General features: G+C 40.8%; 2 protein-coding genes and 4 long non-coding RNA genes across 33 annotated transcripts; 4 read left to right on the top strand and 2 right to left on the bottom strand.

Annotated features, from left to right (window-relative positions):
* Positions 1-58,002: 58,002 nt before the first annotated feature.
* Positions 58,003-79,069, top strand: LOC122462214. The gene is made up of 3 exons (XR_006284632.1): positions 58,003-58,170; positions 70,356-70,359; positions 79,059-79,069. It is a non-coding gene; the product is annotated as an uncharacterized LOC122462214 (long non-coding RNA).
* On the bottom strand, positions 70,967-155,463 carry ZNF280D (zinc finger protein 280D). 13 transcript variants are annotated; one of them, XR_006284630.1, is made up of 22 exons: positions 155,229-155,463; positions 154,660-154,890; positions 146,448-146,596; positions 122,014-122,079; positions 121,540-121,910; positions 115,672-115,789; positions 110,451-110,618; positions 108,661-108,770; positions 106,843-107,072; positions 102,824-102,981; positions 102,161-102,261; positions 101,906-102,052; positions 101,079-101,213; positions 98,798-99,045; positions 97,348-97,488; positions 95,305-95,367; positions 94,533-94,651; positions 91,785-91,821; positions 86,970-87,015; positions 83,908-83,963; positions 75,491-75,630; positions 75,292-75,367 (listed from the first exon to the last, which is right to left on the bottom strand). XR_006284630.1 is itself a non-coding variant. In XM_043524658.1 (21 exons), the coding sequence occupies exons 3-21, from the start codon at positions 146,587-146,589 to the stop codon at positions 71,888-71,890; spliced, it is 2,472 nt and encodes an 823-aa protein (XP_043380593.1). In that variant the 5' UTR covers positions 146,590-146,596; positions 154,660-154,890; positions 155,229-155,463; the 3' UTR covers positions 70,967-71,887. The 13 variants fall into 13 exon arrangements, 12 of the variants coding, with proteins under 12 accessions (XP_043380593.1, XP_037767762.1, XP_037767763.1 ...); XM_043524658.1 differs by lacking the exons at positions 75,292-75,367; positions 75,491-75,630 and adding an exon at positions 70,967-71,903; XM_037911834.2 differs by lacking the exon at positions 75,491-75,630 and having other exon boundaries at positions 73,528-75,367; positions 155,229-155,455.
* LOC122462215 lies at positions 106,958-115,411 on the top strand. The gene is made up of 3 exons (XR_006284633.1): positions 106,958-107,095; positions 110,233-110,240; positions 115,401-115,411. It is a non-coding gene; the product is annotated as an uncharacterized LOC122462215 (long non-coding RNA).
* Positions 155,464-170,987: 15,524 nt separating the features above from the next.
* Positions 170,988-211,653, bottom strand: LOC122462212. The gene is made up of 4 exons (XR_006284627.1): positions 211,413-211,653; positions 209,715-209,758; positions 190,887-190,922; positions 170,988-173,426 (listed from the first exon to the last, which is right to left on the bottom strand). It is a non-coding gene; the product is annotated as an uncharacterized LOC122462212 (long non-coding RNA).
* Positions 211,654-242,758: 31,105 nt separating this feature from the next.
* On the top strand, positions 242,759-526,076 carry TCF12 (transcription factor 12). 16 transcript variants are annotated; one of them, XM_043524143.1, is made up of 24 exons: positions 242,800-243,178; positions 244,644-244,779; positions 245,547-245,619; positions 338,937-339,010; positions 345,012-345,080; positions 361,628-361,730; positions 378,596-378,679; positions 426,903-426,967; positions 432,285-432,311; positions 460,001-460,136; positions 463,663-463,715; positions 486,452-486,557; positions 487,679-487,818; positions 488,123-488,267; positions 490,743-490,807; positions 496,609-496,687; positions 502,326-502,399; positions 503,376-503,447; positions 504,247-504,453; positions 513,879-513,993; positions 515,952-516,123; positions 517,226-517,455; positions 520,939-521,092; positions 523,768-526,076. In XM_043524143.1, exons 2-23 carry the CDS (start codon positions 244,666-244,668, stop codon positions 521,079-521,081), a joined length of 2,346 nt encoding a protein of 781 aa, XP_043380078.1. In that variant the 5' UTR covers positions 242,800-243,178; positions 244,644-244,665; the 3' UTR covers positions 521,082-521,092; positions 523,768-526,076. The 16 variants fall into 16 exon arrangements, with proteins under 16 accessions (XP_043380086.1, XP_043380078.1, XP_043380080.1 ...); XM_043524142.1 differs by having other exon boundaries at positions 242,806-243,178; positions 517,223-517,455; XM_043524145.1 differs by lacking the exon at positions 503,376-503,447 and having other exon boundaries at positions 242,803-243,178.
* LOC119567178 lies at positions 355,907-357,705 on the top strand. Its single transcript, XR_005227044.2, has 2 exons — positions 355,907-356,348; positions 357,034-357,705. It is a non-coding gene; the product is annotated as an uncharacterized LOC119567178 (long non-coding RNA).
* Positions 526,077-529,845: the final 3,769 nt, after the last annotated feature.

Raw genomic sequence — 529,845 nt, 5'->3', positions numbered from 1 at the left:
GGAATCCATTTACCACTCAGTTTGTTTTAATATACTAATATTACCAGGCTTTATCAGGAGAGTGAAATCTCCATTTTAAACTGGGATTGGATATCCTGCATTGATGCTGGCTAACTTGGTTACACCATCTTAATGTACACAATACAGATCTACAAGGGATCAGGCATCCTCCCATCTCGTATCAAGCCCCCTTTCTAACAACATAATCATTCCTTCCCCTTACAGATCACCTTTCATCCACAGATCTCCAAGCACATAGATGTACTATAATTCAATGTGGCAAGCCCATTGCTGGTTGAAAGTGCCCAACACAGAAAGAAAAGTGAATGCTCACTGAATAGCTTACCTTAAAAGTATCAAGAACGTTAAGTCTGATCTTCTCTCGTTTTGTTGGATGACTTCCTGGATGGCTCAGGATTTCTATAGCGTGAGGTCTCACCTTCATGAAAAGGACAGGGATGTTGCAGTAAATCTCAAAAATGTCTTTTCTCCACAATGTTTGTCTGTCCTTGAAGCCAAATAGACATTAGCAAAAAGTTTTAAACAATCTGAGTAAAAACCTTTTCCCCTCTCAATAGTTCATCTTTCACTCTCTTTACTTTTGTACTGTCATTTCACCAGTTGTCCACTCATCACAGTCTTCCAAAGCAGACAGGACCTACATTTCTATTATAACAAGGATGACAGTATCACATGGTTACATGGGTTTGCAATGTGCACAGCTTGAGGTTTTGAATCATTAAAATGTTTCACTTTAATAATTAATTTAAAAAATTCCCTATCACACCATATTCCCTGGACTCCCTTAGCATTCGCCCAATTCCCGGGAAAAAGTGACCATGAGTTTTCAGCCCATTACTTTTTAGTTATTTTATTTAATTTGTTTCTCCCTTCCATAAAGACTCCCCAAGCAGCCCACAACTTACCTTTATTCATTCCTTTAAAAATGTATATCAGTGTAAACTACCCCCCATGTTCCCCTCAGGTGATGGACCCCTCTTTACATAAGGCACCTCCCTCCCAGGGTTTCTGTCCCACATGGGGTTAAGAGGCCAGCAGCCAGAACCATATGGCTTCTTCCAATCCCTCTTCTGCTACCCAAGACATCAGGTGAGGTCGCTGTGGGTGTTAGGTTTGAAAGGACATTAATCAGCCAACAAAGTAGAAGGTGCCACCAGGTGCCTGCCCCTCACCCAACTCCCTACTTCGTTATCCAACCGAAATCTCCCACGCTCACAAGTTACATTTTCATCCCCACAAAAAAGCTCACAGACGGGAACTGCTGCCAATGTCAGGGTTCCTCAGACCATGAAGGCCATGGGGCTGCTGGAAGAGAAGGCTGCTCAGGCCACGTGACCCACAGTTCTAGCTCCAGTGGGATTGAGGGGGTGCTCAGCTAGTGCCCAGCACTTCCAAGTAATAAAGAGAAAGGCAATACCAAAGAGGCTGACAGAAAAAATAAATCAGCATAAACATGCATTATGTTTTTCTTTTAACATTTCTCAAAGACAAGCTTTGGGAAGAGGCCCTCAAGGGAAAGGAGATAATAGCATAAAAGCACTTCTGAGCTGTCCATACTTTACATATAGCTGCGGTGGGACCTAGCTTGGCAAATTAGTTAGTGGCTAGGTCAGTTTGCTGTAAAGCACAAGGCTTAGCTGCAGTGAAGAACACTTCTCTCCCCGAAACCCAGGGCTAATCAAGACTGCTAAAGGAAAGATTTGTTCTCCTCAACAAAAACCAAAACAACATTTACAACACTAGAGGGAGCCAAGATTTTTTATTTTCTGGAAATGTACAGCGAACACTACAGCCAGTCTTTTGTTTACAAATTTTTAAATGCGTTGATCATGGAGTTTGGAAAGTATACAGTATTCTGGATTCTAGAGTGTGAATGAATCTCTATTTAAATAACAACAGGTTTCAGAGTAGCAGCTGTGTTAGTCTGTATCCACAAAAAGAAAAGGAGTACTTGTGGCACCTTAGAGACTAACAAATTTATTTGAGCATAAGCTTTCATGAGCTAGAGCTCACTTCATCGGATGCATGCATTGCATGCTTATGCTCAAATAAATTTGTTAGTCTCTAAGGTGCCATAAGTACTCCTTTTCTTTTTATTTAAATAATAGGATTTCTCTAACGCCTTGACATTTAGGACTTGATCCTGAATCTGTAATGCAGGGCACAGTACTAACTGTCCTGAGCAATCCCCTGGAGTTCAACGTGATTGTTCACAGCAGAAAACACTATGCCCACTATATGCCCAGTCACAGGACTGGGCCAAAGTGCTCTAGTTCTGGTAAATAATGCCTACTATAGAGCTTCAGAAGTGCTGAATTTAGATCTCTAGTGTCCAGCCTTTCAGCATGAGAACTGAACTTATTTCATAAAAGGCGAGAAGAGTCACAAGGGTGAAATGCTCGCAAGCTGAATGGAAACTTTTTAAAAGCACCATAACAGAGACTCAAAGTAAATGTATATCCCCCAAGTATACTGCTGAAGAAATTGTGTTAAGAAAATTAAAATTCTGTGCATAATATTTTAAAATTCTTCAAAATTCTGCAAATTTTATTTGTCAATGAATAAATGTGGAGGCTCCAGCATGGCAGCGGGGAGTGCAGGCCACTGGCTGGATGGAGGTGAGAGACCGTCCTGCAGTCTCTCACCCCTGGACACAGACGTCACAGTGAGGCTGCTCCTGACCCTGACACAGCACAAGGGATGGGCCTGCCCCAGAAACATCCTAGGGCCTTGCCTCTCCGTGTCAGCCATCAAGTGTAGGCAGGCAGGCTCAGCCCAGCAGGATCCAAATGTGGAGGAGTTTAGTGTGGGGGGATCCAGGTGTGGGGTGAGAGGGTTCTGTGTGGGGTCCATGTGAAGTTGGTTGGGGCTCAGTGGGTAGGCCTCTGGGTGCTGGGGGAGTGGGGCTTGGTAGGGTTGGGGTTTGGGTGCAGCTAGTTGGGGCTCAGTGGCGTGGAAGTCTGGGGGCTCATCAGGGTGGTCCAGGTGAAGAGGGATGGAGCTTATTGGCGTGGGGGTTCGAGTAGGGGATGGTCTGGGTGCAGGGGGTTGGGGCTCAGCGAGGGGGGCGTGTCTGGGTGCAGGAGGTGGGACTCAGTGGGGGAAGTCTGAGCGTAGGGAGGATCCAGGTGCAGGGTGTGAAGCTTCGTGGGGTTGGGTTTTTCTTGGGGGAAGCTGGGAGGGCCAAGATGTATGGAGGTTGGGCTGACAGGGGAGCAGCTCCTTATACAATGACCCTTTCCCCCACAGCTGAGGAGTGACGGGCGCAGGGACCGCGGGGGGGGGGGGGGTGGAGCTTCCGGCAGCTGGGGGAGGTTTCTGGGGGTGGGTCTGACCTGGCCCTGGATGCTCCTTGCAGGAAAAGAGGAAGAGCAGTCCTCCATACCCCCAGACCAGCTGGGACTAGCAGCTGAGCCTGGCACAGAGTAAGAGCCAATGGCTGGGGTGTCCCTAACGCCTCCCTCCATTGTGATTTACCTGTCTGCGAGCTGCTCTGGGCATGTGAAAGGACTCGCCCGAGCTGCTGGGAAGGAACACATGAGTCAGCAGTGTGCCCTTGTTGCCAAGAAGGCCAATGGCATTTTGGGATGTATAAGTAGGGGCATAGCGAGCAGATCGAGGGACGTGATCATTCCCCTCTATTCGACATTGGTGAGGCCTCATCTGGAGTACTGTGTCCAGTTTTGGGCCCCACGCTACAAGAAGGACGTGGATAAATTGGAGAGAGTCCAGCGAAGGGCAACAAAAATGATTAGGGGTCTGGAACACATGACTTATGAGGAGAGGCTGAGGGAACTGGGATTGTTTAGTCTGCAGAAGAGAAGAATGAGGCGGGATTTGATAGCTGCTTTCAACTACCTGAGAGGTGGTTCCAGAGAGGATGGTTCTAGACTATTCTCAGTGGTAGAAGAGGACAGGACAAGGAGTAATGGTCTCAAGTTGCAGTGGGGGAGGTTTAGGTTGGATATTAGGAAAAACTTTTTCACTAGGAGGGTGGTGAAACACTGGAATGCGTTACCTAGGGAGGTGGTAGAATCTCCTTCCTTGGAAGTTTTTAAGGTCAGGCTTGACAAAGCCCTGGCTGGGATGATTTGATTGGGGATTGGTCCTGCTTTGAGCAGGGGGTTGGACTAGATGACCTCCTGAGGTCCCTTCCAACCCTGATATTCTATGATTCTATGACTGCTCTTACAGCTTCCCTTTACTTCCCAGTCAGAAGTCATTTTTCTGCAGGGGAAGCAAAGAAATCTGTGGGGGACATGAATTCTGTGCACGCACAGTGGCACAGAATTCCCCCTGAAGTAAAACTAATGCACAACGGAAAAAATAATCCCAACTATACATACGAAATGATGGGTTCTAAATTAGCTGTTATCACTCAAGAAAGGGTCATTGCGGATAGTTCTCTGACACCTGCTCAATGTGCAGTAACAGTTAAAAAAGCTAACAATGTTAGGAAAGGGATAGATAATAAGACAAAACATATCATAATGTCACTATATAAATCCAATGTATGCCCATACTTTGAATACTGTGTGCAGTTTTGGACAACCCATTTCATAAAAGATATACAGAGTTGGAAAAGGTACAGAGAAGGGCAAGAAAAATGATTAGGGGTATGGAACAGCTTCCATATGATGAGAAATTATAAAGACCGGCACTGTTCATCTTAGAAAAGAGACAGCTAAAAGGAGATATGATAGAGATCTATAAAATCATGAACGATGTGGAAAAAGTAAATAAAGTCTTATTTACCTCTTCACATAACACAAGAACTAGGGGTCACCAAATTAAATTAATAACAACAGGTTTAAAACAACCATCAGGAAGTACTTCTTCACATAACGCACAGTCAACCTTTGGAACTCATTGCCAGTGGATGTTGTGAAAGCTAGAGGATGTTGTATAAGAGGGTTTTAAAAAGAATTATCTAAGTTCATGGAGGATAGGTTCACCAATGGCTATTAGCCAAGATCGTTGAGGATGCAACCCCATGCTCTGGTGTCCCTAAACTTCTAACTGCCAAAAACTAGGACTGGAAAACAGGAGATGGATCTCTTGCTAACTACCTTGTTCTGTTCTTTCCCTCTGAAGCATCTGGCACTGGCCATTGTTGGAAGACAGGATACTGGGCTAGATGGACCATTGGTCTAACCCAGAATGGCCATTCTTATGCTGCCTCTCTCTCTGTTCTTGCACCACTAAGGCAGCACCCTAGGTGGCTCTAATCAGCTATGGGGCTGGAGTAGAGAATCAGGGAGCTGTACCTGGTTGTTGGTTCCCAGATTCTCCTCTTTTTCTTCATCTCTTGGCATAGCTTGGGCGGTTGTTTAGCTTGGGAGGAGACCTATTCCTTGCTAGATGCTCCCCTAAAGTCAGGCAGAGCCAGTTCAGTGCCTATCCTGCACTCCTGGGGGGCTCCCACATCCTGGCAGGGAAGAAGGAAATAGAGCAGCCAGAGCTGCTGCTCTCATCCCTCCTCTGTAATGCAGCAGGCAGGTAGCATGGTAACTACAGAGCAGCTGCAGCAGGGAAGGGACAGCAGCTGCTTAGAGCAGTCTTCGCTGACACCAGAGCTGCTCTGGGTAAAATGGTAGGAGGCAGTACCCCAGCTCTCCTCCCTAGAGGAACAGGGCTGCCTGAAACACTTCGTTTAGTTCCCACAGAGCATGGCTCAGGGAGCACATTTTCAATTAATAAATACAAATTTTCTTTTTAACTTAATGGCCCTTAAGTGCCACAGATGACCTGTGGACCACAGGCTGTACACCACTAGAGTGCCAGCTAAATCAGGATGTTCCCAAATTGTGAGCCACAGAGCGTTTGCAGGTGGTCTGCAATGAGTTTGTTGTTCACATCCCACTGGCTCCACCACCTTATTTGCAGAGGCAAAAATACATTAAAAATAAATTCTGTATTTTTCAACTACCACTTTTCCATGCCTATAATTGATGTAGTTGCTCAAGGATATTAAGGTGTCCTGAATGGGAGGGGATATGTGCACAAGACAATTTCTGTGTTCATGTGTGGTACACATTGTGAAAAAAGTTGAGGGTCCCTGACCTGAACTATCTTGTAGCATCCATTGCATTATTAAGTGCCATTATAGTAATTAACTCCATGTATTTTCTTCATGCAGTTATTAAAACTAATCTGTATTACTCTTACGTGGCACATTATAAATGAACAGTATGTTTTAATCCTGTCATTAGGAAAAAGCCTCCTCTAGTTCTAAAGCCCACTTTAATGATCATGCTTATTACCTTCTATTGAGACAGTTTGGAACAAACAGGCCTGTAATCTATTTAGTTTCAGGAGCATGTCTCTCTCAGTCATGTGGCTCGGCTAATAGACCATTTATCAGGATGAAGGGAGCTCTCTGGAGAGAGCAGACAGCAGGACAACCCACGCCTGAGTGACAGTTTGTCCAGCAGAGATTGACTTTAATGAAGCATAGAATAAAAAGGAAGATTAAGAGGGGGCAAAAATCAGTGACAAGTTTTAGGTTCACCTCACTGTAAGAAACGGGTGACTCACTATGTAGTTTAGATCTATTTTGGGATTATAATGCTGTATGTCTGTTTTGTTGTTAATGATCACCTACAATACAAATAAACATTACAAGAGAAAACTTACTCCATGATTCGCACACTTGAATGGCCACATGATCATCACTTTGTACATTGCTTTAATCCCAGGAATACAAATATTTTTCATCCAAGTAATTCATTTCAAGAACATGATCTTTGTGGATTTTTCAGGAAAAGAGAAGTCTTTAAATTCACTACGGAGCTGCTTCCCTCTTAAACAATGAAACATCATGGTAACTATCTAGACATACAAAGTTCATGACACTTAGCTCTGAAGCTTGGCCTAGGTCTTCCCTGCTGCTGGTAAACTTTACCTCTCAAACTTACACCATCGCTCATTTACCTACAGAATGTCTCTACAGTATGTTCTGTGTCTGTTTCACATGCAAGATTTCTGCCCATATCAATAAGAGTCCTATGTACAAAAAGAGTGGTCGGGAAGGCAATATTCTCTCCATATCAAGTCACTTTATTTATGTATTTATTTAGGTTTCAGATATCATCCAGATGAGTACTGGAACCTAGGAATTATTATACTGGATCAGATCAGTTGTCCATCTAGTACAATATCCCATCTCTAACCAACCAGTACCAGTTGATTTAGAGGAAGAATCCCTTCAGTAAGATAAGAGTGTTTGGAGAGAAGTTTGCCCTACATATGAAATGAGCCAAATTAGCAGAAAGAAGTTCTATTACCAAACCACCTCCCGTGACCTGGCAGAATCTGGTACAATTTGCCAGACAGTGATAGAGTTCTCAGTGGGGTTAAGTGGCTGGCCTCCCTAGTGCCACTGCCCTGTGGGCAGGTCTTGCAGTCCAGACTCTCTTTTAATCAGATGTGCAGTGAGGTAGGCAGTGACAGGGGAAGCCTGGGCCCTGACCAACAATCCTAACAGAGTCAACAGTGTCTACCCCATTCTCCCCCAGCTTTCAGGCCAAATATAAGGTGAAAAGAAAAGGCAATTAAACCATCAGCCCCAACTGGGCTCAGCGTATAGCCTTAGTCCCTCAGGGAGGTTTCTCTGGTGCCCTTATCCAGAGCTGTTGGGTTAGATCTGTTCTTCTCCCCAGCCTCCCCATTTCTGAGCAGGGTTGCTCCCTTTTCAATCTTTCCTCCAGTTGGCACATGCTCTACAGGGCTGGAGGGGCAGGGCTCCCTGGGCCCAGTACTGTCCTTTAATCCCTTCCAGCCCAGTCTGAGGCTAGTTCACCCCATCACACGACACAAGGACTGTGGAAGTATAGAACTAAGATTAATATTAGATTCTTCTTCCTTGCCTCTTTCCTTCGCTTGTTAAAATATACTTTGCTGGCAAGGCATTAAAGAAACTCATGCAGTATTTCCTATTGTAGATACAGATACTTGAGCAAAACTTAGAGAGTATACAGGATAGGATTCCAAAAGTGGTCAGTATCAGACTCTGTCTGCTCCTGTTTAAGTCACTTGGCGTTTTACCATCGATTTCCATGACAGCAGAATTAGGTCAGTGCTTTTGAAAACCTGTATACATGCGTGTCAAGCTATGTCTTCACTGCCAAAATACAGGGGGGAGGCGAGCGAAGGAGAGATTTACATCAAGATAACTAACACGACAGCTCTCTTGCTGTAAAATCCTAGCAGAGACAAGACAACTGTAGTTAGGCGAGGCCAGCATTATACCTCTTGCCTGTGGTTGATATTGTAAAACTACAGTGCCTTGTCTCCACAAGAATTTTGTAGCAGAATAGCTAATGTATGTTAACCCATAGTAAAAAAAACCCACCTTTTTATTTATAGCAGTGAAGATTTAGAGAGAGATTGGTTAAGGTGAGGCACTTCAATCCAATACATCCACCCACCCCCTTTGGCCATCTACCACCATGATTCTAACCACACACACACACCCCTCTTCTGTATTTTAGCATCTGTCCTCCTCCTTCCTCACTCCACTGACTCCCATTTGCTCCTTTTCCCCATCCCTATTATTCTTACCCATCTACAGCTCCTCTCCCCCGCCTCCATCCCAAAATCTCTCACCAATGCAAATCTAGATCCCACAACCAAACCATCCTGTTTCTTCCTCTCCTCTCCTCCTCAGCTTTGTTGACTTTTGATACAACCCTGTCCCTCTCTCCATCCTCATCCTCCACAACCATTCACACTGCCACCTTCACCCTTCTTCATTCCTAACCTCACATCCATCCCTTTCCTTCCCTTTTCCCCTTCTCCTGCTGTCTCTGAAACACCCACTCCATCTCTAAATATCTCAGTCATCCATGACCTCTTCATATCACTCCCTTCAGTTCCTGTCCCTCATAGAGACCTGGATCCTTCTTCTACAGCTGCTCTCTCTTAGAGAGGCCTTTCTTTCTCTTATACTCCCTGCTGTGGATCAGACCACGGTGGGGGAGTTAGGCATCTCCCCTCCCATTCCTGCCACTTCCAAGCCCTCCTGTCTCCTCCTTCCCACTCTCTCTCCTATTTGAACAGCACTGCTTCCAACTCTTCTCTCCTCTCCCCTCCTCCTCAATGTTGATGTCATTTACCATCCACAGAATTTCTCCCCATCAGCCTTCCTCTCTCCTTTCAACTCCTGGCTCGCTCTCTTCGTCTCCTCACAATTACCCATAGTTACCCTCAGTGATGACTTCTTCCATGTTGACGACATATCTGACCCCTTAGCTCCATGTTTCTTGCCCTCACCTCTTCATTTGACCTGCAGCTCTTGTTCCACTTTCCCACTCTTCGCAAGGGTTGTTCACTTGACTTGATCTTCAACAACTGATCTCTCACCTCCAAGAGAGTTCCCACTTCTCTGACTACGATTTGGTCTCCCTCAGCATCACCCATCAGCCCCCCATCTCATGCCCAGTCACTTGACCTTTCCATGTCTTCCAATCCATCCGTGTTTATGATCTTTCATCTTCTCTGTCCTGTCCTCTCTGGTGCCTATCATCCCTTTCTTCCATTGACATGGTTGTTGATGCTCGACATGTTTCATTCTCCTCCACCCTTGACTCTTTTGCTCCTCTTCCCCATCACAAGGTCTGTCCTGCCAACTCCTAGTCCTTGCTCATCCCCAATATTTGCTTCCTTTGACCCTGCTCTCATGCTAGAGTGTCTCTTTGGCAGAAATCCCAAGACCAGTCTGACTTTCTCCACTACAAATTGTTCTTTCCTTCTCCACTTCTGCCATCTGCTAAACAACTGTATTTGTTTGTATTTCTTCAAACTTAATTTAAATCTCACACCTGCAATTCCAGTTGTCTTTCCTACATCTTTGACTCACTCCTCAAAACCTCCTCTCCTCCTGCCTCCATTTCTCTCTCAGCACAGGATCTTGTGAATTTCTTCCCAGAGAGAATAGACAAAATACCTTGACACCTTGTCTCACACCTCTGCTCACCTCCCTTTCCCTCCAATCACACAAGCAGTTTTTCATCTGTTCTCCTCTTCTATTCCTTCCCCTTACCTAATGACCTCATCCCATTCCATCTCCTGATCTCCCTGGCGCCCACTATCATCCCCTCCTTTACTGTTTTCCTTAAACCTCTCACTCTTCTCTGACTTTCCCCTCACAAAACAAGCATGCTTTAGTCTCTCCCATCTTAAAAAAAGCAAAAAACACTCTTGACCCCCACTTGCCTCTCCAACTATTGACCTCCAGCTCTAAACTCAGTTAATTCACTGCCTACAATTGCTGTCTGGAATTGCTCTCCTCCAATTCCATCCTAAAACCTCTCCACACTAGCTTCTGCCCCTTACATGCAATTGAAACCACTCACACTGAAGTCTCTAATGACCTCTTCTTTGCCAAATCTCTGAACCAGTATTCCATCCTCATCCTCCTTGATCTGTCAGCTTCCTTTGACAGAGTTCTTCTTGAAATCTTATCCACTCTTGGCTTCTGTGACTCTATCCTCTTCTGGTTCTTCTCCTACCTCTCTAATCATTCCTTCAGAGTGTCCTTTAGAGGATCCTCCTCATCCTTCTTCCAGCTTTCTGGGAGGGTTCCTCAGGGCTCTATCCTTGGTATTCTTCTCTTCTCTCTCTCTAGATCTTATCTTTGGGTAATATCATCCAGAAATACAAAGTCAACTATTATATCTATGCCGATGATTCAGAAATCTACTTCTCTACTCTGGACCTCTCTCCTTCTGCCAAATTAAAAACTCAGCCTGGCTCTTTGACATCTCCTCATCTAGTCATTGGCTCAAGCCCACTATGGATAGAACAGAGCTCCTAATCTTTGCTCCACAAGCCCTCCCTTGCTTTCTCCTTTTCCAAACATTGTGAACACCACCATCATCTTGCCTATGTCTGAGGCCAGTAACCTGAGGGCCATCTTCAACTCGGACCTTTCTTTAGGTCCTCACAGCTAGGCTATATCTAAGTTTTGCAGATTCTTCTGAATAACATCTCTAAGATATGGCCTTTATCCATCCACACAGCTAAAATTCTCATCCACGCTCTCATTATCTCATGCCTTGATTTAATAATTTTATTAAGATGATGTTGAAGTAAAAAGAAAACGTTACACAGTTTAAGCATAGAAGTTTCTCGTTATCAGGGAATAAGGTACAGGTTATCAAGGGGTGCAAAATTCAGTTTAGGAATGGGTGGTGTAAGGAATACATAATCTACAATCTCCCCGATTGGGGGTAAAAGTTTAACGGGTCAAAGTACAGACATTGAGATATGGGGGTATGTTGTTCATATAATGGCTATGTTCAGGTGTGGAGTATAATGAATGGATACGATGATGAGGATGGATTTACCCTCATTTGGTGGGATTTAATGTTCAGTGAGTTTATGATTTCAGTTCATATGGTCCAATGGAAAAAGTCTCTCAGTCCCTTTCCCATAGTTGATGCATGTCGTCGTACCGGCTCACACCTCCTGGTACTGTCGGTGTCCGGTGATGTGTTCGATGTAGATGTCCCTGGACCATCAGATGGTGTCTGAGACCATGAGGCGCCGCATGAGCTGTGTGTAGCGTCGACCGATCCCACAGGTCCGCAGCACACACTCGTTGCAGGGGTCCCAAGCGCCCAGGGCTCCGACGATCAGGGCATCCATCTGCACCTCGTAGCCCTTCGCTCTCAGGGTGTCGGCCAGGGGGGCGTATTTTTCCAGCTTATGAGCTCGGACTTCGCGGAAGGCCGGGGTCCTGTTCTCAGAGGAGACCATGATGTCGCTCTCATTATCTCATGCCTTGATTACTACAACAGCTTCTTCTCTAGCCTTGACAAATGCAATCTTGCCCCACCCATACCCATTCAGAATGCTGCGGCAAAGGTATTTTCCTAGCCTGTCATTTTGACCACGTCACTCCTTTCTTTGCATCCCTCCACTGGCTCCCCCTTCTCTAGTATATCAAACATAAGCTACTTTTCTTCACAACCTATCCCCATGTTATCTCTCATTTGCTATCCAGATGTCAACTCCTGCCTATGATTAGGCCACAATGCCAGCCTTCATTACCCACTTATGATATTTTCAAACAAACACCTTGTGTTTTCTCCCAGGCTGCCCATTGCACTTGGGGGTATTCCTGTAAATATCCACAAACTAACTCATTATTCTCCTTCAAATATCTCCTTACAACTCTCCTATGCCTTGAAGCCTACCTACCTACCAAACAAACAAAAACCCCAAACAACAAAAAAATGTAACAGGCTACTGGTATGCTGAAACTACCAGTCTGTCATGCTGACCAATACTGTCTCATTGTTGCCTTGTGTTTTTCCACTGGCCTTTCTTTATCTATATATGTTGTCTCTTGTCCTATATTTATATTGAAAGTTCTTTGAGGCAGGAGCTGCCTTTTTGTTCTGTATTTGTACAGTGCCTAGGCACAATGTGGCCTTGGTGTATGACTGGAGCTCACAGAAACTATGGTAATACAAATTAATAATAATAAGGGGAGGGGGAAGTTATATATTAAGCAGGCAGGAATCATCATAAAGAGTGGAATCTTTTTCATGTTAAGATCTGGAAACCAGGGGCTTGTGTTGCAATTCTGCATTCTCAACAGTGGATGGCACCAGAATTCAATCTGAGAGTGAATACTTTCAATTTACTATGCATACCTTGCAATAACAGAGACAGTGCTTGAGTAAGCACATATAAGCAGATGTCCTGAGATTTATTCTATTTAATTCTGTACAAAATACACAATACATTAGGTAAAGGTCAGGACGTTCTCTGTTAAATAACCTATCACCTCATTTTTCCATGCCTTGGGCCCAAATTCTTAATTATGTTAAAACAATTACTTTTTAATTCATAGAGCGTGCGCAGCAAAATGACAGATCCTTGATCTAGAACTTACTGTGATAGCTGCTGTAGATACAGATTTACATTTTACACCACTGAGTCATCAAGCTACCAATTGTTGCCACTAAGGCTCGAGTCCTGTAACGAGCTGTGTGCAGAGCAAGGGTCCTCTCACATGTAACTCATTGCAGGGTCAAGGCTGCAGACAGATTGAATATGGCTATATTGAGACCCTATCAACTACTAATTAGTTGTATTCTTGAACAAATACAATGCCAGCTATTAACACTTTTAAAAATAATTTCCCCCCCAAAAAGCCCTAGTAGGTGATTTAATGAGCTTTTTGCTTTATCTTTGTTCATCTCCTTGGATTAAACACAGACAATTGGCTAGCACAGGAATAGTTACCTGGTATGTAAATATTCATTAATTAATTTTAACAGCAGAAATGTATTGGTATCCTATGGCTTCTCAAGTATAATGCTGTTGCTGTTTCTTTAATTTATATTTAGTACATTTCATTTAAGATATGACACTCTCACCAGGAATAGTATTTTTATTGCAAATTTATAGCTTAAAACAGAAAGGAGCAGAGTATTTTAAATAATTCAGCCGAAACTGTATCAAACAAACATTTAGACAGTTGAATCTCTATAAGGCCTGAAGTATTATAAATTGTTAATGGAAACTATATTGCTTAATCTACAAAAAGTGTTTTTCATTCACCATATGTTACTAGAACTATCATTAAAATGGTAATTTATTATGGGGATGAGCCTGGGAAAATATTATGCTGAGGCCCCAGCATCGTGTCTTGGAACCAGTGGTTGGGTCAGCATTTTGTTTCTGGTTTTAAACTGTGATATGCCTGCGGCAGGAAAAAAGAAGTCCATTAATTTTTGAAGTTCCTAGAAAACATATACTGCATTTGAAAAAGCATAGATAAAGCTGAATTCTACAGGCCAGGATAATACTATTGGCTAACAGTTCTCAGTAGGTATAATTGTGGACAGTATGTACCCAAACATTTGCCAAGGTAATTAAAACTCAAAAACATTAACGACAGAATATAAAAAGGTAAAAGATTTTGCAGTGCCAATATTAATGTTGCCATTGCCAAGAAGTTCAAGTTGGAATTTGAAGGCTTAAGTTGCACCTTACCTCTTTGGAAATCACTGTAAAAGTAATTTGTATAAGCTGTCCACTCATTCACTTGGTCTCTTTCACTTTCTTATATGACTGTCATTTTTTGACAGATAGTAATGAAGATATTAACTGCTGTTTTACTCTGCTTTGTACATTTTACATACTTTTTTTATTAAAAAAAAGCTTTGAAGCCTCAGAACAAGACAACATATTCTTTATGTTTGATCCCAAGCAACTTCTTTAAACTAGTGTGTATCTGCTGAAAGACAGCAAAGGTTTTGACTGTTAGATACAGTACATTCACTCTTGTTTGCTTTTAAGGTATAGCAGGAAAAGGCTTTGAAAAGGTCACATGCAATTTTTCTCATAACAAAATGCACACTTGGTGAGCCTTCAGAATTTCAGATCTGTGCAAAATATTCAGTGCAAAATTAAAACACACAAAATTTACCTCCAATTTTGCAGGGTTTCGCACACAGTAAGTTGTATGATCTTATCACATCAGTGAAATTGGTATTGAAGTTCATCATGTGTTTTGCTCTATCTGGATGTCTATGGAAATGCTGAGACAGCTTTTTTCTGTGTCTTTTGAATTTTAAACTGAGATTGGTTAGATGGTTGGAGCGGAAGGCACTAGAGTAGGGCTTGGGAAAGACTCAGTTCCCAGTTCTGCTACAGACCTTTGTGCCTTTTCTATTATTTGTATTGCAGTACTGCTTAGGAGCCCATATCATGGACCAGGTCACTTTTGTGCTAGGTGCTGTATAAACATAGAAGAAAAAGATATTAGATCCCTATCTGTAATAATACTTCCTTTCTAACCTTCCACTGTTTTTCTATCTCATTTATTTAGAACTGTCTCCTATGTACATAAGATACATAGCACAGATCTGGGTTGGGATCTCTAGGTGATGCTGTAATGCAAACAACTAACAATAATGGTAGGAGGCAAAGGGTTGAAGTCTCATGCTATTTCTTCTGGTCCTCTAATTGGCTGAGAGTATCCAGTATGACCAGAAGGGTCAGCGCAAACCACCTGAACACATTTGCTCAGGTGGAATCGATGCATTTTGCATCTTCTTTTGCACTATTTTTTTTTTTTTTTTTTTTTTTTACCTGAGTGGTTCTTATTCTGGCTGTTCCCAAAATCTTCCGTGGTATTCTCTAGCCTCTGTCCCCTAGGGACAGCAGCAGCCAGCACAGCTCTACGATAGTGGTAAAGGGCTACTAATTGCCCTGACCCACAGTTCATCCTAGATGAGGAAGCCATGACCCTGCTTGCTGGCCTGCCTCTCGGTACTGAAGTGAGGAGTGAGCCTGCATAAACCAAAGATATTGGATGGGAACATTAGCCACCTAGTCCTTCCTTTCAGCCAAGTATACAGCACTAGGTGATAAGTGATGCCACCAGGGTAGTTTTTTTTATGGAGTGGTGGCTTGAATAGCTTTTTCTAGATTAGTATTAAAATACTTCCCCCCACCCTTAAGTACTATGAGGGGAAATAAATAAAAATAAGGCAATACCTTGCTCCGCACTAGACTTTAACTTGACCAGCACAGTATATTTTCAAAGCACATGCATAAGGCTGTCACCTGTCTGGGTTTTACCCATACAATACAGTTTTTGGCTTCTGTGTCCGGGTGCCATTTAGGGTTGCCAGGTACCCAGTTTTTGACTGGAAAGGCTGGTCAAAAAGGAGACATGGCAAACCTGAATGGCACTCGAATCAAAAGTCCGATTACCGTGGAGTGGGGGGAGGCATTGTGTCATTGTGTCCTCTGCTTAGCTGGGGCCACCTTCTACCTGCATCACTGAAACTATCCAGTGAGTGATGGGGGTGAGGGACGCAGTGGAGCAAGTGATGGGGCGGAGCCTCAAGGGAAGAGGCCGAGAAGGGGGTGAGCCCTTGAGGGGAAGGGATGGAGGAGGGGCCAGAGCCTGGGGGAAAGAGGTGGGGTAGGGCTTCAGGACATCGGGTTATCAGCAGTTAGAAAGATGGCAACCCTACACATGTACCTTGCCTAGATTAGACTTTTAGTTAGCATGTGTTAGCTAACCTCACATGTTAAATCCTAGTCTGCACAAGGCCTATGATGGCAGGATTATTTTGCCTGGTTAGGACCTACAGGTAAGCATAAAAAAATTAATAGTTTCCCCCAGTCCCCAGATTTACATGTTATTTTGCGGGGGACAGGGCGATGGTTTATCGGGAGCTCTTCAATGTAGTCTTGTTATAGAGTGGCTGGTTTGCTTTATTCTCTCACGTGTGTTTTGGCTACGTTAATCCATTGGTCTGCCTGATTTTTATTTAATTCCCTTCAAAGTACTAAAAGGCAGGGACAGAATTACTCAAAGGAACAAGATATATTATTATTTTTTGCTCATAACCTACAATTTGGTTTGACAATGGGGCCCTCGTCCAGCCCCTGGTGTGTCCCCAAGGTCAGTTTACTGTAATGGGACTCTTCTTCAAATCTCCAGATTTGTTAGTTATCAGGCAGACAAGTTCACGGAGCTCATGGACAGCAGTGATCGCAGGAGATGCCACTACCCAAGTCCTTTGAAGAAATGGTAACCAAAAAGAGAAGTCATGGCTTGATTCTTCGAATGTAAAAAAACAAGTAAGGGAAAAGAAACCTTAAAATGGCTAAGGCCTTCTTCTTTTCCATAAAGGAACATCATACATGGCAGAAGAGACAATATGTTATAAGTTTGCAGTTATAACGAACATAACGTTTTCTTAACCTTTTTAGGAAACTGTTCACAGGATTCACTAGACAATGCCAAGGAATGAGTCCAACTTATCTTTTGATGCAATGTTTTAAATTTTCCACTCATGCTCAAATTCCTGTGGAATAACAGATTGCCACTTTGATTAGAGGTAGGGGTTGGGTGAGCTTCCTCACTATTCAGACATATTTTTCATTCATCTAGAGGCAGGAAATCTGAAGGACAAAGGAGAGGCCTTAAGGGTCTGCACACAAACATAGGCAGTCATGTTTTTTAAAGGAACAGTATTATTATAATGTAACTGTGTTAGATCACTATAAAACCAATGGTTTCATATTGCAGTGCTACATATGCCATTTTTCTAGCCACATATTTAAGGGTGGAATCTAGTGCTCTGCTCTTTTGGGGGTGTGTGTGTGTAGGAGAGGATATAAAGTTAAACTAGTGGTGTGGTGAGAAACGTACATTACATTTAAGTGAGCACAGGGAATAACAGAGAAAACAGACGAATCACATTACAGGTGTCTGTGAGGAAAGGAATATGGATGCAAAGCTCCAGTCTGAGAATTTCAACATCTGTCAACATTAAAATACCCAAGTGGGAATTAGAAGACTAAAGCCTTTAACAAATCTTGCAGGTTACTGATGTTCGGCCTGTGATTCCACAGAGAGTTGAAATTAATGGAGCGAGGCTTAAATTCATCTAACATGTTTAGGCTAATTTTGTCTTCTGGCAATTGTCTTCCTAATCTGACAGTTTTTGTTTCTTACTTTTAACAATACCTGTACAAATCTCTCTCTCTTTTCTTAGAGGCAGGGTGAGACATGCTGTTTTAAACTCTCAGAGCTGTTTTTCAAGAATATTCCAAACAGCGTATGTGAATACAAGGATAAAAGTACAGCTTCACACTGTTCAATGTAGCATAAATGGGATTAACATTCAAAGCTTTTTGAATAATTTATATAAATTGGCGTTTTCTTTACTTGTCATTAGATAGAGTATCTGAATAGGAGCCAGGTGCATTAATAAAGTACTCAACACTGTGGGGTTTATTTACTTTACAAACATGCCCTCCCACCCAAATGTGAAGAAAAAAACCCTCCCCAAAAGAGTAAATCAGACCACTGACTTATCCACAGAAACCCTCTTTGCTGTTGTGAAGATGGCAGACTTTCCTCTGGACAATGGCAGTTACAGCACAGTCAGCTCAAAGAGTGGCCTTTTTCTGCTTTAAAACACCGCAAACCACAAGCCACCCTGGCAGCCAGAAAAGTAGAAAGACTGCTCTGGAAGCGATGGGTGGTAGCCATAACTGAGTCTCATGCATGCTGCACAGCAAGCAGGAATTTAGAAGTGTGGAGTAAGATACAAAGTTAACTACTATAATGACCCTCCTTCAGGATTTTGCCTCCAAACCCCCTGCTTTCGAGTTCCTCTCCAATGGTGACTCTCATAGCTGCAGCAAGTCAGTAAAGTTGAACAACTAAAAATAAATACTAATAATATGGGGATGCTATAAAAACAAGTCACCTGACCTTAATGTGTGTAAGCATCCGCTCTCCTCAGCCTATCCCACTGTATGTTATTATCTTTCCCTAAGTCTGTCGAAGGACCTGATCGCATACGTTTTTACTCATTTAAGTGGTCTTCACTCATGCAAGTTGTCCCAGGGTCTGGGAGTCTTTAAAGGCCCCAGGTGAGCAGGGACCTCTGTTTTACTTCCCCCCAGAAGAGTCTGACAATAGGAAGCCTAAACCCTACAAAGATCACAGCCTAGCATCACTGCTTGGCTAAAGACCCATGAGCAGTAAAAAAAAAAAAAAAAAAAAAAAAATTCAAATCAATGCCCTCAGCAGTCTGCCTTTAAATTGTTCCAAGCTCATTTGCATCAGCTCCTCTATTCCCTACTACTACTCAGTCCATACGGCCAAGAAGTTCTGCTGCTCCCTCTGTATTCATTGCATCCCCCACAACCTCCACCCTCACCGCAGGACACCATCACACCTCCTTCACAAACCAGTTTGCAGTGGAAAGAGCAAGCCCTGGAAACAGTAACGAACAAATAAACCAAGCAAAACCAGATATTTACTACTAATCCGGTGTACTCCTTCGATTCCCACCTGCACAAACCATGATGGGAACACAGCTGCAGACCCAGTCCTCAAAATGATGCTGATCACCGATACATCAGAGGTCAAGAAGCCATTCATTCACTATTAACAACCTCATAAGTGATGAGACATTCCTCCTTTACCTGCATCACACGGACGTAGTTAGATGACACTCTGGGCACTGTGCTGACCCACATGGTCTCCCTCAAGTCAATCAGGGCTGGAAACATCCCTTGGCCTTTCCCTGTCTTCAGCCCATTCACAGCACAAAAGCCACTTAAAGCACTACAAGGAATCCAAGCTACCAGATGCCCTTCAAGGTTGGTAAGAGCTGCCTACGATCATCTGCATCTTCTTCTGATGGTGATTATTAATGACATTTTTGAAGAGGGGACCCTTAAAGCATGCATTGAAATAGTTCAGCCATTCCTCACAATGACAAAACAACATCTTTTAGCTCCCCTTCTTGAGAAAGTTACCTTAGAAGAATCAGGCACACTGTATGTAGTAATAAGTAAAGAACAAGGTGCTGATTTATACAAAATAATTCAAATAGCTTTGAATGTAAACTCCATTTGACATATATTGATGTAATTGGAACTACTCATATGACTAAAGCCACTTGCTGAAGAAATGATCTACAGATCCAGGCCCTTTGATTTTATACTTCTTGAGCTAGGGACTGTGGTGTTTGTCCATATAGTTCAATGTACTTACTGTATAAGTAATAAATAAAAATGTTGTCCCAAGATATCTGTAGAGTTGCCTGGCTTTATATTGCTTAGTTACCAATTTTAGCAACAATCTTTTTTAGCTAAGTAACTGCAGAGGTACCACGTATCTCTCAAAGGAGACCAATGCCTTGATTATTGGATGTAAGACCTGAAGAAAACCAATGTAGCCTGTTTAATTTAGTAAACTGGGCCCACAGAACATTAGTTCTTGATCTGCATAAGTGATTACTCTGAAGGGAAAAATACTTAACACCTTTCATACCAGGATTCTTTTCAAGTACAGAGCTATGGCTCATTTTCATTTAAGAGCTGCAAAAGAAACAGTGGGGCACACAAGTGTCATCTATGTGCCTCTCTGTAGGGTGCACTGTGTTGCATTGTACAATTTTGGGGAATAAAAGGATTGCAGGACCTGAACTGCTACATTGAGATCTGAATGTTCAAACTTCTAAAGTTCAGGGGTATTTAGATTAGAAGTCTTGTTCAGTCTGTGGTAGATGAGCCACCTGCAACATTAGAATCCAGATCTGGATTTGAATTTCAATTTCCCACAAAGGTTGCGGATGTTCAGACCTGGGAGTTTGATTCAGGCTCATCTCTAATTATAGGGGTTAAGACAGCATTAAAGACAACCTTGTCCTGTACAATCACACAAGAGCGCTTTACTTTCAGACTTTGCCCTCCCCACACACAGAGATCTATGCAGGGACGTTCTAGTCTATAAAAGAGAATGGATATAGGTCCTCACTGGGAAGAAGTATCTCTTATTTACAATTTTACTGACCTTTGGAGTATTAGCTTTGAAATCTAAAGGAGAGTATTTCATATTAATTTGCCCTTAAATGAAAATGGATAGAAATAAAAAAAATTTGAATGAATACTTTGTTAAGTTCTCTCTTAGAAAGATCGATTAAAACAAGTTCTAATTATTCACCTAAGATACAAGGCTCATTTGTCAAATAGTCACACCATAATGGGATGTTCAAATCCCATATTTGGAAACTACTTAGGTTAATAAAACAGGCACCTAAATACTAACTTGAACACCCAGTTTGGGCATGATCAGAAATCACTTCATAGTGAAATCTCACTTGGTCTCTGGCAGTGAAGAAGCACCACCAAACTCTGAATAGTTGTTGCTTAGCTCTCATTGCATTTTCCAACTCCTCACAAACCAGACCTCCACCAACAGTACACATGCCCAGCATCTAATCAAGGATCCTACTGAAGCCATGAAATACACGCCGACCATCGAGAATCATACACATAACCTCGGTACCCTCTCGGATGTAGCACAGATCACCTGGAGTGGTATACATTAATACTATAACACATGCTACTGCTGGAACAATTGGCTTCAGATGGTTGGGCAAGAAACCTTGGCTTTCTGAAGAGACCTTTGATACATTAGTGAAAAAAGTAGAAGCACATAAGCATGGAAATGTCCAAGAAATGGCTGAAAAGCATTTTGGCTGAACATAAATGGCTGAAAGGCATTTTCCATGCCATAGCAAAATGTGACCATAAGTTCTATGTCAACTCCCTGGCTGACAAAGCAGAAGATGGCCTAAAGGACAGTAATCTGCATCCTGCCTACAGAGCTATCATGTGTCTGGCTGGTAACTACAAACAGACTTCTAACATCCTCATTATGAAACCAAAAGGTTCTCCCTGCTCATTGACGTATGAAGTCTTGGACAGATGGAAAACACATTGTGAAAGTGTACTGAACCATAGACCTGCAGATGATTGTCTAGAGCCACATGACCTAGCAAACCACACAGCTGCAGATCCAGAGATGAACACTGATCCTCCATCACGCGAGGAAGCACGAAAAGCCATCCCGAAGTTATGGAATGGATGTGCTGATGGTATTGCACCTGTGCTACTCAAAGTGCCTTAGAACCAGTGACTGTTTTTAAAAATGTGGACATCAGGCAAAGTATCAGCAAAAGGGAAAGATGGCATCATAGTGTCACTGTTCAAGGGCAAAGGCTCTCACACCAAATGTGACAACTACAGGCCAATCTCATTATTACCAGTCCCCAAAAAGGTCTTTGCTCACATTCTGCTTGGTAGTATGCAGCTTCTTCTTTACAGACATCATCATCCACAGACCAAGACTACGCCAACAGCGCTGCCTTGTTTGTAGAGAAGTCATAATATTTCAGCCCTGCTCTTCTAAGTCTCCAAGATGCTGCCTGCACTATGGGGTTTGTGATATGGCATCTGCCCCACACTGGCAGAGAAGGGGTTAATAGAGCACCAGGGAGGCTGCGTGGGGAGCAGCCAATAGGAGAGGGGCTGCAAGTAGCAGCCAGTCAGGGCACAGCAGCTCCACATAAAAGGGAGCTGCAGGGCAGTGTAGGTCAGTTGCTGATGGGAGCCCAAGGAGTAAAGACTGCATTCCAGGAGGGCTGAAAGAACTGTAAGCACCTTGGAAGAACAGTGGCTGGCTCCTGGGACTGAGCAGCTGAGACCCTGAGATAAGGGTGAAGAAAGTGCTGGGGCTATGGGGAAGTGGCCCAGGGAAATAGAGCAGCATTGACTGAGGTTACAGAGAAGCAGCAGGAGGTTGCTATTTATAGGGTCCCTGGGTTGGGGCCTGGAGTAGTGGGCGGGCCTGGGTCCCACCCCTCACCCTGGGGAAGTGGCAGGACTGTTGGACAGAGATTTCCCAGCTCTGCCCTGGAAGGGGAAAACACAGATAAAGACCTAGCCAGAGGGCTGAGTTGAGAAAAGAATTCTGCGGTTCTGGGAGCTGAGAGAGGAGCCATAAGTGGGAGCAGAGACAGAGTGCCAGTGTGCAGACCATGAACGTGGCCTTGAACTAATCCCCAGGATGACCAGAAGGAGGCAGCAGCCTGGCAATGAGAGCCACACCCCATTACAAGGTTGACCATCTCATGGCAGAATACCAAAGCCTAGGACTCAGACACACCAACAATGCTGCCTTGTTGATGGAGAAATCATAGAACCCTCCATAAGCCTCCAAGATGCTGCCTACACTAAGGGGTTGAACATCTCATGGCAGAACAACTCATTCTAGAACTCAGAAATGAGCCACCAGAACTCCCAGTGCAGATGGGATAGAGTACCGTGGCAAGCATTGAGGAGTTCATCTGTGTAGGCTGCCAGCAGAATTCAAACAGTTGAAGAATTCAAACATTCTTCGATGAATAGGTCTTGTCACCTCCTGCATGAGGTCCATGTCTTGCTTATGTCTTAGTGCAAAAATATTTTTGCATCCAAAGTTCAGGATCTATCAAATCTGTGTACTATCTGTACAGCTACATGGGTCAGAAACCTGAACCCTCTTACAGATAGACTTGGAGAGGCTAGACACTTTCCATATGTACTGTCAGCACCAAATCCTGAACATGAAGTGTTTGGCCTTGCTTCGGTTGCTCATTTTATTCAAAACCAGCGTTGCACGCTCTTCGGCCATGTTGCCAGGATGGACAAAAACACCTCAGCATGCCATGTTCTCAAACTCTCCGACAACCCATGAAGGGGTGTATGCCCTGACCCTACCTGGCACTGCTTGCAGGGCTGGCCAAGAGATTTGTGGATTTGCAGGATTCAGCCAGATCTGGGCACTTCACTGCACAACATTTGGTGTGACCTGTGGTCACCCTGTGTGGTGTAACGATCATTAGTAGACTAGGCATGTTGATGATATAGTATTTCAGTATCCCTATGAAGATATCATGTTTGAAAACTGGTATCCTGGAATCTCATAACCACAAAATTGTATTAAAATATAAATATTTAAAATAAATGCAACTTTCATAAACTAGTGAGTGTTGCAAGTTAACAGTCAACCTGGATGAGGAAAAGAGAAGCTTATCAGCCAAGACAAAAAGAAGGAGGCTGATCAGATTATGAAGATCTAATGTGAATGGAATCTTGTTTTGTATCTTAAGCAGATAGACTGTTTTGTGGGTAGAGCTTGGAAGTGTGTCCATACTCCTCCCGTCACAACTCTGGTCTACAAAGGTTTTCTAAAGTCTGGCTAAATCCTGCAGCCTTAACTAAGGGAAGACTCCCACTAAAGGCTGCAGGAGATTTGCCTATGTCTGCAGACTCTGGTTCATAGTATACATTTTAGAAGGCTGCTGTTGGAATGAGGATACTTGTAATCATACTTAAAAGGGAAAGGACGTGGCTCTAATTAGGAAACGAGTGTGCAGTGGAAGTAATTTAGATACCAAAGTACAAAGCAGATAAACCAAGCAAACATCTAAATGCTTTCCTTAAAACAGCTCTCCTGCTGACCAAGACACCGACTAAACCTCTGTAGAACATGACGCAGTATTCAATCCTTATACTGCAGCATCCCCCAGAGAACCCAACCAGGAATAGGACACCCATTGTGCTTGGTATTGTACCAACATGCACAATGATCCATTCCTTGCCCCAAAGTGTTTACAATATATAAATTATTATCTGTAATTATAGTTAAGAGTGGAATTTTTTTTAACTCTATTACGAGTGGCAAAATTCTGAAAATCAAGATAATTACAGCACTAGCTCATCCTGATTTGTGGGGCTATTTTTAGAAGAGAAGCGCCTGATGTGCTCTGAATTTTTTTATATTTGCATTAAGTCCTCTGTGATTCCTCCACTGAAATGTGTGCATATGCTGAGTCCATGCGCTTGTCATAAGAATTAAATCCCTCTCAAGCTTGTTTACAGCTCAGTGCTTGTCATACTGCTCCCTTGAGCTTCATGGCTGGTTGTGTTCCCCCCCACACCTCTGGCTCTGTGAAAGATTTAATTTCTTTTTTGTTTATGTGTGTACTTACACTTGCAGGTGCAGGAAAGAAAAAAATTGCTGTGCCCAGATGTTTTGAAGCTGCAGTAGCATCCATACAGCTCAGATTAAGGAGAAAAATTGCATCAGATAAAACCGACACTTCTAGTACAGTATTCTACAGAGTATTTAATAAACCTATCATGTTTCACTGACAATAAGACTCTTGAATTTAATTTTAGAGAGAGACCTGAATATTTTAAACAGTCACTGGTTTAACTCATTTATTGCTGATTTTGCAGAGAGCTTTATGAAGTCTGAAGATGGCCCAGTTACATCTATCCCATTTTCAATGTTGCAAAATATTTTGCTGGAATAGTTACAGTCTCAGACATCAGTATAGCTACTGCGTACCAAGCTGTCTTAGCTTATTACTGAATTAGTTGGACCTTAGGAAGCCTGATCCAGATTTCATCTAACACTTTGAAAATTACACCGTTTTCATAAAAAACTCTCTTGCTGGTCATATACCTCTATACTAATAATTTGGAATCATTGCCAATACTGCAACTAATTGCACTACTGGTGTCTTGAATCCCATTTTGTTAAAAGTATCTCTTCATTTGATAACTGCAGCAGTACATGCTGCAATACATTCACCCCACCACACACTCAAGCAGACCATAAAACGTGCCAGGATTAGCCATCAAGCTTTCATAGGTGTCTTCTGTAAGACATTCATCTTGCTATATAGTAATGGTTTGTCTGTTTCAACTCCACAGCATGCTGTAGAGAAAGGAGTTTATTGCAATCACTAGCAGGGCAGCTCAATACTTTGCTCAAGTTTAGTGTGCGGATTTGGAATCCTGATTTAAAGAATATTAATAAATATATATATATATATTTCTATTTACTAGCCAGGTAAATCTATCAGCACAATTGTGTTCAGAACAATGTTTATTTTAATCTTTTTTGACTATCTTCACCCTTTGCCTTCTTTCAATGACCTATAAACTAGAAGGTCTCACAACTTTGTTGCTTAGGTGGACTGGGCTGGCAGGAGGGTCAGGAACACACCCTCTATCCCTGAACCTATAGATATTTTACAGGATATTGCCATTAAACCTTTATTTGATTGGTAAGTTGTCTAAGCCACTTCTCTTTTTCTCTTAGTTGTTTTATCAGTTTCATATAAACAAAAATGATGCTGGAGGCAAAGGGGTCTGAGCAGCAGCATTGTAACATCAGAGGTAACTCACTAACCTTAAACCCTAACTCTGCTGCTTGCCTTGATCATCTCTCCCCTTGGCAGTGCCCATTTGGTGCTGCAGGTACAAGAAGATCTCTCCCTACAGCCCCAGTTGGGCTCTGTTTAGAGAACTAACACTGTTTCGACTAGGCGAAGATTAATGAAGAGCTGCTCAGAGCTAATCTGCAGCAATGGGTAAAGGTCATTCTTAAAATATAGTTGGCAAATCCTACTCTGCCCAAATTCAGGACACTCTGCTGTCCCTCATGCCAAATTTATTTTTTATTACTGCCACCCCCAGGTCTGGGAGGGTGAAATGTCTGAATGGGGAGTACACTATATGCCTCATCCATATTGTCCACTAGTTCTCTGCCTTCCAACTGATCTGTGTGCACAAAGTGAGGATCTGCATCCTTCCCATAGAGTGTGCAGGCTTTTCAGGGTGGGAACTGTGCCTTCTTTTGTTTGTACAGCACTTACAGAGTGTTGTAGGTGCTGTAAAGTGTGTGTCTTATATTCTCTCCACCAGCCTGCCGAAAGGAGGTCTTGATTTCTCTCATCTTCTGAACAGAAGCTTTTACATTACTGGCATGCCCTCAGTGTGCCCATAGTAGGTTCTAATTTTGCATGGTAAAGTGAGTGAAGCTGGAAGAGAAAAGTCAGCAGGTTTAAGAAAACACTTCTGTATTTACTTACGTATAAGTAGCCAGAATAGAACTTGATGTAACTGGCTCAGCAAAATGAGGCCTAAAACTCAGCTCTACAGCATTTCTCTGTCTGCAAAAAAAGGTCCTGTCTTTGCCCTGAAAAACCTACACATGCTATGGTAAGGATGCAAGTTCTTGCTGCAGGCACACCCTCTGCTAACAGATTAATTGAAAGGAAGACACACCAGTGGAGCATAGGGGAGAGGCATACAGTGCACTCCACACCCAGGCATCTCATCCTCCCTGGCCTGCGGGTGGCAGTAATGCATGAGGGACTGCAGAGTCTCCTCCATCTAGGCAGAATAGGCTTTGCGAACTAGATTTTAAGAGTGATCTTTTCCCGCTGCTATAGATTAGCTCTGAGCAGGTCTTGGCTACACTCTCTCAGGTCAAATATCACCTGCAGCTTTCACTGCTGAAAACAGTCAGGATGCGTAGATATTGTGTAGGACCTAATGCTTTTAGTAGGAGAGTTCCAGTCCCAGACAGCAAAAATATACTAAAAAGCAGCAGTATTTTCACTGTACTGGTTCTGTATTCCACTCACGGTAAAACCTGTTTGCTGTTGCTGGGTATTGATCTTTTATTGCAATGAGGCAGCTTGACAATCCAATGGCACTTTTACAGTTTTCTTTGTCTCTGTACTTTCCCCTGAGGCAGAAGTCCAACCAATCCCAGCACCATCTTAGAGAAATAGTGTCAGATTGTTAGTGTGTGTGATTAGAATGTTTAGTGAATATGCGGTGTCTCTATTTTTTTAGTAGTGATAAGCATGAGTTACAATTTTGTTGAAGAGGTTTGTCATAGCTGTTCCATTTTTTAAATTAATTTTTGGAGGGTCATTCAAATGTACAAAAATAAAAAATGAAAGGAAATGTGTGATCAAGAAAATCTCATAAAGGTGTGATTGGACTGCAAGCTCTTTGGATCAGGGGTCATGCCTTTTATTTGTCTGTAAAGTGTAATGCATGTATGTGATGCTGAATAAATAAAAGTAAAAAATATACTAAAATATACAATTCTATTATGCTGAAGACAATGTTTATATTCGTATTGAGCTACTATATCATTTTTAATACAAATAGCAATAAAAAAGCCATACCTTACTGAATGCTTCCAGGGTAACATTATTGAATAGTGATTTTCTGCAGCTAAATAACTCATCAGCTTTGGTCACCTGCAGTCAGAAACAAGAGGAGACTTCCATTTTCATATAGCCTATTTTGTTTTCATTATAGCAAAGAATAACCTTTCCCATACAAGGAATTGAGTCTATATACTGTATGGGATCAGCTGTACCATAAAGGCCCAGCTCAGCATCGGGGGAACTGCACTGCCCCAACTGGAGGTTTGTGATGCATTGTGTTTCAGGCAGGTAAAGTGTCTCCCGGGGAGCACAGATTCTTTGCCACAAACACAGGTTGCAGCACATGCTCTCTGAGCCTGCAGGCTATAGAGATGGGGTCCTGCCACCTCCTTGTTCCTCCCTACCCTCTTTGGGGAGGATAGTGCTGCTAGCCAGCAGTGGCCTTTGATTAGCAAAATGCTTGGATATCATGGTGTCACACCCCTCCCTCAAGGGGTCCCCTGGAGAAGGCAGATCAGAATTGTATATTGCTAACACTGTTGCAAGCATTGCAAGGTATTTTGGGAAAGGTCAAAGGTGTGAGTGAGTGTGAAATGGAGGATTCCTTTGCAGATTGCGAGAGGCCAGAGGGGGAAGACAGAAGAGCGCAGAGAACGGGTTAAGTAACGCCACGCTCCTGCTAGGCCCGAAGATAAGACTCTGACTCCAGCCAGCTCAAGGCCACAGCACACATCTGACTCTGGGCTGCCTGCCAAGTAAGAGTGGGGCCCGGAATCCACCGACCAGCCGTGAGAAAGGAAGTTTCAGCTGAACAACAGACCTGCAGATCCAGCCTATAACCAGCGAGGCAAGTGAAGGCCAGCACGGAGGAAAACAAAGAGGACAACAGAGTCTAGCCGGTGTGTTTTGGGAAAGTCGAGGAGACCACAGAGAGCCGGTTTTGACTGGTACAAAGAGGTCCCCTGAATGGAACACACCCAGTGGAGCCCAGGACTCAAAACCCTCCTGAGAGCTGGAGCAATCCGGAGATCACAGCGGACCCTGGACAACCTGTACGCACAGGACAGAACTCCCATCCACCCCTCTCCCTCTTCTTCTTACGTTACACCCAGGCCTGGCCAGCCTCGGCTACTGAGTATGTGAGTATGAAAGTGGGTTAGGGCTTGGGGCACTAACGCTTTCTTCCTTCCTCTGAGTGACATGGGAAGCACTCATCACTCTCCGCTGTTATTTTATTATTTTATCAATAGAGCTTTCAAACTTAGACACTTGGTGTGTTCAGTCATCTCCTCCCTTAGCGATCCTGTGGCCTCAGCCTGATCACCTGATGCCTCAGGCAGACTTGTAACAAATGTGTCACAATGGTGATTTCTTGGCAACCTTATAAAAATCTAGATATAGAACCTCTACTCTCAGGGGAGCACAAGGATTGCTGCTGAACCTTCCTCTTTTTCCACAGGAGGAAAAGTAGGCAACAGCCTCCTTGTTCTCTACTTTTTTTTTTTTCCAAGCGGCGAGGCAAAGTACCATCTATCATGTTTTACATTTTTATTATATTAACTCACACTATATACAATTAATTATATTAACACACACTATACGACTATACTATAAACAAATGCAAAATAGTGGTCACCCAAAAGCAGCCATTGTGGTTAAGTTTACACTTGGATTCTCAGCTCAATTTTCTAGGATTTTTTTCCTTTTCACGTTGAAGTTTTCTTGCTTGCTCACGGTCTTGTGGTGATTCATTCTTACATTCTGTGGCAGATTATTTGTCTGGAAGATTCCGAGCACTGAAAGAATTGGTGAAAAACTTCCTCCTGGCACCAGGCTTTTTATCTTTTTGCATTTGCCCAAATCCTATGCAATAATGTTTGATTTTGCAGAATTAATGTATGAAATGCCTCCTTTGTAACAGCAAATCATTCAGTCCCTACTGTGAACAGTGGCACTTGCATGCTTGCATCACAGGTGCAGTTGCACTGTGGTCTTCTCTGTATAATATATATTTATTTTAAACGTGTCTCTTTTTAAATTGAAGAATGTACAGATTCTGTTCAAAGGAGTTTTTTTTGTTTTGTTTTATTCTTTTAACTTTAAGAGAAGCAGTTGATTAAAGTTTGTGTGTGAGATACTATAATATCAGATTCAACCACAGTTGGTGGAAGGGCTCACAAGGAATTAACCCAATATAATTTCATTCTTTGCTGCCCTTGGAAACTGAAAATTCACTGAGCACGCTCCCTTTATACAACCACTTTCCCCACATAAAGGGTGGAACTTCTACAGATCATTCTGGGAGTTGTAGTTTCTAAACCTTGATGACCAGAAATGTTTGCAAGAAAATTAATGTTCAACACACTTGTAAAATTAAATTATCCTCACCTGCAAAGTAAGGCTGTGGTACTGAGTGGCTGAGTATGAATTACTACTATCACAGGCAACAAAGGAACAACACTGGGGCTGGTATTTTCACAGTACTCTCTACTTGCGAACATTTGAACGCTACGAAGTGGAACACTTGGAGAGGAAAAAAAGGGATTCGTCATTTAAATCCACTGAAATACATTGGACTGGGAGAGCTTTTTGGACAAAGAATACTGTACATTCCTACTTTTAAGAAAATGCATTTTTCTTGTTTAAGAGGAACACTTACTTCAGTAACTTTGCTGTATTTCAAATTCAGATTACACCTACATTATATTTTACACTACTTTTATTGTTCATACTTGTTTATACTGTAAATGTATATACCAAGGCAACACATCAGTTTACTGGAAAGGCACTGATGATCACTATGGGTCACATCGACCAACCTCATGTTGATTTCAGCGAGGCTATTTGAAGAGTAAGGTACTACTCAGCACAAGTAAAGGTACTAAGTCATTATACCTAAGTGAATATTATTTCTATATCATCCTTGACGAGCACCACACTCTAAAAAACCCCCCAACATATAAAAAGGCAGCGACCCTGGGCTGAGGAGCCTATGAACCCAGCTAAATATTGTATGAGAGAAATATAATTATATGGGGATGCACGGAAAAAGATGGGGAAGTGTAATGAAAGCTGCTTTCTAGGGGCTGGATTTTTTCTTTCTGCAGAAGGAAAATGACACCTAATTAAAGGCCATGAGATTGTCAATAATATTCATTTCCCAATATCCTTTCAAAGATGCAAAACCTGCAAACTTCTAGGGACTTTTGCATATGGGGACTCCTGAGAAACACACTCACCTCCCCCCTGGATCACTGCCTAGAGACATGGAACAGATGTCCTTCCATGTGCCCTGTGGCCATCCCCATCCTCATCCTCCTGCCTGCACAATGTCAGGTGAGTTGTCATTGGCTCCTCCTCCTCAGCTGCATGTTCCAATTTTCTCTGCAGGAAGTTAGTGACTTTGAGGGGGAGTCAACAATGGACAGACAGTTTGCGTTGGTATTTTAATTTGTCCACTGGGAACATGCTGCCTAAGTTGGCTCCACCCAGGTTCAGTCTCCTGCCCACCCTAACACCTCACCACAATCTCCAGAGTCCCAACTTTTCATCAGTCCCAAGGAGCAGATTCCAAGGGTAGGGGGGGCATGGAAGAACTGCTGCTCACCCTTCCACGTGCACTGCCCAATTCTGGGCTAATTTTTTCCCTTCAGCCTGTGTCGGTGGAGACCATCTAAGTCAAGCAGACTAAAGGATATTTTGTGTTTAGGCACAGAAGTTACAAATTCAACCATACTACTGCAGTTTAATGGTGCAGGCAGAAATGGAGAATTTGCTGGCAAATTTGCTGGCTGATGACTTCCTTTCTGGGACTGACCTCCCACCCAAACAAACCCACCCTGGATAGATATTTCTAGGATTTCAGTGCTTTAGCTAGTGCAAGGAGCCTGGACAACATCAGGAACCTTGAGATTCACTGAGAGTTTCTAGTAGAATTATAGTATCTCTACAGCTTTGGAAGTGCTCATCTGAGCAGCAGTAGAAAGGATTAATAAAGTCCTGAAGCCTGAGTCATGGGTCTAGACTGCCTCTGATAACTGCTGGAAGGTTCTGGCCACAGCAGGGGAAAGAAGCCAGGATCCAGAAAAGTTTCAACTTTTGTCATCTTCTAAAAATATAGCCATAGTTGACAAAAATTGAGACAAAGTAGAGAGAAGCTCACTGGAGGAGACAAAAAATAAAAGCAACATAACAGGACTGCGTTTCTTCTGAACAAGTTTCCCTGTCAGAAGGTAAATACCTTCACCCCTGCCAAACCAAAGTACAAGGAATAAGGCGAACATAAGTTTTGGTCAGTATTCTATGGCTAACACACAGGAGTGGCAGATGTCAGTGTTCTATACCGGCCTTTGACCCAGACTTCCTGTGTACTCTTGACCTAAAATCCTCAGTCTGTGTGTGTCTCAGTTCCCCCTTCTGCAAACTACTAATCTACTTCAGGGACGTTGTGAGCCTGAGCTCATTAATGGTTATCAAATGCCTTTGGATCAAAGGTGCTGTAGACATACAAATAGTGGTATTATTAATAAGCTCATGTGCACAGCATGCCTGAGTCTAAAAAGTGACCTGTGTACAATTTATCTACTTGTACACTGTTTATAATTCACGTCGATTCTTAAGCATGGTTCTATATTCTTTGTTCTATAAAGCTGACAGAATGGATCAAATTCATTCTTGGTTGAACTCCATTTCAAGTCAATGGAGTTACACCAGACATGCATTTGGTCCACTGTATTCAGCCACAGAGAGGGGCTGTGAATCTGCATCTTTATCTGTTTGAACTAGTGTCACATTAAATATATTAATCCTGAGCAAGAAGGAAGGGACTGAGAGTAACAATTACTGAAGTTGCAAAGCTTTAATCATCCTTTTATTTTTGCTGAATTTATTTGTATTGGGAAATTGAGGCTGTGTGCTATTCTGGTCTTTTTTTAGTCTCAGTGCGAGCCACAATAGTGGTGATATTTCAGGCTATTTTATTCAGTGCTGTTATAGCCTTATTGATCTCAGGATATTAGAGAGACAAAGTGGGTGAGATAATATTTCTTATGGACCAACGTCTGTTGGTGAGAGCCACAAGCTTTTGAGAGCCCAGAGTTGAAGAAGAGCTCTGTGTAAGCTTGAAAGCTTGTCTCTCTCACCAACAGAAGTTGGTCCAACAAAAGATATTACCTCACCCATCTTGTCTCTCAGGCTATTTTATGACATTAGTGGAATTAAAGCACATTAGACGAATACCAAATAATGTAGGTATTACAGGTTGTACCAATATAAAGCATATAGAATTCCAAATCCTGTTTTATAATATCTGGGTACATACACAACAGAGTTGAAAACATGGTGAAAGAGAAAAACTTTTAAGGCCAAAGGGATTGTTTCTTTTTTTCTCTTCACAACAGTAAAAATCAACATGAAGGTTACTACCTATGTGGGGGTTGTTTTGTGATTAAGTATATCCTGGCTAGCACCAACTGATCTTGCACCTGTTCTTGGGGGTTTGCATTTTGTTGTTGTTTTTTTACAACAGTGCAGAAGAATAAAAACAAGTCTGCCAGTCCTTCAGAAGTCAGCAGAAGGCTAGAATTTTGCTGCTCTGTGCTATGGGATTCCTTGCAGGTTTCTCCTAACATAACCTATGAGATTCACTGCTGTCTTTACAAATGTTACCGCAGTCACAGTCAATGAAGTGCAATTGAAGCGGGTTGGTAAGTGGCTCCCCAGACGACTGTTTAGAGGAGTCAAATGAATAAGGCCTTGTCTACACAAAGACTTTGCATCAGTATCACTATGTCAACTAGAGGTGTGATTTTTTACCAAAATAGTTATACACACACAACCCCTAGCATGAGTATAGTTATACCAGTATAAAAATGCTCATACTGGTATAGCTTATACCCATATGGGAAGGGAAATAGACGATGCCACTGTGAACACTTTTATACCCTTGTAACTGCACCCACTAGGAGGACTGTACACGTAAGACAAGGGTTTAGTATCAGGAGTTCAGGATTCAATCATACAATGATTGATCTTAATAGCTGGCTTATCCTGCTGTATCACTGGACAAGCTAGCTTTTGCTGTACAAACCACCCTTGAATAGTTTCCTGTAATGTCATAGAAAGGGAGAACCCACGCTGTATACATGGACTGCAAATGAGAGAGAAACTCCCAACAGATTCTTGATTATATCAATATCCAAGCAAATTCAATTTTCTGATCGGCTAGTGAAAAGCAGATTTAAAATGTTACTATACTGAGTGCTCTTCTCAGCTTTACACTGTATGACTATCCCCCTCAATCTGGATTTAGGGTGTGACAGACCAACTCCTCCACTTGTGCATTGGTCTCAGCATAATGGTACATCAGAAACTTTCCTACAGCTTTGGCAGCATATCAGATGTACCATGACCTCAGGGGCAAATGATGTGCACACTTCAAATGCTATGCTGTCTAGTGTCAGGACTGAGCACCTTCAGCTGAGCCTGAGGACTAGCCAAGCCAGCCTCCAGGCTGATTAATGAACACAGATGGGTTGTGCCGATAGGACTGTTTGATTACCTGACCTGCCCGATTGCCTGAAGAGAGCCAGTAGGCCTGCCTTTGAGCTCAGCAGCAACAGCCAGATGCCGACTGCTCAACAATTCTGCCTGCAGTTGTGACTGCTCTTGCCCCTGCCTTGTGACTGTCCTGCTCCAGCCCCATGTTCCCTTCTTTATTCCTGGCTCCTGGTTTTAACCCCCGTCTCCAGCTCCTGGCATCGAACCTTGGCTCTGGTTTCTGGCTCCTGACTTTGACTCTGACCTTTGGCCCCCGTTTCTGGAAAGCCCTCTCAGACCAATTCTAACCATTGAGCTGGACTGCAGATGCCCACCCCTGACATCTAGGCCCTGGGAAAAAGGAGTACTAACATGTACATCAAATAGGTCGTCTTATATTTGAGAGAATGAGAAATTTCTGACCTAATAATTTTCTATCACTACTAATGGGTTATACCCTCCCACCTGTGGACTTCAGCGGCAGTCCAAGATTGTTGCTGGAGGCTCCAGGACTAAGACCAGCTTTTCTGCTCAGGGTGCTAGAAGAGTTCTTCCAAATCTAAAAAATACTCCAGCAACCAATTATTAGCATTAAGACAACAACTTGATAGACTATATAAGTACCCTTTAAGCAATTGTGCATCCAAGTCTTCCCTGAGAGGAACATTTCAATTTGTTAACAAGTTGCATTCCAGTCATTTACCAGTCTAGGTTAAATGATGAAAGAACCTGCTAACAGAAAAAAAATGATCAGGTAAGAAATTTCTTATTCTGCTGCACAGCTTCTTTCCTCATTCATCACTAATGGGAAACAGCAAGCAGGGAATCATAGACGTAGAGAGGAAAAGCATAAGCAGAGTTTTAAGTATTATTAAAGCAGAATGATAGGCAAAATAGAAGTTCCCCTATATAGCACAAGAGCTTTGTAATTTAAGGAATTATTTGGGAACCAACCCAGCAGCACCATCCTACCAATAGCTGCCTCTCCAGAGGAATGGAAACTTCCTTTGCAAATCTTCCTCAGATGAGTCTCATACACTTTCCCCCACAATGCAATTAGGAAGACTGCAGAGGGACCTTTGACTCCTTTTTCATAAATAGTTTTCCAGATGCCTACCATGCCAATCGGTGCAGGATTTTGAAATCTTGCCTGCAGCAACTTTGAGGCCCTTAAGTCTCTGGCCTTTTGGATGGATTGAGAGGAATGGGGTACAATTGGTGTTTGTATTCCATATGCTTGAGACATATCTTTAGAACTCTAGGAATGGCCATTTATGCTGCAACCTTCCAACGGGTTGCTAAAGTGTAATACAAAACAATGAGAGAACCATTTCCTACAAATTGTGGAAAGAAGAACTTAACCTGAGCAGAAAGGTTTCTGGAGCTATAAGAATAACCTTTTCCTCTCTACCTCTATGATTCCCTGCTTGCTGCTTCCCATTTCTCTCTTTACAACATTTCAAACATTCATTTTTTCTTCTCTATCCTTACTTCCAACATATTAGTTCATTCACTTATTTTCCCCATCTCAACTTCTGCAACCTCAACATGAAACTTTAATAGCTTTCTCCATCGTTCCCCTCTTCAGTCCATTCAGAAATGCAGCTACTACGCTCATCTTCCTTCCCTGCTGCTCTGACCACATCTCCCTTATTCGGTCTCCACACTGGCATCCCCTCTTTTTTCCACACACTAAATGCAAGCTCTCCTTCTTCATCTTCTTGTCTTTGTCTACAATACATCTCTGTATCGAATCAATGGCAATGCCAAGTCTCCTACCTGTACTGCATCACTGGCAGATTTGGAAATAGAGCAATCAATGTGCACATTAAGAAGTCCACAACCTCATGTCATATAACATTTCCAAGTTGCTCAGAAAATTAAAATTTTGCTTTAACATGGAAGATATTATGAAAAAGTTATTCAGTGTTCTCAGTTGTTCCTTCCATTAACTGGCCAGATGCTGCTGCCATCCTTGTGCAGCCCAAAGAGAAGGCAAAAGATGCAGAATCTTTCCTCTGTATATTTCATTCCCATACGGGAAAACTGTTACCCAGGCTTTTCAGAACCCAACACAGTGGTAACTTAGCTGTTTCACTCCGGGCGGTTATTGGAATAAATCAATGGAAATACAGCACGTCCATCTATAAATGATTGATACAAGCAAGTGTCCTCTTTACTAAAACTACTGTTTATTAGATATTAAACACACACACATGAGCAATAGGTTTAGGACATCCCAGATATAGTTACCCGCAGTCTGAGATAGTTTAAAGTGATCACCAGCCAGGCTTCCAGGGGCCCCCCTTCCCTTCCAGCTAACGTGGAGTTTAGAGGTCAGCTCCTTGCTCAAAAAAAAGCTCCCTCGGACTGCTCCGAGGTATTTACTTTGACCTAATTTTTTATAGCTAACTCTAACAAAGCACATAACCTATAACCACTCCTAGTGGGGCAGCATAATAACCTCTACTGAATCACCAATTTTTCTAATTTCAACAAACTACTCATTATTTTAAAACATTACTAGTATTTTTAGCCATAACAACAGTACGTCGGGGCACCTAAAACTAAGGTCACTATTCACTCACTTTCTTCCATAATGTTCTGTCCCCGTCCTCCCATTCTGATTAACAAACTGCAAGTATGCAGTTGTCTGACCTTGTCTGACAAAGGCCTAAGATTATTCCTAGCTATGTGATGTTTGGTTTTTAGCTGGCAGTGGCTGAACATACAAAATAGCTGACTGCAGTACTGTCAAGTTCTGGGGTACACACAGGAATGTCTAATTCCGGGGTAACAATCCCCTCCTTGTAGACTGTCCCTACCCAGCTAGGTAAATACTCATTGCAAAGCATTTGGGTGCAAATGAACTTTAAGTTACTTGCAACCAATGTTCCCTCTAATTTTTTTATCCATGTGTGGAATTAATTTTGTCATGTGCACCAATATCCAGGTAATGGGTGAATGTGCACCACCAGTAGAAACAAAACCTAGATATAATATATATTTTTAAAAAGTTAACATGGGGATAATTAATTACTCCAGAGAGGACAGGTTAGGCATTTCAGAACTCACTATTCAAAGAATTAAATTTAAGCATAAGAGAGAAATAAAAATTATGAAATGCATAGATCACACAAAAAACTAAAGTAATAGCACTTTGAAAGAATAATATTACAGAGAATATATGTGCATTGCAGGAAGTATCAAGAAGTAACAACAACACAAGTATGTGTAGGGAGTTGCGTGTGAAAGACAGTGTATGTGAGAGAGACACAGACATACACAGTGTGTGTGAGGGGCAGAGAAGCGCTATTATGTACCTGTTAAGGGGTTTGCGTTTCTTTTTTCTCACTCCCTCCAACTTTCTTGTGGTCCAGGCAGCAACATCCATGCTCTGCTCCATCCAATAAGGAAGGCAAAAGATTGTCCCTTTTGGGACACAAGGTCTTCTCTTCTGCGGGACTTCAGTTGAGGATCTTGACCTACCAGGCACTGCTTGCTAAGTACGATTTCCTGAATTACTCTAAATTTGCTGAGAAACTACCACAGTAAAAAAGGACCTGTTTTCAGGCAATCATAGACAAAGGTAAACTAGTGGCGAGGACAATGCTTTGATCAGCTGTGGCTGCAGCAGATACTTCCTCACAATCCATGGCTATGGGCATAGTCATGTGGAAGGAATCGTGGCTCCACTCCTCTGGTTTCCCCAGGGAGGTACAAAATACCAACGAAGACCTCCCTTTCAATAAATCCCATGTCTTTAACCAGAAAACAGACAATACCCAAGGAATGCAGAGTGGTTCTGGAATCCTTGAGTATGTGGAGGAAATTTACACACCTGCACTGAAGTGTAGATTCCACCACCCAGTACACAACGTTACAGGACCACCCAGTTCTTCCATCAGAGGCCCTACAAACTGCTGTGGAAGAGACAGAGGACTCACAGATCACACACTCCGGGACTGCCTTCCCAGCTTTCCTCCTTCCAGATGCAACCCCCACAGAAAAGATATTTCTGAAGAACTCTAGGGAGCTGTCGACCACATTGCCTTCTGCCATACGACCACCTCCTTTTGGGGGTCATCTAGCACTCAGAGTACAATAACAATGGACTAATGGGTTCTAAATGTCATCTACTATAGCTGTATGACTGAATTCAGTACACTACCTCAGCCACAGACTCGCCTGCGATTCCTCTTCAGGGACCACTCTCATGACAGCATCCTCTCCGAAAAGGTGAGCTCCTTGCTGCAAAGAGGAGCTATACAGCATTTTCCTTCAGAATATCAAGGGACGGGATTCTATTTAATCTATTTCCTGATAGCCAAGGAGAAGGGCGGGGGAGACCGATTCTGGACCTCCATCTTCTCAAATCAGTTCATACACAATGCCAAGTTTTATACAGTCACACTAGCATCGATAATCCCCTCATTAGAAAAAGGATTGTAGTTTATGTCTCTTCATTTGCAGGATGCCTATTTTCATCCAGCCCACAAATTTCTGAGGTTTATGGTTGGCTCACACCATTTCGAATACAGAGTTCTTTCCTTTGGACTCACCACTGCTCCCTGAGTTTTTACCATGGTTTTTGCCATTGTGGCAGCCTACATCATGCATTATCGGCTCCTCATTGTCCCATATCTCGATGGCTGTTTCCTGGCAGCATGATCCAGATGCAAGGCCCAAGTTTCAACCTCCATGTTCCTTGTCCTCCTTTCTTCCCTTGGAGTCAGTATCAATATCAAAAAATCAACCCTAAACCCCACACAATGCCTGAGATTTTATAAGGGCCACCATCAACTCAGTCACAGCATGAGCCTACCTACTACGGGACAGGTTCCAGACTCTGCAAGAACTCATAACTCGCATAGTCAACAATCCATTGGTCCTGGCCAGGACTTGCCTATCCCTCCTGGGCCACATGGCTTCATGGCTTCGCTGCCTCCAGATGTGGTTATAGATGGTTTACTCACCCACTCATCACATCACGGACCTCATGCTGACAGTCCCCACCAAGATAATCTCATCTCTCGTCCCCACGTAAGGTCTGCTCCCCAGAAAAGACTATTATCACCAACACCTCCCTCCTGGGTTGGGCAACACATATGGGCAAACATGGCACAAGAAACATGGATTCTTCAAGAGTCCAGAATGCACATAAACATGCTGGAGCTCTGAGCTGTAAGGAAGGCATGTCAGGCCTTTCTCCCACTCATCCACACCCATCATATTCTCATTATTTCAGACAACACCACGACTGTTTGCTACATCAACAAACAGGGGGGCACAAAGTCAACAGCTCTGTGCTCAGAAGCAGTCACTCTTTAGAACTGGTGCATTGCCCACCAAATCATCTTATCTGCAGCCTATCTCCCAGGGACATTGAACATGATTGCAGACTCACTCAGAACGCAGTTTGTGATTGACCACGAGTGGGAACTCCACAGCACTGTAGTACAGGACATCTTTGACAAATGGGGAATTCTGACCAGAGACCTCTTTGTATCTCCAGTGAACAGAAAATGCATCACATATTGGTCCAGAGGAGGTCTAGGGCACCGGTGTCAGGGGAATGCTCTCCTCCTTCCCTGGTCGGAATAACTCAACTATGCCTTTCCTCCTCTACCGCTACTACCACGAGTACTTCACAAGATCAGATGAAACAAAGCGACAGTCATTCTGATCACCCCCTACTGGCCCAGACAGTTTTGATTTCCCTACCTGCTTTGTATTTCTGCCCATTTCCACTCTCCCTGACCTCCTGACGCAGCACAATGGCCATCCAAAACCATAGGTGCATCACCTCAGACTGTGGTATTTGGATGGGCATCTTCTCTAGAACGGGCATGTTCATCATGTTTTGCACATCTTCTCCATCAGCAGGAAGGAATCCACTATGCATTGTTACCAAGCCAAGTAGAAACGCTTCACCTCCTGGGAAGAGCGCAAGGGACCTTCCCCAGAAGCAGCGGGGGATTCCCCTCCTTCTGGATTACTTCCTGTTCTTGAAGTCATCAGGTCTCGCCCTCAGCTCTCTCAAGGTCCACCTATGGTAATTAGCACCTTTCACTTGGTCTTTACCCATCCACTGAAGGGCCTCATCAGAACCTTCCCACCTGTACAACCCATCGCTCCTCAGTGGGACCTCAATGTGGTTCTATCTGTACTTACAAAGCCACCATTCAAACCACTGGCATCATGTTTTATGTCCCTCCTTTCCATGAAGTTTGCCTTCCTTGCTGCTATCACTTCAATGAGATAGTGAACTTGGGGCCATGATGGCTGACCCTCCTTTCATGACTTTCCATAAAGTCTCCCTATGCTTGCATCCCAAATTTTTGCCAAAGGCCATCTCCCATTTTAACATTAATCCATTCACTTACCTGCTTTCTTCCCAAAAGCCACCCGCCTCTGAAGAGGAATGGCGACTCCACTCTCTTGATGTCCATCAGGTGTTGGCCTTCTACCTGCAGAGGACACGACTGATCAGGAGATCTCCTAGACGGTTTGCTGCAATAGCTGAAAGAGTTAAGGGACAGATCATTTCTACATAACGGATCTCCAAGTGGATTTTGGGGTGCATTACACTCTGCTATCAATTATCTGGCCTCTTGCCACCCTCTGGGGTACAGGCCCATTCCACAAGAGCCCAAGCTTCAACCATGGCCTCCCTCCATGGATTTACTGCTTTGAGATATCTGTAAAGCGGCCATGTGGAGTTCAGTATACACCTTTGCTATGTATTACGCCTTGGTGCAAGACTTGGTGGTGGATGCCTCCTTTGGTGTGTCTGTCCTTCCATTTCCATCCTCGCTCAACCCTTCTATTTTCATCCTCACACCCTCCCACAACTTAGGTCCTGCTTGTTACTCACCCTCAGTGGAATACAAAAGGGACCCATCACTCAAAGAAGAAGAGGTTACTTACCTATAACTGGAGGTTCTTTGAGATGTGTGGTCCTTATTTGTATTCCATCTCCCAACTTCCTTCACTGTAAATCCAACAGATCTGTAGCAAAGGGGGAGAAGGAACTGGAGAGGTGGTCATTCCACCCTGCCCTTTTTCACCTTGGACAAAACCATGAGGCAAGTCAGGGTGTATGTGTGGACCAACGGACACTACTTTTGAATTCTCCAGGTCTGGACGCTAAGAAAAAATAGCTCACCTTTAAACTCTGCTGTTGTGCCAAATATTAGCCCACTGACCTTAGTGGATTAAAGACCATTGAAAAGGTTTGAACTTTTGAACACCAGTTTAAATAGTATTTAAATGTAGCAGTGTTATTCAAGGAAAATGAATAACAGTAATTCATTATCTCTGAGGTGGGTTGGTAGAGTGCCAAATAACCCAGTAGTTGGCAGGTAAAGTTCATCTCACTTTATTATCATAAAAGAGCAAAGACGCAGATATCAAAGAGCTTCTCTTTGATTCCACCACCCAAGCCTGCCCAGAAAGACTGGCCTTTATCATCTTGAGAGAGTGCACAGTATGTCTCATCTCAGAAAGGAAACAGAGTGAAAGTCACCTGAATGGAAAAGGAATACTTTCCCTCCAGCATAAGCACCTAGGGATTTTCAGAGGATCCTAGGGCAGTTGGAGCCCTTTAGGCACCAACCTCCCTTCAGCTTCTGATATTCCCAAGCCAGATCTATAAAAATGCAAAAATTGCTCTATTCCAGAGGCTACATTAAGTGCATGAACTAGAAGTACAGGATCACTTTACCGCATACGTACACCAAATGTTACCAAAACCTTCTCCATTCGCATGATTCCATTGCTTCTGTTACAAAATGGGTTAGAAAGCATGAATTTGCTGTTTGTTTCTCTGTTCGCTTTACCACTAGCTCTCAAGCCAACAACTTAAATTGATTATACACCCACAGCCAAGGTATGATGTATGCATTTAAATACATTCTGAGAGTATAGGCATATGCAGAGGAGAAAAGCCAGCAGAAGAAAGAACATCTAACAAATATATTTACAAACATATTAAAGGCCCAGGGTGAGATTATGTGCTATGCCTCTCAGAGCTGCAGCATATAACTTGCAGCCCAGGGAAGAGAGGTAAGTTAGACAGCCTTCCTTTGCAGCCTTCCAATCTTGGGCTGCTCCAGGGGGTTGACATGCACCCCTGCCTCAATGGAGTGTCTAAATTACAGCAGCCTCCCAGAGTTGCCCATAGTGGAGAATCTCTTCAGTGCTGTATGCAGCAGTTCTATCCCCAATACACCCTTCCTGCCCCCAGCCTCACCTCCTATGCCAGGGTTCCCTGACGGCAGCCTTATGGCTGTCTTCATCAGTTTCTATGCCAGAGGAAAATCCTCCTCCAGCTAGAACTAGGGCTGTTAAAGCCCATTTTACCGCATTTAAAGAGGCCGGAGTATACACAAACTGGGCAAAACTTTATTTTCATACTATACAAGAAGCCTAATTTATATAAATTTCAACTCACATTTGTAGTCACAAAATATTACCTGAGTGTTAGCTGTTTTAGATCCAAATATTAACAAGACTCCGACAGATAAGTTCTGCTGTCAGTTACACCAATGCAAATCTAAAGTAACTCTGATGCTTTAATTTTTGAAGTAACAAGCATTGCAGAACAAGTAGATGATAACAAAAGAAACCTAGATCATAGCAATAATTCAAAAAATATCCTGGAGTAATAGAAAAAGTCCCAATTAAATAGTGATCAATGGATACAATCAATACTTTTATGTGCTGATTTTCCAAAAATAATGTGATTAGAACATTCCTGGATGGATTCTGTCATAATTTCTACTGGTGTAAATCCAAAATAATTATTGCAATTATTGTTAAACACCATACAAAATAAAATAGAACCAAGATCATTTCTACCTGACCTCCACAATGAATATATACATGTATTCACTAGAAGCTGTAGACTATTGTTCAAATACAGTCGTGATTCATTCTTAAAAATGTCCAAGAGACCAATTAACTGAACAAAGCCAAATATATTGTCTAAAGCCAAAGCAATACAGTATGAAAAAGGAGACAAACATACCCTTCTTCCGTGAAGCAATTTTTATCTCACAGCATGTTCATCTTACAGAGAAGAAGGTGTGCTTCAAAGATACACATTTCAGTTAGTAATATTTATAGTATGATTTTACAAGTTGCAAAATTCTTTACACATCACTTGAAGTGTAAGTTTAACCCACTTGTATGCGCCAGGTTGTTTGTGGCACCTCCTTCTCCTTTTCCATATCTCATTTTGAATACTACATTCCAAGTGTTGATGAGATATGAAAGTATTCCCTAACTATACTTGGTACAAAATATTCATGCATCTTTGCTTTGAAAAGTTTCCTATTTTCTAATTCCAAAGCTGACTTCAGCTTTTCAGTGTTGTGGGATACTTGACATGGGTGAACAGAATTGTGGGGAGAGCATAAATTCCCAACACACAACATTTATATATATCAAAGTAAAATGTATATTATATTAATACCGGGCACCTATACTACGTCTAACAAATATGTATTGGCTAACACATGGACAGTTTAAAGGAATAGGAACAAGAATCACCTGATCTGCTTTAAGTGATCAGCACCATTCAGAGTCCAGTAGTTCAAAATTGAACATTTTGAAAGAAATATACATTGCTGTAGATAAGAAGTGAATGATGGAAAATAACCCAGAAGTCTGCATCCATTTTTTGAGACACGGAATTGTACTCCTCTTCATTTCCTGAAGACATTTGTACACCTAATCATAATGAAAAAAGTTACATTGTTACTTAATATCTAAAACACACGAGTTACTGAAAATTTAGACAGATCTCAGGAACAGCAGCCAAATTATTATTTTTTGAGAAAATAATATTTCTAATCCACAGGTTTTTGAAAACTTTTAAAATCTTTGAAGTATGCATGAGAGATTAAATAATATCCACAGATTACACCTTTGCATACCCATTCATTCTAAGTCAAGTATTTCTTCCCCAATTTTAAAGCAAGGATTGCATGAAATTTTTTTGAAGGAATTCAGAATTTTGTAAATTCACTAGTGAAGTCAGCATTCTTTTGCTTCTAGGAGACTTAAGTTTAGGACTTATTAGAGCTGGAGAAAAAAAAAAAGTGAATTTTGTCTTGTAAAGCTTCCTGTTTTCCCGTACATAAACACAAAATGCTTGGCAGTGGTGGTAGCACATTTAAGGAGAAAGGACATTCATGTCTACCCATATCTAGACAATTGGCTGTTCAGAGGCAGTTCCCAGCAGGAGACTGCAACAGCCCTAGAGTACACCCTCTCCATGTTCTCCCAACTAGGTCTTCTTGTGAACTATGAGAAATCAGCTCTGCCAGGAAGCCACCAGGCTATAGACATATCAACACAGGAGCAGCAGCAATCACTACGAATATCTGCAAGGGACAAAACTGAAGTTTATACTAAAGGAACCGATGACATCAAAACCAGTTCAGACCTGAAACTTAGATACCCCTTTTGTACACCTACACTATCTATAGCAGCCTGCATTAGATGAATTTTGTGAATACTCATAGTGCCGTAGAGTGTCCAAATGGAGCATCTTGCACTGGTAATGCTTGGGCCCACCTTGAAGAATCTTCTGTTTAACTCATCCACAATAACGAATGTCAGGGAGCAAGAAATAAACCCCCTTCTAACTCTCCTTCAGTTTTCTCCACTGAACTGCAGGTCAGTATGCTTCCTTGAAGTTCCTACTGAAAACCTAAGACAAACATTTATGTAAATTATAGCCACTCTATCTTACATCTTCAGTTCTGCTAGGGGAAAGCCAGGGTAACTTGAAAAATAAAATTATCATTTAAGTTCTCTATTTTTAAAACTCTTTTTTCTGCTTATTTTGTAACCATAGTAAAACAAGGCAGTAATCTAAGTTGCTGCTTTCCTCCTTCCTGCAACTGAAGGAGGAGAAGAGAATATTAATTCTCCATAACTCTATCTGAGTGGAACTTGTTTGCCAAACTGAAAATAACCATTTTCTAAACCATAATACACAATCAGTGTGAGGTTTCAATGTCACATAGCACTTTCTGATTGCTAGGTGCACTCTGTTTTGATTTGCAGCCTCAGAATGTGCCTATAATGTGTACCACACCTATGTAATTTTGCATCAATAATATAGAAACAACCTTGAAGAAGAGTGTTTCTGTAATACCTTTTAAATTAAATGCCCAACCCTATGAAAATTAAGTGAATTAAAAAAAATTAAATTCACTCTCATGAGAAATTAACAACTTTCCATATGTAACTATCAATACTACTAAAAAGTGCTTAAAAGAATGAAGGGTTGGTTCTTATTTGACAAATCCATGTTGACAAGTTTTGCTCATGGAACTGGTCTGATATTAAGTTGTGTGACATAGCTAGCATCTTTGTAAACTACCCAGTAGTTCTCTAAGTGGATATGGAATTAAACTTGACTAAACTGAAAAGCAAACATACTACTTTGCAAGTATCAGGGGGTTATCCATGTGGCGGTCATTTAAAGCTTCGACCTCTAAAATAACCATTAGAATAGTAAATGCACCTCATCAAAACAGTGCACTATTTTATGTAAGTAGATGCATTTAGCTTTATGGTAGCTTGCAGGCACAAACAATTAGATACAACTCCAGAGGATGAAATGTTTCACAATTAATGGTTTTCCACCGTTGCTTTCATCTGGCATATATAGTAAACATCAATTTAATGTGGCTAGTTTTAGCCAATAAAAACTATGAATAATTTTTTTAAAATTTAGAGTTTCAGAATTGGTGTTGGAATCCAACAGGCAAGAACAATACAACATACAACCTCCTGCAATGCACCCATCAACTTAATTTCCTCCAGAGATGAATAAAAGGGAAAAATTTCAGTCACAGTTTTATCTGAAACTCAAATCAGAACAACATATTGGAACTTACCATAAATTTATAATTTTCATCCACTCTGCCTCTACTCTAAGGCCTGGTCTACACTACAAGGTTAGGTCGAATTTAGCCGCATTAGATCGGTTTTATAAGCAATGAGGCTACACAACCAACCCCGTTCCGCCGACCTAAAGGGCTCTTAAAATCGACTGCTGTATTCCTCCCCGAGGGGAGTAGTGCTAAAATCAACCTTCCTGGGTTGAATTTGGGGTAGTGCAGATGCAGTGCAATTCAATGGTATTAGCTTCTGGGAGCTATCCCAGAGTGCTCCAATGTGACTGCTCTGGACAGTGCTTTGAACTCCGATGCACTAGTCAGGTACACAGGAAAAGCCCCAGGAACTTTTGGATTTCCATGAAGCTCTCCTGGAGGTACTCAAAGCCTTTGCAGAAGGTTTCTGGGAGGGTTGCCTTATTTCATCCTCCACAGTAGGACACTTTACCACGCCAAGCCAGTAGCAAGTAGTCTGGAATCACTGCAACACAAAGCATGGCAGCAAATGGTCCTGGGTTTTGGTCACATTCATGCAAAATTCGGTCTTTATCTTTCTGTGTTAGCCTCAGGAGAAAGTGATATCATTCATGGTCACCTGGTTGAAATAGGGGAATTTTTGTCAGGGAATAGCAATCCCTTCTGTCAGGGTTCCCTCCCCACTCTAAACTCTGGGGTACAGATGTGGGGACCCACATGAAAGACCCCCTAAGCTTATTTTTACCAGCTTAGGTTAAAACTTCCCCAAGGCACAAATGCCTTGTCCTTGGACAGATAGTATGCTGCCACCACCAACTGATTGAGACAAAGATACAGGCAAAGGATATATCCCCCAAAATATCCCCCCAAGCCCTTACACCCCCTTTCCTGGGGAGGCTTGAGAATAATATCCTCACCAATTGGTACAGGTGAGCACAGACTAAATCCCTGGGTTTTTAGGACACTAAACCCAATATGATTCTTAAAAAACCCAGAACTTTATTATAAAGAAAAAAAAGTAAAAGAAGCACCTCTGTAAAATCAGGATGGAGGGTAATTTTACAGGGTAATCAGATTCAGAACACAGAGGATTCCCCTCTAGGCAAAACTTTAAAGTTACAAAAAACAGGGATAAACCTCCCTCTAAGCATAGGGAAAATTCACAAGCTAAAACAAAAGTAGCATTTAACAATCTAACGCATTTCCTTGCTATTGCTTACTATTCCTGTAATTTAGATGCATCATTCAGTAGGAGCTGGATTACTTGCTTGGTCTCACTCTTTGTCTTGGAGAGAACACACACAGAGCACAAAAACAAAGCCTTTCCCCCAGCCACCCCCAATTTGAAAGTATCTTCTTTCCCCATTGGTCCTTCTGGTCAGGTGCCAACTAGGTTAATTGAACTGATTAATCCCTTACAGGTAAGGAGACTCTGTACCTCTGGCCAAGAGGAATTTTATATTACTGCATACATAAAGGTTGTTACCCTTCCCTTTATATTTATGATACCCTCTGTTTGGTCATCCCCAGCACATTAGACCCCAGTCATGCTGGGCTGTTTGTGCTTGGGGATCATCCTGCAGAATACCCCAAGGGGAGGGGTGTGCTGCACATCCACCCCAAAACCCACAGCCCCTCCTTTTAATCGGCAACTGCAGGCTCTCCTTTTCAATGGCAAAACCAACCAGCATTGGTTGCTATGGGAAAGGAGGGCACTGCAGTTTGAAACCATTCCCACATGTTATGAAAGCGGAAGAAGCCAACCCCGCATACCTTTTGGCTTACCATGGCTACCTGGAAACCAAATTCTGTTGCCCAGTCGTGTGTGGTGTGTCACCATACTGGCAGGCGCTCAATATAAAAGGCAAAATGCAACCTTGTACCTAAAGCACATATGCTGTCTGCTGTAAATTGCTTGATTCACGGTGAAAGAGTCTCCCATTTGTTCTCAGAAATTTACCTTCTTAAATTCTACTTTCCCTTCCCCCCCTGCAGCTGCAAATATTTCTGTGCTCCCCGTATCAACTCCGTCCCTGAGATTATTGCAGATTAGAAGGCGAAAAAAACACACTTGTGATGACAAGTTTTCAGAGCTCATGCAGTCCTCCCACACTGATAGGACACAGCTGAATGCATGGAGGCATTCGGTGGCAGAGGCCAGGAAAGCATACAGTGAGTGTGATCAGAACACGCAGAAGGAGATGCTGAGGCTAATGGGGGAGCAAACGGACATGGTGAGGCGTCTGGTGGAGCTGCAGGAAAGGCAACTAGAGTGCAGACACCCGCTGCATCCACTGTGTAACCACCTGCCCTCCTCGCCAAGTTCCATATCCTCCTCACCAAGATGCCCATGAACGCGGGGTGGTGGTGGTGGAGAAGTTCTGGGCACCCTGCCACTCAACTCCAGAGGATGGCCCAAGCAACAGAAGGCTGTCATTCAAACAGTTTTGATTTGTAGTGTGGCTACAATAAGCAAAGTGGCCTTGTCCTTCCCTCCTCCCCCACCCCACCCGGGCAACCTTTTACTAGTCTGCATTGTCAGTGATCTCAATTTTTTTTTTTAATAAATGAAGAATGAATGGATTCAGAACTATACAGACTTTATTTCCTGTGCCACCTGTGGTTGAAGGGGGGAAGGAATTGGCTTACAGGGAAGTACATTCACCAAAGTGGGCAGCTTTGCATCCACGACAAACACACACAACTGTCACACCATAGCCTGGTCAGTCATGAAACTGTTTTTCAAAGTGTCTCTGATGCGCAGCACTCCTCGCTGTGCTCTTCTAATTGCTCTGGTGTCTGGCTGTTCAAAATTGGCCACCAGGTGATTTGTCTCAATCTCCCATCCCACCATAAACGTCTCCCCCTTACTCTCACAGATATTATGGAGCACACAGCAAGCAGCAACAACAATGGGAATATTGGTTTCGCTGAGGTCTAACCTACTCAGCAAACAGCGCCAGCGCCCTTTTAGATGTCCAAAGGCACATTCTACCACCATTCTGCATTTGCTCAACTTATAGTTGAACTGCTCCATACTGCTGTCCAGGCTGCCTGTGTACGGCTTCATGAGCCATGGGAGCAAGGGGTAGGCTGGGTCCCCAAGGATAACTGTTGGCATTTCAACATCCCCAATGGTAATTTTCTGGTCTGGGAAGAAAGTCCCTTCTTGCAGCTTTTCGAACAGCCCAGAGTTCCAAAAGATGTGAGTGTCATGCATCTGTCCCAACCATCTCACTTTGATGTCAGTGAAATGGCCCTTGTGATCCACCAGTGCTTGCAACACCATTGAGAATGACCCCTTGCGGTTTATGTATTGTTTGGCAAGGTGGTGCGGTGCCAAGATAGGGATATGTGTTCCGTCTATCGCCCCACCACACTTTGGGAACCCCATTGCAGCAAAGCCATCCACTATGACCTGAACATTTCCCAGAGTCACTATCCTTGTTAGCAGAAAGTTATTGATTGCCTTGGCTACTTGGATCACAGCAGCGCCCACGGTACATTTGCCCGCTCCAAATTGATTCCCGACTGACCATTGCAAGCTTCCACAGGGCTATCACCAATAGCTTCTCAACTGTCAGGGCAGGTCTCATCTTGGTATTCCTGCGCTTCAGGACGGGGGAAAGCAAGTCACAAAGTTCCATGAAAGTGGTCTTATACATGTGAAAGTTTCGCAGCCACTGGGAATCATCCCATACCTGCAACACTATGCGGTCCCACCAGTCTGTGCTTGCTTGCCGGGCTCAGAATCAGTGTTCCACTGTATCAACCTGCCCAAATGCCGCCATGATATCCCAATCACCACATCCTGTGCTTTCAGGAATGTCTGTGTCCATGACCTCCTCACAATCTTCCTTGTGCTGGCAGCTCCTAGCTAGGCTCTGCACATACTGCAGGATAATGTGTGAGGTGTTTACAATGCTCACAAAAGCAGTGCACAGCTGAGCAGGCTCCATGCTTGCCGTGCTATGGTGCCTGCATGGATAACCCAGGAAAAAAGGCGCAAAATGATTGTTTGCATTTGCTTTCAAGGAGGGAGGGAGGGGAGACACACGACATGTACCCAAAACCACCCCGCGACAATGTTTTTGCCCCATCAGGCATTGGGAGCTTAACCCAGAATTCCAATGGGCAGCGGGGACCATGGGATAGCAACCACAGTGCACCACTCCGTGAGTCGATGCTAGCCACGGTATTGAGGACACACTCCACCGACCGAATGCACTTAGTGGGGCACACACAATCGACTGTATAAAATCGCTTACTAAAGATCGACTTCTATAAAATTGACTTAATTTTGTAGTGTAGACATGCCCTAACACTTACAACACACTCTTGGGTTACCCAGTGATCATAAAGTACTGACCTATTTTCTCTGGCAGACTATTGAATATCAAGTGTACATCCTGAAGTTAAATAGCGTGGGATGGATACATGTAGAGAAAATCAGCTCAAAAAACCCAACAGTTAAAGACTGTAGGACAAACCCAACCACAAATGTAACCAGGCTTAAGACTGCCAAAGTAAAATTACTATATCCTTTATACTCAGCAACAGAACTCCACTGTGGCAAATAGCTATCTTACAGTCTGACATCACAAGCTTTGCCTTTGAGAGAAAACTAATAAATTCTGTGGCCTGACAGTGGTACTTGAGAGACAGTTAATTTTTACCAGCCAGCAAATAATCAAACAAAAATACTACTTCTTCATCCTGTAGCACTTACCATCCAAGGATCTTAGAGCTTTTTTATAAGCATGAATGCTATTCAGGTTCTTATACCATACCTTTCACTGGCATCTGAAGATATGTCTATCCTGCAAAAAACAAAAAGAAAATAAAAATATCCCACAACAGTGAGTCTCAGAGCCTAGGTCTACAGACTTGGGCTCATGCAACAGTGCTAAAAATGGCAGTGTGGACATTCCTGTTTGGGCTGGAGCTCAGGCTCTGAAACCCAGCAAGGAGGGTGACTCTCAAAGTGGGAACATCTCAAAGGGTGACTTCCCTGAGTGGAAACATCTTCACTATTATTTTTAGCACCACAGAGTGAGTCTGAGTCTGTAGGCCTGAGCTCTGAGAGTCACTGCTGTGGGGTGTTTTTATTTATTTATTTTTTTGCAGTGTAGACATATTGAGCCTGCAGCTTTGGTTTGGGAAGACGTATACATGGCCAAAGGAAAGCTCAGCTCTGGACTGGAAATTGATAGGACCTTCATACTTTGGGGGTGGGGAACAGGGTATCTGCATTTCCTTTGTTGACTACATCCATGAGGTCATGATAGTTGAATAGTATCTTGACAGCAGCAGATAGGACTGTGGTAGGCACCTTTAACTGCTATGGGCTCCTTCCCTTTGGGTGGAGACTACCCAGGTTGTGGCATGAGCTGCAGAGAGCACCTGTTCTCTTACTGGCTTCTGGACATGATTGCCAGCAATACTGGGAGCAGAAACATATTGTCTCCTTCTGCCAACAGATGCAGCAGTCATGTGCAGCAAGCCATCGCACACCAAAGACAACCAGAGTAGTGGGCCTGAATTAACCTGAACCGGAGAACTTCCTGATGACCTTAGAGAGAAGAGACTGCATGGGGCAAGGTCCTGGTGGGTTACCGGGCCAGAGGACAGAAGAGAACAATCAATGGTTTCCACTAGATTCGGAGAGTTCTTGCACAGAGTAGGAATCCCTCGGGTCTTAGCAAAGTCCCAGTCCATAAAATTGCTCAATGTCCCCAAGTCAACTAGAGTTTCCAGGTGGATTTTGGGGCACATAGAAAAATCTGCAGTGGCAGTTGGGAGGGGCATCAGATGCTAGCTCGCAGTTGCAATTGTTCGAACAAAGACACGGGGGGTCAGATAATTTCAAAAGGAGGAAGGAGTCCTGTCCAACACAGCTTCCTGTTTTGATGTTGAGGTCTGGCATCTTTCCAACACAATGGCCAGTCCAGTCTTTGCCAGGCATAATACTGCAAAGCATCTGGGTCTCCCACAATATAAGCAAAGCCCCAACACTTGTTGTCTGTGCTTCTCTGCATCAGGTAGACGTGGGTGGACCTGGCCCAGTGGCCTGGGTTCCAGGTCCTGGAGTAAACTGCACCATTGAGGAATCACAGCCTGAGATTCGGCAGGTTTTAGGGGGCTGAGCCGAGCCACAGTTATGGTGCTATTTGGCCACACTGTTGTCAAGTCAAATGCATAAATCCATTAGGTCACCCAGACTGGATGGAGGTTCAACCTGTACCAGCTCATCTTTAGTGTCTTTGTTCAATCCTAGTCAGAAATGGTGACACTGTACTGCCTTGTTCTAGTCAGTGTCCACAGATAGGAGGTGGAATTCATCTGTGTATTTGGCCATGGTTTGACACCCCTGCCATAGTGCTTGAAGCATGGGCCCTGGCGGTTCAGGCATGGTGAAGGCCATCAAAGATCCTGGATACTGCTTGAATAAACTTCTCCAACTGACCTAGGAGGGCACTGGACTGTTCCAAGAGTGGAGATGCACAAGCCAAGTCTTCCCCAGTCAATAAATAATAAGCCCAACCCAGGCATAGTCAGTAGGGAATGAGTTGGGGCCATAATAAGAACAGGAGCTGGCACCAGTTCAGGAATCCCATTGAAGTGGCCATGATCACCAAATTTTTTTTTGGCAAAGGGGTCTTTGGTTCCCAGGGGACTGGAACCAGGGCAGCCAGCAATGCCACCGACATCAGTAGGGTGGACACCTGCACCTGCAAATTGTGTGTGGCCTCTTCCATCCATGCCACAGAGAAATTGGCCTGGGTGAGATCCCATGCTGGAAAAGTGGACCCCAAGCCTGGTTGTTTTTTATGGGTTGCTCAAACTGTTAGAGACCGGACCATGGGTGGTCAGGCCTAGTGGGCAAAGGCAAGAATCAGGCCTAGTGGGTCAAGCAAAAGCTGGAAAGCAGATTCAAACCCAGGGCCAGGGCTGGAGTTGGGTACCACTCATAGGCACTGACTCCGTGGGTGCTCCGGGTGTAGAGCACCCATGGAAAAAAATTAGTGGGTGCTTAGCACCCATGGGCAGCCAGGTCCCCCTCCCCCGGCACCTCCCGTCCGCTAGTGGGCCCGCCAATCAACTCCTCCCCCTCACCGTGATCAGCTGTTCCGCAGCACGCAGAAGGTACTGGGAGGGAGGGAGGGAGAGGAGCAGGGACAGGGGGTGGAACTCGGCAGGAAGAGGTGGGGCGGGGGCAGAAAGAGGCAGGGCGGGGTTGTGGGCTTGGGAGAAGGGTGGGGTGGGGGCGGGGCCTGGTGCGCAGGAGGGGGCTGAGCACCCTCAGGGCCTGGAGGAAGCCAGTGCCTGTGGTACCAGTAGCCATGCCAGGAGTCAAAGCCAGAACCAGGAACTAATCTCCAAGCTAATGATCAGAGCCAGTAGCTACACCACGGGTCAGAGACAGGATCAGAAAATGGAGATTACTTACCTGTAACTGGAGGTTCTATGAGATGTACGGTCTCTATCTGTATTCCACATGTAGTCGACACATGCACACCATGTGCCTGAGTCTGGAATTTTCTTGCAAGCAGCATCTATTGGTCCACACATGTGCTGTAACTCTTGTGCTCTGAACCAAAGGCATAAAGGGAAGTGCAGACTGAGATGCCTCTCTAGCTCCTATTCTTACTGCAAACCCCAATAATCTGCAGCAGAGGAAATGGAGGGCAGGTAGTGGAATACAGATAGGGACCATGCATCTCTAAGAATCTCCAGTTTAGGTAAGTAACCTCCATTTCTTTTTTGAGGGATGGTCCCTATGTTTATTCCACACATGGGGGATTAACAAGCAGTGGTCAAACAGGAGGTGGGTGTGAGGATGCAGAAGTAATAGCTGACTGTAATACTGCTGTGCCCACAGCTGTATCTGCAACAGAAGATTGGAACAAAGCATAACGTCTTGTGAAAGCGTGCAAGAAGCTCCAGGGTAGCTGCCCTACATCTCTCTACTACAGTTGCATCTTTCAGAGATGCAGCAGAGGTTGCTTGTGCTCTAGTGGAATGAGCTCTCACTCCTTCCATTCATGATTTGTGGAAAAATGACAGCTGAGATTGTCCACTAGGGAGTTCTGCACACCTGCTAAGTATGCTGCTGAAAAAGTTATATGATGGCTGAAGCACCAATTCCAGAGGTTGACTGACTCTACACAAAGAGGACTGGATCTTGTTCCCCCCTGCTTGCTTACACAGAAGATACTATCATATTGCTTGACATTATTTGGACAGGTCAGGATCAGATGAGTGGGAAGAAGGCACTGCAGCCTCGATGGACCGTCCTGAGTTCTAGTAAATTGATACAGATTCTGGTCTTCCAAGGGGTTCATATACCTTGTGCTGTACGATTGCCCATATAACCTCCACAATTTAACAGAGAGGCATCGGTAATGATGGTTGCCTCAGGAGTCAGTGTGAGGAAAGGGATCCCCACCCAAACCTTTTGACTTTGTCCACCAGAGGAGAGTCCAAAACTTTGGATGGAATTATCATCACTTTGTTATTGTTGCCGGCCCTCTCTGGTGAGTAAAACAGACAAAAGCCAATCTTCCAGACAACGATGATGGAGCCTGGCAAGTTGCATTACATGTGCCTGAGGTCAAGTGGCCAAGGAGGAAAAGGCAAATTCTGACTGAAGTCTGGTGACCTGGGGTATGAGAACACCCATGTTCTGGAACCTCTTGAGAGGTAAATAAGCTCTTGCTGTGGATGAGTCCAACACTGCCCCATGAAATTTATGGAACTTATGGGGATCAACATGGATTACCTGTGGTTGAAATAAATATCTAGAGAAGGCAATAGACTGAGCAGGAATCACATTGCCCTCTGTACTTCTTCGTAGGATCTGTCATCAGATGCCGATTGTCAAGGTATGGGAAAACAGTGAATCCCTTTCTTCTCATCTAAGCTGCCACCACTGAAAAAAACCTTTCTAAAGACCCTGGGTGCTGTGGCTAGTCCAAAGGGGACGACTCTGAATTGGTAATAGTCTTGTCTGAAAATGAATCTGAGGAACCTCCTATGGGATGGATGAATGTCTATGAAAAATATGCATCTTTCATGTTGAGAACTGCAAACCATGTCCCTCCTCTCGAGAGAATTATTGATGCCAAAAAGAGATCACATGGAATTTTACCTTTGAAATGAATATATGCAGTTGATGTAGGTCGAGAATCAAGCATCATCCCCCTTCTTTTGGGGGTTGAAGTAGTGCAGGGAGTAGAACCCCTTCCCTTGTTGTTAAGATGGAAACATTTCTATGGCTCCGCATAGGAGACAAGAGTCCACTTCCCAGCAAAGAATCTCTTCATGAGAGTGGTCCCTGCAAAAGGAACCAGAAAGAGGGTTTGTGGGTAAGAGTTGCCAGAAATTCTATCAGTTAGCCACTATGAATAACTTCCAATACCCATTTTTCAGTGGTTAGGTCCCTTCAGCTGAAGGCAAATTGGGTATGGCGGTTTCCAAAAACCTGAGGAAGGGAATGATGTGGCATCAATAAAGGGATGCGAGCCTCAACAGTCCCAGGAAAAGAAACTGTTGGAGTGAGGGTTAGTTAGATGTGGTGGTGAATTTTGCAGGGGTTGAGTTCCTGGGGCCTATAAAATCGAATGCTGGGAAGACAGCTGAGCACAAAGCACACCTCTGAAATCCCAGCTTTTTCTTTGGTTCCACCATTACATAGTTTAGTATAGATGATGAGATTTGTTTCTATCTATACTACTTATACTAAAAACTAACCTATTCTTAACTTCCTAACATGTAGGTACAAATGGCACAGGAAAGGACAGGAGGTAGGTTCTGGAGGCAAAATTTAGGCTGCTAGGTAAGAGATTGAAATCCAGGACCTCCATGGTAGCATTCTCTGAAATGCTTCCAGTTCCACACGCAGAGCCAGTTAGATAGGGAGAAATACAGGGTCTCAATGCATGGATGAGATGATGGTGTAGGGAGGAGGAGTTTAGATTTACTATGAACTGGGGAACCTTTTGGGAAAGCTGGAGTCTATACAGGAAGGATGGGCTCCACCTAAATCAAAAACAATGAGGAGTCCTTGTGGCACCTTAGAGACTAAGAAATTTATTTGAGCATAAGCTTTCATGGGCTAAAACCTACTTCATCAGATGCATGGAGTGAAAAATACAGTAAGCAGTAGATATATGAAAATATGGGAGTTGCCTTACCAAGTGGGGGGTCAGTGCTAACGAGGCCAATTCAATTAATTGATAAGGCCATTGCAGAGAAACTCATTCAATGAATTAAACTAAGGGCTGGGGGAAAGTCGGTCAGCTTTCCCACTCTCGGCAATAGTGACCGCAACATAATAAAATTTAACATCCCTGGATGGGGCTGGGATGGGACACACACTACAGCAGCCCACCAGGGTAGCACTTAATTTCAGAAAGGGGAACTACACAAAAAAGAAGATGTTAGTTAAACAGAAATTAAAAGATACGGTGCCAAAAGTGAAATCCCTGCAAGCTGCATGGAAATGTTTTAGACACAATAGAGGCTCAAATTAAATGTATACCCCAAATTAAAAAAACACAGTTTTTTTAAGAGGACCAAAAAAATGCCATCGTTGCTAAACAACAAAGTTAAAGAAGCAGTTAGAGGCAAAAAGGCATCCCTTAAAAAGTGAAAGTGAAATCCTATTGAAGAAAACAGAAAGGAGCATAAACTCTGGCAAGTGAAGTGTAAAAAACAATAAGGAAGACCAAAAAAGAATTTGAAGAAGGAGCTAGCCAAAGACTAAAAGTAACAGCAAAAATTTTTTGTAAGTACATCAGATGCAGGGAGCCTGCTAAACAACCAGTGGGGCCACTGGACAATCAAGATGCTAAAGGAGCACTCAAGGATGATAAGGCCATTGCGGAGAAACTAAATCAATTCTTTGCATTGGTTTTCATGGCTGAGGATGTGAAGGAGATTTCCAAACCTAAGCCATTCTTTTTAGGTGACAAATCTGAGGAACTTTCCAAGACTGAGGTGTCATTAGAAGAGGTTTTGGAACAAACTGATAAATTAAACAGTAGTAAGTCACCAGGACCAGATGGTATTCACCCAAAAGTTCTGAAGGAACTCAATTGTGAAACTGCAGAATTACTAACTGTGGTATGTAACCTATTATTTAAATCAGCTTTTATACCAGATGACTGAGGAATAGCTAATGTGACACTGATTTTTTTAAAAGGCTCCAGAGGTGATCCCAGCAATTACATGCTGGTAAGCCTAACTTCAGTACTTGGCAAATTGGTTGAAACTATAGTAAAGAACAGAATGATCAGACACATAGATGCATACAGTTTGTTGGGAAAGAGTCAATATGGTTTTTGTAAAGGGAAATCATGCCTCACCAATCTACTAGAATTCTTTGAGGGGGGTCAAAAAGCATCTGGACAAGGGTGATCCAGTGAATTTAGTGTACTTAGATTTTCAGAAATCCTTTGACGACGTCCCTCACCAAAGCCTCTTAAGCAAAGTAAGTTGTCATGGGATAAGAGGGAAGGTCCTCTCATAGATCAGTAACTGGTTAAAAGATAGGAAACAAAAGGTCAGTTTTCTGAATAGAGAGAGGTAAATAGTGGTGTCCCCCAGGGGTTTGTACTGGGACCAATACTGTTCAACATATTCATAAATGATCTGTAAAATGGGGTAAACAGTGAGGGGGCAAAATTTTCAGAGGATACAAAACTACTCATGATAGCTGAATCCAAAGCAGACTGTGAAGAGTTAAAAGAAATTTCACAAAACTGGGTGACTGGGGAACAAAATCGCAGATGAATCAATGTTCACATATGCAAAGTAATGCACACTGAAAAACATGATAACAACTATATATATAAAATGATGGGGTCTAAATTAGCTGTTACTACACAAGAAAGATCTTGGAGTCATTGTGGATAGTTCTCTGAAAACATCCACTCAATGGGCAGCAGCAGTCATAAAAGCTAACAATGTTGGAAATCATTAGGAAAGGGATAGATAATACAGAAAATATCATATTGCCTCTTATAAATACATGGTATACCCACATCTTGAATATTGCATGCAGATGTAGTCACCCCATCTCAAAAAAGTTATATCGGAATTGGAAAAGGTTCAGAAAAGGGCAACAAAAATGATTAGGGGTATGGAATGGCTGCCGTATGAGAAGAGATTAAGAAACTGGGATTTTTCATCTTGGAAAAGAAGGGGAGACATGATAGAGGCCTATAAAATCATGATTGGTGTGGAGAAAGTAAATAAGGAAGTGTTATTACTCCTCCTAACTCAAGAACTAGGAATCATCAAATGAAATTAATGGGCAGCAGGTTTAAAACAAACACAAGGAAGTGTATCTTCACACAGTGCAGTCAACCTGTGAAACTCTTTGCCAGAGAATGCTGTGAAGGCCAAGACTATAACAGGGTTCAAAAAAGAACTAGATAAGTTCATGGTCCATCAATGGCTATTAGCCAGGATGCGCAAAGATGGTGTCTCCAGTCTCTGTTTGCCAGAAGCTGGGAATGGACGATTGGGGATGGATCACCTGATGATTACCTGTTCTGTTCATTCCCTCTGAGGTACCAGGCATTGGCCACTGTCGGAAAACAGGATACTGGACTAGATGGACCTTTGGTCTGCCCCAACATGGCTGTTCCTATGTTCTTAACTCAATAAAGGACAAATAAAGCTAAAATCTATCTGACTCTAAAATGGATAAAACCCCAGATTCAGGATGGACCGGAGTGGTTCACTTCTGTCTGCCCAGTGGTTGGGAAGGAACTGAGGTGGCAGGAGGCACTATGCCTTTTGTAGCCTCATCCTCATAACAGTCGTAAACAGTGAGGGGAGGGATAGCCGGGGACATGCATGCTAACTGCCTGGAGAAGGTTCTACAGTTAGGCACCACCAGGTGGCACAATACCCATAAATGGGTATATACAGAGTTGCTTGTGACGCTGTCTAAATGGGAATGGTGACCATATACACTAATAGAGTCACCACTTTTACAAGATTGTGATAATCTTCTACAAAGTGTTGTAATCTGCAGAATATTATTATCTGGTAATAATGTGTATATCAACACTGTGGTTTGCTATATGTTTGTAACTCGAACATGTTGTGAGTCTGAGAAATGCCCACAGGTTAGCTCTTCAGGAATAACAGGGAACTGTAAACAAGAGCCTCTGCACGTCATTTCTGAAGACACCTCAAACGGGACGTATGCAGGTGCAAGCAAAAATTTGCAATGCATATGAAGGACTGCTTGACCCCAAGACATAGCAAGGATTTTTCCAGTGAAATGGGTCAAGAAAGAAAGGGAGAACCAAGGCCCTGATGACGTCTTTCCTACCACATCTCTGGACTGGTGAATTCTGACAGGGGAAATTTTGAACAAAAGGATTGAGGTCCCAACAAATTATTTACGTAACCCAGAGAGACTTATAGAAAGCTAGCAGACTTAACATCCCTGCTATCATTTGGACTATAAACTCACTTCCAACTGCAATGTATTTTATCTGCTTTAACCTTTTATTAACTCCTTTATTTTTCTTAGTTAATAAAAATCTTTAGTTAGCTTTTCTAAAGGATTGGCTACAGCATTGCCCTTAGTGTAACGTCCTGAGTATCCACTGATCTGGGCAAGTGACTGGCCTCCTGGGGCTGGAAGAATCTAATGTGTGGTGATTTTTGCTATTAATAAACTGTCATCACAGAAGTCCAGTTTGTCTGGGTGATAATAAAGGCTGAAGTGTCTCAGGGGACTGTCTGTGGCTCCATGTTAAGCTAGTATAGCAACCTAGGCTTTCACATTTGTTGCTGGTTTGGTTAAATCTAATTAGAGAATATACCACCAGTGTGGGCCTGTCTGCCCAGTTTTTTTGATAGTCTGACCCGAGACTGGCCCTCTCAGCTGTGATCCATACCAGCCTCAGTGACACTGCTGAAAGAAGAACCCATACACGGACACCTGAAAAGACCTACCACAGAAGTAAAAAGTTCTTCCAGATGCATGGTCCCTAGCTGTATTCCACACTGTAAGCATGAGTAAGCATGTGCACCGTGCACCCAAGTCCAGAATATCTTCAAAGCAGTGTCCGTTGACCACACTTGTGTTCCTGAGCAAGGGTATAAGAGGCAGTGTAGGTTGACACCTCTCTAGTTCCTCCTCTTACTGCAAATCCAAGAATATTCAAAACAAAGGGGACTGAGGGCTGGTAGTGGAATACAGATAGGGACCACACATCTCGAAGAACCTTCAGTTACAGCAAGTCACGTCCACTTCTTTTCTGAGAGATGGACCCTATGTAAATTCCACCTGTGATGACTGGCAAGCAGTGTTCAAACTGGAGGAAGGTGCGAGGAAGCTGCCAGCAGAGATGCTTGTAGTACCACCGTTCCTATCGATGCATCTACAGTCGATGCTTGAACTAGAGAGTAGTGTGTCATGAACAGGTGGACAGAACTCCAAGTTGCTACCTTGCAAATGTTCAGTAGCTGGACATCAGTAAGGTATGATGCGGAGGCAGCATGTGCTCGCATGGAGTGAGATGTAATATCCCCCGGGGAGGAATTCTCGCTATTTTGTAGCGATCCAAGAGGCATCCTGAAACCCACTCAGAAATCCTCTGGAAGGAAATGGCATGTCCTTGCAATTTTTCTGCTACAGCAATAAAAAGTCTTAGAGATTTTCTAATGGATTTCATTCTTTGCAGGTAGAATGCCAGGGTGCACCTGACATCGAGGGAATGAAGTCTCTTATTTTCAGAAGAAATGTAGGCTTTTGGGAAAAAATACAAGTAAGCATATTGCTTGATTGATGTGGAACTCAGGAACAATCTTGGGGAGAAATCTGGGATGTAACCAATCGGAAATCTTCTCTGAGCCCAGATTGGGGTGCTTGATTTTCCCTTGGTCCTGGGTTAGGAAATCCAGAAATAGCAAGATCCTGATAAGTGGACGGACAGACACTGTTAGAAGTTCTATGAACCAGAATTGTCTGGGCCAGTAGGGTGCTAAGAGAATGATGCTGGTTCAGTTGCGACGTACATTCCCTATCACTTGCAAGAATAGGGGGATGGGAAGAAAGACGTTTCTGACGCCGTCTGTCCAGGAAAGCAGGACAACATCACCTTGGTGTCATGACCCATGGCTCCCCAGGAAGAATACAGGGTATGCTTCCTATTCGTCTGGGATGCAAAGAGGTCCTATAGTGGAGTACCCTACTGCATAAATATCTTGGTTAGGACTGTGAAATGAATCTCACATTTGTGATCTGCAGAGAAACTTCTGGTTAGTTTGTCTGCCAGGAAGTTGTGTAAACCTGGGAGGTACACAGCCTGTATCGTGATGTGGTTCCTGGTATACCAATTCCAAAGTATGACAGTTTCCAGGCAGAAGAAATGAGATCTCGCTCCTCTTTGTTTGTTTATATACACCACTGCGGTGATATAGTCTGAGGTTGTCTGTACACAGAGCCAGCGTATGAGAGGAAGGAAAGCCTTGCACACCAGGTAGACCCCCCCTCAGTTCCAGTAAGTTTATGTGGAGCGTGGCCTATCCTGGGGTCCATGTACCCTAAGTATTGTAGTAGTCCAGGTGAGCTCCCCACCCCATGAGGCACCTGTCACAATGATGGTCCTGCATGTGGGAGGGCTGACAGAAATCCCCATCATGACTTTGTTTGGGTTTGACCACCAAGCAAGGGAGGTGAGAGCTCTGATGGGAAGAGTCACCTTGGAGTTGATACAGTCCCTGTTTGGTTGGTAAATGAAATGGAGACAACCTTGCAGACACTGCCAGTGGAGTTTGGCAAACGACATCATGTAGATCCATACAGCCATGTGGCCTAACAGAGAGAGATACCTGTGCACCATACTTTGTAGTCTGCATGTGATACGGGAAATCAGGTTGCTCATTGAATAAAATCTGTCAGTGGGGAAGAATGCTCTTGCAAAGACTGAGTTCAACTGGGCTCCTACAATGTTTATTGTCCTTCTGGGTGATAAAATTGACTTTTCTTCATATATGAAAACACCTAAGGTAACAAGAAGTTGCAGAAGAGATCCTGTTGCTGGCATGGACTTCCTGACAAGATCGGCTTACCAAGAGCCAGTTGTCCAAATACTCAAACACCAGTTGTCCTGGCATCTTATCTGGACTGCTATCACAGAGAAAACTTTCATGAATACCCTGAGCGCTGTAGCAAGCCCAAAGGGGAGGACCCAAACCTGGTAATGTTCCTGGCCAACCATAAAATGCAGTTACTTCCTGTGTGATAGGTGAATGTACACGTAGAAATATGCGTAATTCATGTGATGGCCAAGAACCATATCCCCCCTGCTGAAGGGAGGGGATTATAGATGCTAATGTAACCATCCTGAATTTCAGTTTTCAAATAAAGATGTTGAGTTACTGAAGATTCAGGATGGGTCTCCACCCTCCAACTTTTTGGGGAATTAGGAAATATGGGGGCTAAAACCCTACCCCTTGATATTGAGGCAGGACACGCTCTATCCCTCTTTGGTGTCAAAAGCATTCTGCCTCCTGTTGAAGAATCAGCTGGTGAGAATGGTCCCCGAAAGGGGTTTGTGAGGAGGGAAGGAGAGAAACTCTATGGAGTATCCCTGATGGATAATCTCCAGAACCCAAGTGTTCATGGTGATCTTGTTCCAGTTGTGGGCATGCATGGAGGCTGTGGCAGTAGAAAGAGATGAGAAATGGGACCTCTGAATCTTCTGGCATTTGTGCAGAGGCTCAGCTGGACTCTGGTAATAGGAAACGTGCAGAGATGGCGGCCTTGGTCCACATGGCTGTCTCTTGTGTTTCCTCCTGGAGGCTGGAACGTAAAGGTCCAGGGCCCACAGAGTAGATCTCAAGTCCTTTAGTGAATACATGGACTCGTCTGTCTTCTAATTAAAAAGGTTGGACTCAAAGGGGAGGTCCTGGATGGTTTTGAACCTCTCTAGGAAACCTTGAAGACTGTAGCCACAAGTTCCTCCGCAGGACAAGTCCTGTGGCCATAGTTCTGGATGCTGTATCTGCAGCATGTACCACAGCCTGGAGAGCCACCTTTGCCACTAATTTCCCTTCATCTAAAAAGAGAGTGGAACTGGATTCTGACTTCCATGGGAAACATTTCTTTAAAGTCCGCAAGACTGGAGTGGCTGTTAAAATCATATTTCACTAACAAAGTTTGGTAGTTAGCTATTGAAAATTGCACACCCGCAGAGGAGACAACCTTCTTTCCTAAGAGGTTCAGCCTCTTTAATCCCTTATCTGCTGGGGTGGATTACTAGTAGTGTGACCAAGCTCTTTCCATAGCCGCCTGTACCATCACCAACTTGGGGCCAGGACGGGAAAACAAAACAAAACAAAGTCAGCTCCTTTGACAGGAATAAAATAACATCTCTCAGCCCTTTTAGGCACAGAGGAACATGGTGCTGGTGTGCACCATACTGCTTTGGCTGGCTCTAGTATAGCCTTGTTAATTGGAAGGGCCAATTTACTCAGTTCCTGCAGTTGCAACATGTCCCAGAGCTGGTGTTGAGGATCTTGGACCTCCTTTACTGGGATCTGTAGATCGTTTGTGACCCTCTGTAACAGCTCCTGGTACTGATGGTGGTCACCCGGTGGCAAGGACAACAAAGAAGTGGCAGCATCGTCTGGGGACGAAGAAGAAGCGGAACAGGTTCTGGCTCTTTTTCCTCATACACCAATAGAACCAACCGGTGAGAAGAAGAGGAGAGGTACAACTCCTGAAAAGGGCCTGCCAAAGGGATCCCATGGTCCCCAATAAGGTCAGAAAGAGGGATCCACCGGTTGTGGGGGACCTCAAAGGGAATCAGTACCAGCAGACATGAGGTGGGGGGGGGGGCATACCTGGAGGGATGCACAGCCCTCTCAGTTGGAGCTCCTGTGCCTCCATGGAGATTCTGGTGCAGCTATCTCCTCTGATTCCTAGGACTTTTCCATCAGTAGTGGCAGTACTATTGGTACCAGCATGCTCCTGCCTGATGGCTGGAGATGGAACAGCTCCTGGGACATCAGAATAGATTCTTCCTCCAGAGTAAGGACATCCCTCGGGAGGGCAGGGCCAGAAAGGAGTGGAGACTGTGGATAGGGGAAGAATATATCCTCTGGTGTTATGCAAATTTCTGTATGGCCCTGGGTCTGGGAGTTCCAGCAAATATTCCTGAAGGACCCAGTTACCTGGTGTAGCAGAACAGTTTTTAAATGAACAAGGGGGTAACTCCAATCTGGGGATCTTGGCAAATCAGATTCCATAGGTTGCATGCGCAACATCTCACCCAGCCAAAGACAGAAAAGACAGTTACCTTTTCCATAACTGGTGTTCTTCGAGATGTGTTGCTCATGTCTATTCCACAATAGGTGTGCATGATCGCCACATGCACCGGTGCCGGAAGTTTTTCCCCCTAGCAGTATGCATGGGGGGGAGCGCCCCCCGCAACTCCTGGCACGGTATAACGGGAGCTGCGTGCTCCCCCTACCCTCAGTTTCTTCTTGCCAGACAACTCCGACAGAGGGGAAGGAGGATGAGATGTGAAATAGACATGAGCAACACATCTTGAAGAACACCAGTTATGGAAAAGGAAACTGTCTTTTCTTCTTTGAGTGATTGCTCATGTGTATTCCATAGCAGATGATTCCAAGCTATATCTGTTGGAGGTGAGTAAGAGTTCACAAGTTCCCAGGACGGAGAACAGCCCTGCCGAATCTGGCGTCATCCCTGGTTTGGGGGACAATCGCATAGTGCAAGGTGAACGTGTGAACCAAAGACCACGTGGCGGCCCTACAAATGTCCTGGATAGGGATGCGGGCCACGAAGGCAGTCGAGTGTGCCCTCACAATGGGTGGCAGGGGGACACCCTCCAGCTCATAACAGGAACAGATGCACAAAGTGAGCCAACTGGAAAGCCACCAAGTGGAAATCGGCTGGCCCCTCATGTGCTCAGCCAAGGCGACGAACAGTTGCAAGGACTTTCTGAACAGCTTGGTCAACTCGAGGTAGAAAGTCAGAGCCCGCTGCACATCGAGTGTGTGGAGACGGTGCTCCTCACTGGACGGATAAGGCTTAGGGCAGAGGACCGGTAGAAAAATATCCTGACCCATGTGGTAGGCGGAATCCACCTTCGGGACGAACGTGGGGTGTGGAAGGAGCCGGATCTTGTCCTTATGAAAAACCATGTACGGCAGCTTGGAGGTCAAGGCCCTGAGCTCCAAGACTTGCCTGGCCGACGTGATTGCAACCAGGAAGGCCACCTTCCACGAGGGGTGAGACCAAGAGCACGTGGCCAGTGGCTCAAACAGGGGCCTCGGGAGACAAGCCAACACCAGGTTTAGGTCCCACTGCGGGACTGGGGGGTCTAGAATACAGACAAAGACAATCCAAACCCTTAAAGAACTGGCCAATCATAGCATGTGTGCCCTTGCACCGGCGGATGGAAGGCCGATATGGCTGCCATGTGCATCTTGACTGACGAGGGCGCCAGGCCCAGGGCCCTCAGGTGAAGGAGGTAATCAAGGATAATCTGAATCGGGGTGGTCACTGGAGAGACACCCTGGTCCCCTGCCCACCTAGAAAACCAGGACCACTTCGCCAAATAAGCACGGCGAGAGGCGGGCTGTCTACTTTCGAAGACGATGCGCTGGACCTGCTCTGAGCACGTCCTTTCCTCTCCACGTAACCACTGAGTATCCATGCCGTGAGGTGAAGAGCCGCCAGGTTGGGGTGGAGGAGGTGGCCTTGGTCCTGAGAGAGCAGGGCCAGGCGCAGCAGCAATGGCCACAGCGGAGCTACCGCCAGACCTGTGAGGGTCCCGTACCAATGCTGCCTGGGCCACTCCGGGGCAATCAGGAGGACCCAGGCCTTGTCCGTCTTTATCTTCTCCAGGACCCTGATGATTAGCGGAAACAGGGGAAAGGCGTAGAGAAGCCGGTCTGACTAGGACAGGAGAAAGGCATCAGAGATAGCGCCCCTCTCCAGGCCCCCCCGAGCAGAACTGGGATCATTGCTGGTTCTGCTGAGTTGCGAATAGGTCCACCTGGGGAGTTCCCCACCTTCGGAAGAGCCAGAGGGCCACTTCCAGGTGCAGGGACTACTCGTGTTTCGAGCAAAAGTCCCTGCTCAAGCGATCCGCCCTCTCGTTCTGGGTGCCCGATAGGTGGAAGGCCTTCAGGTAGATGTCAGGGGCCATACAAACGGCCCATAGCCTGAGGGCTTCATGGCAGAGGGCAGAGGATCGGGCCCCGCCTTGCCTGTTGATATAGAACATAGAGGCTGTGTTGTCCATGAGGACCCTGACTACCTTGCCCTCCAGGTGCGAGCGGAAGGCCATACACGCCAGCCACACCGCCCTGAGCTCCCTGACGTTTATAGGTAAGGTCAGGTCTTGAGCCGACCATAGGCCCTGGGTCTGAAAGTTCCCCACATGGGCCCCCCAACCCAGGTCCGATGCATCCGACACCAGCTCCAATGACGGGGCCCTGTCGCTCAACGGGACCCCTTGGAGCAGCTTGTTTGGGGCAGGCCACCACCGTAGGAAGGTGATCAGAGTCCAGCACGGCGAGGACCTTGTCCATCCTGTCTGTGGCCTGGGAGAACTTCAAGCCCAACCAGAACTGGAGGGGCCTCATCCTGAGTCTGGCATGACCGACCACATAGGTGCACTCTGACATGTGACCCAAAAGTTGCAGGCAAACCCTGATGGTTGTCACTGGGAACCTTGTTACTGAGTCGATGAGACCTTTCAGAGTCTTGAATTTGTCTGGCGTGAGAGAGGCCCTGGCTGACACTGCATCCGGACGCGCCCTGATAAACTCTATGCATTGGACCGGGACTAACGTGGACTTGGTATTGTTTACCAACAGGCCCAAGGCGATGCACATGGACAGGAGGAGCACCATGTGATCCCTCACCTGCGACTGGGAGGTGCCCTTGACCAGCCAATCGTCCATATAGGGAAATATCTGGACGCCCCCGCCGTCTGAGGTAGGCTGCTACCACCAACATGCATTTTGTAAATACCCTGGGGGCAGTGGACAGACCAAACGGGAGGACCATGAATTGGTAACAATTCTGTCCCACCATGAAATGAAGGAAGTGCCTGTTCCCCTTAAATATGTGGATGTGGAAGTACGCATCCTGTAGATCGAGGGCAGCGTACCAGTCCCTGGGATCCAGGGAGGGGAAGATGGAGGCCAGGGAGACCATGCGGAACTTGTGCTTCACCATGTACTGGTTCAGCCCTTGGAGGTCCAGGATAGGCCTGAGGCTCCCTTTGGCCTTCAGGATAAGGAAATAATGGGAGTAATACCCCTTGCCCATGAACTTCTCGGGTACCACCTCTATCACTCCTAGTCCTAGGAGCCACCCCACCTCCTACTCAAACAGAGCTTCGAGCGAGAGGACCCCCAAGAGGGATGGGGGCGGGGAGCGGTTGGGCAAAGAGGAAGTAAACTGGAGGGTGCAACCCCGGGAGATAGTGTTGAGGCCCCATCGGTCCGAGGTTAACCATGACGATTACAGGAGGAAAGCACACAACCGGTTGGAGAAGGGAAGCTTTATTGGGGGTGGATCCCTGATGAGGGCTGGTGGGGTGCCCCGAGTGTCCCGTCAAAAATGCCTTTTCCCCGCCTGCTTGCCCTTGGAGGACCCAGGCTGGTGGGCAGCCCGAGACAGCCTCTGAGGGCATCTCCTATAGTCCTGCTGCTTCTTATGGGTGGCCTCATACTTCGGGAGGGCGGTCTGGGTGGGACTCTGCTGCGTCTTGAACTTAGGTTTTGCTGGAGCCGGGACATAGAGGCCCAGAATCTGGAGGGTCTTGAGGGAGTCTTTCATACCATGCAGCCTCGTATCTGTTTCCTCCAGAAACAGAGCTTTCTTGTCAAACGGGAGATCCTGCATGGAAGACTGCGCCTCACTGGACAGCCCAGAGAGCAGGAGCCATGACACCCATCTCATGGACACCACGGAGGCCACTGATCATGCAGTCATGTGCGCAGCATCCAAGGCTACCTACAGGGACGCCCTAGCGGCCGCTGCCCCTTCCTCCACTAGTGCCTTGAACTCCTTCCTATCGCGCTTCTGGAGGGAGTCCTCAAACTAGGGCAGGGAGCCCCACAGACTGAATTCGTACCGGCCCAGGAGAGCCTGATGGTTTGCCACTCGTAACTGGAAGCTTTGAAGATGAATAAATCCTTCTTCCAAAAGAGTCCAGTCTCCAAGAGTCTTTGTTTTCTGGGGTCGGGGCTGGCTGACCCTGCCTTTCCCTGTGGTTGACTGACTCAACCATTAGGGAGTTGTATGCCGGGTGGGTATACAAGTACTCATGTCCTTTAGTGGGTACAAAAGTACTTGCGTTCCACCTCTTTAGAGATGGGGGCCAACGAGGCCGGTGTTTGCTACAGGGCATTTGAAATCTTAGCCACCCCTTCATGGAGAGGCAAGGCCAACCTACCTGGTGCTGATGGGGACATGTTAAACAGGGAGTCTGAGGGTGCCTCCATCTCCTCTGCCTGGAGGTGGAGGCTTGCTGCCTTTTAAGAGTTCTTGGTGGGCCCTGAAGTCCTCCTGCGGGACAGAGAGGGGGCGGGGCCGCAATTGCCTCCTCCGGGCGGGGTTAAGAGGCCGGTGCAGTGCTCTGGGTGTCGGCCAGCACCAGAGGGTCCACGACCTGATCGGACTACGGGCACAGTGCCAAGGACATATGTCCCACCGACTCCTTTCTCAGGGGTCTGGAGAGGCAGGCCGGATGGTGCTTCTGAAGCTCCGGCCACGACACTCGGTACTACTGCACTTGCTGTGGCGCCAGCGGGGCTGGCTGTTTGGGTTGGCTGGCCTGGCCCATTGAAGGACAGCTATAAATAGAAACCAGGCTGGCATAAGATCTGCTACTGTCTATGGACCGGGAGGAGTGGTGATGCCGGGATCTACGATGACCACAGCACTGCAATCTCAACGTGGAGGACCGGTACCGACGGTAACAGCTGCTCCGCGAACGGCCTCAATGGGTGGACCCGAGACGGCGAGATGCCAGCGATAAATGCTCGGGGCTGCGATGTCTTGGAAGAAACTTGGAGCAGGAGTCTGCGCGGGAACGACTTTGATGACTGTGCTGTGACCGACTGCGGTACTCTCTCCGAGATGAGGACTGATGGCGTCGTCCGCTGCGGTCCCGCCAATATTCGCTCCTTGAGGACCGGCGGTGCCACGAGTCCCGGCCGGACAGAACCCAGCCAGACAGTCTGGTTGGCATCGAGGACGATCCACCTGGACTCTTCCCCGAGCGATCGCTGGGCAGCGATCGGCGTTGGGAACGTTCCCTCGACCGAGACTGAGCCGGAGGCGACTGCAGAGATCCCAGCAGCGGCTTGCTTCTGGAGCACAGAGCCAACATCGGTGGCGCTCCAGGTACCGGCATGGACATAATGTCCCAGGCCGCCTGGAGGGCTTCAGGCATGAATGGCATCTGGACATCCAGAGAGGCCTGTTCTGAAGGGGCCAGGCTACTCCACTCAATGTGAGTCGGAGGCCTGGGGCCCGCTGGGGATCGAGGACTGCCCCACAGGGGCCTAGCCTCTGTCCCAGACTTCCCTCGATGCCGCTGCGAAGAGGGAGTCTTCCTGGCCCTCTTGGCATGCCCTGTGGACCAGAAGCAGTGCTGACTGGTCGATGGCACCGGAGGGTCGCTGCATACTGACGCCGCGGTGCTGGGTACCAGTTCAGAGTGGAGTGCCGGGGTCGGTACCGACTCCATCAGGATGGCCCGGAGCCTAATGTCCCTTTCTCTTTTGGTCCGAGGCTTAAACGACTTGCAAATCTTGCACCTTTCACTGATATGGGTTTCTCCCAAGCAGCACAAACAGTCTGCGTGTGGGTCACTTCTTGGCATAGAACGCCTACAAAAGCCTCACGACTTAAACCCCAGGGTGCAGGACATACCCCAGCCCTGGCTCACTGACTAACTAAACAGCTAACTAACTACATGTACTAATGCTGAATGAATGAACAGTTCGGAGGACGAGCTACAGCAAAGCTGGAGCAGAGCAGTTCCAACACACCTTCACTGGCGGCAAGAAGGAACTGAGGGTGGGCGGAGCATGCAGCTCCCCTTATACCGCGCCAGCCAGGGTTCGTGGGGAGCGCTCCCCCCCTACGGGTACTGCTAGGGGAAAAACTTTCTGCACCGGTGCAAGTGGTGAGCACGCACACCTATTGAAGAATACACATGAGCAATCACTTGAAGAACTCCTGTTATAGACACTCCTCGGAGGGGATCTGTCCTTACACCCATGAGAATGCTCTGCACTCTCATGGGAAACCCTAGAGTCCTTGGGTTTCGGGGTTAAAGGCTCCGCTTCAAGGCATGTGCTTGGAGGGGTATTACTTGTCGGTTGAGGCTGAGGTACAGGGAGTCTCCCAGTCCCAGATCCTAGCAGGGCCTCCTCTAACAGGAACTTTCTCAGTCGAATTCTGGGTGTAAAGGATCAACAAATACTGCACTTTGCAGAGATATGTACCTCACCCAAACAGCATAGGCACTACTGATGCTCATCACTGATGGAGAAAGAGTGAGGGCAGGAGACACAATCCTTGAATCCCAGACCTCTGGGCATAGTCCAGGAACCAGGGAGGATTTCCCCTGCTCAGGGAGAGAAAACTACTCTATACTAACCACAAACTACTTAAGCGAAGATATTGCTGGCTGCAATAGTGCCATGCGAACATCTGTTCTCACTTTCAGGTGACGTGAACAAATAGCAAGCAGCATTATCTCCTGCAAATGTAAACAAACTTATTTGTCTGAGAGATTGGCTGAACAAGAAATAAGACTGAATGGACTTGTAGGCTCTAAAGTTTTACATTGTTTTATTTTTGAATGCAGTTATTTTTTGTACGTAATTCTACATTTGTAAGTTCAACTTTCATGATAGAGACAGTACTTGTATTAGGTGAACTGAAAAATACTATTCATTTTGTTTTTTTACAGTGTAAATACTTGTAATCATACTAAATATAAACATAAAGTGAGTACTGTATACTTTGTATTCTATGTTGTAACTGAAATCAATATATTTGAAAACGTAGAAAACATCCAAAATATTTAAATAAATGGTATTCTATTATTAACAGTGCAAATAATCATGATTAATTTTTTTAATCGTTTGACAGCCCTACTACTTACAAACATTTTTAACTTTAGAGTGAAGGAGGATGTGATTCTGACTCAGGCCATGTGGCAGTAAGAAGGCACTGGAGAGGCATTGACCCACAGTGCTTCTTATACACTTGGTCAGGAGCATGAGGAGAGCTGCTGTGCGCATGCTGGTTAATGGACACTGCTTTGAAGAAATTCTGGACTTGGGCGTGTGGTGCGCATGCGTATCCATGTGTGGAATACACATAGGGACCATCACTTGAAGAACTATTTGTGACTAAATGCCAAACTTTGATTTTTATAAATTTAGCGAAGTAAAGTTTACATTTTTCTTCCTAGGAAATAAGCATCAATCAAATATTGTATTTTTTTCATTTTCTGAAGTGCCCTTCATCATATAACAAATTAACTGCCCCACAGAAAAATTCCAAATACATTATGGAATTTTATCTCCCCAGTCAGTATTTTTAAGTTATTGAAAACACATGCTACTACTGCTGGAGAAAGTTAAACTCTATGTCACTCTTTTCTCCTGATAGAAGTACTATAGTACAGTACTTGCCATTCACATGAAGCTCTCAGGGTATCCCTCAGTTGCCCATTGACAAAAAGTGCTTTGATTGTTTTGCAAGGACATAGAAATTTCTCTCTCCTCTCTCCCACCCCTCTTGGTTACTGTTCCAATGTTAAATATTTGTTTTTCCTCAGATGAGTATTACCTTCTATACACAAATGGATTCTCCACAGGGATGGAAATACTGTGTAAGCCATATATACAATATTTTCATGTTAATATCTTTGAGTACATATATATTTTTCTCCAAATAACTCAGGTCTTTTCAATATGACAATTTTGTTTCCTCTTCTTTTCATAGACGTCAGTAATTTATTTTTCCAAATTCCTGTAATTTAAATCAAACTTTTGTAGACAAATTTATCTTATCTTAAGTAAGTGCAATAATAAAAAACAAGCATGATAGCTAGCTAATTAAAGATAGTGGTATCACAATATACCAACTAAATCAACTTTTCCAACAGCAAAGTTTATCAGGGTTTCAACTTAAAGTCATACCATTTGCATGAAGCAGACAAAAACAAAAACAATTAAATTCTCTAATTGGATTGTCTGCTCATGGTTTTCTATACTGTGAATAAGCTCAGGCTCCCCTTCAGTAACAAACATATCAAGCCTTTTGGTTGATTGACTTCCCCACTGCTCTGTTTACTTTAGGCTGTTAGTGGAAAAACTACTATCACCATCAAACACTCACCATGGGTCTGTTTTGCACAGTTCCACTGTTTCTTCATAGTCTTTAACAGCGGCAGTTATAACAAGATATAACAAGTCCACAGTGTAGAGAATTGCCTTTCCAGATATTTTATTATTAAAAATATCACACACACACACACACACACAGAATTACCAAACTCTCACAAAGTTTATTGTAAGAACATAAGAACGGCCCTAATGGGTCCAGCTAGCCCAGCATTCTATCTTCTGACAGTAGCCAGTGCCAGATGCCCCAGAGGGAATGAACAGAACAGATAATCATCAAGTGATCCATACCCTGTAGCCCATTCCCAGCTTCTGGCAAACAAAGGTAGGGACACAATCCCTGACCATCCTGGCTAATAGCCATTGATGGTCCCATCCTCCATGAATATATCTAGTTCTTATTTGAACCCTGTTATGTTCTTGACCATCACAACATTCTCTGGGAAAGAGTTCCACAGATTGACTGTGTGCTGTGTGAAGAAATACTTCTGTATCGCGAGTCTTGTAATATTTGGTGTTTTTCTTGAAGCTCCAGATATTGGAATCATCCAATTAAGTGAGGCCCTCAGCTTTCATTAAAAACAGTTTCTAGTACTTATGGTTGAGGAAAAAAACTTGAAAAGACCCCAAACACTCCAAGAACAGAAAGGCAAGCAAAAATAACGCAACATTTATTATTTGTCAAAATCATGATTAAGTTTCATGTTTTTTGGAGTCTGGTGCACGATTTTGGAATGCTGGAGATTGACAGTACTGTTTATATTTAAGTAGCACCAAGAGAACTCGATAATCTAAGCTAGCATCCTTACTTGTGAGTTGGCTGGTCTTGAGCTTCTTCAGTCACAGCAAGACTATTGTTCCTAACTGAGAGATTAACAAGGCCCAGGCTGCTAAACCAATGTATTATTTAAACCCTTGCCAGTCCCGGCTAATACTACATTGTCAGGCAATGTAATTTCCTCACAGGGACCAGTTTGGGTAGTATTGACCCAGCAGAGTTCCTCTTCAAACTTCCAAGTAGCAGCATATCCTGTTCCAGGATATTGAAACAGGAATAATGTGTATGTATAGGCACTTGGTCATTAAATTTCAAAACAATTAAAATATTTCTCAACTCACTAATTTTGAGATGAAATCAAACAAGAACAGATGATAGCTTTTGGAATCTGCAACTAAATGTTTAAAGAAACTGAAAGGCTTTGTACAAACAAATTAATTACCTGGAAAGTAAAATTATTCACAAAGACAAATATTGTTGCAAATATTTACTCAAAAAAGTAATATTTACAGCAGTGTTTTAATAACTATTCAAAACATTTAACAGTCATTAAAAACAAAACTGAAAGAGTCAAATGCACATTGTAAAGGATTCAAATGGAGCATTTTAATGAAGTTTTGTTAATATTTCAAAGCAAGCTACTGTTAATCATATTATGCATTCCTATACCTAGCTGCTAACTACATAGCAAAAAACCCCCCACAAAAAAAACAAAAAACCCACCCCAAAATCATTTCAGCAGCCATCTTCTTGTATATAAGTTAGACTACAAAAAGTCCTAAAATCATATTATACATCTCTGCTTTATATGCCCTTGAGTCTTTTTTGTAACAGTTAGCAAGCAGCAGCTACAAAATGGCAGAATACATGCCTGTCTGTTTCCAGTTCATTTTTTAAAAACAGTTTCTGCATTAAACCGTACTTTGGTTTCATTTGAAGACCATTCATATGGGTCTATCACTAATAAAAAATTAAAACAACTGTAATGGTCTAACAGCTACAGTACTTTGAGCAGTATTGCCCTACTTTATACAACTAGTACGTCAGGTAAATCTGCACAGCTTGCACACTGAGAAATCTCACACATATGTATTTATATTGTAATTTCCACTTTCACTGAAAGTTTAAGGTAAGCTTACAACCTGGCAAGATTACACCTGTACAGAGGTGCATAGATTTATTTAGTTCTGTTTACATGCTTTGACAGACAGGAATGTGACATCAAATCCAAAGTAGGTTTCTATTTATCCAAACTGTCAGTAGGCAAATGCACCATTGTTGTGAGCATGCTCTATTTCAGCAGTCGATTTACTTAATCCTTGTGATTCTAAGATTTCCACATGGAGACTATCTTCACACACAATAATCTCAATCTTTTCCTCTTGAGTAACAAACCACTTTATTGTAGGCAACATCGTGAAAATGAATTTTTTTCCATTTTCAAGTGCCAGACTAGTAAGACATATCCTCTTCCTATCTCTTGCCAATGTGCTATTCTTTGTAATATTTTGTTACTAAACTGCTTTCTTCATATACAACATCTACTCTTTTATTTTTCTATCTTAATACTCTGAATCAGCATCAATAAGCATACCCATCACGAATGGTCCATGGTGTTCTTACCATAATTTATACAGCATACTACTTTATACTGAATAAAGTTAGTTTAATTTCAGCTTGCTTCATTCTCATCTGTCTGGTTTACAGTTGTCTCCATTCTGCTAGGACCGCTTCCTTTAGGAATGTCATCTGTTTGTTCAGAAACTAGTTCAGCTTTCTTTGATGAAGGTGCAACATTACCTTTTTGAAGGATCTCAGTAGCTTCATGCTCAAGTACCTCTGATGGAGTCAAAGGCTCCAAATGAATACTGCCTTGCTCGCTAATGTCAGAACTAACAGATTCAGGTTCATCTCTTTTTCTCAAAAACTGCTCAAAACTAACATCTTCACCCAATGTCAGTTTTAAGTCCTTAGTGTTCAAAGCTGCAAGCCTAGTTTCATCCAAGCTACCTTCTTTAGTCTGCTCATTCAAGATAGCATTTTCTGAACTTTGGCAAATTTTCAATTCAGTTTCATTACAAATGTGTTTTTTTTGTTTCTCCTCTATGACTTGATCATTATTATCTGAAACACAGCATACTGCTGTTTCACATGACGAGTTTCTTGAATAGTTGTCCTGGAGTACTAGATTGGAGTCATTTTCCATATTTGATGATGTACTTTCCTCACTCTTTTCAACTGATGAACCATTGTTAGTTGGATTTCCATTGCATTCTTTTTTTGTTTCCTCTGAAGAGTCATTTGCTTGTTTGCTGGAAAAAAAATATCCACTTATTTCTCAGCCATCATAAAAAAATGTTTTAACATATGGGTCTACTCTGCAAAGTGACTAAAAATGTCACTGTAGAATTCCATACTTGTCATCTCTTACTGACCTTCATATCAAGTAGAAAGTGCCCCCACAACTGCTAGTCCTGCAAACCCAGGCTCGCATCTAACAGCTGAGTTCTTTCCTTCCTTCAAATCATCGCCAGTAATAAAGATCTTTCAGGCCAAATTAGGCCCTTAGCTATACCTGTGCAACACAATGTTTTTTTCAAATTATACCCTCAGTGACACCTATCATCACATCATCTAAACTGGACTGATGCAGGTATAACTGATTGGAATTTAGTAAATGATTCTGTAGATGATGCAAAAGAAATAGAATCCAGTTCACTCCATTTTAGTCTGATTGGCTCTGCAGTGTTAATAGGAATACAAAGCAATAAAAACTTGTTTTTGTCATTAAAGTGAGGTGCTTTGAATTCACACAGGGAGCAGACCTACTGAGCAGAAAAGGTGGCATTTTTACATCACTTTTCACAGTAAAACTTCTTTTAATTCAAAATATAAGGTACTGAATTATCTAAGCCAAGTCAAGGAAAACCTTTCCATAGAAGTCTGTTTAGCTATTTATGCTAAAGGGACAATACTGGAACAAGAACAAATGGATATAAACTGGTCACGAACTAATTCAGGATGGAAATTAAGACGGTTTTTAACCATCAGACATTCTGGAACAGCCTCCAATAGGAAAGTGGGGGCAAGCAACTAAATTAGTTTTAAGAGAACAGGACAAATTTATGAATGCTATTGTATAATAGGGTTGCTTGTGATCGGGGGGTGGGGGGAGCAGGGCTGAACAGCTGCAGGGTTCACTTCTGGTTTACACGTTATGTTCCTAAAAGTTCATGCTTCAGGGTTTCAGCCAGCCACTAGCAGGAGCCATGAAGGTATTCCCTCTCAAAGTATTCTGGGAGGTTTGGGGTTTTTTTTCTTATCTCCTTCCTCTGAAGTATCAGGAATGGCTGCTGATGGAAATGGAACATTGGGTGAGGTGGGCCTGGGCTTTTAGGTGGCACCAAGCATTATCTTTGTCTGGTGCTCGGATGGCTGATTCTTGCTCACATGCTCAGGGTCTAACTGATCGCCATACATAGGGTTGGGGTGGAATTTCCTGCCCAAGACAGATCAGCAATGATCTTGGGTTTTTTTCACTTTCCTCTGCAGAGTGAGAGTGTGGGTAACTTGCCAGACCTCTTGCCAGGATTATCTGGGTATATCTCATTTAATCATTTCCCTGCCATTGCAGGGGCCTCAACCATTGGTGCACCTTGACTGCCCCTATTCTCTGCTTGGAGCACATAATATTTTAGTCTCTGATGGGTCTCATTTAGTTTGGGCTCATTTCCATTGTTGGGTTTAATGTGTGAGTGCTAGTTGGTGTTGGTGGCGTGTGGTATACAGGAGGATAGAATAGATGACCTAGTGGTCCCTTCTGTCATTAAAACTCTAGGACTCCATAATAAAATCCAAGCCATAACATAGGAAAGTGTTATTTACAAAGTAGATATTGGCTGCTGCACCTTGTATTATTGTATCTTTTTTTAAAATCACATGCACTGCTCTAAAATAGCCAGGGAAATCAATACTCCCCAAATAAAAACTGAATTGCATACTTAGAATTCAACACATACATACAAACCCCTCAAATACTCAGAGAAGATAAGATTTTTTTTTTTTTTTTTTTTTTTTAAGTCTAATCCCTAAATTTATCTGCTCATATTTTTGGTTCTGATAGTTGATGATTCAAGTAGGACACAGTTCTGAACATTGCTTCCCATTTGCTATAGGAACACCAACATCCATCATATACTTGCACAGAGGGAATTCTGGTCTCCATTCAGAGGTTTAGTTTGCTGAAAAAGTTTTATTTAATTCCTAGCACCCCAAAAGAAAACTAAAATCTGAAAAAAGCCCAGACTGCCAGAAACTTTGAATGTGATGGACAGATTAAAAAGGAAGATGAAGGAACTACCGTTAGACTATTTTCAAGCTTAATTTGTATTTAAAAGGCTACCATTACTCCCAATTTAGCTTTTAAAAATCTAAAACTTAAATTGAAAACAATTCCTGAACTCTGATATACAGCCATGAGATGTGCGAGGGAGAATAAGAGGGATTTTTGCGGGGTGGGGGGTGAGGAGGGGATTCTGATTAAAAGCTGCAGAATTATTCTAGCCCAGATATTACTTACTACAAAACTGAAAAGTTGCTCTGCTTTCAAGTTTTACTTTCACTTAAGAAGCTAAACCAAGAATATTTATTAAAAAAACAAAAGCAAAGTGAACTTTCTTGTGCAGGATATAAAACTGATAAGAATTCAGCAACCAAAAGATATTTATCCAGACACTAGAAGCAGCAGAGCCAATTGTAACATAAGCAAGCCGACATTGCCATACCAATGTGTTTCACTCATACTCTGGAGGGATTCATTCAAGGGCTAAGAAGCCACCCATTAAAACCCTTCCTCTACTGAAATTGCCAACTAAGGTTAAATTTATATTTCATTTTATTAAAATGCACCGTAACATGTTTAAATCTCTACATAAAACATGTAACATACAATTTTTGCTTCTTGTTTAAGAGTCTTCAAGGAAAGGACCTTCTCCCAAAACAAATTCCTACCCCACCCCAACTCTTCCAGGAAAGATTTGAGAAAAGAGGTTTGCATGAGCTAGTGGATGCAACATGTTCCAGAGTTAAGGACTCTGCATTCAGAATACCATATCATCTGTATCTTGATGCTTAAAATCTAGGGTTTCTTAGCATGATTGCTCCAGTTGACCTTGACCACGCTGCTGGAACAAGGAAAGAAAGATCGTCTCAGATAATCAAGACTTAAGTCATGTACAGGTTTACAGGTTGAAGTTGTCATAACTATAAAGGGAAGGGTAAACCCCTTTAAAATCCCTCCTGGCCAGAGGAAAAATCCTCTCACCTGTAAAGGATTAAGAAGCTAAAAGGTAACCTCGCTGGCACCGGGCCAAAATGACCAATGAGGAGACAAGATACTTTCAAAAGCTGGGAGGAGGGAGAGAAACAAAGGGTCTGTGTCTGTCTATATGCTGCTTTTGCCGGGGATAGAACAGGAATGGAGTCTTAGAACTTTTAGTAAGTAATCTAGCTAGGTATGTGTTAGATTATGATTTCTTTAAATGGCTGAGAAAAGAACTGTGCTGAATAGAATGACTATTTCTGTCTGTCTTTTTTGTAACTTAAGGTTTTGCCTAGAGGGATTCTCTATGTTGTGAATCTAATTACCCTGTAAGGTATCTACCATCCTGATTTTACAGAGGTGATTCCTTTATTTCTATTTACTTCTACTTCTATTAAAAGTCTTCTTGTAAGAAAACTGAATGCTTTTTCATTGTTCTCAGATCCAAGGGTTTGGGTCTGTGGTCACCTATGCAAACTGGTGAGGATTTTTACCAAACCTTTCCCAGGAAGTGGGGTGCAAGGGTTGGGAGGATTTTGGGGGGAAAGACGTGTCCAAACTACGTTTCCCAGTAAACCCAGTTAGAGTTTGGTGGTGGCAGTGGATATTCCAAGGACAAAGGATAAAATTAATTTGTACCTTGGGGAAGTTTTAACCTAAGCTGGTAAAAGTAAGCTTAGGAGGTTTTCATGCAGGTCCCCACATCTGTACCCTAGAGTTCAGAGTGGGGGGGGAACCTTGACAGAAGTCAATCCTATACTTGTATTCACAAGTTAAATGAAAGCTATGACAGTTCCTGGGGAAATGGTGTAATATATTTGCTATAGCTAATACTGCCTAACAAGCTAGCACCCTCATTCTGGACCAGCTATAGCTACAAAGTGATGAAAAAAGATGCTCCATACTGATCCACCTGGGATTCCAAGAGCACACAGGAGTATAAGAACGTGTCCAAAGTGAGAACCTCTTAAAATGTGAATATACCCTCAACAAATGGGCAAGAACCATCACCCCAAGCACTTAAAAACCCCATATCCCTCAAGCATCAAATTCTCCACCTTTTCCAAACTGAACCCCTATGAATTTGCTTTCATCCAAGCTCAATTTTGGCCAGGCACTGGAAGGCAGACTATGCATCACTTAATACTGATGAAGAAATAGATACAGCTGTGTGCCATCAGCACACTGACAAATTTATATATCTTACCGCTACTTTATTTATACATGTTGAATTGCAAGGTGTAAGATTAAAAATAATTTTGCAAATTCACTCAAAAAGATGTCTTGCAGCAAAGGAATTTGGTTACCCAAAACAAATGGTGACCTCTCAGATAAAAAGGCATACAATGCCTCTAAACCAATACCATTTACCCCGATCAAGGACTGCAGATGAGTCAAGAAAACCCAGTGATTTGTGACAAATTAAGACATCGAGTCAAAAAAGCTAATGTAGTGGAAAAAGCTAATGTACTCAATGCTTTTTTTGCCTCTGTCTTCACGAACAAGGTCAGCTCCCAGACTGCTGCGCTGGGCATCACAGCATGGGGAGTAGATGGCAAGCCCTCAGTGGAGAAAGAGGTGGTTAGGGACTATTTAGAAAAGCTGGACGTGCACAAGTCCATGGGGCCGGATGAGTTGTATCCGAGAGTGCTAAAAGAATTGGCGGCTGTGATTGCAGAGCCATTGGCCATTATCTTTGAAAACTCGTGGCGAACGGGGGAAGTCCCGGATGATTGGAAAAAAGCTAATGTAGTGCCAATCTTTAAAAAAGGGAAGAAGGAGGATCCTGGGAACTACAGGCCAGTCAGCCTCACCTCAGTCCCCGGAAAAATCATGGAGCAGGTCCTCAAAGAATCAATTCTGAAGCACTTACATGAGAGGAAAGTGATCAGGAACAGTGAGCATGGATTCACCAAGAGAAGGTCATGCCTGACTAATCTAATCGCCTTCTATGATGAGATTACTGGTTCTGTGGATGAAGGGAAAGCAGTGGATGTATTGTTTCTTGACTTTAGCAAAGCTTTTGACACGGTCTCCCACAGTATTCTTGTCAGCAAGTTAAAGAAGTATGGGCTGGATGAATGCACTATAAGGTGGGTAGAAAGTTGGCTAGATTATCGGGCTCAACGGGTAGTGATCAATGGCTCCATGTCTAGTTGGCAGCCGGTGTCAAGTGGAGTGCCCCAGGGGTCGGTCCTGGGGCCGGTTTTGTTCAATATCTTCATAAATGATCTGGAGGATGGTGTGGATTGCACCCTCAGCAAATTTGCGGATGATACTAAACTAGGAGGAGCGGTAGATACGCTGGAGGGCAGGGATAGGATACAGAGGGACCTAGACAAATTGGAGGATTGGGTCAAAAGAAACCTGATGAGGTTCAATAAGGATAAGTGCAGGGTCCTGCACTTAGGACGGAAGAACCCAATGCACCGCTACAGACTAGGGACCGAATGGCTAGGCAGCAGTTCTGCGGAAAAGGACCTAGGGGTGACAGTGGACGAGAAGCTGGATATGAGTCAACAGTGTGCCCTTGTTGCCAAGAAGGCCAATGGCATTTTGGGATGTATAAGTAGGGGCATTGCCAGCAGATCGAGGGACGTGATCGTTCCCCTCTATTTGACATTGGTGAGGCCTCATCTGGAGTACTGTGTCCAGTTTTGGGCCCCACACTACAAGAAGGATGTGGATAAATTGGAGAGAGTCCAGCGAAGGGCAACAAAAATGATTAGGGGTCTGGAACACATGACTTATGTGGAGAGGCTGAGGGAACTGGGATTGTTTAGTCTGCGGAAGAGAAGAATGAGGGGGGATTTGATAGCTGCTTTCAACTACCTGAGAGGTGGTTCCAGAGAGGATGGTTCTAGACTATTCTCAGTGGTAGAAGAGGACAGGACAAGGAGTAATGGTCTCAAGTTGCAGTGGGGGAGGTTTAGGTTGGATATTAGGAAAAACTTTTTCACTAGGAGGGTGGTGAAACACTGGAATGCGTTACCTAGGGAGGTGGTAGAATCTCCTTCCTTGGAAGTTTTTAAGGTCAGGCTTGACAAAGCCCTGGCTGGGATGATTTGATTGGGGATTGGTCCTGCTTTGAGCAGGGGGTTGGACTAGATGACCTCCTGAGGTCCCTTCGAACCCTGATATTCTATGATTCTATGAAAATACTGTTTGGTATTGAGAAATAAATATGAAATTTGTTGGTAAGGCTGTGACTGAAAAAGAGTAGCTTTCTGATATTTCAGGGAATGAAACACCAACACACTCCTGTGAAATATTCCTGTAAACTAACTATTTTGACAAATGGGCATGTAAAGAAACAGCTAACTGTAGATGTGAGGAAAAAAGAGGAAAAACTGCAATTTTCCAGAGAGAAGGAAGGTTTTGAGTAAATACAGTTAGCCAGCTGGCTACCTTACAATGAAAATAAGTATTCACTTCCTGGAGTTGTATGCTTGCATAACCATTCATGTCAAGATGAGAATACCAAGAACGCACTATGGTAATGAGCAAGTTGACATGTGGCCCTAAAGTAGCCAGTCTTGACAGTAAAGGAATCCAAAATCAGAGGCTGACGTAAGTTAAAGAGACACTGAGAGTATAAGACTAACAGCTTAGAGAAATTGAGTTACAGAACTCTAGAAATGTGAAGTGTTGTTGCTGTTATTGTTTTTAAATCTCTTGTAATTTTAAGGATTTGGCTCTAGCTAGAGGAGACTAGGGAATCAACTCTACATATACTTGCTTTTTGAAACATTTATGAGTTCATTTGATCTTCTCTTTGTTTTATTTAGGACATTTGGGGATTTTTCATTTTCTGGGAAGATTCCTATAGTCTGTCCCAAGGAAAGGTAAACAACCCTCTTGTTTGAGAGAAGAGATATAACAAGGGAATGGGTTTTATGGTCATGCTTGAGTTCTCACTCAAAAGCCCGACAATGGAGCCAGGAGGGATTGGCTGGATTGTGAAACATGGGAAAAGACTAGACCATTGATGAGTCTGAGAGAGCAAGGTGACTTGAGCAATGGTATCAAGGGCTGCTGATGAAACTAAAAAGGATCAATATGGAGTCCTGACCACTGCCAATTGCCAGGAGGATACTGTCAACAAACAAAACTAGTCAATGCTATGTTATATATTGGCCTAAAATCAAACAGATCAACAAAATTTGGAGGATTAAAAAAGGATAGACACCAGAGGTGCCTTGTCCCAGTTTTCAATATTTTAAAAATCTACTACCATAGTGGTGGTTTTCATCATGTTGAGATCTGTGCACTAGGAACTAGACTGAAACAATCAACTCATTTCCTCTAGGCCACTGAACTATTTTCAGACTTGAATAGCTGTGTCATTACAAAGCAGAAATTTGCAACAAATACAAATGGGGAGGCAGGGAGAAGCTAGTAAATATGATACACAGTTGTCTACTGTACCAAGATTAGAATGATTTACTACTGTCCTGGGCTGGATTTGAACCAGTGATCTAGCAAAGGAGAGACTTTGTAGTCATTGCTAAACCTGAGCCATTCAGTCCCCATTATTAAGCAAGCATTTTAAGTGAAAGTAAAATGTCAGAGTATCAGACATACCTCAGAAGTGGTCTTTGGTATGACCAGAGGAGGGAAAAGCAAGAGAGAACATTTTATGGATAGAAATGTAACTGTCAGGCTTTTGTATTAAGCTTACAGTACATACAGTCTTTAAAAAACAAGACATTACATATGTGTATGAATGTAGAATAATATAATTAAGGTAGAAATTTGTGGCATACAACTTTTAAGGACTACTTCAGGATCATGGTTTTGTAAATTAATAACTGTAATAGGCCACTTTAGGATGATAATTTTGGTGTAATAATTCACATTTTATAGAAATTGAACTTTTCCAACAACCTTTTGCCCAAAACAAAATGTACATTATTTCACAACTCATGCCAAATTTTACTGATTCACGGATTTCTATGTAACCGGTCTGAATTAAAGTTAGCAATATGTGTGTATTGCTGTATGTTACAATTAATTACCCAACAAGTTCACATATATTGCTTTACAAAAAACCTCCAAATTTTGAAGAGTATCTTTTCACAAGTGTGAAAATATGTTTTTCAGAAGCCATACCGATGTTTTTAAAAACATTTACTTAATTACAGTGCATGTTCCCCAATTTTACCCCTCTATTTTTCTCCTGAAAATACCTTTACTATTCAGATTCATTAACATAGTAAATAATCCTTCTTTTCAGTATTTCGTACGTCTTTTGGTGCAATTATTTTTTGAATGTTGACTGTATGTTTACAAATATTAAGACTTTAAAACTTGTAACAAATAACACAAATTTTGGAGCCCAATAGCCCAAGTTCCATGTCTTGTTGAGTAAATACACACCTGCTATTTAAAAATTATTTTCTACCATGAAAAAATTAACAGTATACAAATACTAGTCAAAATATTTTCTCCCAATTACCTGAGAAATAACACAGCACATGTGTTATTTTACCTACTTGAATTTCAAGAGATGCAGCTGTTCCTTATATTTACCTTTCAAAAGTTGATGTTTCTGTTTTTCCTTCAGGCAAACTAGGTCTTGAATTTTTCTGTAATAATTAATGATATTTTTTTATTTTACATCCATGACCAACTGATTATACTGCAATGCAGCAGAAAGAATTTTACACTGCTATTTCCCCAGATCCGCAAGTTAGTAGGGATCCAGTAGATAGCTTAGTACAGACACTTGCAACCAGTCTTCCAAGTTAAGAAAAAGTAGATCACATTTTAGCACGCATTTCTGTGACCCTTATTCATATAAGTAGACCCACTCACATCTCACTTGAGTAGGGTCTGCAGAACTGAGTCCCCACAGTTGTTCATTTGGAGGAAGAATATCAGGACTGAACTACAGATTTGTTGACCATCAGTGGAAACAAAAGTGAAGTTAATGCAATTTAAAGTATTACACAGCACTTCCTGGACAGTATCTATTGGAGATGTATTAGATAAGGAAGACTGACATACAAATTTGTCTCAGAAAAAACTGTAAGGCTCTGGTTGTAAGTGCTTAGTGTGGTAGCTTTATAGGAGAACAAATTGTCCACGATCATATCTTAATAGGATAAGGGATTTTTCAGCACTGGAAGGCACAATAAAAACGAGCTAATTCTTTCATGTATAAAATAACTAATTGTAAAAAAGTAAAAAAAGAGTGCTCCAATGATGGTATTTCGAAATGGCCAAAGTAGTTTAATAAAAGCATCTGCCATAATGCAGAACCGTAAGCCCATGCAAAGCCCCATTGAAGTCAATGAAGGGTCAGGGCCTAAAATGATAAAATTAGGCAATTTAATTCATAATGGTCACTGTTCAAAATTATAAATGGATTTTGAATTTAAAATGAAAAATTGTTAGTGTAATGTTCAGAAAAGTATCCTAAATTTCTATTATTTGTGTTGAGGTTTTTTTTAGTCAAATCGTTTTTTCTTTTTTGTTTTTGTATTGTATACTACTTGTATCTATATTTTGTAGTGTAACATACAGTACATATGACATATGGGGATCTGTTTACTCTGCTACAGTGAGACCAAATTCTACAGCAAACATCTTCAAATTCCATGGCAATGTTAATCTGTTCTAAATAGCCTTCATTCTGATCCCTTCACTCATATAAAAAAACAAAACAAAACCACACAATGATGGCTCATACTCACTGACCTAAAATTATTTCCAACAAAGATTATCTTCAACTATGGATTTTTCACTATGTCCTGTAGGTGACTTGGCTCCACTCTCCATGCCTCGGATCCCATGATGATGTACAGCTGGCCTGCTACAGAACCTCCTTCCCCACCCATGCCTACCTAGGAAGGGGTGAGCTTATAGATAACTTCCGCAACTCATCTCCCTATGATGTTCTCAAGGCAACCTAACTGGCCAGCCTATGCTTTTGGTTCCCCGAGATCCAGGCTGTAAATTAGACTCCAGCTCTGGTCTCTGACCCAGTTATCTAATATTATCAAACAGAGCAGAAAGCATGCACTATAACCCAGTTAACGCCTCCTGACAGGGAAAAACTAGAGAGCAAAATACAGCTGCAGTCAGATCCAGGCAGAGCAGGTATATGGAACAAAATGTCGAGCACCTGGCTGCAGCAAAATTTAAAACATTTCATGCCACTGGGGAAAAATAACCAATTCCACAGCTATAGAATCAGAATCCAAGAAGCCCTGACGAAGCTGAAGGGGCAGGTCATATTTCTGAGGGTTGCTTCAGGCTCCCTGCAAACCTCAAAGAAATGGTCTGCACTTTGTTCATTTTTTCAGTGTAATGCATCTTCTGCAATCTTCACCTGGAAGTTGAAGCTAGACAATCAGACTGGAAATAAGGTGCAAATTTTTAACAGTGAAGGTAACCACTGGAACAATTAACCAAGGGTCATGGTGGATTCTCCATCACTGGCACTTTTAAAATCTAGAATGGATGTTTTTCTAAAATATATGCTCTATGAATTAATTTGGGGAAGTTCTATGGCCTGTACTATACAGGAGGTCAGACTAGATGATCACAGAGGTCCATTCTGGCCTTGGAATCTATGAAAAAAATCATAAGGGCTAGAAATTTAATTTTTTTTTTTTAATGAAAGCAGAGGTTCTAGAGCACATTTCTGCAGGGCAATTGGGTGAATTCCACAGCAAATTCCACGCTGCTGAATCCTGGAATACATGAGGCCCCATTATACACATGTAAAATACATTCTTAATATTCTGTATCAACAATATTTAATGAAAACATACAAAGAAAAAACTGGAGAACCTTAAGAGAGGCACATTTCTGTCCCCAAACCCAGTAGATCTACTACGGTTCTGCAGGAAACAAGTGCTAATTACAAACCGGGTCTGTGCCAGATCCTAGGCCTTTCCTCCCTCCACCCACTGGCAAAGTGGGGTTTCCGTAACTGCAGATTCTCTTTTCTGAAGAGTCTCAACAAGATAGACAGGAGAACAATGTCCATTATTCCACCAAGTATGCCCATTACTCTGCAAATCCCAACCCACAGGAGAAAGTTGTGCAGGGCGTTAAGGGAATGAGAGTGGGTGGTATGAGAATCTATATGCGATAGACTCCAACTACCCTCTTCCACACAGAGCAGGGGAGATATGTGAGCAGATCTGAGAAAAGCAGTCTAGACTAGCAAAGGAATGACTGAAGTTTATTTGTTGTTGTTGTTTTTAAACAACATTTTTAGTTTTAACTATGACAAAGAGTGCAATTTTTTTTTTTAAAAGTCACTTTCTCACTTCCATTAAGTCTTTGCAGTATATATAGGGCAACTAACAATGGCTTCATTAGATTGGCATTTCAGTCCAATCAGTATTTGAATGCCAACTGGAAGTTTCTAGATATAGCAAATTTAAAGGACATTGAGTAGAGGGACATTTTAGTTATGTCATTTGAAAACAGATGACAATGCAGGACAAGGCTTGATTCTTCAAAACAAATGCATCTCCTGGACATACTAGTCTTATTATACAGCAGTATGTACATATGTATTTAAGTAGTATCTTCCCATTCGGTTAACCATTATAGACATTATAATAAAATATTACCTCAGACTTTGAAATCTCCACCAGAGAGAGAGAAGTTGCCTTTAACCTAGTGAATAATGAATTAAGATTCAGAGTTTTCATACTGTACTATTAATATTAAAAATAAAGATGAAAATAGGACAAATATTATACTTACAGTAAGAAAATACCACAGGAACTTGAAATTTATTTTTATTGTTCAAATGGATCTGAGCTGGCTTAAAATCTATTTCATATTTTAACGTCTCAAAACATTTATTGTATACACGTAGTAAGTTGTACACAAACTTGTTTCGTGTGACCCTTTCCCATTTATTTCATTGATGGAAAAAAGCAAAGTAATAATCTCACAAAACTTCAAGAAATACTGTTCTGCTAATAGTTCCTGTAAGTCTATTTGATGATAGATGATGCATCTTTCCCACAAATCAGACAACCTCTCAAACTATGACGGAATCACTGTTTTAACCAAATAAATTCCTAAGATTTATACATAAAAGTAGCTATATTTTACAAAGTTAAAACATGTTTCTCTCATACAGCTACACAATGAAATTAAACAGAAACATTCCTACAACAAAACTGTTGCATATGTCTTTCTTAAATTGTATAATTTATTGCATCCAATAGCTAAGAATAAAGGGTTTTTTTGGAATGTTGTAAAATGTTGAAATTGACCTTCAACTATCACTTAGAGGATAGTCTTCCCCAAAAATATCTTCACAAGTACAATCCATACATTAGACAGCTATAAATTATTTAAATTTATTGACTTCTAAAACCACATTAATTAAACAGCTTATCACAACATCACCCTGATTGATTTTCTGTGTTTATATGAGAAAATGCTACTGCAGAGATAGCAAGTAGTACATATGTCCGACAAAACCTTGTTAAGTCATCAGTTTTAATATAAAATCTAACCTTTCAAAGACTTTTTGTTTTAGAAATTGCTTGTGGCTATATCTTCCTTGTTGATGCTGCATTAAAGTCAATTTTAATCAGCTGACATATGGTGCTGTTTCTATCAGACCCGAGTAGTAATGTTATTAATCATGAATTAAATTATTCATGACCTCAGTGAGGCTTAATGACTGCTTCTACAATGTGCAATATAACTTGCATAAGAAACAGTAATTTAAATTTTATGAAAAACAGATAACACCAGAACTAAGCCTAACGTCATCCAGCCTAATTGCTGTTCTACTATTGACTAATCCAAGAAAAAACAAATGTTAATAAACACCATTTCAATAATCTTTAAACATTCTCTATGGACATATCATAAAACTTACGTTGATTAATAACACCACCTTGGTAGGTATTAATAATGACTTTGCTAGTGTTATGTAGACCCATTTATGATTATTTATTACATCCTGATTTATGATATAGAATGATATATATATTCAAGGGGACCAAAGATCATACTGTTTTTTGTAGCACTTAGCATTATATTAATGTAAAACTAATTAACAATGAGAAAAACAGAGTAAATCAAGTGTTAAGATTGTGTACAATAAATGACGCACTAAAACCACTCTTTTCGGTTAGGGATTTAGAATACTCTGAAGTATTTAATCGTGAGTAGGAACACCAATAAAAAATGAAGTGGCATCCACTTAGGAAGGAACAATCAGTTGCACACATAAAAAATGGGAAGTGACTGCCTAGAAAGGAGTACTACAGAAAGGGATCTGGAGGTTAAAGTGGATCACAAGCTAAATACCAGTCAACAGTGTAAAGAAAAAGAAACTTGCAAAAAAGAAACATCATTCTAGGATGTATTAGCAGGAGTGTTGTAAGCAAGACACGAGAAGTAATTCTTCCGCTCTACTTCACACTGATTAGGTCTCAACTGGAAGATTGTGTCCAGTTCTGCATACCACATTTCAGGAAAGATGTGGACAAATTGGAGAAAGTCCAGAGAAGAGCAACAAAAATGATTAAAGGTCTAGAAAACTTAACCTATGAGGGAAGATTGAAAAAGCTGGGTTTGTTTAATCTGGAGAAGAGAAGATAAGAGGGGACATGATAACAGTTTTCAAGTACATAAAAGGCTGTCACAAGGACGAGGGAGATCAATTGTTCTTGTTAATCTCTGAAGATAGGACAAGAAGCAATGGGCTTAAATTGCAGCAAAAACGCTTTGGGATGGATATTAGGAAAAACTTCCTGTCAGGGTAGTTAAACACTGGAATAAATTGCCTAAGGAGATTATAGAATCTCCATCACTGGAGATTTTTAAGAGCAGGTTAGACAAACACCTGTCAAGGATGGTCTAGATTAGTGGTTCTCAAAGCCGGTCTGCCGCTTGTTTAGGGAAAGCCGCCGGCAGGCCGGACCGGTTTATTTACCTGCCGCGTCCGCAGGTTCGGCCGATCGCGGCTCCCACTGGCCGCGGTTTGCCGCACCAGGCTAATGGGGGCTGCAGAAAGGGCGGCCAGCACGCCACTTGGCCCACGCCACTTCCCGCAGCCCTCATTGGCCTGGAGTGGCAAACCGCGGCCACTGGGAGCCACGATCGGCCAAACCTGCGGACGCGGCCAGTAAACAAACCGGTCCAGCCTGCCGGGGGCTTTCCCTGTACAAGCGGCGGACCGGATTTGAGAACCACTTGTCTAGCTAATACTTAGTCCTGCCATGAGTGGAGGGGACTGGACAAGATGAACTCTTGAGGTCCCTTCCAGTCTGATGATTCTATAATATTAAAGATTTCATCCATGAACACTAAACAAGAAACCTAAAGAAAATACTACTATGTGATGTTTCCAATAATTTGAAGAAATGTAGTATCAATCTTAAATCTTTTAGGGCCAAATTCACAAGTATGTTCTGACAGCTTTAAGCCATTCTCCTGAAAAACTCATGAAGAAGTGTTCTCTTCAAAATGGTGACTACCTCACTGTTCCCAACTGAAGAGAAGCCCAGCTCCCCCACTAGGAATATGGCAGTTTCCTGTGCTGTCAAGAGGTAAATAGGAGCACTGCGAGGAGCAACTCAGTGCAGATACAGGCCTATAGCCCGAGTCACACTGAGAACAACAGGAGATGATGGCTAGTTTGAGAGATAACTGTTCTTTGTGGCCTTCTCTTAAGATTAACAGTGGTTGAAGAATAAAAAAGAAACTTTCAGTTATACCCAGCAGCAAAAATGGCCACTAATTCTAAAAAGAAAAAATTCTTCAAATGAAGCCTAGTCATAAGATTCTACTGAGTTTTAACTATATGGGAAATTTGAAGAGTCTGTGTTATTTGTTATTAAGATCATCAGGCATTACAAAAACAGTTTTGCCACAGGATGCAAAATTTCTTAAAAGGTCCCATTTTAAAATTAATTTAACTCAAACTAATCAACAGATTTATTTATAAATCCTCAGAACTTTCTTTACTCAAGAAGTAGTAATAATTTGGGTGAGGGTGTGCTGTAATTTTCATACATAACAAAAAGAGTAATCCCTTCTTTCAGTGCAAAACTTAACTTAATCTTAACTGTAGTATCTCTACACATACTACAGATATTGAAATACACTTCTCTCATTGCAAAAAGTACACACACACACACACAGGAAATATATGCTATAACTGAATTTTAGTTTTATTTTGTATTTGAAAACCTATAAAAAAATCTATTTATTGTGATTATTTCTAGAAACAGGGAATGAGTATCATACCCTAGCAGAGCATGGGAATTTAAAAAAAAAAAAAAAAAATACAAATGTAGACAGCCTCTTGTATACCAAATTACACTCAAACAAAGCCAGCCACTTTGATCACAAAAGTGTCACGTCTCACACACACTGGTTCTGCAGACTAGTGTCTACACTACTCAGGGTGTCCAGCTATTGGCCAGCTTCCAGAAGGTTGGCGTGCATATTAGTAGTATTATAGGAGCTTTAGTGATGGCGCTGTTAAACAATAATAGAACAACAGAACAATAAAAGAATACCATGTAAGTTCATGTAAGTTCAACTTTCATGATAAAGAGATTGCACTACAGTACTTGTATGAGGTGAATTGAAAAATACTATTTCTTTTTGTTTACAGTGCAAATATTTGTAATAAAAAATAATATAAAGTGAGCACTGTACACTTTCTATTCTGGGTTGTAATAGAAATCAATATATTTGAAAATGTAGAAAAACATCCAAAAATATTTAATACATTTCAATTGGTATTCTATTGTTTAACAGTGCGATTAATCATGATTAATTTTTTTAATCGAGATTAGTTTTTTGAGTTAATCACGTGCGTTAACTGCGATTAATCGACAGCCCTAAAAAAGGTAAATTTTTTTCTTTGCACATCATCTAAGAAAACTAGTGACAAAAGCACACACCTTTATCATATAAATTACCTCGGATTCATTCTAAATGTCATAACTAAATCCTCATTTGTTTAGTTCAGATAAAACCAAATCTTCACTGTAACCCAACAAAGAACATTAAAGATTCATTAAACAGTGTTAATATTAGAAATGGGTTGAAGCAGTGTTCAGATTCAGATTAGTTTAGGCTTCAGTTCAGGATGGATCAGTGCCAAAATCTCTCAGATAATCTAACAATTTTTGCAAAATTGGACAAAAATCTTGAAAGTAGTATTCATTAGAGATTTTGTCTAAGGCCAAACCATACCTGGATAATAGGTCCTCTCCAGTTAGGATACAATCCAGAACTAAAACTATGAAGACAAGCAGAGAGCTAAGAATATTTATCCACGCGCCTCAAATACGATGAAATTCGAAGGAGCTCATATTCATAGTGCAACTTTTGACCATATCTAATTAATACAAATTAAGTTAACTACATTTTAGATGTTAACAAATATAAAAACTTACTCAGAAATGTGTTCAGCAGCTGGGCAACCTAGGGAAACTGGAATTAAAAATAAAGGATTAATTCTGTATTAAAAAATACACCTTGAAATATCATCATTAAAGATCATCCATTTCATCCTTACCCATAACAATTTTACTTTCAACAACACCACTTTGCCAAGCCATGGGTACTAGGGTAGCTCCCCAATATTACAACCTCTTCATGAGCCATCTTGAAGAAGAATTTCTGGACAAATGTACCACAAAACCAGTGATATACAGGACTTGAAATATATCAATGATATTTCATCCTCTGGACAGATGACCTAAACTCCCTCACTGATTTCCACCACCCATCCATTAAACTCTAAAACACTTCCACACTAGCATCAACATCCTGGACACCATGATCAGCTTCAACATTGGAACCCTACAGACAATTTATAAAAAAAACCAAACCTGGATCACCCACACCTACTTTCATAGATCTAGTAACCACCTCAAACACACCAAGATATCGGTTATTGACAGCCAGGCACTCAAATACCACAGAATAGGATAGAAAAAAGTCTGGGACATACACCTTAACACACTTAAAAACAGCTTCACCAAACAAGGACACTCCACCAGAGAATGGGCCATCCAAATACCCAAAGAGAACCTGCTTCAATACAGAAATAACCCATCCCCCCCTGCTCGACTGCACACCCCTAGTTGTCACCTACCACCCTCACTGGAGCTCATTATGGGGTATCATCAAACAATTTCAACCCGTACTAGATGGGGACGACATTCTGGAAGAAATCTTCCCAAATTCCCTCATCTGACCTTTAAACAATGCCCCCAACCTCTCCAAGCTCATTGTCAGAAGCAAGCTCCCCAGAGACCAGGACATACTAATTCCAAGCAGCACCAGACCCTGCCAGAACACCACCACAAAATCTGTAAACATATCCCCATTGCTAAGATGATCAACACCTCCCACAACACACCTTTCCAGATCAATGGGTCCTACACATGTCGTACCTCATCCAGGGCACAAAATGCCCAACAATAGCTACCTGGGTGAAAGCAGACAATCACTACATTCTCGAGTGAACTCACACAGAAAAACGTAAGACAAAAACACCGTTTCACTTGTGAGTAAACACTTTTCACAAAATAATCTCTCTATAGCTGACCTCAGCCCTCATCCACAAAGTACTCCTCGGGGAATTCTGCACCACTGCACATGCTCAGAATTTATGTCCCCTGCAGATTTCTTTGCTTCCCCACAGAAAAATGACTTTCTGACAGGGAAGCAAAGGGAAGCTACAAGAGCAGTCATGCGACTCTCCCCAGCAGTATGTTTTGGGGGCTCAGGGCAGCCAGCAGAGAGGTAAATCACAGCGGGGCAAGAGGCGGGACTGGGGAAGACCTGGCTAGTGGCTCCTACCATGCACCAGGCTCTGCTGCTAGTCCCGGCTGGGCTGGGGAGGACAGGACTTCCTCTTCCCTTGCACAGCATCCATGGCCGGGTCAGACCCATCCCCAGATTTCTCTCCCAGCTGAAGGAAGCTCTGCAAACTCTCCTCTCCATCCCCCATCACTCCTCAGCTGCAGGGGGAGAGATCCCTGAAGAGGGAGCTGCTCCCCCATCCGCCCAACCCCTGTGCATCCAGATCCCCTCATACTCAGACCCTCCCGCCGAGCCTCAACTCCCCCCGCCTGATGAGTCCCACTCCCCCTGCACCTGGACCACCCCACCTAGCCCCAACTGGACCCCTCACACCCAGACCCCGCCCCCTCCACTGAGCCCAACCACCTTCACCTGGACACCCTGCAAAGTCCCATTATCGTTGCATCCAGAACCCCCCAACAAGCCCCTGTGCATCCAGATCCCCCCTGCACCTAGATCCTCCACTGACCCGCCCGCACCCAGATTGCCCCACACAGAACCCTTTCGTTCCACACCTGGATCCTCCCCACACTTGGATCCTGCTTTGCTGAGTCTGCCCGCCCACACCTGGTGCACCTAGCACAGAGGGCAGGGCCACAGGGTGTTTGTGGGGCACGTCTGGTCCTTGCACTGTGTCAGGGTTGGGTGCAGCCTCACTGCTGAGTCTGTGTCCCTTGGGGAGCTGCACTGTGATCTCCCACCTCTGTGCAGCCAGTGGCCTGTGCTCCCCAATACCATGCTTGACCCTCCACATTTATTTGAAAAATAAAATGTGCAGAATTTTTAAATATTGTGTGCAGAATTTTTATTTTTTTGGCACAGAATGCACTCAGGAGTAACAAAGGAAACCTGCACAACAGGCTTCAAAAGATGAGCCTTGGAGCTTAAATTCATAACTTTGCTAAACATTAAAAATCATGGACTGAAGAAAGGCATTGGCTTTATTGCTTATTACAACAATCTATAACCCATTAACCACACCCCCATTTCCCTCCATTACTGGAAAGGTGTTAATGGACCACTTCACCTTGAACAATACATATTTCAAGGGAGTAACTACTTACGCTAAACAATCTGTTCCACCTTGTATTTAGCTGTGACACTCTGAATACATTTCAAAGACCTGAAGAAGAGTTATGTGTAAGCTTGAATGCTTGTCATTGTCACCAACAGAAGCTGGTCCAATACAAGATATAATTTCACCCAATTTATGAAAGATTAGCACTCATTTTGGGATGTAACTGCACAAGAACCACCAATAATGTGGTAGATTAAAATATTATATTATTCATATTCAATATATAAAGATAAAATATACTACATGTACTTACCATTCTCTATAATAACTTGACAAGTATGAGTATGTCTTTCACTCAAATGTGTGGCCATCTTATCTAAGCCAGAAACATCAGTTAGGAAATCACAATTAAGACACACGACAGTAACACCCCTAAAAAGGAGAAGAAAAAAAAAAGGGGGGGGGGGTAAAAAGAGTGAGTAGTACAAGGCTATGAAAGATTTTCTTCTACTTTTGGCATATAAAGTTTGAGACTACGTGCAGATCCCATGAAAATACAATGTACATGTATGTAACGTTTATGTAAATCAACATCATCTTTCTGTGCACTTAAGTATTTATTATTTGCATTAAGGTAGTATGTAGGACCCCTAGTCATATACCAGGACCCCACTGTGCTAAGCACTGTACAAACATAATAAAAAGAAAGTGCCATTATTAGCACTTTTATTTGAGTATTCCAAACATTATAGATAGCAGGTGCGTGAGAGGACGTTCTTCTCTTGAAAATTTGGCAGGGATGGGGAATAAGGGTGGAAGAGACATGTAGACAGTTGCTTTATTTATCTGCAGCTACATTAAACATTATTAGTTCTCCCACAAGAAGCTTCACTTCCCCTGCATAAACATTTTCACTTCCATGCTACTTCCAACTTGTGGCAACCCACAAGATCAAGAGTTCCAAAGTTTGAACCTCAAATACAGGTCTTATATCTAATATTAACTAAGCGACTAGACAGGTATAAGAGTGTATATTAAAGAGAGAATGAAACAAAGAATAATTTGCAACTGAAAATAAGAGTTACCTTAGTTCTTCTGAATGCTTCTTATAGATCCAAAATCTTTTACTTGGACGAGCACTATGAAAGCTACAGAGAAGAAAATATAATTTTAGCTATTTTTCTATATAGAGGGCAGGTCTTTTTGAGTATAGTATTCCACATAACTACACCGTAAATGGTACTGCAAGTTGCCTGTTGTCAGACATGAAAATAAAGGACTTTTATTGTCTGTCCATGTACTGTTCTAAAGTAGTAAATATGGTACATAAAGAGTTCACAGGTTCATGCATCTCACTTGCTGTTCAAAATACTGAAATACTACACCAACATCTTTAAAACATCACTAGTTGTTATATATTTTCAGGATTAGACTACCAGTTAAATAAGTATGTCTTTATCCTTTACAAGGTATCCGTTTAGAAAACTTTTAAGTACTTTCTGAGGAATGTGGTTTTTGGACAAAAACATTTCAGTCATGATTAGCTGAAGTACTCTGAAGTTTAATTTTCAAGATACAATCACTATCATAATATGGCAATAGCATAGCGTTGTCTTTGAATAAGTAGTTTGAATTTTTGTGTTTGCACATAAACAAGTAGTAAGTCATTTGTAAAAATAGATAAAACAGACTAAGAATATATTCTGAACTTCTAAAGGTTTAACTATTATCTTCATGTTTTACAGTAATTAAAATAAGCTATATATTTGTTATCAGTATCAGTATTCCAGTTTGCTCTGGCTCCGCTATGGTTTGGAAACAAGGCATCATTTATGGACTATACTCAATAGGCTTAAACAACAGCTTAATAAATGTGCATATGAGATCTCTCTTAATATATAAGAGAGACTAAAGCCACAAGATAGCTATACAGCTGCTGGCCACTAGCACAGAAGGTTCTCCTATTAACTAACTAGAAACCAGCGAGTTTGTAATATGATATATCACTTCATCCAGAAACTCAAATGGACACTGACACCACTACATGTCTGTGTGTGTAAATGGGCATGTCTACATATATACACGCAAAATGCTGAAACATTAAGATTGCAAAGTCAAGCACTCAGTTAGAAAATGCCAGAATTTAAGGTTGCCTAGTCAACCATAACTCATTCCCATTGTGTGTATGCATTATATAGTCCTTAATTATATGATCACATTTTTTCCACAGTACCCCTGCCTCATTCAGTGCACAGAATGAGCAGTGCTCATTTAATGAGCAGCTATTCAACATTTTGATTTACCCTCATTGTGTGTGAGGCCCCATACCTTATTTACTGCATCACTATTCAAACACTGCACTAAATACAGAACTATTAATTTTCTCATGGGCTTTTCTATCACGATCATCACTGTAGTATCTGACTATTTCACAAACATCAATGAATTTAGCTTCACATTACCCCTGTGAGATAAGGCAGTATTATTTTACAGATGCAGAACTGAGGCACAGAGAGAATAGGGTCAAAAAAGTAGCCACTAATTTTGGGTGGCCAATTTTAGACACCAAGGGCCTGATTTTTCAGAGAACATCTCATTATATAGCACTGCATACGTTTAAAGCACAGATCCCATAGACTTCAGTTGTAGCTGTCACTGAACTGCACTTCTTCATTCAAACACTAGGGTCTCAAGGTGGGTGGCTAGAAAATGAGGAACAAATGATTACTGACCACCTGTGAAAAATTTGGTTTAAGTTACTTGCCCAACCCCACATAAGAATTCTGTGGCAGAGGCAGGGATAGAACCCAGTTCTGCAGGGTGTCATTTCACTGCCTCAGCCACAAGACCATTTTTTCTCTTCCTGCAATACCATGCCTCACTCTATACACAGGATCCTTATAGTCTGAGTTTTTTTTTTTTTTAATAGCAAGTACCAGTGCAGTGGATTTAGCCACACATCTGTCATTAACATTGCTTTGAAAATCTAAGTCTATAGTTTTCCTCAGTCCTATGAAACAAATACAAGATACAGCTCACAGGAAGAGTTAACATAATTTTATATAGGTTTAAGAAAAATATTTTAAAATAACCATGACTATAATTATAAAAATTTGAAGAGTTCTCACCTCATCATGTGATTCACATAGGCTTTGCTACAGCTAGTATTGTATCTGCATAAGCTGCAATGGACATATGCTGGAAAGTGACTTGCAAAATCTTTTATTTCTGAGTAACATTCAATGCATTTATGAACTCCCAAACGATACCTAATAGTAATACAAATGAACCAAATACTGTTAGTGTTAATATATTAAGGGGACATACTTAATATACTTAAAAGGTCTTATTTTAAAGCCCCAACACCATTGCTTTGACAAGTAAAAAGAGAGTCTTTTTAACAATGTATTGACTAACATGATTTTAAACATCACTTAGTACCTACTGTAGACAGTTTAACACCTTTTAAAAATGTTAGCTGATCATGGTAGAGCCTATATACTAAGTACTGTTTAAATTCGTATTAGCGCATACTTCTTAAAAAAACACTCAAGAACATTTCCCCCCCTCTAATTACAGTGCGTCATTAATGATCTTAAAACTTACTCAATGGTTATCTGCAAAGGACTTTTAAATAAGTTATTTGCCTGCTTTTTGCTTCTCTACGCTGTGTGGAAAAGGACTGGGGATCTCTTCTCAGATACCTTCCCATCCCATCCACCCTCAAAATACCCCACAAACTTTACAGAAAAATTAAATGAAGAAAGTTAAGTCTGATCCTCCATAATTTTGTTGGAGGCCCAGTTGGATGTCCTGAAGCATATTTATTGTGAGGTTTAGTACCTCAATTGAAGAAGCAGGATTGTTAATCTTTAGCAAAGGCATTCTGTATCCAAAATGTTATTCACTGAAGTTAAATAGCTATTAAAAAAAAGTTTTATACAATCAAACTAAAGATTCTTTCTCTTCTCAATAGCTTAGCTTTCAATCTCTTGACTCTTCTGGAACAATTTCATTACATCTCCAGTCACCAGAGTGCCTTCTAGGACAGACAAGACCTGAATTCCTAATTTTAAAAATAAACAGGAAAAACAAACAAACAAAACCTTAAAAACCCTACAAACAAAATGATTTCTTTTTAACCTCATAAAGAAGCTAAAAGGAACACAAGCACAGCTGTATTTCCCTTTGCAGGTCATCTTTAGCAGACTCTGCCTGGAGACTCAATATTTCAACAAAATATGATTTTGTACAGTGACCCAGTGAAAAGTCTCAATTTTGTAGGAAATTAGTACTTTCCACATCATCTGTCCTGCTCTTCCATTGCCAGGAAGTCTGTTGTTAACAAAACAACAAATCACATGGGGAAGAATAAAGATAAAAATAATATCAAGATATTGGTATGCAAATATCAAGATACTAGCGTCTTTCTTATGAACCTGCTCTCCCTGCCAAACTCAACCACGTCACAAATCCCCTGTGTTCCAAAAAGCTTTATCTTCATGAACTGATCTTTGCCTACTTTTTGTAAATATGTTCAAAATATACTTTAGAACAGTATTAACTGAAAGATTTTACCTTAGATTATGCAATGCTGTATTGGCAACTTTTTTTTTTTTTTTGCTGCTGCTGCTGCTAGTAAATGTGTTTTGCTTCTTCTGTATAGTTGATGATTTTAATTTTGATTTATTTGTATTAGATTTGTTGTGATTTTTAGTGTTGGTATTTTTAGTTTTGGGAGATAACTGAAATGTGGAGGTGCTTGTGCTAAAAGATGTGGCAGACGTTCCAGATTGAAGAGGTCCAACAGAAGCTCGAATAGTAACCTAGGAACATGAAATAATATGGGCACTTTATTTTTATAACACTGTAAAAATTAATGATACTAATTAGAGTTATATTTAAAAATTTTTGAAACTCCTGTTTCTATAACTCAGGCAAGTCTTTCATTTGCCTTGTATATTTTGGTCATATCCCTGTAGTATAAAACCAATAGAGCAGTTTACTGTCAGGAAAATTTTGCTTCACATGGAACACAAATATAAAGAATCCTATTCAATAAGACACGTTGAAAAATATGACTTACAACTGACACAGAACAGAAGCTATACCCCAAATAGTTTACCGATTTTCAGCAAAAAAAGGGGGCATCCAATAAGTAACAGAGCAGAAAATTCTAAAGTACGCAAGCAGAACATCTACTACTTAGTCTTAAACCCATGAAATCTTTGGATAATTGAGTGTGTTATCACAGAAGACTGAAGTCTGACCTGAGAGTTTACTGGAAAAAAAAAAGTACTTCATAATTTGCAAAGCAGTTGCCACAATTACGAGTTCTCCTACAGGGATTGAAATGACAGTGTGGTCCAGCTGGTCAGCTTCCAACAGACCAGCTACTTCACAGACCTGCCAAGTCCATAGGTTTTCCTCATAGGACTATGGATCTCAAACCCTCTTAGAAGTCTGTAGGAAAAAACACTAGTTTACAGGGAAATCTTGTGCTGATTGGCTACTTGTCACTCATTCTATTTTTTCCTGTGAGGAAGGGCAACCAGGTGACGTGATGATCCACATGCTGATGAACAGCAAGGTTCCCTCAGCACAGACAGCAAGAAGAGCTCTCCTCATCTCCCTTCAAACATGGGTCTGGAAAACTCTTAGGGCATGGCTACACTTGCAGACGTAGAGTGCATTGAGTAAAATCAGCCTTTGTAGAGCACAGTAGGGAAAGCACTGCAGTCTGTCCACACTGCCCGCTTCCAGCGCATTGGCAGGACCTCATTTGCGGCACTTGCAGCAGCATTCGGCATGGTGCATTATGGGCAGCTATCCCAGCATGCAAATGACTGCAACAAGCTTTTCAAATGGGGGGAGGGGTGGTGTGTGACAGGGAACGTGTTGTGTGTATGTGGGGAGAGAGTGAGTGGTTTTGGGGGGGCTGAGAGCATGTCAGCAGCAGACTCTCCTCCCCTCCCCGCCCCTCTCTCACACACACACAGCATTCCACACTAATGGTTGCTTTGTCTCAGAGCAGATAAGCATGTTGGCTGTCAGAAACGGAGTTTCAAAGTGCATATCCGCATTCCTACAGTGATTCAAAAACAATGACAAGAGTGGCCACTTGACTTAAGGAGATTATGGGATGTTTCCGGAGGCTGATCAGAGCACAGTAATGCAACACCTCGTCCACACTGGCGCCGCGGTGCTCCAGCGGGGGCACAGCAAACATTATTCTACTAGCCGAGGTGGAGTATCAGCAGCGCTGTAGCAGCGGAGTCAGAGCGCTCTATGTACCTTGCCAGTGTGGACAGGTAGTGAGCTCGTGTGCCTGGGCCTCCTTAATTGCGCTGTAACTCGCAAGTGTAGCCAAGCCCTTCTCGATCTCAGTGCTCAGGTGAAAGTGCTAACTAAGGAGCAGCAACTTTTGCCCCCTTGCTGGCTGCTGCTCTTCCCCAGCATGGCCCCGTACGTTGAGAAAGTGTCAGATATTCTCAACCACTGATCACACCCTCTCTTTAGCCAATATGCTAAAGCCGTCGCTTTTCTCCAAGAAACTGAGGGGGGAAGAGAAGGGAAAAAACAGGGAGTGCAGCTATTATCAACTGTGTGTATTGGGGTGCACACACATGTACGGGGGAAGTACAGTCTTGTATAAATTATGAAGACGGGAGGCAGAATGAAATAATCTGCTTTGAGGGATGGTATAAAACTGAATGCTTTGAGCAGGGAAGATTCCCTCCTTTCCCAACTCCTCAGTATCTCCCACCTAAAACCCAGTCCTCCTCTCTAAGAAGGCTCTCTCCATTTCTCTGGCCAGGTAACTTTCTTTTTTTCTCTTTTATATGAAGAAAGAACTTACTTTAGTTCCAGGAGGCAATCCCTCTAATTGCTTAGGTTTCCTGAACGTCCGGTGATGCTGAGTCTTGTGATCCATTTTTTCTTTGCATGTCAAAAATTGCAATCTGCACTTAGTACAACGGTATATTCCTTTTTTCTTTTAAAAATGGAAGACAATTTACAATAAGCAGGAATCTTCTGATGAACTGAAACTGCCATTCTAGCATGTCTCAAGCAATAATGACCTAAATCTTATTTTAACAAGTCACTCTTAATAATCCTAAAACCAATAATACTGTATAACAAACAATAAAATGAACATGTGTACAGTGCTTTAAAATGCAAAACAATACATAAGCACAATGTATCAGTACCATCTAGGTTACCAATTAATGAAATTACAAAGAAAAGATAACTATAATCCTCCATCTGGTTTCACAAGATCAAGTGTTTTGTCACTGATTTCAAGAGGATGTCAGTATGACATATCTAAGCAACAAAATGACACGTGTATTCTTTCATAGAATGTGCAGAGGTTTTTTAATATTATTGCTAACGCAAGTTACACAAAACTCCTAATACATCAATATACTGGGGAGATCTACCAATGGAATCCAATAGTTCACTTAAAAGAATTCAAAAGAAATGGTCCAAAGCTTTATACAATAAATATTTTTCTTTATTAGTATATTTATGTTCAGTATTTTAAAACATAACTCTTCTCAATGGTCACACAACCAATAAGCTATTTTTATGGGGGAAGATGTACATTAGCATATTACTAAGTTCAGTTTTGCTTTTTGGTCACATTTCTATATCATGAAGAGGCAAAAATTAACAGCTACTTACCTGATGCCTCATATAATGATGCATGTATGGTGCTCCAATTTTAATAACTTTGAGGCAAAATGGACAAAGCAAATGTTTTGTGTTTTCATGTACAGTTCTAAAATGGGTTTCTACATCTGAAAAAGCTGATGATCTGTAATTGCACACCTAGAAATAAAAGTGTAATTTAACCTCATGAGATCTTATGTTGACTTCTTTGCTGAAATTTTCTTAAGAAAAAAAATAGGTGTTTTAATACTGAATATTCTGATGTACCTGGCACACATATGGCATTTCACCTGGTTTATGATTGTCCTTCATATGTTGCAAAAGAACTTGCTCTGTTTCAAAGGATAATTCACAGATTTTACAAATAGCTGAAAAAGAATAGAAAATAGTCAAAAATGTATTAATTGGAGTTTAGGGGGAAAAAATACCGTATTGTGCATGTGTAAACTTCTATGTGTATGTATATACGTACATACATATAGATAGATATAGATATAGATATATATACACACACACACACACTGAAATTTATACATATAGAAGTATTAAATATAAAGACGAGACAAACTGCAGATTTATTTTGCTTCTGAAACTTGCTTCAAGAGTCTGCAGTCTGGATTTCCTGGTGTGATGCAAGAAATACAAGAAATCTGGCAATGGAGAGCCCAATCCTATTAATTTTTGTTGTTTTTAAACCCAGACTGAAACACTAATCTTTCAAACAACTAATCTGAACAAAAGCTGGTAACTAAACATGGTAACTAAAAGCGGATAAACTGGCTGATCAACTACTCTCTAACCTCAGTACTTATTCTCCCCTTTAAAAACAAAAAAACAATGGTTTCCTGCATCTTTATTTGCAAGTTACAAATCAGCAAATAGCTAAAATTTTAAGAACACAATGATTAAACACAAAGAGAACAAACTTACTAGATGACTCATAAGGGGTGTGTGTACTTTCAATGTGGCACTGCAGCTGGAAAGGTGTGGGAAACTGACGATAACAGTGCTGGCAGGTGGTGTGGCTTTCCCAACTTTCACTGCTCTGCTTCTCGAGCTCTAAGTGGTGTTTCATGTGGTTCATAAACCTATTAAAGATAGTGAACAGGTGCACAAGCTAAGTTTAAACAAAAGACATACTTGACAAATTTGACATGAAGTATGTAAAGTGGAAAACACTGTTGAATAGGAGCACTTTTCAAGTGAATTGTAATGAGACTTATGGTTCTTATGATTTCTAAATTGTCAAAAATTTCATAAATGGAAGATACAAATAAAAAACAACCACCACCTTTCAACAGATTAACCGAAAGACATCCTGAACGTTGAATGAAAAACACACTATTATCTCAAATATACTCTGCAGTATAGGGAATCTATAGTATTGTGTCATATTTGATTATGGTCATGCCAGACTATGTCAGAGGGACAACGTGGGTGAGGTGATATTTTTATTGGACCAACTTCTGTTGGCGAGAGAAACATACTTTCAAGCTTACACAGAACTCTTCTTCAGGTCACCTTCAGGTATGGGGACCTGACAGTGACCTGAAAAAGAGCTCTTTGTCAGCTTGAAAGCATGTGTCTCTCATCAACAGAAGTTGGTGCAATAAAAAAAATATTACCTCACCTACCTTGTCTCTCTAATATCTTGGTACCAATACAACAACAACACTGCATATAACGATATGTAGGATGCTTTCCAAATTTCAAGAAAGGACAGTCCCTGATACAAAGATCTTATAATCTAATGAAAGGGAAACAAATAAAACAAAATAAACAATCTTTACACAAGTCAACTCAATTCATTCCAAGCAGCATAGCAGAAGTGGGTTTTAAAGACTGACTGAAACACGGACAGAGCAGGGGCCCTGCACAGGAGCACAGGGAGATTATACCTTATATAAGGGACACCCTCCCCACAAGCATATTGTAGGAGTCATGTCCCTGAGTATGCTGCCATGAAACCTTCTGGAGTAATGGAGGGGCCATGTGCATGCCCCTAAAAGCCCACATTCCACAAACCAAAAAGTAAAAGTCATTCAACAGAACCATCCCATCCCCCTGAATTCGTCTCTACTTTCAGGAGCTTTATTTAGAGATCAGCTTTAAAGTACAGGGAGGAGGGTTGGTATGTTACTGTTTGTACATACAGTAGAATCTCAGAGTTATGAACACCAGAATGACCAGTCAATCACACACCTCATTTGGAACCAGAAGTACACAATCAGGCAACAGCAGAGACACCCCTACCTCCCCTCCCGAAAAAAAGCAAATACAATACAATACTGTGTTAAACGTAAACTACTAAAAAAAGGAGGGGAGCAGTATTTTTCTTTTGCATAGTAAAGCTTGAAAGCTGAATTAAGTCAATGTTCAGTTGTAAACTTTTGAAAGAACAATAAAGTTTGTTCAGAGTTAGGAACAGTCCGGTCAGTTCTACAGAGTGATCTAGATCACTTCGTAAAGTGGTCTCACTTGAACAATCTGTCTTTTAATACAGCCAAATGCAAGGTCACATCTATAAACAAAAAAATGTAGTTCACACTTGCAGATAGGGGGACTGTATTTTGGAAAGCCTGTTTCTGAAAAATCATCATGATACATAACCAATTGAACATGAACTCCCAGTGTGATGCAGTTAAGACCACTAACAAGATCCTTGGATGTATATGCAGGGGAATATTGAGTAGAAATAGGTAGGTGATATTACTACTGGATAACACTTGCATGAGCCCATTACTGAAATATTGCATCTAGCTCTGGTCCACACTTGAAAATGGATGTTGACAAGATGGAAAGGACTCAGAAAAGAGCTACAAGAACGATTCAAGGTGTGGAAAACCTGTATTACAGTAAGAGATGAAAGAAGCTCAATCTATGTAGTTTATCCAAGAAAAGGTTAAGACATGACTTGATTATAGTCTATACAAGGGGAGAAGATTTCTGACACTACAATGCTCTTTAATCTAGCAGATAAAGGCATAACAAGATCCCATGGCTGGAAACGTAAAACAGATAAATTCTGATTAGATAGTAAAATGCAAATTTTTACAGTGAGAATTGTTAACCTTTGGAAAAGCTTGCTATGGATGTGGCAGACCCACATGTTTAATGATGGCACCAGCATGCTCTGAAACAGAGATTCCCTTCATACCAATGGCTCATCCACAAAGTGGTAAGAGGAAAACAGTTCTCGAGAAAATTTCTCAGGCACCAATCCAACAGATCCTACAGGAGAGTAGCTGGGGCACAACATTAATGTCATCGGATATCATGTCCACCAGAGTCTGCAGAAGGTGAAGGTTTCTGGTGCTTTAGCTACGCAACTTCAGGAAATTAGCTGCATTTTTGACCAACTAGAGAGTCAATGTCAAGGCAGCACTCTTTAGACCTGTACAATAGTAATACAAATAACAAGGCGGCTTGATGGTGGTTCAGGCACTAGGTCATATAAATCAATTATTAAAACAGAAAATTTAATAAGGCATAATGAAGGGTTACAGGACAGAGTCAACAAGAGAATACTGGCAACTTCTGACTAACATGAATCAAGAGATAATAAGGAGAGTAGCAGTCAGCAACAGAGGTGAGTTGACAGTGACAGGATACTTGCTTGACTGATCGGAATGACAACTAGGAAGAGTCTAGAAAGGCCTGAATACTGGTGATTGGAGGGCACAGCTACCAGTACCTCTGAGGACCAAGTAACTTTGAGAGCTAAGGGAATGTTAGACTGTTTCATGCTAAAAGCACAAGCCCCAAGAAGAGGAATCCATAAGCTAGTATATCTTTGTAAGAGACCCAATATGTTCACTTAAAAGAAAATAAGCTACTAAAATATTTTGTCACCCATTAGTATGTCAAATACTATAAATCAACTAAACAAAGTATTAAATATTGTACACTAACAATATCTTTTTAAAATGAAAATATTCTTATATGTAATACTACTACTTATAGACTATTTCCAAGATGAGCTAAAAGAGAAGCTCTTATTTTTATAGCAAAACTATTATGCACAGAAAAAGACAAACAACTTTCTTCAACCCACATCAAATACTGTTTACAGTTTTTAAAGATAAATGAAAGGAAGGAAATGCCATAGCCAACAGCAACTACCAAATCATGAGAGCAAACCCTTTGAAGGTCTGACAGCATACAATATTTTCCAGGGGCTTAAAAGATAAATTACTTGTAGTTGTATTTGTGACTTAGTTTTTAAGTGTGTGTAATAGCAATTTTAATGCCTGCAATTATAAGAACCTTTTGTTTTATTTAACGATATGGGTTTAATGTTATCACAAGCCTGTTCATTTTAAACTTGCAGACTGTGCCCTTTGAAGGCCCAGTCCATTTTTCAGTTTTACATTCTGCTACATCAGCTTCCCTTACAGGCGTCTTATGAAAAAGAACTACGACCTTAACTGCCAAAGCAATTGTGATACAGATTGGCCTACCTACTGAAACAGCTTATGAAAGCTTTTTGTTGCATTTGAAAGTAAAGTTATTCCATCAAAAGAACAGTTTTAAAACTGGTTACACCACTACCAATTACTCATCATGGACCCCTAAAGGGAATTATACTGAAATCTACTGTTAATGTCATCAATCTGGAGGGCAAATTGTAAAAAGGTAATATATGTTGCTCTTTCAACTTCCATACTACCACAACCAGACTCATTAAAGCATACAATACTCTTTATCTTGGAGGTATTAAAATTAGCCATTCTAATTTGTACAAAATTTAAGTTCCAAACATACGCATGGAGTGAAAAATGAATTCAGTTTTACTTTACACTGAAGTAACTGTATAGCATTCATTTTCAAGTCATATACATAAAATGCATCATTACATTCCAGATACAATTGTGACTGCATGACTTTTAATTTTGTTTTTGTTACTAATGTGTAGTATCTAGCAGTTACAGAAGTGAATGTTTAGATACCTTATGTTATTTTTAAGAACTTTCAAACAGCTGAAGCACTTAAAAGTTGTATGAGTCTTCTGTTCCTGTTGTACCCGCTGGACATCACCTTCATGCTTTCCATAATAAAAGTCATTAACTAACATGATCAGTTTTCCTTTCTCAGATTCAGCAGTCTTTCTTGGTGTATTTGAACATTCTGTTTTGGACGTTCCCACAAAGAAGTTATTTACCATATCTGGACAACAATACTGAAAAAGAGACACACGTCTAAGTTACCAAATTGCACTAAAAATGCTAGCCTTGCTATACCTGCATTTCTATTTCCATTACTTTGGGAGATGGTCTCACTTTGCTCTTACCTATGTCTATTCTGGATGGTATCTGCTCTTGTGTTATTGCAAATACAAAAATATATAAGGATAGGATTTAGACAATTAAACACCGAGTATTTTAACATTCTGACAAAGGGTTTTTTCTTTTATGTTAATATGACTACCATAAATCACAAGGCAGAATTATTACCTCGTTTTATATGTTGATTAAAAAAATATTCTGAAATGTACAGCACAATTCAGATTTATCCAATCTTCATTTTATTAACTAGGAAACTATTCTCCCTCCTAACATTAAATTTAAGCTGAGTAAAACAGATGCTTTGTTAAACAAAATATTAGTTAGCATGAGTTTGTTGACAACTATGAAGAAAGCTGTATTTACTGTTTTTAAACTTGATTGTCTCCTAAAAATATCTGTATATATAAAACACTAATGTGATGAATTGATTAGAGCAGATAATTGATAATAAAGACATCAGTATTCTTTCCATAGTCTAAATTCATTCATGGAGCTGGGAAAGTCATCTACCATCCATGGCCTCTGCTTCCCTATCTAAAACAGATATAATGTTTACACATCTAACAGTAGTATTGCAAAACAATGTTTAGAAAGAACTTTTGAGTTCCTCAGATAGAAGGCGCTATATTGCTGTCCACCAGTAAACAAAACTGGAATGCTTCAGAGGCCAACTTTTGCTAAACAATATGCCTTGCTGCATAGTACTAACTTCTCTGACCCCAGTTTGTGATAAGCTCATTTACTGCTGTAGGTGAAATGACAGTCCTTGACATATTTATCCCACTAGGTTAACTAAAGATGTATTTTATTCATAAAAATGTGTAAGTCAATAAAACCAAACAAACCCACTTTCCTCAACAGTACCTTTCAGCACTAAATTCTCCAAATGAACTTTACTTTTCTCTAACAAAATGATCACGAATGGATCAAAATTGAAAAGGTGCAATTGAGTATGTATACATTTCTGAGAGGAGGAGCGGAAAAGAGTAATTTTCTCTCCTTTGTAAACAGCATTTTTTTTTTTTTTGGCACTGTTTCTGGCCCATGAAGGAGGTCATATTTTGCCTGTACAAACAGTAATTTGTAGGCATTTAGGGTTAAATTCTTCAAGAGCCTCAACTCCTACTGCATGGGAGTTGAGGATCTCAACACTATACATGAGGTGCTAAGACCCTCACGGAACTGGGCTACACATTATGAGGTTTTTATTTTCACATGACTAAGCAAGTGTGCACCTTTCAAAAGGTACGGGAACAATGAAAAAACAGGTGAAAATTAATCTCATTTTGTTAATTTCTTTTTCATTCTTCTTTGCTCATGGGTGTGAAAAACATGCAGCACCTCACAGAACTGGGTCCATGGTGAAAATATCCAGAGTGCAGAATATCTGTAACTTGTCATAAAAATGTGGTCCTTGTTTTACAACTTTGCTTAATCCCAAAATGTTTATAATTACTTTTCACAAATACAAAAAACTTTTACCTTCATGTGATTTTTTAAAGGATCCATAAGATTGAAGTGAATATTGCATTTTGGACAAGCTCGTGGAAAAGGTGCTCCATTTTTAACATTGTTTGATGTAATATTAGTACCTGTAAAATGTGAAGTGTACATTAGGACTCCAAATCCACAGTCCATCACAACAGTAAATTATGACAAAACCTCTTAGAACCTCTTAGAAGTCCATGGCAATGGTGGCTGTAATTAAAGATTAATTCCAACCACCATTAAAATTACCCTCTCTTTTTGGTGACAACTTGCACACAGTATTACTGTATGTCCAGAAATACTCTAAGAGTGGAAGAGATAACAAGAGATAGATGATCTACCTATCTAAGGTCTTTATGCAGAGCTACTGCAGTGATTTTAAGAGCACAATAGCCCTGAAGTTAATATTTATTTTCTCTCTCCATTAATCTGGGCACAGTGTAGCACTTCGAAATTTTTGTTTTCATTTTGCGAGCATCAATTCTTGGAGGAATGTATGTATTTTACACCATGATCTCAGCATCAACAGGACAGGATTTACCACTTCTGGAAAGGAGTTTCATCACTTGGCTATAGTGATGAGAGTACTGTTCCCTCTGCCTGGTAGTTGGAACCTAAGCCTATTCAGCTGCATCATTTGTGCTGACCTAAGATGTCTTTGAGGTTCATGGAGAATAAATGGGTATCTCAGGCACCTAGCCCCCCATTCATGAGAGAATAGTGTTTTCTCTTATTAACATAAAAATTGTTTGCCACCTGCTAATCAGTTTGTATTTAAATGTTGGAATAGCTCATCTTTAGTGACAATTGCTTATATCTGGGCTTAAGCTCTCTTGGAGCTACCAAAATCAGAGCCAGCTGCCTCTGTAGATGAAGTTCTCTCTTTGGCATACAGTCCTATCTAGGTAAGCAGTTTAGATAAAAGGAGGAATAAACACAGGAGAGGGTTTTTTTTTTTTAAAAGAATACATATGAACTATTTGAGGTCAACTATAATCTGCCAGACTATGACCAAAAGTCACAACGGTCAACACACCACCTTATAAGAAGAACTGGGTAACATTATTCATTTTGGGAGGTGGAGGGGAGGCAAAAAATGAAGAATGGGGTCAACAAACATTTCATAAACTCACGTAGGTTTTGCCGAATTGTTTCAATGAACATGCTAATTTAAACACAACTAGAATTCATCTCCTTTTGTAGGGAGGGAGAGGCCTATCAGAGCGCAAAAAAAGAAGCTATTTCAAACTAAATCAACAAAATTGCTATAAAGGATTTTTTCTTGGGGGAGGGGATTTCTGCAGCTGCAGCTCCAAACAGGAAATTCTGCACTCAGAGAATCTTTGCAATCTTGGTTAATCTTTGAAAAAGGTACTAATTTGCTACTCAGTTCTTTATATATAGATTCTAAGGTAAGGTGATTTAACTCTGGGCCACTGAACTCTAAATATTCATATCTTCACAACTACTGAACCAGTTAACTTTATTCTTGGCTTGCTTTATAGACATCAATGAGACTCAAAACAAGCCAAGTCTGAAGACTAAATATACTGTAACATTTGTAAGACTCCAGTGTGTATTATATAGAGTATTAGAAAAATACCTTCTTATATAAAATGAGAACATCTTTTACGGCATATGCACAAGGGGCAGGCAGAGCTGTTGAGTTAACTCTGCCTTAACTTCTGAGTGTTGATCGTTCAACTTTAACATTGCATTAGTGCTAGCTTTTTCCATGGAACAGATACATGGATTTAACAGCTAGACCATTTAATCTACCCTACCTTTTGAAGAAACATTTTGTGATGGTGTTACTGTTGGAGATTTAACTGAAGGTGATACAGTTGAATTGCTTCCAGCACCAACCTCATTAGGCTTGGCCTTTTTTGGAGTAACACTGTTGGCTTCAGAAGTAGCTGGACGCTTAGACACAAAACCACTCTCATTCAGACCTATAGCGGTTTAAATTAAAGAACCTCAGTTTTTTCATAGTATATTACCAATCTCTTACTGATAACTACTTTATAATGGACAAACAAGTCTAAACAAATAATAGTTATTAAAATCTCTCTACCCAATAAGCTGTTTATAAGTTAGAAAAATTATGTTTGGTTGAGTCAGCCATCAATACTTTGAAGTCAATGTGGTGTGAATGAGTAAGAAAATAGACTGAAGCCCCCTCATTTAAGACACCTCATATATTTGTTGCAGCCTACCTAAAGAACCTGCCTGGTCTTTCTGATCCCTCTTCATCTAGCACAGGCCTAATTTGCATGCCTAACCACAGATGGGTATAGCATTAGTCACTGCAATGCATACCATTTGGAAGTGCCTTTTCATTCTTCTCTTCAACAGAATCTCTCTCTCATCCCATGTTTTCCTCCCTTGCCTATAAAAATACTAAATATCAAAAGCAACTTTCAAATACATGTAGATCAATGGCCTGATTAAGTCCATTAGAAAAGCCGTGTGTCTTTTTTCCAGTGCCAAGTTGCCCTAAAGCCAGCATATCTGGCACTGGAAGATTTCCCCTTCATAGGAGAATCATCCACTATCATCCACTCAACGCAGTGGTGAAACTAGGAAATAGAAGGCATGGTGGGGGAATCCCTACCTGCCAGTAGTGTGTTCCTGGCTGCCAGGACAGTTCCTGAGGACCACTGGGAACTACAATAAATTAGACACCAGCTTTCAGACTGCTACAGTCTATACTGGGGACTGGACCAACAATAGAAACACTCCTGAAGTGGGCATGCAGGGTGAGAACAGAAAATAGGTCCTGTGCACTCCCTTCTCCACTCTCCAGCTGCATTAGCACTTCTTGGGTAGAACTGAGAATCTGTCCTCTAATCTTTCCTTACAAACAACGAAAGGACAGCCGATCTCATGTAGAATTGTTAAAGCGCTCACTTTTTCACAAAAAATGAAACTAGGACTTCACATGGCGACACCCACCTAAACTGCAATTTTGACTCACATTCATCACCACTTATACAAGAAGAGACCCGCTGCTGTAATAACTAGTTTTGTTAAAGCTATTGTGACTGTTGTGTGGATGCCAGTACAAAAATTGTATGTAGTATTGTTGTAGCCATGTCAGCCCCAGGATATTACAGAGACACGGTGGATCCAATATCTTCTATTGGACCGGCTTCTGTTGGTGAGGGAAAGAAACTATTGAGCTTACTTCAGCTCTTCAGGCCTGAAAAACGGTCTTCTTCACCACCAGAAGTTGGACCAATGAAAGATATTACCTCACCACCTTGTCTCTCCAATACAAAGAGCCTAATGCCTATTGAAACTGCCTTCATTATGCCCCATGTAAATGAGAATGTACTTAACTTTCAACTCAGACTTTTATACTTCACCAGCTTAAAAAGCTGTTTTGCAGTCATACTTTCTAATGATTCAAACCCAGTCAATTACTGAAGTGAACATGTTAAACATTCATTTTCCATTCAGTTTATGCAACTTTTGCCCAAGGTAATTAAAAACTGCTAAATCAGATCTGGGCTACTCATTGGGTATTATCTTTCTTTTAGTGCTTTTGTTTACTTATATATGCACTGCTAAGTGCGTGAGCTGCTTGCTGGGGCTTCCGTGCGTTGACTAGCAATGGCTGTTGTAGAGCTGGTACCAAATTTGTCGTCTTCTGTACCACTGAATTTACTTGTGCAATGGGCCTGTTAACAACAATGGATGCTGTTCTTGTAGATGTGACCATTAGATGTATTTGTATAATTGGCTATGCAGGTTGAACTGACTGAGTGGAACCTCCTATAAAATACCAATTTTTTCAAAGTCATGTGTGTCAGAGGAAAATCAAGTTTTAATGTAATTTGTAATATTTCCTACCAATAAGGAATTATAAAAAAACCTTCTGATTTGTTCCAAGAAAAATAGACACCATTAAGAATTCTATATTCTCACATGGTTGCATGCAACTCCAATTATGTTCCTAGGAGTCACACAAACAGTAGGAGAGTACATATGCTCAAATTAGCATGGGATTGTTTTCTGTGGTGCTACATTGTAAGAGTCAAGTTAATTCTATTAAGTTGTCTCTTTTAGAATAGCCACTCTAAGAGTAGGAGAACTTGTTTACAATAATAGATAAGAACAGCATTCAAATGCACATTGAAGAACAGCTGCAGTTATACTGTGAAAAATACTATTTTAAACAAAGAAATTCCAAACACTGTGTAATAATCAGTAAAACTGGTTGCCAATCTGAAAACTAGGAAATTTGATAGGACAATCACCAATTTACATGGTCTCAACCTTGCAAACACTGACAAACATGCTTAACTTTTATTTCTATGAGACAACTCATAGTAGTAAAGTTAAGCACATTCATAAGAGATTGCAGGATGGGGACATAGGTCTGGCTTTAGGAGACCACTTAAGCACATAAGTCCCACTGAAGTCTGTGCTCAAAGTTAAGCATGTGCTCAAGTGCTTTTCTGAATTGGAGAACAAAGCAGTTAGAGGTAATTACTAAGAGGCTTGTGAAATCTGAATCATCAATAGTCACCTGAGCAGGATAGCTACTCACTGTTTGATAATAAATACATATATTGGTGCAACACTTCTCACCCATAGCCCAATCCTCCTCTCAGACCAATTTACATTGGTAAAATTCAAATGACTACAATGAGTTGCAATTTACACCAGTGTGAAAGAAGACTCAGGCCTACAGTTTTTATTTTGGGCTACAGATTTTTAACTTTAAAAAATAACACTTCAGAAAGAATCACACCACCTGCTTTTAACAGGTATGTATAAGTATTTACTTTTGGCTATACCAAGATTTTCTATTTTAGCCAAAATATTAATTTTCAGCACTTGTTACCATGAACGATTCTAACTTGAGTTTCCCAGTATTCAATTCTGTAAATAATACAAGCAATACTAAATTTAAAAAAAAAAAAAAATTCAAAGTGCCCTTATTATTAACAAGTGGAAAGTATTTACTCCCTTTCCCCCACACACATAATAGATTAAAACAATCTGTACACAAAATTATTTTAAGCTTGTTCTGGGTCTTGAACAATTTACAATCAGTAAATTGTCTCCCTGTAACTGATTTTTGTTTAATTATCTAAGATTATTTCCGATAAAGGTGAATGTTAATAATTCTTATGAATTAACATGAAAACTCCTGATATTTCCTGATAAGTCCTCGGTGTACTTGATTTTAACTATGTTTTCTAAAAACGTGAGTCAGGATTTTTCCAGAATTCTTGGCAAACAGGCAGGCTTGAATGCTAAAAACTTCCTGCTGCCTTTCCCTCACTTGCATTAAAGGTTTTGGTGTTGTGGAGCTCACATGTGATATGAAACTGAACACCTATTTGTGTTGGCTCTCAGGTCCTTACTACCGCACACACGGTTCTCAATTTAGTCAACCCAGCTCAGTCCTACTTTTGCTTACTAGCTCAATAAGTATTCCTCTCAGCCTATCAATTTCCTTTGCCTGTTCCTTAATTTTCTCCAGCAGGCTTTCCTTGCTACATTTTATTTCACTCTATTACACTCTCCTTCTGTTTCTAAAAGGGGCAAAAAGCAGTTTTGTTCTCAATAATTTAAATAAGCAATGTTAAGTTCTTCTTTTAATTTTTAAATCCAACACAGACCACACACCTACTTACATACCTAGTATGAACTGCATGACACCTCAATTCACAGTCATTTAAGGGCTCAGTCCTTGAAGGTGCAGAGCACTCTGGCTCCAATCCAGCAAAGCACATAGGCATGCGCGTAACTTTTCAGTTTCCCACTGACGTCAATGAAACTGCTCAAGTGCTTAAAGTTAAGCACCTGCTTAAGAGCTTTGCTGGATAAGACTACAATGCTGAACACTTGATAAAGTAGGTAAGTGCCTGATCTTGCCAAGAGCTACTTCAGCCACCTTCACCCCAGCTAGAATAAGTCACAGAAAAAGGGAGGGGTAGAAGTGGAGAAGACTATACCAATAAGCGTGTGTGGATAACTACTGGAAAAACCACACCCTTCACTCATTTGGGAACAGATGGAGGATGAGCGAGAGAGTGCCCCATTTAAAGTTTTATGAAACTACCACCTCCCCGACAAGAATTGGTTAGATTTTCATCTGACTCCTTCTGCTTCACACAGCACTTCTGTTTTAGTCCTCCATCTTGTAGAAGGATCAAAAAAACTGTTAATTATATTTCATTATAGATTGAATTATAGGCTGACCAACAATTAAGTTTGTCATTCAATTACCACAAAAATGCAATTCTTCATAACTGACACCTGAAGTTTAAATTTACAGCACACACTTATTTATTCTAAAATGTAATTTAACTTTAGATGTTCTAATCAGTATTTCAAATAAATACAATTTTCTTCAGCCAAAATAACAGTTTCTGCAGCTAAAAATAATAATATTTTTTTAAAAAATAAAAAATACGTTAGAGGCTCATGACAAGCATTCTTTCCCCTTCCCAGTTTCTCAGAACAGATCCCTTTGATCTGTCTACTCCAATTGCTATATATAGCAATCAGGAAATGAAGAATGACATCTAGGGAATCCACTGAGCAGACTCAGGAAGTTGTTCCATGGGCTCTCACTGGCTGATTGACAGACACTTTTATTGATGTCATCCAGAGAGAACTGCATATACTGCAAATGAGCCTTTGCCTGCCAAAAAAGTCATTTCAGTGGGTCTGGCAGTAATTTTTTTTTTATATAGACAGACAAAAATCACAAGCACATATTGATTGAGGTCATCGTGTAACATGTGTGAGCTCACAAGAGCAAGACTTTATTGGAAAGTATATTTTAAGTGCAATGGTCCAAATCTTGCTTCGTCACATGGACACTAATACTATTCTTTTACAAACACTAAAACTATCCTGTGTTCTGAAACCTCTATTAAAATTATAACCCAAATATAAAACACTCTATACTTGTATTTCTTTCTTTTTTTTTTTTTTTTTTTTTTTTTTAAAAAGCTTTTACTAACATACACTCACACTCACCTGTCATAGTCACTGCTGCTCCACTCTGGTAGTGAGGAACTCCTGACTTCTGTCTCAAGCCGAACAGTATGCCCGAAGTATTATTTGGTACAGCTTGTGGAGAACTCGCAATATAACCCTGATAAGCCATTTTGAAAAGGAGGGAGGAGGGGAAAATTGGGACTTAATCTTTATAAAGCATTTTGAAATTTGCATACAAAAAAAATCAATATACAAATGCAAGTTACAGTATCATATGCTTGTTTTTTGTAACTACAATTGGATTCAGGTAATTTAAATGCTCACTATGTAAATACTGAAGTTATAATTACCATCTGACAAAATAATAATATAAATTCTTTTAAAACAATTAAAACCTGGTTTGGTTCATCTGTGGTTGATTTATCGTGTGTGTGTGTGTGTGTGTATGTGTGCGCGCCAGAATGGCAAGTTCTGTACGTTTTAGAGCAAGTATGCATACTACTGATTTATTTATCGGAATAAAAACAGAGTTTATTTTACTAGCTGATTTATCCTAAATCTGCTAGTGTTTCTAATTAAGAGGATTTTTTTCTCTAAGCATTTGCCCACTTTCAATTTAAATTCAGAGACTTTACTCATTATTTACGAAGCTAGCTAACTGCATTTTAAAGGATAGAAATCAGAACCCAATGTCAACTCACAGTAAATAGGAACTTCTTAATACAAACAGAGCAAGATCAGTTATTCTGTTTTTTCTAAGTGCCACCTGCTCAAGCATCAATTCAAGCCAAGATTCAGAAGCCATAATCAGTACTTAGGTAAGGCAATTATTTCGTGATAATAAAAGAAGGATCAATATATCATTAATATTTTTATAGTGAGCTACGCAGTAGTGAAGTCAGTTTAGAGAATTCCAGAAAAGAGCTAATTGTCAATGATTAATGAAAACCATGAAAATTTCCAGGTGAAGACAACTCATGACACACATAATTTTAGGGTCTTCTTGCAGCTTTTTCCAGAGCTGAAGTTCTCATTTAAAGTATATGCTTTCCTAGTACCAAATATAACCTTCAAAATAGAAACTGTGTTTGTGGCTGCATATTCAACAACATAAAAACCTACACACCTTAATTCTTCCCAGTGCATTATTTCTGAAGCCAACAATAACCACTGAAATTCTAAATGTCTTCTCAGTTATATACCAGAAGCATTCACAAAGTAAACTGGTCTTAAAATGTTCACAGGGTACCTGCCATGTCACAAGTGCCAATTCATTCAAATGGCCATTCCACACAAAAACTTTATGTAGCATATATGCAATTTCCAGAAGCAGCATAACAAATTAAGAACAACCAGATGATAGAGCTGGGTTCATTTTTAGTTTTAACTTAACGGCAATGTTAAAAAAAAAAAAAAGGCCAAAACCCAAATCCAAGCTTGTCCTCAACTCTTCCCTATCAAGAACTGACTGATTTTATTTCCCTTTCTCAGCATACCAGTTTCATGTAGATACCTAGATGTATTTTTTCCCCTAGCACACAGAGTATTTTTTAAAAAAACAGTTCCTTTAAAAAGAAAAGAAGCCAAAGGCTCAAAGAGCAGAGTCCTAGTTAGCACTGGATTAAAACTGTGGGAGAATACAAGGCAAAATGAGAGCCTGGGTAAGAAGGTTTGCCACAACAAGAAGATCATCTGGAAAAGGCACATGACTTTGGTCCCATCTCTTTCCTCTAGTGACTTGTGCCAGCAGATTTGAACTATGTTGAAGGTATCCACAAATGGATTCTTAGCAAACTGATTTCTCTCCTCTGATGATTTTTCCTCTACTGTGAAAAAATGTGTCCTTGTCACCCATTCCTCCAGCTTACATGATGAAACTGAAAACTTGACAATGATAACTCTGTTTTCCAAGTGACTTCACTATTCATCAAAATATTTCATAGGGTAGACCAGATTTTGATGTAAAGACCTCATGAAACACGTCCCATTCACAGTTGTACCTTTCCATTCACAAGACAACCCTGTAGCAACTATAGGAATTGTTATATTTTTACTACCTATTTATACCACTACATTGATTAAGCCTGCTGAAAAGCAAGTCTACTCTGAAACCTGTAATTAACAGTGCTAGAAACAAATATGACTTGTCTAGTTGAGGCCCCCTCCAGTTTCAAGACAGATTTCAACAGAATGAAAGCACATATCTGTGGGAATCTTTTTTTGTAAATTCCTTCAATGCAGACCCTGAATGACTCAAAGGAAAAACCCCTCAAGTCTTCCTTTCCTCAAACCAACTCCTCATCCAACCTTACCAAATTGAGACTGATCTTTAACAGCAGCTCTGAAAAAAATGAAAGTTATTCTTTTGGTTATGTTAAAAATATTACTAATGATTTGGGATTAGTTTTCAGAGTTCTTTGACCTGTTCATTATCAGCCTAAGCTTCAAGGAGGTGTGGAGGACTGTGCATACTGTCTACACTTGAAAGATGATGGGCCAGATCATGAGCTGATACAATAGCTCCATTGAAGTCTTTTATGTCCTAATACAAATCAACCATCTTAGTATGGTTCTATAGCCAACAAGGCTCTATAGCCACACTTCCAAAATGTTACTGCAGTTAGCACCATTATTTTGGAGAGAATTCAAGATGCTTTTGTGGGGATGAATGGTAGCACATGTACATTTCCCAGCACACAATGAAGTTATCTGGCCAGGGAGAATGTAAAAAGAGGTGAGATGGATATTCCTAGACGCCATGATATCCTCTGAACTGCATGGTAGAATGACAACCTATGAAAACTCCATTTTCAAATGTTCTTTTTGCACAAACTGGTTCAGTCATTTCATATGCAGAATGAATCAATATCTTCCAATGCCTAGGAAGTTACAATCTCTATTGGGTAGATACCTCAAAGCATGCTTTAAACACCAGTTTTATGACCTCAGCGAAAGGTCAGATGCAAGGTTGATATGAGTTCCTGCATCTGCAAATGCAAAGAACAACCACCAGAGTTTAATACATGTTGATGTTTACACTTATAATCCGTGTTTGTCATCTTGAGAACCTGATTTCAGCTAGGATCCCTGGCCACAACTTCTTAAAGTAAGACAATCTCTAGTCAGTGAAGAAACGGGACACACTGATACAAGTTAGTCAGAATATGCCTCTGCCTCATCACTGAGCCTGTTCTCTGACTTGCCCAAGAACTGAAAGGTCTTACTGGAACCAAACCTCCATCTCAAAACTTGACCATGGAGACAGGAAGACTCCCAAAACTAGTGTGCTATGGTTGGCATGTCTTTGAAGGAGATTATTACCCTCCCAACAATCCTTAGGAGTTTGGTCCAGTATACCCATAAATCCCTTATCTCTCAAAGAGTTGGGACTACTGTTGTTAAGTAATTAGCTTTAGCCAATCCATTTTTTCAGCTGTGCCCAAAAGGGGGTCTCACACCAAAAGCAATCTAATTGACAAATTGCTGAGAACTGAAAATTTTGAATCTGGATTCTTCCATAATGAATCTGCAAGGAATTCAACTACCCAACACAAACAGAACACTTTAATTGGTATCCTTGTCTAAAAGAAGACTTTATCCTAGACGGCTAAAGGGGGGGGGGGGGGGAGAGAACAGTAGATTTAGCAAATAATCTTAAGAAGGATACCAAATTTTCACATTTTAAAACGTTGATGCTAGCTACCTGCACTCAGATACTTTAATGGCGTAAACAGATTTCCCATTCAACAGGGGAATCAGTCATTTGTTTTTTACACTGAAAGCGTAGTCCTCTCTCTCGGATTTCTAGTCATATAAGTCTAAGAAAGCTGTGACAACCACAGGTATCTGAATTTGTCTGGAATTTGGTTGCAGTGCCCATTACAATTTTCAGAAGTTGGATGAATGTGCTTCGCTACCTTGCATTTTCTCAGTAAAGTCCAAATTTTTAAAAAGTACTACTTTAAGTATCACCCTGCTCAGACGTCCTAAATTCAGTATATTTGAAGGAATGGTGCTCTTAGACCTGGGTACTAACTACAAATTCTTCGCAAACTGATTTCTCTCCTCTGATGATTTTTCCTCTGCTGTGAAAAAATGTGACCTCTTTATCTCACTCATTGAGAATTTAACCTTCACCACTCAATCTCAGAAAGGTCTGTAGCAGTTTCATCCCTGTAGTTCTATCAATTTGGGGTCCTCTGACTCCTCATGGGGAAGATGGTCTTAGTATCACTCAGGCACACTTCCTCCTTTTCAAAGAAGCAGCCACATTACAAGATATATATACTCACACTGCAACACATAGCTGCAGTGCATTACCGTTCCATCTATATTTTCCTTCTAGGTTTGTTTATTATTAGAGAAAGAAAAATATTGTGGGAAGGGGTGAAAGGCATAAGCAACTATTGCTATGACAGTCCTTTGCAAAGCAACACACAAAAGAGAATTTGCAACAAAAAACTAGAGAAAAAAATGCAGAAAGACTTAAGTGATGCTCTACCAGTAGCAAAACAAACAAAAAGTAAGCTATCAGTAGGGACAACCATTCTGTGGATACACAGAAATCCACAAATTCAGGGATTTAGGATCGCCAACAATTTTCTCACAAAAAAACAACTTTTGTTATTTTGTTTCTCTGAAAATGTGTATGGAACCTTCCCAAGTTTACAATTTCCACTCAATTTTGAGTTTAGTAAATTTATACTAAATTCTCCCTCCCTGCATCTTGAAATAGTATCTAGCAACACATTTTAAGATTAATTCCAACAAGAGACGAAAAAAACAAGTTTACCAAACACTACCACATATCTAGGGCCTGGTCTATACTACAGAGTTAGGTCGACGTAAGACAGCTTACATTAACCTAACCTTCTAAAATGTCACTCCCACTGATGTAACTCACCCACTACATTGACTTAATAACTCCACCCCCATGAGAGGCATAGAATCAATATCGATGTAGTTAGGTTGACGCAGTGTCAGTATAGATGCTGCGTTGCTTACATCGACAGCTGCTGCCTTTCAGAAGCCATCCCACAATGCCCCACACTGACAGTTAAATTGGTGCGAGTCCTCCTGGTGAGGACACACACCACCAAAACAAGGAGCGCAGCGTGAACACAGAAAAGCAATTTAATTACCGCCATGGCTGTACATTGACATAACTTAGGTCATTTGTAGTGTAGACATACCCTAGGTATCACCTTGTTTGCAACTTTTTAAACTGGATGTAAAATAATGGCGCTGCAAACTCTCGCATACATACTGAAGTCTGTTACATACACCCAGGCTACTGGACTACTAATTTGGTCACTCAGGCTATTTTCTCATTTTTCTACTTTTTTGTTCGAAAGCAGTAGTATTAAACATCCACTTCATTAAATTGCAGAATAATATTAAAATGAAAATTTCAAATTAGCATTCCTGTAAGAATAAATTAAACAATGGAAAACATTGCAAAAGTTTTTAAAAAAATATGAGTAATTAATTATTTTTACAATTACAATATATAGAGAATCAAAATTTTACTAAAGCCCAGATCCTGCAAACACTTATGCACATGCAGAACTTTGTACACAAATATACACTGTCCTGAAGACAATGTAATTACTCCTGCGTAAAGTTAACCAGCTGCCAGAGTCTCTGAAAAAGTGAGGCCTTAAGCTTCAAACAAATTGAACAACATCAAACACAGTGTAGTAAAAAGTCTATTTAATACTAAAGTTCCTGAAAGGGAACCTATGTGTCATAACATGTTTAGTAAACTTCTACAAAAACCACAAGGTTCTTTGAAACCAAAATTTAGTGAAGTGATGTGACTATACAATAAGCAATATCCACTTCTTGTACTTCATTAATTTAACTGCAATTAAACCTTAAGCTTTATAAGTTACTATAAGAATTTACCTGATTTAATATTATAGGTTGTGCTGTTACTGTAGCCACTGGCCTCGGTACGGGTTGACCCATTACAGGAATTGTAATATTTTTTGATACTGGCTGTGTTGTTACTGGAACGGTTACAGGTCTGCTAACAGGCTGTGATATTCCAGAATTTGACCGGGGTATCTGCTGAGCTGATAAACATCCAGCAACAGGTCTCTGTAGCGTCTGTGAAGTTCCTGAAACAGTCACTGGTCTAGACAACGGCTGAACGGCTACAGAGCTAGTTGCAGGTCTGGATACAGACTGAAAGACTGGTGAAGCAGTGACAGCACCCGGATTGGATGCAGGAGTTGTATAGTGTTGACTGGCAGGCTTGAACGTAGTAACTGTACCTGTTACACAGAATTCCAGAATAATCATTACATAGTATTACAGTTGGATGGTTCATTAAGTTTTTTTTTTTTTTTAAATTACCATATTAGGACAATGTAGTACCTCTACTAGGTGCACCATTCTGTATCCCCGTTCGTGATGAGCTGAGGTTGACTCTGTTCAATATATCTGTTAAAAGTTACATTTGTGTCTTAATTCCAGTGACAAGTTACAAAAACTGAAGTGAAGTTAAAATAAAAACAAAAATTAAAAGCAGCATTATATGTGAAGGTAGCAAAAGCCAACAGATTTTTTTCAGTTAAAAACTTGAATGCCATTTCTAAAATAAACACCCAATAAAGCAATCTGCATTATCATCCTATTTGTACAAATAAAGATCTTGAGACTCCTGATTTTTCTTCTTGAGAAAGTTAATTCACCAAATCATGTCAAATTTTAGTTCTCTAGAAATGTAGATAGGAAAGCAAAACTCTGCTACATAGAATCCATAAGTGTTTAGCTGTGTAGGTTACGTAGACCATTACACAAAAATTTAATGAAGACAATGGAAACAAATAAGAAAAGTGAATACATTCATAAATTATTTCTTAGAAAAAGTTTCTTGAATTCTGAAAAAACATTCCAAAAAGAGGAAGGAAACTCCCCGCTCCACAACTAATTACTTTGCATTTGGCACTTCAAGACAGATCGGGAGGAATAATTTGAACTACTTATTCTAAATTAACTATCAATTTACGAGAATGATCTGATCATCATTGCGGAGAGCTCAATCTCCAACAGAAGTGAAAAATCCAAAGTAGTATATTAGGCCGTACAAGGAACAAGATGGAGAGTACTACCAAAATATATACCATTATACAAATAAACGGCATACTCTCACCCTGTATACAGTTCAGTTATAGTCACTGCAACTCAAAGTTTGGAGCGGAAATAGAGGGGGTACAAAAACAAGCACTAAAAATTATGAATATGGAAAAAATATTATGAAGAGATTGGAATGATTGGAATCTTTTACCTTAGAGAGTAGATGAATAAAAGGGGGAAATGATAGGAGTATAAAAATAATAAATGGTGTAGAGAAGCTAGATCAGGAACTTCTATTCAATCTCACTTGTAACATAAAGCGACACTGAAAGGTGGCAAATTCAAAACAAAAAAAGAACACTTACACAAAATGCACAAGTAGTGTAAGTTAGTTTCACCATCAAGATATTGAGGCAAAGAATTTAGCAGGATTTATAAAAGATTAGATGTTTATATAACTAACAAGAATATACAGAAGTTAAAACAAAAAAATATTAACTATTAACTTCAGGGCATAAGCCAACCTCTAACTATTGGTAGTTAAAAGAAGCTTTTCCTGGGTGAAAATTATACCTCAGCTGCCTACTGCAGAGTTTCTTCCTCTGAAACAACTGGTACTGCTTACTATTCGAGATAGGTTACTAGACTAGATGGAGCTCTGGTCTGTTTCAGTATAGTAATTCATAAATTTATCATACCAGTACTCCTCTGGATGACATTACCTAAGACAGACAGGCAGGCAGGCAGACAGACAGAAAGAAACCACTTGCTAAAAGAGGATATATAGGCTTCCCCTGCCCACAAAACTAGCACAGCTCACTATATAAGCACCATTTGGGAAAAGGTTAAGGAGGGGGAAAAAATGGTAATTTACTTACAATGTAACTGTTCTTTGAGACATGGTTCATAGGCGTATTCCATTCAGGAAACTATGAGTTTCTCCTCATTTTACCGGGCAATCCCCCGTAAGAAGCATCTGCCACATCGAGTGCCAACTGCACTGAGGTCTTGGCCACCAAGCGGCTTCTGCCAAGAAAGCCCATAACTCCTCCCTTACATCTCCAGGCAGCTTGTCAGTGAACTTAGACATTGCATCCCAGTTTACAAAATCATGTTCTGCTAACAATTCCTGCTGGTTTCCTATGCATATTTGGAGAAAGGAAGCAGCAGATTCATTTGGCTATGATGTAGCCATGGTGGCATGTAAAACAGACTTCGATCTTGAATGGTCCCTTGCATGTCTTCTTTCTTCAGCAAGTGTCCATATGGAAAGGTTTAGCCTTCTTAAATCCCTCAAAATTGCATCTTCCAACCACATTCTTGGTTCTCTACTTTCTTCAACCACAGCTCTATAAAAATTCTGTAAAAGCATACCTGCTTCTGTACTTTGGACATTACCTCATCCCACTGCAGCCATCTTGTTCTCAAAAGGTGCAAAACTACAACTTGCCAGGATCATCTAAATACTTCCTCATTTGTGACAAAAGTCAAACCAACAGATCTTGATACATCGTAACTTTTGACACTGAAAACTGTTATTTCCCCTCCTCCAGTATTTTTAACAGCCATGTTTCTGCTCCACATAACAGAGTTGTCATTACTGGTGTGCTGAACACTTGTATCTTGGGTTGTTACACAGACATCCTGCCGGCCAAAGAGGTTTTTGAAGATGTTGAAATGACGCAGACACAAGACTGATCCTATGTGTAACTCCTTCAGCTATAGAACCTCCTGCTATCAGCCAACTACCAAGATACATAAAACGGTTTACCAATTCAGCATCATTACATGCAGCGTCAGTAGGCCATTCATGTCTGTTTTATCAGAGGTACACACAGCTTTGGTTTTATCATCATTGATCTTAAGTCCCATAGATTCTGCAGTTTTTTGCAGCTCTTCTAGCATTAGCGGCAGTTTGTCAATGGTCTCTCAGGGGGCATGGATCAGCATTCATCTCACACTCCTTGTCAGTACCCGGCCCAAGCCAGGGACACTAATGATCCAACCAGCATACCAAATTCAGTGATGAATCCTGGTCACGTGCCACCTGAGGCAAGTTCCACATACACTAAGAAGAATGGTCTCTGCAAGTAAGATGGTATCATCCACATACTTAAGATCCTCTAAAGATTAATCTTTAAATTTCACTTCACCTACTTTGGGCTCAATCAGCTTTGTCATCAGATAGTCTATTAGAACTATAAACAGATGGTACATGTACCCTGTGGGGTACACAGTGGACTTCCAGGGGATACATCAACACATCTAGATATTTGCCTTGTTTTATAACAGGCTATTAAAAAGCACTAGCAAAATCAGAACTAATATTTCATACAGCCAAAATGAAAAAGTAAGTAATTTTTCCAAAACAGTGTCCGGTAACACTTTTGTATTTTTATGTCTGATTTTGTAAGCAAGTAGTTTTTAAGTGAGGTGAAACTTCGGGTGCACAAGACAAATCAGATCCCTGAAAAGGATACAGTAGTCTGGAAAGAGACTTGAGAACTGCTGCTATAAACTACATAGGTGAGAGAATGCGTACCGGGCATATTCTAGAGTCTAATGAAAACTAGTTTATAATACAAATATTGACCCTCACAGAGGTAAATGTATTGCAATACAGTTCTTCCACCAGGCGTACTAAGTCCTCAGGCACTCCAGACTCATAGCAGTACCCACACTGCTGATTCGTGCACCGAATCAAAAGTAAATGCAAAGTCTATAAATGTGGTATTAAACTTCCTTTCGTTTCTGTAATCATGTTTTCATTAACATTCTGCACAGTGTATATATAAGACAGATTTTAGATCAGCCTGTACAGAATCCACACTGGCTGTCTCTCATTTTTGGGCTGAGACAGTATTTCAGTTGGTTCAGTAGTATAATCATAAACATTTTCTCTGGGACTAAGACCAGTGTTATTCCCTTATAGTTTGAGCAAACTGATCCCTCTCCTTTTTTGCGGGATGATGCAGCCCCTCTTCTAATCTTCTGGAATATGACTGGTTTCCCAAACTTTTAAGACAGTTTTATGAAACTAGTAACCTAAACCCAGGCCACCACTTTTTAGGAGTTCTGATGAAATATTGTCAAGACCAGTTGGTTCACCATTTGGTAAATGTTTGACCATATGCATCACTTCCGCAAGTGTCAATTTCCTGTTTTCTGATGGGTTCTCTTTTGGATTAAGCTGAGTTTACATCTTTGTGGGGATCTGTTCATTAAAATCACAAAAGTGCTAACACCAATGCTTAAGTTGTGCATCAATATCTTGGAAGTATTCTCTGGAGAGAGGAGGAATAATTTTTTCTCCTAAGTCAAGTTTCTTGGATTTTCTCTTTGGGAATTGATTTGAATCTCCCTTGATGCAACCTCTCATTGACAGCACTGACCATGAAGGAGTTTGAGGCAGGGTGGGAACAAAAGTACCCGAAGCCTTGCATCGGAACATGATATAATGTGTCTGTATGCTTGGCTGTTGGTGCCAAGGAGGCTGGTATGTGCCATAAGGTATTTTCTGGTTCCAAAAGAGCCCCATTCAGAAGGAGGGCTACCCTCCCAGGGGCTGCCACCTGAAAAACGGCCAAAACCTATCCTGAAGGACGACCCATCACTCTCACAGATCTTGGGAGACAGGCCAGTCCTTGCTTACAAACAGCCCCCCCAACCTGAAGCAAATACTCACCAGCAACCACACACCACACAACAGAACCACTAACCCAGGAACCTATCCTTGCAACAAAGCCCGTTGCCAACTGTTTCCACATATCTATTCAGGGGACACCATCATAGGGCCTAATCACATCAGCCACACTATCAGAGGCTCCTTCATCTGCGCATCTACCAATGTGATATATGTCATCATGTTCCAGCAATGCCCCTCTGCCATGTACATTGGTTAAACTGGACAGTCTCTACGTAAAAGAATCAATGGATACAAATCAGATGTCAAGAATTATAACATTCAAAAACCTGTTGGAGAACACTTCAATCTCTTTGTTCACTAGCTTATAGACCTAAAAGTGGCAATTCTTCAACAAAAAAACTTCAAAAACAGACTCCAATGAGAGACTGCTGAATTGGAATTAATTTGCAAACTGGATACAATTAACTTACGCTTGAATAAAGACTGGGAGTGCATGGGTCATTACACAAAGTAAAACTATTTCCCCATGTTTATTTCTCACCCCCCCCTCCACTGTTCCTCAGACGTTCTTGTCAACTGCTGGAAATGGCCCACCTTGATCATCACTACAAAAGGTTCCCCCCCTGCCCCACTCTCCTGCTGGTAATAGCTTAGTTTACCTGATCACTCTTGTTACAGTGTGTATGGTAACACCCATTTTTTCATGTTCTCTGTGTATATAAAATCTCCCCACTGTATTTTACACTGCATGCATCCGATGAAGTGAGCTGTGGCTCACGAAAGCTTATGCTCAGATAAATTTGTTAGTCTCTAAGGTGCCACAAATACTCCTTTTCTTTTTGCGGATACAGACTAACACGGCTGCTACTCTGAAACTTCTCTTGGACAAGCTCAGCTTGTATGCTCAACATTGCAGCCATCCTCTTCGATAGGTCCTGATAAGATTGAAAATCCTCTGGAACAGGGGAGGAGGAATCTGAAGTCACTGAGTCCTCTGGAAAGGACAACAAGTTAACCAAGGCCAGTGGGTCCTCTTGCGGTACAACTGGTTCCTCAGTATATGCACATGCTGCCAAAGTAAGTGGCTCCCCATGGTGTTTAGCAAAACAATCTGGTGAACTTCCTCTCCAGCATGCAGATAATTGAAACCTGGAAAACCGTTATAGTGGCTCTTTAGGAATCCTTAGGGTGAGAAGAAGGGTGTAAGTCACAGGTGTGGTTGTATTAACTTCAATGGAACAAAAGGGGCCCAAAGAGTCAAAGGTGTTAACATGACTCGAACTGTGCAAAATTAAACACTGTTCAATAAGTTTCAGGGTTTGGTATAGAGACCTAAGCAGTGCTTAGTACCATTGCAAACACACCATTAAAAACACTTTTAACATTTTATTAAAGGCACAGAAAAGGACAATATTTAAAGCATTTGAAATGTACAGTAATAAATACGGCTTTCATTTTAACAACAGTCGTTGTTTCCCTTAAGTGGAGAGTCTTTTAGAAGGGAAAAAAAACAAAAAAAAAAACCTTGTTCTACAATCTCTTGGATGGTATTAAAGATGGTAATAACTGTCCTTTTTGAGGAAAAGTGAAGAAATTAGCCAAGATGGGCTGGAGCTGTTGTTGTTAAAGTCAAATACCTTTTCCTAGAAGACAAAACAAGACAAAATACAAAAAGGGGAGAGAAAGTACAGCAAAGATAGAAAAAACAGCTTCCGTCTCTGATGTTGGCTTTTAATTTGCAACCTCACTGCTGGAAAAAAACAGTGAGAGTACATGGTCTTATTAGCCACTCTGAGACCTGGCAAACTTGTGACAGCATCGGGCAGTTTAGGGCACTGCATTTCTAGTCACAGACTTACAGCAATGTTGCAAAATATACAACCTTGGCTGGCTAAGCCAGACTCTTATTAGACAGAAGGAAAGAGGAGACAGAGAAGTGAAGAAATAAGGTGAGGAAGGAAAAGGACACATCAGGCGAAGAGAGGAGAGAAAGTGTCACATTCCAGATGGTGGTTGGGATTCAGTCGGAGCTGGTAGCAGAGGAGATGTCATCTGCATCCCTTTTCTCTAGCCTGGTCAGGACATCTCCCAGAATCAGGATGAAGAAGGTCCTTGGGTCCCAGGAGATGGTGAGGGTAGCAGCCATGATCGTGAAGCTCGGTCCTGTAGCCAAATTTTCTCCCAAAGTCTCTTAAGGACCCCAAGGAGTAGTAGAAAGTGGAATAGCCCATCCCCTCCTTATTTTGTCCACCAGTTAGGCCTAATATCTGACATACCAATTTTGGTTCATTGATTTCTGGTTCCAAACTTCGTTTAATAAGCATGATCTTAACACAATTCTTGAGTTATGTCAAAAGACCTTTTGTTTGGACTAATTCAGTCTCTCTCACACACACACACCCCTTTTTTTACCAAATATTTGTGGTTACAGCTTATTGTGACATTTTATTAACTTACAATCACTTTTTACAGATGAACCCACAATTAAGGCAAATTTGTAGGCCCAGTTACAACCAGGCCCAATTATTTACAGCAGCCAATAGGAAGTAGGCCAAGATGAGCTATCTTTGCTCTATGAACAGTCCCATTCTTGGTACAATGCTCTCCTTCGGTAGGTGGTCTAGAAGGCTTGCTAGACTGACCAAACCTCAGAGGGAACAGTGACATGGAAGAAGACTCCAAACCCAACTGCAAGGAGCTATCTGAATAGTCAGCAGAAACTGGGGGTTCCAATCCTAAAGAGGCCACTAGGCACCTTTATTTATCTGTGGCCCATTGGAAAGAAGTCAATATCAGTGCTGATGCCAGCATAGTAGTCAATACGGCAAACATGCCCCAAGATGTGAAGAGAATCACATGGAGTCTTCGTATGAGGAAAGACCTTGCTGCTGCTGCTGAAGTGCAAGTTGTGGTTGATGCCCAGTCTGAGGGCTACCCCAGTACTAAACCCAGGTGAGAAGATACACACTTGTGCAGAGGCTGAAAAACATACCAGTACTGACATGGATTGCGTCAATGCCTATCACATCTTCGCGGTTTCTCTTAGTATCAACACTGGCACCACTAACAGCCGGTGTTCTGAAGCCATGGACCCAGACAGACCACCACGAGCAGGAGGCACATCCACTCCCAAGGACTCCTGGCACCACAGGAGAGTTTGGGATGGAGAGCCAAAGCAAATCCTTTACTACCTCATAAGCTTGCAGGTCCGTTGGTACCAAAGGGGCCAGAACAGTATCCGTTGGTACCAGATTCAACAGCTGTCCCACAGGACAGTACCAGAATCAATGGTACAGTACCTATACGTTCCCGTCATGGTACCAGGGAGACAAGGGTCGACAACTTGGCTCTATCCTGAGTTCCTGAGAAGCAGGGGTGATTTTCCAAGTCCTCCGAAGAAGAAGAAGAGTAATCCTTCAATCTGGAGTGGCTCTGGTCTGTTTTATGGATCCTCTTTCAGAGTGGCCCCGGAGAGGAAGACTAATCCCTCTCTCTCTCTGACAAGAAGAGTCTGAGTACAGCAGTTTGTCAACGACCACTGCAGCCTCTGTAGCACCCCGAGAGGCAGGGTGATCCATCGACGGCCAGAAGGCTGAGGCAGATCCTGTGCCATGAGGTGTTGCTTGAGGCGTAGAGCTCTAGAAATCTGCATTCTTTACCTGAAAGAAAGGCAGATTCTGCACATCTTTTTAATGTGTCCCGCACCAAGGCCAAAAAGTAGCACATGTGGGGGTCACTATTCAGAACAGACACCTCACATGACAGGCAGTACTTGCATCAAAAACTAACCACTGACTAAAAACAATCAAAACAGTAAAGAAAACTAGCTATTGGCAGGAACTAACACCTAATATTTAACAGGATTACCTAGACCAAAAAAAAAAAAAGTGAGGTAAACTGCATGGGGAACTCATACTCAGGTACAGGTGGTGAGAAGGCACTGGAGAGATCAGGGTGGTGTCAATCTTATATAATTTCAGAAGGAGCCAGGGTGCAGAGCACAAGCTCCTCCCCGACAGATACTGCTACAGAAAATTCTCTGACTCCAGCACACCAGGTACACAAACATCTTAGTAGAATACACACATACAACTGCTTGAAGAAGAACAGTTTCTATGTTTAGATTCTTCTTTACTTATTTGTTAACCCATGCTGAGATTAAGTAGCAGTATGATAGGGCATGTTATCATACAGTGCCTTAGGAGTAAAGGAAAGCCAAGAATTACATGGCTCAGCCACAAAATCATTCAATACAAACCCAGCCAGAAAAAATAATTTGCATAAAAAGGTATTTATATCTCTAGGTTACTGATATGAAAGTTAATATTTCTAAGTGTTCAAATACTGTAAGTTGGAAACTGACATACAACATGTTTCCGAATGTATTTGCTCCCAACTTTCAAAGAAAGAAATCACTGAACTGGTAGAAATCACTGGTTAAGCACCTGCAACCAGACTCTGTTGAAGTGCTAAACCAGCTTTTGATACGATTAGCCTCTTTACCAGGTGCAAAGGAATATTTTCTTCATTTCCGTTTATTCTACTAGTTCAGATCAATGTTCAAAATTCATTCAAAGTTAAGAAACCAATTAAAAGCTCAACACACAGGAAAGCTTGTTTTTCTCTTCAATCTATGAATAAAAACTAGATGTGGAAGCCTGAGACCTACTAGTTCTAAAATGTTGAAGGACACAGCGACTAGAAATAATCAGTTCAATTCACTAACTACAGGTACTTCCTTTGTTTAGTAAATCAGTTAGTTTTAAAGGCAAAACAAGTTTTGATAAACCTTTTCTCTTATGTTTCCAGCACATTTAAAGTAGTTTTATTTAATTTAAAAAATGTTTTTGTGTATTTTAATTGAATCAGAATTTCCATCGAGAGAGCCTGACACATATCACAAGTAAAAAAATTAAATCATAAATAAGAAATGCATCACCATTTTCTAAAATAAATGTAAAAATTAAGAAATAATGAATAAATATTGAGCTATATAATTATTTAAATAAACGTGTACAGACATAGCGTATCCTCCTGGTTATCAAAAAGAAGCACCAAATTTAGTGTAAATGTTATATCTAGTTGCAAGTCAAAATGTGTTAATGGTTACCAACCAATGAGAACAAACCTTTCTTTAGCAAAGTAACTAAAAAGTATAAATACAAACACAATTAAAATTGATTTAAATCAAGCTTTCCTGTTTGCTTACTTAAATCATTATTTTTTTTTAAAAAAAAATCAGTGATCTAAATTGCTTTGATTTAAATCGGTTTACTCTGGTGGTGAAACTGTAAACTATCTAATAAGAAATCACGTAGGATAATTAATGTATTATAATATACAAGCATACAAAACTGAGTTAAGATTGCATATGCCAGGTTAACTTTAGCATTTCTTACACATTTCCTAAACAGTACTAATATGTTATATTTAAATAGTTAATTTTCATATGCTGATGAAAGCACCTGCCAAACATGAACAAATGTTAGCCGCAACCCATCTTACAAAAAAAATATCTGAAGTACAGAGAAGTTAAGTGATATGGCCTATGTTCCAAAGCAAAATCTCAGATCCAGAAACTGAAACCAGATTTTTTGGTTCACAGTCTCACAGGCCAAGGTCTAACCAGCAGCTACCTAAGTACCTAGCAGGTTATTCATGCAAACTCTTTCAATTTGCCTCTGCTGTAAGAGGGACCAGAGGAGACGCCATACCTGATCAGAGCAGTAGATCATATATTCCAGTATCTTGTCTCAGATTATGGCCAGTACCAGATGGTTCAGAAGACGGTACAAGAAACCCCATAGTGAATAAGTATGACTCAACATACTCCTAGATGTTTTTTTCTTAACTTTAGCCAATTAAAGCCTGGTTTATTCCCTAAATTATAAGAGTTTATAGCACTTACAAAAAGAACACACTTATTTAACTACAGTAACTGTGTAATATTCTCATTTTCAATATAAGTGCATTATACTTTAGAAAGAAAAATAACCCCTACTATCATAGCACTTCACTTTGGTGTCCTGGCCAACAAGTTCCACAGGTTAATTGTACATTACTACATAATTCAGTGTTTACTTTCATCAGTTTCTCATTTGTCATGTTTCAATTTCACTGAAAGCGTCCATGTACTTATGAGTAATCAGGAGGGCCCAATTTCCCTTCTATATATTGTTCACTTTTTATTCCTCTTTTTTGTCCCCTTTTAGCTTGCCATGCTCTAAACCAGCGTGAGGAAGCTTTTTTCTATCAGGGGCCGCTGATAAAAATCAGTCGTGGGCCAGTCGTGGGGGGAGGGGTGTGTGTGTAGAGGCTCATGGCTCCCCCCCCCCCCCCACAGTGGGGCGAGACAGCACTCATGGTTCCAGCCCCGGGGGGGGGGGGGGGGCGGGGGGGAGAGGCACAGGGATGGAGGCTCGGGGCTTCCCGTAGGCTCCAGGGTGGGGCCAGAAATGAGGGGTTCAGGATGTGACAAGGGGCTCCAGGCTGGGGTGCGGGAGGGGTTGAGGATTCCAGCTGGGGGTGAGGCCTCGGAGTGGGGCTGGGTATGAGGGGTTTGGGGTGCAGGAGGGGACTCTGGGCTAGAGCTAAGGGAATTGGAGCGTGGGATGGGCTTCCGATCTGAGGCAGGGGGTTCAGGGTGCGGGCTCCGGCCAAGCGGCGCTTACCTCAGGCAGCTCCCTGTCAGCAGTGCAGCAGGGCTAAGGCAGGCTCGCTGCCTGCCCTGGCTCCGCACTGCTCCCAGAAGCAGTCGCCATGTCCGGCCCCTAGGGGGAAGGGCCAGATGGCTCTGTGTGGCGCTGTCCCTGCAGGTTCCATTGTCCGGGAATCACGGCCAATGGGAGCTGCAGAGCCGGCACCGGCGCACAGAGCTTCCCTGATCACCCCTCCGCCTAGACGCCACAGGCTCATGCCTGTCGCTTCCAGGAGCTGCGCGGAGCCAACTGGACTTTTAACGGCCTAACAACCCCTGCTTTCCCCCGCAGTGAGGTGAGCCAGCACTCGCGGCTCCAGCCCCACAGGGGGTGCCGAGACTTAGGGCTTCCAACCCATGGCACGGAGACTAGCCACAGGCTGGATTAAATGGGCTGGATCTGGCCCGCAGGCTGTAGGTTCCCCACCCCTGGTCCTTCTTCAGAAGGAAGCATTTCAGTGTATTTAGTTGCTTTTTTCCCTGGACCTCTTCTATTTCTGCTAGATTTTTTTAAATAGAGTTAACAGAACTCAATACAGTACTCCAAGTGAGCATATACAAATGATTCATGCAATGGCTTTATAAAATATTTTCAGTATTACAGTCTACCCCATTCCTTATGCCTCCTAACATTTTGTTTGCTTTTATGGCCCCTTGTGCACAATTAGCAGAGGTTTTCATTTACCAGTCCTCAATGATTCCAAGTCGTCATTTGTTTTTCCAAAGCATATTTAGAATTAACCAAGTAAAAGTAATTCAAATCATCTCCTCCAATGTGCAGTACTTTGGGTTTGTCAACAATTAATGTAATCAGCCCTACTAGGCCTATTCACGTAGCTTAGTCAGGTCTTTCTGAAGTTCCTGAGCCTTCTCTAGAATTGACAAAACATAATAATTTAGTTTAAAGGAAAAAAATCCTCATTTGCATGCTCTTTACCTGCTTGGTGCTGTACTCGGAAGCTATTGGACTGGAGCACTAGATACCCACACACAATCCAGGGATTTGAGTCCTTCCGAAAGTTTAGCCACCACAAGGGCAAGTTGTCTGTGACCAGGGTAAGGGACTATTCAGCAGATAATACCTGAGGAAATCTACTGCCCACTTGATAGCCAGAGCTTCCTTTTGATATATAATTGAATATGTTCTTTCCCTGGGAAACAACTTCCTGCTTAAAATATAGGATTGGGTGCTATTCTCCCTCAAAGTCCTGGACAGCACCACTGAAAGACTGATGTCAGATGCATCTGTATAGAGAATAAACTGCCGGGTGAAGTTGGTGAGTACAGGCATCAAGCCCAGCCATGCCATCAGGGTATTATAAAAGCATCATCACACTGGTCATCTCAAAGGACACTGTTGGTACCTGTCTTTTAGCACATCCATTAGGGGAGCTGTGATCAATGCAAAGTTGAGGATGAACTGGCATAATGTCCCACCAGGCCTAGGAAGCAACATATGTGTCTCCTAGTCCAAGGCATGGGGCATGAGTTCAGCTTGTGGATATTAACAGGTTTCACAAAGCTTATTCCTACCCCCTATCCCATAAGTCACTTCTGCCATGGCCAACTTACACTTTGCAGGGTTAGCTGTGACACCAAGCCTCCTGCAGGGATGTCAGTAGTGCTCGTAGGTGCCATATGTGGTCTGCCCCCATATAGCTATATATGACAATGTCGCCAAAGTAAGCCTCAGCATATTGCTGGTGGGATCTGAGGATTCCATTCAAAGGCACTGGACAGTCGCTGTCACTCCTTGCAGAGCGAACAACATAGTTTTAAAATGGAAATAGCCAAATGGGAACAGGAGGGGTGTGGTCTTCTCCTGAGAAGATGGAGATTGGAAAGCAGTCAGCAGCCCTTTGTAAGGTCAATCATAGTGAGATACTGCACTGGGCCCAACCACTCAGAGTTCATCCACCCTTGGCACTGGAGAAGCATCAAACTTTGTGATGGACTTGAGCTTGTGAACATCCCTACAAAATAGGACCATGCCATCTACTTTCGGGTTCAGGACTATAGGGCTTCTCCAGACGCTCTTAGACTCCTCAATGACCCCCATCCTCAGCACCGCCTGCATCGCTTCACGTATTGTGTCCCACACATCCTTTTTGGTAAAGGTCAGAGAATTCTTCCTAACGAGTTGCCATTGTGCTCTTTCCAAATGATGTTGTATCATGTGTGTGCTTCACAAACTTGTGAAGAATATCTTAGCAAAGTCTCTGATTACTTGCATCAAACAGGATCTTCTGATTTGACAAAGCCACTACCAGCAGTACGCTTAATTGTTGTACCACCACCCAAGGATGTTCCCCCTTGGAGTACATCTCAGCTCTAAAGCACTGCCGATGCATTTCTTTGCTGATGCCAAGGTAATCTAAAATAGCGGTCTTCACATGATTAAAGGTCACTGAGAGGACAGCACCTCCTTCTCAAAATGGTGAGGAGCGCTTCCAGATCATCATGTGGGCCCATCTTAGTTAACTTCACCGACATGGGTGGCAGAGGTCCCTCTGGTGAACTGGTCCCTATGAGGCCTCCCTCAGATGTTCTTGCTGCTGGGAAATAATCTCTTTCAACAGCTGCTGCTGCTGCACTGCTTGGGCCTGTTTCTGGATTGTCCACTACTACAACATTTACTGCTGGAATTGCTGCTGCTGGTTGGCCTGCTGTTGTTGCCACTCCCACCATCCACTTACACCAGTGTTCAGGGTTCATCTTGTCTGAAGTACATATCAGCTGAGGCCACCTCACGAGGGGCTGGTGAGGAACCTGTTTCTGCTTCATTGCCTTTTAATAGGCATAGAGCTTCATAGCTGTATCCTCCACCAATTGTGCTCAACTGGCCCTCAACTGGGCTTGGCGTTAGTGTCTGAATCTTTTGCCCCAGGTCCCTTATGGTAGCCCCCGCTACTGGGCAATCTTACAGTTCTTGGCAGGAGTTCAGGTCACTTTCAGGTCTTTTCAGAGCCCAATTTAAAATTGCAAAAAGGCTACTATTCTGGGGTGTATTAATAGGAATGTCGTATGTAAGACACAAGTGGTAACTGTCCCACTCTACTTGGCACTGGTGAGTGCCAACTGAGCGCCACACTTTAGGAAAGATGCGGAGAAACTTCAGAGTCCAGATGAGAACAACAAAAATGATCAAAAGTTTAGAAAGCCTCATCTCTGAGGAAAAGTTAAAAAAACTGGGCTTGAGAAAAGAAGACTGAGGGGAACCTGGTCTTTATATATGTTAATGGCTCCTATGAAGAGGACAGTGATTAATTGTTTTCCATGTCCACTGAACGTCAGACAAGTAATGGGCTTAATCTGCACCAAAGGACATTTTGGATAGATATTTGGAAAAACTTTCGAACTGTAAGGGAGGTTGTGGAATACCCAATATTGGAGAATTTTAAAAACAGGCTGGACAACCAATTCTCAGGGATGGTCTAGGTTTACTTGGTCCTGCCTCATTGCAGGGGCTGAATTTGATGACCTCTGAAGGTCCTTTCCAGACCTACATTTCTACAATTCTATGATCTTTAACAAGACCTTATGTTTTCCTAAAGCATCCAGAAAATGCTCTTGATTAATAACTACAGCTGTTTACATCAAATGGGACTACTCACATGAATAAGGACTGCTTTTAGGAGTAAGAGTTGCAGGATCAGGCCTTATGTTTGCAAATAAATGCTCGTGCAGACCTGTTGGCAAATCTTGTTATCTAAACATCAACATGAATTCCACTCTGGAATTCAAACGAAGGACTTGTGAAATGCTAGAAGAATCCATTCTGGCAGTTGCAGTTCACAAAGCATATTTTCACCTTCAGGCATTTTGGTATAAACATTTGGTTCATATTCTGTATGTCTGAAACATTTAATGGCTTGCACATAAGACATATCACTAAAAAGAATATAGATTCAGAATGAATAGTTTAAAAAAGGAAAACAAATTCCATGGAGGCCTATGACTAAATCCACCTCGTCAATCTACAGCTTGTAATTTCAACGTGGACTTTTAATTTGTATTTTACTTCAACTAATCACGGTCAAAACTTTATTTTTACAGTGTTGTAGCAAGCAAGTTTAATAAACTACATTTTATCTAAGAAATGTAAGTAGAATATTGTTTTTAGCTAACAGCAGCAGCCTACAATTATATCATATAAGACTGCTATTGTGTCACATATCAAACTAAGCAGCACAGGGGCTGGTCAGTAATAGGATGAGCTGTAGGAATTTACTGTGGGAGATGCTATTTCAGGAAGTAAAGTCAAGCTCCTCTTCTACTCTCTCAGACTTCCCATGCCACTTTGTACATTAGATGCATTAACCACTGTATTCTGGACAAACCCAATGTTTAAAGTGTGGATATGTACTCCAAAAATACAAGTCCATATAAAAGTGATTAGAAATGGCTTCCTGCAGTTTCCCTAGTTGCCTCTCGATGATTCTACATCAAATTTGCTCAGTTTACAAGTAAAGAGGGTAAACACAATTGTGTTCATTCTGATGTGCTTATCACCAACAGTAATCAAGATTCTGAACATTGAAACCTTCTTATTGTGCTGATAATGAACAAGCCACAGAATGGTCCCTTGAAATGTGCGTTAACTACTTACGCTAAGCAATCTGTTCCACCTTGTATTTAGCTGTGACACTCTGAGTATGTTTACCAGACTTGAAGATCTCTGTGTAAACTCAAAAGCTTGTCCCTCTCATCAACAGAAGCTGATTCAATAAGAGATATTACCTCACCCATCTTGTCTCTCTAATATGCCAGAGAAGAATCTCATTCACTCTCCCATAGCTATGTTCACTCTATTTGGCAGAGTAATTGTATATTACCGACGCAGCCAGTCCATGGAGCAACAAGGGGGACAGAGTGTGGGAAGAACTGGATAAAGGCAGACACTATACGTCCATGCCTTGGATCCCAGTTCCTGGAGCTGAGTCTGGTTACATCAGAATTTCAGATTTCATTTAAAAGAAAGTAAATGCTTCATGAGAACAAAGAAAATCTTGAAGACACAACCCAAGTACAAGCAATGCAAAGAATTCTGCCTTACTCTGCAGACAGCCTGAAATAATAGTTTTGTGGTGTGAAATACCCAGTGCATCTCAATGAGTTGCAATTCCAAAATCCACTGCTGTTTGAGGTTCCACCAATGTATCAACCCAACAGAGGACCCTGTGCATGGCAGAAGGAGAAGAGTATAGTGGTATCAGTCCATCCACCCAAGCAGATACACCATGAATATAGAGGGCCCTCTCTGCTGCCAATACTGCCTCTTTGCAAGGAGATGGGAAACCTGCTCCTAAATCTCCTGCTCCCAGTGGGAGAGTTTCCCTGCTGTTGCTCCAAGGAAACAGAAAAGGGCCCCATGCCACTGCCTCTCTGGAAGAGGAGACAGACTTCCCACTGCTATCATTCCAAGCGTGGGGCACGAGCTCAGGATTTGAGCCACAGCAACCGTCACAGAGAACACCATGTCATGGTGTGCTTAGGGTCACAGATTGACTTAATCCAGGCCCAAGTACAGAGCCAGAAACTTCTCAATTATAACCTGATTCTTCCAGTGATTTGCTGTATCACCTTGGGTAAGTCACTTAACGAATTCACTCTCTCTCTTTCCCTCTCTGTGAACTGGGAATTAACGTTGACCTACTTCACAGAGGTGACAGAGGATTGTTTAGTGTTTATACCGCACATACAACATGTACATTTCTTAATATTTTTATCTTTAAAAGAGAAATGGAAAAACAATAGTGAAATTGTCAATGAAAATTATTTTTTCCAAAGTTATAAATAAGAACTTTTCACTTAAAGAAAGCCCACACACTTATTAAGGAATGCAACTTCCTCACACTTATAGATAAGTTATGTCCTAATATTCATTTTGTTTCCCTAGACTCGTATGATCATTTTTTCAACATTATCAGACAGGAATATAGTCATTTGGCCTTGATCCAAAGTTCGGTGAAAAGAATGGGAAAGTGAAGTGAATGTTTCCATTGACTTCGGGGGGGGGGGGGGGTCAGGCCCCTCATTCAGTTACATCTGGAAACAGTGCGCCTACAAAATAAGCAGTATTCCATGTTTTCAGTTTTTACCGATTTTCATTGATAAATTACCTGTTCTTTTATTAAAGTTCAGTTTTTACTGATTTACACCCCTTTAACAATCCACTCAGTATTTTTTCAGGTACTTATTTTTTGTTAACCACTAAAGCTTTACGTGACTGTTGTATTCTGCAGCTCTGAGATTAAAGCAATTCCACAATGTAAAACACAGAACACACACACACGATGGAGGTCAGAAAATCAAACAATGTTAATATTGTGCTATGACTTGCTCACAAGGAGACACTGCCCGCCTATTTCTTTGTGTCTGTTTAGTGTGGCACTGAATTTAAACAATCAATCCTCCACAGATAAAGATAGTTAATGCCCCTTATCCACCCGGTTACCTCCTGTAGTGCTAATCTCCTTACGGATTTGGATGGACCAGCCTGGGTTCTTCTGGATCCCCACACAGCCATTCCCCCCTTTCTGTGGCTGGCTCCAGACTACCTCCAAAATGGCTTTTCCTCCTTCCTAGGCTCCCAGGGGAGGGCATCTCACTCCAGGAGCTTTCACCAGTGCTTTAATGAAAGAGAGGACACAGCATGATTGTGTCAATGAATTTGTGCATGCTCTTTGTTTTACCAGACCACCACTGTTAATAGCAGAGGGGCCTATTAGTGACTTTGTGAGACATTACTACAGCAGAAAAACCTTTCCTAATGCAGATAAACTCACTTGTAAATATCTGAAAGAAAATGACATCACGTTTGAGATGATGACATGTTTGAGATATACCAACTATCTTGGCAAAATGTAACCACAACTAACACAGATTCTGCTTCCTAGATGGCTAAATTTGCACAGGAGATTAAACTCAATCATAAACTGGAACTGCTACGTATTACCTGTCCTGCTCATCTGATTAACATTGCACTGTCAGCAGCTACTGCTACAGAAGAAATGAAAGACATGAAATCTTGTATCACTGGATTCAGGGCTGTTTTCAAGCATGCAAACAAGTTCACAGAATCATAGAACCATAGAATATCAGGGTTGGAAGGGACCTCAGGAGGTCATCTAGTCCAACCCCCTGCTTAAAGCAGGACCAATCCCCAACTAAATCATTCCAACCAGGGCTTTGGCAAGCCTGACCTTAAAAATATCTAAGGAAGGATATTCCACCACTTCCCTAGGTAACGCATTCCAGTGTTTCACCACTCTCTTAGTGAAAAAGTTTTGCCTAATGTCCAACCTAAACCTCCCCCACTGCAACTTGAGATCATTACTCCTTGTTCTGTCAACCGCTACCACTGAGAACAGTCTAGATCCATCCTCTTTGGAGCCCCCTTTCAGGTAGTTGAAAGCAGCTATCAAATCCCCCCTCATTCTTCTCTTCTGCAGACTAAACAATCCCAGTTCCCTCAACCTCTCCTCATAAGTCATGCGTTCCAGTCCCCTAATCATTTTTGTTGCCCTCCGCTGGGCTCTTTCCAATTTTTCCACATCCTTCTTGTAGTGTGGGGCCCAAAATTGGACACACTACTCCAGATGAGGCATCACCAATGTTGAATAGAGGGGAACGATCATGTCCCTCGATCTGCTGGCAATGCCCCTACATATACATCCCAAAATGCCATTGGCTTCTTGGCAACAAGGGCACACTGTTGACTCATATCCAGCTTCTCGTCCACTGTAACCCCCAGGTCCTTTTCTGCAGAACTGCTGCCGAGCCATTCGGTCCCTAGTCTGTAGCGGTGCATGGGATTCTTCCGTCCTAAGTGCAGGACTCTGTGCTTGTCCTTGTTGAACCTCATCAGATTTCTTTTGGCCCAATCCTCTAATTTGTCTAGGTCCTTCTGTATCCTATCCCTACCCTCCAGCATATCTACCTCTCCTCCCAGTTTAGTGTCATCTGCAAACTTGCTGAGGGTGCAATCCACACCATCCTCCAGATCATTTATGAAGATATTGAACAAAACTGGCCCCAGGACTGACCCTTGGGGCACTCTGTTTGATACCGGCTGCCAACTAGACATGGAGCCATTGATCACTACCCATTGAGCCCGACAATCTAGCCAACTTTCTATCCACCTTATAGTCCATTCATCCAGCCCATACTTCTTTAACTTGCTGGCAAGAATACTGTGGGAGACCGTGTCAAAAGCTTTGCTAAAGTCAAGGAACAACACGTCCACTGCTTTCCCCTCATCCACAGAGCCAGTTATCTCGTCATAGAAGGCAATTGGATTAGATAGGCATGACTTGCCCTTGCTGTATCCATGCTAACTGTTCCTGACTACTTTCCTCTCCTCTAAGTGCTTCAGAATTGATTCCTTGAGGACCTGCTCTGTGATTTTTCCAGGGACTGAGGTGAGGCTGACTGGCCTGTAGTTCCCAGGATCCTCCTCCTTTTTTTTAAAGATGGGCACTACATTAGCCTTTTTCCAGTCGTCCGGGACCTCCCCCCGATCGCCATGAGTTTTCAAAGATAATGGCCAATGGCTCTGCCATCACATCCGCCAACTCCTTTAGCACTCTCAGATGCAGCGCATCCGGCCCCATGGACTTGTGCTCGTCCAGCTTTTCTAAATAGTCCCGAACCACTTCTTTCTCCACAGAGGGCTGGTCACCTCCTCCCCATGCTGTGCTGCCCTGTGCAGTCGTCTGGGAGCTGACCTTGTTCGTGAAGACAGAGGCAAAAAAAGCATTGAGTACATTAGCTTTTTCCACATCCTCTGTCACTAGGTTGCCTCCCTCATTCAGTAAGGGGCCCACACTTTCCTTGACTTTCTTCTTGTTGCTAACATACGTGAAGAAACCCTTCTTGTTACTCTTAACATCTCTTGCTAGCTGCAACTCCAGGTGTGATTTGGCCTTCCTGATTTCACTCCTGCATGCCCGAGCAATATTTTTATACTCTTCCCTGGTCATTTGTCCAATCTTCCACTTCTTGTAAGCTTCTTTTTTGTGTTTAAGATCAGCAAGGATTTCACTGTTAAGCCAAGCTGGTCACCTGCCACATTTACTGTTCTTTCTACACATCGGGATGGTTTGTCCCTGTAACCTCAATAAGGATTTTTTAAAATACAGCCAGCTCTCCTGGACTCCTTTCCCCCTCATGTTATTCTCGCAAGGGATCCTGCCCATCAGTTCCCTGAGGGAGTCAGTCTGCTTTTCTGAAGTCCAGGGTCCGTATTCTGCTGCTCTCCTTTCTTCCTTGTGTCAGGATCCTGAACTAGACCATCTCATGGTCACTGCCTCCCAGGTTCCCATCCACTTTTGCTTCCCCTACTAATTCTTCCCAGTTTGTGAGCAGCAGGTCAAGAAGAGCTCTTCCCCAAGTTGGTTCCTCCAGCACTTGCACCAGGAAACTGTCCCCTACCCTTTCCAAAAACTTCCTGGACTGTCTGTGCACCGCTGTATTGCTCTCCCGGCAGATATCATGGTGATTGAAGTCTCCCATGAGAACCAGGGCCTGCGATCTAGTAACTTTCATGGGCTGCCAGAAGAAAGCCTCATCCACCTCATCCCCCTGATCCGGTGGTCGATAGCAGACTCCCACCACGACATCACCCTTGTTGCTCACACTTCTAAACTTAATCCAGAGACACTCAGGTTTTTCTGCAGTTTCATACTTGAGCTCTGAGCAGTCATACTGCTCCCTTACGTACAGTACAACTCCCCCACCTTTTTTGCCCTGCCTGTCCTTCCTGAACAGTTTATATCCATCCATGACAGTACTCCAGTCATGTGAGTTATCCCACCAAGTCTCTGTTATTCCAATCACATCATAATTCCTTGACTGTGCCAGGACTTCCAGTTCTCCCTGCTTGTTTCCCAGGCTTCTTGCATTTGTGTATAGGCACTTGAGATAACTCGCTGATTGTCCCTCTTTCTCAGTATGAGGCAGGAGCTCTGCCCTCTCGCGCGCTCTCTCCTGGTATCCCATTTCCCCACTTACCTCAGGGCTTTGGTCTCCTTCCCCCGGTGAACCTAGTTTAAAGCCCTCCTCACTAGGTTAGCCGCCTGCTTGCGAAGATGCTCTTCCCTCTCTTCATTAGGTGGAGCCCGTCTCTGCCTAGCACTCCTCCTTCTTGGAACACCATCCCATGGGCAAGGAATCCAAAGCCTTCTCTCCGACACCACCTTCGCAGGCATTCGTTGACTTCCACAATTCGACGGTCTCTACCCAGGCCTTTTCCTTCCACGGGGAGGATGGACGAGAAGACAACTTGCGCCTCAAACTCCTTTATCCTTCTTCCCAGAGCCACGTAGTCTGCAGTTATCCGCTCACGGTCATTCTTAGCAGTATCATTGGTGCCCACGTGGAGAAGCAGGAAGGGGTAGCGATCCGAGGGCCTGATGAGTCTCGGCAGTCTCTCCGTCACATCATGAATCCTAGCTCTTTGAAATTGAAGGCTTTGTTTTACACAGTGCGAGATGCGTGCAGAGCTAACTACTGATAACCTACCCGTTGTGCCACATCAGTGGATGAATTGTATTTTGCTGCCTGTCGTGTAGATAACAGGTTGACTGTGCTAATGCATCTCCTAGATCATCCTCAATTTGTTGGTTCTAAAAGGAGAAACTCTGAAGAGACTGGCAAATAACTAAAATGACTGCCAGATTCTACGCACCACTGCTGAAAACTTAGAATCACTGCGTGACACACAGAAAACACTGGAGTTCTCTCCAACTACTGCCAACACCTTTGCCAATACAGATGTTTACTGGATCCTGATAACCAAAATATCAGCTGAACTGAGCATAAAAGTTGCAGGAGAAATATATGGCAAAAAAACCCCAAGAACAGTTGTTTCTGGAAATCCTTCCCACCCCGGAACACGAGAGAACCAAAAAAAGAGTTCAAAACCTTCTACACAACTCTCAGTGAGAAACAGGAGACAACCATGTCCCATAATCTGAATCCAGAAGTATTTGGTGCCAAAGATTCTTTTTGGAAAGTCATCCAGATGTTGCATCCTTTCCTCAAGGTGAATTTTGCAGCAGACTATGACCGTTATGCCAGAGTGTTTCAACCATTTGCCACTAAAGATGAAATTTCAAATCTGAACGGGGAATTTAATAATTATATGAACTTGCCTAACCCAGACAATGCAAAACTGGATATGCTGGCTTTTTGAAACAGTCATCAAGACACCCTTCCCAACTCCAGCCAAGTGGCACAGCAAGCTCTGAGTGTACCCCCCGGATCTTTTGATTCAGCGCACACACTTTCAAAGTCAGACTACCTCCAAGACAGCAAGAGGCTCAACATGAGTGAGGATATTTTTAAGAAAATTATGCGAGCATACGCAAACCAGGATTTCTGGGAAAAACTGCTAGCTCTGAGAGAGACAAAACAGATCTTTGCACATTGAAAAAAGGTTTCAATTATACTGTAGTAAAATGTGTACATTACAAAAGTTTGTTTTTCTTTTTTTCCTCTGATTTTTCCCCAGTTTCTAACTTTTAACCCAATTTCAATGTCTGGAAAATAAACATTAAACAATTCCCAGATTTTTTTAAAATAAAAACTGAAAATGTGAAACACTAAAAATAAGTTAGCTCGCTGAATTATTTTTTCCAGTCCTATATACTACTGCCATTTTATGCCAAATGTGTATATTCCATATTAACACCATCTACATGTAAAATACACAAAAAGAAAAGGAGTACTTGTGGCACCTTAGAGACTAACCAATTTATTTGAGCATAAGCTTTCGTGAGCTACAGCTCACTTCATCGGATGCTGTAGCTCACGAAAGCTGATGCTCAAATAAATTGGTTAGTCTCTAAGGTGCCACAAGTACTCCTTTTCTTTTTGCAAATACAGATGAACACGGCTGCTACTCTGAAACCTGTAAAATACACAGTATTCCTACTGAAATGTTGTCCCACATTGACAGATTTGCACAACAACCAGGAAGTCTACATTGCAATGTACAAGGACTAATCAACTCTTCAAAAAAAATACATAGCATTGTATAGAATATTTTTTAAAAAAAAATACATCAGCATAATCCAGCATGCCATGTAACTATTTATCTAAAGTGGTCTTTTGAAAGTTGTACTTTAATCCATGTCTTAAAATTATTATAAACACAAATTTAGTCAACTTTTCATTTTTAAAATATTGTTTGGAAGACACAGTATGTGGAACATTACCCAAATTACATTTTTTGCCACCATCTTCTAAAAATATCCTTTTCAGTTCAAGCCATCTTTGACACCCTCCAAAGTTATCTCTGCAGATAACTTGATATCCCAGATTCCCAACCAATATAATTTCAAACTTCCAGGAGGATAAACCCTTTAAAAGTATGTATTTTAAATTAGACTACTATCTTAACATCAACTGTAATATACTACCAATGCTTCTTTAATATTTAAAAAGTGAACAGTAGGGATTTTTAAAATACCAAAAGTAGCATTTAAAATACTACTTACGACCCCAAATAAGTAACAGAAAGTGATACAGATACATAGATGTCAGTACACAGAGATTTTAGAAGATTACAAATACTTAGATTTTAAAACATAAAATGTAACAAAAATCATTTTCTCTTTTACTTACCTGCCAAGGCCCAAGTACAGGACAAACATGGAATTCTGACACAGCTGATGGCATCATAATCACCTAACTCATTCCCTGCACTAGGAGAAAACTACAGAACTTGATGAACATGAACTCTTACTTCAACTGAATTAATATCAGATTATTAATAGCAACATCTTTATTTGACACAGGTGCCTTGAAGTGATTCTTTCTGTGTTAACACTCTCCCCTTCCCTGATTAGGTTTTTGGAGACAGGGAAACTGCCTTTCTCTTATCAGAAAAGAGTCCAGCCATTTAGATAGGCTTACACTAGTAGAAAGACTTTTTTTCAATTAGTTCTTTTTGAAAGGATGGATTACATTGATGTATATTATGTCTGCCTAGGCAGGCGCCAATCTTCACTACAAAGACAACCAGGTTGGAGACTTCAGTTACAATATTACTTCATTCTGTCATGTAAATGGTATCTTAACCGAGCTCCTGAAGTATACTAAAGCCTTCAAATGTCCTTTCTTTAACCTGAGGGACAAAGGGCAGGCAACTGTGTTGTACTTGGGTCCCAGGAGACAGTTGTATTTTTAGTGGATGGTAGATGATCAGGAATGAAATGAATTTAAAACACTGAAGTAATTTACTAGCTCTTTATCTTTACTGACAGTACAAAATCTAGTCTTTTCAAAAGAAAGTAATTTTTTAAATTACTACATCCATTCTTCATCATACCAAGAATATATATTTAAAAGGTTTGTTTTATAATGTAGAAAATGCTATCTTACATGTACTGGCCGGTTTGGAGCTCGAAATCTCCCCAATGAAGATTGGCTCATCATCATCATCATCATCCTCCTCAACTTCTTTCACTCTCTTTTGCCATGGTTCTAGCTCCTCTTCCTCACATTCCATAAACAGTTCTGCCATTTTGGTACTAGATAATAAAAAATAATCACACAAGTGTGTCATGGAAAGTGGGCGGGTGGGGGGAGGAGGGAAGTGGCCAAATAACCACACCTTTCAATAATAAAATTATTGTGTTTAATGCAAACATGACCACAGAACACTCTTATGAGTTGTAGCCTTCATACAGAATTAGTCCCCAAATAAGCTCAGTTCAAATTCTTACTTATTGTTAACATTTCTGCAAATTATGAGGAGTTTGATCTTGCTTCTATTGATATCAGTGGAGTCTGCAGTATTGGGCGCCAGGTACTTAAATACTTTAGGGAAGACCTATTAAAACCCACCTCTGCTCATTCTCCTTGCTTTATCATTCCCTCTGCATCCTCCTCCACTCTTGCAATCATTTTACTCTTTTTATTCCCACACACTTTGCAACATCCAGAACTGAATCCCTCTTTCTATTGTGCCAGAAGTCCAAAAGCTCCTTCAAATTCCTCCTTCAAACCAACTTCTGTTTTGTTTCCTACTACTGACACCCAGTTACAGGGTCAAATCTACACTAGAGCTCTCACTATTGCTTGAAAAGATGCCCTTTGCATTATCATCCCCTTCCTTTAGACTTGCTCTAAGAAAGGCACCATTGTTTTCACCACAGCATCTTGCCATATCTATTTGTGGAGATTTCCCAATGGCAGAGCACCAATTGGAAATTAAGCAAAAGCTCAGTGCAGACCCAGCCATGTTGTCCATTCCTCACTTCTCACCCTAGTACAGCCTCTACTAGAATATGAGAATTCATATGATTTCTCTGTGTATTTTGTCTTGCACTATTTTTGTTTGTTTTAACCCTTTTTTGTCATTTTCTTATCCACTTCTTTTCTCTAGCCTCATGATCTATCTAAATTAGAGACTGTCAACTCTTTAGGGAAGGGACCATTGTGTTAATTTCTGTAATGTGCCACCTGAGGCAAAAAGACTTACAATTTGTTCAGCCCTGACCTAAACTTTATACTTAAAAGAATTATGAAATATTTTAAGACAGGAATACAGTCTTTAATGCATGAAAACATCATTGAGAAACAGATCAAATAACCGCTCAACTGAACAAGTTAAAACAAGCTTTTTTTACCACCAAACTTTAAATCTGAATTGTGCCTGTATCTTATTCTTTCTCCACCACAGCTCCATCTCTTTAGTGCCATGCTAGTACAGGTCTAAATTTACTGACACAGAGAAAGAACTTCCTTATTTTAAAGGCTCTTGATTCTTATTGAAGTTTAAATAAGTTCTGCGTAAAGAATTCAAAACTATCCTAGAAACAAGTGTTTCACATGCTGCGTCAGCTATCTGGCAGCATCAACCAGAGCAGGGGGGAAAAAAAAAAAACCCAAGCACATTTGATGTGTTAAACGCAATCCGTAGCTGCCCAAATCACTACATGCAGCAATAAGAGGTAGCCACAATATAGGTGCTTATGGCACTCTGACCTTGAGGCCCATTATATGCTAGCTATGGCTTAGCCTGCACTAAGCTACAACAGCTGGTAATGTTTCCCAAAGGGGCCTTTATGCCAGCATGGGATTGCCAGAGCACAGAAGTACTATCCCCAGCCAAGCTCCCTTTGGATGATGAAGTAATTTATACCTCAGAGTTGAATTATTCCCCCACAACAAGAATCCTCAGCATAGCACTTATGTCAATTTTGCTCTCCCCCCACTTGTGCTGCAGAATGCACAAAAGGGCCAAAGATCATGCACTCAGCATTAAGCTTAGTATATTATAGTAACTTAAATTGGGATGGGGAAGTGATGTTAACAAATGGGAATTTGACCAATACAAAGTATACTGAATGCTACTGTGATTAAATGTATGCATTTTATTTGAAAAGCACAATGTAACTTCCTCCAAGCTTTCCTCATATAATCGGAGTAAAGCTTGAATCTTCTGAGGAGTTTCAAGAATACTGGTTAATTAAAAACTGGCTAAAGAAAGAGTTCACTTTCTGGGCCTCATTAATTTTTGGGCCCTTCTATTCTGAAAATTACATCCTACAGAAAGTAAAACCACGAGTTAATGGAGAGAATTTGGGAGCTCCTAGGGGTTATAATTTTTCTTTAATCATCAAAACAAATTATCAGTCATCATAACTGATTTTTGTACATTATAGAAGTCAATGGAGAAATTTTTTTACATTGGCTATTTTCAGTCTCCAATATAGCATGTGTGTAAGACTTCCTAAATAGTATAGGAAAAAGATGTAAAACTGTTCTTCGGCCAAAAACATTCCTGCAATCTATTGGGGCCTAATATGGTGGATTGGGAATGGATTTGGCTAGGCAAATAGTCTTTGCATTGTGCCAGAAAAGATCTTCAACACAATAACAGTGACTTTGCCAGACTGGGACCTCTGTGAAACTGTTCAGTTGGTTCAGAAGCATCCACAATCAGGATCATTGACATAGTAAGTTGTTGCTTTATCTGAAACCACAACCTGTGTCAAATTTGTCAGCCAGTTTAAGAAAACTAACTGAACAGCTTCACCACCAGATCACCTCATATAGCCAGTACAGGAGTTCCTTGAATTGTATAAGCAGCTTATTTAAGTACAGCATCTTCAGCAAAGTATTCCACTGCTTTGACGAAGACCCTGCTTTGTGTGAAAGGAACCGTTGCTGTGAAGATTCTTTGCTTACTTAAATTATTCAGCTAGCTCAAAAGCTTCACCCCTGAACTAGCTGAATAGAGCAGGTTGAAAAGTTTTGTCATACAACTTTTCAGAAAAAAGAAGTTTCTAAAAACCCTATTTAAAAATGTTCATAAACAGCCCATAATTTATTTGAAAATTTTCAACCAGCTCCACTGTTTCATTTTATACATTCACTTGTGAATGTCCGTTAATGGGAGTGATATCAGAATAAAGCTGATGTACAGGCTGCCCTACTGCACTGAAAAATGTCTACAAGTTTATTGTTTTTTCCTGCTGCAGTACTGGGTTGACTTCAGTATCCATATTTGCTCCAGAAGCACTTCTGGATTAGTTTATGATCTCATGACCTCTGAGACTATCTCCACGCATTCAGCTGGTCAGATTTTGGTGACTGAAAATACACTTCTATCATGGTTGCACCATTGCCTCCTATAGTTCATGACACAGATCAATCACATGTGAAGGCATTTTGGTGGTCTCCTCATGATGTTTAATGGACTTAATTTTAATACCAAGTTCTCTATAAGGAGTATTTTAAACCAGAGCCCCAATATCAATGGCTTGATAGGACAGGATGATTCCTTATTCTTCAATATAGAAACTGTGGTATGTAAGCACAAGTGATCAAGTGTCTAGATACATTCTCTTTATGTTGGCTATACTACATCTAATCTCCCCGTCAAAAAATTCCATTTAGGACGTTTTAGACATATTTAGAGTCTGTTAATTTCCTTTACCCTTTGGACATAGTACAGCAATAGACCTGGTTTCATTAGCTGATACTCTCCTAGAAATGAACAATGACCAGGCACTGAAGCCACTTTTTTTTTTTTTTTTTTTTTAAATCAGCCTTTATTAAAGTCAATCACGTGTTTGTGCACACAAACTGTGAAAAGAGCATGAGTTATTCTGACCGGTTCCTGAATAACAGATCCCAGAGGATGGTTTTGAGTACTCATTTTAGCTACTGCAAGACTATTCTTGTCAACCCTTTGTTCAGCAAGTGAAAGAGAAGGGAAAAGACACACCTGGGCTGGAGTGCCACTGCTATGCAAATGACATAGCCATTTTACCCAGATTATCTGCCATATTTCGATCAGACACATTGCTTTTCCAGCGTTTGGCCAAGATTAAAACTTGAATGAGAGAGCTGCTTGAACCTTAATCTGAGTAAGGAGGTAGAGATATTAGAAATTTTGAAGGGGTGGGTAGGAGAAGTATCTGGAGAATACATCTGGGACTGCTTCTATTTCTATTAATGAGGGAGTAAATCCACCCTTTATTAGAAAGGTTTGCTGTTTCATGTGCTTGTGAATCCCAGGCTACGTATACAATCTTAGGTGGTATTGTTGGCCAAAAGCACTTTGAAACAAATGGACACACATGCCTAGCCATATGCAAATGTCAGACTCCGACTTCACCTCAGCTATCCTTGACTTTAGTCTGGCAGCCACAATTTACTGCAGTGCACTTTACTCTTGAAGACCATCTAGAAGCTTCAGGTAGTGCAGTTAACATTTGTTCAGCAAGGCTAACTGATGAAAAGATATTAGCCACACAGCATATTACATCAGATTTAAGAATTTTTTTATTTATTTATTTATTTTTAATAAATTACTTCTGGTCGCAATCCAAGTTGTTGACTTTGATGAGACTCTATATATTGGATGAAAAGTTACATTAACAGAAAGTTTAGGTTGCAGTCACACTCAAAATTTAGAAAATGACAATTTTAATAATGCCCAGACAGCCTTAATTCTGCCCCCTTAGTGTGTCTATACCATGACTGAATTAAGCACGGATCTTGTGGGAATAAAAATTGTATGCGATCATGTAATTCAAGACTGTACCATAATGCATATGCACTAAGTACAATTTTGATTTTGCGATGAGCAACTATAAATGTACCAGTTCCTAACTCTGAGTGCTTGTTTTTGCACCCAGAAAAGTGCTCTTCTGACAGCTTTTTTTAAGGCAAGTTCCCAAGGTAGGGTTTTTTGGGGGGAAAGCGACTGGTGGTATTTGTTGGTATTTTTAAATAAAAGATTAAAAAAAATTTAAAAGACAAGGCATCTGCAAGATTGGTTTGCTTTCTTCTCTGTTAAGTTTCCCTTCTTCTTCAGTAAGAGGACCTCTTCAGAAATTCACTTCCTTTAATGGTGCAGAGGCAGAATTCACGAGCCTTTAAGGCAATGTGCACCACATCTCTTTTCTTAGGCTTCTATGAGGGCTAATATGGATATTCACTGAGAGGATATTGACTGCATTTTCGAGAATTACTATTATTTGACTTTTGTTTATAAAGCACTTTGTTGAATTTAAACTATACACATCTGCACCAGGAATGTGATTGAGAAATAAATATAGGCACAGTAACTCATTCTACAATAGGAGTACTTGTGGCACCTTAGAGACTAACAAATTTATTAGAGCATAAGCTTTCGTGAGCTATACCTCAGTTAATCGGATGCATCCGATGAAGTGAGCGGTAGCTCGCGAAAGCTTATGCTCTAATAAATTTGTTAGTCTCTAAGGTGCCACAAGTACTCCTTTTCTTTTTGTGGATACAGACTAACACGGCTGCTACTCTGAAACCTGTCATTCTACAATATAACTGTAGTAGAAACACATATGATAACAGAGAGTTATTTCCTAGTTATCAAAGATAAGCAGAGGGCCTGTATCATCCAGTTAAACACATGACCTCACTTATAAATTAACACCTCATGTGCAACACTCCATAACTACCTCTTTCAAGCAGTTTCTTCCACCTTTTCTAGGAATATCCTTAAAATAAAGGACTGATAAGTAAGGCTGTATGAAAGTTGATTTTTTTTGGTTCAAAAGTTCAACTACCATAAAAAAAGTTCTAAAAAAATTTGGTAGCAGTGTGATGCCGGATGCCAGGTCACAAAGTTATTGCAACTTGCAGAAACGATACAAAATTGTAGCGTGTGTTAGAAGTTTACGTTTCCGCAGCAGAATTGCAATCTGAAATTTTCTTACAGCTTGACTAACAAGTAAGTCATCAACATAGCAGTCCAGGGTATTGTCATCTTTCAATGGCAAATGAATCAGATATCTTGTTGCATATGTGCCAATGATTTATTTTATCATAGTACTGCTAGCTCATTCAGAACACAAATAGTCTTGTAAAGTTTATGCTTTTTAAATAGGCTAAAGCAGATAACACATTGCATGAGCCTAGTGCAGAGGTAGGCAAACTACGGACCAGCCCCCTCCTCCGCAGCCTCAGCTCGCCGTTGCGCCAGTGCTCTGAGCTGCAGGGTTGCAAGCTCCTGCCAGCCAGTGCAGCTGGCTCTGTCCAGGCTGTGCGGCTGCCAGTCCTGCTGCTCTGAGCAGCATGGTAAGGGGGCGGGGAGGTTGGATAAGGGGCAGGGAGTCCCGGGGGGCAGTCAGGGGATGGGCAGCAGTTGGGGTGGGGGAGAAGGGGGCGGTTGGATGGGGTGGAGGTTCGGGTGGGGGTGGGGGGGGGAAGAACAGTCAGGGGATGGAGAACAGGGGGCGGTCTGAGGTATGGATAGGGGACGGGGCAGTCAGGGGACAGGGAGTGGGATGCGGGGTCCCGGGTGGGGATGGTCAGGGGACAAGAAGCAGGGGGGGTTGGATGGGTCGGGGATTCTGAGGGGGGCAGTCAGGGGGTGAGAAGCGGGAGGGGGCGCATAGGGGGTGGGGGGCACGCTTTTTCGGAAGGCATAGCTTTCCCTACTCGGCCCTCCATACAGTTTTGGAACCCCGATGTAGCCCTCAGGCCAAAAAGTTTGCCCACCCCTGCCTAGTGGTTTCTCTCAATGTTAACAGAACTATTACCCTTGATCCTAGAAACAGAGACTATATTTAAGCCAAGCCGTGTAGATAATAGGTTTTCAATCTGTGGGTTATGATAATGTGTGAGGGAGTCATGAGCATGCTATACTTTCCACATTACCAAATGGGAAGTGGGATCCTGACAAAGCAAATGTTGAAAACTAAAAGCTTCACCTATAATTAAATCCTATACATGACAGATTAGAATTGTGGAGTAAACTTCATTTTCTTAGAAACATGAAAGCGTTCAAAGTTTTAACTTTTAAAACAAGTTTCAAGTTTTCTTCATGGAATGACAAAACTTCTCGAAAGAAGAGGATTGCTGAAAAAAATTAAAAATAAGTATGAGCAGCTAGAAAAAAAAAGCTTCTCCTTTCCTTTAAAGAAGATTCTGGCCAATACTGCTACATTTCTGAACAACAAAAACTAACACTAGTCATGAATGTTCATTACAGCAGCCACAACTGCATCAACTTTTAGGGTATTACTCAATTGTAATCATCAGAACTGCTTGAGCCTGATGCAAGTCAAAAAATCAACTTCATATCTTATTGAGCAAAATAAAGTGAAAACTAAGTTCATGATGGAATACGAGTTTTTGCTTCTCTGCATAGCTGTCATATCTCCACCTTAATACCATAGATGTACACTCAGCACAGATGTAATAGGCTTACTAAATATACATGTCCCCATCCTTATTGTGGAGTGTTATAATAATTTTGAGTGTTTACATACTTAAAAGAAACTAAAAAAATGAAAACTGGTGTTTAAGAAATAAGAAGTGGGCAAGAATACAACGGGAGAAGAGGGAAGAACTTTTGCAAAACAGCGTGTGTAAACTAAGGCTATAAAATGTCATCTTTGTTTTTGACATGACAAGCTACAAAAACGTAATAAGTTACTGAAATCCCTCAGCAATTTATAGTTGATATGTTACCACCCTCAGTGTGCTGCGGAAATTCCAACATGGATAGTTTCCATGGGCCTATAAATCTTAGTATTATTCTCTGATTCAGTTGTACAAAATCAGGAAGTAACTATCCTTGCACAGAAGAGAATGGAGGCATCTATTTCATGATAGTAAAGCTTTTCAGATTGGCCTTGCTTGTTGGTCAATTTGTCAGCACAATAGTTAAACTATCTGTGTGATGTAATGAAACTGACTGTTAAAGTTTAACAGTTGCCCTTTAAGAGTTCCTAAGAAGCAAAACTAGATTTTACATCACAAGCCCAAAGCTCAACCTAAATCATCCACCTGGCCACCACCACCTGACATGTGGTCCACACGACTTCAGTTAGCATGATTTAATGTTATATGGGCAATCTATTAGGGCAATGTCATGGTTTGCATGGTCTTGGTTTGTTTTAGAGGCTGTCAAACATTGGGTTAGTGATGAACATACTAAAAAGAAACTAAATGATGAAATTTAAGTTTGATGCAAATTAAAAAACAAAAATTAAGCACCCAGCCCAGTGGTAAAACTTCCCTTTAAAAAGCACCTTCCCGCCTCACTGTCATGAGGTGGTAAGTGCCTCCTAAAGAAGGGCAACGTTACCTCTGTAAACAAATTAGACGTTCTCACCCCGAGCTCAAATGGGTGTGAGGTGAGGCCAGGGCAGGGCGCAGAGATCCTGGGGAAGCAGCGTAGCTCCCTCTGGAACCGTTCTCTTTAACGTGGCCTCAACATTTCCCTCTGACACTCCGTGACCCCAGGTGTCTGAGACGAGGGCTGGGTTTGGCGTCGGGCAGGAGAGGCTGTATGGGGACCAGAAGCCTGCTTGCACAGCTAGAACGGGGAGGGAGGATCAGTAACACCCATTCGCAACTATCCGGGAGCCACCAACAAAGCGCGGACACGGCAGGCTGAGCCCGGCAAGCTCCCGTCCCCCGCTGTACGCGGAGACGAACAGGCTCGCTAGAAACCTGCGAGTCCCAGAGCTCGCCGGTCCGGGGAAGGGGGGGGCGCTACAAGGCCACGCTCCGAGCCAAGATGGCGCCGGTCTCATAGGCGACAATCCCCCCGGTGGCCCACCCGCCGCTAAGCAGCAGCAACGCCCTCCGCACGGGAAGGCCCTGAGCAGGCCGTCCCTGCGCGGAGGGGACAGAAGGAGCGTGCCGGCTTACCGTGCTGCGCGTGTGAAGAGGCCGCGGCAGGCTCGCACACTCCCTCCCTGACTGGGGGATGGGAGGGGGCGGCTCCGGCAGAGGATCCTCACATTGCCTAGCCGCGGCGCCCAACCTCAGCCTCCTGCTACTGCAGCCGCCGCTCCTGGGAAAGGAAGGGGGGGTGTTTGCTGAACGCGGCGCGCTGGCTGATGGGTAAAGTGCAGGTCAGCCCCACAGAAGCGCCTTCTTTCCGGCAGCCATCGGGGAGGGGGCGGGGCAGCGCGGGGGAGGCCCGCACAACGCGCGCAGCGCCATGTGCCTGGCCTCACACCCTGCGGCGGCACAGGGCAGGCCTTGCCTGTAGGCCGCACCCTCGGCGCTTCCTCGGCCCGGGGCTCCGCTGCAACACAGTACTCCTCCCCTCTCCCCAGCACCGGGCAGGAGCAAGCCCTGCCTCCATACTGTACTCATCCCAGCAACCCTAGAGACGACGCCCGTGAGGGAGCTGGGCCACTGGCGCCCCACCACCACCCATGGGCCACAGGCCCTCAGGGCCGGCCATAGGCACATGCAGAATAATGTCATGGGTGCCCTAGGCAGCTCTGTGCTTCGTGTGCTGCAGCGCCGGCAGCCAGCCCTATCCCCCAGCTGGCCCACATGTGCAGTGTGCACCCTGCAAGGGGCAGGGATGTTCCGAAGGGTTGCGGGGCCCAGGACAACTCCCTCCGCCTCTGCCCCGCCTCTTCCTGCCCTCATTTTCCACCCCTTATCCCAAGCCCTCTCCCTCAGCAACGGAAGCGGCCCAGGGGATTAGCAGGGGCGGCCTGGCGCTAGAAGCAGGAGTCAGGCCTAGCCCCGCACTCACCAGCGGTGGGAGGAAGCAGAGCAACCCAGCCGCAGCCACTGGCTCCCCCCTGTGTCACTCCGCTTCCTGCCACCGGTGAGTGCGCAAGGGGGGCACAGAGCCCTCCCCCCAGGCTCCCTCCCCTGAGCAACACGGCTGGGGCCGGGTCATTCCACTTCCTTCTGCCAGCACCAAGCCCCCTGCTAATCCCCTGGGCTGCTCTAGGCCTGTGGGGCCCCCTAAAACAGCCCCCCACACAGCTCCTGCCTCCACAGGCCTTTAGCACAGCCCAGATCCTCAGTATGGGGAGCAGGTGCTCGGGCTGTGGAGGGCACCATAATTGGTAGGAATAGGGCTGAATGCCATGATGTAAGCTGCCCTCCCATTATCAAGGGCCTCAGGCATGAACCAAACCCACAGGAAGCCCAAACCACAGAAATAGACCGATTCCCTGCACGAGGAAGCATAGACTGCACTGTGTACCAGGACTATAGATGCAGGATGTATACCACAAAGTAAGCCAAGTTCACAGCACAGCCAATGGCATCTGTAGCACCAGGCACAGACAGATCCCTGAAAAACCCAGACTGGGACATTGCCTTCAGCACACAATACTACCAACCATGATCACCAATAATTCCCTGCGTCATATACCTATGATCAGAATATTACTCCAGGGAAAGTCATACCCACAGTAAATACAAAGTGCAACAATCTGCCAAGTATAGTGAACTAATGGAACGCAAAATATGAAACTTTTACACATGTACATTGTATAATAGCTATATGCACGTTTTCATTAACAGATATAAAATGAGAAAAATATTTAAATCTGACAATATTCATGTCTAAATATTTGCATATATATATTTGTTACTGTTCATGTAATTTGTTTAGCTCTAGTTTGCTCGGCTCTGTACAAAACCCCAGAAGTAATCTAGGAATTTACAGTCTAAGAGCCTGATCCTGCAGTCCAATGTGCACAATGGAGCCTTTTAGCCACGTAGAATCCCACTATAGTTGACAGGACTCCATCTGGACATAAGGGTTTGCCCACATGTATCAAACATCAGGATGTGAGGGTCCAGTCTTGCAAACCTCTACTCAACTAGGTACAACAACCTTATTTATTTTAATGGTACTACTCGTGGCCTCAGTCCTCGCACAGCGAGGGAAAAAACCTCCACGGGGACTAGTGGCAGTTTCTGTTTTAGACCATTTCCCCCATCTCATTTTAATATGATGGAAAAAACAGCATTTTTACTAAGTTCAGTTAATACTTTTATGTAAAATTTTCTGAGTCAGAATGAAAAAGGACCAACTTTAAGACATTCAACCTTTCACATGCCTTTCCTGTTGTCTATTGCTATTCCTCCCCCAGAGGACAAAGCTGCTCCACCCCAAATATTATGGAGGTGATTAGAGTTCTGTGATTAAGCTTTAATCTAGACTTCCATTCTAAGCCCTATTTTCTACACTAGAACAACATTGCATACAACTATTTTCTACCCTGTAATTTTAGAGGAAAGTAACAGATTGGTTTCCAATTTGTTATTCCTATTACAGGGTATAAAAATACCCCCCCCCCCCCGAGAATTTTAAATATACAGGACTGAAAGACATTTTTATGCTGCTTACTTCAAAATTACTTATGTGCTAGATTATTGCCCAGTGTCTTATATTTTTTTTCAGCCCACACATTCTGAAAACCTACTGCTGCTGACAACTTCCATAGTTGCACTCAAATGCCACTCACAGCACAGGTTTCTTCTCACATATGGGCATTTTCCAGAAGAGAAGAATTATTGACTTAAGACATAGAGAGGAGGAAGAGATCAGGCTAAACAAAACAGTTTAAACTGGGAAGTGTCCTGTTTGTCTCATACTGTTCTGTATGATTTTGAAAGACTAGAAGTTTTTCAGAAGAAGAAAACAGTTCAATAATACTTTATTTTATAAGCTGTACAGCCTCTGACTTCAGCATTCAACTGCTTTAACCATGAGCCCATCCCATCCCTTCCTGCAATCCCATATCATTCACTATGCACCTTCCAATTTTTGCAACAAGTGAGGCTGGGTCTTACAGATAACAGCCTCCTTTACTACACGACCTGATTCCTCCCCAGAGCAGGTACATCTTATACATGGAATGATGTAGGGGTCCTGTGGAAAAAATAATACGTGACCATAAAATTAGAGACTCTATCATAATGCATATGCACAAGGGGCCTGAATTAAGGTTGTACAGGCTCCCAAAGCTTGATCACTTCTGCCCTGTCCAGCCTGGTCCTGTCCCACTCTTGACTCCTTGTCCCATTCTGCTTGCCCAGCCAGTCCCAGTTACCCTCTCCCAGCTCCTCATCTGATCCACCTCTCCTCCCACAACACCAAACTGGCTCCCATTCCTAATCTCCATCCCCAGACTCCTTCTCCAGTCTCAGTCTCTCCACCACCAACCAACCCCCCAACTCCTTGCCCCAGTCTCCCCACTCCCTGAATCCTTGTCCCAGTGTCTTTTCCCAGCCAGTCCCAGTTCTTCCCCTGCATGCCATGTCACTGTCTGGATGGCCTCCCCACTTCCTCCTCACTGATTCCTCATCTCAGTATCTTTATTCAGACAGTCACAGTCTTCCCCTGCCCTACCCCAAGTCAACTGGCTCCCAGTCCCCATCTCTTTGTTCAATCATAGAATATCAGGGTTGGAAGGGACCTCAGGAGGTCATCTAGTCCAACTTCCTGCTCAAAGCAGGACCAATCCCCAACTAAATCATCCCAATCAGTCCCAGTCTCCCCTCTCTACCCGCTTTGGCTCCCAGTCACAATCTTCCTTCCACCACCACCCCTTCCCAAGCTCCAAGTCTCAGCCTCCTTACCCAACTAGTTCCAATTTTTCTCCCCACCCTCCGGTTTCCATCTCACCATACTCCTGCCCCAGTCACACAAAAGGAGCTGTAATTGATTGATTATGATTGAGCATACTCAGTTGCTTTGAGGAGATGGTGCATGCTCAGTCTGGTTAGTAGTAGGAGCTGTGAGGTCAGTCTGTATTCTACTGTGGTTCCATGGCCGGCTGGGGATATTACCTGGTGGCTCCTTCATGGAGCTCTGAGCATGAGCGTATATCTGGCATCATTCATGAACTCCCCTGACACTTGTCCCTTTTGCGGTGTGAGGGAGAGCCTCATCTATGTAGAGTGTGTCAGGTTGCAGCCCCTCTTCTGGCTCCTCCAGACACTCCTACTGAGGTTCTGACTGCACGTTTCACCTCAACTCCTGATTTTTGCACACCGCATCTGCAGCCCCACTAAGTCACGAGATGTCCTCACCAAGCTTCTCCTGGCACTGGCCAAGACAATCATCCATTACAGCAGGAGGAGGAAACTGTGGGGGGGGGGAATCGCTCTGCAACTGTGGAGCCTGCTTCCATTCCTTTATCCAATCACACCTCCAGGCAGAGTTATGCTGGGTGGTGTCCACTGACTCCTTAGACACCTTTGAGAAGCAGTGGGTGATGTGAAGTGTTCTCTGGTTGGTGTCCCCTTCAGGTTCCCTGATTTTTACCCTATGACCATGTGATGAAGTGGGAATGTTCTTAATGTTTTCTCTGAATACTATGTTGGTGCCTCAGTTTCTACTATGCATTTCTTAAGTATCTAGGTGGTGGGATAAGGGTGTGTGATTGTTGCAGAGCCTTAGAGGGCCAGGGTGATGCTGTCTGCACAGAGAATGGCTGACACCCTGTCTCCTGGCAACTGATGGCCTGGGGCCCTCCCCTGCAAAGATGCCAACTGAAGGTGTTGGAGAACAAAGATCAGGTGGCCTCCTTGCCCGGGAAGGAGACAAAGGCCAGAGGAGGGGCTGGAGAGTTTCAGTTTGGAGCTGGCTGGGGAAAGAAAGGAAGGCCCAGACCCGGGGTCTGGGCTCCCTGGCCCCAAGATGGACCTGACTGAGGGGTCCTGTTTCCTATAACTACAAGCTCTGTTTTGGACTGTGTTTCTGTCATCTAATAAACCTTCTGTTTTACTGGCTGGCTGATAGTCACATCTGACTGCAGAGGTGGAGTGCAGGGCCCTCTGGCTTCCCCAGGAGCCCCGTCCAGGAGGACTCATTGTGGGAAGCGCATGGTGTGGAAGGGGATGCTGAATGCTCCAAGGTCAGTTCCAGGAAGGTCGAAGCTGTATAAGCTTCTTGCCTTCGAGACAGTATGCTCACAGAAGAGGCATGCTCCCCCAGAGTCCTGGCTGGTTTCATATGGAGTAGTTCCAGAGCATCACACGGTGACTCCATGACAGACCATCCCTGTTTCTTCATTTGTAGTCCCCACTATTCAGTTGTGGTCCAATCTCACTAGCCCCTCTCCCCTGGCTAATGAGGAGGGACTTTAGCTTCATCTCCCATAACAGGTGCTAGGAGCGATGAGAGGCAACAAGCATGCTGAATGACGAACAGAATCTTTAGAGATTTTAGCAGCTAAGATGCAAGTCTCGAGTTAGTGTCATGGATCCACAGTATCCGCTTTGGAACAGTATGCAAGACCCCTAAGGGGTCTCACTCTTCCTGTCATGTAGCTTATCCTGTGCCTCACCACCTCCTCAGACTGAATCTCTGGGACTCCAACTCTCCTGCTTCACAGCATGAACTCTGTTCAGTAAGTCCAAATGAGAGAGATTCCTGGTAGAGATTTGTACACTCTTCCAGAAGTTCCAGGATTAATGCACCTCACCAAGCATTTACGGTGACACTCAAACAGCATGGTCAAAAGAATACAGTTTACTAGTCAACTGGAACACAGCATAGGAGCCATTAAGTTAGTGTAGAGAAATGAAGGTTAAAGCATAGACCATTCTGGTCAGCACAGAAGCCCAGCCGAGCTATAGTGAATACCATTGTTCAAGCTCCATGTGCCTCTCGGTCAGTTCCCAGATGAAAACAAAGACTTCTTCCAACAGCTCTCTCTTATCCCCCCACCTCACACCTTCCTGTAAAAACAAGGGTTAAAAGCAGCCCTGGAGAGTGCTGCAGCTGTGAAAGGCTAGGCTGATTGGGGAAGCAGCCACAGCTGTGGCCAGCTTAATTAGGGCCCAGCTGGCCCTGATAAGAAGGCTGTGGGCCAGAAGCTGAAAGAGTCTCACTCTAGCTCAGAAGTGGGAAGGGTTAGCTGCCTAAAAGTGAGGTACCTGAAGCAGAACAGTGCTGGGGAAGGGCAAAGGGAACTAGGGAGCTCCAGCCTGGTGAACCCCCAGGCTGCAGGTCTTAGTGAAGGCCTGCAAAAAGTACTGGGGATGCAGAGAGGTAGCCTAGGGATAAACAAAGGCAGGTCATACCCCCTTGCCAATGATGAGTGGCCATTACAGTCTGCCCCAGTGAGTGGAGCCTAGATGATGACTGGCAGTAGCCACTGAGGCAAGGTGAGTTTAGAGGGTTGGGGGTTCCCCTGGGAGGGAAGACCCAGATTGTGGGGTACTGCTGGGGGTAGAAACCCAAGGGAAAGGGATAGTGGGGTCTAGAAGGGATAGGGGGCCAGCAGCAGGCGAGACACTGGTCTGCAGAGGGCGTTCCATAAGCTGGAAAAGAGCCAATTCCCAGATGACCAGCAGGAATATTCTCAAGCTAGGGAATGTTGCTGAGCTTTCCTGCAGAGAGGTGGGGAAATCTATCTCCCTGCAGATCACTGGTTGCTAGGTGTCACTGTCTGGTGATTGTCTTTGCCATCATCTTCAGAGATTCTCCACTGATATGGGGTCAGCCTCTGGCAGTCCTTCTCCAATGACCCATTTAGTCTCAAGACAGCAAGGCAACATTCACACTCATGTTTCTTAAGCCTGGTCTAAACTGAAAAGTTAGGTTGAAGGAAACTACCTCAAGTCGACCTATTAATGTATGTGTCTACACTGCCGGGTCCTTTACGCTGACCTAAGTCACCTCTAATGTTGACTTCTGTAATCCCCCTCTGCAACAGGTGTAGCGCTTAATTCGATTTTCATGGGTCGACTGTGAGGTAGCGCAGACACAGTGTTGTGTAATTTGACTTAATTGGCCTCCAGGTGGAGTCTCACAATGCTCATCTGTGACTGCTCTAGAGATCATTCTCAACTCTGCTGCACTGGAGCCAGGTACACAGGAAACAGCCCCTTCCCTGCTAAAGCCCCAGGAATGTTTGATTTCCCATTTCCTGTTTGATCAGCATTGGGAGCATGCCAGCTTGAGCACAGCTGATCATGGAGACTACACGCCCCAAACGTGCTCCAGCCTGGTCCGCACAGGAGGTGGTGGATCTCATCGCTGTGTGGGGAGAAGAGTCTGTGGAGGCAAAGCTCCGATCTAGCAGAAGAAACGCTGACATCTATGCAAAGATCGCTCATGGAATGGAGGAGAAGGGCTACACGAGGGACACACAGTAGTGCTGTGTGAAAATAAAAACTTTGCCAAATGTACCAGAAGGCAAGGGAGGCGAACAGTCATTCTGGTGCTGAATCCTACACATGCCAGTTCTATAACAAGCTGCGATTCTCGGGGGTGACCTTACCAGCGCCCCCACAAGCACTGTGGACACCTCATAGGTGAGAGTCCAGGGACAACAAGGACAACAATATGGTGAATGAGGAAGAAGGAGGAGAAAAATGAGAGACAGGCGAGCAGTGGATCCATTCTCCCCAAGAGCCAGGAAATATTTTTAACCCTGGAGCCCTGTGGGTCACAGGACATCATGGTGGCCGACCATGATGCCAGGGAAGGCCCTTCTGGTGAGTATACAGTTACAATCAAAGTCCAGTTAAACTTTAGCAGGCGCATACATTTGGTACTATTGCATGTTTACTGTGAAGAAGCAGCCAGGTGCTGTAGCTGTGATTCTCTGCTTACAAGAGGCTGCTCCAGCTACACAGAGGGTGGCCCCCGGAAAAGATGTTTATGTGGACTGGGATAGCCCGGGAATCCTCCATGGATGTCTCTAGGAAACTTTCATGGAGGTACTCTGTAATCCTTTGCAGAAAGTTTCTGGGCAAGGCAGACTTATTTCTTCCACCATGGTGGGACACTTTCCCATGCAATTCCTGAATTAATTCTGCTGGCATCATTGCGGTACACAGCATAGCAGCATAAGGACCGGGTCTACACCCACACGCTTGCAGCACCTCCTTCCTTTCCACCTCTGTTACCCTCAGGAGACTGATATCACATAGGGTCGCCTAGGGGAAACGGGGGAAATTCTCATTAAAAGTACTCTTACAAGAGATGAAAAAGGGGGCATGTAGACCCACCCCACCCCCCACATTTCGGATCGCCAAACCACATGGCCGCTAAGGTGCCTTTACTGTGCTTGGCATGGGTCAGCAAGTAGCTTAAAGTGGCTGATAAGGGACTGGAGCCCCACATGAGAGATTCTGCAATTTGGGAGTGAAAACGTTCCCCCCCCGCCCCGCCCCGTTCATAAATAGCTTCCCGTGGTGCTATGGGGAAGGGCCACTGTCTGACTAGCTACCTCTCCTCCCGACATGAGCCTGCCATAAACGTCATTAAACGTGCGATCACCCGTGACCTGGGGGGACCTACTCACTGTGGCTGGAGCAGCAAAATGGCAGAGTGAATGGTTACAGAGTCTGATTATATTATGGCTTGCACCTAGTGTAATGTTTTGTTTCTGTTTTTTTAATGAAAACTGCCTTGCTATGGAAACATTTTATTCATGTACAATGACAACTTTATTTTTTCCCATGACTGACAGCTGGAAATATGTCCTTCGGAATGTCTTCAACACCTGAAAGCAGATTTTCTCTGATTAGGAGGAGAAGTTCACCGAGAACGCCTATGGGAGAGCGGACACAGAGCTGAGAGTGTGGAGAAATTCACTGTCCAAGAAGTTAGACGTGGACATGGAGAACAGGAAAGCTTCCAATGAGCAAGAGCATGCGATGCAGGATGAGATACTTTGGATTATGAGGGACCAAGCAGACATGTTGAGGTGTCTGGTTGAATTGCAGGAACAGAAGCAGGAGGGTGGAGTCCCTCTGCAGACTCTGGTGGACAGCCAGCCAGCATCGCCTGGTGCAGAATCACCCTCCCACAAGCATTCCATGAGGCATGAGTGAATAGTCCATTATCCCTTTCACTTAACTCAGGGGGAGGGTACAAGGAACAGAAGGCACTCATTCACAGACCTTTAATGGTCTGGAATGTGGTGTTAGGTTACACAGCTGAAAGTGTTTCTCCCGTTCCAACTTTAGAACCCCTTTTCCCCAAGGTTGCTTTTTTTTTCTCCCCCCTTCTCCCTCTTTACTTATGTTTGTTAAATAAAGTAAATGGATTCAAGAAATAAATGTTCTTTATTGAGTAGAAGCAGTGGGCTTGGGCGGGGGGTTGGCTTTACAGGGACAGTGATACAAGCCAGGTGAAGGTTTGGGAAAACACAGTGCAGACAAGCAGCTCACATTACTGTGACTCATTATTGTAACAGCTTTTCAAAGCCTTGCGGATAAGCAGCACCTCTTGCTGTGCTCTTCTTATTGCCCTGATGTCTGACTGCTCAAAAGTGCTGCCATGCAATCTGTCTCAACTACCCACCCTTGAGGAAAATTTCCCCCCCTTTTTTTCCACCCACAGATATTACGGAGCACACAGCAGGCAGCTATAATTATGGGGATATTCTCTTCACTAAGGTCCAACCTTGTTAGTAAACTTCTCCAGCGCCCTTTTAAACCACCAAAGGTACATTCACTCACCATTCTGCACTTGCTGAGCCTATAGTTGAACCATTCCTTACTGCTGTCCAGACGGCCAGTGTATGGCTTCATGAGCCATGGGACCAAGGGGTAGGTTGGGTAGCCCAGGATAACTATAGGCATCTCAATGTTGTTAGTGTTCATTTTGTGATCTGGAAAGGAAGTCCTGGATTGCAGCTTTTTGAACAGACCTGAGTTCCTAAAGATGCATGCGTCATGAAGCTTTCCCGACCATCCAATGTTGATGTCAGCGAAACGCCCCGTGATCCACCAGCACTTACAACACCATTGAAAAGTATCCCTTTCAGTTTATGTACCCTTTGGCAAGGTGGTCTTGTGCCAAGATGGGGATATGCGTGCCATCTATTGCCCCACCGCAATTAGTGGATAGTTTTGCTGCAATAGGGTTCCCTATGTCCTGCATATTTTCCCAGACTCACTACCCTTCGAAGCAGAAGTCAACTAATAGCCCTACACACTTGGAGCACAGCAGCTTCCACAGTTGATTTACCTACTCCAAATTGATTCCCCATTGACCGGTAACTGGCATTGCAAGCTTCCAAATGGCAATTGCCACTTGCTTCTCCACTGTCAGAGCAGCTCTCATTTTTGTGTTGCTGAACTCCAGGGCAGGAAAAGCTCTGCACAGAGTTCCTGGAAGTCAATGCCCATGTAGCAGTTTTGCAAATGGGACATTAGTGAGAAAAGCAATTGAGGTGGAAAGTGAGCTGGTGCAATGTGCTCTTTCCTTGAGGAGGTTGTCAATTGTGTAGTTGGAAGGACAGATGCATACATGTGAGATCGATTTGGAAAGGCATTGTTTAGACATGGCTGCTGTTTTTTGATCTTTTGGTCATTGAAAAGAATTAAGCGTAGAGATTTTTGGAAAGATTTAGTTCTGTCCAGATAGAAAGCTAATGCTCATCTGATATCCAGGATGTGCAATGTTGCCTGCTGTTGGTTGCTGTGTGGTTTTGGAAAGAAGCAGGGAAGGTGAATAGGTTGATTTAGATGGAAAGAGTATGGTACCTTGGGAAGCAATTTGGAATGTGGACATAGTGTAACCTTATCTTTATGAAAAATTGTACATTGGGGGGGTATGCCAAAAGAGCTCTAATTTCACCAACTCATCAAGCAGAGGTGATAGCGACAAGAAACTGTTTTAATGGATAAATGAATGTAGGAGCACATTGCCATGGGTTCAAACAGAGATCCAGTAAGAAAGCATAGAATGAGGCCAGGGTCCCAAGCTGGGGTTGGGTCCCAAATGGGAGAATAAATATTCTGAAGATCTTTTAGGAAATGTTTCATGAGTGAATGGGTGAAGATGGAATGGCCGTCTATCTGGCAGTGAAAGGTGGTGATGGTTACCAGATGCACACGAATGGCGCTTGTGGATAATCAATCATTTAAGGTGTAAAATATATTCCAGGATAAGCAGTAGTGCAGGGGCACTCATTGCCTTGACCTGATTGGAGGCACACCAGTATCAGGATCTGGTCCATTTGTGCAGGTAAACGTGTCTAGTTGTATTACCCCTGCTATTCAAGAGTGCCAGTTTAAATAGTTCTGAATAGATTTCCGAATCCAGGAACCATGTAGGAGCCATGCTTTCAGGTGGAGTAGTTGTAGATTAGAATGGAGGATGTGAAAGGAGTCTCAGAGTCAGATGGAGAGGGATCAGAGAGCTTACTGTCATGCGAATGAGGTAAATGTACCAGAACTGTTGTGGCCATGGCGGAGCTATAAGAATGATACAGGCCTAGTCCCCCTGTATCTTGTGGAGTACTGGGAACAGAAGAGGGAAAGGAGGAAAGGCATAGAATAGCAGTGTGATGTAATGAGAAATGCATCTCCCAGGGATCCATGTCTCTGTCCTGCTCGCAAACAAAATTGAGGGCAGCAAGCATTCTCCGGTGTGGCAAAGAGGTCTATGGTGGGGAATCCCCAGGGGTTGAAGGTGTGCTGAAGGACTTGCATGTATAATTCCCGCTAGTGATTGTGGGAGAATCTCCAGCTCAGTGAGTCCACAGTGGTGTTCTAGTGTCTGGGGAGCCATGCAGCTGAGATGGTGATGCTGTGATGGATACCCCAGTTCCATAATTTTAGTGCTTCCAAGCATAGAGTGGGACCTTGCTCTGTCTTGCCTGTTGATGTAGAACATGCAAGCAATATGGTCTGTCATGACTATGATGGTACGACGTGTGATCAATAGAGAAAGTGACAGCAGGCACTGCAAACTTCTCATAGCTCGAAGTGGTTGATATGTAAGCTAGATTTGGTTAAGGACCATCTGCCCTACACTGTATGAGAGTGAAGGTCACTCCCCAACTGATTAAGGTGGCATTGATTGTTAGACTCATGGATGGCACTGGTTGGAGGAAAGGAACGCCGACACAGACATTCTTGGGCTGTGTCCACCAGAGTAGTGAGTTCTTAACCTTCATGGGCATGGATAAAAGTTTCTGTAGGCTGTGCCTATGAAGTACATAGACTGTACACAGCCACACGTGAAGGTATTGTACACGTAACCAACCGTACTTTACCATGAATGTGGCAGCTGCCATATGGCCGGGTTGTTGGAGGCATATCCTGGCTGAGACCTGGGGACAGGTTCTCATGATGGATACAAAATCGACTGTAGTAGAGAATCTGTGAGATAGGAGAAAGGCCCAGGCTTGTATCGCATTCAGTTGTTTCCCAATAATCTCCAGGTGTTGCACTGGAATCAGTGCAGATTTCTCTAAGTTTATGCGAAGGCTGAAACTCAAGAAAAGGTCCATCATTTCGATGGCATGAAGTGCGTTGTTTTCAGATGAGGCCTTGAGGAGACAGTCGTCTAAGAATGAAAAGAGGACAGCGCTCTCTTTGCATAGATAGGCAGCCACTACCGCGAGGACTTTAGAGAACACCCAAGGGGTTGTATAAAGTCCAAAGGGCAGTATTTTGTACTGATGGTGATCGGTCCCCATGATGAATCAGAAGAACCATCTGTGTGCAGGGTGTATTGTGATATGAAAATACGTGTGTTGGAGGTAGAGGGCCAAGAATGAGTCTCCTTCTTCCAGTGGTGGGATAATAGTGAGAAGGTTACCATATTGAAGCATTGCAGTTCGACAGACTTGTTTTGATTTTTGAAGGTCCAGGATCGGTCTCCACCAGCCAGATTTCTTTTGGACCAGAAAGTAATGGGAGTGAAAACCCTTCCCTCCATGCTGAGATGGGACGGGTTCTATGGCTCCCAGTTGCAGGTGGTGATTTCTTTCTTCTCGTAGAATGGGTTTGTGAGAAGGGTCCCTGAAGAGGGATGGGGAGTGAGGGTGGGATAAATAGGAAAGGGATGGAGTATCCTTCCTTGATGATCTCTAAAACTCACTTCTCTGCGTATTAGCCGTTATGATGGAAAGAAAGGGGCTAAGTAGTTGCCAAACTGGTGGAATGTCAGAGATGTGACTGGAATGGGGGAGACTTCTCAGGGCCTTGACCACACCTTCAAAATTGCTGTTTGGTCAAAGGTGCGTGAGAAGTAGCTCCTTGAGGAATCGTATGTCTGTGTTTGGTAGGGGGCTTCTGTCGATGACGTTGCATATCGTAGTGCCACTGGGAAGTGTGCTGCAGTGGTCAGGATCTTGGGGGAAGTTGGTATTTTCCCTAGATGTCTCTTTGGCACTGGTGTGTTAATGCTGAGAGAGTGTGAAGAGTTGTTCAGGAGCCCTTAAGGGAGTGTAGGGATTCATCCATACATACATTGAATAATTTGGGGCCCTCAAAGGGTAGGTCCTCAGTGGTGGTTTGTACCTCCTGAGGAAGGCCAGAGAGGTGCATCCAGGACACATCTCATGACGACAGTCACGATGGAATGGGCAGCAGTATCTGCTGAGTCCAAAGAGGCTTGTAAGGTGGTACGGGTAAAGAGCACATTTCACCAGCTCGCTCTCCACCTCAATTGCTTTTCTCACTAATGTCCCAATTGCTGACATTTGCAAAACTGCCACATGGGCCTTGACTTCCAGGAACTTTGTGCAGAGCTTTTCCCGCCCTGGAGTTCAGCAATGGACCTTGGGATACAAGTGCCTGAAGTTGGTTGGTGTGTGGTTTTTTTTTTTTTTTTTGGTCCTCAGGAAGATCTTGGCAGAGTTTCTGTAGTTTAGAATAGTTAAGGTAGCTGTACTCAGCCATGAGCCTTGTAATTGGATATTCATAACTGGAGCATTGTGGATGAATAGACAAGCCCAGATAAGTCCAATTGTTTCCAGTCTCTGTCATGGGGGGGGGGGGTATGGAGGTTGGTATTGGCATCCCTTTTTGTGCACAGCATTGACAACTAAAGAATTTGGGGTGGGGTGGGAAATTAAAAATTCCATATCCTTTGTGGGAACACAGTATTTTTTTATCTGCCTATTTGCAGGTTGACAGGATGGATGCTGGGATCTGCCAGAGCACCTTGGCAGGGTCAAAAAAGACCTCATTGACAAGAAGGGCCATTTTGGAGGACGAGGATGTGTGCAGGATGTTGAGCAGTTTGTTGTTGGTCTTTCAGTTCCTCCAAAGGGATCGGAGGAGAATCAGCAATCCTGCAAAACAAGTCCTGGAAGTATTTAAAGTCGTTGGCCGCCATGGAGGATGGGAAGCATGATAGCCTCATCAGGGGAAGAAGAGGAGAAGTGGAGTGGAGGTGGAACTTCCTCCTCCTGTTCTTCCTCCTCAACCACTATAGGGAGGAGTTCAGTCTCTGGTGGTCGAGAGACCGACGGAGATGAGCGTGAGGGCCTCTGGCTTTCATGTGTGGGAGGCTTCCCAAATTGTGCTCCGTACATGGCCCAAAGATCCCAGTATGGCCAATGTGGGGGGAGTGGCACATGGGGTTGCAGCCATGGCAGTCCATAGCAGGGCCCTGGTCAAGTTGGAGTTTGTGGGTAGTGAGGATGTGTAGAGGACGCCCTCTATGCTTGTCCTCAATATGAGGGTGCGACAGAATACTCTTCCTCCTCTGCATCACTGGGTAAAGGGGTGCTGTCCTCAGATGAGAAAGGGAAGAATGGTGTGATTCCAGAGAGGACAGAAGTGGAAGGAAATTATGTGTGACGAACGATGACTCAGGGAAATCAGATCCCCTAAAGATATTCTTGTATCTGAACTCTTGGGGAGGAGCATCATCAGCGCATGTATCAATGTCAAGGAAGAGATGTAGTCCCTTGAGCAGTCAGCAGATGGAGTTGAAGACATGCTCAGTGCAGAGGACTTGGACAATGGCTGAGGGCTTGCCCAATGCTGAAATGAGTGTTGGCGGCAATAGAGCTGTCGGCGCTGGTGGTTTTCTCGGTGCCATAGTGCCCAAAGTAGGTCTGGTTGGGGTGGAGGGTATCAGTTTAGACTGTTTCAGGTCTTGGTCTCCAGTGTTGAACGACAGAGCTGATGACTGTAGGTCTGCCTGGTTAGGGTCTTTTGACCTTGCTTAGCTCTGGTACCCAGGGTACTAGGACAGTCCCTGGAGCTACATCCCCTCTCTGAGGATGTTGAGGCAACTGACCTCACAGGGTATGGTGTCATGGTGGGCAGTATCTCAGAGGGCGATGAAGGAGCCCATTTCTTCCTATCCACGGGGGAAACAGAACATTTTCTTTTAATGGGACTCAGCAAAGGGGGTTGGTGGACAACTTAGTGAAGCGTGATAGCTGCTCAGGGGAAGAATCTGGGCCAGGGGCCAATACTGGACGCAATGATTTCTCCATGAGGAGAAGTCTTGGTTGAATGTCCCAGTCTTTTCTGGCTGTGGCAGTCAGGTTGTGACAATAAGCACACTTTTGCGGGATGTGGCCCTCTCCCAGGCAGCAAATGCACTGCGGATGGCCATCAGTTATTGGAAGGCATCCCAGCAGGAGATGCACCTCTTAAACCAGGGAGATACAGGCATAAGGGTGAGGGGAAAAAGCTTCCCAGTCAGGGAGGATGGGAAGCAGGAAAATGGAAACCTAAGCTACAAACTAACAGGAAGACAAAGCAAAAAATATATATTTTTTTTTAAAAGGGGGAGGATGAAAAGAACAACGTAACTATGAACTTCACTAAAAACTAACAGGTAAGGCACTATCTAGCTAGTCAAAGAAGGAGAAGCGGGTTCTGGTGGGGATTGCGTTCCCAGGCGAAAGGTGGTAGAGAAGGAACTGTGGGGCGCTCAGACCGCACATTGCTCTATATAATCCTGCTCATAGTGCAAGATGGGGGAGGTGCACATGTGCAGGCCAACAGGCACTGCTGATGAATATCTTTGATCACAGGTGCAGGGGGCACTGCCAAATGTACAGTAGAACAGCAATAAAAGCCATCACTCGAAGAACGTAGGCTAAACTGTCCTAAGGAAGGTCTCTTGGGAGATGCCAAACCCTTGAAAGATGTTTAAGCTGAACTTATTGTTGCATAGCTATTAAGTCAAACCCCAAGAAGAGGATGAATTTGGATTCTGCACAGTATGTGGACTATATCAGAGCAGTTTGGGAACAATATCTGCTCACAATAGCATATTTCCAGTTGGTACATAGCAAGAAAGACATATCAGACTGAGGCACTCCTATTAATTGCTCTTGAAGTTACGGGTTTAATTTTTTTAATGCTTGCAGACATGAGACACTTACATTTAACAAGCAAAGATCCACATGATATGGCAGTCATAGCTGCTGCCAAAATTTCATTAGCATGGATAAGTAAAGATGGGGAACCTGAAACAGTATGAATACACAGATACTAAATGAACATCTGCAAAACAAACATTGTTCAACACATGTGGTTTACTTAAGCACTCCACAAGATGTACGCTTGTAAAACTGATTGCATTCAGTCTCCCGAGGCTGGTTGTTACTTATAACATCATACCTTGAGGAATTCAGCATAAGTATAAACACTTCAGAGTGATCTATTCTGTTTATAAAATGATTCCATAATATCTGATAGATACATGTAACTTGTTTATATTTTCCCCTTTTTTGAGCAAATGTGCAAAGACGAACATACAGTACTTCAGTGTAAATCTTCCACCTCCAACCTCCTAAATGTCTAAAATGAGCCTCCTGTATGCCAGGCATTTTAAAAGCTTCTTTAAACTGCTTCCAACAAATCAGCATGCAGGACAATAAAAGGTAATTAGACCATACAGGAGTTTAATTCTCCCTGCAACGTGCATGTACAACTCACATTAACATTAATGGAAGTTACTCTCATTCATCAGGGACAGAACAGATTCCAAAATGACTGAAGTTATAGGAAATGTTCTAATTAGATGAAAATAATCAAGATGAAAACAGGTTCACTTATTACTACATTATTCTTTTGCCTGAAGGCAAAGAAAAAGTGTTGCTTTTAAAAAATAATAATAATAAAGCACCCCTTTAATGTCCAGGGTTTTTCTGTTGTAATTTGATTAATATATTAAGATAAGCTTAGTCTATTAAAAATAGATCCTTAATTGTTTATAAATGAAAGGATAAATAAGCCACACAATTTATCTACTGCAACTCTAAAAATTAAGGTCCTACTCCAGCATTTCTCACATAGACGTCAAAAGGAGTTTACTTTCATAAGGACTACTAGATTGCACCCAGTGTCACTTACATCACACCAAATTCAGTGCTAAATGTTTACCACCTCATATGTTCCAAACAGGGGAAAGAAAACCCAAGCAAATAAATATTTGGTTTGGCTTTTGTATCCACAGGTGTTCAATTAAACAATTCAACAGTAAAGAGCACTGTTGCACTGGGATAATGCCAGACAATGGTTACAGTGCTTGGCTGAAGTGTTAAACTGCACAAAAAATGGTGCAACACCACTGAACATATGCCTCAGAGAATCTTGTTTAAAAGGGACGTCATAGAACTTGTCTTATTGAGTAGTATTTATAGCCATATTCCCTGTGACTCTAGAAAAAAAAGTTTTAATTGATTGCAGAAGTTGTCTATAAACCTCAGTTATTAGGAGTCCTAGTCATTATGAGTCCCCTAGTAGCTGAAAGCCCATGCTGTCCCACAGGTCTGCAGCTGGGCCAAGTAACCCACCACTGTAACCCTTGCATGCAAATTAGATGCAGAGGAAGGGCGGTGATTGAGTGAGTTACATCTGATATCACAATGGTCTAAGACTCTTGTCATGGCTTTCTGTATTGTACATTGCACTGTGTCTGATAACATAAAAAGTGGACTGTAACAGGCTGCAAATCCCAGTGATGATTAGACTATCACCATGTTCAAAGAAAAGAAAACTCGACTATGATTATAGCTGTTTTCATCACTTCACACTGACTCAGACATTCTAAGCTTCAGAGTGACACACAGCGACAATCCTAGACTTTTATTATATAGATAAAATCTCCAAAATTAGACCATCTTATTTAAGACATACACATGCCTCCTTAATGCAACACTGCCAAGGAAAGAGGAAGGTATTGTGTGTGTTTCTCTGCCAAGGCACAGTAGTTTCACATCAGCATAATGTGATCAGACATTCAGCTGCAGATCCACACACATATGGGAAGTAGAAATGCTTTTTGTAACAGTTCCCCTCTCCAGGGTTTGTAAATCACTAGAAATTAATTATTCTGGAATCAGATGTAGGACCCCCAAAGCAGTTCATCTCTCTGTCCAGTGGAGGGTGAAGGAAGAACTCCTTTAACAAACAAACAAGACAAGCAACCACTTGCACAGGAGCTGAAAAATACTGGGCTAGACTGTGCTTAGCCCTGATGTAGCCAAGTATGGGAGAGGTTTCAATGGTAGCCATGTTAGTCTGTAGAAGTGCAAAAAAAAAAAAAAAAAAAAAACACCACACTGAGGAGTCCTTGTGGCACCTTAGAGACTAACCAATTTATTTGGGCAAAAAACTTCATGGGCTAGAACCCACTTCATCAGATGTATGAAGTAAAAGATACAGGAGCAGGTATAAATACATGAAAGGATGTGGGTTGCTTTACCAAGTGTTTGGTCAGTCTAATAAGGAGGAAGGATAGCTCAGTGGTTTGAGCATTGGCCTGCTAAACCCAGGGTTGTGAGTTCAATCCTTGAGGTGGCCATTTACAGATCTGGGGTAAAAATTGGGGATTGGTCCTGCTTTGAGCAGGGGGTTGGACTAGATGACCTCCTGAGGTCCCTTCCAGCCCTGATATTCTATGAAATCAATTAACAGCAGGATATCAAGGGAGGAGAAATAACTCTTGAAGTGGTAAGAGAGTGGCCCATTACAGACAGTTGACAAGAAGGTCAGAGTAACTAGGAAGAAATTAGTATTGGGGAAATTAAGTGTGGGGTACGACTGGGACTATGTTTCAAGTAGGAGAGAGTATTCTCCCCCTTCCACATCATACCTTAGAGCTATCCATATTTAAACTCCCAGCACTTGGGGTACCACAGGGACTATGTTCAGGATGTTTCTCCCCAGCAGTTACTAGGTAGAGTCATGAGTCTTTCTCCCCACCCTATCTAAGTCATAATGCTACATTTGTGACATCCATGAGCAGCTGTGGAGCAGAGAGGACTCCTGACAGTGAAAATAAGCCATAAGAACAATCAACTCCTGAGCAACAAATATCTTCTCATTACACACAACTTCCTAATAAAGGAAAAAAATTCTAACAAAATTCTAAGAAATGCTAAGAAATTCAGAATATGATACACATAAATTTTCCCTTACTAGAACGTTATTCAGGATTTCTTCTAAGGTGATAGAATTCTACTATCCATGTATCACATAAAAACTTTCCAAAACCTACTGTACATACTGTCAGATTTCAGAGTAACAGCCGTGTTAGTCTGTATTCACAAAAAGAAAAGTAGTACTTGTGGCACCTCAGAGACTAACCAATTTATTTGAGCATAAGCTTTCGTGAGCTACAGCTCACTTCATCGGATGCATACTGTGGAAAATACAGAAGATGTTTTTATACACACAGACCATGAAAAAATGGGTGTTTACTACTACAAAAAGTTCTCTCTCCCCCCACCCCACTCTCCTGCTGGTAATAGCTTATGCAAAGTGATCACTCTCCTTACAATGTCTATGATAATCAAGGTGGGCCATTTCCAGCACAAATCCAGGGTTTAACAAGAACGTCTGAGGAACAGTGGGGGGGGGGGGGAGGGGGAGGAATAAACAAGGGGAAATAGGTTACTTATAATGAATCAACCATTCCCAGTCTCTATTCAAGCCTAAGTTAATTGTATCCAGTTTGCAAATTAATTCCAATTCAGCAGTCTCTCGTTGGAGTCTGTTTTCGAAGTTTTTTTGTTGAAGGATAGTCACTTTGAGATCAGAAATCGAGTGACCAGAGAGTTTGAAGTGTTCTCCGACTGGTTTATGAATGTTATAATTCTTGACATCTGATTTCTGTCCATTTATTCTTTTACGTAGAGACTGTCCAGTTTGACCAATGTACATAGCAGAGGGGCATTGCTGGCACATGATGGCATATATCACATTGGTAGATGTGCAGGTGAACGAGCCTCTGATAGTGTGGCTGATGTGATTAGGCCCTGTGATGGTGTCCCCTGAATAGATATGTGGGCACAGTTGGCAACGGGCTTTGTTGCAAGGATAGGTTCCTGGGTTAGTGGTTCTGTTGTGTGGTATGTGGCTGCTGGTGAGTATTTGCTTCAGGTTGGGGGGCTGTCTGTAGGCAAGGGCTGGCCTGTCTCCCAAGATTTGTGAGGGTGTTGGGTCGTCCTTCAGGATAGGTTGTAGATCCTTGATAATGCGTTGGAGGGGTTTTAGTTGGGGGCTGAAGGTGACGGCTAGTGGCGTTCTGTTATCTTCTTTGTTGGGCCTGTCCTGTAGTAGGTGACTTCTGGGAACTCTTCTAGCTCTATCAATCTGTTTCTTCACTTCTGCAGGTGGGTATTGTAGTTGTAAGAATGCTTGATAGACATCTTGTAGGTGTTTGTCTCTGTCTGAGGGGTTGGAGCAAATGCGGTTGCATCGCAGAGCTTGGCTGTAGACAATGGATCGTGTGATGTGGTCAGGGTGAAAGCTGGCGGCATGTAGGTAGGAATAGCGGTCAGTAGGTTTCCGGTATAGGGGGGTGTTTATGGGACCATTGTTTATTAGCACTGTAGTGTCCAGGAAGTGGATCTCTTGCGTGGACTGGACCAGGCTGAGGTTGATGGTGGGATGGAAATTGTTGAAATCATGGTGGAATTCCTCAAGGGCTTCTTTTCCATGGGTCCAGATGATGAAGATGTCATCAATATAGCGCAAGCAGAGTAGGGGCGTTAGGGGACGAGAGCTGAGGAAGTGTTGTTCTAAGTCAGCCATAAAAATGTTGGCATACTGTGGGGCCATGCGGGTACCCATGGCAGTGCCGCTGATTTGAAGGTATACATTGTCCCCAAATGTAAAATAGTTATGGGTAAGGACAAAGTCACAAAGTTCAGCCACCAGGTTAGCCGTGACATTATCGGGGATAGTGTTCTTGACGGCTTGTAGTCCATCTTTGTGTGGAATGTTGGTGTAGAGGGCTTCTACATCCATAGTGGCCAGGATGGTGTTATCAGGAAGATCACCGATGGATTGTAGTTTCCTCAGGAAGTCAGTGGTGTCTCGAAGGTAGCTGGGAGTGCTGGTAGCGTAGGGCCTGAGGAGGGAGTCTACATAGCCAGACAATCCTGCTATCAGGGTGCTAATGCCTGAGATGATGGGGCGCCCAGGATTTCCAGGTTTATGGATCTTGGGTAGTAGATAGAATATGCCAGGTCGGAGTTCCAGGGGTGTGTCTGTGCTATTACCAGCAGGAGAGTGGGGTGGGGGGAGAGAAAACCTTTTGTAGTGATAAACACCCATTTTTTCATGGTCTGTGTGTATAAAAACATCTTCTGTATTTTCCACAGTATGCATCCGATGAAGTGAGCTGTAGCTCACGAAAGCTTATGCTCAAATAAATTGATTAGTCTCTAAGGTTCCACAAGTACTCCTTTTCTTTGTATATACTGTAACTTTCTGAGAATGCTTATTATTCCCTGACTTAAGTCATAGCTGTGGGGATACTGCCAAGAAAGCCATTTCATTTCTAGTGATATGGAGGGAATATTTTATGGAAGAATAACCACCAGTCTGGGGTGTGTCTACCCTATTTCTCAGCAGTTCATCCTGAATCTGGTATCCTCAGCTGTGACCCACCGAGGCACAGTGACACCATGATATGCAGATCCTTCCATCTCCATGAACTTCGGCCACTGGTTAAATTTTCTTCACTCCCTTTTCTTAAAGTTAACTAGTTTGGTATTGCAGAGGATCATGAACTGAATACTGCCTATTCCAGGGACACTTTTATCATCAAAATGCATCCAGAAACCACAATGATGGATACCTCATCAATGCCAATAATTATCACTTATAACTGACATGCAATCTATTCGCTCTGTAAATCTCTGGTGGAAAAGTCCTATATAGCTTAATAGAAAGTCATACCTTTTCTATTGAACTTTATACAGTGCTTCAAAAGTATAGGAAGGATATAAATTTCCTATCAAGACTATAGGTTTACATTAATACTATTAACTGGATGAGACCCTATGATGGACTAAGTTAAAAACCTCATTGAGACAGAGGTGTGAACTCATCCTTCAATTAACAACTGTAAAGCTAAGCCCCCACCTAAGACAAAAGGAATATATGAGCTCCTTAGAAGCTTTTGTTGAGTATTGTTTTGACTAGTGATGTGGCAGGGGGAAGCAGAACAGACAAAAACAAGGAAAGGCTGAGAGATAGCCTGGAGGAGTAGCTGAAAGCATGGTGGCCGACCCTAGAAGAAACGTAGGAAGTATTTTTTGGGGTCAGGAGTGCAAGCTGAAAAGAATATTTTGGTGCTCTGAGCAAAAGAAGCTATTTTCTGCTATTTGATTCATTCTGCTCTCAGAGACACAGGACTTTGTACATTTTTTGTAAATAAACAAAACTGCATCGAAGAAATACCTGACTGTCACCATGTTCTCTTCCTACTCCTAACTGGAACAACCTATTAGACCTGGAATTGTTGGCTAGCTGCTCAGGTCAAAAAGGAGTAACAATATATATAGGGCCTTATTAAATTCCATAGGAGCTTCTATAAGGAGGGTGTGTGTTTTTTCTAAATGTCCATTTCTAAAGATGAAGCTTCTTTCTTAAACAATGGGTTGGCATACTACAATGAAAATCCCATAATTCTTGAGCTTTCTGGGCTGGGGACCACCTTCTTTGTTACATATCTGTAGTGCTCAGAGTAATGGGGCTCTGATCCTCAAGTGGAGTCCCTAGTTGCTATCATAATACAAGTGATAGAAATACTTCTAACATCCCTTTTATGTTTAATAGCTGCTCAACATAATGTAAAGACAACAAGGGGTCAGCTGCCATGTATATCAAGGTTATTATGCACCATACAAGGACTCTCATTGTAATAAACAATAGTGTTAATCTCAAATTGGAATAACTAGCTTTGTTTTAGCTAGATTATTAAAAAAAACTATACAAAACATAAAAACAAAGACACTGTCCTGCTACTCTGCCTCTCTACTTCTATCTGGCTCTTTGCTTGTTCCACTTCCTTTGTCTCAAAATACATTGCTCCTGTGCATAGGCGGTGGGTATAAAAGGCCAGGTGAGGCTAAGCCTCCCCAAAGAGCCTGCTCACAGCCTTTGGAGCACGCTGTCTTCCTGTCCTAGCTCCGCCCACATGGGAGCCTCACAGGAGGGGGTAAAGAGGTGTGTGAGAGCTGTGAGCAGCTGACCAGTGGGTGGGCAGAGGACGGGGAGAGGGAGAGGGCAAAGAGGCACGTGTGCATGAATGGTAGGATGGATCGATGCTCGGCCAGCCGGCCGGTGGGACGAAGAGGTGCAGGAGCCCAACCAGCTGGCTCGGCTGGCAGGTGTGCGGCAGGGGACAGGGGAGAAGAGGCATGCTCACGTGAGTGGCCAGCTAGCCAACTCAACTGGCCATCTGGCTGGCGGGTGGGACTGGGGGAGGGGGAAAACAGGAATGAGCAGCAAGCAAGGGGGGCCCAAGTAGGGCTGGGAGTGGAACCTGGGCAGGGCTTCTGGGGCAGAAGGTTAAGCGGGGGAAAGCCAAATGGAAGAGTCACATGCCGCCCGTGCTTCTCTCTCAGAACAGCCTGCTACTGTGTAACCCCAGTAGCAGTATGTGTAGCTTTCAGTGCTGCTTATTTAGGATTCTTGTTGGCTTTTAGTTTGCTGTTTTGATAAGAGGAACTACATATGGAGGGTCTCCCAGCCCCAAATACTTGAAGTTTGATAGTGAATTTACTATCAAATCTATTCGTGAAAGAACAGACCTGACAGCCTTGTTGACTGAAGTCATTTATTCCCACATGGAAAATAACCACAGCCTTGGCTGTGCCTGCAGCAGTGCAAGCTTCCCCTTAGCATCCTATCACAGGATTGGAGTCTGTCCTTACATGCATGGTTCCAAATCTGTTTGAGATCAATTGAAGCAGTGCACGTGTTTTAGTACAAATTTTGTTCAAAATTCCTCTTTTGAAAGAGCCACAGCTCTGAGGTGAAAAAGTAGTTAATTTGCCAGATCCTTTAAACACTTAGCCTGTTTAATAAGACTGCTAAACAAGGTACTGACTGAAGAGCAAAATCCCTATGAAAATATCCAAGTGCTGTGCAAGCATTAACTAATCCTTTCAAAGTAGGTGAGTCAGTATTGTCCCCATTTCACAGGTGGGCAAACTCAGCAAGAGTTAAGGGACCTACCCTTGGCCACAGAGAGTTAATGTCAAAACCAGGCTTAGAACTCAAATTCCTCTCTCCTAGTTCTGTCCTCAGACCATACTCCTCTTAGTACTAATCACAGTAGTGGTGATGGTTTTGTCATATAGACTAAGACACGTGTAACCCTTCTGCCCATCAGAGTTGGCAGCAACAAGGGCCGGGTTCAGTATCTAGGGGTTCCATTCCAATACACAATGCAAAACCGGCTCAAGCCCCCACCCAGTGACCCGGGTCAAATATATACCACCCCCGCTGGGTGCCTCTAAGAGGAAATACTCCCCGTCTCGCAAGCACAGAGTCTGAGCGTAGCAAAACCTTTTAATAACAGAGAGAAACAATGTGGCATTATATTGGGGAAACACCACCAACAGGATTCATAACACAACCCATGAGCAAAAAAAACCCACCCCAAACAATTTGGGGTGTGTCCTTTCCCTTTGGTTCTTGAGTCCAGCAACCCAAAGTCACCCAAAGTCCCAAAAGTCCAACAACCCAAAAGTCTCTGTCCCTGGTCAGTGCAGCACCAGAGCTCGAAAGTTTATCTGCAGAGTTTTACCTCCAAACCTGGGTGGAGATGGGGGGGGGGTTTAAGGAGCAGCTTAGGTGGTCCAAAGCCGATTGCCCCACCTCTCCACTAGCCATCCCACAAATCGCTCCTCTCTGCCAGCCGCGCCCCATGAGCTGCTCCAGCCATCCCACAAACTGCTCCGCTCCACCAGCTGCTCTGCTCTGCCAGCCATCCCATGAGCCACTTCAGCCACCCCACGAGCTGCTCTGCCAGCTGTCCTGCAAACTGCTCTGCAATATATCTTCAGGCTCCCCCACTACTTAACACAACACTCAGTGATTTCAGTTCTTGATAAGTTTAGCTCTTTTGTGATTTCAACCTGTAGTAAGGGAGCCTCAGTGCTGGTGCACCATTAGCCCAAAGTGAATTCAGCTCAGCAGCCTGTATCTAGAGTCCTAATGGAATCAAAATTAGCTCTGATATTCCACACTGGAAAGAAGAGGAAGTGCAATTAGCATGTAAGGCCCTCACTGGGGGGCCCTATATCACCAGATATGAATACCTATCCCCAGCTTCTCTCAATTCACTGAGTTTTGGAACCCATGTCCCTTGCCTAGCAAGAGCTACTTAGTTGATGGCGAGTCCCTCCATCATAACAAAAGGTCATGTACAGTTCCACTGTCCTTGATTCACATAATCAGGATAATTACAATTTATTCTTCCTGACCCAATAACAGAGAAACTGGGGATCCCACAGCAGCCAAAGTGACCACTGCTATGGGCTCATGTTAGGTGGGGTGGGTGTGCCTATGCAAATGAGATCAGTCCCTGAAGTTCTTTTCCACAACTTGCCACAACTCACCACCAGATGTCAGGGTGGAGCTCATCCTGACTCTGTTTACACATGGAAGGAGACCACCAATGTATATAGTAAAGGCCACTGAACATCTGCTTAAGGTATATAGTGCAGGACCCTAAACCTGCAATATTAGGTGGAATTATTTCTTAATGAGAGTCTGATGCATGCTGTTTGATTTGCTAAGGAAAACAAATAGTGACTGGACTTGACTATTCATGACACTAGGCCTTTTAATCATTTGCCTATTGTCATAAACTAAGCCTTGGGTACTCTGCTTGTTGTGATGGTATATGTATATATTAGAACATTGAAGACTTCTTTTTTTGCCATAGTGTTGTTTGTTTTTAATTTTAGACATGAATGAGGTATGCAGGTGCAGGAATGAATAATACCACTAACCTCCTTTGTAAAGCTCTTTGAGATCTGTGGATGAAAAGCACTACGTAAGAGCATTATTAATGACAGGATGGTGGTGGAAAAGAGTGCTACCTGTGCCAAGTTGGATGGTAGATGTATATCAGGACAGCTCCATTGAGCAGTTCTTCTTTCTATCTCAGATGCTGATTATCAACTGGGATTGCACACATGCACATCCATCCCCCTCAAGACTAGTTGGATCAGTATGAGAGGTGAAGGCAAGAGTTGCACCAGCTTGGTCTGCACAAGTAACATCCTTGTCTGGTTAAAGAACATTAAGACTATGATAAACACCTGCATGGAGCTCCAAAATTTATTGACTAATACTAATGACAGTTTAGATGATTTAGGAAGATCACATAGATGTATGTAATAGTCTAGGCTTAAAATTTCTAGACACTGTATATGTACTAAGCTGTACTTTATCCTACTTTTTTCAGTTTGTTCTGGAAGGTCTAACTTGGCCATCACCACACTGACATGATGCCAAAAACATCCCCACCTTGTATCAAAATGTGATTGTGTTTCAACAAGATGATTTAGAAGTCCCACAGCTGGTTCTGGGATTCAAGCATCCTGCCAGTGGTGCTTGCAAGATGGCCCTATTTGCAGCAGGACAATCCTAAAAAAATCTAAGATGAACTACATCCCTCTCCTCCTGTGCAGCACTGTATAGTAAGCTTTACATGCTTGTCCACTGCTGGAGGGAGGATACTTGACTATGAGTAGGGCTGCAGATTTGTCATGGCATTTTTTTTTTAATAAAAATAAAAATAAAATAAAAAAATCACAGAGCAGTCACGGCTTCCTGATGTTATTTTTAAAAAATGCTCTCCTCCTTACTCTGCTTAGCACTGACCACTCAGAGAAGGTCTCCACCCATGCACCATAACCATAATCCTGGCCTAGTGTGGAGGAAAGGTTGGGAGTGGAGTGGAGAGCAAGCCTGCCCTGAGCTCACTCCTCTATCATGATAGAGGGCTTGGAGGGGGGGCGGGGGGGCTCAAGCCTGAGTGGCACCGCAACCCAGCGCGCCAGGTCACACTGCCAATAACAGGGAGCCAGACCCAAACTTGCAGGAGAGGAGCTGCACCAAGAGAGAGTCAGACTTTTTGCCCCCTGCCACATGACAAACCTGCAGCCCTAACTCTGAGCAAATGGTCTGTAAATCCTGCTTTTTACATGGTATCAGGTTTCTTTTTTTTTTATTTATGTGCCGACTATTTCACTTTTCAAAATTTGAGAGTTTTGGCAGGATGGTGAAATATTTGAATAGTTGAAAGTGTAGATCCTTGATATGTTGGGATTTGACAGTGGGATTAAAGAGTGGACCACCTGACTGGACCTTTAAAGAAGTTTGCAAAGTCCCCTATCGGGCGACTCATTTCCTCTCTATTATTTTGTATTATTCTGTATTGGCCCCAGCTGAGAGTTGATGTACCCTTAAGAGTGGAAATACAGATTTGGCTGCCACATCGCTTGAAAATATATATTCTTTGTTAAATATTTATATAATCATTTCATAAAGCTTGAAGGATAGTACTACATTTTTAAGTTTCAACACCACAAAAGGTCCCATGTGAGCATAGCATCTGCATACACTGATCCCTTTGACAAATCTAGCTAATAGATTAGCTGTCTATAATCTATAGTTTTCTGTAGCAAGTCATTAATTTGCTTGCAGCTGAAATTTCCAGTATGAAGTTGTTTCATTAATTGTTGTAATACAAAGTGTTAACAAAAATGTGCATACATTTAACATGGTATCTTTTTATAACTCACTTAGATGTGAGAAAAAATAAAATCCTAAAGAAATGTGTTGTGTAGTTAATTTTATTGTTGTAAACATAAATGTCAGACTAGTCAGATTCCTTTAGCATCTCACTTTTAGTATAGGATTTCACTGAGAAACAGTAACACTGAATCAGTCAACTCATCTTGCTTTTATTGAGACAGGTGGAGTGCAGATATTAAACTTCTGCAATATACAGATGTCTATCTAAGTTTGACAGCATTTTAAAATATGATATTTATTCATGTTTTCCAAGCTCATGTGAAAGCTATTCACACACTTTACTACAAGCCAGGATTATTCACCATATCTGCCAGTCCCTAAAATTAGTTTTTTTTAAAAGACTATGTACAAGTCAGTGAAAAACAGCTCATCTCTTTGAAGGCTGAAGACAGGCTAATATTTTACTTTTCAGGAAAAGATAAGGTTGAAATGTCAGGAAACTGGCATATTTGGAGCAGTAATATTTAGGGGCTGCTTTCAGTTGAGAATTATTACACTATCGAAGACTTTCACATAGTACAAGGCTCAATAAGTTACCTACAACGAGGTGAAGTTAATTTTTAAATGAACCTTACTGAAAAAAAACGTTAAAGATGCTGACCTATAGAGTTGGTACTTTCACAAGCCATATAGGAAACACCTGTGAAAAATTAGGAATTAATTATAACAGCCCCTAGTGACTTGAGTACTTGGCTGCTGAGGTAAAAGGGCATCTCCTGTAGCTCATTTGGGAAAAAAGAAAAGGAGTACTTGTGGCACCTTAGAGACTAACCAATTTATTTGAGCATAAGCTTTTGTGAGCTACAGCTCACTTCATCGGATGCATACCGTGGAAAATACAGAAGATGTTTGTTTTTATACACGCAAACCATGAAAAAATGGGTGTTTATCACTACAAAAGGTTTTCTCTCCTCCCACCCCACTCTCCTGCTGGTAATAGCTTATGTAAAGTGATCACTCTCCTTACGATGTGTATGATAATCAAGGTGGGCCATTTCCAGCACAAATCCAGGTTCCCCCCGCCCACAAACCCACTCTCCTGTTGGTAATAGCTTATCTAAAGTGATCAGTTTTGGGGGGTGGGGAGAAAACCTGGATTTGTGCTGGAAATGGCCCACCTTGATTATCATACACATCGTAAGGAGAGTGATCACTTTACATAAGCTATTACCAGCAGGAGAGTGGGGTGGGGGGAGAGAAAACCTTTTGTAGTGATAAACACCCATTTTTTCATGATTTGCGTGTATAAAAACAAACGTCTTCTGTATTTTCCACAGTATGCCTTCGATGAAGTGAGCTGTAGCTCACGCTCAAATAAATTGGTTAGTATCTAAGGTGCCACAAGTACTCCTTTTCTTTTTGCGAATACAGACTAACACGGCTGTTACTCTGAAACCTGTCATTTGGGAAAGTGGTGATACTTATGGTTTGTACTTGATCTGTTAATTGAAAACAATTCCACAAGTGTGAACATGACTTCTGTTAACTAGCTACAGTTATATAATTTGGGGATACCTACTGTTCCCTTTGGAATCAAAAGTAAAAATTTAGTTGAATCAAGCCCATTGTTTGAGGAGAATTAAAAAACTACACTTAATAGGGAAAGAATCTGTTAACTGTAAACAAGGTGTTTCTGAGCAAGTGATTAGAAGTTTAGTTTATTCATATCACCTTTTTCATTAATAGTAGGGATTAGTCTTTAAACATCTGTTAGAATCAGATATTTCTTACAAATTTTGTCTCTAATTTAGGTTTGTTATTCCAATTAAAGTTTATTTAAATAAAGAGGCTTTTTGCAGTGTATTTTTCCCCATGTATGATTCTATGTATTTGTTCTGTTGAAAGACTTGTTCATCTACACTTGCTTTTCTGCCGAAGTAGTCTACTTAAAGTATTCTACTTAAAAATAAATTGGTTAGTCTCTAAGGTGCCACAAGTACTCCTTTTCTTTTCACGGATACAGACTAACACGGCTGCTACTCTGAAACCTACTTAAAGAACAGTAGCACAGTACCATATGCGATACTCTTGAATAATAAAGCAAGCCAAAAGAAAATGCAACTTTGTGAAGATCATTCTGCAAAAATGATATTCTGTTGCTTTAAATGTCAGGAACATATTGTCTCTCTAATTAGGCCCTGATTTTGCAGAGGGATTTGTGTAGGGATAAGACTGCTTCCATGTGGATCCAATGGCAGGTCCGGAACCCTTGAATGCAAGGTCCTTGGGGTAGGGACAGTACCTTATATTTTCTGTACAACAAGGTGGATAAAAAATTATTTAAAAAAAATTTTTTTTAAATCATATTTTATCTAGCTAAGATTTTTTATTTAAATTAAATATTTTTTTTTAAATATAACTATTTAAAAATAAACTTGAAATTGAAAAAAATGTTAAGGTTTACATTTAGATTATAATCTATTTAAACCATTCCAATAAAATATAAACAAAATATTAAGCAATACATGATTGCTGCCAAGTTTTAAAGAACATCAAACCACTGAACTGGTGAAAGTCACTGGCTAAGAACCTGGAACCAGGGTTTACAAAAGCTGGTTTAGCACTTCTGACATCACTAGCCTCTTCTCCAGGTGCAGAGAGTATTTTCTTCATTTCAGTTTATTCAGCTAGTTCAGTTTAATGGCTAGTTTATTCAAAGTTAAAAAAACAACTGGGAGTTGAGAAAGCAAGAAAGCTTATTTTCTTCTTCTGATTCGTAAATAAAAACTAGGTGTGAGGATGAGATCCTCTAGTTCTAAAATCTTGAAGGATATGAAGGACTGTCTGGAAAAATTTCAATTAACTACAGATAAAACTTTATTTTAAAAAAATCAGTTTTAAATGCTAAAGATGCTTCGGTTTAAAAAGTTTATGTATCCCGCATGATTAAAGTAGCAGTATTTAATTAAAATGCTGTTTTTATTAAATTTTAATTGAATTTGAATTTCCATCCAAATAGACCTGGACACAAAATAACCACAAATTAAAAAATAATCTAGTAAATAAGAAATCCATCATTCACCATTTTCTAACATAATAAAAATGCAAAAATTAAGAATCCAAATAAATGCAAGTTAAAGTATGTATAGTGTATCCAGCTAGTTATCAAAAAGCACCACCAAATTTAGTGTCAAGTTGGAAGTCAACATGTTTGAATGATTACCAACTAATGAGAATCAACTTTTCTTTAGGACAATAACTAAAGAAAAAAAAGAAAACAAAACATGATTAAAATTGATTTAATTTTTTAAAAATCAATCTACCCTGCCTGTATAGTTCCAAGAACAGTGCTTAATGATTACAGTAGTTATGATGACAAAAATTGTATGTGCCTTTTCACACACACTGAACTGCATGTATTTGAAGCTAGATTTTATTACAGTATGTAGCACCTTTATAATCTAAGCCCCATTTTGCAAACACTTAAGTATGTGGGAGATGATACTCCTATTTTCTATGAGACTAATCAGGTGCCTAAAGTTACTCATGTGAGTGTTTGCAGGTCAGGGCCTTAATCTTTTGTTACTTTCCAAAAAAAAAAAAAAATTTAGATAACATGTTTTGGAAATGGAGATGATTTAAACATACAGGTTAAGAACAGACAAGTCAGACAATGTTTTCTAGTTCCTATACCTTCTGTACCTGAACATTTCTGTTAAGAATGGTTCGGTGAAAGATAGTATATCATAAATTAACATCTACATTCTGTCTTGTGAAAATGGTTAAGAAAGGGTCACTTTCTTCTTACCCAGAACTCTAATAGAGTAAGGAAGACAGTATTCCTAAAGTTACACTCTACCCCACTGTACAGCTCCTATCTAGAACCTTTCCCAGACCCCTTCTCCATGTCTGTATTCTGCTACTATTTTTTTAAAAATACATACATATCCTTACATGTCCATAGGTTAACTGAAATTTATAGAAATGTCACAAGGTCATCTAATCCAGCCCCCTCTGCTGAAGCAGGACCAAGTACGCCTAGACCATCGCTGACAGGTGTTTGTCAAACCAGTTATTAAAAACGTCCAATGATGGCAATTCAACACCCTCCCTTGTAAGCCTATTTCAGTGCTTAGCTATCCTTCTAGTTAGAAAGTTTTTCCTAATATCTAACCCAAATCTCCCTTGCTGCAGATTAAGCCAATTACTTCTTGTTCTACCACCTTCAGTGCGCAAGGAGAACAATTGATCACCGTTTTCTTTATAACAGCCCTTAACATATATAGGAATTGATATCAGACCCCCTCCCGCCCTTACTCTTCTTTTCTCAAGGCTAACCATGCCTTAACCTTTCCCTATAGGTCAGGCTCTCTAAACCTTTTATTTTTATTATTCATCTCTGGCCTCTCTCCAGTTTATCCCCATCTTTCCTGAAGTGTGGAACCCAGAATTGGACACAGTAGTCTAGCTGAGGCCTCACCAGTGCCTAATAAAGCAGGACAATTGCCTCCCATGTCTTACAAATGATACTCCTGTTAATATACCTCAATTATATTAGCCTTTTTTGAAACTGCATCATAGAATATCAGGGTTGGAAGGGACCTCAGGAGGTCATCTAGTCCAACCCCCTGCTCAAAGCAGGACCAATCCCCAATCAAATCATACCAGCCAGGGCTTTGTCAAGCCTGACCTTAAAAACTTCCAAGGAAGGAGATTCTACCACCTCCCTAGGTAACACATTCCAGTGTTTCACCACCCTCTTGGTGAAAAAGTTTTTCCTAATATCCAACCTAAACCTCCCCCACTGCAACTTGAGACCATTACTCCTTGTCCTGTCCTCTTCTACCACTGAGAATAGTCTAGAACCATCCTCTCTGGAACCACCTCTCAGGTAGTTGAAAGCAGCTATCAAATCCCTCCTCATTCTTCTCTTCTGCAGACTCAACATTCCCAGTTCCCTCAGCCTCTCCTCATAAGTCATGTGTTCCAGACCCCTAATCATTTTTGTTGCCCTTCGCTGGACTCTCTCCAATTTATCCACATCCTTCTTGTAGTGTGGGGCCCAAAACTGGACACACTACTCCAGATGAGGCCTCACCAATGTCGAATAGAGGGGAATGATCACGTCCCTCAATCTGCTCGCTATGCCCCTACTTATACATTCCAAAATGCCATTGGCCTTCTTGGCAACAAGGACACACTGCTGACTTATATCCAGCTTCTCGTCCACTGTAACCCCTAGGTCTTTTTCCGCAGAACTGCTGCCTAGCCATTCGGTCCCTAGTCTGTAGCGGTGCATTGGGTTCTTCCGTCCTAAGTGCAGGACCCTGCACTTATCCTTATTGAACCTCATCAGGTTTCTTTTGGCCCAATCCTCCAATTTGTCTAGGTCCCTCTGTATCCTATCCCTGCCCTCTAGCGTATCTACCACTCCTCCCAGTTTAGTATCATCCGCAAATTTGCTGAGAATGCAATCCACACCATCCTCCAGATCATTTATGAAGATATTGAACAAAACCGGCCCCAGGACCGACCCCTGGGGCACTCCACTTGACACCGGCTGCCAACTAGACATGGATCACACATCACAAATCAACTGTTGATTTGTATTCAATTTGTGATCCCCGAGATTCTTTTCAGCAGTACACCGCCTAGCCAGTTAGTTCCCATTTTGTAGTTGGGCATTTGATTTTTTTATTCCTAAGTAAAATATTTTGAACTTGTCTTTATTGAATTGCATCTTGTTGAATTCAGACCAGTTCTCTAATTTGTCAAGGTTGTTTTGAATTCTAATTCTGCCCTCCAAAGTGCTTGCAGCCCCTCCCATCTTGGCATCCTCTGAAAATTTTATAAGCCAACTCACCACCTAAGTTCCTTCTAAGCTGCGTGGCCTCCCAGCAGTCTATCAACTGCCATGCACTTCAAGTGCCCCCTTGCCCCACTGCCACGCAGTTCCTACCCTCTGCAGCACTCCTAGGAGCCTCCTGCTTGCTATGCAGACCAGGGAGGGTTTGGGAAGCACTGATATCAGGGTGTCCCCCATCCTGCAGAGCAGGGGGGAGGGAGGGAGGGAAGGAGAGATACAACAGGGCTCCAGGGAGTGGGAAGTGGGACGGAGCTTGCTGGCAGCTGCTGCTGTGTCTGAAGAAGCAGGCTTCAGACTGGTGAGTGCCAATCTATTTAAAGGGACAGCATGCTTAAAAGGGGCAGTGCATGTCTGTCACACATGCACCACTACCTCCCAACACGTACTTCCTGCAATGCACATATATTCTGTAATTTTATGCTTTCAAAGTGCTGTTAGTTTAGTTTGACTCACCTATGCATTTCATAATTTTTTATTTCTCTCTTACACTTAAGTTTAATTCTTTCAGTCATGAGTTCTAAAATGCCTAACCTGTCCTGGCTGGAGTAATTATTCCTATAGTAACTTTTAAAATATATATTACATCTAGGTTTTTTGTTTCTATTGGTGGCGTACATCTGCACATTACCTTGATATTGGTGCACATAAAATGCATTCCACACATGGAGGGAAAAAATTAGAGGGAACATTGCTCGACACTCATTAATGAAAATATTGGGAGTTGACTAATCCCTGCAGGACCCCGCTAGTTACATTCACCCAGTCTGACAGTGAACCACTGAGAACTACTCCGAGTATGGTCTTTTAACCAGTTTGTACATCACTTTACAGTAATTTAATCTAGACCACATTTCCCTAGTTTGCTTATGAGAATCTCATGTGTCAGAAAGCCTTACTAACATCAAGATATATCACATCTACAGCTTCTGCCTATCCACTAGGTAGTAATACTGTCAAAGAAGGAAGTTAGGTTGGCTTAGAGCGATTTGTTCTTGACAAATCCATGTTAGCTATTACTTATAACCCTATTATCTTCTTGGTGCTTACAAACTGATTCCTTAGTAATCTGTTCTGGTATCTTTCACGATATGAAAGTTAGGCTGATTGGTCTATTATTCCCAGGTCTTCCCCACCCCCTTTTTATGATAGGTACTTTGTTTGCCCTTCTCCAGTCCTCTGAGACCTCACCCATCCTCTATCAGTTCCCGAAGAATTGCTAACAGTTCCACGATTGTTGCAACTAGCTCCTTAAGTACCCTAGGGTCCATTTCATCAAGTCTTGCCACTTTGAAAATATCTAACTTACCTAAATATTCTTTAACCTGTTCTTTCCCTATTTTGGCTTGCATTCCTTCGCACTTGTTAATATTACTTGTGTTGAGTGTCTGGTCACCATTAACCTTTTTAGTAATGACTGAAGAAGAATAGGCATTAAACACCTCAGCCTTCTTGATGTCAGTTATTAGCTCTCCTTCCCTACTAAATAGAAAACCTACATTTTCCTTCATCTCTCTTGCTCCTAATATATTTAAAGAACATTGACTTATGTCCCATGCTGGGTGTAACTCATTTTATACCTTAGCCTTTGTGATTCAAATGTGTAACTACTTGGAATGTGAGCCAGATGCTAAAACAGAAGAAACTCCATTAGTTTCCTCATTAAAGGAAACTTATTTCATGCAAATCTATGTTTTCAAAATCAACAGCCTAGTAATTTTTTTTAAAACCTCAATTTTATATATTACCAATAAAATTCACCAGTCATCACAGGTAGCATGAGCATGTGGTCATAAGAACCCAAAAGGGAAAAAAAAACAAAACAAAAAACCCAACCACATTTAAATGACACTATCTTGTTGTAAATACATCCTTGGGGTGCAAGTCTGGGGTTATAGCACCTGGGGGAAAAGCAAGATCCAAAAAATATATACATACTATATCATTTAGAGTAGAATATGATCAATTAATGCTGTTGATCTTACCTCATTTCTTGCTCAGAAGAACCATGCTGCAATGATCTACAGAGAATATATTTTAAAAATAATAAAATTACCTTGGAAGCGGTGTTAGAAATCCCCCCCAATAATTTTTGCATATCTTTTATTTTTATAGGAATTACATCAATGTTGGGTTTACATTCACATAATCTAGGAGTACATTTTTGGAATGAATAAATACATGAAAATTCAACTCAAACCACTGCATCTAGTTTTCAGTGAGTTACTACTTTACAGAGTGCCCAGATGCTCTATATTTGATAGCACCGTCCTATTTTCTAAGAAACTAACCTAATTTTGTCTGTCCCTTGGTAGCATAATGCACTGGCTTTTTTCGGTATGTGATGTTAGCCTCTGCTCAATAGGCCAGAGAGAGTACGTCTTCACTGCAGAGTTACCGTGGGCTCTATCACTGGGCCAGGTTTCTCCCCACTTCCAAAGCATGCATGGCCATGCCCAATCTTTTCAAGGAAGTTTATTTCTTTCACAGAGGTTTGCACAAAAAACAGTCTTAACTCAATCCTTGGCCCCAGCCTTCAGGGCCACCACTTCTAGAGGTGTCTAGCACTCCAACTCCTGGCAGCTTGCTAGCCTCAGCCACCTCTGCTCCCTTCCTGAAGCAGCAGCAACTGCAACTGCAGGACTGCTGCCCTGAACCTTTGTCTTTAAGGGCCCGCCACAAGTATTCTCTCTAATCCTCTGTAATTTTTCCCTCCCCAGGGCTCAACCTGCCTCAATCCTTCCTCTCTCAACTACCTCCTGACAGCTTTTTATAGTCCCAGCTGTAGCCCAGCCCTCTTTAATTGGCTGGATTGGACTCACCAGCTCTGGTCCAGGGGAACCAGGCTTAGTCTATCCACAGGAACTAGCTATTCTGAAAAAAGAAAAGGAGTACTTGTGGCACCTTAGAGACTAACCAATTTATCTGAGCATAAGCTTTCGTGAGCTACAGCTCACTTCATCGATGAAGTGAGCGGCAGCTCACGAAAGCTTATGCTCAAATAAATTGGTTAGTCTCTAAGGTGTGCCAAGTACTCCTTTTCTTTTTGCGAATACAGACTTAACACGGCTTTTACTCTGATAGCTACCCTGAGGCAGGCTCACATTCCTCATGTTGTCCCAAGCCCTCTTAGAGTTTGGGGGTGCTTTCAACCTGGGCTACCTGGCTCAGCTAGGGATGTGGGCTAGAGCTCAGGCGTTCATAGAATATTAGGGTTGGAAGGGACCTCAAGAGGTCATCTAGTCCAACCCCCTGCTTAAAGCGGAACCAATCCCCAATTTTTGCCCCAGATCTGTAAATGGCCCCCTCAATGATTGAACTCACAACCCTGGGTTTAGCAGGCCAATGCTCAAACCACTGAGCTCTCCCTGCTTTCACTCAGGTTGGTAATCCACCCACTTTGCAGGCTAAATCACTTGAGTGCTGGAAATCCTCCAAGGGCTTCCCCCAATTCTGCCCCATGTGCCCAGAATGACAGACAGTTTCTCCCACAATTAAACTAGGAAAGGACCATGCAGCAGCTCAGCTTACTGTAGCACAAGGAACCATGGGATATGTCCCCAGGAGTACTAGTGAGATAGATGGGGAAGTACAGTACCAATGAGGCTGCAATAACTTGGATATGCTTTGTAGCATGTCCAATCACTTGAGTTATCTCTGCAGTGAAGACATGCTCAGAGAGGATAAGACATATGAACTACTCTGGGAGTACCTCTTAATATTAAAAGAGTGTTTTAATAGTAACTCCCCAAATACATGTGATTTACGTAGTAGTTATGTCTATAGCACATGGATTTATCACATCCTCTTTTGACATTGCCATTTAGTATGCACTTCCTTGAGTAAGAGAAACATGTGGTTAACAAAGGAACCACACATTCCCTCCTCATACATTTGTGAAGAATGCACTTACACATTCATAGAAGGTTCTGCAACTCCCTTACCCCTCCCAAGGGACATGAAGTTAGTTTAACATTTTATGAAATAGTAAAGAGCATGTGGGTATACATTTTAAATGAGGAAAACGCTGCTGAATCAGTTTAGTATATGTGTAAAAAAATAGTGAACTTGATTAAGACTTTACAACAGAAGGGAGTTTGCTACCTTACCTATACTATTCACTATTAAATTCTATGGTTAATGTAGGAATACATCAAATATCATCAAACTCACAATAAAGTAATGAGAGTCAATACTATCATAATTATAAAGAAAAAATAAGGATTATACCAGCCAGAGTACAAAGACCTAATAAACTCTTCCTGCACTTCAAAAATCCATCCTTAAAGCAAACAAGGAATCCACTTTCTTGTCTAAATTCTTGCTCTGTTCTGTGGATTTATGTTTCCCATACATTCGGAGAAATCAGCTTCTTTTGACAGACTTGTCTGGGGCAGGGAGAGAACCACCACCAATTGCTGGATTACTGGCAACAGCAGCTATCGATGTTTCGGCTGCCTATGATAGGCTATTAACCCGGGACTTGCCAGAGGTTAAACCTGATGAGAATGTTCTTCTCTCTTGTTTTTAAGAATGTGGATCTTTTTCTCCCATTTGAAACACACTGTATAGATCAATATGATCAGCCAGTAAACGAGCATCACATCAACACATGAGGCTGTGGGTGGACAATTAATATGATCTATTTCTGGTCTCTCTTATCACACAACTAGAACACCAGTAACCTAACTCTCCACAGGCTACATTAGAGGAACTGACCTATGTTCAGGATTCCCTAAATTAGTGTATCAGTATGAATATAAATAACTTTTGAAGAGGGGTGTGGGATAACTGAGGTGTTATATTTTAACCATAAAATTAACAGGAGGCAGTGGCAATACAAATAATTAATAGGAAGACAGACTGAGGACAGTAACAGCTCTGAAGACACCAGCTTTAAGATTTGTGTTTTACTGATTTAAAAAAGGACTTCTTTTGAACCAGTGAAGGAGTATACTACCTCTTATCTGTGCTAAGAGCTCTTAATCAGAACAGCCTGGTTATGGTCAAGGAGACTGACTCCTTTCTCCGCCATAGGAACTACTTAAACACAAACAGTAAGCTTAAGCAAGAGAATGGGTCAGAAGTTGCCTTGCTTCTAAATGGGTGGTGATTCATTTCTAGTTTTAGAAGGCTAGTCTTAGCAGGTACAGAGACTTTGGTAGCTCTGAATGGTGGGTCCTGAGGTAAAGGCCTTTAGAGTGTTATTCCAAGTGCTCATTCCATGGGGCTTCAGTAAAGGAGACATACTTATTTTGATCAGTTTGTTTTGGCATCTCATTATCTTGGTCTGTGTAAGTAGATTTGATATCCATTTGGTGAAAGCAAGGTAGGGATCTCCTCCAGTGCTGCACCTGGCTTTAAGGAGGCACATAGGATAGCCCATCCCTTTACAAAATCAAGTGTATGCCATGCTGTCGTTAGAGCCCAAGTAATCATATTGAGAAACTGACTCCTTTGAATTTAGTGCTTTTTTCAGTGAATTTTTTAAATAACTGTTTTTATACAGACTTGCTATCATCTGTTGCTCAAAACATTTTTTTCCAAGTGCAAGATCATCATTCCAGTGTATCGTGCTAGTAACTTTAAACTGGATTCTATTTTGCAAGGTGATAGAGCTTAAACTCTAAACTATTAAGAGCCTGTTTTAAAAATACACCCAATCTTCCTTTTATATTTTTGTATGAAAGCAAAAAATCTTTAATTACCTCAGGCCCTCCGCTAGTGACAAATGCTTTGGTTCCCTCCCCAGTTCTAAAGAGATCTTTTCTCCAGTGCAGACTCTCACCCTGGCTTATAATTATTCTTGTGATCCTTGTAGATGCTTTATTGAAAAAAAAAAAAAAAGTGTCCATTATGCAACTTGAGGGATAGCTCTTGGGTCTGTCTTCCTCTTGAGAAATTGTAGGCCCAAGTGCAATTGTGACCACATGGCTGCTAGGTAAAGCCAAGAACAAAGTAGAGTAAGGTGCATTTCAGCTAAGGAAGAGAAGAGTGAGGAAGGAAAAATTGTTTTAATCTGTCCCAATAATTGCAGGGGCCCAGCTACAGAAGGGAGGGCGAGTTAGGGATGGCAGAAATGAAAGGGCTAGAGCACAGCAGATAGCTGGCCTATTGAGATGGGGCCTTCTGCAAAAAGTCAGCAAAAGGACAGCAAAAGCTAGCATCAGGCCTGCGCATGTGCTTTAACAGCAGTTCCAGACAGACCTGTACATGAGCCCTGACTTACAGGGCAGCCAAAAACAACTGAGACCTCACCACTGACTTGAATATTTTTGGGATCATTGCACTACAGCTCAGACAAACAAAATGGTACCAGCATCTAGGATAAATGAACTGAGGTGGGAAGAGAGCCAGGGAGGTTTGTTAGAGTAGCCCCTATCCCTCTATTAAATGGACATCTGATGATCCATGTATTTGCTTTGTACACTGCTGTTCTATCAGGACTTCTTAATTTCATTTAAGTATCTTTAATTGATCTTACTTAGTGGCCAATACATAGTAATATTTATTTTATTTACTATTTGATACAACTCGCCCCTATTGTCACCAATTATATTTCTCTAGTACATGTGTAATTTTGTTATGGCCTAACCAACTGTCCCAGAACATTTTTGACTGCCAATACTTACACTGAGTTCTCATTCTCAAAAAGTATAACAAGAAGCCAGTTAGTTTAAAATCTGGAAGGAAGCGTCCAACCTAATCAAACCCAAGGCCAGTGGGACAATGACCCTTAAGGGTCCAAAAAAAAAAAAAAAAAAAAAAAAGGCGGGGGGGCGCTATGTGATGAAGCTTCCTTATTTACTAAATACAGGTTTCAGAGTAGCAGCCGTGTTAGTCTGTATCACAAAAAGAACAGGAGTACTTGTGGCACCTTAGAGACTAACAAATTTATTAGAGCATAAGCTTTCGTGAGCTACAGCCACACGTACTCCTGTTCTTTTTACTAAATACAATAACTTTTAATGGGGTATGTCAAGGCTGAATCTCCACTCTGTCATTGAGTGCAGGAAGTGGAGGCCTGCAAGGATTTTAAAAATTAATACTTGCCACTCCAGGCTTGTATTAAACTCCCAAGGTTACAGCTTCTCTCTGACCTTGGCTTGGTAAACGCTGCCACTACCCAAATGCAAAAAATACCAACCACCACCAACAAAACTTTTGTTCCCAGGAAGGAGCACTTGGGAATTCCTCCCTCAAGCCCTTTCACACACCCCCTTTGGGGAAGAGCTGAGAAAGAAAACAAAGGAAATTAGCTGTGGCTATAAGCTAATCAAACATGCACAAACCTCTTAGGGACACTAAAAATCCAATCCTGTTCTTAAAAAAAGAAAGTTTTATTAAAAACAAAAAGAAAATACACATCTGTAACTTAGGCTTTTTGCTAGATCTTAAAAGAAACAATTACAAAAATTATGCACCCAAAATAGCTTTCTTGGGGATTCAGCTTAAAGATTATAAGCAAACAAAAGTATCTGGGGTTAGCAGAGGAGATCCACAAGCTAAAAGAAAGAATAAACCTGATCACATGTATCTAAACGTTCCCTATCCAAATGATTCCTTCCAGGTATGGAAGATAATTTTTCATACCTGGTTCAAAACTTACACAGCAGTCCTGCTTATAGCATTGCAGCTCTGCCCCTGCTCCTCAAAAAAACAGACAAAAGGAAAGTTTCTTTTCCATTTTAAAAAGTTCTAGCCTTCCTACTGTCTCTTTTGGTCAGGTTCCCACTTTTTTTTTTTTTAAAACCTGTGGGCTTGTTAACCCTTTACAGGTAAAGCAAGCAAAAAACAGCTGTAAAATCCCGCTTGGTAGCTATCTGGATGGCTGTGTGTTTATCAAAGGGAGCTACACCCCCCTTCATTTATCACAGGGTATTAATAAGGCATTTAGGTTTGAATTATCATCAAGCACATCAAATATTCTCAAGTATCAGTAAACTGCCATACAAGTACTTGTTGTAGCTGTTTAGTGCTAGGATATTAGAGACCTGAAGAAGAGTTCTGTGAAAGCATGTCTGTTTCACCATCAGAAGTTGGTTCAATAAAAGATATATTCTCTAATATAATTACTTGAACTGACTGTAACAAAGAGTACCTTTCTCAGTTAATGCTGATGCATACCAATCTACGAATACTAGAACCTTGGACATCTGGAACATAAATTAGTCCAAGCTCTAGAAAGTGTTAAGAATTAATTTCTATCTGTATGCCCTACTAAATTCCTTTGATGCAGGTATGCTATATGTTTTATGAAACAGAAGAGATTAACAATGTAGCATTCCATCACAAAACAGGGCCTGCTAATAATCCCACTCCCATTAGATATTTACAATTCTATCATATTTCCTAATCAGGACATAGAAGTAACAAATTACAAAACTCCATGCTGATTACTAAAATGACTAGTTAAGTATTAAAAGCTGTAAGCGAAAACTTTCTAGAAAACAAAATCCTCAATGGAAAAAGAGTGATGCAGTTGAACAAAGAAGCAATCCAATTTGTTCCCTTATCATAGCATTAGAATTGCTACAGGAATTCCTGAGTTCTAATCCTAGCTATATTGACTGTTGCTAGCCTTGAGCAAGACATCTAACTCTCTGCTTCTGTTCCCCATCTGTAAAATTGTCATATGAAAATGAATATGTACTCCTATACATAAAGGTGATATCAGGATTAAATTGATTATTAACATGCTTTGAAGATTAAGGTCTAGATCTGATAATATGCCAGAGCAGTGCTCTTCAAAACTGAGATGGGAGGATAGGTGGCTTTATTCCACGTTTCTGCTCCTTAGTTCCAGCTCTGGCACAACTTTGAGCAGCCTGTAACCTGTACTCAGTGAAATACCTTGAGAGTGGTTATAACCATGGATTTCATGAGTATTGCAGTCCTTTGGTCATGTCTTCTTCCTGGCTACATCCTCATAAAGGAGAGGGGGCCTAGGGATGACTATGCCAGCTTTAAGACCCCTGGGGATGCCAATAGAATCACTAGCTGGTTGGATCCACTGGTGTTCCAGTCCCAAGAAGAAATGTCTGTATAGAGTTCAGAAGGAAGAGTATTCTGAACAGTGTTATACTTCACTGAGTGAAGGACACTTACTCCTGGGGAAATTCTGCACCAAAAACTTAAAACGTTTAAGAAATTTTTTACAATATTTTAAAATTCTGCATATTTTATTTGTTGAAACAACAATATAATCATGCCAGTTTCAATTATTCTGGTAATTTATTTCAAAATACTTGTCAGCAAGTATGTCTGTAACAATAAAGGTAAAAGAAAGATTCAGAATTTTTTTTTGGACAAATAGGTTCCTTACTAGGCATATTAATACAGAACTTTGAGTAATTCATTTAAACTACAATACAGAAATGTATTTCCTGCACCCCTCAGAAGCAGTAATGGAGGAGCTGAGACAGGGAAGGCACCTGGGAGTGAACCTGGAGGGTTGTTGGGTGTGGGTAGGAGAACTCTAGAAGAGGGGTTTTTTGCAGGGGTGATCGTTAGGGAGTTGAGGACCCCAACCTCTCCCATTTAGTCAGGTACATCTGCCCTTGCTTTCGTGTGTCCCTACACCCTCTCCCCATCATAGCCCCATGTATCCCTGTCTCCCTGCCCCATCCCCATGTCCCTGCACCTTCTACCTCCTGGCCCCATGTGACCCTGCAGCCCCCCTCCCATTCATCCTCTGGCTCAATCCTGTCACCCTATTAGAACTTAAGTACCCCAGTCTGTCCCTGCTGCTAGCCCTTCTGAACCAATCTGTGATCCCCAGCATCCCTGTGTACCCTGCTTGGTCTATCCCATGCCTTCTCCCCTGACCCAGTGAGGAATACAGCCTCTGCACAGGCTAGCTACTCTCTCTTCTGGTGCTACAGCAGTCCTTGGTGGGAAAAAGGTGTAACTGCAGCATCTCTCCAGCAGAATCTATATTCTGTGGAGAAAAAAAAAATCTGCGGGGTGGGGAGACATGAATTCTGTGCGTGCACAGTGGGGCAGAATTCCCCCAGAATACAGAAGGAAGTATCTAAAACTAATGAAAGCAAATGCTAACAAATCCCAGAAAGGCAAAAGAATATTTGGGTATGTCAACATAACAATTAAAAACCTTTGTCTGGCCCATGGGCTAAAGGGCTGTTTAATTGCAGTGTAGACATTTGGGCTTAGGCTGGACCCTGACCGGGTCCCAGAACCCATGCTGCAACACAAGCCCAAACATCTAGACTGCAATTAAACAGCCCCTTAGCCTGAGCCAGCTGGCAGAGGCCAGCCATAGGTGTGTAATTGGAATGTAGACATATCCTTTATTATTAGATGTCTAAAGGATCTCATTCACCTACTGTTCAAATCACTACTGTCATATTTACATCTCTATTTTCCACCTTCAGAGTTGTATCTTCCTGAAACACCAGCATTCATTAGAAGTACTCAATATCTATATATTGGCAATAGGATTCTAAAATCCTTAAGGTACAGCACAGGACATTTGATTTATTCTAACAGTGATTTATTTGGTGTGGATGCAGCAAAGGAGATTCCATGAACTACATTAATTCATTAAGGGCTTGTAGGATTTCTTAACCATCATACATCCTATCAGATTAGGACAGGATATACACACACACACGCGCGCCTGAGGGGGTGCTGGCTTTAGGGAATATACATTTTCCACATTGAAGCCAGCTTTGGGATTACTCATATGTTTAAAGTTTGCTAATGGAGGCCTAAATCTCCTTGTCTCAGCGAAGAAAGCTCAGAGTCTCCTTAGACCGTAATGTCACCGTTAACTACCTATTAAAGGGTTCTTATGAAGGGTACCATAGGCATCCACTTCCTAGAACTCTGAGTCACTTCTACAGCATGTTGACCTCCTGGCTAGACAACTTTGTGAGAGTCCAAAGTTGACACAGATCACTGACTACAAAGCAAAACCATTAGTTGATCTGATATGAATGGCAACATGTGTGACAGGAAGGATCACTAGTGCTTGCATACTATAGAAGTAGACGTTCTTCTGAACAGGGCAAACCTCCAGTTCACTAGAAAGTCTTATCTACCAGATACACCTTAGTGTATGGTCAAGGAACCATCTATGGTACATTTATCAGTTATGATTAGCTAACTAGATATTCATCTATATGTTTAAAACAGGTGTGTTCAAAAAAAGTGGCCCACAGCTAGGTATCTACAATGAATCCTACATCTTCTCTTACCTAAAAGATGGAGCTAGTGTCTGTGGAGACTGTAGTTTCTAGTGCACCTTCTTAATGCAAGCAAAGGGCTGTTCATATCAGGACAGAACGTTTAATACTGGCATTTAAATTTCCATGGGATATGCTGACATTAAAGATGAAGTTAGCTACCATCTTTTTGATGTTATGCAAATTAGTTGTGGCCGTTGAACTTCTGGCAACTTCTCAATTAAATCCTCTACCGAGCAGATTTTTTTGTACCCTTGCTTTAAAGGGTATTATTCAATTCAGATAATAAAAATTGCTATTGAATGCTGATTTGTTGGCCAGGTGGATTGCTGCATGGAGGGTGGAACACAAAAAACAAGCACCCGCCTTTTGTTTTTTTAATTGGCAAAAAAACTCTATATATCACCCTCATACACAATATGCCAGTGTTCCTGTAAGGTGTCATTAAATATAAAATTATTCTTTAGCCTTCTGCCTGTGTAAGGGGTGAAGAAACATGTGAGCTCTAAATTACCGACTTTTATTCATTAAACATTTTGTATCTTTGTACAAAGAAGGACTGAAACCCCCAGATTAAACTAAAATTTCAAGACAACAGAAAAAAAATGAATAAGTATCTGAACAACGATGATGCAAGTAAAGAAGCTTGGAGGAAGCTGGGTCAAAATGGGATGACCTGGCTAATTATCATCTGACACTGATCCCAGGAAAGATAATGAAGGGGCTGATATGAGATTCAATTAATAAACAATCTAAGGAGGGCAAGATAATTAATGCCAATTAACACAGGTGTACAGAAAACAGGTCTCGTCAAATTTAGTCTTTGATTAAATTATATGTTTGATTGATAAAGGTAGTACTGTTGATGTAATGCTTAGATTTCTGTAAGACATTTGACAAGGTACCGCATGGCATTTTGATTAATAAACTAGAATGATATAATATCACCATGATACATTAAATGTATTAAATTGCTAACTGATAGGTCTCAGACTGTAAACGTAAATGGGAAAAATCAAGCAGGAGTGTTTCTAGTGGGGTCCTGTTGGGATTGGTTCTTGGCCCTATGCTCTAATTTTTTATTAATGACCTTGAAGAAAACATAAAATCACTGTGCAGATGACACAAAGTAGGGGAGTGATAAATAATGAAGAGCACAGGTTCCTTATATAGAGCAATCTGAATTGCTTGATAAGATGGGCACAAGCAAACATGCACTTTAATACGATTAAATCTAAATGTATACACCAAAAACAAAGAACACAGGCCATACTTACAGGATGGAGGACTCTATCCTCAAGCAGGGACTCTGAAAAAGACTGGGGAGTCCTGGTAGATAATCAGCTCAACATGAGCTCCCAGAGCAGCGTTGTGTACGTCTCCACTGTAAAGAAAAACCTACAGCACCAAGTCTCAGAGTCCAGGTTAATTGACTCAGACTCATGGGGCTCAGCCAGCAGGGCTAAAAATAGCAATGTAGACATTCCTGTTTGGACTGGGTCCCAGGGCTCTGAAACCTGGCAAGGTGAGGGTATCAGAGTCTGGGCTCTAGCCCAAGTGAGAACGTGTACCCTGCTATTTTTAGTCCTGGAGCCTGAGCCCTGTGACCCCAAGTCCGCAAACCGAGGCTGCGACACTTGGCATTTTTCTTTGCAGGTAGACATACCCAACATGGCCAAAAAGACAAATGGGAGCCTTGGATACATAAACAGGGAAATCTCAAGTAGGAAGGGAGAGAGATTATTTTACTTCTATATTTGGCACTGGTGTGACCAGTGATGGAATACTGTGTCAAGTTCTGGTGCCAACAATTCAAGAAGGATGTTGATAAACTGGAGAGGGTTCAGGAAAGAGGCATGAGAATGATTCAGGGATTAGAAGATGTGCCTTTATAGTGAAACTAATTCGACTGAACACCTTGAGTCAAACAGAGAAGCTTAAGGGGTGACTTGATTATAGTCTATAAGCCCCTACAGGGGGAACAAATATTTGATAATGGGCTCTTCAGTCTAGCAGAGAAAGGTATAACATGCTCGAAAGGCTGAAAGTTGAAGCTAGACAAATTCAGACTGCAAATAAGGTATACATTTTTACCAGTGAGAGTAATTAACCATTGGAACAATTTACCAAAGGTCATTGGATTCTCCATCACTGGCAATTTTAAAATCAAGAATGGATGTTTTTCTAAAAGATCGGCTCCAGGAATTATTCTGAGGAAGTTCGATGGCTGGTGTTATACAAGAGGTCAGACTAGATGATCACAATGGTCCCTTCTGACCTTGGAATCTATTAAAAACCTCTAGGTGTCACACTACAGTGGCCTGATCTCGTGAAAAGGAACCAAGAACTCCTGTAGCCCTATTCTTTCCCCCATGGGACATCAGTAGTTCCTTTTAAGGGCCCCTAATCAGTTCCTTTCAAAGATGGCATATTCTATTAGAGGCGTGTTCCTGCAAAGTCTGTCCTCTTTTGGGGGCAAGGTGGTGGTAAAGATATTTATTTCCATGATTTTTCAGTTATGACAGCCTTCAAAGCCTTCCTCTGAATGCCTTTGTGCTGAAACTACCAATTACAGTAGGAGCAGCTGCTTCTTAGTTTTTGTCCATAAGTAACAAGTGTACAGATTCATATTTTCTGTGCAGGTAAGTGAGCCATTGCAAACAGCTCAGAGACAACTAAATAACGGTCTCCAGAAAAAACTACAGTAAAAGTTGATAGCCATAATAACTAAATTGACTGTCAATTAATTGCAGTTCACTGACACTATTAACTAAAAAAATTAATCACACTGTTTATTTAAATTTCAGTTGGTATTCTATTTTTTCAGATTTTTTTACATTTTCAAATATATTGATTTATATTACAATACAATGTGTACAGTGCTCACTTTATATTTATTACAAATATTTGCACTGTAAAATAGTATTTTTCAATTCACCTCAAACAAGTCCTGTAGTGCAATTTCTACCGTGAAAGCGCAACTGACAAATGTAGGTTGTGTTACATAACTGCACTCAAACAAAACAATGTAAAAAACTTTAGAACCTACAAGTCCACTCAATCCTACTTCTTCAGCCAATCGCTAAGACAAAGAAGTTTGTTTACATTTACGAGAGACAATGCTGCCTACTTCTTATTTACAATGTCACCTGAAAGCAAGAACAGGTGTTTGCATGGTACTTTTGTAGCTGGTGTTGCAAGGTATTTATGTGCCAGATATGCTAAACGTTCCTATGCCCCTTCATGCTTCAGCCACCATTCCAGAGGACATGCTGATGATGCTCGTTAAAAAAATAATGCGTTCATTAAATTGGTGACTGAACTCCTTGGAGGAGAATTGTATGTCTCCTGCTCTGTTTTACCTGCATTTCATGTTATAGCAGCCTCAGATGACCACCCAGCACGTGTTCGTTTTAAGAACTCTTTCATAGCAGATTTGACAAAACGCAAAGAAGGTACGATGTGAGATTTCTAAAAATAGCTACAGCACTTGACCCAAGGTTTAAGAATCTGAAGTGCCTTCCAAAATCTGAGAGGGATGAGATGTGGAGCATGCTTTCAGAAAAGTCTTAAAAGAGCAACACTTCGATGCAGAAACTACAGAATCTGAACCACCAAAAAAAGAAAACCAACCTGTTGGTGGCATCTGACTTAGATGATGAAAATGAACATGCGTCGATCCACTCTGCTTTGGATTCTTATCAAGCAGACCCATCATCAGCATGGATGCATGTCCCCTGGAACGGTGGTTGACGCATGAAGGGACATATGAATCTTTAGTGCATCTGGCACGTAAATACCTTTCAACTCCAGCTACAACAGTGCCATGAGAACACCTTTCTCACTGTCAGGTGACATTGTAAACAAGAAGCAGGCAGCATTATCTCCTGCAAATTGTAACCAAACTTGTTTATCTGAGTGACTGGCCGAACAAGAAGTAGGACTGAGTGGACTTGTAGGTTCTAAAGTTTTAGATTGTTTTATTTTTGAATGTAGTTATTTTTTGTACATAATTCTACATTTGTAAGTTCAACTTTCATGATAAAGAGATTGCACTACAGTACATGTATGAGGTGAATTAAAATACTATTTCTTTTGTTTTTTACAGTGCAAATATTTTAACCAAATTAATCGCACTGTTCAACAATACCATTTATTTAAATATTTTGAATACTTAAAGTGAGCATTGTACACTTTGTATTGTGTTGTAATTTGAAAATATCAAAAAATAATAAATGGTATTGTTGAACAGTGCAATTAATAGCAACTAATTTTTTTAAATGAGGGATTAATTTTTTTAATCACTCATTTAAAAAAATTAATTGCTATTAATTGCACTGTTCAACAATACCACCATTTATTTAAACATATATAAAATATATACACACACACACTATATGAATACTGCCTATTTCTTTGCTAGTGGCAGTTATTTTAAATATTAATACAGAGAGGATTTATAGGAGATAGATTTTTGAGATGAGTGAATTGTAGTTTGTATAACTACTGTTCCTTGTAGAGTACCCATGGATAAATATGTATTAGTTTTATAGATTATAGAGATCAACTGTTTAGAGCTGTGTATATAAAATAGAATCTAAACTCCTGTAACAGAAAGATTTTAGTAAATACCAAGTAAACTGGTAAGCTTTACAGAGAATTTTTTTTTCCAGAAACAGAATATAGAATGTCTGTCTGTAACATCTATTATACATCTAGTTATATAAATGGAATGGGTGATGCGTCCCCTAATAAATATTATTTCCATTATGAAGGAATAAATTAAAGCCTAGTGTAAAGATATTGACTTCAAAGCACTTATACCAGGGAAGAAGTTGGCCCACCATATTGAAATAACTTGTTGATCAGACCCACAGATATCTTCACACTTTTACCATCTCAAATCTGATTAGCTGGATCTGTGAATGGCGCAAAATTAATTGTGAATGGATTATTAACAGTTCCACAGTTTAAGAAAAAGCCCTAATTCTTAGATTTTAAACTATTTAACAGCAAGAATGCTGACCAGTCTGTAAACTTGGCAGAAACCACTTGTCTTTGTGTAACCACGTTTAGACCAGTTGGACTTGGATAACTGTATGCTAATCAGCAACAAATTTACACATGCTAAGACAATGTTACAAGAGTACCCAAACCTCATGTTTAGGACATCAGCTAAACACTTAGGATTTGAAAGGATTTCCTGAACCTAACCACCCCCGTGCCTTATGTCCATTTCTTCCCTCACTCTCAACCAAAGTCACACCACCCTTCCATCGTGCTCATCAGGTACACAGCTGCAGCTACTGAATGCAGGCCAGATGGCTTGCCAATCCTGAGCATCCCCCTGCCTGCCTGCCATTCTTTGCTGCATTTTCTTTAAAACAAAACCATCGCCAAGGATCTCTGTGCCCAGATGTTGTGTGCTTCTTAATATAGTCCTTACCCCTGCTTCAGTCAAAAAGGGCTATACTGAATTCCCACTAACTACAACCCCATGAACCATCCTTCCAAAAGAAGCCTGTTCCACTGTCAGATCAACCTCATTACCAAGCTTTCCCCCTGCTACTAACTATAACTTTTTGAAGCTTAAGGGGTGACTTGATTATAGTCTATAAGCCCCTACAGGGGGAACAAATATTTGATAATGGACTCTACAGTCTAGCAGAGAAAGGTGTAACATGCTCCAAAGGCTGAAAGTTGAAGCTAGACAAATTCAGACTGCAAATAAGGTATACATTTTTACCAGTGAGCGTAATTAACCATTGGATGTTAAACCATTACTCCCAGCAGCATGCACAGGAATAAGAATTTGGCCAGTTTTGGAGGGCACTTTGTGCCCCCCACAGCTGGAGGAACTGCCTCTTTCCCTACCACCAATGGCTGGGGGAGTTGTCTCTCCCTGCCACAGCCCTGGGGCTTGTGGAGCTGGCTCCCCCTCCCACAGTCCCAGGGCCAGAGAAACTTTCATCTCCCATGCCAGCCTGGGGGCAAGGAGCTGACTCTCCCAGCTATGGCAGGTGGAGCTGGCTCTCCCTTGCTCCCTCCACAGCCCTGGGGCTGGAGGAGTTTGCCCTCTCCACCCCAGACCCAGAGGAGTTCTGTGCCCCTGCTGATTGTGGGAGGCAGGGAAGAGGGAGCTTTGCCCCTGCTTACTCCTTGATTTAATACTGATGTTCAAGGAGATACTTCTGTACAATAACTCCTGAAGATCTGGATTACTTCAGGAGAGGGTTTTTCCTCTGCCTTTCCTTACTTTAAAACTATATATCAAGGAAAATGATACATATATAAACAGACCCAAACCTTGTTTTTCCAGGGTGCTGTGCAACACAAGCAAACTTATTCAGCTTTCTATGGAGAGAGTTTGGGTGGGGGTTAGGGGATTATGGGTCATGATCCAAAACCCATAAAAGTGAGTGGAAAGCTGAATAATGTTAGGGTGACCATCTGTCCCATTTTGGCCGGGAGAGTCCTTTTTTTTAAGCCCTGTACTTTTTGGGCAAAACTGGGCATTGGTCCCATTTGCTCTTCCCAATTGAGCATCAGTTGGCAAGAACAAATGGGACAAATGCCCAGTTTTGCCCAAAAAGTGGGCGCAACACCTAACGGAGCATGGAGGAACATGCAGGGGGACGAGCGGTAACACCAGCCCTGTGCAGGAGGAATGGCTCAGGAGAGCAGCTTAGGCCAGGCCAGCCCCATTTCGGTGAGGTAGGGGCTCAGGCTGGCCCCATGGGGTGTCCTGTTTTCCCTTTGGGAAAATATAGTCACCTTAACTAATGTCCATGTCTCAGGCCCATGAGGAGGGAACATGTCACCTGCTTATAAATATCAGAGTGCTTGTTCTAATGTGATAAGAACAGAGTCCTATCTTTCATGTAGCATATCACAACTGGAAGGGGAGGGGATACTAGGAGGAGGTACTGACAGACTAATGCCCTATGTGACTACATACTTGTCTAGGGTTAGCCCTATGCATTTGTTATAGCCTAAAGGAAACAGTCCAGAAAGTGTTACTATGCACAATTGATTCCTAGATCACATGGTAACTAGTCAACATTAAGAGCTGGTAGCCTTTTAAATGTTTAAAAATTGTTCTTGGTTGGCACCTGGAGAATTACTTGCTCAGAGGAATGGGGACAATATGCTTAAAGGATATAGAAGAGAGCCATGAAAGACTTCACATTCAGAAGTATAACAATGTCTAGATAACTTTCTAGGTCTCCATTTTTAAGCAGAATACTTCGTTTGAAGATTCCTCTCTCAACAAATGCACTCTTCCAAGCCAGCATAGCTGTGGTCTCTCAATACAAATACATTTAAGTCTTTGCTCGGTGTAGATTTTACTGCAAGAAATCTAATCAGATTTTGTGTGACCAGCAGGTCATTGTAGAAATCTTGTTTGCCTCTCATCCGATTTGTTTGCATGCATCCGATGAAGTGAGCTGTAACTCACGAAAGCTTATGCTCAAATAAATTTGTTAGTCTCTAAGGTGCCACAAGTACTCCTTTTCTTTTTGTAGCACAGGGGTGCTGAGAGATCAGCCATGTCATCAAATCCTGGTCTGCAAGAGTGCGATTCCTTCCCTGAATATGAGCAGACCTTTGAGCTGATGCTGGGCATTATTTCCTGTCTGAGAATGTGGCATCAGTCAACCAGATATCTAATAGTCTGGTTTCATCTGTCAAATTTCTCTCAAGGGGGACTTAACATTAATGGCATCCCAAAGGTCTGGTGGAGCTATGTGCGCTAGTACATACAAACTGGAGGTTGGGGTATAATTCAAGCAGTCACTAATAAAAGGAATGGCCGAATTCAGCTTCATGTCAACAAGATAGGTGTGGCAGTTGCACCCCCAGATTACAGAGCCAGTACAGATATATGAAGGAGATTCCTGATAGTTTTTGTATCAAAGTATTTCTTGAAACCTACAGCAAATGTCTGAGGATTTTATTTAAATGGTTGATGTCAGCCAAATTAAGGTAAACACTTAACTCAAAAACCCTGGAGAAGTGGCTTACACAACATGTCCTGAGTTAAAGATAGTTCTGGTATCGGATAGGCAATTTTTTGTTTAAATAAGGGATGTCCCTCATAATGCAGGACTGTGGGCAAACCAAGTCGCAGTAACCACTTGGACACATGGCTAAGGAAAAGGTTATTTTACTGACCGGAAAAGGAAAGGTTGCAAATACCCAAGGTAGAGGCTTAATACTTAAAGTGAGCAATAGCAGTTCTCTGCTTGGGTCCCTGGGGGCAGTCCAACAGAGTAGGAACTCTTCAGGGCTATTGCCTAGGATGAATTCACAGTTAAGTTTCTATTCCAAGCAAATAGACACCTGCAGGTTTCCAGGCCAGGCTCAGTTAGTGTCTCTTATTGGGGCCTCTATGCAGTGGCTGCTGTTCCCCATAAGTCTCATACAGACCAGCACCCAGCTGTAATATCCGCTAGTCACAGTTTGTTCCACACATGGCTCTGCATAAAGGTCCTGGGGAATCTTTTCTGCTTCCAGTTTCCCTGCAGCACCTGGCTAGTTAAACAGAGCCCAGCCAATATGTATTTCAGGCCCTTTCTCTGTACCTGGCCAAGTAGAAGAGGATGTGCAGTGGGTTGATAGGAGCTGTAATCCCCTGCTTAGAAGATCCATCACACCATGAAGTGAAAACATGCAAACAAATCTCATCCGCTCTCATCTCAGTCTTTCTGACAATGCCTTTTCTCTTCCTCAGTTGTTCATGTGGTATGTTTTCCTTTTAAATTTCCAAGTGAGTTTCATGCTTATGAAAATGAGGGACTAATAGCACTAACTGAAACTAGATAGAGTTCAGGAAAAGACTGTACAAGCTTCCCCCATGCAGTGCTTCCAATTCTTCTCAATCCCATCTTGCAGAACCCCTGCTAGTTTAGCCCTGGGCCTCTTTTCCTCAGAGTTTTCTAGCTGTGTAGTTCTAAGGCTTGCACAAACATGCACTAAACTCAATTTAATTAGTGACCTACGTTAAGATTGTAACATAGGCTCTAGAAGTGTAAGACTGGTGCTCCTGCCCGCTGTACCATCTAGTCCCTTCTTACCTTAAAGCTACTGGGTGCAACTTCATAGTTAGAACTGTAATTAGCTTTCCACTATAATAAGCTATCTTTGGAACACCATTGTCCAAATTTCTCAGCCCAAATCTAAACGGTGTGAAATTTCAAAAACGCCATACGAGAATTTTTTCCTATCCTCCCTTCCATCCATATCTTCTCCCACACATACACAGAGTCTTTTAGGGCTAAAAAGACAACTGTAAATTGTGGCTTAACTCTACAACTACTGCATAGCCTGGGAGATTCCTATTACCCTTGAATTCAGGTTGGTCTCTGCAGGCATGGATTTGGGCCACAGTGTAGTGGTTAAGTGGTACATATGGCCCTGTAGGGCCTTTGGCACTGAGGTGTAAATGTCACCATTAATGACAATTGAGATCATCCTCACGTTTTCCTTTGCTAGTTAATCCGATGTTATTTTTTCCAGTACTACAGTCATTTACTCAATAAATTTGTGTGCGCACACACACACACGTTTTGAGAGACTAACCTTCGTAAAGGCTGAGCACGTTACCTGCAGTAAATCAGGGGTTCAAGTTCACTTCTGAATTTCCTAACCTGTAAAATTGTGCACAATTATTGTAGTTGAGGCCAGAATAAAGGAAAATACTATGCCGTATGTTGCACACAGACTGCATAGACACTTTCTGTTCAGCTACATCGAGTGTTTTCATATTTAAGTACCCTTTTTTATTTTACTCACCAGTGCTAGGAAATGTGTATATATTGTAGCCTGCATTAGTTCTGCATAAAAAAAAAAAAACGCTAGTGACTTTAACCCAGCAGCAGTTCAAAGTGTTCACCTATGGATGTAATATCTCCTACCCCTGCCTTGCCTCAGATAACCCAGTTCTGACCCTCAGCTCTGACTGACCTCTGATTAGGACTGTGATCCTACTCTCTGGCAACTGGCCTCTGACTCTGGGCCTAGCTACTGACTCCTGCTTCAACCACTGGGCATGACTGCCCACCTCCCAGGCATGTGATAGTTACCCCTTTTCTTTTGATTTCTTGAAAAAAAAATATATATAGCCATTGTACAAGTCAGATCCATTCCTATACATAATGGTTTGTCATTAAAAGTCATATGTATCAGTAAATAAGAGAAAAGGCAGATTTTGGTTCTGAGGATTTAGTCCATGGTACTACTGGAAGGTAAGTGCGTACATCATAGATCAAAGAGATCCTGAAATATTTATACAAAGTTATAATATGGATGAGTCACGATACAAAAAGGAATACTAGAAGATTTATAAATAAAAGGTCTGCTTTGTATCCAAGGCACAGCCATGGGCTGGTTTGATACCCCACAGTCACCTCAAGCCATGCCATCTTTAAAAAAAAATAAAAAATTAAGAGTGACGATAAAATATTGTGCCTGGAAAGTTTCAACAGATTCAGGTTATGACTGACTGAATAAGCATGTTTCAGAGTTGCACGTTTTGCAACATGAACAGTCTCCCAATACCCAATTTAGAAATTCTTAACAAAAGAAGATCCTGACAATCTTGGTGCCTAGAGGGAGATGTTTGCCAGGTAGCCTATATGGGACTCTCTTGATGAAAAAGACCACCTAGAATTGCATCCAGAAACAAATAGAAAATTAGGGCTGGAGAGAAAATGTTGAATGTTTCCTAATACTTACACCACTAAATTCTGTACTAGCTGAATCTTCCGGATGGTATAAAAAGTATTCTAGTCTGTTCTATTATACCATGCTCATCAACATAGAAGCTCTAATCTCCAGCTTGGATTATGGCAAAGGTACAAATGACTCTGATACAATCTACTTTGCAGTCAAATAGTTACAGTCATTTTGCTAATTACAGATAGAAAATGCAGCTACTTCTGAAATCTAGAATTCCAAATGCAACTGCGGATAAGAGAAACATTGCCAGACTGGTAGCCTCTTTCACAAAGAGTGGGGTGACAGTCCTTACTTAGGGATTGGTTGGTAGGGAGCATGACCTAGTGGTCAAGGCTTAGGCCCAGGACTTGTAGGGAGATTGTTGGTAGGGGAGCCCAGGCCCTCCCACTCCAGCAGGCTCTGACCCAGGGCCCTTTGACGGCTATCTGTGATCTGACAGCCAGGGATGCTTAAGTCTGCCCTCCCTGGGCCACTTCCTATCTCACACACCACCAACCACCCCGCCCCAGCAATTGTCCCAAAATTACCATCTGGCTTAAGGTAGCATGAAGGGTGCCTACTTACCACAAGGCACCTTCTGGAGGCTATGTATAGCATGGTAGCTCTCTTTTTCTCTTGGGACATAACTGTCACCTTCTGTGATATGGCCCACCTTCCTAGGCCAGATCAGTCCTAGGGCTTTCCCCTGCTGAGGTAGTCCAAACAAAATAAAGGGAATTAACAAAGCTTAGAATCCATACAAGGGAGAATACTTCCATCTCAAACTGTCTCTGTAGCAAGTCCCTCCCTCCCTCAGAGAGTAACCTCTAGACAGTTGCCTTAGGAAAAGGCTCTGCCTTTCCCTCTGCTAGAGTTGCAGATCTGCTCTAGTCTGCCACAAAATGAGATACTCCCCTGCCTTTTAACTCCTCCTCCAGCTAGTGTATTTCCTGCAGGTGTGGCAGGGTGGGGCTGGCTGAGCCCAGAGCAGTTCATTAACCCCTTGTTGCCCAGTGTGGGGTTTGTACACCCCATCACAAGTGGGCATAGTATCTTTATTATTGTCCTTCCCAAATATTTAAACAGTTAACAGATACTAGAACAATGAGAGGAAAAACCCATTATATAGAGTATATAACTCTAGGTGCATTGCTTTCAGATATGTAAATACTTCTATTTGTTTCCTGGCCCCCTTAATATCTAACTCCATTTTCTATTGTTTATTATTCAACCATGTATTTAGTAAGTATTTAGTGATGCAGTTTTATTTATAAGAATTACTATATTGATTTTTATTTTACTGAATGGTGTTTAATTCTACAAATCAAACTAGTTTCACTGATCACTGATCCTTCTTCAAAAAGCATCTGAAAAGTAACAGTTTCTTTTAATCTTCACAGAATATAATTTTTAATAACTACCTATAGAAATAATTCATAAAAATAAATCACATTGACATGCTTTCCCTGATTTCTTCTAGGACCCTGCATGGTGGTCTGGCAGCAGCCCCAGGCCACTTTTTACCATATAGCTATTCCTCTAAAAGCTTCTGATTTGGCTTTGATAACGCTAAATCAAGTCATTTAAATTCCTTTTTCATTTGGGGCACTTCTGATAGCTCAGCACTAACCCTTTCCAAAGATCTGGGTGTAAATCTGGGACCACATCACCTGTTCCTGTAAGAGAAAGCTCCAGGTTCCCCTAGTAGATTTTTTTTCTCACTTTTTCTGCTTGAGAGACTTTTCCCCTCCCACATATAAGTAGAGAATTTGGCCCCTAGTTTCACTGAGATTTACGAAATCTGCAGGAGACATGGGCCCATCTGAACTGAGGCCCTATTCTATTCTGTACAGGTACTTATCTTCTCCTCATACCCATTTTATCTGAATGCCTTCCAGAAATGCATTAAGCAATGTGACAAACATCCATCATAAGTGATTCATTCCTTCGCTTATCCCCTCCCTTGGGTGGGGGAATCATTTATGCCATGTGACGTTTTGTTTTGGTATTGTTTTTTTTTTAAATATATGGATGAACATTTTGCTATTTGGTTATATCAGCGAAGGAAGGTCAAAGAAGTGCACCTTAAATACGAGTGGGATGTGGTGAGGTTTGTGATGCTCATGGTTACTGAGGGAGTTCATTCCACAATCTCAGAATGGCTCAGAAGAAAGCTCACTCTCCTGCATAGATGAATTTTACCCTTGTGCTAGAGGGTCCCAGGCACCTAACTAAACCTTTTATACATACACCAAGATCCAGTGGATCAACGGCTGCCTATTAGAGAGTCCCATTGTTCTCGTGGAGCAACTGGCCACTTCATCCTTAGGGTGACTATATTTCCCTGTGCTGAATACGGGACAACTGGTAAAATTACTTGTATTCAAGTGAGTTCAATGGCAAAAGGCTTCTGGCCACTGACATAACCCAGCCACCTCCTGTCCTCTGGCTACAGCGCAGGCAGGCAGGGGTTAAGCCTGAAGAATGCATTGTGCACCAGGGCCTAGGGAACCTGACTGCAAGGGCTTCAGTGAACCTGGCCAGAGAGGTGGCTCAGCAGGGGATGGTGCAGTCCCTGCAGGGTTGGGACGTGAACAAGCTGGAAATTGCTTCCCCCCATGCCATTCCAGAGCTTAGTTGAGGGGCAGAGAGGATGCCCCGTGCCAGCGCTGTGTGGGGCTTTGGCACAGGCAGGGTTTGGCACCTCCTGGCAAGTGTCCCAAACCTGAGGGTCTTGGGCTTTCCCAGGGCACCAGCCCAGCTAGAAGCAGTGGGGGAAGGAAGGAGCCTGCCAGCCAGGCTGTTGGTGAGCTGGGCACTCCGACTAGGGGCTGGTTCTCCACACAGCACTGAGAGAGGAATGCACCCCGCCGGGGTGGGGGGATATGAAGGAGCAGCGGGGCTGGGGTATGTGTGAAGGGGCAAAGCAGAGAGAGGACAGCAAAAGGGGGAGCACGTGAAACGGAAGGACAGCAAAAAGGGAGGACAGAGGGTGGGCAGCAGAGGCGACATGTAACTGGCCACTGCATGGTGCCTGCCCGTACTCACCAGCCACTGCAACTTGCAGCACGCAGCCCGTGCCAGTCGGAAACGGGACCGGGGTGAGGGGAAGGGGGGCGGACCCCTGGTGGCCAAGAGCTGGCATGCATCAGGGGCTGCACTGACAGACCAACAGGGGTAGCAGCTGGCCCAGTGCGCTGCAGCTTTCCCCACCACCAGCCTTGCACTCCCACCCTGATCATTGGCCACTGCACCCCCCCCCCCCCCACACACACACACACTCATTGCTTGTGGGCAGGCAGCTAGCGACCAGGGACTCACCAGTAGTGATGCAGGGGAAACAGAAAATATGGGACAATTTGCCCATTTTTAAGCAAAAGTCAGGACACCTGCAGGAGGGCTTAAATACGGGACTGTCCCTGTAAAAATGGGATGTCTGGTCACCCTATTCATCCTGGACCTTTAGGCGATATTTTAGATATACTGGGCCTAGCCCTTGAGCTCCTTGAAGATAAGAACGGAGACCTTGACTTGATTAAATATTCTAGGGGAAGCCAGCGTAGAGAACAGAGGATAGGTTTGATATGCTTGTGGTAGCCCGTGCAGTCTGCTGCGGCCCAGCAAAACAATGGACAGTACACATAAGCAGTTAAGGGAATGCCAAGCTAAGCAGGTAGCCCACTACAACAAATGGAGCCAAGGAGCTGAGGCCACTACACATAAGGCAAAAGGTAAGAGTCCAAGCTGCACTGGGACACAGGTTATATGAGGTAGCTATCGACTCAGGACAGCAGTAGAGACAAAACCAAAAACAGCTGCAGACAGATAGCTGGCCCGGACAGATGTGTCCAGGACCTGGAGGACCTAGAAAGAGCCTCAGTCATCGACTGGCCTTAGGTAGGAGAGTCAGAACTAGATTATGTTCATGAGCAATACAGAGGACCAACAGGATACCACTGTGACACTCCGTACCTCGGGGGAACCCCTAGACTCCCATATTCATCTTTATAAAATGATTGTGTGGTATCCAACGCAAAGTTTGTTATGTTGTGTGTCTTCGGCAGGCTCGTAATGCACTGAGGACTGATGTTATAGTAATTGTTACAGTAATGTTATAGTAAGATGATAGGTTATAATTTCATGTATATAGTTGTGAGGCTGAAAATGTATCCTCATGGTTTAAAGCAAGCCCATGCAAAAACTCTTCAAGAACAGAAAGGCAGTTTACACCTCATCAGGGCATGGATGGGACAAACCCAGCCCAGCCTCACAGGAGCAATGGACACTGGCTTAGGCAGCAACAAAAGAAACTGTTAGACCCTCGAGGGAGTCGCCCCCTTCCTTCAGCAGTTTGGGACTGCAATGAAGTAATGCTCACCTGACTCTGAAGGGAGCGGGGACAAAGTAAAGAGGAAAGAAAGGACATGATAAAAGGGAGAGACATTTTGCCGTGCTCTCTCTTTTCCACCTACATCTACAGACACCACTGCCACCAAGCAACTGAAATGCTGATCAAATGGGAGAGCCTGACTGAAAAGCCAGGCTGGGGTGAGAAGCATCTAAGTTTTTAAGGACATTGAAAGTGTTAAGATCATCTTAGGATGTGTTTTGCTTTTATTTCATTTGACCAAATCTGACTTGTTATGCTTCGATTTATAATCACTTAAAATTGATCTTTATAGCAAATAAATCTGTTTGTATATTCTACCTGAAGCAGTGCATTTGGTTTGAAGTGTGTCAGAGGCTCCCCTTGGGAGCACAAGCCCCGTACATATCAATTTCTTTGTTAAATTGACAAACTTATATAAGCTTGTAGCGTCCAGTGGGCATAACTGGACACTGCAAGACGGAAGTTCCTAGGATTGTGTCTGGGACTGGAGATATTGGCTAGTGTCATTTGCTTGCAAGTAGCTGGGAGCAGCTTACATACCAGAGGCTGTGCTTGAACAGCCCAGGAGTGGGGGTTCTCACAGCAGAATAAGGTAAGGCTGGCTCTCAGAGTCAAGGATTGGAGTGGCCTAGCAGATCACTGGTCCAGACAACACCAAAAGGGAACGTCACAGCGATCCAACAGAATAAAGGTAGCAACAGTGTGGAAGCAAATCCCCCACCAACAGCAAGAAATGGGAGACTAGTTTGAAGATGAGCAATGGGATGATGGTAAAGGCCATATCTGTAGGGTGGGTTATGTTCTAGTAACTGCTGGCCCCTGCAAATCAACAAACACTTGCACAAAAGACACAACAACAACAACAACTGTTAAACTAAGAGATGTATCCTCTTCTGTGGAACTTGGAGGGAGAACACATACTGCGAGGGTGAAGAGTCTGAAGCAGGCACCAAAAAGTCAGTCTTTGTATACATGACTAGAATGTTAGCTGCTTTTGCAGTATCTCTGTAAATAGTTCTCTTAATAAAGAGCCAGTTTAGTTTTACAAGCATGGAGTCCTTACCCAGTACGTGAAACTATGTCTTCTCCCTTTCTAGTCATATTCCTCATGACATTTAGATGAGCAGTTCCTTATTTGTGTTGCTATAATATAGCAGAATTTCATGATAACTGCTGTAGCATCAGCCTACTACTGAATAGTTGTGTGAATGCAATGCCTTATGAAGAACATTGTATAAGCTGTGTAAGTGTTGCTTCTATTCCATAATAAACCATAGTTGTATATTAATGCTAAATGTTGACCCTGCAGATTGCCACATTCCTCCCTAAAAATTGCAAAAGGTGGTAAGATTATTAAAACATTGTCAAGAAATACCTCAATCAACTCCTAAGTAAATAGGATTCATTCATTTACATTACTTACTTACTTAGGGTGGCAGTATATCCTAGTGGATAAGGCCCTCGAGTAGAACTCCAGAGAAATGTGTTCAGTTTTCCTCTCTGACACTAATCTCCTGGGGTACCATGGGCAAGTCACTTCTCTCCTGTTTCTGACCTTCTCTGTAAAGTGCTTTGAGAACTAAAGACAAAATGTGATATTCCTAACCAAAAAAAGAAGGGTTAAAGTGCAAGCAAAAAAGATGGCCTAAAGAAGTGTTCTGACACTGGGTGTAGCCCCAAGAAACAACTGCTAATTAAACTGCAAAATACTTTTTCAAATAGAAAAGGCTGTTGGCTACCTTAAACTAGTATGTGCCTAAAGACTCTTTAAATATATGCAGTGTATTTGTTTAAAACAAACAATGGACAGAAGATCAGCTCCAGGGACCAAGGTGTAGGTAGCTTGTACTTCATCTATTCAGCAACTTCTGGGACCAGCGTGGCCCCTGGCTCAGGTTGGAGCAACCCTGAAAGCTCTCCTAAGTTGTGCTTCTCTTGGAATAGCCCTGCGGACCACTGCAAGAGTGCAGAATGGCTGGGGACACAGATCCAGCCACATCTCAGATTGCCATCTTCCTCTTCTGGTCAGTTCATTCCCTACCTGTGCTCTGCCCTTGACCCTCTTGAAGTGCCCTCTGTGCCTGGGGTTCCTTCAGAGGCCCACCCATGTAATAGAGGGGGACTCTACACCGGTCCTGTGTCTCCTTTGCACTAGTCTGCTCGTGCAAAGGGGTTACACAAGGCAACATTGAATATAGCTTTTTAACATCAACATTAAAAACAGCCAAGAGGCTTTTAAAATATATATATCCTAGTCCAAACTCTACATTGTCTTATACCTCATGTAACTCATAAGGCAAGGGTGGCCAACCTGTGGCTCCGGAGCCACATGCAGCTCTTCAGAAGTTACTATGCGGCTCCTTCTATAGGCACCAACCCTGGGGCTGGAGCTACAGGCACCAACTTTCCAGTGTGCTGGGGGATGCTCACTGCTCAACCCCTGACTCTGCCAAAGGCCCTGCCCCTCACTCCACCCCTTCCTGCCCCCTCCCCTGAGCCTGCTGTGCCCTTGCTCCTCTGCCCCACCTCCCCAGAGCCTCCTCCACCTCACAAAACAGCTGATTGGGAGGTATGGAGAGGGAGGGGGAGGCTCTGATTGGTGGGGCTGCTGATGGGTGGGAGGCGCTGGGAGCAGGGCCCGGGGAGCTAATGGGGGACTGCTGACATATTACTGTGGCTTTTTGGCAACGTACATTGGTAAATTCTGGCTCCTTCTCAGGCTCAGGATGGCCACTCCTGTCATAAAGTGAAATTCAGCATAGAATTTGGCCCAAGTTTTAAACCCTCACATTTTGCCCAGGTACACCCTTATCAGAAGGTACACATGTTAATGCTTTAAATATCCTGCTCCTGCACGATTGACTGCCATTATTTGTAAACTGTTTGGGGAAGGGAACATGTTTTTATAGACGCACACAGTGCCTCTATGTGCTACTGCAATAAAAATAAATAATAATCTGCATCAGAACATTAGAAACACTTATAACTGGATTTAGATTATGGCAAATTTTTTCAGACAGTCCAAATTACCTTTCTAAATTAAAATTGTAATTGATAGGCTGAGGCCACAGTAGTGCAAGAGGCTCTGCAAGGCTGGAACCCTCTCCCTGTGCTGCATGAGATTATGTATGAGATTAAATATCATTTATGAGTAACATAGGCCCTGATTCAACAAAACAAGTAGGTGTTCAGCTTTAAGCACTTGCTTCAGTCCCAGTAAAATCACATGCCTAAGTGCTCTACTGAAAGTACTTAAGCAGGAAGGCCTGAATTCAGGCTGCAACTTTAGATTCCATTATAAAGCCCTGTCTTGACTCTACAATGTTTTTCTCTTGTGTCAAAACTTCAATGTTTAGCCCTCAGTCCCTCAAGCTGTTCCACACAGTTGGAGGGATCTATCTATGCAGAACTCCTTGCAGAAACGGGGCCATCTTTTCAGCCCCAAATTTCTTTTTATTTTTGGCTTAAATGGTTCCAATATTGACTTGTCATCTTTATTATAGTAATTGACATCATTTTAGAAAGAGGGAGAGGTAAGAGATGCGTTCTGACAATTGGGATAATGTTAGCAATATTACCAAAGTACAGACAAATAGCTTACATTAAATGTTTACACCGGTCATAAATATAAAGGGAAGAGTAACAACCTTCCTGTATACAGTACTATAAAATCCCTCCTGGCCAGAGGCATATGATCCTTTTACCTATAAAGGGTTAAGAAGCTCAGGTAACCTGGCTGGCACCTGACCAAAAGGACCAATAAGGGGACAAGATACTTTCAAATCTAGGGGTGGCGGGAAGGCTTTTGTCTGTCTTCTGTGTGCTTGCCGGAGTCAGCTCAAGGAAGCAAGCAATCCAACTCCATTAGAATTAGTAAGTACTAGCAAGGAAATGCATTAGTTTACTTTTGTTTTAGCTTGTGATTTTCTCTGTGCCGAGAGGAAGGTGTATTCCTGGTTTTCCTTTTGTAACTTAAAAGTTTTTGACCAGAGGGAAATCCTCTGTGTTTTAAATCTGATTGCCCTGTGAGATTAGCTTCCCTTCTAATTTTACAGAGGTGCTTCTTTACCTTTTTTCTTTTTAATAAAGTTCTGTTTCTTTTAAGAGCCTGACTGATTTCTCTATTGTCCTAAGACCCAGGGGTTTGGGTCTGTGATCACTTTGTAACCAATTGGTTAGGATATTATTCTCAGGCCTCCCCAGGAAAGGGGGTGTAAGGGCTTGGGGGGATATTTTGGGAGAATAGGAACTCCAAGTGCTCCTTTCCCTGATTCTTTGTTAAATCACTTGGTGGTGGCAGTGTACCCTCCAAGGGCAAAGAGTTTGTGCCTTGGGGAAGTTTTTCCCTAATCTGGTAGAAGTAAGCTTAGGGGCTCTTTCATGCGGGTCCCCATATCTGTACCCTAGAGTTCAGAGTGGGGAGGGAACCCTGACAACACCACTTTATTTTTGATGCTGCAATTGCCCAAATATACTGTAAATCTATTATGGAGGAAGTGTCTGGGGGGGTTTTAGAGTTGTCCAAGACAGGGCTCAACTTCACATGCTAGGAAGACAAACCTTTTTATTTAATTTTAGGCACATGCACTTCATGTTTCAGTTTAACCATCATAAATCCTAATCCTATTCACAAATACGCAGCTGCAGTCAAAACAGGCAAGGGGGTCTCATTGAACAAAAGAGAAACTACAAGTGTGTCTGTTTCTCATCTGAGCCTTTAGAGGCAAAATGTTTAACAATGTTCTAAGAATATCAGATAGAGGATGCATCCCTGGGGACTATCACTTAGTTAAAACTAATTGATGTTCTTAAATATGATCAGTTACAGAAAAGTTTGTGGATTGGAGTTTGCCATAAAAATAAGTTTAATTTTTGATAACTGGATGCAGATGTTAATTAAATTGGACAATTCTAGCTTTTACAATTAATGTATGCTGTATTTTTGAAAATTGCATACCTATTAAAATTTAGGTCATAATTATAAATGTTTAATAATTTACATAAAAACATATTTTATGTTTTTCATACAGTTTGAAGCAGTATGTAAAGAAATCATAAGGTGTGCTCTTTTAAAAACCCTATGTTATGAAGTTACAGTTGTGACTCTGTAGAGGGACATGACCAGCTTTAAAAATAAATAATTATAATATGTCCCTAAACTTCAACTTGTACCATAATTGCTGTGAAATGTTTGCCTTATATGTGTAATTATCCTATAATACATAAATGATATGTATACATAAAAGTACATATAGTACAGCATACTTATAGTCCTATACATGTATTTGAGCAGGATCCCTGGGGAGCCACGCTGAGGTAACTTAATTAGAACAAACAGCAAAGAATGGGGCAGACAATCTCCAAAGCTGGTGGTCATTCCAGTACTTAGATCCACCAAGCTAGCCTCAAAACAGCTTCTATAATACCTTACTGGTTACTCAGAAGCCAAAACACAGTTCCCTTAAAGCAACCTAGCCTTAGGCCTCCACCCAGACACCCAAGTCAAATATGATGAGGATTACTGAAAATCTTATTCATCATAGAAGAAAGTTCTACCAATCCCAAAGGATCAGACACATTACCCCCCAGGTTAATGAATATTTCAGATCTTACCCAAATACACTCTTACAGACAATTCTTATTAACTAAACTAACATTAAAAAAGAAAAGAGAGAGTATTGGTTAAAAGATCAGTATACATACAGACATGAGTACAGTTCTGAGATCAGATTCACAGTAGAGATGGTGAGCTTTGTAGTTGCAAAACGTTCTTTCAGAATTAGTCCATAGGTTATAGTCCAATGTTCATATTCACTGTGATCCAGATGGGACTGGAGATCTCAGTCTTACGACTCAAGCTTCCCCTGAATAAAGCATCAAGCAGATCTGAGATGAAAGAACCAGGTCCCAAGAGCCTTTTATACAGTTTTCTAGCAGCCTCTTGACCATACAGTATTGGGTGAACAATAGACTCCTTCTATTTCCTAAACATCACTGATAATTACTACATGGATTAACATAAGGTAATTTATCCATTAAGCAGTTTATCACAGACTTTAAAGAGACATATAGACAATGACATTATTTCACCTAAGATTCATCTGAAAGTTAATATTCCCTTTTGATCTCTGAATCAATAGCTATAGTAATAGACAGGAACTGTTTATTTACATGACTAACATCTAAAAAGATATAAGTAAGCACATACAATTAGTATCACCCCTACTTCTCTAAGAATACAGGTTTGCATTTCAAAGTTCTAGCCTATTTAACATGGAATGGCCCTAATTACCATTTACATACTTTTCTAACATACCTCTAAAGGTTGAATCTGGGTCCTTTAGCCTGCAAGCTCCTTAACCCTTTCTGGCCATGTGTCACAATGTAATATTACCTAGAACTTGTATAATACCTTTCATCTGAGAATCTTAAAGTATGGTTTAATTATGTCTCATATTCTGTGATGGGGTGTACAAACCCCACAACATGCAAGAACGATTAAAAAGCAACTGTGAACTCAGATAGTCCTATCCTGCTGAACCTTTGAGGCATGCCAGCCCTGGAGAAGGAGCCTTAAGAAGGGAGAAGCCCAGTTCAGAAGGGCTCAGCATACAGCTCATCCTTGGATCCTAGAGAAGGAGTGATCAAAACTACCTTAGGTTGCTGGTGAACAGAGCTATAGACCAGATGGCTGAAATAGGACTGCCACATTTTGAGACTTTTTGAGGACTGTCCCTTTTTTGAGGTAGCTGTCATGGGTAATCTATAAGTCTTCCCAGGACATTAAGGCTTGGTCTACACCTAAAACTTAAATTGGCCTAGCTACGTAGCTCAGCTATATGAAAGATTCATACCCCTCAGAGACATACTTAAGCAGACCCAAGCCCCAGTATAGATACTGCTGGGTCGACAGAAGAATTCTTTCATCAATCTAGTTACTGCCTATCAAGTATGAAGATTTACTAAAACGATGGAAAAACCCCTTCCAGTACTGTAGCAAGTGTCTGCACTGTAGCACTACAGTGGCATAACTGCACCACCACAGTTGTGCGGCTGTAACACTTTTAGAGTAGGCATAGCCCAAAAGTATTCCCCCCGCCTTTTTTTTTTTTGGTCTCCTCCTGTTCCCCAGCACGCAGCTTGTCTTTTCCTCTGGGTTTTCCCTCTTACAAAGGGCTGCCCTTCATTTGATTCTCTGCTGGATCTGTGCCCAGGAGGCAGAAGGGAGCACAGCTGGAAGTGTCTGTGGGGGGGGACATGTGGTCCTGCCTGCAGGGGGGGCCAGGGCTGAGGAAACCTGGGCATTCTCCTCAGGCCTGGGTCAAAGAGAGGGGAGATGCAGGGCCCAGCAATGGCTCAGTGCTCTTCCCTTGTGCTCCTCAGTGTATCACCATTTTAAACAGTAGAACATGTGGTGTGCAGAGAGAGGGAGTGGCACTGAGTCCCACACTCCCCTCAGTGTTCCAGACTGCCTGCCCCCATAACCTGGATTTTTGTACCTCAGAGGTGGCAACCCTACAATGGTGGATCATGGTAGAACAGAGGAGCTGATGCAGCTCTTTATTTCTGTTTTAGCTTCCATTCCTTTGTTATCTTAGGAATTGGAACTAGCAGCTTCACCTGAGGGCAGACCCTGTTGAGAATACAAGCCCCCAGAGGGGAAGGTGAGCCAACACAGAAAGTAGTCCACTTGTTATCTGATTACCCTACCTCCATTTTACAGATGAAGAGTCTTTGGCTCAGGGAAGCTAAGGGTATGTCTACCCTGCAGTTAGACACCCATGGCTGGTCTGTGCCAGCTGACTCAGGCTTGTGGGGCTCAGGGGCTGTTTAATTAAGGTGTAGACATTCAGGCTAGGACCAACTTCTGGAACCCTCCCACCCTCACAGGATCCTAAGAGATTGGGGCTCCAGCCCAAGCCCAAATGTCTACACTGCAATTAAACAGCCCCTTAGGTTGAGCCACACAGGCCCAAGTCAGCTGGTAAGGGTCAGCCACGTGTTTTTAATTGCATTGTAGACATACCCTAATTAACTTACCCAAAGTCTCTCAGTGCATCAGGAACAGGATCCAGATTTCCTCGTCCAGTCCACGTGGCCACAGTTGCCCCTCTAAATCAGATGGTGAGGACTGTCAGCTGCAAAGTGTTTTTCTTCCCACTGATGAGGAGTTGGGACCTGGCTCTCCCTTGCTACATTTTAACAAGTTGCTCCCTTGGAATATATTTGCAGAAACCAAGAACAGCATAATAGAAACAAATCAGATAAAATAGTTGGTGTCTCTTTCTATGCTTCTGTACAGGAAGATCTACTGGGACAGCTGTTTCAGCTTTATTAAAGTTCATATATCATTTAGAAGTCTACATCTGACACGCTGATTCTCTCTTCAGTACCTGCAGCTAAGGTGGGGTCATGTCGGACTTGCATTGGCTCACACTGCAAAGGAGAACCAGAAGCACATGTATACGTACTATTTGGAGGATATATGCAAAACAACACGAGACCATGCTGTATAAAACCAATTCTCCTCAATGTACTTTACTACTAGACCAATAAGAAATTATGGCATTAACTAGTGCCTGGAAAAACCATGAATAATAATTCTGTCTGTTTATAGTTAGAGGGCAAACAGTTAAAATTCTGTTTTAAATCACAAGCTAGAATAGGATGCCCCAAACTAGAGGGCATCTGCAAAGTGCTTAGTTGTAATTAAAGCCTATCTGGTCCAATGCTTTTAATAAGCATGAATAAGATTTGGTAGGCTTCTGCTAATGGATCAAAGAAACTGTATTGTGTCAGATACTATTTCACCAAACACACATTCAGTGTTATTGTAATCATCTATCCTTATGCCACAAAAAAGGCACTGTACTGTCAAGACACTAATAAAGTATAACTATATATAATACACCATATACTTTCCTTTGTATTGTAATTATCCTGGTACAGAAAAACATCAGATTTGAGATGCTAAAACTATCCATTAAACCATATTTATCTGGAACCCATGTAATCAACAACCTCTAAGAATGAATAAGAACAAGTGGGGTCAACTCCTGCAGTTCCTACACAGGGCAGGTCGAAAGTTAAAATCCTGCAGTGGCGCAGCTGCACCTCTGTAGCGCAGTGAAGATGCTACTATGCCAACAGGAAAGCTTCTCCCATTGACATAGTTAATCCACCTCTGCAAGAGGCGGTAGCTATGTCAATGGGAGAAGCCCTCCTGTTGACATAGCACTGTCTACACAGGGGGTTAGGTCAGCATTAGTGCAACACTCGGGGGTATGTCCCTGAGCAATAGAGTTACACCAATTTAAGTTTATAGTATATACCTGGCCTCAGTCAAAACTTCCATTGCTTTTTGTGTCCTTACCTAAGTAAGAACACAGTAGGGAGCAGAGTCTTTTTATTGTAATCAGATTGATTCCACAAGCCCTCTGCAGTTTGAGCCTGACTGACTTCAGTAGTAGTTCCATGCACAGAGGGCTTTCAAGACTGGCTCTTTATATTTACATAATTATTTGAAATGGGTTTAAAAGTTAAACAAATTATGAACATTTGTAGCAAGATAAGTATTTTAAATTCCTAAAGTTACACTCAAACTAGTTGCCAGGGTTCCTTCCCCACTCTGAACGCTAGGGTACAGATGTGGGGACCTGCATGAAAGACCCCCTAAGCTTATTCTTACCAGCTTAGGTTAAAAACTTCCCCAAGGTATAAACTTTGCTTTGTCCTTGAACAGTATGCTGCCATCACCAAGCATTTTAAACAAAGAACAGGGAAAGAGACCACTTGGAGACATCTTCCCCCAAAAATCGCCCCCCCCCAAGCCTTACACACCCCCTTTCCTGGGGAGGCTTGAGAATAATATCATAACCCATTTGTTACAAAATCATCAAAGACTCAAACCCCTGGATCTTGGAACAATGGAAAAATCAGCCAGGTTCTTAAAAGAAGGATTTTATTTAAAGAAAAAGAAAAGGTAAAAATCATCTCTGTAAAATCAGGATGGAAAATACTTTACAGGGTATTCAGATTCAAAACACAGAGGATCCCCCTCTGGGCAAAAACCTTAAAGTTACAGAAAACAGGAATAAACCTCCCTCTTAACACAGGGAAAAGTCACATAAAACAAAAGATAAACTAATCCACCTTGCCTGTCTTACCTATGCTGGTTGCAATATTGGAGACTTGGATTAGGATGAGTTGGAGAAGATGGATTTCTGTCTGGCCTCTCTCAGTCCCAAGAGAGAACAACCACGTAAACAAAGAGCACAAAACAAAAGCCCTCTCTCTCTCTCTCTCTCTCTCTCTCTCTCTCTCCCCCCCCCCCCGATTTGAAAGTATCGTGTCCCCTTATTGGTCCTTTGGGTCAGGTGCCAGCCAGGTTAGCTGAGCTTCTTAACCCTTTATAGGTAACAGGATGTTGCCTCTGGCCAGGAGGGATTTTATAGCTCTGTATACAGAAAGGTGGTTACCCTTCCCTTTATATTTATGACACTAGTGCTGTATGCTCTGTGGGTCAAGTAACTGGACAAATTAATGCTGGGTGAAAAATGGATGGAACACATCTGCAGACTGAAACTTTTTTCAATATGACAGTGATAAAGTAAGAACGATACTGCAGCATTCTTCAAAATAAAAGTTACTGTGAGAGGCTTTAATTAAAAATTGTTTCCTAAAACTTAAAAAACCACAAACCAATAGGAAAGAACAATATTACCCACAATGCACTATTACTTCACAAATTTAAGAAATGAAACTCTACTTCACAGCTATTTAAAATATAGTTCTGTGTATGTGTCTGGTGTAAAGAGTTCCTGCTCTTGTCTTCACAGCTGTGCTTTCCCTCTCTAGGCTTCTGCTTAATTTCCCTATTACTCCTGGTTCCCTATAATTCATAGTCAGATGGCCAATTGATTTAATCAAAGGCCTGATTCTACACTCATGGAAGTCAATGACAGGATCAGGGCTCTGTAGGAATCCACTAAGCATGCATAGGAAGAGCTGTCTGAAACTGACTGGAAATAAGCCAGCTGTCAACCAGCTGTAGAGACACTTCAATTACAATGTTTTAAAGCAGTTTTAAAAAGGAAAAAAATGTTAATTGTGGATTTTATTGCTTTTGGTCAAATGGAGGAAGAACTCCTCCCTTGCCATGAAATCCAGGAGTTAAGACACATTAAAGTCTTGCATGAAATGAGTTGTTGATCTTAGCTATGTTCCTCATGGGCAGGTATCCTCAATCAAAAAACCCTGGCACTAACTGCCAGCCTTGTTGGCAATCTCAGCAGAAATATCAATGGTTAAATGGACTATAAAGATAGTCAGTTATGCTTACACCCAGGGAGCTGGCCCATCCAGTGTAGGGTGGAGGCACACTGGCAAGGAGAAGCATGCATTGCACTGCCCCTGCTGTATCCATATGGAGACTGAACTTCAGTCTCCAGTTTCTCAACAGGTCTATCAAGCCAACATCTTTCACAGGAACGAAAGCCATTGAAAAGTGAGGGGAAGGGGTAAGTTTTAAGTGAAAGACAACTCTCCTTTACTCTAGACTGCAGCACTCCTGGCCTCAGGCCTATCTCTCATAGGCCAATGCCCTAATGGGAGATGCAACATGTGAAGGAAGTCCAAAATGAGGGTCACAAAATAATTATTCACCCAGGAAACTTAAAATTCTGTGGGATTCATTCCTTTAGTGGAAATAACTCCTATAAACTCAGCTATATTAGTTTTTGTTCCTGAAGTAAATAATTTTCAACAATAAAAGGGAGAGAAGTGGGAACACCAAATTTGTGGAGAAAGTGTGTAGTCTTGGGACTAAAATGAAGTATGCCTCTGAAAATGAGGTATACTTAAGTGGTATATAACCCCAGGAGTTGCAGCACCAGCTTCCATTTGCCCCCAACACCCCCTCACACTCGCACTGTTAACCTTGCCTGCATTTCCACCTTTTAAAATCTATAATCCATAAGACTTTTTGGCCATTTTGTGGGCAGTCCACCAAAAAGGATTGAGAGTCAGTGAAATAGAAAACTTCATTCCCCGTGGCTATCAGGCCAGCACATTCCAATGAATATGACATTCAGGAATATGTGTTTTTAAAAGATTTTAAACATTAAAGCCTATATTATAAAATTGATTTTTAAATTTAACTCCCCTTTGAAATCAGTTTGGTTTTTAAACCCATTTTATTAAATTGGTGCAAATCCCTGGGTGAACACGTATTTCGGTTTAAGAGTGGCTCATTTGGGTTTAGTTTAAATCTGTTCCTAATTGACTTAATCACATTGAAAAGGTCTGATTTAAAGCAAAATAAGAGCGTCCACATAGCCTTTTGCACCAGTTTAAAATAAAATCTTAAGTTAAACTGGTGCGAATTTCTCAGAAAGACAAACCAAGTCCATTCCTTGAATTCTGACCACTAGGGGCGAATGTCTCCTCCTCAGATCCACAGCATACTATTCAGCTTTGATATTCTGGTCTCCCTGCATGTATATCTTATGCTCATTCTTGTTTCTGGGCATTCTGCAGAGGTAGCAAGAGCAAGCTATGGAAGATGAGAAGTGCTGGGTGTATCTGAGAGGGAAATTTTGTACTAAGATGTAGTAAACAAAAGACCAAATAAATCACCATGTATATGAAAAACTTGTCTTGCCTTTTGAGTGTATTGATGAGCTATTTCACTTGCCACAATCCTACTACTCAACAATGGGAATCAAACTGCAAGGCTTGGAAAAAATGATTATGCTAGAGGACACAAGGCTACTTTGCATATGAATTTAGTATAATGTAGTTCTTGTTAAAGTCTTTTGTGAGCCATGAAATAGAAAATAGGCACGTTGATACTAACGGTTACATTACACACATACATCACTTCAAGGCTTCTTAATTCTCCGAGTGTGTTGCTCTGTGATCTCCTTCCTCTCACTCTCCATCATAATAGAGGGGGAGGGAGAAGTTTAAACCAGAGTAAAATTTATCGATATTTCAGGCAGCCAAACATTTAATAGTGCTCAGCCATGCTGCGGGAGCTGCAGTGCCCTAGGAATGCTGGTCACCTTGATTTTAAGGACGACATCAATTATCATAATTTGTACTAATGGTCTTCGCATGAGTCCATAAACCAGTTTGGAAAGAACAACATTTTCTGCTCTGGCCACGGAGCCATTTGTCTAGTTGAGTTGATTGAGCTCCCCGTTGTTTCCATGCCTGGTGCTGTGCTTCTCATTGCAATTCTTCTCCACGTCACAGACACCCACCTTACTCCATGTCACTATGCAATACCATTAATCGCCAGTTGCCCAAAGGTCAAGTCAGAAATGTTCGTTCTGTGCAGATTTTGTTTCAGAGTGTCTTTGAAAAGTTTCATCTGCTCTCCATGCTTACAGTTGAAAAGGAACATGCTTACAGTTGCCAGAGATTAATTCAGAATATAAGATGTGTTTAGATATAGAGGTCTCAGGCATACAAATTAAATGGCCAGTCCTTCTCAATTGGGTGCAGATCAAATGAGCCTTCATGCCAACTGAACTAGGTTTTGCCAGGACTTCCGTCTGATGGGGGCCCTACAAGGCAATCCCTTCTCACTCCGTTTCCACTGTCTCATCATGTGGAGGAGGGGAGCTGGACTTATGGGAGGCAGTGTCCTCCTATTATAGCCTGCATGAGGGGGTTATTGAAGTAGAAGATTCATGCTCAGAACACTTCAGAAAGGAGGGGCAAGTTTGTCAGCTCAGAGCAGGAATGGCATGTGTTGGGCCATGCTGAACTGCTCCCCTTCCTTGCTCACATGGATGGGCTGCTCCCCAAATCCCCTCTCTTTCCCTCCCTCCCAAACCACACTTATATTTCTTTCTTTTCCAAAAGGCACACTCATATGTGCTGCCTTAAGGACAGAGCAGTGAGAGCACAGTTCAGGCCCTTCCCCCCCTCCCCTCGCAAGTCTGAGCAGTGCTGTGCACCCTCTTGTCCAGGGCTATGCAGCACAAGGTGTGGGAAGAGTAAGGGGCTCACCAGCCTCTCCCCCCTGCTGTTCCCTTTCATGGCCTGAACTAATCCCCAGGTCCCATCCGCCATCCTGACTCCTCTCATAGTCGCAGTGTTGCGAACGCCCCATAGCAGGAATTCATCAGAGAAACCCTGAAAAGTCGCTAGATGTCACTATTTAAGCATTCTAAATGCATCAAAAACCTTTGACCTTGCCCAGATGATCAGTTTGACTGGTCTCTTGGATGGTCACCTAGAGCAACGGTCAGCAGGTGGCCAGGAGCATAACCTAACAAGGGAACATTTCAAACAGATGCAATAAGAAGCATCCATCTCACATGAGGGGGATCTCTCTCCCCCCAGTGAGCGAGGGGCACCCAGGCTACATCCGAGTGAGGGAGTCTCTCCCCGTAGGAGGGGAACTGGGGCAGGTTCTGTGGAGGGAGGAGGCAGGACAGGGTCCGTGTGAGGGAGTCTCCCCTCCAGCAAGAGGGTGGGGGCAAGGTCCCCTCCAGCAAGTGGGGGGAGGCTGCACTCACTGGAAGGCCGCGGCCACATTGCCAGCGAGGCGCTAGTTCTCCCAGCAGCTGAAACACCATCTTTACTTCTCCAACTCCGCTGCACGCAGCCAAACCACCCTAGCCCAGCCTCCTCCCTCTCCATCTGATTGTGGCCTCTCCAGGCCTGACAGGGGGAACGCCAAGTTGTTTATCCACTGGAATGTGCGATGACTCCCGGGCCAGGCCGCCCCTGTGGATCGACATCTCTGGCTGCTGCTGCTCAGGCCTCCCCAAGCTTGGCGAGTTTGCTGTCTCTAGTCCACACAGTCCCTCCCACCCCTGCCCAGGGCTCAGGGCTCCAGCAGGATCGTGTAGAAAGAAGAGCGCGGAATGGATTTTATTACAATTTTGTGACTATACAAATTTGCAAATTCTTTCTCTGAACGTCACTGTAATTGGTAGTGAAAGTCACTAGATTTGTCTCTGGTCACTTTGACACTTATTTCCTCCCTAGGGGAACTAAAACATTACTAAATCTAGCAACAAAACCGCTAAGTTGGCAACACTGTGCCAGAGAGCCTTTGGCTTGACCTAGACAACCCTGGCACACAGCCTAGCTGCAGAAGCCCCTTGCCTGTCCCAGCTCCTTGCTGGGTGGGCCCCGACTCCAGCCTAGCTGCCCACAGGAGGAAGAGGGAGGAAGCTGGGCCGCCTGGGGCCACCCCCATCTGAGTTCACCCTGTAGGCCCTCAGCGCTCCTTGTTCCCAGGAGACCCCATCTGTGGCCAGCCCCACTCACACTGGAGAGGGGAAGGGGTGCAGTGCCGAACACTCCAGCCCAGCCTCTCCCAAAGCAGCTGGTAGTGATGTTGCTGCATCCTGCAGGGGAAAGTTGTGAGGCGGAGAACAATGCAACAAGGACTATTTATCCTTCCGCTGCCACCGTAGGGCTCCATCTCGCTCTCCAGGCAGGCTGTGCTAGGTAAGGGGCCTGTATGTCCAATAGCCCCACAGAGCTTCCTGCCACAACCCATACTCCTTTCCCTACCACATCCAGGTGCAACAGAGTTGAGCCTTTCCGGCCCCCCTTGTGGGGTGGTGGGGGGGAAGGTTAGGTGTTGCAAACATGAATAATCAGCGTTTGTGTAGGCCGGGTTGTTGTAGCCAAATGGATGACAGCACATTACAGAGACAAGGTGGGTTAGGTAATATCTTTTATTGGCCCAACTTCTGTTGGTTCCTTTCCCAGACCTGAAGAAGAGCTCTGTGTGGCTTGAAAGCTTGTCTCTCTCACCTAGAGAAGTTGGTCCAATAGAAGATATTACCTCACTCATCTTCTCTCTCTAATCATTATTTATCTCACTGGTAAATCCAGGGGCTGCTGCTACCAGTTTGACTCTTAAGAACGGCAGTCATGATTTCCCGAGAAACTCAAAGTAACGCATCCTCTCAGCAGTGCTTACTAGCAGGAGTCGAGGTGGGCAGGAAATTATTTCCTCCTCCCTCTCTCCCCCCCCCCCCCTTCAATATGTCACTTAAGTTTCTGTCTTCAATTACAATTTTTTCAGTATTTTTGGGTTTTCATCAAACAACGACGTTTGGGTTTTGGCACGTGAAAACCTTTAGCTCAAAAAAAAAAAATTCACTGAACGACTTCTGACTTAAAAATAGCCAAATTGATTTTGCCCCCTTAAATGAATCAAAAATATATATTTTTAAGAGAGACAGTCTGGTTAGAGTTTATCATGGCACCTTTCAGCCTGAAGCAAATGTTTGCAACTCAGTTATAATCTACGGGGGTGGAGGTGAAGGGGCAGTTCACAGAGATTGTTGTATAATCTTAATAAGTGTGATGTAAACAACACTTAATAATAGGATAGTAAATTCAGTTAAGTGGTCTACATACAGTAATAAGCATTATTAAATCAATGGACACCCGAGTAAAGGTGCTTAAACATTTTCAAGATACTTTTCTAAAGTTTGTTTCTGCTGTAAAGAAGGTTTGGAAGGGTCCAGAATCCGTCCCTAAGGGCCCTATCCAAAACCCACTGAAGTCAGTGGGAATCTTCTCACTTACTTCAATGGGCTTTGAATCAGGTTCAAAGACTCCTTGTGGAAAAGTTAGCCAGGAAGTGGGATTGTTCCTGTCTATATTATTTGCTAGGAAAAAGGATTGCCTTGTGTTTTCCAGGAAGTTTGCTGGAATTGTGGGAACTGGATCACACAGTCATAGTGGTGGCAGGAACAGGCCAGCCGGGCAAAAATTGATCCAAGATGGGTGGTTTGCTCGTAGTGGTATCTTTTCTGGATTGGGGAATTTGCTGAAGGAATGAAGGAATTTACCATGGGTGAATAGTTTACTGTGGAACCCAGGTGCTGATATGTGATTTGATGGCAATGGCTTGCTAGAAATTCAGTCACAGGGCAGGTGTTTTGTGAAGACATGCTCAGAGACATTGTAGGGGAAGAATGCTCTGTCTGGGTGGTAGTAGGAGAGTTGTACTGAGTGTAATTTAAGAATAAATAAAACAGAAGATGACTTACAGACTTTGTCATTGTATTCACACAGGCATAATACATTAAATAATAATACAGAATAAATTTTCTCACATCCCTAAATACATAAATGCTATTCTTTTAAGAAGTGCGTAGAAGCCAGTGCATGCAGCCTAGGAGAGCACTGTATGAACATGGGATGAGGTCTTTCTGTTTTCAGGTTGCTCTGCTCAAGTGATTTGGGTCTTTTATTTCTATTCCTTCTTTCATGTCCTATGTAGATCAGAATAATCATTTCTTTACCATTTACAGGCAGCAGGGTACATCAGTCTTTAGTGGCTGCTCGTTATTCGTCTCACTGTATTTCTTGCCATATCTTTTGGGGCCCTGTAAGCGCGTTCGGCCATGGCCATCACTCTCTGGGGCGGCGGGGAACCAGACCGCCTCGCTATTTCTGTCAGGTGTGTCGGGGAACTAGCCTGCCTGAGCAAAGAGTTCAATAGCAAGGCCCAGGCCCTGGGTCAGGGTGGAGCAACAAACAGTCAGTAGCTCAGGGCCCTCAGGCAGGGGCTGAGCAGAGAGCTCAATAGCAAAGCCCAGGCTCCTGGCTCCAAGCAGCCTGGGAGAGGAGGAGACTGCCACCCACGAAATGGGTGGCAGGGGGGACGCAGGCCCACCCACTCCACTGCGTACCAGCCTGGGGCCCTAGCAGTGGCAAAAGACCCACTGCTGTGTCAGTGGGGTTCCTGGCCACAACACACTGACATTGGCTCTGGCAATGTTGCAACTTGACTAGGGTCAGCTGCCCCCAGGCTACTTCCTGCCTTCCCCTCTAGAGGTACCTGGGTCCGGCCAGCATCCTCCAAGGGGTCACACACCATGGGCTCCTCGGGGTAACTGGCGCTCGGTTATCTTGGCGGCTCCTCAGGGTAACTGGCGAACGGCAAGCTTGGCAGTGTCTGTGGGCTCGGACTAGCATCAGACATTGGCTGGTCTGGCCAGTCCTCGGGTCGGCCGCCGATCGCCGTGGTCTCTTGGCTGGGAGCTCCACCACATGCGTTTGGCCTCTCCCATGGCTGTGATTCAACTGAGCTCTGGAGTCGGGCTCTTATACTTCCGGTCCTGCTCCTGACCTCTGAGGGGCGGGCACAGGGTTCACTGGCTCTGCCCACTTTGGCGTCCAGAGAGGCTTGTCACTCTTCGTAGTGGCGGGGAACCAGACCACCTCACTACAGCTCCTTATTCATTCGCATGGCTTTGATTCTCATTTACACTGACAACATTTGAATCTTTTTATCCTTTTTTGGATGATATTAACCACCATACTTGCCACCATTTAAAAGATGTTTAACTTATATGGGTCAGAAGTTTGATGTCTAGATGGACTTTTGTTGCTTGCTTCTAAGGCCTGGATCTTGTATCCCAGTCAATGTTTCCATCCTATGTCTGTTGTCTATGAACTTGAACAACCGTTTTGCTCCAGGTAGGGCTGGTTTTGCTCATAAGTTGTAAAAAATATATAGTTGACTCTGCTGGTGGCCAGCCTACTGGTTGTTGTTTTGACATCTCACATGTTGACTATTGCAATGACTTATTGACTAATCTCCCTGTCTCATCTATCACTGCCTGCAGTCCAGACTACAGTGTCACAGTTGTTTTTTTCTATCCCCTGCATCTCTCACATTATATATCTCCTTTTATGCAGCTACTGATCATGATGATGATAAAATGTTAACTTTGATTTACTGGTATTTTATGTGGTTTAGTTCTCTGTGTAATTTGTGCATAATCCTGCTCATTGTTCTATATCACCTTTATTGCTTGTGTTATACCATCTGTGGCCTACATCATATCTAGGCACAAGGCCTTCTTGCCTCTGCCCCTTTCCCAAGCTGGTAAAATTACCCTTTCCTGGTGATATTTCCACTTGCAATTCTCTCATCACTTTAAAAAGGAAAACAACATTTTGTGTCTGAATTTTTGTAGTTACTTTTGATACATTTTTTTTTTTTGACTTTGACTGTACCACACCGTAAAACTTATAAAAGGTACTTTGTTTTACAGTTTCTGGTATATAACGTGACCAAGGTGGTATACCTGAAGTGTATGACAAACTGCATCTGTTTTTGTAAATTTGTAGGCGAGAGGAAGGGAGAGAAACAGATTGTGAAGTCAGGAGAAAGACAAAACTGTTCTGAAAATAAATTTCAACTTTGTCTAAGATATTAGTAACAGCCAAATTAAAGTGATTTAAAAGTGTTTTAGGTTGGGATGCTGTCCCTTAAATTAACAAGATATTGTGTGGTAAATACTAATGTATAGGATATAACTAATTATTGCCTTAAACTACAATTCACATGTGAATGAATGTCCTTCAGCCCCTTAAGCACTCTCCTGTGCTTACTCTTCCATCACCAGGCAGGCTAACAATAGGCACCCCAATATCCAACTCCCTTGCAATCATTCCTCTGTGATATCCAGCCCCTGACACTGGCTACTCACAGAAATTCCAGCTCCTCTACACCCAAAGGCACAGCGTACCAGTTTTACCTTAAACTACCACTCCTGTAAACCTTACAGCATTTGTGAGCACATATAATAAAATAAATACAGACTAACACGGCTGCTACTCTGAAACCTACCTCCTGGGACTAATTTCTATTCCAAATCCATAAAGCATACTTTCAATATAAATACATTATTCCTTATGTATTGTCAATACATACATCTCACAATGATTGAGTCTTGACAAGTTATGAGCTTTCTGTAGATAACTTACAGGGTTACACTTTATGGATAAATATCCTGTAAGCCATGTGTTTGGTGTAGTGAGTTTCTCAGGTCTGAGGTGGGAGTTTGCAAGGAACAGGGGATCCTGTGCCAAGGAGTCTCTGTCAACCCACTTGTAGGCACAATTTATTCCTGTACATGCTCCGTCCCACTAGCTCTCACCTATCCCTTTCCCATCTGACCCTTTATATGACTCAGGTACCTTCTCTTAATCCAATTTGGGAGATAGATATTCAGTCACAGGTGCAGTGGACCCTGCTGCCTCTTAAAGGGGCCAGTCACCCTGTAACAACATCCCATAATTCATTTGTATTTTGCCAGCACTATTTTCAAACTGTTGTTAGGCAGCCTGGAGGACACACTGCTGAGCACCACAATCATGACAGTCATTAATTTGAACAGGAAGAAGATGCATATGTGTTGGCAATCACACAGGTGGATGGATTTAGCTGAGTGGGTTCAGATATAGCTCTAGGTGAAGGTGCAGAGGGATGAAATTGAGCAGTTATTCATGTGGGGCATATATATGGAGCAGCTTCACTTGGCAGAGCACCAGTTCTGAGCTCAGTCAACTAGCACTGACTAGTGGGACAGGATAGTGATGCAGAACTGGGATGACCAGCAGCGGGGGCAAAACTTCAGAATGCAGAAGGCTACATTCCTAGAGATCTATGAAGAGTTTGTCCTGGATTTTTTTCCCCCATCAATTTTCCTTTTAATGATCTCTAATAATCATCATCATGTCCTATATAATCACTTCATAAATATATTTGAGGGAAGCCTCCTGGGACAGGAAGAGGGCACCCCAATGGTACAGAGGGTGCAGATGGCTCCAGAGCAATAGCAAAAAGGAGCATTGGCACTAATGTGGGGTCTCTGCTGTCAACTGAGACCCTGCTCACTCAAGTCCCCGTCTTTCCATGATACAGAGCACTCTGCTGGGCCATGCCACTGCCTTGTCCCATGCTTTCCACTAGCTCTGCCCGAGAGCCATCTCTTTTCTCCCATGCAGCCCTGCCACCCTTTGGCACATTTACGTTCTGCGCCTCCCTCCAGGATCCTGCCACTGCTTTGACACAGTGCCTAGCCCAGTGGTGCAGCAGTGTAAAGTTGACATGATCTTGCTAGGCAGTGAGCCTTGGTCGCATGCAGTTGAGCCAGCTTCAGCCCCATACGCCATTTTAATATTAGAGGGAGACGAAAGGATCCCTCTACTCCCATGCCATGGATAGTCTCATGCTGTCCAGAGTGTCTCATGACTGTGAGTGCCTATCTCATGGCAGGCTGTCAAAAACAGGGCAGATACCCCAAACTGATGGTGTGTTCTGTAATTACATTTTTACCAAGCCAGCAACAAATGTGAACTCCTGGATCACTGTAACAGTCTCACCATGAAGTCACAGTGTCTCATTAGACTCTCCAATCTATCTTGCCACACCGACAAACTGGACTTACTGATGGTCCACTTACACCAAAAGTCACACAATATTCAGGTTGCTTCTAGTCCCAAGAGAACAGTCACTTACCCTGGATCAACTGGTAACCTCGATCTTACACCAAAGGCAACAGCTGCAGCCAGTCCTGTAATAAACTATCTAAAGGTTTATTAACTAGGAAAAAGAAATGAGTTATTTACAAGTTAAAGCGAGCAAACACATACATACAAATAAGTTACCATCTAAATCCTAAAAGTGACAGAGTTGTAGTGATCTGTCAATTCAAAGTGTATTTCAGGGAGGACACAGGGGTAACCTCTGGGGATCGCTGTCTCAGTTTAAAGTCTCTGGACCTCTGAGTTCAAACAGTGAAAAGATGGAAAATTTTCCTGCAACCTTGTTTTATTTTTGTCATTCAGCATCCAAGTCCACAGGAGGATCTTCCTTGCATGTAACATATCCAAGATGGGATAGGGCCATTAGCCAATCCTTTGTATTGTGATGTTCCTAGATGGCTCCCATGCTCAAATAAATTGGTTAGTCTCTAAGGTGCCACAAGTCCTCCTTTTCTTTTTGCGAATACAGACTAACACGGCTGTTATTCTGAAACCTGATTTTGATACTCCTTCTGGATAGGAGTGGGAAGGGGACAATTCCCATGCCTGGTTTCAAAAGTTCAGAGCAAACATTCTCAAAGTTATAAAGCAAAACTTACATATTTTCTTACAGCATGGAATACCAACATTACAAGAGAGATTAATGTATGCAGCAATTTATAACCATTTCATAGAGCCTAAGCACTAAATGCATTCTAAGACTAATACCTATTTTGAGCAAAATTAACATACTGGTGAACTGGTCTGGTCTCCAACTATGAGTTGTTAGTTCTTAGCCTGCAGTCTTGGCAAGAGCTGGCATCTGGATTGCCAGCATCACAGATAGACCAACTGAGGCCAGTCTCCTTTTAAACACCCTCAGCCCCAAGCCAGCTCCCCTGCCTTAGCCACTCACTCCTGCTGTGATCCAGCCCAATGTCTGACACATACCGGGGCGCCTGAGGAACAAAGAGCTGGACCTGAGGGCAGAGGGTAGTTGAAGTAATTGCTTTAGAGAACAGCACTAGCAGAACACCAACATGAGAGTTCCCCTCAGCATGGAGAAGTGTGTGTTGCCGTCACCATCCAGAAGCTTGTCTCCACTGATTGCTAATAGTCAGTTTGGTGATGGTAGATCAATTGTCAGGGCTGTTGTCATGGAAGTTTGAGGCTATGAAAGGGGTGCTGCTGTGCTGGGTCATAAAGCTTGGCAATGCACAGGTGTTTGATGGACTTTCTGAATTGTAGAGAGGCTACTGATGGGATGTATGTGCTATTATTTGCTCCTCCCCCAAGCCCTGCACACCAGGCCAAAGACTTAAATGCTTGCTGTATTTTTGCACAACATCTGTAAGAGAACAGGACCTCTGGTAATGCTCCCACAACCTGCCCATGCTATAAGGATGTGCACCACATTTTTGCAAGTGATGCCATCACTTCATCCAAGAATGAGGTGGTGGACAGTTTTCCATAACGCACCCTAAGCAACATGGCAAGCACCCTGAAGAAAGTGCCCTTGATCCCACATATAGCATGAGGTCCAACCAAGAGGAAATTTTTCTGGGCAGCCAAGAACTCTATGACCCAGCTGACGTGGAGTTTACAAAAGAATCCCACACAGACAGACAAACTGGAGCTGCTGTGGAGGGATGCTGTACCAGTAAGCACTGAGTAGTATAAATGGTACATAAATTCTTAGTTAATGAAACGAAACTACTACACATTGACACAATAAAGAACCAGTTTTTTTGGTAATTTTATTTTTAAATATTTTGTCAAAGTGTGTCCAAAGATTTACAATACAGTAAAAAGTTGATTAAAAAGCAATTAAAATAAAATATCTGAAATTAATTTATAAATCCGTTCACAATGGAATCTAAAACAGCCTACAGTCGTATTTATATTTGGGTAGCACCCATGAGCCCCAACTGAGATTGGTACCCCACTATGCTATTGTGTGGTTTTACAACTTCTTAAAGGTACAACCCTTTAAATATACCCCGTACATGAAGCTCTCTCCAGTATGATAGCCAGTCAGTCAGAAGGAATAGCTCTTGAATATCTTTGCTTTCTTTTCAGATTGGGCTATTTCTTGTCCCTTTGCTTTGGCTAGGCACTAGGACCAGCTCTGGGAGGGTCCCCTCTTCTTCATTTGCTCTGACAATGTCTTGTAGATGTCTGCATTCTGGTGACTCTTCTCCACATGGGACTAGAAATGCTGCTCTCCAAAGAGGGCAATCAAGTCTTGCAGCTCTGCAGAGGTCTACCCAGGAGAGGGGACATGGCTGCTATAAAGGTTATGTGACTGTGTGTGATTTCACCACTACCTAGTATCAAAAAGGGGCATACCTGGTTGCCTGCCAGCATTTAAACTAAGAGGTGACATATGGTCCAGATGACCCAGGAGCACTGCAGGGTGCAGGTGTGAAGCCATGCAGTAAAGGATAGCAGTGGGAGGACTGCCAGCAGTAGACTAGTTAGGAATGTGTCCACATAAACCTTAAAGGCAAACAAACTCACTCTGAAATAGAGTTACTTTTGTTCCAACTTACTGTGGCCTAAGATGCCAAATAATCTGATTTTTTTTTTTAAAAAAGGTTGTGTGTGGATGCAAAGCTCTGTAATGCGAACAAACTAAGTTACTCTGATGTAACATCCTGATGTAGACAAGCCCTCGCTTTCAGACCACTCCAGCAGCCCTCCTACCTATATCTTCTTATTTCCTTCTCTATATCATTCCCATTCCCTACATTCTGCTAAAATGTCTCTACTAGTCCCTCACTTTCTCCCTCCTGGAGTTGTGCATTTTTCATGTCCTTGCAACTCCTTATACTTAGACCCGCCTCCTGATTTATATAGGCTGAAATCCCTTCAACTTCTCCTTTCTTTCCCAAGCTTTTTGTCAAGCCTTGCCACTCATTCTTTCTTTGTCTACATTAGCACCCGCAGTGTCGCTAAATCTCACAATTGTATCATGAGCCTGTAAGCCCCAGATCCTGGATTACATGAGCATCTCAGCTTTCATAAAATGAAAAGTAAGCTTCTAGTCCTCATGGTTGCAGAGAAAAGCTTGCAAATGTGAACCCTAAACAAAACAAAACAAAACAAAAAGAGCTCAAAATGTATTATTTTTAAAACTTGTGGTTTTTAAATCAATTGTACATTAGTATAAACAACTGCTATAATAAATACTGTATGTTAATGTTTGCAGCTACTTTAATCTATTTTTCCATAGTATATTCATCACTATGTCAATATTTTTCATACTGATAAAAGTTTGAAAGAGAAAACGCCTTTAACTGCATTTTCATGTTACAGTAGATATAGGCTCCTCCTTGCTACAAAAATATTTGTTAAAGTACAGTTTTAGTGAAACATGTAACACTGATCTCTCATTGGGTGTTTTCCTCTAAAGTGGAACATTATTTATACATCAAAGAGAAAAAAGGACATATTTATGTCCCTCCAGGGCATAGGGAATGAAAATCATTGTGCTGATATTTTAATACAAATTACTTCCTGCATTTTTAAGTGACAGAAATATGAATATTCATAGACTCACAAGGCCAAACGATCTCTCCACTCCATGGCACAGAGGGGCGCATAAAAGAGGAAAAGGGTTTGGAAAGCCTGCAAATCAGCAGTGTGTCTGTATAGGGGTTGGTAAGTGTTGTCTGCTTCACCCTGTCCCTTCCTCCTGAACACGGCACAATTTGGAATCTGTAGAATTGGGTATGGGAAGTTTTGAAGCAGAGGGGGTGGAGCCAGGCAGCAGCTGCTTAATGCAGCATGTTACTCTCCAAATCCGGTGGATCCATGCAGGAATTAACACTGCTTTAAGTAGTATTCCCTTTCCCACTGTGCATTCTACCACTTCCCCAGGCCCTCCACAGAATGTGTCTGGATCTGTAGCTTTTCTTCCACACAAATCCTAAGGTTCTCCAGGGTTTGAAGACTGTCTTCTGTCCCCCGCCCCACCCCCAAATGAAAATGCAGTAGTAACTCTGCAGGTTTTTTTAAGTTTAGTCACTCACCCAGGAGCTTTTTGTGGAAAAGGAGCATTCAGCCCTTAAAAACTAGAGTTTGGGAAAAAAAACCCGAGAGACTTCCACACATCGGCTGTACAAAGTGGGCTGAGGTCTAGGTGGTGGCACCTACATGCCACCTGGGGGCTCTGCAGGCCTGAGAGATCTATACATCCTAACTTCAGGCTATGCAAAGGGATCAAGATCTTTTGTTATTATGAAAAGCCCTGTGCGCTTGCACTAGGCCCACTTTACTGTTACAACAGAAATACCTGCAAAAAAAGTATCTGAGCACCTCACAAACATGAATGAGTTAAATCACAAAACGCCCCTGCAAGGAAGAATAGTAGTTCCGCTTTACAGATTGGGAAATAGAGGCAGAGAAATATTAAGTGACTTACTCACATAGGAAAGCTATCACAGAGTTCAGAATAGAATCCAAGTCATTTAGCTTCCAGAGCCACTCCCATTCCTGTATCTCAACCATAAGACTATCTCGTCTTGCTTAGCTGTATCTGTTATGCAGAGGTACTGGGTTTGTGTATGCATTTTCATATGGCATGTGTGTTCCCTATGGTTTGGTATGCGGGTGTCTTAGTTATTCATTTTTATTATATTTAACAAACAGGAAGTTTTGTCAAAATCTGACAAAGTAGATCAGTATTAGCTTTGCCACATGGTAACTTTGTCAATCAGAAAATTTCAAACTTGATATAAAGTTATATGTGTAGTTTTTACTCTACATGGTGTGTGAATATGTACTAATGTATTACAAGTGTTCTGGTGGTGGGTGAGTGAGCTAGTGTATTTTGGTACATTGTATATTTTGTGTTTGTTTTGGTGCATTGGGTTTTGTTCGTTGTATGTATTCTGAGTGTTGTGCTTGTTTTGGTGTATTGTATGTGTATGTTTGTTTTAAATTGTACGTGTATTGTGTTGTGTGTTTGTGTTTTGTGTACCTATCGTTTGTTCTAGATAATGTTTGTGCATCTTTGAGTCTATTATAAATGTATCATGTTTTGGGAATTTGTGTTGATATTGTGTTCTGGCTATTATATGTGTGTTGGTGTATTATGTATGCATTATACTTTGTCGTGTGTGGATTATGTTTGGATATTGTGTGTGTTTTGTATCAGGACTGTGTGTTGTGTACAGTTACATGTGCTGGGTAGCTCATGTTGGGGTGTTGCGTGTGTTATGTGTAGTGTCTGGGTCATATCTGGGTGTTGCCTATTATGGGTGTGTTTTGTATTGCTAGTGGTACTGTGTGAGTCATGTCTGGGTTGTGTATTGCTATGTGTATTGTGTGTGTTTGTTGGGTATTGCTGTGGGCTCTGTCTGAATGTTGTGTGGGTTCTGAATTGTACGGTGTGGGTCATGTCTGGAGGTTGGGTAGATTGTGTATTGCTATGTGAATGGTGTGGGCCATGTGTAGGTGTGATGTGTGTTGGCCAAGTTTGGGCACTGTGTGCGGCGTGTATTGCTATGTGTATGGTGTGGACCCTGTTTAGGTGTTGTGTGTGGGTTGTGTACTGTATGGACCATACCTATTGCTGTGGGGTGGTTATTGGCGGCGTGGGCCATGTCTGGAGCTGTGTGGGGTGGCGGCGTGGTAGGGTGGCCAGACAGCAAATGTGAAAAATCGGGACAGAACGTGGGTGGTAATAGGAGCCTATATAAGAAAAAGACCCTAAAATCAGAACTGTCCCTATAATGCTCAAATAAATTGGTTAGTCTCTAAGGTGCCACTAGTACTCCTTTTCTTTTTGTGAATACAGACTAGCACGGCTGCTACTCTGAAACCTATAAAATCAGGACATCTGGTCACCCTAGGCACGGGCCCATAGCTGCTGGAACTAGGGATGTGCTGCTACACCCCCTGGCTTGAAGTGGTTTCCATTATATGCAGGGTTTACACTTTGGTTCAGTGGCTCTCAGCACCTCTACTATACAAATTGTTCCAGCGCCCCGGCCTGGGCCCTGTCTGTATCTCTGAGGTGATTATTAGTGTCGTGGGCCATGCCCAGAGCTGTGGGCTATGCGCGCTGGCTACACCGGCTCCCTCCGGCGCTGCAGGGGGCTCCCTCCCGGGCTGGGCAGCCGCAGGTTCCCCCGCTGGGACCGATGGGGAAGGCGCTCCCACGTCAGGCGATGCCTTGCGGTGCCAGGCTCACCCCGGAGCTGGGGGCCCTTGTGCTGCTGCCGCCGTTCCTGGGCTCCCCGGAGCCGCCCCGCCCCGCGCCGGGCTGGGGGTAGCCCTGAGCGCACAGTGACACGGGCACGGCACGGGGAGCTGGGGTCAGGCCCCGAGGCCGCCGCCACCGACCGGTGCCTGCGAAACCGGCAGCGGCGGCGGTGACCCCTCCTTAGAGCCAGCCAACGCCGCGACCGCGGCCAGGGAAGGGTTAAGTGTTAAGCTTGTGCCTGTTCCAGCATCCGCGGAGGGATACTGAGCCGGAGCCTTGAACGTGGTGCTGCGGCTCCGCAAGCAAAAAAATGTCTGCCTAGGGGAGCCCACAAGTTCCTTCCAGCGGGGGGCGGGGGTGGCCGGCTCTGCCTCCTACCCAGCGGCCCGGCCGCTCGAGAGCGTGGCCCTGCTGGGTTCGGACGTCACCGCGGGGAAGGAGGTAAATTTAGGCCGGGAGGGAGAAGTTGGGATAGAATGGGGGGTGGGGGCTGCGCTGGGGGCAGGGGGCCGTGCTGGGGGGAACAGAGGGGGTGCCCCTGGGGGCAGGGGGCCGTGCTGGGAGGGCAGAAGGGGTGCGCTGGGGGGGGGGCAGGGGGCCGTGCTGGGAGGGCAGAGGGGGTGCGCTGGGGGGGGCAGGGGGCCGTGCTGGGAGGGCAGAGGGGGTGCGCTGGGGGGGGGGCAGGGGCCGTGCTGGGAGGGCAGAGGGGGTGCCCTGGGGGGGCAGGGGGCCGTGCTGGAAGGGCAGAGGGGGTGCCCTGGGGGGGCAGGGGGCCGTGCTGGGAGGGCAGAGGGGGTGCCCTGGGGGGGCAGGGGGCCGTGCTGGGAGGGCAGAGGGGGTGCCCTGGGGGGCAGGAGTGGCGGCCAGAGGGGTGAATTCGGGGCTAAGGAGCTGCTGGGGTAGGGAGGCTGTAGAGGGGCTGCTCTGAGGAGTGACACTGGTGCTGGGAGGCGGGGGCGGGAGCTCTGCTGAGGGGTAGGGACTCTTCTGGGTCCGTTCTCTCAGTCTTGTCGGGGGCTCTGGCGGGGCTGTAGCGGGCAGCAGTTCTCCGGCTCGTGTTTTATGCGCCCCTGGTTGCTGTGTATGGTCTGTCAGGGAAGGAAGCGCCCGCACTAAGCTGGCGCTCCTGGGAGGACTGGAGCCCTGAGCACTCGTTCAACTCGCAGGGGCTGGGAATGCGGCACCGTGTGTGTCCCGTCACACGCCAGCCTGCTCGGCGCAGGGAAAGGAGCGGGCCCCCAACGCCACTTCCTCGCCCGGCCGCTGCACTTTGTGGGTGTCTTTGCGGTGCAAAGACAGATCGCTGGTTTCAGAGACTGTTTATTGTTTGCAGCAGCTTTGGGGCTCCGGAGCTGGTAGTTACAGCAAATTGTGTGTGCGGATAAAGCAAATTATTCCTCTCTGGAAATCAGGCAATAGCAATGCTCAAGCAGACATGGCTCTGCTGAGGCACATCCACAGCCCAACTTGTCAGCTCCATTGTTGCGAAAACAGTGAGTCACTTAATCTCTCTCTCTAATTTTCCAGATTTTGCTCGGGTATTTACCTGTTTATGCCTTTTACTGGCCCAGGGCGATCTACCCCTTCCTGTCACTTCAGACTCACTTGTGTGTATGTGTGTGTGTGTGTTGCCTGAGGTGGAGTAGAAATTGAATGAGGGGAAAGGAGGCAGAGGAAACTTAAGGAGAGTTGGCTAGTTTGAGAAGCTGCTGCTTGCTGATCTCATCCGTGTGCTCTGTTAAAGTGAGGCTTTCCCTTCGGATTTCCCCTCCCCCCCATCAGTGTAAGGGATGCGAATGCTTGAGCCCCCTTCTTTGTTAGGGACAGATCTGTCCGTGCACTGAATGGTGTCGGCACCAGCCCAATGGTAAAGTGCTGCGTGTCTCTTTCCCTCCCTGTGTTTTAGGACGTAATTGAAGTGGAGGAAGATGAATCCTCAGCAGCAGCGGATGGCCGCTATAGGAACCGACAAGGAACTGAGTGACCTGCTGGACTTCAGTGCGGTAGGATATTCTTCGAGGTCTTCTTATGGCTTCTCCACGGTAAAGCGAACCAAGAAGTAGGGGCGGCAGCCTGCAGGGCTTGGTTGGGTCCGACTCAGCCAATGTGCACACCTGAACTTTGATGTAATGTCTAGACTTCCAGATTTAATGCTCTAATACCAGCTGGGTCAATTGGTTTAACTGGTTAAAATCGGGCTGACCCGGAGATGGCGTAATCTAATACTTAATCTTTGTTAAACCGGTGTGTGGGGCTGATAGTTTGTGAGGATTTTTCTTTTTCCTTTAAAGAAATGTAACTTGCTGGTGCCTAAAAGCTGAAAGAAAGTCAGTTGATACTTTGTTTTTCAATCTTGGGTTGGAAATTACAGGCAAAGTATTTTCTGTGTGATGCTTTTTTTCAGACTGATTTTTTCAAAATATGTAATTTAAAACAAAATAGAAAAATAGTACCTCTTGCAAATTGGCTACTAATTAAAGTTATCCTGTGCCTTTAGAGCTCATAAAATAACAAGCTATGTATTTTGAGCAGTAGAATTTATGATGTATAATAAAGACTTTAAATTACTGTAACAATCTCAGGTTTTCCTGTTTACATTGCTTGCATATACAATAGAGAGTTTAGTAGCATTGGTGAAACTGCAAAGATCATTCTAGATTACTTGTTTTATGATTCTTTTGAATGTGTTAAAGTCTGTTTTCTGGAAGAAATATAGGCCAGTGAACTGTCATATGTTGAATTTTTTTAGCCCGCAGACAAGATTTATAAACTTAACTTAAACATCTGTTGTTTTTTGTTTGTTTTGCAGATGTTTTCCCCACCTGTTAATAGTGGGAAAACCAGACCAACTACATTAGGAAGCAGTCAGTTTAGTGGATCAGGTAAGATGCTGTTGAGAAACCTAAAGTTCAAGTCACTGAATTTAGATATTTTAGTTTAGTTTTTGTATGCAGAAAAAACCCCACTAATCTTTCAATTGCACACATCTTCCTACATTTAACATAATCAAAATAATTGAAGATGCCTTATTTTGACCTACCTGATTTTTAGTATAAAAGGCCCATAGTTGTCTTTCATTGTGGCTTAAAATGCAGTTTGTTCAGTTCAGCACAGTGGAACATCCAGTATCTCTAATGCTACTGACATGCAAGTTGGGTTTGTTACATGTTGGGTTCAGAATGTCCACTTCTTGCTTTTTGTTTCAGTTTTGCTAAATTTGAACATACCATTTTAATGTGTTACCATAATATATCAAATAATGAAATAAATCCTGAAAGACTTGTGAATTTATTTTAAATATCCATCCTTATGAAAATGATCAATTATAGGATTAATACTTTACTTAATATATGTATAAATACAATCAGAGTGAAATAACTTCATAAATAAGTGGAAAAATTATGCATGTTTGTTTATGTATTGGTCATGTTCTAGTGTGGAAGTCTAATTTTGTAATAGCTGCATCATGTTGATATAGAAGAACTCTGGCTGGTGGAACAAGTCTCTTTTTTTCCTTAATTAGTACAAAAATTTACAGTATGTGGGATTTTTAAAAATACACCTATATTTTAAATGCTTAATTTTTAAAGTTGTCCAGTTTGGCTTCTACAAAGAAAAGAGGCAAGATAAATTAGGATACTAATTTTGGTATGTGTCAACATATTTATCACAATATTATATGTTTTTAAACAGTAAAGGGAAAATGGTGCCTCTTTTGTTGTCTCCCCGTTCACAAAGTTCTCTTTGGAGACTGTTTTGGTACAGGAAATTACAATTTCCTTGTGCTCTGTATCCTTCTGAACTTTGGCAGATATGATTCTCTCTCTCGTTTAAGCCTTGTCAATACTGCTATGAAAACCAGCAAATATATTAACAAAAATATGTTGAATTTATTTCACTACTTTGTGTCTTTTTTTTCTTTACTGAGAGAGTATCCGCTCTATATATTGTCATTTTTCAGAACGTTGGGGACAAACCTATAATATGAACTATAAAGTCAACTGTATAAAAGTCTTCATACTGCATAGTCCTCAGAAATAATAATATTTTTTAAAGAAACAATACTATTTACTCATGCAGTAGTGATGTTTCTAGTTTTCTAATTACTTTGTGTATCTTGTATGATTAAAAGAAGGCTTAGTGTTTTTATTTTCAAAAAATAAAAAGGTAACTTTGTAGGACACTTATTAAATTAACAGTCAAGTATTTCTTTGAACATAAATAGTAATGTTGCCTATGTATATTTTGTATATTGTTAGAGTTGCCAGAGCAGTCTAAATGTATTAATGGTGGCAATATTAAAAAATAAGAGTTCTTGTTGAAACCTTTTTCTTGTATGATCTTGGATTATTTAAACTCGGAGATGGGGATTACTTAGTATCCACAACATCTTGAAAGTGAATGAAATTTGAAAAAAAAATAAACACACAGTAATCTAGAGTCTCAGAACAATATATTTTCAGAAATTTCATAAAATATATATATGGGATTTTGATTTACTCATTGCATGTTAAAATACTTAAATATATTGTAATTTCAGTACAGGGATCTGCACGCCATATGTTGGTTAACCAATCTTTCATACAAACCTTCAGGTGAATCTCTTTCCAGAAATCTGCATCATAAGTGGGGTGTGTAGCTTTTCCCCCAAACTGTCCTCCATCAATTGGTACATCTTACAAATATAGCTAGTAAGAATTTGCTATGAAAATCAAATGTTACATGGTCAGGAATGGTCTAGATAATACTTAGTCCTGCCTTGAGTGCACGGGACTGGACTAAAAGACCTCTTGCGGTCCTTTCTAGTCCTATAATTCTATGAGTCTTTCTTTAAATTTAAGAGAGGTGCAAAGTGACAGGGTTTGTATTATGGGAAGAACAAGGAGATGTTTTGGTTTTTTTGTTTTTCCTTTCTCCTTAGTTTGCTTTTCCTGGATAAGTACATTTACATTCATGTCAAACAATAAATCTTTAGTGGTCAATATAAATCTTAAAAGATACCATTCAGCAATTGGTGATTCTGTTTGCAGGCCTGCTTCTAGGCAATGATTCCCCAGAAAAGAGAGAGCACCAAAGAGCTTAACCAGAAAAGTACAATCTTTTCTTTTTGGGAAATAGTGTTAATGGTTGCTTGAATTTTTTTATTGGGAAGCCTAATCTCTTCTGATGTGTGACATCATCACAGAGATACTATGCATGAGGGAATGCATTACAGCTGTCTCTCAAGCTACAGCTTCAACAGAAGCCACTTCCCCATGAGAAGGATAGTGGGATATTGTATACCAAACTATCGCTTATACCTTTCTCATGTAAGAATAACGACATCTAATAACACTTAACCAGATACGTTTTAATTCACAATGTTTCTGGTTTTAGGGACTGTTTGGTTATAGATTCTCAGTTCCCCACTGCAAGGCAATCTGTTACATAGATTCTGTGTTCTCTGTACTGTTACAGTGACCTCAGTCTTGACCTAGACGGATTACTCTCTGCAGGAGTGAGAGGTGACGAACTCTGTATTAGCTCAGTTCTGGGACATTGTTAATATCAGAGATGCATTTTTGAGATGATTGACAAAGTGGAAGTAGTACAGGTATTTAATTTCTGACACCCAAGTTTAATTCTGCATTGTGATCTTGATTTAATTTTAAGAATATTCTGTAGTTTGTAGAATAAATGTTTGAACATTATGTTTGGTTTTTTTTACTACTAGAGGCCAAATTTAAAAAACGGGAAGGAAAAATATTTCTTCAGGTGTTTGCCCCTTAGGGGTATTCAGTACCAAGAAATACATTATGCATGGGTTTGTAAAACAGTTTTGTTTGTTTGTTTACCATGGAGAATGTAGCTATGTCTGTTTTTAAAAGGCTTACTCATTTTGGATTTAATACACAGAATTTGAGATATAACCTATTTACGTCTGTTTGAATCTTTCAATGATTGTGCTTGCAATTATGCCTTTCTGGATTACTTTGTGAAGATGGTGCTTCCTTTACTATTTTTCCATTTTTAAAATAATTAGCTTTTTATCCTTTTTCCAAATGTCCTGTCTCAGCTGGGCTAGAGTAGTGTTTGTTTATTGAAAGACTTATTAAATGTCCAGTTTAAATCTACTTAAAATGAAAGATAAGTGTTTCAGGACAAAAAAATTAACCACTCTGTGCCAGTCGTAGGAAGACAAACAGCTATTTATGAGTCTATGAAGTTCTTGTTGAGATTTGTTTCAAGGTACAATCCTAGAAAATATAAATTAGAAGGGTGGGAAAATGTTAGTTTATTTGATTGTTAATGGGCAAACTAACAAATGTCCAAGAATGTCTGATTGCTTCTTTGTTTTTCACACTTTAGCTTCTCTAGGTGATGCGAATGGAAGGGTGAAAGTTGCCGATCTCTTAGTGTTGCAGCAAGCATGATATGATTTAATACAGCCATGTTTCGGTCATCGGTTATTACAAAAGTACATATGTAACTGAATGTAATAAAACAGCCAGTCAGGGTACTGTAACTGAAATTTGTTGTTTGGCAGGGGGGTACCAGAGGTTAACACATGAATGTTGTGCTTTGGAGTGTTGGACGATAAGGTGTTTAGGAATTTGAGAATTACACTGCTTGGTGGGTGTGTGGAATTTATGGGATCAGAGTGTTTTTATTTTTTGTTTTGCTTTTAGTTTTTTTCGGGGGAGAGAGTTTGCCTTCTAAAGGCTCATCATTTGTGAATGAAAGCTACGGGTGAAATAAGTGACTCTGATACATCATGGTATTTTATGACTGTAAATCATGTAATTTGCTGATAATGTCAAATAATTTAATTAGATTAGTGATGGGAATGAATATATTGAAAAAATAACCTGATACAAAATAAGAATGACAGAGTTAAATTGCAAAGATACTTTGCTATTGCTGTCTCCTGCTAAAACATAACAACCTCCTTTCACCCCCACCCCTTTATTGCTTTCATTCTCTCTATTTCTGCAGTCTCCAAGATGGAAACTGCTTACATTGCCCAGGACTTTCTGTGCTGGAATTTAAAATTTTTTAACTAAAAATGTTTCTATGATGGCCTGACAGCAGAAAGCATGATTTAGAATGTAGTAAAATGAATGTCCAGAGGCCATCCATCAAAACCAGATAAGTCAAGTATTCCAAAGCTAGATGGCTACTTTTAGCTGATGCACTCGTCAGAAATGTGGAGAGACTCCCATTAAGTGCCATTTGTAATAGGCAAATTCCTGTCTTCTGCAATAAATTAGTGTTTCTGTAGTTCCCTTAAATAGTTAAAATGTTAGACACCTGTTGCCTATGTAATTGATTTGACGTCGAGTTCTTTGAGAAACGTGCACACAATTGCAAGTGTAAAACTATATGCCCAAATTGGTGTCCACACTGTGCTTGCACACACAAACCCTTCCCTCCTCTTCCACCTCCCCAAATCATGCCTATGTGCACAAGATCATTTTCCTGCTCTAGTCCAAATGCTTATATATATTCACACAGCAAACATGTACTCAAGCAGTTGCCCTTTCTACCCCTTTGCATGTTAGAGTTGAGTGGGTTTTAAAGAGAGTGGCTCGGCATAAGCAACCAACTAGGGGCCTGATCCAGAGCTTAATGTAGTAGAAGAAAAGCCTCCTATTAACTTCAATGTCCTTCGAACCAAGCCCTATGTGTGCAAATTGAATCTGCACAGAAATTTCTTGGATGCAGTAAACATTCTTCCCTAGCAGATCTAGTTAAATAAATAGCCAGTTTCACCAATTATTAAAACTCTGTAGGAATGACTTGTATCATCCAGGTTAATTGCCAGAGTCCCCCTTGAGGGTTAGATTAGCAATTCTTCATACAAGGCTCAGGAGATAATCTCCTAGGTGGGGTGAAATGACCCATAGAGAGATATTAGTTAGTCCATAGCATACCTTGCAGAGGAAAGTTACTGATTTTTGCAAGCCAAACTTTATCCTTTAGTCTCAAGAAATATGTTTGAGGAGTAAAATAAACAGGGACTATACTTCACCTATGCATCAAAAATTCATGGTTCTTAACCTTTCAAGCTACAGTCTTTATGAACAGAATTTGAATTCTCAAGGAGAACCAGTCACCACACCATCCTTGTCTATATACATCTGGTGAAGTAATCTCTCTGCCTGACCCTGTTTCCTAAATTCGAGGAGTTGACAGGTGATCCCATGTAGATGAAGAATTCAGGCCTAGAATGATAAACATGCCAGCCCACGACAATCATTCTCTTACAAATAAAATGAAGAGGTGATCAAAGATCTTATACTTTGGGAATTTGGTCATTATTCATATTTTTAGTTGTCCAAAATACTTTGTGGTCCTCGTGTATATTTTTCATGAAATGATTGGAGGCAGGTAAGTTGAATGCATGTGTTCTATGCACCAAAGGTCTAGAGCTGCACATGAATAAAAACCTTAGATTATACATGCGTGTTGCTTATTTAATAATAGGGGCTATGTATAGGACTCTGTAAAACATCCTTAAAGCCAGAAGCAGGCAAAACTTATCTGATGAACCTAAAACTCTGCCCATGTTCACAAACCTTCTTATGAATGTGGTGAGAATTCTGGGCATGTTTTGTCTTGGCCCTTTCCAATCGGAATACCTTGTCCCTACCCCCAGCAGATCTAGAAGATGGTGAAGGTGTGACCTGGGGGCTTGAAAACCATCTGATTTAGAATTAGGGTGCTCAAGAATTTCATTCTGGTCCACTGCCCCGACTGTGTTTGAGGGTCTAGCAAGAAGGCTCACTGCAGTTGAATTAGGGGCACACTGCCTACTTGCTCCAGATCTTTCTTGAATTTGGAAGATGCGGGGCTGGGCATAGGTTTATTTGCTGGCTCCTTCTGGAAGACAGGAATGATGGAGTGGGCTAGTTAGCTGGCCACATAAGGCTGCTTAAGGTAAAGGGGTACTCCTGGGGGAATTCTGTGCCACTGTGCATACCCAGAATTCATGTGTCCTGCAGAATTTTTTTCCCCCTGCAGAAAATACATTCTGCCCCAGAAGTGCTACAGTTCTGCCTTTCGCCCACCAGAGGACACTGTGGCGCCAGTACAGCCAACAGCATGAATGCAGTAGGCTGTTCTGGTGCCACAGCAGCCTCTGGTGGGCAAAAGGCGGAACTGCAGCACGTCTGGGACAGAGTGTATTTTCGGGGGCGGGGAATTCTGTGTATGTGCAGTGGCACAGAATTCCCCCAAGAGTAGAAGTTCATCACAGCACCTGGCCCATGGAGTCAGGTTAGGACAGAGTGGAGTGCATAGGGTTGCTGGGGGGGGTGTCACAGATGGGTTCAGAATGGCTGGGATGGGGGACAGACTGGGGTGTGGGCTCAGGAGCTAGTAGGGTGACAGCATTAAGCCAGGGGGTGCATGGCCACATGGGAGGGGAGCTGCATGGACCCATGGGGGTGGGGGAAGAGACTGCAGGGACCCATCAGGATGGGGAGTGCAGGGACAGGGTCACATGTTTCTGACTGAATGGGAGGGGTTTGGCTTAGCCAGGGTCTGCATGGGGGAGGCTCCCCAACTCCCTAACAATCCTACAATGCTCCCCCAAAGCCTGTTCCATACTTCTCCCACCCACACTCAGTAACCATCCAGGTTCACTCCAGGCTCCTTCCCTCTCCCTCAGCTCCTCCGTTACTCCTGACACTCCCAGCTTTTGCACTGTTTCTGATGGGTGCAGAAAATACAATGCTGTATTGTAATTTAAATGAATTACTCAAAGTTCTGTATTAATATGCCTAGTAAGGAATTTGTCAAAAAAAAATTACCAAAATCTTTTTTTGGTCTGTATTGTTACAGACATACCTGCTGACAGATATCTGAAATAAATTACCAAAATAATTGAAACTGGCACAATTATGTAGTGTTGTTTTGACAAATTATGCAGAATTTTGAAGAATTTTTAATTTTTTTGCGTAGAATTCCCTCATTAGTAAAGGGGGCAAGCCCAAGCCCATTGTGGGTACAAATAGAAGGAACTGCTCATCTATTTTCATATGAAAACAGAAAAACACTTGCAGGGAATTTTGTTTTATGTTTGCACGAAGTACTGAGTTTTGTGTGAACCTTAAGGAATGCCATCTGGTTTTGGTTTGTGAAACTCTTGCAAACTGAAACTGGTGTAAATAGCACAGCTCTAGTTATAGGGCTTGCTACAACTTGGTGCGTGGAGTAGTCACTGTAAAAAACAAACAAACAAAGAAAACCATGCTGAAACTGTATTTAGATGTGTGAATGACTTCTGCGTTGGGCTTGCATAACTAAAATTCCCTCGGGAGCAGACATGCCAAACCCGTGAAAAAAAAATGCAAAAGTTGGGCTTGTTTTTGGCTTAATTGGTTTGTGATTTGCTTGTTGACTAGTTTTTGGCTTGTAGCTTGTTGCTTCTTTTTTTTTTTTTTGATCGGCTCTCAGCAAGCCGGTGCAACGAGAGGCAGGCAAGGGGCAAGCAGGGTAAGGGCGGGGAGAGAGTCAGGGCTGCACAGCGGGCCCACCACAGTCCCATACTGCACGCCGGGGGATTTAGTCACATAGAGTGTTGGGGTTCTTAAGGATTGGCTTGTTTTGGCCTTTTTTTGAAATGGGATGAGCTTGATTTTTGGCTTATTGTGAAAGTTGGGGTGCTTATTTACCACGTGAAAGTTGGCAACTGTGCTCAGGAGTCATGAAAGTTACCAGATCAACTAGTCACGCATAATAGTTAGGGTAACGGGCCAGATAACTAGATCTTCACCACTCACTCCTTGTGGGTGGTTACGCTTTTGAAAATGTAGCTTTTTTTTTTTCCTCTCCCCTCTCCAGTCACCCTGTGTTGAAGTCTGAGCCTCATGCCAGTCAGAGAGGCAATGACTTCCTTGCTGTCTCCTGGATATGTAGCTTGAGAATGTGTAATAGCAATGTGTCTCTTCTTTAGATACACTCTTCACAAAAACTGAAGAAAACTATTATTCAATGCATTTGTCACAGTTCAAGCCAATTGTGCCTATATTTTTCCTTCCATTGTCTAGCAAGGGCACCCACTCTAGGCTTCTGGCTCCTCAGCTGTCACCTCTCTTGGGTGGAGACCCACATTTCTCTTCTTCGTGACTGGGGTATTTTCAGACTGTGCAGCTCCCTGCCTACAGTGTAAACTCCCCACCAAAGTCAGGTTGCCTAAGCATGCTTTACTTTTCTCCTCAGAAACGGTGAACAGTGTAATTGCCATAGTTAAGCTACCATACATCTCTTTCTAAGCAATCATATTTATTCTTAAGGTAAAAGCATTACAGAGAAAACGTATTTTAAAAAAAATAAAAGAACCTACACACGTGCTACAAATGTTACCAGAGATCACCCTCTTGCTCTGAAAGTGCTCTGGTTGGTGATTAGTTTCAAACCCCACATGGGAGATTCTCTTGTGGTCACAAGTTCATTACAACTTGAACTTAGAGTAAGCACTCTCATGAGTAAATCAGTTACTCCTTTATACAGTTTCTGTTTGAACATTCCTTATGTAACGGATGATCAGCAGACGAAAGGTCTCCCCTCAGGGCGAAGCTTCAGAGGTTGAGTCTGTAGATGGGAGTTGGCAATCCTCTCGTCGCAAGTACTTCCTAGCAATTTAATTTCACACATATTGACCCAAAAGATCATTTGTGTCTGCTTCATTGTTCAACATAGTCTTTTGAAGCTCACAGTACTTCCCAGGGATTGCATTAATTCTGTCTTCCGCCTAAATAAGTTCAATGAAATCTCACAATAATACATAAACATTTGCATTGTTAATACAATGAACTCCTAAAATGTTAAACTTAATTTAATGAGTTTTGTCCAGGAAATTGCCATAACTGTCATAGCATTGACCTGTAAAATATTCTTTTGTTAGAAACTAATGTGCCTTGTTTTGGCTATCAGATGGCCCTCATTCAGTCCCCAGATGGCACGGGTACAAATTTACTCTTTTCCAATGAATAAATAGAGGGTGGGATGGTGTATAGTAGTCTTGCAAACAAACCCAGACACCTCTAAGCTTCCCTCTAAAATGCCTGTTTGTGGCTTAATATGCGGAAGACCGTCACATAAGAATGGTCAGACTGGCTCAGACCAAAGGTTCATTTAACCCAGTATCCTATCTTCTGACAGTGGCCAATGCCGGTGCTTCAGAGGGAACGAACGGAACAGGTAATCAAGTGATCAATCCCCTGTCGCCCATTCCCAGCTTCTGGCAAACAGAGGCTAGGGACACCATCCCTGCTTGTCATGCCATATAGCCATTGATGGACCTATCCTCCGTGAACTTGCCTAGTTCTTTTTTGAACCATGTTATAGTCTTGACCTTCACAACATCCTCTGGCAAAGAGTTCCACAGGTTGACTGTGCATTGTGTGATGAAATACTTCCTTTTGTTTGTTTTAAACCTGTTACATGTTAATTTCATTTGGTGACCCCCTAGTTCTTGTGTTATGAGAAGGAGTAAAATAAGGAAGTGTTATTACTTTCTCCCCACCAGTCATGATTTTTTGTAGATCTCTATCGTATCCCCCCTTAGTAGTCTCCTTTCCAAGCTGAAAAGTCCCAATCTTACTAATCTCTCCTCATATGGAAGCTGTTCCATACTCCTAATAATTTTTGTTGCCCTTTTTTGTACCTTTTCCAATTCCAGTATATCTTTTTTGAGATGGGGCGACCACATCTGTATGCAGTATTCAAGATGTGGGTGTACTATGGATTAATATAGAGGCAATATGATATTTTCTGTCTTATTATCTATCCATTTCTTAATAATTCCCAACATTCTGTTCGCTTTTTTGACTGCCGCTGCACATTGGATGTTTTCAGAGAACTATCCACAATGGCTCCAAGATCTCTTTCTTGAGTGGTGGAAGCTAATTTAGCCCCCATCATTCTATATGTATAGTTGGGATTATGTTTTCCAGTATGAATTACTTTGCATTTATCAACATTGAATTTCATCTGCCTTAACTATCTTAACTATCTTGAGTAGTTTTGTATCATTTGCAGATTTTGCCACCTCATTGTTTACCGGTGTCAGTTCTGTATGTTTTGGAGAATGAAGATCTGGGAATCAGAGTTATGCCTTGCAGTTCCTTTGCGAGGGTGAAATTTAAATAGAAATACTAGCTAGAATTCTGATTTAATCTTTATTCTGATATGTTGTAACTTCAAGTAACATCAATTGTAGATAAAGAATTTCAGGAGTGGTGGGTGGTTCTTGGTTTTTCAAGGTTTTTTGACAAGGGTGCATAGGGAGGAATGTGATGTCTATGAAAAGTTTGTGAGTTCTGTTCTTGCAGGTGTTCCTCTGGTGCGATCTGTAGAGAAGGGTTGGTACCTTCAGAAAGGGCATTAAGAAATAGGCTAGAGGCCTGGGGTAAAATGGGAGAAGGATCATATTGAGGTGAAGCAGAGAATAAATAAGCAGTTCAACTTCAAAATCACCTCCAGTCTTAAGGACTTGGTTCTTCTCTTTTCAAGAAAAGTACATAAGAGAGTCTGGTACATCTCTGCATGCTGTTAGGGCAGTGCAGTTTATGCTATACTCTGTCATTTAGTTATTGTAAAGCTTTGGTTGCATGTGTGACTTTTGGCAAGATTTCTGGGTCTGCGGTTCTGATAGAAGGGGTCCATGTTATGGGTTATATGCTTATGTAGCTTTTCTGTCCTATGTTTTTTGTTTCAGCTGTCCAGTTGAACAACTTCTTAATCATTTCTCTGTCAAATGTAACCTAAACAAGCATGACAGCTGTTTCATATAATGCTAACTAGTCTTTATTTGAAACTAGAGTATCCATTATGTGAATATTTTTCTCTCCTACATTAGTAAATTGTATTTTATTTAATTACTTATTAAATGTCTATTCTGTATAGTATGGACTGCTAGCTTTAATATTTCTCAGTTTTAAACTATGTATGTTTGCACGTTCAACTAAATTGTATGCAGTTGATGACCCCAAAGACCTTAAGACACTACTCCAAACCCGTACAGTACTCTAGATTTGGAGTATGTGTGTGAGTTTTTGTTTAGTTGTTTGAGCTGAAAGATAGTCTAACTTGAGTTTCTAGCTAGCTCCTTAGTACTGGATGTGTGAGGAGCCTCCTAATACAAGGGATTTTCCAGCAGTGGTCTAACAATCTGTCTTCAGAGGTCTTTCTCAGATGTAGCATGCAAGCTATGTGTTCTGCTAAATCCTTCTGCCTTTTTGCATCTGTCACCGCAAATATAGTAGAGAAATGGCTCATACCACTTGGAGGATAGCGGCTAAGAGCAGAGGTTGTTCACAATCCCCCTAATGCAGAGGTGGGCAAACTATGGCCCACGGGCCACATCTGCCCCGCAGGACCATCCTGTCTGGCCCCTGAGCTCCCAGCTGGGGAGGCTAACTCCTGGTGTCCCCTCTGCCCCGCAGCCTCAGCTCGCTGTGCCTCCAGTGCTCTCGCCTGCCACTCCTGCTGGGCAGCGCGGCTGGCTCCGGCGGGGCTGCGAGCTCCTGCTGCTCTGAGTGGCATGGTAAGGGAGCAGCGGGAGAGGGGGGTTGGATAGGGGGCAGAGGGTCCCGGGGGGGCAGTTGGATGGGACGGAGGTTGCGGGGGGCGGTCAGGGGACGGGGAACAGGGGAGGTTGGATAGGTGTGGGAGTTCTGGGGGTCAGGGGGCGGGGGTGTGGATAGGAGTTGAGGCAGTCAGGGGACAGGGAGCAGGGGGGTTGAATAGGGGATGGGGTCCTGGGGGGGGGCGATTAGGGGCGGGGGGTTGGATGAGTCAGGAGTTCTGAGGGGGGCAGTCAGGGGGCGGGAAGTGGGAAGGGGAGGATAGGGGGCAGGGCCAGGCTGTTTGGGGGGGCACAGCCTTCCCTACCCAGCCCTCTATACAGTTTTGCAACCCTGATGTGGCCCTCGGGCCAAAAAGTTTGCCCACCCCTGCCGTAATGTATTATGCATCATTCTAGAGTTTGGAGATCTGCATGGAGAATTGAGCTCTAAATAGTCTTCTAATACTACAAATTGTAATACCATTTTTGAGGTATACAGCATTACCCTGTGTAGTGTTCATTAGCATTGGCACATTGAGTGATAGCTCACCTTCCAGTTCTAAAACTTAGAAGTCAATTTGTTACTTCAGGGTGAGTATCTTCTCTCCTTTCTGCTCCTCCCACTTACCCTGATAGGTTTGCACAAATGTGTAGTTGATTTTTAAATGCAGGTTTTTTTGGTACTCTTTAAAACTTAAAAAAAAAAAAAAAATCCTGTTTTGAAGAAGTATTAATAGGAAGTTTAAAAAAAACTCTAAAAGAGGCTACGTGAAGTGGCAGATGTGATCTGTGTGATGTAGTTGTTAAGGTTTTCATATCTCTAATATTTCTCAAAATAAAAATTGTTTATTTTTAAGACTTTTGTGGACTAAGGTCTTACTGTCTGTAAGTTCAGTTTCAAGAAATCTGTTGAGTGAATAAAATGTGTTTTAAGACTAACAGAGGCTGCCTTATGCCAAAACTTCAAATTTGCTATATTAGCACTTCTTGAAGCATATACTAAAAAATAATTAATCCCTCAGTTTTATGCTGTTCTGTGAAGGAAAAAGGGTCATGTAAATGAAAAGCAAAAGCAAACGCTTCTTTGTGCAGCACTTCGATTTTAATTAGCATACCAGATCACAATAAAATACCGTCCCTGCCTTTTAAAGGGGCTGGATAACTTTATAATTAGTATTTGTAACTAAGGATACTAAGATCTGAGAAATCAAATCTAATTTTTCAGGGAATTGGATGATAATTGGAGGGGTAGGAAGGGATCCACTGTTACCCCTCTCCCTATGTTACCCTCTTCCCTCCAAAAGAAATAGCTCGACTTCAGCACGTGACAGGCCACTGGTTGAATTTGGTATGGCACTTCTTAAATTGCTAATTTTGTTGAATACATCAACCTGAATATTTTTGGGTTGCCCTGGTGCTCTGTTAAGTGCCACAATGCATTATTTATTGACAGTTGTGGGGGACAGGTTTGTTTCTATTATGTGATTCTGCGATGAGATAATTGGTAATTTGATGACTTGAATGAATGCTTTGTGTTTTTTGCATTTGTAAAACAAAGCTGTGTTTGTAAACATAACATTAAAAACATAAAGGGCATATTTTTTCGGTGAAGATGTTAACTGAATACCAAGAAAGATAACAAAAAGGATCTTTTGTTAAGTTTTATAATGTATCACTGTTGTCACTGGATAATCATGCTACTAACTATACCCAATCTTTAGGATTTTGCTTTATTTTTCCATGTACACTATGTCTAGAGAACATCTTGGATGTCTATATCCATTAACTAATTTTGGGGTAACTTTGAAGTTGTCAGTGTTTATACAAAGGTATTTGGGGGAATTCCCTACAAGTACTTATTTCACTGCCATGTTACTTGTGAGAATGTTGATTCATATGAGCAGGCTTGCTGTGTTTGGAAATGTTCGTAAAACTCTAGAAATACTTTTTTGAAGGGGGAGAGAGGATGGGAAACGAGTTGTAAAATTCTCTGGGAGTGATATCTAGATATCTCTCAAACTAGTTAAAGTGTAAGATACCACAGAAAAATTTTGCAACACCAAAAATTTGTTGCATATTTTTGATACTGTACATAATGTTCATGTAATTCTAAGTCTAACAAGCTAATAATTCAGTTGAAAAAAATGAGTATTTCATGATATTTGCATGCAGGAACATAACTTTTTAATTTGGACAATCCTGTTTTGAATGAAATAAAAACTGATCAGACCTTCAGCTATTCCTCACATTGAAGCTGAACAGTTTCTTACTCCATCCACCCTGAGATTTTAGGAAGACTGGCTAAATCTTCTGTCAAACTGTGCATATAAATGTTACCCTACCTAACCTGTTGAGAGTAACTCTAGACAACAAGCCAGTGGTAGAAATGCCAATACTGGTACCTTGTCTACACTAGAATTGTCACTATTCTTATTCTCATTGATGAAGATGAGCCAATGGTAGAGTACAGGTGAAACTTAAACAGCTCAGTGTAGGATGCATTGCGGCAATTATATTCTGAAAAGTGGTGTTTTGGGGGTAAAGATGGCATTTTGGGGTTCCATGTTCTCTCACTGGATTCCAGAGCAACTTTTTGCCAGTTTATAAATAGAAAAATCACCTTTTTAACTGCCAGCTCTGCAAATTCAACCTGGAATATGAAAGTCAAGCTGGGTTCTTGTTGTATTAAGTATCATCTTCAGTAACACATTCTGCAGGAACTCTATACTTGAATACTATCCCATTGGTGCTAGAGTTTGAATAGCATTTGGCTTGCTGACTCTCAGCTGTATTGACTGTTAACGGGAGTAAAGAATAGTCAAAGCATAAGCCAAAATGGCTCTGCATACATCGAGACCAGATATATTGTGTGAGAAGGTGTCCCATTTTTAGTCACTCTGCTGACTGTAACCAGACTTTAGAGTTGATGTATCCAATTTTGGATGCATTACATCACTATCTTTAAGGGAGAATTAATTTACAGTGCTCATATCTTCTGAGTCCACTTGTAATTTTTGCTTTGAAAAGGTGTGTGACTCTAGTATCTTGCCCTTTTACATGTAGTAGTTAAAACGTTAGCTTGAAAGTCCATTAAAAAGACTGAAATAAAATTTTTATACTCAAGTGAATAATGGGACAAAGGGAAGGGAAACAAGCAGTTAACAAAATTAGCTGAAGTTCAATTATCCTATTTTAATGGGTATAACTCACACCCAAGAATATTTGGGCATAATATGTAAGAAAAATGGATAAGGCTTTTGGTAAAAATTAAGTAACTGAGCTATAATGTCTGCACTTTGAATGAAGAGCATGATTGCAACCTAAAAAGATGTAAATGATTTAAAAAGTGCAAAGCATAAGTCACTGAACCTTACTATTTACATTAGGTTTAATCTATGTATAGAGCTGTGCAAACACAGTACCAATATAGTGAGACCGTATATCTGCCTTACAGCAGGATCTCTAAATATGACAACTTCAGTGCATTGGTGTGGTGGTGGTGAGAAGAATGGAAAATTTGTGATGATAGAATGTGTGTGTAAAATTACTTCAAGCGAATTTTAGCAGAATTTTTAGTCTCCTTTAGGAAAGTGGAATACACTGATTTGAGAGCAAGACATTGTGGTCTTGATTCTATCCCAACAGCTACTCTGGCTTTTCTGTGAAATGATTAAACCAGATCGTTTTGCTTGTAGGACAACATTTTTTTTTGTTTTAACGTTTTGATGATTTTCAATGCAGCACCTATACTTGTTTCAGTTTCCTCATACAATAATTTTGTGAGTCATAATCCTTGCAGAAGAACACAGCTTAAAATCATCAGTTTCTTCACAGCTTAAAATCATCAGTTTCTTCACAGTTCACTTTGCTGCCAATTACAAATAAACAAGAGCAAAAATGACTATCATTTATTCCTTTAATGTTTGCGTTTGACTTGCAAAACATTCTTTTGTAGTAGAGAAGTAATCCATAAGGGTGTAGCTACTCTTTCATCTTTTTGTATATTAAATGAATTGAGGGCTTTATGTAGAGATGGTGATTTAATGAAGCTGATAGGGTTTAAGTAATGTAAAGCTTTGGTACATTTTTACAAATCCAAGACCTTCTCTTGCAAAAACTAATATCCAGGTGTAATGTTAACTACTGCAGGTGTCATAATGACTGTGTTCTGTAATGAGTGTTTAGAGCATTGGTAGCTCGAACACTTTGGTTCAAAGGTGATCAGCTTCCTTAGTTTAAGTGCATTTATTTTATAACTCATTTTTATTCCTTTGAGTGTAGAAGGTCTGAAATCTATATGGGTTTTTTTTTTTCCTTTGTGGGAATGGAGGTGTGGGTGTGCGGGCATGTGATGGTTTGTGGTGGTGTTTTGTTTTGTTTTTTGCTTGTCGCCTTTTGTTCTTCCTGGAGGACTAAACTGACCACTAGAGAACTGGAGCATGAACTTTATCAGTCCTATTGGAGTCAATATTTGAATCTTTAACAAAAAAGATTTCTTTAATTTTAAATATCTAATTGCTTCAAGCAAATGGACTATATAAAAGCACCTTGCCTTCACACTTCTTCATGTTGCAGTATCTCATGTAGTCCCAATCCTACTAGTTGTCCAGTCCTCAATAGTCCTTCAGCAAAATCAAGCTAGACAAGACTTGATATTTCTAATGTAAATACAGAGACAACCTTTATGTGGAAAAAGCCTTTTCCCCTTGCCTCCACCTCCGCCCTCAAAAACCAACCAAACAAAAAATCATCATCATTTAGATTGTCATGAATCAGAAGAAACTGCTGCTATACCACCTTCGCAAGTTAGCCTTTTGTTCAAGTGGGAACAAAACAGGTTTATTAAAAGATAATTTTTTGGCCATACAGAAGTGTAGGAAGGTTGCAAATCTTTAAAATACAATTTAAAAGAAAATTCTAGTTGTGCATATAATACTCTTCTTCAAAATGTCTTCTCTTTTTAATGTATAATGGAAGTAGTCTTAAAGCTTTCTAAACCAGTGGGGACTTGCACCAACAATAGACTGGTCACTTTAAGTGCATGGTTATCTTGAGTGTTGAGAATGAGAGTCCTTTTTATTCATCTCATTTGGTATTAGCTTGATAATCTTCTGATCTTCAAGGAAAAATGGGCCTAAATGAGGAATTACATCTAATGTGAGGAACTACAGGTTGGTCATTTATGCTTGATTCTTGAGATCTAAAGCACAGTTCATCAGGAAAACTTGGAAACGTTTATCCTCTCAAGTCTCCCTTTATGCTGTTCATTACCATTTTTAATTATTTGAATAACTGTGTCCAGTGCCGATATCACTGCAATGTAATATGTTTGCTCTAACCTATATTTTGTACCTCCATGCTTTGTAGTGCTCTTAGTGCTGGACTAGAAGGTTGTAGGATCAAATCTCAAGCCTGGTCTTGTGGGGGTTCAGGGCAGTGATGACTGGCAGGTGGTGGTAGTAAGAAATGTCATGCTTTGGATGATGTCCTAAAAACAGAGCTTCTGTATGTCAGTCCTGGTGGCTGTCTTGTATTTTAATGTCTGATAGGACTTTGCTCACAAAAGTAGGTACTGAGTTCTGCATACTGGGAAAAATTCCTCCCTCTCATTAAAACTGCTTCTAATATCAAGGTGTTGCTGTTGTTGAACGGACAGTGCTTGCTTCAATTATCTAGTAATTTAATGCACTCACGGTATTTAATATTTTTTCTGTAGTGGAGTGGGGGGGGGAGTTGATGTTGGGGAGACCTGGAATTTGGCAGATGTTACATAAAACCTTTCTTCTCTAATGATAGTGTTCCTTTCCACTGGATTTGGAATTGCCAATATCTGCTTTATAATCTGAACAGCGTTTTTTTTTCTAGATGCAGCTGTTTACTTTTAGATAACTTAAGTGCCCTCTGAACTGTCGTCAAATACTGCTTCATACCTTGTATTCCTGCGAGTGAAAATTGGTACGTATATGACAGAATGTGTCTTGTGCTGCAAGGAGGAATCAGAGTTTGGACATCTTTCATGTATGTGTCATAGGCTGCCTCTGACTTGGTTACTGAAGAACATGCCGTTGCCATAGCAATGAAGGTCCTTTGAAGGCAGAATTCTTGGCAGAGCTGTTGTCTCCTGAAGTGCTTGGTGTGTTGATATGAAAGTATCCTGTCAGCATAAGCACATAACTGTAGTTCTGCAATGAGAAGAAAAATCTATTTTAATTTAAGATGTACAACTTAATTTTTAAGCTAAGTGTGATTTGAATCCTTGTTCAGGATGTTGGCCATTTGTACAGAATTTATTTGTATTAATGCGGTGAACAACTTATATACTAACAGCAAATTAAATACATGTACAGGTTGAGGTACCAGTTTTTTCTTGCATGTTTAGTTTACTAGCTTCTAATACTGCAGTCACCTGTGAATAGTAATAGATACCTAGTGTTTATTCTTTAAAAAGATATCTCTAGTTCTATCTTTCCCTTTTGGAGCATTCTGTTCATAATTTGGGTTCTTGTATAGTGCTCTGGACAAGCTATCCAATTTTCTGCAATCTTCATTAATATGGTATATTCCTGTGCTCCAGCTGAAATACATGATTCGTTTAAATTTTATTATAGGTTATAAATATGGCTAAAGTGGAAGAAAGATTCTGCCCCTCAATGGTATCTAAATGTTGAAGGATTTTGTCATATACCTACTTAGAGAATATACAGCACATAGGATTCATTGTTCAGCAAGCATACGTGTGTGTGTGTGTGCATAAAAAAAGTTTTTAGTTTTAGAGAATACGGTCATGGTTATTAGGTCAAAAATAGGACTATATCAGTGTAGGTCAATCTCATAGAATGTAAGTGTATCTTTTTATTTGCAAGTGGTGCATATCTCCCCCCCCACTCCGCCCCCCCATGAAGCATGGAATACACAAGCTAACAGTACTTCGGAGTAATATAACCGGTTCACATATGCTGTGATATGGGGTGGACTGCAGGAATTTGCTGGTTGCTTGTTTCTGAATGGAAACTTGGAAAGGCTGTTGTCTTTCATATAATATTTGATCAAGATTTTTGTTAATTTCAGTTTCAGGACATCAAGACTAAAATATTTTGATACAAAATTTGTCAGTTATAAATCCGATAAATGCTGTGCAATACACTGAGTTCATGTGAATGATTACTTTCCATTTCTGTAATTTGTCAATAACCAAAGCACCTTTAGGGAAAGGAATGTTGGAGTGACGCATTGAGAGGTCACCCCTACCTTTATCCTTCACTCCTTTTTTAGTTTGCTTCAGCTTTTGTGTATCATTTTCTGAGAAGAAAAATGTAAATAGGAATTAAAGAAGAAACTTTAGGAGTGTCTCAGTTCATAAAGGTGAATTGAAGGGTGAAATTCCATAATGGATACTTTGTCTTTATTGTACTTTATTTGTACTTGAGGGGAGTTTTCATCTTACTGTGGCCAGCACATTCATCACATCAGTGACATCTGTAGTGCTAAGGAAGTATAGCTTTAGCTGGACTCAGCCTTAGGAAGTATTACTGCAATGCTGTACTAAGCAATTTAGACATGTCCTGCTACTTCCAGAATCCGCATCTGTTGTTTTAACTCGGGTAGACAAGTTATTGGCTTGAATGACCTTGGTGCAGTGACTTGACTTTGATAGGTAGAAGGGGAGGAGGTCAACATTGATTGCAGTGAGAATGTGAAACAAAGAAATTTTATGACTCCACAGGTATTGTTGTCCTCTTTCTCTCTCTCTCCTTTTTTATACGTTTTAAGTGAGTTTAGTGCTGCATTGACAGTCTTGTACACTGAAGCCCTCTAGTTACTGTTAGAACAGGTACAACACTGACAATGCATGCTTCCCCTCACAGTCTTTCCAGTGGGTCTCTTTACTTCTGGAAGAAAGCCTTTCAAGGTTCAGACAAAAGTTCTGTTTACATTGATTAAGTATTTGGTCTCTTTGCTAATATGGTCAGGAAGTGCATCTGGTAATACTGATTGATTTGTTGTGGCAACTTTTCCACTGAAATGGTCTGAGACCTCCAAGTCATTACACATTCATTGACCAATGAGCATAGCGAAATGTTACACAGATGGAAACCTTATTTAGTCAGCCCTAGCCAGAACTCCCATTTGAAATAACCCAGATGTGAAAGTTCCTAAGTTCCAATCTCCTAAAATGACTGTTCTGTACTCCTAAAATGTGGTGGTAGCTATCTTAAAGTTATCAGATTTTGTGCTACAAACAATATAATAATTGAGTAATGTCAAAGGACTTGCCTCTGGCTTCAGTAGGAGCTGACTGAATGAGAACTGCAGGCAAGAATGTGGGGAGTGACTTTGGGGCAGTATAATTTTGGATTATTAATGCAAAACCATCCCTCACTTTAGATAAACTGAAGATGTCACTTATGATTAAAATTAGATCTTGTAGTCTATGACCTGTCAGAATAACAAGAACCTAATGAAATAAGGAATACACAATGGTTTTATAAAAAGGCTTTATTGGCATGGGCTTGGAATGGCTGTTACTCACAAGTAGGGCTAAGTGCAGGAAAGATATTCAGAGTTGCCTGATAAGTGCATTTATCTTAGCTTTAATTTGTCATAAGGTTATTGCACACACCTACTCACACAGCTTGCTCTCTACCAAATACCAGTAAGTTTAGTCTTCTTCAAGTTCACATTTTGCTTTAGCCATTACAGGTTCATGTGTTGGAACATCATTAAACTTCACGATCCAAAACCTAAAGTACACCTTTATTTTTGACTACCTTACATAACAAATCAGTTTATAAAGATTTGGACAAAAACACAGAGAACCTTTAAATGATTTGATTTTAAGAAAGAGCACATCTTTTAATTGCCAATGAAGTGTAATAAATTGAATATATTTATATATAAAATCTAGTGGTATCTTGCTAAATGAATAAACCTGTTAAAATATTTCTGTGCAGTACACCAATTATCCCTGTTTCTGTTGCTCACAATTACAGCATTCTGAGATGAGCAATTAATAGGACAATATCCACAGGGTGCTCAGTTTTAACACAGAATGTTTGGGAAGTTATAACTTTATTTTGTTATACCTTAAAATTCAAACTTGCAAAACTTTTCATACGTATTTCATACATATTTTCAGATATGGTTATGAGAGCCGTGAGAGTATAAATAAAATTTAGGCTAGATACTACTTTAGGATCTGAACTTGCATAGACGTGAGCACCCTGTATTCCCATTGACTGTGGTGAAAGTTTTGGGTGCTCTGTTGCTTTTGTGAGATGAAGCCCTGACTAAAACTCATTGACTACATGTTTTGGTGTCCAGCTTTTGGCTATGAAGTTGTGGCTGCCATTATGGGATCAAGTCTGTGCTACTGATTCAATAGTCAAGTGTTCTTTGACAAAATAAACGTCTGAGTTAAAAGTTTTAATTGTGGTAAGTATGGCTGTTAATATGGGTTTTGTAAATCATGTGGCTCATTCTCTCTTTCTGAGTAAAAATATAAATGCTTGGTGGCAGTGGCAAACATGTTACTATGTGCTTCACCACAAGCAGTATTCAATCTCTAATTATATTGTCGTTCACCATTAGAAGTTTAATTGCTAAGTTTTGAATGTTTATGAACATCTTCACTACAACTAAACTCTCTATTTTGTACAGGTGGAAATGGTCATTGACATAATTGTGACAGAGTAATATAGAATTCTAACACTTCAATAACCAGATCATCAATTTTATCAGTTGATGCAATGTACCTGGTGTATTTAATACACTAAATTTTTTTCTCTCTAGTGCTTCTCCCACCATATTATAGTTTCAACAGAGAATTCAAATTGTGGGCTTCTGGGTCACAGATAGTTGCACTTGGGCTTTATGACAAAAAAACCCCACAATTTTTTCCTCACAAACTGAGTTTATTGATTGGCATTCTAAAGCCTGGTGGACTTTATTTCAATCTGTGAAAATGCACATATCCAGTGCTGTGCACGTAGGGACTGATACTATTAACTTGACACTGAAAGCTGTTCTTGTACTTTAAATAAGATGAAGCAAGAATTAATGTCTTCATCAAAAATTCCTGTCAAGCTTATATTATTATATAAGAGAGGAAGGAGACTCTCCTGTTTTAAAGGATAGGGCCTGTAGGCGAAAGGTCTGTTCCTTGCTCTGGAACAACTTTCCTGTATAACCTTGGTAAATTCAGTAAAAGTCCACATGCCTCAGTTTCTTGAGCTGTGAAATATGGGTAATTACATTATAGAGGAGGTGTCATGTAATTTAACATATTCCATCCAACGGAGCGCATAAAATTGCAAAGTATTAATAAAAACGACTTCATCTTCTCCTAAATATACATATAAATGGGATTGCTTATGTGTTTGTAATAAGCACTGTCCAGTGTTAGATTCCCCCTGCCTCCACTTCTGTAGATTTCTGTGGCTTTAAATGTCTTAACACAAATTTCTCTGACTTCGTGAATTTAAGTTCCTGGATGTTACAAAATGTTTCCTTCTGGAAAATATGAAATTGCAAATATTTTTAAATTGGGACTTAACATTACATTTTCAAACGTGTGTGTGTACTCAAATTGTATATGCATGGTATTTCCGTAAACTCATTAAATAAAAAACCTATTAGGAAAATATAGTTTAACATACTTTAGTAACAAAATCTGCTGACTTACAGGAAAAAAAATCCTACATCCAAAACGAGTCTTCAGACGTATAAATGGAAAACAGCCCTGTCTGTAGCTGTCTTTTATAGTTAATAGATTAAATTCACTTTGACAGTTGGATATATGTACCAGTGTCTAGCCTATGGCCATGATCTAATAATCATGGATTTGGTGGTAAGTTGTCTAAAAATATTCAGTAATCAAGTGTTTGGTAGTTTTTTTTTTTTTTTTTTCTTTTTTTTTGACAAAACATACTCTGACTGAAACAAGAAATAAGGCTGTGTTAATGTGACTGAATTTCTACTGTGCACTGTATTTTGAATATTTAATAATACCCCTTGGGATGGAGCTAGACAGAATGTATAGGTTAAGGAAGATGGAAAAGCTAATCATGATATAACTGGGTATTTTTAAATTGTATGAAGCCAATTGATTTAACCTGATGGTCTTGACTTTGAGTCTTTCACAGTTTGTCTCCCCTACACTGAAAATTTGTATTTGTTTTGTTTAATTTGTCATAAACAGCTTTGTTCCATTAAATAGGAATTTTCATAGAAGATACAGAAGTTTATGTATAATATTTTGGACATGAGGAAAAGCTTCTGAAGTATTGCTGACTGAATGCATATCAAATGGAGAAGAATTGAAAACAACTGTAGATGTTTTGAGATCTGTGCTTGCTGCAACAGTATGTGGTGGGTCCTTGTCCAGCAGGCTGGATGAAAAGGGTTTTTTGCCTGTATACTTACTGAGTCCATCTGCAATTGGTTGCAGAAGGGGAGGAAGGGAAAAATGCATTTTGATGGAACAGGGAAGAACAGCAAGTGTCTAGATCAAGTGGGGAGAGGTGGGGCATTGCCTTTCTAGGTGACTGGGGGCGGAGGACTCTTTATACTTTGAGCAATTCTAGAGAAGCCCACTCACTGTGACTGGGCTGGCGGCACTCCCCCTCTCATTCATTGGAGTAGAGTAGAACTGGGTTTCTTCATGATCTGCTCTGCAGATCATGCTAGTTGTCTTTTTCCTTGTGGGATGGGAAGGACTTTTCCCCTCATTGCCAGATAGGCCTAGTCAGGGTGGAGTTTTCGCCTTCCCCAGCTCAGGGTAGGAAGGGAAGTTAGGTTAAAACGTCACAACTCAGTAACTAAAAAGCGTGGCAGGTGTACAATGTAATGTACTTGTTACAGAAGGGTTATGGTTATTGGATAAAATAGGAAGGGGTTTAGAGGAAAGCATCCTTTAAAGAAGCTGGGAAGGAGGTTTGGGGGCTCCTAATGTCAGGTTACCGGAGGGAGCCAAATCCCCAGCCCCCTGGACCTCGTATGAGGGGAGGTTGATGGGGTTCCAGCTGCAGGCTGGCTGGGATGAGGGTTGGAAGGAGGCGGGCTGATGGCACCCCTCCCAAGTAAGGAGAAACCATTAAGGAAATAATGAAGACCTGCACTGTAAAACTTACTGGTGGGTGCTCCCAGATATTTTAAGTGAATAAAGTGACAGCCTACTTAAACCACATCCATTGTCTATTGTTTGTCTTTTGGTGTGGCTGGGACAATGGGATGTCTTACTGCACTGTAACAATGAGCATTTGATTTGTGGATCACTTATTTATGTCTAGCTAAAACTATTTAATATGAAAATATCCTTTAGAGTACAACATCCTATTCCAAATAAATCATCCCTTCTTTTCTCTCGTGTGTGTGCATATATCTTTATAAAACCTCTGTACCCTGCTAAGAAAACACAAACAAAATGTAATAAAATACGAACAAATTCACTTTTAGTAAATATCTGAGGAAATTAGAATTTTCTTGAGTGGAAATGGCTTTAAAACTTTATAGTAGACTTATATTAAGTCTTAGAAATAAAAGGTATAGCAATTCAAGTGCTAATTTTTAATCCTGCAGTTACTGTTACCTTCAATAAAACTGTTTTTCATTACAAAATTAATTATAAGTTTTCTTTTAATTAAAATCCTGTGCAGAGGCTTGAAAAACTAAAATGGAAGGGTCAGATGTTCGTCTATTACAATAACTTTATTACTGTTAGCTTTCTTTATGAAACTGTGGCCTGTGTTGATATCTGCTGAAGGTTTTACTAGAAGTTACAGTACATTAGTACATTCATACTACAAAAATGATTTAGCATCTTCCACTGAATATTTCAAAGTATTTCACAAACCTTGTTATGTTAGATTTTTTTTTTTGCTGTGTAAAACTCAACTGCATGCTAATTATATTAGTTTATTTTTAAGGTTTTTTTAATTAAGTTGTCACAGATTTGCTATACTAATACTTTTCCATTCTATAAATTTATTTTTAAAAACAGTAGGCGTAGACATAAAACCCACATTAAACAGTTCTTTAGCTGTGTTCCCTTTTCCTTTATTCTTTTTTTAAAAAAATATTCTGTTAAATAATACCTCAGAACTATGATGCAGTTCTTTCAAACAGTCTCAGAACTATAACATACAACATTCTTGTAGGGGTGAAAATACCAAAGAAACCCACTGTAGTAGCATTTAACTTCAAAAAGGGGAAATGCACAAAAATGAGGCTAGTTAAATGGAAATTAAAAGGAACAGTAACAACAGTGAAATGCTTGCAAGCTGCATGGAAACTTTTGAAAACACCATCATAGAAGCTCAAATTATATGCCGTATCCCAAATAAAAAAAACAGCAAAAGGACCAAAAAATTCCACCATGGCTAAACAGTAGAGTAAAAGAAGCTGTTAGAGACAAATAGACATCTTTTAAAACTTGTAAGTCAAATCCTACTGAGGAGTAGCCAGAATCTATTTCTTTCTATTTTCAAGTGTAGAAGTATAATTAGGCAGTCCAAAAAATTATTTGAAGAACAACTAGCAAAAGGCAAAAACTAATAGCAAATATTTAAGTACATCAGAAGTGGGATGCCTGCCAACCGATGAGGCCACTGCATGATCAAGCTGCTAAAGTAACACTCAAGGAGAACAAGGCCATTGCGGAGAACCTAAATTAATTCTTTGTATCAGTCTTCTCTGCAGAGGATGTGAAAGAGATTGCCACACCTGAGTCATTCTTTTTAGGTGGCAAATCTGAGGAACTATCCCAGTTTAGGATGTCAATGGAAGAGGGTTCGGAACAAATTAATGAACAGTAGTAAGTCACCAGGACCAGATAGTATTCATCCAAGAATTCTTAAGGAACTCAGATATGAAATTGCAAAACTATTAACTGTGGTATGTAATCTATTGCTTAAATCAGCCTCTGTACCAGCTGACTGGTGGATAACTAAGGTGATGCTGATTTTTTATTTTATTTTTTTTGGTTAAAAGGGTTGCAGAGCATGCTTGAAATTGCAGGCTAGTAAACCTAACTTAAGTATGAGGCAAATTGATTCAGACTATAGTAAACAGAATTATCAGACGCATAGATGAACACAATATGTTGGGGAAGAGTCAACATGGCTTTCATAAAGGGAAATCATGCCTCACCAATCTGTTAGAATTTTTGAGGGGTTCAACAAATATGTAAACAACGGTTAGGCAGTGGATTTAGTGTACTTGGCCATTCAGAAAGCCTTTGACAAGGTCCCTCACCAAATGCTCTTATGCAGAGTAAACAGTCATGAGATAATGAAGGTCCCCTTATGGATCAGTAACTGGTTAAAAGGTGGGAGACAGAGGTTAGGAATAAATGGTTAGTTTTCACAATGGAGAGGTGAACAGCAGGGTTCCCCCAGGATCTGTATTTGAACCAGTGCCATTCAGTATTGACATAAATGATCTGGAAAAATGGGTAAACAGTGAGGTGGCAAAATTTTGAAGATCATACAAAATTACTGAAGATGGTTAAGTCCAAAGCTGACTGCCAAGAGTTACAAAGGGATCTTACAAAATGGGGTGACGGCAAGAAAATGGTAGATGAAATTCAGTGTTGATAAGTGCAAACTAATGCACATTGGAAAACGTAATCCCAACTATACATACAAAATGATGGGTCTAAATTAGTAATTACCATTTGAGAGAGGTCTTTGAGTCATCTTGGATAGTTCTCTGAAAATGTCTGCTCAATGTGCAGCGGTAGTCCAAAAGCAAACCATGTTGGGAACTATTAGGAAAAGAATAGGTAAGACAGAAAATATCATAATGCTACTATAAATTCATAATACGCCCATGCCTTGAATACTGTGTGCAGTTCTTGTCACCTCATTTCGAAAAAGATATATTAGCATTGGACAAAGAACAGAGAAGGGCAACAAAAATGATTAAGGGTATGGAACAGCTTCCATATGAGAAGAGATTAAAAAGAACTGGGATTTTCATCTTAGAAAAGACATGACTAAGTGAGGATTTAATAGAGGTTTATAAAATCAAGAATGGTGTAGAGGAAGTGTTATTTACCCCTTCACATAACACACGAACTTTAGGTCACGCAGTGAAATTAGTTGGCAGCAGGTTTAAAACAAAAGAAACACACGATCAACCTGTGGAACTTTTTGCCAGGGAATGTTGTGAAGGCCAAAAGTCTAACTGGGTTCAAAAATGAACTAGTTAAATTCATGGAGGCTAGGTCCATCAATGGCTATTACTCACGATGGTCAGGGATGCACCTCATGTTGTGGGTGTCCCTAAACCTCTGACTGGCAGAAGTTGTGGCTGGATGACAAGGGGTGGATCACTTGATAAATTAACCTGTTCTGTTCATTCTCTGTGAAGCATCTGGCACTGACCATTATCAGAAAACAGGATACTGGGCTAGATGGACCATTGGTCTGACCCAGTATGGCCGTTCTTATGTTTCAAAGAACTAAGTTTCAGCCTAGTTAAAAATGTTGTAAAAAAACTTCCTTTTGGAAAGAGAATTAAATACTTAAGTATTTCTTTCAGTGTTAGGCTACTTATCAACTCTAACTGGAAAGCTGCTCTGGAATCATTAAGGAAATACACTAAAATTTGTTGTGAATTACTTTGTGATTCTCTTTCCATTAATGTCACTTTGGTCTCATACACTCATAGATTAAGCAACCTAGAGGGACTTCTTTGAGGTCCACAGTAGCTTCTGTGAATTTCAGGAGGTCTGCAGGGAGGCAGATATAGGGGGAAGCAAGGATCAAGCTGAGGAGTCTTAGGGAATAGGGATGTTGTGGAGCATGGAGAACTGAGCATGTGAAGCTGGCTGTGCAGTCTTAGTATTATAATTTGATGTGTGTAAACTTCAAAGGGGTTCATTCAAGTGCAGTTGTGCTCATGGTGATTGCTGTTCATTAAGGCATAAATATTTGATGTTTTGAATGTTGAGAGGCTCACCTTTGTTTGATCCTCTCGCTTGTTCTACTGTTTTATATAGGCATTTAAACCCATTGTACAAATGGGTAAACCAGAACACAAAGCAGTGAATGACTTCCTCAAAGTTACAGCATAGTGAAATAATGTGGCCAACCAGGTCATATTATCATAACATTAGGAAATAAAAATCAATAGCACTTGTATATTCAAATACACAAACTCTGTTAAAAACGGTTGCTAAGGGAAAGTAATGCCCAACTTAATACCAGGAAATAGAGACAATCCATACAGCTATATAAACCATTTATCACCTATCAAAACCCCATATTCCCCCAAAACACACTGCTGTTGCCCCAAGCATATGAACAGTAATCTGCTACTGTCACCATGGCGATACACAGGCAACCTTAACTCTGACCTCAGTGGGATGACAGTGGTGCTGTGAAATGATTCTATATTGCTTCTCCTGTGTGGTTTTGTTTTGAGCCTTCAGGGTTGGCCTTCAGCCATTTTAAAGAGCTAGGATATTAAATGATGTTGGAACATGTAATTAATGATGATTTTTAATGGCTTATAAAATTGCCATTGGTTAGCAAGAAGTACAGTAATTTTTTTTTTATAAAGCATGGCATGCCTAATAGTGCAAGTTAAGTTTATCTTGGTGTCAGGTTGGTCAATGGCTGATAACTGTGTCTGAGAGAAGGGGATGCATATAGTTTTCAACCCCACTCAGTTTCTTGGCTTATCAGGTTTTGCATCGGTCTGGAGTCTTCTTTTTGCATATGACAGTTAGCTATATTATGGGTGGACTTCTTGGTGCAAACAGCCACCCAATGATTAACATATGTACTTACAATTAATTGTGGGTGCTACTGTTTTTGAAGCCTTTGGAAATCTCAGACCTTAGGAGCTGACACATAATTATCTTTGCAATAAAACTCCCCCCCCCCCCCCCCCCCCCCCAAAAAAAAAACAAAAAACAAAAAAAAACCTGTTATCTTCATGGCTGGCTGATCTCTCCCCATTAACTCTCCCAATACGTTCATTAATTTTGATTCACTTTGCTTCATGCTTTTTCTGCTGTGGTTTTCTTGGGATACAAGGTAAGAATCAGAGTTACACAGAATTCTGAATGTTGGCTGGTGCCAAAATTCTGTGGCTTTTGTTGTTATAATGTATATCCACCAAGACTTAATTTGCCTTTTCAGCTGTTGCCAGAGGAGGGCATAGTAAAGATTAATGTATTATCTTTGCAAATTATTTCCAAGTACTTCAGGTTTTTCTCTTTTGTTTTTCCTTTTAGTCCATAGATGCTATAATTCAGTTTTGATCTGTAGTCTGATTAAATGGCTTCATTGAATTGCATCAACTGTTGCTCCATTAGTAAACCTGTTAAATTCATTCTGACTTGTATTTGGCCAGTTGCACTGTCCTGGGCACACCCACTTGCATTTCATTAATAGTTGGCTGCTTCTGGGACAGTACGTTTCCCCCAGGTTATTCATACAATGTAAACAAAATTGAGGCCAGCCCTGAACCTTGTATTCTATGTATCTATTATCTATCTTAAGCTAATCTTAGTATTGATGTGTTTTGTGTAACAGGACATGGCGGTAGACAATTTATTAAAATCTATTTTCATAGCTTTTCCCCATGCCTGGTTTTTGCCTTTGTGTAGTGTCAAAGAAAAGCTGTAATGATTTGTTATACCTTTTAGGCAGCAAAACATTACATACAATTACATTATATATTGTGTATATATATAATTATATGAGTTGGTGATACCATGTTCTGAAGTACACTTTCATTCACCTTTAACTGCCTCATGTGCGATTTGCCCATTAAGTCATCTCAGCAGGGGCTACTGCTAACATTACAAACCTCTGAGCAGCTTCAAACTTGCTGCCTTTTTAAAAATCAGCCTGCCACAAAATTGCTCCCATTTTTTCGCACACATCCTCCCTATGCCCCTAAATTATACTGGATGGAAGCCCAGACCAGGCCCTGCACTAGTGACAGGTTGAAAATCTGAGCTCTCTCAATCAGTGGGGCCAGACATATATTTTAGAGAAAAATAAGATTTTTTTTTTCCAGATCTGTTCAGTTGTACTCATGGTAGCTTAAAGTCGTCCCGGTTAACGTTTGTTTCGTTGTTACGTTGCTGATCAGTTAGGGAACATGCTCGTTTAAAGTTGCACAATGCTCCCTTATAACATCATTTGGCAGCCACTTGCTTTGTCCACTGCTTGCAGGAAGAGCAGCCCGTTGCAGCGAGCTGGTGGGGGCTTGGAACCAGGGTGGACCTGCAGCCCCCCTGTCAGCTCCCCTAAGTTCCCTGTGCAGCAGCTGCCCAGCAGGCTGTCTGTTGTCCGCAGTTCAGCTGTCCCTGCCCCCACTGCCCTGTGCTGCTCTTGCCCTCTGCCTTGGAGCTGCTCCTGTGAGCCTCCTGCTTGCTGTGCGGGGGGGAAGGTGTGCTAATGTCAGGGTGTCCTGTCCCCCCCCCCCCGTACTCTATTTTGCTTGAATGGCTAAAAATGAGGTAAAATAGAAACACTTAAGCAGCCTTAACCCTAGTGGAAGCTAGTGCTCCATCTGTAATATAATTACTACATTAGTATTGCATTATTTTGAAATTTAAAAATTGTCCGTGAAAATTTCTTCATGAGAAGACTTTGTATTGGTTTGTTTTGAGCAAGGTTTAAATGTAGTGCTTTAGCAGAAACTTTCTTGTGGCGTATTAACCAGAGACAGGGTCTGGGAAACTTTCTGAGTAATTATAGCCATAACCCTGAGTGGATGCTCCTGGAGATAGGAGTGTGGTTTTGGTAAGCATTATAAGTGCTGTAATATTGAGCTTACTGTATATCCCTACAGTCCTTCTAATCTGATTTTTTTTCCCCTTTTAATGTTGCCTGTGAAACTGAAGTGTAATAAAGAAAGTCATTGCAGAAATTTGATTCATTTGTTTACGTAAAATATGAACACCTCTGCTATTACGTTTATGCAAGTTTAGCTCGAGACTGTATTAGGATGACCGCCTGTTATGTATGGTCTGGTGTTTCTAGGAGTGATGTGTTGATTAAGTAGTTTCCATTTTGGCATTACATTATGTTCTGTTGTAAGTTGCTGACTGTGTAAAATATCTTAAATTAAAAAAACCTAAACACACAACCCCACCACAGCTCTTAAACCCCTAGTACTTATTATGAGAGACCAGAAAGACATCCAACACTAGGTTTATAGTCTACTGAATGCACTGCATGTGTCTTAAATTATTATTTTTTTTAGTTAGATATTAGCAAGAAACTTTGGACAGAAGTATACATGCATATCTTTATAGTAAATGGAAACATTTCTCCAGTGCTGATTTTGATTTAGTATATAAACTCTGTTCAGCAAAAATTTAGTCCCCATAGAGCCTGATCCTAGATATTTTTTTGGGCGGGGTGGGGGGAATGGAAGAGAAGGGAGGGAAATGGCTTACACAGGTAGTATGTATTTGCTCCATACCCCTATAACGGTGTCCTCCTGGTAATTCCACTAAGCTGGCTGGAGTTGTTCTCATTGCTGCTTCTGTGTGATGTGGATTTGTGGTTGAGAGAAACGGACGCCACCGTGACCTGGATGATATTTCAGATGAACAGGTCATCCAGGTGTGAAGACAGATGTTGGGTCCCATGGTTTTATGCATTATTGAAGATTGTGGATCAATCATGCTGAGTTCCTAATAAACACTTGATATTGCGTTCAAGGTATGTTCATACAGTTATGTTTACTTAAAAGTATCAGGTTTTTAAGGACATTAAATTTAAAATGGACTGAAATACGATGGATAAAATATTGGTAAATTATTTTTAAAATATTTTTCTTTCAGCTAATCTGTTTCAGGAAGATGCTGTTTCCAGTTCTGGGTTATATGTTGCTAATGTGGTACACCACATAAGGTTGAGTTTTTCCTCGCGTCGGCATGTTCAACTTTTTTTTTAAAGCAATAACGGGAAATTAACTTGATCTCATTGACCATTTAGATACTCCATATAAAAACTTACTTATTGTCAGGATTAGAAAATTATACTAGTTTAGTTGATGATCCAGGATTTAATATTTTTAATCCAGAATCTGTGCCAGTAAAGCACTGTTAGACAAAAGGACCAGTGACCGTTTTACAGTCAGTGATTCATCACAGTTACAAATGCTTTATATCTGTGCAAAGCTGGCATGCTCAAAGTGTTCCTGTTTTACCCTGTGAGTCATAAGACAGTGGATCTTAAGCTGTTGTCATTCCGGTTACCAACCTGCTTTCCCTGGGTGATTTTTAATTTCCTTTATTCTTGGTCTATTGACAGCTAGAAACCATTTGTGTTGGGCCAAATATATGCAGACTGTACAGTTATAATTTTTAATTAGATGTTTAGAGTATGTAGCCTTTAGTTTTCCTGGAATGTGGTAGTATAGTATAAATCTGTTTGAGAATTAATTTGAGTTAAATGTGTGTATATGAGTTGGCTATTCAGCATGAGGGATTTGTTACATCAAAACTGTACCCCTTTACCAACATTTTATGCACCAACCAGAGATTCCACTACAATATCTTGATTATAAGCTTAAGGTGGCCTTCAGGGTGGCATGCAGTTATCAGGATTTAATTTCATTTATAGGAAATGCTGATGAGTATCTCTTAATATACTGTAATCTTATTATACCAGGTTGCTGGCGTTTAAGCATTATGCTCATGCTGTGTGTATGGCTTTATGTAAAAGGGCATACTTGATCACCGATATAAGCTTGATTATTTTAGAAAGATAAAATTGGCACCTGCGTTTTTCTAAATATTTAAAATGTGTATTGATCTTCAATTTGTCCCTGTACTAAAAAGAGTAATGTGGAGTTTTGTATGTACTTGGAATTGTCAGTATCTGATCCTAAACTCACTTTTGAATAATATGTTTTGGAGTATATTTCACTACCATCTCAAAATAGTTAATGTAAAGTAAGACCAAAGGGTTTGCTCTTCAAAGATAGAAGCAGAACAGTTTGACTGTGATTTTATTGGAATGGTTTTCATTTACATCCTTGAGACCTTTTTATAAATTTTTTCTTTAACAGTTCTTGACATTCCTACCTCAAGGCATTGAGGCAGCCTATGTGCTCCCAAGCAGCAGACCTGGGTTCGAAACTCAGACTACCAGCTCCAGGAGGCAGTTTGCTCAACTCCCAGGGGGAGGGTTGACCTTGTGTTGCTCAAAAGTGGCACCTGCTGGGTAACTAGGGGTGGGATTAAGTGAGTTTAGAAGAAAGCTTACTTTGGTTCTTGTGATAGCCAGTGATCAGGGGCTGGGGATTGTGAGATAAGGGGAAGGTATGAAGAATAATTAGGTGGAAATAAAGCCTCTATGAAAACCTCAGTTTTGACCTAGACTTGATGCTGCTTAATGAGTCTTTGGCCTTCGTAGCCTAATGTTGCTCCACACTGCCATTTATCTGGATGGGATTGTGCCTCAAAGATATCAGACCAGCTATGGGATATATAGAAGAGTAGAGAGCCCTATATGGGTTTCTTGTCTCCTCTTGTCTTAGTTTTGCTTTTGTTTTTAAAATTATTTTGGTTTTTTTAAAGGAATGAGTTATAATCTTATAAATGTGTTTGACAGCTGCTCAGCAAAGAGAGATCTCAGCAGTTCAAGATGAATTGTAAGACTGTAAATTCTGTTAATTTTTATAAGATATTATTTGGGAGAATAGAAGGTAGATAAAATAAAAATCCCCATTTCTAGTCACAAGGTCAGTATGTGAAACACTGTTTATAGCTTTTCATCTCAAGGGTAGTCTCTATTTTGTTATTTATGGTCTGTCTATCTAATGAAAAGGAATATATTTGAAGGTGAGCAGCAGTGAGGTTCCATGCTGTTATTTCCAGAAGGTAGTTAATACATTACAAATCCTATGTTTTTCCTTTTTGCTAGATTTATAGAAACTTAATCACAGCTATTGTGGAATTTTGTGCTGAGAGTTAAAACACACAAGGTTTCGATTAAACTGAGTACCCTCTCCAACCCCCACCAAGGAGCTTCAGTTTCAGAACGGCAGGTTGTGTAGATTGAAAGGGACTTACTGTTCTTATTTTGTGTGAGCCCCCTAATCGGTGGTTTAAAAAAACAACTACCCCAAAACAAAAAATGGAGTTACTGCTTTGAACGTTAAATTCTAGACTGCATTTAATGGGGCAAATTGCTTATAATCCTGGAAGCACTGATCCTAATCGGAAAAGGGTGATGATTAGTTTATAATATGGACAGAATTGCTGCTCTTAGCTGTGCTCCACGTTTGCTTCCCCCGTGGCATTCCTCAGAGTGCAGCAGATGGATGAACTAAGGGCAGAGGTAATGTGTGCCATGATAGGCTGCTGTTTTCCCCCTGGAGACATTGTTCTAGAATGCTGAGCTTTTTTTCTTTTTCAGCAACTTGACTAAAAAAATATCCAAAGTAAGATATATTTTTTTTTTTTGCACAGCCGTTACTCTTGTATTTCATTAATCCTAGCATTTGAGAATAACACTACTGTGTTCAGTTCCTACAAGGGACTTCAGCAGTGCAAAGCTGTAAGTTGACTACAGATAAGCCTTCTTTAAAGGAATCAAAACTCTTTAAACTAATTCAGAGCTTAATTCCTTTGGTAGCCTATTACTTCCTGGACAACAGTTGGGTATTTCTCCTCTAAATGAAAGAATTTGTGTTTTACTTAGATTTTATTTGTGCAGTTGATACTTTACAATTGATCTCTCAGAAAACAAAATGCACAGCACTAACTTGTCTCCTACTGCCCCATTGCGCTTACCTCTTTATATCATTACAGTATTGGTAACTTACCATCCATTTACATTTTTTACGACCTTGTTAGCTGTCAAGCACAACCACCTCAAAACTTTCTTCAAGAGCTTGGTGGGTGGGTGGCATTTACTCTTGATGGAATGAGCAATATCATTGATAATAGCCCTTATTCAGCCAAGCACTTAAACATGTGCTTAAGTCCTGCGGAGTTGAGAAAGTGCTCAGCTGAATCAGGGCCTTAATGGACAATTTTTTAAGATTAACTTCAGTTTTCTCAGGGCATCCAGAGCATGGCTTCTAGTTGGAACAACATCTTTCTATAAATATAAACAATAAACAAAACCCAGTCTGACTCCCTGAGCCTGCCAGCAGCATGCTTCTGGGGCTAGTAAGGTATGTAGCTAGTGAGTCAAAGGCAGCTGGGAGGCTAAGGGAGCTAGCCAGCTGGTGAGTATCTCTGGGGCACTTGTGTCTTATTGCTATTGATTAACTTTGGGGGGCAAAAGAGGTGCCCATTCTGTGCAGTGCTGGGAACTTGTCATTGAGTTTGATAGGACTGTGGGCTGGTTGCTGTGTTCGCTGTGTTTCAGAATCTAGGCTTGTTGCTGACTGACCGCTTGTCCTGCGGTTAGGTGTTATTACCTGCTTTGTAGCAGGGATCCTTTGAAGTGAGAGCAGTGCAGCTTGTGATTGGATAGGCCAGTGATTAGTGACGGCTGAGGGAGAGCGGTTGAGTTCCCATTCCCATTGTGTGTGGGGTCCAGGCTTTAAAAAGCAGGCAGGCTTCCAGTGGCTGATGAGACACATGGTTGGTGAGAGGAAGGTAGCTGGGAGACTAAGGGAGCTAGTTAGCTTAGGGAGGTAGGGTGGTTGTTCTTTGTTTCTTAGCTTGTAGGTGCTCTACAAGGAAGAACCTGCCATGGGAGGAAAATGGCATGTTGCCAACACCACTGTTAGCTCTTCCTCTGTTTGCACGTTTGGGTGCCTCTGCCAGACAAGCATCCTAACCCTGAAGGCTTTCACCCAGGCCCTGGTTTTGACGTGCTGGGATTGCTGCCTGCATATCCCTGCCAATGAAAGCCAGGTGGGGGAATCACCAGAGCGGTCTGTTGGTGGAGACCATCAGGAAGCAGGTAAAAGAGCTGCAGGAGGAGGTGACTTGTCTGTGTAGCATCCATGGGCATGAGGACTTCATCAACAGAATGCACATGGAGACATCTGGGATGGAGGATGCTAGTGGAATATAGATGACTAGAGCAGCACCAAAGGCGGAAGAAGAATTGTCCACTCTGCGAGAACTAGACTGGCTACTGGCCACCTCAGGCAGTAGACGGTGCTCTTTCCCCTCCCACCCCAATCTCCTGTTCATCGAGGCGAAGGACTGGTATGCTGTACTGGCAACAGGAGGTGAGGAGCAGATCCCAGTGGCTGAGGAAGACAAGCCATTCATCCCCAAGTCTGGGAGTCTCACAGCCCCCACACCTGAGGAGACAGAGAGCTGGTGGTTGGGGATGCTGTTCTGAGGGGAACAAAGGCGTTCATCTGCTGACCTGATGTGATGTCCCGGGAGGCATGCTACCTGCCTGGAGCCCACAGCTGAGACATTACGGAAAGGTTGCCAAGGTGCATCCATCCTGATTGCTACTCCATGCTCCTCATCCAGGTGGGCACTAATGATACTGCCAGGTCTCACTCTGGGCAGATCAGCAGTGATTACAAGGGTCTGGGAGATAGGATGAAGGTCTCAGGGGCGCAGGTTGTGCTCTTGTCCATCCTCCCAGTTGTGAGACTAAGGGCAGGCAGGGGCACACAGATCCTGGAGGTGAATGTATGGCTGCACAGATTGTGTTGACAGGAAGGCTTCGGTTTCCTCGACCATGAGATGCTGTTCCAGGAAGAAGGTCTGCTGGGAATTGATGGGGTCCACCTGACCCAGAAGGGGAAGAGCATCTTCATGCATCCATTTGCCAACTTAGCGAGGAGGGCTTTAAACTAGGTTCAAAGGGGACAGATGACAAAAGCCATAGATAAGTATAAAATACAACCTTAACATAGGGTTAGATGTTGGGGGAACATGGAAAATTACAATAGGGTCATAGGAGCAACAAGAGGGAAATCTGGTAGGAGGTAGGAAAATGTGCTTGTAAAGCCATAAACTAGTAAGGCATATGAAGAGCAGGTATACTGTCATAAACTACGTTTAACTAATTTTTTTCTTAAATTGACTAGTTTTCAGGTTAATTGTACCTTTTTAAATTAAGTGTACTTACACTGAGTAGTATAAGTGGTACCTATTCATAGTTAACTAAACTGAAGTTCTACCCATTGACACAACAAAGAGCCAGTTTTATTATTGTATTTATATTTTAAAATATTTTTCAAACACCTGTCCAAATATTTACAATAGAGTAAAAAGATAATTTTTAAAAAGCAGTTACATTAAAACAGCTGACGTTCACTTATCAGTGCACAATAGGATCTAAAACTGCCTGTACTATTATTTATATTAGGATAGCACCTGTAAATCCCAATTTTGTGAAGGGCCCCATTGTGCTAATATGTCTTTTTTTCAACTTCTTAAAGCTGCAACCCTTTAAATATGGAGCTCCTTCCAGTATGTCAGCTTGTCAGTCAGAAGGAATAGGTCTTACATGTTCTTGAATATCTTTGCTTTCTTTTCAGATTGGGATATATCTATTGAGAGACTTTCATGAAGTGACTGCTTGACTGACAGATGTCTTTTGCTAGTGTAATGCTGTGTACATAATCAGAAAGGAAACAGGGGTTGCTTATAAGCACTTTGGCATAAATTAACAGTTAGTAGCAAATACAAAAATAACCTCCATTAAGCAAGACTTAGTTTTTTGGTAAATTTTTAAACCTCAGCCTTGCATGGAGCTTGCTTTGAAATTTTTTGCATTCCAGAAGCGAAATCAAGATTTCGAACATGTGCACATTGCATATTCCCTCTGTTGGTGCACTCATTTATGTGACATCTACAATTTGTCTGTAAGCTCCTCAGGGGAGAGAGCTGATCTTCCCAGTGAAGTTCTTAGTAAAACTTTCAGATATTAAATGTTTTGTTCTTGCTTGATGGTTAATTGTATAGTAACAATGGAATTAAATGGGGAAAAACTGAAAGGAAAACTGTTTGCATCATGGCATAACTTTAAAACTTGGATACAGCAACAAATTTAAGTTCTTAGTTATAGGGTTTCAGGCTTATTTCCAACATGGTATGTCAAGTTTGATATTTTGATTATAAGTATTGGAAAGTGAACTTTAACACAATGAATGCTGTGAGGTAGACTTAGTGACATTCTTCTAAGGCTTTGTGGGCCCTGATTATGTTGTTGCCAAAAATTGGAGAGCTCTCAAAGATACAGCCTTGATTCACCTGCCTGCTTTGTAGGGGGTCTCATGCTCATGAGGCTTAAGGTCTATAAAGTTGTGTGACGTTTTTCATTTTGGTTTGGTTTTAAAGATGCTTTTTCTCTGTTTGGGGGCCTTCTGTTCCTGCTGATGAGTTGGGGATAAGCTTTGGTCTGGAGCCTCTCTCTTTAATAATGCCACCTTGATTGTTCTGACAAAGTCCTTTTCATCAATGCAGGTGCAGTGGTGATATTGCTGAGAATACCACAAAGTCCAACATTGCTTCAATGTTTTTATCAAATTTCTTCACTAAGATTTTTGCTACTTTTATATGCAGCTGTCAAGATGTACATGCTCTTAAATGGTCTCATCTCATATTTTTGAATAGTTCTTTTATAATCCTAGAAGCCTATAAAATCAGTATCAGTTGACTGTGGTCTTACTTAAATTGTGGGAGTGTTTTGCTAATGTTTCTGAAGGCAGTGACTCAGACAGACATTTCTGTTACTACACAGATTAGTACTTATTTTGGAAAAGAAAATTCTTGACTTTACCTGATAAAGATTTTAAATATTAGTTGAGTCTGTAAGATGAAATTACATAAACTTGTTAACTTGATGGGGGGGTCAGTTAGTCATTGCTCATTATTTTTCTGTGATTTTTATTGTGGCCTGTACTAGAACTTCCATTGTGCCAGAGATTTCAGGGTGAGTCCTCCCCAGCCTCCAGTAGAGGTCTAAACTTGCTCTAAAACTTTGAAAGTTATCATACAAACTGAAAAGAAGGATAATTGGTTTTTAACAATTTTTTAAAAAATCACTTGAAGCTGTTCTAAATTCATGAAAACACAGTTCAACACAAAGTTCAAGATCTTTATCAATAATCTGGATGATGGGATTAATTGCACCCTCAGCAGGTTCGCAGATAACACTAAACTGGGGGAGAGGTAGATACACTGGAAGGTAGGGATAGGGTCTAGAGTGATCTAGACCAGTGGTCCCCAACACGGTGCCTGTGGGTGCCATGGTGCCCGCCAGGGCATTTATTTGCGCCCGCCTACTGAGAAGGGAGTGCTTCCACCAGAGAACCCGCCGCCGAGGATTGCGGCCGCCAGACAACCAGCTGCCGAAATGCTGCTGCTTCTTGATGAAGCCGCTTCTTGGCGGTATTTCGGCAGCGATGCTTCTCGATGACACTGTTTCTCGGCGGCATTTCGGCAACTGGTCATCTGGTGCCCGCAACATTCTTCTGGGAACATGAATATGCTATAGCAACAGAAAGGTTGGGGACCACTGACCTAGACAAATTAGTGGATTGGGCCAAAAGAAATCTGATGAGGTTCAACAAGGACAAGTGCAGAGTCCTGCACTTAGGAAGGAAGAATCCCATGCACCGCTACAGGCTGGGGACCCACTGGCTAAGTAGTAGTCCTGCAGAAAAGGATCTGGGGATTACAGTGGACGAGAAGCTGGATATGACTCAGCAGTGTGCCCTTGTTGCCATGAAGGCCAATAGCATATTGGGCTGTATTAGTAGGAGCATTGCAGCAGATCGAGGGAAATGATTATTCCCCTCTATTCGGCACTGGTGAGGCCACATCTGGAGTATTGCGTCCAGTTTTGGTGCCCCCACTACAGAAGGTATGGGGACAAATTGGAGAGAGTCCAGTGGAGGGCAATGAAAATGATTAGGGGACTGGGGCACATGACTTATGAGGAGAGGCTCAGGGAACTGGGGTTATTTAGTTTGCAGAAGAGAAAAGTGAGGGGGGATTTGATAGCAACCTTCAACTACCTGAAGGGGGATTCCAAAGAGAATGGCGCTCAGCTGTTCTCAGTGGTGGCAGATGACAGAACAAGGAACAATGGTCTCAAGTTGCAGTGGGGGAGATCTAGGCTGGATATTAGGAAACACTATTTCACTAGCAGGGTGGTGAAGCACTGGAATGAGTTACCTAGTGAGGTGGTGGAATCTCCATCCTTGGAGGTTTTTAAGGCCCGGCTTGACAATGCCTTGACTGGGATGATTTAGTTGGTTTTGGTCCTGATTTGAGCAAGGGATTGGACTAGATGACCGCCTGAGGTCTCGTCCAACTCTAATATTCTGCGATTCTAGGTAGAACCCTGTTATTTCTGATGTTTTTAAAATTTTATTACAGTAAGTTTTATTTTGCACAGCATCTTTCATGCAAGTTGTATCTGAGAATGGTTTGTAACATTACTATTACAGAATGGGAACCTTGACCAAAGCAAAGGGAAATTTACAGAGAAGCAAGGGAAAAAAATATTTCCTCAGGAAAGATTTGAAACCAGATGAAGAATAGATGAGGCAAAAAGCAATAGGTATCTTTTCAGATGGTATGATCTGCAGAGAAGGCATCTGTCCCAACGGGCAACAGTATGTGAAAGAACCATAAAGTCAGTGTGTGGGAGTCTGGAGGGGAGCACAAAGAGATTCAGGTTCTGTGAAGTGGGGTGCAGTGAATCTGAGATTGTTGACAAGGAAAGGGTATTTGCATACTGGATCATTCTGTGTTATAGCTTGCATGTTGAGATGCTTGGTTGAGTTTATTTGGCTTCTTGAAAAGCTGAGAGAGTACATCTGCATATTTTGGAGCATGAAGAGCTGAGGAGATCAAGAGATTGAAATAGGCAAGTAAGAGGTATCTGAGGCATAGATTATCCAAAACTTAATTTTGCCTCTGCTGAGTTTTTAATGTGGGTGGTGTTGTGAAGGTGCTAGCAGGCAGATTTGAATGTTCCAAAAGAGTTGCTCTGAAAAATAAAAACTGGAATCTCAGTAAACCAAATGGTAGACAAAAGGTAGCTTTTAAATTCAGTGAAAGGGAGATACTTAACTTTGAGAAGTGTTTTCAATGCTTACATATCAACAACCCTTAAGACATTTCATACAAAATTTTACTTCATGTATTTGCTTTTTGTGCATACTATTCAGTATGTATAAATTAACTGTGAGTCTTGGCACTGTATACCAAAATAACTAGAAAAGAATCATTACACTTTGTCATGCTGAAATCCACTTTTTAAATAAGTGCCTAATAAGTTTTCACATTATAACTTTTCTTAGTCTCTCCAGTTAACAGTAGGACTGTAATGTGCCTTGTCAGCATTAATATTTCCAAATAAGATTATTGTCCATTTCTTGAAAGATTTAAAAAATTACTTTACACATGCAAAATTGTATCAAAATAAAATGGTATAATGGTCAGGGTTAAAGAAGCTTCACTGAAAAAAACCCCCCAACAGATGAGGTCAAAACAATTTTCAGTTCTTATTCATGCAAACTCCTGTGGATTAGGGATGTAAAATATTAACCAGTTAACCGGTAAGCATTAGTTACTGGTTACCCACCGTAACCGTTAAGCCCCAGCCCCGGACCCTGGTCAGCCCTGCACCAACCTGAGCAGCCCCAGCCCCTCTCCCTTTAATCGGTTAATTGATTAAGTGATATAATTTTAATAGTTTAAACAGTTAACTTTTTAAACTGATATTTACATCCCTACTGTGTATTTCATTGAGAATTTTGCATGAAGATTACCAGACTGAATCTAGTATGTGCTGCAGAGTACAGGTTTAACCAGCTAGTCTCAGGGCAAGGTTTTATCTCCAGGACTAAATTTTTTCCCTTCATTATGAAGCTCTCAGTGCCTTTTCAGTTTTGTGCACGCTACTGCTGAATTCAGAGTGAATCACTTTACCTGGAATTTTTGGTCCTGAAATTACCTGGCCAAACATATATAGTTGTGCAGATATTGTATTTAAAATTTCTCACTGTTTAAAGTATTGAAGCATTATTAATGTGTCAAGGCCAGAGTTCAAACTCTATCTACTTCTTGTGTTTTTTTTTTTTTTTGGATTGGCTAAAGCTAGAATCTTAAATGAAGTTTTATATTTAGCATAGCTATTTGATGTTTATACAAAGAGTTATCTCACTGTTATAATAATGGTATGTAACATTTTCTTATGTGTTTTGTCAATCTTCTGTATCTAGTGTCTCATTGCAAAGTTTGACCTAATATAAAACACAATTTATAAATGTTCTGATGAATGTAGAGGAGTAAATTTTCTCTATTAGTCGTTTCAAGGGTTTATTCAAAGCTATTTTTCCCCAAAGAAATGATTTAGAAAATTTATTGCACTTTGATTAAAAAATGTTCTGATTGAAATTTTAATTTTTCTTTAATTAATCAGTTTATACTTATTTTGATTACTACATATTTTGTAACTCTGAAAGACATTTTTTGTCACAGTACTGCTTATGATTAAATCATGCATAAGTGCTCATTTCTATGTAATGTTAAAGTTTTGTGGTTGTTTTTTTTTCTCTGCTTGAGATCTTAATGAAGCTAACCTGTCTAAATATTTTTCTTTGAGCAATTGGAGCTCAGACTTGTTCGGCTACAAGGGTGTCTTTGATTTTGAAAATATCTAAAATGGAAAGGTCCAAATATGATCATGGAAAAGCCAAGAACATTGATATTTGCACCTTAGCCAGCTATCATTTATAGTGAATTCCATTTAGAATCAAGGTGCAGTATAACATGGATTTGGGGAAAAAGTCACATCATAGCCGGGGGACACACAACAGTAACAGCTGTGTACACTATTCTAATGTTGCTGTAACTGGCTGCTCCCCCTCCCCAGCCCCCACCCCTACTTTTCAGTGCAATTGGGCCTTGCAGTGAAGAAACTTTGTTTTGAATGTGTACTAATTTCATGAACACTTAGAAGAAATGTATTGATTGAAAGTAGTTGTAACTTTTTTGTGTGTTACTCTCTCAATTGCTGCAAGTGTTCTATCCTAATAATTTGGAGCCACAGTGTCACCTATGTAGTTCTACCACATTTTGGGGAGATGAAGGTCAGTTCCCACAAATGAAAATTCAAGCTAATTGTTTTGTTGGATGGGGTTTGCTCTTTCTTCCCATGAAACAGACTAGGGGGCTCAAGTATCTGTCCCCACGAGTCCCCATCGACTAGGAAATAGCTTTTTGTTTTTGACAGACGATGTAACACTTGTCAACTAACAAAGTTCAGTTATGTGTGAGGAGTAGAAAATAAAACTGAGTGTGAAATCCTGGCCCCATTGATGTCCATGGGAGTTTTGCCATTAATTTTACTGGGGCCAGGATTTTATCTTCTATTCCTATACCTAAGAAAAATATAATGGTGAGTACTTTTAGATTAGAGTTTTGAGAGTTCTGTCCAAAAGGTTGAATAAGATTGTTTTGCTGTGATGCAGTCACAGACAACCAGCTAGATTCCTGAGAGTGATTATTTATTAATAATAATAATAATTTTCTGTTCTAAGCTCTATTTTTAGCAAATTACTTTCAGGTGTTTTTTCAAGGTATTTGTCTTGTATGTCCCCACATAGGCTTGTCACTGATCTCGAAACATGAGAGAACCTATCTGGGGAAATAAAGTTTTTCAAAGAGTTCCTTTTCCTTGGAACTTAGGAAAATAGTTGATTGAATATTTATATATTTTTTGATATATAGCTAATATAATTCTCAAATTCTGGATTATATTATGTTGATGTAGCTGGAAACAAAGCTCAAACTGCCAAACTAAAGCAAAGAATGCTATTCCCTTTGTTCTGGTAACGAGTTTGATAAATACATGAAAACAGCAGGAGGAAAAAGGAGGCCACAGTGTAGCTGAAATAATGCATGCTCTTTATTCTCAGTTTATTTTTTTTTTAATAAACATCTCAAGTATTCCATGGACATATAATTATTTTTTTTAAATGTTACTGTAGTGTTAAATTATTTTTCCTAATCTGCACTAAAAGTTGCATTTGGGTAATCATTTGAGAATTTATTGTCTGCAAGTTTTTTCTTCCGCTCTCTGAGGTGTGAGTTTGGAGAGCTAGTGAATCTCATCTTTGCCCTTTGGGGCTCCTATGTTGTATCAGAACTTGCAGGAAATGTTGTAGATTGTGTGTGTGGAGTGTTCTGTGTGACATCAGTTAGGAATTTATTTCTGTGTGAGGATAATTAAAGTTTTCAAGAGTCTTTGGCTGCAGAAGTTTCCTGAGAGGACATTGCTTTGGTTTAAGCAGATCTTGCAATGTCACGTGTGGATATTTTCCCAGCATAATAAGCATTTGTCAATACAGTAGAACCTCAAAGATATGAACACCAGAGTTACCGACTGACCGGTCAACTGGACACCAAGTGAAACCGGAAGTAACCAATCAAGCAGCAGCAGAGATCAAAGCGGGGGAAAAAAGAAGCAAATACTATTCTGTGCCTTTATTGCATCTTAAAGGTAGGCACATCTTTGCTGCCTGTCCCCACCCAATGCACCTCCACCCCACGTGCAGGATAACCACTTACAGCAAGATGCTGGGGCTGCCAGCCCAAGGCAGCTGGAGCCAGTGAACAGAGCAGGAGCAGCGCTGGGGTCTGCACCACTTTCACACCCCCCGCCCCTCCCAACCGGGAGGGGGAGACACTGTTTCTACCCCTTCTCCCCTGTCCTGGTGGAGGATGTGCTGGTTTTACCCTCCTTCCCCCAGGAGGGGGACATGCTTTTCTCACACACAGGTATACACCCCCCCACCCCTGCTGGGTGGGAGACAAGGTTGCAAACTCATGCTGGGGCTGAGTAGGAAGCTCAACTGCTGCTGCTGAAGCCTGGCCTGGAGTGTCAGCTGCTGGATCTGGAGCCCGAACTGTGCTTTGTTCAGAGTTATGAACATTTCAGAGTTATGGACAACTTCTGTTTCCGAGGTATCTGTAACGCTGAGATTCTACTGTAGTATTGTTATGAGCTGGCTGAAACCTTTTTATGGAGTCACTCAAACTGATGTGTGAATGAATCCTCCAGTTAAGATATTTGTAAGACAGTTAAGTAGCCACACCTGAGGCAAAGCTTAATAGAGAGTGCCCAGAAACTAGCACCATGTTGGGGTGGAGGGTCTGACTGTTGTTGTAACCAGATGTGTGGGTGTGAAAGAGAACATGGAGGCCTTGTTTACACTATAAAGTTTGGTCAATGCAAGTTACATTGGTGTATACCTGCTGAAGTTTTGTGTATCACTCATGTGCATGCCTGCTTGGCTGCTTGTGTTAATGCTGCTCATGCTCACTGGGAGTGCTTATGTCTGTGCAAAGTGCAGTGCACCACAGGTAGGTAACTCAGTGCATGATGCACTGCCATCCGCATTGCATCTTTTTGGAAAATTTTTGCCATGTTGTGGGGCAGAAATGACTCACCTAGAGACCTCTGGGAGGTAGGGGTCAAATTCTCAGCATGCAACTTTCTCCCTCCCACAAGGCCACACATAGCCCATAATTTTTGCGCTTTTTACAAAAATCACACAAACCCAGGCAGCACTTCTTGACAGCCTCATCTTTCACAGAAGCAGAGGGCCCGCAGAGCTGTACAGTATTCTCATGAAAGTTAGAAATATAGGATGCATAATTCTGTGTAATTGCAGACCCACAGGAAGTACTGCAACAATGGGGAACATGTGGAATTTCATCGAGGACAGTTTGCTGAAGGACATGGTGAAAAACAATTCAAGGTTGTTAGTGGCATTCATGGAGCAGCTGCAGATGGTGGGCTTGAGAGATGAGCACTGACTGGTGGGATCACACTGTAATGCAGGCTTGGGATGACAGGCAGTGGCTGCAAAACTTTTGGATGTGAAAGACCACGTTCCCGGATTTGTGTGCTGAACTTGCCCTAGCCCTCCAGTGCATGGACCCCACAATGAGAGCTGCTTTGAGAATGGAGAATTGAGTGGTGCAACACTGGCGTGCAACCGGTCAGTGGGAAATCATTTTGGAGTTGAAAAATACACAGTGAGGACCATTGTCATGAAAATGTGAAGGGCTGTTAATTCTATCCTGCTATATAGGAATGTGGCTTTTGGCAATGTGCAGGACATAATGGATGGATTTATAGCAGTGATGTACCTGATTTGCAGCAGTGGGCGATTGATGGCATACATAACCCAATTTTGGCACCAGCACGCCGTGCTGCAGAGTGCATCCACAGGATGGGGCAACTTTTCTATAATTATGTAAGCATTTGCGGATCACCGCGGATGCTTTACCGTTATCATTGTGGGCTGGTCAGGGAAGGTGTGTAGCACTCGCATGTTTAAGACCACACGACTGCTCAAAAAGCTGTAAGCAGGGATATTATTTCCCAACCGGCAGATTTCCACTGGCAACATGGAAATTCCAATAGTGATTCTGGGGGACCCAGCCTGTCCCTTGCTCCCCTGGCTAATGAAGCTGTATGCCGGCCACCTTGACAGCATCAACTGTCAACTATTGGCTCAGCATGTGCAAAATGACTGTTGAATGTGCCTTTTGTAGAATGAAGGAACATGTTTGCTCTCTAGACTGGATCTCCGTGAGAAACCTATCCCCATGATTATAGCTGCCTGTTATGTCCTGCATAATATCTGTGAGGCAAAGGGAGAAAAGGTGCTGCTGAGGTGGAGAGCGAAGGTAGAGTGGCTGTCTGCTGACTTTCAACAGCCAGACGTGAGGGCTATTGAAAGAGCCCAGCGTGGAGCTATGTGATTGAGAGAGGATTTGAAAGTGTACTTTAATGGTCAGCCACAGTAGTGTTCTAAGCTGGAGTGTTTTCTGGGCCTGGAGCTTTGGGTGCTGCTAAGAATTGTGTAGTGCTTTCTGTACATCTGCAAATACGACTATTTTCCTGAAGATATTAATTATGTGGTGCTTGGTGTGCATTTACAAGTACTGTTTGATTTGAGTACTACTGTTCCTTTTGCAACATTTCTTGTGAACTAATAAAAGAATTAGATTCTTGAAAAATATAACTTTATTGAGTGGGGGCACAACAGTGTAGAATTATGTGCAAAAAGTTCCAGGCAATGTTATACAAATTTCTAACGGGGCTTAAAATTAAAAATTAGAAAGGAAATAAACATTTTTGTCCATGTGATTGCACAAATGTAGTCCATTGTGGCTACCCATACACCAACCATAGTTCTCACAGGTCAGAGTATGCGAAGCTGGAGTTTTCCTAGCTGTCCCCTGATGTGGAGTGTTAGGGGTACTGATGTGACCTGTGATGTCATGTGGTATGTAGGGAGTGGTGACCATGGAGTTATCCAAAGATTGCAAAGGATGGGGAGTATGGGATTCTTGGACCTGGAAGTCAGCCAGGGTCCACAGCATTTGTGTTTGCTACCTGACAAGACATGTTATGCTCTGGTGCATTTCGGTCTCCTGATCCTGCTGGGATTCTTGGGCCCTTTTCCTATCCTCTCTGTCTTTCTCGATTCTATCATTCATATTGGCTCTCCACGCCCTTTACTCTTGGTTTGATGCAGCACTGGCTTGCAGGATGTCACAGAACATGTACTCTGTTATTTTCTTCTTTCTCCTCTTCATTAGGGTCAGGTGTTCTGTAGATGTGGCGGGGGTACCCCTCAAGGCTGCAATAGCAGCTGCTGCTGATAAAAACAGACATATGTACTGTTTGATTTAAAGTGACAGTGGAAAGGGAAAGGAAACAATAAGTTTTGAAAACTCCCTTCTCTTATTCCCATAAACACTTTCAATAAGAAATGTTTGTTTATGTTAGCTTTGGATCACTTCAGCACACCACCACTCTCAGGCTCCATCCATGGTGAATATGTCCTACCAGGGGCAAGGAGTGGGGGCTGGATTTTCTGTTGCATGAAGCTATGGCATTTCAGTCCCTATTCCATGAGTTCAAGTCTAGGGAAAGGGCACTGAATTCTGGCATTCTTTTTCCACAGCTGGTGGTAGTTCTAGCTGATATCTCTCTCCTGAGGGTTACAAAGATACGGAGAAGGTAGTTGCTACTGGTATCCCGAAGCTGCCTGGCTCCTTATACTGCTAGCCTGTTTGCTTCTATGGTGCCAGCCAGACTCATTGCGGAGTAGTATGGGAAAGTGTCATATTGCAGAAGAAGAAATAAGTTGGGCATTACTAGAAACCTTTGGGAGAGAATTGTAGAGTATCTCTGTGAAAGTTTTACTGAGATCTCGAGGATAAAAGGGACATCCCTATTGCATAAGCAAAGTGCTCTTCGTGCCCCCCGTCTCCCAACCCAAAAGTTGATACCTGTCTTTTTAACTTGAGGATGATCTGGGTGCCATCTTTAAATTTAAACATTGTAAGGAAAAATGCAGGCACACGCTTATGAGTTCCTTTGCCCTTCATCAGGCTCATCGATATGCACCTGGTGGGACTGGCTGGACTCTGGTGGAGACTGTAATAGGTCCTGGGTCGCAGCATGGCTGGAGCTCTGTGCTGTATCTTCCTCTTCCTGTCCCCCTCGCTGTTCACGGCAGGGGTCTCTGGCTCCTCTGAGGTGGTCGGTGGGGTGTTGGCAAAGTGGGGGCCAAAGTATGGCATGCAGCTCATTGGAAAAGTGGCAGGTTTGTGGATCAGCACCAGATTTATTTTTGGTTTCAATGGCCATGTGGTATGCCTTGCCAAGTTTCTTTGTTTTCATGTGCGGCATTTTAATGCAAGGAATGGCTTCCGGTCTCTGTGACCCGTGGGCAGTGGAGTTGACAATTATGACCAGAATGTTCACTGTTCCAGGGAATCGGGCATTGTGGAACAGCTGCTGGAGGTCAACAGAGGTCATGCAGTGTCTACACTCACACTGTGTCAAAGTTAGTAGGTCAACTGTGGGTTGACGCCATTCAGGGAGGGGTTTTACTTATGTTGGCTGGAGACAAACTTGAGTGTAAATCTATGCACAAATAGGTCGATGCAAGGTGACTTACGTCTACCTAACTCTGTAGCCTAGACGAGACTGCAGAAGCTGAGAACTGACAAAAATAGAGAGGAGGAAGGAAGAAAGCCTGGCAGTAGCCTGTGAGCACAGTGTGACTCTGGGAAAAGCTAGAGAGCTTTTGAGTCTGGTGTTTAGCTAGAGGTTTAGGACCATAAACTAAGAAACTACTCCCTTTGTTTTTGGTTCCCTCTGCATTCAGAGACACAGGACTTTGTACATTTTTTGTAAATAAACAAAACTTCATCAAAGAAATACCTGTCACCAATTTTTGTTTCGAGCTGTAACATCCCCAGAGTCCTGAAATTTGACTAGCTACTCAGGTTGAAAAGGGGCAATATCATCTTAACTTTTCCCATTGTAGTGTTGTGTGTGAGAGAGGAGTTGAGGACCTGTTCTATAATTAAATGGCATGAAGAGTGAAAATGCTGCCAAAAAGAAATGTTTGTCCTGAAGTTCAGATGTGTTTAATTTTAGGATTGAGGCTAGAACCTATTTGAAGAAGGACTGCTCATCCAGTTGCTGCCTCTCATCAACTTTGTATAATGTAAATAGTTTCTCTTAGAAGGGTGTAGGAAAATACATATTCTTCCAGTGTATTCTTAAAATATTTGTCTGGTATGGACTACTAAAATATATCTTTAAAATCTGTGTAGATTAGATGGTGTACTGTGATTGGGTATTCGCTTTTCACCTTTGGAGTCTTGGGTTTCTCTTCTGTTTCAACTGAATTTCTGTTTTGTGTCACATAGACCTAATTGGTATACATCACCCTGTACTAAAGCTATTGCAAGTTTCAGTTGAAGATCATTGGCAGAGTACTGTGGCTAAACTTCTGTTTTAGTACTGCCACTTCTGTTATTACTAAATTGTCTCACTGTTTTCATGAGAAAAGCGACGTCAGAAAAGGGGGATTTTGAGTGTGTTTTGAATGGTATCAAGCTACTATTCCAGTGGCAGAGGAGAAGTATCCCTGTATACACACAAAGCATGCCGAATGATACGATTTGGAGGAGATCATAGTAGACAGTCAGTAGTAATCCTATTCTTTACGAGCACAAGGATATATTTTTCTCAGAATGCGTCCTGCACATAGTACATTATGTGGGGGAAGAGGGAAGAAGGTATATTTACAAGAACTTGCACTTGGAATCTGCTGTTGCTTTCCTAGAGTGCCTGTACCCCTTTGCTGCACTATGTAGTACATCCGTGGGAATAATATGTAATCAAGAGTCTTTCTAAGTGTATCTATAAACCTGTTGTTCAAGTTGAATTCTATTTCAAGGAAATTCTTAGATAACTGCACGTTGGATTTCTAAACTACTTTTTCTGATTATATATTGAAGAAAATCTAAGATCACATGTATGTTGTATTATACTAGCTCTTGCATTCTCATTTGACACTGTGACGTTAGGGTAATTTTTGAGAGTTGGAGGATGTGCTGGATCTTGAGGCTGGTATTTCAGACAGTAAAGCTTAGTGAAGTGTAATGTTAGGTTTTATTTACTGCATTTATGTGCTCATGCAGTGAAACATACTGAAAACAGAAGAGTGAAATCACAGATAAGGTGTGTAAGAAGCAGATAATTATACAAGCTATTCAGTGTACAAGATGGCTAGAAATACATATAATGGGTATAAACTGTAAACTTTTGTATTTTGTATCTGTTTCACAAAATTGGACCAGCTTTATAAAAACTGCACAGTTTCAATTTTTGCTTCAAAACAGGATTACATGTTAGCCAGACCTTGTTCTGTGGAAAGTGTGTGTGTGTGTGTTAGAGAGAGAGAGAGAGAGAGAGAGAAATTGACATGACAAAATGTTGGCTCCTGAAATAGTTGAACAAACGGACAAATTTTGAGTGGTTGCAGTTTCATTATATAATAATTGTTGGTTGTGTACAATGTTAACAATAACATCTGAGTTGAGCTCCCGTGTAAGTGTAATCTCCTTACCCCCACCACAACATGGTCAGTCAGGTTCTGTATTTATTTGTTGAGCACTGATAGTGTTGGCAACCAGGACAATATTGTTCTGTGTCAAGGAACATTTATACTAGATACACATGTAACTTGATATATGAGCTATGCTGAAAGGTGAAAGTTAACATTTCAGCAAGTGGTAAGAGGGATTTTTGCATGTTATGGCGAGGTGTTTGGAAGCACCTCTTCCCCAGCTCCTTCCTACCACCTCCCCTATCAGCTTCTTGAGCTGGCATTAGCTCAGCACTGGCAACACTGAAATCAGTTACCCTATACCTGCAATCCTTCTGTCTCCCCCTCCCAGCACCAATCTGACTGTCTCATATTCCCTTGAGTCCCCACCACCATTACGTGCACACTTTGTACAGGGGAAAGAGAGAGAATGTGGTAGGGAGGGAGAGGTCATAAATTTGTGAGGTACAGGGAGAGTCTAGATTACTTCAAATTCAAACTAAACTGCAATACTTTTTAAATCTGGCTTTTCAGAATTTTCAAGGGGAGAAACTTCTCGTCATCCCCTTACCTTTATGCTTTTTGTCTATTTGTAGCTCCCTAACTCCTTCCCACTTCTGTTAGCACGGCTACAGGCTAGCTTTATTTCCAATTTGGAATCATTGAGTGTTGCCAGCCACTTTTGCCACTGAGGAGTTCTGCTGCTCCCCAAGTGCTCATGCACATATACAGACCTGTTGTTTCCGCTTTGAATGCGTTGTGGAATCCTGGAGCCGTGCCTGCCCCTTTAAACTGGACTGTGAGTTCAGTGCACATTGATGATGTAGGAAGCTATGGCTGAAAAATTGCTGACTGCTGGGAGCAAGCCTGTCTGAGTGACCAAGAGCTTGTGACTCTGTAGGTGTTTCCTCCTCCTCTCTTGCTTGTGGAAGTGCCTTGAAAAAGGGCCTCTTGTTGGCAAGAGGACTCTTACCCAGGGACTTGCCCACTAGTCTGGGACTCACATAAGAGATCAGGTTAATCAGCAACTTTAGAGCAAATTACAAACCCAATTTCTAGTCACAACACCACATACAAAAAAATCAGTAAAAGAGAACAAATAAACAAAATTCAGTCCCTGCTGACTGAAGAGAAGAGAAGAATGCTCAGAATGTTGGGAGGTACCCAGATACCACTGTGCTGGTGCTAAATAAAAACCTAGATTGAGGAAAAAGGCTTGGAAGATAAACATGAAGCAAAACTGGGAGTATTCATCCTTGAGGCAGATAACTAATTAAATGCGCAAATTATATCTTAAATGCAGCTCACATAAAATCTGATGGCATGCCAGTTGCTGGTCCTGGCTTTAGGTTTGGTAGATACTTAATGAAGACTGGAGCCTCCATTGCACCCCGGCAGCCTGAACAGCTACTCAGTGGTGATAGCAGAGGTAGATTTGTAAAGCACTTATACAATATCTGTCTTTTCTATGACCCCAGACTCTCCTTTTCCACAGATTACTAGCACTCTCAAGTACTGTAAGGCCACAGTATATTTACAGGACAGATCTCAAAATATCCTTCATTAGTCCCAGTAGGAAATTGTCTTCCTACCCAGTTTGTTTTATCTTAGAGGATTGAGTTGGAAATGTACAGGATTTTCTGGGATTTTTATCACCATAGGCCTGAGCATTTCTCAGTCTTCAGAGACTTTTCCCTCACAATATCCAGGTAGTGAACTATCCATCTCCTTTTCTCAAGTGGAGGATGTAAGCTCAAGGTGATGAAGGCACTTGCCCAGGAGGTTTTTTGTGTGTGTGCGCCAGATCTTCCAACACCTAGTCCAGTGCCTTTACCACATTTACTTCTTCACATTTGAATATGTTTGTGGGTTAGATTGTTCGTTGCTTTTTTAAAGGCAATTCTCAATTTCCATGGGTTTATGAGAGAGAGAGAGAAAACAACATCTTGAGGGCCTTTCTCAGAATATGTAATTGGATCTGCTTCTGTAAGTAGTGTTTGGGTTTTTTTTACAGGTAACTCCTGTGTGTAGGTCTTCAATCTCTATCAATAGATTGAGTGTACTGTTTAACTTCACATTCAAATAAGATCAAGTAGTATTGAGTTTGATTTATGTTAGGTGGTCCACAGAAAGTGGGTGCATGAACCACTTTGCTCATGCCATTCATACATTTAAATTTAGCAGATGAGAGGATAGGATCTAATAGCATGGTTTTAGGGTAGAGTTGCTGCTAAATATTTGACTTTGTGTATGTGATTTATTTAAAGAATTGTAAAGCCTTTCCAGCTTGTGATAAATGCTTTTCTAAACATTATTATATTTATGGCACTTAAAGAAGGTGTTTAAAGTGCCTTTCAGATATGTATCAAATGTTCGATATAAAAATAATGTATCAAACTGGATATGTTCAAATTTCAACACAGTTGTCAACAGACATTTAATATTGTCTTCCTTTTTCAAAAAACATTAAGTAACATCAGTAAATGTTAATGAGAGACACTGGATTGACAACATTGGATACTGAAGTTCTTTATTTAGTCACAGAACAGGTACAGCATGAATAGTGTCAGTAAAAGCTTCCCCAAATGATCACTTCTCAGGTGAGATGGTAACTGTCTTCATGCCTGTTTGATCCTTTGCCTCTTTGACATTGTCACCAATTAGTGCCAGTTGCAACCTGGGCACCAATCTACTGAAAACTGCTCTGAGACACTGACCATATCTTACATAGGCTGTTGAACAACTTCCAAATGGTAACAATCTTCAGTTACTGTTGATCATGATCTGCACTAGAGCTGGTGACTCCATATTCAGTTACAAAATTCAGTGAGCAATCCAGTGTCAGTCACTGACATTGTTAGCTGTTTCTAACTTGAAGTCATTGTACTATTGAAAAAATACTAGAATGAATATTGAAGTATTATGTATATGTATTGTATGCATGTCAGATGTAAAAAAAATCAAACTTTTAAAAATTTGAAATGGTATTTTGCCTGTGAGGCTTCTGTCATAATGCAGTATGTATTTAGATGTTAGAATGACTTTCAGAAAAGAATAAACAAGCCTCCTCTCGTCCTTTATTCTGTCTTCTCCCCCACCCCCAAATATACTGATGGTTATTTGTCTTCTCTCTACCATATATCTAGGAAAACAACATGGCCTGCACCATATTAGTAGTGCTACATTTATCTTAATAAAACATGGAATGTGATGTTATGGTAGATAATGACAATTTATTATTCAATTTTGTACTCCGGTCTCCCCTCCCAGTACTCATCTCATGCGCTCATGACTAACCATTTACATCTGGATGGGCATTTAAAGCCAGCACAGTTGTTGGTTGCAATTTCCATCTGCTAGCAAATGGAGAGAACAATTCCAAAGAACTGAAGTGTTGCTATTCTCTAGAATGAGAAGTCTGTAGGCTCTGAGCCTTGAGTTATTTCTCTTCCAACAGGTGAAGTAATACCCTTGGTGAATGTTCTGTCTCTTCCTTTTTCTGCAGGAAATTGAGGATGTTCCTTTGAGTGTCTGTTAAGCTTCGGATATTTCCACTTTCAGTGGCTCAGAATAAATTTCTGTCTTCTAATACCGTTAGGTTGGTTTCTTTGTAACAAGTTGATTTTAGGAGAAGCAGGGATGTAATCCTGTTTTCAGTGGTACAACTCTTATTTCCCCTACCAGTCTGGCTGACAACATAGCAAGACACAAAGATAAAAAATTGCTTCAGAATCCAGGAACTGTGGCCTGTGTAAAGCTGGTTGAACCCAAGCCGTCATAACAGAGTCACTTTTGCTTGAATTATGGGGTGTATTTGTCTTCCTAAGGCATTGATTCTCCTTCATTACAGATATGAAATGCTGCTGTTCAAGCCGGAGGGTTCCAAATCTTCCAGGTAGTCAGGGAGTCTCCTCCAGTTGTGTAGGTTGATTCTCTTCCACCCTAACACCCCTCAGGTCCCCCTGTGATGGCAGAAGCAGAGGTGCTTACATCAAATTCTTCTTCCTAAGCATTTGGAAGTTTAGACTAAAACAAAAATAGCAACAACAAAGTGTTACACTACTAAGGAAAAGTGTGGATTGTCCAGGTTGGTCCAGTGTGCAGAAGAGGGACATCAGTTTGGAAGAACATAATTGTCAAGCTATCTGGAGTGTCTCACGAATGTGAGTGCCAACATCAGGGCTGACTGATTACAAACCAGGGCACAAACCCCAAACTGGTTGTGAGTTCTATACTTTCACCAGCCAAATACTGTATCAAGTGTGAACTCCTTAAGCACTATAACTACCTTAATATGGAGTCACTTACAGTCCCCTTGGGCACTCTGGTCTATCTTGCTACCCAGGCAAGCTTGCCTTTGTGATAGATAGTACCTTACAGCAAAAATCACAATATACAAATTACTTGCAGTCCCAAAGGACCAGTCACGTATCCCAGGTAAGATGCACCTTAGACCTTGCACCAAAGGCCATGCTTGTAGCCAATCATACAATAAACTAACTAAAGATTTATTAACTAAGAAGAAGAAATCAGAGTCATTTACCAGGTTAAAGCAGGTAAACATACATACACAAATGAGTCATAGTCTTAAGTTCCACAAGGTAATAGAAGCTGCTGTCATACGCAAGCTTTCAATGTCCTTTAGAGCTAACTTAAGCTAAGCGGCTTGGGGATTCCTTGCTTATGCTCAGAAATATTGCCTTTTCCAAATTCCAAACAACATAGTGATATGGTTCCTTCTGCTCAGAGATTTTTACTCCCTTCCCCCAGAACTCAAATTGATGGGACCAGTGTGTGCACCCATCCCCTCTTCATGGAGGGGTGAGTATGTGTGTGAAGGGAGTGATCAACCAAGTCTTTGTCCTTTGATGTTTCACAATGGCTCCTTTAGTTTCAGTGGGCCTTCTTGTGTGCAGGCCTAACTCATCACATTAATTAATTTGGTGAGTTACACAGTTACAAAGGTTTACAATACAAACACTCAATATAACTTTATGCCATGGGATGCGGATGTTATAAGTGAGATCAATACATGTAGCATTTTACAAGCATTTCAAGACTAAACATGTTCTTATAAATGTAACATCTATTTTAACAATGCTAACAAACAGGTCAGACAGACTGGTTTCTAGCTATGCATTTGTCAGTGTTCAGTGAAGCCTAGGGACTTTGACATGAGCTGGCATCTGGTCTGCCAGCATCACAGTGATTTAAAATTTATTACTCTTTGTTTATATTTTACTCTCTCTACACAAGGTGTTGGGTTGGTTCACTCTGTATGAACTTGTCAGATAACTTACATTAAGTTCTGTGTTTTTTCCTTTTTGGTACCTTGTTGGAATCTATAGTATTCTCAGGAACTCTCTGACATGGTCCTAAACTGAAATGACTTGCTAAAGTTAAGGTTGAAAGGTCATTACGAGGGACCACAGGCTTTTGCTCAACCCTTTCTCTGCCCTTCCTTTTTTTACTCTTTTTAGTCTTTTTTTAGTTGTGCAGTTAAAACAAATATACAACTCCCCATACCAAAGAAAATTAAAATCACTTTACCTGTACCCCATTAATCTTTCCTGATTCTTTGGCCTTAACCAATAGATTCCAGATCTGGAGAAATCTCCAGGAAACAATTTCTTGCTTGGAGGGTCTCCTCTTTTCTGGAATATGTAGGCTACCTAGGATTCCATCCTTCTTTCAACTTTCCCCTCTGCTCACCCCATCCACATACACAGAGTGAAGAAATGCAGACAAGAAACTTACTTGACAGACTTCATCTGCTGTTGAAGTATAACTTTATAGGCTTCATCTACACTGGTGTTCTAAGGTATTTTTTTAAAAGATAGCTAGCACATTGTAAAAACTTAGCATAGACAATGTAAGCTGTAGTTTTTTACCTCCAGGTAGCTGGTCAAGGTGAACCCTAGGGGGTGTCCATGTAAATGTTTTCTATATTTATCTTGGACAGAAAGTTAAATAAAGTGTAATACACAAGTCTCTATTCAGTACATCTGGCTACAAAGAAATATAAATCTCTCAAAGTATTTTAAAATGTCTTAAATGTTGAAGAGAACAATAAAATAAGTAACCATTATCTTGACAACTTGATATAAAGCAGGAAGGAAGTATCAAGTTTCTTGTAAGAATGCACTGGAAATTGTATGGTTTTCAGAGTAGTCGTACATTTTAGATTTACAGCAACTTGGAAACCATCTGATTTCCAGTGCGTTCTTACAGGAAAACTGATACGTTTTTTCTGACTTTATGTAATCCTCAGAAGAGGCAACAGCCTCATTCACTGGATGGGGAGACTGAAAGAATGACAGGTATTTCTAAAAGCTGGTTTGAAAATGTTTAAAGTAAATTGTAACCAGATGCTGGAGTTCTCCCACTCCTGCCACAGTGGAACGAACGGTAATTTCAGAGCTGGAATTCCTCTTACTATGCCTTTTATGCAGTGTTCAGCACAATGGAGCCTTGATCTCAGGCCTATAGGTACTACCATAATACGAATAAATAATAAACCACTTACACTGAGTTTAAGGGTCTGTAAGATGGTGAGCTGTCTTACTGGCCAATATGTTGAATACAGTTTTCAGCAGCAGCAGAATTTCAGTCCCTTTTTTTTTTAATGTTTGTTTATTTATTTAACAAAATGGTATAATGTCAACTAAAAAAAAATTTTTTTTTGAAGACTGTATAGTTACTTCCCAAAACTCCTGCTGCTTGACCTTTCTTAAAGCCTGACCTAATTAAGACACCTCCCCCTGCTCTCTGCAGATACCTCCTTTTAGACCTTGTGTCTGGCTGATGTGGAGGGTCCTTCACCTGACATCGTGGTTTCCTCTCTGACTGAGCAGGCTTCTTCTTATAAGGAGCACCACCTCTGAGTCATCATGTAACCCTGGGTCACCTGACTTCGCTGGTCAGCCAGAATCTTGAAACGGGGTGCTGGGTTATGTGCATGTGCCACAGGTCCAGTGCCTTGTTACAGGGCTGCTTAAGGTCACTGTGAGTTTAGGTTGCGGAATGCAGAATAAGGCCCCTAAACATGCTGTCACAGATAGCTAGAAAAGAGAAAAAAATATTTATTTCCCCTTCCCCCTTAATTCTTTCCACTTCCTTTTCTTCCCTTATAGTTCTCCAACCTTTATTTTTTTTTTTTTTAATTTCTCTATGGGCTCTCTGTGTTTTGCTTTCATCGCTCTCCATTGGTCTATGCCTTTCATTCTTGCTCTCTGTTCCTTCTCCCTTCTGATTTCACATTGCATCTTGATTTATTTTTCTCCTCTTAGACCAAAGCTTTTCAGGCAGTGAATATGCCTCTATAATGCTGATTGACTTCTCTAATATTTTGTTTGACAGCAGTGACTCCTTAAACAAGGGTTATCTCTCCCCCCTCCCCCCACCCCCTTTAGCCTTCCATTTCAACCATTTTTGTTTGGCCAATTCCAATTTAACCACAGCTTACTGTTCTGCCAAGTCTATATGGTCCCTTACTCACAACTTTTCCTGTTCAGTGAAAGCTACTTTTTTGCAGTGAGTTGGGAGCTGATGGGAATGCTGACTGCTACGTGTATTTCATTTTATCGTGTGGCAGGCTAACCTGCTGTGATCCTATAAATATCTGTTGTCTTTTCCTCTTCATTCTGTTTTTTGGCAACAGGCAGCTCCCTAGCAGGTCAGGAATGGATTTATTTTTCTTGTATTCATTTTCTTCCTGGTGCAGTCAGAATACAGTTGGAAGTGTTCAGCAATTACTCTTTAGTAGTTTGGCTGTTTTCTCATTTTTTCCGTGCTGCAGTGATGCCTTTTGTTGTCAGGTGAATATGTACAGGCATGTTGTCCCTGTCCCACAGGGTAGTGAGCCAGAAGGATTTTCTGATGAATTTCACATTTATTGTGTGAGGTTCCTAGTAATTTTCTTTTGGCTGCAATGGCTTCTCCCCCTCTCTGCTAACTATCCCAAAAGTATAAACTTATTAAAAAAAATAAAATAAAATCTGTCCCAATACTACCACTTGTACTGCTGTCTGGAGTCAGGGAGATTGCTGCTGTTTTTAAATACTCCAGGGAAAACTACAAAGTGATTGTATAGCTGTGTGGTTTTAATACTTACAGTTGTGTTGCTAATGCACTGTAAGAAAAGCTTGTATTGCATAGCCCAAGGGTGGGCACACTTTTTGGCCCAAGGGCCACATTGGGGAATAGAAATTGTATGGCGGGCCATGAATGCTCACAAAATTGGGGTTGGGGTTTGGGAGGGGGTGCGGGCTCTGGGGTGAGGCTGGGGGTGTAAGAGGGTGCTCTGGGCTGGGACGAAGGGATTTGAAGGGTGGGAGGGGGATCAGGGCTGGAGCAGGGAATTGGGGCATGGGAGAGGCTCATGGGGTGCAGGCTCCAAGTGGCACTTACCTCAAGTGGCTCCTGGAAGCAGTGGCATGTCCCTTCTCTGGCTCCTACGTGGAGGCACGGCCAGGCGGGTCTGCACGCTGCTCCAGCTGCAGGTACTGCCCCTGCAGCTCCCATTGGAGCACGTAGGAGCCGGAGCAGGGCCATGCTGCGGCTGCCAGGAGTGGCGTGGTGCGGCCACCGACCTTGTGCCCTGGCTGGAGTGCCGGAGCAGGACCGAGCTGAGCCGCACATTGCTCCTTTCTGTAAAAATAAAATTAAATTAAAAACATTGCTGCTTCAAGCTACTGCGCAAATCATTAAGGAATTGTGTGGAGCCAAAAGGCCTGCACCTTCTCACTGAAGACTTAGTAAATATATTTGCAGTGCCTACTCTTACAGATGTGCGGAGATAGATATTTGGTCTGCCAGCTACAGCTAATTGGATACTCCCAGCTGCCACTTGGGGAAATATAAGCTTGTCTAAGTGTATCTGCTTTTGTCATTTTAAAGAGACATTAGCACCACAGCAGCTTGATTTGGGGAAGTATTTGAGCAAATACGCATTTAAAAAAAATTAAGTCCTCTCCAGAATCCATGAACTAGCTCTGCAATTCTTTACATGCTTCATAAATTTGATCTGGGTCCAGTTGTGGAAGACTTGTCTTTGTGAGGACAGATTGCAAGGAAATCTTTGACAAATATGAATCCACCTAAATCCTTCAGCCTGGAAGGAAATGTGGCAGGGACAATAAATAAACAAGTGATCAAATTAGTGAAATGTAATACAGTGGCTGTCAGTGCAGGTGTTGGAATTGAAATCCCTTTGGCAGAACATTTTCCATGAGAGGCCCTCAATGGGGGAACAAGCTTCTGCCCTGGTTCATAGAATCACAGAATATCAGGGTTGGAAGGGACCTCAGGAAGTCATCTAGTCCAACCCCCTGCTCAAACCAGGACCAATCCCCAACTAAATCATCCCAGCCGGGGCTTTTTGTGAAGCCTGACCTTAAAAACCTCTAAGGAAGGAGATTCCACCACCTCCCTAGGTAACCACATTCCAGTGCTTCACCACCCTCCTAGTGAAAAAGTTTTTCCTGATATCCAACCTAAACCTCCCCCACTGCAACTTGAGATCATTACTCCTTGTTCTGTCATCTGCTACCACTGAGAACAGTCTAGCTCCATCCTCTTTGGAACCCCCTTTCAGGTAGTTGAAAGCAGCTATCAAATCCCCCCTCATTCTTCTCTTCCGCAGACTAAACAATCCCAGTTCCCTCAGCCTCTCCTCATAAGTCATGTGTTCCAGTCCCCAAATCATTTTTGTTGCCTTCCGCTGGACACTTTCCAATTTATCCACATCCTTCTTGTAGTGTGGGGCCCCAAACTGGACACAGTACTCCAGATGAGGCCTCACCAATGTCGAATAGAGGGGAACGATCACGTCCCTCGATCTGCTGGCAATGCCCCTGCTTATACATCCCAAAATGCCATTGGCCTTCTTGCCAACAAGGGCACACTGTTAACTCATATCCAGCTTCTCGTCCACTGTAACCCCTAGGTCATTTTCTGCAGGACTGGTGCCTAGTCTGTAGCAGTGCATGGGATTCTTCCATCCTAAGTGCAGGACTCTGCACTTGTCCTTGTTTGAACCTCATCAGATTTCTTTTGGCCCAATCCTCCAATTTGTCTAGGTCCCTCTTATCCTATCCCTACCCTCCAGCGTATCTACCACTTCTCCCAGTTTAGTGTCATCTGCAAACTTGCTGAGGGTGCAGTCCACGCCATCCTCCAGATCATTAATGAAGATATTGAACAAAACCGGCCCCAGGACTGACCCTTGGGGCACTCTGCTTGATACCGGCTGCCAACTAGACATGGAGCCATTAATCACTACCTGTTGACCCGACAATCTAGCCAGCTTTTTATCCACCTTATAGTGCATTCATCCAGCCCATACTTCTTTAACTTGCTGGCAAGAATACTGTGGGAGAAAATATCAAAAGGTTTGCTAAAGTCAAGGAATAACATGTCCACTGCTTTCCTCTCATCCACAGAGCCAGTTATCTCATCATAGAAGGCAATTATATTAGTCAGGCATGACTTGCCCTTGGTGAATCCATGCTGACTGTTCCTGATCACTTTCCTCTCCTCTAAGTGCTTCAGAATTGATTCCTTGAGGACCTGCTCCGTGATTTTTCCAGGGACTGACTGGCCTGTAGTTCCCCGCATCCTCCTCCTTCCCTTTTTTTTTTTTTTAAAAGATGGGCACTACATTAGCCTTTTTCCAGTCGTCCAGGACCTCCCCTGATCGCCATGAATTTTCAAAGATAGTGGCCAATGGCTCTGCAATCACATCCGTCAACTCCTTTAGCACTCTTGGATGCAGCGCATCTGGCCCCATAGACTTGTGCTTGTCCAGCTTTTCTAAGTAGTCCCGAACCACTTCTTTCTCCACAGAGGGCTGGTCACCTGCTCCCCATGCTGTGCTGCCCAGTACAGTAGTCTGGGAGCTGACCTTGTTCGTGAAGACAAAGGCAAAAAAAAGCATTGAGTACATTTTTCCTCATCCTCTGTCACTGTGTCATTAAGTAAGGGGCCCACACTTTCCTTGACTTTCTTCTTGTTGCTAACATACGTGAAGAAACCCTTCCGTTACTCTTAACTTCTCTTGCTAGCTGCAACTCCAAGTGTGATTTGGCCTTCCTGATTTCACTCCTGCATGCCTGAGCAGTATTTTTATACTCTTCCCTGGTCATTTGTCCAATCTTCCACTTCTTGTAAGCTTCTTTTTTGTGTTTAAGATCAGCAAGGATTTCACTGTTAAGCCAAGCTGGTCGCCTGCCATATTTACTATTCTTTCTACACATCGGAATGGTTTGTTCCTGTAACCTCAATAAGGATTCTTTAAAATACAGCCAGCTCTCCTGGACTCCTTTCCCCCTCATGTTATTCTCCCAGGGGATCCTGCTCATCAGTTCCCTGAGGGAGTCAAAGTCTGCTTTTCTGAAGTCCAGGGTCCGTATTCTGCTGCTCTCCTTTCTTCCTTGTGTCAGGATGCTGAACTCGACCATCTCAAGGTCACTGCCTCCCAGGTTCCCATCCACTTTTGCTTCCCCTACTAATTCTTCCCAGTTTGTGAGCAGCAGGTCAAGAAGAGCTCTGCCCCAAGTTGGTTCCTCCAGCACTTGCACCAGGAAATTGGTCCTACCCTTTCCAAAAACTTCTTGGATTGTCTGTGCACCGCTGTATTGCTCTCCCAGCAGATATCAGGATGATTGAAGTCTCCCATGAGAACCAGGGCCTGCGATCTAGTAACTTCCGTTAGTTGCCAGAAGAAAGCCTCGTCCACCTCATCCCCTATAGCAGACTCCCACCACGACATCACCCTTGTTGCTCACACTTCTAAACTTAATCCAGAGATTCTCAGGTTTTTCTGCAGTTTCATACCGGAGCTCTGAGCAGTCATACTGCTCTCTTACATACAATGCAACTCCCCCACCTTTTCTGCCCTGCCTGTCCTTCCTGAACAGTTTATATCCATCCATGACAGTACTCCAGTCATGTGAGTTATCCCACCAAGTCTCTGTTATTCCAATCACATCATAATTCCTTGACTGTGCCAGGACTTCCAGTTCTCCCTGCTTGTTTCCCAAGCTTCTTGCATTTGTGTACAGGCATTTAAGATAACTTGCTGATCGTCCTGCTTTCTCAGTATGAGGCAGGAGCCCTCCCCTCTCGCGCTCTCCTGCTCGTGCTTCCTCCCGGTATCCCACTTCCCCACTTACCTCAGGGCTTTGGTCTCCTTCCCCTGGTTCTGAAATAGTTCGAGATTTTGACCTTCTGGGAATGCCATATGGCCCCCCCCCCTTTTTTTTTACCTGGGTAACAGAGGATGGTGAGGTTTCAATAGGGAGATGGCATTTTGATGAGGGAAGTCATGCCTTTTGGCTTGTTCTAAAGGTTGTGTTTTTCAGAGAGCTTGCTGCTTGGTTGCATTGTTTTGGTAACATCACAATCTCCCAGATTAGCAGATGGATGCCTTTTTGTGCTATTGTAAATAAAAAGAAATCCTCATATGTTCTAGTGGGACCCTGAAGGGGACTGCAAACTGCTATATAAAGTAATTCAAAAATTTCCATAATACAAGACTCTCTCTTGGGAAAGGCACATTATATATGAAAGACACTTCTTGCTACATGAGACCATTCACCATTTGTGTTACAAACCTGTAATACAGTTAAGTGAATTTTGAACAGATAAAATTAGCCAATTAGAGACTGAATTATTTGGGGATATTAACTGACAGCCAGGTTCAAGTAAGTTTACTCGACATGGTGCTGCAGAGAATAGTAGATACTTGGAGATCTAGTGAAAGCTGTTTCCCAAATGGAAGTATTGGCAAGCAGGAGAAGAACTGAAGAGTATCTGATTAAGAATCTATAGCATGTCATAAAGACACAGTAGAAAGGTAAGCAAATGGGAGTAAATGTGTAGTAAATATTAAGGCAATTAAAGAAGATGGTCTCACCGGCATACCTGTGTCCTCCATTTCTTATAACTGCTACTGTCGGAAACTGATCCGTTTCCAGTGATAAACTGGGGTTATTTCTCTGTCCAGCTGTAAAGTGGACATGATAATGCTCCTCTACCTCCATGGGTTGTGAGGCCTAATATGCTAATATTGTAAACTGTCTTGAGGGTCTATGATAAGCACTGTAGATGTGCTAACTCTTGTTTGTGCCTTATTGGATTTATGTTCATTTTACTTTGTTTTGGGAGAATCTTGGAACTGTGAGCCTGCAAGCTCCCCTTGTACAAGGGGATGATGTCATTTAAAGATTCTATTTGTTGCTGTCTCCATCTGCTTGCAGGGAACAACTGCACCCAAGTATCTGGGCTGGCGTAGAAGAGTGCCTTGAAACAAACATAAACAAGTAAGAGATTTCCCCAAACGTAGAAGGTGACAGAACTGAGAGCTGTAACATGGCATCAGTTTATAAACCAGAGCCAGGGGAAGGTTCTGCTTAAAATCTGATGATATGATTATAGCCTCATATGTATGTTTCTAGAGGGATGTTGACTATGACATAACATGTGAAAGGGTGAAAAGACAATTCGTGTTGTGTGCTTTCTATATGCCATATGTTAAGCTGTCTTCATTTTTTACTCTTTATTTAGGATGTGCCAAAACAGGTAATTTGGGTTGTGATAGAAACAACCGTTTTTTAATTATTGAAGGTTATTGTTAGACTGCATTTGGACATGTATTTCGTGGCCTTCTGGGAAAGCTTTTTAGTGTGTTTTATATATTTCATCATAAGAAATAGAGAGCTGGGCAGATTTTTATGTGCTTTAAATAATCATTTTACCTTTTGACTGACGTGATCATGTTATTTGGGTGTATAACATTTGAAAATGGATAATTACACTTACATATTCATTTTACTTAGCTCTCATTAGAGTGCATGGTGTTAAGCTTTAAGAATGGCTAATCATCTCAGGATTTTTCTTTTACTTGTTGATAGGAAAGAATGTTTTTACTTGGATATCATTGCAATGCTGGCAAAGTGTCACTTACGGATTTTCATTTATTGTAGTTTGTTTTCATTTGCCATCTCATAGTTTAGCCCAAGCAAAATTATTTCTAAGAGAAGGTGCTTTTTGCCTGACCAGTTAAGCTGTGTGTATTTTCATCTGTTATTTTTTTCAGCATGCACAGCAGAGTGCCAGAGTCCAGCACAAATAGCATATTAGACATGGTGTGCTATTTTCTTGTTGATATGCTTTAAAAGATAGTTGACCTCCAGAAGCAGCTCACTCTGCCTCTTTGGATCACTGGTGACTTTGACTTACTTTTTACTGCAAGAACAACTTAAATAAATTCTGTGGGGGGCCTGATTTCAAATTAAACTGACAGCATGAAGGGAAGAGGAGGAAGACAGCAAAAACTGTCTCTTCCTACCCCCAACAGTCCATTCCCACAATGTAAATTAATCTTCTGTGGCTATCGCCGAAAGGTGCAATCATCAGATTTAGAAAGCATATTTAGTCAAATGTAGGTGGGGCATTTTAATTTTAAAATAAAACTTTAAGGAATCATAATATGCAGACTTTACTTTTATAAACTGTATTTCTCTGTGTTATATGTTTTCAGCACATCACATGCTACAGGATTTTAGCTGTATCTGTTTCATCCGTTACTCTTTCCTGGTTCTATTTTTGTTTTTTAATTGAAAAGAATTGAAATTTTTATAAGAAAACTATGTTAAACTTTTCCAGACCAAATTGAGGTACTAATTTGTGTAGGATATGAATGTTACCTTCTGATGGTGGCATCGTAAATGTGGATTGTGGTATCAGTGTGGATTGTGGCATCTTAAACTGCAGATTTTCTTGAATTTAGCGGAATTCTTTTAAGCTTCACTTCAGAACATGGGGAATGGATGTAGTTTAGAAGGAAAGATGAGCCACATGGAATTTAAAAAAAACAACTCCGCCAAATAAATAAATGTGCAGACTTCAGGCCACATTCTGCTGTTACAAAAGTGTAAATCCACCTCATGGAAGCACATGGAGTTACTCTGGGCTTACCCTGATGTACTGAGAGCATAATTTGGCCTCAGATTTACTTTTCTTTATAGTGTAAGTTTGAGAAGTAGTAGGTAGCATGCATCAATGATTTATTAGTCTTTCATTGTAAAACTGTAGGCTGTATTTTCAGAGGTGCTTAAAGGAGTTAGAAGTCCATATTTTGTTGAAATACAGTGGGAGTTGGGCACCTGACTCTCTTAGGTTCTAAGAAAAGGAGTACTTGTGGCACCTTAGAGACTAACCCATTTATCTGAGCATAACCTTTCGTGAGCTACAGCTCACTTCATCGGATGCATACTGTGGAAAGTGTAGAAGATCTTTTTATACACACAAAGCATAAAAAGATCTTCTTCACTTTCCACAGTATGCATCCGATGAAGTGAGCTGTAGCTCACGAAAGCTTATGCTCAGATAAATGGGTTAGTCTCTAAGGTGCCACAAGTACTCCTTTTCTTTTTGCAAATACAGACTAACACGGCTGTTACTCTGAAACCTCTTAGGTTCTAGTTTTTTCAAATATTAAGTTCTCATTTCCTTTTGGGCTTCTGCTTTCTCAGAAGAAAGCAGGGGGTAAGTGCCATTTTCCCACACAATATGTTATATCTAGGGCTTACTAAATTCCCAGCTGTGAAAAACATGTCATGGACAGTGGAGTCTGGTCTCCTCCATGAAATCTGGCTATTGTAGGGGGATTGCCACCCTTATTTCTGTGCTGCCTTCGGAACTGGGTGGCCAGAGTGTGATGGCTGCTGGCCAGGCACCCAGCTCTGAAGGCAGCGCTGCCACCAACAGTAGCAAAGAAGTGAGGGTGGCATCGTATGAGGGGCTGTCACTTTTTTATGGGGGCAGGGCTGGCCTACAGGTGGGTGACTGCCCAGGGCATTGTGGCCGTGATTGGGGGAGGACCATAGTCACTCCCTCCCTCCACCCACAGTCAGCCCAAGGCCCTTTAACCCTTAAGCATTGGACCCAGAGCTGAGAAGGGCCAGGGTTGGGGGTGCCGGAGCTGGAGGCTGCTACCATGTGCTGGGGTACAGCTGCTTGTTCTGGTTGGGCTGGGGAGGGATGGAACTACTTCTTCCCCTGAACGGGCAGCTCCTGGGGGCCAGGTGAGACCCATCTCCGGGAACCTCCCCTTGCTGTAAGAAGCTCCGCAGCTACTGGCTGGGAGCCCAGCTTTGAAGACAGCGCCGCCACCACCACCAGCAGCCTAGAAGAGAGGCAAAAGCATACCGTGCCACTCTTCCTTGTGTGCTGCTTCTGCTGGTGGTGCTGCCTTCGGGTCTGGGCTCCCAGCCAGCAACCACCGCTCTCTGGCCGCCCAGCTCTGCGGACAGTAATGCCAGCAGCAGCGCAGAAGTAAGGGTGGTAATACCACAGCCCCCTCCACTGACCTTGCAACCCCCCCCTCCCCCCAATCCACTTTTGGGTCAGGATGAGCATGGATACAACACCGTGAAATTTCAAATTTAAATATCTGAAACCGTGAAATTCATGATTTTTAAAATTCTGTGACCATGAAATTTTTACCAGAATGGACTGTGAATTTGGTAGAGCCCTAGTTATATCCCTATATATATCATGCTAATAGTGTTGTTTTCCATTCGTATTTAGTACTGATATTCACTAATCCGCTGAATAAATATACAGATTACTATCATATTTTGATTCCTTTATGACAGTTGAAATGGTAGGTTCTAGGAGGTCTTGAGTAAAATATCTGTATAGTTATAGTTTCATTATAAAAAGCTCTCACTCATGGAACCACAATACTTAACTCTGCTGCATTGTACACAGTCAAGTTGCTATTGGAACTTTTTGGTTTTGAATTTCCAAACTCATTTTTTTACTCATTAACACATGGTTTTCATTTGGCTTTATGTCACTGTCTAAAATAATTTTAGTATTTGTAGAAAATGACAGTGATTGGACCTGAGACTGAAATCCTCCGTGCATCTACAGAACAGGTATATAAGGTCTGTGCATCTCATAATAATGAAATCTAGTGTAGCCCTCAACTGGTTTGTATATAGCACTTTAATCTTTGTATTTCTTCAATCTTACATCTTTGCTGTGAGCACCAAAATGACTTGGCAGTATATAACTCATCTGCTCTCATAATTTCTCTAAGTGTATAATCTGTAACTTTTTTTCCTTTCTAGAGGAGTCAGTGCTTCATGTACAATCCATATGATCATATAGAACTAAAGTTTATACATGGTATTTGTTCTGATTAGCCCTGTTTCTTATGCATGTATCTTCTTAACACTTTATCTCTAAAATGGAAGGATAAGTGAATATTTTCCTTTGGAACTGATGTCACTATTGCTTCACAGATAAACTGGTATTGTAGAGAGACATTTGACACCCTATGCCTTTCACCGTGGGATACTGCATGTTGCCTACAAAACACTTTCAACTGCTAGTGTATTAAAATTTAATATCCTTTTCCTAGAAAAGAAATTCATTGTCTACTAATCAAATAGTAAACAATGGGCTTCTGTCTAACAGGTCTCATCTGTTTTCTTGTTTTTCTTATTCCTGAAAATTTTACAACAGAATACAAAGCTGGGAGTTAATTCTCTGTTCTTTTTCTTTTGAGGCTTTCATTTGTTAAAAGTTAACTTAAAATATCATTGTGGTAAAGGATTTTATTTTGGACAGGTAGGCATAAACTGGGATTTTATGCAAATTTTACAGTTTACATGTAGTATTAAAGTATGAAAAAGAAAAGTTCAACAGAGATCAAGGGCTGCTGCTAAACCTAAAAAGCAATAATGACACAGAGAAGAATAGAATGCAGGATTAAAAGCCAACAAAATCCAAATGTAAAGTCACTATTTGACAGGCATTGCATGTAAATGGACTTGTTTTGGCAACTGTATAAAAATACAAAAAGTATCACTTCCTTTACAAAAGGAAAAGCAATTTTTTAAAGAAAAAATGGCCATAACAATTTATAATAGTCATTTAGCTTGCATGAGGAGAGCAGACTTATTTCACTCAAAGCTGGCTTTGTTCATGCAGACCCGTTGCTTGAAAATTGGCTTCCTAATTATTATTGAACTCTCAGATGATATAATTGAAGAATGGAAGGGTAAGGAACTATTTTTGGAGCTGTATTTATCCAAATGTACTCTTACTAAACTATGATGAGTATTTTATAGTTTTTCTTAGTTACTGTTTTACTGAATTACAGTACCTCAAGTTTAAATTGTTGGATTTTAACAATTTTCTGGAGTAAATTACTTTAGAGCAAATGTACTTTCAGTAAATTTTATGTCTAATTCTAGCAAGTAATTAGTAACAAAAATTTTGTTTATAGGAGATATTTTTAGGTAACTATGAATTTCGGTCACCCCTTTCTACATTTCCAGTAGGTAAATCTGATCCTCTTTTTTAAGTGCATATGAAAGTGATGGATATTGCACATCCAGACTTTTATAGTTCAGCATATTGGCAACTTGCTTTTTTATTTCCTTACACACACATGATAGAACCATACAAATTTAGAGATTACACAGTGAAATGTTTTGCAACAAAGTACCTTTTTGAGTTTCTATGCAAAACCAGCTCAATCCACAGTAAACCACAGAATCTCACAAATCACACTGTTCTGACCTGTCACTTACATAGTTAATGACACTGTATCAGCTTTAACATAAGTTTTCAAAATCAGTATCTCAGCTTTAATAGTAAAAGTCCATTTGCATTTCAAAACTTGCCACCTTGAACAGGTGTTTTACATTGGACCTGCCATTGGAGGTGACCTTAATGAACTGTTTTACCCAATGCTAAAGAATCAGAAATATTTCATACCCTTTTGGACCTTGCTTTATTACCCTTTAAATGCTCTTTCTTACCTTAATTTGGATGACATGTAAAAGTCAGTGGATCCTTCACCCTTACTCCTTCACCCTAGGTGTGTGCTTTTCTCAGACCATGTCTACACTAGAAATTTTGGTCAGCGCAAATTATGGCATACAGCTACCGAAGTTTGTATATTGCTTGCATACTTGACTACTTGCAGTGGTGGTGAGTACTCATTAGGTGTATGTGTGTCAACATAAAGTGTAGTGCACTACGGATAGGTATCGTAGTATGCCATGCACTGCTGTTGGGTGCACTGCCTGTTGAGAAATTTTCCCAGTGAGTTGTGGGTAGAAATGATTCGCCCAGGAATCTGAGAGGTAGGGATCAAGTTCCCAGCATGCAGTTTTCTCCATCTCATAATGCCATCCATATTCCATAATTTTTGTGCATTTTATTTTTAATCCCGCAGACCTGCATGGCACTTTTTGGTGGCCCCATCTCTGACAGAAGCATGGATCCCACAGAGCTCTGCACTATTCTAATGAATGTTGCAAATACAGGACACATGATTTTCCTGTATTTGCAGGTGATCAGGAAATAACTGCATCAATACGGGACTTGAGGATTTCTTCGAGGATAGTTTGCTGAGGGAGGTAGTGAAAATCAATTCAAGGTTGTTGGTGTTCATGGAGCAGCTGCAGGCAGTGGAACGCTGCTGTTGGGCCCAGGAAATGAGCACTGACTAGTGGGATCATTTTGTAATGAAGGTTTGGGATGATAAGTGGCTGCAGGACTTCTGGATATAAAAGGCCACGTTCTTGGATCTGTGTGGTGAGCTTGCTCCAGTTCATGGACACCAGAATGAGAGCTGTACTGACAGTAAAGAAGTGAGTGGCAGTGGCACTCTGGAAGTTTGCAATGCCCAATTGCTACCAGTTGGTGGGAAATCATTTTGGAGCTGAAAAATGCCCAGCGGGGGCTGCTGTCATGCAAATGTGAAGGGCCATTAATTGTCTCCTGCTGCACAGGACTGTGACTTTCAGCAGCATGCAAGACATAGTAGATGGATTTGCAGCAGTGGGGTTCCCGAACTGCAGTGGCATGATAAATGGTACACACATCTCTATTTTTGCACAAGCTCACTTTGCTACAGAGTACTTCAACTGAAAGGACTACTTTTGAATGGTTATGCAAGCATTGGAGGATTACCAGTGATGCTTCACCAATACCAGAGTGGAATGGTCAGGGAAAGGTGCCTGACGGTCATATCTTTAAGAACATGTAACTGTTCAGAAAGCTACAAGCAGGTCTATCTTTCCCGACTGGCAGATTATCATTGGTGATATTGAAATGCCACTAGTGATTCTCAGGGACCCAGCGTACCCTCCTCTGACTACTGAAACCATACATTAGCTTCTTTGACAGCACCAAGAAAAGATTCAAGTAGTGGCTCAACAGGACTGGTGCAGAATGATTGATTGTTGAATTGCTTTTTGTAGATTGAAGGGACACTGGCAGTGTTTACTCATAAGGTTGGATCTCAGTAAGAAAAATATCCCAGTGGTTACAACCACCTGTTGTATTCTGCATAATATCTGTGAGGAAAATGGGGAAAAGCTGCCACAAGGGTGGAGGTAAAGTGACTGTCTGCTGATTTTTGAACAGCTAGACACAAGGACCATTACAAGAGTTCATTGTGGAGCTGTGCAGTGAAGGAGGCTTTTAAAGTGCACTTTAATGGTCAGTCCACAGTAGTGTTCTGTGCTGGAATGTTTTCTAGGCCTGGAGCTTTGGTTGCTGCTAAGAATTGCGTAGTGCTTGCTGTACATTTTGTAAATATTACTCTGTTTTCCTGAAGCTATTAATTATTCAGTGCGTGATGTACCTTTTAGAAGTGCTTGTGCTGAGAGTACCATTATGCATTCTGCCTATATTGGTTGTGAACTAATCAACATAATTTTATTTTCCAAAAATAAAAATTTACTGAGTGGCAAATACAGTGCAGAAAAACAGTGGGGAAAAAACTTTTAACATAAATTAACAAAATGGAACTTTTTGGAGCTGGTATGTTCAGTTGGGGAGTCTTCCAAAGCAAGAGAGAGCTATTTGGTATGCTCGCCCAGGTGGGCAGTCAGGAACAGGCATTTCACAAATGTGGGGAGTTTGAAAGAGGAGATATCTTGAAAATTGGAAAGGCAGCAAACATTTTTGCCCATTTGAGTGCACAAATGTAGTTGTGCCTACCTATACGGCACTTGTGGTTCTCCCAGGTCAGTGTATGTGAAGCTGTAGTTTTCCTTGCTGTCCTCCACCATGGAGTGGTACGGGTAAGGATGTGGCCTGTGATACGATGCTATGTTGAGGGGCATAGGATGCTGTGACCATGGATTTCTCCAAGGATCGTTGTCATATTGGCCCTTTGGGCCCTCTATTCATGGTCCAAAGCAGCACTGGCTTACCAGATGTCGCAGAACATGTTGTCCCCAGTTCTCTTGTTTGCCCTCATCAGGGTCAGGCTTTCTATGCGCATGGAAGGGGCATCCCTCAACGCCACCATGGCAAAAGCTGCTGATAAAAATGGAATGGTGCATCATTGGATTTACAGTGACAATGGAAAGGGAAATATGTTTCCCATGAAAACTTGTCATAAGAGATGCTTATTGACATTTCAGCTTTGTAGTGCCTTGGCATAGCACTGCTCTCCAGCCCCAGCCGTGGTTAGTATGTCCGTCAAGGACAAGGAGCAGCGGAAATATTTTTTCTGTTGCATGAAGCTATAAAATTTCAGTCCCTATTCCATAGGTATGAGTATAGGACAGTAGCTGTTTCAGTACCCAGAAAGCTAATGGAGTAAATAATTAAGCAATCAATTTGCAAACACCTAGAAGATAATAAAGTGATAAATAACAGTCAGCATGGATTTGTCAAGAACAAATCATGTCAAACCAAAATGGAACTTTTTGGAGCTGGTATGTTCAGTTGGGGAGTCTTCCAAAGCAAGAGAGAGCTATTTGGTATGCTCGCCCAGGTGGGCAGTCAGGAACAGGCATTTCACAAATGTGCGGAGTTTGAAAGAGGAGATATCTTCCAGTGCCTGTGAACCCTTGGACAGTGGAGTTTACAGTTATGACCACAGTTGTGGGGAATGGTGTATTGTGGGACAGCCGCTGGAAAACTGTTAGGATTGACACAACACATGTTGGTCGACACTCACACTATGTTGACATCAGTAGGTTGACCATGGCTGTATGCTGTTTGAGGAGGTGGTTTTACAGTGTTGCTGTAACTTATGTTAGTTGGAGACCCATTTGAGCATAGATACATGCACAAAGAGGTCGATACAAGGCAACTTACATTGGCCTAACTCTGTAGTGTAGACCACACCTCTGTTTAGGAGAGATAGGGTAGAATAAGCTTTCTAAGGATGAGATCTATTTTCTTTAATATCTCCTGAGATAAAAGTGCAATTTGAATATGTTATTGGAAGAATGCTATTTTCTTTTTTAAAGGGGTGTGTGTTTTAAAAAAACCCACAAAACCCTAATTTTAGTATTGGCTGCTGCTTGCTGACAATGGACAATGCAAGGTAGTGATTGGTTCATAGAGAGAGGTGTTTGCACTGGAGTAGTACAATTGCATGGAGAAAAAAATAATAAGGACACATTTCAGCGGAGCAAGGATTTTTACTGGATTTTATTGATTTTTCAGCAGTTGAGGAACGATAGCACAGTTCTCTGGTATTCATGATAACACTTGTTTACTCTACATTTAAAAAATACACTTCTTAATTGTAGCCTGCCCACCAACCCTAATTATAATGCAATGTCCCTTCTTTTTAGAGAAGGAGGGACAATCTAAAATTGTCAGTTGGGTTACGAGTATAAATTCCAACCCTGACCTTCCTACCAGATGTTCTGCCTCTGAAATCTGAAGTTTTAAGTGCATTCTGTTCTTTATTAGAAATGTTTTTTTCTAATCTATCATTAATTATAGGAATAAGACCTTTCTACACTCTTCTAGCTAATACAACTAGAAAGAGTACATATGTGATATGTGGGATTGAAGTCATGGAGATTGTTAACCAATCAAAACAGCTTGTTGGGCAATAAATGGTGAGTAGTGGCAGAGGAAGTAGAAAAACCTTCTTAATATATGTCAAAAATAATTTAGATTTTTCAGTAGTGCAAAATATTGTTTCAGGTTTGCAACCACCATAAGTTTTAAGGATTGGAAATTGGTTATAGTAGGAAAATATTCTGGGGGAAAACTTGAGATGGAAAATCAAACGAAGATCATAGATCCGCTTCCACCAATCCTATAGATTGACAAATTACTTTTCGGAACAGGATTTGGGATTGAGGGAGTGATATTTCTTCAATATCCATTCAGAATAGGTGGATATTCTTGCTAAACATATACAATTAAATAGTTATATCTTCATATTTAAATTGTCATAATTAGTTTTCAGAATTTAAACTCCACTGTGAAGAATGGGGGCAGTTTACTCCTTTGTAAAGTTCTTGTTCCTGACAACTAAGAATGGTACATTCATTCACATTCAGAAAGTAATCTTCCCAGCCATAAATGCTAGAATAAGAACCAGGCCGTAACACTATACCACTATACCCAACATGGATATAGCAACAAAAAGGTGCTAGAACATGGGTATTCCTAACTAAGGTCCAGAGTTGTACTAGTGCACAGTGCTGTTTGTATTGTGTACACACTATTAGTGATGTGTCAAGTGCTCCCCGTCAACTCAGTAGGAGAGTGGGGAATAGAACTGTTGTATTAATTTAGATGGAATATATGGGCCAAAAGAGTCAAAGTTGCTAACATGACTGGGTAATGCTCCAACATTAAACAGTTTTAAACAGGATTTGGGGTTTGTCAGGGTTTGAGAGACCTCAGCCTGCTTAGTGCCTTGGCAAAAACAGCATTTAAAATCCTTTAAACCTTTTATGAATGATGCAGAGAAAGAAGGAAAAACAGTTAAAGCATTTGAAATGTAAAGTATTAAGTAAGGCTTTCATTTTAACAACATCCTTTTCCCATTAGTTTGAGAGAGTTTTTAGAAAGAAAACCCCCTTGTCTGACGGTCTTTTAGATGTTATTGCAGATGGCAAACTTGTACCATCATTGAGCTGTTTGGGGCACTGCTTCTAGCTACCTCTTTGTGGTCACAGACTTACAGCAGTGTTGCTAAATATGTGGATTTGGGTAGCTAAGACAGATACTTATTAAACAAAAAGAAAAAGGAGAGAGAAGAAATAAGATGGGGAAGTAAATGGGGGAGGGGCAAAGTCTTGCAGAGGGGGACAAACTCTCACATCCCAAGTGGTGTTCAGGATTTAGTTGGAGCTGTAGGAGGTGGCGGTGTCATTTAGGCATCTTTCTCCTTGCCCCAGTCGGGTCAGGACTTCTCTCGGGATAAGGATGAAGACAGTCCGGGGTCCCAAGAGAGAGTGACGGTCAAACTTGCTGTTTCCCATTCTCTTATCTTTGGCCAGCTTCTCAGTAGCCAGCCCTTCTTGGAAGGGTAGCCGTGTTAGTCTGTATCCCCAGAAACAACATGGAGAAACAGCTTTAGTTATACATTTTAATACCGTTCTGGCATTTCTGAAATTGCCAATTGATAGGGTGTGTTCAACATAGCATCTAGTGATGATATGTAAAGGCACAACAGAACATATTATCTCATATCTGTATACAACTTTTAGTTTTTTTTTTTTAATTGAAAGTAACTTTTTGCCCACGAGTTTAAGCAATGGTGAATTTATTCTCAGCTTCCTCAAGAATCCTTCACAGTTATGATTGGGTACACCAACACCATCTCAAGTTCTTGAGGCCCCCAAAAGTGCAACTAAATGGATCAAATGAAAAACTTCTGATGTGAAGAGTTTCAAGCTGTGGGGGTGAGGAGCAAAGTTAGGTCTAATCCTGCTGCTATTGAAGGGAATCATGTGGTTTCACCCCTAAAACTTTTTTCTCTTCTGCGGTCATTAAATATTACTAAAGCTCTGTGTTTGTCATGGAAATCATGGATTCTGAGACTTTCCAGGACCTCTGTGACTTCTGCAGCAGCTGGTGTGCCTGGCTTGGGGGCCACCTGAGCAGCTCGGGCAGCCGCTGGGCCAGTCGCACCGGCTGCTGCTGGGAGAGTCTCGCCCCACAGCAGCAGAAGTTTGGGTGTGGGGAGGGCTCAGGGCTAGGGATTGGGGTGCATGGTGGTGCTTACCTAGGGTAGCTCCCCGGAAGGGCTACAGGAGCTCCCCTCACTCAGCTCCTAGCTCCACATGATGCCTCTGCTGGCAGGCAACGCCCCCACAACTCCCATTGGTCGTGGTTCTCGGCCAATGGGAGTGCAGAACCAGGGCTTGGGGCGGAATGAGGGCAGCATGTGGAGCTCAGGAGCCGGGTAGGGAGCCTGCACCAACCACACCAACCTTTCCCTCTGAACACCTGCGGTGCCCCGCAAGTTATCCCCCTAAGCCGCTCCCCCCCTCCGCCCAAGTTTTGGTCAGGGGTATATAGTAAAAGTCATGGACAGGTCACGGCTGTGAATTTTCGTTTACTGCCCGTGACCTGTCCATGACTTTTACTAAAAATACCCGTGACTAAAACATAGCCTTAAATATTACCCATTTGTTCTTTGGACTGCTGCCATGTAAACGATCTACTTTAAAGGACTGATTCCTTAGTTTATCTCCTTTGAACTGAGAATTCTGAGCCAGTGTAGCTCCAGGCACCCTTATTTTGTTTCTGCTACTTAGGGCTGGTCTGTGGGCAATTTTATATACTGATTTCGATACACTGTTTTAGAAGTTAAACGAGTTAAATTGATAGAAAAGTTATGTGGAGACAAGTCCTTGGAGGCTGAAGGCTGTCTGATATTTCTGGGGACGGTGTATACGAAATTCTCAGTCTTTTTGTGATGTAACTAAAAACATGGGTCAACAATGAAGACGTATCCGACTAAGACTGAACTGGTGTTAATAGTGGTGAACTTTTTAGAAATTTCTATCAGAGACAGGGTAATGTTGGGTTTTGGTGCTTGAACACCTCAAGTTATATTTAGAATAACAATTTGTCAACACCTGTTTAAATGTTTTATTAGCTATGCTGATTCACTTACAAAAAGCGACACAAAGCAAGTTTACAGCATTTTGTTTTTTTAAATGTAAGTTAATATTTGTATTATAGCACCATTATTCAGATGGACTACAATATGTTGAGATGTCATGGTACTTGAATTAGCAGCTTGCAGTAATGTGTCACATCATTGGTAGTTGTAACTGGTATCTGTTGGCTACAAAATTACTGTTTGAACACTTATGGCCTGCTGTATGTAGTCTTGTGACATGGTCTTGGTTGATACTTAGTGGATGGTTATATAAAGCTTTTTGAGTCATAACTGAAGTAACCACAGGAAAATGTGTCAGTAAAATGGATTGACATAAGTGTTTGTTAGTATTTAGGGCCTGAAACTGGCTTGTTAGGCTTTAACACTGTACATCATGCTTTCCTTGGTGTGGTGCTAGAGATGCAAGTAAAATCTCTCTTAAAGAGCTGTATTCCTTTGCAAACGTCTGATGTTCCAGTCTCTGTCTGCCTTATTCACCACACGTTATACTTGGTCTCATTTGAAACAAAGGAAAGATGCGAAACATATATTTGTGTGTGTATGTATTTATATAGTTTTCTTATATTAACTGTAATCCATAGAGGTTAGCAGACTTTCACTTTTCTCTTTGCACTTGGCCTTTATTTATGAGAAAGTTAGACATAGGGTATGTCTACACTGCATTGTAAGCCCAGGATTAATAGAACTCAAGTTAGCAGACCCTGGGTTTGTTAACCCAAGCCTTGAGAGTTTACACTCACTTGTAACTTCCGGTTAGGAATTGTAGACCACTGGGTCCCAGCATCTTACTCTGCATTATGCAGGCCTGAGTCCAACCACTCGTATCATGGACTTCCTAGCATGCTCCCAAAATGTGGCTGCTGTAACCCTTTGTTCATGGTGAAGTGTGGGAAAACTTGACTGTCCACCAAATTTGACTGTCCAGAGGACAAAGAATGAGATTGTGGAATACTTTTGGCAGATTCCTAGAGCACAAGTCCAGTGGGGGTGCATCTACACTGCAAAGCAATAGGGCTTGAACCCTGGGTACTGGCTTGAACCCTCCCTCTTTGTGGCATCTTGGGACCCTGTCTTTGAGCTCTCAGTTAGCACAGTTTGTGTGTAGATGGAGGGGTGGGGGGGTTGGGCTTGAGCCTGAGTTTGAACCCTGGGCTTACACTGCAGTGTAGACATACCCTATGTCTAACTTATATATACATATACTTATATATACGTATACTTAGATATACACATAGGGACTTGGGGTAAATCCTTTTTCGGGCTTGTTGTAATACAGTATTATCCCATTTGTCTGGAACTAGGCATTGGTTTGCTGTCATTTCTCTGCCAATTCCCCATACTTTCTGATTTGCAGGGAATTTTTTTTTCCACTTCTCATTCTAGGATTCATGTTAAATCAGAAGTATTTGAAAGGGTTAAGAAGCTAGGATCACCTCGCTGGCACCTGACCAAAATGACCAATGAGGAGACAAGATACTTTCAAAGCTGGAGGGGGGAAGAACCAAAGGTTCTCTCTGTCTGTGTGTTGTTTTTTGCCAGGAACAGAGAAGGAATGGAGTCTTAGAACTTAGTAAGTAATCTAGTTAGATATGCGTTAGATTCTGTTTTGTTTAAATGGCTGATAAAATAAGTTGTGCTGAATGGAATGTATATTCCTGTTTTTGTCTTTTTGTAACTTAAGGTTTTGCCTAGAGGGATTCTCTGTGTTTTGAATCTGATTACCCTGTAAGGTATTTACCATCCTGATTTTACAGAGGTGATTCTTTTACTTTTTCTTCAATTAAAATTCTTCTTTTAAGAACCTGATTGCTTTTTCATTGTTCTTAAGATCCAAGGGCTTGGGTCTGTGTTCACCTATGCAAATTGATGAGGATTTTTATCAAGTCTTCCTCAGGAAACGGGGTGTAGGATTTGGGGAGGATTTTGGGGGGGAAAGACGTTTCCAAGTGGGCTCTTTCCCTATTATATATTTGTTAGACGCTTAGTGGTGGCAGCAATAAAGTCCAAGGGCAAAAGGTAAAATAGTTTGTACCTTGGGGAAGTTTTAACCTAAGCTGATAAAAATAAGCTTAGGGGGTTTTCATGCCCGTCCCCACATCTGTACCCTAGAGTTCAGAATAGGGAAGGAACCTTGACACAGGGAATTTTTTTTTCCCACTTCTCATTCTAGGAATCATGTTAAATCAGAAGTATTTGGTGTTTTCCTTTGGCACTAATGAAACTTTGAGCTGTTTGGATATATCTACATGAGTTATAATAATGTACTTAATGGTATCAGTTTTGCTATGTTCAGGTTATATTGCATTTAAAACTTAAGTTCACTTCAGGGGTTATTGTTCAGTGTGTGGAATGATTAATGGAATGATGATTTAGAGACTAGCAAATTGAGAACATAAGGAAAAGGAAAATGGAAAAGTAATGGCAGAAGTTGAGCTACATAGACTGCCATTACAAGAATTAATAGTCTAAGACTCTTCTACAGAGGGAATACATAAGCCTCATTACAGGAAATGAATAGAATTGGTTGTGGAATTAAGCTAAGAATAGTAATTGCTCACACAGCTGTTTTTAAATAGCAAATTGTGTTAAGTAATCAGTGAAAAAACCCTAAAATGTACGTGATAGTTCTACAGGAACTGCTTTATTGGTACTGACTTATGATGCTAATGGTTACTACTAAAAACAAACAAAAGACATTTTGCATGCAGTTTTCCAGTTTGAACAAGATGGCTTTCAGTGTTTGTGTGTAAATCTAAGTCACATTTTTTTCATCTAATCTATACAACCCAATTATTTTAGTGTGCTAGAAAAAGAACTGATGAAGTCTACAGCCAAAAACAATGTGCTATACTGGAAAGAAAGCAGTTCTTGTAGGTCATTTGCTTCCTAAAATACATTTTTAAGCAGTACTCCTAGATGCAGAGATGGGTTCGCTACTTTTTTCTTTTTTAGCTTATGAAAATAGAATAATTAACAGGTGCTAAATTGTCAGCACTGGAGACTAAAGTCTGTTGTTTATACATAGAACATGTACAGTGCAGGCATCACCAGTGCAAGTTCCCTCTGTGCCTTGCACTGTACTTCAATCCTGACCATGAGTGGTCATTAAGAGATTTTTTAGTACATTCTGTAAAAATAGCATTGTCAATCCCAGCTAAAACTCTCACTGGAGTAATTATATTCTGCCTGTTCTCCCACTTGAGTAATTGCATTCTTTCCCCTGCAGTTTTTCAGTTGGGGAAATTTACAACTTCCCTAACTAAAAATAATACAAACATTGTATAGCATTGCTGGTGCAAAATGATTGCCATGCTAACCCACATGGCTGTTGCATGTCTTCACTGTGTGAGTAATTTAATTATATGCCATAAGTGAAGTTCTTCTGGATTCTTGAGAATGAATAATGCTTTATAAATACAAGTTATTTGTTGTTGATTATTACTATTAAAAGTGATATTGAGATGGAAAGCAACATCTCATTAACAATATCTGAGCTATCCAGTGCCCTTGTTGTCATTGTCTTAACCCTTTCATCAATTCATTGTAGTTTAAAACAGCTTCTGTATGATTTAGATGTTTGGTATTGAATACTGAAGATTAGAGACAGCAAAATTAACATTGTTGTAAACCTGAGCTAACACAATTGATGGTAAGTTAACTCCGTCTTAAACCAGCATAACACAATAGAATCTAGCCTTTTGGTGACTGAATAGTTTTTTTTAAAAGTACTTTTTAATGAAATGCTCCACTTTTATTTACTTGGAACAGTTATTTTACCAGGCACAACGTAGACTTGTATTTTGCATCGGTATACTGTAATACAGTCTACAGTCACTCCGTTTACTAAATGTAATATATGGTGGTTGTATTGTACTATTTCTTACATCAGACTTAATTTGTTGTTAGGCTTTTAACAGGATGGTAGTCCCATTTAAAGAGTAGTGGGGCTCAGGGCATGCCAACCCTGTTACATGACATGGCCACTTTTAAGGAAACAAGTCTTTAAGGGGAGCTACAGACAAGCTTTGGAAATGGGGGTCAGGTGTTAATTGGTGAGCTACCTCCTGAACAGGATAAAATCCAGTTATTAGTTGACTCCAGGGAAAGAGGAGGAAGAAGGGAGGCTCTATGGAATGGCCCTGGAATCCAGATACTGGTAGGCTGAGGAAGCCTGCTTGAATCTGTGCACAGCCCCATGAAGGAGGGCTGTAGAATCTCTTAATCTGGGGGATGGATTTGTGAGTCCAGGGAGCAGGACAAGAAGAGGCCTGTAGAAAAGACTACAGAGAGGCCAGGAACTGCAGTGGGACTGACAGAAGTCCCTGGTAGAGAGGTAACAAAGAGGGACCAGGAACCTGAAGCCCTGGAATGAGAATGAAATGTGGAACCCCAAAAGGGAAGGGTTTGGGCTTGCAGGGCTAAAGGAGACTGTATTTCAGAAAGACTTAATAAATTGAACCCCAGGAAGGGGAACATTAATTGTTCTGCATATCCATTGAAGGTTGGAAAAGAAATAATCAATTTAATCTGTAGCCAGGGAGATTAGGGTCAGATACTAGGGAAAAACTTTTCTAACTCTAAGGATAGTTAAGTACTGTAATAGATTACCAAGGGAGGCTGTGGAATCCCCCGACATTTGACGTTTTTTAAGAACAGGTCAGACAAACTTGTCAGGGTAGATATAGGTACACTTGGTCCGGCCTCAGCGTGGAGGGTTGGACTAAATGACCCCTCGAGGTCCCTTCCAGCCATACAGTTCTATGATTTTTCTGATTACTTTAAGTACTCTGGCTGGCAAATAAGAAATTTGGAGAACTGGGAGGGACCTGAGGGCGGGGTGCCTATAGGGCCACACCATGCCATACGTAGTGTGCTTTGGGAAGGGACTCTGTCACAAGACTCTTTCATCTCTCTTGGTTAATATGGCAAACCTTTCAATAGAATTTTTAATTTTGAGTAATTCATGTAGTGGGGATTATCTGGTCCTCTTCCATGAATTGTATTAAACAATTCTCCTCCACCCCGCTTTGTTGTTCCATGAAAAACTTCAAAATTTAGCTGACAAGAAGCAAAAATGTTATCTCATAATCAGACTTCAGTGGTGAATCTGGGTTTATCCCCCCGTCGCTTCAGTGGTTAGATTGCTGATAGTCTGCCTAGCTTTCATTTCTCCTTTTGGTTTGAGAAATGCACCTCGCTTTGTGTATTTTAAGAAGACCACATGAAATCTATTGTGAGGTTCCTTTCAGTTTTAAATAACGTTTTTTCATGCTGGTACGTAACGTGTGGAAATCTTTTCTCTGTTCTTAACCACTTGTATACGTACCCTTGAGAACTTTAGATTCTTCGTTAACAGAAATAAAATATTTGCATTCTTTTCTGTGAAAAAGATTCATTTATTTTTACATGCAAGATGTTTCCTTACTGGAATATGGGTGTGATATTCAGTAGGCAGAAATTTAAAAATACTGGTGTGATTCACAAAATCTGCAGAAAGTTGGTTGTGAGTTTTTGTTTTTAAAAATTATGAGGAAACATTTCTTGGCTGCTTTATAAGGCTAATTAAAAATATCCTTTTCTGGTTCACACCCTCCCCCACCCCAAAGTATGTAGAAATAAAACATAGGCACATCTTGTGTCATAATATTTCTGTAGGGGCTTGGAGTGGTTCTTCCCTGTCTGCGTCAGAGGGAGGTCACTCCACCTCACTACGCCACCTAACGGCTGAGGGCCAATCAACAGGGGATTAGCACTGTAAATCAGTAAAGAGTCTGTAGTCAGCCCTCTGGCTGGGGTAGGCAGCAAGCACAGCCAGGCTCAGCCCTCTGGGCAGGGCTGAGCAATACTAAGCAGTCAGGCTCAAGCTCTCTGGGTGGGGCAGATAAAAAGCAGTCTATGGCCCAGCTCCCTGGCTGGGGTAGAGCAAAGCAGTCTATGGCAGATGGCAAACAGGCTCAAGCCCTCTGGGCGGGGCAAAGCAGAAGCAGTCTATGGCCCAACTCTCTGACTGGCACAGACAGTAAACAAACGTAGCCCATCCAGCCTAATGTGAGTAGGCTGCCACCCCAGGGGTGGGGTTAGCAGCAGGGGTTAGAGAGACCCAGGCCCACCCTACTCCACTGTGTCTCAGCCCAGGGTCCTAACAGTGGTGGGGAATCCCACCATTGGGTCAGCGGGGATCCTGCCAAAACATGCTGACCGTGGCTTCAGCAAACACAACTGGACTGATGTCTGGTTTCCCTGGGCTACTTCCTATCCCTGCCTGGTCATAATGTTTTGTTGCTCATGGGTCTTCGGGTACTTGGCAGCCGGCAGTTCTGGCAGCTCCGGCAGCTCCTCGGGATATTCCTCCAGAGGCAGGGGTTGATGCAGCTCAGTCCCTGGTTCAGGGGCCAGCAGCATCTGGCTCTCCCTCAATTGAGCTGGAGGCTCTGCCTCTTGTATTTCCTGTTCCGCCCCTCTGCTTCAGGTGCAAGGGGTGGGTCCAGCCTGGCTCCATCCACCTGGGGGCGGGGAATGGTTCCTCCCCCTCTGTGTTAGGAGGCCACCCTGCGTCACTACAATCTCATACTTCTGACATTTGCAATATGAAGCATAATGGTAGATTTATTTGTTTGGGTGTCTAGGATGTAAAATATAATCAATATCATTTTGTTTCTTTGTGTACATTGTTTTGTAATTGATTTCAGTTGTTGAATCTTATCTGAAGGAATATCATTACTCCAGAACAAAATTGGATAGAGAAGCTATAAAAGATAGAAACTCATACCTCCAATACCTGCCTTAACAAGCTACAATCTGATTTCTTCCATCAAATCATTTATTTGATCATCACCATAGCAGATGGTAAACCTATAAAGTATATTATCCTTGCCTTGTTTACAAGAGCACTAGAGCTTGTCTGTTGAAATAAGTTTTAAATATGGTCCTCTTTGTCTGATACCAGCAAAAACAACAATTTTCATTTCAGTTTGTTATAAAAGCCAATATCTTTTTTTTTTTTTTCAGGTGAATATATTTGAACTTGTTTTTCTAAATGAATGCATATGTCAGAGTAACAAGGCAACTACCTTTCTTCTTTGTTTGCTTTTCTTTTAAAAAGCTTGAGATCTAAAGTACTGTACTCGTTTGCCATTTTTAAAAAGACAAACAAAACCTTTAAAAGTATGTGGATTGGATTTAAGGTTTCAGAGTTGGGATTTCTGTATTTAGTATTTAAAGTCCTATCATGTTGTCTTTTATAGGAGGATTATTACAGTTAATACAAACATACATGTGCGCGCACGCACACACACACACTGCTACTTTAGGAAAAACAAATCCTTTGTGAAGAGGCAAGAAAATGACAAATTTTACCTCATAGAAATTGAGTTATCCACATCCGATATTAATATAATCAGCCAGAATAGTGATGAATCTTAAGTGTGCAGAAAAACAAGTTGTTCTTCAAGTGATGGGCCCCATGTGTATGCCACATGTGGGATATGTATTTGCACCATGTGCCTCAGCCTGGAATTTTTTGCAAGCAGTGTTCATTGGTGCACACATACGCTGTAGCTCTCTTGTGCTCCACACTGAGGGCATAAAAGATGGTGTGGGCCGATGCCTCTTTCGGTCCTTTTTACTGCTGCATGGTCTGAGTTGGAATCTTTGGTGTTCTCAGCTCCTTTTTTATTGTGTCATTGGTGAAAGATATTGTATACAGTTTTGTTTTTTTTTTGGTAGTCTTTATACTATAGTGTAGTTAGATAGTGTTTTCCCTGTTCTTTTTCCCACCCGGTGACATCTTCCCCCAAGAAGTCTGGGATTCTGCCCAGGCTCCAGGGGTTTCAAAAACTGTTTCTCGCCCTTGCTTCTTTATGGTGAGCAACGAAAAACAATGCTGTGTGTACTGCCTGGGTTTGTCTCATACTTCTGCCAAGTGCAGTATTTGCCACTGACCCTCCCTACCCTCCATCCTGAACTTACGAGGGTCAGGAACTGAGACCCAGAGAACATCTAATGGAGAAGGTAATGGAGCACCAATCAGATCTGGGCCGGAGCACCTCCTGTACATCAGTCTCACCAAGTGGACATCGCCCCTCTGAGCATGAGCTCGGAAATGGAGACTAAGACTCTTAAGCCTAAGGAGAAAGCTTCACATGAGAGCACGGGGCACTCATAGACATAGGGGCAAAGCCATCTTCATCTAAAACTGCTCCTTCCTGACACCATGAAAGTCTGGAGAGCTGGCACACATGGGTGCTAAGGATGTAGGCACGAATAAATCTTCTTGACAGGAGAAGGAGGTGCACAAGGGTATGTATCTGATGGTTCTGACTTCAATTCCTAGGATGAAGGCTTGAGATAAACCGCTCTTAGTGCTCCCATCCACTTCTAGAACCAATTCTGTACCGATTATGACATGGCCCTAGAGTTGAGCCAACTACTACCAAGAGTGACCAAGGAAGCTCCTGTTCCGATTGCTCTGCCAATGGACTCTCCTCATACCCCAGGGCAATCTGGGTTGTCGTCTCCCTGGAGGACATCTTTGCTCTTCCTATCTGCATTCACCCCTCCTGTCTGGACCATCAGTATACCAGGACATTGGTACACCAGAAGAAGCCACTATTCCAATGATGCAGACTGATTCTCCCATCCCACCTGCCAACCATTGGTTCTGCCAGAGGTAAGGGATCCACCTTTCTCTTTGGATGAGTCTGACACCCTGCAGGAGTCTCTGCAGCATCAGGTGGAGGTGGCATGAGAGAGGAGCCCCAGAAGATTCGGGTTCCAGCCTCCGACCAGATACGATTGGCCAAGAGACAGGTGATACTCTATGCCATGGGGTCCTCTACCAGTTGATCCCATCCTAGTCACAGTATTGGGGACTGTGGGAACCTTACCCTAGATACCCAGGATTGGCATAAGAGTCTTATTTGCGATCACCTGGACATCCACAGCTGGCCCTGTTAAAATGTTTAGAAGGGTAAGGTGATCTGGATCTACTGGCTCCGAAAGTACTGAGAGCAGTCTCATCATCTTTGCTGTCTCCAACATATGCCTTTATGCAACATCAAGAGCTCATGCACTGGGTTGCTGTGGAGCTACAGATTCAGCTTGAGTAAGTCCAGGAGCCCTAGGACAGCTTACTAGACGTTCTTGAGCCTTCTGTTCCTAGTGGAGCATCCCTCCCCATCAATAAGGCCATTGTGGACCCAGCAAATACAGTTTGACACATTACTACTTCTTGTATTCCCACTCCTACTTTGTTCCATCTAAGGTGGGGGCGAGATTTTGTGCTCCCCCATTCCCTAGCTTTTTGGTGGTGCGGGTGGTTACATAGCGGTCCAAGCAACTGCACCCAAAGGTTACTTCCTCTGATAAGGGGTGCAAGTGACTCTGCCATCTAGGGAGAAAGATCTTCTCTTCCACCTTCCTCCATTTCAGGATCTCAAATAATCAGGCCCTTTTGGCTATATATGATTTTACTAATTATACTATGTTCATGGAATTAAAGGACAAACTCCCTGAGGAGGATAGGGCCCATTTCCAGGCCTTAGTGGATGAGGGCAGATTGGTGGCCAAAACTTCCCTCCATGCCCCCGTGAACATGGCAGATGCTGGATCTAGGGGGATGGCTCTGGCCATTGTTGTGAGGTGAGACTCATAGTTGCAATCTTCTGTTTCCCTCGAGAGGTACAGAATACCCTCGAAGATCTGCCTTTTAATACTGTCAACCCATTTCACAAGAAGACAGATGAGTCTCTCTACTCCTTCAAGTGAACTGTTGTCCTCAAGTCCTTGCTGGGCATTTATACGACTGCCCCTAAGAGAAAACACCATGAATGGGGTATAGGGCAAGACCACTTCCTCAGCTTTTTGCCACCAACGTCTTCGCGAGCCACCATGCAAGAGACAGTCTTTATAGACCCAGGAATCCAGCCTCTGTAGCATCCGCTGCTAGGTTGTACTCTAACCCCCCAACTTAAGAGTTTCTTTAGACAGGACTGTTGAGACCCTCATCCCATTATTGGTTCCTTTTCGTTCCCCTACTCTGATACTCAGGGGCTGCAATACCCCATTTGCCAGAAATTGGAGAGCCCCAAATACAGATAAAGGTTCATTAGTAGGGTGATACCAAATTTACGGTCCATTTGGTCAATTTCACCGTCATAGGATTTAAAAAAATCATAAATGTCATGATTTCAGCTATTTAAATCTGAAATTTCATGGTGTTGTAATTGTAGGGGCCCTGACCCAAAAAGGAGTTGGGGGGGCGGGTTTGTAAAGTCATTGTCGTAGGGGGGTTGCATAACTGCTACCCTTATTTCTGCGCTGCTACCGTTAGAGCTGGGTAGGTGGAGAGTGGCGGCTGCTAGCTGGGACCCCAGCTCTGAAGGCACAGCCACCACCAGCAGCAGCACAGAAGTAGGGATGACACGGTATGGTATTGTCTCCCTTGCTTCTGTGCTGCTACCTGCAGAGCTGGGCCCTCAGTCAGCAGCTACCACTTTCCAGCAATCCAGCTCTGAAGGCAGCTGCGTAGAAGTAAGGGTGGCATGGTATGGTATTGCCCCTTACTTCTGCACTGCTACTGGCAGGGTACTTCTTTCAGAGCTGGGCGCCTGGCCAACAGCTGCCGCTCTCCAGCTGCCCAGCTTTGAAGGCAGCGCAGAAGTAAGGGTGGTAATACCGCAATCCACCTCAAATAACCTTGTGACACCCCCCCCCCCCGCAACTCCCTTTTGGGTCAGGACCCCCAATTTGAGAAACTCTGGTCTCCCCCATGAAATTTGTATAGTATAGGGTAAAAGCACACAAAAGTCCAGATTTCACGGAGGAGGGGGAGAGACCAGATTTCACAGTCTGTGACGCATTTTTCTTCGCCGTGAATTTGATAGGCCTATTCATTAGAGATAATTCGTGATGGCTATCTGATCAAGTTTCTGGTAACTCCTACCCATGAACCCCCTTCCCGTTTTTTTTTTCTTTCACTCTCATGAGGAGATTCTACAGCCAAAAGTGAACTTCTCCTCAAGGAAGCCATAGAAAGGGCTCTACCTCAGCATCAAGGGAAGGGATTCTATTCCCTTTCCTTCTTGATCCCAAGAAGAATGGGGGTTGGAAGCCAATTCTCAATCTGGAACAGGTTCATTTGAAAATTAATATTCTGCATGATATCCTTGGCATCAGTAATTCCCTTGCTAGAGGAGGGCACATGAATTGTGGTTCTCGAAATGAAAGATCCATATTTTCACATTAGACATCCATGAAGCCCAAAGAAAGTTCCTCAGGTTCATCTTCGATAAAGATCATTACCAATTCATAGTCTTTCCCTTTGGCCTCGCCCCAGCACCAAGGGTCTTCACAAAGGTTTTTTTCTATAGTGGCAGCTTGCATCAAAAGACAGGGATTTACAGACTTTTCTTACCTCGACGACTGGCTTCTGATGGGCAGTTCCTACAAGAAAGTCCAGTGAGCTGCTCAGCTTTCTGCTTTCCCTGAGTGTCTGTGTCTGTCAGTCACGAAAAATCCACATTGACCCCCACCAGGTCATAAATTTTATAGGGATGAAGTTGGATTCGACCGCAGCAAGAGCATATTTACATCTTGAGAGGTGTCAGGTCGCTATCAGACCCAGGATGTCAATCAGAACTTGCCTTTCCCTCCTCAGTCGCATGGCTTCATGCCCACATACTGTGCTGTTCTCCAGGCTGTGTCTTCACTGCCTACAAGCCTGGCTTCTTTCTGTTGTGCTCACCAGAAAAGGGCAACATAAATGGCAAGGTGACAGTTCTGCCCAAAACTTTAGACTTTCTTATCTGATGGACCAAACTGGACAAGTTCCCTTTCTTCACACTGAGTCACGAGGCAACCATCATTACCGAAACCTCGCTCTTGGGAACACTTGGTGGTCTGTCTAGCTTGTAGTGCCTTCTAGATGTGTCCAAATAATGTTGGAGAACATGAAGATTATTTATTTAATATAAATAAGCAGGGGGGAGTGAGAGATCTCCTTCTGTGCATAGAGGCAGTCACCTTCTGATGCATCAGCCTTTGCACGGCCCTATCAGCAGCATATTTACCATGGGTATAAAACACTGCCTAAGCAGACATTTTTCCACAAACCATGAATGGGAGATTCATAATTCAGATCTCAACAACATCTTAGTCCAATTGAGTATGCTAGCCTGGGACCTTTTTGGCCTCATGGGTGAACAGGAAGCTTCCTCAGTACTGCTTCAGAGCTGCCCTGGGCACGGTCTCGATGGAAGGTGCCTTTCTGGTGTCATGGAAAGGTCGCCTGGGGTATGCCTTCCTTCCCGTTGCGTTGATACTACAAGTTATATGGAAAATCTGCCAAGACAGATTTCAAGTCATCCTGATTGTGCCCAACTGGCTAAGACAGTTCTGGTTTACGGATCTACTGAAGCTCTCATTTTGACAACTTGTGAACATCCCTGCATTGCTGGAACTTCTAACGCAGCACAGGGGCAGGTTCAAGTGCCCCAATCCAAGACTTCTGCAACTCAGAGCCTGGTATTTGGGTGGGCATCGGAAATAGAGCACTCATGTTCCACAAGGGTGCAGTCAATCTTAAGCAAAGCAGAAAGACTTTACGAGAAGCTGTTACTGAGCAAAGTGGAAGCATTTTTGGGGCTCCCCAGAGCAACTTGTCTCCAGAATTCACTGGAATCTCTGCTATCTTAGGGTATCTACTTTTACCCTTGAGGCTTCAGGTTTCACGCTCAATACTCTGTGAGTGCATTTAGGAGCATTTAGCAGTGATTAGGACTTTCCATCCTCCAGTGGATAACCGTACAATCTTGACTCATCCTGACACAACTAGATTTCTGAAGGGGACTTTCATATCCTTCCCACCATTGGTGAAGTTTGCATTTCAGGGGGACCTCAATTTTGGTTGGTTGTCTCTCACTAACTCCCCCCTTTGACCCTCTAGCGATAGTGCTCTGTGGCCCATCTGTCCATTAAGGTGGCTTTTCTATTAACTATAACCTCAGCCGGAAAAGTCAGTGAGCTGTGAGCATTCATGGTGGACCCACCATATACTATCTTCTATATAGAAAAGGTCTCCTTATGACCCTACCCTAGATTTGTCCTAAAGTAGTTTCTGAGTTTCATATGCGTCAGGTAGTCCACTTACTGGTATTTTTTTCAAAATTCCATGCCTAAAATAAAGAGAGATGGTTACATTCTCTGGATGTCTGAGGGACTTTGGCCTTTTATCTGCAAAGACAAAGGATGTTAGACATCTAAACTATTTGTTTCCGTAGCAGAGTGATCAGTGGGTCAGCTGTATTGACAGAGTTCTTTGCTTATCTTCATAACGCTTTCACAAGACGTTACGCTCTGGTCCAGGCGTGAGCTCTGAATACAGCTGTGAGGACAGCGATATTACAGTCCGCTATTACTTCTGCATCATCGCACCCATCCCCTGTTTGACCACTGCTTGTTAATCTCTCACATATGGACTACACGTAAGGACCATCACTCAAAGAAGAGATGGAGGCTACTTACCAGTAACAAAAACAACGAGGAGTCCAATGGCACCTTCGAGATTAACGGATTTATTTGGGCAAAAGCTTTCGTGGGTAAAACCCACCACTTCTTCAGATGCAGACTAACACTGCTACCCCTCTGATACTTGTTACCAGTAACGGGAGGTTTTTCGAGATGAGTGGTCCCTATCTGTGTTCCACTACCCACCTCCTGTCTCCTCTGCTATAGATTCTTTCAACTGCAGGAAGAATGGGAAACTGGAGAGGGGTTGGCCTGGACCACATTTTATGAGGCGAGCTCATGAAGGCCAGTGGACGCTGCTTGCAAAAAATTCTGGACTCAGGAACATGGTATATATGCATATCCCATGTATGTAATACAGATAGGGACCATTAATCTCAAAGACCCTCCAGTTACAGGTAAGTACCCTTTTTTTCTGGGAAGTTCTTCTGTTTACAGGTTTTGAACCTCATCTTTCTCCCTCTCTTCCCTCCCCCCCCCCCAACATTTTCTCAGTTTGTGAAAGAAACAGTTTAGTTGCATCTTAGTAGAAAAGTAGTGGATTGAAAATATGAGAGCACTTGTTCATATATGCCCTGATTCAGCAAAGCCCTTAAAGGTGTGCTTAAGTTCCATTGAGTTGAATTTTGAAGTCAAAAGGACTTAAGCACTTGGTTTGCTGAGGAGGTCTGTAGATCTTAAGACTATATTTACAGCATTGTCATCTATTGATATGTTTTGACAATTTATGTATTTTTCTTATGTTCCTATATCCTAGATTTAATAAATACATATTTTCACACTCTACCTCTGTTTTGAAACCAAGGCACTAGGAGACTTATTATAATAATACTTGCATTACTACAGCTATTATTCCTGGCAGAAAGGAGTCATTTGTGCCAAAAGATTACTTTTGACTTTGTCAGTGCCGGCCGTGACTTTTTGTTCAGTTCCTGGATCAATTACAATAAAACTACTACAGTGCTGTCAGCTGCAAAATGCGGTAAACTCACAGAAATTGCTGGCTCTGTAAAGTGTTTTTGCATTTCTTAAGAGCACTTTCTCACCCTGTAGGTCCTTCTTGTGCTACACCGTGGTGATCCAACACTTTTTAGCTGCTGGCACTGTAATATAATTAACCATTCAGTATAAAATGTTTTCTTCGTGCTGTCTTTTAAGGAGCTATAGTTAAAATATTGTTGCAGCAATACATTCTTTAAGGAAACAGTGATTAGAGCACGGTATTACCCCTAGTTCTCTACAGTTCAAGTTATGTATTCTTTTCCTCCTTCCTTAGTGTCTCATGCTTTTATTTTGCAGTTAGGCCAGTTTTATGTGGACTGTAACATATATGGATGTTTGTTCTCTAGTTGTAATGTTTGTAATGGTTCATCATGATGGAGCTCAATGCATTGGGTAGTAGTATGTGTGAAGTAACCATGCACATGGTGCTTTATGTAATGAGGTTTTGCAGTGCTGTAATTCAAAACTATATGCTGTCCATCAAATCTTACCTGAGAGGTCTGATTGGAAGGAAGGAGGAAAGAGATAGCACTGCTATTTTTGAAGCTTAGATGGAGAGAGACATGCAATATAGAATAGAAATTGTTGGTCTTCTGTGAAATTCCGTCTGTACAGGTAAGTGCGCAGAATTAACTGTTGGAATAATAATTCATGGAGCAGTTTATGAGCTGGCTTTAGAGGTACATACTAGTGCTCCAATAGTGAAATGTATCATTTTTGCGTAATCAGATTGCTTGAAGCAGTTCATATTTCAAATGGAAGAAACAAATTTTCCTAAAATCCATTTGTCTTTCTCTGGCAGGGGGAATCATATGTTGGGAATGTGTTTGTAATCTTGCAGTTTGTTTTATTATTAGCTGTTAAGAATGGGGTTTTAAAAAACATTTCAATGGTTAAGTGTGCATGAGGAGTAATTCTAATATGAATACATTTGTTCACAAAGTAATATTGGTTAAATATTTTACTTCCCAGCTAAAATTATAGTACATTAAATCTCCCCATCTCCTCCTCCCCTTTCTTATTTTTTGTTAATTGAATGTGGTAACCTGGATTTACATAAAGGGAACTGACTCCAAAGGAGCTGTTACAGAACTGGAAGAGATGGCATGTTTGTTTTTTCCTATATTTAACACTTAAAATTAGCAGGTTTTTTTAAAAAAAAGTTTCTATGTTAAAATAATAGTTTTGCTTATAGTGAAAGAATCTGAGTTAAGGTAGAAATTTTGCCATCTCTGCAATACACAAATAAGTATGAGGACAAAGAGCAGGTGACCTTAAAAATCATACAGTAATCAAACAGGTTTCAGAGTAGCAGCCGTGTTAGTCTGTATCTGCAAAAAGAAAAGGAGTACTTGTGGCACCTTAGAGACTAACCAATTTATTTGAGCATAAGCTTTCGTGAGCTACAGCTCATTTCATCGGATACATGAAGTGAGCTGTAGCTCACGAAAGCTTATGCTCAAATAAATTTGTTAGTCTCTAAGGTGCCACAAGTACTCCTTTTCTTTTTGAGTAATCAAACAGTTAAGAATGTTTTTTGTATGTTTAAGTGAATCTGTCCATTTAGCCATTTTTTCCCTCAGGAAGATCCTCCATATTCCAGTTGGAGCTTTAAGGACCCTTTCACAAGTTGATCTTAGCTCAGTTTAATTATACCCATTGGAGCTGGACATTGGTGCTCCTTAATTGAACATAAATGTCACTGCTGAGGGATATGAATACCTCTGCTGAGCATTCTCTCCATAAAGCATTGTCAGTTACTGCTATTTAGGTAACAAGAGACCAGAGCTGTAAATAATACTTAACACTTTGCTAAATCAGATCACTCAGGAAATCTTTAGTTAACTAACCTCCCAACACTTTTGTGTGGTAGGTATTATCCCTATTTTACAAATTGGGAAAAATTGAGGCAAATGTATTGTCACTTGTTGAAAGCCACATAGTAATTAAGTGGCGCAGCCACGGTCAGAATCCAAGAGCCTCTTGTCCTGTTGTCATGCTTGGTACATCAGACTGTGCTGCCTTTCTGTGTTAAACATGGATTACTTGTACTAAGCCCCACAAATGGCCATCTAGTACTTTACATTCACTTTTCACCAGCTACAGTAGTTTGAATCTGAGTTTTCTTTTGCAGCCTACCTTATTAATCAGACAGCAAGGCAATTGTTTGTTGTTTGCTAGTTTAATACGGTTATGTTTCTAGAAATACTATTTTAGGCTACATGTAGAAGAATGATACAGGCTATTGCACAAGAGAATATTACACTACCTTTCCATCTTAGCATTTTATGATACACATGGATTTTTCTTTTTGTTGTTAGGTATGGATGAACGAACAGGAGCTTCATCTTGGGGAACAGGTGGTCAGCCAAGTCCCTCATATGAGCCTTCAAGGGTAAGGTTTCCAGTTGACTCTAAGGAGGTTTGGGAATAGTCAACAAAAGGTGGCATTATTGAGCAAGAATGTCTGATGTGGAAATACTTGCGAGGGATATATCCCTTCAAACATTTATATTAGTGTCTTGTGGTGATATGTTTTGGTGACTTTACACGTAACACTAATAGTATTAGTTGGTACTTGTATATAGTGCTCTCTACAGTACAGAAATAAATAATGCTTTTCATTTTCAAAGTGTTTTATAGGCCTGGTGTACGCTAAAGAGTTAAGATGATGTAAGGCGACTTATGTCGACCTAACTATGTCAGCGTACATGCTACAGCCTTGCTCCTGCTGATGTAAGTGCCCTATTACACCGAAATAATAATTCCACCTCCAAGAGAGGAATGGGGCTTATGTCGGTATAGTTAGGGCTATGTAGTGTCCATGTAGAGTAGACACAGCAGGTTACTTATATTGGAGGTTGACTGTCATTCTTGTCAATTTCACGGCTCCATGATGGCGCCATGAAATTGACAGGAAAGCTGCTCACAGATTGGGCTGTCACCCTGGGGTGGATGGGGGGTTCCAGCTACAGCCCATCGGCCCCCTGGGCTGCTGGCTCCTTGCTCGGAGCCAGGCTTCCCCCGGGATCCTGGCTCTCTGCTCCCAGCTGGGTTGCTGCCTGGGATCCCCGTTCCCAGTCAGGCTACTGCCGGGCTCCCCCCTCCAGTTGGGCTGTGTCTGCCCAGCTGCCCGCCAGGAGCACCGGTGCTGCCTGGGCTCCCGGCTGGTCACTATAAGCCTGGCTGTGCCGAGGCTCCAGGTGTGGGGCTCCCCGCCCTGAGCATGGCTATCGTGCTCCGGGCGGGGAGCCGAGAGACCGGGAGAGGGGGCAACTGGGCTCTGAGGGGGAGCTGCATGGAGCTGAAAGCCTGGGCTCTCAGCCCTCCACGCTGCCGCTCTTAAGTCAGTGGAAGTGCTGCAGGTGGGGACATGCATCACTGACGGAAGGAGCGCAGTGTGGACATGAACCAGCAGTAACTAGTGTGGTGGCTGTAGGTTGATCTAACATAGGTCGACTTAAGTTTGTAGTGTAGACATGCCCTTTAATACTAAACCTTACTACATTTTTGTGTGGTAGGGCTATATTCATCTCATTTTACAGTGGGGAAATTGGAGTAGAAATTAAGTAGCTTATTGAGCTATTTTAACTTCTTTAAAATTAACTTCTTTAATACTCTTTGGTAAGTTTGATTGAGAAAACTGAATGATAAATTAAAACAATGTACAAAAACTAAAATGTCCCCCCTTCCCCCAAAAGCAATTTGCCCACAACCCCTCTCACCTGCTAATTCTCCTCTTTATGCCCCCCCCCCCCCCATCCCTCTGGGAAGTCAACAAATTAAGTTCCTGGTGAACTAATTGGTGGAAACAGATTTCAGAGTGGAGTCCTCAACTGTGCAGACACTCTTCCTTAGCCCTTTCACATTTAAAACAGAGGTCTGTTAGCTCCTGTGCCTTAGCTCAGTGGCTCTCAAACTTTTTTACTGGTGACCTCTTCTTTCACACAGTAAGCCTCTGAGTGTGACGACCCCCCCCCCCCATAAATTAAAAACACTTTTTTATATATTTAATACCGTTATAAATGATGGAGGCAAAGCAGGATTTGGGGTGGAGGTTGACAGCTTGTGACCCCCCATGTAATAACTTCGTGACCTCCTGAGGGATCCCGACCCCCAGTTTGAGAACCCCTGCCTTAGCTGATCTCTGTTGATGTGGGATCACGAAGGGAGAGGGAGAGGCTCTGAGATAACCAAGACCCAAGACATTTTAGCATGTAAAGTTTAAAAACCGCATCCCAGATTTTACCTGGAATGGAACTATGTGCAGTTCCCAGAGCACAGATGTAAAATGTTCTATATGAGAGAAACTGCTTTGCAAGTGAACAGCTGCATTTTGCACCAGCTGAAGTTTCTGGGTGATCTTAAGGTATAGGCCAGAGTTACAGATGGAATTGGTGCTGGAGGCAGGATTAGAACTCCTGAGTTCTAGCTTCCAGTCATGTGCTTAGAGTACGAGACCAGGAATGTCTCAAGTAAAGAAATAATACTTTAAAAATAAAATGGAGAGACTTGTAGCATTCCTTTTGCAAATTTCAGGCAGAAAAAACTGCTCTGAGATTTAGACTTTACAGCGAGGGAAAACAACTGACTTGCCTTCACAAAGGATATATCTACACTACAAAAGTTATGTCGATGTACAGCCACCGCAGTAACTAAATTGCTTCTGCACATCCACACTATGCTCCTGATGTCTGTGCTGCTCATCCTTAGTAGGAGCGCTTGCATTGATTGAATTGTCAGTGTGGGGCATTGTGGGATGGCTTCGGAAAGCCAGCAACAGTCAATATAAGTAGCGCAGTGTCTACAACTATGCTGATCTATGCGCTACGCCTCTTGTGGAGTTGGAGTTAAGTCGAGGTAAAGGACGAATTACATCGGCAGGAGCAACATTTTAGTGTAGATGCTTACAGAATTAGGTTGATGTAAACTGCCTTGCGGCAACTTAGTTCTGTAGTATAGACCAGGGCAAAGTCTGAGGTAGTTTTACACAATACTTAACATGTTAAAATTTCCACCTCATTTCTGCAACATGGAAATTGTACAACATGTTGGAAGTGTTTGTATAGTAATATTTAAAGAGTTTGTAACTTAAGGCATGAAGTCCAGCCCTTTGTTTAGTAGACCTTGCAATCATTTCTACATTTGAAATGGCATTACATGCATAGTCCTGTGTTGATATTTTTGTTTTAAATATCTTGACCACATTGATAATTATGGATGAGAAACTTGTATATGGATATTAATCAGTGAAAAGCTGAATTACCCCGCTGGGATTTGAGCTTATGCTTCTTAGGTTCTGTATCCTACATTGATTGCCTGTGTGTGCATTTGTAGGGTCATATTTATATGGATTCTTGTTATTCCAATAATATGAAGTTGGAAATTTGTTTTTAGAGGTTAGAGATGAAGCAGATAATTAAAAAATTAAAACCATTATATCCTGGCAAAACTGCAGTCGCATATGAGTTACACACCAAAATTGGAAAGGAGAGACGATGATGATGTCATGGTATGCCTGAAGCTAGAGGGAGGACAAGAGATTAATTCTTTTATTGCTCGTAAGGCTGTGAAAGAAGCATGAATGTAAGCCTGGCTTGAGCATATGGAAAATCTTAAGAAAAATGGGGGGAGTCAGACGCTAAATACTGATAAACAAATTGCCATCCAACAGTAACCTTTGATTTAGAATAGTAGGATAATGCCCCCCGCCCCCTCCAATAACTTACGTCAAATTCTGCCCTCTTACTCACGTAGAATAGTGCTTTAAAGTGGGAGGGTTCTCACTGAAATCATTTTGCCTATTCAGAGATAATATTGAGCCTGGGTAAAGATGGCAGAATTTGGCCTTAAATCCTTATTCTGTTGTGCCTTTCATACTGGTAAATACTTCATATTGGCATAGGACAATAATTTATGATATGTCATTGTGGTTTTGTTAAGTAGCACCATGAACATCTTGAAAAAAGAAAAATCTGGGTTGTGCATGTGCTTATGCGCATGCATGCACATACAAATTTTGGGTGAATAAACTAGAATTGCATGTACCAGTTGTTTCTAAGTGTGCTCATACTTTAAGGTCAATACGGTGTAAATTTTATTCACTCCAATGCTTCGATCAAAACAAGCTTTCAGTTGTAGAGAACTCTGACGTGCACAGTAATTTCAGTAATTTATTTTAGCATAATTTGTGAACATAAATGCTTACATATTCAGTCTTGTAGGAGAGGCTTGTGTGGTTTAATTAGGCTTGGAAGGATTGGATTTTTAACTGTAAATGTTGATAAACGTTGATTTCACTGTATACCTATAAATTAATGAAAAATGTTTCCATTGATAATGATCAAAATTTATAGATCAGCAAAGTAAGAAAATTCTGCTTTGAGGACTTATTAAAGTCAAAATCCAGTGGTTTAAACTTCTGAATTAGGCTTGTTACAAATGAACTAGTAGAAACTGGTATGATTGGTTGATCTAAGGATTTTTACTTTGTATAGTTTGACATGTGATGTTGACTATTTGTGATTTAATGGTTTATAAAGTTTAACTTTTTGAATCTCGACATCTACTGTCATTAAGTAATTGTATGACCCCTAAGCCCCATAATTTCACACTACTGTGAAAATTTAAGTAGATAAAAATCTAAAAGAACCTTTTTTTAAAAATTGGTATTTGTCAAAATTGTACAAAAATGAAACTCAAATTCTGCCAAGCCTATACAAAAATTAAGACTAGAAAACATTGTGTAGAAAAGAGAAACTTTTTATTTTAGAACTATATTCAACTGGAAATGAAGCAGCATAAGAAATTATGGTGAGCCTCAGAGGATATAATCTTTTATGTATTTTCTTCCCTTTAAAATTGTTTTATTTCTTGCAGTTTTTAAGGATCTGCAGCCTTTGAGGCAAAATTCCGTTAACTTTAGTTGGGAGCTTTGCCAGAATAAGGACAGCAGGATCCAGATCTAAGAGAAGAAAGCATAAAATGGCCTGAAACTGTGATTAAATGTTCCCATAACAAATTGCACTTCTGAACAGATCTTTCTATACTACATTTTTTGCATAATTTTTGGAATTTAATTTAATAAACATAGAACTAATCCGTTATCTAACATACAGGGCTGTCCCTAAAAGTTCTTGGGGGGCACTCTGGGTAGCTATGGCTCCTTGGCTGCTCTGCAATGTTAGTGCTGCAGCCATTCAAATTTAATGGCCAGTGGATCAGTAATTTCATATTCTCCCAACAGCACCATGCGGTGGCCTGAGAAGGAGCCTCAAGAATTCTCCCTTTGCAGACTTTCAGCATCCAGAACCATGTGCAGCAGAATCTCATTAGTTGTGTGGCAGGCAGGGTCCTCTGCATTTGCAGAATATTAAGGAAGATTTGCCCCACAGAGGCAGAGCAAATGTTGTGCACATCAGATGACTGCCTTGGTTTATGCTGCTAATTAGGTAGCCAAATTAGTTCTTCAGAAAGTTCAAAAGATGTAATGAATGCAGTTTGGTCCATTATGTTCATTATTTCATTGCATATAAGAAAATATTTAAGGGGGAAAAGTTTTCTGTATATCTTTGTGTGAAATGTTAAATGAGGTGTGGCTGGTCATGTCTGCTAAATATATCTATCTACTTTGTATAGAAAGTCTTAATTTATATTAAAGGAAAACTCCAGTGTTGTTTTCTCAAAAAATAGATAACTTTTAGAAACTGTCTATTTAACAGTGCTATAATGGCTAATAAATATAAATGTAGAACTTATTCCATGGTGGCCATGTGTTTCTGCAAAAAATAGGACAGGGAGAAACTCCATTCTGCATTGAAATCAATGGGAAAGCAGGGACTTAATATAGCAAGTTTAAAGAAAACTGACAATATATATTTATTTATAAATTTGTGTCTATATATTGTGTATATGGTTGGTGGTGGGTGGTTGTGGTTGTTGTTATTTTGCTTTTGTTTGTATTTAAGGTTTTGTTTCAGCTTGTGAGTCTCTGTTTTGCTAATGGTTGATGTCCAGGAATTGCACATGAGGATAACATGACTTTCTCTCCATACCCTAACAAGATCAGAGGACAACTCGCACTGCAGGGTGTGCGGGAAAATCTGGTCTGAGTGCGCTGATCTAGGTTATGGGAATGAAGATAAAACTGTTTTTTAGGGAGCAGGCATAAAGATACAGGTTATTTGCTTTTCTCAGAGGTTCCTAGATCTTGTCTGGTGATAAGCTAAAGAAATAATGCAAATTTAAAAGAAAACAGAACTAAACTCACAAGCCTCTATTTTAATATATTGAAACTTACCTAACATAAGACTTCAGTGTCCAGTATTCTTCCCGTTGATTTCAATACAGAATGTTCAGTCTTGTCCTAATTGTTCTTACTACTTGCCTGTTTACAGGAAAATGGCAGTGTCCATGGAAAAAGCTCAGACATCTCCACAGCCATAGAAAAGTTGAAACCTCAAGAGGTACTGCTTAATTTGTTTCTAATTTGAGTGTGTGATTTATCTGCTTGTAGCCTAATGTGGGAGTTCTCCTTTAAAAGACAGACTACATTGACTTAACTGTTTGACTCTAAATCAGTGACAGAATATGGCTGGGATTTTCAAAAGTGCCTAGAGAATTTAGGAACCCAACTCCCATTGAAAATTAAATGAAATGGTCAATGGGAGTCAGGGACTTACCTCCCTTAGGCTCCTTAGAAAATCCCAGCCTACATATTTAGCTGTAACACTTAACAAATAAGCTTGAAAATATGTTTGACAGTCACTTCATTACACATATTTCACGTCCCATCACTCAGCTTACATTTGTGAGGCTTTCTGGGAATGTTGACTACCATCCTAGCAAAGCAAATTAGGGAGCACTTTTCTGAATTGCTTTCTGTACAGTATTACTGTGATAACCTCAGATCTGGATGCAGAAAGAGGCACAAATCAAGATAGGCAACTTTTGTGTACAAAATACATTGTGTGCATGATTGTCAGTGCTGTCATAAATGTAAATTTCTTATTCAGACAAGTGCTTAAAATGATAATGCGTTGGACCTGTGAATGTTTATATGAAATCCTGTACCTTGACATCCATAAATCTGACACAATGAACTGTGGCCACCAGTTTAGATTGTTCCCTATCTGAAGAAGATGATAAACCGGGTTTTTCATTGTAAATACTTACAGAAAAATCATCAAAAATTATTGATTTGGCCATGAAGACTTTCTCTTTTACAGGAATGGATCAGAAATGGGAATTAGTGGGTCCAGTGGAACTTTGCAAAACCCTGAAATCTGCCCTTTCTTTCAGCTGATTAGACTGAAGTCATATTTACTATGCTGTGTCAACCTTTCTTCCTGTTGTGATTACGTGCTTTCCTGTGAATCCTAGGTCATATGTAAAGGGACAAGCGTAGCGATGTTTGGACGTTGGATAGGTGCCCGAATGCTGATTAGCATACATAGGGTCCTCCCTTGAAGAGCAACATACAGCTAAGGATGGTTTTTTTGGTCCACCTATTCATGACCCTTTGCATTAGTACTGTAGCAGCCTCATGGACATTTGTTATAGAAAGATGTAAAGATGCTCTTTGAAAGTCTTGCTAAAGACCCTTAGACGCTAATTCTGCAGTACTTAACTGAGAGAAATGTCAACTGAATCCTGTGAGATTTTGGCCCATAGCTCTCAGGCGTTTTTCTTCCAGTAACAATATGCCTCCCAACCTCCAGCGTTTCCACTTCCTTTGTGAATTGTCCGTTGCAGAAGAAAACTCATAACATGGAAACAAATTGGTGTCATCTCTTTGTCTCGGATAAACATTGTCTTTTACTTAAAGGTTATTCTACTTCTACGATAGTCTTTACTGCACTTTGGATAATGGTGGCTTTTATTTTTGTGAATTAAACACCTATATGGTTGAGGCTTTTTTTTTCTTTGTTTTGGTTTTGTTCTAACAATGCCTTTTTAATGAAAGGAGCGACTTAGTTCTGCATCTGTTCAGCCATCTCTCTCCAAAGGAAGAATATTTAAAAATGCTAAAATCAGCCATTTCTCCCCATGGTAGGCCTCCTTAGGATTTAACAGCCAAAATCCTAGGCCATAATTTAACTATAGTATTTTCTTCTTGGCATCTAAGTTGTGAGTGCTTGTGTGCAGTTCTGGCGTATATAATAAAATAAATATTGGAACTGCATGTTTTGATATAATACAAGACGGGCCCCAATATTTGATATATTCATTTTGCCTTCCTTTGCAACTAGGAAAAATTGTCTCCATATACATATATACATTCACCGTAGCTGTCTCTTCTAAATACGCAGTGATGTAAAAGTACCTGAAACCAGAGTTGGCCTGATACATTAGATTTAGACAATACTCTAGCATCAACAGATTGTACGGCCTAACTATCTGTAAGTCTAAAATAGCTGAAAATATATTTTAGAGCCCAAATGGGGTATAGTTTGTGTCTATCCAACTTCACTTTTTATACCAGTAGTACATTTTAATTTGGTAAGAAATCAAAAACAGTATCAAGAAAAGACAGCAAGTTTTGAAATAGTGTTTTATACCTCTTAACCTCAGGTACAAAACGAGTGAGGAAGCTGTTAAATAGCAAAGCAAGACAAGAGGGACACAGAAATCCAGTAAGTGTTATCAAGTCTATTGTGTTTGTGTCCTTTTTGTCCTTTGTTTCTTGCTGTTTATATCTTCCTCTAGTTTATTATTCTGTACCGGAGAAGATGATCTGGTATGAAATTCAATTTAAAAAACAAACAAAACTTCCTGCACTCAAGGGTTGGGAGGCTTTTCCAAATGTAACATAACATGTGTTTATGTGAGTAAATTGATATATGACCAACATTTTCTAAAAAATGGGTGCCAAAATTTAGGCTCCAAATACCATATGTAGGTATCTAAATATGGCAGGGCACTCCTTTTTTAAAATATCTCAGACATATTTATTAATATTCTAGTTTGTCTCCTAGTTTTCCAAGCTTTGTTTAAAGGCTATAGTAGTCAATTTTTCAATTCAGTTTGAGGGTTGCATATGGATATAATTTCATAGAGTTTTGAGAGAAGCATTGAAATCTGTTTGCAAATTAGTTTCCAACAATAAAACATAGTTCTTTGTGCATGATACTTGGTAAAAAGCCAAATAAACAAACATTATCTTGTTTAATATAGGAGGATGATGCTCATTTTAGGAGATTTTAAGGTACAATTGTGTATTTGGGATAATTAGATTCCGTGGTTCACTAATTAAATCCATACAACTTCAGTGTAATTCTTGACTTAGAAACCAGGGGAATCTGTGACCATTCCAAAATTGAATACTACTTCAATGAATAATTGTCTGAAATCATTCTCCAAAGCTCTTAAACATGGAGGCTGCATAGGTTCCCAGTCCCATGTTTCCTCCCTGAGAAGCCGCTTACCTGTTTCAACATAGTATCTAGTAACATCAACCAAACATTTTAAGTTAGTTTTCTTTTACTTCTGGAGGGTGTATATAGAAACTTTCTTGGCTTCACCCATCATCTTCTAAAATCTAGGGTGGTGATAATACTTAACTTTCAAACAGTATGCTGTACAATGTTGGCTAATTAATACTCATACCAATGTGAAGGAGGGTAAATATTCAGTTTCTTATTTTGGGGGACAGAGCAATGGAAAGGTGGTGACTTTCCCATCGCTATCAGGATTAGAGCTCGGCAATACATAGCTCCTTGTCTCTTGCCCTAGCCATTAAGTAACTACTGTTGTGTATCTGACTTATTAAGCTGAAAGAAACTAAGAATTGGACAGCTCAAGGGTCCAGCAAAACAAGAGATATGAGTTTGAATTCCTGTGTCTGAGTCCTCAGTATGCTGGCAGCTGCAGAGGTTGCATGCCTCCGCTAGGGAGAGACGAGGATATTTTCCTCCTGTCGCTCTAAGCAGCTCTTGATGGCTGAGTTGAACTCAGTCGAGCCTTGTTGCTTAGAGTTGTAGCAGTAGTAGGCAAATGTAAATCATGTGGAGAAAGTGGACCACAGGCCAAGTTTGTCCTCTGTTATGTGGGTATAGTTCAGTTACCTATCATGGTTTCAGATTGCCTAGCAGGTTTGTGGAGCAAGTGGTATTATACCAAGAAAAGACAGAATACCAAATAATAGAGCCAGACAGTAGTGATGCTGGATTGAAAAGGCTGGGTGTTGGCAAGGTGAACAAAAATTGGGTGAAAAGTAGGGGTTTTCAGTTGACTTTGGTAATAAGGGAGAAGTTTATACAATGTTTCCTTATTTATGAAGTAGTACAGTCATTCTCAACCTTACGTGCACTAAAATCCAATGTAACATCAGGAAAAAAGTTTCCTGCCTTCCCCACTTCTAGCTCGCCATAAAAAATGGTAGTGTTCACAATCTCCAGGCTGAAAACCATGTGTGACTAATTCTATACTGAATTTTAAACCATTAATCTTGCTGTCTTCTGGTGGAATTACTTTAAATACTCTCTGTAGCTTTTAGACTGTAAGTGTCATGCACAATTTGAATCATTGTCTTTAAACCTGACTCTCTAGATTCTTAATCTGCAGCCATTTGTAATGGTGGTAACCATTCTCTAATATTTACTACAGGTAGTTGTGTCAACTGTGGATTTGTAAGGTGTGAGCTATGCTCGGCCAATATGTCTTGCTCCTCTCTTTCGCTGTCGTGACTATCTTAAATCTGATTTTTGTCATCTTGTTGAAACATGTCAGTATTGATTTCAAAAGGACACTGATTATAACAGTTAACATGTCATCCCCATGTCCGTCCATTTCCAGTTTGGTGTTTTTTTTTTTTTCACTTGAGAAAGTGAGTGTTCTGTTACCCATATTAAATATTTACTAACCATTACTGTGAGACTCTTAGAATGTTTCACATTCCCTTAAAATTCATAACCTGAGGTGTTACTATTGGTGCTTTGGTGCAGTATGAGATCACTGGGTTTTTTTCCACCTTGGGCAATTGGAGCTGAGACATATCATCAGTGTAGTGCGGTTGATCTTCAGGGCAAAGGGGAAGGTGACATACTTACAGCAGAAGCATCTCTTTCTCTTGTTTTTAATAATAAACAGCATTAGTGTCAGTCATGGAGGAAACTGCTTGAGGATGGGAATTGTGCTTTGTAGCTTGAACTGGTCTTTAATGTTTGTTGATTGTGAATGAAAATTTAGACCCATTACAATAGCATTGTTAGAATGAAAATATACACAAAGCAGGGTCGATAAAAATAATGATTTAATAAAAAAAATCAGATTTTTTAAATTTAAATCAGATTTTTTTGATAAAATGCTTCTTGAGGAAAAAACCTCTCTAAAGATAGATACATTATAGCTCAAAGATGTCTCATACTATATAATCAGAATTTATAATCCCTATTCCATGATGAGATAATATATTCATGTAATGCTTAAGAAAAGTTTTGTAAATGAGTTCCAATAGTTCATGGATTAGGGGCCCAATTTTATGGTGTTCCAGCAGCTTCTGCATAGATTATTTAGGTTAATCTTTCTATCTACTGTGACAAAGTTCCTGCTCTACTTTGGTGGGTCTTGCGCTTATTGGCAGATTTGCTCGCCTTGGAGCTTCACGGCAGCCCTCAGCTTGGCCGTTTTTCTGAACTCACAGTCCAGGTCAACTCCTCCTGTGTCTGACCAGGGGTTGGGAGGAGTTGGGGGGAACCTGGGTCCGTCCTCTACTCCGGGTTCCAGCCCAGGGCCCTGTGGAATGCAGCTGTCTAGAGTGCCTCCTGGAACAGCTGTGCGACAGCTACAACTCCCTGGGCTACTTCCCCATGGCCTCCTCCCAACACCTTCTTTATCCTCACCATGGGACCTTCCTCCTGGTGTCTAATGCTTGTACACCTCAGTCCTCCAACAGTCCGCGTTCTCACTCTCAGCTCCTAGTGCCTCTTGCTCCCAGCTCCTGACACGCATACCACAAACTGAAGTGAGCTCCTTTTTAAAACCCAGGTGCCCTGATTAGCCTGCCTTAATTGATTCTAGCAGCTTCTTGATTGGCTGTAGGTGTTTTAATCAGCCTGTCTTAATTGTCTCCAGAAGGTTCCTGATTGTTCTCAAACCTTCCCTGTTACCTTAAACAGGGAAAAGGTACCTACTTAGCCTGGGGCTAATATATCTGCCTTCTATTACTCTCCTATAGCCATCTGGCCTGACCCTGTCATACTACCCAATGGGACTCAGAGCTAAGTCTAAAAGATACCATTAGAGATGCTTAGTTTTGCAGTTCTCAAACTGTGGATTTGTGTCTCCAGAGATAACATGCTTGTTAACAGCAAAAATGTTTTAAATAAATAATATAGAGAGGTGAGAAATAACAGACCTCAATCCTATTGTCCCTCTGCAAATTTGTGCACACAGAGTCAGTCTCTTATCTCTCTCTAAAAGTGCAAAGTTTCAAAAAGTTCAATGAATAGTAGATTGTTGGGGGCGGAATAGACCTGGACAAGGAGAAGAAGTCTAGAGATAAATGTGAGAAGGGAGGGACAGGCAGTAGAAACAAAAGTGAAACTGTTTGAGCAGCATATTCCAGAAGTCTTGAGGTCTTTCTGAGTGTAGCCTTCATTGATTTGAGATCTACCAAACTATTCTTGCACTGGAAGGGAAAACCTATAATGGCAGCAGGCTGTAAAAGAGACCCAGTTTGGGTCTCATCTATCTCTGAGTTGTGAAGAATATATATTAAGGTTATAACAACCAACAAGAATGTACTTTTATGTAGAAATCCATGATTAAATTGAGTTTTCCTGACTAGTGATTTAAATCAATCAATTTGATTTAAATCAAATCCATCCTGACACAAAGGTTCTTTACATGTATCTTTCTGTATGTTATAGAACTTTAATGGAAGTTTCATATTTTTAAGGTGGTATCTATAATACCTGTGTTACAGTTCCAGGGTGAGCTGCACCTTAGACCCCCACTGTCTCTTTGTGGGCACTCCTTCTAAGTGACTGGCCCACACTATACTACTTTGTGTGGAATACTGCAATTCACCTCCGCTCAAAGACTAGGTCACCAGGTTACAGTACTCTTGTTTACCAACTATTCTCAGTATGTCCAACTGGATCTTAGTCCCTGCTGTAGACTTCCCTTTGGGAGCCTGTGACCAGCATGCAAGTACAGTGACTGAGAGCAGCTTGTTCAGAACAAAGTATATTTTATTTATCCTTTTGGAACATAAACACTAAGGCCAGGCCTACAACTAAAACTTTGCTACATCGCTCAAACCTGTGAAAAATTTCAGGCCCTATGTCACGTAGTTAGGTCAACTTAACTCCCAGTGTAGACGCAGCTAAGTCAACAGAAGAATTCATTCTTCCCGTTGGCCTACCAAATTCCTTTCTAGGGGGTGAATTAAAGGGGTTAAAACAACAAAATGCCTGTCCATATGCTATCTTATCTAAATATTGGCCTTTCCTTGCAAGTTTAAGTAGGCTGCCCTTGTCCCAGGACTGCCCCTAGCATTGGGTCTGGATGAGGCAGATTGCACTCATGCAGGCTCTGCCTCTCAGTCTAACCATGTCATGTCCCTCCCATGAGTTCATAGGCTGTCTTTCATCCATTTCACGGTCCCCTTCATTCTGGGACTTCTGAACCTGGTCAGTCCAGTTTATACATGTCTCTAGACTTCCAGTGGTGGATTTACTGTGTAGTCCATTTGTGCACCAGTAATTGAATTAGTCATTTCCTGGTTCCTGGGTAGGTGGGGAGAGTTCCAGGTGGACTGGAATTAGCTCTTTAGGGTATGTCTACACTACCACTGCTACAGCTACAGCGCTCTGACATAGACTCTTACTACAGTGACAGAAGGGGGTTTTCTGTTGATGTAGTAAATTCACCCCCTAGAAAGGAATTTGGTAGGCCAATGGAAGAATGGATTCTTTTGTTGACTTAGCTGCGTCTATATTAGTGGTTAAGTTGTCCTAACTATGTCGCGTAGGGCCTGAAATTTTTCACAGCTTTGAATGATGTAGCTAGGTCAACCTAAGTTTTAGTTGTAGGCCAGGCCTTAGTGTTTCATAGAGCCAGTCATACCATAGTAATCAAACAGAGATACACACAATATTTATGTAAATTGTACAGATATCTCCCATGTTCTTCACAGCTGGAAAAGATAGTCTTTGCTACTTGTGTGAATGCACTGTTTTTTCAGTCTACTGATACACTGGTTGAAACAGTAGCAGAGGTGTGAACTCAGACATTCATTTTAATGGAATGTTAACATCAGAGCTTAGCTGTGATCATTTAAATGCTAACACTGTATTAAACAAGTAGCCAAAAAGCAAACACCCAGCTTGAATCCTTGAAGCTCAGTTATGAAGCATAGCTGGGTTGGATTTTGGTTTGTCTCCAAGGCCCTATATAGGAAGGGGGGTGGAGGGCACAAAACTGGACCTCAGCTGTTTGCTCTAGTTTAGAGTATTTGAGGAAAATAAAAGGCTGCACTATAATTGATTTGACCCTACAATAACAAATTATAGCTGAGCAGTGATAGTAAGTGAGTGAGGGACCAGTGTATGTATGTACTTTGTGCAGACTACTTTGTAGTTATCTGCTTAAGAGAATGGAGAAGACAGAGACAATGAAGTGAAACTTGTGACTTTGCTCTTCAAAAAGAAATTTGCTGCCTTCAGTGAGATTAGGACAAAGAATGTAATTTTCTGCCCAATATTCTGTTCTGAAAGAGCATAACTTGGGACAATACAAGGCTTTAGTAGCTTGCTTTTTAAGTGGAGAACAGGTGGGAGTAAAGGCTGGTGGGGGCATGGAGAGGGAACACTTGAACCACTGTTTTGTTTTGTTCTCTTCCTCCCTCCCCCCGCACACACTTTTTTAACAGACTTGGATTGCCCTGTTGTTAGTCAAGTTTGTGTAACTTGGTATGAATTACTTAATTCAGAATGCCAGCATGTGGACAGAATTAAGTTTGTCTAAATTTTAAAGGTGAAATCCTGACCCTGTTGAAGTTTATAGCTTAATTCCCAGATTTCACCCAAAATATCAAGGGTAAGATTTTCAAAAGTGACTTAGGCACAGAAGTGACTGTCAATGGGACTTAGGCTTTTAAGACCTGGTGTACAGTTTTACCAACATAAACATGTTGGTTAGGGCATGACTCTTCAATATTTACCAATGAAGATATATCAGTAAAAACTCTAGTGTAGATACAGTTATACCTGTATAACTGTGCTTCTAAGCTATATGGGTATAAGCAGTTAGGGTGAGATTTTCAAAAATGTCCAAGTCATTTAAGATCGGGTTTTGTGTAAGCAGATGGTAAAATAGAAGAACATAATAGACAGACATAGCAAGGTAGTGCAATTTGTAGTAGATGATTGCACAGGTTTATTTTCCACATGGTAGCCACTGTGGTATTTTTAGGATCTATAATGTACTAGCATTGATTTTATTACTACTAATTTATTTTTATTATTGACCGCAGTAACTTGAGGCCCCAACAAGGTTGGGGACTCATTTTGCTAGGAATCATACAAGCATGTATATTAAGAAACAATTCAAGCAGTTTACAATCTTAATTTAAGGTGAGACGTAACAGGTGGATGAAATCAGGTTGCAGCCATTGGTTTGCTTTACTTATGAACCTCATTCAGAGAATCAGACAGAACTTGGCAGTAGAAGGATGAAACTTATTAAAAGCAAATAAAATGTGAAACCTTCCAATCTTGGGAGTATACCTTAAACTGCTTTACTTCATTTTTTTTCTGACTGTATTTCATGCCAGATAGACTCAGGAAGGTTACCATGGTTTATAAACATTTGTTTCATGTGGCTTAAGACGACCCATGGAGTCAGGAAAGTGATATGAGAAGGTGGAATTTCCAAAGAAAATGAAGTCATAGAAGAAATAAGCAAATTAGACACATAGCATCTAAAAATGAGTTCATTTTTGGTTTGCAGTTCAAAATAGTTAAGAGTTCTGGAATAAAGTTTCTGCTTGGATCAAGGCACAGGAAAATGCCCAAGATGCCTGTGAAAGTTCCTGTTAAAGTGAAGCACTGATATTAAGCTGAATTTAAGTAAAATTGGTATGATTTTGGTAGCTATAGTTTTTGAATTCTGGTATCTTGTTGATGTGAGGTATTATTTTATGGTTGTTATGCTGCTCTTTGCTCAGTTTAGTTAGCTGTGACTCCCTTTCTCTGGCACATGCATTTATATGCAACAACTTAGTTGTTTTAAGAGATGTCTTTTTCTCTAACTCACCAGCTGTTCCAATCTGCAGTGTTAATTGATAGAAGTTTGTAGTCTATCTAAATATTACTGATATGTGGATAATGTCATTGTTTGACTATAGATAAAACAGGTCAAAGGAAGATCAAGGCCTTTGATTTATGTTTTATTCTTGTTACTCCCTAGTCTTTCCCAGTCACATACCAGCAAGGCTAGACAAAGACAGTTGAGGGCCCATTGTGTTCTGAATGCTTACTCATGTTGGCTTGGCAGTTATAAAGAAGGACTGTGTTTCTGTTGAAATTCAGGCTGCCTTGGGCACCAGCTGCACAATAGCCCAACAAACACAACTGCCTTGAGCTCCAGGGGTTAGTGCCCCCAGACAGTGATATTTTTGGGACCACAGCCATGCCATAGGGACTTCAGAGATCATCTGACCAGTTTGAGTTGTCATTGTAGTAGAGAGATATTCATCAAATCACAGAGAGTAACATTCTTACTAGAACAGCAGTTTTACTTTGTGAATTGCTGAGTCTCTGCCACCTTCTATCTTCTTAGGCCTTGGCTACACTTGCAAGTTAGAGCGCATTAAATCAGCCCTGGGCGCCCTAACTCTTGAGGTGTCCACGTTGGCAAGGCATGTAGAGTGCCCAGACTCCGTGACTGGAGTGCCCCTGGTAATCCACCTCCACGAGAAGCATAAAGCTTTCTTGCCCCCCGGCTGGAGCGCTGTGGTGCCAGTGTGGATGCCCTGGTCTATTAATGCGCTCTGATCAGCCTCCATGAAGTGTCCCACAATGCCTGTTCTATCCACTCTGGTCATCATTTTGAACTCTATTGGCCTGCCCTCAGGTGACCAACTGTCAGACCCACCCTTTAAATTCTCTGGGAATTTTGAAATTCCCCTTCCTGTTTGCTCAGCAAGGCGTGTAGTGCTCTCAGCGAATCTTTCCAGGTGACCATGGCTTCACACGCCAGGCAATCCCCAGTATGGAGCAATGGCGAGGTGCTGGACCTCATGAGTGTTTGAGGGGAGGAAGCTGTCCAGTCCCAGCTGCGCTCCAGCCATAGGAATTACGATACCTTCGGGCAGATATCAAGGGCCATGATAGAAAGGGGCCATGACTGGGACGCAGTGCAGTGCAGGGTTAAAGTGAAGCAGCTGCGGAATGCCTACCGCAAAGCGCAGGAGGCAAACTGTCACTCCGATGCTGCACCCACGGCCTGCCATTTCTACAAAGAGCTGGAGGCGATACTTGGGGGCAACCCCACCTCCACTCCGAAGAGCATTATGGACACTTCAGAGGCTGTGGCAGCCCAGAGTGCAACAAGGCAGGAAGAGGAAAGTGGGAGTGAGGGTGCTGAGGAGGAGGGGGGCCCAGAGCCAGAGGACGGCCCGGCATCCTCAGATGCATGCAGCTAGGAGCTGTTCTCGAGCCAGAAGGAGGGTGGCCGGTCACAGCAGACTGTGCTTGGGGAAGAGCAAACAGCAGAGGAGGTGCCCGGTAAGTGGCTTTTATTTTGGAAAGGTAGTTGTTTGGTGTGGGCTCTTCAGGCAAAGAGGGTTGCAGAAAGAAGGGTTCGGGCTGCGTGCATGGCTAGATGCGGAATAGGGCGTTGATGTGCTCTCTCACATTGTGGTAATCGGCCTCAGTGATCTTATCGAAGGTCTCATGCAGAAGCTGGGCAATCCGCTTGTGCAGGTTCCTTGGCAGAACTAATGTGCTCCTTGTCCCAGTAAGGCTAACATGTCCACGCCACTGTGCCCTGAGTGGTGGGGGGACCATTGCTGCACACAGGCAAGCCACATAAGGGCCAGGACGGAAGCCGCATTGTAGTAAAAGACCCTCCCTTGCTTCCCAGGTTACCCACAGCAGTGAGATATCTTCCAGGATAAACTCATCCTGTGGAAAATGTGAGGACAGTGTTCAGTATAGGGGCCCCCTGCAGCTGTTGGCTCTCCCCAAGGCACAGAACCCCAGAGGACGGTATGGCCCTGAAACAATCAGTCCCCCTTGCCCCTGTGGTTATTCACCATTTTGGGGCTTTTGTGGGTTATGTACACTCACTTTGGGACGGACACTTTCTGCTATTGTCTACACTGTGCTTGTCTTTAATTTCGGACGAATCGTTGCTCTGTCTAGTGTGAACAATGCTGCCTCTGTTAAACGTTGCATTTTGGCTTTACAGATGCAACCTTGAGATCCCAGCCATCCTTGTTATCAACCGCCGAAAGGCTGCAAAGAATCAAGAAGCGGCCGCGAAGAAGCAAGGAGGACCTTCTGCATGAAGTCATGCAGTAGTCCCTTACTGAAAATCAAAAAGTACAGGAGTGGCGGGAGACTGAAAGGAGGCTCTGCCAGGGGAATGCGGATTGCCGGCAACAAACCACAGAGTGGCTCCTAAGCATTATGGGGTGCCAAGCGGACGCGATGCAGGTGCTCATAGCACTGCCAACGGAGCAGATCTACGCCCACCCCCCCTGCAGCCCTTGTCCCAAAACTCTTGCCCTTGTGCCCCCATGTCACCGCCAACCCACTTTCCCCAACATCTGGTTTCTTATCACCACCAGCTGCCTCCAACACCTGTAGCTTCACCACCCAGCCCTGCAAACTACGACTCTTAACCACTACACTCAACCCCTATCACCATGCATTTTAGCCAGCCTGCAGTGCAGCACTCATTGCACGGCACTCCAGATAGGAAGGCTGAATATGATAACAGGACATATGCAAATCTGTGATTGTCCTGTTCCTCACCCCGCCCCCTTCCCTCCTCCCATACAGCACAGATGTGTCATGCCATGTGTGTTTCCCCAGCAGTTCTGTTTCTTTTCAATAAATGAATTTTTTCGCTTTGCAAACATTCTTTATTGCATTAAATAAAAGATAGCGTAGGCTGGGAAAGCAACAGGCACTGCAAGTCTGTGCATCATATGTAGCAAACACAGGTGCTTGCTAGCATTGGAGCCACTGCACTTCACTCCTGTGCAGGGCACCAAACATTACTCGTGGCTTTCAGCATTGAATTGCTCCCTCAAGGCATCCCTTATCCTTACAGCCCCGTGCTGAGCCCCTCTAATAGCCCTGGTCTCTGGCTCTTCAAATTCAGCCTCCGGGTGTTGAACCTCTGTGGTCCATGCCTGAGTGAAGCTTTCACCCTTCGCTTCACAAACGTTATGGAGGGTACAGCACGCGGCTATAACTGTGGGGATGTTGTCATCGGCCAGGCCCAGCTTCCCGTACAGATAGCGCCAGCGGCCCTTTAAACGGCCACAAGCACACTCCACCGTCATTCTGCACTGACTCAGCCTGTTGTTGAACTGCTCCTTGCTGCTGTCAAGGCTCCCTGTGTATGGTTTCATGAGCCATGGCATTAAAGGGGAGGTGGGGTCTCCAAGGATCACAGTGGGCATTTTGACTTCCTTTACGGTGATCTTCTGATCTGGGAAGAAAGTCCACAAGTGCCTGGAGAACCATCGAGAAATACCCCTTCCGATTTATGTATTCAGTGGCTGGGTGGTCTGGTGCCAGAATTGGAATATGCGTGCCATCTATCGCCCTTCCGCAGTTAGGGAAACCCATTTGTGCAAAGCCAGCCACAATGTCACGCACGTTGCCCAGAGTCATGGTTCTTCTGAGCAGGATGTGATTAATGGCCCTGCACACTTGTATCAACACGATTTCAACAGTCGACTTTCCCACTCCGAACTGGTTAGCGACCGATCGGTAGCTGTCTGGAGTTGCCAGCATCCACATTGCAATAGCCACATGCTTGTCCACCAGCAGGGCAGCGCTCAATCTCGTGTTCTTGCACTGCAGGGTGGGGGCAAGAACAGCACACAGTCCCATGAAAGTGGCTTTCCTCATCCAAAAGTTCTGCAGCCGCTGCTCGTCATCCCAGACTTGCATGATGATGTGATCCCACCACTCAGTGTTTGTTTTCCAAGCCCCAAAGCGGTGTTCCACTGTGGTGAGCATGTCCGTGAATGCCACAAGCACTCTCGTGTCGTATGCGTTATGCATGTTGACATCATCGTTGGACTCCTCACTGTCACTTTGTAGCTTAAGGAGTAGCTCGACTGCAATTCGTGACGTGCTGGTGAGACCCATCAGCATATTCCTCACAAGTTCGGGATCTATTTCTGCAGACCGAAAGGGAAGACAGCGCGCGCAGTACAAAAACCATTGAAAAATGGTGCCAACAGAGAGCACCAGCAGAGAGAGACAAAGCCATTTGATGCAGGTTATATTCTGCACAGGTGTAAATAACTGTACAATATGCAATACAATTGGAGAATCGGGCTCAGTGAATATTAATTTACATTTAGCTTAGGTAGACCAACTCCATCAGTGGTGTGTGGATGCATATGAACGCATTTTGAAACAAACTTTTGACTGTCTAATCACGGCATTTAATATTTGGAAGAACCCTTTTAGAACAACTCAGAACTAATTAGGAACAACTGTACTATAACAATATGATTATGAGGGTTTTGGAATCAGATGGTGGCTCATGATGGAAGGGAAACTAAGTCTAATGAACGAAATAAATATCTGAAATGAAATCTGAAGAATCCCTTTTACTGAAGTACTGGCAGGAGAAGAGTAAAAGACTTTGCCATTCATGTAAATTCCCACCCCCAGTACAAATGTTTAATTCTCTTTCTCTCCCTGTCCCCCCTAAAAAGTATTAGATTATAACACTAACTTTGTTCTTTGGGGCAGTTAGCCCTGGGTATTGGATAGGGATTTGTCGCTCTGATGCTGTGTAAGAGAACCCAAATGATGATGACTGGTGAAATGAGTCTTGTTTTAGAGGTGTATTCTGCCTGCACCAAAGATGGAATCCTAAGAAGACCCTTTTTTTTTTTTTTTTTTTTTTTAAATAAAGGATTTAGGTTTCTGAAGCTGGCCTACATTGCTGCTTTTTCTCTATCTGTAGTATATGGAATGTCTTTATTGATAATTTACTTAAGTGCTGTCTTGTAAAATGGTTGTTGATTTCTATGTATTTTATATCAATTTTACTGGGATTTTTTTTCAGTGTCTGATCACAAGCTGATGAATTAAACAGTAAACTAAGCATCTTGGAGATTACTGCATAGACCATATATCGTGTAAAATCTTTTGTTTCTTCATTTGGCACATTTAATATGTTGTTTCATTTCAACACAAAACTAAACCACATGTGGTGACCTTAGCTACAAGCCGCTCCATTTCCCAGGCAGCTGCTGCTACATGCTGCCTGTCTGACAGACGGGGCTAGGTCATGGTTACCACAGGACACCCTTATGGTCATAACCAAGTTGTAAATGTCACTAAGATTCTTTCTGAATGTCTATCACATGTTTATCACTGATTCTGAAGTAGATAAAATGAGCCAAAGATGCATTTGGGAGTTGGGACTCCCAGAAGATTACTTTTAAAGCAGAATAGCAGAAGGAGTTGTGACATGCATCCATAAGCAGTTGTAGTGATTTGACAGTTATTTAGCCCTCAGTTACTAGCCCTTTGGTTGAACTGACAGCACGCCTGCAAAGATAGTGAGGCCTGTTTCAGCCCCATTAATGTCGTCTTGAATGTGAGCCTGCAGTCTGGAAAATGATAAATGTTCAGTGATTGATGATTTTATAGTCCTAGGGGATTCTGGGTGGTTTCTGGTTGCTGTGAGCCTGAGCAATTTTCCCCCCTTACTTGGGCCTCTGCTTTAAGTTTGTGTAGCATTTAGTATGAGGAAATTTAAACAGATGAGTAGCCAGACACTTTAAGTTAAGCAAGATCTTACTGAATATTGTGCAAAACTTTGATTATGAAGCAGATGCAATTTTGAGGGCAAGGTCCCATTTAATACATTTTTGATTCAGTGTAATCCTTGAACCAGATATATCTATGGCCAGTCTGTGGCTAACACCGTTTTCCTAGTGAGGGCTCAATATTGTTAGAAAAAGATGAAAGCATTCTGACCTACATGGAAGGAAATTGAATAATTGCCTTAATGGAACAATATGTGCAGCTTGAAACATTGAGGGGTTTGCTACATCCATTGCTTGTTCGCCTCATGGTTCTGGAGCGAATTATCAGATAAGCCACTATTTCCTGTTTACACATGAGTCATCTTTCCAAGCATATTAGGTTAGCTACACTAATATTAGAAAGGATGCAAATAATCTTTTATTTTGAATGCTTGTTTGCAAGACAGGTGGCAGAGCTGGGTTTCTCAGCTTAATCAGTTCTTGTAAACAAACCTGTTGTAGATGAGCAGTGGCATTTAGTGCTTGATAACACTAAAATGCCTATTAATCTGTAACCTTAATTTAGTCTTCAAAGGGGGAGCGGTATTTCCTCTTCTCATTCACAGGAATACATTTTCTCCTCATGCCAGACCTTATATCTTGTGCTTGAAGATGTGAACAGTAATCTTTAAACTTATGTCAGTCATCGCTTCAGCCTAACACTATACATTTCTGGAGAAGCTATAGTGCTCTACCTGCAAAAAGATTTGAATACTTCTGCATTATTTAATTTTTGGAAACTTTATCCATGGAAACACAATTTATTAGGCTGAAAAATGGTGCAGCTTCTTTTCAGATGGGAGGGGGAGAGAAGTCACACAGTATGAAATATGGGCAGAGTGTGTTTTCCACAAGATACTCAGACCTGAAAGCCAACTTTATGATGAATGACCATTGCAATGCTATACATTTAATTAGGAGAGTGTCATTACACTCAATTAGCAGGGCTGCCAAATAATCTGTTTAATACTCTGGTCTTTTTTTCCTTAGGGTTTTGCAGACAGCCCTCATTATGGTGATCACTTGAATGACAGTCGATTAGGGCCCCATGAAGGATTGTCCCCGACACCTTTCATGAACTCGAATCTGATGGGTAAGTTGGTAATTCTTTGCGAGTAGCCCCTCAAAGCCTCTTTGGTCAGAAAGAGACATTTTTCATCTCCTTGTCTAGGCCTGGCACATCAAGCATCTGGAAGTTACTGCATTTCTCATGGCAACAGTGGTTTGCTATCTAAGTCTTTCTTCACAGAACAAGTTGCACCAAAAATGTAGCTTTCTTAACACAGGGACATTATGCATGATTTTGGAAAGAGGCTGAACTGCCAGTATTTTAGATAGTTGACTTAGAAAGCTATAGATAAACTGTGATTTCTTACAGTCTGGAAGACAAAAGCACTTCTAAAGACTTGTTTTAATTTTTTTCTTAGTTTTTTGTTTTTTTTTCTGCTGCAAAGAAATAGAGTATTGTCACTCTTATGCACTTGTTGCAATATTTAGATGTCTGTTTCTAAGAACATACAACACTGAATTGCATATTTATTGTAGGTTGTTCTCCAGTTAACACTTCATTGTTGTCCTCTTTGTTTGCACGTTCTCTTTTCAAATGTCAGTTTCTTCGGTGATATTTGCGTTTGATATCCTAGCAAAATTGAGATTGTAACATACAGTATAGATTCCTTTCGATATGCAGTGATTTACATACATACAGTAACTCCAGCTGTTACTGTTTCTATGCCTGTGGTTCCTCTCCCCCCACCCCCATTTTTGAAACTGAGAACTATGTCAAAACTGCAAAGAAAGCGACATGTTATCAGTGTAGCTGTTAAACAAGTTGTTTTTCTTGCCTGGACACCACTATTGCTAGAACATTTTAATGTACCGATGGTTGTCTTTTCCCCCCTCTGAACTTGTGGCCTAAAAACATCAATTTCAAATATTTACTCTTCGGCAGAGCAATGTCTTGGGGCAAATGCTGTCTAGTTTGTGCCTTAAATTTAGAGATGGTTCTGTACATTTTGCTTTGTATTTGTAAAGTTGACATTGTTTTACTTATGTATTTTGTTTCTTGTGTATGTGACCTATTTTGTGATGTCAGTATTGTCCTTTTAAGACACAGCCAGGGTAATCTAAGTGGATTAACTAAATCCAAATCCTGGTGGTCTGCAATTTCTTTTGGAAATCTTTCTACTTTGCTCTGTCTTTGTTTACTACTTTAATCGTCTGCAAAGTGTAGCCGCAGACATTGTCTGATACCAGCATGCACCTATTGCTAAAAGCAGTTATCCTTTTAAATCTTACTTATGAATCTCAGAATATAATAGTGTGGTTTTAAAATAACTGTGTATATGTATATGTGTATATATGAAAATATATAGTCCATATCACTAGATCAGTAGTGTTATATTTGAAGATCAGTGAAATCAGTAAAGTTTGCAGCTTGCTATTAATGTGCTAGAGGACAAAGATTTTTCCCTTATTGTTTCATATAAATCAGATCTTTTGCCTCAGGCTGAAAAGAGACAAATATTTAAATGTATTTATGGCTTGAGCAAAACACCAATCAAGGGTACATACGGCTTCCAAGTCCCATGTTTTCCTGCTTTTGTGTGCTTTCTTTTTGCTAAATTATTATATATAGCAGAACTAGATTTTGATTTGTAGTACAAAAGAGGGACAGACTTCGTATCCTCATGTTTTGTTTTGAATCACCCATTTCCTAAACTATGTAGAATTTTAAATAAGTGTAGAAATTATTGGCCTTCCTGTATCATCCTAGCTTTTCAGTTTTACTTAAGATGACTAGATGATTCTATTAAACATAATGGAATTATATCATTAGTACAGATTTGAGAAGAAGCCTCCATTGAGATTGCTTTGGAGGGGGAATTAAATGAATCGTAAGAGGTATGCCTATCAATCGCTTGCTTGTAACAGCTGTGGACTAAAATATTTTGTAATGCATTACAGCTAATGCTTCTCATTGGTTTTGCCTCCATTAGAGCTACTGTCTTTAATTTCTTTCTGTCCACAGAACACATTCTAAAGCTCATCTGCATGAAAGTATATCCCAGAGCCATAAAATAGTGTTTAAAAATATGCCAGCAGGATTGTGTTTTGCAAAAATTCACAGAAAACAATTTACATTCACTTTGTTTGCATTGCAAAGATGAAAAAGGTGCAACTCTGTGTACCATGCCTCTTCAGTGTGATTTTTAACTAACAAAGCCTAAAGTATTCCTGGGGGAATTCTGCACCACAATATTAAAAATTCTGCGCACAATATTTTCAATTTCTGTGAAATTCTGCACATTTTATTTTCAAAATAACACTATATAATCACAACAGTTTTAATTATTTTTGGTCATTTATTTCAAAATACCTGTCAGCAAGTTTGTCTGTAACAATACAGACAACAAAAAAGATTCAGAATTTTTTTTTGACAAATAGATTCCTTACTAGGCATATTAATACAGAACTCTGAATAATAATTCATTTAAACTACAATACAGAACCATATTTCCCATACATCCCAGAAGCAGTGCAAAAGCTGGGGGGAGTCAAGGATGACGGAGGAGCTGAGGGAGAGGGAAATAATTGCTGGGAAGGACCAATTATTGTAGGGTTGTTGGGTTTGGGTGGGAAAAGTATGGAACAAGCTTTTTTGGTGGAGGGTGTGGGTTGGGATTGTTAGGACTTCCCCTATGCAGACCCTGGCTGACCCCTAGCCTCTCCCATTCAGTCAGGCACATGTGTCCCTACACCCCCACTCAGACACCCCCTTCCCCATCCCTGTGTGGCCCTGCACCCCCTTCCCCCTGTCCCCATGTGTGTCTGTGCTCCCACTCAGTCACCCCCCAGTCCCTCTGTGTCCCTGTACCCCCTCCCCTGTCCCCATGTGTTTCTGTGCCCCCACTCAGCCATCCCCCTGTAGCTCTGAACTCCCTCCCCCTCCCATGTGGCCCTGCATCTCTCTCTCCCCCCTGTGGCCCTGCACCTCCACTCCCATTCAGTACGTGCCCCAGTCTGTCCTCCTCCACTAGCCCTTCTGAGCCCCTGTCTGACCCCCCAGCAGCCGTATGCTGTCTGTCTCCCCATAGCCCCTGTATCCTGATCTAGCCAGAAAGGCGGCATGAAGAAGGCAGGCTCTTTCTCTTCCCTAGCTGGTTGGGAGCGGCTGCTGTGTTCAAGCACCACAATGCCGTCTGGTGGGCAAAAGCTGGAACTGCAGATGTTGTTTTCTGCTTGGAGTTGCTGCTGTGTTCTATTGCCACAGCACCCTCTCGTGGGCAAAAGGTGGGAACTGCAGCAACTTTTCAGCAGAAGTTTTTTTTCTGCACAAAAAACTAAAAATATGCATGACTCATTAATTATGCTTGCACGCAGTGAGGCAGAATTCTCACAGGAATACTAAAGAGATGTTGAACACTAGAAGGAAATGAAAAGGTTACGTGAAAAGGATTTCATTACTCAATACTGGTATCTGAATTGTTGGGCTTCTTTATCTCTTACCTTGAATAAAAATGAAAAATGAGAGCTTTCAACTAAAGTTACAGTTCTTAGACTGTGATGTTAGATTGACTAAATAGGAAACAATAGGTTGTTCTTGGTTAGGAGAATCTCCCAAATTGCAGAGCCATTCTACCCACAAAAGCCAATCCATTTTGTGAGATACTGTAGTTAGCAGTTGCACATGTAAAGATACACATTTATAGCATAGGGCAAAGTTATTCTAAAAGGTTGTAGTTCGGACATTTTCATGATTTTGGGAGGAAAGGAAGAGCTGCACTGAGAATGTGATCTTGACATGCTTGTTTGAAAGATTTGACTAGATTAAAGGGGATTCTACTCTGAGATCTATGCTTCAAAATGGGTGTCTATTACAACATAGTAATATGACTGAAATAGTTAAAACTAGCAGAAAGAGCAAAATCATATTTCACCATTGCTGTCAACACTTAAAAGCACCATTAAAAAGAAAGAATTGTATGTCAAGGGGATGTTGTTGTTTTGTATATTACATTCAGCCATAAGCTTATTTGCCTGGAGAGATAGAGGATTATAAAGTACCACTGTCTTTCATGATGGAGCTCTCAAACACTTTAATGATCTTGTACATTGCAAAAGAGAGAAATTTTGTCTAACAAGAGTTTATAATGATTCAATAATGAACAATTTGCCACAGAAAGATGCATTTCCATATTCATTTAGATATTCTGAAGTGTTTTGCAGAGGAAATAAAGCTATTATGTTGGATAAGTTAGTGTTCCTCACTAATGAATTCCAGAATTATCCTGTTCCGATTTGTCAGTGTGAAAAAGAGGCCATTCCTTATATTTCACGTGAAACCAGTGAATCCTCTTGGCACCTCTGTATGCCATTAGTATCATATAGATTTGTATGCTACAAAATCACACTAAAATATACGGGCCATAATGTAGCACCATTTAGAGCTAATCTTTGCTTATTCAACATTTAATGTTTTAATTACTTTACATTCTAGAAAAATATTCACAGGAAAGTTAATTCTTTTCCCAGTTGTGTGAAAAAGAGCCTTGTTAAACTGACCTCTGCTTGCACCGACATGCGAATTTTAACAGTATGCATGAAGGTCCACCCCTCTTCTATGTCTGCCTTTTCTGCCTCTCCTACCGGGGAAAAAGGATGAAGGCCATTGATGTCGTCTATCCTGTGTTGATTTGCACTGTTCCTAACTCCAGTCAATTACATGGGGTTGCACATTGTAAGGATCATCACAGAATTTGGCCATATGTATTCAATGGAGATGTGGGAGGCTGACCAGCAAATCACCCAGATGACATCAGTGGTTGGTTGTAGAGAGGGATGGGTTATCCTTTCATGTTGGGTACCGTGCACTCAAACATTGCATTCTTGCCCTCTGGGCATTTCCCTAAAGTTTTGGTGGTGATGATGAAAGTTAAAGTAGAAGAAATACAGACTTATCCCATCTGGACAATTTGTTGGTTGGGGTGAAGTATGGAATTCCATGTGTTTTGGGCTAACAGAGTTCTCAGATACCTAGCTGTCCATGGGAATTTAGTCAATTGAGAGCAATGCCTATTGGACCTTATGCACCATTTCTACATGTGGGAACGGTACTATGCAAAGCTTATAAAGGAATTTCTTTCCCCAGATGTTTCTGGTGCTCTTGATCTCATCTTGTACCCTCACTGGCATGAGCAGGATCGAACTGTTGGGGTTATGTGCTTCCTGTTTCATTTTGTGGGACCTGTTGACAGGGTACCTTAGGCATTTGCATATGAGCACCTGCTCCTGCTGAATCAGTGACCCAGTCTCTCCTCCTTGCAAACTAGACTCTTGGTTCTTGTTAGGTACATTCATATCTCTATATGAGTAATCTTGAGAGATGGGTGTGGAGAAGGAAACAATTATTCCCCCCCCCTTACATGTGGAGGTGATAGGGAGGGAAAAGCCTGCTAAGTTGAGGAGTTATAAAAGGATGCTGAGACTTAAGATCAAAATAACTTAATTGTTTCCAGTAGCACCCACGAAGTGTTAGGTGCTGTACAAACACAAAGGTCAGCATTGTCTGAATAGATAAGTCTAGATGGAAAAGATGTATTGAATTAGTGAACTGTGCTCCTGTCAGAACAGACGACAGTCCCATGTGGAGGAAATTTCTGATATTAATCTGATACTAGAATATTTAGGCAGTGTGGGATTTACTGAAGAATATAAGGTATTCTGTGATTAAATGTCAACAGTGACCATCTTTGAAGAGAGACTGAAATACATACAAGAGAACTAAAAACAGCATCACCTACAGGGGAGGAGAGAATGGTATATTTGGATTTGTTGCAGTGCAGCTTCCTTCACTGCTGAATCATTGCAGTTGTATCGCTCAAGAATGTATCATTAGGGATGGCAGAATTACTATGGTTTAAAGGGTGAATGGCATACCCCTGGGTTTTCAGGTATTTACTGTTGCCCACCCTTTTGGGATGGGGAGGGAAAGTTACTGTCTTGCTGCTTTGGTTCTAACTCTGAATGTGTTCATTAAACACACCGAGTAGAAAGATATAGATGGTGCAATCTCCAAGACTTAGTGAAGCCAATTACCATGAAGTTTTAGAAGGTGCAGTCAACGTATCTACAGATGGCACTACGTCACAAATTTAAATGGGTGATCAGCAGACAGTGGATTTTGGATTTATTCTGAATTTTTAAAAAGTCATTTAGCTATCTTAATGGACTTCTGATTGCATCATTCTACAGGCTTATGTGCATGGTAGTGTTGGCACCATTCTTGGTTGCTTTATGCTTCTGCTGCCAATGTGTTCTTTCAAAACTGTGAAATTAGTGTACCTAATTTTTATTGTAAATCTGTGCTTTGGCTTACAAAGATTTAAGCACTTCAGCAGCCTAGGAAGAATAATGTGTGTTTCAAAAAGGAGCTTCGGGGTGATTTGGAACCAAATATGGCAAGTAGTTAAAATATCTCTAACCTTGTCTTCTTTGGTAGCATTCCAGCAAAAGCATTATTTTTGAGCAGGTGATGCAAGCTTTTTTAATCTTACTTTAGTAAAAGTTCTTTTAGTAAAAGTTATGGTAGCTACGTTAGTAGTGGGAAAACTTTTTAAATTAAAAGCAGAAATTAAGAGTTGAATGACCATAGGCAGGTCAAATCTAGAGTTCTTACACAGTGCTACTTCATGAAAAGCACACTGAAGTCAGTGGAAACTTTGCCTGCATAAGTCCTAAGAGCTGCAGGATTTGGGCCTGTTACTGCAAACTGTTGTGCACCTGAGTAATCTTTGGGAAGTCAGTGAAATTGTTCATGTGAGTAGTCCTTTCTCACAGTAACGATTTGTAGGACTGAACCCTTAAATGCTTTAGTATGAAGAAAATTGGTTAAAGTGTACTTTTAAAATAGGAATGTAAAATACTAAATGGTTAACTGGTAAGTATTAGTCTTACTGGTTAACCGACCCTAACCGTTAACCCCCGGCCCTGGGCCGGCTGGCTGGAGCAGCCCCAGTGGCCCCAGCCCATCTCCCTTTAATCGGTTAACCAATTAAATGACATAATTTTAATTGTATAAATGGTTAACTTTTTAAATGGATATTTACATCCCTATTTTAAAATAAGACATCTAGATGAGCATTAATGACGGGAACAAACCAGCAGGGCTTCTTTTCAGTAAAATAGCACCTCTCCAATCTGGAGAGGGTTGACAAAACGGTGGATAAAGATGAATATAACTTAGAACTTTAAAAAAGCCATTAGCAAAGTCCCTCAGTAGAGGTATTAGACAAATTAAATGGTTCTGTGGGGAGAAATGGAGTTCAACCATGTATTAGAAATTGGGTGGAGACAGAACAAGAAAAGTAATAAATGGGCAGTTCTCAAGATGGCAGAATGTTAACAGTGTGGTGACCCAAGATTCCATGCTAAGTCTGCGCTATAGGGATTCAAAAAGGGGGTGAATAATGAGGTGACAAAATTTGGAGATGTCCCAAATTGATTTAGATTCTTCTGAAGTTCCTCACTGTCATCTCTAGTTTTGATTAACCTAATAAAGCCATGTTAAATGGACAGCATGATATGTGATATTCAATAACGTAATGCACATTAGAAAGATTAATTTGCAGTCTACACTGATGTTACTGGGCTATAGGTTAGCTATATCAACTCAGGAAAAGACCTGGGTATCCTTGCAGGCAACTCAGTGTAAACTTCTAATCAGTGTGCACTGACCAAAGAAAGAAAAGGGGGGATGGGACAGAAAATATTGGGATGGAAAAAAAAACCCTGAAAATATTTATAATGCCATTTATGTAAACTGATTGTACTCCCTATCCTATTCCACCCTTTCTTAACTTACAAGAATAAGGAAATATTTAGTAAAATTGAAGGGCAGCAGATTTCAAACTGTAGTAGGTAATTTAACTCAATGTGTAATTAACTTATGGAACTTATTTCCTCCTGATATTACGAAGGCCAAGAGATTGGCAGACTTCAAAATAACATCCACATTTACAGAAGATGATTATAATAATTAAAAAAAAAAGTATGCCCTCATGCTTCATGGCACAAGCCAACTACTAGTCTATCAGGTTAGGAGGAAACTTCCTCTGTTGACAGGTTATTCCCTAACTACAGGGTTTCTTGCACCTTATTTTTACGCAGCTGGCATTAATCATTGTCAGAGAGAATTTACTGGTCTGATCTGCAATGGCTGTTCCTATGTGAAAAGTAAGCTGCCCTAACTATGGAATGGTTTTTAAGTAGGAACGTATTTATTTCTATGACCTCTGCATCTTGATTCTAGGTATGCATTTTAGGCTTTCTGGTGCCCCAGATTTTTATGAAACTAAGAAATGGTTATGTCAAATTTATAATCTCTTACTGAAACTTGGGTACTGATTCATCCTTCTCCAAATCTAAAATAAACATTGCCAACATTTTTGTAATTTTAATCCATACTGAGCTATTTTTAGTCATGATTCAGTGTTTTTAAAAAGTACTAGTCTTTGTGTTCAAATTTATATATGTTTGAGATTGAAACATTATTTTAGCTAAAACTTGTTTTTCTTGAAAAATGTTTATTTTCCTATGGTATAATGACTTTGCATGTACCATTGTGTTATATTGCTTGTTTAACGATTCTACAGAGGAACAAAAAATTGCCAATTCCTAATTCCATTTTTGAGGTGCATTGATATCCATAATAGAAAAGGAATTGAATTCTAAGCTGTTTCAGGCTTAAATGAAATCAAGGTGTTTGTTAGTTTCCAGATATTTTACATTTTACTTGTTTCTGCACCCTAATCTAAATACTTTTTTTTAAAAAAACAATTATGTGGCTTACTTTTTTTAATTTCCAATTTTTTAAATGTTTGGGAATATCTTAAAGAAACAAAAAATTTTCAAGGTTCTAGATCTTAAAAAAAAATGTTTTTAAGAAGAAGATTGTAATGATTCATAATTGAGGAGACCTCAGATTTGACCATCCTATTTATTGCTAAATCAAAGCAGTCTGTCTGAAGGATTTGAGAGCTGATCTGATATACCATATCTGTTGATACAGTTAGATTTCTTCCCAGGTATTATATTAAATGAATGCTGCTCACACCAAAGTATTCTTCTCATCTGTTTTTCATTTTCCTTTCATGAAAGCTAATGGGTTTCAGGGAAATTAAATTACACAGTCATTTAGTGACAGTGCTAAGTGCAGGGCATTTTTACCCTTGGGTTTTTGTACACAAAAGCATGTATTAAGCTTAGTTTTCCCTTTTCCCTAGTTACAGTAATATTTCAATCAAATATATTTTCTGGTCTCTTTCTGAATACAGTAGTACCTGGGGGCTTTCTACAAATATAGTAGAGAATTTATATTCTCTACTCAATCCTCTGGTACTGTCATTTGTAGCAGGTGCCCATCCTCCTACTCCCCCTTTTGCGATTTTTTTTGCCTCCTCCTAGTTAGCAGCTGTGGCAATAGAAGTACTGTATCAGTGATTGTCATCAGGTGGTGATCAGGTGTGGAATCTGTTTGGTAGAACTTGCAGGTCACAGGTGTTTGTCATACTGATCTTTGTCTGTGGTACAGCTGCTCATAGCAGCCCTTACACTAAGATAGCTTGCTGCCCTCAGCAATTAAAGGACACTGCATTTACATTTTAAAGAGGTGTGGGAGTGCGTAGGTGCTGAATATGCAGTTGTTGTAGCTGTGTTGGTCCCAGGATATTCGAGAGGCAAGGTGGGTGAGGTATTATCTTTTATTAGACCAACCTTTGTTCGTGACCTGAAGAAGAGCTCTATCCAAGCTTGAAAGCTTGTCTTTCTCACCATCGGAAGTTAGTCCAGTAAAATGTATTACCTCACCCATCTTGTCTCTAGGTGCTGAATAGGGTTTGTTTGTTTGTTTGTTTGTTTTTGGTTCCCTATGGAATATGCAGATGTGCTGAAGGGCCTTGGAATGTTTTAAAATAATTATTCTTAATGACTCTACTTGGCATAGTACAATTATATTAAGGTTTATTTGTTACTTACAATCTATATATTAATGTTGGGAGTACACCTTGAAGTTTTTTTGTTCAAATGCTGTGGATTTGAGGACTGTGAAACAAAGCTGAGCAGTCTCTTCACAAAATATGATTCCCTTGCATTGTAGCCCAGTTTTATAGAATGGCATAAGAACCTGATCCTGCAGCCACTTTCTCACTTGTGCCACGGAAGTCAGTATTTGTGCCAACTAAAATGTTTTAATGGGAGCATGGAAGTGAATCATAAGTCTCCACTTCAAAATAAATCCCCAAGCAAACTGTATGGTGAAATGGTGTACCATGACAAAAAGAGCTTATGGGATCTCCTCGTAAGTCATTCATGATGCCTCAGTACTTCAACAGCCTTTTAAAAACATCTCTCCTACCAAGATTAGAGTTGTTCCAGTCCATTGTGGAGTTCTGAACCCTGGCAATCTGAGGGAAGTAATTTCATTGTATATTAATCAGAGAAAAGAATTTGTATAGGAACCTTTGTTAATAATGTTGGAGCCTCTTATACTAAATATTTTGAATTGCCAATCTGGGAATTTAAATGTGTAAAGCTTTATATAAAGCATAACATGAGGAGGATAATAATTCTGATAAATCTGGTTTGGAGTAAAAAGATCCGTTTCATTTTTGGTTGTAATTAAGGTTAATGTAGTCTGATCTGCTCCAGGTAAATTGTGTGTCAGTAGTAACATAACTCCATCAACCCTAAAAGGGGGAATAAATAGTACTTGGATGAAATTTTTAAATCTTGCATTTCCTCTTTGTTACAACATGTCAGTTGAACTGGCTATAGGGTATTTTTATCTGTTATGAGGCTCATCAGTGCATGAAATGCTGAAAGGGTATTTTTCTCCTGTGGCTCCTGCCATCTCTGGGCACTTGTAGATGTGTTCCAGTGCATGGGATCAGCTGGGTGAAGCTGTAATATTTTAAATTTCAGTCTGTCTGAAGGCGCCATGCTCCTTTCTAGAGAGAAGATTGATACTGGTGATGTAACTACCCTATGAGGCAGGTGCCTAGAGATCTACATAATAATAACTATTATCCTTCCAAATAGAAAAATATGTAAAGCTTACTAGTGATTCAAAGATAATTTCATAATTCTTTTTTATATCTTGCTTTTTTTTCAATAAAGATGTTTGGCTTTCATTACAGATGCATAAAATTAATTTACTTTTCAGTCTTTATTTCCTTCAGTTTTTTTCATTTTCTATGCATGTTATTGCAGCCTGTCAAATTCCAACTGTCTAATATTTGTGTTTTAGCCTACGGGCTTGTGGTACATGTAAATTTAGTGCGCAGGAAGTTAGGGTGTGAGTTTACAGTGCACTAGTTACTCTGCACTAACTCCCTATGTGGACAGTGCATACTGAGAGTTCCTTTGTGTGCTTTGTCCTACTACATTTCAAAGTATTCTAAGCTAAACTGCCTGAGGGTTCTTTTAGCACTCAGTAAGAGTGTCCACACAGGGAGTTAGTGCAGAGTAGTCATTGCACTGTAAATTTACACCCAAGCTTGCTGTGCACTAGTTTCCAATGTAGAAAAGCAATTAGATATTTTACTACTGCCACCTTTTGCCATTGGTTAATGTATGATGATATAAGAACTGAAACTAAAATCTTGTAAATTTTTAGTTTTGTTTTGCCAAAGGAATGCTGTTTATGCCTTATGAAATAGTATAGTAACAATTTGTCTTAATATGATTAGGGTTTTCAGCACTTCATTTGTAGACTCAGTTTAAGTGAGCCATAAACGTTTGCTGCAGGCTGAAATCGGACATACATTTTCTAAAACTGGGCATACGAATTCCTCAGGTAAGGGAATAAAACGCATGCTGGCCAATTGTGAAAGTCTGAAATAAATGCTGTCAATTAAAAAAAACAAAACAAAAAACCCCAAATCCAAACCTTGTGAAGATCTCTTCCAGTGGTCCACTGTCATCTCTCCTTATGTCTTTTAGAGCTCCTGCAGTGGGGCTGTTTGCATGAATGAAGACTGTAAGATTGGCCCCTCAGAATTATAAGCTTCTCGGAGTGTGGACCCTGTATTCTTAATTGTCCAACAGTGGCATATACAGCAATCATGATATATAAAAATACTTCCACTTTGTTTAATGCTGTGGATTAATGCTCGTGGGGTGCCAGGGGGAAATTACTAATTATCAAAAGAAAAAATATTAAAATGTTTTGAGACTGCTGCATGCAAAGCATGTATTTTTAAAACTAAAGCATCATAATTTTTAATGCCTGCTTAATGCTGTAATTGACTGTATTGAAAGGTAATGGGGTCAGAGGTCAGTGATCCACACAGCAGGGAAGATTTGTATTAAGATACTCAACACCCCACATTTTAAATAATCTCTAACTCATAGAAGTATAACACAAATATTAAGCTTCTCTAGCCTTTCATGTTACTCTATTCAGTTAAACTCACACAACAGGTCACGGTCTCCCACAGTATTCTTGTCAGCAAGTTAAAGAAGTATGGGCTGGATGAATGCACTATAAGGTGGGTTGAAAGTTGGCTAGATTGTCAGGCTCAACGGGTAGTGATCAATGGCTCCATGTCTAGTTGGCAGCCAGTATCAAGTGGAGTGCCCCAAGGGTCGGTCCTGGGGCCGGTTTTGTTCAATATCTTCATAAATGATCTGGAGGATGGTGTGGATTGCACTCTCAGCAAATTTGCGGATGATACTAAACTAGGAGGAGTGGTAGATACGGTGGCAGGTAGGGATAGGATACAGAGGGACCTAGACAAATTGGAGGATTGGGCCAAAAGAAATCTGATGAGGTTCAACAAGGATAAGTGCAGGGTGCTGCACTTAGGACGGAAGAATCCACCGCTACAGACTAGGGACCGAATGGCTAGGCAGCAGTTCTGCGGAAAAGGACCTAGGGGTGACAGTGGACGAGAAGCTGGATATGAGTCAACAGTGTGCCCTTGTTGGCAAGAAGGCCAATGGCATTTTGGGATATATAAGTAGGGGCATAGCCAGCAGATCGAGGGACGTGATCGTTCCCCTTTATTCGACATTGGTGAGGCCTCATCTGGAGTACTGTGTCCAGTTTTGGGCCCCACACTACAAGAAGGATGTGGATAAATTGGAGAGAGTCCAGCGAAGGGCAACAAAAATGATTAGGGGACTGGAACACATGACTTATGAGGAGAGACTGAGGGAACTGGGATTGTTTAGTCTGCAGAAGAGAAGAATGAGGGGGGATTTGATAGCTGCTTTCAACTACCTGAGAGGTGGTTCCAAAGAGGATGGTTCTAGACTATTCTCAGTGGTAGAAGATGACAGGACAAGGAGTAATGGTCTCAAGTTGCAGTGGGGGAGGTTTAGGTTGGGTATTAGGAAAAACTTTTTCACTAGGAGGGTGGTGAAACACTGGAATGCGTTACCTAGGGAGGTAGTAGAATCTCCTTCCTAAGAAGTTTTTAAGGTCAGGTTTGACAAAGCTCTGGCTGGGATGATTTAATTGGGGATTGGTCCTGCTTTAAGCAGGGGGTTGGACTAGATGACCTCCTGAGGTCCCTTCCAACCCTGATATTCTATGATTCTAACAGTAAACAAGGATCTCGCCATATGCTAGTTAAGGATAATATTAGCTTTTACAATCACCTTTTAAGGGTGACTTTTACAGTGTGAGCTCCTCTTCTTTCATGTCACTCTCTGATATTCATTTATCAGGTATGAGGCCTAAGATACCCTAACAAGATTTTTTGGATTTGTTTTAATTATAAAATCCAGACAGCATACCACTTTGTTTTGAAAAACAGGAGCCCTGTTCCCTTTTTAAATATTAGAGAAGAGCTCTGAGAAGCTCTTCTAAAGAGATACTTTAGGTCACGCTTTCATAGTTTCGTTCTTATCCCTCTTCTTCCTCCCCCATCTCCAAAAAAATATTTTTTCTGTGTGAAGGTAAGTTATTAAATAACTGCACTGGCAGAAATTTGGTCATTTTATATTAAATTTGATTGAAATTAGTTTTATTTTGATATTTTTTGCTATTTTAAAGGTTGGAAGGGCAAGAAAACTGATATTTTTGGGACTGCTGACCTTGATGTCTTTAAGGGAAGTAGTGACCTTTAAAGGTGAAGTGCAGAGTTAAAGGAAAAACAATTAATTGATGGTGGGGTGGAGGAGGAGCATTCATCATAGAAAGAAATTAATATAATACAGTCCGTAGTTCGTTCTTTAACTGCGTAGGAAGATGCTGTGTTTAGGGTTAGATTAGGAACCAGGGAGAACTACAGAGACTGGTCTCTGTCTATTATCCTCAATAAAGAATCCCCTTTATATTTATCACAAGCAAGTCTTCCCTCTTTATTTATTTGGAGGGACTGTACCGTTAACAAACCTGTTCAAAATCATGCTTGCATCTACTGGCTTGCTACGAATATCCCAGATTCAGTGCATTTTTCCTTGACAATGTTGATACTACCGGACTCATTGCAACCCATAGTATCTGGTGTTTCAGAATGATGCCTCCTGGGATATGTTTGTAAACCAGGAAGTTCAAGAGAATTTAGCTCGAGTGCTGGACAGGAGGGTTTTTCTTTTTTTTTTTTTTAACGCATTTCTTTTCGGAGAGCATCCCCTGCCTTGGTTAGTGGTGGGGAGTCTGTACACTGATCTGGGTAACTGAAGTTTGAGTGGAGATGGGCACAAACCAGAACTTTGGATTCAGATGTTGAAAAATTGGTTTTTGAATTTTGTAGCTCAGGATCTCCCTCACTTTAATCTTATCTTTGCAGATTATACTTAATAAATATACTATCATAAATAGCTTTTACTCTGTGGATTACAGGATAGATGGCTACTCCTCAGAACCACAGTTCTGAACAATGAAGTTCCTTTCAATGTTAGCTATCTTCATTGTTACATTGTATTCAAAAAGGGGCACACATAGGCTTATGTCCAGAATAGAGCAGTGGTATTTGGAACTGTTTGATTTAGCAGCGAAAGACAGAATATCTCATCGACATAGACAGCAATTATATGAATTCAGAGAAATTTGGATCCCTTTACGTGATGTGTTTTGGGTAAAGAAGGCAGAGAGAGCTCAAATAATGCCAGCTTCTGTTGCACCTGATCTTGTTGCTTTTTCCGTTTTTTGACTATTTGTGTATTTTGTTACCCCGCCCTAACATGTTATAACTGTGTCGTATTGTCTGATTTTGAATTGTGTGGTCTTGCAGCTTTGACAAGTTATAGAGTTGTATAATTGCATAATTGTATTGGATATCATGTGAAATGTTCCGTATTTGGTAACACACACAAACAGTAAGTTGTTTACAGTTTTGGATTTTTTATAGTTTGTTCTTCCGGAAAAGTAATAAAAAAATAATCCCCAAAAGGGACAGGGAAAGAGCATGGAAAAAAGTTATTTTTGAAGGTGGCTGAATGCCTGGAAGCCAGCAGTTGTATGCACAGTTTTTAATTTCAGAGAGTTTAACATTTTCATCTGTTTGTTTGTTTATTTGCTGTAATACCCAGACACACTAGGCAGGATCAAGGCCCTATTAGGTTAGGTAATGTATAAACACAAAGGTGAATGCAGTCCCTGTTCCAAAAAAACTTACGATCTAAGAAGATAAATAGTGGTTGAAGGACTGAGGAGATAGAAACAAATATATGTAGTCTATACATATATAATAATGCTATTTCTTGGTACTGTAATTACATAAATGTTGACTCTTCCTAGTGGCCCTGCAGCCTCTAGCCATTGTACATTGATTTCTTGCTGGTGTGGCCGAAGTGGGTCTTGGAGATTTGGAGGAGTAGAAGATAGTGGCTAAACAGACCAGTTCAGAGAGAGTCTTCAGTTCATAAGGGTTGCATGAAGGAAAGTGCAAAGAAATCCTTGGAAGAATCAGACTGGTGGGAGTAGAGGCTGACTTCATCAGTGGAGAGGAGCAGTAGAAAGAACAGACTGAGACAGGTGGCCAAGTAAGGAGTGGCAGAATTGTGAAGGACCTTGAAGGTTAGGGCAAGAAGCTTGAACTTGATCGTGTTTAAAAATGGCTCAAAGTTATGTATGTCCTATTTGTTAAAATTTCTGCAACCTTACCATTAAAAGAATTTTGTCCATGCATGAGATAAAAATCAAAAAGTTGCATTTGAGAGATGTACCAAAATCGGTTTTGATTTATACTGTTAGAATGTAATTGACTGTTAAACTCACAGAAGAGTGCTGAGTCTGTTGAGCAGAATAATATCTTTTAGAAGAGCTTTTGTTTTTAGATATTCTCCACATTATGAATTCAATGGAAATATCTCTGTGGATGTTAGACAATAAATAAATATAAACAAATGCAAGTTGAGTGTCCATTAGAATACACACTATGTTAGAGCGTGAGGAACATCAAGTATTCACAGTAACTGAATAGGCACCTGGATTAGAGAATGTGGCATTCTTCCTTCAGTTGTGAATAATTTTAATTGTATATTTCATTGTGTTGTCAGTCACATAGAAGCCAAACATAAGTTAATGCATGTATAGCAGTGGTGGTTAGATGACTTTGGGATCTTTGCTTAGCACCTGGCAAGGAAGCAAGAGGGTGAATCAAGAAGGACCACTGTTGAATTTTGGAGTTGGGGTAGGATTCAGGCTTGAAAGCTGGTCTGTAATTAAGCAGCCTTTGCGAGCACTATTTTAGAGTCTAGCTTTCCCCTAGGATCCTACTATGGCAGCTTGCAGTTGGCTGTCACAAATTCTTTACCCTATAGTTGTTCAAAATTTTTTATCCTGTACTTAGATTGTAAACTCTTTGGAGTAGAGACTTTCTCTGTTATGTATTTTTACAGTGTCTAGTACAATGGGGCCCTGATACATGAATGATGCTTGTAGGAGCTACTGCAAAATAAATATAAGACATCTTAGTACTTCTCTCTCTGATTTTCTTGGACACTTAGAAGGGGATCTACCACAAGCTTCAAGAGTAATGTTTGACTCTTCATTGCTGTTCCAAACCTCAGTACTGAACTCTAAGGTCATCAGTAAGTATTTTAGTACATGATTGATTTCAGTCATAAGTGAGAATTTTATTGTGTGTATGTGTGTGTATATCTATAGATATATAGAGATAGATAGATATAGTTGCATTTCCTCACTTACATTTATTTATAAGGTTTATATATCTGTAAAAGTCCTGTAAAACAAGTGTTGCCTTTTATAGTTTTGAATAGGATCAAATTATGTATTCAGAAAGGTAATTTCAAAACCCAGTAAAATCAGTGGACATTCATATGCTTCTTAGAGGGCAGTGGTTTTTTTTTTAATACAAATGTTTGTATTCAGTCAACTAGCATGCTTGTGACTTTAGAAATCAACCAAGACAGCTACCGAATCTCTCTTTCTATCAGTCCTTACCTGCAAGTTCTGTGCTTTTAAGCTTTGGAGAAGATTTTATTCATGGACACACACTTTTTTGTTTGCTTTTATAAAAAGTGCAATTGACATACCAGATTTTAAATAAATATAGGGTCACTGACTAACGTCAGAACCAAAGCACTTAATTTACGAAGGAGAATTCAGCAACATTTTACATTTCTGCCTAGGAAAGTCAACACGGTTAGCGAAAATGGTAGCTCAGTAAAATGAGGGGCAAGATATAAAACCTTAAATGAGAGAATCACAAGTGAGACATTATTTTCCTCAGTAGCCAGGAATTCTGTGGTGATAAGATCTAGTAACGTATCTTAAAATATAACAGTATTTTAATTTTCATCTCCTGTGACTGACTTTTCAAGCTTAAGATAAATGTGGTCTCTATTATGTTTTGAATATTGCTTTATAAACAGCAGACAGTAAAGCACACGTGCCAATTACTTACCGACATCTGAATTTGTATTGCAATTCCACATGCTTACTTTTGATCTTTCCAAGTGCACTTTGAGATCAACAGTTCATATAATTGCTGTAAATACTTAATTTAGGATGCATTGCTACATTGTTTTGTTCAGAATACTAGTCTGATTTTTAGATCAGTTGGGTATATTTAAATAAAAAAGCATGATGACTTGCCTTTGTGGCTACTGGCTATATTTCCTGAGGTTTTATGCATGGATGACAATTTATAAACAGTACATATTAATTTTTGGCACTTAAGGCAGAAATAAACTATGTTATCTTGTACCTTTGTTTGACGGCTATTTGGCATTCTCCTCTATGTACATTAGTAAATAATGGATAGTAACTATTTCTATCAAAGTATTTTTAACACTTCAATTATTAGACTACAACTATATCTTTAGAGCTACATCTTTTGAAAAAGAAATGGTAGAATACAGTTTTGTAGTCCCAGAAAAAAAGAAGTGTCTATAAAGCTGAGTTTTGTGCCCATTACCTTCATTGTTTTGGTGGAAAGGAAGGGGATCACTGCAGCGTTATTTCTCAATTTAGAAAAATCTCCATAGTGGCCCAGAGTATAACATGAGTTGAACAGTAGTTTAATTTCCATTATATTTTTTTAAAGATAATAGCGTTAAATAGTTGCAGAATCCCAATTGGAGTAAAACCACTATAAGTATTATTAATTTATATTGTTGGCACTCTAATAGGGTTATAGAATACTAAAAGGAATATGATTTGCAGAAGGAGAAATAGCCCATCTGACTTTCTTAAATTTATGTTTTATGTGAAACATGTTTACATTTTAAGTGTACAGTATGTATACCTGCGGTACTACTTGCTTTCAATATATATACTTGGAAATGTATAGAGAAATGTTTGACTCATTTTGTGTCATCTACATAGAGCATATTTTGGAGTATGGAGGTCTTATTTTTGTATTCAATACAATAATCAGTTTTAATTGACTCTCTATTATTGAAAATGGTGTTGCTTGGAACAGAACACATTTTGGCAATATGAAGAAGACAAGCTTCATTGCTGATTATTACTTCTCCCTGTGTCCATTGTGTTCTTTCTAGGCACAGACACAGTTTGGTCCCCTGGTACAGATATACAGTAAATGCCAAAAGAAACCTTTGTAAATGTTAAATAAAATAGCAAATTGAAGGGCGGTGATTTATTAGGAAAAATTTTTGTCTGATCAAATTAACTCTCATTTCTGTTAACCTGTGTTTTTAAAGTGTCAGTGACAGTTCTCTTGATGTTCAATTTTAATGTAGCTGTTGCAATAGAAGCTTGAACACTCAGTTGCCCTCCTCCGTCCATTGCCTTGATAGGCAATTTTTGATATGAGTTTTTTCTCAGTTTTGTGCTTCTGCATAATAATTCTGTGACATCAGTCAATTGATTATCCTCTTAACTAATTGCCATAACCATCAGTAGGTGAAAATAATGTTAACCTTAATTTACACAGAAACTGCCAGCAGAAGCATCCAGCCCTCAAATCTATGGAGTACAATTTTATCATAGATTTTTACTTGGTAGTTTAACGTGTATTTCTGTCCCTCAGATCCACCTATCTGGACCAATGGACTGTTACCATTCAGCACTTCCATCAGGAATGCAGGCAATTGCACTTTGGGATTTTCATGCCTCTACTTGGTTTCCTTTTTTTCCTCAGTTTTTTTTTTTTTTACTGTTGTAGATAAGTCCCATGTCACATTGCAGTGGAGATGTTTCCCCATGTAAGGCTTTTAGAACCTGTTGCTTTATCTTAGATATCCGATATGAGGAGAAATTAAGTTTTAAGTACTATTGATAAATTGTATAGTCAATTGCTTGACCACACTTTAGTTCATTATGAAATACACTCGAGAGACCAAATAGCCAATGTTGGTCAGGTTTGTTAACATAGTACAGGAAAAAGGTTCTGTACGATACCAGTCTCCAAAAAGCAATGTTGTGCAGCAATGTTACATTCACTTTATGCAGATGTTGGCTCCAAACATTTCAGCTTTTATTTATTTATTCAGTATTATGTATATGAAGATTTACAAGTTATGCATCTCTTTACAGATCATTAAAATCCAACCATCAGCTTGTCCCAGTTCCCTAACTTGTTCTGTCCTTCCTTATATTTGTGTGGATACTAGCATTCCAGGTACTCATCTGTGAAGGTAGTTCCCCAGCTTGTACTAAGACACAGAATGAATGTATCTTGATTTTGAAAAGTTTCCTGTCTACTTATGCCAAACGCTTACTTCAGCAAATGCAAGGTGCTATGTGATCCTTAGCATAAGGGAACAGAATTATGGTATAGGTCAGTTCAGGCTAAATCACTGTCAGGATATTTACTGGTGCTTAATGCATACTTATTTATGGTGCAGAGAATACATATTATTAATATATATTATGTTATATGCTAGCTACCATATATTAGTCAACAGTATGAGTCAGGCTTGCCTGGTCCTTCCTCTTCCTCCCACTTCCTAGATTCCACCACTTCATATGCAAATGATGATGAAGTGCTAAGTGGGATTTGGACAGACAGAACCAAAATGTGCTAGGTGCTTTTCAGTCACATGCTCTGAAGACAAGGTTAAACATGCCAGTGGCAGCACGGGGATCATTGTTATTGTGGGGGAAGCATTGTTACATATTAGTTGTGAAGATCAAGGCTATGTGGTTATTTTAGTCTCTGAAGAAAATTAGAAACAAGTTCGTAAAATGAGTCCTAGTAATAGGACGTCTGTCATTTTTTTTTAAAATAAAGAGTTAAAGATTATGATGAATGGACAATGGAATTGTAACTGCCAATCTTGAAAACACAGTTCAAAGGCTAAAAGCACATTTTCCTGGTGGGCCACTTCAGTACAAAAGCTGTCTAGCTAGGTTACCATTTATTAATGCTAAGGGAATGCAAACCAAATATTGGAAGTTCCTCAGGGTACTTTTCCTATAGAAGAATAGGTCTAAATGCAAAAATAGTAATTTTTTGCCTTCTGTACTAAATGAACAGCACTTGTGCAGAAATCCAATATGTGCAAAAGTCCCAAAAGGGGAAACTTTATAGTTCAGTTTTTCTCTTATGATTATAAAATACCTGAGATTTCAAGGTCCAGCATTGTATTACTTTTAGAGCTTGTCCTCTTCAGTCAGGCTTCTGAGATGTACAATAAATTCTATTCAGAAAGGCTGTTCCCCTGCAGCATATATTGTGCTGCTCAAGGCAGGAGTCTTTAAATGTCAGTCATTTTGCAGTACATGATGAATCAGTCTTTGCCCAAAGGTTTATCTCCCACAAAGCTTCTGGGGATAGCTCTGTCTCCCTATGTCTTGTGCTTAATGAGGTTCTATAAGACTATCTACCCGAGCTTTCAGCTGTGTTGTAGTGCAGTCTTTATCACATTTTGTCTCCACTTGCAGGCAGAGTAGGTGTTATATAAGTGCACATATAGAAGAGACTGAAGATCCAAATTAAAGGAGAGGAACAAAGAGAAACAGTTTGCCCTTTTAAAAAGACCACATGAATTTAAAATTCATATTTACCTAAAATTGTTTACTGAATTTGTAACAAGAAGCACATAGATGCTTATAACTGAAGGAGATAGAATTTATTCCATATTTTTTCCAGATTATTTCTTTTGTACAATTAACAACAATTTTTGTGTAGCCAGTTTCACTGTTTCCCCTGTATAGTCAGCTACTTTCCTCTTTTTGGGTGAGTCTTTAAAGTAGTGGGTATAGGTGGGACGGGCATATGGAATTTAAAAATATAGGAAAACCACAGATATTGGCAGGCGGAGATATTACCAGGAATTACTCATATCTAATTTATTGCTTGAAACTGGCTAGATATCAAAATGACTGTCTTTTTAAGGCTATAGAAAATAAAATTCACTAATCTTTGAGCTCTCTTCTTGTTTTTTCTCTCTAAATTTCCCTTCCTCCCTCCTCTGATAAAACGCTTTCCCACCCCAGCCAGCCAGCAGAAGACTCCCTTACCCTTGATTATCCATCCAAGTTCTGTTATGGGTTAGGGAGGAAGAGGTAAAATATCATTGCCAGATTTTTCACAAGCAGAGTGATGACTTCAGATGGAATGGGGTATGGCCTGCAATTACTGGATGGCTATGTTTCATCTCTTTCATTTGAGCTTTGAGAGTAGGGATTGGATTCATACAATGTTCTAATCTTCCTTTCCCCCCAAGTATGGAAATTGTGGAGGAGGTGTTCACCTATTACCTTTCAATTTGAAATTTCTCAGAGATGCCCTTGCCTCTTTGCTAAGGAAAATTATCTTTTTGCCAGAGGACATTGACCTACATTTTGAGAATAATGAAAAATTAAAACAAACAACCTCCACACTTTTTAGAAAGTATTTGCATTTAATTATTAAAGACCAGTTCTGTGTTGTATTTCTTAGACTTAAGGGCTGTCTTGTGTAACAAAGCCCTGCTTCTGTTATAGTTTAGACAGACTGCCTTTTCCTTTTTTTTTTTGAGATGGTGGTAGAGCACCAACTCTGAAAGTACTTGTTGGGAGTGCCACATACTGTATATGTATAAGTAGTTGTGAGCAGAGCATAATTACAAACTGTGTCCTGTTTCCAAGGATCAGATCCAAATGAGTAAAAGGTGTGAAAATTAGATATGCAAATTTCACATTACAAAAATTAGAAAAAATAAACCACTTTAGATGTGTTAAAAATCAGAACAAATGTTATTGTAAGCAACTTTACAAAAGCTTTATTGATAGGGAAAATATTTTAAATTTAATCCCATTTTACAGTAAAGAAAATGATGATGTTTCATCAACCGAAGATGAAATCTTTATGAATCCTAGTTTGGGAATATCTGTTTCTCATTAAAGATAATTTTTTAAAAATTCTTCAGTACTTTCCCTCCCCCCCCCTTTTTTTTTTAGTATCAAGAGCTTTTCTAACTGTTGGGTATGCTTAAATGTATACATCTTGTGGAGCATGAATGGAGAAATATTTGAATGAAGATTACATCTGATATAATAGCTGGAGGTATAGTGCGATTATTTAGAAAATATTTATTTTGAAGTTGAAACCAGTTATGTCTATTGATATTTCATATTCCTGTATATTGTAATAAATCCAGTTGTGAAATTTCATTAGAAATCAGATGGCTTTCTGCTATCAGCTGATATGAGGGATCCAGTTAGGCAGGACACAAAATGATTATTCTATCTTCGTTGATCCTGTAGATAGCTGAGTAATACTAGTATAGACAAATAAGAGATAAGAGTTAAATACTAGCTTATATCTAAACTTTGAAGTACCAAATTTAGCTGTTTTTTGCTTCTTCATCAATAAGAGATCCATACTGAGTAGATTAAACTATTTTTAATAGCACTATAGATTTTTTTAACTCGGGTTTATGTTCAGAAGCATGGCATTTATTAAGGGGTGTGTGTGTGTGTGTGTAATACTTGAGCTACATTTTCATTCACAATCTTTATATGTTCAGCTTTTTGCATAGCGTAACTTTTTGACTTTAGGACTGTAGAAATCTTGCGCTTTGTCATAGGATGGTTGGTGAAGATATTTCTTCGATATTCTATTTTTTTGCTAGAAATTTCTAAAACTTCTGAGGCGGCTGATATAGAATCAGCTGAGGAATTTGTATGATTTATCTACTGTAATTATGGATTTCTCTGAGTATGTTACATGGTACTGCATTACATACCTCTTACCGAAATCCCTTGTGCATTAAACCAGTAAACACTCACCATTTCATTTAATTGACATGAGCTAATTTTAATGACCCAGTATTGGTCACTGGTTATTAGACACCTTCCCCCCCCCCCCCCCCCCAATTGATGGAACTTCACTAATTGGTTCTAACAGAAAGATCATTGTAGATTAACAAGTGAATGAACAAACATGAGAAACAGTGGAAACTACTGCATGACAAAACATGGTTTGCTCATGTATTTCCACATACAATTTAGTTTGAAAGATTCCTCATGTTTTACTGGTAAATACACTTCAGTATATTTGCCAGATATAATAGTCTTAATAAAATGAGTGAGCTTTCATTAAAATCCTTTGCCAGGAAATATTTTTTCAAAAGTGGAGTGAGACTATAAGGGTTGAGAAACATTTTGTTAATGGATTAATGAAGAGAATGAGTTTCTTTTGTTGTCAGATTGATTCTCTTACACTATTGAATAGACGCAGAATAAAAGCTTGGCTATTGGTTGGTAGTTTCCTAGTATTTTGCCTTTCCTAAGGAGTTAAGTAACTGCTCCATGCTTTCTTGCAAATTCTGTTTTCAGAGGGGTTGCATTATTTCCTGTGCTAGTACTCTTCTCTAGTGCATTTTATCCTGTCTTAATAGGAGAAATCTCACTGCTAGCCAATTGGGAGGAGAAATCTTGTTTCTGTACCCACTCTTGCTAACTTGGGTTGGATGGGTGTTTCCTCACTCTAAGCACCTCCAGTTGACTGTCTCTTCCAGCTTCTATAGCTGTGTGCTGAGAAGTAATTTCCCGCCCCCCTTCCCATTATTTTTCCTGACACACAGAAGGGTCATGATAGCCATGTTCTTCACATAGTTTCTCCAACGGACTCTAAAAGCCAAAAAAGGAGAATGAAAAAGAAAAGGGGTTAGTTGTCTGTATTGTAATCATCTGCTGCAGCAGATCATTATAGATTTGGTTCTCAGGACATAGGAGTTATAACATCATAGGCATGACAGACACATCCTGTTTTCCCCAGAAGGCTACAGAGGAGCTAATTCCTGTTAGCAGGGGCAGTGCAGCGTGATAATGGAGAAGGCCCAGCCACACCTCTGCCAAAAGTGTCCTTGATTCTCCCTCTCCCTTAAGGGTTATAGGTAAATCGAACATTTAATGAGGTTTTCCTGGAGGCTTAGCTGAGAGTGCTTGCCCAGCTATTTCTCCCCATCCCTTGTGCTGTGACTGTCACCAGCTGTTCCTTAGTTATCTGGCTCTGATTGAGGGGGAGATCTTGTCTACAGCTTACCCATCAATTCTTCCGTACCCCATGCTGCATATGAAGTGTGACTAATAATAATACTTAGCTCATTATATTGAGCTTTTCATCTTCACAAGAACTGGAGTTCAGCTTTCCAGTGTTTGTAATCCAAACCTTTCCTAAGGGCTTGATTTGTGTGTGTGTGTGTGTGTAAGGCATTTCTATAAGCACCTTGCAAGTAGAGCTGCTCTTTTTCTTACTTACACAATCTATTCCCCTCCCCCACTATGCTTTGAATTGCCAGCTTTCCCCCAAACCCTGAACAATATAATTAAACATTAGTTAAAAGCATCCTAGAACCACCTACACACAAACAAATCACAACTGAACATTTCCTTATGATGCGTGAATTATTACCCATTAAGCAATCATATTTGTTTGTTTTTTATTCAGGGTTGTAATCCATTGTATGGGTGCAGTACAGACACAGGCTTTTATGAACTTTAGTTGCGCTAGTACAGCTTACATTGATGTAGATAAACTGATGTAACTAAATGGATTGGCATGCAGGCACTGCTGCTTGCACTGGCACAAGCTGCATCGATTGTAGTGCATTGCATTGTGGTCAGTATATCAGAGTATACTGTGTACAGGCAATTTTCAGGGAAGATTGTGGGATGCCTCCTGAGAGCTCAAGGAATTGTGGTGTCAGGAATCAAACTTCCATGATCCATTCCACTCTATCCCAGAATCTACCTGATGCTGCCACTATTTCTAAACTGCTCTGTAAGCATGGAGGGGAGACAGATACCCCAGGGAGTTGACAGTCTCACTTTAACCTTTCTCCTTTCACCCCTCCTCATTTTTCTTTTTTTCTTGTATCTTTCTTTTATCATCTCTTATTTTTTAGATTGAAGACTCCCTGGGGATAGAGACTTTAAAATCCATATTGTCTATAAAATGTCTTGAGATTTTTGGCCCTTGTGGTTGTTTTGTTTGTTTTTGTTTTGTTTTGTTTTTGTTTTTTTCGCAAAAAAACAAAACAAAAAGAAACTTAAATTTTCTTATAGAAAACAGACTGGTACATTGCCAGCCCTACTATTCAGTTGTCTTCTGATAACAAATACCTCCATATTAAGCAGCACCAGAGCTGGCCGTAGCATTTTTGTGTGGGGATGAAATATGTGTTTTGCACCGTCCTTTTAATTCTTGTCCACCATTGTCACACCAAGATGCAGCGCTATCAAAAGATTTGGGATAGGATTATTAGGATGATTCCAAATTTGATGTTCTTATTTAACATTGTTGTGGTGGGATCCTCAGAGTTCCAGCCCTTTCCTATGCTGTGCTCGCCTTCAAAAAAAAAAGGTGAGAGGGGAGGAGTGGGTGTGAGGTTAACAACTTAATATTCTAAAAATAATATGGAGAGTCTTTCTACACCTGTAATTCCCCCAAAGGCAGAATCTGATCAGGACAGCTAGTGCTGTGTTGGTAGGGCTGTGTGCATTTTTTTGCTGAAAGAGAATTACCCTTTTATGTATGTTTATGAACGGGTTTTACTTACCATATGTTTCTCCTACTACTACTTTTACTTGCCACAACTCACTTTTGAGAAATGCAAGTAATATTTGCTAGGCACACATTGATTCTCTGCTACTTGTCCTAGTCTTACCTAGTCCAATAATTGCTGAAATGTATAATTAAGCATAAGGTGGACTGGTACAGAGGCAAAATCAAACACATTTTTACACACCTTCTTTTATTTCGATCACAAATTACATCTAATTCAGCCTATGCTCTTCTGATAGCTTTGCTGTAACTGAAAAATGAGCATAATTCTGTACTCCTCAGTCAAACTAAAGTTCCATTAACTTCAGCTCTAGTCTACCATTCACAGAATTTGGTGGAAAATTCAGCCTTTTGTAAAAGCCTTCTCACAAGGACACATGAAAATGTCTTGTGGGGAAGCAGTGGCAAGGAGGGTAGTTAGGGTGAGGGAAGAGAAGGAAAAAGCATTGTGGTGAGGGAGAACTTCTTAAGTATAAATGTCTGAAACTACGGATGGTAAGAATCTACTTTAGATATAAAGGTTATTCTGATCTTAGCGCGCTCTATGGTGTCCAGATACTATAATGACTGGCTTTCTGTAAGTGTCAAGGTAGAATTGTTGTTGTCCCCTTACTGATTAAATTATTTTTGTTGTGGTGCAGACTAACGTTTTCTCCAGTTCTTAGCAATCAGGTTTTAGCTTTCCATAACTGAACTTTGGAGATCACCTTACCACTGAAAAAGGACATGTCACTTAATTATTTTTCAAATTAGTATTTTCAAATACTAACCATATTAGGCATGACTCCGCATTATTCTGTTTAGTTGTTACCACTATTTCCACTTTAGTGACTAAGAAGTGTGAGAGCACATGGAGAGGCTATTTGAGAAAGTCTAATGGTAAGTAGTTTAATGCAGTTTCTCTCTGTGGATTTGCTTTCTTTGAGGTAAATAACAAGGCATTGACTTGAACTGAAATGGCAATGTTATGTGCATTATTCTGCAGTAGTTTTTAAAATTTATTTGAGAGGGGAAAGGCGTAGATACTATTATCTATAAATGCTAAATGGCTTCGATTCTGGCTACAAAGTGAGCTTTCAGAAAGTTGTCCCCATGGTATTATTGTTCTGTGAATGCATGGAGCTTGATGATCTTTTCCTTATTTTGAATTAATTTAATTGCAAAGTAATATGTTTCAGGCCCCATATTTGTTTGAGATTGCTGTGAACACAGAAATTGCCATACCTGAACACCATGTGATGGTTTGGGAAGTTGTAAAGTCCTGGGCTTGTCTACACTTACAGCTGCACTGCTGTAGTGCTTAGTGAAGTACTGCCTACACCAATGGAAGAGCTTCTTCCATTGGCATAGGCACTCCACCTCCCAAGAAGGTGGTAGCTATGTCAATGGGAGAACCCCTGCTGTCAACATAGCGCTGTCTACACTGACTGGGTTAGGTCAGTATAACTATGTCGCTCAAAGGTGTGGAAAATCCACACCCCTGCGCGACATAGTTATACCGACATAAGTTCCTAGTGTAGATCAAGCTCCCATAACAATTATGCAGTATCATGTCTATGGAAGAACGTTTTCCTGTCTCCAGGCAATTATTGCTGACTTGTGTCTTGGAGCATGAAAGTTAACATCGCTAAATAGATATTTAGCTTAAGTGGTTTACCTGCATTTATATAAGCATTTGATCTTATTTGTAAAAAAATAAACACTTTACCTCAGTACCATGTGGCATAGAGTCCTACAGGTTAATTATGAAAAGTGGAGGGAAATCTTTTTACCAGATTTAACTTTTGCTGGATTTAAACTTTAATTGCACTACTGCTGGCAGTCAGTCACTTGACTTTTAGTCTTGAGTTGTAGTGTAGTTATACAAAAATGCGCTTGTTATGATGGTTTTTCTCAAAGATTACCTTTTTCATAGAGTTAGCTGACAGTATATGTGCTAGTATCTCATGGTTTGTGCCTGGAATGTGCAAAAATGCACTTCTCCAAAAGCAGGATGTTTATAATACTAATAACTGGTCACTAACATAAATGACATTATTTGGTGCTTGTCTTCTTCGAACGGATAGCTGAAAACAAAATGTGTTCCCTTTGTCAAACCATTTTTATAGAGTACATAGCAGTTTTTGTTTTGTGTATTGGTGTGAACGCTTTGCATTACATAATTTTTCATCTGGTGGCTGTAAATCCATGAGATTGGTAGTCACTTAAAATAAAACAAATCCAATTCCTCCATTAAGAGCATTAGGACATTTGGACAATGTAGATCTACTTTTTTTTTTTTGGTAGTTTTAGCTTGATTTTCATTAATGGTCACGTTGCAGCATTTTATCTAGTGTGGTTTTTTTCACCACGAAGTACAGAACCACAATCCCTGATTAATTTTTCGTCCTGCTTTGTCCTTTATCTCTGCCTGCTTCCTATTGTTTAACAGTTGCTTTGTGTAAGGTACGAGCTTCGTACGTGGACTTTGATGTGGCAAAATGAATAATGTTGTCATTGATCTTAGCCTGAGTGGAATATGCTTCCTCAGACACAAGCTTTTAGCTTCAGGTTGTTCTGTTCTTGCACGCTATGCCTAGACTGCAACATAAAGTCAGTTGCTCCACTATAAACAGCACTCTATTAATATGCACAACATGACCATTTTCAGTAGAAGGTTATTAGAATGCTAGTTTGTATCCTCCAGTGAATGAAATGATGTGTGATTATGAAGTCATCAGGCATGGACCAGTAAGACTCGAGAGAGCCTCCCCCCTCTGAGGTCCTTAGGGTGCCATTGATTGGTGACCATGTGTTTGTGCCCAATAGACTGTGAAATGGTGTGTTGCTACACGGCTGTGTTGCACCTGCGCCCCACCGAGGTGATTGATTGGTTTGGTCATGTGGAATGTTCCCATCTGGTCTTCAGTAATGTGGTTTTTTTTTTTTTTTTTTTTTTCATCTGCGAATAGCAAGTGCTGGCTGGGTAGTTACAGCAAGCAGTTGCAAGAGGCAAGAGAAGTCTTTTCCTCTAAAGCAAACTAGGATTTCAAGACATACTTTATCTTCTTTGCATTTATTTCATAAGACCAATTATTTTGTACTCTGTGTATTTTTGTGTGTGGTTTTTAGAAGGCCTTGCAGTCTTTAAGACACAATTGAAATGAAAAATCTTACATTTTTATTCTGACATGAAACTCCTGTAATAATTTAAAAAATCTTAATGATTGTAATTGGATTATCAAAGTAGTGATGAATTTTTAAGACCTCATTTAACCTAAAAAATATAGCAGTTTATTTATTGAAAACTACTGATGTTGCAGTTTAAATGCCAAGAAATTATTTATTAGTTCCCTTTTTTAAAAAGATTCTATAGTTACATTGGGCGGTCTTGTTTGATATTTCTTAATCTCAGTCCTTTTTCATAATTGATCTATTCATTCCACTTAATGACTAATTACATATCAGAGCACATCATCAGCAGCATTCATCATTGTAGAATGTAATAATCAATGACATTTCAACAAAGGAAAAAATAAATATGCAAATAAGAACTCATTAACATTTGCATGAGCTGTTTGAATAATCACGTTGCTGACAAGGCTGTAATTAACAGAAATTGATGCTGAGTTCAGTATTTGATAGTGTGTTTTCTCAGCGTTTTATTGTTGTCACTGCGGGGGCTGGAATGAAGTTCTGCTCTACTTGTACCTTGACTCCGGCTTGATGTGATGGGTTGTGCCAGGTACCAGAGGCTTCTGGGAGTCCTTAATTCATCTATGACCTACACTTAATGCATATAAAGATACTTTATTTAAATTGCCTTATTGTTAATGAAGCACTGTTCTATTTTTTTTTAAACCTAATTATGCAACAACTGTAGGGAAAAAACAAACATGAAAATTAGAAATGATTCAGGTTTTTTTAAAACTGAAATGTTTTACATGAATTAGGTGCTTTGAGGCTTTAAGATTTTTATTTGAATGCAGATCAGGATATTGATGCAGTTTTTTTTTTTTTTTTTTTAAATCTGTCACTGTGGTTCAGTGTCAAAGTTTGAGCTTTATTGTAATCGAAAATCACTTGCTTAGGAAAAATTTGTGTAATTATAAAAGGTACAGTATTGATTTTTTTTTTTTAATTACAACTTCATTCCCCTACTTTCTTTCTCCTTTTCCTGCACTGTTTCCTGTTTTTTTGTCATGGATATTAACTGAAATGCACAAAACACAATCAAGCTGTTTATATAGTTTTTTGGATGACTGCAAGTGCTGATTATAACAAGTTTAAGGAATTTCCTTTGTTGAATGTGTACCCGTGCCATATGGCTCAACATGGAACATTAACTTGACAGGGATAATGGATTGTGGTATATGGAGACAATTTTGCCTGCAGGTTCACTATAACTCATTGTGGTTGGGGATCACAAGTTTATAATATAGCATGCAGCAAACATCCAGATGGATTTACTTTACATAAAAGAGTTGCATTTCTTTTTATTTCCTCCCTGTAATTGGAAAACAAGACATATTCTTAAAGAAATAAAAGTAGTAAACAAAGAATGGGATGGATTATTCAAAGAAGAAAGGTTTCAGTGAAAGTGTGTGGAAGGGTTATTTCTGGATATACAGAAACATTACCTAAAGTCACAACTTACCTAGGTGTAAATTGATCATTATCTTTTAGAACAAACCCTCAAATGATTTATGCTCAAGTATATCCTAATTTATATCCTAACTGTTGAACTACATCATTGTGCTCCAAGCTTTGCAAAGTTAAAGTGGAAAATGCTAGTTAAAACAAACTTCTTTTTTTTTTTCTAAGTATAATAAATTATGCACTATAAAAAGAAATAGTGACTTTTCTGACACTTCAGTAGCACTTCTATAGCACATTTAAAAGGTGAACTAACTCCTTCTCATGCTGTATGGAACCAAAATATTATTTTTTCTTAAAATGTTGTATTCTAGAGTAGTCTGAGTGGTATAAGATACGTAACTGCCTATACTTGAGCGTTGTGTTTTAAATGTTGCTCCAGTCTAATGGGAAGTATTAAAAAGGCCCCAATTTTGCAGACCATTATGTGTGTGGGTGACTTCAAGAATGAGCAATCCCATTAAGCATGTATGTAAGTGTTTGCAGGATAAGGCCCTTATATCCATATTTAGGATTTTAAAGAGTTGGCCTGATTTTTGGTGTGGTGGTGAACCCTTGCCATTCCCAATGACACTAGTGGAAGTTGGGGTTGCTCAGCACTTAATGAAAGTCAGACCTCTTGTAGGAGTCCAAATATGAATTTAGGAGTTTAAGTTAAAGCATCAACATTTGCTGAATGTTGTTCTTCTTAAAAAAAAAAACAAAAAAAAAACCCACCACCACCGATAAACTGGCTTTGCTCAAACAAGGTAATTGTGTCTGTTCTTTCTATAAACAGTTTTCACAAGTGGCAGGACTTTTTTTTTTTAATTCTTTTTAAGGTAAGCGAAGGAGTAGACCTCTTTGGGAAGAGAGATTGTGTCGGTGGAAGACTGATGTAGTCACAAGGGCCCTAATTCAGCAAATCACTGAGGCACCTGCTTAAATTGCATTGAGGTCAATGAGACTTAAATGCATGCCTAAAGCGAAGCATGTGTTTAAATGCTCTGCTGAATTGGATCCTAAATCATGTATGGCATGGGAGTTTCAGTCTAAATAAAATTGTTCATATACAAAACATGAAAATGTTAAACTTTGAACTGGTTTGTATCTGCTTTAAAATGCTTAGTAGACATCAGCTGCAATAGTCTAGAGTGACAATTATCTGTCACATAATTCAGTGTAATTTTATTCTAAGTTTTGGGTAGGGCAGCTTTTTAGAATTTGTGAGTTATAATATTTTGATAGAAATTAGAAAAAACATACACTTTACTCTGACTCCACTTACTGGTGAACCTCATTAAAATATGTATGAGCTTGGTTGTGCGGTTCTGACTCAAGCAAATCTAATGACCCTGGAAGTCCAGAATTGGATCCTGTATGTCACTTTGCACATCTTATTTAAAATATAAAAGCTTAAATGGAAATAGAACTTCAGAATTCCAAAATAGCTAAGGGTTGTAAAGGGTGTTTGAAAACCCCTACGTTCAGTGCCTATATTAAGAGCTGCGTCATCTTGTTCGTGAAGTTGACTTCAGTTTTATCTTAGAAGAAGATAACAGAGAAATGTTAATTTCATAATTCAATCAAAACGCCTTAATTTTTCCAGAGTGGTCTGACATGAAGAACCTGGATATACTGCTACCCTTATGCTCTACTTCTTTTCCACAAGCTTCATAGGTTTTCATTTGAACTTCAGTAAACATAAATGTCATGATCTTGATTTATCAGCATTTCAAAGGACAATGAGTTTGAAAAGATTCTATATTTCTGAAGAGAGGAAAAAAGAACTACTAACTGTTGACCTATCAATACCCTGTGTTAAATGCACAGTAGGTTCTCAAATCTTTTCACGCTTAGTTTGGATCACATCTTAATAGAGAATGTATCTTGAGGATCATCCCCTATGCCATTGGTGATAGAATAGGATCTCTGTGCAGAGCTGTAGCTGGGACGGGGGAGGGGGAAGAAGAGAGGCAGCTGCTCAGGGCACAGAGCCGGTGGGAGCGGTGTCAGTGCCCCTGCAGGATTGGACCTAGCAGTGTCGACCAGAGTCCATAGGTGGAGTCCATAGGGCATTGCCCCCACCCTCCTCCCGCCCCAAACAAAACCAAAAAAACCCCAGAGGTTTTGTGATTTGCAGTTGGAGTAAAGGAGAGTCAGTACCACTTGAACGCCAGCTCTACTAACCCGTGGTAGACCATGGATCATAGTTTGAGAATCATTAGAATAGGGAATCTTGCAACAATGTTTTAGCAAGCTTCAGCAATAAAATAATCTGAGTCTGTAGAATATTTTAAACTATTTACAGGTGAAGAGCAAAAAAAATTGTTTTGATAGGTGAGTATCAGTATCAAAGAGCCATTTCAAAATATTTGGAACAAGCTGATACAGACTCATAGAAATTAGAGATCAAAGATACCTTGAGAGGTCACTTAGTCCAGCCCACTGTGCTGAGGCAAGACTCAATATACCCGGACCATCCCTGTTCTTAAAAATCTCCAGTGAGACGGATTCCACAGCCTCCCTTGAAACCCTGTTTTTGTGCCTAACTGCCCTATAGTTAGAAAGTTTTTCCTAATAGCTAACCTAAATCTCCCTTACTGCAGAGTAAACCCATTGCTGCTTGGCCTACTTCAACAGACATGGAGAACAGTTGATCTCCGTTCTCTTGAGATATTTGAAGACTGTTATCAAGTCCCCTCTCTTCCTTTCTCAAGACTAAATATGCCCAGTTTTTTTAACCTTTCCTCATAGGTCAGCTTTTCTAAACCTATCACTTTTGTTGCTCTCCCCTGGGCTCTGTCCAATTTGTCCACATCTTTCCTAAAGTGTGGCACCCAGGATTGGACAGAGTACTCCAGCGAGGCCTCACCAATGCTGAGTTGAGCAGGACAATTATCTTCTGTGTCTTACATAGAACACTTCGGTTAATACACCCCAGAATGATATTGGCCTTCTTAGCAACTGCATCACATTGTTGATTCATGTTTGATTTGTGATCATCCACTATAAATTTTTAGCAGTACTGTCGCCTAATCAGTTATTCCCCATTTTGTAGTTGTGCATTTGTTTTTGTCTTAAGTGTAGCACTTTGCTCTTTATTGGATTTCTGTCCTCCAAATTGCTTGCAACCCCTTCCAGCTTGGCGTCATCCATGAATTTTATAGGATACTCTCCACTCAATTATCCAAGTCATTAATGAAATTGTTGACTAGTACCAGACCCAGCACTGACCCCTGCAGCACCCTACTAGATACGGCCCCCCATTTCGACAGCGAATCATTGATAACTTCTCGTTAGATATGTCTACTCTGCAAACTTCTTACGGTAGTTTGTACAGTACATACACAGCTAACCTCCCTCTAACATGGGTATAAATTAGGGTTGCCAACATTGTATTTCAAAAATAAGGGACTGTTCTCTTATTACTGCCAGCCCAACCTTCCTCCCGATATTCTTTATTATTTATTATTATAATTAATAATAATTAATAAGCAGTACTTACCTACATTTGCCAGGGCTATTTCTTGCTGCTTTTGCAGCACTCAGCAACTCCTGGTCTTTTTGTATGGGGGTGACAAAATAAGGGATGTCCCGCATAATAAGGGACTGTTGGCAACCCTAGTACAAATAGCAGTGTAGACTTTGAGGCACTGCTTAGGTGAGCAGAGCAAAGATATTTCTGAAGTCTGTGGGTGTGTACTTGACTGTATATGCTATACAGCTCTCTATAGCCCAAACAGTACCTCATCCGTTTTTAATGCTATTTTTTGCAGTGTAGTGTCCCGCTGCCTCCCTGCTGCTTGAGCCTTCCCCCACGGCAGGGAAGGACCTGGGCAGCAGGGCAAGTTTTTGCCAGCTCCCTGCTTCTGGAACCTACTCTGCTGCAGGGAAAGATTATAGCAGTGGGGAAAGACTCTGGCAGGGCAGAGTCTTTCCTCACTGCAGTGAAAGACTCCAGCAGTGGGGAGCTGCAGCAGCCTTTCCCTGCTGCCTCCCCCTGCCGGAGTCTTTCACTGACGTGTGTAATTACACACTGCAGCATGAACACAGGTTTATTTTCACTGTAGCATATAGCTACACATACCCTACACACTGACAACACTCATAAGCAGCGGGTATAATGGACCAGGGGAGGCTAAGCCTCCCCAAACAGGATACAGTGCCTGCCACCTTCAGAATGCCACCTCCGAAAGACCACTCGGGTTGTGGCCCCACCCATGCTCCGCCCCGTGGCCCTACTCACGCATCCCCTCTTCCACGAAGGCCCTGCCATCGCTCTATCTTTTTCCTCAAAGCCCCCCGCCACTTGTGCTTCTCTGCCCCTTCCCGCGCGGTTCCCCACACCTGCCACTCATGCTTCTCTACTTCTTCCCCTGCACTTCTGCCCCTTTCCCATGGAGATTGCTCTGAGCAAATACATCCACAAAATAACATGAAAATTTCTCCTGGAGAGAGACTGGTTTCCAGTGATGAATGGAAGCAACTCCAATTAGCCAGGTTATCCACTAGCATGATCCATTTTGCTGTGTCAGGTTTTGCAAATGCTTTATTGACAGTGATGATACTTTTTTTTTTTTTCCCCCCTTTCCTCCTGCAGAGCTGCACTGTTCTCGCCGGCTCCTCTCTCACTACATCTGTAAACCATGGTGACCTGTGGGAGAGCATTTAGTACCCACTATATTGATTATCCAGATAAGAAAATAAAATCCTACTAAGCCATCAGTGGAGTGGCCTGTTGTACAGATTGACTCTGAAGAATAACACAGGAAATACATATGTTCCATTAGCCTGTAAAGGCAGACCATTAAAACAAACTTCTTGCCTTAATGGGTGTGTGTGATCTCAAACTAAAGAAGGCAGGAGGCTTAGGTGTAAAGAATAACATGTATCTCATCTGTATCATGTATATCATTGTCATAGGCTTCCAATAATATTTTTTAGAAGTTTGATGTGAATTGGAAGGAGTTTTGTTGAAAGAGGAAGTCGTCTGTTTGGGGTATTGTAGTAGTATTTAGGGAATGGTTTTGTGTCTCAGTAGGGTTGGTAGGAAAGGAATCCACTGTAATGATTGGTTGGCTACTTCTGTGTTTGGTGTGGGTTGTTTTTCAAGAAAGAAATTTTTTTTCATTTCAGAAAAGCAGTCCTGGCTTTGTTCTGGCTTGGTATGGGAGGGCAGAATCTTCAGAAATGAAGAGTCTTCAGAAATGGTTTGATTTCTAGGTGTGTGGGTTGTTTGACCTTCAGCAGTCGTTAGAATAGATTGAAACAGGAAGGGGAGCTCTCACCACAACACCAGCAGAGAAGAAGGGGAGCTATCACTATACTTAGGGCCCTACCAAATTCACGGCCATGAAAAACACATCATGGACCGTGAAATCTGATCTTTTGTGTACTTTTACCCTATACTATACAGATTTCATGGGGGGAGTCCAGCGTTTCTTAAATTGGGGGTCCTGACCCAAAAGGGAGTCGCAGGGGGGTGGTCACAAGGTTATTTTAGGGGGTCACATTTTAAAGTAAGGGCTTGGGGGAAGCCGACAGGTGCAGAGCAGCACGTGGTTCGGACATCCCATAGGGAATCTCCATTTATAGATCCTCCCCTATGTCCTAACGAGGAGGAGAGGATGGAAGATGATAAAATACAGGTAGGATCTCATGAAAAACAGTCAAATGAAAAAAAAGTCCGATTCAATTACATCATATAATGGCAGGCAGCTAAAAAGTGACAAGTTTTTAAAATGCTTATATACCAATGCTAGAAGACTAAATAATAAGATGGGTGAACTAGAGTGCCTTGTATTAAATGAGGATATTGATATAATAGGCGTCACAGAAACTTGGTGGAATGAGGATAATCAATGGGACACAGTAATACCAGAGTACAAAATATATCGGAAGGACAGAACAGGTTGTGCTGGTGGGGGAATGGCACTATATGTGAAAGAAAGCGTAGAATCAAATTAAGAAAAAACCAGACTGTCCCATAGAATCTCTATGGATAGTAATTCCATGCTTGAATAATAAGAATGTAGTAGTAGGGATATATTACAGACCTCCTGACCAGGATGGTGATAGTGACTGTGAAATGCTCAGGGAGATTAGAGAGGCTACTAAAATAAAAAACTCAGTAATAATGGGTGATTTCAACTATCCCCATATTGACTGGATAGATGTCACCTCAGGAAGGGATGCAGACATAAGGTTTCTTGACACCTTAAATGAGTGCTTCTTGGAGCAGCTAGTCCTGGAATCCACAAGACTAGAGGCAATTCTTGATTTAGTCCTAAGTGGAGCACAGGATCTGGTCCAAGAGGTGAATGTAGCTGGACTGCTTGGTAATAGTGACCATAATATAATTAAATTTAACATCCCTCTGGCAGGGAAAACACCATAGCAGCCCAACACTGTAGCATTTAATTTCAGAAAGGGGAACTACCCAAAAATGAAGAGGTTAGTTAAACAGAAATTAAAAGGTATGGCACCAAAAGTAAAATCCCTGCAAGCTGCATGAATACTTTTAAAAGACACCATAATAGAGGCTCAACTTAAATGTATACCCCAAATTAAAAAAACATAGTAAGAGAACCAAAAAAGAGCCACTGTGGCTAAACAACAAAGTAAAAGAAGCAGTGAGAGGCAAAAAGGCATCCTTTAAAAAGTGTAAGTTAAATCCTAATGAGGAAAATGGAAAGGAGCATAAACTCTGGCAAATGAAGTGTAAAAATATAATTAGGGCGGCCAAAAAAGAATTTGAAGAACAGCTAGCCAAAGACTCAAAAAGTAATAGCAAAAAGATTTTTAAGGACATCAGAAGCAGGAAGCTTGCTAAACAACCAGTGGGGCCACAGGAGAATCGAGATGCTAAAGGAGCATTCAAGGATGATAAGGCCATTGTGGAGAAACTAAATCAATTCTTTTCATCGGTCTTCACAGTTGGGGATGTGAGGGAGTTTCTTAAACCTGAGCCATTCTTTTTAGGTGACAAATCTGAGGAACTGTCCCAGATTGAGGTGTCATTAGAGGAGGTTTTGGAACAAATTGATAAACTAAACAGTAATAAGTCACCACGACCAGATGGTATTCACCCAAGAGTTCTGAAGGAACTCAAATGTGAAATTGCAGGACTACTAACTGTCGTCTGTAACCTATCATTTAAATCAGCTTCTGTACCAACTGACTGGAGGATAGCTTGCGGGACGCCAGTTTTTAAAAATGGCTCCAGAGGAGATCCTGACAATTACAGGCCAGTAAGCCTGACTTCAGTACCGGGCAAACTGGTTGAAACTATAGTAAAGAACAAAATTGTCAGACACATAGATGAACATAATTTGTTGGGGAATAGGCAACATGGTTTTTGTAAAGGGAAATCATGCCTCATCAATCTACTAGAATTCTTTGAGGGGGTCAACAAGCATTTGAACAAGGAGGATCCAGTGGATATAGTGTACTTAGATTTTCAGAAAGCCTTTGACAAGGTCCCTCACCAAAGGCTCTTAAGTAAGTAAACAGTCATGGGATAAGAGGGAAGGTTCTCTCATGGATTGCTAACTGCTTAAAAGATAGGAAACAAAGGGTAGGAATAAATGGTGAGTTTTCATAATGGAGAGAGGTAAATAGTGGGGTCCCCCAAGGGTCTGTACTGGGCCCAGTCCTATTTAACATATTCATAAATGATGTGGAAAAAGGGGTAAACAGTGAGGTGGCAAAATTTGCAGATGATACAAAACTACTCAAGATAGGTAAGTCCCAGGCAGACTGTGAAGAGCTACAAAAGGATCTCTGAAAACTGGGTGACTGGGCAACAAAATGGCAGAAAAAATTCAGTGCTGATAAATGCAAAGTAATGCACATTGGAAAACATAATCCCAACTATACTTACATAATGATGAGGTCTAAATTAGCTGTTACCACTCAAGAAAGAGATCTTGGAGTCATTATGGATAGTTCTCTGAAAACGTCCACTCAGTGTGCAGCAACAGTCAAAAAAGTGAACAGACTGTTGGGAATCATTAAGAAAGGGATAGATAATAAGACAGAAAATGTCATATTGCCTCTATTTAAATCCATGGTACGCCCACATCTTGAATACTGCATGCAGATGTGGTCGCCCCATCTTAAAAAAGGTATATTGGACTTGGAAAAGATTCAGAAAAAGGCAACAAAAATTATTAGGGGTATGGAACGGCTGCCGTATGAGGAGAGATTAATAAGACTAGGACTTTTCAGTTTGGAAAAGAGACGACTAAGGAGGGATATGATAGAGGTCTATAAAATCATGACTGGTGTGGAGAAAGTAAATAAGGAAGTGTTATTTACTCCTTCTTATAACACAAGAATTTCATAACAAATGAAATTAATAGGCAGTAGGTTTTAAAACAAACAAAAGGAAGTATTTTTTTTTCACACAACGCACAATCAACCTGTGGAACTCCTTGCCAGAGGATGTTGTGAAGGCCAAGACCATAACAGGGTTCAAAAAAGAACTAGATAAATTCAATGGCTATTAGCCAGAATGGGCAGGGATGGTGACCCTAGCCTCTGTTTGCCAGAAGCTGGGAATGAGCGACAGGGGATGGATCACTTGATGATTATCTGTTCTGTTCATTCCCTCTGGGGCACCTGGCATTGGCCACTGTCGGAAGACAGGATACTGGGCTGGATGGATCTTTAGTTTGACCCAGTATGGCCATTCTTACGTTTTTATGTCACGGTATTGCCACCTTTACTTCTGTGCTTACTTCAGAGCTGGGCGGCATACCGTGCCTGCTACCCTTATCCCTGTGCTGCCGCTGGCAGTGGCTCTGCCTTCAGAGCTGGGCTCCTGGCCAGCAGCTGTGACTCTCCAGCTGCTCAGCTCTGAAGGCAGTGCCGCTGACAGCAGCAGCGCAGAAGTAAGGGTAACAGTACCACAACCCTCCTACAATAACCTTGCAACCCCCGCCCCCACAACTCCTTTTTGGGTCAGAACCCTTACAATTACATCACCGTGAAATTTCAGATTTAAATAGCTGCAGTCGTGAAATTTACCATTTTTAAAATCCTGTGACTGAGAAATGGAACAAAATAGACTGAATTTGGTAGGGCCCTAACTATATTTTTAGTAGCAACAGCTAAGAAAGAGGGCATTTCTTGCTTCTCTTAAGAAAAAAAGTTGTGGGGGGGGGCAGGGGAGGAGCTGCAAACATCCCTACCCTGCTCTGTCCTTCTTCACAGGAGTTCCAAAGCCTGTCCTTAGGCTTTTTATATAGTTAAGTTTCTGTGTTTCACACCTTACTTGTCTCTTGTCCTTCAACAACATTTTATCCCTATTCCTAGCATTGTTAATTTATCTGTTCATTGAAAGAGGTACACGTTCCTGGGTTTTTGTGAGAAAACTTCCTGTCTTGTCCTTCCCACCCCCTGAGTGCACTAGTAAGCCTTTAAAAATATTTTACGGTTTTAGTGGTCAAAGATCATTCCTCCTTCCCCTCCTCTGCAACCACAAAATGGTATTTATTATTCTTGAAATGTTATAGGCCGTTGAAATCTAATTTTCATAACGAGTTGTTTTGGCTTTGTTTAAAGGAAGGATACATAATAAGAGCGTGCAGTGGAGTGAATGACCAGCTTTCCAAGCAGGTGCTTGGGGTGGCATTCAGAATGGGGTGGCAGTCCATGTCCCACGGCGGCAATTCGGCGGCAGCTCTGCCGCTCTTCCCGCCATGGTGGCTTTTGGGTGGCAGCTCCACCGCTCTTCTGGGCGCGGCGGCAATTTGGCAGCAGTTCTTCTGCTGTTGCGGCGGCAGCAATTCGGCGGCAGCTGCTTGGGGTGGCAAAATTTGGTAGAGCCGCCCTTGACTTTGGGTTTCCTATCTTTAATCAATTAGGCCACAGTTCAACAAAATGCATAACTTGAAGCATGCAAATAGTCTCAGTTGGCTTCATTTGACTTACATGTTTAAGATTATGCATGTGCTTAATTACCTTGCAGAACTGGGACTTTTACATTATTTTAAGATCACTTTTTAATATAATATATGGAAATGTTTTTAAGTGTTTAAAAATGCCATTTTGAACCAGGTTTTGTTTTATGATATGTCAAATGTAGTTGGTTCAGGCTATATGAACAGTGATGTGTAAATAATTTGATGGCAGGCTGGAAGCCTCATAGGTGTACTACACTAGACAAAGCACAAGAAAATATTTGGTGGTTAACAGTCCTGTACTGCCAGGAGGATAGATTAGATAAGCCAATAGGTGCTTTACATTTCTAACTTCTATTTTTTTTTTGCTATAGTGTTTCATTCCAAATTCTGTTCTAAATATATGGGTGCTCTTCTTTGTGGTCTGGGGGAGTGGACAGAATTGGGAGTCAGGAACATTTAAATTCTAATTTTCTCTACTTCTGACTTGCTGTATAACATCTGTCAAGAATTTAAACTTTACCGCATTTACCCATCTGTAAAATGGGGTCATAATATATATGTACTTACTTCACAAGGAAGTTGAGGCTTAATTAATATTTGAAAAATGCTTTGAAATTCTTGGGTGAAAAGGCACTTATAAGTGAAAAGTATTTTTTACTATTAGCAGTGAAGTTTTTGTTTGTGTTAATTATTGTGTATTTAAGATAGTCAATCTTCAGTAATTCTGAAGCATAGGCATGGCTGCTGGTAGAACTGAATAACCGCTCATTTTTTATGTAATCTGGATTTCAGCAATGGGACCCAGACAGAGTTTTTTTATATGTTCGGCTCTTTGGCAGAAAAGAACGTACTGGTAAAAACAATAAAGTTGCTTTTAGGGAAATACAGTGCCTTACTTTAGTAGAGGAGGGCTGAGATACATTGTGAACTGTTGTGAGCTGCAGCTGCATTTACCATCAAACTCCAAGTTGGAGCTGATGAATGTTTTTGTTTTTAGTGTCATGGAAACTGTGAGCCAAAGAATGGATATTTTGTTTATCTGGGAAAACAGCAGTTCCCTGCATAAAACATCAGTCACTTCCAAAGCAGTTCTTTAAATAGATACTGTGACCATAACCCCCAAAGTTGAAAGACTAAAAGTGCAACAATTTAAACCACCTCAAAACTTTCTATAATTTTATTTTTCTCTGTTTGAACATACAGATTACTTTAATAAACGTAACTGCAATAATTAAGATTTTTAATATGTAGTCATAACGTTGAAATCAAGTGACCATTCAGTGTTTGTTTGTAATTGTGCAATTTTAATCTCAGACTTGGAGGTGTTAAAAAATTTCAAGTTACCATGCTCCATTAGAACTTTCCTTACCTTTTGTCTGCAAACCATTTATTTCAGGACCTAAAATAAGTTTTTATTCAATACTATTCACTTTTTATGTAGCCAAAGAAATATAATAAAGTTATTTGCAGAGATTAAATATCCTAAATAGGACTCGCTCTCTCAAGGGTAGAAAGGGAAATCAACAGATGAAGATGGAGTAGAATAAAAGGAGGGGGTAGCAAAGGTACAAGTATGTAGTTCTTGCAGATTCCATTCTCCTTCCTGTATGAGGGAAGATACAGGAGTGGGATTAGGAGTAAGGTAGGTAGGTTTTAGTTTCATTTATATATTGGAGTGAATAGGAAGCTGAAGATGAACATCTTTTTAAAAAAAAAAAAAAAAAAAAAAAAAGTGACTTTACTGGGATGGAAGAGTGACAGATGGGGTAATACAGGTGAAAAGAGATTTCTTCAGCTATGAAATGTCCCAGCGAGCAAAAACAGGTATTTGAGATACAGAGACTTAGCAGACTAACTCATGGGACAAAAGAGGAATTTTATATCCAGGTAAGCTATGATTTTTAAAACTTCAATAGCAAGAAGTAACGTGTAGTCTAGAGCTGACAATTGAGATGGAGCCTAGATATGAAACAGTGGGAGAGAAGTCTGAATAATTATGTAATTGCAGGTCAGATTCCTTATTACTCCAAAGTATCGTTGATGTTCACCTCAGATCTCCCTGAACCAGAGGCTAGTATTGGTAAGGAATGCTTCTGCTGCTTCTCAGTCGCCACCTTATGTCACCTGTGCGCCCTTAACCCTACCTGTGTTCTCTTTTTTTCCCCCCAAGGATAATGCATGTCTCATCTCCCAGGATGGTCAGTTGACACTTGTTCCCCAGAAATGACAGTCAAATCCAAAATACAGTTGTACTTAAACAATGTACACTGTTTAATAGAGAGTGGAAGCACAAACAAATAGAAACAGTTAAACTTTTTATTATGTAGACAAAAGATAGGAGACCTAATAGACTTAATTTCAAGGTTAAAAAATGGTCATTGTGTTGTGGGGTTTTCAGCATCCTTCAAGCTATCTGCTTCTTAGCTTTTCTTTTCTGTTGTGATTTTATGGTTCTGTGTTAGCTGTTGAAGACCAATCTCTTTCATTGGGTGCACAGACAGTTTAAATAGAAAGTCCCTTAAGCTTTGGCAGCTGGGTGTCAGAGTTTTCACCGGCATGATGAGACATGGCGTAAGCCTTGGTATGTAAGGCACTTCTGATATTAGAGTCTTTCAATTTCCTTATATTTAGTGTAGTGTTTTTAAAAGACCCTTTGTCCTCAGTTGTATGAATATTTTAAAGGGTTCTGTTGTCCTTTTTTATGGTTTGCACCTTTTGTTACAGGTACACATTCCATGAGTGTAAGTTGAGCCAACATCCTTTCTTTGTGTCATATCTATTAGTATTTTAATTTTGTTCTCGTCTCAGGTGGTCTTGTTCCTGGAAGGCTACAGTTTGTAAGCGAAGGTATATTATGAGTATTTGCAGTTTGCTAAGTGTATGCAGAGCATTATAGCTCATAGCATGAGTACAGTGTCACTGCTTAATAAAAATTGTCTCTAAGTAAATCAGTTTTCAGTATTCTCAGTCTGTTGGCACATCAGTAGTGCCCTGCACAGATACAAAATTTGTATCTGCAGCCAATCCGCAAAAATGATCTGTGGATATCCACAAGTTTGCAGGGCTTTAGATATAAAATTTGGATCTGCATCCATCTGCAATCTTCAAAAATGGTCCACAGACATTCACATCCGTGGATGCAGATATCTGTGGATATAAAGCTGGTATCTGCAGATTTGCAGGGCTCTCCACATTGGTAGTTTTATCTGTAAGCAACTTATATGTGAAATGGAAAGAAATAACTTGCTTGAAGTGGAGGTTGGCTTTTTAAAGGTATACAATTACACTTCCTTCCCGTATCCCAAAAGAGCTTTTTAGGCAGAGCTGAGCAAATGATTTTTCATGAATAATTTACCCCACAAGTTTAATTAGTCTTTGCTTGCAGGATATCTGTTAGCTGATTGCAGTTTCTTCAGATTCGTAGCTAATTTATTTGCCAATTTTGGGGTGTTTTTTTTTTAAACTCCATGGATTGATTGTGGAGTTCTCTCAGTATGTGCTGGTCATACTGTGTTGGTTGGTTGTGATTGGTCAGATGAGTGACATGGTATCATTTCTAATCCTTGATCAGATAAATTTGCAATCCCTTTTGTTGAAAATACTCCCACTGGTGAACTTAAAGTTGATTTCTGTGAAGACTCAGACATGATTTTGCAATATGCTTTCTGCAATCTGTTTTTGTAAGTAGAAACCAAATGTTCAGGAAAGCATGCAGAAATGGTTCAAGCACAGACCGACCAGTCTTATTTAAGAATTAATGGGAATATTTTGCACTTTTTTTTTTTTTGCTGTTTTGTCTTGTCTCTACTTACAAATTTCCAGAAGTAAACACATTCTATGACATGGGGTCTCATACTTTGTCATAATGCAGGTCATATGCTAATTGGGAGTCTGCTTTACGGACCATATCCCTTCCCATTTGTGATTGCATAACATTCTCCATCGCAACTACAGCAATTGCTTACATGAAAAACAAATATTAGAAAAAGTGTGCATATTCAACTGAAATTAGTGTAGTAACTGCTTTTGTCTGTTTAAAAAAACAAAAACCATGGTCTACGTTTTGCTCTTAACTTCATTTCTCCCATCCAATATTTTTGTGCCTTTCCTTCCCTGTTCCATCCCCACTTATGTTCCCTTATAGCCTTGTTGGTGCCTCCTTCTTTTCCATTGTCTGCATATTTCCTCATTGCCTGTCATCTTCCCCACATGTGTATTTCCATGCCATTTGTTTCCTGTTCCTTTGGCGATGCTGTCTGGCTACTTCATTTCCTTCTGTCCTGTTCCCATGTCATGCTTTACATACTTGTGGTTGGCAGCTGGCTGGCTCTTCTTCCTTTTCATAGTTTCATTTACAGGCCTCCAGGTTCTTTTTACAGTGAAGACCCCAGACACCTGTTGAAGCAGCTTGGAATGGGGAAGACCAACACGTTCTGACCAGCCAGCTCTCTGCAAGCCAGCAGCAAGTGTTCCATAGACCACAGTGTTCAGTATAGAACTCACTGTTTAATGGCTCTTCCTGTTGTCTTACCAATCTTGACTCAAGTTTTTTTCGTTGTCCACACTACACAGGGAAAACAAGATCCTGATTTTAGTGGCAGTAGCTCAAGTTATGAATGCTCCTATGTCTTACTTTTTTGTTTTCACTGCTGTGTTTAAATATGTAGTGACTTGTCTAATTGATAATGATAGTTATTTCTGATAACACCAAAGTGGCACTCCTGTATATCAAACAAAATTTCATACTTGAAATTTTGGTACTACACAGATTTTGTGCAAAACTCCCCGGCTATCATTACTTCTACTGTCTGTTTTATTACACATGTATACATATATTGTAAACAAAAAATAACATAAAAAGAATGTTAAAGTTGCAGAGTTGAGCACTCAAATTAGGAAATGCCAGAATTAAGATTGCTCATGTGGCCTTAATTCGGCCTCTTTGCTTATATGCATTTTGATACAGTTGTTAATTACATGATCACAGACTAATTTTCCCCAGGACCCATTGCCTTGATTAGTGCACAGGATGGATGGTGCTTACTGAATGAGCAGTTGCTCAGTATTTTGTTTTCTTATTGTTTATTGTGTGGCCCCATGCATTATTTACTACACACTATCAAAACGCTGCACAGAATACAGAATTATTAATTTCCTAATGGACTCTGACAATTAACACTGTAGTATCTGAGTGTTTCACAAACAATTCATTTTTCTTCACAACAACAGTGTTTTTTTTCCTATTTGACAGATAAGGATCTGAGGCACAGACTTAATGTCAAAAGTATCCACTAATTCTGGATGCCCAATTTGAGATGCCTAGGGCCTGATTTTTAGAGTACTAAGCATTTTATAGCATTTCATTTGTTCAAAGCACAGCTCCCATTGACCTTAGTTACAGTTGTGAATGCAGGGCACTTCTGCAAATAAGACCCCAGGTGTCTCAGGTCAGAAACCAGAAATGAGGAAGACACATTTAGTGACTACCTGTGAAAAATTTGGGTTATGTGACTTGTCCAGCATCACATAGGAACTCTGGTAGAGGGAGGGAGAGAATCCAGTTTTCAATCCATAGCCTCTTTTACTGCATAACTATGGTTCATCCTCTGAGCATTATCTGTCTTGTGCAATGAATGAGATGGCTCCTGTGGAAGCAGAAGAATCTTTTAATTTAGTAGTTTTATCTAATATTCTGAGTTTTTAAAGAAGCAAACTGAACAAAATTCCATCATGTGGGACCATATTGATTTACCACCAGTTTCATCAGCAAGTGTAGAACCTTTAGATCCTCTGTGTCTACCACTTGTACTAACAGAGTAACTGATAGCAGTAATAGGCCATCATCTTTTGTGTGGGCTATCCACTAGGGGGAGATAAAGCACATGTTTTTCCAGTGGGTTTCACAGCTATTTGCTGGCATCAGAGGAACTGTGAGACTCAGGAATCCTGAGTTCTAGACTTTGAGGAATGTGTGGTCTAGTAGTTACAGACACTTCTGTATCTACCCAAATAGTCTCTCCACTCCACAACTTGACCCTTTCTGCCTGGGTTCATCCATTCTGTCTCAGTCCCAGTCTCCTTGCCATTCTGGATTCTAATTAGGCTGTTTCTCCTAGTCCGCTTTATTGTCTGGGTGCTAGCAAGGGAAATATTGAGAGCACAGTAGAGAGTCTCCCTGGTCTCAGTCTCTGTGCCTGGCTCAGATTATGTAGCTGTGGGCTGGAGCATGTTCAGCACAGATGGAATTTTCAGAGAATTTATCTGCAGAACTTTAGCAAGTCCGATTTTGTGAAAAACAAGATTTTTCTGAGGTTTCTTACTTGGTAAAATGTGGGTGCATATTCATGGGACTAGCAAAAGGCATATCTCTTCTAAGAGGTCCTTGTTGTTATAATTGGGCATACTAATTTACCCTAATTGTGAGCTCAAATGTGAAAAGTGAGTGAAAGTTCATAGTGTCACAGTCATCAACAATGTTGTTGTTGGGAAAGATGCAAAAAGGAGACAGACTGAATTAGTCTAAACAGAAAGACCTACTGATATAATTCAAGCACTGTGTTAAGATCATGCCTTGTAAATGGGAAGAATGTGGACCAGCAATCAATTAACCAAAATTGGTTTGTTGGAAATTAGGTCTAATTGGTGGACAATATAGTGGGGGGATGGGCTATTCAATCTGTGAATCCCTTTCGAGGTCCTCAAAAAAGAGACTTTTAAGGGATGCAGATTTGCAGAGCTGAAATTAAGGGAGGAAGAGTTGGTTACTACAATGCTGGCTGACTGAAAGAATTGAAAAGAATGAGGTTCACCATCTCTTGCAACCTTGGGATCCAGTGTAGCACTACTTTGCCTTAATTGTTCTGATCCTGAGAGAAGTTCTGACCAGATTGGGCCAAAGAGAGGGACCCAGATGACATCATCACGTCCACAAGCTCTGGTTAAATTCTGAACACCATCTGGGATGTGAGACTGTCTCATTCCTCCCTACCCCTCGTGTGTCCTTTCCCTTCCCCACTTTATTTCTTCTCTTTTCTATCTCTCTCCTTTTGCCTTCTGTTTAATGAGAGTCAGGATAGCTGGGCAAGACTGTATATTTTGCAGCAGTGCTGTAAACCTGTGATGAGAGAGAGAGATAAAAGCAATGCCCTATATCAGTGGTTTTCAATCTGTGGTGTGCAGACCATGTCTAAGATTTCCAAAGGGGTCCGCACCTCCATTTGAAAATGTTCAGTGGTCTGCAAATGAAAAAACGGTTGTAAACCACTACCCTACACAGCCCAGTGCTGGTACAAGTTTGCTAGGTCTCAGAGTGGCTGATAAGACTGTTGCTGTGCCTCTGTTTTTTCCAGCAAGTGCAAGTCAACACCAGAGACAGAAGCTGCATTTTCTGTCTTTGCTGTTCATTTCTTTCCCCTTTTATGTGTGTTTGTCTTGTTTTGTCTTTTAGGAAACAGGATTGGACTTTATCAACAGCCACAACAGTTTCAGCCTGTCTCAACTAATTTCTCTTTTCCCCAAAAGGACAGTTATCTAAGAGACTGTCAGAAAACGGGGAGTTCTTTCTAAAAACACTCTCTCCAGCTAAAGGGAGCAAGGTTTATAGTTAAAATGAAATCCTTGTTTAATACTTTACATTTCAAATGCTTTAACTGTTGAAAAGATTTTTAATGCTGTGTTTGCCATGGTACTCAGCAGGCTGAGGGCTCTGTATACCAAACCTCAAACCTTGTTTAAAACTGTTTAATATTGGACACTTTCAGGGTCATGTTAACACCTCTGACTCTTGGGGCCACATATTCCATCTAAATTAATACAACTGACCCCCATCTTTCTGCCAAATTTAAAGTCTCTGTTTCAAAGCATAGAAGTGTTAGAATGTCTCAGTGGAATGGTTGTAGGAATTTAACATGGGGAAAATTTTTCCCGAGCCATGAACATATTTCAGTATAATTTGAGCATGCTCCCTCTTACCTTAATAGTTGTACCCTTTTGCATCGGAGTTTATTAGGCTAATAATCTACCTGGCTAACATTAAGCACCTCACAGTTATCATTATGAAATCTCACTGATATGTGTGCAGTAACAATGTTCTTTTCAAGTTGCAAGAACTAGAGCTGACTTTTTCCAACTGGCAGTGGGGCAGCCATTAGTGGACTTCAGTCCGCTCCCATCTCCTATGTAGCTGAACTATATAAGATCATTAAGAGATGTGTTTTATGTAGCACCAGATATATCTAGTGCTTTGCAAACACAAACTAAATACTCTTTTTTGTAAACAGATACATATCCATGGGATGGAAGGGTCTTGGACAATTTAGTGAAGTTGTTTGGGGAATGGGGTTCGTTAAAACTTCTTTAAACACTGACGTTTATTTTAAAAATACTGTATCTAAAAAGCAGGAGAAACCCCCAGAACTTAGTGTATAATTTATTAGTAAATGCATTCAATAATGTAATGCTTAAACAGTTGCTCCTGAGGGACACAGAGTCGGCAGTGACTCTGAGGCTGTCTGCACCCAACCCTGACACAGCACAAAGGCTGGGCCTGCCGCAGAAACACCCCCGGGGCCCTGCCCCTCCAAGCCAGGTGCACCAAGATAGCAAGCAAGAGGGACAATCTCTCACATGCACGCCCAGCCCTGGCCCCGATCAAGGTGTGGAGCAAGCAGGCTCAGCCCGGTAGAATCCAAGTGTGGAGGGGCTTAGCGTGAGGGGATCGAGCTGTGGGATAAGAGGGTTCTGTGTGGGGCAATCTGGGTGCAGGTGGCTTGGTGGGAGGTCTGGGTGCAGGGGGGATCTGGATACATAGGGGCTCGGTGTGGGGTACCGGATGCAGGTGGAATGGGACTCTGCAGGTGGTTCAAGTTAAGATGTTTGGGGCTCAGCAGGGTGTGTGTAGGGGGATGGGGCTCAGCAGGGGTAATCTGGGTTGGGGGGCTCAGTGGGGTGTCTGGGTGCTGGGGGATTGGGGCTCAGTGGGGTGCGGTTCTGGGTGTAGGGGGCTGGTCGGGGGTGATCCAGGTGCAGGGAGGGTGGTGCTTGTTCATGTGGGGGTTTGAGTGTGGAGGCTCAGCCGGGGGTGGTCTCATGATACAGGGGTGGGGGTCTGGATGGATGGATGGGAGAGGGGTGGATCCAGATGCAGGGGGTGAGACTCAGCGGGGTGGGGTGTGGGAGGCTCGTTGGGGAGTTCTAGGTGCAGGGGGTGAGGCTTGGTGGGGGAGTCTGGGTATGGTAGGGTCCAGAAGCACAGGGGTTGGGTGAATGGGGGAGCAGCAGTGACCTTAGTGATCTTAGTCCAAATAGGCAAGACAGGCAAAGGGTTGGAAAAAGGAAGTATTATCTCCCATTTTACAGATAGGGAACTGCGGCATAGACTTGCTTCAAGTCACATTGAAAACATGTCGCAGAGTTGGGTATTGGACTCAGGTTTCTTGAGTCCCATTCCAAATACCTTTCCTCTATTTGTTTAGCATTAGAATTGTTCTGCTTGGGTTCTGTAGTATCTCTTGTTTTGTCCACTTGAAATTTGGACCCAAGAAAAATGGGTGATGGAGCAAGTCTTTCAAATCCAGATTGAAGAGATAAAAACACCATTCCTGGGCTTTATTTCCTGTGAAATTGGTTTAAGTGATGGGGCAGTAAAACAACACTCCCAGAATAACACACGAAACTTGGCTAGTCAGAATCTGTACATTTTAATTCCCTTTCCCCCTTTGAATACAGTCGACCAGTGTTCTTGCTCATGTATTGTTTTATAAGGTTACAATGCACAATCAGTCCCAGTTAATCTGTGTTAGTTTGTATCTATTAACCTGGTTTCTAGGATGATTTAGGGATAACTGGTTCTGTAGTGTGTATAAATTGTCCCTTTATTAATCTGAAGATTTAAAATGGCAAGTTAAAAGCAATTTGTAGACAATTCAGATTACCAAATCTTGCTGCTATTATCAAGGGTAAGACACTCTTGGTGCATTAGTTAGACTTCAAGGATTATTGATTGGGAAGCTGCTTGCAGTTCCTGATGCCTGTCACAAGAAGACTGTGCTGAGTTAAGATGGAGTATATGATGAGATAAAGGCTAGGTTAAAAAAGTGATTACAACTAGGGACCTGCAAATCACTGACCTCCATAGGGTTCCTCTGGTTTATCACTAATCTCACTTGCACTTGGCATTTTCCTATGATGCTGCTTCATCATTCATAGCTGAGCGAGTAATTTGGCATGGAATGAACAGGAGGGGGGTGCAGCAAGTCCAGCAGCTGCGCTTGTTGGCACTGGATATTTAAACATCTACAGTGTAGCCAGCAGCGTGCTTGGCACAAATGTTAGCCAATAACACTTAAATAAATTGTTGTGAAGAGAATAGGAAGGCATTCATATTTAGTGCTTTCTTCAAACTGTGTTGTGTTAGATCTTTCTCATTTCTGTTCTATATGTCTGGGCAGAAATATTGAAACGAGATTTAAAAAAATTCTACTTTTGATGATGTATGATGTTTTCTATGGCCTAAAAAGCATTAGAGAGAAACAGATTGTTGATGTGAAATAGATGAAGATATTAATCAGAAGTTTTGAAATTTTCTACTAGGGGACAAGGACTAAATATCAGTAAGAGGTGAAGAGCTGATCCTTCACGGTGAGGTGGTGAGCAGTTTTTTCATATACAGAAATTATAGTAGAGTGTGTCACTCAGAAGTCTTTTGTTTCTAAGATGGTTGCAGCACACCTAGGACAAATATTAGGGGCAGGGATGTCTTCATCTTGTAATCAAAATGAAGCCTATTATGCCAGGATGAGCAAGAATTGGAGTTTGGGGTCTCCATAAAAAAAATTTAGGAGTAGAAAAAGGGGACCTCTATTGGAAACAGCAAGGTAGGTATGCCATAAAGTTTATGATACAGCCAGACACTTTATTTCTGTCCGGTGTTTTAATATGGAAAGAAGTATTAAATATTACAGAACAATAACGAAATGTACTGCAGTGCATTTTTTTGCAAGTTGTTGTATGTGTGCAGTATATATATAGAGAGAGTTACCCACTAGCATCGAATTTACAGTTCGGTCATTAATAGGTTAGACAGTGATATGAGAAATTAGTTAAACATTGTTAATTCTGTGGGTGAATAAACACATAACTTATTAAGTTCTGTTACTAGACATTTTAAAAACCACTAAAACAGTAGTTAAGATGATTCCCAACAATAAACTACTCATATCAACTTGACTTGAGACAATGATTTTTTTAAGACCCCTTTCAACATTTCAGGAGGTAGACATTAATTATGAATTCCTTTAAGCATTTAAAACATTATCAGGATTTTTTTTCAGGTTAGATATAGATGAATCAGACTCTTCTGTATATTTATGGTTTGGCAAGTAGGTAGCTGTTGTCATCATAGCTGTCAGATCTACAGGTATACTTTTATGTGAAACTTTCAAATGCCGTTGATTTCATGAAATGAATTGATGTAGATTTAAGTTTAAAAAAAAAAAAAAAAAAGCCAGGCCTTTTAAAAAAATTTGGATTTTTCTCTGGACTGTATTCTAGATGTTTTATTATAAACTGAGTTTAATGCTGGATATAAGTTGACATATTAAAAATAAATAAATAAAGAGAGAGTGAGAGAGAGAGAGAAAATGAACAATGAAAGGATGATTAGGAAAGTAAAGACATGTCTCAGAATTTGCTGAAAGAATTTTCTCTGTATGGGTAGTGTAGTCACACTTGTCTGTGACAAATAAATAGAGCAGCTGCCAGCTGTGGTCACTACACCATTCACATTAGATGATGAACATTGCTTTGCTTTAAAAATGCTGGCGCCTTCCAGACTGCCAGCCAAATAAATACTTGGGGGATATGTAAAAATATCTGTAGGCTCAAAAGGGTTAATTCAGCTGAAATTAAAGTAATTTGCTGTACAATTAAGTTCTGTCATCCTCTCATGTGTTAAGCATTATTCTGAATCAATGGAAGAGGAGTATTTGACTTCAAACACTTATAACAGGTTCTCTGAAGTAATTCACAACTGAGTTAGTGTGGCGAACAGTTTTGCACTAACTTCCATTTTCTGTCCTGTTGTCTTTATAGTCCTTTTCTCTGATAAAATCTACATAGGCAGCATGAGGAATTTTTTGTATTTAAGTTCTTATGCAGTATTCGAGAGGTAAATTATGTTGCAATCATATATCACATTTGGGCAAAGTAAATAATTACAGTTAAAAATACTTCAGGTGTTAACTAAAATCTTAATAATGCCAGAATTAATCCAATATGTGTCAGTGTTTGCTAACTTGTGAAATGCCAGTGGTTTAAACTGTCTAGTGAGGATTTTATACGTAGTTTGGTTTCTGCAAATCAGAGTTTTGTGGTCCAAGAGCACATATGCTAGTGGTTGCTAGATCTTTGTGAAATTTTCATTTTGAAACCATATGAAGCTCACTTCGTTTGGAGTTTTGTTGCAAACACAAAACTCATCCCAGCTAATTGAAAGCTCAACACCTTGTAAATAACCCTGGGCAGACTTAAGGTTTTGATTAAAAAAACAACTCAATGGTTTTGACTTGTTTTTTGATTCAAACGTAGAACTTGAAGCAAAACTATGGGATGTGAACCCCACTGGGATTATAACTGAAGAGAGGTGTAACAGTGCTGGTGTGTAAGTACAAGCATGGCCAATATACCTCTGTTATGGGTAAGCATACGATTCTGTCACAGAGGTCACAGATTCCATGACTTTCTAGGACCTCCGTGACTTCTTCCAGGGTGGGACAGGGTTGGAGCAGCTGTTAGCCCCAGGGCTGCTAGTATAGTGGCCCAAGGGTTGAAGCAGTGGCTGGAGTTGGGTTAGCCCCCCTGCGGCTGGAGCAGCGGCGGAGCTGGGGGAGAGGCTGGTGGTCAGCGCCAGGGCTGCTGGAGCAGCTGTCTGGAGGTCAGTCCCAGGGCTAGAGCAGCTGGCTGGCCTGGGGGCTGCCGGACCGGTGGTCACTGGATCCCTGGACCAGTGGTGGTCAGCCCCTGCCGCAGGAGCAGTAGCAAGGCTACTGGCAACGCTCTGACTATTAGGTCCACCCCCCTCCAGGCTTTTATTTTTAGTAAAAGTCAGGGACAGGTTGCAGGCTTCCATGAATTTTTGTTTATTGCCCGTGATCTCTTCCTGACTTTTACTAAAAATACCCGTGACAGAATCTTAACCTCAGTTATGAGACATAGCCCCCTTAAGTGCAGGGCTTGCTCAAGACAAGCCATAATGAAGAGAGGTAATGAAGTTTGCCTATGATTGCCTACTGGAGTCTTTGAGCATGTGAACATGGGGAAATTTAGTCTTGAATAAGAGTGTCGCACAGGGAGTTATACTGATGTGGTATAATTATATTGGTATAGTTATGCTGGTAAATTACCCCATGTAGAAAAGCCCTTAATAATGGAATGCTCCTGGTTTATTCTGGAGAAGATGAAGGTTGAGATAAGATCTTGAAAGAAGTTCTTCCGTTGAGGTCTCGGAGATATCCAGTGAAGGCTATGCAGAAGGTAGGTATTTCCTCTCCCCTCCCAGCTTGCTGAAAACTAGAAAAGCTTTGAGATACTTTTCTTTTGTCTTGGAACATTTTGTGGTGATAAGCAAGCCCTGAAGAAAAAAGGGCCTTGGCCTGAACTGTAGTTTGGACTTCATTTTATCTTTCTGGATGATATATCTGCCCACTGGTTTACAATAATTGATGTTCACGCAAACCATGCAAATGAAAATTGGAAGTCAGTGGGGATTCTGCCATTGAATTTAATGGAATATGGATTGAGCAGGAACATAGTGTAAAACACAGGAAATTACACAAGAAAAAGGAAGGGCAGAGAAGGGAGTGATGTGATAGGTTATAAAGCAAGAATGTGATTTAGAATTGTAGCCAATTAGTTCATTTTATCATCTATTTATCATTGTTTTATGTGATGTTATGGTCAACTCATGAAATAATAAATAAAATAAAAGGCTACAGAATTCTGTGTATAAGGCTTTAATTGCTTTTTTTTTAAACTTAAGAAAAATATAGCACTGGAGAAGTGGTCAGCTGTGGAAAGCTGGCTGAAGGAAATGGGCTTTGTGACACACAGGAGGAAAGGAGGCTTAAAGGAAATAAGTGGTGAGGAGGAAGGGAACACAATGTAGGGAAAGAAAGAAAAGAAATAGGGAATGGCTGTTAAAGAAAAAACAAAAGGGAAAACTTGCAGAAAATCTATATTACCAGGGAGTAGTGTGAAGGGGAAAGAGGGAAGAAAACACGAGATGCGAGTTTATTTTGTATGGTTTAAAGCTAAAATATTTCAAAATGCCCCCAAATGTTTAATTTTATTAGTGGGTGTCTAACAATTCTTGCTATGATTCAGGTTTCAAATGAACGTTTGTTACAATTTCTATTTTCCCAAACTCCTATCTACTTAAGAAGTTGTATAAGGCTACCTGAAACCTCCTCTGTGGCAGTGCAGTATGACCACAAATGTAATCAAGTGTACAGTCCCTGCTGCAAATGAGACAGGGCATTCAAGACTAGGCATCTTGGGTTCTAGGAATTCACTTCCTTTTGGTTCTCCAGATCCCAGAGTTGTTGACTTTCAGGATATGCTGCAAGATTCCCCTGTTTCCCCCCCACGATTTTTCTTTGAGGTGTTATGGAGTGGATAATAGAAAATTCATTTTGGGGTTGGGATGGTTTTCTGAAGAAGATTCTTTGAATGATACGTAATAACTCTGACTAATCGCTCTTAATTTTATACAGCCATAGAGAGAGATCAGTGCCATATCTAAATTACCCCCTCTCAGGCCATTTTGATATTCATGGGGTATTAATTTTTTAACCTAACTAGGAGAATTTAAACGCTGACATCGACTACCACTGGCAATATCTAATACACTATGCACAGGCAACCTTAATTCTGGCATTTCCTAACTTTTGAGTACTTGACTTTGCAACTGTAAAGCTCTTTTAACATTGTTTTTGTATGTAGTTTTAAGATGTGTAATCTAAATTGCATGTTCTCCCACTCTTTCTTCTGAATCTGTAAAATGTAGCACTTTGTGTGCAGAGGAGCACCTACCTTTTTAAGCAGATGTTCTTAAAATACAAAATCTTATGAATCACCTGTAGGAATTTCCCTCCTCTCAGCTGAGATGGCATGGAATGTGAATAGTGGTGGGTAGTGGTGGGGGTTTTGTGTATCTGTGAGAATTCCATGAAGTAAGCTCTCCAGATCTGTGAATCCACTGCATTTATAAAGCGTATTTTTAAAGTTGTGATCATTTTGATTCAGCGCTTCAAGATTTTCAACTGACCCCTTTTCAGATAGTGATTGTTTGATTGTTTTTATATATTGTAATAGGAATTTCTCAACTCCTCACACTTGAGAGAAAACGTGTGTTTTTGAGTAATATGACCCATAACTCATTTACAGTAATATCACTTAACATAGTGATATAATTGTATTTTAGCTCTGCTCATGTCGCAATTTAGAATTCCAGTATTTTTAATATGTTGAGTTGAATCCCCTATAATCTCATACAGCACTCAGAGTGATTAGTGCAAAATAAGTTGTTCACTAATCTTACCAAACCAAAGGAAGCACATAATTTGATACATTGCACTTGCTAGTTGCACACATTGTAAAATAAGTAAGTTGTCATTTGAAAATCTGGCAGTCTCCTCCTTACTCTCCGTGGCTGGAGTCTGAGTTCTTTGTGGTCTTAACCTCAGAGTCTCTTACTATTTTAATGTATTTTTCTAGTTTTATTTAGTTAGGTTCAGGGGAATGTATGCCAAGGCATTCCCTTTGCCTGGCCCTTACCAGCCAGGACTCTTGTCACCAGTGCCTCCTTGGTTGGGGAGTTACTGGAGGTTTAGGGCCTGTAGTTGGAGCAGGCAACTCCATTGCATATCAGTGTCCTGCAGCTTCGGACTACCTACAATGTCTGTCAGGCTTTCCTAGATGACATCAAGGGTTTGGTAGTTCACATGCTTACTGACAATACTGCTGTCATGTATTTTGTGAACAGGCAATAGGGAGTATGTTCCAGTGTGCTCTTCCAAGAGGTGATCAGGTTGTTGCAGTTCTGCATTGATGAGAGTATTGCTCCAATATGCGATCATTTGCCTGGGGTCCAGAATCATCTCACAGGCCATCTCAGCAGGAATTTTTCCTGGGACCATGAGTGATGTCTGAAGCACAGTGTTTTGTGAGTCATCTTTGCAGCCTGAAGCATCTTGATGATTGACCTGGTTGCTACAAGGGACAACGGGAAATGCTGTCTATTCTGCTTTCAAGGGGGTCTCAGGCCAGGCTCCTAACTAATGTCTTCTACCTCACCTGGAAAATGGCTTTCCTGTTGCTTTTCCTCCAAACTTGATCATTCCACCAGTCATCCTCAAGCTGAAAGTGGATCAGGCCAAGCTCATCCTCATTGCCTGGCATGGCTGAGGCGGTGTTGGTTTTCCAACCTTCTCGCTCTGTCGATTCAACCTCCCATATCCCTTACTCTCCATCCTGATCCGCTCACATAGAATCACGATTGTGTCCCTGTATCTCACGGTGTAGCTGCTCCATGGTTGAATGAGGAGGAGGAGCGATGTTTGGCGGCTGTTCGACAGGTCCTACTTAGTAGTAGAAAGTCCTCTACCAGGATGACCTCTTCGGCAAAATGGAAGTCTTTTTCAGCGTGATAATTGGTCTGCGGAGTTCAGCTAATGCTGGCTAGTATCCAAGATGTCTTGGAGTATTTTCTGATTCTTCAGTCATCGGGCCTTACGCTTAGCCCATTGAGGGTGCATCTAGTGGTGATCTCAGTCTTTCATCCACCCATTCATGGTAGATTGGTATTTTCCAATGCCATGGGTAGCAAGATTCTTGAAAGATATCCTTTGTTCTCCATCCGTCAATGTGGGAACCGGTTCCCTTGTGTGACCTTAACATAGTCTTAGTAGCTCTCATGGCACCTTTGTTTGAGCCTGTGGTGTCCTGCCCCATTCTTCTCTTCTGTCAAAAAATGCATTCCTTGCGGCGATAACCTCTGAGAGGCGAGTGTGTGAGTTGCAGGCTTTGATCGCAAAGCCTCTTACATACAGTTCTCCAGAGATAAAGCAACATTGCAGCTGCACCCAAAATTTTTGTTTAAAGTAGTCTCTCAGTTTCATTTAAACCAGGCTGTTTATTTGCCTATGTTTTTTCTTGAGCCACAATCATCTCCAGAGGAGCAGGGTCTTCACGCATTGGACATGAGACGATATCTGGCCTTTTATCTGAACAGGGCTAAACCCTTTTGGGCTTCGTCTCTCCTGTTTGTGTCATAAGCAGACCGGATGAAGGGACAGGCAGTCTCCTCACTGATGATCTCTGAATGAATAACTTTTTGCCTCCAGATTGCATACAAAACAGCATCAGCTACGCCCCCTCTATGGATGTGAGCTTATTCTATGAGAGTGTAAGCTACATCAATAGTATTCTTAAGTGACGTCTCAATATTGGACATCTGCAGGACTGTCACCTGGTCACTGATACATACAATTATGAACCATTACACCATTACTGCAGCATCCAGAGCAGATGCAAACTTTGGGAAGGCAGTTCTGTAGTCCTTGTTTAAGGAGACTCTGAGCCCCACCTCCTGCAGGTATTGCTTGTGAATCATTTAAGTGGAATACATGGCTGAATCTACTAGAAGAAGAAGTTATTTACTGTAACTGGCTCTTCAAGCTGTGATGCTGATGTGTATTCCACAACCACCCTCTGTACACCTTCTGCATTTGAGTCTAGTCTCTGAGCGTTTGGTGCTAAGAAACTGAGGGGGTCGGAGCTGCACTGCCTCATATAGCCAGGGAAGTGTTTATGGCCACGAGGTGCGAGCGCTGCCACTCTGTGGGTACTGTGAGGTAAAATTCTCCAGCTTCAGTGCATTGGCTGCATGCATACCTCAGTGGAATACACATAATTTCTCAAAGAACTACAGTTACAGTAGGTAACCACTTCATTTCTCTGACAAGTCTGCCCCTCAAAATGTTACTGGTGTGCTTCTCTATCATCCTAAACCTTTAGAGAATCTGGGTGACTAACAGGACTCTTTTTTAGGGTACCATCTATTGCTAGGGGCTTCACTTTTGAACATTATGCAATGTGTTTTAAATGTCATTAAATGCATGAGTGATCTCTGACATGTATGAGACACCATGTCTAGGTCTTCCTTGTTTATTAATGGAATGAGTGGGGCATGGTCTATCACAAACTTGAAATTATCAAGACTTTTCAAATAGCTTGCTTACTTCTGCTATGGCAGTTGGCTTGCTGTAAATATTGTCTCTTTCTTTGTCTTGGGATATGTCACCATGCCTGGTACTGATCATAGCTGAGAGGGCCAGTCTCAAGTCAGACTGTGAAAATATTGGGCAGACGCTTCTACACTGGTGGTGTATTCTATACAATAATTAGATATAACCAAACCAGCAACAAATGTGTGCTCCTGGATCGTTATATTGGTTTAATATGGAGCCAAAAACAGTCCTCTTAGACACTCCAGCCTATACTACCACCCAGACAAACTGGACTTCTGTGATAATATGTTGTTAATACCAGAAATCACCACACATTAAGTTCTTCGAGCCTCAAGGGGCCAGTCACTTACACAGGTCAATGGATGCTCAGAAACTTACATCAAGGAGAATGATGTAGCCAATACTTTAGTAAACTAACTAAAGATTTATTAGCTAAAATCAAGTATGTATTCCAAAACGAATAGCAGGGATGTTAAATCTGTTACGTTGCCAAAATAGCTTTTGGGGACCTTAGTCCTTTTGTTCAAAATTTCTCCTGTCAGAATTCACCAGTCCAGAGATGGGGTAACAAAGAGGTATTGTAGGAGTAGAATTTTATATTTGTATTAGAGGTTATAATAAATGAGGGTTATAATAATGTAGTTTGTATTAAATGTATTAATGTCTGATTTGAATTCATCCTGCCAGCCACCCTTTTTGATTTCAAGGCAGGAATAGACCAGAATAGTCCTTATGGCTGACTATGGTCACCTTTTGTTTTAGGATAAGATTTCATTACAGTGTTTGCTATAAGGTCTTGCTTCTTGTATGCATTGCAAACTAAATTGTGTAAGGTTCTTGTTTAATACCTTTAGTAACCATATAATCCTTTCCAAAATGTTATCCTGTCTGAAGGTCTCTGTAAAAGACTGTTTGTGTGAATGAGGAATGTATGCATCAGGAGAAGATAAGGTGTGACGGCTATTGTTATAGTGAGATGGTCAAGGAGGAAGGAGTAAAGAGACTTAATGACACCAGAGAACCATCAACGCGCATCCATAATGAAGGAAGGGCAGATTGACGACCCTGAGGTGGCGGCTGGCACCCCTAAAGACAAGACAATTAATTAAATTGAAACCAGGACAGGATGACCCTCTCGGAGGTGTTTTGGAATATTAATATCAAAAGATAACACCAATTAAGGAGTAACGGGTCACAAACTGACACAGCAAAATCCATAGATTTCAACAGAGAAAAAAAGACTATAAGAACAGGGTGCTTGGCCATGGGACTTCGGGTTTGTCTTGCCACAACTCCAGGAGCATCGGATCATGACTGACAGAGCCCGGCTCTTCTCTGCGACCAATCTGGCTGGCCACTAGATTGATCCAGACTCTGGACTGGTAACTATAAACATCAACTGGCAGGACTGTGTGTGTGTGTGTGAGAGAGAGAGAGAGACTGAAAAGCATATGCTAACTGCTGTATTCTCAGTAAATGCGGCGTGCTGCCTTCTCCCCTATGAAAGATCTCGTGTGCTTCGTATGGGCATAACAGTATCCAGGGGCCTTAGTTCTCGCTTTTTAGATCTTGACCCTTTTTGCTGGAAAAATGCTTGCTGTGTTATGGGTCAGACTGTCCCATGGCAGACGTGCTTTGACATCAGTTCTTTATATGAATTGCAAATTTTTGATTGCATCTTTTGCATACGTGCTGACTGAGGTGTCTTTGGGAATGACATGCAGAGGCTCCTGTTTACAGTTCCTTTGTTATTCCTGAAGAGCTAAGCTGAGGGCATTTCTCAGACTCACAACATGTTTGAGTTACAAACATATAGCAAAATTTAATAATTCTATACACATTATAACCAGATAATAATACTCAGATTAGAACTTTTCCAACGATACCTCACAAGGTATACTTTGTACAAGATTTATCACAATTTTGTAAAAGTGGTGACCCATATTCATCTAGATGGTCACCTTCCCCTTTAGACATCGTCACGGGCCATACCTGGAGATGGGGACATAAAGCCATCTGGAACAATATTTTATAGGCTTCCAAATTCTGTGTGTAACTGGAGTAGCTCCCCACCTAGACCAGCTGGCATCTGCTGAAGAGACTGCAGACTTGGGAACATAAAATGTTAGTCCTGGGGATGTGGCCAGTATATTCTTTATACCCTCAAAAGCATGCTCCAGTACTTTATCCCAAAGCTGTACAGTCTGTTTTAAGTATTTCATAAAAGGTTTGGCCTTTAGAGGACTGATTTGGTGTGACTTGCTCCAATTTTTTATTATACCGAGGAATCACATCAGTTCTCATGAATTTCTAGGTGATGGCATTTCAACTATAGTTTTCACTTTTCTGAATCATTTCTCAGAACAAATCTATATGGTGTGGTGAAATTTTCTGCCCCCACTAGGGTGGGGTACTGTGGGCCTGCCATGCCTTTATACTGAATGTATAAAATATTCATTTTACTTGTGTCTAACAATTCCTACTTGTTACATAAACCATCTATATATGATGATTTTTGCAGTCTTTGTAATTTACTGTTGCACAAATATTTGTTTTAAAACCTGCCTGGAATATTGCATACTTTAGTCAAAGTTGTTTATCATTTGGTGTAAGAGTCTCATTTTCGGGAAAGAAAATGCTGAGTCTGGTTAACATGAGCAGTATGATTCATGCTACTTCAAATAATTTTGCATGCTAGGTGTTTTATTTGTTTGGTTCCTGATGGTTGTTGGAGGCAAATTGCTTCCGCAGAAAAATGTTCACTTCTCTCTCTCTCTCTTTCTCTCTCTTTTTTTTTTTTTTTCACAGCAATGCTCCCAATTTACAAGCAAATTAGAATAGAATATTTGTAGTAACCAATATGTTAATAACCAGGCAGAGATGATTTTCTAGGAGGAGTTAGACATTTTTCTATTTTAAGTAGTAATTTGTAATTGTATAAAATGAACAAGATGAACTTTTGCTTAGTAGGCAAAAATTTAAACCAGTAAAGAATTGGCATTTAAAATTGGTAAATATCTAAAGCTAACAGTTTTCATTCCATATTATCTAGTTCATTGCACTCTTTTTTATTTAATGTTTAATATTTTGCACAAGATTTTCTGAGCTGTATTCTATTTCTGAGTGCACCAAGAGTGCTGCAATTCAGCAATATTCATTGTTAAAGCAAAGTGCAGATTTGGAATTGTGTTTTCTGATTTATACTAAAAGATATTACAAAATACATGTATCATATGTGGGGGAGGTTTCTTTCATTGGTTGCTAAATAAGCATAGACATTTTCAAATGCTTCAAGTGTTGTGAGCTCTTAATATTGTGGGTATCGTTGGTTTATTAATCACTGTCTTCAGATTAGGGTTTTAATAGTGTGTTTGGATATTTTTTTGAGTACAATACTATGTTTGTTACACTTGGGACAAGTATCTAGTTAATGTTTTCTGTAGTCAGTGATTGTCTTTTTAACCATCTCTGATGGTGAGGCAACACTCAGGAGGCTGTTCCTACTCAATTTTAATGTTAAACATCTGAGATTTAATAGAAAACCTCAAAACCACATTTTAAGGCTGGATGCTGTTAAATACTTGACTTCAGTGGCATATTCCTGGTGACAAGCACTATCCCTTGTGGTGTTTCCAGGATTGGGACTTCAATTTGTAAAGCTGGTATGAGCAAGTAGTAAATTTTAAAAAGACTCACATCACATGCTTGATAAATCTGAGAATACAATGAACACAGAAAGATTAGAACATATCCGTGAATAATTGTGTGGGGAATATTGCAAACTCTGGCTTCTTTTTGAAACAAATGATTGCCTGAGCTTAAATTTAAAACCTATGAGCACAACATCTCCACCTTCCATTCCCCCCTCTTCCTCACTTTTTTCCCCACTCGTATCTAACCGGTCACTCATTCTTTGTTCCTTTTCCACTTTCCCTCCTTGTTTATTCCATACCCCACTTTCATTATTGGTTCCTCTTCACCATTTGCTTTCCCCCTCCATCCCACACATCACCTTCCTCACTTCCACTGTGTGGGTGTGAATAAGATGGGAATGGGGAGGATAGAGCAGGGAGAAGTTCTTTCCCTGTCTGTCCTGGACAGCATGAGCAAACAAAATCCGGGAGCCTTGGAACACCATCTTCCACCACCCCCTGCCACTATAAGCATTGGCAGGGGTCAGAAAGATGAAGCTCCAGAAAGTCTCCCCCAGGTCCTGCATACCGAAACAACCAGGGTAAGGGGTGGGGCCCTGGATTGTGTCTCCTCCCACTCAGCCAGCAGTACTGGAAATGACTGTAGTAAATGGAGCTCTGAAGCACTTTCCCACCCCTTTATGGTATTGCCTGGGGAGTGGCTGTTCATATGGAGAGCCATGGAGCATCTTTCTCACTGTTGACCATTGCTACCAGTTGTGGCCAGAGTAAGGGTGGAGCACTGTAGTACCTTGCCACACCTCACACCTTCCAACCCCAGCCAGTAACTTGTGAGGGCAGCTGCTCTGCATGATGAGCACAACCCTGTGTGTGGTGCCTGCAAGCCAGGAGACACAGCCTTACAAAAGTATGGCTAAGTGGGAAAGTCTGGCTGTTGCCTTGAATGGGTAGGTTAATTGAGCTTTTTGTATGGTTAAAGTTTTCTCCTGAGATGAAGGTTTTAAAGGATGAGTGAGTTGTGGTGTTTCCAGATGTGATATGTGGGTTTCCAGGGTTGATTAGATCAATTATAGATTTCAGAATTACTCTTTTTCTGTTATATTTTAATTTGTTAGCAAAAGAAGTTATTGCCTGCCTTGTGGTTTGGGGGTGGGGAGGTGGGAACTGTCCTAAATAGCTCTGAACTTTTGCTTCATTGAGAACTAAATCAGAGTTGCTGTGAAATGCTGATTTCCTGAAAGCCTAAACTAAAGCTGCTGCTTTACATTTTTCTTTCCTCACCACCCCATGTCTTTATTAATACATGGAAGAACCTATTTAAAAAAAAATCCACGCTAATTGTCACTTAAATGGTTTGTTAAATTAGTTTGTGCTTGTTGCACAGGTAGGCTATGTATGACACTGTGTGTTCTGGTTAAACTTGGAACTCCTCTTGCTGCACTACGGAATACCAGTAAAGAATATGTGCCACCGCCTGCACTCCTTTTTAGTTTATTGTGTTGTGGCATTTGTTTCAAATGTCGATATACCCTAGTAGCTCTATTGATTCTTCCCAAATGATTGATTATGTGAGATGTCTTTATTAAAAGTGGCAACAGTTACATGAAATTACAGTAACCTGTTGTGAATTACTTGGTTTTACTTTCTGTATTTCACAAATTTGAATTTTTGTGCACCCCTGCATGCACTTGTTCTCCCTTCCCCAGGCATCTGAATGTGGGCTTCATTTTGTGCTTAGGAACCGGAGGGTTACATCTCCAGAATTATGATGATTCTGCTGCCAGCACTTCCTTCTTGGTTTTCCAATTTTTGTATTGTTTTCATCTGTTGTTATAGCACCGTGTCTGCATTTGGGAGAGTAGGATGTAACTACTCTAAGATTGTGGACTGTTTTTTGTTCTGTGATTCAACTAGCAGGGGTGTACTCATCATGTTAACACCACAGCCCAAACGTTTTACCACTTCAATTCTGAGTTCCAAATACTTTGGTAATGAGTCTGGACATCCAGTTTTATATGTCAGCTTCCTGCATCCCATCAATTTACTACACGGCTTCTTTCTGATACCACTTTTCCAAATAGTACTGCCAGCATTAGAAATGTTCATTTTGCTTATAACAGATCGATAGCTATAACAATGTACAAAAGTTGATAGACTAAAGAGTGACATTTAACCATATAAAAGAAATATATGAATAAGCCCACATTTAACCTGGCAACTTGCTTTCTGTACATTGCACAGGGCTTCAGGTTTTGTTTTAATGTTGTGCTGGCAAATATTTTTAATGTAAAATGTCTAGTCAGTTCAAAAATGGGTTTATTTCAAACTTTTTTCCTTTTGCTTTGTAGGAAAAACATCAGATAGGGGTCCATTTCCACTATATGGCAGAGACCCAGGACTACCAGGTTGTCAAGTAAGTGTGGTGATCATTGAAAACAAGTTGAATTATCTTCATTCAGTAATTAGTTGAATTGACATGAACATTTCAGGCTAATAGTTCTTACCTAAGACAGAAATGAATGTCAAGGTCTAATAGCACTGGCTTGAATTGTACTTTGTGAGATCTAGTGCTGTCCAACTGCCTCACAAACCTTTTGTGTGTATGTTTGAGGTGAGTTTAGTGCTTGTGAAAGGGGAACTGTTCCACAGTTCTGGAGACTCAAGTCCTTTATTTAACAAAAGAATGGATATACATACTATGAGTGCTATATATTTGGCACCTTGCTTCCCCAATATGCTTTACCCCTTTCCTAGATTGGATCATCTTGGGCTAAGCCCTTTCAATTTTTGGCCTCCTTGCCAGCTGATGTGATTTATTTCATGTAGGCCACCAAACCATGAACTTCCAACAACTACTGACCTAGCTGGATTTGAATAGTAATCTGGAGGACTGAGCCCCTGTATATAAAAACCCCATCCCTTCAGTCTTCTGGGTTTTTTCCTCCCTGTGCCTTTGTGTATTCTTCTGCCAATGTGCTTTCATCCTGACCTGTAACTACTCAGGTTTTCCAGTCTTGGACCAAGTTTTTCAAAAGTGGCTAGTGATTTTTGGGTGGTGCTGTTTGCGGGATCTCTAACTTCAGATTTCAGAAAATGCTGATCATTCACTACCCCAAATTAGGACATTTTAAGGCCTTTCAAGGTGTGAACCCAGAAACAGAGGTGCTCAGAATCACTTGTCTGAAAATCTCACCCTTCTTTTTTTCTTGAGCAGACAACTAGTCAGGCCAAATTGTCAGTCAGAGTGGAATGTGCACTCATTGAGTCCACCAGATTAATTTTCATTTGTGACTCAAGTTACAATTTGAAGTCAGTTTTCTAGACGTGAAATGTTGGTAGTGTACATAATACAGTGCATTAGCAAACTCTCCTATTTCTTCTGTTTAATGTTAATGCTCCTTAAGGCAGATAATATCCTCAGATTTCTACGTTTTTTCACCAACATAATCCTGTGTTATTTTTTATAATAAATGATTTTAGTAATGTTTAAAATAAGTTGTAAGCTGCAAGCATATTTCCATTTCAGTGTCAATATGTTCATTTTAGATAAACCTTTTTTTTCCAGATGTAGCTCGTAGCCAGAACAATTTATAAAACAAAATGTGTTAGTCCTTTTCTTAAATGTTTACATTTTTTAAACTACACCTTGACAGTACTCCTGAATTTATGGTGAAAACCAAATGTTGTTTTGCCAACGTTTTTAAATAACTAGTGTATTACATGTCTAGTGCTAGGAGAGAATTTAATTTGTGATTATTTATTTTCAGTGGGGAAAATATATTCTTATTTCCAGTAAGCATTCTAGTCACTTTGAACTAGTGTTTTCAGGAATGTCTAACCTTGGAAAAACTTAGCTCTTGGATTTGACACTTGTCCAAGTCTCTAAATAGTAGTTTGTAAGGCGTGAAAAGGCAGCACCATGTGGCAATGCTGACTGTAGCACGGCTTCTCCTATTAAGTAAGGGTCATCTTGATTCCTCTACTCCTTCTCTTCTCTACGACACAGATGTTGCAAACAAAGACCCATTTGTATCTGTACTGCGAAGCTCTTATTAATATTTGGTCTCCCAAAAAGAACCAGTACCTCTTTAAATGCAAGTTATGGACTTCACGTTATTGCTAGTCTAGACAGTGGTAGATTGTATTAACATTATTAGTGTTGTTCAAACAAGTCAGTATGTGCAATATTTAAATATAATAATTTAAATTTGACATTATTTTGGAAGCAGGCTAATTTACTGATTACTTTCATTCGTGCTAATTTTTTATATTGCAGAACAGGTTTATATTCAAATTACATAAAACTGTTTTGTTCCACAGTGGTAAGAGGTTAACTTTGCTTGTAGTTTCGCTTCAAAGAAATTGGTTTTGTATGCCCATTTTTTAGTGACGCCAATTCTCTATTTTAATTTCTGTTGATGAAACTATTTTGAAACCAAAAGCTTCTTTATTCTAATCTTTTTTTATTTTGTTTTGTTAAAAGATTTTCCTGGGATTTCCCAATCTCTTTGTCTCCCTCCGTCCCCTTTTTAGAAGTTGTAAATAAAAGGGAAAAATAGTTTTTAGTAGATGAGATTCCTCTGTTTTAGTTTTGATCCCAGTTGTCTTTTTTAAAGTTTTGTTTTGTTTTTACTTTACAAATATAAGATTTCTTAATGTTTACAGGGGGCTTAGAATTAAGATACTGTAAAATCTGTTGATTAAATTATTTTCAGTGAAGTTCTGTGACAGACCACAACTTGTGCTTTAACTTAAACTTCTCTTCAAGGTACATGATACAATATCTCTTATGTTATAATTGATCATCTTGCTGATTTAAGTGTGGTGCTGTGTGACATGGATCTCTGTAGAGACCTGTTTGTAACTCAACATTGTGGTTACAATGATAACTGGTGAAAGTGATGTGGAAATCTGGTGGGGTTTTTATTTGACTTCTTATTAGTTGAATTGGGACCTGAATGAGAATTTTCTAGCAGAATTAGTAATGTGAAATGTATAATACGTTTAGTACCATTTTCAGGAGTGCCTCAGTTTCATTCTCAGAAGAGACTTATGCACTTAGGTTCCTAAGTCTTATTGAAAGTTAGTGGACTTAAGCTCTTAAGTCCCTATGTCACTTAGGCTCTTTTGAAAATTTTACTGTAAATCTTCAAAGGCATGTTTTATTCATCTTCGTAAAACTTTTAATGCAGTAAAATGTATATGCTGAGTGTTTAAACGCATAGAAAACTATTAAGAAATAATTATAAATATATTGAAATTACTCAATAGGGAGCTTGAGTTTTCAAAGTTACTTTTAGCAAAAAGTTTTTCGGATGCTTTTCTGCTCCCTCTTTGAGTATTAAGCTTTTGGGGCCAATTACTTTGTTTTTTAGCCCAATCCTGCAAAAACACATGTAAGTAACTTTGTTCATGTGAGTTGTTGTTTCATCTCAGTGGCACCATTCATGTGTAAAATTATTTACCTACGTAAATGTTTGTAATATCAGGCCCTTCATTTTTATCCCATGTAGCGTGAAGAATGCCAGTACTTAATGCCCAGTAGGCAGTTTTCCTGAATTATGGTGCAGCCTACTACAGTTTTCCAGTTTATCACAAAAACTATTCCTGCAAACCAAACAAACTTTGTGTGCGGCTTCTGGTATTTTACCCCATAGAAAATTGGTTTGTCCAGATGTTTAATGACCTGATTCTGCTTCCCCCCTTTTGGCTTCAATGCATTTTGCCTCCCTCATCTGGATCCTTGGTATGTCCTGCACCTTTCTGTCTCCTACAGCTTCTCTCCTTTGGAAAATGCAAAACCTCAAGGAGACATCTAGTAAGATGGTCCATTTGAGCCGTAACCAAACCAGTGACTGTCATTGTTTTTTAGAAGAAATCCAGAAATTGTGCTAGGCCACTTTATAAAAACACCGTATTTGGTGTCCCTTTAAATTGGGTTTATGTTTATATTTTTCTATGTGGAATCACACTATCAATTTAAGTTTTGTGGGTTTTTTTAATTGCTTCTCTGTAAACCTTAAAGAGTGCTTTATTTTGAAATGAGTTCTTGTAAATAAGGGAAAGTGCCTGTTTTCATCAAGTTTATATGTTGTAAGACTGAAAACTAGATGTTCTGTAAGTGAAATGAACAGAGATTACATTTCACATTTTGAATTGTGAATGCATGGCTGGATTTTAACCAGGTTCATGAAAGTATCTGGAGATCAGTGCACATATATTTAACCATTCAGATTTTAGTTTTTATCCTACGCAATCAAATCTGCATTGTCTTTAAAATGCACCCTAGATAAATAGGGAGGTCATAAACAATGTAACTGTATGTTAAGGTTCACAGCTATGGTTGGATTAAATCTTAATTATATAGTAACATTTTGTACATATAGGAAAATAATATATTAAATGCTCTACTTTGGTGAATCCAGACAATCACGAAGGAATAATGGAACATAGTGGTGGATTTTTTGAAGTGTAGATGTATATCCCTTTTAGTCTGTATTGAATGCTATCCAGACTTTGAATTATTACCAAGATGTAAGAAAGTAGTTTTTAAAAAAAACCAAACCTGAAGTGTAATAAATAGTAGACAAGATCTGAACAGAATGGAGAGAGAAAATCAGCAATATCTCAGTTTAAAATGTAACATGTTTATGAACAGCTCAGTTGTCTTGATATACTTAATAATTCTATAAATTGTATGTGCAGATGTAGACAAGACATTCTAATTCTTATTATAAAATACACTAAGAGAATGAAATTGATGATAGCCGTATAAATCTATGAAACATGGTTGTTGAAAGATACAATTATGTGGAAGTATCTACATGCTGTGATGGACTAATTACATTTTACTCAATCAGTGTAAAATATTGTATTGTAAAATATTTTATGCTGTAGTGATAGATGGATTTTTAACACATTTGTGGCTGTTAGTATTTTATAAGTATCGTGGCTATTGCTAATAACGATGTTTGTTCCAGAATCTCTGTTTTGGATCAATAAAAAAGAAGAAAAAATCAGTAGCAAAAATAACAGTATTTCCAGTAATATGCTACACCAGTTTCTCTTTAATGGCCCATCAGTTATGCTATTGCCATGAAGCTAACATGAGGTGACTCATTTAGCAGCATATTATTACATCATTTGAACATGATGTAAGGCACATCAGGCATTATTAAATTTAGCCAGAGTTTTACAATATGTCAGTAACATTTTATGCACCTTAATAGCATAGTTAGTGTTACTTATGGGAATTTATCTCAAGCAAATATATTTAAGGTAGATTTTTACACTGTTATTTTTTTCTCACTTTCATTTTATTCCTATGGTGTAAATATTATTATACAGGGTTTGGGAATTTTTTTGTTTAACAGGGATAGAATGTACACTACAAGGGAATGCTAAATGCAGGTCCGAGTGCTGCTTTGGAATATGTTTTATAGTTCATAAAATCACTTTAAATATAGCGCTTATTTGGCTTGTCCCTTGAAGGAGAATTTAGCTGGCTTTTCATTCTCTGTAAAACTCAGATTGACCCGATGGATCATCCTCCAACCTTGCTACATTTTAATATGCAAACATCCTCCTCATCTGGATCGCAGTCATAAGGAGGTTGGAGTGTAAGCTCATGGTTCATTCAGGCTGGAGGATATTATAACTAAAGAGAAAATAGAACATAAGCACTAGCTATTGGAGCTCATCCACTCAGATTTTTCTTCTGTTCTCTATAGGAAATTGACGGCCTTTCTGCTAACCAGGTCAGCATAATTCAATTCAGAATTTAATGTGAGATTTTAAAAGGTTACATCTTCTTGCCTAAAACTTTGATCAGAGCAGTGAGAGTAAAATCCAGATATTTGTAGGAGTGCAGTTGCATTGACCTTCTTGTTATAAATGTCCCACAAAACAAACAAGTCACTTTTATTTTGTGCCACAACTTTTAAAAAGGATTATTTTGAGTAAAGAGAGTATAAGAAAATAGAAGTTAAGGATGCCTTTTGTGTCAATTTCTTGGGCAGTTTGTCAGTTTAATTACTTTGGCAGCAGCAACCCAGATTTGATTACAAAGCAGATTGCTTTGCATAGTCGGTATTTGGCTCTTTGAAAACTTCAATGGGATTTTTTTAGCGGAGCAGGCAGAGTGCAGATCTTGGAAGCATTCCTTACTAAGTTTTGCTCAGGTGTTTTGGGAACTCCGTTATACAGGGGGGAGGAGGAGGGCAGAGGAGAAAAATCCAATATGTACAGATACTCCAGAAAGTGAGAGCACCACCAATCTTCTGTCAGGTGGAAAGGGAAGTAAGACTGAAAGAAAGAAGCAGCTTGGAAATAATAGTCTTGGGAGTGGGAAAAGGTCTGAGAATGCAGCCTCCTCAGAGGGACACAGTTTCTACATCCTTTCCCCCAGTTCAGTTTTCTATCCCCTATGATGAGTTTATAGTTCAGTCACTGAAAAATGAAGTTTGGGGTTGACCAAAACAATCTGTAAATTTGACTAATAGTTTTGGATTAAAAAAAGAAAGGGAAAACTTTTTAAAAACTTTTCATTCTTCTTCGAGTAGTGTTGCTATGGGTGCTCCACTGTAGGTGTATCTGTGTCCCATCCCTGTACTGCTGATCAGAGAACATTGGTAGCAGTGTCTGTTGGTCCTGCACATGTGCTGTCTCTCCTCATGCTGTGCCAGGAGACTAGCCAGCATGCGTGGGTAACGGTCCTCAGTTCCTTCTCAACCAACCCTGGCTAGAGATGGAGCCCTTAACTGTACTTTAGGAGATGGTTAAGTCTCCTTTTCAGTTGTTAATCTTTAGCTTTTAGAAACCCTTTAGCCGCCTTTTAACTTTTTATTTGGCCAGGCCTTAAAAGCAGCAATGAAAAGAAGAAAGAAAAGACTTTTTTCTTATCGACCCCCAGTAGGGAGGTCCCACCTGGGCAAGGGTATGCCCCATTCTCCAGGCTTCAAGAAGTGTCACACTTGCAGCGAGGTGATTTCAGTTGCAGACAAACACTCCCAGTGCATTCACTGCCTCGGTGAGTGGCACATCCAACAGTAGTGTTCCCTCTGCCAGCAGCTCTGACAGAATCCTACAAGGATAGAGCACTCCACCAGAAAATCATCTTTATGGAGGAGGCTCTCTGACCTCAGCCCTTTGGCAAGTGTGAGTCTTCCCCTCAACCTTCAACTTTGCAGACTCCTCTCACACATCAAAAAAGAGAGCAGGAAGTCCTCTCAGCAAGCCCAGGGATAGCCGAAGCGATCACCATCTCGCTCGGTATCCTCAGCACCACCAGCACTGAGATCATCTGGCACCTGCATCTCGTGGCGACCGTCGGTGTCCGGTACTGTTGATAGCCCCACAGAATGTTTGGGCACCGAATCTTCAGTACAGAAGGACATGGACAAACACCCTAGGATGCTCCTGGTATGTAAGCTGTCGTCTGTACTGACGGTGGCATCTCCCCATCCGACACTGGACAGATCGGTCCAGGCGAGGTCCCCATCTCCCCCAGCACTGCCACCGACACTGGGATGCTCGGTACCGGCAGAATTCCATCAGACCAGTGGCTGTGTTGGAAGCTCCTGACTCTCTCCCCTTTGGTACCGGGATCATGACACCGAGCCATGGCCGATCAAGGGGTATTTCCCCACAATCATGCCATGCCCTTCCAATGTTGAGTGAAGGATCGGACAGTGAGCCTGACTGGGTTTCTCTATACTCCTCCCAATCTCCATGTGGGACCCAATATCAACAGTGTCTAGGAACCTACCACCAGATGGCACCGCCACCACCTTGGTATGGGCACCTCCACCAGGCCCTATACCAGCGCAGTGGCATATTGAGACCCCTGGGTGCGCATTGCCAGCCTTCCTTGAGGGCACCGAGCATCCCCCGAGAACCTCCCAGGCGTGCCCCCCTGGCTACAGCATCACAGGTCTCAGAACCCCAAGAAGTGGAGGAGCAATTGGTGGACACAGAGGAGGTGGTCACACCCAAGGCCATAGCCTCTTCTTCATCGGACGAAGTGATCATGCCATCACCACTTTCCATGGTGGATGATTTCTGCTTGTTCCAAGAGCTGGCAAAGAGAGTGGCAGACACCCTCCGCATATCATTGGAGAAGTTTAAAGATATGCACCTTCAGCTTATCAATATCCTCCACGTCTCAACTACCTCCAAAATCACCGTCCCAATCAATGATGCCATCCTAGATCCAGCTAAGATGGTATGGCAAACCCCAACTTTGGTGGTGCCAACATGCAAGCGGGTGGACAAAAATATGATGTCCCCACAAACAAACGAATCAGAGTTCCTATTTACCCACCCAGTTCCATTGTGGTGGACACTGTGAACTCTCATGGCCGACAATACCACTCTAAGAGGACACCCTATGACAAAGATTGGAAGCATTTTGATCTCTTTGGTAGGAAGGCGTATTCCTCTGCCAACTTATGGTTTTGAATAGCCAATTACTAGGTGCTCACAGTGAAATATGACTACACGAATTACAATAAATTACAAGACTTTATTGATAAAGTGCCGGAGAGCTCCCAGGATTCCTTCAATGCCATCATCCAGGAAGGGCAACTGGTGGCAAAAACAGCTTTGCAGTCAGCCCTCGACACCGCCAATACAGCTGCCAGGACCATCTCTAAGGCTGTGGTGATGAGATAGGTGTTGCAGCTCCACCTCTTGGGTTTTCTGAAGGAGATGTAGATCACAGTGGAGGACCTCCCTTTTGAAGGGGTGAAGCTCTTTGCCAAGAAAACTGACATCTCTCTCCACTCCTTGAAGGATTCCAGGGCCACTCTCAGGTCACTGGGAATCTACACACTGGGGCAAGAGAGACACTTTAGCCCTCAATAACAACAGAGGCCTTATTCATCTGAATTCCTGTCACAACGTCACTATGGAAGTGATGGCATCAGAGGAAAAAAGGAAAGGTCTCAAAATAAAAGCATTCTGGTTCCCAGTCCTCGACTCAACCACCTGCCACATAGCATCACTTTTGACGGGCAGATTGAGGCGCTGTGAGACCACTCCCCACTATATTACCTGTGACCACGCACTCATTTGGCCACCATTTGGCAATGTTCTGTGGTGCCTGGGAGTGCATAACATCGGACAAATGAGTCCTAGAGATTGTCAGATCTGGATATTCCATCCACTTCACCTCCCTACCCTTTCCACAACACCCTTCCCCATCCCTCTTCAGGGACCCTTCTCATGAGAGTCTACTATGGCAGGAGATGGATCAACTCCTGTAGTTAGGAGCCATAGAACCAGTACCTCAGCATCTATGAGGCAAGGGGTTCTACTCTCATTACTACTTAATATCCAAAAGGAAAGGAGGTTGGAGACCCATCCTGGACCTCAGAGCTCTCAACAAGTTTGTCAAAGCTCAGAAGTTCAAGATGGTCACCCTGTTGATCATTCCATCCCTGGAACAGGGAGATTGGCTTTAGGCCCTTGACCTATGAGATGCCTGCTTTCACATCTCAGTATTATTGGCTCACAGATGTTTCCTCAGGTTCAGTCTGGGGCACGACCACTACCAATACAGGATCCTCCCCTACGGACTTTCGTCGGCTCCAAGAATATTTTCCAAAGTTCTCTCAGTGGTGGCCACCCATCTATGATCTCAAGGGATAATGATCTACCCTTACCTGGACAATTATCTCCTTAGAGCTCAGTCACTTCAGGAGGCTCATCAAGCCACCAAAGACATGATATGCTTGTTTGTGGAGCTGGGCCTGCAGATCAATTCCTATAAGTCGACCCTCACACCTGTGCAATGCCCAGAATTCTTAGGGACTGACCTAGATGTGCTACAGGCCAAAGCCTTCCTACCCCAGGAGAGGTTTCTGTCTCTGTTATCGCTTATAGACACTGCTCAATGCAGCCCTCAAGTGACAGCCAGAATCCGCATCCAGCTCCTGGGGTATGATTCCACATGCCAGACTTCACATGTGATGCTTACAGCCATGGTTCAGCTCAGTTTACAGAACAGGGACAGTCTGAACAAAGCCCTGTCACTACCTACCAGAATCAAGAACTCCCTGGACTCGTGGAAGAAACCGGCCAATGCATGCAAAGGGATCCCCTTCTTACAGGTGCCACCTTCGTCACTCCTTACCACAGACGCATCCCTTAAAGGATGAGTGTGCATTTAAACAGTCTCACAACCCAAGTAAAATGGTCACTTGCAGAAATCTCCCTGCACATCAATCTCCTCGAGCTGAGAGCAGTCAGGAACACTTGTGCCAATTTCCTCCTGCTGGTAACAGGATCACATATAAAGGTCCTGACAAACCAAATAGCATGTATTGTATCAACCACCAGGGAGGAGCCAGATCACCCTTTCTATGCACGGAGGCAATTAAACTATGGAACCGGTACATCTCTCACAACATCACCTTATCCCCAACTCACCTCCCAGGCACTCAGAATGTGGTAGCGGAGAAGCTCAGTTGCACATTCCTGCACGACCACGAGAGGGAGATGCACCCATCAGTACTTCACAACTTGTTTGCGTGGTGGGGAACACCATCCATAGGTCTGTTTGCCACTTACCAGAACAAGAAGTGTCCACATTACTGTTCCAGGGTGGGTATCGGACAGCGTTCTCTGGGCGATGCTCTCCTTCTCCCATGGGACAAGGGCCTTCTTTATGTCTTCCCTCCATTTCCTCTTCTGCTGAAGGTGCTAAAAATAAAGAGGGACGGAGCTTACATAATTTTGATTGCTCCCGTGTGGCCGAGACAGACGTCGTACCCTTACCAGATGCAGCTCACGATGTGCCCACTGATCTTCCGTCCGTCCATTCCGCACCTTCTCTCTCAGGACAAAGGATGTACCATACATCCCAACTTGGGGATCCTTCTACTCAATGCATGGTTCGTATGTGGTTCCAGCACCTAGAAAGCTCATGCTCAAAGGAAGTGCAAGAGGTTTTACTAAACAGTAGAAAGTCCTGCACGTGATGCACTTACCTGCAGAAATAGTCCAGGTTCAAGATTTGGTGTATGGCCCAACAAATCTCTCCAGTGTCAGCAACTCTTCCATGTATTTGGAAATATGCCCTGACACCTAAAAGATTGGTGAAATGCTGTAATAGCTGTTCAGTGGACTCCAATCTGTAGAGGGATCCCCAGTGCTTTTGCATGCAACCACTAAAAGGTTTGTTAAGGGAATAACAAACCTCTTCCCTCAACTTTGACTTCCTGCCCCCTTGTGGGATCTAAACCTAGTGTTGAAAGGGCTTACTAGGCCTCCCTTTGAACCTATGGCTACCTGTTCACTAGCATATCTATAGATGAAAACGATCTTTCTGGTTGCAATTATCTTGGCTAGAATAGGGGAAATAGCAGCTCTGATGGTGCATCATCCGTAGGCAGTATTCTTCCCTGACAGGGTTACACACTGGCTGCATCCCAGGTTCATCCCTGAAGTGATCTCGTTTCAAATGAATCAGTCTAGCCACCTTCTACCCCAAGCCTCACTGAGACAATAGGGAGGCCATATTGCATACCCTAGACATTAGGAGAGCCCTTGCATTCTACCTAGATAGGACAAACGCCTTCAGGAAGTCCCCTAGACTATTACTCATTATGGCGGAAAGATATAAGGGCTCAGCGATATCAGCCCAAAGACTATCCAAGTGAGTCTTAAATTGCACCAGACCAAGGGTTGGTGACCTATGGCATGCATGCCAAAGACTGCACGCGAGCCGATTTTTAATGGCACGCTGCTGCCTGCCGGGTCCCAGCCACCGGCCCCGCTCAGCCCGCTGCCGAACCTAGGCCGGGAGCCTGGCAGGCAGCAGCGTGCCCTTAAAAATCCTGCCTGCCCCGGCTCGCTCTTCTCCACCCTCCCGCGGGGGCAGGTAAGAAGCTTGGTCCTGCCAGCTGCTGCTGCAGAGCACGCAAACTCCTCCCCCCCCCCCCCGCCTCTTCCCCCAGCATTCTGGGTTCCTGCCCCTCTTCCTCTCTCTCCCTGCCACCAATCAGCTGATGGCTTTTGCGGGGGAGGGGGAGTAGCGGAGCTGCAGTGCGCTTGCTGCTCTGGGGAAGAGGCGGAGAACAGGTGGGGACGGGGCCGTGGGGAAGGGGGGTGGGATTAGGGCATAACCCCTCCAGCCCGCTGCCGTGAGCCACTCAGGTCAAGAGGCTGGGAGCACCCCCACGACCCCAGCCCACACCCCCAGCCCTCTGCCCTGACCCCTACATCCCCCTCACACCGCCCCAGCCCTCTGCCCTGACTCCAGCACCCCCCCACGACCCCAGCCCTGACTCCAGCACCCCCCACACATACCCAGCCCCCTCACACCCCTCCCCTGACTCCTGCACCCTCCCCTCACACACCCCCAGCCCCCTGCCCTGACTCCTGAACTCCCCCACACATACCCAGCCCCCCCTACACCCCATATCCTGACTCTTGCACCCCAACCCCCCACATTCCCACCTGCACCCCTCGCACCAAATGGGAGCGGCCCAGGTAAGCACTCCACCCCCAAACCTCTTGCCCCAACCCTGAGCCCCCTCCCCCATTCTAGCTCCTGGCCAGACCCTACACCCCAACCCCCAACCTGCTCCTTCACCCCCAGCCCTGTGCTCAGTGCACTCCCACCCTCAGCTCAGTGCAGAGAGAGAGGAAGAGAATGGGCTAGAACCAGGGAGAAGGTAGGTATCCACTCTATGTGGGCAGGGCCGGGATCCTAGACCAGCAGCGGGCTGAGCAGGGCAGGCAGCCGGGACCCTGGCTGGCAGGAGCCGGCGGACGGAATCCCAGACTGGCAGCGGGCTGAGTGGCAGCAGGCTGAGCTGTTCAGCCCACTGCCGGTCTGGGGTCCTGGCTGCCAACCCCGCTCAGCCTGCTGCCAGTCTGGGGTTCTGGCTGCCAGCCCCTTGCCAGCCGGGGTCCTGGCCGCAGGCCCCGCTCAGCCTGCTGCCGGACTAGGTGAACGGAACCCCAGGCTGGCAGCAGGCTGAGTGGGCTGGCAACGTAAGATCAGCATTTTAATTTAATTTTAAATGAAGCTTCTTAAACATTTTGAAAACCTTGTTTACTTTACATACGACAATAGTTTAGTTATATAATATACAGACTTATAGAGAGAGACCTTCTAAAAAACGTTAAAATGTATTACTGGCATGCGAAACCTTAAATTAAAGTGAATAAATGAAGACTCGGCACGCCACTTGTGAAAGGTTGCCGACCCCTGCACCAGACAGTGCTACCAAATCCGTAACATGATCCCTCTGGACTTGATCCATACACATTCCATGAGATCAATCTCCTCATCTGTTGCCTTTCTCAAGGACATTCCCATCTCAGTGATCTGCAGAGTGGCAACGTGGGTGTCAGTCCACACCTTCGAAGAACATTATCCAGTCACAGGGGACGCTGCCTCTGATGCCATCTTTGGCTCCACAGTACTATCATCTGGGACTAACCCGACTCCGAAGTCTCAGCTCTCCAAGGGGGGGTACTACTTGGGAGTCATCTACGGTGGGGCACCCATAGGGACACTACTCGAAGAAGAAGTTACTCCTCTTGTGCAGTAACTATGATTCTTTGATGTGTGTCCCTGTATGGGTGCTCCACTACCCATTGTCCTCCCTTCTACTTCAGAGTTCTCCCTGTGACTCTGTAGTAGAGAAGGAACTGAGGATGGTTAGCCCACGAGTGCTGGCTAGCCTTGTGGCGCAGCACAAGCAGAGACAGTGCATGTGCAGGCCCAACAGACACTGCTACTGAAGTTCTCCAATCAGCAGCCCAGGGAGGCAGACACACCAATAGTGGAGCACCCATAGGGGGACACATCTCAAAAAACAGTTGTTACTGCACAAGGTGAGTAACTTTTTCTTTTGATATTTTAGAAATAAAACATTTTTACTTCATTTCAAAATGACATTTTGTTTAATAGTTTAGGTAGATTTATTTAAAAAACAAGGCAATAAAAAATAAAACAAAAATTGTTTTGAGTAGAACAAAACATTTAGCTTGACCTGACACAGAAATGTTTTGGGTTTTTTTGATTCAATTACCAAGCTGAAAAATTACTTATTCACTCAGCTCTAATAGTCAGTACTTTGTAAAAATAACTATTCATGAAGAATTGCTAAGGAAATACTTGGAAAATTTGGAATTACACTACTTGGCTTACTTATCTTGACATCATTCTTTGTTTGTTAAGGAAATTAGCTAAACAGTTTTCTGAAACACTGTCAATTTATTTTTGAAAAGTCAGGCTGAACTAGAGGGGACCAGTGTACTGGAGGAATAATCATTTAGAGGATAACTATGAGAAATAACACAAGCTCAAAGAAAACTTGCAATAAAAACTATTTTTTCCGTAGAAATACAAAATTAGTAGATGAGCAGAATGCATATGATCTATAGATTTTAGTAAAACGTTTGATACATACTGTGTTTCATGAAATTTTATCCTCAAACTAATTCAGGCGTGCTTGGATTTTTACATTGTCATAAAACTAAAAACTATTGAAAAATTGAGGAACAAGAGAACAATGAGAAACAAGAAACGCTGTTTCAAAACTCTGGGAGTTTTTTGTGGCGTTCTCTAGTGATTTATTGAGTACAGTCTTAGTATTTTTTAAAGAACTGGAAGAAAGAGTAAGCAGTATGTTAATGAAATTTGGAGATAATATGAAAATTGGGAGGTGAGAACACAGAAAATTCAGTGAGATTTACTCACATAAATGGAAAATGCAAGCTCATACGTTTGAGAAAACATCATCTGAAACATACATGCTTTATAAGTAGAAGAAATATGAGAAGCAAGAGATGCAGGTGATTGTGGACAGCAAGTTAGATCTAATTTTTGCCGTGTTGATGCAAAGGTGATGCTTAAAATGAACTGAATGATAGGAGGGAAGAAAATTCACAACACACCTCCGTTTAAAATGTGCTTATGGACAATTTTATTGCCCTGATATAATTCAGTCTTCTCTAAACTTGTATGTGAACTTCTGAAAAAGTTGTTGTAGGCTTTGTCTATACTACTAGTTATGTTGGTATAATTTATGCTGCTCAGGGATGTGAATAAACCGTGCCTCTGAGTGACGTAAGTTACATCGACCTAACCGCCAGTGTGGACAGTGCTCTGTCAGCGGGGGAGCATCTCCTGCCATCATAGCTTATGCCATTCATTGGGGGTGGTTTAATTGAGAGCTCTCTCCTGTCAGCTTAGAGTGACTACGCTAGAGAGCTTACTGCAGTGCACTGTATCAGTGCAACTGCGCCTCCATAAGCTCTCTAGAGTAGCTATACCCTTGGTCTGCAAATGCACAGACATCATGTAACAGGGCAGAGGGGTTATAATCCTAGATAGCTTTGGCACAGTTGCACCTGGAATACTTTGTTCATTCTTGGGCAACTCATAACATTGACATAAGAACTACTGTACCAGAACACACTAGTGTTTGTCTGATCCAGTATTCTGTCTCTGACGGTAGAGTAGTGGTGGGCCCATCAGGGTAATCCGCTGGCTGGCTGCCAGACAGTTTGTTTACATTTGCTGTTCCCAGCCAATGGGAGCTGCGGGAAGTGGTGGCCAGCACGTCCCTTTGGCCCGCTTGTACCTGTGTGACACCCAGTCTCAATAGCTGGTTGTGAAGGGCCCATTCAGGGAAATGGGCCGTCAGGGAAAACAGTAGGCCCTAGGAGAAGCTTATCCCCCACTTGGTAAACCTTCTTATGGATGTTTGTCAGCCTGTAAGCAATGGCTTGTATGACTCTGCAAGGCCATGTGACCATACCAGATGCCTCTGGACTCCATTTTGGGTACTTGTATTTTTCCACAAACTGGGCTGGGAACTGTTTTTTGAACAAAGGGTTCCCACCATATGCTAAAGCTATATAAGGCAGGGAGTGACATCATCTGTTATTGTTAACTCCTCCACAACTGAACACCTAAGAGAAACTCTGAAAGAAAAGGACTTGAAACGGGGGTGGGGAGCCCAAGCTGCAAATCCAGTGCAGTTTGTGCCTTGATACAAGCAGGCTTAAAGATTTTCATCAGTCAGGGTGAGAGATTATTAATTCAAATTCTAGTTTGCGTTTTTGTTTATTTACAAGGTAATCTTCTTTGATCTGTTTGCTATCACTTATAATTACTTAAAATCTTTCTCTTTGTAGTTAATAAACTTTGTTTTATGTTTTAACCTAAACCAGTGTGCCTGTAAGTGAAGTGTCTGGGGAAAAATCTGAGCTTGGTTTAACACAATCGTATTTTGCATGTTCCTCTCCACATTGAGGAAGAGGCGAACAGGGTAATAAACTCATATTGGTCGGGGTTTCTATCAGGGCAAGATGATAGGGGTCATCTATCTGGGGTCCTACGCTGGGGGGCTCGGGGTTATTTTGTCTGTAGCCTCTCAATTGTTGGTTCATGCAATGGCTGGTCAGCCTGCATGTAACTGCAGCTGAGTGTGTCCCTGCCCGTGTGTATGCTGGTGGAAGTGTAGGACTGGAAGCAATCTATAGCATGTCACAGCAACACAATGCTGAGAGGGAGCCCAGACTGGTGAGTCAGAGGGTTAAGTGGCACCCTGTGGGGAACCCATCACAAGTACCCAATCTACCTTCTCTAACACATTGATTATTTCATGTACCTCTGTCATGTATTCTTTCTTAGTTATTTTCTCTCTATACGGTCCAAAACTTCTCAGTCTCTCCTCAAAGGAATTCTGTCCAGTCCTGTAATCCTTTACGTTGCCTGTCTCTGACCTCCTCCAATCTCTTCTGTGTCTTTATTGAGAGAGGTGACTAAAACATCATTCTCGGTGAAAGGCATGCCATCAGTTCATATGGTATTATAGTATTATCAGAAAGATAAACTGTAATGAGTTGAGAGAAAGGCAACAGGAGCAAATAGTGGGGCTGAAGAGTGACTTAAAAAAGAAGATTAAACCAATGGAAACAAATTTTAGTCAGTGTGCCAAACTGTTCCTTGGACTTCCGTTTAAGATTAATCATGCAGAAAATCATATGGCGCATGTATTGAACCTGTCTCCGCCTGTTCAAAACAGGTGCTGTTAAGTCAGACAAATGTTGGCACTGTGATTCAGCATGTGCTAACTTAACCTGTGTGCTCTGGGAGTGCTCCTGTACCCAGATATTTTGGGCAGAATTTAATTGCAGACTTAATTTTTTCCTATCAAATACAATTGTGTTACAAGCCAAACATATAATTTTAAGCCTAATAGACATTAGCTGGAAGCTAAATAAATCTGAAAAATTTTGGCAGAGCACTAATAATTGCTAAAAGACTAGCACTACAAAAATGGAAAACCAAAAAACGACCAACAATTGAAAACTGGCTCATAGACATCGTAAGCTTGGCCACCATGAAAGGAATTGTATACTGTAACAAAAATACTCAAGAAAAATTCTCAGAGATGGGATGCTTTGCTGGAAGTATCTGAACAATCCTATAAAATGCATTCTCCCACCTGCCCTGCCTCTCTAGCCACTTCCTTCCCTCCCTGATTCTATCCCCCTCCTCTGAATTTTGTTTCTATTATTTATCTTATTTTAATAATTTTACTTTAACTAGCTAGATTTTTATAAACAAATTTTGTTTGTAAATTGTGTAATAAAATATAAATCAGTTATTTGTGTCCATATTTTATGTAATTAAATATTTCAAGTATAGCTAAGGTTAAGTAGCAACTGGTTAATATATTCTGAGAAGCTTAGGTCTTATGAGAATTTTATGTATAGTTTCTTTTTTCTGTGTGTGTGTGTGTGTGTGTGTGTGTATATATATATATATATAATATAAATATGTGTGGGTATATAAAGTTACTGGGGGGGAAATGCTAAATACGTATAGCCCCCGCATCCCAACCCCACTCCCTGGCAGGAGTGCTTGGAGATGGGGGCTGCAGGTGGAAGGGGTCGGGAGGGCCCCCACTTGCTCTGCATATCTCTAATTTCTTGAATACTAAGACCACCAATAACACAATGGATTCTCTTAAGTAAAATTTAAATCTAAATATACAATAAACAAACAAACATGAGAAATATCTGAGATAAAGTATAATATACACACTGCAAAAATTTATATGTATACATACCCTTTATATTATACACAGAAAATTAAAAAAAAATAGAATATGTACTTTAAAGGCTACCTGTATCTCCTGACTTTTTTTATTTCAATTTTTTCGAAGTGAATTCAGTGCCAGAGAAAGATACTAATCTATGACAGCATTGGACACTGAAGTTCTTTATCCATAGAGCAGGTATTAGATAATCAGTTTCCCCACCCACCCTTGTTTCAGCAATATGTCTTAACTTGGACCTCTTCTAAAGGGTGAGAGGATTACTAATGTTCCATGTTTTCTTCATTGATGATTTTGCTAACACTACAATCGGTGCTAGTTACAAAGTTTTGTGTGTGATGTGGCACTAGGAATTTGATTGAGACCACAATATCTGTTCAAATTCAAGCCAATTTTGAGTAACAAATGTACCCCCCCCCAAAAAAATCAGAGAACCCCCCAAAATTGTACATTTGTGCATATGTTTTTTTAAAAAACCACTAATATAACTTTAAAAGCTGAGAAATTAATTTAGTTCTGTTTTGTAAATTTTTGCCTTTTAATCTTCTCTTGGCTGACACCTTTTATATCTGGTGTCAGGCCAAAGAACAGTGTTACAGGTATGCTGTGAATGCCTGAAAAATGGGTTTTATAATGGGAAGTCTGACACAACATTAAGTGAAGCAGTGATTCTGGCTTCTGCCAGATGATACTCCTTAATAAAGGTTTATGTATTTTAGGCCCCTCTGAATCTGGAAACCAAGTTTTATTTTGTTTTATGCACGCTGTTAATCATCTCTTGATTGTGACTTATTAGAGGAGAATTCTTCTGCCAATAGCACAAAAATGGCTCTTGTTTTTCAGCTGAGATAGAGAGCCCACTCATAGGCATAACATTTAAGAAAGTAAAGATGTACTTGCTTAGAGGCAAGGTTTTCTGAAGCAAGAGGTGACCACCTGAAGTTAATCAGGGAAGACATCCCTGAGAGGAGTGGGTAGCAGGTGTTATAAATTAGACATAGGGGAAGGAGGACTACTATTTATAAAAGGGTAGCATTTCTGTGAGGAATCATTTTGAATGTCTTAAGGAAAGAGGCAGACAAAAAATAAATAATTCTTTTCTCACCTTTTCTTTAGATGGGGTTGAAGCATTTGAAAGCTTTTCTGAATGCAGTATTGTCATCTTTGAATTTATGGCTCTGCTTAGTTGGAGATTGGTTATGAATATTCCATAAAACAAATGTATGCTTGATAGTATAGGTAGGTTACAGCGGGCTGTTTACGGAAGTAAGAGCCCTGTCTGTTGTAATAGGGAGAGCAGAACATAACCTTGTCTTGCCAAATAGTGTGAATATCAGTGCTATTTCACAAGCCTTAGACAGCGCATCCCAGAACTTCTGGTTCCTGCAGCTTAGGCTGACCCCAGTTGTTTCCCTTTTACTTGTCTGCCAACTGGGCCAGGAAGATCAGCATAATTACCTGGAGCTCCCTCCCCTGGAATTAACTGAAGGATGCTTCAGCTACCGTGCTTCTAACTTTTCTACCCTGCATAAGCCCCCATTTACGTGCCTCCCACACCCAAAAAATAAGGCTGGTTAAGAGGAGGTACCACGACTCCACCCCTTATTTCTTTGAGGTGCAGCTTGCTGGTTTGCTATTCTATGAGATTTTTAGAAAATTGCAAATAGTCCATTCTGGTGACTACTGCTAGAGGATAAAGTTTTGTGCGGCAACTCATTTCTTATAAAATGTCAACTCGACTGAGTTAGGGGAGAGTGCAGCTCCAAACCAGTATCCTGAAAAAGCTGAATGGAAGCACAGGGCTAGTTGGGTACTCTGATAATACCAATAGGGGAACCAAACTATCCAACTCATACTTGCTTGTGTAACCATCCTAAAAGATCATTCAAGAGCATGGGTCGTAGCCTGGGATGAGGAAGGGTGATAGACACTCGAACAAGCTATTCTAGACTGAAATAATGTTTGTACTTGGGAATCTGACCATAATCTGTATATTAGGACTGGGATGCAAATATAATTTTATTATTGGGCTTTTCACCTTTTGTCTACTATTTAATCCTGAATAGCCCAAGAGCCTGCTGGAACACTATAAGGACTATAAGGTGGATAGAGAGCTGGCTAGATTGTCGGGCTCAACGGGTAGTGATCAACAGCTTGATGTCTAGTTGGCAGCTGGTGTCAAGCGGAGTGCCCCAGGGGTTGGTCCTGGGGCCGGTTTTGTTCAACATCTTTATTAATGATCTGGATGATGGGATTAATTGCACCCTCAGCAAGTTCGCAGATGACACTAGGCTTGGGGGAGAGGTAGATACAATGGAGGGTAGGGATAGGGTCCAGAGTGACCTAGACAAATTGGAGGATTGGGCCAAAAGAAATCTGATGAGGTTCAACAAGGTCAAGTGCAGAGTTCTACACTTAGGAAGGAAGAATCCCATGCACCGCTACAGGCTGGGGACTGACTGGCTAAGCAGCAGTTCTGCCGAAAAGGACCGGGGGATCACAGTGGATGAGAGGCTGGATATGAGTTGTCAGTGTGCCCTTGTTTCCAAGAAGGCCAACGGCATACTGGGCTGTATTAGTAGGAGCATTGCCAGGAGATTGAGGGAAGTGATTATTCCCCTCTTTTCGGCACTGCTGAGGCCACACCTGGAGTATTGCATCCAGTTTTGGTCCCCCCACTACAGAAGGGATGTGGACAAATTGGAGAGAGTCAAGTGGAGGGCAACGAAAATGATTAGGGGGCTGGGGCACATGACTTATGAGGAGAGGCTGAGGGAACTGGGGTTATTTAGTCTGCAGAAGAGAAGAGTGAGGGGGGGATATGATAGCAGCCTTCTGTTACCTGAAGGGGGGCTCTAAAGAGGTTGGAGCTAGGCTGTTCTCAGTGGTGGCAGATGGCAGAACAAGAAGCAGTGGTCTCAAGTTGCAGTGAGGGAGGTCTAGGTTGGATATTAGAAAACACTATTTCACTAGGAGGGTGGTGAAGCACTGGAATAGGTTACCTAGGGAGGTGGTGGAATCTCCATCCTCAGAGGTTTTTAAGGCCCGGCTTGACAAAGCCTTGGCTGGGATGATTTAGTTGGTGTTGGTCCTGCTTTGAGCAGGGGATTGGACTGGATGATCTCTTGAGGTTTCTTCCAACCCTAATATTCTATGATTCTATGACAACAATGAACCTGGCATCAAAACACTTTAGAATAGTTGGTTATTCAGCTATATGTACAGCTTTAAAAGTGAAAACGTACATGATTAGCCATTAAAAGGCTAACCGTTATTTGGTCCATTAATCAGATAAATTTCTGCTTATATACACCTCTACCCCGATATAATGCGGTCCTCGGGAGCCAAAAAATCTTACCACATTATAGGTGAAACCACGTTATATCGAACTTGCTTTGGCTCCCCTGCTCCTTGTCTCCTGACCACCCCCTCCAGAGACCCTCCCGTCCCTAATCACCCCCAGGACCCCAACCCCCCTGCTCCCTGTCGCCTGACTGCCCTGTCCCCTATCCACACCCCCGCCCCCTGACAGGCACTCACCGACAGCGGCGGGAAGCAGAGCAACGTGGCCCCAGCCCGCTCCACTCCGCCAGCTCCCAGCCATGGCACTCTGCTTCCCGCAGCCAGTGAGTGCAGGGAGGTTGGGGAAAGGACGCCCCGCGCACACACCTGCGGCGGGAAGTGGAGCGAGCCCCAGCCACTCTGCTTTCCTTGCCCCAGCCCGAGCTGTGTCGCTTGGGGGGTGGGGGGGTGGGGTTGGGGAAACGTCCCGCACTCACCGGCAGCGGGAAGCGGAGTGCCGCGGTTGGGAGCTGGCAGAGTGGAGCAGACTGGGGCTGGGCTGCTCCGCTTCCGCCACTGCTGGTGAGTGCGGGGGGAATCCCTTCCCCCAAGCCCCCTCCCTCGAGCAACATGGCTGGGGCCGGGGTGAGGGAAGCAGAGCGGGCTGCTCCCGGCCCCCCGCTAATCACCTAGGACACTCTGGGCCTGCTGGGCCCCCAAAAGTGCCCCCCCATAGCTCCTGCCTCCCAGGCCCTGGGCGGGGGGAGGCTCTGCCCCTGACTGCCCCCCGAGACCCTCTGCCCCTTATCCAACCCCTCAGCCCCAGCCTGGCACCCTTTACACGGCTCTCAGAGCAGCGTGCTGGAGTCAGACATGCTGAAGCGCTGATCCGCCGAAGCACACAGTCCCGCCCCCCAGAGCGCTGCTTTACCATGTTATATCCTAATTTGTGTTATATCAGGGTAGAGGTGTACTTGTATGAGGTGAACTGAAAAATATTATTTCTTTTATCATTTTTACAGTTCAAATATTTGTAATAAAAAATAATAATGTAAAGTGTGCAGTGTACACTTTGTGTTCTGTGTTGTAATTGAAATCAATATATTTGAAAATGTAGAGAAACATCCAAAAATATTTAATAAATTTCAATTGGTATTCTATTGTTTAAGAGTGTGATTAATCACGATTAATTTTTTTGAGTTAATCACATGAGTTAACTGCGATTAATCAACAGCCCAAGTGCAAACCTTTTTCTTTTCCTCCCTTCATCCCCATTTCTTTTAAAAAAAACAAAACATGAGTGTTATACAAATGATGTTGTTAGAATCCAGTCCTGGTGTGATTTGAGCCATCACTACTTTGAACCCAGTATGAGTGAACATTTGGAAGGGGTTGGAGATCTTCCTCTTAGTTGTTGTTGGGGAGAAGAAGCAGCACCTCAATTCTAAAAATATACAACATAGTGCAGTGGTTCTGCATTTTAAAATATGATTGTGCTAAAGATACAGAGGATGTAAGTTGATGCAAAGATAGAGCTTGAGATAGTATGTTGGTATAGTTACACTCTGAGTTTTAAAACATTAAAACTCAGCTGGGAGAGAAGCTGTATTATAATTACAAAGTCAACTTCTCATGCCCACATCTCGTAATCATAAAGAAAAGCAGGTTACCCAAAAATTAAAAAGTAGGATGAATACCCCTTCAGCTGCTCCTCTCCTGACACATCTCATTTCTGTATAATGCTCCCTCCTTTGTATAATCATGCAAAGGAAAAAGCTCAAATTATTCCTTTCATAATGTAGCAAAAAGATTCAAGGGGTGGGGGTGGGGGGCTGTAATCACAGTATTTAGTAATTCCCAGAATTCAGTATGCAAAGCAAAAATACCTCACCCTGGGGGATGAGCAAAAGACAAGCTGAGCCAGCAAAACCTCGAGGATCGGACACCAACATCAGCAGGGTTCTGCTTCTAGAAGCCTGTAACAGCATTTGTAGTCTTACCACTTAGGGTACCAGTGCGGGAAACCAACCATCACAGTGGAGAGAGGGAGGTATTCATTTAAAAATAACTCTATTGATTGGATGCTTTCAAGTAACTTAAATACCGAATAAACACAAACACATTATGCCTCCCTTCCCATATTTATTTCCACTCCCACCCCCTGAAAAAAGTCTTTTGATTTGGATTCTTCTAAAAGCTACTTACTGTGATATTTCCATCTTTCTTCCCCTTCCCTCCTCCCCCTGCCCTTTCTTTGGAATAGAAATATCCACAATAGCATGTTCTGCTTGGGTTTACATATTGAGTAGGCAGCTGATACAGTACTGAAAAAAGCTTTAGTATAAAGAGCGGAGGAGGAATATGTTGAAATCTCAGTATTTCTCAGTGTTAATGTTAATTAAGGAGAACAGTAAAACTAAATATCTGTTATCTTGTTTATGATGTTGTAGCACTTTAGTATTTAGTACCCTAGGTAGCTTCTTTTTACTCCATTGAGCTAGATTAGCCTGATTACACTGGCAGGGTGCAATTGATGGATGACTGTCATTATCTTTTCAAACCTGCGTGACACTTTAGGTATAGAAGATAATTAAATTTTCAAGAGACTACACTGAGATTATAAGATTTGGGCATTTTTTAAGAAAATGACTAATGTTTTGCAATCCATGCTTTTATTTCAAATTGAGCAAGAAAAACAATATTCAAGACTTCATATAACACATTTTTTTCTTTTGAGATGCTCTCGCCTGTCTCCAATAAATATATATGGCCAAATGTATTGGTAATGATTTGAAACTGTACAGGTTAGCACAATACGTTTAATGAAACCTTGTCTGAGACAAAACACTAATTAATGTCTCATTTTCTGCCAGTTGCTATTGATTACTCATTCAAGGTCCCTTTGTTCTCAAAATGGAAACAACTGTATTTCACATCACTATCTAATGAGATTCTCAGGATAGGATTCTTTAACAACGTGCTGATAATTGCGAACATATCCCTAGAATTTAAATTTAAAATGAATTAACATTATAATGTAATTTCACAAAAGTCAGTGTTTTCCAAATTAAAAGTTTATTGTGGTCTGTTTTTATACATTTTGTCAAAAAAACAGAAAACTGAATAGAGTTAAAAATACAACGCTACATGTCTTAGTTGTTTACTTTGACTTGACTGTGATGTATGGCATATGACTCAGGTAAGTTGCTGTCTTGTAGCCAGAAGGTCTATAAAGTAATAGAATCTCCCAAGGAAATTACTTTATTGCATTTTTAACTTTATATGAGCTTTTTCAGTCAGAAAGAAGTGGACATGTGCAACTTACCTAAACAGGGCAAGCTTGAAAGCTTCTCTCTCTCACCAACAGAAATTGATCTAATAAAGTATATTAGTTCACCCTCCTTGTGTCTCCTTCTTTAGTGGAGCTTGACTGTCCCCTTTATCACCACATTTTATTAAATGATACACAAAAATGCTAAGGTGAGTCAGAGTTAAGATTTGTGGTTAACACAAAACCACCAAAGCAATAAAATGAAAATTTAAAGCATCTAACAGCGTGTGTCTTCGCTTCTTCCACCCGGAATCAAACATCCTGCACAAGGGCAGACAACATACCAAAAACTGAACTCTGCCCCAGTGAAGATTTCCCCCTTTCCCAGCATCACAAACATACCAAACTTCTCCACTTCACGATCTGTTCTGCATGCTTCTGGAAATCATTCATTAATGCTTAGGAAAGTGGATGCTGAACCAGCAACTCTTACTTCATAGAGGGTCCTGGTCTCTGTAAATCTTGTTCTCCGTCAGGTAATCAAGGCACGTAAGGATTCAGTTAAAGCAACATTAACACATTCATTTTATTTTTGTTAATTAACAAAATAATTATATAACCCCAACAGTACCCACTGAATGCATATTACATTTTTTGACTTTCTACTTTGACTTTGTAGCTTTTCAGCTAGAAGGACCTGAAAAAGAGAGACTCAAAATGTGAACTATTTGGGGAGGGGGATTTTAATTGATTAAATTGCAGAAACTATTTGGCTAACTTTATTGAAATTCCTCAGAAGATTGAAGCTGTTGTGGACTGCATGCTGAAAATTTCAGTCATATTCTGTTTTTTTTTGTTTTTTGAAGGTTGAACTCCTGTTTCATGTGCAAACCAGAATACAGCCTTAACTATGGTGTTGCAATGACTTTGCCATAATGAAATGTTTATAACAGGATAAACTTTGGCCTCCTTTCCTATAAGCATCCCCTTGGTAGTTGGCTAATAAATACAATGAGCTTGTGCAGTTGTACCTGGGGGCAGAATTTTGCCTCATGTAGCCAAGACTAGAAAATTAGATAGTACTTAAAAACATATTAACTAACATACAACAATAAAAGAAATGCGCTGAGGCAGTGGAAGTACATAGCGCCCAGTGACCATGATCACAATATATAACTTTGTTCCAGGAGTCTAAGAGCTCCATAGAATTATTACTGATCTGGTTTAGCCATGTTAATTGTGGGAACTCCACGAGTGCCACTGGGCCAAGTGCCCTCCTGACCTCAGTTCCGATCTTCAGAGATTGATCTGTGGAGACTTTGTCTCTGAGGCGAGCAAGCCGGCAGTAGCCAGCGATGACTCTTAAAGCCAGTTCTCAATGATATGTGCCTAATACGGATAGTCAGAACATCTTATATTCACTAGTGGCTTGTGACAGCACATATGGAAATGCCTCCAGCCTGCTGATGTCTTGTTGAAGCAACATCCATGTTTCAGATCCATATAAGAGAATTGGAAGAATGCAGGTTCGATCAATCTGTACTTTTGTATATAGTTTCACATTCTTTTGGTTCCAGACCCTGTGCAGGTCCTTTAAGGCTGAGGCTGCTAAACCAGTTTTCCTTAGGGCTGACTGTGCCCATTTGATAATATTTTATGGCTTAGATAGAGGAAGTCATCCTTGATTTCCATGATTTATCCAGAAGCCACAGATGTCTTGTATCACAATTTTTGCACCAACATTGTGGATTTTTGTGTTTGCCCAAGAAATCCTTAGCCCAAGGGCAGCTCCCTCATGCTGGAAGCTCTCTAGTGAATCCTTGAGATTGTTTGTGTCCTGACCAAATTGGTCAATGACATCCACATAATCCAGGTCAGTAGAGAGGGTGAACTGGCAGTTATACTGATATTAGCATGTATGTATTCAAGGAGCCAATCCATTGCACAGCTGAACAGGGCTAGGACCAGGTTGCATCACTTGTAGTGTTTTAGTCCGGGATGGCATCTACAGCTTCTCAAATGCCTGTGTTTATAGCTGTCCAGGCTAATTCTGCATCATACAGGAAAGCACCAAATACATCAGACCTCAGACTGATCTGCTGTGTGTGGAAGGGGGTTGGTGTCCGCAAACACAATCACCACTCTGCATCTCACCCTGTTTCCAGGAAATAAAGTGAATCAAGGGGCATCCAATGAAACACGGTTAGCTAACATACTTTAACTAAAATGTGTTTGAAACTAAGACAAACAGAATGGTACCCTCAAAAATGTATGTGGTGATCATGGTGAGCCCTTAGAAAAGAGCCTTGGGTCAGAGGCAACCAGCAAACCCATTTTCATACGAACATTTAAAGATGTTAGTTAAAAAATGTTAGGTAACACATTTTTAAGCATTACCTGATTTCCTGCTCTAGAAATAACCCAAATCTTTGAGATCGTTCAGAGAATATAATGCAGAGAAATTTAAAACACTTGTTTAAACCAGATTTTCATTTTTGAAAAGTCAAAGAACTGCTTACCAGAGTTTTAGAATTATTTATTTGCACTCTACCGAAAACACCTTAATAGGAAGCAGAATGCTACTTCATAATCTGATTGTGTCAACAGAATTTTGGAGGTCCACAGAAGTAAGAAAGAATGATCTCTTAAAAAATAGTAGGGGTAACTTTTTCCTTTCTTCCTTCCCAAAACCTGTGAAAGAATCCAGTTTTAAAATCATTTGAAAATACACGTTTGCTTCAGAAAGCAAACAAAGTATTTACTATTCACAAAATCATAATGTTTTAGTTAGGCATGGAGATTAACTTAATATGCAAGTTGAAGCTAATTAAATATATATATTGCAGTACATGTAAAAACTGTTATACAAATCTAACTTTTTGTATTATGAAAGTAGACAGAATACTCTTTCTTTCCTTTCTTTCCTTTCTTCCCTCCCCCCCTCCCTCCCTGTGTGTGAAGAGGTGATTCTTCTTTATTTCATCCTTCTGTGGCATATTTTGCTGAATCGCCCCTTCCCCTAGAATGCTTTTCCATCAGCTGGTGAGCGCTGTAGCACTTTTACCTCTTGGGGCAGGTCACGTTGATTCCATTGAGGTCATCATCAAAGCTGTTTCCTGGATTAAACTGAAGAGTCGGTGCAGAAAAGCAGTGCATCTGAGTGTACTCTCCCTGCCTCCATAACCAGTTATTTGCCTTTTTGGAATTAGGGCTGTTCTGTCACTTGGTTGACTGAAATAAAAACCTTTTCTTTTTTCTGGTTAGTATCTACTACAAAGCATTAAAAAAATTCCTTTATATTAATTGTCTTGTTTATTTACAACATGGGTATTTGTTTCATGTAATTCAGAGAGGCAGTTACTTAATGATGTCTGTTTTTCTGTGATTACACTAATCCAGGCAGTGTTATCCAGTGTTTCTGGAGGATAACTAGTCATTGATTATTCCTTAGTAATTGGATATATGTTTAGCAGATGAGGTTCTAGGTGACTGAGGACTTGAACATTCTGTATTAATGCTGAGAACTAAGCTGTGTGTCATTTCAGTAAACTGATGCCTGTGAAGAGACTAGAAGCAGTTAGCCCAGAATAGCCTTGTACTGATAATACAAAGTTTCCTTGCTAGTCATTGTATCCTCAGAGGTATTTGTTTCAGAGTAGCAGCTGTGTTAGTCTGTGTCCGCAAAAAGAAAAGGAGTACTTGTGGCACCTTAGAGACTAACCAGTTTGTTAGAGGTATTTTTGTATTCTTTTTTCCTTCAGGTGCCCTTAGGACAGGATCAGTCCTAGTCAATATTGCTTCTCAATTGGTTCAGACAGGCAGAAAAGTCAATAAGATGAGCTAATGACATATATTTTTATTTTACTGCGGCAGACAGAGAAAAAACTATAACCAGTTGTACTTAATATGCCTCCTTCAGTTGCAGTAATATCAGAAGAATATACTTGGAGAATAACTCTATAGCGTAGATTTACAAATTAACCTGTGCTGCTATTAGATTTTTACACAATGCACTGTATATTCTGAGACTTGCTGTATGCAGGTCTTGTGATTATTCTATTGATTGCTGTGTCCAACTAGCTCTAAACTCTGTGGCTAGACTCCTGGTTGCTGTAGCATGTCACTACTGGAGCCACTGACTAACATTTCTGCTTCAGTGTAAAATAAATGCAATAACAAACGAAAAGAGTGGATTCTTTTAGTTGTATTATAATACGGTAATAATGAAGAGTTCTTGAATGTCTCAACACTTATTTCATGTCCTTGCAGAAATCAGGTTATGGCAATACAAAGGGTGTAAGCAAAGGTGGTAGAGACTTGGTGTGTTTGACAACTGGAAAGATTGAGGGGTTGTAGTTTTCATGAATGGAGGCTGACAGCTGAGAAGTAGAAGTTGGGAGGGATGTGGGCATCTGTCTTTGGGGAATTACTTGGCAGAGGTGAATTGGTAGAAGAGAGAATTTCCACACTCATTGTCCTTTCCTTCCTTCACGTGTTTTCTCCTAAGATACCAGAAACTAAGTACTCACTTCTCCCTGTATAGGTAGAGAATGTTCATGTGGATAATTTCCAGCAGCCTTTCCTGTTGCCTGTGTGAAAGAGATGACCTTTTGGGGTTCCCCTTTTTAGGTAGGGGGAAACCACAAAAGGTATCATGAAAGCTACTGTCATTACATAAGGTCAGTTGTTGGAATGCTCCCATCTCTCTCTGACTGCTTTTATGACAGACAAGGTGGGTGAGGTAATATCTTTTGTTGGACCAACTTCTGTTGGTGAGAGAGAGAAGCTTTCACCCTACACAGAGTTTCCCAGACTTGAAGAAGAGCTCTGTGTAGGTCGAAAGCGTGTCTTGCTCAGAAGTTGGTCCAGTAAAAGAATATTACCTAACCCACCTTGTCTCACTAATATCCTGAAACCGACAAGGCTACAACAACAAGCCCAGTCATTAGAATTTGTGGTGGGGAGGGATAGCTCAGTGGTTTGAGCATTGGCTTGCTAAACCCAGGGTTGTGAGTTCAATCCTTGAGGGGGCCATTTAGGGATCTGGGGCACAAACTGGGGATTGGCCCTGCTTTGAGCAGGGGGTTGGACTAGATGACCTCCTGAGGTCCCTTCCAACCCTGATATTCTATGATTCTGTGAACACTGCATGCTCTTATGAGTGACATCCTGAGACAGTTAAATGTGGACTGGAATCTTTCCCCTGCTATATCTGCCAATCTGAGATGTTTTTGCAAAGCAGGAGGGTACTTTCTTCCAAAGCCACATATTCCTGGGCTGCAGGGAAATTCTGCAGCCCTTTGAGCAACCTTGGAATAGGCACACTACTTATTGCTGACTGGTTTTGATCTGTTCCTTTAAATGGTGTTAGGTCGAAAGCAAGAACTTGCATACCCAAACTAAGTTTTCTATATGGTGGTCACCTCTAAAAACTTGCCAAATGGTTTAATAGCAGCTTTGATAATTCAGTAGTACTGCAGAACAATGAGGTATATTTATGTATTTTTTAAAGGCAAAATTGACAGGTTTTTGAAGGTGACCTGGAAAAGGAAATGAAATTGCTTCTTTCCCTTTTTGCTGCCTTTTATTATGTGTAAAGACAGCCTTAAAATTATTAAGAAAAAATCTTGTATGTGTTTTTAATTAATAAAATTCAGGCCTTCTCTACTTTGCTTTTCCTGGAAGATTCTCTAGACAGACTAGAGAACTAGTAAGATTATGGCATCATAGATATCAAGAATGTGAAATCTGATTGAGTGGGTAAGCTATTTTAATTCAGGATGCTTTAAAACTTTTTGTGTTTTGCTAACACCTACTTAACTCAAGTGCCCTGTACACTGCTGGAAGAGAAGATATGTAAGAAACATCTAACATCTCTGCATCCTCCAACTAAAACAGGGAAAATCAGACTTGTTATTCCTGAAGTTAATAAGGTTAAAACAAAGCACAAACTTGCTTTGTTTTAACCCTTTTTATTTTTAAAATTAAGTTTTCAGGTTTTATTCATTCATTATAAGCAAAAAAAGATGGTACCCGGCAGCTGAGGGTGAGGGGTTGTAAAGGTGGTATGATATCGAGTCTTGTATCAGCACAAAGCAGCACAGAGTTGTTCCTTACACTGTGCAGTCCTTGGGCCACATTTTATTCTGACAGCTTTTCAGCACCAGAGCTAATACAGAACAAATGGAGAGGGGCTGAGGAACTAGTCCTGTTGCGAGCCTATCAGTGACCTTGGGTAACCAGCAACCTCTCAGAAGTTGCAGAAGTCCAGACAGAAAAAGATGAAGATGTGGATGATAGTGTCAACAACGTGAACAGAAAGAAAAGGACAGATGTTGGACATTTTAAGAGGAAGAGGTAGCAAGATTTGGATGTGGGACCCCTGAATCTGTGGACTAGTGAGAGGGCAGAGTTGGAGAGAACACACAGGTTACAGGCCTGAGTGATGCAGGGGATTGTGGTGTGACATAGAAAAAGCTACAGGTAGAGGGAGATTAGAGAGTGGTTAGGAGGAAAGAAAAGGAGTTAATTCAGTCCTGGCATTGATAAATGTAAGTACTGTACTTGTCATGGCTGCAGGGTGGGGACAAAGGTGGCTGTAACTTGTGTGCCAAGGGGCCATTCTGGCTGCTGGGGATCACAAGAGAACAACAGTGCTGTAGCTACACCGCTCTTCTCCTAGTTATGATGGGATGCACAGTAAGGTGACATAGACCCATTGTACTGGCATGAAATGACTGACAGCAGTTAGAGTGGAAGCCAGATTGGCTAGGGTCAAGGAAGGAATTAGAGGAAAGGAATTCACGTCAGCTGTGAAGCATCTAGTGCACATTTTGGTGAGATACAAATACTAAACCACTTGGTTTTCACATCACTAAATTTAATTTGAGGATAATTTTGAGTGTTAATGCCGTCTATATACTGAATTGTTTACATCATCTGATTTGGAGGGTTGCTAAAAAACAAAGCTAACTTTTAGCCCCTATAAAACACTCTGCTGCTTGGGAAACTCTGTTTGAAGGTGCATTTTTTAAAATGTTTAATAATAAATTATTTTCAACATTTCCTGTCACTTGTTGTCCTGCAACTCAATTATCAGGTATTGTTAGCACAGTTTAAGCCTAGGCAAACAATATTAAGTTGTCCTAATACCCAGCAGCAAGCTTTTAGCATCTCTTCTTTGTATCTGCATAATTATCTTTGAGGTTGATTTTATCACAAATTAGATTAGTATAATAAAAGTAAGGCTATAAAACACAAAGTAAATTGGTTGGGTCTGCGCCAGGCTTCAGGTGGTGATCCAGCATGAAGAAAAAGAGATCAAAGAACTTACGTAAGAGATGCTAGTTGGCTCAGAGTTGCCATTAAGGTGTATTACTGTAGATGCCAAATTGTTATGTAAGAAATGGCTCATGCACTGTGCACTGTTTAACGTATGAGGGAAAGCTGTGGGAAGTATTCAGAGTTACTGTTATAGAGAAATGGGCTTCTTCTGTTCAGTAGCCATATACAGTATTTATAGATTTCAGAGTAGCAGCCGTGTTTGTCTGTATCCGCAAAAAGAACAGGAGTACTTGTGGCACCTTAGAAACTAACACATTTATTTGAGCATAGGCTTCCCTGAGCTACAGCTCATTTCATCGGATGCATGCAGTGGAGAATATAGTAAGGGGATAAAAGACTGGGAGTGGATGTGTCATTACACAAAGTAAAACTATTTCCCCATGTGTATTTTTCCCCCCACTGTTCCTCACATGTTCTTGTCAACTGCTGGAAATGGCCCACCTTGATTAGCATTACAAAAGTTTTTTTTTTTTTCCCCTCTCCTGCTGGTAATAGCTCACCTTACCTGATCACTCTCGTTACAGTGTGTATGGTAACACCCATTGTTTCATGTTCTCTGTGTATATAAAATCCCCCTACTGTATTTTCCAATGCATGCATCCGATGAAGTGAGCTGTAGCTCACGAAAGCTTATGCTCAAATAAATTTGTTAGTCTCTAAGGTGCCACAAGTACTCCTTGTCTTTTTACTTTATAGAGAACACCCTGAGTTTCACTCTGAGTTTGGGGTTTGTTTCAACCTGTAACTGCAGAGCTAAGCATGGTTTCCACCTTCAATGGCAAAGGCCCTCTGCAGCGACCAAAACTCAGCCCAAGATTTGGGTTCGTGACGAAACCCAAAACCAGGCAGGAGTAACACTAAAATTATGCTTTAAACGATGACTCACTCTCCCTCTATGCATGTGTAAATACCGAATTGCTTATAACATTTTCACCATTATTGAATATTCCACACATTACATGTAATCAATGTATACTTTGGCTTTTGTGTTTTAAATTGCTCTTCAGGATAATTGCTCTGTGTGTATAATTTCAGTGTGTGCATGCTAAACCTGAATAATATATCCTAATCTCACGCTGTAAATATGATATCTTTTAACAGTTTAATCAATTTTTTAATTATTTTACAAATTAAGCAAATAAATATAATTTTTTTTACAGTACGGTATGATGTATTAGTAGTTAGACCTTTTAAGTGGAATTAAGTCCTTTTCCCAGACTCACAGCAAAATTTATTTTGGTCTTTAAAATTGAGCTATAGGTCTCTCTGCTATTGCAAAAGTACATTCTCTGAATAATAATAAAAAATATCAACATTTCTTTAAACTTTAAGACCTTGATTAAAAATAGAATAACTGGCTAAAACTGTCACAAGCAGCTAGCATAATTAATAATTCATTTACAATCTAATTTGAAGCTTAGTAATTACAATAATTTGCTTTTCGTTGTTTATTTTACAGTCCAGTCTCCTTCGATCAGATATGGGGCTTGGAAGTCCTGGTCAGTTGTCATCCTCAGGAAAACCTGGAACACCATATTACCCATTTTCTTCTGCAAATCCACGCCGAAGACCACTTCATGACTCATCAGCTCTTGGTCAGTAATGTGAACTATTCTTAGACCTTTAACGCTGATGCACTTTTCACATCCCACCTTATTTTAGATAATATCTTTTTTATATGTTGCAAATTACTCTTTCAAGGGCAATATCTGCTACATGAGATAGCTAAATAAGGGATAATACAAAATTAAGTGTAATTTTGTTTAATACATTGATTTTAGTATTTCATTAAAAAATTCTTAATTGTGTAAGCAGTAATGACAGATGGATAGCAGTTGATGACCAGCTGAAGTAGCTGAGTGCCCTTAACCCAGGCCATCATTAACTGGTAGAAATGCCTGACCTTGAGGTCATTACCATTATACACTCTGAAAATGTAAAGGGAAGAATAATTATCCTTTTTTTATGCTTGAAGTTACTTTATTCAGGATGAGCTAGAGTTGTGTGTAGTTGGTTTAAGGATCCCAGTAATTTTTGTTTCAGTTAAAGACAGTATAGTAATCAACAGGAAAACGAGACTTCTTATTTAGTAAAAAGAAAAGGAGTACATGTGGCACCTTAGAGACTAACCAATTTATTTGAGCATAAGCTTTCGTGAGCTACAGCTCACTTCGCTGTAGCTCACGAAAGCTTATGCTCAAATAAATTGGTTAGTCTCTAAGGTGCCACAAGTACTCCTTTTCTTTTTGTGAATACAGACTAACACGGCTGCTACTCTGAAACCTGTTCTTATTTAGTGTATACCATCAGATGCATAACAGAAATATGCTTCAAGGGAGATTTTTAAGATTGGTCACAATTAAATAATATTATGTACCTCATATTCTGGAGTTGCTCTGACATAAGTGGACCTTACTGTACATATTACTGTTAGTCACTAACAGAACATCTGACTACTGCAAGTTGTAAGGTATTTGTATCAACTATACAATCCAGTGCTTAGTCATTTATATTACTTTATGATATAAATGCTCTTTAGTCTGAAACTATCCAAAATAATGTAAAGTTCAAGTTGAAAATATTTCATTTTGTATGCATGCTCCAGTTTTTTAAATACTTTTTTTAAAAAAATCCCCCCATCCGATTTTCCATTTTAGAAAATTATCACAAACTGTAGTTTTCATTTTTAGGTCACTGAAATTGCTGTCGTTTTCTGCTTTATTTCTGCACATTTCTGGTTTCTCTTCCTGTGTGCTACTTGTACCTACATACATCAAATGAAGATTTATTTTGGCTACGTAGTATATGTAACTTGACTGTACTTAACTTTACAATTTAAACCATTGTTTATCCACAACAAAACTTCATGAAATGAGAACTCGTTTCTTGGAGTTTTAGCAGTTAATAGAAATGATCCATTTGTGTGACTTATTGAAATAGGTACTGAATATGTTGAAGTAATGTTTTTTTTAATGTCTTAAATTAGAAAAGGCAGACTTTTTAGAATTATCCTTTACAAAAATAACTAACTCCTGTGTGTCCATTTCTGATATTCAAACTCATTCACCAAGATAATTGCCATTTAGTTTTGGAGAGTGCCTTTTTTTATGCAGTCCTTTGTAACACATGCTTCTTAACACAGGTGAGAACTGTTAATAAAGAAACCTGAAAAGTTCTCCAGGATGTGGCTGAGAACAGGAACATTTAAAGAGAATGTAGTCTGACTGTACATTCAGTAAAACACCTTGCAAAGAGGCTGGCCGGGGTGCTAGAGCTAGGATGATGGACAGTTATGTAGGAGACTGAGGGCTTGTCTACACTGCTCCACAGTTCAGACCAAAGTGTTGCACTGTAACTCCCCCATGTGGACGCTGCAGGTGCAAACTAAAAGTATGCTAGTTCACATTAATGTAATCCTCTTCAGATTACTGCCTTCCCCTGAAAATCAAAGTTCATGTGAACATGGCACGATTTCCAGAAAGGGCACAAATGTGTAGACATAGCCACAATTTCAGTTGCTGAATCTAATCTTTACTCCTGTGCTGATTGAATCAGCTGTGACAGAATGCTGTAGATAGAGCATACGCTTGGGTGTTGAGTGGGACTGGTTCCTGGGAACCACATAAGTGTCTCCTCTGGACTGGTATGGAACGACACTGAATGTGAAGTGAGACACTAGAGATATGTGAAACCTTCATAGTTGGACCTCCAACCATGTCAAGCTAGTCTAGTTTTAGGTGCCGTTACAAACCTAAAATTTAGGATGAATTATGATTTTATGTGGAAACTATATAAAATTGGGTGGTGTCACAGGTTTTTGATTTAAGATTAGGTCCAATTTGGTGTTTCCAGAGGAATTTCACTCCAGCTTATGGTGCTTGTTAGATGGCAAAAATCAAGGGGCATAAACCTTTGTGGATCTGTAGTAGAGTCCTTGTTGTCCTTGCTGGAACTGAGTGGCTGGAACTCAAGACCTGAAAATTTGTGGCTGTAAAGTAGGGGTGCTATCAAGCAAAGGACCACCCTTTGAAAATGTATGCAATAATTTTAGAAAATACAGTGTAAACACTTCTGAGCATACCATAGTAGAGGTATCCTGAGGAGAAGTGAGGGATAGAAAATAAACTTGTTGCTTTTATCTTTCTTTTCCTGAACCTTCTCACCTTTATTACACTATGGAGGAAGAAGATACTTTTCAGCTTGCTGCAACCAAAGGTTAAATTCACTATTGTAATTCTAAAGATGGAAGAGTTTCTTTTGGATTATGGTTGAAAACTGGATGAATCCAAAGTGCAAACGATGATGTCACCAGATCAATTATTTATTGGGGCAGACCTGTAATGCCAGGAAATCTAATTTGTCCATTGACTATAGTGGTTGAGTTTTTTATTTTGTGCATTTTTTTCAGTTCTTAATGTATACAGCCATAGGTTTCCCTGTTGACATGGAAGTCAATTATTGGTGTAGAGAAGTGGGTGCCATATTTCCAACTTTCCGAATGTTCTGAAAGACGATTTAGATTTTTTTGGTGACTTACGAAGAATGTTGACTAGTTGGTTAATCAGCTTCGCTGTTGCTGGTAGCTGAGGTGCTTCAATAAACCCTGCATGTGAATGTTGTAATCCATTTAGATGAAATTTCTGTTTTAAAAAGCCACAGTTTACATTAATTTGGATTTTAATATACCAAAGAGGTGTTTGTAATTCTAATTTTACCAAGAACACAAGCGGGGGATTCATTTATGTCCACAGTCAATCCACCTTCCACCTTGTGCACTTTACAGGCCATTGTTTAGTGAATGCATTATGGTATTGATGTACCTAATAGTGTTATTGTTGTCAGGGGTGACTGCCTTTCCACAAGGAGAATCCCCTGAGATCAAAGGTAATGTGAGCAAGGCAGGATTGTAGAAAAGGGCACAAACGTGTTAGTCATTGTAACCTTCTTGTAATGTGTGTAAGGCGCCTTTCATTGGTACAGAGGAAAAGATGCATAAAGCTAGAAAATGGGGACTGTATTGTGGGGAAAAATAAATAATCAGCTGTTTAGTGTGGCTGTTCGTTCTTGTTACTCCTTTGTAACACAGCATAGCTGATGAAATGTGTTGTTTTCTGTGTGCAGATCCTTTACAGACAAAGAAAGTAAGAAAGGTGCCCCCTGGTTTGCCTTCTTCTGTAAGTACTGAATTTTTAACTTCTAGTAAACAAATTGGGCTCAAAGCGCACTGTTTACTTGACATACAAATCTTTTAAGTTATCATTAGGAAGGCTTTATCTAGTGACCATAAACAGCCAAGCTATTCTGGATCAGTTTCTAAGGTCTATATACACATTTGATGTGTAGTTTTTAGATTTCATAGCAATGGTTTGTACCTCACTCATATGCACTTACCCACTTGTCCCTGTCATTTGAATTCCCCTCTTGGGAACAGAGCTGGGCCAAGAGCTGTCAAAGAAGATCTCCTGTACAGGTCTTTTGATGTTTAATTAGTCATTATGTTGCTGAACAGGAGGACAGACAGAGATTAATAGCTGAGAATCTTAGAAATTTACATTTGTAATAATCCCAATGGAGCTGAAGACATTAAGATTCGGAGGACATGTACGGCTCAGCTTGCCTCAGTAGGACTGAGGTTATTAATATGCATAAATCACCAAGTCAGATGTTCATTGTGAAGCCCTGGTGGATTTTAAAGCCTTCATTAAGCTTTTCCTAACTTCAGCCTACCATCAGGAAGGCTTTCAAGCAACTAGTTTGTTGATCCCTCTTTGCTAGAAAATTTATCCTTTGAGAATAAAGGGCTTTGATGAAAAAGGTTGGAAGGGTTTTGGTTGAAAAATCATTAATGGCTGTGATAATCTAATGCTATAGGGGTGTTTTGTGGTATTAAATATACTTTATTCTTTAAAGGAAGAAAATTGTTTTTAAATGAATCTGCATTTAAAAATCCACGTGGAGTGAAAAATCCCCAGTGAAGTGAAGGAAGGATTCCCCCCCCCCCCCCCCCCCCCCCGTTCACAATAAACAAGAGGGAAAGGGAGAGAAGCTCTACTGCCTTGCGGGGTACATCTCTTTGTTGTGTAAATGGATGTTGGGCTTTTATTTGGCAGTACTTAACACACGGGTGCAGGTGCAGTTGGATGAGTCATAACTCAAAGCCATATAGGCTGAATAGAATGCACTGCACAGGCAACAGTAATACAGCAGGAGCAAAAAGGGTCTGATCTTTTTATTTTATTTTATTTTTGTATTAAATCTGAAGCATAGATGGTGTCTTCTAGTCACCCCCCTTTCCTTCACTTCCCACCTTCACTGTGACATACAAAAACCTGAATCTGAAACCCCATTTTAACCATACTTCCAGATGGAACTGAGATAGTTTAGACAGCCTGAGGCAGCTGTGCTCTGAACCTGCAGCCTACCTGGAAGCCAGGATTGCAGCTGCAGGCACTCTTAAAAGCTTTTGCTTGCATAAGCACTTGGACCCCACTAGAGGCTGAATAGCTGCTTGATAAACAAAATGAACACAGTGCCTCAAATTATTATTCCCGAGGCCAGGAATATATTTTTTTCGGCAGCAGCTAAAAATAGTTTGGCAATTTACATTTTAACAGTTGTGTGTTATGCAGGGGTGCCTTTCCAGTTAACAGATGATTTCTTCTAGATTAACAAAAATATATTAAAAATGACAGAGTAGCTAAAACATGTAACAGTGCAATTTTTGTTTAATTTATTGCTATAATTCTGGGAGAGTCATAAAAGTTAAATTACGTATTAATATTTAGTTGCATTGGCCAGGTAAAGAGATCATATTGGTGAATGAAAAATTCATCTCATTTCTGTTACCCAACACTAATGTTAAGAAGCAGTATGTTTTTAATGTTTCTTATTTAATTTTTTGTCTTCTAAATGAAGACACGGGATAGCAAAAGGCTGATTTTATTAAACACTGAACAAATCTCAGTGATGGAGAGAAAAAGCAGATACTGTGAGTCATCAGTATGCTGGTGATATATTTTGTAAAGTCATTGTTTCTATGTATTTTAATGGCTAGGGTCCTGATTGTAACCTTTAAGCAAGATGATGCCAAATTCAAACAAAATTCTGATTTTTTTAATGTAAAATGCATTGTCTTTGGTAGAAGATTGAACAAAATTAAATTTTACTGACTGTTACAGAAATTTGTGACTTCTTGAAATTCTGAGGTGAGAATTAAGGAAAAGGAACACAAGCATAATTATTTGGAATGTGCTATGCTAACAAGTCAGATTGTATTTTGGCGAAAGTAAAAAGTGAATCAGCATATTTAATTTCTGTGCTGCAGATGTTCTACTCAGTAAATGAAAATCATCATTAGATGGAAAATAACAAAGGAGGGGAAAGAGGCTTTAATTATTACTTAAAATATTTTACAAGCCATAGGAAGACATTTCTAATTGAGTTTCTAAAAGATAGATTCCCTTAATATTTATAATGAATTTAATGTAAACATAGATGATGCTTCTTAGTACTTTCACTTCCTAGGTAATCTTCATTTAATTGGAAAACTAATGTTGCTCTTTCAGAAAGATAAGGATTTTTAAATAAATAATCTTCCTATGTTTTGAGATGTTTTGCAAAACTATTTGTTTTGAGATGAATTTTTCCACTTGTTCTTGATTGTGTCATAGTAGTGAAAAACAGACTAGCTAGAAAATTACTAGATCTGCATGAAGACCTCCAACATTTTGGTGAGTGACAAATGAAATTTATATCAGAACGAATCTAGCTTTGCTTGCATCCCTTTTGTGTTCGCTTTCTGAAGACATTAAAGTATCTGAGTATTATTTGCAAGAATGTTTGCAGAAAGTGAATTTTAAGCTTTCATGACATAGAACAACACTGGAAATAGTATATTTTATATGGGTGGGACTTAGCTTGACACAGCAGGGAGACAAGGGTTGCCAAAGCACACAGAGAGTGCTTGTGTACAGGCAGTTAGATCCGACTATGTGCTTTAAATCTAGGTCCATCCGTGCATATTGTGCAAAGAGGGCAAGGAAAAAAAACCTTAAACCTATCCAGTAAATCTTTACAGTAGCCTACTTTTCAAGAGTGTTGCCTCGCACAAGGCCTGTGTCACCTCGAAAGATATATGTTTACACTGTTCTATAGTTTCTGCTTATCAGCTATTACCTTTCTCATAGAGATTCAAAAACACCAGCCCTTTTTCCGAGTCTTCCTTCTAATCTTATGTACTTTGGTCAACATATTCCTAAGTCTTCAGACAGTACCTTAAAATTCTTACATAAAGTTTAAAATTCCACTTAACAGGAAATTATCAATGAATATATATTCTACCAGCCAAGTCCTGTTTCTAGGTTCAAGTGCAGTTTAGAATCATGTTCAGGATAAAATAATTCATAGACTGATTATGGGAGTCTTAACATGTCATCAGCTATAGGATGTATGCCACTTACATGTGCCAACTTATCATTTATTGTACAAATTCCTCCATTAAGAACAGCTATAGTGGAGCAGTGACATAGCAAGAATAAGGAAAATGACCTAATTTGTTTCAAGTGGGTGGGGTGGGAAAGAGAGACAAATAAGCAGAAAGGAGATACCACAAACGTCCTGTCCAGCACCCATGGTAGTCATTGCGAGTCTTTACATTGACTTTGAGTGTTGAGTTGGATCCATAGAAGAGGAATGGAAAAGATGCCTCACGTTTTCTCTCAAAAGAATGGTGCTTCACCTCCTCAGTCCTGTAGGTATAAAGCTGGGGTGGTGCTCCATAAGGGCAATAGACAGGAAACTGGCCTGAAGGAAGGTAACAGCTCATTGGGAATCTTCCCCCATGAAAGCAACTTGGTTTTACCTGTTTTGAGATGAAAATGTATAGGACTTTGAGTTTATCCATAGTTTCAGATAAATTTCCAAACTTCTGTCTGCTTATCTGAACTCCAGAGTTTGAGGCTCTGATAATTGATATTAAAAATAAAGCAAAATTCACCGTGGTGAGTGAATGTAGTAGCCTTCTAGCAGATGGGGAGTATAGGAGTGTCCTGGCTTTTTAGAGAATTGTCCTTGATGCCAGAAAACTCTGAAGTACACCCACATCTTGAATACTGCGTGAAGATGTGGTCGCCCCATCTCAAAAAAAGATATATTGGAACTGGAAAAGGTTCAGAAATGGGCAACAAAAATGATGAGAAGTAAGGAATGGCTTCCATATGAGGAGAGATTAATAAGACTGGGACTTTTCAGCTTGTAAAAGATTCGACTGAGGAGGGATATGTTAGAACTCTATAAAATCATGACTGGTGTGAAGAAAGTAAACAAGGAGATGTGATTTATTCCTTCTCATAACACAAGAACTAGTGGTCACCAAATAAAATTAATAGGCAGCAGGTTTAAAACAAACAAAAGGAAGTATTTTTTCACACAACGCACAGTCAACCTGTGGAACTCCTTGCCAGAGGATGTTGTGAAGGCCAAGACTATAATAGGGTTAAAAAAAAAAAACTAGGTAAGTTCATGGAGGATAGGTGCATCAATGGCTATTAGCCAGGATGTGCAGGGATGGTGTCCCTATCCTCTGTTGGATCACTTGATGATTACCTGTTCTGTTAATTCCCTCTGGGGCACCTGGCATTGGCCATTGTCAGAAGACAGGATACTGGGCTAGATGGACCTTTGGTCTGACCCAGTATGGCCATTCTTATGTTGAGGTGGTTCTGAGATCGATAGGTGATGTGGCCAGGTCTAATGCAAAATTCCCTGACTGGCAAACTGAGAGCATCCCGTTGACTAATTCCAATAAATTGTGTGGGTAGATTACATAGAACTCATGATTACTTATTGGGTAACCTCCATCCCCTGTCCTTCCACACTCCCATCACCACTTTTCTTTGTTATGTCTGAATCAAAGTGTTAGCTCCTCAGGATAGGAACTTGCCTTTTGTTTGTTTGTAAAGTAGTAATAAATAGTAAATATTTAAAGTGTCCAGGCCACAAAATTCTGTAACATACCAAAGAAATGTTACTGTTGAGACCCTACTCTTCTTAAGCAGTAACTGTTTCCATCTCCAAGCAGTCCCTCCCTTTTTTCTGTGTGATGGACCTCATTAGGCCTTTTATTATTTCACCATCTCCAGGCTAGATTATTGTAATTCATTTCTACTTGAGCCTCCCTTGAAATTGATCTGGAAGCAGTAGTAGTCAGTCACATGTGAGTTCCTGTCTGCTCCTTGATTATGGAAGTGGAGGAAGCAGAGATGTCCAGCTGTCAGTAAGTAGCAAACTGGTTTGTTGCAAGGTCTCGCTGACAGTCTGTAAAGCACTCACTGATCTAGGCCGAGGGTACTTAAGTGATCATCTCTCAACAATGTCCTTCCACACAGTTGAACTCAGATGAGTTATCCAGGCTGTCTGTCCTGATCCTCTGACTGCACTGGGCCAAAGCAGAGCTGGCTTCGATCAGGGATCACGTCTGTAGAATTCCCTTCCATGTTATATCTGCCAGAAGGTCTCCTTAGCTGTCTTCAGGACTTGCTGTAAGGGCCTTTTGTTGACATTAGCTAATCTGTTTAAGTTTTCACAGCATCCCAGATGCATGTGTTTAAGTGCTATTAAATTATAATTGAGATCTGAATAGAAAGGTCTTAAATTTATATGTATCTTTAAAATGTTAATAAAACCAAACATGATTAGACTGCAGCTTGTGTAACTTTACAAAGAGGTTATATGTTATTGCTGTAACTACCGCTTTACGGCAGACTGTGCCAGTTCATCCCCATTATTGATGATGCTCTTTGTTACAACAACAAATGCGGGGAAGGAAAGCTTTTATAAGTAAAAGATTATTTCTTAGTTTGTCACTTGATAATGTTCACTGTGATTTTGGTGGGAAGGCTGTTTGAAAATCTTTGCAGTCTGCTAGAAGAGTAATAGGTGGTAATATCTATGACTTTTACCTGGTTCATGTTGTTAAATTGATTGGTTGCGTGATCAATACAAATGCTAGACAGGCTGCTTTGGCTGTGATCTAACCATGTAATTATCAGAAATAGCCAGTAAAAAATGGTTACTGTTGAAAAGAATTGCACTGAAATAAAAACTGTCTAAACCCCTGAATAAACTTTGTCCATAATACTGTAATATAATACTGTAATAATACTGTGTCCAGTTTTGGGCCCCACACTACAAGAAGGATGTGGATAAATTGGAAAGAGTCCAGCGAAGGGCAACAAAAATGATTAGGGGTCTAGAGCACATGACTTATGAGGAGAGGCTGAGGGAGCTGGGATTGTTTAGTCTGCAGAAGAGAAGAATGAGGGGGGATTTGATAGCTGCTTTCAACTACCTGAAAGGGGGTTCCAAAGAGGATGGCTCTAGACTGTTCTCAATAGTAGCAGATGACAGAACGAGGAGTAATGGTCTCAAGTTGCAATGGGGGAGGTTTAGATTGGATATTAGGAAAAACTTTTTCACTAAGAGGGTGGTGAAACACTGGAATGCGTTACCTAGGGAGGTGGTAGAATCTCCTTCCTTACAGGTTTTTAAGGTCAGGCTTGACAAAGCCCTGGCTGGGATGATTTAACGGGGACTTGGTCCTGCTTTGAGCAGGGGGTTGGACTAGATGACCTTCTGGGGTCCCTTCCAACCCTGATATTCTATGATTCTAACTTCAGACCTAAGTTTTCTAGACTACAGATTCACTTGTCATCCTAAGACAAAGATGCAGATGTTGGTTCTAGTCTCTGAGTATAAATTTAAAATTGAATTAAAATTGCCTAACATTTTAGTACCATTGAGTTTCTTGTGATGTTGAGGTTTAGCACTTCAAGGCTATAAAGAAAACAGGTTGTACAATCATGGAGATGTAATCACAAGACTTCATGACATTAGCTGTGATAACTTGGGTAACCTATTAAAAAAAAAAATTCCTTAAGGGAGTACTAGCTAGATCCCTAGCTATAGATGACGAAAGGATTGTCATTTGCTTTTGACAGATCATCCAGACACCTTCGTTTGCTGAAGAATTTTGCCAGGCAGTAAACCAGAGAACCAAAAAAAAAAAAAAAAGAGGGGAAATGTGCCTCTGAGCTTATATTTCTATACAGCTAGCTACCTACACTTTGACATAAAATTTCCTAAAGCTTCTATGATGCTAATTTATTAAATAGATTAAAATCCTGTTTTTCTTATGGAGCAGGGTTTTGATTATAGAACCACCTACTGGAAAATTTTAAAACTGCATCAGTAGCTATGTTACTATATATCACTTTGGGGAATAAGTGAGAAATGCTAAACATATTGCACTTGAGCAACAAATAAAAAATAAAGCAAAATGATACTAGAGTTGGACCAGCAGAGGGACCCCTTATCTCCCTTTAATTTCTCAAATACATTTGCTTGGTCATACTAAGTTCATGATGGAGAGATGTGTAACTTACTTAATCTTTTACATCTTTCAGTAACAGAAGCATGGAATCATTTACTTTGGAAAGTTTTTAAAATCTCTTATTTAATTCACATCTGATATTTATAATGTGCCTGCATTTTTTTATCATGTTGTGGAGTGGTGATTGTTTGGCCCAATAGGAAGTACTGTTGTTTGGTAACACCCCTTACTCATTTGTCAGGGATAACAAACAAATTTATACGTACATTTTGTCATAAATGAAATTGTGTGTAACTAAGTGCTTCTCATAGGGAGATATACCTGAGGACATTTCAAAGCCATCTATTAAACTGCTTGGGTTTTTTGTTTTTGTTTTTACAAAATATCTAAAATCTTCAGCACAGTTCTGAAGCTTTCCGAAGCTGGGAATAATGGTGCATATTGAATACCTTCCTTGCTTTTATATTTACTATAAATCCATAAGAAAGTATCACTAATAAGGAATATTTGTACAATACCTGAATATGAGGAATTGATAGAATTTGCTGTTGTTCATTAGCTCTTACAATAATTCACCTAATGAGAAGCATCTTTATTTCTATTTAAATATATAAAATAACTCGCATGCTGAAAATGTATAGTACTTGAGAGGGAAAGCCATTCCCATCTGTTGTAACTCAATTTTCTGACTACATAATTTCTTATTTTTAAAATATTATTGTTTCCTGTTTTTACATGTAGCCATCATGGAATTGGTTTGGAAATCTGATATCAATGTATAGTATAAGGTTTACTTTCTGGAATGCTGTATACTGGTTTAATATGTAATCTTATTTTTATTTAATATCAGGTAATTTTTTTAATTTGTGGAAATATAGATATTAAAGTTAAAAACAACCATTTGAACTGGAAAACAGTAAAACTTTTACTACTAAACTTTGATATAGATTTGAAAGTACACTAGTGTAAATTAATTGGACCCCATTAACTTAATATTATGATTTTTGTATCAATTTTGTTTTTATTCTATTCTTGGCTGTTTCTTTTTTTAAAAGCATTATTGTGGAGTTGCAAGCTGCTGCATCTTTTCACTATAGAGTATCTGATAAATGGATAATTTCCCCTTGCGTAATAACATGATGGCATGCTTTCAGGATTTTTTAATTTATTAGTTATTTAAATGTTTATATGAGTAGAGGTCTGTCTTCTAGACAATGCATACTTTTCTGTTTTTCTCCTCTAGAAGTAGCTACATGCAATTCTCAGAGAGTTTAAAGTTTGAATCTGTTTTAATTGCCTGCTGACGATATAATTTATAGGTATTCATCTCACCAGGCTTGATCTAGTTAATCATCATAAACGTTTTGTTTAGAAGTAAACACATTTGGAGTTTTTTTCATTGAGAATCTTAGAATTGGTTTCTGAATCCTTGGTTCAAAGATTTTGTGCACGAATATTGAAGAGCATTTTTCAACTAGCAAGCAGTACCAAAGAAGTAAGGAAAAAATAAGCTAATGGTATCCTACTCGAGGTTTCCTTTGTAAGCTGCTGTTTGAGTCCTTGGGAAAAACAGACTCTCCATCAGGAAGCTCATTATATTTTATCTGATATTTGGTTTTGGTGGTGGGGAAATAACTTTTATTGGCGGGGGGAAGAGTACACAATTCAATGTAAATGTTTTTAGTTCTTATAATATTAGAAATAATAAAACAAGCAATAAATATAACAACATTTTATTGTAAACATTGATATGATGTTTAAGTCATATTTATGAACAGTTTTGAATAGAGGATATGCTCTGTGGTGTAGATATGAGATCCTCTGCCTATCTCTGGTATATTATAAAGGGTAATTTCCAATGATCTCTATGATGTCAACTTAGTGGTAGTTTTAAACCCATTAAAAAGGTGGGTGACTCATTCTTGCGGTGTGTGTTTTGTTGTGTGTCTTTGAATTGGACAAAGATAAGAAAATAGACTAAATTCTACGTTTGACAAAACAGCTGGACTTTAAAGAGCAAGTATCATTAAAAATCAGACTGAAAATGAATGAATCTTTGAGAACATTCTTAAACAGGTAGTTTAGTTTATTATTAGGTCAGCATTTCACTCTGCGTCAGAGATCATAATCTCTTTATATACTCACAGAAACACACAGGTTATTGTTTTTGATACCGTCCATAGTCGTGAATGGAAACCGTTCAGGCTACAAAAGTGCATGTCCATTCAGTGCTCCTCTGCTGACGGCATGTCTGTCTGAAATCAAGTTTAAAAAATTGGCCCTGTCTCCAGCTGACTAGTTCTGTCAGACTGAGTCATAAGATTAACCCTTGATTTGTCACTATGGAAAAATAGAATAAATAACGGTATTGACTGTAATAGCTGTATCACTGATCCAGATATGATACATTTCACCGTAATACGCTTTTCTTAAGGGGGGAAAAAAATCAGTGCAGCTGCAGCTCAGAATAAATGTGAAATAAAAAATAAAACACAGACATACACAAAGAGAACTTTTTTTGGACGTTGGAGTAGTTACTGTTTGAAATTTCTATAGGTATATCCAGTGCTGTTTGCTGCAATTATGCAAAATATAATTGCAACACCAGGATACAATTGTGCAGTTTGCCAAATTATAAAATATGTCAGTTTGTCATCATCTCTAGGCAATGTAAACTGTGAGATTAAAGAAAACTCATAACCATCTGACATGCTTGAAAGCAGAATAATTTGATCCCAAAATATGATACATTGGGTGACAATGTATTGGGGAAATAGTATTTTGGTGCCATAGGCATATACCACAGTGATAATTTTCAATGCAGTGCATATAGGTGTACCTGTGCTGCTCCGGTAAAATAGCTAATTCCCCACACAGTATGATGAAATTGTTACTCCTTTGGTTTGTCAGAGGTAAATCCTTCTAGTCAGAGCGGTATTGTTGGAGTATTTGTCTTTATTCTATCTTTGCCCAGAGGCAGCATTTTGAATGAGACCTACTCTTTTGTGCTGTTTTTGACACTAGCTTACCTGTGTGTTGATGAGCCTCAGCAATGTACTTGTTTAAACAGATGTTACTCAAGTTAGCAAACAATACCAATTAATATTGCCTTCACGCTTTTAACGTTTACTATTTTTATGTGCAACTTTGGAAGATGAACTGCAAGAAAGATGAAACACGTATGCCATTTAGTAAAATACTGAGTTTTAATTCCCCGAAGTGTTTCAACAATAATCAAATCATTGCATGCACACACCCAGTAGTTGATTTTACAAGATACACATTAATGTCCATCCTTGTTTTGGAGAACTGAATCTAACCACTGCTAAAACATTTTTAAACACTATAAAAGTTTATGTGCTGGAACTATTTAATTAAAAAAGAAAATGCTTTTATTCTGCCTCTTTCTTCCAAAATAAAATTGGACTTCTGTTCTATAGCTTTTTTGGTGTGTTTCCTGAATATAAAAAGATACATTGTTCTAAATAATTCATTTTAATCCTGGAGTACTATATACTTAGGGAAGCAGTATGTCTAAGAGATCTAAAGATCTTTTAGCATATCACGTCTACAGAAGCCTAAACATAGTGAGGAGGTTTAAGGAACGGCATTGTTAATTGTAAATCAAAGCTTCTTACAGAGTTCTCTGGGGACTGAAATGGGGCTTTGTGATCCCTGGGGGAAGGAGGAAGTTGCAAGTCACTCTGCAGGCTTGGCATTTTAATAGTCTCATGTACAGTGATGTTCTTTTTTGCAGCTGCTGCTTAGTCTTTTGCATTGGTGAAGAGTTTGGTTCAAATTTGGTTCATTAGCTTTTAAATTGCTGCATTTTCTACCTTTTTTCCCCCTCTGTGTATGTATGTATTAAAAGCAACAATCTGACCAACATATCAAGCTAAACAGTAAAAATGCACATGCTTTGATTCATTTGCATTTCAGGATATCTCTGAACCTCCTAATTTAAAACTGGAATAATCACAGTAGTTTAACTATCATGCTTCTATCGTTTTGCTAGTGCGTGTCACTGACTAAACTTTTGTGTCTAATCTGCATATATTCTGTATACTTACAGATATTGCAGTGCTTATTTACTAAGGTGATGGACACTGTACAAAAACCTAATGGAAGTCTCACATGATCATAGTATTTCAGCTTACTGGGATGTTTTCTTTGCTAAATTTCATTCTGTGATTAGATGACTTCCCCATCATCAAAGGTGCTTGTCAAAGGTATCCTAATTTCTGCAGCTTGCTTTCTTTCCCTACACATGGCTGAATTGAATGTTACCCCTTCTTTTCTTAGTCTGCTGTATGTTCTCTGTTCTGGACAGAAGGGAAGGCAGGGCAAACTCACAGTTTTGGCAAAGAGAGTGGGAAAGATTTTCTGCTGTAATTTTTTTCTTCCTTCGACTTTTTTTTTTTTTTAAGAGGCTCACTGGACCCTGCACATTCTTTAACAGCCAGTTGTACTCATCTGTAGAATATAAACATATTTATGTACAAACACTTGGATTAGGAGTTTCCTGATGTACTAAGTAACATACAAAGGGGGCTTTGCTTTTCGTATTACTCTCCTCCCCCCCTACCCCCTCCCCGTGGTAACTTCATTCCTTGCGTATTGGCTTTCATATTATATGTTTAATTAATCAAGCAAACTGAGGGAATTTCATATTCTTCACAAAGTTTAGAGAAGAATAGACTATAAATGTGTGTGTATTGAGGGATTCTGTGTAATATGTGTTCAATATATTGTGCAATATATTTTTGTCAGATTAACACTAAAATTGTATGTTTCTGCCAGTTCTCTTGTCTGTGTGTGTGTGTGTGTGTGTGTGTGTGTATGTGTACATGTATGAGAGAGGGAAAAAATGTTTTTTTCACAAAAATGTATTTTATAGCCTAAAATGTTTAAAATGTGGCCAAACTTACTCATATTTTTTCATGCTATGTAATTTAAATTTGAAATTTGGATTTTGTAATATTAAAATATTTACCTTTATATAGTTGTCTGTTTGAAGCATATATAATATATTTAACTGAACATGACATACTGTATTTTCTTTTGTTTGGCAGCCATACAGTATTTGTTTAAGAGGATATACTTTTTCCCCAGTTAGAAACAACCCATGGCCTAGCAGAGATACTTAATTAATTGGGACATAATACTTTTTGGCCCAGGAAGTGATTATGTAGAAGGCTTAACTGTCTAGTCCTTCTTGTTACATATGATTCAGTGTTTCCAGTTCATGATTGCTCTGTGATGTGTTTGTCAAAGTTGGAAGCAACTTTAGACAGAGCCAGCTGGTAGTGTCACTGGAGTTGCATCAAGCTATGACTCTATGTACTGCCACAAGTGCTCTAATTGAATTAAAACAAAAAACAGAAGATTAACTAGGATTTTTCCATTTGTTATTCCTTTGTAGTATTTTATTTGTATGGCCAAAGCTAATAATTTCTCAGTGTATTGGTAGCTACAAATCTGTGCATCTTAACTGTTGTAAATGAATTGTTTTTGCAAGCGTTTTGCTGGTTGGAATTATGACTAAAAACGGGGAGTTGACAGAATTTTATAGAGATTACAGTGTATGTCTCTCTCTCACACCCCCTCTTCCTCATATGAGATGGTTCAGTCCTGTTTTGCATAAGTTCCTTTTGAGTAGATCCATGTGTGTACACATAGTACTGAAGAATTACTCTGTTTGATCGGGTGGATGGATGTCTTGGAGAGAAGCAGTGCACTTTAACTGCAGACTGTGTCATTTTTAGAATCAATATGTATTGTGCATACCCTGTACCTGGAATGGGCAGCAATTCTTTGATGTATTACTACAATGGGAAAACGGTAAGGGTGCTTTCCTTTGTTCATATAGTTTCAAAGTGGCTGACATAGCTGAATAGGCACTTACTGAAACCCGTGTGTTTTTAGATTAGTCTAACAAAGTACATTTAGATTGCTGATGTAATTCACTTGCATATTTTAGAAGACTTGTAAGACTGGCATTGTGTGATAAGATACAGTTAAGTTCATCGTTTGTAATTTTTAAAACATTAACCTAACATTGAACTGCATAATATTTCTAATGTATTTTCTTTTTAAAAGACCATCTGTGAGCTCCTTGTTTGCAAATGGTGTGTGTGGTGGTGGTGGGGGATTCTGATAGTTAAAAAAACAAAAAAACAACATTTAGGTTTATTGGCTGCTTTGTACAACAGGGAGAAAAGATGAAAGAATTTGTGGTTATTTATAAAAATAACAAGTATGAATCTCTGGGAATGATTAGGGAAGCAGTCAGCCAGTAAGGCTTGCGTTTCCTGTTTGGAGTTTGAGGTTCAGAGACTAACTTTACTGTTATACCATCTGCTTTCAATCAAACTAGCATTTTGACCCTATACAGGAAAGTTAGTCTGATTCACAATCTTGAATCACTATTTACAGTAAAACATTTTCAATAGACTTTGTACCTAATAGTGCAGTAGAAGGGTTTTAATCCATGTTCTTCCTGAAGATTACAAAATACTACATTTTTGCTTATACTTGATAGACTTCTGTTTTAGTGACCGGCTTCATAGTTTTGGATTCTGGTCATTGTACTGATTTTGTGCCATGCTGCCGAGAATGGTGGCATTTGAATCAAGTAGTACATCTCAAATTGTAAGCAAGCATTAAGCTCTTGTTTAAGATTTGATTTTTCCAAAATCATTTTAAGTAAAATGAAAAAATGTTATTGGAACTATTGTAGATTACAAAATAAAATGGACATTCACCAGCTTTTGAAAAAATTAAAACTGAATCTTTGAATTCCTCTATATTTTAATTTGCTATGTATTAAATGATATATTTTATTTCATAATTGATATTAATTTAAAATGTTAAAATATCGTATGGCAGAATACAAAACACAAATCTGGTTTATGTGTCATGGAGTCTTTTATACAGTGTTTGCACAATCATTTTGTTTAAGCATTTTTATGTTCATATTACTTGTATATGATTTTGGCTTGTCCTTGGTCTTTAAAGGAATGTATATAGATCAGTAATATAGATCAGTTTCATTTTTATTTCTTGTCCCATAAGCTTGTGTGAGTTTTGCCTTTATTTAGTAGTAAACTTTTTGCCAAGGTTTTCTGATTAACGATGATCAAACTAACGATCTTTAAACTCCTTAAAAACTAGGTGTATGAGCTTCTTGGATGAGAGAAAAGATATTGGGAAGAGAGTGGGGAAATAAGTGAAACTGCATGATCTGTTTCTTTTCCTTTCATATCAATACCAGCTGTCTTTCAAATGTGAAATGATTTTTCTTTCATGTCCGCTCCTAAGTTAAAACAGTCTTTTTGAAGTTTTATGTGAAGATATATATTAGACTTAAGTAAAATTAACTATACAATACCCCTGAAGCAAAAGGAGTATGATTTTGAATGGAGTTCTGATTTTTATTCTTTCTTGAGCACAGATCACCTTATTACAACATTTCTCTTTGTTCTGTAGCAGGAAAAAAGCTTTGATCTTATTAAGCATTTCCAGGCTTATAGTAGATGGAAGTCCTGGTGCTGTAGGGGAGGATGGCTTGAAAATTGATAGCATGTGCCTGTTATAGGTCAGAGGTGACCTTTATGATCTTGCAGAGTTAGTAAATAGATGACAAATCATATGACAATCCCATATCATGTTGCCTTAAGTTTGGATTGTGATTTTTTTAAAAACTTTTTCGCACCTTTCAGTATTTTATCCCCCCAAATAATTCTATAAATTAGAATAAAGAATGTAATTACTATTTCATTCAAATATATGTAAGCAGAGTGTGTGTTGGGTTGGGGGTTTTATTGTTTGTTTGTTTGTTTTTTCATGTTTTGCTTTCCATTAATGCTTTTACCCTTCAAATGAGAGAGATTTTAATTTGATATTCAGGATTGTGTGTGAACTTCTCCACGTTTAGGGAAGACTATATACCTCAAGACCACAGTTCATATTGAAGTGCTACTACTTTCATTTGTATCATTTCATCACTTAGCAGATAATGGCATCTGGCTCGTGTTTTGAGATTTTATTTGAATAGTGATTTTGACTTTAGATAGCATACTTTCTGCTATCTACTAAACTGTATGAAATGCTGATTTGTATGCAAAAAATGCAAGTAGTAAATGACATGCAGAAACCAGTATTACATTTTCATCTGTAAATTATATTTTTGAAAGATATTTTTAACCTTAAAGTGGGAAAAGAGTTAGCAAAGTAAATAATACATAGGCAAAATAAGATTAAACTGAAAAAGATGCTTCTAAATACTGCTCGGTAAAAAGAGTGGGTGATCATAAGAGGTTTGAGATACATTTACATGGAAGTAGAGTAAAAATGTACAAATTAAATGTGATTTTTCGTGCTGTCTGAAGGGATTAATTTGGTAATTTAACGTATATTACAGAAGAGAAGTATGTAGGGAAAATTAGAATTTTAGCATAAATCCTCTACTAAGCAATAAAACACTACCGATATGTGTATTATATAATATGTAACAAGAAACATTTTGAATAGTGTGTCCCCTAAATTAAAAACTAAGCAGATGAACTTATTCTCTGTGTTGGAGGACTGCATTAGCTATTTATACTAAACTAGAAAACTGCATGTTTTTTTACTTTTTTCTGCACTTGTTGATATCCAGAAATGATTTTCTTAGTGTCGGGGAAGAATATCCAACTATACATTGGGGGCTGGGAGGAAGCAAGGTTGAATTAAGTCAAAAAGAGTGTTCTTTCAAATTGAGAAAAAGCGTGATTAAATATTAAGCAATTTTGTCTATTGAGTTCCACCTCTCCTTTCATTTCTGCTAGGTGCTAACTTCATATCCTTTGACGGAAAAAATCAGATCTTTGAGGCAAAATTAATGGCATGTACTGACAGGCTTTTTTAATGGCTACAGGTAGTTGCTTTCTACCTTTTTTTTTGTTTTCTTTTTTTTAAAGGGAACCTATTTTATTGGTGCTTCTTTGTTCGTGCCCTGTAAAGTAGAAAAGGGAACCAATTGAGGTCTAAAAAATACAGTTTTTGTTTGTGTTTCTATTGAGATAAAAACAAATAAATGTTCTCAGCTTTTTCCGGAATGACACCTGAAAATTAAAAACATGTATGATGTTATTTATATGAACTTTTTTTTTTTTTTTTACTATCTTAGGTAGTCAAATAAGCAGTGAGTGAGAACTGTTTTAAAAACTTGGTAGAATAGAGAATAATATGTCAATTTTACTGCATATCAAACAATATCAAATCCCTTGAAGAAACATTTTTGCTTAATTTTACAAGTTTATTTTGTACAGCTTTTAATGCCACTATTGAAGATGACATAATTTAGTAGAATGTTGTTATAATCCAGGTACTGTTCACAGTATGAATGAAGTTGGTACCTCAGTCCCAGGAGGTTATGTTTAGTTACTAAGTATGTAAGTAGTTACTCTTATGTTTTCCTCAGTGTAGGGCAAAATTTCATAGAGAGGGATTTGTTATGAAGGAGTTTCAGCTTCTGCCATACCAAGTTGTTACAATGTTGATAAACAGAGAAGGAAAGAACAAACATAAATTATGATGTATGTTCCTGAAGATCATTCATGTTTTTCACATTTTCAGTGGAAAATTATAACTAATTCCTGAGTGAGATGAACTAGTTCCTCAGTAAAGTTATTTTCTCCATTTCTCCAAAATGTGTATAAAATACTATCTAGAAATACATGGCGTGGTGGGGGAGTTTGCTTGTTAGTGTTATTTCATAGCACATTGAATTAGAATATCAAGATAGCACATATCGCTATAAGTGTTAAAATTTTGCAGATTACTTCAGATGAAATATATCAATCCAGTTTTACTTTCCTAAGGTACCTTTTAAAAGGAATAACATGTAAAGTCTATTTTTACATAAACGTAGACATATTCGGTTTGCAAAGTTTACACCAACCAGGTGGTGTTAATGTAAATGTTTTCTGCTTTCCAGAGGGATTTTGATTCAGGTTTTATTAGTATTGGACCAGTTAGCACACAGAGAGAAAAGTACAATTAAATCTACCCTATACCATATGCTGCCCATAGCAGCTCAGACAAGGTCAAAGCTAACATTTGTAAGTCAGGACAAACATAGGATCATGTAGGAAATCTCTAGGGGGTAGACTGCTTTGAGCATTGAATAAAGTGAGCTTGTAGCATTGGTCAACTTTATTTTTTTTCCCCTCCAAAGTAGTATTATGGGTCTCAATGTGATAGCCCAGGAGAGTTTTATCTGCTCAAGTCCAGTGGACAGAACTGCCAATCTATTGAGGAGCAGTCCCCTGCTAGGAGGGTGTGTTGTCTACAACATGCTTTATTGATGCTTCAGTGTGAAGGTTTTGTCCATTTCTATGGGCAAATGAAAGCAGCTAGGGAGGGGATCAGGTGCTATATTGGATGGATCTATATTTCTCAAAATTGTGGGCACCAAACAGTGACATACACTCATTTGTTCAGTGTATTTGCTTTGATAAACACAGTTGTGTTGAAGACAGCCTGTAGAAACACATTAGTCTATGCCTATGAGTTGCAGAAACTGAGATTACCAGTGAGATAAGAGCAGTGAACTTAAAAGCAAAAGAAAATGTATCGGTACTCCTCTAGTTTTAATGTTGTCTGTATTAATAGTATGTAGGAGTTTATATCAGAGCCATAAAGGATTTCTGAAATTTGACAAACAAGTACTGGAAATGGGTTGATCAGTTTCAGGCTTCCTTTTAATTCCTTTAATAAAAACACTGGAATTTTTGTAGACTAAATTGTACATATCATTCGTCAAAAATGTGGTCTGATCTTTTTTTAGGAAGTGGAGGAAACTTGTTTAGGAAATTATTTCCAAAGGAATCTTCAAATATGTTGTGTATTTACTTCTGCTCCCACTTTTTCATTTCCCTCTACCCTCTCTCCACCTCAGATTTGAATAGGCCAGTTAGTGGAGTTTATAAGGTGTAGATGTGGGTATCCATTTTTACTGCCCTAGGACAGAAATTTGTATGTAATGCCTTGATAAATGTCAGTTTTCATGACCTCTGAAACTTTCTGAATAGCAGGGTTTAAAGAATAATATAATTTATAATTTCACATACAGCATGCATGTTGGGAGATTTGATCCTGATTTAGTGGAGGCATCTTTAAAATAGGTTTTGATATTTTGCTTCACTGGCATGTTTCATCTGTTTACATCTACATTTAGTATGGATCATGAAAATATAAGAATACCAAACCAGGAAGGAAATTTGTTGAAAAGTATGCAAATGAGATATTTTTGGTGCTTTAATTGAAGTTTATAGAGTGAAGATTTAATTTTAGTAACAAAGCAAAATCAGTAATTCAGACCTTTTAAGATAAAGTAATGCCTTTATGTTTGGAAATTTTTAAATTAGTAAATAGAAGGACATGGCATATAATCTCCTGATACTTTATAGATTTATTACACTTTTAAAATGATCTTTTATAATAGTATCAATTTAATATGTTAAGAATAACTGCACATTTGAAAGCAGATATGCTGCTTAAACCTGACTCAGTAGGAACGGTCCATGCTGGTCTGAGCTGCCCAAGCTCTGAAAGGCCAAGCAGGGTGGCTCTGCAGCAGTACAACCTATTGAGGGAAGACATCGGCAAACTGAAGAGAGCTTAAAAAAAACCCAGAATCACTCAGCCATTCATACTGGAGAAATGTGGAACAGCTCAGGGTGGAGGAAGGAGCGGGAAGTGGAGCTCTTGACCTGTGCTCTAAAACTCCCTTGTCCTGCTTCCTTCCTGCTGAGGCCACACAGCCTGCAGGAATTATTACAACCCTAGGATTGAAGTGTAGAGTCTGCATACAGCTTTGAGAGAGACAAGACCTCTACTATATGGACCATTTAAAAATTGAATCTGGAATGGGTGTTTTGGAAGAGCTTTCTCACCCCTCATTAGTTTCATATGGGTGCTTTCTCTGAAGTTCCCTCGTGCTCCTGCCTCCGATTCAATCACTTCAGGTTGCCATGTACTTAAGGGAATTTGGGGAAACCTTTAGCAGGATGGATTTTCTTCTACCTGCTTGACCGAGTTGTCTGCCAAGGAGATTTTTTGGGCTGGATGTTCTTTTAGCACTATTCCCTGGCTCCCTGAAAATGTCAGCCAGGGAAGAACTATTTTGGTTCCTCCCAGATGTCATTCCCATCAAATGATAGCCCAAAGAGACAATATTGGGCAGCCACGTCATACTTAAAACCTCATTACGCAGTTGCTGCAAAAGAGAACACCTTCTAACCAGGGAGCAAATTCCATCACCGTGTGATGAGAGGCTTGCAGAGCTGCTGTGGACCAAGAGCCACATGCTGGATAAGGGCCCTAAGCATTAAATATGTTTAAAAGGTTTGAGCTACATGATCGAATGCATCTTTTCCTAACTTGAAAGGGTATTTAAATATGTTTCCTTTATTGTCAACTTTTAATTAAAAGTTTGCATATTGCTTCTTGTAGATGTAGTCTAATCTCAATAATCTTTTTTTCCCCCTTTGCTTTTAAATTCTGTTTGTAATAACACAGAGTAAAACTTATGATTAGGTCATTAACCAGAAAAAAAAACAACACTGGCATTCGTCTGCAGGTGATCAGATGACATAAGACGCCTGGTTTTAATTTGTGGGTAGGTCTGATTGTAACTAAAAGAGACTTGCTCTTTTTGTGGAATTGGCTGACTATTTCCCCACATCTGGAGTTAATGAAGTCTTTGAGACCACATCAGTTGTGTTTTGCCGCCAGAGCCCTTTGATCTGAAAAATCTAGACTGGCACAAGTGCAGCTTCATAACATTGCAGCTATGTTTTTGCAAGCTATAGTTAGGATTCCAAAAACAAATAGAAACTGAATAAACTTATGTGCCTGTGCTAGAACTTTCATGTAGCTATTTGAAAGGGCCTCTTTGACATTGGAATATTTCAGAACATTTTTATTGTGCTAATGTCCTGTACATGTGTAACCATAAATGATGCATTTGTTGGAGCTGAACTTTTTCATCTTAATTTCCCTTCTGAGGTGCTTGCTTGTTTAGACAGTTTTATAAAACTGTCAAAATTATTAGAAGTGATTGAAATTTCAGTCTGTAGCCCACATTGCAACTCTTGTTGATAGCATTACTCTGGCAAAGTTGAAAAGATGTATAATATGTCATGGTGGATTTTTTCACATTAATCAGTGCACATCTCCATGTCAGTGCTGCATGTCATTGAGCTTTGTTTCCTCTGCTGTCCTGTGACAGTGATAGATTATCCATCAGCTATAGCATATGCTGCATTATTTTGCACAACAGACAACTTGTAAATTACACCCAGTTCTGTCTAATATGTTTGTAGCTTTATGATTGTGAGCATTTAAAATTTGACAGTCTTGTCACTTTTGTTTGAGTATGTATGAAGTGTGTGACTATATATGTATATATATTTATTATCTACCATAAATACATGCATACTCTTAACACAGTTTATAACATGTTGTCAAGCTGTAGCTCAGATTTGGTCAGCACTTTCCATTGTAAAAATTTCTTTATTTCCAGGAATTCAACATTTGGAAGTAACCAAAAATAAAAAAAAATAAAAAAGGTATCAATTTGAACAAAAGCTCTCCTTGGAATAACTAACTTTGTTTCCAAAATAACAAAAACATACAAACAAAAATGTCCTCTTGAGTTTGATTGCAAAATCTAAATGCAAAAAACAGAGGGATGCTAAAAGTTGTGAAATGTTTCCACTGTATCCCTCCCTCCCATGCTTCAAGACCCAGTTCTTGATAGAAAAGATGTCTAGGGTGGCTTCTCTACATCCTTAGCAGTGTTTTATACACTGGTATAGCTCAGCTGATTTCATTGGAGTTATCAGTGTCAGATTTGTGTAAAGGAGCGGTGATCAGTCACATTGCACACGACTCTATCTAAACACATGCCGAACCATTTGATCTGACAACAGCAGTCTGGAAAAGCATTCTGGGTATTTGTATGCAAATAAATACAAGATGTGACCCACTTAACTTCCCAAATTCCCATATCAGAACATTCACCCTTGCATATTAGAATAGAGGTTTCCTAGACCTTGGTGGTAGTCATAAACCCTTTTTTAGTCTCCCTCTTTCTTCTCTTGAGTGGTACCCAACCTGTTACAGTGGTAGGGGAGTGACCTAACTGTATGTATGTGTGCATAAGTGTATGCATGCACACACAAAAATATGCATAAATATGCACCTTACAATTTTGGCATATCTCTTATGCACTTATTAAGTTTAGACTTCTAAAATTAATACATTTGAAACCTATAAATCAATAAGTTTATTTTGGGGGAAAGAGAAGAAAATTGAGTATTTTTTAAAAAATAACCTTTTTTATTTTAACATATTACATGGCAAAAATGTTTTAGCTCAAGTATTACATTTTTGTGTACTCAGTAGCCATTTACTACATTAATGTATCTGCACTACAGTTTTTCATAAACTAAAAATAATTTTAAGAGGACATTTTTTATTTTGTTTTTGCACTATGCTTCCGTTCCTGGTCCACGACTGGAGCCTCCTAGATACTACAATACCACTGCTATTAATAACAACAATATAAATCGTTCATATTGGAATATTTAGGAAAATTATCGTTATAAAGATATTGCCTCCCTTGGCACAACCTGCATTATACTATGAGTCATTGATGAATTGTCTATATTGATTTTGTATATATATAACATACCTGAATACTCTGATTTATTTCACTGCTGATTTATACTTGCTGTAATTAGAATCAGTTGATTGTTATGTTTGTTTGGTCCCCTGTATATTTTTCAAATTGATGAGAAAGTTGGTTATTTACCAGTGGAAAATGTTCATGGTGAGTTTATCTGAAGCAAGGGCTTACCAGAAGAAATTGGTACTCCACTGCCAAATCAAAACAAGATTTTTAAAAGCTGTGCCAGACTTAAAAGGTTATTTAATGTTGACATTTTAAGATCACTCAGCAGGATATAGACTTGCATTACTTCTCCTCCTTCCCCCTATTCTCCCCCCTCCCCCCCCCCCCCCCCCCCCCCCACTCTAAAAAAGCAGACAGGTTTCTGATTGGATTATGCAGTGCAATGACACTAAACTCCCAACAGTTTCATGAATGTTTTACCTGAGTTGCTGGGATTCTAACTTGTTAAATATTTAAATAAGAATAGAGTTATTTTAAAATCGAAACTTATTTTGGGACCACTATTTTGTTTCTGTGTGAGATATGTGCTTTGTAAGCAGAATCAACACGGAGGCTTTTATCAGGCCACCTGGTTGAATTGGCACACCAGAAAGTGTGGTGTTCAGATCACAGCAGTACTTTGGCAACTTGCTAAAAACAAAATAATGTCAACAAATGAATTAAATATTGGGATTTGCTGCACTGTTCCCTTTAATTTAGGTCCCTGTACTAGCATGCTGTTCCTTATGCGTGACAGCGAAATATTACATTGTTGCTTTTTGTTGCTTTCCAATTTTTAGGTATATGCACCATCCCCAAGTTCTGATGATTTCAATAGAGAATCTCCAAGTTACCCATCTCCTAAACCACCAAGCAGTATGTTTGCTAGCACTTTCTTTATGCAAGGTGAGTAAAGTAACTCTAAATACAGTAATGTTCGTAATTTGTCCTTTAGGTGGAAATGTGAGGCTTAACCCAGTGTTGCATTGAATAATGTAATAAATACATTTCCAGGGAAGCTAAGGTATTGTGCTGGGTCGTAGCATTGAATTTTGTATACTTTTACAAACTGTTAGCTGAAGGGAGCTATCCTTTGATTTAAAGGTTTCTTTGTGACATTAATTGCTGACTGTAATTTAAGGGGATTATCCAGCAGGCCAGATGGACAGAATGCCCCATTCTTTGATTTGTAGGGGCTTCAGAACAACACACCAGAATGATAGCGGAAAATGAGGTGAGGGCTTCTTGGTCATTCTGGTGTTTGGCTGTACAATATCTGTTAACAATCGGGGTTTTCAGTGAATGCTTATGTCTCCACCATGCCAAAAATACAGATGACTTTGAAATGCACAAAAACAGGGACCAGAATTCATGAGATTGAGACCACGTTTCCTCAACTTCATGTCACATAACTAGGGGTTAGATGAGATTTTGAAATATACTGTAAACATCATCATCTTTGAGTACTGAAGTGTACAATGTCATTGCAGTCTTTATTGCTGAGGGAAAACAGTGCTGATACACTTTGGTTTGAGGTTTATATAATGTAGTAATTATCAGTTATTTAAGTCTGCTATTATGGAACCTTTTTTATTTTATAGTGTTAGAATGTTTTAGCAAATATAAATTGCCTATTAGGGATTGAGAAATCTTTTCCACTGTATATTTATGGTGAGCATTACTTAGCCAAGCATCAAGTTTTTTTGAAGTCTGGAATTTTTATCATCCCTCTTGATATAAATCTGGCCTTACTGAAGGTCTTTGTAATTAGTAGAGTACTTGTTATTTTCTCAGCTGTGGTTGGATTGTATTTCAGCTTTAAAGCCTCATTTTTTTAAATATAGCAACACAGTGTGGTGGCAAGAGAATGGGAGACACCGTATTAGCTATTCCCTATTTCAGGACTGATATTAGGCTAATTGAGTTGTTGAATTATGTATTTTTAAAATAATGTAAAGTAAAGGAGAACTCAGTATACTTCATGTATTAGAGAGATCTCTTTCTTTTCTTTTGTTAAAAAAAAATAGATGGAACCCACAACTCTTCTGATCTTTGGAATTCATCCAATGGGATGAGCCAGCCTGGTTATGGTGGAATGCTGGGAAGCTCCTCTTCTCACATGTCACAGTCCAGCAGTTATGGCAGTCTACACACACATGACCGCTTGGTAAGTTATATAGGCTAATGCAATTGCATAGGTAAATATATTTCTGGAGACTGATCTGTTTCATTTCCTGTCTATCTTCTAGTAGTGTCAATTCAAAATTAGATTGTCAGAATTCATAATCGTGGCATATTGATTTTGTTGTATCTTGTTTGTGTATAATTTTAAAATGATTTTTTGTAATGGAATGGGTTGTTTGGCTGAGGGACAGCTAGTCCCTTTCTTAGATAATGGTATCTTAACAAGATATATAAATATATTTAAAAATTCTGCTTAATTGGCTCTTATTTGTTTTGCTTCTTTCTAGAGCTATCCCCCACATTCAGTCTCGCCTACAGATATAAATGCCAGTCTTCCTCCAATGTCTAGCTTCCATCGCGGCAGTACCAGTAGTTCACCTTATGTCGCTGCCTCACATACTCCACCTATCAATGGATCAGATAATATACTGGGTAAGATTCTCTTAGGATTAAATAAGAATTCTTAAGGTGCAATTTGAAGTTATTTAACCAATAAAGGTTCCTTTTCTGTTGTTTTTTAGTTCTGTAAGATACTAAGAGGTAGGCCTGGTCTCCACACAAATTTTTGCCCGGTTAACTAAAGGGAGGATATTTTTTAAACCAATTTAGTTAAATCAGTGCAACCACCCCATCCCCCCCAGTGTGGACCCTCAAACTGGTTTGATTGTATTAAATCGGTTTAGCTTAAGTTGGTTTGTAATAGACTTAAACTGAACTGATTTCAGACACACTTAAACTGTGCCCATACTAAGGAATTGCACCCATTTAATAAATGGCCAGTGGTCCCCCAGGCTTTGTGAAATCAGTGCATAAACAGCATGTAGAAAGCTCCTGTTTTGTGATATAGATGCCATCGCTGTATTAATGGAGCATTGTGGTGGCTCAAGGCATTTTGTCTTTAGAGTGGATCTGCTACAAAATCTTTCATGGTCTATTATGTGCCCCCTCCCCTCATATTTGGCCTCAGATCACTGGCCAGTGCCAAAGGAAGAAGGTCAGTGGCAGGTTATTAACTCTCTTTAATCCCTTCACCACGTATCCAGGAGTACAAATGTGAACTCATTTTTTTCTCTTTTCATAGAAATTGTGAATAATGATGATGTATCTCATAAAATCACTTATTAATACAGCCATGGAAATTCAGTGGTTTCCATTCTCAAGATTGCATGACTACCTTTTTAATTTGGTATGGGGTCACACTCAGCTTTACTTTCAGTCTTGGTGTAAGGGAAACTTAGGACTTGGCTACACTTGCAAGTTACAGCGCAATAAAGGACCCCCGGGCACACTGGCTCACTACCCGTCCACACTGGCAAGGCACGTAGAGTGCTCTGACTCCGTGGCTACAGCACTGCTGGTACTCCGCCTTGGCGAGTGGAATAACATTTGCTGCACCCCCGCTGGAGTGCCACGGTGCCAGTGTGAACGAGCTGTGATCAGCCTCCGAAAATGCCCCATAATCCCCTTAAGTCAAGTACCCACTCTTGTCATTGTTTGGAATCAGCTGTAGGAATGCGGAAATGCCTTTTGAAAGCTCCATTTCTGACAGCCGGCTGCTTATCTGCTCCGAGACAAAGCAACCATTAGTGTGGAATGCTGTGTGTGAGAGAGAGAGGCAGGGGGGCGAGGGAGGAGTCTGAACTTACAAGACAGCATGCTGACATGCTCTCAGCCCCCCAAAAACCCACTCTCTCTCCCCCCACATACATACAACACACTCCCTGTCGCACTCCCCTCCCCATTTGAAAAGCATGTTGCAGCCACTTGCATGCTGGGATAGCTGCCCATAATGCACCTCTCCCAATGCTGCTGCAAGTGCCGCAAATGTGGCCACGCCAGTGCGCTGTCAGCTGTCAGTGTGGACAGACTGCAGTGCTTTCCCTACTGCACTTTACAAAGGCGGGTTTAACTCAAAGCACTCTATATCTGCAAGTGTAGCCATGCCCTTAGTCTGGTTGGTTATATTTGCCCTGATTTGGGGGCATATAATAAACCTGGATCCTTAAATGAGTCCAGTTCATAAAGCTTTCTGTGAATCCAGTGAGAGATAAAACATAAAATCAGGTGATCGATGAATGATTTGGATTTCATGGTGAACATTTTGCACACCTTTGTATGAAAGTGCAATATTTGCTGGCAGAATTTGATGTCCACAGAATTTGTCTGTATTCTTAAAGGGACATATTCAGGATAAAATTCATATTTTGAAACAAAAAAATTCCTTACCTGTGTTTCTAATTGGTTGAGCTTTTGAAGCCTTATGTTCAACTTGATGATGGCCTTTGGAATGAGGAGGCACACAGAGCCTTTGGCATGTGGCACAGGTGGTGATGGGGAGACAGAGTCCATAGCATGCAGGGTGGGGTGGCAGGGAGTCCTTGAAATAGAGGGTTTGGGAGGGTGACACACAGGGAGCCTGTGGGAGGGAATAGAGGAATGCAAAGAGCTGCTGAGAGTCCCATGAGCTTGCCATAAGCAGTTAAATTTGCAACCCTTTAGTGTTACTTTATATTATTAAAATTAATTAAAAAATATTTTTCACAGTCTGTTTTCCTTTTGCATTTCATTCAGCCTGGATAATGAAACTAGGCAAATCTGTTTCACTCTTGTCCCTAACTAGCTTCACTTTCTCATCCTCGTGCTGGAACAATGCTGTTGTATTTGGGCTGCAAATGGTGCAGGGAAATGAGATTACCAAAATCTAAACACAAGACTGTGTTCACTCACATTGTTTTGATATAATGAAAACATGTTCTATTGACATGAGGTTAATCATGACTTCCTGACAGTGTCCCATTAAAACAATGTGAACAGTGTGTTCAGCTGCATTTGCTAAAATTTAGATTAATAAAAGAAACTTAGTTCTTTGGCCTTAAAATAAGCATTGTGTTTATTTTCCCATTACAGGAAACAGAGGAAATGGGACTGGAAGCTCACAGACGGGTGATGCACTTGGAAAGGCATTGGCATCTGTAAGTAATGATTATTGACACAGTCTTCAGATTAATTTAAACCACATCTTGTTTAAAATGTTGATCATGGTTTCCCTTATTCATAGTTATCTTTTTGTTACTTATGAATACCTACAGTTAGCAGTTAAATATGTCCAAAACACAGTAACCTGAAGTGTTAATGTAACACTCCATGGTACGTTTGTGTACATTATGTCCATGTCAAGGCAAATGGAAATTATTGCTTTTATTTTTGGGAGGTTCCAATCAGATTTTTGCTAGGCATTTGCCTATCCTGCGGAAGATCAAGATATCACAAATGAGCACGGATTGGGAAGTTGTGTGTACAAAGCAAAATTTACAAACACTGGGTGTTTAGCTTAATCATAAAGCAAATTCTTTTCCGTAATATGTACATAAAACTCCGCATTGGCCTGCTAAACCCAGGATTGTGAGTTCAATCCTTGAGGGGGCCATTAGGGATCTGGGGCAAAAATTGGGGATTGGTCCTGCTTTGAGCAGGGGGTTGGACTAGATGACCTCCTGAGGTCCCTTCCAACCCTGTTATTCTATAATTCTATGATTTAAGTCAATGAAATTTATCTGAGGGCAAAATTAGGCACAAGGTTTAAAGTGCATGCTCAGTGGCCATATAACATTGGGATTTGAAGGTACTGTGGGAAAAACAACCTTTGAGACTTAATAAATAAAATGTCAAGTGATGTGTGCACTGTTATAAGCTATCCAACTTCAATTTATGGAGCATTTTAAAAAGGGAATTTGTATTGCATGTCTGAAAGGCAATATCAGTGCAAGCCATTTATTAAGTTAGTTTCAGTCACTGGAAGATGCCATTGCAAATAATGAAATAAAATGAAGTAATAAATTGAAACATTGCAAGTCCCTAAACTATTAAAAATTATTTAAACTTTTGTAGATAATAATAATAATAATAATTTTAAAATGCAGTAAAACAGTGTGTGTTAATAGTATTAAAGGAGCCATTATTTTTAATAGCACAGTTCCCAGGACAGAACACATTTTGAAAACATTGTTTATATTCAGTGTCTGACTTAATACTCTGTATAGCAGAAATTCCAGATCTATGGGTGGTGGCTGGGAAAGCTCTGCCGACTTCTGTTGTTTAGCACTCTGGAAGCCTAATCCTGATTCAAGAGATAAAAATGACTCCTTTGCAGCTGCAAAAGACCATCTCTGGGCTGCTTTCTATTTTTCCCATCTCAGCGCACTGCACGCAAATATGCACACTCATGCAGATGCTGTTAGTCTTGCTTCCTCTGATGGTCATATGTTAAAGGATGACCAGCTCTGATATGTCAGATGGACTTCACTGATGTCCATATCAGGTAGCAGATTTCTCTAAATCTGCCTGGCTTTGGAGAGAAAAATACTGTCCCTGTTGCTTTTTCGGATCAGGTACCTAGTTAACAATTCCAGGAGTGCAGAGGGCAGTCCTGTGTTTGGCTGCATGAACTGCCCATCTAGTAAAGAATTTGGGCCATTTTTGGCTCTGCTGAATCTGAAGGAAAAGCTTCTTGGACATAGCAGTGTTTACAAGCATTGTGGTGTTCATTATTCTACAGCTCTCCTAGAGCATATATGGTCCACAGCCTGGCCAAATTTTTTGCTAAAATCTTGGCCTTATGGACTAGCCCAGACCCATGTGATCTTGTGAGATTTTCAGTTACTCTCATCTCTTTCCTGTTGAACAGATCCACAGGTATTTTTCTCTTACTGTGACTAGCTTGGAAAACCAGGCTCATGTTTGGAGAAAATTCCAAATTTACTGTGAGTGGAAGTCAGGGCAGGAATGTTTAATCTAACTGGTGGGTGGGCTTTGGTTGTCATAGTAACTTAGTTCTGTCATCCTATGTTGTTGCTTGGCAGGAGCAGCCAGGTCATTCCATAAATCATTTCTGTCATAGCTGATGGTGATGCATTCCATCTGCTCTATCAGTGCATGCCATAGTCTGCACACTTCAAATCCCTTGCTTCATCCATCTGCTCCCTTTACCCCAAATACACACACACAGCCCACTTTTCACAACTGTTCAGAAAGTAATACAGCAACATTACTTTTTGAGGAAGGGAATAATAATGTTTGGAGTGAAAATGGTGCATTTAAATTTCAGTGGCTAATAAACTTTGTGAAATTGTATCTGTTTTGCAAAGATTTTTTTTAAAATGCTTAAATTGTCTTGAATTTTTAAAGCCACTATCTGTCTTTTTAGATGTTAAACACCACTACTAGTATTATTAGGAGGAATTTCTAGTTCTAAGATTCTGTTGCTGTACATCTTACAAAGGCCTTTCATGTGTGAAACATCAGAGGCTACAACATTTGTTCCTCAGTTTAGGTATTAAAGACCATACAGAATACTGTGTGATTAAACATGTAAGGCCAGATAATACATTTGCAAAGGTTCTTTTATTTTAGGTTTAAGCCTGGATAATTGTGGTCTTAATCTCAGGGTAGGCAAGAAAGAGAATTGTACATGAAAGTATTTACACAAAGTTCCGAAAGCCCTGTGGATTATGCATTAGTTTGGATAATGAACTAGTGTAGATAGAAAGAAAAGAAAATCTGGGTATTTGTGCCATTTCTAATGTGTTTCCCTGAACATTTGCCAAACAATAACCCTTTAAGATTGTGCCCATGGAGGGTTATATGGAGGGAGAAACATCTGGTTTATTTCAGTGCCTAATGCCAAATCAAAACACTTGGTCTTTAATTTAGAGGAGATCAAACAGGAGAGCTGTTTAACTTTGTTGATTATATCAGACCTCTTTGTGATAACTTATGTTTTGATTCCTACCTCAATACTAGGGTAAAGGCCTTTGTGTGATCTGGGTAGTTAAATGGCCAGTGGTCCCCTAACAAAAGAAAAGAAAATGCAGGGAAGTTGACTTTTAAAAGTAATTCATGAATTAAGTTTCTTTGTTGCTTTAGACTCAATAACATTAGCATAACAAAGCTTAACTGAAATGTACACAGTAGTGTTTAAAAAATTGGACTAAGAGCTCCAAGGTTTGGCGCTGCGGGCTCTCAATTGTGCAGCTTTTGTCTAAGGCCCTTTTCATTAGATACTGGCATATTGGCACCCTGCTGATTGGAATGGACCATGACTGATAGGAGGAGGAGTTTCATTTGTTGCAGTAAAATGAGTCATGTTACCGTTTAAGCCTGGCAGAAGGCATCAGAGTTGTTCATCATTGGTCATTTAACAATACAGCAGCCATGGGTTGCATGCAGAATGTGTTCTGATTTTGTATTTAACCTGTGGCTTTTAACAGGTTTGTTTGGGGTTTTTTACATGATTTTTAAAAAAGATTGCTGTGTAGATAGCTGAAAAAAATGGATGATCTGGCTATGCAGGAAGAAGGCCAGGAGACACTGGGAGCTTTTCTTCACTACCGGGTAAGTCGACCTAAGTTACGCTACTAGTTATGCTATGTAGTTTAGGTCGACTTACTCCGATGTCTTCACTGCTCCGTGTTGATGGGAGACGCTCTCCAGTCGACTTACCTTAATCTTCCCGGGGAGCTGGAGTACTGGGGTGACTGGAGAGCGCTCTGCTGTCAATTGAGTGGGTCTTCACAAGTCCTGGATGTGGTTTAATTAGGCTGCAACTTTATTCCTAAATGTCTGGGGGTACCCGGCAGATAAAAGTGTGCAGTGCAGGTAATTCCATAATCGTTTATGTATACCCAGTGGGATGAGGCTACTGTCAGCCCTCCCCCTTTGCCCATCCTGGTCCCTAGCCAACCCACTGCTGGGACTTCGTCATCCTGTGCCCCCCCCCCCGAATTAGGGTTAAGGGGAGCTATAAAGTCAGATGTTCAATCCTGCCATACCAGTCATAGAAGCTCCAACCCTCCCTCCCCGTTTCCACTCTTTTAATACCTACTTTAAACCCTTTACCAATCCATTTCATCTGATCATTATATCCCTTCCCTATGGAGTACTTGCTCTGGGCATCCTCCCCACGCCTTCATAATGAGTTGTGACATCACAGCCTAACCTCCGTTTCATATTCACCCCAGTTCAGCCTCCAACCTGCTTTGGGGAAGGCAAAAAGCCCTCACATTGCCTTGGCCAATCTGATGCTGAAGGAAAAAGTCCTTCCCAGCCCCGCAAGAGAGGAGCGACTAGCATAATTCACACAGCAGATCATGACAAACCCTGGTATTTAACTACTTCCATGGGTGAGAGGATGGGTGCTGCTCCACCTGGTCCAGGTAAAAAAGGGCTTTTCATGCACCAGCATGGACCTAAATAGTTCCTCCTCTTCTAGTCACTTGTGTCAGGGATGGTCAGCGTCCACACACTGACCTGGTCTGATGCTGTTGCAGCAAGTCCCTCTCTGGCTCTCTAGCCCTTAAAGGAACGCACACCTTTTCCAACAAACCAGACAACAGCCCCCACCACTTAATGTGCGATAAGATCAAATTTTCTTTTGGCATGACATGTTTTGTTCAGACATAGAATTTATTGTGTATACCACCCTTTTCTTTGGAATGTTTAAAGTTTCCATAGCAAATTTAGCAACACAGTGTAATCAAGTCTTAATAGTAATTTTATACTGATTTGAAGTTCTTTCATTTAAGTCATTGGTCTGTGGAATAATTCTGGTTTTTTACATATATTTTCTATCTCACGTGCAAAATGTGATGTGTGGGGTTTTTTGGAGTGTGGTTTTGGTATTTTTTGTTGTTTAACTTATATAAGTATGAAAGACCAAGAAAGTATATGCAGCCCATAAAGTCCTGCCTTTGACAGCTCATGAAATATTATACTAATCCACCAGCTTCCGGCTTATCATCATTTTACCACTGAAATGTCAGATTGTGTTTGTGCAAAGTCAGAACTAGTGGGTGAATGGAGTTTCAGACTGCCAAACAGCCATCTGAAGGTTAAAATGTTTTTGTCTCTTCTAGCCCTAGAGTGAGAGAGATTTGAACTTATGACCTAGAAGAAAAATGTTCCATATCCCATGACCAGTACCTATACCTATCCAGTTCCTTCTCAGAACAGATTTTCAAGGCGCTTACAATTTTAGATTTTAATTGGAAACTTAAAGATTTAATTTGCTGTTTTATCCAAAGTCACTCAACTTATTATTATATAAATCATAGAAGGATATTGTTGCCAAGTTAGTAATAGCTTTAAAAGTTCAAAACTTTGTATTATGTATATATTTTGGAAGCTATTTGTCTAGAAATCAACCAAGGAGAATCTTTATGTGCAAAATAATAGTTAGTAATAATAGCACAATTTCAGATGACTACTTTTTTTTTTGGGTCAGGTGACACCAGTAATTAGAGATCAGTCTTTTTCACAGTATTCTCTCTTATTAAGGATTAAATTTTTTAAAAATTAACCATAATTTGTCAAGTTTTATAGGGTCTTTTGTCCATGTAAAGGAGAGTCAGTTATTCCTCCAAATTTTCCTGAAGTTGTTTTTATATGTTATTCTCATTAATTATCTGTAGACTTGTTAACTTGACTTCCACAGTTCTTCTTGAATTTAATCCTAAAGTTCTTGTAGTTTGTAAAAAGCATATTCGGCACTGCTTGTTTTGACAAGTACTTGAAAATGAAAGATCTATGGACTCTGTGGCCATTTTTAAAACCTTCTAAGTAATAAAACAGAGCTATGATGAATGAGCCAATCTTTTCATCAAATTAACATTAGTGGTGGCAACTGAAAGTATAAAAATGAGTCCAAATCAACAGATTTTTATTTTTTTTTATTAGCTGTCACATGTATTGATAGATATGTGCATCCTTTTGTTGTTAGATTTATTCTCCTGACCATACCAGCAGTAGTTTTCCATCAAATCCATCAACACCAGTTGGATCACCATCACCTCTCACAGGTAGGATCTACAACTTGTCAGTATTTTATTTGCTATTTTGAAAACTTCCTTGTTAGTTTGACTTCACAATGAAATCTGTGGTAGTTTCCATGCATATCTAATGGCAATATGGCTGTTACAGTAAACTTTCAGTCTATCGTTTGTAGAATGTACTTGTATTGTACCTTGATTAAAAATGGTTTTCATTAATGTATTTGCTTGTTTAAATTTTAGCCAAAAAAAACCTCATTCCAAACCCTTTTGTTTGTCTAATTTGTCTGATTTAACTAGTTTTGGCAGAATTTGATTTTTAGTTTTTTACAATTTTGATGGATATATATCATGTTTATTTTTTAGCCTTTTAAAATATGTTTATCTGTTTAAATTTTTAAACTTACATGAAATTCTGGGGTTGAAGCATTTTTTTATTTTATCAATTTAAATTTTCATGGTTATGGGAAATTACAGGGGGAGTTAGAGTAGGGATTCAGACAATAATGATTTAATTACAGTAGACACTGAAATTCAAAAAGTTAAAACTTTATAGCTGTTAAAACATGAATTGTCAACATCGTGTCAAAATATACAAAATAAATATCCTTAGATCAAATTCTTATAGGTTCTCAAGCAACATTTTTCTTTCTTTGCCTGTCTGCAAATTTTGAATATCATCTCTGGGTGCATGAGGATAATGAACTTGATATTTACAAATGTTGACTACTAAAAATCTAATCCTCCCAAGCCTAGATTTAACAGATTTGAGGGGAATACCTTGATGTATTTCTTTCCTTGTTTGTAATACAAACACTTATTGCTATTAAAGTTATAATAAGTCCAATATCATTTTTGCATAATTATTTTATGCTGTCTTTGGCCAATTATTTAAAAAAATTCTCATTTGCTAGGAATTTGAAGATCTCACATAATAGTAATCTTATTTGTAAATACAGAATAGTAAAACTTGACATATTAAAAAGTCTGTACTCTGTTAAATGTTTTTCTCTACCATTTGAGAGAAACAGCACTCGGTGATCTTTTTTTCAGAACAGCATACAAGATAATAGGGGAGTAGCTTTCAAAAACAAGTTGTGCGTTCCCTGTGGTGAAAATACAGTAGCCTGTGAAGTCATTCAGTTTTTGGGTGGGACAGGTTTTCATTCATATTTCTCATCAACATTTTCATAATGTGAGGACCATACTTGCTGTTTTCAAAATACGTACTCTGTATTGCAGCCATTTCTGTCCCCCACACTTTGTGTTAGTCATGTGAATTTGGTAAGAAGCATTCCAGTGTGGAGATGAACTATGAGCAGCTGCTTAGAGCTATTAGTGAGTATTGCAGCTTTCACAGACACTGTGGCCTCAGCTGTCTAGTAAAAGTTGAACAGCTGTTCTGTACATAGAGAGGATTGTGAAAGCCCCATTGACTTAAATTTGTTGTTTAACAAAGAACTGGAATTATGGGCAGGATGATGTAACTTTAACCCTGTTCATTCCTGTAGTACAATTTTGCTAAATTATTGACATTTTTTACATCAGCCTATTTTCCCACTCGCTGTTATCGGATGTATTCACACAAACTCCTCATTGATTTTCCTTTCCCTTGCTGACCAGTTTTCAACAAGGGCTTTTTCTTTTTTTAAATTTGTTGGTAGTGGAAGTTGTCGAGTGTCCTTGACTCCAAGTGTCTTGTAATTTAGAGAAGTAAATCAGTAAATGTCTTTGCATTTAAAAAAATGTCAAATAAACAAAGAAACTCACCTCATCCAGTCTTTTGGCCATATTTAGTGGATGCTGTGCTAGTTTTCCATGCGTTCAGTTGATGAATGAACGTCTCCTGGCTGACATGGCATACCTGAACAGCTGCTTTAGGCGTTTTTTCTGTAATAACTGAAAAATGCATGTTGAACTGTGTAATGAAGGGATTAATGCATTTCTTTGATTCAGTGGTTACAGTTGAAGAAAAATGTCTTGTGTATCCTTGTTCTGCTGAGATGGCAGGTCAGAGCCTATAAGTTTATGCAGTATATATTTTTTTTTATCTTTTAACAACAAGGCAAAACTTGAAAGAGGGGTGATTTGTGGATAGAGGAGAGTAAGTAAAACATTTTAAAGCAGTTACTGTGAAAAAGATCCAAATTGGGGTTGCTGATTAAGGATTCCACACCACTTAATCTTTGTGAGCACTGTAGACTTCCTTGAATGACTTTCATTGGTGGAACTAACTTTCAATTTTGGGGAATGGAGACTTGAGTCCCTGCACTTCTGACTCTGCCCCAGCACCACTGCCCTTGTCTCCTAGATTCTGCCGTGATTGGCGAGCCCCCCAGTATTCCCAACCTGATTCCAGCCTTATTTCTAGGCTCTAATTGGTAACCCCCTAGTAGGTTCCACCAAATAGCACTGGGATCCTCTTCAGGGGAGAGACCAGCATCTCTTTAAGAAACACCTCCAATCTTGATTTTAAATTTGCCTGTGATAGAGAATCCATCACAACCCTTGATAAGTTGTTCCAATGGTTAATTACCCTCAGTTGTGAGTTAGGAATGCTGGGTTCTATTCCCAGCTATGCCACTCATACCCTGTGAGGCAAAATTCAGAGGAGTTGTTGTTGTTGTTATTATATTTATCGTTATTGACACTTTTGGCAGCCATCTTTTATCTGGATCAAAAAACTCCAAAAACCACTACCATTACTGACTTGATAAAAGTATTAAAAAGTAAACACACGAAGTATTCTAAAATAAAAAATAGCGTTTTCTGAATAGTGTATTAAAACACTTCATATTTGTTATAATCGTTGGTGGAAAGAAACCCCAATCAAAAAATAGTTTCAGTGAAATAGGGTGAATAGTGATGTTTTTTGCCAAATCTAAAATGGCTGCTGACACATTTAATGGTATTCTTAGAGTTCACCTCTCTTCCCTTTTATATAATTAAAAGGCCTTGTTTATTTATTAGTCTAGTTATTCTAGGCTTGGGTAACTGATAACTCATTCATTCTTTCATTGCTAATTAGGGACCAGGGATCAAGCATTCAGAAATAATGAGATTGCCTTAAAACTCGACAGATCTTTTTAAAATGTTTTTTATTTGCCTTCTGACTTTTGAGTCTTTAGGTTCACATTCCCAAGCTTTTCTTTGCAACAGGAACAGGACTAGAGATGCTCATTTCTTTAAAAAAAGAGCTGCCATAACAAGAAGACTCCAAGAGCTGGAGCTTTAAGAAAAACACCAAATATTGTGAACTAACAGTAAAATCATGAGCAGTGGTAACTCCTCTGTCTCACCTTCCCTTGCCTAAATTGAATCCCAGTCTGCAAAAACTTGCACAAATGCATGACTTTTCAACATGGCATCAATGGACCTATAACATGTGTGTAAAGTTACACATGTACACATTTGCATGATTGGAGCCCTGGCATTTTGAGAATCCATTCCTATGGGATTGGAGGCATTCACTCAGTGAACTTTGAGGGCGGGGGGAAGCCCATTGCTGGCTCTAACATATGTTCGAAAGGTAAGGAGTTGGGGAAGGATGGGCTGGGAAGGTGAAAACAACAGCATTGAGATTGTTATATATGATCCTTGGAAATCTTCACTTCTTTGGCTTATTTGTTTTTTCCTACTGCTATGTGGGTGCTGCACCAAAAGCTGCAGTTATTAATTGCAGGGCTAGTGGTTCCAGAATGCTTTTTCATGAACAAACTTCTGTAAGAGGGAGTGGGGAGAGGCAAGCAGGAAATTAGTGCCATCTGGCAACCTGCATGGCCATGGAAACAAAATACACCAGTAATATTGAAAAGTCCCCCATTATTACCAGAAGTGTGATTAACTGCAGGTTGCACTCAGATATTTTTGTGAGGGGTCCCAGCCAAATAGTTTTGCTCTGGGCATAATTATAGTGAACAACACCTCTGTTGTCCAAAATGAAGTAGCACATTGAATGCTAGATGAATATGTGCAAGTTTAGAAGATTCATGTTCTGATTAGGTAAGTAGGCTGCTTTCTTTTCTGAGGTTTTCAGTTTACATTCTGCTTTTATTTATTCCTTTCTGACTAATATTTAGAATACTACTTTAGGGAGTGGTGTACTCATTCCCTCCTATCAGTAACTGGCACTTGTTAAAGCTGCAATTAATGGTTTCCATAAGAAGTTGCTGTCTCCTAAAATGGCTTTTTGGCATTGGGTTGGTATGATCCTCGAGCTGAGCCTAAAATTTCTGAAAGATATTTAGACAACATTTTTGTAAGATTTAACTGAGTATTATCCTCAAAAGTAGGATATGACAGGTAATGCTGAGGAGATTATAGATGCAAGACCAAGAATAGCTGTACGAGGTGAAAATTCGTGGTTACACTCTGGTACTCTGATAATTATTTTGAGAGAAAATCCTAGTACAGTCATGGCAGATAGGTGCTTGTATGAAATCAGAGATCTTCTTTTTAACTTAAATTTTGAAAGGAGATATCTGAGATGTTTTTGCAGTTCTGCAGTATGCAGTCCTTTTCTTAAATGAAACTCTTGTTTTAAAGGGTAACTGTTTGTGGATCACTGAACAAAGGAACTATAACATTATTAAACTTCTTCCCGGTTTTCCAGGAACAGAGCTCTGGCTGTTGTTAAAGGAACGAGCCCCAGGCTCTTCCTTTAATGAGTTGTTTTGGATTGTATGTCCATAATTTATTAATGTAATTGCTTTATTATTACATTTGTATGGCTAAAAGGAAGCTGTCTTTAATGGACATAGAAATACATGTAGCCTTTATAAAAGATGCATTATTAGCTGATGAGAAAAATACATGTACTACGTCAGGCTTTGTGTTTAGAAAGTTCTTTTTCAGTTATTGCAGTTCATAGCTATTTATTCCTAAATTGTACATGGTTGTGAATATTCTATATGGCAGATTAGAATGTTTGTATTTTAAACTTGTAATAAATATACGGGTAATTTGAATATAATTGCTACTTTGCTTCATAGATAAAGAATTGTTTTTCTTCAGCTGAAATGAAACGTGTTCTAATTTACCTTAAATACATCTGAGATAACAGCCAGATCATATTTATCTTATATATATATATCTTTAGCTTCCTAAATGTGACATGCGTAATGTGTACAGAAAGATTTCAGTTGGAGTAGATGGAAAAAATTAATTTAGAATAAAACGAAGCAAAGTAACGCTTGCAACTTAATGAGAGATGTCATGGAGAAATGACATACAAAACAATTTTTATCTTCAGTTCCATGCCCAGCTGATTTTTAGTTATAAATAAACTAGTATATACTCTTAACTGCCTCAAGGGCATAATTGCACATCACTAATATAAAACAAAATTCAATAACATTTTTATCATGATACTGGGAAGAGACAGGAGCTTCACAAGTATAATTAACTGCATTAGTTCACTGGCTTTTTTGAAAATCAGAAAATATAACTTGTATATAATAAGTAACAGTACCTGGGATCTTTTCATCAACAAGAAACATTAAAATTGCAGGTGCCAGTATCTGAAAATTGTCAGTTACGAAGAAACTTGATCTCCTTTGCCAACCCTTAAACTACCCTGTCTTCATACAAATTATGTTATAATTTCACGATGTTAAAATGTGTATGTTTGGTTCATAAATGTGTGTGTTAACCTGTACAATTTTGGCAGGGGCCAGTCAGTGGTCTAGGACTGGAGGACAAGCTCCCTCATCTCCAAACTATGAAAACTCTCTCCACTCTTTGGTAAGAATTGTTTGAAGCTACATATTACTTTCTAGCTAACAGTTGAAGGTTCATTTTTGTATAAATCCTGCATATCATTAATGAAAACAGTAGGATATCATTACAAATGAATTCTTTGCTAACAAATGGTCTGGTTCAATTGAACAATATAAGACATGTAGGGTGTGTCTTTCACCATCTGTTCCTTGGTCATCAGGCTTCTATCCTAAGGACAGCTGGTGCTAAAACACTGTTAGGAGATTCCAGTACCTTTTCACAAACCCATAGCTAATTCTTATCTAAAGCTCACTTTGTAAAGATAAAGTAAAAGATTTAATATCTTTGCATTTATATATACTTTTTTTCTTCTTATGTGGTAATCCTATGGGTCTTTTCTCATTATACTATGACTAACGTATTACAATTGGACATTTTTACGTTTAAGTATTATGAACTTATTGTTATTGGGGAACATTAATTACTATATTGTGCTGAAAAGGACAGACTTTCTATACAGAAGAAAACACAGGAAAGAAACTACAGTATTGGGGGGATGGGAGGAATTTGTATGTAATAGGTGTGAAAAATCTCTGGAGTGTTTTAGTTGCTGTCTTTCCTTTGCTGGTACAGTGTCGGGAAGGGGAAAAAGAACTGATAGAATATTGAGCAAGGCTTTGGTTAGTTGTTAATAATTCTAGTTTCCAAAAATATATAATTCCTTTTTTCTGTGACTAACAGAAATAAATATAAAAGAAATCAATTTCTTTTTCTTCACACATTTTGCAATTATATGTAAACAATATGTGCATCTTAGAATGCTAACATTATAACTGCAGTGTTGAGCATTTAGCCTTTTCATACCTTAATATAATCAGATCTCTGTTGCATTAACTTGACTAACATTTTATGCTGACATGCACATCAGCTGTTTCCTCACCTCTTTTTTGAATTAATCGTAACCTGTGCTTTGCTTCCTGTTCTGTCTTGACTTTGCCAGAAAAATCGAGTTGAGCAGCAACTTCACGAGCATTTGCAAGATGCAATGTCCTTCTTAAAGGATGTCTGTGAGGTACTATTTCTCTTCAGATGGTGCCTTTTTGTGTTTCAGTTAATTCTACTTACATATTTCTATTAAAATCTAAAATTAGCACAGTGTGTGTCCAGTCTTTTGCCTCCAACACTTTGCCATTTTAGTTTCTAGAGCACTGCAAGACCAGAATCATCTTTGCTTATTTCTCTAGAGAAACAATAAAGATAGACATAGAGAACTATTTTGTGGCAGTGTACAGAATTTGTGCATTTACTAGGAAAATATTCCAACATATGTTCATACATTTAATTTCCGAAGTTTATAACAAAATTTTGGAATTTGTGTAGAGTTGGATTTGGAAAACAATCACATAAAGCCTTGGGCTAAAGCCATATCTGGCTTCTGTAACCATATACCCTCAAAAAAGTCACTACCTTTCTGAATTCTCATTAGGAATTGTTGCCCAAATGGTGATACTGATTTTATATTTTTTCTCATGCGCTACAAGGCTTTTTAGTTTTGGTACTCATTCTGGGTTTTTTTTCTGTTCAGGCTGTGTAGTAGAAACTAAATAGCATTATTGACCTTATAGTAAGCTTTGTTTTAAGAAGCAACCGTCTCTTTGTTTCTGAGATGGCATTCATTTCACATCTCTAGATATCTTAGTCTTTTTCCAGTTTATTTATAGTGCTACTAGGTGCTTCTGAAGCCTTCCTTTTTCATTTTGCATTTCATTTGCTGTCTTGCATATCTCCCAAAGTAGAAACCATTACAATATAATGAATTAAGCAGATGTATATAATAAATGACCTTTAGTGCTCCTCTTAACTCTCAACAGCAGTCTCGAATGGAGGATCGCTTGGACAGACTTGATGATGCCATCCATGTGCTACGAAACCATGCTGTGGGGCCTTCAACAAGCCTGTCAGGTGGCCATGGAGACATACATAGTTTATTGGGGCCATCCCATAATGGGCCAATTGGAAGCCTAAACTCAAATTATGGAGCATCTAGCCTTGTCACAACCAATCGACAAGCTTCAATGGTAATATTTTTTAAAAACACATTAATAAATGTTTTGTCTGTAACGGTTGCCTTCTAATCTCTTTAAATCATAGTAGAGCCTAAAAAGTTACAGCTTGACTGGAATTTGTGCAATGTACACTTTCTGTGAAATTTATCAAGAATACTAGAGGTGCATTGATGGTAGAAAAAGAAATGGGAGACTGCTGCACCTGCTACTGGTTTCCAATTAGAGGGGATCTGGGTGGTAGGGCGTGGAGGGAAAGAGGAGAAAAACTTAGACTTTGGCCTGGTCAGTGGCCCATAAAATCCTGCTGTGACCATATGCAGAAAGCTGAGACTTTCTGCTGAGAGCATTTGAGCTTATACATGCATTTTTTCCAGATGTGTAATAATTGGCAGAACAGTTTTCTCCTTGAAATGGTGAATAGGGAGATTGAGTGGGAAAAGCAGTCAAGGAGGACAGAATTTCAAGTGTTCTGGTCTGGAAAAGCTGTTTATTGTAAATTGGAACTAGTCTTCAATAGCAGATGCTGGCAGAAGACTGGAAGGAAGCTGTTGGAATGTGGAACCATAGTGTGTACAGACTCAAAATTTAACTTCTTTTTTTTTTTCCAAATGAAAACGGGTTTTGAGCACAGCTGTAGTGTAAGTAACAATCAAGAGGAAACCAGTTTTAGATTAATCCTTAAGAAGAGTGAAATAATTCAGTCTATCTTTTTTAGTTTCTTTTTAACATGTGAACCATTCTGAGAAAAATGGCATTAATTCTTTTGTAGATCAAAAATATTTGTTGAAAGCATTACACTACATAGCAAATTAAATCTGCTCATAACTTTTTGCTTCCTTCACCCTCCCCCCACCCCAAGCTTAAACAAAAATTTTTTTTTAAAATGCTTATTTTGGTGTGCCATGTGTTTGCATGTTTACACCATAATTTTAAAGACCAGTTACATGCTATGAAATTTTCTGTTATAAAACAGATTCACAGCTGGGTACTGGGTGATCAAGGTGAAATTTCACCTATCATCAAAATAATTAGGTACCCCAATTGCTTAAGGGTTTGTATTCTATAAAACAGAATTAGTTCCATGTGTTCTCCTTCAGAGGTCAGATTCCATTTATATTAATTTTAGAGCCAGTGCAGTAAACCTCAAAAGAGGCTGGTACTTTCCTGTAAACGTTTGGTTTTTGTTTTTTTTGTTTTTTTGGGATGGGGGGGCGGTTCAGCAGCATATGCAACTTCAGGCATTCCCATCATTTCACAACAGGCTTTAAGTAATGAAGCGGGTTATGTATAAAATCTTTGCAGTTAGAATGCTCTCTTCTTTATGTTGCCCATGCATTTAGGGAATGCTGTAAAAGGGAGAATTTTATGGTATTCCAGTACATAGAGACTGAAGTTGTGTATTTAAGGTGGAAAACTGTAGCCCTTTTAGTTGAAATGATGTGTTTCTCTGAAACTGCAGCGACAATACTGTTTTAGCAAAGGAGATTTTTCTGTCTGGGGTGTGAAACCTTCTGATCTTTCTCTTCACTCTGAATTTGTTTACGTGGTTAGTATATCCTCCTGTTTTGGTATGTGTATGAGTTGTGGCTGATCCGTGATTTGTGTTGAGCCATGGCGACATCTGCCCACCTCAAAGACGCTCAAACAATCAGCACATCCTTTGAAATGCCATACGCCATCATAAAGCATTTTAGGGTGCATCAGAGTATATAGGATATGACGGCTGTTGTAGAGCAGGAAAATAATTCCCTGCTCCCTTGTGGAGGTATCTTTCAAAAGGGTGGAGGGGTAACAAATTAACCAGTTGGAAAACAAAATGCGGGATTAAAAGAGAGACAGAGGGTTCGAACAAAAGAGCTTGAGCAAAATATTTCATGTGCTGCTTTTGGTCATGAGTATAAATCTAGTGTAAACAACAGCAAACTTTGGCCCAATATATAGGTTAGAAACATATTGAATTTCCCACTAAACTGGGCATAGTCAGTCAAGTGTAGATGATGCCAAAGTGTATTGAGATGCTTTTTTAAAAAGTTGTGTTCTAGACTAGGCTAGGATTAGCTTTATAAAGTTTTAACAAAATATGTACCAATGGAAAATTGCTGGCCAAACTATATTATAAACCAGCTCCTCAGGAAATCGGCTTAAATTGTTTAAACATGGTTGTGTGGTGATTGTAGACTGGGTCTGTAATACTGTACTGGATTTTTATTTTTGATTGAGAGTTGCTATCCATCCATCTAAAACAAACAAAAAAAAAACCAACCCAAAGAATAAAGCAGCAGATGTAATTTTGGGGCAGGAAACAAGAAAGTGCATAGCAGAGGTTGGCATCTAGGCTTAACGGTATACCAACTGGCTGTTTTTTTTAGTACAGTAGTGACCAAAATGTATATGGTCCATACATATACATAGGAAGGCCATAGAGGCAGTACTCCACAATCTGTTCATTTGGAAAGCTTTATTTATTTTATCATTCTTTTCTTTTTAAATGGTATCTACACAAGCAAACGGGAGGAAGAATTCTAATGAGAGAGAGAGAGAGAGAGAGAGAGTTTTATATGATGTGTGGGCCATTAAGAGATGGGCCTTTGTTTGCTTGTTTAGTAAATAAATCTCTCTTTTATCAGAGGGGTAGCCATGGTCGTCTGGATCTGTAAAAGTGGCAAAGAGTCCTTTGGCACCTTATAGACTAACAGACGTGTTGAAGCATAAGCTTTCGTGGGTGAATACCCACTTTGTCGTATGCATGTAGTGGCATATCTCTGTTATGTTTTTGGAGGAACCTTCCATAAAACTTATATTAAGAAAATAATAAGCTTTTATCAGCCAACAAAATGCATATGTTAATGGAAGAAATCAACATTGGTGAGGTTTTTATGATTTGGAATGTATTTCTCTACCCAAAGAATTATGTTCATCTGGATTTAGCAGTAAATGAAACCTCATCTTCTGCAAAATCTGAATACAAGACGTTTTAGCTCTTTAATAATAATAATAAATTAAATTTCCCTAGAAGAAGATGATCTTGGCAGAAGAAGCTAGGAAATGAGTAATTTAACTCCTTTTTATGTAATTAGTGTAGCCAGACATGGTTTTATTTTAACATTTGCTTAATTTTTGAGCCAGGTTTATTTTAAAACTCCAGTTGGCTTCATTTCCTGCTCTCTGAATGTCCTTAGTTTCTATTTTGCAGGGCTGTCCATTACACTTACTGTGGTCTTTATTCAAGGAAATGTTTTAATAACTAAAAGTCATCAAATATTATATGGCCAGTTAGTGTGTTTTCTGTTTACTGGTCTGTAATATAATGGAAAGGGCACAGCGTGGATTGATAAAAGCCAGGAAACTGAGTTAAGGATGAAAATCAGTCCTTAGCTCACTCTGTTGTTACTTTTTAATACTTTTATCAAGTCAGTAATGGTGGTGGGGTTTTTGGGTTCATTTGGTCCAGATAGAAGATGGCTGCCAAGAGTGTCAATAACTATAAATATAATAGTAATAACTGAATTTTGCCTCACTGGGTATGAGTTCCCAGATGCAACAGGAATCTCCGAAGAGTGGGTGATCTTTGCAGGATATATCATATCTGCTGTAATACCTCTTCACCAAAGGGCAGTTTAAGGCCCCAAGCTGCTCTGTCCAGGCCAACCCCTGTCTGTGCACAGGTCTCCACTGATGTCAGTGCAACTCTATAGAGACTATATTCACATAGAACAACTTGTGGAATTGGGGCTGAGTTTAGAATTTTGACTCCTGAGCTCCATCAGGTGTCTCTGCTGAGTTTAACATCTGCACTCAGCATACTTTAAACTTGGTTGTGGCCAAATTGACCAGGTCATGTAGTTCAAAAACCATTTAGTCGAGATTTCTACCAGAGCTGGAACCTGCTTTAACCGTAACAGAGTTTAACTGTGCTTAAGTACAGTTGTCCAGCTCAAAAACAACGAGGAATCTGGTGGCACCTTAAAGACTAACAGATTTATTTGGGCATAAGCTTTCTTGGCTAAAAAACCCATGCATCTGAAGAAGTGGGTTTTTTACCCACGAAAGCGTATGCCCAAATAAATCTTAGTCTTTAAGGTGCCACCGAACTCCTCGTTGTTTTTTGTGGATACAGACTAACATGGCTACCCCTCTGATACTTTGTCTAGCTCAACTCTCTGGCCTATCTATGTAGGTGAAGACTAATTCTCAGTTTCCCAGCTTTTGTGAGTTATGCCTCCTGATGGTTTGAATTTAATATTTAGAGTGAAGCATGTGAAGCAAAACTATACTTAACAGGAGATGGGTTTATTTTCCTACATATCATTCTAAAACTTCCCCACTTAGGATAGTCTAATACAGTTTTTTATGTTTCATCTACTTTTTCATTAATTATATCATCAAAAATACTTTGCAGAAATCCACTTTTGTCCATGGCCCTTTAGGATTACTACAGCCCACTATTTAAATTCATAAATCATATCCGGTTAATCCAAATCAGTTTGCAAATGCATTTTTTTAAAATTTAACTATAAGAAACTTTAGATTAAGTAGTCAGTGTTTACAATCATGTTATGAATGGATTATCCATGTATGCCTGTATTTAGAAACATTTTAAAATAAATATTATTCACTCAGTAACCCATAATAATTGCTCTATATCATGTAAATACTTTTAAAGAGCATTTTTAAAACCCTCATTTACCCAATAGATTTCAACATGTCTTTGGGAGCTTTTGTGGTTTGCAGTTTAGTGAAAATATGTGCTTTGTATAGATAACAAAAAAAAGTAATGTATCTACCACACATGGTAAATACCTAAACTACTTTGAAAAATATTAAGATATTTGTATTACGTTTTAGGTTGATTTCCTTCCCAGATTTTTCTTAAACTGTTTTTCAGTTTCAGAGTCATAAAGCATGTCTTGGTCAACTGATTTCAATATATAAAAATGGAACATAAAGGGAAATTGAAGTATCTTTAAGGTTTACTTAGAAGTAAACATGAAAACTTCTAAGTTAAAGTTCGAAACAATCCTTTTTTGCTTGAAAAAATTAAATGCTGCAAATCCATTATAATGGACACACTGGCACCACCTTACGTATAATAGAGCACCTCTTTCAATAAACTACATTAGGAGAATTGCCTCGGGATGCACAAATAATCAAGATGTGGATTAAAGTTACGTACTTGACATAATCAATAGTCCATGCACTATTGTTTAAACAGCTAGACTGAATGAGATCTAGAATTAGTTCATCTTTACTCACATGCAGGTTTTTTCATTGTCTGCCATTGTTTTATTCTTCTTGCTGTGGAGCAACTCATTAGACTTAACGTTTTTCTGTTGTGAGAACTAAACCCATTGGTCAAACTAAATGAAAACAAATCCCTCCATGAGTGCCATAGTGTAAGTACAGCAATGGAGAAGGAGAATCCATAAGGCAAAATTATGTCATTTTTTGGAGTCTGACTTTTATTCTGAAGAGAAGATTCACAATTATTGAAATTTAGACAAGTATTGCATGAGGATCAACCCTCCTCACTCAAATAGCAGGCTGTCAGCTGTATGCTAATGAGCCAAACAATTAAAACGCCATCCTATCTGGCCTTAGTGAGCAGGCCGCTCTACTGAGACAAAGAACTGTTTGTACACCTGTTGTGAATGTGGACAGTCCCATTCTAATGTGGTATAAAGATTAGAGTAAAAGCTTAAGGGATATGGTGAGCAAGGGTTAAAAGGGACAACAGTGACTGTGAAAGTTAAATTTTCCAGGAAATAGAAGAGAAACATTTGTGAGAGGAATCAAGTTACAAAGAGAGAGTTCTGCTAACTTCATTATGCTGAAATATTCCAGATTACGTGCTTCAAACAAGTCCCATTCTGCTGTAGTGTGATATAACAGGGTGGTGGGGTTTTTTTGTTTTGTTTTGTGATACATGTGTAAATACAGGTAAATACTTCCACTGCTATGCAAATGTTTTTGTTTTTCTTATGAAGATATTATTTTAAGTGTATTTCTGTAACTGGTGTTTGTAGCTGCAGTGCAAAAAACATACTGAAACAGTCTTAGGGAGAACTGCAGAGTCTTAACAAACGTTTTGTATTTGAAGCGTTTATTACTAAAAATCGCAATGTTCGTTTACTAAAATGAGGGAAAACATACACACACAGCCCAAAGAAAGCATTAAACGTGCTGATGGGAGGAAAAGGTGAAATCATTTGAGTTAGGATTCAGTTACAAAGGAAAGTTAAGGTGCGGCAAGCTTTTCACATCTCCTTAAGGGGGCCCGAGCCTTTTGATGAACTGCATGCATAGAAATCAGTGGGAATTGAAGGCATGGGGCACCTTTTAGGAGATTCTGGCTGAGACCCTCCCAGAATCAGTCCTTTAATTAGAATTCCAGTGTTTGGGTGTGTGAGGGTGATTTGTCTGGTTAATATGAAAGCCGTGAGAGAGAGAGAGAGAAGCAGAGTACAATTTATAAAATTAAGCTGCTATATTGGATCTAAAGCATTTCTGCTTGGGGCTCTATCTTTAAATTAAATTAAAGTTAATTAAAGTTCACCTACCTGTACTGTTCTTGAAAACTTGTGTGTTAATCAACTACGTACAACTGTCATCTCTCACTGTTAACTTTAATTCAGTTGATTATTCAAGGCCAGAAGGGATCATTGTGCTCATCTTGTCTGACCTCCTTTATAGCACAGGCCATAGAACTTCCCCGAAATAATTCCTAGAGCAGATCCTTTAGGAGAACATCCAATCTTGATTTAAAATTTGTCTAATATCTTCAGTTTAAATCACATACTTGAGACCAAAATGAACACATTCTTGATGTGCTGGTCAATTTAATAATATGAAATACTTGAAGTAAAACTTTTCTGCAAAGCTCATTAGCCACAGTTGTTTGCTTCAATTTTGTGAGCATACATTTCCAGGTACTGGAACCTAGTGTTAGATTCAGCTTTTTTAATTTCCAATCTATTTTCTGAATTTGTCAGAATTGATCTATTGTTCTGTCATTTTTAGATTATCCCTAGATTTTAAAGTTGCCAAGAATCTGTCAGCTGTTATGTTATGTTTGTACATTGCTTGAAGATTTTTTTGTAAATAGGTTTTGGAGCTTGCTTGCCCCTGAAGACATCTGATGTCTGTAGCTTGAATAAAAGCACCCTCATGTGTTAGGATTAAGCATAACCCGGAGAATGAAAAAAGCACAAAACCTTCAGGGCAGAATATAGCTAAGTCTTATATTAAAAACTTTTTTTTAAAGAGTGAGTTTCATGTTCTCTTTTTGTGAAGAGGATTGTTTTGTATTGTAGGCTGAATTTTCAGAGCCCAGGGCTGCCAGTGCTCCCACTGAAATCAATCACAGAATTTGCACTGGCTGCAGTGAGCAGGATTGAGATGACTGTATCTCCAGTAGAACTTTTCTCATAAATAAACACTAGTACATACAGAAGATAATGCATGTTCTCAGAAAATACACTGTAAATAGTGCCGAGCTATCTTGCTTTGTGTGATGGATTATTGGATACAAAACAATAGATACAAATAACAGACCAGAATGACCTGGTATTAGCTTGCTTGCTTGCTTTTTTTTTTTTTTTTTTTAATTCCTTTCTTGTTCCTGTGTGTTAGCTCATAGAAAACAGTGTATATTAAACAAAGGATAAACTTGCATAAGGGTATTTATCTCTCTCTGGGTAAAACCCGTACTAAGACATGAAAGGTAAAAGCTGCATTAATTACTCAAGAGGGATTCAAAGCTCAGCAGTTTACTAGGATTGAAGGATTTATTGAAAAACAGTGGTTCTCATGTGTAACTCCAGGCAATAAACCTATTTAATTAAAGGCTTAATCTTCTAGTTGACATGTTTGCTACTGTTGCAATAAAAAGCCTCATCTGTAGCCAATTTTTCTAAGTATAAAATAATGACCGTAACCTTGGTCTTTTCCTCTTAGTTTTTTTTGCTGTTAATTGCATTATTTTGGTTTTTGTTTTAAAACTAAATGTTTCCCAAGGCTTGTGTGTCAAGAAATTAGAAGCTTTAATAAGCAAGTTTTCCAGATGATTTTAAACTCAGGTTGCATTTCTCATTATCTCCTCTTTATAATTTTTTTTAAAATGTAAATTTTTAAGGTAAAAGTGTTTAAATGGATAGCAATGAAGAGTTTTCCTTACTGGGTAGCAGTTTTCTAATGAATTTGCTGCTAAAAACAAAAATCTAAATGTCAGGTTTCAGAGTAGCAGCCGTGTTAGTCTGTATCCGCAAAAAGAAAAGGAGTACTTGTGGCACCTTAAAGACTAACAAATTTATTTGAGCATAAGCTTTCGTGAGCTACAGCTCACTTCATCGGAAGTGAATAAATGTGTATATCCTTCGCTCATATACATAGGTGTTATGTATCATTAGTCCAAGTTTATGCAAAACTTGAATTAATTTTTTTAAGACTCCTCATCTTTAGGCACACATCTGTTAGAAGTAGGTTCAGTTTTAGTCACCTCATTTTAAGAAAGAGTAGAGATTGAAAAGGTCCTGAGAGGGACAATGAAGATAGAGACTGCTGTTCTTTCATGTGATTACATACTGTAATGTGACTGATAGATATTACCATATTTGCCTGGAAAGAAGGAGAATGAGAGTACTTATTGAGGTGTATAACATAAAGGTATTGTGAAAATAGATCGTGTTCTTCTTTAATCTTATTTCATAAAACAAGAACAAGGGTTTAGCTGATTTTTAAAAAATCCCTGGCACATGAGGTCAAGGCCATTAATTCAGTAGGACTTTATTTAAAGAACACAATTTTATGACTGTTAAAGTTCACAGCTACGCAGACTAAACCAATGGAAATCAAATCTTATGCTTCAGGAAAAAAAATCCCTGTTCCATGGTATGACTCTGAAAATTTGCTAGGCTGTTGTACAATTATAGTCGGGTTTTGGTCACTGCCTGGAACAGTTATCTAATCCAGTATGGTGTAATCCAGTGGTTTAGTCCAATATATAGTCTCTTTCAGCTATAGCTTTCCTTTGCTGACCCATAACTCAAGGCCCCAGTCCTGCAAACACTTAAGCACGTGCATAATTTTATTCACATGAGCTGATCCATCAGTAGATCTAATCTTGAATATGTGAAGTGTGGAATTTTGGAACACTTTGTATACTATGTAAAAGACTAGGCAACAGTTTACAAATATTTCACCTGAAAGAAAATCTGCCTTTTCTAATATGTCCATATTAATGTCTCATTTCACACTATTTTAGACTACAATTCTTGATTTTTAAAAAAGCTTTAACACTCTATCAACATACTTACAGGTGTTGTTTTTCTATTATAGAAACACCCCGTATTTTACATCAATGTTGAGTGCAAATTTAGACTGTGGATTATTTCCTTGGATTAAATTGGTGATGGGAACAGTTTTGCTTCTCTTTGCTTTAGGCTGGAACTCATCGGGAAGAAAGTGTCAGCCTCAACAGCAACCATTCAGTCCTGCCCAGTACAGTGTCTGCTCAGAGCACAGAACTAAATAATAAAACACAAGACAATTACAGAGGTAACTGTACTGTACTATTCAGTGGTAAATTAGGCTTTTTAATAATCCAGGGATAAGAATGCTATAGATTTAGGTAAATATGCATAAATACATAGATAAAATGGATGATGCACATAATTTGTGACTTATGACTTAATTTCTATTGATTACCCATTTCACCAAGCTCTGGATTCTTATAGGAATTCAGGGATAACCCTGTTTCATGCCACTCCCTGATCCAAGTTCCATGTGAGACCTCACATTACAGCCACCATTCTTCCAGCTGAAGTGAACTCCTTTGCAGCGCTTGGTTGCCATTTGTAAATCAGCCAGAGGAATCTGACAAATGTGATATTTTATAATACACAACAAGCCTGTATTTCAACACATGACCAATAAAGACAAAAACTCTAAAGTGCTGTGGGGAGGCTTCCTCAATTCTTAGCTTGGAAAGTAGGCCATACAAAAGAAGGCAGTTCATGCACCAGCATGCCTGTGCTGTTTGGGGTTTGCATTTCATACTTAATGTGCAGGAGTTGCTTACTGCACTAAATATATCTGTATATATTGAGCTCAAACACATCATATAGATCCAGTCCTGCCCTCCTTATTCTGTCATCTCTGCTTGCTAGATTGCAAATAGCTGTGCTGTGACTAGCTCTGATACAGGAGTCTTGATCAATAACTGCGTACGTTCTTTTCCACTGAATTTGCACCATCAGCTCTATCACTAACAGCTGATGTATATTTCTCCCTCTGCAGGAAGCTGCCTTAATCCTAACACAAGCTTTTGCATGCTGATGCATGCTTTCACCAAACCTCTAAATTCTATGCCAAATAATACTCCTGAAATGCAATCCAGTATTCTCTATCAGATGTCTCATGTCATTGTATTCCCCAGGAAACGTTTTTCACTAAATACTGAATAATCTTCCCAGAGCCTCGCACTCTGTGTATAGAGCATTAAACCTAGGTTTCATGCATAGCAGTGGACAGAAATGATTTGTTCAGTACTGTAAATCATTTCCGTTTATAATTAGAGTGCTGATATGTGAAAGCTCTAGGCACTTGCCTATAGCTTAAATATACAAAACTCAAAGATTAAAGCATGATAGTCAAAACAGATCAACCCCGAACATAAATCTACCAGCCGTTCCTCTGAATATAGGAAAGTAAAAATTCATCGGCCACCCGCAAACAACTCAATCCCTCCCAAAGGCCAGAGTAAGTAAATGATCTTGCAACACGCTCTGAAGGTCAACAAGTTTAGGTTACTTTGGAGCAAGAGGATGGGGAGTGAATTCCAAAATCAAGGGTTCTTCAGAGAAAATGATATAGTAGCAGTTGAATTTGGTACATCTTACCTTAAGAGTTAAAAACAAACAGTAGTGAATTTGGTCAAATTCAGAGACATAATCACAAACTTATGAAATATTTCTGTCTAACTTTACCAATTATATTATCGAATTAGTTTTGTCTAATAAATTCCAAAGAGTGTATTTATCTGAGGTTAATGGTTCTCTTCCATGAGAGAGCTCATGTGCCTTGTTAGTGGGGTAGATCAAAAGGTTACAGTGTTACTGCCAGATATGCAGTCCTCTGACAGCCACTCCTTTTGATTGCTACCTCCTTTTGTTTGCTCCACAACACAAAAGTCAAGTACAGTATGTCGCCATAACCCTTCTCATATCCACACTGCCACTGCTCAGTTCCTCCCACTGACCTCCTACCCCACCTCCTTCTTCTCCACTCGCCTCCAGTCCTCTTCAACCCTTACTCCCTGCCTATCCCTGTCTCACCTTCCTTACCATGCAACCTCACACCCTAACCTCCAGGCCTCTCCAAAGCTTGTCCCACCCCCCTTCTCTATCTTAATAAACAACAAGGTGGAAACTCACTTGCGATTCACTTATATTTTCCAGCATGAAGGGGGGCTGTTCTCCTGAGTATTATTTATACTGAGCTGTGTGTGTTTGCAGCATTGTCAGGTGGCTTGCAGAGCCAGTCTGTGACCATAGGTCCAGCAGAAATCAAGTCAGAACATAAGGAGAAGGATGAAAATATACACGAACCTCCCTCATCTGATGACATGAAATCAGATGATGAATCCTCCCAAAAGGATATCAAAGTTTCATCGAGAGGAAGAACGAGGTATGATCTTGGTATGCCAGCAAAGGACTCTACTCTGCTTCTTTTTAAAGCGCAGGCTGTTTTGCATATTGTGTCCTTACCAATAGCAGTGAGAGCTTGTAAACCATTGGTAACTTCAGATTCAGTCTCAAAGCTTCCTTTTTGTCCTATATCAACAAGCTTGTGTTTTAAAATGTTGACTTAATGTGCATATATCAGTAGGCAGAACATGGTATTTTTACACATTGGCATTTTAATAATGCACCGAGGAGCGAGCAGAAGATTTTGAAATCTTATTTTTACACAGTTTTGAAGTTAATCATAGTCCTCTCTACAGTGTGTGCAGCTATATAGTTATCACAGTTTGGAGTGGAGTGATAAAGAAGTCCTTAGCCACAAAACTTCCACTGGATCTGCAATAGATGATAAAAAAGGGAAAGTTTCTGAAAACTGCACAAATAAATGTTTAGTAGGAAAGAACCATATTTTTCATAAACATAGGAATTTATTAAGTGGAAAATTATTTTATAATTTTTAATGCAGTTGAGATGTTAAAAAGCTTCAAAATCTATTACAGATGCTTTATGCATACCTGAAATAATGGTTGGGGAACTCTGAATTTGGAAAGTCCACTGACCAATGAGTAGGCAGCAAGTTTGCGATAAGTACCATTGCTTCGCCAAGGGTGAGGCGTATTCCTCCATTATTCTCGGAAAGAATGTGCTGTCTATGGACACCGTACATATGCATTTTATTTAATTCAAAGTCAGCTAGCGATGTAAAAGCCATCGAGATGCATATTTTCAGGGAAAACTGAAGGTGGCAAGAATGGCAGCAGCAATATATATATATATATATAATATGTTTTTATCAGTTTGCTTGTGTATATGTGCCACTTTGAAATCGTTACTTTTCTTTTTCAGATGAGGCCATTTCTATGCTTTCACTGTTAAATGGATATACCAGCATAAAATGAGTCAAATCGGAATTTTGATCTAATATGGATATTTTAGCCATGTCATTTGCCAAGCACACTTGTGATGTTTATACCTGTTATTAAAATGGATCCTGACCTCCAAAATATCTATAAAACTTTTATCTTCCCTGTTGTTTTTTTCAGCAGTACTAATGAAGATGAAGACTTAAACCCAGAACAGAAGATCGAAAGAGAGAAAGAGAGGAGAATGGCAAATAACGCTAGAGAACGCTTGCGTGTACGAGATATTAACGAGGCATTTAAAGAACTTGGCCGTATGTGTCAGCTTCACCTGAAGAGTGAAAAACCACAAACAAAACTGCTTATTCTTCACCAGGCTGTGGCAGTCATCCTCAGTCTAGAGCAACAAGTCAGAGGTTAGTAGGCTACCTACCACTGTGCTGTCACAGCTAGGGGGTTGTTTTACTCATGTAACAGTTTGCAGTCCCCTTTACTGCATGCATCATGTTTTTCATTTGCATTTTTCTTCTAACACACACAGCAACTAACCAGATGTACAATTTATTAGAAACATATTTGCCTTCATGTAAAAATGTTAACATACTTTGGGAAAACCAAGGGACTGTTCAAAATAAAATAGGTTTAGGATCCTTTGATCCTGTGTTTGCTCCTTTGCAAGGAGCCATCTCTTCATTATGCATCCAGAATAGACTCATTATGGAAAAGATTGAGGAATGTCCTGCTTTGATTTGCAACATATGCTTATTTAACAGTATAGAAATTTTAGCAAAAAAAAAAGGGGGGGGGGTCCTGTAATTTAAGGTTAGTCCTACACATTTCTATAAGAGGCAAGTAAGTTTGATTGGATTTAATTAAGTTTAAATTACAGTATATATTACTATGAGTAATGCCGTAGCTACTTATTGTATACTTTATACAAGAAAATATATAAAAAATTAATTCCATGACTTATTTTTCATATGTTCTCCTTTCCTCTGTCTTTCACAATTCACGTATTTCTAAAAAAAAAATTTTTTTTAAATGGAAATAACATGCACTACAAGCTGGTGAGAAAGTGAGTTATTTGTAAATTGATATGACTTTAAGGAAAACAACTAGAGAAACATACTTGGTTTTCAGAAAAAGAAAAGGAGTACTTGTGGCACCTGTGAGACTAACCAATTTATTTGAGCATAAGCTTTCGTGTCCTACAGCTCATCCGATGAAGTGAGCTGTAGCTCACGAAAGCTTATGCTCAAATAAATTGGTTAGTCTCTAAGGTGCCACAAGTACTCCTTTTCTTTTTGCGAATACAGACTAACATGGCTGCTTCTATTATACTTGGTTTTCTTTTACTTCCGTCTCTGCAATGTACATTTTTCTTCATTCTTATCAACAAATACACATCTGTGGCATCTTTTAGATGCCCCTTGTAGAGGTCATGTTGAAAAATAAACATAGTCCTTGATAACATTTCCATTCTCCGATGTTAATGGAGCTACTGTTGACCTTAATGTGTAAGCTCCTTTTACATTTATGGCAAAGAAATGATGAAACAGACATCTGAGCCACCTGTCTCCCTTGTGAGGTTGACGCCTAAGAGAATTGGGTGAGCGTTCTCATTTTTTCTCCCTTTGGGCTGGTTGAACAACTGTCCTTCATTGTATTTCTCATCTGATGCATTTCCAATATGAGTGTAAATGTCTTGCAGGTGTGGATGATGTCAACTTTCATGTTTGCTTAATGTGTTGTATCTCTAAATGACACCTAGTGTAGTCTGCTGCTTATATTGGCAACTTACACCTCATTTTTACTTTCACCTTCAGTGGTATTTTGCATGGTATATCAAAAAAATCACTGGAAGAATATGTGTTAGAAGTGACAGTGTGAATAATGACACTGAGCATAAGTACTTTGTGTGAAACATTTGAAATCTTACTTTTAGGCATAGTTTTGTTGATACAGCTTTTAATGAAATTAAGTTCCCTTCAGAGAACACTGGATGAACACAGTTATTATGGCGAGGCAATGGTGTCTCTATAGTTAAGGTTGCAGCCAGCTTTCAGTATGAAGTCCTGTTTCAGCCCCTTTGCAACTTTGGCTTGGAAAATTGATTTTACCTGAAAAATTACTATATTTTCTCTGAAGGCAACAGATTATTTCTATAAAAGAGGACGAAAATTCATCAAATAATTTTTTTGAGTTACAGGTCAATTTAAAATAAACTACACTGTTTTGAAACTCTGAGTTTGGCCTAATATATTTTTGTTTCCCACCAGCTAAATAATGGTTTGCCATCACCTTTCAAAGCTTCCACTTAGGTGAGCCTTCTTGAAACTCACAGACCAGCTATATGTGTAGGAAAAAAGGGTTGTACTTAAGCAAAGTTGTTAACAATTTTTGCTCTCAGCAATTTGGAGGCCAATCCTGCTCATTGTTGCTATTGGGAGATTTTGCCAAAGATTTTAGCAGAAGCAGAAGAGACACCATGTGTGCACATTGCCCGCAACTGTCAGATTTTGAATTATAAATAAGAAGAGGGTATTTCTGGAGCTGATGGTCAACAGAGTTCTTCAAATAGCTCAAGTGGTAGAGCCGATAAGTATGGAGTAAGGTGATAAGGGTTTCAGTGCTGGGTCTGCAGGTTGGCATATTATGAAATGGTTGTAATTTCTTCAGTTGTATCCTTGGTCCTACAAAAAAAAAACAAACCACACCTGACTTTCTTATTATTACTCAAGACCCCAAAGAGAGAGAGGGAAATCTTTACATTTCAGATTTTTGGTTAAATTTCATTGACCGCTAAAATGTTATCTGAAAATGTTGATTAAATTCAGTAGTGGTCTGACATTTAAAATTACTCCTTTTTTAAAGTGACTGCATCTAATAATTCTTTGTGTCCCTTTGTCTGTCCAATGGGATTGTATTATACCACAAAATTTAAAACCTCCAGGTTTTTTCAAATTTTATTTTGGCTCATGGAAGAGGCAGTCTTCAAGAACAGGCAAAGTAACATGTTTAAGAAATTGCCATGATTTGAAAACTAGACCCAGTTCTCTGTCATTGAAGCTTATTGAGAAAAAACATGACAAGCATGAATATTTTTGCCAGGTACAAACCGGCAAAGGCTGACATCCTAAAGAGAAAGGAAATATAGTAAAATTACTCGTCACGCTAGATGACCCATCCAGACATTCTCCTGGCTTAGTGGAAGTGTGCCTAGGCCCATTTTGCAGAGATAGTAAGTAAGGAACTGAGTATGACTTGCCAAAGTTATGTGGGAATTTTGTGGAGAGCAACAAATACACTGCTGCCACCTAACAATACTAACTGGCTTCTGAAAACTGAGTGGCCCACTGTGGGTAGTTTGAGGACTATACAAGGAGGATGAGGAGCACCCCCACAGCCAATTCAGCTGCCTTTGCCCTACACATTACTGAGGGCCAGCAAAAAAGCAGTATAACATGGTTATTGTCCAGCAAGTTGAATGATGTCATCAGTGCCCTTCAGCACAGGGGCAGAATCTCATTGGTCTGCATTTAAGGAAATTGAAAACTCCAAAGTGAATTTTCTTTGGTTTCAGTTTAGCAAATTTCTGTGGTAACAAAGGGTCATATTTTCAAAGGTGTTCAGGCACCTCAAAATACAGATTGGTGCCCACTGGAATTTTCAAAAGCACATAGGTGGACAGGTCCTATTAAAATGAATAGGCACTTTTGAAAATCCCACTTGGCACTTGTCTGAATCTTCAGCAGCCTAAATATCTTCAAAAATCAGAAACAGAAGCCGTGCAAAATGGATAGCTTTCTTCAGTACCATGGCCTATTGTGAATATGCTAAATGCCCACTCTTGGTAGCAGTGCATAGGATGTTAAGGGCTGTTTTCTCTCCTGTGACAGAGAGGAACCTAAACCCCAAAGCAGCCTGCCTTAAGAGAAGGGAAGAAGAAAAAGTTTCTGCCGTATCGGCAGAGCCACCAACACCACACCCAGGAAGCCACCCTGGGCTTAGTGAAACTACCAACCCTATGGGTCATATGTGAACACCAGCCAGGTATGTCTCTTCTTCATGTTCGTCAGTGTGGGGACAGGGTCCCATCAATGCACTGGGATGGCTGTAACTTGATTTACTGACTGAAGTCTGAAAGCTAACAAAAACACAATTTATGTGATTATTCTGAGTAACTGGAGCTACCAGTGGACATGAGCCTCTTCATTAAAGTGCACTAAACACTTCTATACATCTGAGCCGCGAGTAAGAATATTCAGATGTGGGTTAGTTATAAACCAAAGAACCAGGAATTTTAGGTAGCTTCTTTTTATTTGCATGTGTTGTTGCCTACAGATATATTCTCCTGAGTCAGGTGGTCTTCATGGTGTGACCTCAGAGGAACTACTCATGACTAGGCTAGATAAGCCAAAAATAATAGAGATTAATTGTGCAGACTCAAGAGGTATAAATATCTCACTTGTTTAACTATCAACTCATCAATTCCCAGTGCTGATTCACACAGCAACTCAAAAAGTCAGAAGGGGCTTTTCATTTCAAATAGAAGAGGATTGGTATTTGGCTTGAGGCCAGTCATTTAAATCATACCACTTGTCTGACAGGCATTACTTGACTGTCTGTCTTCGCAATCTGCATTAGAAACATCTTCAATAAAATCCTACTTTATGTGGCTACAATTTTAGCTTTTTGTGAATCAAGACACAAAAAACCAATGTTTGTTTGTATTGTCTCATGTAGCCAGGTGGTTACTATATCATTCATTTGAAAGCTCCAGTTGATGATCCCATACTGGGATATCAATCTGTTTTTCAACAGAATTGGTTAAAAAAAATAATGAAAAGCTGCTTTTGACCCTGCAAATTCCTGTTAGAATTCCTTAAAGAAGTACTTTCCTGACTACTTGGGCTCATCAAAGCTATTAATCCCATGGTCAGGCTCCAGTGCCTTTATTTTCACTTATATTTTACAAATACAAGAGATTACGTTTTGGATGTATCGTCCATGGATTTAGTATCATAGATTCTATTAACTTTGGTCAGAGTTGTGCAGCAAATCCTTCTGCAGCATCCTGGAATTTATCCCAAGGTAGCTGCATACCCTCTAAGAGACCTTCCAAAACATCAAGGTGGCACTGAAATTGAACCTTGTTAGATAGTATTTCCGGTGATATTTTTCCCACTTCCATAGCAATCAGTCAGCTCCTTCCTCTGTAAACTAGATTGAAGAAATATTCTTTTTTCTACCTAAAAGCATAAAAAGTCCAACTGAGTTCCTCTAATTTTTGTTTCATTTCACACCACTATAATAGGCCCCTTCTAGTTTGCCAAAAGACAGTCCTGTCAAATCAACACAGTTGATTTTCATGCCACGATAAGAACTGAATTTCTCCACACACTTTTACAAAGAACTTGTAGCAAGAAGTAGCATGATGTCGGTAAACCTTTAAGTAATTACAGTATTAGGGTAACAAAATCTGAACACTGATGAAAAAGATTGTACTGACTAGTTACATACAACAGCATGCACCTTTAATGATGCCAATTAGAATATGAATAATCATTTGTATAACTTAGGAAAAAATAAGAGCTTCTGTAGAAAGTAGAAATTCTGTAGAATGCTCAAATAAATTGGTTAGTCTCTAAGGTGCCACAAGTACTCCTTTTCTTTTTGCAGATACAGACTGACACGGCTGCTACTCTGAAATCTGTAGAAAGTGTCCAATTCTTAATGAAAAATGTTAGACATGTAGTCTTGGCAAAGACAAATTAAACAATTGTTTGGTTTTTTAGACCTGCACATTGAGTGTTGCAAATACTTACTCCCGCCTCCTACCACTTCCTAAACAATATATAAAATCATGATTTTCCAGACAAAAGGAAATTTTCAGTGCCATTCTGAAAAAGAGTAGGCTATTAACAGTTTTTCCCACAACAGTTTCTTTAGTTGGTTGTAGTTCTTTCATCTTTGCTAGGTTGAGACATTTATTTTTAAAATAACACAAACATATGACAGAGTGGTCATGTGCTTCTAAACCATACTGGATTGTTAAGAATTGTTCCATTCCATTGTAGGGTTTTGTTCTAAAGGTGAAGTTCTCCTTTGAGTTGAGGAAAAAATAAGTTAGTTTTGGTTTCTCTATGTAATAATAATCAGTGGTATCTTGTTGCTGCCACCTCAAGATTCTAATGGCTTTTCAGTTGCCTAGATAAAATGGACTTAGTGGTTTCAGTCCAATTCCTGGTAGACAGGTTTCCACGTTATAAGAACTACCATCCTGACCAACATCTGAGCTGGCAGTTGCAGTTGAGAAATCCATGCTAGAATGGGCATGGAGACTGAGCTATCTTGTCAACCTCACCAAAAGATGTTTTTCCCAGGCCATCTTCATGGCACATCAGTGGAGTAGGATATGTTTGCAGTGTTGCTGGATGTGCTTGAGGGACACAGAATTACAGTAATTTGGTACATTTCATTTGCACTAAATTCACTGAAAAAAGACCTAAAGAAGAGCTCTATGTAAACTTGAAAGCTTGTCTCTTTCACCAACAGAAGTTGGTTCAAAAGAAGATTTCACCTCACCAAGCTTGTCTCACTAATATCCTGGGACCGACAGCTGCAACAACACTGCAAATATGATACAGCTACAGTCTAGATAATAGTGTTGCTAATTTTTCATTAATTGTTTTACTAATACAATTTGTCTCCTATTTCCATGCCAGAATTCCAGAATTATCGGTAGGATATATAGAAGGTGACCTTTCTTCACAAGGACACAGACAACTAACATTATATGAAGACACAAATCTGACAGGAGAAAACACTTGAAGCAAGAAACCCAAATGCAATCTTATGATCAAAGCTACTGGTCAACACCTGCATCAGAAGTGAAGATACAAAGATCTTCAGATAGAATTTCAGCCCATGAAATACTCTGAACATATCATTCTGTTGCAAGCAGTGTGTCGCTTCTGCACAATCAGAGACTGTTGTGATCTCTCCACTCATCGTGGAAGTTGCCTTGTGCCTAAACTGAATTGACAAATGCATTGTAACTACAAATTTTATTTATTGTTATGGAACTGTAAAGGTCTACATATAAAGGGAAGAGTTAACATGTTGAAAGCTGATAGAATTTCAGCTGATGCCAGCATTTGTTAAAGCTGTTCACATTCAGAGAACAAAGCCGTGACAACCGTTGACCCTTAGCATTCCCAGCATACCTATTAGTGTCTTAAAAAAGGAAGGGAAAAGTCTTTTGTTGTCCTTTCCACTCCTTTTGCCATATGACTAGTGTTTTCCATGCAGTAGGAAAATATTCCTTGACATAGCTTTTTTTTTTAATGTTATTTTTGGTCTCTGGTAATCTGAACAGTTATGGTCATCGTCAGCTTCCATACTGAGCTCCATACTTCAAGCCATTAGAAGGCACAGTGAAGACCGCAGACAGGAGCAGTACTGTGACCATGCCATTTCTTGGATTTAAAAAGTGGTATTGTTTCCCTCAGACTTTCCTCAAATAAATATTTTTATTTCTAATTATAAACCAAACCTTTTTAGGCTTCTAGGCTTCATAGTAAAGCTTGTAACGTGAAGTGTAAATTGGGTGGGGAGAATCTACTTTGTTAGAATTGCTTTGTTTTCCAAGCAGTAAGTACTACATATAGTACATGTAAAGTGTTAGCTGTATGTAAGCACAAAATGCATTAAAATACAAAGGAGACTTTTCGGGCTGTAATTATGGTGAACTGTAAAATCCTAAATTCACCATGGCAGGTAGTGTGATGAACTAAACACAGCTGTGGTGGGCTAATTACATAATGGGAGATTAAGAGCAATGGTCACCAATCTTTTTCCTTATTGTATACATTAATTATCTTGTCATTTTTGTATGGCTTGTCAGTGGAGAAGAATTCAGTGTGATTCAATCAATTGCAAACAAACCACCCCCTCCCAAGCCATATTAGCATTAAACCATTAAATGTTGCTCCACCAGAACAGTGTCCATAAGTATTCCTTTGTCACTAATGTGTTGATTGTTAAAATCCCTCTGAACTTCCATGGAAACTGTCTTCCACTGCAATGACCATGGGGGAAAACTATCAAGCCAAGGTTGTCTTAGTTATTGTTTGCCACCAGTGAAAGAGGCAATACCCAATCAGCTCACACACAAAAAAGGAACAAAACAATTAATCATTTAAAATAATTTCAGTTAATTTGAAAGAACAAAAAAAAAAAAGACTGTTAAAACAGACTAATAAATTTAAAATCATGTTTTGGATGGTTCCTAACAAACGGGTTGTTTGTGAAATTAGTGGTTTCATTCTATTACTTTAATTAATTTGAATATATCATCAGATAATATCTGACTATATCTGTGGCCTTGTTCTTCATTTCAGTGTTTATCAGCTAAACAAATTTGTCGCTTATGATGTGTGAAAGTGATCACGTGCCACTGCCGGGCCTTTTTCCTTCTAAGCTTGTTGTCTTTTTGGCTATATTAGACTTTGCAGTATGCCCAGAAGCTTTCCTTCATAAAATAGAAAGAAAAAAACATTTGGCTTATTTTTCACTGTAGCTAGTCTTTTATACAATAATCTTGTAAGAAAATTTCTTGAATTCTAAATATTACTCTTTCTAGATTTTTGAAATCGAAAAAGTTTTCAGTAAAAAGTTTCTTACTTTATTTTACTATATTAGGTAGTAAAAATGTAGGGTTATTTACCATAACATGTTCATTAATATCAGAAATTTACAATAGCATTGTAAGACCATAGTAGGGTTCTAGCATACCGTGTAGTACCTATGGAGTATTGTAAGAGCTAATTGTCCGAGATGAATTGCTTCTCATCTTGTTCTCCAGTTTCCATTGTTGGTTTATTGCAGATTTGTACCCTGTGTCAAATTTCAAGGTATTGCTGATAAAACCTTTTCAACCAGCAGCAAGAAGTTCAAAAAAATTTCTGTCAATGTAACAGAAAACACTATGTATATAACATTTATGTAGCAATAAATGTGCCATCTTTTTTAACATGGTAAATCAGTGAGTTTTTAACATTTCTCTTTCATCAGCGATTGTGTTGCTTGGAAACCCAGTGGCACAACAGCTTCCGTATTTACTCCAATAAAAAGCAAACAGATTTTTAAAGCACACCAGCTTAAATTGCAGGCACAAAATGGGTATGTGCTGCTCCCATTGAGATCAATGGCAAACCCCCCATTGATTTCAGTAGGACCAACAGCCAAGCAGTACTGGCAGCCCCCAAAAAGTGTGTGTGCATATGCAAACAGCAAGTTGGTAGCTGCAGTTGCTACTCCATTGCATATAGTTGCACCCCACACCTTCATTCTTCCTGTTTACAAATTCAGCAGGAAATATTTCACCTGCCCTTCAAAGGTTAGCAAGTTATCAAGTTCCAAGCCCTCCCTGTGCATTTATAGGATTCATGGGTGCCTGAGTTACTTTTAGATTGACTGGCACATCTATTCAAGTTTTGTGAAAGAGACGTGCACACGTGAGGCTTGAAAATTTTCTTAGCTTTTTTCCCATTATTACAAATGAAAAAGGAATTGGGTATCAACTATGCATAAATAAATTATAGTCAGCCATGGTGAAATCTATTTACAGTTTGTAAACTGCAGTTTGTTTAAAACCAAATACTTTAAGTGGTAGCACAATTAAATTTGGGTCTCCTAACACCTTAAATAATGTTTCTACATTTTGTTTGTCTTGTGGCCTAAAATAAGAATAATAGTCCCAGAAAGAAAAGTAAAAGAAAAATTAAGAGATTACAAAATACCAGGGGATTGGTGGGCTGTCCTACACATTTTTCATTTAAATGTCAGTGTGTTCATTCTCAGTCTTTAGAGCTACTATTTACAATGTAGCTTTCAACTCATTCTGTATCTTTCTCTATATAATGTTAGAGTATCTTGAAAATAATTGTTTTAACTAAAGCCTCGTCTACACCAGAATTGGTTTGCTATTGTAGCAAACCCTCCTAGTGTAGATGCAGCTTATGCTTTTGTCAGTATAACTTATACTGCTTCTTAGAGCAAAATATCCGACACCAGCAAAAGCACTTCTGTGCTGGTATTAACGGCATCTGCCTGTAGGTTTTTGCCTGTATAGAAACACAGTACACCAATTCTGCTTATTAACAAACCCTCACTTGCCAGCAAAAAGTTGCTATTATCCGGCAGTTGCTAATAAGCAGAAGGCAGGTTTGTGAGGCAGCAGCCAGGGGCCAGGGAAGGAAGCACTGGGATTTGTCTTCCCTGGCTGAAGCCCTGCAAACCTGTGGGCAGGGCAGCAGCAGGGAGCGGGGCTGCAGTCTAGATGCTGGGGCTTTCCACAGGGAGTGGCGGCGCTGGGGCCATGGATCTACATGGTACCTCTGCCTGCACTCTCCAGGGGTCGGGGCTCAGCACATCCCAATGCTTCCTTCGCTGTGCACAGTCCCCCAGCAGGGTGTGGCCTGGAGAGCACAGGGAGAGGTACTGTGCAGATCCAGCATCTGGACTGCAGCCCCTCTCCCTGCTAGTGCTTGGCCCACAGCCTCCCCTTCCAGCCATCACCCCCTGTGTGGTCCCCATATGGAAGTAGGTATGCTGGGCTGCAGCCCCAGAAAGAAGCACTGGGACATGCTGAGCACCAGCCACGGGCACAAGGGTGCTTGGCATGTCCAGCACTTCCTTCTGCACACCTGCCTACAAGTGGGTAGCATCTTTCTTCTAAAAAAAAAGTTGCCAATAAGCAGCATGCCATTGCTCAATATCAGGATTGCAATTACGTGGAATCTACTGTATTTTGTAAATATAATATATATATCACATATCACTCCCCAACTGACATTGTTATACTGGCAAACGTTTCTAGTGTAGACCTGACCTAATACTGTATAGGAGGCTCTATCTATCATGCAGGTAAAACCATCCTATGCATGTGGGAAGAAATGAATACTTTTGCCATCACATAGCATAACATTGCAGTTGTAAACTTTTTTCCTAGCCCTCGAGGACTGTGGGATTGATCTATCTGATGCTTTCTTCAGCACAGACCACGTTCCTATCCCAGTACCTTTTTTCTTACCCTGGTAATAATTCTGAATTCAGCCTTTTAGCTCTACTTTCTTTTCAGACAAACACCTGCTCTGTCCCACCTCTGAATGTCAGAAAATGACAAACTGACGGCTGTGTGAGGAGTTGAAAACAATATATTTCTTTAAACTTCTCTCCCTTTCTTCACCCTCCTTTTCTGTTTCTACCATACCTCTGGCCTGTTTCCATCAACTTTCTCTCGCCCTGATCCTCCTTTCATCTCTTTGCACTGATACAGTCCCTCTTTCTTTGTCTTCTTTCTTGTTTTCTCTTTAAAAATGTAATAAGTTTGGATGTTGGTCTGGCCACTGAGGGGAAGAGATGCACGCTAGGCTGTCTCTGTTAAACAAAGCCCTATTAGTGATCCTTGAGCATCTGAAACATTGTGGGTAAGGCTTTCTGTCATTCCAAAATGGGGAAAGGCCAAAACCATAGAAACCTGATTTTGCTCTTCTCCCATCATGAAGCAGAAACAGTTGGACCCTCCTCTTCTTAGACTCTTAACTGCAGAAAAATAGTCTGGCTATCCATAGGGCCATTACAGAGCAGAATAACTAATAAATTTGTTAGTCTCTAAGGTGCCACAAGTACTCCTGCTCTTTTTGAGCCTGCAAAAGAAATTCCAGGTACTGGGTAATACAGTTGGCTCTTGAATCTGTAACATCATCACTTAGCACTTACATAACACATTTCAGCTATAGCTTTTGAAGTGTTTTATGAAGGAGGGAAACCATTTTTTCCCCATTTTACAGATTGGGAAGTTAAGGCCATTGCTACACACACCTTATAGAAAACCTTAGCCATGGTGCTACCAGGGTTGCAGGAGGGTGTTGTACTGCTTTAACTTGACCAGGACAGTTAAAGTAGTACACCGTCCCCGCACCCACTAGTGCGGATGCAGTTACATCCATGGAAAGATGCTACCTTCTGATATAAGCTTATTCCCCTCCCATAAAGGAGCGAGCTATATTGATACAAGGCTCTTTTATACCAATATAACTGCATCCAGGCTAGGGATTGTACTAATACAACTGTTATGTTTAGTGGGGTCAGGGGGAGGAACACGTTTACCCAAAATACTTATACCAGTTTAAGAAAAATAAATAAACCAACTGTTTAGACCAGGCCTTAGGCAGAGATTGTGTGACTTTTTCAAGTTGTCAGTGAGTTATTGGCAGAGCTGGGAATAGAATAATTTCTTCTGATTCTCAGTTTGGTCTCCTATCCACGAGCCCACACTGATTCCACAGAGTTTAAAGTAACAACTTCTGATGATAACTTGAGAGATGATCGATATGAAGATGAAATGGGCACAGAAAAAGCTAGACAGAATGGCAACCAAGATCAAACCAATTGGAAAAGCTGAATGTTATACCAATAAAATAAAAACCAACAGGATCTTATTAAAGGGGAAAAGGCAAAATACCACATTTATTGTGAATACAGAAAGAATCATAGTAAGCAGTTAGTTATAGCTATAACATTCCATTCAATCTCATATTTATTCACACACACACACACACACACACACACACACACACACACAGGTTCTGCTAAGTTGTTACCATAGTTACCAGCCTTAGAGTTGCTCATGCCAAGCCACTGGCCAGGTGGCCTGGACATGAGGAGGGAGCAGAGCCTTGTCAGATGCTCATCTGATGCTCCTGGAAGTTGGTTTGCAGAATCAGACCCCAAAGTTC

The sequence above is a fragment of the Chelonia mydas genome, chromosome 10 (genome assembly GCF_015237465.2).
Source record: "Chelonia mydas isolate rCheMyd1 chromosome 10, rCheMyd1.pri.v2, whole genome shotgun sequence".
In the NCBI taxonomy this organism is placed as follows: Eukaryota; Metazoa; Chordata; order Testudines; family Cheloniidae; genus Chelonia; species Chelonia mydas.
This window is presented reverse-complemented; position numbering and strand designations above follow the sequence as displayed.

What these genes read in the sequence shown, in the direction of transcription:
- ZNF280D (XM_037911834.2), bottom strand. Translation starts at nt 146,589, where the DNA reads ATGGCAGAACTGTTTATGGAATGTGAGGAAGAGGAGCTAGAACCATGG. An exon ending in AACCTATAATATTAAATCAG is followed by an intron (nt 115,790 to 121,539) that starts GTAAATTCTTAT and finishes ATGGCTTATCAG; the next exon opens with GGTTATATTGCGAGTTCTCC. An exon ending in ATCATTATATGAGGCATCAG is followed by an intron (nt 101,214 to 101,905) that starts GTAAGTAGCTGT and finishes CATTTTTAAAAG; the next exon opens with AAAAAAGGAATATACCGTTG.
- TCF12 (XM_043524142.1), top strand. Translation starts at nt 244,666, where the DNA reads ATGAATCCTCAGCAGCAGCGGATGGCCGCTATAGGAACCGACAAGGAA. An exon ending in CAGTCAGTTTAGTGGATCAG is followed by an intron (nt 245,620 to 338,936) that starts GTAAGATGCTGT and finishes TTTTGTTGTTAG; the next exon opens with GTATGGATGAACGAACAGGA. An exon ending in ACTGAACTCTAAGGTCATCA is followed by an intron (nt 378,680 to 426,902) that starts GTAAGTATTTTA and finishes TTTGCTTTGTAG; the next exon opens with GAAAAACATCAGATAGGGGT.